Source organism: Microtus pennsylvanicus, chromosome 1 (genome assembly GCF_037038515.1).
Source record: "Microtus pennsylvanicus isolate mMicPen1 chromosome 1, mMicPen1.hap1, whole genome shotgun sequence".
Lineage (NCBI taxonomy): Eukaryota > Metazoa > Chordata > Mammalia > Rodentia > Cricetidae > Microtus > Microtus pennsylvanicus.
In genome coordinates, this window is record NC_134579.1 from 100,788,932 (window position 1) to 101,327,409 (window position 538,478).

The 538,478-nt window shown below is 47.5% G+C and overlaps 10 protein-coding genes across 25 annotated transcripts; 5 read left to right on the top strand and 5 right to left on the bottom strand.

The window, feature by feature from the left end:
- The first annotated feature begins 6,077 nt into the window (after positions 1-6,077).
- Positions 6,078-330,591, top strand: Cux1 (cut like homeobox 1). 6 transcript variants are annotated; one of them, XM_075976432.1, is made up of 24 exons: positions 6,078-6,369; positions 92,350-92,460; positions 166,840-166,887; positions 181,437-181,515; positions 199,575-199,712; positions 202,365-202,488; positions 206,406-206,482; positions 209,228-209,294; positions 235,209-235,257; positions 243,791-243,895; positions 247,326-247,514; positions 253,573-253,631; positions 258,657-258,705; positions 260,654-260,750; positions 261,756-262,427; positions 263,505-263,570; positions 265,157-265,258; positions 266,555-267,390; positions 269,506-269,671; positions 270,380-270,436; positions 288,356-288,658; positions 293,468-293,656; positions 299,716-299,980; positions 303,786-312,808. In XM_075976432.1, the coding sequence occupies exons 1-24, from the start codon at positions 6,307-6,309 to the stop codon at positions 304,453-304,455; spliced, it is 4,581 nt and encodes a 1,526-aa protein (XP_075832547.1). In that variant the 5' UTR covers positions 6,078-6,306; the 3' UTR covers positions 304,456-312,808. The 6 variants fall into 6 exon arrangements, with proteins under 6 accessions (XP_075832547.1, XP_075832556.1, XP_075832565.1 ...); XM_075976441.1 differs by having other exon boundaries at positions 247,332-247,514; XM_075976450.1 differs by lacking the exon at positions 263,505-263,570.
- A 1,118-nt stretch (positions 330,592-331,709) lies between these two features.
- Positions 331,710-358,650, top strand: Sh2b2 (SH2B adaptor protein 2). 5 transcript variants are annotated; one of them, XM_075976519.1, is made up of 9 exons: positions 331,710-331,748; positions 345,286-346,019; positions 350,419-350,520; positions 352,273-352,364; positions 353,564-353,655; positions 353,752-353,922; positions 355,156-355,364; positions 356,999-357,170; positions 357,656-358,650. In XM_075976519.1, the coding sequence occupies exons 2-9, from the start codon at positions 345,312-345,314 to the stop codon at positions 357,976-357,978; spliced, it is 1,869 nt and encodes a 622-aa protein (XP_075832634.1). In that variant the 5' UTR covers positions 331,710-331,748; positions 345,286-345,311; the 3' UTR covers positions 357,979-358,650. The 5 variants fall into 5 exon arrangements, 4 of the variants coding, with proteins under 4 accessions (XP_075832634.1, XP_075832608.1, XP_075832616.1 ...); XM_075976493.1 differs by lacking the exon at positions 331,710-331,748 and adding an exon at positions 333,277-333,584; XM_075976501.1 differs by lacking the exon at positions 331,710-331,748 and adding an exon at positions 333,277-333,580.
- Positions 358,651-375,511: 16,861 nt separating this feature from the next.
- On the top strand, positions 375,512-389,629 carry Prkrip1 (PRKR interacting protein 1). The gene is made up of 6 exons (XM_075976547.1): positions 375,512-375,732; positions 376,639-376,717; positions 378,322-378,422; positions 378,773-378,858; positions 381,120-381,187; positions 389,234-389,629. Exons 1-6 carry the CDS (start codon positions 375,607-375,609, stop codon positions 389,329-389,331), a joined length of 558 nt encoding a protein of 185 aa, XP_075832662.1. The 5' UTR covers positions 375,512-375,606; the 3' UTR covers positions 389,332-389,629.
- A 10,407-nt stretch (positions 389,630-400,036) lies between these two features.
- Positions 400,037-420,491, top strand: Orai2 (ORAI calcium release-activated calcium modulator 2). The gene is given in 5 exon segments (XM_075976535.1): positions 400,037-400,150; positions 400,152-400,226; positions 400,228-400,248; positions 411,744-411,981; positions 417,076-420,491. Coding segments are annotated over 5 exon segments (945 nt in total). The 5' UTR covers positions 400,037-400,067; the 3' UTR covers positions 417,604-420,491.
- Positions 420,492-426,315: 5,824 nt separating this feature from the next.
- Alkbh4 (alkB homolog 4, lysine demethylase) lies at positions 426,316-432,516 on the bottom strand. Of its 2 annotated transcripts, none has more exons than XM_075976578.1 (3): positions 432,370-432,516; positions 428,612-428,809; positions 426,316-427,780 (listed from the first exon to the last, which is right to left on the bottom strand). In XM_075976578.1, exons 1-3 carry the CDS (start codon positions 432,502-432,504, stop codon positions 427,193-427,195), a joined length of 921 nt encoding a protein of 306 aa, XP_075832693.1. In that variant the 5' UTR covers positions 432,505-432,516; the 3' UTR covers positions 426,316-427,192. The 2 variants fall into 2 exon arrangements, with proteins under 2 accessions (XP_075832693.1, XP_075832703.1); XM_075976588.1 differs by having other exon boundaries at positions 427,081-427,780; positions 428,612-428,775; positions 432,370-432,506.
- A 58-nt stretch (positions 432,517-432,574) lies between these two features.
- Positions 432,575-442,548, top strand: Lrwd1 (leucine rich repeats and WD repeat domain containing 1). Its single transcript, XM_075976562.1, has 15 exons — positions 432,575-432,816; positions 434,354-434,588; positions 435,034-435,150; positions 435,644-435,787; positions 435,974-436,090; positions 436,664-436,786; positions 436,865-436,979; positions 437,649-437,758; positions 438,032-438,239; positions 438,697-438,769; positions 438,861-439,001; positions 441,424-441,509; positions 441,633-441,788; positions 441,872-441,984; positions 442,073-442,548. Exons 1-15 carry the CDS (start codon positions 432,737-432,739, stop codon positions 442,211-442,213), a joined length of 1,959 nt encoding a protein of 652 aa, XP_075832677.1. The 5' UTR covers positions 432,575-432,736; the 3' UTR covers positions 442,214-442,548.
- Positions 442,537-447,708, bottom strand: Polr2j (RNA polymerase II subunit J). Its single transcript, XM_075976601.1, has 4 exons — positions 447,563-447,708; positions 445,239-445,328; positions 443,141-443,315; positions 442,537-442,734 (listed from the first exon to the last, which is right to left on the bottom strand). Exons 1-4 carry the CDS (start codon positions 447,613-447,615, stop codon positions 442,699-442,701), a joined length of 354 nt encoding a protein of 117 aa, XP_075832716.1. The 5' UTR covers positions 447,616-447,708; the 3' UTR covers positions 442,537-442,698.
- Positions 447,709-451,302: 3,594 nt separating this feature from the next.
- On the bottom strand, positions 451,303-480,589 carry Rasa4b (RAS p21 protein activator 4B). 6 transcript variants are annotated; one of them, XM_075976613.1, is made up of 21 exons: positions 480,355-480,589; positions 475,056-475,112; positions 473,550-473,663; positions 473,094-473,155; positions 471,701-471,830; positions 470,036-470,117; positions 469,161-469,292; positions 466,479-466,570; positions 463,937-464,054; positions 463,573-463,723; positions 463,250-463,314; positions 462,873-462,985; positions 462,507-462,699; positions 462,253-462,390; positions 461,458-461,602; positions 460,818-460,987; positions 460,135-460,272; positions 459,045-459,180; positions 455,058-455,178; positions 451,869-451,930; positions 451,303-451,747 (listed from the first exon to the last, which is right to left on the bottom strand). In XM_075976613.1, exons 1-21 carry the CDS (start codon positions 480,561-480,563, stop codon positions 451,626-451,628), a joined length of 2,550 nt encoding a protein of 849 aa, XP_075832728.1. In that variant the 5' UTR covers positions 480,564-480,589; the 3' UTR covers positions 451,303-451,625. The 6 variants fall into 6 exon arrangements, with proteins under 6 accessions (XP_075832728.1, XP_075832742.1, XP_075832734.1 ...); XM_075976627.1 differs by having other exon boundaries at positions 473,550-473,658; positions 480,355-480,473; XM_075976619.1 differs by lacking the exon at positions 460,135-460,272.
- Positions 480,590-505,648: 25,059 nt separating this feature from the next.
- LOC142840578 (uroplakin-3b-like protein 1) lies at positions 505,649-512,889 on the bottom strand. Its single transcript, XM_075957065.1, has 6 exons — positions 512,817-512,889; positions 509,888-510,040; positions 509,479-509,698; positions 508,455-508,531; positions 508,113-508,221; positions 505,649-505,785 (listed from the first exon to the last, which is right to left on the bottom strand). Exons 1-6 carry the CDS (start codon positions 512,887-512,889, stop codon positions 505,686-505,688), a joined length of 732 nt encoding a protein of 243 aa, XP_075813180.1. The 3' UTR covers positions 505,649-505,685.
- Positions 512,890-527,296: 14,407 nt separating this feature from the next.
- On the bottom strand, positions 527,297-533,981 carry Upk3b (uroplakin 3B). The gene is made up of 6 exons (XM_075976677.1): positions 533,608-533,981; positions 533,308-533,457; positions 532,201-532,426; positions 530,684-530,763; positions 529,401-529,530; positions 527,297-528,424 (listed from the first exon to the last, which is right to left on the bottom strand). Exons 1-6 carry the CDS (start codon positions 533,690-533,692, stop codon positions 528,265-528,267), a joined length of 831 nt encoding a protein of 276 aa, XP_075832792.1. The 5' UTR covers positions 533,693-533,981; the 3' UTR covers positions 527,297-528,264.
- Between the last annotated feature and the right edge of the window lie 4,497 nt (positions 533,982-538,478).

Sequence of the window (538,478 nt, forward strand, 5' to 3'; positions counted from 1 at the left end):
AAACCAAAAACCAAACCAAACAAATAAAAAATAAATCTTGGGGGCTGGAGCAATGGCTCAGTTGTTAAGAGTGCTTGATGCTCTTGCAGAGGACTTGAGTTCAGTTCCTGGTACCCACATCCTGCAGTGTGCAAGCCCCTGTAGCTCCAGGGATCTAATGCTCTCTACTGGCCTTCAATGGGACCTGGACTCACTTTGAGTGCACACATGCGCGCGTGCACACACACACAAGAAATAAAATAAAAAGGACTTTAAAAAATGAACTAAAATAAATAAAAAAGCCAAACTCAGTAGTCATGTCTATAGTTCCACTACTCCTATAGCAAGATGGGCGGTAGAGACAGGAGAGTCCCTCGGCTAGCCTGCTGTATACAACAACAAGCAGCCAGCGACTTTCAAACAAGGTGGAAGGCTAGGACTCACACTGGAACTTCTCCTCTGATTTCTACTCGTGTACCCCTAACTCCCCCAACACACATACAATTACATGTGCACCTGCACACACCATACACTTAAAAATAAAGATAACGTATGTTTTGATTAAGCTGAGACTAGAGCCAGGGAACTTGTGGCTGGTGAGGTAGGATTTGGAAGCGTAAGTGATAATAAGAAATTCCAGGTCCTCTCCTGCTTACTTGGACGGCCCAGCGTCCCAAGAGGTCAAGCTGTGTAACAGTTTTCCTCTTCATTGCTTGCCTTGCTGGGGATCAGAACAAAGGCTTCCTGCAGGTAAGGGGAGAGTTTTACCACTGAGCCCCAGCCCCCACAATGCTATTCTCAATCTGCATTCAAAGAGTAGGCTGCCTCCATCAAAAAGCTCAGTTTCTTAAGACAAGTGGGAGAGAGCAGAGCGGAATCATTAAAGGTGTGGAAAGATCCCTCCTGCAAGCGTCATCATATATCAAGATATTGCCGATCTGAAGTGCGTGGCTTAAAGGTGGGCCAGGAATGAAGCCTTTGATGGTTTTATAAAGGGTCTCAGACATGAAGACAGGCTCTCCCCTGAGACAGGCAGGGAGGGTGGCGAACATGAGCGTCTCCTAGTTAGACTTAGTTCTTACAAGTCCGACAGGTTCTTGGTACAATTATATAACTCCATATACAGTTGGCATGTAGAGATGAATGAGGTACTGTGCGTGTAATTACATGTAGCAAAATGTGTACTTTTATTTGGTGGGTACTTACATCGTGCCGTGAATAGTGTACTTAGAAATAATTAACATAAAGCATTAATTCAAAAAACAAAACAATTAAAAGTAGTTTGGCTTTCTTGAACTAAAAAAAAAACAAAAATAGATCTGGAATCTTCTTTCGTTCCTTTTAGCATTGGTGCCAAATTGTTCTGGAAGGCAGTTACCACACACATACACACACCCCTCTGTTGTTCATGTTTTGGTTTTTTTAAAAAAAGGCCTTTACAAATTTGAAGTGTTTCAAAACTTCTGTCTGGTTTTAGATATTTTCAAATTGAAGACATTGATGCATTTTTCGAATGAATACCTTTAGCTAATTTTGAATACATACATATATATTTCTTTATTTTTTGTTTTTTGAGACAGAGTTTCTCTGTGTATTCTGGCTGCCCTGAAACTCATTCTGTAGACCAAGCTGGCATCAGATTCAGAGATCTGCCTGTCTCTGCCTCCTGAGTATTGGGATTAAAGGTGTGCACCACCACTGCCCAGATGAACTTCTATATTTGTAAAATTCAGATATTTTTTCATATGTCTGACTATGAATAGGAATCTTTTTTCCCTATTGTCTACAGTCATGCTTTCGTAACCGTGAATACATTATGGTATAGGTTTTAACTGAATTTTATTTTTAATTATGTGCATGTGTCTGTCTATGTAAGGGTATGTGACCAAGAGTTCGGCTGCCTGTGGAGGTCAGAGGCATGGAATCCCCTGGAGAAGGAATAACTGCTGGTTGTGAGCTGCTTGGCAGGGGTGCTGGGAACTGAACTCAGGTCCTCTGCAAGAGGGGCAAGTACTCTTAACACTGAGCCATCTCTCCAGCCCCTGTGGTGTTGTTTTCAGAGTTTGCACTGTTTATGGTTATGTGAAAAATTTCATTTCTTTATTATTAATATGCATGCATGTATGTGCGCATAGGTAGGTGCTATGGTACCCATGGGACCGTAAAAGATCATTTTCAGAGGTAGCTTGCTCTGTTCACCTGTGAGTTTTGGGGCACGAGTACAGGTCGTCAGACTTTGAGAGCAAGTGCCTTTACCTACTGAACTATCTCCAAGGCTCTGGAATATTCCTTGATGAAAACTGACTCCAGTTCTAATTAGGATGTAAAAATATAAGAAAGGGAATTAAGACTTTAGAATGAGTATCTCCATGTTTACCCTTTGAAACATATTGTTTGAAAGTTTGGGGTTTTGGGATTATTCTCTTTTTTCTTTATTTGTTTTTGTTTTTTTGAGACAGGGTTTCTCTGTATTTTTGGAGCCTGTCCTGGAACTAGCTCTTGTAGATCAGGCTGGCCTCGAACTCATAGAGAGCCTGCCTCTTATTCTTAGGATTTTAGTTTGGTAAATATTCCAGATTATTCCTTGGTGTTTCTTAGGAAGAACATTTCTTGGGATCACCTAGGGAGGATGCGTTTAGTAGGTATTACCCTGGATGGTGGCTTCGGAAACCATACATTCGCCAACATTCACCTAACAGGTTTTTGTAAACTAAACATGATGCTACGAGAAGAGGGAGTTCACACTATGAGGAGAAATAGGGAAGAGTAAATTCCCCAGGGTATCTTACACTTTTCTCTGACATCCCTTAGTGTTACCACAGCCGCAACGGAGTCTTGTTATCACTATTTGCTGTTGTTGGTCTTTGGAGACGGGGTCTCATCAGCAAGGCTGGCTCCAAATTCCTTATGTATCCTGCTGGATTTCTTGCTCTTCTACCTTTGCCTCCTGCTGGGGTGACAGGTGTGCGCCACCATGTTGGCTACCCCTATTTTATTTTATCATTTTGGGTAACAATAAAAACAGCCCCAGAAGAGACAGAGAAATTTCTGGGTTCCTGCAATTACTTACGTAGTTGCCCTCTTTGGTGCTAAGCCAGATTTAAAGGTGCCAGGAATGGATATCATTTTGATCAGTTTTCTCATTTGATGACAGGGGGCTTAATGGGGAAAGCTTGGGGTGGCGATTAGTCATGCACTTGGGAACTGCGAGTCTCTTCCCCTAAAGGGAGAAGCTAAACATTAAAAAAAAATATGACCAAATGCCTTTGGATTGTTTTTCTTATGCCTCATTCAGAGTCATATCAATTGTATGTCGAGTTTATTTTATTTTATTTTTTGGTCCTGGGTCAGAGCCATCCTTTCTCACTCTGGGTTCTGGAACGATCTGATCACTCATTGTGTTATCTTTGTGGGTGGCGATGGAGGCAGAAGTTCTTAAACCCTTCCATTTTTGAAATATTTTAAGCAGTTCATAACTTTGTAAAGCCACTGTATTGAGATGCCAGTGGCTGTGGCTGTGGCTGTGCAAGTTTTACAATACTTCGCCTGAACCTCAACCTGAAATGGGAAAAAAAAAAACCCAAACTCAGTCTTTGAAATACTTATAGTTTGTTCTTTATTAAATTTCATTTATTAATTATGAATATGATGAGTTTGTGTGCATGATGTGTGCAGTGGCACACATGCCATAGCTAGAGGGTGGAGGTCAGAGGACACTTTCGTGGATTCTGGGACTGGAACTCAAGTCATCCGACTTGCACAGCAATTGCTCTGCCCACTGAGACACCCCACCATCTCGAAGCTCTTCTTTTTGTCTCCTCTTGTTCCGGACATCTTAAATGCATTCTTCAAAATCTTTTCACAAGTCTTTGCATTGTTACTTCATTCACCCAAGATAATTTTTGATTAGTGATTTAACTTTTGAAATGAGAGCATTTTATGCTATTGGAGAAGTCATCCTAATTCCCCCCCCCCCCTTCTTGGCTGAGGGCTATAAAAGTTTGTATAACTCAAAAACTATGTTAGGAGAAATTTAAATTTTACTTAAATAAAGTTTAAGCTCTGGGTCACCCAATGTAAGCCAGGTTAACATGCAAAAATATAAACATAACTAGAAACGGAACAGTTGTATTTAATACCCGTCAAACTTGTATCTAAAATATTGCTATGGATTCAGAACTCTGAATTCCAACCAGATGTATTTCCCGACTATTACACAGGTCATATATATTTCAGTTTTTAAAGTTCAAACCCAGGGGATCGACACGATAATTAGATTGAGAACATCTGTGGTAAATCCATACCATTTCCCCGATCGTTCCTCACGAGAGGGAATTGGCTTGTTTTAAGGCTCCCGCACATTTTGTTTAGCCGCCTTTAGGCCAATTTTTGTCGTTCTTGCCGGCCACCGCACAAACATAGACGGTCTCTAAAGTGCAAGATAGGGGGGAAAAAAGGGTAAGATCTAAGTGGCTCAAGGTGGCCTTGTAGTTGCTTCCCGCTTGGACCCCGAACAGGGCGTGGCCAAGTTCGCGGAGCCCCGGTGGGCGAGTGTGACGGGGGACCCTGAGAACCCGAGTGTCGGGGAGCCGCTGCCCTCTACCGGGCGGCGCGATCGGAACTGCAGAGCAGCAGCCCGCGCGTTCCGGCTCCGGCGCCTAACACTCAGGCAAGCCTGCGGCCACCCGAGATCCGCAGTGTCCCTCCTGACGCCGCGTCACGATATCCGGACTGGAGGCTGGCTCTGCGCCCCCTGACGCCCGCGCGCTCCCACGCACCTGCTTCGTGGCGCTCCTGCGGCTCAGAGGCTGCGACTTAGGAAGCCCAGTGCAACCGGGTCTCGACCGCTCCGTGACAGAGACGCTTCGGGCGGCAGTTGCAAGATCTGGGACACTTGCGTTCTTTAAATCTCGGGTGGGAACTTTCACTTCCAGCCCCTTTCTCCAAAAATATCGATCTCACCGCAACCGATTAGCGCTAAACCCTCAAACTTGGCCCTGAGAGCAATTATTTTCTACTGTCATGTTTTGTGTTCCATACACACGTTATTTACATATAATTTTAAAGATTAAGGAATTTGGGGGATTTGTCTTAACTAATTACACGTTCAACGAGACGCAGAAGAGTGAAAACACTGTAACCCTACTGTAAACGCAAACTCGCTGGTGTGAATAAATCCATTAAAGATGACGATCCTAAAACGCGTACTTTGGGGCCAGAGGAAACGTAAAGAGAATTTCCTCCCCCGACTCTCGGTTTTAAAGTGAGCATTTCTGTAAACTCGGGAACATGCGCTCCGTTTTGAGTGCAACGCACGCTTTCAAACTTTCTGCCTGCAAAGACGAGGCGCAGAGCTGAGTGAACCACAGAGGAAGTTTCTTGGATTGTGTCGCAGAAGCGTGGTTGGGGACAGAGCTATACTCTAAGACTTTGCCAGTCCCGGCCGAAGCTGGAGCGGCTCTGAAGGGTGGGGAGCCTGCTGCCACTTGCTGATGTGTTCCCGTGCAATTTGGGGATCGCACCGAGTGTGGGGCATGAACACGAGCACAGCAACAGCAGCCGCGGGAGGGTCCTGGGCTGGTGGTCAACCCCTCCCTTTACCACTACACAATTGTACTTCCTCGAATGTGAAACACTGGTCGTGACCCATGTGGTCTGGAGGTCCCCCAGCTGGAACGCACAGGGGACCGGAGTGAGGTCATCCCCGGCACACGCGCGCGGGACGGGCGGTGGGTCTGGGTCGCCGGCTTTGCAGGTGGTCATGGCACGCTCCGCATGCACGGGGCCAAAGAGCGCTGCGCCCGCACACGGCCGCGAGCGGCGCAGCCCACCGTCACCGCGTGAGAAAGCCTGGGGACTTCACCCCGGGGCGAGCCCCCCCCAGCGATCGTGCGACCTTTTCGGGGGGCCTCCCATTAGGTGAGCGGCAGGGCCCCCGTGGAGACCCTGCAGCGCCCCCTCGAGGCCGGGCCGCCGCAGGGTCGCCGCGCGGCCGGGGAGGGGGGCTCGCGGCGGGGCGCGCGGGAAAAAGGGTGAGGGGTCGCGAGGGCCCCGGATGCCCGCGCTCGGGCTGTGGGGAGAGAGCGCGGCGCGCGCGCGCCTAGGCCGCCGCCGCCGCCGCGTTACCCTCAGGCTCCTGACTCCGCGGCGGAGGCGGCGGCGGTGGCGGCGGCGGCGCCGTGAGGAAGGAGTCCGCGTCCGCGGTGGCTGAGGCGGCGGCCGGCTCCAGGCCGGGTTTTGGCGCCCGCCCGCCTGCTGCCTCCTGGCGGCTCCTGAACTCCAGCCCCCTCTCTATCAGCCTCTCACTCCGTCTCAATATGTCTCAAGATGGCGGCCAATGTGGGATCGATGTTTCAATATTGGAAGCGCTTTGATTTACAGCAGCTGCAGGTCAGGCTTCTCGGCGCTCGGCCTCGCGCCCGGGGGGTGAGGGCTGCGGGCGGTCGCGGCCTCCCTCAGGAAGGAGGGTGACACTCCGGGCTGCCAGGCCCTGGCGGGGGTGCTGAGGCGACGGGGGAAGGCAGGAGGGGGGTGCCGGGAGAAGAGCGGGGCCGAGTCGGCGGCGAGTCCCTCGGGCTCCCCGGCTCTCATTGATCACTCGGCTTGATCAGAAATTGATCCTCTTTGTTCAATTCATCGATCAGCCCAAGATGGCGCCGGAGCCGCCAGCCGCCACCAACATCTTTGCCCCCCGGTGTCTGCCCCCTTCAACCCCGGAGGGTGTCTTCCTCCCCACCATCATCGCCATCACCACCGTCGCCGTCGTGGCCGACCCCGCGCGCTGTCGTGGTCGTGGGACCCCGGTGGGAAGGAGGGGGGAGCGGCGGTCTCCCCCCCCCGGGGGCTCAGTGGGAACTCGCGCGCGCTAAAGAGGGGGACGCGCCACGGGGTGACTCCGGAGGGGTGGCGGGCTCGCCGAGCAGAGAGCTGCGGGACGCTCGTCGCCCTCCCGCCAGTCACGTCCTGCCTTTCCCCCCGGCTCAGCCCCGGCGTATTCCCGGGGAAAGTTTGTGGGGAGTTGCTGGTGGGGGGTGAAGCGCCTGTCTCTCTCTTTCCTCTGTCTCCGGGAGGAGAGAGTCGCGGACCGCCGCCGCCGCCGCCACTGCCCCGCCGGCGCGGCGGAGCTGGAGCTGGTGGCGCTGTGGTGCCGCCGGCTCCGGGGGAGGGTCAGATCGGCCACCGGCGGCTGGCGGCGGCGGCGACGGCCAGGCTGGCGGGTGGCCCCTTGTCGTGGAGACGGCGGGAGGCTTGGAGCTCCTGGCTGCTCCCCGGTCGGTCTCCTTGGGCAGAGCCGCCACCATTCCTCTTTCCACTACTCCCGTAAGGGATTGTCAACCGGTGTAGACCGGCTAGGGGACCGGCTTCCCGGTGTGGCGGGTCCCTCCCCCACCCCGTTTGTTTACGTCCCGGGGCCAACCCGCAAGCCCCGCGCTCTTTTGTGTGTCTGCTGCGTGAAAGTGACTGCGGAGCTGGATCTGTCCCCCTTTTTTTGCGCCGGGGGACTTCCCTGGGAAGGGGTTGTGGGGGAAAGCTTTGGAAGGGGAAAACTTGGCTGGCGGGGGACGCCGGTGGTTCGCGCAGAGTGTGGGATCGGCCCCGGAGGAGGGGGAAGGTGCGGGAGGAAGGCTGCAACTTTCCACCGAGTGCAGGCCCCTGCGTGACCCGATCTCGGGCGCTTTTCCTACCGGATCACTGATCGGTGCAGACAGACTTAGCTGTGCGTCTCAGGGACTTCCAGGGCTCCCTCGCCTCACTGACCCGTCGCTTGCGTCACTCCAGCCCCTCACTCTCTTTCGCGGAGGGGTGTATTCTGTCTTCTCTGCTAAGGGGCCCCAGGAGCTATGGAGCGCGCGGCAGGTCCTCTGCAAGCTGCCTTCTCCAGCCCGGTTCTCGAAAGCAAAGCCCCGGGGGCCCCGCTGGACCGTGTGGAGACTGATTGTGGTTCCCCATCTCCTCGAGGGGATGGTGCCGGGGCTTCCCATTTCTCCGCGGAGCTGCCTGCGTGCCCAGAGGATGGTATCCTGCCTGCCACCCCTCATCTGAACCAGCTTCTCGCCCTTGGGGCCCTCCCTGCTAGTGCTAGCTCCGCGTTCGCGGCTCCTGGACAGCCCCGGGAATCAGCCAGGTGGATGTTTTGCGTAGCCGGAGCCAAGTTGAAGGTGAGCGGCGAATGAGCCCGCAGAGCTTTGATCATTGGGGACCCTGGGGAGTGGGAACAGTTTTGTGGTCCAGAGCGGCATTGTGTGTGTGTGTGTGAGAGAGATGGTCCATAACATCTCTAGGGAACCGCCTTTGCTCCCTACTCTGAAGTGTGCTTGAACTTGAACTTGAGTGAACTTTCCTAACCCACCCGCAGCACCCTTAGGAGTCTGAAACAAACGAACTCCATATGTAGGCCTGCAGGAAACGAAGCTGATTGGATTAAAACATAAATAAGTGGAGTGAAACAACTTTAATTGTGCTTGCTTTTTCTACCCTTGCCTACGTGAGGACGATAAGGCAGACTCATACTCGTTATGAAATTTCCTCCCATTTCTCTTAACTAAGGAAGACTATGTGAAATATGTATTTCTGATAAGATTAAAACTTAAAGAAGTTCGAGTATTTACTGACTAAAATAGATTACTCCATAGTGTCATTGTGTAAATTAGATTCCTGAATGTAATGTACACAGCCGGATGGCATTTTTTGATTAATTGGTCTACCCTATTTTTGGAAAAATAGCTCCCTTTTACCATAATTTAATTCGTGTGCTTACTGTAAAACCCGTTGTGGAATTTTAAGAAACAAACCTTAATTTTCACTATCACTACCCCCTTGTGACATTCCAGTTTAATATCAGTAAAGTTCCTTTATTAAGGATTCCCAAAGAAGGCCAGAAAAATGATTTGGTTTCTTGAGAATTAATAGATTTTATGAACTTGGTATATGTTCTTGCAGCCTCTCCAGCCCCCCAATACATTGATTAGCTTTCTTGGGGGATCTTGAGGACATTTCATCTCATGACTTCCTTCTAAGTTTCCCTTATAGTTAACACGAATGAACTTTCTGTTGCTCTTAAAACAACAACAACAAACAAAACCCTTTGTTTAAGCACTGTTGTTGTTACAGAGCCTATTGGCTTTTGGTAGATAACGATTTGGCCTTAGGTGGTTTCAACTGTGTCACCTGTAGGCAACTTTGAAAGCCTTACTTGAACTTGGAATGCCAAAGATCAAGTGTGATTCTGGACTGCTCCTTTATCTGGGAGCTTAGGTCCAGGGTTTTCGAGTTGGTATCTGGTTGAGGGTCCTCTTTTCTCACTAATGGAGAGTTGGAGATTTTGGGTGAGAATTTTTTAGGTATCACTGAGATTCAACTGACTGAAAGCCTTCTCTGAATCTTAGCTGGATCCAGTTAGGTCTTGGCTTGATGCAGCAGGACCCTGCACCCCTTCAGCATCTTGGAGGGCTATGTTCTTATGCCCCTTCTTCTTGGGTCTTAAAACCACCTTGGGACTTGGAGTGGATGTCTGCTGCTAAAGAGAGTTTCTGAAAACTGGACTGTTTCCTTTCTCATCACCAACCGAGGCTTGTTCTGTGCAAAATTAGTGTGCTCTAGCATTGCTAAGACTAGTTGAACAAGTTTTGATCCTGTCCTAGACTTGTAAAAACCAAACTTTTTTTTTAATTAAGAAAAACACTATTGTATAAATTTATCTTTTAAATACATGTTTGAAAAGAGGTATATTTAACTCTTGTAACTTGTTTTCACATTAGTGGAGCTCTGAATCTTCTCGGGGATGGGGCCTGCCTGTGACTGCGTCAGTCTGGGGCGTTTTCCCTGTAGTGTGATCTGTTCTCTTTTGAAAATTCCCTGCAAAAGTGAACTTTAAAACTGTTCTCTCCCCAAATTAAAAAACCAGTTCAGTTTTTGCTGAAGTCCATTTTCTGGTTGCTTTTCTTTTTTTCCTCTTATGGCCATGCTTGAATTTGTATGTGTGTGCGCATGTGTTTGTGTGTGTGAGTTGTGTTTCCAGCACTCCAACGTTGCTCCTTGTAATAAGTATATAATTTCAATTAAAATACCTCCCTTAGTGCCTTTGATAGGATAATGAATGAACAAATGATGTAGGGCACTCCTATTTTTTCTTTTCCTGGTTCTTTTAATATAGGTGTCTTATGAGACTGGGTGTGGGAAGGGTTATTATCAGTTGCTTAAAGCTTTTACCTGGGTGAAACTTTTTTTTTTTTAAAGGCACAAGTCAGTGCAAGGATAAAATAATGCAGTAACTCTTGATGCGGTTGGGTGCACTGAAGCCCTTTGGCCCGTCTTCTATCAATACTCAGGTCTAACTTGGAAATGGGAACAGACAACTCCGTATATTCAAGAATTTTTCTCTCCTAATCCCTCGAGTGGACCTGCCATCTGCTCAACCCCACTGAGCCCAAGACACTTACTAGTTTTAAAAGTACCTTTTCTGTTGACAGTCAAAGAAGAGAAAACTATCAGTGTGTGTGGGAGCTTTCCATTGATGGTCAAGGTTTTCCTGGGATTGTAGGAAAAATAAGGCCAGAGAAAAGTCCAAGTCTCTATTCCATAGTGAAATGAAGGAAAGATAGATTTGTTAGGGGACAATCTGTATATTACTTTAAGAGAAATGTCACCATAAGAAAAATCTCTGTTCTTGACCTTGGTTCTTTTTATAGTTTCCAAAAATTTCACGTATCTTACTGGGGCATAACATGAATGTCAAGTTACTGTAGTAAGTTATTCTGCTATATAGAATTGTAAGTGACTATAAGAATTATTTTAAATTTATTTGAAATTTAATACGTTGCTTTAAAGTATATATGCCCTTCCCAAGAAAGGTCCGATTTTTATTAGTCATTGTCAGCGGCAGAAATGTGTCTACCTCGTCTTTTTGTTTTGTCTGAAGCTCTGGGTTATTGCTGCCGCAGAGAGATAGTTTTGGTTTCAATTGAAATTCCCCTGCCTCTGATTGTTTAAACCAGACCCTTAATCTTATTTTAACATATTTTAACCATTCAAAAAACCTGGAAGACTTGTTTTGTGTAAGTAGCAAGCAAATGCAGTTTAAACACTCCAGCAATTCTGGTATCTAATTGGAAACAGGTGGGGCTCTTGGACTCTTTCGTGGGAGTCTGACCATAGCCAAGTGGAGGGACACTTGCTGCTGCTTATTCATTTTGTTGGTGATATTTGAAGAGAGGCCCACAAGCCTCTTTTTGCCCCAATCTGCTATTTACCTGAACATCCTAGTCATGTCTGAGAGTAAAAAGATCTCAGAGGCAATTGGATAAGAGGTGTTTTTTGTTTTTCAGAGACAAGGTCTCTCTGTCTACTTAGCCCTGGCTGTCCTGAACTCAGCAATCCACTTGCCTCAGCTTGCTGAGTGCTGGGATTAAGGGCACCAGTCACTACTCTTGGCTCATCCATGATCCAAACATAGATTTACATTTTATGATAACTTGATGGTGATTTGAGTTCAGGGACAAGTTACTTTGCCTAAAAATTCTACATGTAATGAAAGGCTTTTTCATTGAAAGCCTTAAAATTTTTACTTGGTCTGGGGTGTATTTCACTAACACATCAGTGCCAGGATCTCCTGAACTTTTTGCCTTTTTCCTATTTCAGGTTTTGAGGGTATACTTCTGAGAGCCACCTGGCGACTTTGACTTTCTGTATGTTCCAAATTAGGTTTTGCTGTGTGTATGTGTACTAGGATTTTCTAAGAAGTGTTTGGAGTTGTTGGTCTTGTTCATGTTTCCTGAGTTGCTTTGAGTCCCACTTTTAAAATTCTTTAATTAATTTATCTCTGTAGCACAAGACAGTTTCAAACTCAGAGTAGTCCTCCTGCCTTGACCCATCCCAATACTGAGATTACAGACATGAACCACTGTACTCATCCCTGACAAATTCTTTTTTTTTTTTTTTTGGTTTTTTGAGATAGGGTTTCTCTGTATGTTTGGAGCCTGTTCTGGAACTAGCTTTTGTAGACCAGGCTGGCCTCAAACTCACAAAGATCTACCTGCTTCTGCCTCCCAAGTGCTGGCATTTAAGGCGTGCGCCACCACCGCCCTGCACAGATTCCTTCCTTCCTTCCTTCCTTCCTTCCTTCCTTCCTTCCTTCCTTCCTTCCTTCCTTCCTTCCTTTTTCCAAGGTAGGGTTTCTTTGTGAAGCCTTGGCTGTCCTGGAACTAGCTCTGTAGACCAGGCTGGCCTAGAACTGACAGATCTGCCTGCCTCTGCCTCCCAAGTGCTGGGATTAATGGGGTGCACCATCACTGCCCTGCAAGCCCTGTCTCTTTTTAAGCTGGGTTCTGAGAAAGTTGGTGAGACGAGCATTGTGTGTCAGGGAAGGGAGTGTCCTTATGGTGTCCTGGGCATTGAGAGAACCTGTGTTGGTCTATTGGTCTCAGTGCAGCTGTACCAAGAATTCTTCAGTTCTAAAAAGTGCTGTGGTATACATTGTTTGTATTAAAAATTCTGAAGTGAACACCTTTCTGAAAGATGTCTAGTTTGTTGTAAACCTCTTCAAGATTTTTAGGGCTATGCCTGGCATGGTAGCATACACCTTTAATCTCAGTACTCTGCAGGTTGAGGCAGGTGGATCTCTGAGTTTGTGGCCAGCCTGGTCTGCATAGTGAGCTCCAGATCAACCAGGGCTACACGGTAAGTTTGAAAAACAGACAAACAAAAGAATTTTAGGGATGTCTGGTAGATCGATTGCCTAGTGTGAAAATCAAAAGGTTCCCTCTCTAGCAATGGAAAAAAAGTTATAGTAAATAAAAATAAAGTATATCAATTTCTTCATTTTCATCTGTATTTTTTTCTTTACTGTTGTAGGCCACAGGCATTTGACAGGAGTTTTGTGTTTAATAGAGCCCTGGGCCATGGGAAGTGGGGTAAGAGGATGTGGGGTTGGAGGGGGTGTCTTTCTAACGAGAGGACAGGAGGCCACCGGCAAGAAACACTGCAGAACAAGGAAGCAGTAGCTGCGCTGGAGATTCAAGTCTAGTAAAACTGCTTTCTTCCACTCAAGTGTCCTTGAAGCGAGTGGCTGGGAAAGCAGGCCACACCTTTCTAAGTCACCAGAGTTTACAGCCCCTGCTGCCTTCATTCACCCTTGTTTGAAATCGAGGATGCGCTTAAGTGTTTGATTTATGCAGTTAATGCTGAAGGAAATTACCAGAGCTTAAACTCTGAACTCCGAGTAGGTGTTTCTTTTTTCACATTACCTTGAGTGAGGCTGCAGAGTCATTCTGTCCGGCTGTACTTGCTCAATAAGGAAATGCAGTTAACATTATAAAAAAAATTGTCTATGGTTGCTTTCAAGGCATCCCAAGTTTGGTTAAGGGAGAAACAAATGAATAAATTAGCCTTTTCTTAAGTGAATATTGCAAAATGTCGAGCAACGGAATGCCGTTCATACTCTCATTAAAATGTATTTGGGTGTTGACAGCTTTTTTTTTTTTTTTAAGATGGAAGGGACTCTCAGATCCTGTCCACCTGGTATATGAAGAAAATAAAATCAGAGCTGAGGATGTAGTACAGTTGTAGAGTGCCTGCTAGCACCAGGCTCTAGGTTCCACACCCAGTAAGATGGAGCACACCTGTAAATCTCAGGACCGGGAGGTTGATGAGGGAGGATCAGAAGTTCAGGGTCATCCTTGAATACATAGAGTTTGAGGGCAGCCTGGACTAAGTGAGACCCTGTCTGAAAAAATAAAAGATTAAACTTAACCCACAGCTCAAGAGCTTCTTTCCACTTGCCCTCCTCCTGTAAGCAAGGTAGTGTTCTTTCAGTTGGGTCTTTCTCTCTAATAACTTGTGCTTTTGTTTTCTAACATAGTTTGATGTTTTAAGGATTCAGAAGCTGTGAACTCACCTTAAGGCCATTACTGCATCATTCTTTGAACCTCTGAGAACTTGGTTTACTGCCATGTTCCCTCCTGCCTGTTTACTCTGTTAAAAATGATTTGATGAAAGTTAGTAAAATGGGGCTGGGGAGATGGTTCAATGAGAAAGAGCACTTGCTGTGAAAGCAAAAGAAGCCTAGTTTAAATTCTTAGCAACTATGGGGAGCATGGCTGGAAGTTCAGATTATGGGGGAGGAGATAGGCTGATCCCCAGAGCTCCCTAGTCAGCCCAGCTCAAAAGATGAGTTTCAAGTTCAGTGAGAGACCCGTCTCAATAAATGAGACACCTGCTTTCCCTCTCTGGCCTCTGCAGTCAAGTGCCTACATACATAGGTGCTCATATACCCCCTACCACACACACACACACACACACACACACACACACACACACACACACACACAGAGAGAGAGAGAGAGAGAGAGAGAGAGAGAGAGAGAGAGAGAGAAATTTTTTAAAAAGTTAGTAAATGATACAGAAAGAAAACTATTATTTTAAAAATTACATTTATTTAAGTGTGTGTGTGTGTGTGTGGTGTAAGAGGTGAGTTCAGAGGACAACTTGGAAGTGAGTTCTTTCTTTCTATCATGTAGCCCCCAGAGTTGGAATAGTAGGTGCTCAGGCTTGGTGGTAAGTGCCTTTATTGGCTAAACCATCTCTCTGGGCCTGGAAGGCAAACTTGTTTTCAAGAGCTTGGAGCTGCAAACCTTAGCTAGGCCTGGGGGCTGTTGGGTAAGGAAGGGCCACCGTGGAGCCGCCCTTAGCCTTTGCGAGGCTGCCAGAGCTCTGTCACCTCTGCCTGTCATTTCTTGCCCTGCTCCTGCCATGCTAGTCCTGTCATCTTCAGTGTTATGACCACTTTTTTTTTTAATAAGTATTTGTGGAACTTTATTTTGAGATTCTTAGAAGATAAGATGTAAATGAAAATTTAAATTATTACTTGAGGGGATTATATATTACAATTTTGTTCTTTTAATTGATGAGGTTTGAAAGGATTTTGTTTTTTTTTCCCCTTGGAGACAGCTACATTCTTTTGTTCTGATTATCATTTTCTTCAATCATTCCATAAAGCATGGCAGATACTGGTGAAATAAATATATTCTTTAAAATTTTTTAAAAAATTGTTTATTATTGTGTGAAGTATGTACCATGGTATGTTTGGGGGTGGGTGGGTAGAGGACAACTTTCTGGTGTCCGTTTTCCCTTTCAGCTGTAGGTGCTAGGGATCAGACTCAGGTCTTTAGGCTTGCCTGTCAAGTGTTTTTGTACCTGCTAAGCCATCTTGCTGGCCTAATCTATTCTTTATGTTTTGATTATTCTATCTCTGCTTCTTGAGCATTATATTGCCAAACTAGCCATTTTATGTTTTGAGACAGGATTTCATGCTGACCTGGAATTGGCTATATAGCCAGGGTTGCCTTTGGACTCATGATCTTCTTGCTCCTGCCTCCCTAGGGCCATGATTATAGGGCAGTACTTCAACTCCAGGCTGTGCTCTTTCCTTTCTGTTTTTCACCATGCTAGTTAGCCTAGAAACGTGAACCTTTGTGATTCCATATTATATTGCTATGGGCTACCTTCACCAAGAGCAGCCTATGCTGCTCAGATCTTTCCAGTGTGGGAAAAAACTTCATCATGGTGCATAGACCTTAAATTCTGAACTGAGCTATAGTTCCATTCAGTGTCGGAACCATTGAGTCTTTGGAACAGAAAATGATGGCCATGGTAGCCTTCGCTGAGACTAGTGTTAGAATGCTCACTTACTGACTTGGCTGTTTCAGCCCTACCTCAATCTCTTGCTTTCGCAACAACTCGTGCTCTCATATCTTCCAGCCAAGTGGGAGACAGGTTCAAGTTGGGATCATGTTTCTGCGCAGTAGGCAAGTTTGGGAATCCTGGAGCCAGACAGGAAGCCTGGCTGCTGTAAGAGTGCCTTGCACTTCAGGTGATGAGGTCTGCCACCGCCTTTGCATTGAGCACAGGGGACCCATGGCATGGCTGGGTACTTTTTCTAGCTCCACCAGGATATGGTACAGTGTCACCTGAAGTAGGCCATCCTAGAGGGAACAAATTGCTTTTCTTTTTTCCCTTGTCCACCCTTGTCAGTACAACGTGGGATTGGGAAAGGAAGGATTACTAGACATGGTTGAAGGTCATTGTCAGGGGAGTTAGAAGTGGTTTGCAACTGTTTTAAATGGCTTCAGTTTGGTATGTAATTATGCTGTCATCCCACAGTTTGCTGATACTTTACTGAAATCTTTGCCCACGTGCATACACACACACAGTTTGGGGTTGTTTATTGCCAATGAAATCTTGCCTTTTCTTACGCATGCCACCCGAGTTCACAATCTTTACTTGTTTCAAAATTGTCCATCCAGAGTAGGTTGAAATCCATGACAGACTGGGCTGCCAGATGAATCTTCTCAAACCATTGATTTCATCATGGTGTGCCTGTCCATAAACACCCACAGCAACTTACTCTGGCATGGAATGGAGACCACATTCCCCAAGCTGGCAGACAGAACTTCTGATGGATGTCTGTCTCCGATGCATCTAAACCTTTCTTCATTCCAGCAGAAGCAAACCCAGAATCATGCTTGTCTGTAGACATTCTCCTGTGAAACTCCCTCTGGCCACCCATCTGAGGGTTCAACCTGATTGCATGCATTCCTTCCCGCCTGGAGGAGTGACAGGCTCTGTCTGGGAGGAAACAGACTGAATGGCAAGGAGGAGGTTTTGACAGCATGACTGGGGCAGCTGGAAGGTCACGAAATCTAATGGTGAGGGATGGAAAAGGAAGGCCAAGTATGGGGAATGGGGGAAACTGTTTGGAAAACAGTTATGGGGTGGCCGGGAGTCTCTGGGGCTCCCTTCCAATTGCTGACTTCCTCCTTCAGTGTCTCTAATGGTCCACATGGCAGCTGGGGCACCATCCAACTGTCCTGACTTCTCAGGCACCTGCTGTCCACTATTTGTTCTACATGTATTTTCTGACACACTCTCTCCTAGGCTGTGCACAGCTGGGAAGTGCTGCCTGAAGGATGTGGCCTCTTCAGGGGCTGGCCTTTCTGTGCTCTGCTGGGGACTCTTAACTGGTTAAATTTAGAATGCAAAGTTGTTTTTTTCTTTTTTCTTTTTCTTTTTTCATTTGATACCGAGGATTGAACCCTGGGCCTTGCCCATGCTAGGCAAATACTCTACCTCTGAACTACATTCCAACTGAAATCTGGTTCTTAATATCATGAAAGGTAGGACTGGTCTATTAAAATGGCTCAACTTGGAAATCTGCTGAAGGGATATGCTTGATTTGCATTCCCATTTATTCCTTCTTTGCACATGTTGGTTCAAATCCATGTAGGGTTTTTGTTTTGTCATCCCCCCACCGCCATCCTGCCATGCTGGGGATAGAACCCATGGCCTTATGCATGCTAGATAAGCACTACCAACTGAGCCATGTCCCTAGCTCCCTAAAAATCCACTTAAAAAATAGATTTGGACAGAATAGTTTTATGCTGGAGATTCGTTGTCAAGTCTACTTGTAGCCTGACAAGGAGGGTACTTTCCACACTGAGTGGCAAAGGCACTTACTGTCTAGTAGTCAGAACCCAGCAAATATCAGAGCAAGCCTGGAGTTAAAAGTGCTCAGGTTTGGGCGTCTGGGCCAGAGGAATGTGTTGCACCAGCCCATTCCCCAGAAGGACTCTCATGGGCCTGGTACCCAGCCAGCCCTGGTTCAGAGCAGCCGTCTATATAGCCCACACTTTCCCTGTTTTTTCATTAGTCCAAGAAAGTACTACCTAGGATATTTCCGTGGTGATGACATCATTGTCTGGCTGTACAAGCAAGCATTTGCATGAACTTGGGGAAGCAAGGGTGGCAGGTGGGATATGAGAGGAGTAGGATGGCTCAGTAGTGGATATGACCTGCTGCTGTAGGGGCACAAGGGAAGGAGTGGACCAGCAAGGGGAAGAGACTTCATTTCTTTTGGGATTTCAGGAGTTTGGGGTACTCCTGTGTTGAATGTCTGGGCAAAAGGTTGGTGCTGAGTAGGGAGATGGATTGAAGTCTTTGGGACTTTGATTAATGCTTGAGAATCCTGTAAAATTTTGGGCTAAGGATGTAGTTCATCAGTACAGCTCTTGCCTAACATGTAGGAGGCCCAGGGTTCAATCCCCAGTACCAAGGACAGAGAGACAGAAAAAGGGAAGGAGGGAGGGAAGGATGGGGAGGAGGGAGAGAGAGGAGAAACCTGCCTATCTTTGTTGGAGATGGAGTGGGTAAAGGTTTCTTTACTTGTAGATCTTATTTTTGAAGTGCTAGGGATTGAACCCAAGATTTAGTTTGACTGTGATATGCCTCCTCACTTTAACTTTTACAGCTCTGGATGTAGGGGTTCCAATGTCAGGTAAAAGGAATGAGAAAGGAAAGGACAGGCTGCTCACAGGATGGCTTTATAAACTGTCACCAGCTTATGTCTACTGGTGATAGGGCAGGGGAGTTTATTTTTTCCCCCCATTGCCAGCCCCCGCTTCCTGGGCAGTGAACACTAGTAGGTCATGGCCTAGGCCCTTAGTTTATTCCATGGTATCCCTACACAACTCTGTGAAAGCTATATAAATTCAGCTGTGTAGGGAGGTCTCGGGGACTCAGAAAGGCTGCCTAAGAAATGTTCTGGTTGTCTTGTTTACTAAGTAGCTGGAGAGTGAAATGGGGCCTGGTTGGGTTGCCTTGTGGAACCTGGCCTTTCCTTGGCCTGAGACTTAATGTCCCAACCTCAGGTAGACTTATTGTTGCTGGGACCTTCATAGCTTGTGTGCTTTCTGCTTCCTCTTTAGCTGACAAAAAGCACTGCCTAAGATACTGCACCCTTGCTTGAAACTTCTTCAGCTGCGGGCTGAAAGGAGCCCTCCTTCCTAGATCCCCTGCCTGTGTTCTCAACCAGTGTATCTGTTCATAACTTGTACACAATACTATGCTGGATGAGTTTGGGGAACCATGTACTATTGTGCTGTTAGTGAGTGTTTAACCTTGTGTTGGCTGGGGCTAGAGCTGAGTGTGGTGTCAGAGCCTCCCAAGTCCTCTGATAACCTCAGGACAGCGCCCTACAAGGGATCTGTTTTTAGCTTGCAGGAGGGGAAGGTGGTGTGTAGTAGATGTTCAGTGACTGACTTTCTGAGAGCTGTGTGGGTGGCCATCTGTCCTCAGAGAAGCATCCTGGTCACAGTGACACTCTGCACATATTATTTTTCTTAGCGATTTATTATTGGAAACTGAGCTTTTTTGATGACTCTGGACTCAGAAAATTATTAATATTATTTTGCATGGCTGATGTACATGAAATATTTTACACTTGCTTGTTCGTATGTGTATGCGTATAGGAGAATGTTCAGGGCACAGCATATGTGTAGGGATAAGAGGATAATTTTTGGAAGTTGGTTCTTTTTTTCTGCTACGTGGGTCCCAGGGATTAAAACTGATTGTCATACTATACAGCAAGCACCTTTACCTGGTGATCCATCTTGTAGACCTTGATGGAGATGGGGGGGGGGGATGACAATGGTTTGTTATGAAATGATAAAATTAAAGAAAAAAATACAACATAAAAAATAAAGAGAAAATATGCAAAAATGTGTGGTTTTGGAAATAACATGTTTGAGTGAAATAATTTGTTGTTTTGTTTGTGGATCAACTTGTATTTTCCACAGGCTACTTGGGCTGTTCCTGCACTCATTGTGTGTGAGTGTGTGTGTGTGTGAGCACTCGAGTGTTTGCAGGTGTATATGTACATATGTGCATGTGGAGACCAAATTATAGCCTTAGCTATCATTTCTTAGATGCCATACACTTTGTTTTATTTGTTTGTTTGTTCTTAGACAGGGTTTTCCTGTGTAGCTCTGACTGTCCTAGAACTCCTTCTGTTGACCAGCCTGGCCTCAAATTTAAGAGATCTGCTTGGCTCTGCTGCATGAGTACTGAGATTTAAGGCATGGGCCACTATACCTGGCCATACACCTTGTTTTTTGAGACAGGGTCTCTTACTGGCTGGCGTTCATCAAGTAGGCTGGGTTGGCTGGCCTAGTGAGCTTCAGGGACCCTCTTGTCTCCGTCTCTTCAGCACCCAGATGATTACAGGTGTGCTTTACCACACCCAGTTTTTTATGTGGGTTCTGGGAATCAGACTTGGGCTCTCATGCTTATAAGTACTTCCCCAGTTGATCCATCTGTCTAGCCCTCCACTCACTTACTGAACATATTCCATTGTGTCTGACTGCCTCAGATCTTTCTTGACATAAAGTAAGCACCTGTTCTACTGGTGAGAGATCTCGAGTATCCCTGCCTCCTTCAACTGCTTTGTTTGTCAATATTCAGAACATCCTGTTTCTTAGTGCTAGGTTGGACTGTGTTCTAGAACCACAAGGAATTCTTGGCATTCAGGAAACTACATTCCTATAGGTGAGACAGAAAGCAGGTAAAGCAGTGAGTGACACTTTGTTGGTATCTGGGGTCCTGGGAACAAAGGGAACAGGGCATCTAGCACAGCACATGGAGGTATTTCTGTTTTCCAAGACCTGGAGGAACAACTGACTGAAAATGAATAGTTGAAGGCTTAGATTTGCATTGCAAAATACCTTTCCAGAAGCTCCATATGAAGGGTAGACCACAGCAAGAAAGGACAGGCAATAAGGAATTGAACTGGGAGGGTGTGTGTGGCAGTGCCATAGTCCCCAGGAGATATGGGGAGGGCCAGACCCAGGAAAAAGGCCTACGCTAGTGCCCTTCCCAGATTGAATGTACCCAGGCTTGCCATTTTGGGTGAGGTCATGACAGAAATGGGAAACGTGGCATTTTACTAGCATGACATTTGGTTCTAAAAAGCTGAGGTTGAGGAATGGCAACTATTAGAGAGACCATCCTTCCTTGGAAGGAGTAGTCTTCAATGCTATACTGTCACTGAGCATCCAGGAGGCCTGTGTCCCCCAGTGTTTGGGGTGCAGTTATGGATTCTTTCAGAGGTAGGTCCTTATGATACCCAACTGGCTGTGTGCCACAGGTCTGTTTGAAACAGGTGTGGTGATGGGCTCTGAGCTCCAGCCTTGGATGTGAGTCAGACATGTGGAGAGTCAGCCTGGAGTTCCTTTTATTCATCCCTATTTGCTTTTTGTTGGTAATCCTATGTAATTCCCTGGTTTCATGATGTAATTCTAATGGAATTAAACTTGAACACTTCAAAAATTATGTAATTAATTGTGTTCAGCTTCAATTACGGTGACTAATTATAATGATACCTGGTGGCAAATCAGGTATGTGCTGGTGGTGGTTTGCGCCTGCCAGGTATCGGGACAGACACTTGCTGGCAGGCATCACAGCAGAGGCACCAGGGCTGCCTGACTGGCTATGGCTTCTTGGGTGCCTCCTTGGGATAACTCCACTGTTGGACATGCAGAGAAAGGCGATGACAGGCCAAGAAAGGAAAGTCTGTTTTAGGATGAGGTTGATATAAAGGATTATAGCTCCAAAGGCAAGTAGCAGGGAACCAGGAAGCCAAGGTGACATTCTGGGATTCTGTTTGCCTGGGAAATAAGGGTGGTGGTATGGGCAGCTAAAGGAGAAGGGAGATGGCATGAAAATTACTTCCGCATGAGGGAAAGAAGACAGAAGTCAAGTGTAAAAAATGTCCCTGTGGTACTGTTTGCAGGACAAGGTGCAGGGATCTAGGGCATGGAAATGGAACTGTTGGACCCTAAACCACAGTTCTGAATTTGCAGCCTTTAGAAAACCCCTTTTGTTGGCATTCACAAAGCCATAGGTTCCATCCCCAGCACTGCATAAACTGGTATGATAGTGCGTGCCTATAAACCTAGCTCTAGGGAGATTGAAGCAGGAGGATCAGAAGTTCAAGGTTCTTTGTGACTGACTATGTGATGAACTTGAAGCCAACCAGAGCTACATGAGACCCCATCTTAAAAAAAAAAAAAGAAAGGAAAAAGGGAAAAAAGAGGAGCGAGAAATATGAGAAAGAGGGGCTCTTTCTTTCTAAGGATCCCTTCATACCAATTGCCCTCTGATGGGAGGTGCTGAACTGTCCCTAAAGGGGCCTTCTGTATTTGTGGAAGACCTCAGCTGCCTGCTTGATGAATGATCTGTTACCACCTTCTTCCAGGAAGTGTCTGGAAGTAGACTGTACGTACAGCACCTAGGTGGCCCTTGCTGCCTAGTTTTTTTTTTTTAAGTTTTATTTATTTATGTTTACAATGTTCTGTCTGCAGGCCAGAAGTTGGCACCAGATCTTATTATAGGTGGTTGTGAGCCACCATGTGGTTGCTGGGAATGGAACTTAGGATGTCTGGAAGAACAGTCAATTCTCTTAACCACTGAGCCATCTCTCAAGTCCCGGTATTGTATTTTTGAGAGGGAGTTGCTTTAGGGCATCTTCTCAGAAGACTACACTAGACAGGCATTCTAGGTGCTATATACCCCAAGTGTCCTGCTGTGGGCCCTTCAACATGAAAGAGCCCTGTCCATCTCCAAGCTCTGCCTGAGACAGGAATTTCACTTAGGCCCATCTAGCAACCTGGATGCATTACATGGTTTTTGTTATTGAGAGGAGAATGGTTCTTGAACACATACAGGGTGCACAGCTACTTTCAAAAAGTTACCTTGGGTTGGGGGAAGTTGCTTGGCGGTAGAACACTACCATAACATGAAAGAGGCCCTGAGTTTTCATTCCCATCACTGTAAGAGTTAATGCAGAAAACTGAAAAAGCGTTCTGAGAATTGTTAAAAGAAACAAAAAGATATCTTTTGGAAGCATGGCTTGAAGAAATTTTGAAAGTTGTCTTTTTTCTGCATTGTCAACTTGGTATAAAGACTGTCCTTCTCATCTCAAACTCACTGTGTAACCAAGGATCCTTCTACCTCCATCTCAAGTGCTGGGATTATAAATGTGACTAGACTGCTGGCCAGTGAGCCTCAGGGATTCTTTGCTACCTCCCCAGCACTGGGTTTAAGGCTTTGTTTCCATGCCTAGCTTTTACTTTGAACTCAGGCCCTTACACTTGCACACACTTTATTGATAGCTTTCTCTCTAGCACCTGTGTGCATGTTTTTGTGTGAATGTATGTATTTACGTTTCTTAGGTATATTCTTAGGGGTTGTTGCAGTCTCCTGTGATGTGTTTAACTTGAGTCTGTGACTTTTGTGACTCTTCTGTGACTCTTTCCGTAGTGCATATTTTAACACCTGGCCTGCTCTCTGTTCCCTATCCTGGCCTGATTTTCCTCATAACCCTCTTGGACTCCTTCTGCATCTCCTCCCCAACCCCGGTTGCTCCTGTTCACAAGTTGATTTTGTGGAAACAGCTGGGGAACGATTTGGAATGAGAACATATTCCTCCCCTTCCTGCATATCTCAGCACACCACCAAGGGATCCCCCTACATCCCATATACCCATTACCCTCTAGAACAGTGGTTCTTAGCCTTCTTATTGTTCCTCATGTTGTGAGCCCCAACTATAAAATTATTTTCGTTGCTACTTCATAATTGTGATTTTGCTACTATTATGAATCAAAATGCAAATATCTGTATTTTCCAGTGGTCTTAAGTGACCTCCTTTGAAAGGGATGCTTAACCCCCCAAAGGGTCACAACCTACAGATTGAGAATCACTGCTAGAGCCAAGCTTGAGCCTTGCTGGACTGGCTTTTGTGTGGGTCTTTGGTTTTGGCTTGATAACCACCCAGGGACTGTGGGGGTCTAGTTGCTCCCTGCCTCTAGATTTGCCTGTATGAAAAAAGGCTGCCCAGATATCTACTACCATCTCAGTTTTGGGGGCTTCAAGCCATAGTGACAGTCACAGAGTAGTACAGTGGAAGGTGCTTGTGTCCTTGGTGGCTCTAAGGTACTGAAAAAGCCACTAAACCACTACTGTAGTCACCTGTGGTAGGAAAAAACATTTCCTCATCATTCCTGCTGGAGTGTTGATTTCCTACAGCTGGAAAAAGCATTTTTTTTTTTTTTTGAGATAGGATCTCACTATGTAACCCTGACTAGCCTAGAACTTGCTATGAAGACCAGACTGGCCTTGAACTCATGAAAATTCACCTGTTTCTGCCTTCTGAGTACTGGGATTAAGGTTACATGCCACCATGCCAGGTTTTATTCTTGAATCTGAAGACCTTGCGGGCAAGTGCTGTACCATTGAACTAAGTCCCCAAATCCCTGGAAAAACATGCTGTTTGTTTTTATTGGGTGCTTTGTTTTGAGACAGGTTCTCACTACGTAGTCCTCTGACCTGGAGAACTTGGTACTTCAGTATAACCTTGAGGTTTCAGCATTCCTGCCTTTGCCTTGCTAGTACTGGGGATGTGGATGTGTACTGTCATATCTAGCTTTTTTGTTTTTGAGATAGGGTCTCATTATGTATATCAGACTGGCTTTGAACTAGCTACAGTCTTGCTTCTGTCTCTAGAGTGCTGCTATTACAGTGTGTGCCACTGTGTCTGGCTGGAAAAAGCACTCTGAAACAAGATGTCATAATTAAAACCCAATTCCTGGGAGGTTTTTCCTGGTGGCCCTGGCTTGGCGTGGACCCAGAGGAGTGCCCTGGAGACATGCTGTCCTCAGGGTGGCAGATGTGAGTATGGGAGAGACGTGTGTCCCCAGCTCTCATTTCTAATGGCAAACAGAATCCCATTTGCCTTGCCAGCTGTCCTTCCATACTTTAGCTCCAGCCAATAAAACATTAAGCAATTAGAACAGTTAATATTCAGTTCAGTATAATTAGATGCTGGTGTAAATTGTGAATGAAATTGGCAGGTTCTGTAAGTTTTAGTGAAATACCAAGGCTGTTTCTAGTTGGGAATGTGTGTATGTGGTTCTCAGTCTTAATCTTAAGCAGGGACAGAAACAAGGGGCCCTTGGCAACTGAGCTCCATGTAATCTGGAAAGTTCAGGATCATTTTGAACTTGGTTTATTATGTTATAGATCCTTAAGTAAAACGGCATTTTTTTTTTATTTTTCGAGACAGGGTTTCTCCATAGCTTTTTGGTTCCTGTCCTGGAACTAGCTCTTGTAGTCCAGGCTGGCCTCGAACTTACAGAGATCCGCCTGCCTCTGCCTCTGCTGGGATTAAAGGTGTGCGCCACCACCGCCCGGCTAAAACGGCAAATATTTTAATGTCCCATTTTTGCATGAAGGCATGAGAAACCAAGTTCCTATTGTTTTGGTGTTCTGTGTATGTTGTGTACATGTGCACTTGTTTTGCCCTACATGAACTGTTAGCTGGGCCTCAGGCCATAATACATCATGACTTATTTCATTTTTTTAAGTTTTTCTTTTGATTTGGTTTTGCTGTGTAGCTCAGGCTGGCCTTTGAATTCATAATCCTCCTTCAGCCTTTCAACTGGATTTTAGGTGTTTACCACCATGCTTTTTGTTGTTGTTTTTTGTTTGTTTTGGTTTTTCAAGTCTTGAGGGTGAACCATGACATCATTTGTGCTAAGCAAGTACTCTACCAACAGAGCTACATGCATTCCCTGTAGTGTCCTGGAGTGTTCTCCTGAGTGGCTGGAGCACTTTACTCATGAATGAGAGTGTCTTGTCTCCATTTCTTCTTTGCAGTATTTTGTACAGACGTTTGTTTGTTGATTATTCCCTTACTGACATACTGATGTTTTTAAAGCAGTTCATTAGTGATTTGTCATTTTCTTCTGATCACCAGGGTGCTTATACTTTTGATAAACCCCAATCTGTACTTGATAGCTATGCAGAGTTCCTTATTGGGGATAAGTTCTGTTCTTTGTTTTTTTAATTTTGAGACAGAGTCTATGTAGTTTCTAGCTGGCCAACTTGCTAGGTTGACCAGGCTGACCTGGAACTCACAGAGATCTATCTACTCTACCTTCCAAGTACTGGGGTTAGAGTGTGTGCACTCATTCAAGACTGTCCACTTTTTTTTGGTGGGGGTGGGGGGTAGGAGAGGGAGAGAGGGTGGGGTTCAAGACAGGGTTTCTCTGTGTAACAACAGGTCTGGAACTTGCTTTGTAGACTAGGCTGTCCTTGAACTTACAGAGATCTGCTTGCCTTTGCATCCTTGCATCTGCCTCCAGAGTTCTGGGATAAAAGGTGTGCCTCACCACTGTCCAGCAAGCTTGTCTACTTTTTAAAAACAATTTTTATTTATATGTATATGTATGTGCTTGAATGTATGTATGTTCTCCATATATATGTGTGGGTGCCTACAGAGGTCAGAAGAGGGTGTCAGTTCCCCTGGAACTGAAGTTACAGGCAGGTGTTAGCTACTTGATGTGTGCTCTAGGATCAAACTCAGATCCTCTGCAACAGCAGCAAGTGATCAGAACTCGTACGGAGCTCTCTAGGCCCCTGTTCATTTTTCGTTCTTTCTTTTTATTTTAGTGGTTTGCCGTTTCCCTGCAGATTTGTGTATTCCACATTTGTTGATTTTCCTTGCTTTGAGCCTAGTCCCCCACTCTCTGATTTGTTTTGTTGATTTGCCTGTGTAGTGTCCTCTAGGACATAGGAAAGCATAACTCTGCTGGGGTCAGATCTATCAGTTTCCTGTGCTCCTGATTAATGGTAGTTCAGTCAAAAATTGTCCAAGAAATGTTTTTTATTTTATTTTATTTTATTTTTTTTTTGGTTTTTCGAGACAGGGTTTCTCTGTGGTTTTGGAGCCTGTCCTGGAACTAGCTCTTGTAGACCAGGCTGGTCTCGAACTCACAGAGATCCGCCTGCCTCTGCCTCCCGAGTGCTGGGATTAAAGGCGTGCGCCACCACCGCCCGGCTAAATGTTTTTTAATTCAAGATCACAAAGCAGTTGTTTCTGTAAACATATAAAGTGTGTGTGTGGCCAGCAGACTGACACTGGTTCTGTTGCTCTCTCTAGCTTATGAGACAGGGTCTCTCACTAAACCTGGAGCAGTCAGACTGGCTAGTTAGCAAGCTCCTGGGATCCTGTCTTTAATTCCCTGACCTAGGGTTACAGACGCGCACTGCCACACCCAATATTTTTTTCTTTTTGGAGGGAGGTAGTTGACTCAAGGTCTCTATGTAGCCCTGTCTGTCCTAGAATTCTCTATGTAAACCAGGCTGGCCTCAAACTCAGGGAGATCTGCCTACCTCTTCCTCCTGAGTTCGGGATCAAAGGTGTGTGCCACCACACCTGGCCTTGGCCATTTTTTTTTAAAACCTACTAAGCTGTCTTCCCAGCTTTGTATCTATATAGATTTGTCCTTTACAGCTAAACCTGTAATTTAGGTTGACATTGATTTCTTACCTATCTTTTTCTGTTGATTTGGAGCACTGCTTTGTTATCTTCTAAGTCCTTATGAGTGTATATATTAGTCCATTTTTCTGTTTCTATCATGAAATACAAGAGGCTGGATGCTTTATCAAGAATAAAGGTTTATTTAGCTTACAGTTTTAGAGACAGAAAGTCAAAACAACATGGTGCCAGTTCTGGAAAGGCCTTTCCATGGCTGTGTCAATTCCTGATAGATGATATAAAGGTAGGCTATGTGGGAGACAAGATGACATAGTAAGAAAAGTTGCCATAGAGTGGTCAGGGGCTGGGTTTGCCCCCTCCTCTTTTCTGGAACTAATTAATCAGCGTCCCAGAGAAGTGCTTAATTCCTTCCCAGGAAAAGGACCCCAGTTCCTAATGACTTCCCACTAGGGTCCACCTATTAAAGGTTCCACAACCTTACACACTGGCCCACTAGAGATCAAACTAAATTAACTGCTGGTTCTTTACAGTTTTTGTAGTTATTGTGATTCCCCCCACCTCAATTTTCAAAGTGATTATTACAGTGTCAAGGGAAACCGTTGGTTTTGCTCATTGATTCTGAGTAAGACAAGATGGCTTTTACTAATTTCACTAGATAGCTTGTTACCTTTTTCAGGGGGATAATAGCATATGCAGAATTTGGCAATTATTTATGTCCCTTGCTCCTAGTCCTAATGTTGGAGAACCTCAGTGACCCAATTGCACAAAGACTTGCCTTAAAAGAAATGTGTTATCTTTTTAAAAGAGTTTTAACCTTGCAAAGGAACAGCCCTTACCCCCTTTCTCCCAGTTTCAGAGAGTTATTAGCATAAATGGATGTTGGCCCTTGGCAAATTTTTTCCTGTCAATTGGATTTTTTTTTTGCCTTAGTCCATGAATATGTTAAATGATATTACTTGATTTCACTTCCTAGGATAGACTCTTTTTCCTTTTTAAAGCTACTATTGGATTTGAGTGACAGTTTTTGAAAGTTTAAGTTGACTAATATCTTCCTATCCTTACCCAGTTAGATGTGAGATTTCCCAACCCAGTTAGATGTGAGATTATAGTGGTTTCATTAAATGGCTTCAACTGCTTTGGGAGGGTTTGTGTGTAGAGCGTACTATGCATTCTTAGCTTGGGTAGAGTTTACTGGCAGCACCATCAGTGCTGACCCAGGGGTGTGATAACTCTCTCTCCTAATCAAGTTTCCTGTTGTTTCAGTTTCAACACTTTATATAATTTTTAGAAATTATCTAGCTCATCAAGGCCTTAGAATTTAATGTATTTCTTCATAGTATTGCCTTTATTTTGTAACTGTCTTTTTAGCTGTAACTATTTCCTATTTACTTTCTATATTGTCTTTTGGAATTTTCTCATAGTCTTATTTTCTCTTATGCATAGAGCTTTGCTTATTCTATCTATTTGTTTATTTATGGTGTGTGGTATATATGCATGTCTCTGTGTGTGTTGTGTGCGTGAGTGCATGTACTGGTGGAGGCCAAAGGTAGACATCAGGTGTCTTTCTTAGCTGCTTTTCCATCTTGCTTTGTGTGTGTATACATGTGTGTTGTAGTATGAGTATGTACATGTATGCATAGATGTGCTCACTTGTGTTGACACATATAGAGAGGCCAGAGGTTGCTATCAGTTGTCTTCCTCAATTGCTTTCCACCTTATTTTTCGGCAGGGTCTCTCACTGAACCTAGAGCTCTCTGTTTTTGCTAGAGTGACTGGCCAGGGAATCTCTGGGATCTGCCTGTCTTCACCTCCCTACTCCCAAGTGCTGCGATTCATACTGTCTTCTGAGCTCAGCTGTGAACATGGGTATTGGGTGACCTGAATTCATGCTTGTACGGCAAGGACTTTACCATCTCAGCCATCTCTCCAGTTTCCCGCTTCTCTTACTAATCTTGAACAATTAGCTTTTGATCTTGTTAGTCTTCTATTTTGTGTTTGTGTGGCCAGGTTTTCACCTTTATTTCGCTCTTGTCTCTTAATTCATTTTCTTTTTATTACATTCTTTTGAGGGCTCAACTTTTTAAGTTTGAATTCTTATTTTCGGATAAATCTGTTCAAAGCCATAACATTCCCTCTAATGTTACTTTAGCCTTGCTCATAAATTTTGACATGTAGCACTTTCATTTTTAAATTTAATATTTGTTTTGTGATTTCTCTATTCTTCTTTGACATGGGTTATTTAATAACATATATAATCTAGTTTCTTTACATTTTTCCTTAATGGCTTCTCTTATGTTCTTGATGTATTTTTATTATATATGGTCAGAGAATGTAGTCCCTGGGCTGTCTGAGACTGCTTTGATACATGGATCTTTATGATTATTTATTAGTATATATACTCAAAAAATGTGATTTTGGTTGGGACAGACAAAACTTTGTATATACACTCATGTGAAATGACACTTTCATGATACATGGAGTTTATTCAGTAGATTTGTGTTCACCACTTGAATAATTTTGTTCATAAAGTTTTGTCATTTGATTATATATATGTTACATATATTTCTATATTATAATGTACATATTTTAATATTTAAATGTTTATATAATATATACATAGACACATAGTTTAAACTTTACTGTGTATGTGTGTGCCGGTGTGTGCACACACTGTGTCATACTTTGAGTGACATGTATACGTGTGTAGGTTAGAGAACAATTTATGGTAGTAGTCAATTCTTTTCGTTTTTTGTTTTTTTTTTGTTTTTTTGTTTTTGTTTTTCAAGACAGCTTCTCTATGTAACAGCCCTGGCTGTCCTGGAACTGACTTTGTAGACCAGGCTGGCCTTAAACTCACAGAGATTCTCCTGACTCTGCCTCTGCAGTGCTGGGTTTAAAGGCGTGCACCACTTCCTGGCCAGTTCTCTCTTTTCTACTGTGCGTTTCAGGCTTCAAACTCAGGTTATCAGGCTTTGCATTGACACTTTTATCTACTGAGCTGTCTCACTGGCCCCATAGTATTATGTTATGATAGTACTTAGGATTGGAATCCTTTTTGTGTTACTTATTGTTTCTGTTTCTGGTGTGAGTGACTCCATCTTTGAAATTTCATTGTCAAGTTTATTTGATTTAATGTTAGAATTACCTTCTTTTTTTTTTTCCTCTTTCGACCTATTCTCTTCCATGCTTTCAGTCCTTCAGTGTGCTTTGACTTTGAATGTTCCTGTTGCAGATAAAAAGTTCCTGGTTTTAGCTGGGCGATGGAGCACGCCTTTAATCCCAGCACTCGGGAGGCAGAGGCAGGCGGATCTCTGTGAGTTCGAGACCAGCCTGGCCTACAGAGCTAGTTCCAGGACAGGCTCCAAAGCCACAGAGAAACCCTGTCTCAAAAAACCAAAAAAAAAAAAAAAAAGTTCCCGGTTTTAGTCACACTTAGCTTAAGGCTCTTTGCTTAGTACATTTAAACTGGTGCACATTTGTGTCACTACAGTTATGTTAGGACCTCTGATCTTTTATTCTGCGACTCCTGTTTACCATTCCTTTTTGGTCTTTTCTTGTAAGGATATTAGAGTTGAAGCTTCCCATCTTGGATTTTAACAGTACACAGCCTGTTTTATTCTGAAATTCAGAATTTAGATTATTTTTGGCATTATTAAGATTCATTCATTCTACTACTGATGTATATACTGCCTCCCTTTTCCTGGTAGAATAGAGCTGATTTTTATTCTTTTATTTGTTCCTGTGGCCTGGGTTTACTATCGGGTCCTAAAACTTACTAGGATCTCTTTTTGCTAGACAATTAAATATTTATATTAAATAAATTAAAGGATATTAATAAATAACCTTTATATTTACCCCTTACGTTAATATATTAAATTATGAAAATATATTATTTGATTTAATATACATAAATATCAAATAACTATATTAAAGTATATATATGTATATGTATATATCCAGTTGCTTTTCTAGAATAGTGATACCACCCAGAAAAGCAGTCCATGGCAAGCAGTGCCACAATTTCCTGGCACCAGAAAGTCCAAGTAAGAGTGGGACCAATAATATCTCTTGTGTGTTTATGTTTAAATTTTCTTTTTTTCCTTTCTTTTTGAGGCAGTCTCATGTAGCCTATCTAGCCTAGATGTGGGTATCATCCTGGTTTCTGCAGTACTTGGGAGGGAACCTAGAACTTGATGCCAGCTAGGTAAGTGCTCTACCAACTGAGCTATATCCCTAGCCCATGATCTGTTCTTATCTAAAGGTGATACTAAGTACAGCCAGAATTCCCTCTTGGCTGAGACCTGCTCCCTCTGACTCATGGCCTGGTGGTCAAAGTGGAGAGGGAATAGAAGTGGGTAACTAGATTGACCTTGAGGCTGACTGCCAGAACATTGAAGATGACATCTCTGGCCATATTGTGTTTCTCTTAATTTTTTAAGATTTCCTTAATTTTGAATTATGTGCATGTGTATCTGTCTGTATGAGCATGTAAGTGCAGGTGCCCGTGAAGACCAAAGGCATTAGATTCTCTGGAGCTGTAGTCACAGGCAGTTGTAAGCAGCCTAATGTGTGTGCTAGGAAGAGCAGTATGTGCTCTTAACCAGTGGGCCATCTCTTCAGCTCCCAACTATGTTGCAGTTCTTTGGATGGCACTGTCTTAATCTAGACTTCTGCTACCAGAGTAGTCTGTAAACTAGCAATATGAGTTGGGAGATTGTTAAAAATTCAGACTCTGGAGCCCTACCCGACCCACTGAGTCACATTTTACTTTTTTTTTTTAAATGAGATTAGCAGATGATTCCGTGTACACTAGAGTTTGATAAGCCCTGGACTAGATCCTTTACCAGGGATGGTTGGCAGTATTCAGTAGAGTGGCTCCTCCCTTATCTTGTAAGTTGATCCAGAGTGGAAGGTTGAGCTATAGGGAGTGGCCTGAGCACCTCGAGGGAGGTTCTCAGGCTGTCTCCCAGGCCTGTTTAAACCAGCTCTTTTACTCTGTGTGCAGTTCTTTTTCAGGCTCTGCTTCCCAAGGCACTAATACATGGCAACAGGGAACTGGAAGCATGTCAGGGAGGTATTAGGGCAGCACCAGGTTAGTAGCCGTTAGGATCAAATCATCTACTTGGCTGCAGGAAGACAAGACAGCTCCAAAGTATGCCAGGCCAGGCTTGGCTGCTCTGCAGGCAGCTCCTCCACATGCAGGCTCTTGGTTGTAGGAGGTCAGTGAAGTTTTTTATCCTGTGTGTTAGTGTTTCTTGGTTAGTGCTAGGTGTCTTGTGGTTCTACTCTTGGCCTCACTAGGGCTGAAGTAAGGTCAAGGCCAGGCCAACACCAAAGACAAATACTTGTTTGGAAAGTGATTTCAGAGGAACTCCTCCTCCTATGATTGTCTGAATAGTGCTAAGTTTACTGTACTAGTGATTGGGAACATGTAGTTTTCAAAAGGGCTTGCCCTTAGACCTGCCCAGGGCCCATCAGCCATTCTCCTTCCAGCCTGACTGGTGGTATATGGAGCTCCTACTATGGAGGAATCTCTTCCTCCCTCCCTCCCTCCCTCCCTCCCTCCCTCCCTCCCTCCCTCCCTCCCTCCCTCCCTTCCTTCCTTCCACAGTGTTCTCTGTGTAGCCTGGACTATTCAGGAACTCACTCTGTTGACCAGACTGACCTCAAACTCAGAGATCCACCTGTCTCTGCCTCCTGAGTGCTGCTGGTATTAAAGGCATGCATCGCCGCCTGGCCATTTTTTTTAAAAGCCGGTTCTTATGTATCGCAGGCTGATCTCAAGTTCAGTATGTAGCTGAAGATGATCTTTTTTTTTTTTTTTTTTTTTTGATTTTTCGAGACAGGGTTTCTCTGTAGCTTTTGGTTCCTGTCCTGGAACTAGCTCTTGTAGACCAGGCTGGCCTCGAACTCACAGAGATCCGCCTGCCTCTGCCTCCCGAGTGCTGGGATTAAAGGCGTGCGCCACCACCGCCCGGCCATGAAGATGATCTTGAACTCTTGATCCTTCTGCTTCTGAGTATTAGAACTATGCTATTATGTTCAGTTTATATGGTGATGGGGATCGAACCCAGGGCTTCCTGTATGGTAGACAAACACTCTACCAACTGAATCACATGTGCAAACCTAGGATTAGAGTCTTTGTTCCTCATTTGTCTGCCCACTGAGTTACCTGCCCCCTCTAAAACAGTGGTGTTCAAACTACTGACTTTGAGGATTCAGCAAGACTCAGGGCAGTGCCTGAAGTACCCATCACAGTGAAAAAATGCTATGGCATTGCAACTTGCCAGGAGAGGGATCTTATGCTAAGAAAGAATAGTGTCAGTGGTTTGGGACAGTGACACAGGCTTGTATTACCAGCACTCAGGCTAAGGCAGGAGGACGGTAAATTTGAAGCTAGTGTAGGCTAGACCTTGGTAAGGCTTTATCTCAACAAAACAATAACCTCAGCAAGAATAGAAGAGATATGGTGACACAATCTGAGGTGCTTTCTGTGTTCCCAAGCATTACTCTACCAATTGAGCTATGCTTCCAGCCTGCCAGAGTGTACCTGAAAGGTCTAAGCCAGCTTCCTGAGTGTGAGCTGCTTCCACCTCCTTGGCTCAGTGAGCAAGTCAGTGTGAGTCACCTAGCAGCAGCACCTTGTGGCTTTAAATATTTGGAGGAGAGCTCTTCCTTCCCCAAAGAGGGATTTTCAAAGCGGATATGCTCTTGGATTTGAATGGTGAAAGATGTCCTTAAACAGGAATCTTGGTTCTTACTGTAGCTTTGGGCTTGTAATCATTCTTATTTACTTGATCTAGACCTTTGTGAAGATTGGATTTAGCTTGGAGTTTGTCTCTTTTGTGTGGAGCAAGACTTCCATTTATGGAAGTGCTTCAATGGAGAGATAAGATCAAATGTCAGTAGTTTTGCACAAGCAAGGAGTTGACCAAGGAGTATGTAGGCTATCATGATACCTGCAGGGTACTTCCCCAAACCGTCTTAATGAGCTCAAGGTTGACTTTCTCCTGGTGTCTGACAGCCAGGGTCACAGAACTGCTCTAGGGACGTGTGATTTGCTTATTCTACTCTGAGTGTTGTTTTCCAAATAGATGTTTTTTATTTGGTAGCAAGTTTGGGCTGTTCTGTAGTTAACTAATCCTTTCTAGTCATTTTCCCAGAGGCTCTAGGAGAGGGGACAGGTTTTCCTCCTGTGTCATGGTTTATGTGTATGTGTGTGCCTGTGTGTGGCAGCCAGAGGTCAACAGGGTGTTTTCCTCAATCAATCACCATCCCCCGCCCCTCTGTGTGTGCGTGTGCGTGTGCGCGCGCACGTGTGTGTGTGTGTGTGTGTGTGTGTGTGTAGGCCAGAGGTCGGTGTTGGGTGTCTTCCTCTGTCTCTCTCCACCTTATATTTTGAGACAGGATCTCTCACTGAGCCTGGAGCTCACCAATTCAGCTAGACTGGCCAGCCAGCAAATCCTAGGTATTTTCTATTCTCCCTCTCCCCATCATTGGAATTAGTTGGAAATACAGGCATGTCCTACTGTGCCCACCTTCTCTTGACATAGGTCCTGAGCTTTGAACCCAGGTCCTTAGGCTTTTTCAGCCGGCACTTTTCCAACTGGTCTATCGTCCCAGCCTTAGTGCCATGTAATTTTAAACAGAATGGCGTCCTGGCTGATTGCAGCACAGAGAATTCATCTGAAATACATGTTGATCAGGAAACTGGAGGAAATGGCAAATACTTGTACAGACTTTGGATCAGGGAGGATTTCAGAAGCCAAACGAGAAAGTTCAGTGTGCTGCTTTCAGGGAGAAAGAACTCAGTTCTTCCCCAGAATGGGCTCAGCAGTTCCCTATAGTACAAGTTTGGGTGCTAGGGTGTACCTGGGCTTCCTGACTGGACTTTTGGCCCAGCAATCCCAGGTAGTTTCACTGGAGGTCTGTGGCCTCGAGCCTGTCATTTGTAGCCCAAGTGAAGTTCACCCAGGTATAGATGAGAGAAAGTTGGTTCCAGATGAGAGAGACCTTACAGCCAAACAGAAGGCAGAATTAATACTTTCCCATGTGGTCCCTATAGTCATCACAGCTGGAAATGCTCAAGGAACAGAAACTTCCTACCAGTCTCTTTCCCAGCTTCAATATCCAACTTTTTGTATTTCATTTTAAAATAAAAGTTATCTATAAATATTTCCTTTGTGTATGTTTTCCAACTTAGCCTTAAACCCTCTTCTAGTAGCAAGAATTTTAAAAATATATTTTAAGGTTTACTATTATTATTGTGTGTGTGGGTACATGCCTGTGGGAGCCAAAGACATCAGATTTCCCTGGAGCTAGAGTTACAGGTGGTTGTGAGCTGCCTGACGTGGGTGTTAGGATTTGAACTTAGGTATCCACAAGAGTGGTATGTGCTCTTAACTGCTGAGCCATCTCTCCAGTTTCATATCCCTGGGTGGCTTTGAACTCTGTGTTTGTTATAGTTCAGGACAACAACTTAGAACTTCACATTCCCCTGCTTCCACTTCCCAAGCGATGGGACTTCCATGTCCAGTTTGTTCGGTACAGGAGATTGGGCCCAGAGCTTTAAGTATGCTACCTAAGTACGCTACCAACAGAACTGTATCTACAACCCTCATGTTTCTAGTGTGAACTCAGGGCTTGGAATATTCTGTCTCGAAGTCTGGTGGGTGTGAAAAGTGAGGTGGTTTTCCTAGGACAATGACCAGAGGATGAATTTTATTTCTATAGCAGAGAGACTTTCAGGTTATAGACTTCCAGTGAGGACAGGCAGCAGCCAATCTGTTTCCTTCAGCCCAGGAGGAAGGGCTTCCTCCCCAGGGTAATGACTTTCAATACGTCCCTTTAGGCTAAGATCATCTGGACCTCTGATTCTGATGCTCACACTGATGGCTTGTGCCATTGTACCACCACCTTATACATACTGAGGCTACCTGTAGACTCCCACAGGTGCTTCAGACTTTGCTTTTCACTCAGGGTCTCTGAGCATCCTTAAGCAGAAGCTGCCTTCTTGATGTTCAAGTTCTGCTGTACTTTCTTCAGCCTCAGCCTCTCTGACCCCTTCAAGTTCTTCTGCTGTTCTATTGCTTGCTGCCCCTTCCACACTTCGTCACATGCAGGTCTTACAGAGTCTCCTAAACGTGATCTCAACTTCTCTGTCCTTTCTCCAGAGCACCCTTACTCCCATAATTTTCAGTCTCTGAAGCCCTGCTCAGCTGAGAGTCTGTTTCTGTTTGGATGAAGTGCTTTGGATCATACAGTTGATGGATTCAGGTCTCTGAGCCCCTGCCTGGAGTGTGTGCATGCATACATGTATGTAAGTACATGCACATGAAGATCAGAGGCTGATATTGGATGTCTTTCTTGATTACTTCTCCACACTATTATTGTTATTGATTATATTTTTTTTTCTGAGACAAGATCTCTTACTGAACATCGAGCTCATCAATTTGTCCAGATTGGCTGGCCAGCAAGCCACTGTTTCATTCCCCATACCTTTGTGCTGATGTTACAGATGCTGCTGGCTTTTTATGTGGGTTCAAAGGATGGCACTCAGGTTTTTTTGTTTTGTTTTGTTTTTCGAGACAGGGTTTCTCTGTGGCTTCGGAGCCTGTCCTGGAACTAGCTCTTGTAGACCAGGCTGGTCTCGAACTCACAGAGATCCGCCTGCCTCTGCCTCCCGAGTGCTGGGATTAAAGGCGTGCGCCACCACTGCCCGGCTGGCACTCAGGTTTTTATGCTTGCCCAGCAAACACTGTACCAACTGAGCTGTCCCTGTCAGCCCTGTGCCCAGGTTTTGTCTTCTGTAATGATCTTTTGTGGTAATCCTGCCCTGTATGTTTCAACCTAGAATTTACTCACCTAAACCCTGGTTTTCTACCTCTGTCAGGTGACTGCTTTATCTGAATGTGGGTTGTGCCTAACTGGAGCCCATTTACCCCATGGACTGACTGATTTCGTGTCAGTTTGACACAAGCTAGAGTCAGCAGAGGAAGGAGCCTCAGTTGAGGAAATGACTCAGTGAGATCCAGCTGTAAGGCGTTTTCTCATTTAGTGATCCACAGGGGAGGGCTCAGCCTCTGGTGGGCGATGCCATCCCTGGGCTGCTGATCCTCGGTTCTATAAGAAGGTGGATTGAGCAAGCCACAGGAAACAAGCCAGTAAGCAGCACTCTTCCATGGCCTCTGCCTCAGCTCCTGCCTCCAGGTTCCTGCCCTATTTGAGTTCCTGTCCTGACTTCCTTCAGGGATGAACAGCAGTGCTGAAGTGTGAGCCTAATAAGCCCTTTCCTCCCCCTTGCTTTTTGGTCACGGTGTTTTGTTGCAGTAATAGAAACCCTAACTAAGACACTTCACAAGGCCTTGCTTCTTTTAGAGACACAGCATTTTATAAAATGGCCATCTTTTTGGAATTCTATAGAAGTAAAAGGGGAATCACTTTTATTTTTGTCTTCAGGAACTAATGCATGCTTTCATGGATTTTTCAACCTCAAATAGATGTTTCCGCACAGAAAGACTTTTCATTGCTCTTCCATACTGGGGAATGATGGGGGCTGGCATGAAAAATGAGGGTGGTTTGCCTCTGACATCAGCACAGGGAGGTTTGGATCAGGCAGAGCCAGAGGATGGAGTTTAACCTTTGAGACTGGAATCCCCAGTTGGGGGATTGAGGATTCTAGGTTACAGAGTGAGACCCTTTCTCCGTTGTACCCCAGACGACAACTTGGATTAATTATCTTTCCATAAATTAGGCATGGGGGGAAGGACAGAATTTGTCTGACAGGGGTGAGGTTGTCATTTCCAAATGAGTGGATTTAGCTGAGTGACTTAGTCTTATTGTTTTGCATAAATGCAAAGAGGGTCCTTCCTTTTCTTATGGCTTCCTCCTGGTGGTTTGTGGAAATCAACTTTACTTATTTCGTTTAAAATACTTCTTTCTTTTTTGTTTTTGTTCTTTTTGTGTGTGATGATGATAATGAAACCCAGAGCCTGTGAATGCTAGGCAAAAACTCTGTCACTGAGCCACATTTCTGTCTCCTCACTGGGGGTTCTAGGCAGGTGCTCGACCACTTAGTGACACCTCCAGGCCCTCACTGGGGCATTCTAGGTAGGTGCTCTACACTGAACCATGCCTCCAGTTTATCATTCTTACTAATAGGATACTGAAGCTGGGGAACATGTTGTGTGACTGTCAGAGCTGGTGCTGCCTATGCTCAAAACATTAGCAAACCCGTCTAGTAAGTAGACTGTGCATTCCTGATCCACTTACTGGCTCCACCACTTCTTATGTGATTTGGGTGCCCTGCCTCTTGCACTCACAGCTGTGTACAGACAGTAGCTCAGCTAGTAAGATGAGAACAGACTAATGCAAACCAACAGGAAGTAAATTCACTAAGTCCTTGCAAGATTCACTGCGGACCTCTTTCTCTGAGAGTGGCCCAATTTTGGCACTCAAGGTAGCAGCTGTGACTCTCCTGGGCCTGTTAATAAAGTACCAATCTCTAGCAGGGACTGGGAACCACACAGGGCCTTCCTTACTTTTTATCAGGGCTGAAATGCAGTTGAATTTGTTGGTTCCTGTTGTTGTCTTTGGAGAACATGACCCCTTCATACCCAGTTGTCTTCCATGGGCAGGTGGCCACTGTATGACAGCAGTTTTTGAAGGAACTAAAAGCTCACATTAGAGCCACCAAGGGGTACATTCTGGATGGCCCTGAAGCCATTGCACTGTGTGAGTCTAAGACCAAATCACAGCATGCATCGAAGACCTTAGATGGACAACAGGTGATGCCCCTGCATTTGCTCATGGGAGAGACCACTATTTCAGCTGTTACTGAGGAGGGGCAATCACAAAGCACAGAGAGCCTGCCTGAGAAATGCAGTGCCTGTGTTTCTTGAGGAGTAAAGCTGGTGCAGCCAATCACAAGCAAGTGGCCACAGGCATTTTGTTGTCTGCTTTCCAGGGCAGTGGTGGTACTCTGAGTGAGATGGTAACTTCTGTGTGTGCTGGTCGTCTTTTCTTTTCTCAGGTCTCCACTTAGATCCACTCTTTTAAGATCTGCACCCCTTCTGGCTCCTTTCTCTCCTTTTCTTTCTCTTCTTTAATGTCTTATCACATGTCCTAGCATTTATAAAACCTTCCTCTTTTCCCATTCCTCCCTTAATACATGGTACCCGCTAGCCCCTCATCCCCACCCTACCCCTCAAATCAGGACTTTGTTCTCAGCACCAAGGTAAGTAGGTACATACTTGGCATAAACAGCGTAGCCTTGGCAAGGATACACTTTGGTGTTTAGAATGAGAGTGACATTTTTGTTTGCTTGTATATGTGTGCTGCATGTCTGCATACCTGTTCATGCATATTTACATACATGTGTACATGTATGAGTATGCATGTATGTGGAGGACTCAGAATCCAGTATCTTTCTTGATCACTACCTTAATTTTTTCAAACAGGTCTCTTTCTGAACTTGGCACTTTCTGATTAGTGGCTAGTATCATAGTTCCACTCTGTCCCTTGAGCTCTGGAATTATAGGCATTCACTGCCTTGCCTAATTTTATGTGAGAGCTGGGGATCTGTAAGTGAACACAAATAAAATAGTCCCACACTGGCTCAGAATTGAGTATAATAAAGGGGTTCTTTATTTTAGGGGGGACAACAGTCCTGAACAAACAGGGAACAGGAACTGAATCCAGCATCAAGGTGAGAGAGAGAGAGAGAGAGACAGAGACAGAGACAGAGACAGAGAGACAGAGAGAATGGGTGTGCAAGCATGCACCTTTTTGGTTCCCAAGGCCATGCCCTACCTGGCCTAACCTCTCAAAGGCCATTGGCTGAAGGAGGTTCCCCATCACCTCCCCCTTTTGTCTGAATAAGAGAGTTCCAAACCCAACACATAACTATAAACAATAAGAACAGATATCAAGTATAAAAATTAGAATTACAACCAGCATAAACAATATTAAGGAAGAAACATATGCTGTGTTTTAATAATTATTTTTATCTTAAGGAGTCTAAGTCTTGTTTTAGAAATGGCTTGGCTAAGGAAAGTAGCTATGACTCTCTAGTCTTCAACCCCATTGAAGACCTGAGAAGGGAGATAATATTTTCAGCATCCAGGTGAGAGAGAGAGAGCGCGTGCGTGCGAGTGGGTGCTCACGTTTTTGGTACCCAAAGCCACGTCAACTTGGTCCAACCTCTCAAAGGTCATTGGCTGAAGGAGGCTCCCTATCAGGGATTTGATCTCAGGTCCTCATGTTTGCAAAACTAGCCATTTTCTCAGCTTTCTGTCTGCTTTCATTTATTTATTTCCATTTTTATTATTTATTTTTGGTCAAGGTCTCACAATGTAGACTTGGAGCTGACCTGGAGCTCACTATGTAGACGAGGCTAGCCCACTTGCCTTTCCTTCCCAAGACCAGGAATTAGTGGCAAGTGCCATCATGCTCAGCTCATGTATAGGTATTTTACCTGCACATATGTCTGCATACTACATGTATGCCTAGTGCCTATAGAAGTCAGAAGAAGGCATTAGATCTTCTGGAACTGAAGCTACAGACTGTTGTGAACAGTTGTGTGATTTCTGGGAATTGACTTGGGTTCTGGAAGACCAGCTAGTGCTCTTAATCTCTGATACCCTTCTACCCACCCCTTTAAAAAAAAAGGCTCTTACTATGTAGCCCAGACTGGGTTCAAACTCAGTCTTGCCTCTGCCTCTTGCTGGGATTGTAGGCATGTCCCACCACACCAGGCCTGGGAATGGCTTTTTAATCAGGAGAATGATCTCCAGCCCACACATCCTGATTATCCTATCACTGAACTTGGACTTTGTGCAAGTGAGATTCAGCATTTCTGAGCCTTTCAAACCAGGTTAGATAGATGACTGATGATTGAAGTAGAGTGGACTCCCACTGTGGGCTGTGTTTTCCTTTAACTCTTGCTGCCCGGAGAGCCAGAACTGCAAGCTGACTGGGAAGGCTGCAGGCGGCTTTCCCTTCACCCACCTCACCACCTGAGATGGCAGGAAGACAGGTTTATGATTAACTGCACCATGTCTTAAATGCCATTTCTGGAGGCTGTAAACATTAACTTAAAAAAATAAGACTTAAAATCACCAATTGACCATATCCGGGGCCAAACCTGAATGATTCAGCTCCTTTTAAAAATATCTTTTCTCAACAAATTGCTTCCTTAACATTTTAATTTGTTGATCATAAGGGAAGCTTGCCAAATATTAGCTGTTCTTTTCCATTTCCTCCTGCTTGCAGCTCGCCTTATTTGGCATATTTCAGTGGACTGGAAGGTCACTCCTTGTTTTTTTTTTTCCCCAAATAACTGTATTTATTACTGTCAGATATTGGCGGGTTTGATCTAGCTGTCATCAGAACGTTTGGAAATCGCAGTTTCTGCCAGAAGGCTCATTTAATGGTCTCATACTGACACGGCTTGTTTTCTCTGCTCACTTGATAACTTGTTGAATGAACTCTTTGCACTGAGCCTCAGATATGTCTTTCTTTGCCTTTTTCCCAGTCCTATGTTTTATGGACAGTGTCTAACATAGGAGCAAGAGGTTGTTCTTTCTTCTCTTTCCTTCCCTGTCTTCTTTTTTCCTTTTTACTTATTTATATGTATTTATTTTGGTCTTTGACAGGGTGTCACTGTGTAGCCCTTGCTGGTCTGGAACTCAGTATCTAGGTCAAGGTGGCTCTGAACTTGGGGAGATATTCCTGCCTCTGCTTCCCCAGTGCTTAGATTAGGCATGTGTTACCAAACCCCTCTCCACCTTTTTGTGAAGGCCTAGACTAAACGAGTAAGAAAGACTCTCCTGAAGGCAGACAGCATTGCCATCAGTATTTTAGAAGATAATTTAGAAAAAAATTTCCTTGGAAAAATTTTAAACATGCAAGATTAGAACAGTGAATCCCAGTGCTGTTCCCCAACTTTATCAGCTCATGCCAGTCTAGCCACATTTCTATCTCCAACCCTGGATTTTGAAAATGGCCTCACAGTATCCATAAATATTTAAATATATGTCTTCTTGTTGCTGTTGTGATGGGGATGGAATAAGTTTCTTGTACACAGTAGATACTACTCTACCACTGAGCCATAGTCGTAACCCTCAGTATGTATCGTTAGGTAATGTCTCTCTGAAAACAGCATTGTTAGGCCAGGTGTTGTGGCACAGGCCTTTACACTCCCAGTAGGTAAGCTGTAGAGACAAGCAGCTCTCTATAAGTCTGAGGCCAGTCTGGTATACATAGTGAGTTCTAGGATAGCAAGGGCTATGTAAGGAGACCCTGTCTGAGAGAGAGAGAGAGGGAGGAGAGGGAGAGGGAGAAGGAAAGGGAGAGGGAAAAGAGAGAGAGAAGAGAGAGAGAAAGAGAGAGAGACACTCAGTTCTCAGTTTCATTCTCTGATAGCCTGGGGAATTGCAAGGACTCTTGATCCTGGGTATCTTGTGTCTTAGACTGAATGAGGTTCTGACTGATGGTATCTGGACATAGTCACCTAGCCTCATGCAGAGAGTAGGCACGTGATGGTGTCTGCATCCCTACTGGGTGAGACTTGGGCTGTTTTTCTTTAAAAGTTACCACCTTCCTTATTTGTTTTAGGGACAGGGTCTCATGTAGCCCAGGCTGTCTAAAGATACTCTCTAGCTTTTGATCTTCCTGCCTCTACCTCCCCAGTGCTGGAATTACAGTCATGTACTCTCATACCCAGTTTAAGAGGCGCTGGGGATAGAATCCAGGGCTTTGTATCTGTTAGGCAAGCATTTTGCTAACTGAGCCACACCCCTAGTTTGCCACCTTGGTTATTAAACATACGCTCCTGGTTTCTTTGGCCCCACTGTGGTATCTTTGTGGCTCATGCTGATTATCTGAAACAATACTGCATAAAAGTCGCTTCTGAGGAACAGAATCCGTGAGGGGAAGACCTCTTTCCACATTTAGCAGCTGTGAAGAGCCAATAACAGGTGTTATATTTGCAACCCATTGCCACCCCAAACTTCTGGAACTGAACTGTAGGCATACTCTCAGCTGGTTCTTGGTGGTAGCTGTGTCTCCAAGGTCTCCTACCTGGCAGGGTAGAACATTGTTGCCCATGGCCTTGACTTCAGCCTGGCTAAGGTAAGTAGAAGGCTGGGGGCTCTTGTTGTAGAAGCAGAGGTGAAGTGGGACGGGGTGAAAAGCAAGTCCACACTAGTCCTACTTTGCTGGCAGTTATCCTGCTAGGTCTTAAAGCATGAGAGGTTTTCACATGCCTGGACTGGCTGGTGGCTTGTGTCAATCACCAGAGCAGTAATCACCGTTACCAGTGTGATTCATTTCCTTGAGACATTTCCTCTAACTCTGGATTCATATTAGCTGTTCATATAATCAGGAATTTCTAAGACATCTGTGGCGCTCTTGACCACATGCTAGCCAACTTTCTTGGGTTTGGGGTATATGATGGGAACAATCAGGATAACCCTTGCTTTCACTGCTTAAATTCTGTGCATGTGGTGCATGCGTGAGTGTGTGCGTGTGTGCATGTGGATATTCCCATGTGTGGGAGGCCATAGGTCAATGTTAGGTATCTTCCATAGTTACTCTCTACTTTGTTTTTTGTAGACAGGGTCTCTCCCCCCACCCCCGCCCTTTTTTTTGAGACAGACTCTCACTATGTATCCTTGACTAGCCTGAAATTCACTATGCAGAGATTTGCCTGCCATTGCCTCTTGAATGCTGGGATTAAAGGCATGCTTTTCTACATCTGGCTACTTTTCATGGCACACATTGATTCAGTGATACTGGCTGGCCAGTGAGCCCCCATGATCCTTCTGTCTCTATCTTACTAGTTCTGAGATTACAAACACATGCTACCTTTTTCCCCCTTTAATGTGGGTTCTGGGCAATCAGACTTAGGTCCTCAAGCTCACACTGAGCTATCTCCCCAGCCCCAGTTTCTAGAAGGGTTACAGATAAATCGAGCCCTGCTATAGATGAAGTATATATTCTGTTAAGTGCTCTTGAGACCAGGCTGTGGGTGGAATCATCTGCCTGCCCTTTCAACTACCAATTGCCCTTCAGCTGGGCATCCTGCCCAAGCAGTGCTATCCACTCAGGTCCAGGCCTGACACAAGTCCAGAAGGTGATGGAGAAGGCAGAACACAGCCTCCTAACCTCAGAACAACTCCTTCGACCGGTTGGGCTTTCCTTTGCTTGAGTACTTGAGTGACCTGGTTTACACAGGAGACCGGGTCTAATCCTGGTGTGATACACCACTTGCATGTTGCTTGAAGCCAGTCCGTCACCAGGCTGAAGGCAGGAGCACCATGTAGATTTCCCTACGATTGTAAGCCCTCCATGTGTGTCTAGAGGTTTCTTTCACACCCGAAGTTTAGCGCGCCAAAGGAGTAAAAGCGTGTTACATTTGGACAGCATGGATCCAGATCTTTCTCTCTTCTGGTTTATTTTCTCACAACAGTAATTTTGCTTTATTTCTAATTCTTTTTTGAGCTGGTGATGGAAGATTTGCACATGCTAGGCAAGGGTTTTTACCACAGAGCTATACCCTAGCACCTTGTTGTATGAGGCACAGGCTGCATCCGGCCGCCCGGCTAGCTTAACCCCCGAAATAACCACACAGAAATTGTATTAATTAAAATACTTCCTGGCCCATTATTTCTAGCATCTTATTGGTTAACTCTCCCATATTAGTTTAACCCATTTCTATTAAATCTGTGTATCACCACGTGACTGGCTTACCGGCAATATTCTAACCTATGTCTGTCTCAGGCCAGAGATTCATGGCGTCTTGACTCTGCCCTTCTTCCTCCCAGCATTCCATTCTGTTTCCCCGCCTACCTAAGCTGCTACCCTATCAAAAGGCCAAGGCAGTTTCTTTATTTAACCAATAAAAGCAGCACAAATATAGAAGGGCCTCCTACACCAGCACCTTATCTTATATTTCTAATTATGAGAGTTTTTTAAATACACACCTGAGCAGCAGAGTGTAATAAGTTCTTATGTGCTCACTACCAGCTTCATTATTTATTCACTCATGAAGAGTCGCCTTATTCTAGTCAAACTTTCTTATCCTCAAGTTGGCTTAATTAATCCTGCTATCATTAGATCTTATTTGGCTATATATGTTCATTGTATAGCTCCAAAACAGGATGTTAAAAATAATGAAAACAACCACACTATCATTATCACCCCTAATTTTCCATCACCTAGCTAGTCAGTATTCAAATATCCTTTTTCCTGTAAATTTGATATTTCCATCAATCCTATCTTGTTTTTCCTCCTTCTCCTCCAGACAAGACCTTACTCTTTAGCTCAGGTTGTCCTTGAGTAACCCTCCTGTCTCAGTCTCCTGGTGTCATTGGTGATACTTGTTTGGTTTTGAAACAGACTCTCATGTAGCTAAGGTTGACAATGGTGGCTATTATTTATTTATTAAGATTTACTTTTGGATGTTTGAATGTTTGCCTGCATATATGTAAGTGTGCCATGTGTGTGCCTGGTACCCTCAGAGGTCTAAAGCCAGCACTGAATTAATTTCCTGGAATTGGTGTTACAGGTGATTGTGAGCTGCTGTGTAGGTGCTAGGAACTGATCTCTAGTCTGCAAGAGCAGTAAATTCTCTTAACCTATGAACCATCTCTATGTTAAAAAAATTATGGGGGCTGGAGAGATGGCTCAGTGGTTGAGAGCGCTGGTTGCTCAGACTCGGGTTCAGTTCCCAACACCCACATGGCAGCTCGCACACACCTGTCTGTAATTCCAGTTACAGGACTTTTAACACCCTCACACAGATGTACCTACAGGCAAAAGACCAGTGCACATAAAATAAAAATAAATTATTTTAAAAAATATTTAAAAATAAATTATAATTTATTTTTGAAATTATAATATGTCATCATTTTCCCCTTTCCAGTTTTTCCCTCTAACCTCTCCCATTCATGCCCTTGCTGTCTCTACTCAAAACTTCTAATACTTATTTAGATATTGTGTTTCAGTAGAGTACTTCTAGATGAGGGATGTATTTTGTGAGCTACCTTAATCCTTCTTTCCTTTCTTTCCTTCCTCCATCATGATCTTCTTCCCCTTCTTCCTTCCTCCCCCTTCTCCTTTCTTCCCTTCCTTAGAACTCCAGGCCCTGAACAGGCTAGGCAGGCAATCTACTTCTGACCTCTACCCAGTTCTACACCTTAATTAATGCTTAAAAAAAGCAAGGCAAAACAAAACAAACCAAGAATGATAGGAGTTCCTACATTGTACTGTAGATGTGAATTTTCTATTTTTTTTTTTTTTGTGGGATTAGCAAACTTGGACCAATCCTCTTAATTTATCAGGAAGCAACCAAAACCCCCAGAGGCTTTGCCTGTGGCCTTTACTGTGTAAGATGCAAGAGGTGTCTGGGACCTAGATCTTTCTGATTGGCTGACCTCCACCCCTCCAGAGTCCTCAGTGAGAGGCCAGGTGTACAAAGGCTGTTTGTTGTGTTGACTGCAGATGCCCATGGCAGTTGCTTTTGCCATACAGTGGAGATTCTATTTGTCTGATAGCCCAGAACAACTGTTTTCATTCTCTACAGAGCGTGTTTACACACATGACCTTTACAGAGCACTTTTCTGGCCCCCATGGAGGTCCTGATGCTCATGCAGATTAGCCAAGTTGATGCTTCATTTTTCACCCTGGAATGGCTTGGCTGTCCCATTAACAATTTTACTTTGCAGAACTAATTGTTTCTTTGGTCCTGTTAAATGTGCATTGGTAATCTTCTGTAGGTTAGTGTATTATTTGCAGATGATAAAAAAAAGGCCCTTGGTGCATAGCAGTCAAATCATGTGCCTGGCAGCAAGAGGCAGCCAGCTCCCACTAACGGGTGTGCATGTAGTCTCTTCTTATGATGTTCATGCAAGCAGAAACACGTGCACATGAGAGATGTGCTGTTTCAATAGCCCTGATGGGTGGCTCATTTTTCTATTCATGAAGCTAATATGTATGTATGTGTGTGCTATGTGACTGTATACAAGTGTACAACATGCTATGTGTATGGATACACGTAGAGGCCAGAGATCAACCTTAAATGTCATTTCTCCAGTGCTGTCTACCTTATTTTTTAAGACAGGGCCTCACTGGTCTAGAACTCACCAAGTAGGCTGTGCTGCCAAAGCAGCAATCCTCAGGGATCTGCCTTCTCCACTTTCCCATTATTTGGATCACAAGTAGACACCACACCAGCAAGCCTGCCTGGCATTTTGTGTTGCATATGTGATAAATGTACATGTTCATGTTGATGTGTGTATATATATGTTCAGGTTTCTATGCATGTGTGTGTACTTTTGTGTAGAGGCCAAAAGTCAGTGTGTTTCCTCAGTTCATCTTCTCATTTTTTGAGACAGAATCTCTCACTGCCTAGAGCTTACAGATTCACCTAGACTGGCTGGCCAGCAAATCTTAGGGGTGCTGTTGTCTGCCTTCCCAGTTCTGGGATCATAACATACATATGCTATTGTACTTGTCTTCATATGGGTGCTAGGGATCTGAACTGGGTCCTCATACTTGCATGACTTTACCAACTGAGCTAGCATTGCAGCCCCTGAAACTAATATCTGTTTGTTTAGCAAGAGCCTGGAGCCACGTTTGTTACTGGGATGAGTGCTGAAAAATGCATTTACCCTCAGAGGCAGACTTTTAGGTGATTCAAGGGAGGCAGACTTGCTCCTGAGAGACCTTGGCAAGCCAGGCACGCAGGCAGGTAGGTGACCTTGACTATCAAGGAAGAGATCCATTTGTAGAAAGTTTGTAAAACAGTCTCTAGACAAAAAGAGTCCCAGTTAGTTCTTTATTGCAGGCATGAACATTTACAAGGACTCAAATAAACCAGAGTAGATAAATGAACAGGCTGTTGTTTGCTGATCGCTCATGGCTGATGGAACGAACACGTCATTAAATTGTTGATAACAAATGAAATTAGGAGAACTTCCTACCTGGGTAGTCTGAGATACATACTCATGAAACATGGTGCTGAAGATGATTTTACTTTGCCCTCTGAGCTTTGGATTGACTTTAGAGCTGGCAAGAAAGGCATGGAAGAGACTTTGGTATAGATGGCCCTGCCACCTGCACAGAAAGATTTGAAAACTAGTGACAGTTTATATTCTTCTGGTGACTTGGTTTTTCATGCAGATACTCTGCCATTATAGAATGCTACTTACATACAGTTAATTTTGCAAAGAGGAGGAGCATCAGCATCAAGGGAGGGAGTGTTTATGGCTCTTTACTTGAGTGTCTTCTAATATGGTTGCAGCCACCTGTGTTTTCAGAGGATTCTTTGTGTGATGATTTGTGTGTACATGTATGGGTGGTATGTATTTCAAGTATGGATATACATACACCTAAAATCCAGAGGTTTATGTTGAGAGTCTTCTCCACCATATCCTTTTGTGTTGTTTTGTTTTTTGTTTGTTTGCTTGTATACAGTGCCTTACTTTGTAGGAATCAGGCTGGCCTGAACTCATAGAGATCTTCCTGTCTGACAGTCGGACTTTTTCTGACCTGCCTGCAAACTCCCAAATAACTACATGGAGATGTCTTATTAACTATGAGAGCTTGACTGATAGCTTAGGCTTGTTCATAACGAGCTCTTATAATACAAATTAACCCCTTTTTAAAAATTAATCTACATTCTACCACATGGCTTTTACCTCTATGCCATTTTGTCTATGCCATGTCTGTCTCATTTCTCCTTCTCAGTATCCTCTCTGCCCCCCAAATCCTGTCTAGCTATTGACCGTTCAGCTTTTTATTAAACCAACTCGAGTGACAAGTCTTCCTAGTGTACAAAAAGATTATTCTACAACATTCCTGTTATCTGCCTCCCAAGGGGAAAAAAAAGCCATGGCCAGTGCGTCTTAATGTCAGTTTTATAAATAATTCCAGAAGCTGAACTCACCTGTGTGCCTGGTAACTGGTGGGTTGTCAGGGCCACAGTGGCAGATGTTAAAGTTAGTATCATTAAGAGCAGGAGTGTCACCCTTGATCTCTTAGTCCCCACCATCCCTCTTCGGTACATCTTGGAGTGATTTCTGTTTGGAGGACCACAGTTAGCAAAATCCACAGATGTCCAGTCTCCCAAGTGAGATGGGTGGTGATTGCCTAGAGCCTACATAACCCTCTGTGTATTCTGTAAGTGTGCAAACAGGTGTGTGTATGTGTGCATGTTTGTATGTATGCGGGTGAATGTACTTGTGTTTTTGTGTGCACTTACATGTGAAGAATAGAGGTTGACCTTGACTGTTGTTTCTTATTCACCATTTTTTTGAGACTGAACCTGGAGCCAGTGAGCCCTAGGGACCCATCTGTTTTCTACCTCCCCAGAGTTGGGGTTACAAGCATGGACCTGGCCTTTTACATGGGTGCTAAAGATCCAATTCATGTCTTAAGAGCTTTCAAGGAAGGCCCTTTACCCACCAATCCATCTTCTTGACCTGCCTGAAACTCTGTGTAGGGAGGATGACCTTGAACTCTTGATCTTCTTTCTTCTAAGTCTTGAACAGGGACTACGAGGGTGACTAGCGTTGGGTGGAGCCCTCATAGACAAGTGCACCCCTGTACACAGCCTGGTAATACAGCAGAAAGGGCAACTGGAGGGCATAGGCAGTAGGTTCTTTAACACTGAGAGAAATATGCAAATCAATGTTATGTTCCTAGTAGAACCACAGAAATCTATTGAATATAAGAAGATTTTGGGGATGAAACATAAATACCAAATTCTAAAAAGTTTATTTTAGAGGAAGAAGGGAGAAATGAACCAATAGAGGTTTAATGGGGAAGAGGGGGCTTTAATTATAATTGCTTTATCCCTTTTAAAACAGAAAATGGGTTCTCTTGTGGTGACACATATCTGTAATCCCAACATTTGAGAGGTAGAAGCAGGAGGATCAGGAGTCCAAGGCAGTCCCTGGCTGCATAGCCAATTCAAGGCCAGCCGGGGCTACAGGAGATCCTGTCAAAACAAACAGAAGTAAATCTGGCAAAATGTTCAACTTTGTTTTGATTAGGTGGTGGCTCTGAAAGGATTTGCTTTCCTTGTGGCTTGAGATACTTTGTTATATAAGATGAAGCGGCAGGTACCAGATGCACACAGGTGCAGTGTGTATTGATATAGTAAACAGGCTTAGCCTAGTGTTCATATCAACCTTTGATTTCAAGATGTTTCACCCCTACTGCCTTCTACAATGTTAGAATTATGGTGACTTTAATTGTGTGTGTGTGTATAAATATTTTTTTGGGGGGTACTAGGAATTGAATCTAGGCCTTCACACATGCTCTGCCACTGAGCTATATCCTATTCTGTTTTTTAAAAAAAAACATTTATCTTTTTGCGTGTGTGTGTATTCATACATGTGTGTGACCATTGAACATATTCGATGGTCAGAGGACAATCTGTAGGAGTCAGTTCCTTGTAAGTTCTTGATCAAACTCAGGTCATGTGACTCTATGCTGAACCATCTCAAAGGCCCCTAGCCTCTGCTGTTTTTTTGTTTTGTTTTTTAAGAACTTTGGGATTCTCTTATTTTTAAATCTATCAGAAGTTAGGTAAAATACTTTGTCTACATTTTAAAAAGATACTCTGAGTGTGGCAGTACAGGCTTATGGTCCTAGCACTCCAGAAGGTCAGGCTGGAGGATCCTAATTTTGAGCTATGTAATGAGACCTTCATCTCAAAAACAACATTACCCGAGTCCTGGTGAAGCAATAGTTCCAGCACTTGGGAGGGCAGATCTCTGTGAGTTCAAGGCCAGCTTGGTCTACACAGCTTCCAGGACAGCCAGAGCTACACAGAGAAACCTTGCCTCCAAAAACAACAACAACCAAACAAAAAATGAAACAGAAACACCAACACAACAACAAAAAGAAGGTAGCTTTAAGGTATATTTTCTCTTCTGACTAACGCCTTCTGATGGAAGGGAAGCTCCCTGTCTCTGTTTCAATGAAGTGTCAGAGAATTCTCCACAGAGAAAGCCCAGCCCCCCCCCCCCCCCCCCCCCCAGCATTGAGGAGATCCACGAAATCTGTACTTTTTCTTCCTCTGGAGACCATACACTTTCTGTGAGCCTAGTTCTGGTCCCCACTGTCCTGCAGGAAAAGGCTGCTTTAGGAAAGAGCTTAATTGAGCTGGGATTATTGCAGACAGGGTGGGAGTGCCCACACATTCCTTTCATGCCAGTGGTGGGGGATGATCTCTAAGCAGGCGGGTGATGGAGTAATATCCCCTGCTTACTGGCTGTCTCTCCAAGGAAATCAGAGCTTATTATTCCCTTTCAATTAATCCTCACAACATCCCGATCTGAGCTTTGTTTTTTTGAAAAGGAGGCCTGGACACACACATAGCTCCGAGTAAGAATCCCGGAGGCCCAAGAGCTTTTCTCCAAACTCTTCCCTCGAAGCTGAGTGGCAAGCTGTTGGTGGCAAAGAGGAAGGAAAGATTTATCGGGTGTCACCTGCAGTGCCAGGCACAGCTGAGAACTCCTAGGAATCTCTAAATTTTTGGAACAGTTGTGGTGGGGTGGTGTTGGTGGTAGCATGGGGTTTCATGTAGGCATCACGCCACTGGCCCAAGCAGGTCAGGGTCAGGGACTTGTTTCTGTTCCCTACTGACCCTAAGGCTCTGCTCTGCCTCTTGATCAGCCTGTGCTTCCAGTTAGGAAACACACAGACAGGGGCTGTTGCAACTGAAGCAAAAGCACAGTCCCTTGTGATGGACAGCACGTGACTGATACTACTAGAAACAGTTTCTACCTAAAATGACACAGTTTGATAACACTGAGACTAGGAGCACTTGAACTCCCACTCAGGGGCAGGGCCCATGGCCCCAGTGTCTCAAGGACAAATTCTCTTTCATTTCAGTATTGAGATGGGGCCTACTTTTGTTTGTCATATTTTGGTTGATGACAGGGAAGAGACAAAAAGAGGCCAAGAAGTTATTCGACTGGGGCCCTTTCCCTTTCTCTATTGTGATCTTGCAGATCAAACCTGGGGCTTCATGTGTACTAGACAAAATGCTTTATTTTACCATTGAGCCATCTCCTGTCCCCAGGTCCATTTTTTTAAGGAGGGACCGAGAAAGGTAGAATTTACACCTAGAGCCTGCTGATCACATTGCAGAGTCTTTCTCGTATTATTTTTCTTTTTGTGATAATTGTTTGAAAACTATTGTCAATCACTGGTGAGTAGTAGGGACGCAGGCTTGGCCTCGGCTTGTGTTAGATAGTAACTTTTTTTTTTATCTCAAGCTGAGCTCTTTATTAACTGAAAACACTTGGCTGTTAGTCTCGGTGTTTGATTGCTGTTAGAATATATTTTTGTCACACTGCCCAGTAATAAACCATGTGCATAGCAATAAACTATGTGCGAAACATAGAAGGAATGGGAAGGGATAATGAAAGCCTCACCGTTCCCACCCTGCTCACCTTGGCGGTTCAGCTTGCTATTTTGGGTCTGGTTTTTGTTTACCTTGTCTACCTATTAGAGGAAGGACACCTGGCTACTGGCTGTGAAGGCCGTTGGAGAATGGAAGATTTTCCAACATGCCATGTACATGTATGTAACTCTGTGCTTCATTGTAAGAGTTCTACCACTGAGCCACATCTCTAGCCTCTCAGCCATAGTCTTGCCCTTCACTGGGGACTTCTAGGTTGATGGTCTACCACTGAGCCATGCTCCTGTTTGTGCTCCTGGTTTTCAGACTGATAGGTTTATCATACTGCTGTGTAGACTTTATATTCTTAGAGAGAGAAGAGCAGCATTTGCTTACCTCTTTCTCTTCTCCAAAGTGGAAACAGTTTGTCTCTGACTTTATTTACTTACTGTTTTTAAGGCAATAGAAATAGAGGCAGTCTATGAAGAAAGACAAAGGAACTCATAAGAATGTGAGTGAACTATTAAGCTGAGAAAAGGTATATGTTTAAGATGCCTTATTTTTATTTATTTTGAGATAGTGTCATATTGTGTAGCATGGGATGGACTCAAATTAATGGCAGTTCTAACTCAGACTCCTGACTGCTAAGATCACAAGCATGAGCCACCATGTCAAGCTTACTTCTAGTTAAAAAATGTATTATTATTGTGTGTGGGACAGGTGGTGGAGCAGGCATGCTAGTGTGTGTATGTGGAGGTCTGAGGACAACTTTCTGGAGTTGATTCTTTCCTTCCTCCTTTATGCAGGTTCTGAAGATTGTATTCTGGTCTCCAGACTTGTATGCTAAGAGCCTTTCCCAGCTGAGCTATCCTATGGCCTCCTCTGATTCTTTTTTAAAGTAAGAAATTAAGAAGGTACTCAAGATGCACAGGGAAAGAAATAAAAATTACCACCAATCCTGTGGCAGTTTCAGTCTTAGCAATCTTACAGATACTCTCATTCCTCAGTGATGGTGTCAACATCAGACACTTCAAGTGCCTAGCCAGGCTTGTTCTGTAGCCATTTGTCTCCTACTTCAGAGTTTACCAAGCTATTAAAGATATTTTCTGCGATAGATATGGAGTGCCATTACTAGAGCTCTTGCCTAGCATACTGGGATGCCCTGGCTTTCATTCTCAGCACTACATAAACGGAACATGGAAACTCATTCCTATAATCCCAGCACTTGGGAAGTAGATGCAGGAGTATCAGCAATTCAAGCATGTCCTCAACTACATAACGAGTTGGACACTAGTTTGGGCTATATCAAAGAAAAAAAATTTCCAAAGTTCACTGAAAAATAAATATGCACATGCCTCCAATCCCAGCACCCGGAAGGCAGAGGCAGGCAGATCTTCAAATTCAACGCCAGCCTGGTCTACAGAATGAGTTCCAGGAAAGTCAAGGAACACAGAGAAACCCTGTCTCAAAAACACTCCCATCATCACCCCCAAAATATAAATAAATACAAACTGTATTGAGGTGCTATGTTCCATGAGATTCTACTGTATGATTTTTTTGGAAATATTTTTATAAATTTTATTTATTATTGTTGTGTGGATATGTGTGTGGGTTTATACTGGTACCTCAGTGTTCATGTGGTTTTAGGACAATTTTCAGGAGTCAGTCCTGAAATGTTCTTGTATGTCCAGGCATCTATTCATGACTGTTTTATTTACTTTTTATTTTTTTTGCTCTTTTATTATTATTATTTTTATTGAAAAAAAATTTCCGCCTCCTCCCAGCCTCCCATTTCCCTCCCCCTCCTCCCACCCTTCTCCCCCTCCCCCCACTCCTCTCCCCCTCCCTCTCCAGTCCAAAGAGCAGTCAGGGTTCCCTGCCCTGTGGAAAGTCCAAGGTCCTCCCCCCTCCATCCAGGTCTAGGAAGGTGAGCATCCAAACAGGCTAGGCTCCCACAAAGCCAGAACATGAAGTAGGATCAAAACCCAGTGCCATTGTCCTTGGCTTCTCATCAGGCCTCATTGTCCGCCATGTTCAGAGAGTCCGGTTTTATCCCATGCTTTTTCAGTCCCAGTCCAGCTGGCCTTGGTGAGTTCCCAATAGATCAGCCCCACTGTCTCAATGGGTGAGTGCACCCCTCGCGGTCCTGACTTCCTTGCTCATGTTCTCCCTCCTTCTGCTCCTCATTGGGACCTTGGGAGCTCATCCCAGTGCTCCAATGTGGGTCTCTGTCTCTATCTCCATCCATCGCCAAATGAAGGTTCTATGGTGATATGCAAGATATTCATCAGTATGGCTATAGGATAGGGCCATTTCAGGTTCCCTATCGTCAGCTGCCCAAGGAACTAACTGGGGATATCGCCCTGGGCACCTGGGAGCCCCTCTAGGTCCAAGTCTCTTGCAAACCCTAAGATGGCTCCCTTAATTAAGATATATACTTCCCTGCTCTCATATCCACCCTTCCTTTATACCAACCATCCCATTTCCCCAAGTTCCCCCCATCCTCCCCTTCTCACTTTTCTCTCCCCATCTCCCCTTACCCCCATCCCACCCTACCACCAAGATCCCAATTTTTTGCCCGGCAATCTTGTCTACTTCCCATATCCAGGAGGATAACTATATGTTTTTCTTTGGGTTCACCTTCTTATTTTTCATGACTGTTTTAAATGTCTGTTTCCTTTGGCTAAATTTCCGAATATAGATGTATGTACTAAAGGTAAACATTTTCAAGATTTTTGGGTACATGTGATGACATCACCTTCTAGAAAAGCTGGGGTAGTTCAGTAACTATCCTAATTTATTTTATTACTTATTTCTGAGAAAATATAATTTCACAGATCAAAAAGAATTAGAGAAGTTTTCTGTCTGCCTGAGTTCTCTTTGATCTGGCGTTCCAGTTTCTTTGTAGATTAAGACTACATCTGAGAATTATCGCCCCTTATCTGCCATTACAGTCTGCTGTGCACACTCTTCTGGACCTTACCTCTACACTTTTCAAAATTAACTGCGTATTTTAGTTTGTGTTTGTGTGTTTGTTTGTGTGTGTGTGTGTGTGTGTGTGTGTGTGTGGCACTCGAACATAGCTTATGTCTGCTGGTGTAGTTGTGAGGATGCCTGTGGAGGCATTATATAAGTATCTTAATCAGATGCAGAAGACAACCCTAGGTTTTGTTCTACTGGACCTACTTACCATGTTTTTTTAATGAGACAGGTCTTTCATTTCCTAGGAGCTCTTGTTGTAAGTAGTCTAGGCTGACTGGGGAGCAAGTATTCCAAGCCATCACACACACCCAGCCTGCCTGCCTGCTGCTCTGTGTGCCTCCCTCCCTTCCCCCTGTAATGTGTAAGGGGGTTTTCAATTGCTTGTATGTCTGTGCACCACTTGTGTGCCTAGTGCCTATAAGGCTATTTCTAGATCCCTTGGAACTAGAGTTTCAAGTGATTGGTTGTGAGCCACCACCACACAAGTGCACAGCACACATGTGTGGGTACTGGAAATTGAACCTGAGTCCTCTGAAAGAGCAGCCAGTGCTGTTAACTGCTGAGTCATCTCTCCAGCCCCATACCAAGCCTTCTAACATGGGTTCTGGAATCCACTTTGAGTCCTCAGCTTGTGTGAGGCAAAGTTTTCATCCACCAAGTTATCTCCTCAGCTCAATTAACTATTTCTTAGCAGTTCCAAATCACTACTTGGAAGCTTAAAGATGTCCTCTTGCCCTACATGCTTATAAAAGCTGTCTCTTGTTTTTGTGACCCAGATAATCATGTTTTATGGGCTCACTTCTCTTTTGATAGTTTATTGAACTGCTTCCTGTCATTGCTTTTGTATCCAACACACCCTTGGGGAATTTGGTGCCTGCTTAAGGAGAATACAAGGTCTGCAGGAGAGTGTTGGAGTTATGGACTGGGGCATTTGTGGATATAATTGTGTCTGTGTTACCTTTTGCACACCAGCATGGTAAGAGATAGCCTTGTTTTCCAGGGCTCAAATTCCAGTTTCTTCACTACCATTCTCGCTATGCAAATAGCACATACTAATTCATAAGGAATGTGAAAAGAACAAAGCAAACCAGAATAATCTTCTTTGCTTTGAAATATACATAGAAGCAAGAGATCATGAAGGAGACTGGAACTGAGTTGATCAAATGCACCACATTAACCAGATATGGTGATGCAGTCTGAAATCCCAGTGCCCTGGGAAGTGGAGGCAGGAATATCAAGAGTTCTAGGTCATCTTTTTTTTCCATACTGTGTTGGAAGCCAGCCTAGGTTATATGAGACTGTCTCAAACAAAGTAAACCAGAAAGGATTCTGAGATCCTTTGGTACTCTCCCCACCCTCTCCTTATCAGCCTGAAATAAAGCCATTTTCCCACTTAATAAGCAGGACTTCAGGTTTTGTATCCAAAGAAGCAGCAGGTCCTTTTAAGCAACTGATCTCATGGCAAGTCAACAACTGAGCACAGTTTCACTGAGGGTATTGGGAGTAACTATTCTGATACTGAAAAGTTTTAGGAACGGAAATCTTTGCCACTAAGGCTGAAGGAGGGACTAAACAGAAAAGTTGCTGTTGCCTCAACCATCATGGCTGCTCAAACCTGCCACCACTGTAGCTGCTAGCAAGCCAGGATTTAGGGGGCTTAGAAAAACCTAATGTAGTTTTCTTCTCAACTCTTGTTTTCAGAGAAGACAATACACAAAGGGTCCCTTTCAATAAAGATATATTAAAAAGGCGAAAAGAAGATGGCTCAGTAGGTAAAGGTGCTTGCCAATAAGCCTGATGAACCTGAGTTATATATATTCCTGGAACCCACATGGTGGACAGAGAGAACTGATTCTTGAAGCTGTTCTTTGACCACACATGCACTGTAGCATGCTCACGAACACAAATAAATAGAAATGTAAAAGAATATTCATAAGGATATTAAAGAATTGGGGATTTGTAACTTGGTAGAGTTTTTCTAGCATGCACAAAACTGAATTCCATCCCTAGTACCATATAAATGCAAAGTGGTGTGGCACACCAGTAACCCCAACACACTAGAGGTAGTGGCAGACGGATCACCTACATAGCAAAGGCCAGCGTGGGCTGAGAAGGAGGGAAGAACAGAGAGAGACAGAGGGACAGAGAGAGGCCTTTGAGTTCCTTAAGTGGAAGGAACTATTTTCTTCTAGAATTCTGCTTGGGTAGGAGGCCATCTGGCTCCTTCCATTCTTTGCAGAAATGTAAACCATCAAGCTTAAAGATCTGCAGTTGGAAAGTATCAAAGCTTTTCAAACTGGTCTCAGGGATAAGTGTCTGACTGCTGCTGACCTGAGCCCTTAGGCTGAGCCTAGGAGGCCCCCCTCAGCTGCCTGTGGGGATGGGCAGCAGAAATTCTGTGCCTTTAGGCAACTTCGATTCCCTGCCTCTTTCCCTGTGTCCTTCAGATAGCTTTGACATGAGAGCCCTTACTCTGCGTCAGCCAGTAGATGTGCTGTTTGCACCACCTGTTCTGAAAGTTTGAGAAAAAGTGAATCCTTTTAGTTATCCTCCCTCCCTCGCTCCCTCCCTCCGTCCTTTCTTTTTCTCTTCCTCCTCTACTCACCCCCTCTTCTTCAAGATAGGACAGAGTCTTGTGTGGTACAGACTGACCTCAAACTTGCTGTATAGCTAAGGCTGATCTTGAACTTCTGATCCTCCTGTTTCTACTTCCAAAATTCTAGGATTACATGCTTGTGCCACCATGCCAGTCTTACGTAGTGCCATAGATTGAGCCCAGGGTTTTCTGCATTCAAGGGGTCAGCCCAGGTACTCAGCCCTATTTCTAGTTTAAAGTGTTCTAAAACAATGTGAATTTTTTGCTTGCTTTTCTAAGTGAAACATTCTCACTACCTTGAGAGTTTCTTTGGAGTAGGGCTATGAATTGGTTTCTTTGACTGAGGCTGGCTTCTGTCTGGATTTGTTGCCCCCTGCCTCTTGACCTCTGTTTAGGGCTCATAGCCAGCCTATGGGCTATTTTCTATCTCCCGAGACCTGGTGTGGGTAAAGTGAGGTGTCATATGCTTGCCTCCTATGGGAATCATTAGTGAGTTCTAAATGTAGACATGGAGTCGACTGTAGGTTCAGCTCCTGCCCATGATGACAGGTGGTTCCATAGACTCACCTGATATCCTTCAGCATGGGACAGGTGCTTCCTTATAAAGAGATTGGGCCACTCTCTGAATTTTCATCTACCCCTTTCCCTACTTGGTGGTGACTTATAGTCACTGGGTATGTGGAGCAAGTATAAGAGCTTATGTGGGCAAGGAATATGTGTGTACATCACAGCATGCTCTTTGTCCCAAGAGGTACAGAACCTATAGGAAGTGACTGGTTTTAAAAAGCACCTGAGTATGTGCAAAGGCTGAAAATGCAACTGACTGCAGGATGTGCTACATACACGAACAACTTTAGGAAAAGGGTTGTAAAAAATAAAAAATCACTCCTTTAATCCCAGCACTCGGGAGATAGAGGCAGGTGAATCTCTTGAGAGCAATCTGATCCACAGGACAGTCAGGGTTACACAAAGAAACCCTTTGTTGAAAAACCAAAACCAAACAAACACAATATCACTTGCCTAAAAATACTCCTAGGAAGTGGGGTAAACTGGAGGATATGTGTTGACTGAGGTTTTCTGTCCCACAGCCATTTAGCCCCAAAGAATCACACAGAGGTCTACATTAGTTATAAACTGATTGGCCCATTAGCTCAGTCTTATTATTAACTCTTATAACTTATATTAGCCCATTATTCTTGTCTATGTTAGTCATGTGGCTTGGTACCTTTTCGGCAAGGCAGTCACATCTTATTTCCTCTGTGGCAGGGTGACTACTGCAGAATGCAGAATGCTCTTCCCAGAATTCTCCTGTTCTCATTGCCCTGCCTCTACTTCCTGCATGGTTGCCCTGCCTATACTTCCTGCCTGGCTACCGGCCAATCAGCATTTTATTAAACAAGTACAAGAAACAAATGGTTACAGGATAAAACCATTGCCCCACAGCGGATATGCCTTAAGAAAATTCCATTTGGAAGCCAGGCATGCTGGCATATACCTGTAATATTAGTGCTTGGAGACAACTGAAGCAGGGTGATCATAAGTTTTGGTCAACTTGGGCTACATAGAGAGACCCTGACTTTAAAAAGAGAAGGAGAAAGTAGCTGGGAATGTGGCTCAGTTGGTGGAGTGCTTGTCTACTAGCATGCCTGAAGCCTGACTTCCATCCCCAGCACTACATAAAGTAGACATGGTGGTTCATGCCTGTAATCCCAGCATAGGGAAGTGAAGATAGGCTGATTAGGTGTTTTAGGTTATCCTTGACTACTTAGTGAGTTTAAGGCTAGCCTGGGCTACATAAAACCCTGGAGAGAGGGGAGGTGTGTGTGTATGTGTGTTTCTGACCACAATCTGATATTTAGTGGCAATATCTCTGTTCTTTGGGAAGGACTGAAGGCTCACAGCCATATGGGAAGATTTTGTGCCTTTGTCCTTGGCAAGAAAGTACAGAGGAGCTGGGCGGTGGTGGCGCACGCCTTTAATCCCAGCACTCAGGAGGCAGAGGCAGGCGGATCTCTGGGAGTTCGAGGCCAGCCTGGTCTACAAGAGCTAGTTCCCGGACAGGCACCAAAGCTACAGAGAAACCCTGTCTCGAAAAACCAAAAAAAAAAAAAAAAAAAAAGTACAGAGGGGGCCTTTTTATCCTTATCAAAATTTCCCTAGATCCTTCTCAATAGCCTCATAAAGAAGCAGATGGCATTCTGGAGATGTCACACTGGCTCTTGACTATATAAAGAGAAAGGACCCACACCGTAAGCATTTTGAATCTCCCAGGAAAGGAAAACTATTCCTTCAATGAAATATCGACGCAAGGGGAGCATTAAGGAATACAGAAATTGTGAACTCAGTTCCAGGTGGAACCAGAGACTGTATTGTAACCTTTTAGAGAATTGTTCATTGAAAAGCAAATAGGATGAAATATAGACTATGAAAATGACTAAATCATTTTTATGCTTCATGGGTTTTGGTGCCATTCAATAGGGAAAGAGAATAGAAAAAGGGCTTGGTTTTGGAAGAAAGAAAGGCTTGCTAGAAGCAGCCAAGGATCTGGGTTAGGGGTTCTGTGGGTCTGAGGAAACCTCCACGTGGAATTCTCACAACAGTTTGTGCACTTTTGAGATGGCTGGCCTTGAAATCACAATGTTTCCGCTGCTGGGATGGCAGACATTTACTGCCACCCAAACACCGCACCACCAAGCTACATGCTGAGCTTTTTTCAGAGCAATTTTTAAAGCATACTTTAGAGGTCCCATGTATTCCTGGAGAGATCAGATGTTACAAAAAGGCACCTTTTGGCTGGGGAGTAGCTCTGTCAGTAAGAGACTTACGTCAGAGCATGGGGATGAAAAAAGCCTGGTGTGGGTAATGCACATTTACTATTCCAGCTCTGGGGAAGTGGAGGCTGGAGGAGCCCTGGATCCAACAGGTCTAGCCTATGAGTGAGATCCAGGCTAATGTGTGAGACTTGTCCCAAAGGAGGTAGTGTTTCTGAGGATGACACCCAAGGTTATCTTGTGAAATCTGCACACACTTATGCTCTGCCTCCCGTTCAACTTTCCCTCCCTCCCTCCCTCCCTCCCTCCCTCCCTCCCTCCCTCCTTTTCTTTGTTTGTTTTTTGAGGCATAGTTTCTTTGTAGCTTTAGAGCCTGTCCTGGAACTCAGTCTGTAGACCACACTGGCCTCATAATCACAGAGATCCTCCTGTCTCTGCCTTCCGAGTGCTGGGATTAAATGCATGTATCTCCACTGCCAGACTCCCATTCAATTTTTTAAAAAGTATTATTTTATTTTATGTATATGGTTGTTTTGCCTACATATGTGTCTGTACACTATGTGCATGCTTGGTGCCTACGGAGGCCAGAAGATGGAGCCAGAGTTCCTGTTACTAGCATTATAGAAGGTTGTTAGCCACCATGTAGGGGCTGGAAATCAAACCCAGGTCCTCTGGAACAGTGGTCAGCACTCCTGAATGCTGAGCCATTTCTCCACCCCCCCTTTAAAAAAGGTGTCTTTGATTGATTTACAGGGAGCTCCCCAACAGTTGCATGGAGATGGGGCCCCAGGGGCTGAGTTACAAGTACCTACCTGCAGGAATAAACAATTCTTTTGAAAGGTCTGTAAAGAAAGGGTTGGAGAGAGGGGAGGGGAGGGAGAGAGAGGGAGGAAGAGGAGGAAGAGAGAAAGACAAAGGCAGCCTACAGTTTATCTGAAAAGGAAGTGGAAAGTTCAAGTTGCTGGGGATCTTATTACTGTCTGTCTCACTCACCGTAATTAAAAAATGCCTGAATGATCTTAATAACACATGATTCAGCCGACAAGCACTAATTGCCCTGTATCAGGCCAAGAGGAGATGAATGCTGTCAAGAAAACCACAAGTCAGACAAGCTGATTCTGTCTTAGTCTGACACGGTGTTCCCGTGTACAGACCAGTTTTTGCTGGAGCGCTTCCAGCACTCTACCTTGCCATTCATCTCCATCGCTGCCAGGCCTGGGCTGCGCGCCTTTTGCCTCTCCTTACTCCTGCTTCCCTGGCTCAGAACTGAATATAAAATAATCAAAATATACTCTTGCTCTTATTTTGGCCCTTTTTCTTTGGAGGTGGGGGCTGAATTCCGTTCCCATTTAATACAAATGTCCTGGTGGGCTTTTCAGTGAATTACATGGCATTTGGGGATTGATTTTCTGATGCTATAGATTTGTCAAGAATTCTTCCTGCTTATTCAAGGATTTGATGGGACCTGTTGGGCCACAGACTTGTAGTTGGATATTTAACTTACCAAGAGAAGGGAACCAGTGACTCCTTGTTACTTGTTACTTGGCATCCACAGCCCTTTCTGATGGAGAGTTTTAGAAAAGGGTCGTGTGTGGCCCACATTTGATTCTATCATGTTTACAGAACAACTGTTGCCCTTTTATTCAGACAGACTTCTAGGCTGGATATTTCTGTGCGATAATGAGGACCTATGTTCATTAAATACATAGGAAATACAACCTGGGGGTTTTGATATATGTTTGTAGTCTCAGCACTAGGGAGGTCTGCAGGAGGGTTCCAAGGGTTCCAAGGGCTCACCAGTCAACCAGTCTAGCTGAGTGGGTGACATCTAGGTAAAAAAACACTGTCTCAAAATGCAAGGTGGGTAATACCTAAGGAAGAAAACTGAGATTGTCATCTGTCCGCCACAAACATTAGTGTGTGCTTGTGCACACGCGCGCGCGCACACACACACACACACACACACACACACACACACACACACACACACAATTTGCATACACATACGTGCGTGTGTGTGTGAATCACCTAAAAAAAAAAAAACAGAATCAGAGTCTGAATCTAATACTGAAATTCAGTTCCAAGGGACCCAGTTCCTGTGTTCCCTGAGCTGTGGACCTGTCAAGCCACAGCTTTCACGGTGTCCTGATGTCCTTGATCACTTCCTTCTACTCTGAACCTGCCTGTCACCAGGCCCTGTGCTAGGTTGGAGTAAGACTATATTATACCGTAAGGTGTGTGTGTGTGTGTACAAACATGGAACTTGCTCTCAATCAGAACAGAGATCTGAGGGAAGTTGAGTGGCACGAATCTCTAGCATCTAATACAGCAGCTCTGTCCCTCTGTGTGACGGGGATGGAGGGATTGGGTCTGGGCCTGATAGAATTGGGCTCTGTTCTGCTTCTAGAACCTGCTGGTGTGGTGCCTCAGGCACACAGTTTTTAGCATCTCTGAATCTGCTCCAGACCCAAAAAAGGATGCTATCAATGTAAGGTAGATGCCAAGACAGGTAGTTATCCTGAGGAGTTTTTTTTTGGGAGGGGGGGAGTTTCAGGCATCCCAGACTGACCTCAATTGCACTTTGTAGCAGAAAATTAACTTGGACTTTTTTATAAAAAATGTTTTTTAGAGACAGGGTTTCTCTGTTTAACAGCCCTGGCTGAGACCAGGCTAGACCTGTGAAGCCCTGAGTGACTGGAAACTGTCTGTAGAGTGCAGACCAGTGACTGGCTCAAGTGTGTGTGTGTGTGTGTGTATACACACACATACATGTTTTCATGTTCATTTGTATGTGTGTATGGGTGTTCACATTGTAGGCATGTGGAGGCCAGAGCTATCAATCCTTAGATACTATCCACCTATTTATTTTTCCTTTATTTCTTTTTGAGACAGGGTCTCTTACTAAGCCTGGGAACTCATCAAGTGGACAGGGCCAAACTGGCCATTGAACTTAAGGGATCCACCTTTTGGCTTCCCCAGTATTGGGATTACAAGCATGCACTGTTACATCTGACTTATTAATTGGGTTCTGAGGGTGGAACTCCAGTCCTTGTGCTTGGCTGAGTCTTAAAATTTGAGAGTTGGGAAAGGATGATGCTTAGTAGTTGTCTTCGTACCTCACCAAAAATTACAGATAATTTTTTCATATGGAGGAGTGGTACTCATTACTTTGTGCTCCCCCACCCCCTCCCACTTTCCTAGCATCAAGTTATTTATACCATGGGCGAGTCTGTCACACAGTCTGCTTGCGGAACGTTGCCACCCTTTGAATCAGACTTCTGCCAGTAATTTCTGTTTACAGTAGGACTGTGGAAGTGGTTATCGGGATTAAGTTTGCAGAAGATGCAAAACGCCAGCCTGCCTGAGATCTTTATAATATGTACATACAGACAAAAGCTGGCTGGAGTTCATGAGCAATTTTAACTCATTGTACTTTTCTTAGCTACTGTTCCTGAGTTTCCATAGCATGCAGGAACTGTTAAGAAATGGACAGGAGAGGTGAAGTCTTATGTTTTTTATTTATTTATTTTAATTTTGCTCATTTTGTTTTGTTTTTTGAGAAAGGTTTTGTGTGTGTGTGTGTGTGTGTGTGTGTGTGTGTGTGTGTGTGTGTGTGTATGTGTCTCTGTGTGTGTGACCTTGGCTGTCCTGGAACAGACTATAGACCAGACTGGCCTTGAACTCACAGAGATCCACCTACTTCTACCTTCCAATTGCTGGGATTAAAGGTGTGTGCCACTACTGCCCAGCTAATTTTGCTTTTTTTTTTTTTAAACATTTGTTTTTATTTTTTGTTTTTTAAGACAGGGTTTCTCTGTAGCTTTTGGAGCCTGTCCTGGCACTAGCTCTTGTAGACCAGGCTGGCCTCGAACTCACAGAGATCCGTCTGCCTCTGTCTCCCCTCCAGCCGATTTTTTTTTTAAACTTTAGATTTAATTCTTTGTCTCTGTAAGTATGTGCATGTGAGTACAGGGGCCTGCAGAGGCCAGAAGAGGACATCTGATCTCCCTGGAGCTGGAGTTACAAGTGGTTGAAGCACCTGACATGAATGCTCATAACTGAACTCAGTCTTCTACAAGAACAGTATACATGCTTAACCACCTCTCAAGCCCTGCTATTGTTCTTTTAATGTTTTTTTATTATATTTTAATTCATTAATTGTATTTGTGTGTAGGTATGTACATGCCATGGAGTTGGTGGGGAGAGCAGAGGACAATTTGTAAGAAATCGGTTTTCTTCTTCTATGTGGGTGTCAGGGATCAAACTCAAGTTGTCAGGCTTGGTAGCAAGTGCCTCTCTGTTGTTCTTTGAGACAGGGTCTTGTGAAGCCCAGACTTAACACTGAATTTTTTGTGTAGCTGGGGAAGACCTTAAGTTCCTGTTCCCTCTGCCACTACCTCCCAAATACTGGGATGGCAGTTGTGTACTATCACACTCAGCTCCTTGCAAATGTCTTTTATCTGTAGTTATTTTAGAGTCTTTCTAATGGGGTCCAAGAAATGCTGTGTTCTAAAGTTAGATAGTAATTGCTAGTAAATTCTAGTAATTGCTACAGTACAGTAAATCCCTTGTATCTGTCAGGTATAAGTTTAAGACCTCCAACAGATTCCTGGAGCCAAGGGTAGTACCAAGCCTTATAGAGCCTATGTTGTTTTAAAACTGTAGATGCAACTCTTTGATAAAACTTAATTTGTAAATGAGACATAGTAAGGGATTAACAACAATAGCCAATATTAAAATTAAAGCATTGGGGTATCATGATGATGATTGACTGGCACTACTAAGTGAATGATGGTAGGAAAATATATACAGGGTGGATAAACTGAACTATAGTTGATCTGATAGTTGAGATAACTATTTAGTGACTAATGGGAGGGCAGCATATATACAGTATATATACTCTGAACAATGATTGATGTACATACCGTGTGGATATGCTGGACCAAGAGATGATCTACATCCAGGCTTGACAAAGTGGGATGATGCAAGAGTTTTGTTGTGTTATTCTGAATGGTGTGCAATTTCAGACTTATGAATTATTTATTTCTGAAGTTTTCTCCTTTGGGTATTTTCAGACATTGGTGGACTATAACTGAAACTGCAGATAATAGGGAATGCTGTATTAGTTTTCAGGTGAGTCAGGGAAGGGCTGGTACCCCGTTGAGACCTTATCTGAAAGACCTCATGCTGTATAGACACATTGTTAGCCTCTCCTGTACAGGGTGCTACACTCACTGTTGGCTTCTTCCCTAAGAACAGAAGCAGGTCTAGGTGGCATGGGGACAACACTTGTGATTAGCAGTCTCATGGATTATAGAATTCTTTTTCAAGTCCTTTTCTTCCTTTCTGCAAAGTTTTGTGCTTTCTAGAATGCTGACTTCAGTATAGAAAATGCTTAATTCTTGATTTGGCGCCTTAATGGTTATTTACACAGTGACAACACAGATGTTGGGTAAACAGGAGATTCGCTGTAGTGAGTTCTTCAGTGATGAGAAGTCATTCCCCTGGTCCTTTCGAGTCCCACGCTCCCGTTGTTTGGGTTTTGGTGCTGCTTGCCTTTAGCAAGACTAACAGGCTTGCCCCAGCTCCTCCATTTCCTACACTTACTCCCTCTGTGTATCTTGCAGTACCAGCTGTGTGAATCGCATGTGGTGGAATGACTTGCACTAAATCAGTTTTTTTTTTTGCATTCTTGTGTACTTGAGTTTGATGTCAGATGTCTTTCTAGATCGCTCTCCACCTTATATATGGAGACAGGGTCTTTCTTTAACTAGCCAGCTTGCTCTGGGGATCTTTTTTCTTTGTTTCCCAAGTGCTAGGATTACAGGTGGGTCATCACATGACATTTACATGGCATCTGGGGAACCCAGGTTCTGCTGCTTGCATTTGTACCATAAGCACTTTACCCTCAGAGCCATCTCCTCAGCCTCACTGAATTATTTTTTTGCATGCCAGCTTTCTGGTTGGACAATGTATTGAAGGCTGGGGGCCTGGAGGATTTTCAAGTTCACTAAGAACTTTGGAAACATCTAGGCAAGGATGTCCTTATAAAGACCGGGAAGATTCCCCTTCCAGATATACAGTGAGATGAGTATCCAGATGTTCCCTCTGCTGTGTTTCAGTCAAGAGAATGTGACTTTTGGATCATGGCAGACCCACTTGAGACCCAGACAACCTTGGAGTTGGATGGCAGCATAGCTGGAGTGGGTGTCTCTGCCTAAGTCTGTTGTTCAGTTGTAGAGAGGATCAGCAACTCACCATCTGGTGGCCCTGGCCTTCAGAGGAGGCATCTGTGGCCACCTGCTCTCTGTCCTCCCATTGCTTGGGAGTACATTGGCTTCATTGTGTTGTGGAGGTACTTGAGAGCTGGCTACATGTTCTGCCTTGTTCAGGTTTAAACTTGACTCTTGATGATGGGCAAATGCTTCATGGTGAAAGAGAATTGTCTCCATTCTTAGCCACAGTGTAGCCCCCATCTTGCCATGCCTATTTGGCATATTGAACAGACAACATTGTCCCAAAATGGGTCAGGCAACACAGTTGGGCCCTAGAACATAAGTTCTGTGGGACAAGGTCCAAGTCCTGACCTGGTGGATATGGGCAAGAGTATGTTGTCTGCAAGACATGGGCAGGGGAATGTTGCCCCCCTCCCCCTTATGTCCTTCAGTTTTTTAGTTCCATTAAACTTTCTATTTCTGGCCCACAGCCACATGCAGCCAAAGATAGATGTGAGTGGGTCCCAACACCGAATCATAAATTTGAAACATCATAAGAATCCAGGCTTGGTGGTACATGCCTTTAATTCCAGCACTTGGGAAGCAGAGTCAAGTGGATCTCTATGAGTTCTAGGCCAATGAGTTCTAGGCCAACCAAGGATACATAAAAAAACAAAACAAAACAAAAATCATGAGCTATTTGCAGATAGCAACATTGTATCACAATATCAGAAAATTGAATAGTTATTGAAAGGCTCATAATACAGACCAAGAAGTGTGAAGTAGTGCTTTTTCCTATAGCACACCCAACACATGTGGATTGTACCAGAAGTTATTTCTCAGGAAAAAGAACTGGGGACTTGCAAATCTGGCCTTGAGGCTGACTGCCTATAAGCTACAGAAGCGCTCTTTCCTTGGTGTGTTGTGGAACTCTTCGATTTTGTGCTTGACGCAGAGAGGCAGCAGGTTTTTGTAGCAGAGATGTGTGAGTGTTCTGAACTATTGCTGCTGGTGTGAGGCTTGTTGTCCCCAAGACACAGAGAGAAGGCTGGAAACTGAGTGGGGCACTTGGATGGATATCCTAGAAAGCGTTTTGGTGGGTAACTCAAAAGTTTAAAGTGTCCACCCATCCCAAGAGTGGGAACGTGGAAGACTGTCAACTTACCACAACAACCCTAGCTCAGCAATAAGGAAACAAGACTTCTCCAGCCAGGGTGCAGGGCTCTCTGTTCCCAGGGTGTGGAGAGCCCAAAAGGAGGTTTCCTATGCCCAGCCCTGGGAGCTTTGCCTTACTATTTTAGCTACTGTTTTCACGAGTCGACTTTGGACACAATGGTGACGTGACCATGTATGTAAAAGGCTGGCTTATAAATTTCTAACATGAAGGTTTCTCTATTCACTGCTGGGATACAAACCTACCTTGCTGTTTCTGAGTTGTATTTATTCTATTATTTACTCTTTAGTTTTTAACAAATTGTCCAGGCTAACCTTGAGCTCTTTTGTGGAGATGGCTTTTAGTCCTCTACTTCTCACTTGATGTGCTCACATGAGATCTTTTATTTCTGAAGTGTGGCTTGACATTGTTTAGGCTGTTGCTTGATTTTTATTTTTACCTCTTTTGTCACTTAAGTGAGATGTCTTATTTCTTATTTAGTGTTAGATCATTTAGTAGAATTTTATTTTTGAGAAAGAATATGATTATTGTATCACATTCAAAACACTTACCTCTGATGGAATCTTTCAGAGTCATATCGATCCTGTAATTTTGTTTTTAGAGATGTTTTATCACTAGATGTATGGGCACCAAAAATGTTTTCTTTAGTCATTGCATCTGGTAGTCTTGATCCCCCTGTCACCTTTTCTGGTACTTAGGATTAAATTTAGGAACTTGGACATGACAGACAAGTACTCTAGCACCAAGCAACACCCCAAGTCCCTCACTGAGCCTTCCAAGTATTGTACTGCTGAGCTATACCTTAGCCCTCCATCACTGCATCTGTAACTCTTGCTAGTCTACGGAAGTCAGCTATTTGAGGTCTGGTCCTGGATTTGATTCTGCAATAACAGTATTTACACCTGTACCAGGTGCAGTGGGGAGTCCAAAGCTAAATAAGACAGCCCTTACCCTCATAGCTGTGTTCATACTGGTCTCAGGACACACAAGTAATCAACCCAGTGGTACCAGGATGTGACATTACAATCTAAGGATGCTTGGCAAAGCAAGGAGATCTTCATTGAGATGGTTAGCACCAGGATTCCAAATTTAGGACCATAGGGATAAAATACAAATTTGGGAGCAATGGTCCTCTATTTTCCCTAAATCCAAAGAAATATAATTCCTTTAAAAAACAAACAAAGACAAAAAACAAAACAAAACAAAAACCAGGTAACCAGACATAGTTGATCCTAACATTCAGGAGGTAAGGCAAGAAGATCAGAGGCCAAAGTCATCTTTAGCTACACAGAGAAGCCAAGCTAGACTACTCTGTTTCACTGTCTCTGAAAAAAACAAAGGAATGAAGAAAGCAAAAAAGAAAGAGAACAGGGCTTTTGATGAGCTTTGCTGGCCCGGTTTTTTTAATTTTAGGTTTGGTATCACTCTGTTCCCTCCCATTTGGCGAAGTGGTGTAATGCTTTAGCACATTTTAAATAAGATTACACAAGCTGCTGTTAGTTGGCATCAAGTATCTTTTAATCTGGAGAGAAAAATGTTACCCCCTTCATTTGCAAAACAGAATGTTTCTGGCACCCTGTCCCACTGTCTTCTCGTTGTTCCATTTTCCAGAACTTAACTGTGGGCTTCTAATTACCCTCCTCTAGATGTCCAGGACAGAAATTGCTACTCCAACAAGAAAATTTTGTAATGAACCAGAGGAAATGGGCTCATCAATATTGTGTTAACTTGTAGCCTAAAAATCTATGGATTTTTTTTTAAAGACTATGACTATTTAATTGAAAAATGTTGTTAAAATACACTTTCCCTTCCCATCAGCTTGTTGTTAATGATCAGATATCCAAACTAGAGTCACTTAAAATTGATGTTCCTTTGCCAAAATATGACTCCCTTTTCTTCTGTTTCTGTGCAGAATTTTTCAATGCTACATCTATTTTTGTTTAATTAGGCCTTGCACAAAAATGAAGGCAAGCTGTATTTAAGTTTTTCGACCATTAAAAGGCCTAAAGTGATCCTTAGATGAAAGACATAAAAATTAACTTTAATATTTATTATGTGAATAAAACCAGTGGGGAGAGAACACGCAGACCACTTTCCGTCCCCCGCTTCTCACAGCTGGCTAAGATTAATTGCAGACCTGAAAGCGGACATGCCTGCTAGTTTCCCTCATTCTGTGACTAGGAAATAGCTCAAATAGGGAACTAAAAAAATGCTTGTTCTCCTTGTATTCTTTAGACAGGTTGTAAATTTTATGACTTGCTAATATCATAAAATGCTGATTAATATCATATTTTGCCTTTTGATAGAACTGTCCTAATTTATGTTCTCACTGGATGGATTCCTTTGTATATTTTAATTCCTAGAAGAAAAATCATGTGAAATATTTGCCTCATGCACAGGACGCTCTGGAGGTGCCAGTTCTGGAGCTATACAGATGGAAAGTTCTGGCAGCACTAGTCCATGGGCTTCACAATTAGGCTGGATGGCCGATGGGCCAAGAGAAACTCAGTTGGAAGCATGTTTGGGGTCTGGTCTGTAACCCTGCCTTGTAGAACTCTCTCTGGCTCTCTCCTTCATACCTTCCTTCCTCCCTCCCTTCCTTTTTTTGGGGGGTGGGGTGGGGTTTTGAGACAGAGTTTCTCTGTAGCTTCCTTCCTTCCTTCCTTTTTAGTTTTTATTTTTGAGACAGGATCCGACGTAGCCCAAGCTGGCTTTGAACTCCTTATGTGCTAGAAGATGACTTTGAACCTTTTGGTTCTTCTCCTTCCACCTGCCAAGTGCTGGGATTATATTATAGGCCTGTGCCACCAGACCCCATCTATGCAGTGCAGGAGATGGAAGTCGGGCTTTGTGCACACTGAGGAAACACTCTGTCAACCATGCTACATCCTCTGGCCAAGGTGATTGTCCTTTTCATCCTCTGAGCCACTAACCATTCCTCTGGGTCAAGTACTTAGAGGTGAACATGTGGCCCCAGCCTGTATCAGTGATGGGCAGAAGGTATGCTTTCAGAGTAGGCTCTGGCATTCTCTGCCTTCTGAATTTCTCAATTTGGATTGGCCATTGTGATGGCAAAGATTGTCAGCAATATGCAAATGAGCAGGGAAAATGAAAGTGCATCCCATGCAGATAATTTCTATGTAGATAATTTGCCATAAAAATTTATATAGCAGTCCTTAAAACCTTCGGAGATTTAGTCTGTCTCAGGATAGATAATTTATATGGTATTAAAGCACTTTTTTATGTTCCAGTCCTTTAGATTTAATGTTTATTGCCTATAAAAATGAAATCTTCTTGTAGATATTTAAAAGTTTTGGTACTGTGTGAAATATATATTCAGGTTAGGATCAAGGATGGTTTGGAGATTTTGTAAATAAATGGCAAACTCTCTGCTCTGGAGCCCATGGTGTTGTAGGGCCACAGCAATGACTCTAACACCCCAAAAGTGATAAAGCTGCTGAACCACCAGCTAGGATATAGCTGATGCACAGTTGTATGTATGTTTTTTTTTTAATTACCTCACAATTATAACACTATTGTAATTCCTCAGAAAGTTAAGCGTGATGAAAATTTCATTCAAATCTGTAGACATGAATTACAGCCCAGGTTTTAATGAACGGAGTGCCTGAGCAATGCAGAATCAAACACAAGACTGTTTAACTTTTGCTCTCCCCTCAGATTCCTAGAAGCTTTCTTCAGTGCTAGTCATTTTGTCTGTGTGTAAATAAACATTTTTGCTTTTTTTGGGGGGGGGGCTATAGTAGATATATGTGTATGCGTGAGTTGGATGTGCATGGATGTATGGGCACATGTATGTGGGGGCCAGAAGTTGATGTGACAGAGCGTAAAGGGGCAGACTGATGATTTGGGGGTTGAGTTTTCTAGTTTTCTTCTTATCGCCAGACTAACCAAGTTGAGTCCAAGTTACAAATCCTTGTGGGTGGAGTCTGGGATGCAGGAAGCAAGGGAGCAGATGTGGGAATAAAGAAGCAACAGACACAGTGAGACCAGTTTCCACACACAGTAAGCATTCCACCACCATGCATCCTGGAGGGCCAGTGGTGGTACAGGATGACAGTCTGTCCTAAGAGGGGAGGGAATGCAAGAAGGCCTGCGAACAGTTTGTTGCTGTGGCTTTCATTTCTGACAGCTTCATTTCTTGGGACCCGGAAGCCTCTTCAGAACGGTCTTTGTCAACTCTATCTGAATGTCTGCAGGGACAACATACTCAGATGTCACTGTGACAGTGTGTGAAGCAAGGCCAACTATACAGCCACAGCTACTAGTATTTTTGGTATAAAGCAGTTGCTAAAATTAATTCTAGTCTGAAACTTGATGAATTCTCAGTCATGGAATTAACAGGTTTCAACTGAAAAAAATCAACTTGATTAAAAATAATTTTTTTCTCCTTCTGGGAAATTTGGTGTCTGTCTACCCCTAACAAACTCAATTTGAAGTTTTCTTATTTGTTTTAGAAGATCTGTGTACTATTTTTGTCTTGATGGGAAAAATACAAATTCTGGTATGAACCAGAAGCTTAACAGACCCTGTATCTCAGTCTAGGACACCCAGCATAATCTTTACCTTTTACAGTTCGTAGTTTGTTAGCCCTGAGCTTCAATAAACAATACAGTCATGTCTCAAAGGCAGCCTTCTTTCAGCCAGCACCACTCACCTCTGTTCCATACCTTCCTTTAAGGTTAGAAGTGGTGTGTGTGTGTGTGTGTGTGTGTTTGTTTGTATGTGTGTGTACATGTACGCATGCACACGTGCATGTTCCTGTGAGAGCAAATACTTGCACACACGTGGAGGTCAGAAGACAACTTTAGCTGTTGATCCTCAGGTTCCTACCACCTTTTGTTTAAGATAGAGTATCTCGTCCTGAATCTTCACCAGGTAGGCCAGGAACTTTGAGTGATCCACCTGTCTTTGCCTCCCATCGCTTAGCACTTGATATGTGCTGTTATATTGCCTGACATTTTACATGGTTTTGTGGATCTGAACTCAGGTCCTCATACATCACTTAGCCCTTAAGATCACACTAAGTTGTTAGGAGGCTGGCCTTGAACTTGTGATCTTTCTGCTTCCCTTTCTCAAGTACTGTGATTTTCTACCATGCCTGGCTCAATCAACAGCTTTCATCTTTTCATCTATCTATCTATCTATCTATCTATCTATCTATCTATCTATCTATCTATCTATCTATCTATCTATCCATCCATCCATCTAAATCCTTAACCTAGGTGTGGCTGTGCAGCAGTGCGGAGGTGAATCACACAGCCCGCTCTTCTCATCACACCCACCTGGGAGGAACAGTAGCTCACCGTGTTTTGTGGATAAGGCATCTCTGGCAGCTCCAGGGGTCAGGGATCCAGGGGATGAGGTCACAGTGGGAAAAGCAGATGCACTCTTAGTGGGGGGAGCACCCCCCTGCTCTAAACCACAGTGTGTTTTGATAACTAGTGGACTTGGCAAGGGGAGTGATTGGAAACATGTGAGAGGTAACCAGAGCTGAGTTTCAAGTAGTACATATTTGAGAAGTTTTCCCCAATGTAAAAGTTACTCTTTAAGAGCCTTAAACTAATAAAAACAAGGAAATTCCATGTTACGGCTGCCACTTGGCCTTTTCATTTTTATTCCAGAAGTTAGATTTGACAGGTCAGCTGCCGACTGGCTCTGGGAGCCCCAGGAACATTTAATGCAAGGAAGGGACCAGAACGAAAGCTGGCAGCCGAAGGGATGGGAAGTTCCCACCACTGTTCAGCGCCTGGCTCATAATTCCATTTCACTGTATCCTATTTGTTCGTCTGGGGGCTGCTTCCTGTATTAACTATATTCCCTGAAGCTGATTCAAGATTCTGCTAGAGACTGTGCTTGGTTCTTCCCCTTCTTGGGGCCTGATGTCACTGTGAGTTATACTTTGTGGCTGCTGCCTGCGCATCAAGATTAAAATGGAAGGCTGGGAGATGGTTTAGGTAGGAAAGTGTTTGCAATGTAAGCATGAAAACCTGATTGTTTGGATCCCCAGCACCCATGTAAAATGCTGGGCATAGGAGCTTGTGTCTGTAGGACTACACAGCACCAAGGAAGGTTGATCTGGCTAACCAGCCTAGTCAGTCCATGAGCTATAGGTCCAGTGAGTGTCCTAGCTCAAAAAACAAGGTGGAAGAGCTTGCAAGATGGTTCAGCAATAAAGGTACTTACTGCCAAGCTGGATGAGCTGAGTTCAATCCTTGGGGCTCACATGATAGAAAGACAAAAAACAGACTCTTGCAAGTAGGTTTCTGACTTTTTTTGTGTATGTTACATTCAATGCCACACATATACATATGCACACAACATAAATAACTTAAAAATAAATAAATAAATGATAAGGTGGTGAGTAATAGAACAGTAGATATTCAGTGACCTGCATGTATACACATACACATACACATACACACACACACACACACACACACACACACACACACACACACACACACGCACGCACGCATGCATATACAGAATTTAGAGTATATATTCCATTGCCTTTATCCTCTAGTGGCCCGTCCTTCTTGAGCTGCAGCTTTCCTCTAGTCTCTATTCTTGTGGGATTTGTTGTTGTTTGTTTGGCTTTACTTTTTAAACCATTTTTGTTTGTTTCTGAAACATTGTCTCATATAGCCCAGTCTGCCCTTGAACTCAGTATACCTGAAGCTGGCTTGAATTCTTGGCCTGTTTGTCTCCACCTCTAAAGTGCTGGGATTACAAGTGTGCTCCACCATATTTAGCTCTTTATTCATTGTTTTTTTAGACAAGGCCTTGCTATGTGACCTAGACTAATCATAAATTCACAATGTGGCTTGTGCCTTTCAAGCTTTGAGATCACAGGGGTATCTACTTCCTGCCTTTCTCAGTGTGACCCAACAGTTCATTAACAAAGATGACACCAGAGACCCCAGCACTTTCTTGTTTAAAAGCAAACCTGATAAGGTGGATATGTGTGTGTGTATGCGCGCACGCATGAATGAATGGGTCATGATAAATAATTCTAATAATATTTTGTGAATAAATTGGAAAGTTTTCTACATTTGGGGAAAAAAAAGAAAAGCAGACCTGGCTCTGGAGATCTCCATTGTGGGAAGGAAGAGGAGGGAACACAGAGAAAGCTGGGGTACATAAAGACAGACCTCACCATGTCACAGGACAGATATAGCCCCAGGACTTTAAAATGGTAGGACCCTGCAACTTGGGGCCCACTGGTAGCCCAAGAGGGTCAAATATGTGGAAGTGGTGGCCTCTCTGCTGTGCTTCTGGTCAGCTGGCTGTACCTGTGAATGTCAGTTTGTGCAGTGGTAGAGCAGACAGACAGCATTGTGTTAGGTTGTCACGGGTATTAAAAACCACAAGGGATGTAAAAGATGAGTCAGTAAACTGACATAGCAGCTATTTTTATTACTCCTGCCTCCTGGAATCTTCCCTCCTAGCTAGCCACTTGATTTCCTTGCTACTTTTCTGTCTTCTCTGATCTTTAGCAGGAAACACGTTCTTCACCCCACTCCTAGCGATTTCCTCTGTCCACCCCACTCGCAGCTAGTCTTGGTACCTTTTTTTCTAAGAGGTGTCCAAGCACATTGTGAGTACTATGAGGGCCCTTTGTTCCCTGCAGGGAGTCCAGCATGTAAATAAGTCAGCTGATGAGCTAGATGAGAAGAGTAGGGCCCTAATGTCATGGACCACAGGCTATTCCTCCAGGGTGATGCTCTGAACTCATGCAATCCCCTTTTCACATTTATATGTCTTTGTGAATTTAATGCAGCTGCCTTTGAAACCAGCATAGCCTTTTCCTGTTTGTAGGGTTCAGGTTCAGATGGGCCCTTTACAATCCCATTAGACACCTCCATTCAAACCTTCCCATGAAACAGACCAAGATATTGCTATTGGGTAATCACATAAGTGTCATTCAGATATATGGGAATCTTAGGGAGAAACCTGTTAGCGGACAGATAGGAGTGGGGTCTGCTAGGAATAAACCTAGCAGTTAGCTTCTGTTGGAAGTCTTTTTGTGCTTTTTTTTGTTGTTTGTTTGTTTGTTTCAAGGCAGGATCTCATGTAGCATGGGTTGACCTCCTAACTCACTCACCATGTAGCTGAGGATATTTCAACTCCTGATCCTCCTGTCTCCACTTCTCCAGGATGGTGATTTTAGGTATGTACCACCACACCTGGTGGTTTATGAAGTCCTAGGAATGCACTCAGGTTTCATGCAAACACTCTACCAACTGAGCCACATCCCTAATCCAAGGAGCAAATTGCAGTGAATATAATTTCCTGCCTCAAGGAGCTTTGTTCAGTAATGGGGTACAGAGGAGATACCTAGGATATGGAGTCACTTCTGATAGGAATAGCATTGGCTATGACTGAATCAGTGTCAGAACCCCTGCTATGTGGCAGCAATAATATGTAGTAATTGTGCTTGTTAATTGCCATTCCATCCTTTAGGCAAGTTCAGACAGTCGCAGTGGCTAATTAGCTAGCTTTGTGTGGTTGTAGCTAGGCCCCTCCAACTTTTGGACAAGTTGGGGTGTAGCTGATAAACAGTTTCCTAGAGACTGTTGTGGGTAGATGAGCAGCAGGCATGTGTTTACCTTGCTATCGGCAATTCTCACTGAGGATTAAAATGACCCCTTAAGCCTACTTCTCTGCTCTAGGCACCAGGGACTACCATATAGCCTAACCTATTTCTTACCAACACCTAGGCTGCGTGACAAGCAGCCAGCATACTGTTGGCAGAAATCACTTGTGACCCAGCTCTATGTGAGCTGCTCTTGGGGTCCACCTGGCTGACAGTAACTCTCACCCAGTGGCAGGATAAAGTTGCTTGCTAAACATAGCCCTGAATATCTTGAAAATCAACCACAAAATAAAAGTCAAAGATGATTCAAATGATGCAGAGGTAGCACATATTGACTGAATCTAAGTTACCCATGAATTCGGGCAGTTGGCTGATAGGTATCTTCTCAAGTTTGGCTTTTCCTGGGAACCACTTGTCATCTTTTCACTTTGACTTATAACTCCAGACAGAAATATCTTGAGAGCCTTTCAGAGTTTATTTGCTAATTAAAATGTGAGAAGGGAACACAGCTACAGGTAGGGTTGTGGTGCAAGGCACAGCTGTGATTTTAAATACACACACACACACACACACACACACACACACACACACACACACACACACCTAATCCAACAGTTTCAAAATGAAGTTATTAGCACTTCACCTGTAACTGCGATGGCTCTTAACTTTCACAACCTGTCTCTTACACACCCCATTCTTGCAACTCCTTTGACTGTTTCTACTTTTTCTCGTTTTTCTTTCTTTGTAGTGCTAGAGAGCAAGCCCAAGGCCTTGTGAGGTATGCAGCAAGTTCCTTAGTTCCTGAACTTTTTAGCTCCACCCTCCCCCACTTTAGTTTCTACTGTTGTGTTCAGGCTGATGTTGGAATCACAATTCTCCTGCCTGCCTTGTGTTTTGTGAGACAGAGTCTTGCTATGTAGCCCTGGCTATCCTGGAGTTTCTGTGTCAGGCCTGGCCTAGAACTGATGACCCTCTTGTTCTAGTTTCCTGAGTGTTGGGACTACAGTCATCATATTGATTTTCTTTTTGAGACAAGATCTTGCTCTCTGTGTAGACCTAAATGGCTTGGCACTTGGTACCCTAGTCCAGGCTGGCCCTGGACTTGCTTTCACCCACCTGCCTCAGCTCTCCAAGTGCTGGGATAACAAATGTGTACCATCATGCAAGACTTGGCTTCTTTCTGCATCATAGAGCCTTCTAACCACTCGTGAGGTCCAGTCAGGTGTGTATTTTCACAGGAGAGAAAACTGAAGCTTGGGGATAGTAGGAGGAACCAGCTCCAGGGTGGAGCTTGGGCTGCCTTGAGCTCAAGATCCCTTAATGCCTTGTATGGGAATGAGGCTATATGGGCTGAGGAGAGAAAAAGGCGTGATGACCTGAATTCAACAGTCATAATCAATATTTTGCTTTGTTTTTAAAGAAACTGGGCATGGTGATATGTACTTGTAATCCTAGGGCTTGAGAGAAACAGGCAGATCCTTGGGGTTCACTGACCAGCCAGCCTATCCTACTAGAGGAACTCTAGGCCACTGAGAGACCCTGTCTCAAAAAACAAGGTAGACAGCTCCTTGGGAACTACAATGAAGGTCAATATTGAGTCAGGCCTCCATAGTACAAGCACACTTGTGTACCTACACTCATAGCCATATACGATTTTTATTTTAAGGGAATGGGGCTATGCGAGAAAACAGACTACCAATTGTTCTGCTGCTTGAAGGATAAGGATTACGCCTGTTCAGAGCCTGAAAATGATCAGCAGCCAGTCACCCACCAGGCTTGTTTCAGAGACCTCTAAAATCTATCCTACCTAGCATGCATGCTCAGGTGGCTCCTTTTTATTTTATATTTTGCGATTCACAGTCTGGGTCTATGTTGATAGATGTTGTGGCAGGATACACACACACACACACACACACACACACACAGAGAGAGAGAGAGAGAGAGAGAGAGAGACAGACAGAGACAGAGAGAGAGACAGAGAGAGACAGAGAGACAGAGAGACACAGAGAGACAAAGAGACAGAGACAGAGAGCGCTAGCGCTGCAAGGCAGCTTAGCCGCCAGCACTTTCCCAGGAAAGTAGCAGGGAACCTTTGCCAGAGTGGCTGATGCCCTAACAAATTGATTCCTGCCAAACAATGGAGATAAATATTTTCAACAGACAGAAATGTTGGCTCCCAAAGTGTTCAAATTAAAGGCTTATTTCTGAAACAAATACTTTAGGAGGAAAACATTTCTACCAGCCTAGATGAGATCAGGGTTATTCCTCTTGGCAGTGGTGTGATTATTTTGAGATTAAAGCACAATGGCTTCCCTCTGCCTGCCTCATTTTCTCAAAGATGACCTGCTCACCCGTCCTTGTTTCCTGGAAAAGAGGAGTTGGGTCTGAGCCTGGGGAAGAGGCAGGGTGGGATTCCCACAGACACAAATTGGGCAACAAACATATCCAGTCCTTTCCCTCCTGATGGGATCTAGACAAAGCTGCACACCCATCTGGCCCTCAGTTTCCTGCCCACAAAATGGGCACCAGTGCCTGATGGGATTATAGTTACATACCGCCATTCCCAGTGCTGGTGACTGAATATAGGACTTCATATATTCTAGACAGGCACTGTACCAGGTTCTGTCATGACGCTTAGAACCTGGAAGGCCAGAAAATCAACACTGTCCACAGAGTTTTCTGGACTGACAGAACCAACAGTCTCTGTGTTACCCTTATCATGTATGATTTCTGATCCATCATCATCTGGTTGTTGTGACAAAGAAGCAGTTTTATGTTACTTTTTAAACAGGACCCCATACAGCCCAGGCTTGTATCAAACTCCTTATATTACTGCAGATGACCTTAAACTTTGATTCTCCCATCTTTATCTCCCAAGTGCAGGGATGACAGGCCTGTGCCTCCATACTCTTTTTTTTTTTTTTGTAGTACTGGAGGAGGTTGAACTCAGGGCTTTATGCATATTAAACAACTCCTTGACCAACTAAGCTACATCCCCAGACAAGAGAAACTGAGGTCTTGATTTATTTCTTTCTGTGCACCTGCTGGGAACTTCAGTTTAGATATTTCAGCTGCCTGTCTCCCTCAGTTTTATTCCTTGAATTCAGTTAATATGTTGTTGGGTGAGCCCTCTAAAGAGCTCTCTGGCCTGTGGTTTTGTAGAAGTTTGGGTCTACATCTTTACTTTGGCTGGGGCACTGAGCAGGCTGACTAACTGAGCTCATTCATATGGAATTTTTTCTCTCCTTCCACCTTGTGGATCCTGGGAATTGAATGCAGGTTCTCAGGTCCTGCAGGAGACACCCATACTAGACCAGCTGTCCACCCCCCCCTTATTTAAACAACAACAGCAACAACAACAACAACAACAGTCTCTCACTATGTAGCTCAGATTGGCATGCAACCACTTTTTCTCCTGTTTCAATCTCCCGAGTACTGAGATTACTGCCCAGTTTATATAGGACTGGAGATCCTACTCAGAGCTTCATACATGTCAGGCAGGCACCTTACCAGATGAGCTGCATCCTTCACCCTCCATTGATCTTTTAAAGTACACTGAAGTGCGCTGTGTGACTTAGGTGGGTGGGGTGCCATATCAGTGACTAAGGGAATAATGTATCAAATTTGACTCAAAATGTATTCTTGAGTATAAAAGGAACTCTGAATGGTACAAGTGGAAAGAACCCAGAGGAAGTCTGGAGGAAGCATGTCCCAGGCAGGTATTAGCAGTAACTGGTTGAATGTGTATAGAGAGATCTGTTTCCTTATCAGAGACCAGAGTAATGAAGCTCTTTTTTTTTTTTTTTTTGGATTTTCGAGACAGGGTTTCTCTGTGGCTTTGGAGCCTATCCTGGAACTAGCTCTGTAGACCAGGCTGGTCTCGAACTCACAGAGATCCGCCTGCCTCTGCCTCCTGAGTGCTGGGATTAAAGGCGTGCACCACCACCGCCGGGCTAGTAATGAAGCTCTTGTGGCTGCTTCTCCCCCAGGTTCACCTCAAGGCCCACAAGAGTGGCATGTCCACAACACCATGCTTCCTAGGCTGGGCCCTGCTGTGAGGTGTTGGGTGCTGTGATCTGAGAGACACAGAAAGCAAAGTGCATGAGAACCCAGCCAGGGGTGAGGTAGGGACATTTCCTCTTTAGCCCAGGTATAAGACAACCTAGGGAGAAAGTAACTGATCTCCAGACAGCGACCATTAGACATCAAGAGCCAACCTTGGGTTAGTTATGGTAGAGGACTGGTGAGGGACAAGGAGGGTCCTGTGGCAGTTGGGAGAAGAGGAAGATGGCCCCTGTTTGGAGCCCAAAGTTTCTGAAGAGAGAAGTCAAGCTGCTGCATTTGTGCCCAGAGAACACAGTTTATGAAATGGATGTTTCAGAAACTGCCCCTCCTGTGCAGATTGAAAGGCTGCCTTTCTGTCCCTGCCTGCCTGACACTGATTCTTAGAATGGCTGCTATCTGATGTTCTGCATATTTCATTTTTCACCCTGAAATGCTGTCTCTCACGTCTCACTGTCTGAGAGTCTAGCAGGTATTGTGTGTGGTGCAAGGCTTGTCAGATGCAGCTGCAGTTTTTATTTTTGCGCTGGGAATGGGGGTTGTGATGGAGTGAAAAGCAAAACTAAAACCCTCCAAATCTTGGGTCTCTGAAGTTTTTCAATCTCGACAGATTCACAGAAAGGCTTGTATGGCCCAGGGCTCACAGATTAGGCTAGGATGGCTGACTCCAGGGATCTTTCTGTCTCTGCCTTACTAGTGTGTGTGGAACATGCCACCAATGACCAACTTTTTTTTTTTTTTTTTTTTAAAACACATGGCTTCTGGGGAGCAAAGTCAGGGACTCATGCTTGCATGCTGTCTTAGTTTCTTTTCCTATTGCTGTGATAAAATACCCTTGTAAAAACAACATAAAGTGAGGATTTATTTCAGCTTGCTCCAGGTATAGTTCGTTATCACTGGGAAGTCAAGACAGTGGGGACTTGAAGCAGCTGGTCTAATACATGCCTAGCGAGAACCAAAGATTGATGCATTCATGTGCTTCTCAGCTCTCTTTCTCCGTTTGTACAGTTTAGGATCCCAGCCAGGGAATAGTGCTGGCCTCTCCAACACATTTAATGCAGTCGAGATGTCCTGTACAGGCATACTGAGAGGCCCATCTTCTAGGCAATTGTAGATTTTTGTCAAGGTGACAGCACTAATGGTCACATGCAGCTGACACTGAACTCTTTCCATGACCTCAAGTATGCAGCACCACTCTTACTAAGTGTGACATCTGTTGCTACTCCCGACTGACTGTGGGGCCCTGGAGAGGAGGCGTGACAGCCACACCAACACCTCTTGCACTATGAGTGTTTCATTATACCTCTCCATACTTCTCTAGGAGGAGCTTCAGGGCACTATGCCCATCCTGTAGGTGAGGTGGCTTGCTGAAGGCCACTAGCAGGTGCAAAGCTGTCTGCGTTCAGACTGGTTCTGAAGCTGAAGTTGAGTGCCCTTCTTTACAAGGCACTTGAAGTTCACAAATTATCCTTTCTGAAGTTATAAATTCCATTTTCTACATCTATTTATTGTGTTGGTGCACTGTGTGTGTCTGTGTCCCATGGCATACACGCGGAGAACCAAGGACAATTTTATGTAGTTGGTTCTCTACTTGTAAGATCTGGGGATCAAGATCAGGTCATCAGGCTTGCCAGCAAGCACTGCTACCCACTGAGCCATCATGACAGCCCATATTATCCTTTCTTTTTTACTGTGGGTTTGCTGAAGAGCAGGGTGTGTCCTTGATATGGGGTAAACACAGTGTAAACCTAACTATTGTGCACTGTTAGATCTTATGAGGAAGTTTCTTTAGGTTTTGCTTTTTTTGTGTGTGCCTGCGCCCCCCACCAGGGTTTCTCTGTGTAATAGTCCTGGCTGTCTTAGAACTCTATGTAGACCAGGCCTTGAACTCACAGAGATCTGCCTGCTTCTGTCTCCTGAGGTGCTGAGCCTAAAGGTGTGTGCCACCACAGCAGGCTCTAAGTGAGGTTTTATTCTCCTTGTTTCACCTTAATTTTAAAGGGGGATGGAGGTGGCCAACATTAAGATGCTTACCAAGCCTTAAAAAACAGAGTTCCTGTAACTCTCCAGGTCCCTGGGAAGGTCATATACTAGCATGGACTTTCTTGTGCACATGCTCACTCTGCCCCCCTTTTATTTTTTTTGCTCCCTTACTTGGAAAACAGTTTTTTTTTCCTCTTAAAAGATCTTATTTTTATTTCTGTATGTCTCCCTTCTCCCTCCCTGTGGGTGGGTGGGTGAGTAGTGGGTGTCCTGGAGATGGGAGAGGATGTTGGGTCCCTTGGAGCTGGATTTAGAGGTAGTTGTGAGGCATCCAATGTGGGTTCTGCGAATCAAATTCAGGTTGTCTGGAAGAGCAGCAAGAGCTGCTAAGCCACCTCTCCACCCATTCCCCCTCTTTATGTGACAGGATCTTTCTGTATAGGCCAGTCTGGCCCTTGAAACCCTGTATGTGGGCCTATATCCCCAGGTCTGTGGTCCCTCCTAGGCGGCTGGCCTTTCAGTTCCATTTGCCCCTTTTCTTCCTTTGCTCCGTGTTGATTACCAGCCCAATCTCTACCAGCCTATAGAATCCAAGGGTTTCCTGGGACACGTGCGTATTGGCAATGCTGTTCCGGTGTGAGTCTCCCTCTCCAACTACACTGCCTTTACCACTACCAGTTGCTCTTAGGGTCCATTGGCGGTCAGCTTGATTCTGTAGACCTGTGACTTCCACAGAGGGGTGCCCACTCTGACATCTGACTCTGTCTGACATCTCAGAGTAGAAGACTAGAGTTATGACTGTGGGCCAGAAGTCTGTGATGAGGAACCCAATAATGAAAGGTTCCTTCCCCAGAAAAACATTTAGAAATAGGTCATACCTGTTTCTTGAATTAAAGTCATACAAAGTAGGCGAAAACATTAATATTTACATGGGGGATCCTGAATGGTTCTGCCTAAAGTGGAGACCATGAGTAATCCCCCACACTGTCCTACACTGGAGATCAACACCATTCTATGAGTGAAGCACCCCTATGTCCTTGCCAATGCTTTCAAGCCCAGGCCTTAGTATGGGGACAAAATGTACTTTTTAATACATAAATGTTTGCTTTTAAAATGTTAGTAAAAAATGTATAGGTACAGAACTAGGAGAAAAGCCTAGTCATTAAAGTGTTAAGGATCCCAGTTTGATCATCAGAGCCCATGTCAAAAAAACTGGTTGTAGTGAAACATACTTGTTATTTGGGGAGATAGAGGAGAATCCCAGGGTTCATTGGCCAGCTGGTCTTGCCTAGTTGGTAAATTCCTGGCCACTGAGAGAGCCTGCTCAAGAAAAGGGGAACTGTACTTAGAGAATAATACCCAGAGTTGACCTTAGACCTCCACATGCATGCACATACATATACACACATTCATAACCCAAGTGTGCAATAGCACGGCCCTAGAGGGTCTTCCTAATCCTCAAAAGTGTCACCCCGTATCTTTCTCTGTTGTGAGAGGTTTTGCTCCTATAAAACATTCTGTAGAAACCCTGAGCCTGACACACGCACCTGCTGCTGTCTGACCCTTGCCTGTCTCTCACAGTCCCTTTGACATGGAAGCCAGGCTACTGCTCTCTAGATGGTACTTTCTTGTTCACTGCTGGCCCCGAGTAGCTGTAACAAGGTTCCCAGTGTCTCTGAAGTTGTCTGTGTTTTGTCACATAGAGCACAGTTCTGGGTAAGCCCTGAGAATGAACACAGCCCACCTGTGCCCCAGCCCCAGTGAAAATGGAGGTCCTTCATAGAAGCCTAGGTGCCTTCCCTTCAGAAGGATTTGTTCTCTTCCCTGACTTTTCCCACTTTTCTCCACCAGCATATTTACTTCTGTCTTGTCGATCTTTCCTCCCTGTTTTCTTTTTCTCTGCTAGACAGCAGTCCCCTCAGCTTGCAAGGCTTCTGGTTTATCTGAGTCTCCAGGGCTCCCACCTGGTCTAGGATGCTGGTGGTAGAATGAATTCAGGGCTAAGGCCAAGTGTGTGGCTTCACTAGTAAAGAGAAATTAACCTTGATGTAATGGTTACTGCGCCCTGAACTTCAGATGCATTATCTTAATTAATCTCCAGAGAGGGGACCAGCTGACCACAACTACCACAGATTGTGGGAGGGAGGAGTTCAAGTTCCTGTGCAGGGTTTCCCCCTGTCACTTACTGAAGAACTTCTCATTCATTCATTCATCCATTCATTTTGCAGTACTGGGGATGGAACCCAGGGCCTCACACTGCTGGACAAGTGTTCTACTGCTTAGCCACACCATAGTTCCTCACTGGTGGATTCTAGACTAGGCTTCGACTGCTGAACCGTGCTCGCAGTCCTTCCCTGGGGAATTCTAGACCAGAACTCTACAGCCCAGCCACCCTCTCAGGTCCTGACTGGAGGATTCTAGACAGGCCATGTACTGCTGACTATGTCCTTGGCCCCTTTCTGGGGAGATGATCTAATGCTGAACCACATCTCTATCCCCAGCCAAATATTTTTTGAGTGGGGGTTGGGGGAGTTATAGGAATTTGATGGGTGGCTGAGCCCTGAGTCTTTACTCCTTTGTAACTGGAGCGCCTCCTATTAGTCCAAACACATGTGGGCGCTTAAATATGGGAGAAATGGCTTGTGTAATAATTGTGAAGGCTTGTTTCTATAGACGCAGCAGCTCAGTTTTTACTTGCATTGATATCATTGACAACTCCTCTGTCAGCTGTAGTTGTTCTGATGGGTTTGACAGGCAGTCTCGAAAGGGGACATCAAATGAAATAGGTTCTCAGATTAAAGGTAGAGTTTGAGTCAGCAAGGTACTCAGCTGGTAAAGGTGCTTGCAACCAAGACTGATGATCTGAGTTCAGTTCACAGGACTCCTATGGTAGAAGGAGAGAACCAACTCTCAAAGATTGTTTTCTGACCTACACACACACACAACTAAAAGAAAACATAAAGAAGGTAAAGGTAATGCAAAAAGAACACTTTACTTGTATTGCTGAAGTATCAGTTTCAGGGGCAATGATTCTGATTTGCATGAGCATGCAATGGTAGTGGAGATTCCTTTACAGGTCTAAGGAGACCCACCCAGTGGAAAGCCTGGCCAATGGTATACAAATATCTGCTCCCGGGGACTTGAAGAAGAGTGAACCTCAGCAGAAGTGGGGTTGCCCTGCAGGAACATTTCTGTTGTAGAAAAAAAAAAAGACATGCTCTTAGGGTGAGCAGTTTCAAAGTTATCATTGGTGCTCTCAAGACTCATTTAAAAATTTTCTATTTCATTTTCATTGTGTGTGTGTGTGTCTTTGCATGTGCCATGCATGTGTGTGGAGGTCAGAGGACAACTTGCAGGAACTGGTTCTTTTCACTATATGGGTCTTAGAAATTAAACCCAGATTATCAATCTTGGCTGCAAATGCCCTTACCTGTCATCTCAGCGGCCATTAAGACTTATTTTTAAACATCCTTGCCTGTTTGATCTTTCCTTCCTTCCTTCCTTCCTTCCTTCCTTCCTTCCTTCCTTCCTTCCTTCCTTCCTTCCTTCCTTCCTTCCTTCCTTCCTTCCGCTCCTTATTTAGCCCAGACTGGCTCCAACCTTCAATCCTCCTGCCTAAACCTTCAAGGTACTGGGATGACAGCATGCAATACCATGCCCAGTCTAGGTTCTGGGAGACAGGCCTGACATTACATGGCAGTCTTTGGTTGTCTTCTTGCAAATGCATCTTCTTTTGGCTGGAGGCTGGAGCCCCCACAGAGGAAAACCTGGAGCTATTAGGAACCCTTTGAGGACCTGTCAGAAACAGGTAAAATATCCCAGAGTTCAAAATCATTGAGGCAAATAGCCACACCTCTGTCCCCCAGGTCAAGGAAGGCCTATATATTTGTGAACTCAGACACAGGGACATGCCAATAGCTATCTGCTCTTCTTGATGAGTCTTGGTGGTATCTTTAGAAGCTCTTCTGAGGAAGGGCAGGGGCTCTCTAGGCTTGGTCAGTAGAATAGCCTTGAGAAATGAGCATTCACTAGGTTCCCTTCCTGGCTTGGCATACATAGCTTGACCATAGAGCACTAAGAAGTGCCACAGAAGCCATATGCTACTCAGGGGCAGATAATAGATTAGTGTGAGCTTACTCACAGTAATAATAATAGTGAGTAAAACCATGTAGCCCCACCAGAGACAGACGTCGGAACTTTACCCAGTAAGCCACAGCCTTGTAGCAATACACAGATTAATAGAAATGGGTTAAATTAATATGTAAGAGTTAGCCAATAAGAATCTAGAGCTAATGGGGCAAGCAGTGATTTAATGAATACAGTTTCTGTGTGGTTATTTCGGGGCAGAGCTTCTGGGCGGCTGGGAAACAAACAAGTGGCCTCTTACAACAAGGGGCCATGTGGTTCAAAAGCCAGAGTTTCACCCTGGATCTGTCATCCAATCATCCAGGAAGGGATTCCTTTAAAAGAAAACAGTTTCTGTATGAGGTGCTCCTATTGCTCAGACACTTCTCAGTGTCATTTCCAGTGCTTTCTACCTTGTTAGGTGTGTCAGACTCTGAGTTCGTGTGTATACTGTTGTCAGCCTTGTCCACCTGGGACCTAGGGTTCTTCTTTCCTGCATTAGCAGAAGTGTCTGGTTGGGCTGGGTGTATTTTTGTGAATGACTGTAATTGCCATGGCTGCCTCCTCTTCTCTTCTAGCCCCACTTGGCCAGTGGGTACATTGTTTGAAATGCAGCTGTTTTGCAAAAGATGGGGAATGTTGTAATGATAGGCCACCCCCCCTGCCCCCAAGATGAATTTTGCTCTTGCTGAAGCTGGCCTTGAGCTTTCTCCTGAATTGAAACGATCCCCTTGCCTCAGCTTGCCAAGTAACTAGAACTAAAGGCCTGTGCTATTGAATCTGGATGGCAGGATTTTAAAAATTAATACCTTCCCATTTTCCCAAGAAAGTCAAAGAGTTCACACCTCAAAGTAAGTCTGTTCCTCACTAGACTCTCCTGAGAACAAACTCAGTTCAGGTTTCTTCGAGTCTGGCTAGCGTGTGGAGAGATAGTCTTTTTACCGTGTAAGCACCGTTTGATTATTTGCTGATTTTGACTAAGTAGATCTTGATAACCATACTGTCCCACATAGCATTTTTGGGTCCATGTAAAATGTTTCTGTTTGTTTGTTTTCTGTTTTTTAAAAACCACCACAAAAAAATATCATTCATTGGTGGCCATGCCAAATAACGCTGTTCACAGGCAGTTAAGTTGGTTCCAGCTTTTCCCTTTTTTGCATCTTAATGCCTTTCAGATGTGGGGACTCTCTGAGCTCCTGTTTCCATGTGACCTGTGACTCATGAGCTGATGATTCTGTGTTTTGGTCCCACATCTCCCCCTTCTCTCAACACATTAGATTTTCTTATTAGTACGTCATTGTATTTGACACTTTGAGAATAGACAGGCTCGGTGGATAATAAAACGGTATTGGTCATGTGTTTTGTAGCCGTCTATTCCCTTCTTGTTGTCTCTGGAGCTTGAGAATGCAGTCTTCTCCTTCAAAAGGGTTTGGTGGTGGCTGGGGAGATGGCTCAGTCAGTCAAATTTCTGATACTAGGTATGAGGACCTGAATTTGGAACCCCAGCACCCATGTTAGAAGCTGGCTATGATCCTGTATATCCACAGTCTTAGCTCTGGGGAGTAGATGCAAATGAATGGATCCCTGGAGCTGATTAATTACCCAGCCTCACTGAATCTGTGAGCTTCTGATTCAGTGAGGGACCCTGTCCCAAAAAATGAGGTGAGAGTGATAAAGGAAAGTTTCTGTCTTCCATCTCTGGCCTCCATATGCGAACACAGATAAGGACCCCTCCCCCAAGATTTGGTGGTGTTTTACTCTTTTTTGTAAGCAATCAGTTAAAGACTTAGAGCCTTAACAATGTGACTAGTCCTACTGGAGCAGTGGAAGTTCCACACATAGGTGGAAGACTTAATCTACTCACCATGTCAGTCTGTTTCTGTCGTGGCAGGTGGCAGCACAGTATTAAATTTGGGGACTCTTGTGGTCTCCAAATGTGGTCTCTGTCATGGCTCCTCATGTCGGTTCACATATATCAACGAGGTTGGCATTAAGGATTGAGGTGGATCCCCATAGAGTCCCTGACTGCCAGCAGCAACTGGCCCCAGGTGGGCTTTACAATGTGATGTCAGAGGTGGGTTCCTGGTCACCAGCCACCTAGTCTACTCAAGCTGTCAGCCTGGGGAAAGACCTCAGAATCAGAGGGTCTGACCAATGTCCTTTATTTTCTTTGTGGGGTGTGTGTGTGTGTGTGTGTGTGTGTGTGTGTGTGTGTGTGTAGGTAGGTAGGTGCCTCACTTTCACCCCACTGCCCCTCTCTGTGCACATGTCTGTGGATGCCAGAACACCTCTGCTATCACCCCTCAGGTGCCATTCATCTTTTTTTTTCTTTTTCTTTTTTTAACAGGGTTTCTCATGACAGTGGGAGTTGTTTGTAGGCTAGATGACCAGTAAGCCCTAGGGATATCCTTTCTTCCTTTCTAACAGTGGCCTTACATGTAGCTTTTTATCTGCATGTTGAGATCTAACTCAGCTGCTTGTGCTTTTGAGTCAGTAAGCAATGCTTTCTTCATTACCTTATTTATTTATTTTTGGTACTGGGGGTTTGAGCCCAGGCCTACATTCATGTTAGGTAAGAACTTTACACTGAGCCATATCCACTGGCCCTTTGTTTAGTTTTTCAAGCCACAGACTTAGGAAGACCAGGCTAGTCTCAAACTTGATATGAAGTTGAAGATGACTTTGAATTTCTAATCTTATGCCTCTACCTCCTGAGTGCTGGGATTACATACACTGCCATGCCCAGCAACCTCGTGTTCTAATTTTATCCCCCAAAATGTACTTACTAACTGGAAAGGCTGGAACCCCACAAGTTCCCTTTAACATCCAACACCCCATTGACTTGAAGAAGACAAAAGATGTCACTTGTTCTGAGTCTTGGGGACCCAGGCTTCTTCACTACAGGCAGTTGGATCCCTGTTAAAAAAGACAGCCAGCACTGGTTTTCAGTTTCTCCAAGGTTTGTGTGTGTGTGTCTGGAAGGAAACATCAACTTCTCCCGTTCCTGTCATATTTCAATATTGGCTTTTTTCCGCCCTTCTCCAAGTCTCCCGTTATAACTTCTTCTGCTGCTTAAATATAGCCGTCTTAAGTCCTCCTTCTTGCCAGATTGTTTATATTTTTGCAAGCCTTCTGCGTTATCTGTGGCTGCTTGCTTGCCTCTCTTTCCATCCCACTTCCCCACATTGGTGGCGGTTGCTCTTTTTCCCCTGCCTCCTCTTCTCTGGGATGACTTTCAAATGTGGTCTATCAAAACGCCCAGTGTTTCCCTCTTTTCTGCAGTAGCTTTGACATCTGTTCTTGAATGCTAGCCCACAGTATTCCTTTGGATTTGCTCACCCAGGATTTGTGTGAATGCCAGAAATACTAAAGGGAGTGTGGCATGAGGGCCTCTCCCCACCTCACAGTTCCCCTCTCCACATTTAAACTGTCTTAAGATTTCTAAGTTGACAGCATGCTGGTTGGTTGTTCCAGCTCTCTGTCATCTTGTCTGGCCATGAGCCACACCATCATGGTACCAGGGAAGTGTCACCCAGGATGGCTTTCTGGCCTAGTGGGTTGTTTCCACTAAAAAGGAAGCAGGGGGCTGAGAATGCTATTCAGTCTATAAAGTGCCTAGTATGTAGGAAACCCTAGGTTTCTTCCCAGCACCACATAGTGTGTGGCACATGCATGTGACTCTAGCACTCCAAAGGAGGAGGCAGGAGGATCAGAAATTAAAGGTCATTCTCAGCACATGCATGTGACTCTAGCACTCCAAAGGAGGAGGCAGGAGGATCAGAAATTAAAGGTCATTCTCAGCAGGGGTACCTACCCCTTACCCCACTTCACATTCCCATGGAAAGTTCTATAAGGCAAATTGACTTTTACCTCCCATCCTAGCTACTCAGGTGGTAGCTAGGAGCACTTTGAGTGATGGGCAACCTGCTATATATTGCCCACCAGTTCTCTTACATGCACCCCTCCATGTTCTTATGCCAGTGCTTCTAGCTCTAGGGAACTGCACTGCACAATTCCTTTTAAGACTTGTAGAATTTCTGAGGGGGATTAGGAATATGGCTTAATTGGTAGGGTGCTTGCCCAGTATACATAAAGTCCTGGGTTCTGCCCCAGCACTGCATAATACATGTCTATAATTCCAACAATTGGGAGAAAGACAAACACTGTAGGATCAGGAATTCCAGGGCCTCCTCAGCTTTATAATGATTCTGAGGCCAACCGGGGTACATGAGGACCCCCCCCCCCCCCAAGTCATGAATTGTCTCAGGAGATGGGATCTTGGTGGCCTTCTTGGCCTTTTAGCTCTCCCAGGAACAGAGTGGGACCTGCTGTGGATGAGGAACCACTTGTAACAGTTACTGAATGCCACACAGAATGTTCTGCTCTGTGTATTCAGTTACTGAATTTACTCGACTTAGCATATGAGACAGCAGGCCATTCAGTGGGCAGCCACATGGCCTGTATACCTGCTGTGAGCCTGGAGCTCCATCCTGGGCCCCATCTGCCATGGGCTGTTCTGGGCAGCTCCTTATGACAGATTCTCCCAGTCTTAGGGCTGGGACACGGGCTTTCTGACACTATGTACGACTGATTGCTGTTCAGAGCAAAGTCCTCAGACTTGGCCAGTGTTCTGGTAACCTACCTTGGGGGTCCTCAAACTCCAAGGCCTGTGGGATGCCTGGTGAACAGTGCCCCTGAAAAGCTTACAGGGCAATGGGGATAATTATTCCTGGAATTTGCTTTTTAAAAATTCCTTTCTCAAACTAATAGGTTAATGGATCCAACTGGGATGCCTGGCTTAGAATAAGTTTTCAAGCAGTATTTGTTGAGTGGAACTAAACCAACTGTTGTTCCCTGAAGTTTCAGGTCCATACTGTAGAAGGCTGGCCAGAATAGTAGAATCTATTTGGGGCAAACACTGTTAGGCAGGGGGACGAGAACTCAGGAGAATGGCCTGGAGAGATGGTGGGGGCATTGACTCAACTAAGGTTTAGGAGGGAAACTGTTCCTATGGTTGTTACCATAGGAAGGAATCCTTTGTGCAGCATGCTGAACAAATTTGGTTCTCTCCAGTTACTGTCTGGGACTGGTGTTGAGTGAGTATGTTATGCTTATGGTCCTTAACATTGTCCTTGAGCCTACTTCCTGCCCATGAATTCATTCCCAGGAGTTTCTCCTTGTTATTCAGCACCAGCATCCACTTGATCCCTCCTGGTAGAAACTGCAAATTATAATCTTGCTTTTCCTTTCTCAATCTCCCCACAGAGAGAACTTGATGCCACCGCAACAGTATTGGCAAACAGGCAAGATGAGAGTGAGCAGTCCAGAAAACGGCTCATTGAGCAGAGCCGAGAATTCAAGAAGAACACTCCAGAGGTGAGCTGGGACTGAGTCGCAGTCTTCAGAAGGGGTCTCATGACCCCTGGGATAATTTAGAATACTTATTGAGACATTTCTTAGTTCTTCAGAAAAAAATACATGGCAGGATGCCTGCTTTTTCCACTTGCCTCCAACTCTACCCTGGCAGAGTGTATGCCTCACCCATGGGATGTGGCAGTGGACAAGTTGTTGATACCAAGTATAGGCATTATATAGGCTGGACACATGAGCATTGTCAGGCCCACTTGCTGTTTTAGCCTCTGGTATGTCAGGATGGTGTTAACTGAAGTCTTTCCAGGACCATTGTGGGACAGTGAGCTTCATGCTGATTTCCATGATGCTAGGCAAGTAGTGTGTTCAAAGACGGCATTGCACCAATATTGCTGGTAAAAACCTCATTTCTTCTGCTATAAACTTTGATGTTTCTTGACACAGGTTGTAAGGGTGGTATGCATGACTCTTTCTAGAGTCTGAGCTTCTATGAATGTATTAGTGACTTTTTCACTTTCATGACAAAGGCAACTTAAGAAAAAAAGGGTTTACTTGGACTTACAATATGAGAGTACAGTCCACTCTGGTAGAGAAGCCTTGACCACAGGAGCTTGGGGTATCTGGTCCATTGTATCTGGTGCTCAGCTTGTGAAGGGCTACTTGTATACCTGGCACCTCCTACCTATGGTGTGTTTATATAACTTAAAAGTCCAGTCGTATGCCACATACTTGCCTTCCAGCTATTGAAGAAAGCTGAGGCAGTAGGATCTTCAGTTGTAGGACTTTCTGGGGTAAAGACCAAGTTCAAGGCCAGTCCAAGGAACTTAGTGAGACCCTGTCTTAAAATAGTTAGTAAAAATAGGGCTGGGGGCATGTGGTTCAACAAATAGAGTGCTTGCCTAGTGTCCCCCAGTGAAGGGACTGGGGGCATTACTTAGGAATAAAATGCTTGCCTAATATGCTCAGTCTCATCTAATATAAAATAAAATCAAATAAAACAAACCGTTATTAGCTTAGAAAGTAGAATACTTTATAGGTGCAGTGGATCTTTGCTTCATAAAGGGAACTGAAAAAAAAAAGAAAAAAGAAACCTAATTTAATAGTTATTAGTTTAAAATATTCCCCGAGGTGGTTTGTGCTGACAGTTAATCATTTTGCAGATATTTATGGAATGCCGTCCATGTGCCAGACAGTGGGTCCTGGGGAGGAACTCCTATCCCTCTTCTTCAAAGTTATTTTTTTTTTATCTCTTCCACCAGGCAGTAGACCATGGCCATGTGGCAAGCTGAGTGCTGGGATCCCATAACTGGCATCTTCTGCCGAGAGAAGTCTTTCCTTGCACCATACACATACCCATGTGACAGCATTCTCTGTAGGAGCCACAGATGGCTCAGTAACCTTCCATGAAGATGAACACTTCTGCTTTTTTGAGCCTTGTTAGAGCCACGTCTTTCTTAATCTCTCTCAATCCTGATCACTTTTGTTGGTTGCTTTATTTGTGTGATTGTTTGTTTTTGTTTTCCCCTGTGCTTTGGATGAAACATGGCCTCACACATTCTTAGAGAAGCCATGCCATTGACTGTCTTGTAACTCAGGCCTTGCTTCAGGTCTTTGATGATTGAAATCTATTTCAAAGACTAGATTAGTGTCTTCAATGCCTGGCGTGCTTCTAGGAGGAGCCTGGGCATTCTGATTATTTTGTTCAGCTTTGCACCACATCAGCCATTTTCAATGGGACAACTAAGAAAAAGGAGAGCCATATTCCTGAGTGGAAGCACTGTCACCCATCCTAAAACTGTCTCGGTGCTTGTCTCGACCAAGCAACTTTTGTACTGAAAGCTGGGCTCTTCAGGCCACTCCTTGATTGTCTTTTCTCACTCCAATGTGTTTTCCTCTAGCTTAATAAATAAGAAGGGAAGAAAGTGCGTTCGTGTGCGCACGTGTGTGCATGCGCGTGTGTGTGTGTGTGTGTGTGTGTGTGTGTGTGTGTGTGTGTTCATTCCTCCCTGTGTGAGTATAGAATATAGAGGTGTACCCTTCCCATGGCCTCATGGCATGAGTGTGGACAACCTTAAGTATTGGTGGTCCTCACCTTCTGCTTTCTTTGAGACTGGTATTTTGTTTTATGCTGTCTACAAGAGGGTAGCTGTCCTGTAAGTGTCCAGGCATTTTGTTTCTTTGCTTCTCATATCACATAGATTCACTGGGATTACAGATGTGTGCAGCCATATCCAGCTTTATGTGGCTCCTAGGGATCTCCCATTCTGCCAGTGCATCATTTTTATCTTGGTATTTCTTGTTCACTGGAGCATGCTTCCAAAGGTGCCTCATTTCATGGTGTTGTTTACAAATGGCCTTCCCTGGCTCCTTTCTTCTGGAGAAGAGTTCATCCTGAGCTCTGACCACTGGGGGTCCCTTATCCATCTTTACTGCCCCCCTGCAGTGCAGGAGCTCTGATGTCTGATTTGGCATGCCCATTTTGTGAAGGAATATTCTCTGTGCCTAATATAACATAGCAGTTGTTAATTGGCTTTTATTTCCAGGGATCAGAATCTTAATTCTAGGCCTGAACTCTTTTCTGATTCATAGACATTCATTCCCACTCCCTCTTCCCTTCCCTCCCTCTATTCCTCCAGTCCATAAGTTCTCATGCAGCCCAGGCTGAGTTACAACTTACTTTGTAGCCAAGGCTGGTAATGCATTTTCTGGACCTCCTGCCTCCATCTCTCTCTGAGCGCTAGGATTACCTACATCTAGTTGGTTTATGAAGTCTGGAAATGGAGATAGGGGGATGAGAGTACATGGCAAGGCAAGCACCCTATCAACCAAACTATATCCCTGCCTTTTAGTCTTTTATAGGGTCTTATGTAGCCCAGTTGGTCTTGAACACAGTATGTAATCAATACTTTCCTTGAACTCCTGATTTTCAGTTTCCACCTCTTGACTTCTAGGATTGCAGGTGTACACTTCCATACCTGATAGATGTTTACATTCTTAAACAGTTTCAAAATGCTAGGCTTGGGACAGGTCTCTTCTAGGATTGCATCATGTTAGAAGGAGACTAGATTTGTCGATGATTTCTGTGCTTCAGGTTGGATGTGGGAAAAGACCTCTGCTTTTTGTCTGTTGGGAGGAAGAGTTTTCAAGGATGAAGTGATAGCCCTACATCTTTGCTTTTCAACCTTTTGTGGAGTTGTGGAATTAGAACAGGAAGTGGAGTCAGAAGAAAGACGAAACTGGGACTCGGACTTTTGTCTGTAATCCCTGAGCTATGGTGGCTGAGATAGGAGGCTTGTTGTGAGTTTAAGGCCAGCCTGGGGTAAAGTAAGACCCCTGTGTTAGGCAAATAAGAAGGAAAGGTAGAGGATAGTAATACTTAACTGTGGCTGGGACCCAAGTGCATTTAGTCACTGTTCCACTGCCTTTTATAGCCATGCAGGAGTGACTCAGCCTGGAAAAAGAGAGTCACTTAAAATAAAGTAGCCACTCCAGTGGGGCACATCTTGGTCATATGCAGCCAGCTGGCTGGAGCCTTGAGGGGCACCTTGGCTCTGGAAGAGGTATAGTGCTCATGTAAAGGTGATCTTATAATCACCAGGTGCGGTTCAGGATGGCCACACATGACGCTGAACTTTCAAGTAGTATATTGATATTGTTGGAGGGAGAGGGGAAGAGAGAGAGAGAGAGAGAGAGACCTTTGTGTGTGTGTGTGTGTGTGTGTGTGTGTGTGTGTGTGTGTGGCCTATTGGCCACTCAGCACTTCTCTTGCTTTCATTTTATTGCCAGACCTAGAAGGCTGCTGTGACTGACAGGTTTTATACCCAGCCCTCACCCTCAAAGACAAAGTTTCTCTATGTAGTCCTGGCTGTCCTGGAACTAACTCTGTAGACCAGGCTGGCCTTGATTTCAGAAATCAGCCTGCCTCTGCTGGGATTAAGGGTGTATGCCATCACTTTTCACTTTTGTTTCAGCTCGCCTTTAAGCCCAAAACCTCCACATTCAATCTAGCAAACACACAGCTGGATTTTCTGTTTCACACTGAACACATTCAGTCAACTGCACTGGAAACCCATGGACATCCCTGATGCCATAGACTGTGACTTTTAGGGGAGAAGGTAGGCCAGTTAATGTTTTGCCAGACATGGACCTCTCAGCAATGACATTAGTGCTTAGAGGTACTCTAAACTAGTCACATGCTAGGGACATGAGCAACCCTGTCACAAGCAAAAACCCATTGTGGGGATTTGGGGACCTGCTCATACCACTCTAGTGAGTCTATGGCTCCTTCCATTTCTGATTCCCTAATGCTGGGATTACAAATGCACCTGGAGTTTTGCATGTTTGCTTAGGATTCAAACTTCAATCCTCATGCTTACATAGCAAGCACTTTACTGACTTAACTCTTCTGAAGTCTGCTTCTTATTTTGAGATAGGGTTTCACTGAGTTACCCAGAGTGGTCTGTTATTATTATTTTAGATAATTTTTCTTTTTGTGGAGCCGTGGGAAATCTGCAGGCAACCTTTTTAATTCCTTGTTTTTTCCTCCTCCAAAGCTCTCCAGGTAAAGACACTATGCACATTTTTGATTCATTGTCAAGAGGTCACTCTAGTATCTGGCAGAATTATAAAGCTTGAATAATCAACCTGGGCGTTTAATCATTCTAGAATCATCTACCATCAAGTTACAATACAATAAGATTTTAACTAGAAAAAGCTTAAAAATTAAATGGGACCTTTTAATTGTTACCAGTTAAGCACATTTAGCCAATACAAAAACTCAAGTAGTTTTCTTAGTTATAAGGAGACCCCAGGGGAAAAATTTCTCCAAGGATCTGGTGCAGCTCAAGCCACAGTATTCTTCCTTGTTTCAGAAAGAGTCTGTGAGAGGTTTGGGAGGGCACAAAGCAGTCCTGAAGAACAGAGGGATCCAGGGGTTCTGAGTAAGCATGCTTGAGCCCTACTAGTCCAGTCTTCCCTGCCCACACACAGTGGTCTCTGTTGCAGGGGCTTTCATCTGCAGAACTATCCTTTGCCTTTTTCAATTCTTTCCAATTTTCTTGAAAGATAAATGCCTGCTCTCAGACTAGGTGTTGCAGATGTCCAGGTTTTTGACCCTGAGCAAAGTTCCTCACTGTTCCAAATTTTGTGTCCCTTTCCTATAATCTGACTGATACAGGTTGAGCAGCTCTCACCCAGCATATGTTGGGTATAAGTGTTTTGGATTTGGAAGTTTTTTTTCTTCTTCTTTAGATTTGTGAATATTTCCGTAGACCTTCATCAATTGCCCACCCCTAACCTAAAATCCATAGATCTCCAAAACTTACAGTGTTTGGAGCATGTCAGAGGATTTAAGGCTTCAGATGTTTGGATTAGGAGTGCTCTGCCTCTGACACTCATTTGCTGGCGGGTAAAGTGATTTAGTGTGTAAAACATGTAGTAAGTGCTCACCAAATACTTTAAGTCCCTTGCGCCCTCTAAAAATAGTTCTGAATTCTTTCTGGAGCTGGAAGGTATAGAGAAGGCTCCAGCTACCAACAGGAGCAGGCAGATAATGGCCACTAAACAAATGGCGCACAAAGTAGCTTCAGGTGGTATATACACTGAAACAGAGCCTGGCCTGGTAGCTTGGGTCTCTCATCCCAGTCACTGCAGATGTTGAGGCAAGAGAATTAGGACTTCCAAACTAGCCTGGGCAATTGGTGAGAATGTGTTTTAGGAATAAACTGGCTGGGGATATTAATTAGTGGTAAAGCACCTGCCTAGTTAAACAAAAACACAGGATAATTCAGTAGTGTGGGTGGATAAGGACCTTGGAAGAACTGAGATTTTTTTTTTTAATCTAAGAATGAAAGTCGTCCCCCCCCCCCCCCTTTTTGTTACCATCTTTAAGTCCAAACACATAAACCCACAGCCAGCAATAGAAATTCTGAAGCCACTGTTGGTGAATTTGGGTGGGTTGTTTGTCAGTGGGGTCCTTCAACTTTAAACGCCTATTGTGTTAAACAGAAAGACATTAGATCCCATCTTTCAAAAGATCAGGGCTTCTACTGAATGTAGATTTTAGATATTGGAAGAATTCTTAAGTAACCCATGAAGAGTTAATCTCTCAGTGTCTCTGTTATGCCTGCTTTCAAGCAACAGGGCCACCCATGGTCCTACCACCATATACTCTTTATGTGAACAACAGATGAGGGCCCCAGCTCTCACTGAAGAGCCCTTAGAACCGGCAGCCGCTTCCTTCCTGAGCTGTGTGTCACTTCCTCCATGTGTCTGGCATTTCTAGTGGGCTATTTTAAGCATCATGGACAAATTATCCAAGCATTTAACAGCTGTGAAAAGGAAAGGATTGTAAAGAGATTTACGTGGACTAGAGTTTTGATGGTGACCTCTGTGAGCCTCTGTGTTCTTATGGAGAAATGGGACTGATGGTCCCAGATGCTCGGTTGATAACACGTCAAGAATAATATGGCAAAGTAATTGAAGCTGTGTGCTTGTGTTGGATATTACTTTGAGGGAAGAGATTGAGTTCAGGGGTAGATTCTGCTTTATCTTATTTATTTTGAGTACTAGGGATGAAATCTAGGGCTTCCTGAATGCCAGGCAAACATTCTTCCACTAACTCCCAGCTCTTCACGAGAGGATTCTAGGCAACCATCATACTCATGAGCCACACCCCCATCTCCTTGCTGGGGAATTCTAAGCAAGTGTTCTACCTTCTTTTAAATTTTCATTCTGAGGCAAGGTCTTGCAATATTGTTTAGGCTGGCCTTGAACCTGCAATCCCCTTGCCTTAGCATTCCAAGAGTGTAGGTCTGTTGTCACTTATAGATGTGTGGGGTGGTAGGATATGTTTGGATTACTGTTATTGGCCAGTATTGGTTTTTGATCTTAACTCACAAACCTGAGCTGCATAAAAATTGACCCTATGAGGGACAGTCCAGGCCCAATTGACATGACTAATTCATGGCCTGGTGAATTAGTAGCCATGGTCTAGTTGTTGTTCCTAAAGGAGTCTTTAGATGGAAATCAGAACTCTTGGGGCTTCATTCTAGCTCTGCTGCTTCTAGCTTGGTTTGCAGCCTGATCAAGCCCCATCACCTTTCACTTGAAAGATTTTAAATGGTGAATTTATCTGTAATTTTACCTCTGCCAACAAACTGCTCAGAGCATACGGAGAACACACTAGCTTCTGCTGCCTTTTTCTCTCTGCAGGTTCCTTTCATCCTTGTCTGTCTTTCTCCATAACATTCATGGTAAGCTCTCTTTGGGTTTTTCCTTTTTCTGGAATCTTGTATGCATTTGAAGATCTTTGCAGAGACCCTGTTATGTGTGAGAACCATGAGTTCACCAGGAATTTATTACCTTCTTGTTCCTGGTAGCTTGAGGGATATGACAGGAACAGCTTATAATAGTAGTTGACATTTATTGAGGGCTATCTGTTTATGTAGCTCTTTTTTAAATGACAGAGGCTTATGTAGCTCACACTGTCCCCAGACTCATTATGTAGCCAAGGATGATCTTGAATTCCCAACCTGCCTCCATCTACAAGTGCTGAGATTATAGGTATACACTATTCTGCCTGTCTCCATCCACTGCCTCTGCAGTAAGTGCAGTGTTTTATTCAAGCAGAGAAAAATTGAGACCCAGAAAAGACATTAACTTGCTTTGTGTGTCCTACTTAAATCAACAAAGCTGGTGGGAGACACACATCTAGGCAAGCCTTCTGTAGGTCTGTGCCAGTGCAGATCCCCGGGGGGTGCTTCCACAGTCTTGCAGCCCACAGCCATCTTCCGGGTGCACAGAGCCAGCTGCCTTGTGGGATGGATCTCCAGAGCCGCCTCCTACTGCTGAAGCTGCCTGGACCAACGCCACCACCTTTCCCTGCCTGCTTCTTAGTACATAAGCGTTCCTGTGCACTTAGAGGAGAGTTGGAACTGATTCTTATGGCCTTATCTGCCCATCCTTTTGCCACTCCCCTCCTCTCCAACTTCATATTTGAGAAGTCCCCGAGTTAGCCCATCAGGCCCTTTGGTTCATGCTTCTTTTTCTGCTGCTGCTGCTGCTGCTGCTGCTGCTGGTGGTGGTGGTGGTGGTGGTGGTGGTGGTGGTGGTGGTGGTGGTGGTGGGTGTGTCGGGGGTTGAGACAGGGTTTCTTTGTGTGGCCTTGGCTATTCTGGAACTAGCTCTGTATACTAGACTGGCCTCAAACTTATAGAGATTTGCCTGCTTCTTTTTCCTGAGTGCTAGGATTAAGGTATACACCACCACTACCCATATCAGGCTCTTTGGAACCCTCCTATAATCTTGTGCTGACCGCATGAGGGATGCTGTAAAGAGGGTCTACTAGCACTAAGTGTGCTTAGATAGGGCGTCTTTCTTGGTAGCTCAGCTACTGCAAGGAGATTGAGCTTTGGGGCAGATAAGTTCTTCCTTTACTAGCTTCCGTGTTACACTATGGAACATTGCATTTCTAAGATACAGGGTGCATTTCTGCTCCGAAAGCCTTTTCATCTAACAGTATCTTGCTGTTTTTCTCCATTACCTGAGTTGTGCTCATTAGATGAGTGTGGGCTGAAACTTTGTGTACTCATATTTTCTTCTGTCTCTTGACTGGCAAACTATCTTCTGCTGTGAGTGCCTGTTCACAGTTTCTTCTTCTGTCTTTCCTGCTGACATCTTTTGCTTACATTCCCTATTGGACCATTTGCTGACTTGTCATGCCCCGATGTTTCCAGTCTGAATTCTCTGGAGAGTTTGCCTTAGGGACCTCTCCCAGACCAAGGTGTGTATTGTCCCCTTGCCTACTGTACTGTCTGTCATGTGGAACTGAATTGTTTTCGGGCAAGTGGGGATTCCCACCCCACTCTGACTACCGTTTTCTTTTCTACATAATTTTTTTTCTCTATTCCAAATCTTCCTATGTTCGTTCATTTGTTTTTGAGATAATATCTTACTAAGCTAAGGCTGGCCTTGAGCTTACTTTGTAGGCAAGAATACTTCTTCTTCTTCTTCTTCTTCCATATCCTGAGTGTTGGGATTATAGGCATACATTGCCACTGGGTTTCTGTGGTTCAGGGCATGGAACCTAGGGCTTGCTTAGGTAAGCACCCTACCGTCTGAGCTATAGCACAGCTGTTCTGGATCTTATTTTGGAACGCTGCTCTGTGCAGATGTCACCAGGACACATCCTGGGTTCCTTCTATAGTGCAGGCTTTTGCTTTCTGCCCCAGTCCTGGGCATTCTCCTGTGGTTGGTGGTAGGTATGGCCTCAGTTTCCCTTTTTCTCTTAGAGCTCCTTGTCTCTCCGCAACCAGTGACTAACTATTAAGTCTACCTGACCCCAGGGAGCTGTCTCTGACTTCTTTGTCCTTTATCAACTACCACATTCCTCATCAGTGCTCCTGGATTGTCCCATCCACGTACTGTTTTGATGCTTCCAATGTTTTTCATGTCATTGGTGAGTCTGATATTCTATAGACATCCTGTGCTCTTCATTCTTCAGTGCTAGGTACACTGTGTCTGGGTCTTCATTCTTCTGCTGTGCCGCTTACAGAATCTTTTTCCTAGTTTCATTTTGAAAAGTCTTATTTATTTTCGTTTTGGTTCTGGGGACAGAATACTAGATAAGTGGTTTACCATTGAGCTAAATCCCCAGCTCTTCTGGCCACCAGTTCTATTTTCTCCTCTTCCTCCCAGGCTTGAACACATGCACACTTGGTAAGTTAGTCTGTCATTTGCCACTTCTCACTAAGTTGTAAGGCTAGTCTTAGACTGAACTCATTCTGTAGACAGCTGACTTTAAACTTGCAATCCTCCTACCTCAGCCTCTCAAGTAGCTGAAATGTTAGGTCTGTGGGTCCACAATGCCTAGCTTTGAAAATTTCTACCTTTTAAGTGAAAAGTTAAATTATTATTTTTTATTGGGATTTCTTTTAATTTGTAGATTTGGACAGACTCAATGAAGTGTTCAGCATTTTGATAGTGTTATTGCAGATCATATTCTTAGGTGAGTGTAATTCCATGTAGGGCTCAGGGGACTAATGAAAACTTACAGGGCCTTCACTTAAGCAGCTCATTGCGTAGATACAAAGTAGTCAGAATTGAAGGATTGATCATTTTCATCTGGAGCAGAGCATAAAAATAAACCCCACTCTGTTATCATAGGTGGCTGTGATTAAGACAGGGCGAGAGGTCAGCTCTGAGCCTCCTACCACTGACAGTTTCCTGAGGAAGATGGAGTGTCTCTTCATCTTTGGTGCAGGTCATCAGTAGCTGAGAGCCATTACTGTCTATTGGCTGTTTGGTTTATGTGAAATATAGGGTTGGGTGAAGCCTGCTTCCCCTAGGTCAGGTGTGTTCACATAATCAAAGATCTGGGAACTGTGCAGTACATACTCATATGCATGTGTACATGTGCTAGCTGCACAGAGAAACACTTTTGCATTTTAAAACACATCTCATTATGTAATATTTTTAAGCTCCTGGGGAGAAGCTCAGTTAGCCTGTTTTTTTGGGTCTTGCAAGATAGACATTTGTGAAGCTAAAAGCTACTGGCAAAGCAAGGAAACATAAAGATTTCTCATGTGTGTGATGTGCACTTGGCCCTGACTGTTCCTTTGACCTAATCTGAGATGTGTGTGTGTGGTGTGTTGGCGTCTATTGCCTTGAATTAAAAGTTGAAGACAAGAATATTATTTATTTTGTATATAAACATCCCAAAAACAGCATTTCACTTACCATTTATTCTTTTATTACATTTTAAAGTTTCCTTGTGTATATACATGCATGTATGTACATGATTGCACACCATGACATTTATGTAGAGGTCAGAGAACAACTTGTAAGAACCAGGCCTTCCACCATGTGTCCCAGGGATGGAACTTAGGTAGTCAGGTTTGTCAGCAAGCAACTTTACCCACTGAACCATCTTTTCCTTGCTCTTTGCTTATGATTTAAATGATCGCTTTGTAAAAGAAAAATATTGTTTCTTTTAATGACATGAATCCAGAAGAAGTGACCAGTAAATAAGTATGTAAGGATCCAGAGGGGAAGTGAAAACATGATCAGGGTAGGTCAGAGTCGCTCCTTCCAGCTGAGTTATAGTCACATTTTCTTGTTACTGAAAGAAGATTTTGAAAACTAATTCCCCCATCTTCTCCTCCCCCCTTCTCTCCTTCCCTTTCTCCCCTGTTTGAGCAAATCCATTTGTACTTATAGTCAGATAAAAGCGCTTGAACATGTATTCATTGTCTTGAATGTAAGTGTGGGAATGCCAGCCAGCCTTTTTAAGTAAAGGAATTGATATGGAAGGAACCGGGGAGCTGAGAGCTGTTTCACTCTGAAATTCTTTTTGCATTAGCACATCTGCAGCATTGAGGACTATGTGGAAAATTGAAATAGTGCTTCTATCCTGCCGTGTCTCCAGTGCGCCAATAAATCACCTTTTTCCCTTTTAAAATGTCTGGCCTTGTAATTTATGTTTGTGTAACCCATTACTAAATTCATAGTAGGTGTTTTAGTTGGCAGGCGTTGTTCTAGAGGTTCTGGGGGCACTGAAAAAAATTACAGAGCCTTTGTATTTATACTTAAGTGGACATTTTAGGTTAGTTTTTTTTTTTTTTTGGTTTGTTTTCTGCTTTAATAGTGAACTGGGTTTTAAAATAATTGAATATATTATTATTGTGTGCACATATGCCACAGTGTGCATATGGAGGTCAGAGAACATTCTGAGATTGTTTCTTTCCTTTCACTGTGGATTCTGGAGATTGAATTCAGGTCATCAGACTTGGATGTAAAGCACCTTTACCTGATGAGTCATCTCCTTCGTCCTGAATTTGAATTTTAAAAAATAATGATAATTTGGAACTGGATATTTGCATCTTTCTTAGGTAAACAATATCAAAACACTATTCTTATACTATCAACTGTTATGAACTTCTTAATGGACTTTATGGTTTCTTTTAAAATTAAAATTGATAAAAGAATGATTGTGATATTAGGATTATATTAATAATATAACTTTCAATATGCTTCCCTTTGAATAGAAGACTAAAAACCTGAGCCAGGAGGATGGTTGGACAGGTAAAAGTATTTGCCATGTAAACCTAATGAATTAAATCCAACCACCAGAAACCATAGTGGATCATCACACTTTCCCTGTGGCATGTACCCCTTCCCCAGTTAACAAATAAAATTTAAGAAAAATCCACATATGTAGTTAGGCATGGTGATACATGAAGCTACTCGGGATGTTGAGGTGGGAGATCAAGATTTCAAGGCTGGACTGGAGAACTCAGTAAGGCCAATTACAGTGTTGTTTTTTTAGAAGAAGGACTGGGGTGTAGCTCAGCTCTATGGTAAAACACTAGCATTGGTGAGGCCCCAAGTAACACCTTCAGTATCCACAAGAAAGAGAAAGAAGTTTCTCATTTGGTATTTCTTTTAAAAAACTATTCTTGTTTTTTTTTTTGTTGTTGTTTGTTTGTTTGTTTTTGAAGCAGGGTTTTTCTGTGTCTCCTTGGCTGTTCTGAAACTCAACTCTGTAGACCAGGCTGGCCTTGAACTCAGAGATTCCCCTGTTGTGCTGGGATTGAGCTGTGTGTGTACACAAAGGAGAGAGCTGACTCCGTAAAGCTGTCTTCTGACTGCCACAGGTGCACACCATGGCATGTGTGCACCTCCCTCATGTCGCCACTCCCAATGTTAGAAAAGAGAAAGGATCCACTGTCCTCATTTAGCAGTTTTAAAATTTCTTGACTGTTGGCGACAGTTTCAGTTACAAATTAAAGATGAATATAACATTCATTGATTCTACTCACTGGTGTATGGATGTACATATGTGTGTTTTAAACAGAAATAAAAACATTCAAGGTTTGTTCATATAATTGTGGTCTACCTTCAAAACATTTCCTCCTTTTTCCTTTCTCTCTCCCTGCCTTCCTCTTCCTTCCTGTTTTTCTTCCCTTATTCCCTCCCTCCCTTTGTCTCAAATTCCTCCCAGTTTAGGCTCAAATTCCTAAGGAATCAAAAGATGACCTCGGCTTTTCTGAGTGCTGAGATTGTAGGCATGTGCCATCTGACTCCAGCTGAGACTTTGTAATTTTTAACCAAGCTTTGGAAAATAACCATTGTGGACTGAGGACATAGCTCAGGAGAGCGCTTGCCTTAGAATCCCCCAGTAAGGGGCTGAAGGGATAGTCCACAGTAGAGTATCTGCTCTGCTCTAGGTTCCGTCTCCAGCCCTGGAAAACAAAGCCGAACCCCAAAACATTATGTCTTCTAACCATAACTCAGAAAAACTTTAGCGTTTTACTGATTTTAATAATAATTCCCACTTTTCTTGTGTAAAAAGTTTAAAAAGTAACTTAAGGGTCATTAAAAGCTGTTTATGTTTATGGAGGAAGTCTGCTTTGTTTTGGTGGTCCCCCCACTTGTCCCCCACTCCCTGGCTGGTTAATGATGTTTTCATATTTAGCCTGCCTCTCAGGTATTGAGATCCCAGGGCCCATTTAGAGCACAATAATTCGTGCTTAGGCTCTTGGCCTAAGAAGCCTTCCTATAATCACGACCTCTTCACTCTGAAAAACAAATGTACTCACTTGTTCCTGAGATTGTCCTAGCTTGGCTCAGTGGTGCACATTTGCCATCATGGCATTTGGGAGGCTGAGTCAAGAGGATGAAGAACTCCAGGTTAGGCTAGGTAAGACTGTGTCTCAAGGAAACAAAACACCAAACCAATAATGGACCTGTTTTAGGTATATTCAGAATTACCCTGGTCCCTCTGACCTACCTGCGGGTCAGGTTGCATGATAGGGTAGATAGAAATGGGAAAATCTGTCCTTGACTGCCTCCTGCCAAAGTTAGGCATTAAAAATACTGACAGTCTTTTTTATTTTAGAGATAGTTTACTTGAATTTTTACTTTGTAAATTGTTTTGGTTTGTTTAGCAATTCTAGGGGTTGGATTAAAGTTTTTGTATGTGCTGACTGTTTTTCTTTTTTTCCTTTCATTGATACACAGGGTCTCAGCATGTAGCTCAGTCTGGACTTATCTTGCTATGTAGTCCAGGCTATCTTTGAATTTTTGATCTTCCTGCCACCCTAGTGCTGGAATTACAAACATATGCCCCCAAAACTTCTAAAAAATACACGTTTTTAATTCAGATGAATGTTTTCCAAGTAGTGCAGCCAGAATAAACAACTTGGTTGATGAAATAACAAGGAAAACAAACACTTTAAGAAGAAAATCATTACCAGGAAGTTGAGGCAGGAACATGGCATGTGGAAAGCTACATGGGAAGACCCCGTCTCAGAAAAACAAAACGATAGGGTGGGGAGACAGTTTGGTGGGTAAAGAGAGAGCTACAGAAGCATGAGGACCTGCATTCAATCCCAGAACTCACATAAAGCAGGGTGTGACAGCACACACCTGTAATCCCTACATTGCTTTGAAAGATGGGACAGGGAGACAGGAGAAAGTCTAGAAACTCTGGGATCAGCCTGTTATATGCAGTGCCAAATAAAAAGAGACCCCATTTTAACACCTGAAGTGGTCCTCTAAACTCTATACTAAAGCATGAGTGTGCACACACACACACACACACACACACACACACACACACACACACACACACGTGATGGGGGAGTGTCATATATCAATCTGTTGATTTCCTTGGTTAAGCAATAAAGAAACTGCTAGGCCCATTGGATAGGCCCACCCTTAGGTGGGTGGAGTAAACAGAACAGAATGCCGGGAGGAAGAGGAAGTGAAGTCAGACTCCACAGCTCCGCTCTCCGGAGCAGACGCAGGAGAGACGCCATGCTACCTGCTCCAGGGAAGACGCACACCATGCCCCAGCTCCGACCCAGGATGGACTTAGGCTAGAATCTTCCCGGTAAGCGCACCTAGGGGCGCTACACAGATGATTAGAAATGGGCCAGAGCAGTGTTTAAAAGAATACAGTGTCCGTGTAATTATTTGGGGCATAAGCTAGCCGAGCTAGGCGGCTGGGGATTTGGGGACGCAGCCCTGCTGCCGCTCCATATTACTACACACATGCACACTTCAGTGAGGTGTGATGACATATACTTGTAATTCCAGCACTAGAGTGGCAGGAAGATCAAGACAAGGACAGCCTGGACTACATAGCAAGGTTAAGGCCAGCCTGAGCTACATGCTGAGACCCTGTGTATCAATCAATAAGAGAGTAATGCCTTCATGGCAAGTGTGCAACGCACCATTGAGCCAAGCTAGGACAATCTCATTGCTGCTTGTTTCAGTGGATGGGAAACACATGTTATGGCATTTTCTTCCCAGTGCTAATGCACCTTCTGGTCATTCATTCTCCATTCCCTGCCCCCAGGCCACTGGTTCCCTGTTCTTAAGACTCATAATCATGTCCCAGAAAGTGCTTCCAGCAGGGGAAAATGCTGTGCCAGAGGCTGGGGAAGGGAGGCCGGAGGTGTTTATCGACCCAAAGACTCCTTCCAGATTTCCCTTCTACTTCTTTTCCAAAGCAAACTGGTGGTTTTTTTCAAGTCAGCCACAGCCAAAGCACAGCAGGATTTGCTGTGTGTTTTTTACAGGGAGAGGAGCAAGCATCAGCACTGCTCTGGGGAAAGAAAAGGCTCCCCCTCCTCCCCCCGGTGTGTGTCTGTCTGTCTGTGACACAGGCTAGCAAGTACAGTACAGTGGTAAAGGCATCTAAGTGGCAGTGGGGGAGCAGACTGGACTAGAGATGAAGAAGGTACATGAATGCAGGAGGCCCTGCTGCACTTGCATTGCGTTCCCTAGTCGGTATTCTGGATGGCTGCTGCTGGTACCCACAGGAACATGGGTGGAGTGAGCCATAGGGCAGGGGATATAGCTTAATAATACAGCACCTGACTAGAATCTTGTCAGTGAGGGACATGGTTCAGCAGTATAGCATTTTGTGAATTCCCATTGTGTAAGCCAGGCAGGTCTGGAACTTAACCATTCTCCTGCCTCACCTTCCTGAGTGCTTCAGTTATAGATGTGTGTATCATGCCCAGCCATGGAGAGTGATAATTTACATTTTACAACTTTGTTTGTTTATTTGGGGGTGTTGGAGGGGAACACACAGGTGCTGTAGCTCAAATGTGGAGGTCAGAGGACAAATTTTTAGAGTTAGCACACTCCTACCATGTAGATTCTGAGTATCAAACTTAGGTCTTCATGCTTGGGGAAAACTGCCTATACCCACTGAACCATCTCACTTGCCCCGGAATGATGAGTCAAATTGTATTTATCTCAGAATCCCCATCCTCTATACCCCAGCCTGATAAAAGCCATCTATCCTCCACTGCTTAGTGACCTGATGGGTAGGGCTAGGGCTTCTCTGGTCACATGGCCCAAGTACACTCACTTGAGTGTGAACTGTTTTCATAAAGGATGAGGATTTTGTGTGAGTAAACCTGATTTGTTTCTCTCGTGTCATGAGGGGGAGATGGTTTGCGAATTATTGTCCAGAGAAATGCATCCAGTGACAGGTCAGGTGCTGTCCCTGCTCCTGTGGGGACAGGGCAGAAGAGGACCATAGTACCTGCGAAACCAGGCCCTATGCTTGCTGTGACCTTGGTCTTTTAGATCTCCCCTCAAATTTCTTTACATCCTCACTGAATTCCTCTATTCAACAAGGCTCAGTATGTGTTTCTCTAAAGCTTCTGAGCTCTGGGAAGGTTGGAACATCTCATATCCCTCACAAGTCCATGATTCAGTACATTGATGCTCCATGTGTACTTGGTGCTTTCTGTTTGCCATTATCCATATATTTCTGATTGACCCCTCCTTGGTCCAAGAGTGCTCCTGAATAGCTGAAGCTATCACAGCTGTCTCAGTATGAGTAACCCACCTTGTCTTGTTCTTCAAGAGCAGACTCGTACTCAAAGTAGGGTAATTCTTCCTCAGAGCCACACAGCCATTAATATCTTGTTAGTGGGTCAGGACTCATCTGTAAGGGTCCAATATCTCTCATGGTCTACTGCTCCCCTGTTTTGTTTTCATACTGAAGATGCTCCCCTGTTTTGTTTTCATACTGAAGATTTGAGAAGTCAGAAGGGAAAGGGCAACGTGCCTGGCTTCCTGGAGGCAGGTGGCTCTTTTAAAGCTGGGCCTTGTTATTGCCAGCCTGACCTTGTTTCCATGGAAGCAGCCAGCGGGGCAGCTTGTTCCTATCAGCCTGGGGCCCAGTGGAGCCTCAGCCTAGATAGGCTGTAGGACTGGCCCTCTCTCTGGTTCTTGGGAAGGAGGCCCAAATGCCCCATGGAGCCTCTCTCTTCCTACTTCTAGTGGAGCGGTCTAACTGAGTGACTATGTAGTGCCATGCTATTTGCCTCCCAACATGCATGGGCTGGCCCTCCTTTCTGTCCTGGGACACATCTCCAGTGGGAGCCCTGTTCAGAGGTGGGTGGGTTTTCTGGAGAATATAGGGCTTCTCTTACAGTTTCTGGAGGCAATATTAAAGATAGAATAGAGGAAAAATTGTGTGCATGCATTTGTGCATTTGGTTTAGGTTTATATATATATGTAAGTGCATGTGGAGGTCAGAGATTGATGTCAGTGTTTTTCTCAGTTGATCTCTACCTTGTTTTTTTGAGACAAAGTTTCTCACTGAATTTGGAGCTCACTGTTTTGACTAGACCATCAAATCCCAGGGATCTGCCTATTCTGCCTTCCTGTCACTGGGGTTATAGGTGTGCCCACCATAGGTTTTAGCAAAGCACTTTACCCAATAAGAGTCCCCTGCCCCCCACCCCAGATACATCGTTTGGGGAATTTTAAATTTTTATTTTATTTTAATTTTTTATTACATTTGTGTGTGTGTGTGTGTACACATGCTTGCTGCTGTGTGCATGTGTCAGTCAACAACTTTGGGGAGCTAGTTCTCTTCTGTGTCAGACTTGGTGGCAAGTGCCTTTAAAGATTGAGCCTACTTGCTAGTCCAAATTCTATACTTTATATTACCCCTCTGGAGTTTGCAGATGTATCTATGGGTTCTGAGGAGTATTTGCATGGGTAAGCTCAAGAGCTGCTTGCAGGCCTTAAAAGAACAGAAAACACTAGGAACGGCTTGTTAAACCACAAACAAGGGAAAGGGTTCCTTCCTATTCTCTCTACTCCACCCCACCCCCTCAACACACACTGTTTTTACTTCAGAATTATCAAACATGCCAGTACATTGTCTCCTGGGTCTGTTTTTGCATTAGGGTAGAAACATCCCCACCTTCTGTTCCAGTAGGTGGAGAAAGACTTCAATCCTAGAAGCACTGCTCATCTACCTTTTTAGGGTATTACAGGTTTAGCTTGAGGGCTGGAAGGGGTCCAGAAAAGTATGACTCAGGGAGAAAAAGACTACTCCCAAAGCATGTAGGGTGGAGTGTCAGGGCCAGCACGGTAACATTCCCAGTGGGGAGACTGCCTGTCTGTAATGCAGAGACACTGGGACATAGACTTGCTTTCATAAAACAAGTGAAACGGAACAAAAGTTTTTTTGACTTTTCATTCTGAGAGGCCCAGTTTCTGCAGGTGGGTGTTTCGCTGACACCTTGTCCTCAGTATTATTTCAAACAAAGTGCACTTCAACAGTAGTTCCACCCCCTTCTACCCCTGCTAGCTGGCTACAGAAAGGAGACATGCTGTTGCCCCATCCCCTGCCAGTCTCCTGACTTTGGGCAGAAAGTGAGCAGCATGTCTCCCTCCAATGTGCTTGCTTGGGGTTTCCCCTCCTTGTTCTCCTTTTTTCTTGGCCAACCAGCAATTCTCAGAGTCCAAAGCCTCTTGTTGAGCAGAACCAGCATGTGACAGTACCACCTTCTCCTCAAGCTACTTGATGACCCCTGCTCCCAATTGCATCCTCTCCTCCAGCCTTTAGCTCCTGGTGTAGAAGGAGCAGTTCCAGGGGAACACAGCGTTGCTTCATTGGCTGCTGGTGGATCACCTTAGCTTTTCCATGCCTCATTCAGCTCAGCTGGGAATCTGCTCTTCCTACAACTGATTGTGATGAATAAAGAGGTAGCGTCTGCTGGGTGGTGGTGGCGCACGCCTTTAATCCCAGCACTCAGGAGGCAGAGGCAGGTGGATCTCTGTGAGTTCGAGACCAGCCTGGTCTACAAGAGCTAGTTCCAGGACAGGCTCCAAAGCCACAGAGAAACCCTGTCTCGAAAAACCAAAAAAAAAAAAAAAAAAAAAAAAAGAAAGAGGTAGCGTCTGTGTTCAGTGCCGCATCATATTCTGCATGGAGGTGCCTGGTGGAGGCCCCCTCTCCTAATCTTGATAAAGGCTTACACTGAAGAAGGAAGGTGAACTCCTCGTGTCCAACTAAGCCAGCAGTAGTGTTTCTCTGTGCTCATTTGGCTGCCCAGCCCTTCCACAAGAACCCACTGGGCCAGCTTCATGTTTTCTCCCAGGTGAGTGCTTTTCAGTGTCAAGTGTCAAAAGCACGATACACAGTAAGGACTCAGGCTCAGCATCACTCAGAGCAAGAAGAATAATCTTGCCAGAAGTAACAGAAATAAGTCTCTACAGTGTCCTTTCCTATGAGGTTTTGGTTATGACAATGGCTTTGATTGATTGTTGGCTAAGTTCTAAATGTAATTTATTCTTTTTTTTTTTTTAAAAGACAAGTTCTCACGTAACTCTGGCTGGCCTTAAACTCTCCATGTAATCAAGATTAACCTTGACTCCTGATCTTCAACCTTGCAAGTGTTGAGGTTATTGTGGTTACAGGTATATACTAGTACCCCAGCTTTTTTCTTTTCTTTTCTTTTTTTTTTTTAAGACAGATAATTCCAACTACTCAGAAGATTGGACAGGAGGATTGAGAGTTCAGGCCTTCCTGGAAGACTTAGTGAGAGCCTATTACAAATAAAAGTTAAAGAAGGCTGGGGATGTAGCTCGGTTATAGACTGCTTGCCTAGAATCTGCCAGTGAAGGGTTGGAAGTATGGCTATGTGGTAGGACACTTGCCTAGAAAGTAGGCACCCCACCACTGAGCTACACACCTAGCTCTTGTTTTATTTTTTTATTTTTTGGCACTCTGTTTTTAGGACCCACCAACCCAGCATAGAATCTGCAGGTTTCCCAGAGGACATATGGGGTTACTATTTCCATTACTACTTGAAAAGCCTGTGTGCCTCTTGCCCACTGCTCTCCTTTAAAGGTCTCAGGGTCTCAAGGTATGTGATCACTGCCTGCTTCCTGGAGCTGATCTTGAGGTAAGGAAGGCTTGGCCATAGCCTGCTGTTTCTTGGTACCCAGAGCTGAGACCAGATGCCCAGACATGAGAATAGAAGGCACCATTGCACTGGTCCAAACTCAGTACTGTTGAGCCCAGTTCATGATTTATTGCCAGGAAGGGAGAATAGTTACTGATACATGTATTTTAGTTGCCACTGAATTCCCTGTTTGTTTCATTTTATCAGTTACAGTTAGGAGTTCTTCCTATTTATTTACAGCTACACAAGGACTTTGGGAAATTGTCAAACAGGGAATCTCTCTGCCTGAATCTGTGCCAGGTAGGTTCTGAGTGAAAGTGGAATCCCTGGCAGGATGTCCAGGGAGCCTGACTTGCCCAAGGTGCTACATCCTGAGTGTAGGAAAGGGACAGAATACACAAGTCTGAACCCAGGGCTTCAAGTGGGAGAATATGTCTGGTTCTAGGCTGAGCCTTGCTCAAAGTTCTAAACATGTCCCAGTGTTCTGTGTGTGTAAAGTAGGAGTCCACAGGAGGCACTGGCTTGTTTTTGAAGAAAGCCTTCAAAATGTCGGGGCATGTTGGTATGCTGGAGATGACAGACTCAGAAATGCAAAGAATGCTATCTCAGAGCCCCAGGTACACAGTCAGGACTCCTCAGATGAGCCAAAAGAAAGATCCTCTCCCACTCCCTTCTCTTTCTCCCTTTCTTCCTTTTTTCCTCCCATTTTTGAGACAGTCGTATGTTCTGTGCTGGTCTTGAACTTGCTATGTAGTAGAGGATGAGCTTGAACTTATGATCCTTCTGCCTCACCCCCTAAACATCGAGTATGTATGTTGTGCTGGAGGTGGAACCTAAGACTTTGTATATGCTAGGGAAGCACTCTATTAACTGAGCTATATTGCTTTTGGTTTTTTGAAATAGGGTCTTATTCTGTTGCCTTCATTGGCCTTAAATTTGTGGAAGTCCTCTTGATTCAGCCTCCTGAGTACTAGGAGTTGTAGGTATGAACTAGTCTAACCAGCTTGGTTATTCAGAAACCCTCAGTGAAATAATTGGCTCAGTCTGAACAGAGAACAAATTTGGATGGGATCACCTATTTTGATTTCTGGACTGTTTTTAAAGGAAACTTTAAAGCCACAAGCAAAATATCTTTGGATATGGCCTGAAATGACTTCCTTAGTCACCCCACAGCAGTGTCTTGCTGCTGGCAAAGGAGATAGTGCCTTAGCAAGGGTTTCTGGAGGTTTGGAAGTTGTTACTCCAAACCATACGTGTATATGGTTTTTTAAGGTGGAAGCTGCTCAATTGGTTTCTAGTCTTTAGCCAGAGCCCTTTCTTCCAGCCTGGTGTGCAGAGACCTGTGCTGGGTTTATCTCCGTCACTGCAAGTGTTCCCTGTTCCGTGCTCTGCTAACAGAGCTATAATTAACTCGCAGGACGCCAGGCAGTCAGATTCGGCCAGGCGCCAAGAAATCAGCCCCAATTACTATATTCACATTGTCAGTAATGCCCACTTCACAGCTTCTGCTAATTTGAAATGGCAAGTTCCAACTTTCCATAGTCAAATTACCATTTTTGTACTGTTCTATTACATGGTGATATTTGTCCATTATTTGGGCTATGTAAACTTGGTATTATAACAACAATTAGTTGTTGTGCACTTTCTGAAATGATTTGCAATTACATCTCTTAAGAGGCAAGCGCAAGTCTGTTCTGATGGAGTGAGCAACACGTTTTGCTTTGGTGCCCCCCACACATCAGAAGTCAGGTTTTCATAGAGAGCTCAGTGCCTTGGAGTTCCGCAATAAAAATGAGCATTTAAGTTAAAGAATGTAGGGGTAGGGATGTAACTCTGTCTGTAGAGTGTTTGACTGACTTGTATAAGTCCTGGGTTCCATATTCAGTGCCACATAAACTGGGTTAGTGGTACGTAACTGTGACCCCAGCACTTGGAGGCAGGAGGATAATGGTTAAAGGTTATACATGGGTATATAGCAAATTCAAGGCCAATCTAGAGTATGTACCACTCTGCACACTTGTGCACATGCAGAATCTAGAGGAGGATGTCAGGTGTCCTGCTCTATCACTCTCTACCCTATTCTCTTGAACTAGTGTTTCTCACTGAATCCTGATTTCAACTAGCAACCAGCAAGCCCCACAGGTCTCCCTATCTTTGTCCTCTAGACCTGGGGTTACAGATGCATAGTCAGCCACACCTGGCTTTTCACACGGATGCGAGGAACTTGAACTCAGGTCCTCCCTTATACTTATGTCATGGGCACTCTTCTGTACTGTACTGAAGGGGACCAAAAACCATACTACCCAATCTGGCCGTTAACAGCAGAGAAACTTCAAGAGGCCCAGTAAGGGCCACTGCAAGAGTCATAGTGTCAGGATGTCAGGACACAATCAAAGGACAGTAGCCTTGGTGTGTTGAGATGAGTGTGGAAACTTGGAGGAGGTGTAGAGAAACGTTTATAGCAATGTGACATTCCAGTGGCATCCAAATGGCATTTTCAATATATTTTATAAAAATCTCAGTGCACAGTGGAGTGAAAATTAAAACATCTATCTGGGTAACGGCTGGGGGTGTAGTTCAATAGTAAAGCACTTGCAAAAGTGAGCATTGAAGTTGAGGGGGCTAAGGCTAAGTTGGTAGAGTGCTTTATGCACACATGGAGTCCTCACTTCAGTCCCCTTCACCACACACACTAGGTGTTCCAGAAGCACTGAGTTTCATCTCTACACCTCAGAGAGCAAAGCCAAATCAAACCAAATAAACAAATCCATAGAGTGTCTTTTCCCAAATAGATTATCTGGGAAATACTGGTCATTATGAGTTATTTAACCCCCTTCTCTGTTTGAGTTTCATAGTAATATTCTGAGTATATCTGAGATTTTGAAAGTGATAACATCCGTATCCATGTGTGTATATATATGGAGGCCAGACGCTAACCTCAGTTTTGGTGCTCAGATGCTGTCCACCTTGTATTTTTGAGACAGAGTGGCTGGCTAGTGAACCCCAGGCATGTACCACCACACTGGGACTTTTTACATGGCTATCTGGTTCTAAGCCCAGGCCCTCGTGCTTGCAGGACAAGCACTTAATTGACTGAGCCATCTCTCTGGCCCATCATAGTAACAACTTATTAGGAGGTAAGGCAAAGGGCTTTCTTTTTCTCCCCAGCAGTAGTCTACCAGCACAGCCCTTGAGGGTAGGATTTCTGGGAGGAAAAGGAAGCAGGAGTACCCAGATCCCTGTAGAGGCAGATGGGTCCTTTCAAGAAGTCAGGTCTCTCCTGGGCTGGTGTCCTGGAGCTTAGGATTGGGAAATATGTCTGCCCTGACCTGTCCTGAAAGTGATTTTGAGGGGGTTGACACAAGATCTGACAACCATTCAGGCTCTTCTCTTGGACCCCAGATCTTTTCTTCCATGTTTTGCCTACACTTCTGCATCCTCCCCACTTAATTGCCATCCCATACTCCCAGAGACTTGAGTCATGGTCTTTTCTTTATTCTCCTACATAGCCTTGAAGCAGGCCTGGGAAACTATCGCCCACAGTTATACATTGCAGCCTATATGGTTGAGAACTAAGAGTAACCTCCATGTTTGAAAATGGATAAATAATTGGAGAGCTCTTGTCTAGAATGTTCAAAACTCTGTGCTCTACTCCTAGTACTGCCTAAAATGGAATAGTGGCTTACAGCCAGTAATCCTAGTACTCCAGAGATGGAGGCAGGGGGATAAGGGGTTCAGAATGAGCCCTGTTACATAGAGAATTCAAAGTCACCATGGGATACATGAGAACCTGTCTTTATTTACTATTTGAATGTATACGCACGTTTGCATGAATATAAACCACATATGTGGGAGTGCCCTGGAGGCCCAAAGAGAATGTTAGTACCTTTGGTGCTGGATGAAATTACAGGCATTTGTGAGCTGCCCCTACCTGACACACACTGTCTTCCCAGATCTCAGAATTGATCTCAAATCCCTGATCTCAGAACTGCTATGGTGTAGGCTGAGACTGCTATTGAGTGGTAGAGTGTTTGGCTAGAATGCATAAAGCCCTGGACTCTGTTCCCAGTGCTGCATACACCAGATGTGGGGTGCAGAACCACGGGTCCACTTTTTTTTTTTTTTACCACACTGATGTATATAGATTTAATGTGGTTTCAAGCATGATGCAAGACTACCATCTATCATCTCTTGTACTTGTTCCTCATCCCACACTGAAATGTGACTAATTAACATTAGGGAGACAGAAACAGGAGGATCTCTGAGTTCTAGATCAGCCAGGCCTACATAGTGAGATCCTTTCTCAAGAAACAAAACAAAAATAAAATTTGATTGGAATCCACTTATGCTCATTTGCCTCCTGATAGTCTCCTACTTACAAAAGCTTCTCTCTCTCTCTCTCTCTCTCTCTCTCTCTCTCTCTCTCTCTCTCTCTCTCTCTCTCTCTCTCTCTCTCCTTCTTTCTTTCTTCCTATCAGTTGCTTCCCTTGATGACAGACTACTCATAGTACCCTAAATATGCATGTTCCTGGGAAGTCTGGTCCCTAAATTTCAAGTCTCTGAAAAGTCTTGCAGAAAAGAAAGTTACTTAATATGGATTAGTTTGATACCCTGAAAATTCACTAACCATAACATTGTTTTTGTCTTGATCTGCTCATATCTTTATGTGAGGAATGGCAAACTCACATGGTAAATGATAGTCAAATACTACAAGCTTGTCAGTACATTCAGCCTCTTGTACTTCTCAATTCTGCTGTAAGCCTGCCTTATACCATATGTAAGTGGTGAGGGTATCTATATCTTTATAAAACATATATTTAAAACAAGTAAGCAAAGCAAGCAGGATACTGATAGATTTGGCCCTCAGGCTGTTGTTGATTGAACAGTGATTCCCAAAGTGTGTTCTTTATCTGGGGAACTTGTTAGAAATGTATATCCTCAAGTCTTCAAGGCTATAGAGGTCAGGCCAGCATCGTCGGCACCTTCACCAGCCACTGTGTTGAGGCTGACTCTGGTGTCCTGGAATGTTTCTCCCCTAGTAGTTATTGTATGGGCTGTTGAGTCCCTGCTGCTGTCACCAACTTCTATGTGGAGGTGTCAACCCAACAGTATTTATGGAGCCCTAACCACCTCTCCTGATCTGTTGGTTTCCTTGTCTGCACTCCACAGTCATCATGTATACTACCTGCAGGCTTTCATCTTTGCACATGGGCTCTGCAGTTGGGCATTGTGCCCACCTCTATGTTTTTGCAACCACCAAAGTGCATGCTGAATATGACTAATATTAATGCTGTTAGTACTTGGGGAAGCAGAAGAACTGCATTGTGAGCTCTTGTGCCTGATTGTGATCTGTGGTCCACATGCTGTGTGTCCCTGTGTGAGGAGGAGTGGGGAAGTGGAGTCAGCAACTCGGGGGTTCCTGATTTTCCATGATTCTGAGAAGTGCTCATGGTGGGAGGCCTTGCAGCCGTTTCCTCTTCTTACTCCACTCTGACTCAGGGATTGATTGATGTTTGGAAATTGTGACTCATCTTGTTAGGAAAGGAACAGGAAATTTTCTTCTCCCCCGTCCCCCTCCCCATCAAATAGGTAATAAATAAAGGCAGCTGAGATCACATTTGGTGCAGTGGGGAAGCTGCAAGTACAAGGCTGGTTTTCATAACCAGACACTTCTTGCAGAAAGATGCCTGAAGAAAACTCCGTGTTTTTGTTCAGTCTTAGTAAAATTACAGAGTTGCTCTGTGGGTTTGCCCCCTTTGGGAAGATCTTTGGGGAATTTTATACCATCCAAGAGAAGTTCACTTACTTTTTCCTTTAAGAGATGTGGGAGTGGGCCGCACCACCTCTGAGTTTCCAAGTGAATATACAGAGTGGTGAGTAACGATGGTTTAAACTAGTGCACTAAATGTGAAAGAGTAAGATGTTCCAGGTTTACATCATGAACCAAATACAGATTATTTGGACTGTAGGCTGAGGCTCAGCCTGGTGCCAGGGTGCTGGCGACTGTGGGTCTCCTGTTTTGTCTCACAACATCAAGTAGTCAAGTGGATGCCCAGCTTTTGCTTGTAGGAGTCACCTTCTAGGCACTAAGGAGATAGCCCAGTAGATATGAGCTGTATCTGTGTAAGCAAGAAGACCTAAGTTTGGATCTCCAGCACTCACATAAAATACAGAACTTTGACATACCTATCTCAGTGTTGTGAGGGGTGGGGCAAATAAGAGGGTCTCTGGGGCTTGTTGGTGGAGCTACCATACCTAGCTCCAGGTATAGTGAGACCGCCTCTGTCTTGAAGGAATAAGGCAGAGCATGATTAGAACAGAACAGTTAGCATCTTTCCTTGGCACATGTTCAAGGATGGACACACACACACACACACACACACACACAATGTGCTCATATCACTGTGGTGTTGGAATACCTGAGGAACATTTTGTATCTACCTTTTCATGCTGTCTGTGTTCAGTGTGGCCTAAATTTTTTAGATTCTTGTGGGTAATTTAGGGGAAAAACATTTCAAATTGTGACTCAAAATGAGGGTTTTTATAAATGGTGACCATTGGAATTATCTTATTACGCCTATCCTTGTTACTCGCTAGGCTCAATAGCCAATGTGACACAAGAAGGGCCTCTTCCCTGGGTTTTGTACCACCTGCTGGAGTCTAAACAGGTGCTCTACCATTAAGCTATGTCCTCAGCCCCTCATTGGGGGATTTTAGGCAGGAACCCTACCACTGAGCCACGCCTTCAGCATTTTACTATATATAGCAGACTCGTGGTGCACACTGGTACTATTTTGTATCCTTTGTTGATGGGAAGACACTGTGGCATAGATATTTCATGTCTTGCCACATAGCTGTTTTCAGATGGCGCACACTTGACTCTATCAATTGTGACCTTGCCTGGCAATGACAAGCAGCAAGTTACACACTTCACTGTCTCCCATGATGTTGTGAACTGTACTCTCACCAAATAGAAGGTGAATTGCACAGAAATACTTGAACTTAGAAGATGTTAAAATAAAGTTTTCCAGTGCTTTGCCTAGAATCCTCCAGGAAGAAGCTGGGGTGTGGCTCAGTAGTAGAGTGCTTGCCTAGAATCCTAAAGTGGGGGCCTGAGGATGTGGCCACTAATAGAAAGCCTGGCTAACATGCAAGAGGCCCTGAGTTTAATCTCCATTTCAACACCAAAAAAAAAAAATGTAGAGAGAAAAATAGAGCCAATATGGTGGGTAGAAGTCAGCATCGTCACCTCCTTATCATGGTATATGCTGCAGCCCCCATTTGAAATGAGTATTATCTTCGGGCTCATAACACCACTGTGAACACACCCATCTTGTCTGCAGGCAGGTTTATAGGGTCTTTGTGACACTGGCTGAGGTAATTTCCTTTTCTGTGCTGGGTTCAGCTTGTGCAGAAGCAATCTGGTTATATTTGGCGCCAACTAACTTGTTGGGGAATGACACCAGATACACAGATTAGGATCTGACTCATAGTATATTCAGTTCAAATAGGTCAGTTTTTAAAAACTCAAATGGATTCCAAATCAACTTTTCTCTCAGAGATCTTTTTAAAAGGGTGGATGTTTGCTTGAGTCCCTTTTGAAAATGCACACCTGATGAACTTTAGATTTCTGTGACCTGCTGATTAAGAATCAGTGTTCAGGGGGGAAGTTCAGCATGTTATATGAACAAGAATATGTGCATCTTGTGCTTTTCCCACACTAAAAAAAATGATTGAGTAGGAGGGAGGTGATAAAGGGTAACAGGAGGCAAAAATGTCAACATGCACATATACATGTATGTAATTGCCAATGAATAATGGATTCAAAAAGGGGAACAACCTAATGTCCCAAGAAGTATGTTTTTTATGGCAGATTAATTCATTGAAATTATATAAGTGAAATTATTTTCCAGGAATGTTTGTTAAAAGCAAGAAAAAACGGCCAAGCAGGGTTGTATACACTTGTATCACAGAACTTGCGAGACTGCTATGGGAAGATCCATGCTATCTTGGCTACATAGCAAGACCATGTCTCAACAGCCCCCAACCCTGAAAAAATGACATGGAAAGTATTATGATATGACCTAATATAAGAATTGCAGATGTTTTCTCAACCTAATTTTATGGACCACACAAATGCATGCAAATATTGGAGTGGTGTGTGACATGGGCTAGTAAGTACAAGATTGTGTGTCTGTCTGTGTGTATGTGTGTGGTGTGTGTAATGTGCCATGTGTGAGCTAGTATACATGTGACATGACATGATGTAGAGATCAGAGAACAACTTTCAGAAGTCAGTTATCTCCTTCCATTATGGATTCTGAGTGCCAGACTCAACTTGTTTAGCTTGCACAATGAGCAGTCTCACTTGCAGAGCCATCTCACCAACCCATCTTTCTAAGACAGGCCCTCTCATTGGCCTGGAACTTATGAAGGAGGCTAGAACCACTGACTAGCAAGCTGCAAGGATCCACCTGTCTCCGCCTCCCTAGCTCTGGGATCACAAATGTGGTCTACCACACCCAGCTTTTTTTTTTTTTTTTAAAAAAAAAACAACTTGGATTTTTGCAAGGTAAGCACTTTACTGACTGAGCTATTTTCCCCAGCCTCCCCCAACATTCTTAAGTGGGAAATAGAAGTTAGCAGAGCCAGATTCTAGGCCTTCAGAAACCTAACCTGCTATGTATTGACTGGTTTGTGGAGGGTAAGTCCATGCTCAGTGTTAGCATCCAGTTTGTTAAAGTTGATACAGTGGAGTGGTGCCTTGCAAAGTGCTCAAAAATGCTAAGATCAAGAAAAGGGAGCCTATTGTTGAGACATCCATCTGGGGTATTCCTGTTGGGGTTATGTTGCTGAGCCTTGTTACATGCAAATGTTTGCATATAAATAATGTGTCCTTCCAGAAGTTTAAAACCTAGAGGTGGGAAGGGGTGTACAACAAAACAAACAAACAAACACTAAAATTGGGTGGGTATTGAAATTGGATGGATGCTGGATAAGGAAAGTCTGTCCAGCAAACCCCGAGGGAGCTAAGGAAAGGGGGAAAGGAAATGTCATGTGAACTGGGCGCTTACTGAGACCCTGAGTGACATGTTGGAGCTGCAAACTTGGAGAGCATTACAAGACAGAAGAACTCGAGGACCTGATTGGGTGGGCAGGTAGCCTAAAAGGCAATTGTTGTGTGGCATGGAGGCTTTAATTTTCGTTTGATGAGGTGCCTTTATATCTAGTAGATACCATTTTTAAATTTTTATTATTTAGTCTTTTTCAGTGGAGAAGGTGGAGGTCAGCTGGGAGTTGAACCTAGGAGCTTGTGCTTGCTGGCCAAGCACTGTCCCACTGAGCCATAGTATCCAGCTCCTCACTGGGATTTCTAGGCAACGGACTATCTCTAAGCTGTATCTCTACACTTTTTAAGTTTCTATTTGAGTTCAAGTTCTCATTAAGTTCTTGAGGCAGGCCTTGCATTTGTAATTCTCCTGCCTTAGTCTCCCTGATATCTTTACTTTAAGGAAACACAGATATCTCTCTCTCTCTCTCTCTCTCTCTCTCTCTCTCTCTCTCTCTCTCTCTCTCTCTCTCTCTCTCTCTCTCTCTCTCTCTGTGTGTGTGTGTGTGTGTGTGTGTTTTAGAGTATAACAGTTAGGAAGCATGACTCGCATCATTTCTGGACTGCCTTTTCATCTTACTCCCTCATATGTTCTATATACAGCTTGCTCTGTATTCCCTTGTCACCTCATACCATAGTAGATTTTTTTATAGTCTAGTCTCTAAATAATTTGTCTTTCTGGTCATTTTCCCATTAGAGATGACTCTCCCTAACATGGGCATTTGTCTGGTTTGAACACAGAGCCCTGGATATCCCATCCTCAGTACCAGCCAAAGCCCTTCTGCTTTTTTGGGTGCTGTGAATCAGGCAGGGAAGGAAGCTCACATCAAGCCTCTAATTATTTCTATTGAAACTGATGATATTGAGGGTGGAGTGCATAGCTTCATCCTCTGTGTGTGCATGTCTCTTTCCCCTTGTACAAGAAGTATATTCTTTCCTGTCGTGTTTGTTCCTGCTTGATTGGGGAGGCTGCTGTTTTCATGGTTTAATTAATGGGAACATGTTCTCTTTAGGATCTAACCATGGACAGATTTTTCTGTTTGAACATGGCACAACGTGTGGACCCTTTTAAGCCTAGTTACACACTTACCTCTTTATAGGGCAATAACTAGATTCATTTTGCAACCCTTTTCAGAATAGCATTGTTGTTAGGCTGTTTTACTGACACAGAGATGCCCCAGGTGGCACAGCTGCTTCACAGGCACATAGACCCTTAAAGTGCATTTTAGGGGATGTTTTGTATCAGGCTTCCACCCTAGACTGAAGTCACTTACTATGCGCCTGAAGGTTCTTTTTAATATCTTTATATTGTAATTTATCTGGGATGTTTTATTGTAGTGAAGCTCCCTGTATTTGTCCTGTCCTGTTCTAGGTTTTTGCTAAGGAAGACTGACATTTGTTTTGCATAGATTTTGCAAAGGGACTAACATTAAATCACACGACTAATTGTGAGGTCCTTTTTCTTACCAAGGAGCTGTGGCTTTGGGGAAAACTTAGAAAGATCCCCTTAATATGTTTTCCTCTTCCTGCCCCCTGCCCCCTCTTTCTCTCTGCTTCTTTATAAAAAAAAAAATCAGGTATTCGTAGGTGTGTGGATTAATATCCAGGTCTTCAGTTCGGTTCCATTGGTCCTCCTGTCTGTTCTTATGCTAATACCAGGCTATTTTCAGTACTGTTGCTCTCTAGTAGAGTTTGAAGTCAATGATTGTGATGCCTCCAGAAGTTCTTTTATTGTACAGAATTGTTTTGGCTATCCTGGTTTTTTTGCTTTTCCATATGAAGTTGAGTACCATTCTTTTGAGGTCTGTGAAGAATTTTTCTGGTATTTTGATGGGCATTGCATTGAATCTGTAGATTGCTTTTGGTAAGATTGCCATTTTTACTATGTTGAGTCTACCTATCCAAGAGCATGGGAGATCTTTCCACTTTCTTCTGGTGTCTTCTTCAATATCTTTTTTCAAAGATTTAAAGTTCTTGTCATATAAGTCTTCCACTTGTTTGGTTAGAGTTACTCCAAGATATTTTATGCTATTTGTGGCTATTGTGAAGGGTAATGTTTCTCTGATTTCTTTCTCAGCCCTTTTATCATCTGAGTACAGGAGGGCTCCTGATTTTTTTTTTTTTAGTTAATCTTGTATCCTGCTACATTACTGAAAGTGTTTATGAGTTGTAGAAGTTCCTTGGTTGAATTTTTGGGGTCGCTTATGTAAACTATCATATCATCAGCAAATAGTGAGAGTTTTACTTCTTTTCTGATTTGTATCCCCTGATCTCCTTTTGGTGTCTTATTACTCTAGCTAGGACCTCAAGAACTATATTGAATAGATATGGAGAGAGTGGACAGCCTTGTCTTGTTCCTGATTTCAGTGGGATTGCTGTGAGCTAGAAGATATTCTTTTCCTGAGCTTTTCTTTTTTTTTAAATACAGCTTTAACTCTTTGGCCAGGTGGCCCTTTCTTCCTCCTTTCCTGTAAATGTTTCTTTCTGGTTGCCTAGTTTAAACAGGGAACTTGAGCAAGGCATTTCAGTGTAGTAGGGAGAGAGCCCTGAGATGGCCGTGTACAGAGGTAAAGGATAATGGTTGTGGGCAGGGGGAAGCTTAGCCCTTTGGGTGGGGCTGTGTGGATCTCTAACAGGGACCCACAAGGGGTTAGGTTTGCAGGGGTGGCAGTGAGGAACCTACCTCACAAACTTTCAAATTGGAGAACTTGGGAGTGTAGTGGGGCATCCAAGCAGAGCTGTCTAGGCGACATGCCAGTCCTCAAGAATAAAGGTGTGAGTCTGGGTGTAGATATAGCAACAGGTGCCATCCATGTGCCCTTTGTTACCTGTGTCCATGGATTATGGGGAGTTTAACTTTTCCTTTCTTGTGTCTTTTGATGATCACAAGGTTATTGTGAGGACCCAGCTCAGTATACATAAAATCTCTCTTTAAAATGTGTTTAATTTTATTTTTATATGTATAGGGCCAAAAGAGGGAATCAGACTCCCTGGAATGAGTTACAGATGGTTGTAAGCCACCATATGGTGCTGGGAATTGAACCTAGATCCTCTAGAAGAGCAGCCAGTGCTCTTAAACTCTGAGCCATCTCTCCAACCCACAAAAACCACTTTTGTCAACTTTGGACCATCTGTATTAGTTATCACCCTCATCATTAGCCTTAGGTGAAAATGTCATTTGCACAACCATTTGGGAGGTGAGGCCTATGGCAGCCACATGGAAATTCACAGTGCACAGCATCTGTTTGTTCCTTTAGCCCTAGGTCAGCTGTTATTAGAACAACGGAAGCTGTATATTTTAAAAAAGCAGCCAAGCTAGCCACACTTTGAAGTGTTGTACAATCATTGAAAATTACGCTGGTAGCAAGTCTGTAGAACAGGCAGCAGGATAAGGAGAGGGAGAAAACTTAGGAAGGGCACCAGAGCATTATCACAATCTCAGAAGAGATGTACTGGAACTACTTGAAGAAGCTGTGGTGGAGTACCAGCTGGGCCCCTAAAGGGCAGGACCTCAGCAATGTTCTCTTCTGCCTTTAGCCTGCTTTAAAAGTACTGTCATGGGGCTGGAGAGATGGCTCAGTGGTTAAGAGCATTGCCTGCTCTTCCAAAGGTCCTGAGTTCAATTCCCAGCAACCACATGGTGGCTCACAACCATCTGTAAAGAGGTCTGGCGCCCTCTTCTGGCCTTCAGGCATACAGACAGAATATTGTATACACAATCAATCAATCAATAAATAAATATTAAAAAAAGTACTGTCATAACAAATATTACCTTGGTCACCAGGAACAAAATAAGCACTAAGGAGATGACTTAGTGATTCAACTGCTTGAGGATGGGAGTGTGGATTCCCAGCACCCACCTAAGTGTTAGGTAGGCTACAAATGGGGATGGGATGGGACGGGACTCATGGAGCAAACTTGCTAGCTAGAGTAGATAGCACAGGGTTCAGCAAGATACTCTGCTCAGTAAATACAGTAGAGAGACATCCAGCATAAACATCTGGCCTCTATGCGTACACACATGCATGTGTACTTGTACAGACATACACATTACACACCCTAGACACAATCGAAAAGAAATAAACACTCCCAACAGAGTATCCTTCTTCATCAACAAGGAACTGGCTAATTAGAGAATCGGAGAGACATTTAAAAAAAAAAATTCCTACAATTCACCTTGCCTCAAAATGCTATCTTTTACCTGGCATAACAAACATGCACCTGGAATGTAGAAACAGGATACAGAACTGAAATGTTCCCATACAGAGTCTCAACTTGTTTTCCTCTTTGCTATCTTCTACTTAAATTTATGACGTGCATTTTTTTTTAAATTCTAGCACTCAGGAAGCAATGACTGGCAGATCTCTGTGAGTACAAGCCCTGCCTCATCTACATAGCCAGTTATAACTAGGCCAGCCAAGGCTGGATGGTGAGACCCTGTTTCAAAAACCAAAAACACCTTTTTTAGTTGCTGGCACAAGACCAAACTAGTCAACATTCTAACATGGAAGGGGGAGAGGTTTGTAGGTCCCTACCTCCAAGGAAAATTTAACAATTGATGGTTTCTGGGAAGAGGGAAAACAGACCTTTTAAGGGTGTGGCCTCTGATAGGTGGACTATGCTTCAGTGGATGGCTTCATGCCTAGGAATATATGGTCAGCACAAACTAGTGGGTTATTTAATTTAAAAAAGAAGAAGAAGAGGAAAAGAGGACATGAACTGGGGAAGAAATAGATCAATCTGGAAGAAGGGGGTATGATTAAAATACATTGTATGAAATTCTCAATTAATAGAATATTAAGAAAGGGTGGGGTTTTTTTTTTGAGGCAGTATTAATGTAATGACTGGCCTCAAACTCCCCCAGTAGCTGAGGATTACCTTTAACTCCTGATCTTTTAGCCACCATCTCTCCAAGTGTTAAGATTACAGGTATGTGCAACTACCTCAGTTTATTCAGTGCTAAGTTTCAAACTCATGGCGTCATACATGCTAGGTAAAGCTCTCTACCGTCTGAACCATATACTAGCTTCTTCTTTAATTCTTTTTGATAGTGAAGTTTGGTCTGTATTTCAGTGACTGCTGGTCCTGTCAATTCTCCCTCTTCTTACACTTCTTGAAAGTACTGTGTGCTTGCGTGTGTGCATGCGTATATGTGTGATGTGGTGTGCCATTCCTTGGAAGACAGAAGGCAAGGATTGTGGACAGATTGGGGGCTGATCTGAGTCTTTGTTGTGATTCAGCCACCCCTAGCCCATTTCTCCTTCTGAAAACAACCGTCAATTACCTGTTACCCAGTCAGCAGGAGATGATATCCTTAATTTTTTTTTTATTTTTAGCTATTTATATATGTTTGAGTGTGGGGAGGGGTATAGGTGTTACCAGAGGCCAGAAGAGTATGTTAGGTTCCCTGAAGCTAGAGTTACAGCTGTGTGCTACCCTATGTAGCTGTTGGGAACCTAATAAGAATTGTCTGTAAGAACAGTTTACACTCTTAATAGAGAGTATCTCTCTAGCTCCGGGAGCCTTTTTAACTTGGTAGGGACTTATTTAGTCCAACTTCTCTTCACATTAGCAATTGTTACTCTTTGAGTATGGAACAAACCCCATCACCCTTCATGTGTTTGAACGCTTGATCCCCAGCTGTCAGTGCTGTTTTGGAAGGCTATAGACCCTTTGCGAGGTAGAACCTCATTAGAGGAAATAATTCTCTGGGAGCAGGGCAAAGGGCCTTGAGTCTTAGACCTTCATTTCAGTTCCCAGCCACTGAGAGATGAGGAGGTAAGGAAGCCCAGCACATGCTCCTGCCACCTAGCTTTTCCCATCACATCCAAGTCCTTCCCTTGAGCAGTTTCCCTTGAGATATTTGATTGAGCCTGGGATATTGTTGGGCCATTATGGAGAAGTGACAGCATGAGCTTGGACCCCTGGGGTTTTCCCCAAATTTTATTTATTTATTTATTTACTCATTTATTTATTTGATTGTTTTAGAAATCACAGTAAACAGCAAATTGGCTTGGATAAACTTTTCCAAGGATAACCCAGAATGCAAGGTACAGAAAGCGTTTGTCAGAATAGACTAGTTAGCAGTTAACTTTAGGAAACCCTCTTCTGGATTTCTAGTTCACATTCTTCCACTCTCCAGTGTCCTCATGCCTGGGAGGTGCTGCATAGTCATAGTTGAGAGTCACACATCAGAATGACTCTCACTACCCAGTCTCCACTTACTGTATGACCTGGGACAAGCCTCTTGACTTTCTGTGCCTCATGTCTTGTCAGCTGGCCTCACTGGGCTAGCCTTGTGAATGAGATGTCTTAAAACAAATAGCGTATTCAGTACACTTGGCCCACGAAATGAGCTGTGTGTTTGCCATTGACTTGGGATGTGTTGGTACACAAAACATCCAAGGGCCAGGGACATAGTTCAGTGGTAGAGTACCTACTTATCATGTACAAGGCCTTCGGTTCAATCCCCAGTACTGCTGTTTTGGGAATATGAGTGTGTTTGTTTGAAGATGTGTGTATACATGTTCATGCCTAAGGTTTCATGGGGTGACATTTCTGTATAACCCTTGCCTCCTCTGCCTGTGTCCTTCCTGACTTGCAAACAGCTGTCAGAGACGAATCTTCTTCAGAAGCATCCATTGGCATGCTTCTGTCCTAGGTACTCTTAGAAATAGAACTCTGGATGTGAAGAATCATACCTGATATACCTTTGCAGGTCTTACCCAGAAACCATCCAGAAGAACAAAGCCATAGTCCTCTCCAGATCTCTGCAGGAGACTCAATGTGTCTGCTCTGCCACAGATTCATGAAGAAGGTTATCTCTGCTCCATCCATGGCCCAGTGAACTGTGACTTAGAAATAGAGTCCATTATGAATACAGTTCTAATATACTCTAATATGGCCTGAAATACACCTGTCAGGACTTAATATGATGATAATCTTACCTAGGAGATCTGAAAATACATCCCTGGAAAGATGGTATGTGATAAGTTTTAGCTGTTATAATTTACTGTGTTGAGCTGCCCCTGTAGGTAGAGTTCCACCTGGTGGAGGGGATGTCTTTGGAGATACTAACCAGGGCATTTTGGAGTTTTCCCACCAATCTGGGTTTTGTGAGTAGTAGTGGACATAGCCAGATAGCTTTCCTTAGCCTGTTGCTCCTCAGTAGCCTCTCTTCCAGCCTCCTGTCTTGTTTGTACAGGATACTGGGTACATGGTAAGCCAGGAACAGACAGGGCCCTAAGGATCACATAACTAGTATCCCTGAGGCAAAACTTACCTCCCTGACAGCCAGCTCTATCCTATAAGGCATAGAGCCCATTATGGTCAGTTCCTTTTCCATTCTTGCCCAGAGGTGCTCCCTGACTCACCACAGCTAGTCTGCTGGACTTCTGAGGTCTTTCAGCCACCCACGAAGGCTATGACCCCAGATGGTTTAATGGCCTATGATTTGCTTCTTTTTATTCTTAGAAGGGAAAAAAAAGCTACCTGTTGTTTTGGGTTCTTTTGTATCATCTACTGGGTCCTTTAAATGGGGAACACTCTGGAGAAAGGACTTCTGGGACATAAGGGACTAGAAGCAACATATATTAAACACACTTATGGATCGCAGAAGAGGAGAGAATGTGAAAGGCATGCCGAGGGAAGGGTTTTGTGGGTAAGCAAGCCCACACCCCCAAGTGGATCACATTGTAAAGAGATGAGAATAAAAGAAAAGAGGCAAGAAAGAGCAGGGTCATTTGTGCCTGGATTTATAGTCGCTTGTCCCTGAAAGTCATTCTTACCATTGTTACCATGATTTTTTTGCATCCAGGGGACACCTGGCCTCGATGTGGCAAGTGTACCATTGTCATTAGTGTTTTCAGGGACCAGGCACTGTACCAAGTAACACGAGCACAGCTAGAATGGGGCTAAGCTCACTGTTATGCATGTTGTGGCATAGTCACATTTATGTTCCAGAAAGCCCCGCTTCCCCAGTTCATACAATGGCAGATACACATGATCAGTCAAGCTGTGACAGAATTGCTGGATACTACACAGCTGGTGCCATTCCCCTGGCATCTCTTAGTGTCACTAGGGGCCGCGGGCCCTTGTCCTCCTGGTTCCCAAATCCTTACTGAAGCACTGTCAAGAATAGAAGACATGCTTAGTTCTCCATGACTGCCCTGATTCTGCAGGTACCAGCAGGATCAGCTCCTTGGGGCCTAGCCTATTCCCCAGCCAACAGCCCCTCCTAGTCTTCACTGGGGAGTGGTGTGCCTGGTGTATTGACACATGGTTGGCACAGGAGCCTTGTGTCTGGAAGTTTAGTCATTTCTCCTGTCACTCTTCTCTGAAAAGCAGTGTTAGAAATAGATGTAGTTTCTTATTACCGTCTGGTCTGGTCCCTGAAGCTGATTTCTGCAGTGTGATGGAAGTGTGCTCATTCTCCATGTTGGGACTTGGATTATGGAGTCAGATATGTCAAAAGACCAAGGCTGCAGGACCACTTAGAAACCTACCTGAGGTCTGGAGGTGTAGTTTAGCTGGTAGAGTGTTTATATAATTTGCATGAGGCCCTGGGTCCATCCCCATCAGTGAATAAACAGGGTGTGACATGCCTGTCACCCCACCATTCTGGAAGTGAAGACAGAAAGTTCAGTTATCCTCTGCTACATAGAAAGTTCCAGACTATTCTGGGATACATGAGACCCTAGGTTGGGATTATTTTTAAAGATGCCAATGACAGATTAGCCAGTGTCTTCTAGAGCCTTCACATGGAAAGGATCTGTTGCATCCACACTGGCCCTGCTGTGTAGCTCCTAGCCCTAGCTACCTTTGGAAGGGGTTATTTGGAATCTTTCTCGGTTTAACACATTTATGACTTAGTTAAGTCTCTTCCAATGACTAATAAAGCCCCAACAGCTTCTAAAATACCATGCCAGTCCCAAGATGGACTGAGAACTAGATTCTGTCTTTGTTGTGAAAGATTTGAAACTGCAGGTTTTAGAAATCTTTAAAAGCGCCTTGCTTGTATAATGTTCATTGAACCCAAATTCTTTCTCAAATAATGGCATCACAATGGCTCTAAAAAAATTAAGTGACTTGTTCAGTTTGGTTGTATCTTAAATGCTGGAAAACCACAAACACAGGTTCTGTAAGCTGAGTTTAATTAAACTACATCCCTAAAATGATTCGTCCACATGAAGGGGTGGTTTGTGTACCATACTCTCTGAAAAGATCTGTAAAAGATCCCCAGAAACACACAATTGGGATTTATCCTAGACAAATTGTTTCCTCTCTCCAGATCCCTTTCCTTATATAAACCATGAGACTTCAGGGACTGGAGCACCCCAAAGTCCTTGGCATTAACTGCTTTTCAAGGTATTAGCAACTTGAAATAATCAGAATGTGTTGCAGTTTTATCCTTTGTTTTCTGTCTTCACATAAAACGAAGGAGCAGAAAACCTTGGTTCCAAATTGGAACACTTGCCTAGAAGCTCCCAGTGATGGACTGGGGTGTGGCTCAACAGTAAATTACCTGTCTGGAATCTCCCAGTGAGGGACTGGGGGTGTGGCTCGTGGGTAGAGCACTTACTTAACAGCACAAGTCCCCTTCCTTCTCCAGTGCTGAATAAACAAATCAAATAAGGACAATACTTCCATATTTAATGCATATCAAAAGGTGGCCACCAGGAGACCTAACTCTCTGTGGGTTTCTTGGTCTGTCTGGTAAGTCCAGTGTCTCTATTGTTTGCTGTCTTTGTTGTTGTTTATGGTGCTAGGGTGGAACCAATGACCATGTGCATTCTAGACAACTGTCTCTGTCTCTTCCCCACCTCCCTGTGTGTGTGCGTGCGCGCGTGTGTGCGTGCGTGTGTGTGAGTGTGTGTGCGTGTGTGTGTGTGCGCCCGCCCTTAGGTTGTCCTTGCTACCTGAAATGGAGACTGAGGAGTGGTGGTGAAGATCAACACTTCAGAGATCGACCTTGGATCTGTAATTGGCAATTCCTTGGCTATGTTGCTTTGGGTTTGGGTACTCAGCTCTGACTTCTCCTTCCTCAGGAGTAAAGGGACTGGGAAGCACCCACAGGCCCCTAGTCTATTGTAACAAGTCCTGCCCATGGTCTACCCAGACTGAGAGCTTATCTCAAAAGTACTTAAAAAAAAAAAGCCCCGGTGGGCATGTGCCCTGAAATTCTAGTGCTTGGGAGGTCAACGGGTGGATCACAAGTTCTAGGCCAACCTGGGCTCATAGTGAGATCCTTTCTCAAAACATACACAGAATAGATGGGTGTTGTGACTCCAATAAGCAGAGTGATTGCCTAGCCAGCACAAAACTCTGGGTTCTACCCCAAGCACCACATAAACCAGGTATGGTGGTGAATGCCTTTGAACTTAAGAGGCGGTGGCAGAAGGATCAGGAGTCCAGATTCATACTTGGCAACATAGAAAATTTGAGGCCAGCCTAGGCTACATGCAACACTGTTAACAAAAAGGGCGAGGGGACAGATACAGAGACACCCTGAGTTTAGGAGATCAAGTCATACTCCTGGAATTCACGTCTGTTTAGGAAATTGGAATTCTCCCTGTAAAGAGCCCCCCCTTCACTGCGAGTGCAGCCTGGCACGTCCACCTCTTCAGCATGGGGGTTAAAGAAAGCCTCACTTTTTAATAACTTAGAGCTGAAGACATCCAAGTCCTCCCAGCACTGAAATAGTTGGAAGCTTGAATTTTAAGCCTCTTTTGGCCAGATCAAAGAAACCTAAACTTCTAAAAATACCAAATTAGCTTTTAAAGCATAGTTTCTATCTTTAGTTGAAATGTGTGCAGTGTGCTCTTCTGGAATGTATTCAACTGTATCCAGAGAAGTTAGCACCTACCTGGAAAAATGAGGTGTTTGGCCTGCAGTAATAACGAACTCTTCAGCCCTTGGCCTCCCCTCAGCAGGACTCAGGATTCCACAGGATAAATGCCCCTTCCCTTCTTGTGAATTATCTCTATCTTCTTGTTTGGTTTTTGTGCCCAAAAGAGGCACCAATCTCCAAGTTTGTTTGCTTGTTTATTTTTTAAGGTATTTCGAATTCATATATCATCATTATATTAGGACAGTGTTTTTCTTTGTAAAATAACACTTTCCTCCTGTATGTGTATTTTTGCTCTCTCTACCCCCGTGGGTATGCATGAGTGTGCAGTGTGTGCAAGACCAGAGAAGGCGTTCTGCTCTATTCTTTATTTTCTTGAGACAGGGTCTCTCACTGAACCTTGAGCTAGGCTGGTAGCCAGCAAGCTCCAATGATCCTTCTGTCTATGATCCTCACAGTACTGGAACTGCAGGTATGTACAAGGTCACACCTAGCTTTTTACATGGGGGCTAGGGATCTGAACTTGGTCTTCATGCTTTGCAGCAAGTGCTCTTACCCACTGATCCAACCCCCCCCAGCCTAACTGTATTTTTTAAAGAACATTTTCTTGTAATCATATAATGTTCTTTAAGCCTGTTTCTCCCCTCCCCCTAGTGGTGCCGTCTTTGAGACCCAACATGAAATGACATGTTTGAGAGTATTGAGTTTGCAAGTCATATAGCTCAGAGCGCTTATTCCTACCCAGGGCAGACTGAAATATTTGTATTTGGGTTTCAAATGTGTTCTGTGATGTGTACGCAACAGATCGGCCTTCCTAATTGCTGTGCTTGTTAACATTCAAATGAGGTTTCAATCTGGAGCCAGAATTGAGTGGCAGTTGCAGAGAGTGTCCCAGAATCTTACTGAGTGATGTGGGGCAGGAAGCCTGAGGTACAAAACTTGAGACAGACTATTCTCAAAGAAGTTGGTAGACTTGACTTTCAATACTTCCCTGACACACACTTGATTTAGACAGAACTTCATGCCAGGTGTCCTGTGTGGGCTGCTCAGATCCCACAAAGGGGACCTCAGGTGTCAACAAGGGGCCATGCCCCCGGGGTGGCAGAATCAGCCTTCTAGAGTAGATAGATTCAAGTCTATCATCTTGGATTTGTCAGTTTCTGGTCGCAATCAACCAACCCATGGTCAGCTGACTTCCTTGGAGTATAGAGGTGCCTGGTGTCTGGAGATGGGGACCTTGGGTGGGATTTCTGCCAATTTTGCCTACAGTCGAAGGGAAGTGAAATGAGCAATTTGTCCTAGGCACCTACTTTGTACATGGCTGATCCCTGCTAAAGACATCAGCTAAATTGATGTCAGTGATAGCTTGGGCAAGACAACTTCTCCATTATGTATCTGAGAAACTGAGGTCAGACAGTCACTATCCTGCCCAAGCCTGTGACAAACCTAATACTGAGTCTGAGTTCACTGACCCCAAGTATCATGCTCTTGTCACCATGCCATGACTGACCTTCAGCTGTCTGTATTTTACTGAGTTCTGCAATTCCCAACAGCTTGCCGAGGGAGAGTTGACTCAGGGTGAAGATCAGGGCAGGGACTAACACTGGTGGGGGGGGAGGGGGAGAAAGGAAGTAAAATCAAAGACTGACTAGCAAAGCGGTGGTGATGCACACCTTTAATCCCACACCCTGGAGGCAGAAGCAGGTGGGTTTCTGTGAGTTCCAGGACAGTCACAGCTACACAGAGAAACTGGTGTTTTGAAAACTCAAAGCCCCTCCCCCCCCCAAAAAACACAGAAAAAGCAAAACCCACATGCAAAAGCAAGAACTGACAAGCAGACCCTAAACTGGGCAGCTTTTCAAAGTACATCCCTGGTCTTAATACTCTTGATAAAGATGAGTCATGAATTTGACCATACACGTCCCAAAAGCCAAGTAGATGAGACCTACTGTTCATGAGCTAAAAACAGGGTATGAGTAGAGGCGAAGCATGGCTGCTGTGGTGTGGAGGAAATTCACTCTCCAAGATGTCCATGAAGGGACATGTAGCTCAATGCTGGTTATAAGTTCCTGGCAACTGCTTGCCATGGTGTGTATGTATCTTGTAGTTTAATAGAAATACCTTTCCATTTATCTGTAAGAAGAGGAAAAGAACTCCCCCGGGCTGTGTTTTGTTCAGTGAGGGTGACTGCTGAGTTCAGAGTCACAGCAAACAAAGCCCTGGTTGTTGAGAACTAGAATAGAACTCCCTATCCTTATATCTGCTTGTTTCTTTCTTTGGGGTACATACATGCAGTTTGTAGACAAGGTGGTCTTAAGAATTTTCTTGGTTGCCAGGCAGTAGTGCATGCATGCCTTTAATTTCAGCACTCAGGAGGCAGAGACAGGTGGATCTCAGTTTGCTTGGTCTACAAAGTGAGTTCCAGGACGGCCAGGGCTACACAAGGAAACCTGCCTCCAAAAACAAATTTTGTTGGTCAGCTGGCTTGAAGGGATTTCTGGGAGGGAGCAGCTATCAGGACCAGAAGGCATTGAGTCCCTTGACTCTGAGAGTGGCGGTTACTGTTTGTGCTGTCCCAGTGCGCCTTCATCATCTCTGTCCAATGTATTCCTCTGCTTGGTTTAGCCAAGAAGGAGAAGACCTCCTCATTCCTCACACTTTGGGTTCTGGTTCCAGCATTTTAGCTGTCCCGGGTCTATGGGTCAATCACATGGAGGAAGCCATATAGACACTATCTAGTGAGGTATCAGTGGCTGTAAAGAGGAGTCTCAGGTCACTGTTGTATAGTAGCTGTCACACAGCTCTGTCTTCACCTTCAGGGATGTCTCCATTGCATTGCCTGTCGCTACTGCCCCACAGAGTTTTTGTTTTTTCACGGGTCTTAGGAATCCAACCCAACTTTGTATATGTGCTGGACTGCTAAGCTACCCCCAAACCCCTCACTGGGGGATTCTAGGCAGGTGCTCTACTACTGAGTCACACCCCAGCTTGTCACTGGGGGATTCTAGGCAGGGGCTCTACCACTGAGCCACACCCCAGCCCCTCACTGGGGGATTCTAGGCAGGGTTTCTACCACTGAGCCACACCCTAGATCCTCACTGGGGGATTCTAGGCAGGGGCTCTACCACTGAGTCACACCCTAGACCCTCACTGGGGAATTCTAGGTAGGTGCTTTACCCATGAGGCACACCCTAGACCCTAATATGACTTTAAGGTGCAAAGCTCTGCTTTATATTTTTGGCTTCTTTCCTTTGACTCTAAAAGTGGTGCTTGGGTTCCTGGGATTACTTTTCATGCAATTTAAGTCACCAGTTATACATTCTACATCTTAATAGAGAAGCACCAAGTCGTGCCACTTGGCCCTCATCCTTCAGTGTGATTTGGTCATGTTAGGCATACTTTGTTTGGTGGAGGACACACCCCTTTGGGTTCTTTTTGTATCTTGAATTGTCCTCTTAGCCCTCAGCTTTCAATGCCACTGACCCAGCCAGACAGAGTGGTACAGACCTATCAGTTGAAATCCTCATTTCACAAGTTAGACATCAGACCCACAAAGGACAAGTGGCTTGGCCAGGACACCATCCTTGAAAGTCTCAATTCCACAAGCTCTCCTAAACCACATTACTGAGTTTAATTTTGTTCCCATCTTCACAGATTGTTAAGAAATGAAATTCCACCTTAAATCCCAAAAACTACTGATGAAATTTGAAGTGTTATGAAATGATGAAAGAAGCAAGAAGCTAGGAAGTGTGAGGGCTTTGCATCCTAGCTTACAGGAAACTAATGAGTGGGAAATTCTAATTTAGGCGACTTGGGAAACATCCTATGTTAAGAGATGAAAGTCCACTATATTGGGATCTAATTCTATAACCTAAATAAAGATGGAGATATATTACATGTTGGCCTTTTCCACCAAGTACAATGTAGCAGACTGTAAGGAGTACCTTTTGTGTTATAGAGAGGAGAGACTTATGGCAGTGACAGCTAACAGGATTGGAGCCTGGGCTATATTTCCTTAAGTTTTATAGTAGGAATACATTGTGTAGTAGTCCAGCATGGATGTTCATGCCTGTAATCCCAGCAATCAGAGAGCTGAGGCAGAATAATATAGCCTTGAGTTGGAGGCCAACCTTGGTTACAGAGTGAGATAGCTCTCACAATGCAAAAACAAACAAAACAAATTGGTAAGGTGTGTGTGGGGGGCATCTTCCAGTACTACTACCCAGTGATAATTTGGTGCCTTTGATCATCTTTTTCCTGATAGATTTCTTGCTTTGTCTTGTTGTTTGTTGGTTTCTAAAGAATATGGCATTTATTCATTGTATATTTCATCTTATGTATATTTCCCCCAAATCCACCATTTCCCTTGTCACCATAAATATGTCGTCCTACCTGGGATTGCCACTGTGGATTATCAGTTTTTATGTGACAACAGTTTTACGTTGAGGTGCAGGGATCTATCTCCTGTCCCAAACTGATAGCTAATTTTCACAATGCAAGCATTATTTTGTTTGCTTTTATTATTTGGTTTGAGTTTATTGGAGGGGGAGTTGGGGGTCTTGTTTTTGTTGTTTTATTTGTTTTTGTATTTTCTAGATAGTGTCTTGTGTGTTTCATGCTGGCCTCAAACTCAGTATGCAGCCAAAGGTGACCTTGAAGTCCTGCCTCCTCCTGATCTGGGCTTACAGATGTGCAGTGCACAGGTGTGCAGTGCCACTCCAGCTCAATGCAGTGTTCTTTCAGCATTCTAATCGATGGCAAAGACTTACTATATTGCACAGTAAGCCATGAGTTCAGTTCCAAGTTCTACAGGGAATTTAGAATGTTTTTAAAGGTAAGAAATGTGCAACAAAAATACGTATATGCCATCGCTCCAGCCCCCTTTCCCTGACTTTTTTGAGCAGCCTTTAAAGTGTCAGAGGGATGGACCACAGTAGAATTTTGGTGTTTAAGATGATGACATAACTGCACATATTGGAAAGCTCTAAATGTACTTTCATTCTAGGCTGGGGAGATGGTACAGTGAGTAAAATGGCTGCTGCACAAGTATGAAGAGTTCATTTCCGAAGCCCACACCAGTAGAGCACACTGATATTCCCAGTGCCTGCTTAGTGAGCATAGCAGAGTCCCCGAGGCTCACTGGCCTGCCGACCTAGGCTAATAGGCAATTTCCAAGCCAAAGAGATACTGTCTCAAAAATAACAAATGTGGACAGCAGCTGAAAGAACTACAAACAGGATTCCCTCTTACTCCATGACTGTACACACCCATGCTTCTGCACACATAACAATACACATGTACTTGTGCACAGACACACATTTATGAAGTTCAAGGTCATCTTCAGCTACATAGTGAGTTTGAGACCATCCTTAGCTACTTGAGATCCTGTTTCAGAAAATCTAAAAAAACAAGAAACAAAGACACATGCGTGCATGCACGTGCGCACACACTTCTTTTCCTCTCTCTGTAGGGTCTAATGACTGAGATGACAAGTTGAAATCTGACCTGTTTAGCCTCATCACTCACAGGGCAACCAGGGTGAGTGTGAAAGTCACAAAGAGCCAACTGATAAGTCACCTTGTCATGGTCACCTCCTCCTCCCTAGAACCTGTTTTCTTCCTTATTCTTGCCATCGTTCCCTGTCTTGAAGGGTTTCACATGCCCAGTGCTGCCCCTTCGCAGCCCTCACTATTGTACATCCTGTGAGTCTTGGTGTTCTGGCATCTAGGAGTCCTGTTCTTTAGTGTCTCCAATCCAACTTTCTCCTATCCATTTTATATTTATTTATTTAGCTTTTTTGAACAAGGTCTTATGAATACTTCCATCTTGCTGTGTAGCTGTGGCTGGCCTTCTCCATCTCCCAAATTCTGGGATTACAGGCATTTGCCATCACATTCAGTGCCTGTTAGTTTAAACACCACCCACATCTTTACTGATATTAGCCCCAGTGTTCTACTGCCTACTCTATTCAACATCTGTACTTGAAGAGACACCTCAAACTTCACAGGACTTAAAAAAAGACATATGATCTTTTTACCACTTTCCCTGCCACTAGCCTGGTCCTCCAGGAAATGAAGTCACCACTCACAAAGCCACTCAAGGTAAAGGTCTTATGTGGCCTGGTTTCTTCCCAGTAGCCTTCTAAGCATTATGTGCCACCTCCCCACTACATTGTTGTTATTGTCATAATCCTACCACACTTATGCCCACAGCCTATAGCACAGTTTAACTTTTAATAGTGAAATTCAGATCTTATAGTCTCCCGCCTGTACCTCCTGATGATGCATTCTTGTCTCAGGCTTCATGCCACCATCCTATACTGAATTTCAGAGCCCTAACCCTAACATAATTCCCTGAATTTGCAGGGCTTACAGTCTTACTAGGGGATTTTAGGCAAGTACTCTACTACTGAGCCACACCTAGCCCCTCACTGGGGAAGTCTAGGCAGGGGCTCTACCACAGAGTCACATCCCAGCCCAGAAATTTTCTTCTTTAAATAGCTATTCACAGGGTGACCTTGTCTTAGAAATTAAGCTTTAAAAAAAGAAAGGGAAGAAAGGGAATTTTGGTAGTAAGACTCTATCACTATAACAAATGCCCAGGATAATGGACATATAAAGAGAAAAGGTGTACTTTGACTTACAGGTTCAAAGCTTTCAGAGATTGCCTTGTGCCTGTAGTAGTACAATGAAACATGGTTGGAGATTCTTGTGGTGGAACAATGCTGGCCACTCATGACCAGGAATCAAGAGAGAAAGCAAGAGTTAGCATCCTATCATCCTCTTCTAGGCTTTTTCCTCCCCCATCTCATGACTTAAAGCCATTCCAGTTATTCCATACTACAGTTCCCACCACTCCTCAAGAGCATGAAGCTGGGGACCAGGCCTTTAAAACACATACCTTTGAAGGACATTTAAGAGCCAAATCACAGCAAGTAATTGCACCGTGGCTCAGGTCTGTAATTCCAGCACCCAGGAGGCAGAGGCAGGAGGATTTTACCATGCTCAAAGCCAGCCAGGTCCATGGAGTAAGATCCAGTCTCAAAACAACAGAGGAAGACACTCTACCCAGGCTTATTGCCCAGTTCCCAGGCTTCCCTATTACCTCCATTTACCAGTTTCCTCTCTCCGGGTGGGATGAGGAACCAAGACCTTTCCCTCTTTAGTGACCTTGTCCTGCTTCTTCTGCTTGTTGCAAAGTTCTGTGTTAACCACCATCCCCAGATTGTTAGGTAATGGCCTTGAATTCCTTGTCAGCTAACAAGTAGTTGTACTTGATGTGGATGAGGTGAGTAAGTGACCTGCTTCCTAATCTGTTAAATGTTCTTGCCATTAGAGTTATTATGTGATGGTACATTTAAAAGTCCCCGAATTTCCTTTTCATACACTCATGTTGCTTACTATAAAAAGAAAGAAGGGGCCTGGGGAAATGACTGAGTGGATAAAGTGTTTGCCACCAAAGCACGAGGACCTGATTTCTGACCCTAGCACCCAGGTAAAAGCACCAAATGGTCAGCCTTGCAAACATGCATACAAGTAACCTTATACAGACTGATCATGTTCTATTTATATGTGTAGTGTGTGTGTGTGTGTGTGTGTGTGTGTGTGTGAGAGAGAGAGAGAGAGAGAGAGAGAGAGAGAGAGAGAGAGAGAGAGAGAGAGAGAGAGGGGTGGGGGAGAGGATAATCAAAAAGAGGCAAGGGAGAAAGTACATGGGAGGGTGTTAGAGGGAGGAAAGGGAAGGGGGAAAATTAAATAATTATCTCAAAAAGTTAAATTACAAAAAATAAAAATAATTTAGAAGGCAATTTTTAAAAAAATGAAAAGCTGAATATTACTGCATGTACCTGTAACCCAGTGCTGGGGAGGCAAACAGGAGGATCCTTGAGGTTTTCTGGCCAGACAGTCTGCCCGAATCGCGGAACTCCAAGTTCAGTTATTTTGTCTCCAAAAATAAAGTGGTCAGTAACTAAGGAAGATGCTTGATGTTCACCTCTCTCCACCACACAAACAAGTGCATGCACATGAGTGTGCCCCTCCACCCATACAATAGGCCACTGCTTTAAAGAACCTTCTTTGAGCTTTTTAGTCTGCTGTTTTTACATAATGCTTAAGAGAGACCCTCAGGGCCAGGTCCTGAAATCCTTGTACTCTAAGAAATGTGCTTCCCTTACAACATCCCTTATGACACAGGCCCAGGCGAGCAATGGGGAGGTGGTTTGAGCCTGGGAAAATTAGATGTCAGTTGAAAATGCTGCAGCTAGTGGTTGGTGCCTGCCAAGCCTGCTCATAAAACCAGTGTGATCTAGGTACAAAATGAACCCCAGAGAAAATAAAAACACACAAGTTGAAATCTATTTGAATATGAAGACACTGCACATAGCCTCCCAATGTATCCAGATCACATCCATCTTAATTTTATTATATATTAAAGTTTCGAACTTTTCAAATAACGCCATTTTCGTTGTTTTAGAGCGTCTGAGAATTATGGAGCTATTTGGCATGGCTGTCAGGCAAGGATTCCTGCCATTTATTGGGGCCCTGGTTTTATTTAATAGCCAGATGAATGGAACAGTTAATAAAAGAAATATTGCTTTATTCCCTGACATTTATGTCCTTGGTTTCCAATAAAGAATTGAAATTATGAATAGTTGATGGTTTAAATTGATGTTTTATGTTAACGCTAGCTATAATTTGCCCTCTGAGGATTGTAATACCACGAAACAGATGGTTTTTCACAGTAACAAATTGCTATGTGTATACAGTCTATAGCCATGGCTTTCAGATACATTCACCTTCAGTCCTAAGCTGACCTGCTTCTGCAAGATGGTGAGACACACAGCTCCTCCAGGAAAGGGTCCTGCTCAGGCAGGATGCAGCCAGACCCTAGAGGTCCCACCAAGATTAAGGTTAAGGTCAGAAGTGGAGGCAGGGTGTGTGTTTGTCAACCTTTTCCTAAATACAACCTGTATCTGCCAGTGGGCTCTGTCAGGAGCCACATTCTGTTCAAGGTCATGGTAGCAGGAATGAGACAAGGGTCAATGATTCCACCTACCTTGAGACTCTGCATCTTTTTAGGACAGGCAGAGAACATAGGGACACATTGATACACTTTGCATGTGAACTGTGGTAGGCAGCTTGTGAACCCTGGAGTCAAGTGACTGGAGAAGCAACCTTTTTGGGTAGTTTGTTGAACACCCTTACCTCAGTTTCTGGGCCCATAAATGTGGCTAATAGAAACTTTCTCCTTGTTATGACAAACAAATGAGATAGTCCACACCAGATAATTTGTAACCTAGTACTAGGCTAGGCAGCTTTTAGAAGGAATGTCTGAAACTGCACAGATTAGGGATGTGGCTCATTTGGTAGAGCACATGATGACTGCAGTAATCACTGAATTTTAGCCCCCAGCACTGCAGAAACCAAATCAGATATGATAGTGCCTGCCCATAAGGCCAGCTTTCAGGAGGTGGATGCTGGAGGATCAGAAGTTCTAGGTCATCTGACATAATGAGTTTGAAGCTAGCCAAGATACATAAGACACTGGAGAGGAAGAGACAGAGAGAGTTTTATCTACGAGTTTGTTCTTGAGACACTTAGCAGAGAAGACTAAATAAGAACATTATTAAAGTAAGTACTGGGTGAGTTAGTAAAATAAAAAAGCTATCCATTGCATGACTCACCTAAAAGAGCAACCAGCAATTTCTCTCCTAGACTGCATGTATCTTTTCCCTGACTCCTCCCAAGAAGATGAGGGGCAAGGGCCCTTGTCCAGGCCTGCTGGAACCATCCTTAGCAACCCCAGGCTCCACCCTCACTGCACTTCAGTGGCTTCAGTAGGGACCTGAGGATGAGCTCTGAGTCCAGTCTCCCTTGCAGGTCCAGGGAGCATGACTTCTGCCTCTAGCATAGCTCCCAGTTGGTGCTGATCAGAGTTGAGAGGAAGCTGCCCAGAGGATTGACCAGTTGACATAAGAATGGATTCTAATACTGGACTCTACTTGATCAGAGGCTTCTGGAGCCTTTCCCATTGGTAACTGAGGCTGCTGAACTAGCATGTACATTCTCTGATCCCCAGCACAGCCATCAGTCTCTAGCTCTTTCTAGGAGCCGTATCAACTGTGCTTTTCACTGGCTTCCACAAAATAACAAGTTCCAAGTCTGGGCTCCCCATGCATCCTCTGTTCTGGGCCTCTACAACTGCAGTGCAGAACTCTGACCTCTCCTGACCAAGTGGCATGCCTATTTGGGTTGCAGAGACTAGTGGTGACAATGGAACAGATACAGCAGGGAGTATGTGACATTAAGTAGAAGGGCTTGTTGAAGTTGCTGATGGTGGACTGAAAAGGGCTCTTTTGACCTAACTAACTGTGTGGAAGGATGCTTTTGGTACTGTTCAAGAGTACAGACATTTTGTGAACACATTTTTTTTGACAATAGTGACAATCAGATTCTTCAGTAGACATATAGAGTAATAATCCAAGAACAAGTCTTGTTTGAAGTCTGTTGCAGACAAGAATCATGTTTCAAAGATAATTATAAACAAAGTCAGGAGCTGAGGATATAGCTCTACTGGTAGAGTGATTGCCTAACATGCCACAAAGCCTTTTAAACCATGCATGTGGTACACACTTCTAGTCCTAGCATTTGGGAGGGGAAAGCAGAAAGATTAGTAGTTTAAGGTCATCCTTGGCTACATAGTTAATTTGAGGCCTGAGCTACATGAGACTCCATCAAGACAGACAGAGACAGAATTAGAGACTGTTGGGGGTCTTTGTCCTGACTGACGGACTAAATAGATCAAAACCCCAGGAGTCCTGCTTTCCCTTGTGTGGTTAGTGAGGACCACTAGGCTGTATCTTTTTATAATTTTCCTGTATCCCTGAACCCTTTACACTTCCCAGTGCTAACAGTAGATCCAGAGGTAAAGTGCTCAGGGGCTGAGAAAGGTGGCAGTTTTACATGATGAAGGCTTCATGTGTGAGTGCTCTGCAATTCTCTCCTCCAAAATGCGTTTTTAAATCATATGCTGTGCAACCCTCTACTAAGACATGAACCATAGCATTGTGGATGCAAATAGCTTGTCAGACACCAGGTGCAGCTGAGGTAGCAGTGATCCCACCCCCAGGACAGAAGTACGGGCGGGGTCAGAGGGAGGGGTGGGGGCGGCAGGAGGGGCGGGGTCGGAGGGAGGGGCAACTTTAGCATCCAGGGTGGCAGGAATTATGGGTTTTACTTTATCATCACACTGTACTGAAGGGAGGGAGGGACAGAAAACTGTCCAAATACTAGCTTGTTTGAAACAAGGCATACAAGACTTGGAATCTACAGCAGTGGTTAAAGTGCTTGCCAGACAAGCATAAGGACCCTATTTCAATCCCCAGATCCCACACACAGCTGGATGCAGCACTGCAGGTGTTTGTAATCCTAGCCCTTCCACAGGGAGATGAGAGACAGGGGATAGGAGGATCATGGAAGCTCCAGAGAGGGCCAGGTAGCCTGGCTATGCAGTAGTGGACAAGAGATTTATATCAAAGGAGGCAGAAGGTTAGGGCTGACATCTGAGGTTCTCTTCCTACCTCTATGTGCATGCTATGGCATGTCATGCTCGTACATGCACGTGCATGTGTGCACAAATGAAAAAAAAAAGGCATTCATGGGATCCTCCTACTCACTTGAATTGTTAAGTGTTCTAGAATATCAACTAGAATGTTGTCCCCAGGAAAGCCAGGCTCAGAGCAGGCACCAAGGCCTCAAAAAATTCCAAAAGTCTCTGGTTGACCAGGTTTTGCTACAATTCAGAGCTTCTATAGAACATCAATTACATTTTTAACCAGTATTTTTTGGGGGTGGGGTGGGGTGGAGTTTTCGAGACAGAGTTTCTCCGTAGCATTTGGTTCCTGTCCTGAAACTAGCTCTTGTAGACCAGGCTGGTCTCGAACTCACAGAGATCTGCCTGCCTCTGCCTCCCGAGTGCTGGGATTAAAGGCGTGTGCCACCACCGCCCAGCTACCAGTATTTTTTTTATTTTTAAAAATATTACTTGGCTCATCGGGACTCTCTCATGTGGGCTAATAGAATTTTCTTTTGGAATTTGTAGTACATGTGGCAGGTAAGTGTGGCTATGGTTGGTCATAGGGGGTTGGCGAGGAAGGAATCCTAGGTGCCAGTGCCCCTGGCTAGAGCCCTTCCATGAGCTGCTTGAAGCTCAGGTGGAAATGAGGGAGGTAATGGTTCAGCCTCAGCGTCCCAGGCCCACTGAACTGCACATCTATTCCATTTGTCACTTAAGGACACTCTTCTGCCACAAAGACTACAGAAAAGTTTCAAAGCACAACCTTGATTTTGACTCTCTCTCTCTCTGTGTGTGTGTGTGTGTGTGTGTGTGTGTGTGTGTGTGTGTGTGTGTGTGTGAGAGAGAGAGAGAGAGAGAGAGAGAGAGAGAGAGAGAGAGAGAGAGAGAGAGGAGAGAGGAGAGAGAGAATGCCCAGGTATCTATCTATCTATCTATCTATCTATCTATCTATCTATCTATCTATCTATCTATCTGGGAGCATGTTTGCCATGGCAAGCATGTGGAGGTTAAAGGGCAACTTAGAGGAATCAGTTCTCTCTTCCCACCATGTTGTTTCTAAAGATTAAACTTTTGTTGTCAGGCTTGGCAGCGAGTACCTGGTGAGCTATCTTGCTAGCCCTCCACCTTATTTTCTGAGACAGGGTTTCAAGACTGGATCACAATGATTCAGATAGACTGACTTGTCTAGCAAGTGACAGGGATTCTCCTGTCGCCGCTACCCCAACAGACTGAAGCCATCACACACACAGATTTTTATGAGGGTTTTAGTTAGGTTTTCATGCTTGTGCAGCAGGTATTTTACCCTTTGAACCATTTCCCCAGCCTAAAACTGACATCTGATTTTTGATGAGAGTTCAAGAGGCTGAGATCCTCTCCAGTTGATACCACATTGACTACAAATGCTTGCCAAAAGCTAGCTGAGTTCCTGGGGCCTGTGAGCATCCTGGTTGAGCATTCAGTGCCCAGAAGGAGATTTAGTGCCTCTTTGTTAGATGTAGGAAATATATGTTTGTTTTTTGGACATATGTTCCAGAGGGGACAATGACTTAGACCTCAGTGATATAGCGCCAAACCCAGATGCCAATGATCAAAGGCAGATTCATCCAGCTGTTGCTGGAAGAAAATATACCAAACTATTAGTATGGGTTAAATTCTTGGGGGAAAAGGGAGGCTACCCCCTCTTTTTTTTTTTTTAAATTTGAGGGACCTTTTGGTTCATGGTAATTAAAAAGAAATCTTGTGTGTGTGTGTGTATATATATATATATACACATGTATATATATATATATATATACACATGTGCACGTATGTATGAATGCCACAGAACACATGTGAAAGTCAGAGAATAGCCTCAGGTGCTATTACTTTCCTTGGGTCTTACCTATTTTTGAGACAAGATCTTTGTTGTTGCTCTAAGTGGCCTACTAGCTTCCTCAGAATCTACTGTCTTGGCCTTCCCCATAGTGGTGCGAGTACTGCAGATGCATATGCTACTGAATCTGGAGCCAAACGCAGGGTGTCAGGCTTGCTCAGTGAGTCTATTACCCATTGAGCCATCTTTCCTGCCCAGTTCATGGTAGTTTTGTACCATTAGAGACTAGTGAACACTGAATAAATTCAGTTTCTGCAGGTTCTTTCTCCTCAAATTCAGCCCACAGTAGACAGACATTTGGAAAGAAGAAACCCTGGAAGTTTCAGAAAGTAAGATGTGAATTCCAGAGTGCAACTGTTCATTGAATCCACTTGGGGGAAAAAAGTATGACAGTACTAATTAGGTCATTAGAGATGTGGAAATCATATATAAACATTATGTCACTTTATACTAGACTTGAACAGTGTCAGGTCTGAGTGTCCTTTGGGATACCTATAACCTGTGCTACCCAAATATCAAGAGATAACTGGAGGGGTTTAGTGTGTGTGTGTGAGGACCACCTCAGCTATCACATTCCTCAAATGCTCTTTGCTTTTTTAGACATACATGGTCAGACATTGGCCTGGAACACACTGCTTACACTAGGCTGACTGGCCAGTGAGCAGACAGTGAAGCTGGCCTGTGGAGAGAGCAGGACTCATTATATTGGGGTACTCCTGAGCTCCCAAGGGGAATATTTGCCTTTCCAGTCCAGAGTAGATCTGAGAACTCCTAATGCAAACAGCGCAACTGCTGTATATCTCCTTCTGAATATGCCTTGCTGACTAGCAACCACTCCTCCCTCCCCACTCAGTTCATTGCCTCTCTAAGCAGTTTGGACAGGATTGTATGATGTTTTCCTTACTCTCACCCATTCCCCAACTCCTTTCCACCTTTCCTCAGTCACCGTTCCCTCACTGTGCCTGTCAGTGCAGGGTCAGTCACCTTCAAGCTTACCTTGAATCAATTGCTCCATGCAAAAATACAGTCCTTCCTGGTCATCTGTTGTTCCCTCCAGCTTCACCATCATTACAGTACCCCTGTGAGTGCAGCCCTGAGCCTCCCTCCACCCCTCCTGCATTGTTTTCGTGGCCAGCTTTGCCCACATCTGCTGGAAACCAGGACAAGCCAGTTTCTCTGCCAGGCAACTGTATTTGGACTGGCCTGAAGGCCTGGGCTCCCTCTGTTGCTGCCTTCAGGAACCTGTTTAATACTTCTCTTCCAGATAAGTTTTTTTTTTCCTTTTTATTGGATGGAATGAGAAAACATTATTTTGAGTGGAGTAATCCAGACACAAATAAGTTTTTAAAAGGCCTTGGCTTCATTTTTAGGGAGCGTTTGACAACTTGAAGTCAGGCTGTGGATGGGTACTGGAAATTGTTAGGGTGGCGCTCTGTGGTTCTCCCCACACCAGCTCTGGTCAGCTCACCTAGGTTGCTTGGGCCACTCCTCAGTCTTGCAGCACCTTCTTCCATTTCATTATGGCTTCCTTCTTCCTGCCACATGGACTCCAGAAAACAATCTGCATAAACCCTGGAGATGGCCTATTAAAAAGCACACATGATATATACTCCAAGACACACACTTTCAGTCATGGCTTTGCCAGGATATTTTGAAAAGCACCTGTCATCCTCATCTCCTATTTCCACCCCTGGGCTTCACAGGACTTCTGGAAGGAGGAATAGGAAGGCTTTGGCCTCATGAGGTTGAGTCCACCACTGGCACAAAAGATAGGATCTTTGGAACCAAGACAGTAACCTCAGCCTCCCATGCCCCATCAAGTGTGGACTGGGCACAAAGCTGGCTTTCCAAGGCATACCAGGGAGCAGTCAGGAAGCTATTTCCTCCTGCTGACTGCTAGCAGCTTTCTTCTTCCCTCTTCAACAGTGCGGACTTGTGTCAAGGATATGAGAGAGAGGAGCTGCTGACCTCTCAGGTTCACAGCTAGGCTTTGAAGTATGTTTCCTCTGGGCCAGTCCTCGCTGCTGAAGGATGCCCGGAAAAGGTCTGTAAGCCTCCACCAGCCACGGAATCCGGCCTCACCCTGTGTCCCTGGCCTGAGCATCTGCTGGCCTTCCTCCAGCACAAGACCAGGCACTCTGGTGGTGGAGGGGGCTCTAGAAAGGTGGCTGCTAGAGTCTGCTCATTCCCCAGACTTTGCTTCCTCCTGCATCAGGATGTCTTTTTTCGCTCCAACCTCCTACTAGGCAGAAGCCTGGTCCTTTAAACTTATGCTGCAAGTGCTGTGAGATTGTCTGAAATCTCAATTCCCTGGCCAACATGCCTCTCTTGGATTTACTCGGCCACATCTGGGAAGCAGACTTGTCACTGCTCCAGAAAGAGCACCCTACCAACAGGTTGTGGGAACAGGTTTTCTGCTGTGCTGAAGCTGGTGACAAATTGACAGAGTATGACCTGTTGATCTGCAGCAGGGCCACTTGTGGTCCAGTTGCTTCCAAGATTAAACTTTCCCTGGTGACTCACAGAGCACCAGGAAGAGTGACAGGCAGCCTGCTTCAAGATTATGGACAACTGTGTGGAGCTGGTCTGGGTTTAAAGTATATGGGCTTTAGAGTTTTCAGGCTCTGTAAGAAAATGAAATCCTTTGTGCCAACTCTGGATCTGCTGGTTGTTTGAGTGGTGGATGCACGCGTGTGCGTGCCAGTGCACGTGTGTTGTAGAGAGTTCCTATTTTGAGCTGTTTGGGAAAGCAGCTGCCCTGAATTGAGGCGCATGTGTCTTCAGCTTGTTTCCCGATGTTAGCACTAAAATAGAAACCGGCCTCTGTCGGCAGTGGCTCTCCCGGGCAGCTTGTCAGCAAAAGCACTTCCAAGTGTTTCCCCAGTCTGTGCTTTTGATGGAGAGTGCCTTCTTTCTTCTTTAATTTATTCTATTTGCTGGTCCAGTGATGGAACCCAGGGTTTTGTGCATGCTAGGCAAGTGCTCTACAGCTCAGCCACACCCCCAGCATTTCATCACTCTGTAGCCCAGGATGGCATTGAACTAGTAACCTCCCAGTAGCTCCCGGGTGCTAGGAGTGTCACAATTGACTAGGAACAGTCCTCATGTCTAGCTAGACTCAGTATCTCTTAACCACCATCACTGGGTAGCTTCAAGTCTTCTGAAAATTATTAAGATACCTACCCACAATCTAGACCTGGGAGCTGGCTGTGACCTTCAATTTGGCCCTCCTGGGCTTTAGTTAACCCCTAGGCTGTCTGGCCTTCCTCTCCAGCTTGAACACAATCGTGTTTAATATTTGTGTTCTTTGCCTTTTAACTGAGTCATTCTTGTTTATTTAGCTGTGAGTGAGGGGCAAGGGGTAGGAATGGGAAATGATCCCTCTCTACCCTTTAGATCACTCAATAACCACTTCCATCAAGTGGGTTCTATAAGCACTAGGAGCATCAACCTTAGAGTGGCCTGGCCTCACTTCTGGGTTCTCTCTCCTGTAAAGCAGTTGTATTGGGTGGTGAACAGCTCTATGTTAGGTGCATGGAATTCCAAGCGAAAGTTTCTTCTGCCTGGAGGAGAGATTGGCTTCATGCAAGGGGTTGCCTGGTTGTCCAGGCTTCTATTGTGTCTGCCTTGCATGGGCTCCTGAAATTGCCTTCCTGTGCTGTCAGTGAATGTGTCTTGTCCTCCCTGAAGCACTTCAAGAGGCCAGGACCAGCCAGGTGTGGTAGCATACCTGTAATCTCAGCACACAGAGGTTAAAGCAGGAGGATTGTTAGGTTTGATACCAGCTTACCTATAACAAGACCCTATTTCAGAAAAAAAGGAAGAATGAGGGGTGAGGATTACGTAACTTCTTGGCTGTATGCATGCAAGGCACACAGCAGATACAAGTGCATTCCTGACATTCACTGCAGGTTTACTCAAAGCAGCAAGACTTACCCTGGTCCAAATTGTTTCCCTACTAATTAGCCACTTGCACTGAAACAGTAGTGAAACCTGAGACCCACGACTCCCACTCTAGTTGTCTCATTGAATAATGTGCTTATAATCACAGTATCAAAGAGGAGGGGTGACAGCAGCAGGTGGATTTCTGGGGCTCACTAGTCAGCCAACACAACTGAATCTGAAATTTCCAGGCCAATGAGACCCTGCCTCAAAAAATAAAGCACTTACAAATATCACCGTCTGGAGCTCTGACTTCTGCACACATGCAAATAAACATGTGCATAGACACACACACAAAGAAGGCAAGAAAGCCACTTGGAATCGGTGTATCCCAGCCCAGCCTGAGCTCACAGAGAAAAGGGACTTTTACACATGGGTCAGAGCCTGGATCCTCCCTGGGTTGGAAGACTTGTGTTCTGGTGGCAACCTGGCTGCCTCAGCAGGCCTCCCTGAGCATGCAGCATGAGTATGTTGGGTCACATTAGAGTGAGTGACCAGGCACCTGAAGCTGCCAGGACAACAAAGTGAAGCTTCCATGAAAGTTGACTTGGCAACTCCTTTAGTAGTAAGTGTGACATTCAGTGTGCCCTCTCCTTAGAATACTTTGAGTTTCAGCTTCCATATGATGTTGAACATTCTAGGTCTCCCACAAAATACACAGCTCATTCCCATGTCCCCTTCATCCATATCTGGTATGGTTGGGATGGTTTTTCCATAGTGGATTACAGACTCGAGTGCAGGTTTCCAAGGACTCATTTTTAGCCTGAGTTTGACATCTTCCTCTACCATGAGGATGTGTTTAGTGAGGTATGACTGGAACTTGCCTAAGAGAGGTGCCCCTGACCTGTTGATGAGACAGGATCACGGGACACAGGACAGAATGCCCAGGTCACTTCTTTGGCAGTTCTGCAAATTCCTGCCCTGCCATCCCATGTGCTATATGTCTTGGACTGAGATAGGATGTCAAGTTGCAACATTTATGAGAAGAAAGAATAGATGCTGGTAATAAACAGGCTCATAAATGACCACAAGTAAATTTCTATTCCAGAAGCATTTTGAGCTTTCACAGACATATTCATGTTCCAGGTCTCATTTGATGTTTACAACAGCCTCTTGGGCTGGGAAGTCTGGGAGATGGGGCCTCACTGATGTTGAGGGTCATGGCTTTTCAGTTTACACAAGATCATAGTGGGCTTCAGACATTCACAGGACACACACGTGCCTGAATTCCAAAGCCTGGCTCATTCCACATGGCTAAGGCAAATCCTTCTCACAAGTTTACCTTGTGCAAGAGGGTGGGACAAACAGAAAAGAACAGATCAGAGGTCCACAACTTCTGTGTGTGACTATAGTGCGAGGAATCAAACCTGACACACACTAGGCAGACACTCTCCTCACTGGGGATACTGGGTAAGCACTCAACTCTGAGCTAGCTTCTTAAACCTTTATCTATCTATCTATCTATCTATCTATCTATCTATCTATCTATCTATCTATCTATCTTCTCTTTTTAAAGACAGGGTCTCATCAAGCTTCCCAGGCAGGCCTTGAACTTCTGTTCTTGCCTCAGTCTCCCAAGTAGCTGGGAAGACAGGCCCAGTACCACAGATCTGACCACAAACCTTCTCTTGAAGGGTATGGCATTAAATATTTTAGACCTGACTGGGCAAAAGGCAAAATCAGGATATTATGTACTCACTTACATAACCATTTTAAATGTAACCATTTAAAAGTGTAAAAACCATTCTTAGCTCACAGACCATAAAAATACCAGGAGCCAGCTGGATTAGGCTGGCTAGCTGGAGCTTGCCGACCCAGGGTGGACCATCTCCTGTTAGTTATGAGCACAGTTCTGCAGATTTGGTCTCTTTCCCTCCCCTGCTGCTGGGGCAGAGCAACTGTGAGTCAGTGGACTTAAACCCGGTCACAGACACATTTGTGTTCAACAGAGTCAAGAGCATTTAAAAAAATGGCCACCCTTTGGTACTCATAGAACCACTGTTGTTCTGAGTTACAAGCATGGCTGCACTACCTGTGTGTTGTATGTGGCTCTGTGACCTCAGGCCGGCTTTCCATGCTTATTCTGGCCAGAGTCATGGTCTTACAACAGGCTCTGGACAGGGTTTCACCTACCTTGAGCCAGCTTGGTGACTGTTCTTTATGTTCTTTAGATTCTTTGAGCAGCAGTGGTCTCTCGGGCCACCTCAACAATTGGATCCCTGTCAATGTGTTCTTTAATCTTTTATTTAGTATGTATGTGTAGGTAGGGATGCCATGGTGCTGCGGAGATCAGAGGACAACTTGCAAGAAGGAGTTGGTTCTACCTTTCCACTCTGTGGGGTTCCTTGAATCCAGCCCAGGCGCTCAGGCTTGTCAGCCATCACCTTCCCTGTTGAACCATTTTGTTACCCTGCTTTTAATATGCACCCAGCTTGCCTCTTTTGGGCCCTCTTTCTAGATTCCCTTCTTCTCTGCTCAATCTCTGCTTCTAAACCTTCACTGGCTCCATTCCCACCCCTTTCCTGGATTATGCATCTGCCCTACACTTTCCTTCTGGGTTTGTTTGTTTGGGTCTTATCCTTTCCTTATCTGCCATCTATGCACACATCTGTATTCTGTTTGTGCGTGATTCAAGTATATGACAGGTAGCTAGGTGACTAGACTAATGCTTAGCACCTATCAATGACTGTCCTCTCAGCAGGCCCCTTTCTCTCCTTCATTTCTCTTGAGTAGTGCAGGCAGAACAAGCACTTCACACTCATGATCCCCCTGCCTCAGCCTCTTGAGTGCTGGGATGACAAGTATGTACCATCATGCTAACTAAGCCTTAGTTCCTTTTTATTCAAGTCTTGGGGAATCTTAGCTGTACCTCAGAGTAGATGTTTGGATGCCTGGGACCTGGACTTCTATATCCCCGGCTGTCTATAGTAGCTTTTTATAGGTCTTTGTAGCTTTTAAAAGTTGTAGCTAAGGATTTTCTATTTGCTACATGGGAGAATATGAAAATGAAAGTTAGAAGGCAAGACTGATAAGCCCTCTTTGCTGTGTCATCTTTGGTTGAACTCCCAGGAAACACAGTTGGGTCATGAAGTGTCAACTGCTGGCCATTTCGAGAATGGGTGTTTGTTCTCTCATCTGCTGGAAGTTAGAGACAGGTCTAAGAATGTATTTTTTTGCTTGTCTATAAGTTTGACTCCATAGAAATTTATTGGTTGAATCTATGAATGGGCCATTTCCTTAGATAATTATTAATCTTTTTCTTGGATTGGTTGGTTAGTTTGGGACAGTTGTTTTGTCTAGGATGGAGGGTTTTTTTTTTTTTAGCTTGGTTAGGTTTTTGTTTTGTTGTTCAGATAGGGTCTCAAGTATCCTAGTTTGGCTTCTACTATGTAGTGGAGGGTGATGTTGAACTCTACCATCTCAGTGCTAGGATTATAGGCGTTTGCCCCGTGTTAGGTTTATGTAGTACTACAAATTGAACACAGGGCTTCATCATGCTAGGCAAACACTCTACCACCTGAGCTACATACACCTCTAGCCCTTACCCAGTTAATTCTCCCAGCTTGTAGGAACCTGAAATATTTTTATCATTTAAATAGGGAATAGGTAAAAAATAATCCTAACCGAGCACAATTTTCCAAACTATTCCTGAGTATGTGATATAAAACGCATTGGAGGGGGGTGCTACTCAGGTAAAGTTGTTTTTGAATCCTGACTGTCCTGTGCTATTCTCTTTTGATGTTGCTGGAATGTAAACAGTTAGCCCTGTACTTTGACCTTATTCAAACACTTAGCTATGCACACATTTTGCAGCCCAGGGTGATGATTTTAGGTCCTGTGGTTGGGTACACAGTCTTATGTCCTGGAGTTGCAGATCGAGAAACTCTGAGGACAGATGATAAGGTATGGAAATTGCTGGAGCTCCACTGAATGATGGTTGGAGATAAGTGGATCTATATTAGCCGTATATGGTAATAACAGAAAAGTCTGGGCAGCTGCTTTTGACATCTATGAACTTATGTATGACTCATCCCGCCAGTTAGGCGGCTCTGGATAGCAAAAGCCTTCCACTGATTTCTTTGCTAAACTGTTTCACTGTACGGATGCCAGGCTGAGAGTCAAGAAAGAATCTCAAGACTGCCTGTAGCCTGCCCTTGCTTAAGAGGCACGAGAGGTGACAAGAGGAATTCCTAAAGTATTTAATTGATTTTTTAAAAAAATTGTGTGCATGTTTTTTTTTCTTTTTGAACCATTTTCTCTAGATAGCCCCGGCTTGCTTAGAATCATGATCCTCTTGACTCAACTTCCCAACTTTAGGATTATAGGCATGCACCACCACACCCTGCTTTCAAAAGTCTTTTAAAACCATTTTCTCTGTTGAGTGTTACACTTTTTCTTAATGCTCTTAAACAGCTCTTTATGTAGTCGACACCCCCATGTCTTCAATTTCTGTATACATATATAATTGGATATAAATTAAAAATATTGAGGGAGCTGGGCAATGGTGGCGCATGCCTTTAATCCCAACACTCAAGAGGTAGAGGTAGGCGGAGCTCTGTGAGCTCAAGGCCAGCCTGGTCTAAATCCTGTTGTGAAAAACCAATATGGAAATTGTCATCTGTATTGAATGTGCAAAGATTTTTTTCTGTGATTATTCCTGAAATGACTCAATATACCAGCTAGAAACATAGCATTGTTACTATGACAAGTATTGCAAGTCATCTAGAGATAATTCGGGGCTGGTTGGTGTACAACTGAAGAACACTGGCCTAGAATCTCTAGTGAAAGGCTGGGAGCATGGCTCAGTGGTAGACCACTTGTCTAGCACAGGTAATTCCCTGAGTTCCACCCCCAAATCTCAACAAAATAGAAATTAAAATATGGTTTACAGAATACACTGTGTGGAGATGTACAAGTTGGTTCTATGTACGTATGGTGCCATTTTATGTAAGGAACTTAAGCATCCACAGATACTGTTTCAGATGGGTGCAGGGTTGAAGCCAACACCCTGTGAATAATGAGAGAGGTAACTGTATTCTTTAAGCACTGCAGACTAGTGAATAATGAAAAGTCACTGGCTCAGAAATCTTTTGGAGATTGAACATTAGAATGTTCTAGAGTGTGTGCCTTTTCTCTCCACCCTTGTTTACCATGGTAAACCTCAGCTGCTTAGTTTAGGAGTTCTCTGGGGATACTTATTAGATAACACTGAATGGATCTGAGGAGCTGATTTTTGGAGGTCCCAAAAGGGACCTTCTTGGATAGAATGAAGTTGAGTTCCTTTCTTAGCAGCACACACACAGCACTCAGGGTAAAGACCAGGGTCAGGATGCTTCATTCTGCCCTGAAGATTTTGTTTTCCCTCCCATGCTAGGTACAGGCTTCCTTTGAGATGCTTCGGAACATCTTCAAATAGTTTTAAAAGCTGCTTTCAAAGATTTCCATTCCTTAGTTGCCTGCTTCATGAGACATTTTGTAGGCCATCCATGTGGCATAAAGAATTTCGTCTAGAAATTAAGAAATTATGGTTTGCATTTCCTGTGCCAGTAGCTGGCTCTGTGTTATTTTCCATAAGAAATGACAGTAGAAGAGGAAGAGGGAAAGTCATGTGTAAGCAGACCTCATTTAGATTCCATCTCTGTGGACTTGCTAGTTCCTCATGGACCACTGGGCATCTAGTTAGGATCCAGCTTCTTTTTGATCGTGTGCAGTAAGCATTGTGTCTGCAAGTAGATTTGCTCATCGTTTATTATTAATTACTCCTGAGCTGCTCTGTGAAGCTACTAAATATTAATAAACAGTATATGTTCGTGATTAAGCTGAGACAAAGGACCCTTCTCCCCATGCATCTTCCTCTTATAAAGTGATGTACACATGAATGATGGATAAATTGAGGCCAGGCTTTCAGATGAGGAAGCAATGGAAATGGAGACATGGCATGTTTGAGAACTAACTTTAAGTTATATAAACATTTGTTTGTTTGATTGTTTGTTTTTGTGATTGTTAGGGACTGAACCCAAGTCTCTGGCAATAGTACAAAACAGTTCTTAAGCTGAGTCTTGTCCCTAGCTCCTCATTGGGAGATTCTAGGCACATGTTCTACATGCATAAGCCTCAGTCTGCCTTTAAGAAACACACACACACACACCATGTCCTTGTTTTGAATATTGATACCCTCTCTCTGTTCACACTGTAACTGTGTAGGACCATCTTTGTTCCTTAGATGTTGGTTTGTGGTGTTTCAAATCTTCTACACTGTCTCCTGAGACTTGTTCCTCTGATGATAAAGTGGAGTTACTCACCATAGAAATATGCATTCAGCATAAAGAAGAGAAAATTAAACCAGCTATATCCTAAAAATGAGTATTAGCATGTGGCTTTTAGGCCTGTACAACCTTGATATTGTGATATCATTTATAATCTACAGAGCTCACACCTTGAAAAATGAGTTGTGAAATAAGTAAATAATTGACAAAAATGTTTTAAGTAAATATGGTTTGGCATTGGGTTTGTAGTTGTGGGGCATGGTTTCTTACCTTCACTGACTGCTTATTCATGATTACTACATATTTTAAAACAATTGGGGTTGAAGAGATGGCTCAACAGTTAAGAGCACTTGAGTTTGCAGCACTCATATTATGGCTTACAAAACAGCCAATAACTCCAGCTCCAGGGAATCCAACATCTGGCCTCAGGGCACTTACATGTGTACAAATATGCATGCAGTAGTTTGAATATGAATGGTCTGCATAGCTCATGTTTGACTACTTGGTCCCCTGTTAGTGGAACTGTTGGGGAAAGGATTAGGGAAGGTGGCCTTGGAAGAGGTGTGTCAGTAGGAGCCTCATTGGTTAACTCCAGGCCAGTAAGAGACCCTGACTCAAAAAACAAGGTAGATGGCACCTAAATATTGACAGTGTACCTAGACATACACACTGAAAGAAGAAGAAAAGAAAGAAAAAACTGAAAAATATTGGGATCAACTGAAAGACAAACAAGACTCATTTTGAGAACAGATCGCAGAAATCTGAGGTGGCTTTCTTGTTTTTCTCTTCCTGGCCCTCTGTCTACCAAGCTGTGTCTGCAGCATGTGCCTCCTCTAGGACCCAAGGATTTGGGAGCTGGGCAAAGACAGACGAGTGTTTTCACACTCTCCCAAGTGGGGATGCTAGGCCACAGATGTTTTAAAACATCTGACTTCTTTGTCTGTATGGCATATTGGCCCTCAGAGCAGAAACATGGTTTTGAACTCCCAGCAGCCATTAGTTTTCAGATGAAATAGCCATTTCTCAGCGTTTTATTTTCATTAAATTGAGAGCAATAGGGGATAGGATGTGGCTCAGTTGGTAGAGTGAGTTCCATAATCAGGCATGGTGGTGTACATCTGTAAACTCAACATTCAGGAGGGGGAGACTGTAGGATCAGGAGTTCCAGGTCATCTTCAGCTATATAGTATGTTTTGAGGCCAGCGGGAGCCATATCAAGATTTTTGGGGAGGGAGGGAGGCAGGGAGGCTAAGAGGGTGGGCAAGGTCTATCGGTGTTGACCATGCTAGAGATGAATATGGAAGTTTGTAACAATATTGGAGTAAGGATATTAGAGCTTCTAGAAAACTCTGCTTTTAAGAAATGCCAAAATAGCAAGAAGTTTTAACTCAATGGACTTGCTACAGGGTCTTGAAAAAGCCAGGATTCCCAAGACACTAGCTAAATGAACCCTTGCCTTTCAACACTCAGGTTCTGCAATAGGCCAGGCAACTGTCATGCACCCACCAGTCATTTTGTTACAGTGTAACCAATGCCCATCTGGAACCATCCCCTTCTCCTTGATTTGTTTCTTTTCAAATCTGACAGACATTATGGATGGGACACAAGTGATGCTGGATCTTCAGCAGTGAACCCGGCAGAGCTGCTATTGCTTGGGAACTCAGTGCCTCTGTCCTTTATGTCCCTCACTGACTAACTTTACCACTTACCCACTAGAGTCCCACACCTGATCTCCACACCTCCAGTCACTCTGTGACTCCAGGAAACTCCCCTTACCCAGTGTTACTAGGATAGTGTTAAAGTCACATCTATCACATTTGAGATTCTCCACCAGAACATAAAATGCTTTAAATGGGGCAAAGAAATTTAAATGGGAAGAAATTATAGCACGAGTGAGTTTCTCCTTTTCAAGATAATCTTTTTTAATAACCAAAACCTCACAAAGATGTACATTTTATCTGGAGACAAAGGCAACGTGGCAGGGTCTGCATCATGGTAATTACATGTTTGGGTTTCATTCTTTAAAATATGTTTCTATTATTTCAGTTTAGGAAAAAGACTGTTCATCTATTCCATTGCTGGGTGGCCCATCCACTGTGAAAATAGGTCAAGAACTGTAATCTAACTCGACTACTGATAAATAATTAAAGCTAATGGAATTTTCGTAAATCTGTGAACTAAATTCTCTGAGTTGCTGCCAGGTCATACTGAATGCTGTTGTAGAGAGAGATTTTTTATTTAACATCCCAGTTTAAATGACATTTAAAACTACTCCTTCACCTCACAGAGACTGGAAAGGGTATGTGCTCATCTATAAAAGCATCTGAAAGCTTGAAGCCCATCAATAGCCACTCCATTCACCTTCAGGTGATGAGATGGGAAGTGAAGGTTCCTGCATCCTGGGACAAAGGGAAACTTCACTTCTCACCAAACTCTCTTTCAGTTGAACCCTGCAATTGAAGTATCATATCTTGTTTTAACTACCTTCTACTCGGGGTTGGTTAAGTGCTTGCAGTGCAAGCATGAGGACCTGAATTGATCTCAAGAACTCATGGTAAAAGTTGACTGTGTTGGTTCATGCCTGCAGTCCCAGAGCTGAGGAGGACCCCTAGCATTTGCTGGCAGCCAGTCTAACTGAATCAGCAAGCTCCAGGTTCAACAAGAGCCACTGTTTAAAGAAAAGGTGGAGAGTGATTGAGGAAGTCACTATCAACCTCAGGCCTCCACACTCATAAGCTTCACACCTGGCCTGGGTTCTTGGCTGTGTTTATAAAGGGGAATCATGGGTGTTGTAAATGACACCAGGAATAAATGCTTGGAGCTAATTTCCCTTAACAGGGAGCTGTGATGCTCTGCACCTTCATGGATTGCAGATTGTTGTGAGGATGGATGGCTTACTTCTTAAGACAGCAGGCCCCTTATTATTGTTTAGTGGTCCTGGCCTGTAACCTCAGCACTCAGGAGGAAGGAAGCAGGAGGATCATAAGTTGGAGGCCAGCATGAGCTACACAATGAGGTGTGAGGTCTGCTGTCCATCTGTCTGTCTCAGACACACACACATACCAAGAAGGAAAAGTTGGGGATGTGGGGGGCAATCTTGTTGTTACTTTTAAGGAAGGGGAAATTGGTTTGTTCTTTTTCAAGAAGCTGTACTTTTTTTTAGAGGGCTGTATTAACTTCGTATGTACTCACTTTCTTGTACTTGTCAATAATGAATCCAGATTTTTAAAATGATTCTGTATATAGAAATGTCTATATTACAGAATAAATCATCCTGTTTAAATTGTTCCTACCTAGCATACAAATGTTCTGGAATCTGAGTTTTTTGGATCTCTCTCTCTCTCTCTCTCTCTCTCTCTCTCTCTCTCTCTCTCTCTCTTTCAGAAGAGTTTTTGTATCTCAGGCTGGGTTGCAGCTCACTACAAATGCCTGATCCTCCTGCCTCCAGCTCACAAGTGCCATATTTATAGCCATACATCATTACACCCGGCTTATGTGGTATTAGAGATGGGACATAGAGCTTCAGGAATGCTAGACAGGCATTCTGCCAACTGGGCTGCAGTCCTAGCCATGCTTTCTGTATTTGTAAAGAGCCCTAGGATTTGATAGGTGCACTGTCCACTGTGACAAGGACTAGAATCCCACTCCCTCTTTTCTAGAAAGGAACTCTAGCAGTTCCTTCTGGACAGCCCCTGTGCAGTGTGACTCATGAGTCAGATGGCACTGGCGACACTGGACAGAGGAAGGAGCCTGGAGACCATGTGTCAGGCACTGGGAGGAGGGCCAGGAGAGCCTAGCCCTACATCTTCAGCCACTTTCAGAGGAGAGGAGGGCTGCGTGAGAAGAAACTTCAGCCATTTCCACCTCCTCTTCTCGGGTTCACATTGTTCTAGAGCTGGGGATTTGGGGAGCCGTCCACTTGACGTCTCACTAAATCAAACTCCTAGTAAAGTAAGCACCTGCGAATTTTCTTCCCCTTTCTTCTTCTCCCCTGCCCCTTTTCCTTTTTTTTTTTTTTAAGACAGAGTCTCCTAAAGCCCAATCCTATTTAGAATGACCCTAAATTGGTCCTCCTGCTTCCACTCCCTGAGTGCTGGGTTTGCAGGTGTGCATCACACCTGACTGTGGTGCTGAAAGCAAACCCAGGGCTTTATGCATGTTAAGCAAGCATTATATGGAATGAGCTGCATCCCCAATCACTTAATCAAACTTTCCTTTTTTTATTTAAAAAATTTTATTTTGAGATACAGTTTGACCATGTACATTAGGCTGACCTCAAAGCTTTGACTCTCAACCTTCCTGCCTCAGCTTCCTTAGTCCTGGGATTACAGCTATAGAATGTAATGTAAAGCACTGTAATTGTAAACCACCAATGCCTGGTTTAAGTGAAATGCCTACCAAGTATTACTAAGCAACAATGTTTTGGCCACTCTTCACCAGAGAGATTTCTACCAAAGCGCAACACTTTCCCAGCTTGGTGGAAAGTCCTGACCTGATATGAGTTTCCTTGTGAAAGGCAGGACAGGTGGTCTGAGTGTAGGATGGCATGACTCTGACATTCTTGACAACTGGCAAGTTCCACTGACCAGTTCAAAGACTGTGGCTTCAAAGGGCAGCCCTGACTCCATTCTCCTAACTCTCTGCCAGTTCTGTGATTGCTCAGCACCCAATGTCTTGGAGAGAGATATAATTGATCTATTTCAAATATTCACAGGACCAGGTGAGTAGCACCACCCCTTAAGACTCATTATGCCTGTTACAACCATCACTACTTCTCTCTTCCTAGTCTCACCCCTCATTCCTGCCTATAAATCAAGTCACGAATACTTGTATGTATCTCAGAAGACCAGGACCCTTCCTTTTTTGTTTAATACACAATATCACAATAGTCTCTAAAATAGGAGTTACTGTATAGTTTTTTTAGATTTAAAAAAAAAAAGCAGTGACTTGCAGCCTATTATTTGTACTGTGTTAAATTTTGAAGTAATCCTATTTTGTCAGGTATAATACTTAGATTTTTGTGTGTTTTGTCCATTTTAGAATCAGGGTCAATATAAATGATGATGACCATTAAAATATAAAAGCACTTGTTTCTGCAGTTTAGAATAATGGTGTGTCTTGCATTTGGTGCTATTAGTTTTAGCACGGTAGACTATATAAAAATGTGCTTTGGGGGCTGGAGAGATGACAGCATTTAAGACCAATGGCAAAGGACCTGGGTTCAAGTCCTAGCTCCGACATGGCAGCTAACAATTGTATGTAACTTCAGTTTCAGGGGATCTGATGCCCTCTTCTGGTTTTCTCAGGTACCAGGCATACATGGTGCACAGACAACATGCAGTCAAATAATAAAAATAAAAATTTGAAATGTGCTTTGAACATATACTTAGGACATTTTCATTTTTGAGAGAGAGAGAGAGACAGAGAGAGAGAGAGACAGAGAGAGAGAGAGACAGAGAGAGAGAGACAGAGAATTTGGTTAGTTCTTTCTTTCCATACAAACTCTGGAGTTGAACTTGAGTTGCCAGGCTTGGCAGCAAACTCATTTACTTTACTGGTTCTGTAAGACATTTTCAGTCAGAATTTCCTTTGTGGGGTGTGTGTGTGTTGGGGATCATCTATTCATGTGCATGTGAAGGTCAGGGGACTACCTCGGGTGTCATTCTTCAGGAGCTATCCACCTTGGTTTTTGATACCAGGTCTCTTCCTGGCCCAGAGATCTCCAAGTAGGCTAGGGTGGCTGACCAGCAAGCCCCAGAAATCTGCCTGTCTGTGTCTTCCCAGTGTTGGTACCACAAGTTCACACCACCATCCCTGACTAAGAGTTTTCTGGCTTTGAGGTTCTGATAATGAAGGCAAAGTGAAGGCTTCATAAAGTCCTAATAAATGATGTTTTCCAGTCCTATGTGGCTATGTGACATGTCACCTCCCCTTAAATATTTCTGAGGGTCCTTTGTGAAAACCAGTCTTCCGTTTTTACCAGCTTTTCAAACACATTGACACAAGAAGAAAATGTGAGCTAAAATTAAGGAGTGAAGAAAGGTGGGCCCCAACTCTGAACAAGGCAAATCTGGATCCTGAGGTGATACTTAAGCCGGAGGTCTGAGGGGCTGGAAGCAGGAGAGATGTCACAAGGGACTAGAGACCTAAGACCTCAAAGAAGGGGCAGAGTCTTCCAGTAACTTCTTCTGGGCCACAGATAAACAAACAGTCCAGGTCCATGAGGGCCTTTGAGTACATGTTTATGGAGACCACACACCTCCTAAATGCAGGGCTAAGAACATAGTTGGAGCATTCTTTGTATTTTATCTCTTTTCCTTTTAAGCCAGAGTGACTGTCTCAACCAACTCTTTTTTAAAAAAGATTTATTTATTTTCTTATTTATGTATGTGAGTGTTTTGTCTGTATGTATGTATGTGCACCACATGCCTGATGCTTACAGAGACAAGAAAACGGCTTCAGATCACCTGGAACTAGAGTTACAGATGGTTGTGAGCACCATGTGGGTGCTAGGAGTCAAACCTAGGTCATCTGAAAGGGCAACATGTACTCTCTTAACTGCTGAGCCAACTCTCCAGCCCAAAATAATGAAAATTGTTTCTGCATAGAAGTTTCTCTGGTAATGTAACCTTTTATGCTATATGCTCAAGAGAGAGGGCCAAACAAATCGTTTTGGCCTTTTCCAACAGACATCTAATAGTAATCTCTTCAAGGGCATGTCTTTCCCCTAATTAAAAAATGCATTTACCATATGTATATGTGTATATATATGTTGTGATTATAGGTAGTGTAGATATAGGTAGTATAGGTTTGTGTAGAGGTCAGAGGTCAATCTCATGCTATTCCCCAGGAATTTTCCATCTTGCTTTTTGAAACAAGGCTTCTAACTAGCATGTGTGTCACAGTGAGTCAGCTTGACTGGCGAACCCCAATATTCCCAGGGATTCTCCATGCCCAGCTTTTTACCAGGGTGCTAGGGATCAAACTCAGGTCCTCATGGTTGCACGGCAAGCAGCTAACTGACTGAACTATCTCCTCATGAGATGTTCCCACAAAAGCACCTCTTTCTGTGATTAAGACCTGTTTTGCTTTTTGTTTAGTGAGGATACGAGATGGAACAAAAATTGATAATGCTGAAAAACCCTTAACTCAAATCAGTGTTCAACTCTATTCTTAGGGCTTTTAAACAGATGTCAGTTACCATTCCAGCATGGTTTCAATCAACCTGAACCCCACCTTTCTTCAGTTGGCAATTGTCACGATGGTTGCAACAGTGGTGACCCAAGACCAGAAGCAGCAGAGACTGTGGTTTCAGTGGCTGTCTAGAATACAAAGGGCACCATGCTTTTAAAAGAGGATAAATCACTTCCTGTCCATGCTAACTGATGGTGACAGAGTCCCGTGGGCCAGAACTGAGCAGCTTTGAGTCTCTCTCCTTAGTTTAGTAACAAACCAGATAATATTTGCAGGCAGCAGATTGAGATAAGGCATTTCTCAAACTGCTGAGAAATAAAATTAGAATGGGTGACTTTTAGCTGGTGGTTTGAAGTGCATCTGTGTTAGTTTGTGTGAGACATGTGAATACATAGTCATTTCTTCTTCCCATCAGCCTTTGGGACGGGTAGGGAGTGCACATGCACCTGTGTGCACACAGATACACATCTGGCTTTAATACCAAAAGGTTGCTTCGGGGACTGGGATTGTGGCCCAATTGGCAAAGCCCTGGATTCCATCCCCAGATCACAACAGCTTGGCATGTATATTCCTGTATTCTCAGCATCCATGAGGTAGAGGCAGGGGGATTGAGGAGTTCAAGGTTATCCTTAACTACATCGAGTTCAAGTCCAGTGAGATCCTATTTTAAAAAGCCCCAAATAATTAGAAAGGGGGAGTGGCAAGCCTGTCCTGAGAGGTGTAGCTCTCTGGCCTTCCTAGAACCCTGTTAGGATGCAGAGATAATTCTATTACCTCCTTGCTTCAGGCAGTAGTTTTCTTATAAGGCCAACTTTATACCAAGAGGTGGGCTTGGGGAGCCCAGGGACTACCTGGACTTGGGCCCCCACTGACCCATGAAAGGCTCCCATGTCCCTTTCTCTGCTGTGGTCCCCATGTTGGGGGCTCTTCATTTCTGTCATTGTGTAACCTTACCCAGCTTTTCTCTTAATCCTCTGAATGAGGCTTTATAAGAGAGGACCTGACTGGTACAACTCAGTTGGACTTGAGCTTGCCATCCTCCTGAGTCAGCCTCCCTTGTGCACAAGTCACTACACGTGACTTTCATAAACCATCTGAGTGACACACGTGTCCATCAGTACCATGTTACTCTTTTGGTGGCTACTACATTATGCCATTCCACACTTGTGGTGATTTAATTCTTTATACAATTTTAGCTTAGTGTGAACTAGAGAGGAAGGTCGGTGGGGAGACTGAGTTCAGTTCCTAACTCATCCAGCTCCCTGACCTTAGACAAATTCCTTCCCCTTCTAAGCTGTGGACATCCTTCTGTTCAATGTTCCAAGCCATGGTGTAGATGGGATCACTGGGCAAAGGTTAAGGACTGCTGGTGCCCTGTTCCTCCCTGTCCTTTCCCCTTATGCTTTAACTAAAGGTTCAACACATTTGCTATGGCAGCTTCCAAACCTACTCCAGCTGTTCCCTGGAGCTTCCCAGCTGCTAAATCTAGTCTTGTCTTCCCTTGGTCCCTTTGCTCTGCAGCTTTCTGTAGAAGCAACACCCTTCTCTTGGGAACTCCTTCTGTTTAGCTCTGCATTCTCCTGGCTGTCTTAGAGTTCTTGTCCGCATCTTAACCTCTCCCATTGACCCTCCCTCCCAGGAGAGTACTGATTTGTAAATGCATCTCTTGGCATGAGCTACCCATGATAGAGATGGTCAACCACCTGTGGCAAAGGACGTGCCACCAGGCCCTGTGTCTCCTCCCCGCTGAGCCATGTAGCAAATATCCAGTATACTAAGACTTAATGTAAAGTGATTGTGAACACCACACGAGTTCTTATATAGCTCAGACTGACCTTGAACTTCTGAGGTTCCCCACCTTTACCAAGTACTGGAAGTACGAGTGTGCTCCACTACATCCAATGCTCATTAGAAAGATGACTCAGTGGTTAAAAGTGCTTGCTGCTCCTGCAGAGGGCCAGGTTTCTGTTCACAGGTCATTAACTACTACCTGTAACTCTAGTTCCAAGAGATCCAGCACCCTCTTCTGGCCTCTGTGGGCACCTGCATGCAGGTACAAAGATAGATGCAAAATGATAAATGAATAAAATTAATTTTTTATAAGAAGGGCTGTATAATTCCAGCCCTTGGGAGGTGGAAGTTCAAGGTTATCCTGAGCTACATAATGGTTTAGATGAGAGTTTGTCTCAAAAACCAAACAAACCCAAGAAACACAAATCTTTCTCCTGTCATTCTTGCTTTTAATCTTTCTTTGCCCTTCACTGTTAGATTTTTATCCTGTCCTTCTGGAAGGGGTGGTGGGCTGAACAGAATAATATTTTATTCCCTATTGCTACCATCTGCTTATAACAACAGGAATACATCATCTAACACCGCTGGAGGGTAGGAATCCAGAACAGGATTTATGAGATGGACATAGAGGTGCCAGCAAAAGCTGCATTCCTTCCAGAAGCTTTGGGGAGGTCTGGTTCCAGCCTGTGCCAGTTCTGCCAGGCTATGCTTATCCTCTGGCCAGGACCCCACATCTTCCTGTACTCCCAATCTCAGCTTCAGTGTCAGAGTCCCCTCCTGACTCCCTTTTGGAAGGACTCCTGTGTTTCTCTTGCGTACTCTAATGACATTAGTCCCATCTGGATGGTCCAGGATTCTCTATCTCAGGATTGTTAACATAATCACAGCTGCAATGTCACTTTACTGTGTGAACTCACGTATTCGCAGGCCTCAAGATATCTTTTGGGGGCCATTAGTCTCCACAGGTAGCAATGTTTGTGTAAAAAAATAAAAAGCCTGTGAATGCATCTCATTGCTTTCTGTCATTGAACATAGTGTAAAAATACAGGAATCATCCAGTGGAGGAGCAAAAAATATTGGTTTCTCCACATGTATGAATGCAGCCCTTAGGAAAGTATGGGTAAAGGAGGTGACTCAGTGGGTAAAATGTCTTGCCATGTGAGCATGAAGATCTGAGTTTGATCCCCAGCACCCACATAAAAGCTGGATGTGCAGGGCCATGTACTTAATAATACCAGTGTTGGAAGGCAGAGACACTGGTGCCTCTCTGGCCAGAAAGCCTAGCTGAATCAACTCCAGGCCACTGAGAGACCCTGCCTCAAAAAGTAAGCATAGAACAAGTGAGGAAGACATTCATCTCACATGAACATGTACATATACCACACACACAACATGTGCATGTTAGAAGTTACACTGTTTTGTTTCATTTTGTCTTAGAACAAGGCCTTGCTTTGTGATTTTCTGTGGTAATAATCTGCACAGAGCCTTCATAAGAATCCTAACCCATGTTGTTCTTCTCTTTCTTCCCATGGCTGTTTCCTGACCTCCTTTCCACCCAGGATTTGCGCAAGCAGGTAGCACCACTGCTCAAGAGCTTCCAAGGGGAGGTAAGTGAGCCTTTATGTTCACTTTTGCTCAAGCCACCTTTTGTTTTTGTTTTGGTTACTTTTCTTATTACTGTGACAAAACACCTGACAGAAGCAACTTAAGGAAGGAATGTTGGTTGTGGCTCACAGTTTGAAGGTGCAGTCTGCGTCATGGTGGGAAGGGATGGCAATAGTAGCATAAGGCATCTTGGTCACATCCTCATTCAGGAAGCATAGACATGAATGCTGATGCTCAGCTTACTTTCTCCTTTTTATTCAGACTGGGTGAGAAGCTGTGGAAATGGTACTGAATGTGTCTTACTTCCTGAAAACCCTTCCACTCTCCGCTTTCCCTGATGTCTTCCCAACAGACAGGCTGTTAAGATGAAAGTAGATCAGAAATACCTTTAGAAAAAGCCAATAATAACTGTTGTCTTTGATTGAAAAGTTTGAAATTTTATAATCATAATGATTACATGTAATTATTATGGCAAAGTCATCAAATTTAACTCATGTTGAAATTAGATTGATTGATTGCTGTACTTAATTTTCTGTTTCACAAGCCCAGACAATTAATTGGGAGCAGGAGTTAACCTCACTCAGTGTTCAATCCAACTTGAAGCATGTCTACTCCAACAGTAATTTAAATAATCCCTCATAACCAGGCCTGGTGAAGCATTCTTGTAATCCACCCAGCACTCAGAAGACTGAGATAGGAGGATTTCGTTCTAGATCTCGGCTACATAGTGTGTTCCAGTTCAGCCTATGCTATATGGCAATACCCTGTCTAAGTACAAACAAACATATTCACACCTGGGACATACAGAGGTCAGATTCCCTGGAACTGAAGTTACAAATGGTTATGAGCCACTATGTGGATGCTGGGAGCAGAACTTTGGTCTCCTACAAAAGCAACAAATGCTCTTAACTAACCTAAGCCACCTCTGCAGCCCGTTAATCTTTTTAACCTACTGAAGCTTTGATATATTTCTTTACTTTGATTCTTTACGTTGTCTTAACCTTTTTTTACTAGTAAAATGGGTTATCAACTGTGTGAGTTGTTTTTTGAAAAACCAACCTTGAGCTGAGTGGTGGTGGCGCACCCCTTTAATCCCAGCACTCGGGAGGCAGAGGCAGGCAGATCCCTGAGTTTGAGACCAGCCTGGTCTACAAGAACTAGTTCCAGGACAGGTCCCAAAGCTACAGAGAAATCCTGTCTTGAAAAACCAAAACCAACCAAGCAAACAAACAAATAAACAAACAAACAAAAAAAACCCCAACGTTGAGTATGTCCATTTGGGTACTTTTTTGTTTATTTCTGTTTTATCCTTTTATCTATTTGATTTATAATCATAGGTAAACTGTACTGTAATACTTTTTGAAAGCTTTTGCTTAGCTCAAGTTTGCCACACTTTTATTTGTCTTCTAATAAGACTGTGAGGTTTTACCTAAAGTTTTCTCCCAGGTTCCACACTAGTGCTGCCAGTAGCTCCCTGATCTTGCACCTTCCAGGCCACACCTTTCTCAGAGAGGACAAGGAGAGAAGAGAAAATTCTAGAAATAGCCTTTTCTTGCAGGGAGTACATTGCCTTAGTCAGGGAATCACAGTCTTTATAGAGCACCACAGATGATGCCTCCAAGGTCCCACTTGAGGAAACAGTGAGCTTCTTGGGCTTACATACAAAGTATATAATAATAATATAAAAACAAAAAGCGAGAAGCCTGGATAACCCCAAAGCAACTACAGCACCACAGAATCTCATCCCAAATGGACAGCAACATCCCTGTAGCTACATAGGAGTCCCAACTTCCACAGTCTGTGTACCCCGTGCCACATGTACAAAGCCACATGCGATTGGAGCAGAATTGTATGCAAATATCTGAGAAATGTAAGAGGAAGTGACTAAGTGTGCAGTGACTCCCAAAACGTCTTCTGTGATGGATACCAGTTTTTAGGCTCCATCTTGAAGGTCACTTACAAGTCATCACGGCTGCTCTGATGAAGATAATGGCAGTAATGCTAGGAGCAAAGCACTATAGAACAGAGTGCACACAGCTCTCTCTAAGAGAGTTCTGTCGGCATTCATGGGATAGACAGAAAATTCTTAACTTATCCTCTGAAGCCACTATAACCTTGACGTCAGAATCAGACAAGAACTGAACAAGAAGGAAAATCAAAGTCATTCTTATTTAGCTATAAATAAATAGTTTAGGAGCTCCAAGAAAAGTAAGTGGAAGCCACTAGGCCTGTTGTATCCCTAAAATAGTTTTATTTAACAGTAGACGATCACATTATTATTACTTTATAACATGGCCAGATTAATGGAGAATTGCCATTTCACTAAATATAAGAAAATATTTTGATAAAAATCTGTTCAAGAGGATTGGTTAAAAGCAGCTGTTGCAAAGGACCTGGGTTCAGTACCCAGCATCCACATGGCAGCTCGTGACCACCTGTACTCCAGTTTTAGGGGATCCAGAATTCTCTTCTGTCTTCACAGGCACGAGGCACATAAGTGGTATACAGATATATTATCAGGCATACTCATGAATAAAATGAATAACGTTAAAATTTTAAAAAAATGATTAAACAGAAACTATTAGCAAGCTATAAATAGAAACTTTTTTAACCTTGCAAAAAACTGCCTATGTGCTCCAACAATAGTCATCCAACCTACTTGTGCTAGAAACAATTTCCTTTACAACCAAGAACTAGGAAGATGGTTCAGTGGTACAGTACTTGTCTAGAATCCCCCAGCAAGGGACAGAGTGGGACAGGGTTATGGCTCAGTGGTAGAGCTCTTAAATGGGATGCATAACGCCGTGGAGCTGATCCCTAGCACCAATAAGACAAATAGTAAGTAAATAAAGTATCTTTAATGGGGTCCCTGTAGAGCGCAAGAGAGAGCTCTAGCCACCTTAAGGATAGGTCAGACTGACTAATATCTTCTCCTGTGTGGCTCTCTGCCCTGGACCTCTTTCTTATCCAGCTCAGCTACCCTCAAGCCCTGGGCCCTTCTGGAGTAGTGGAAGGGACCACTGTGGCTAAGGTGGCAATGGGAATGGTGCATTTTAAAGATCTTAGAGCAAAACCCCAAGGCCGAACCAGCACAGGGTCCTCCTGGAGGTTGGCTGGGTGATGGCTCAATTAAAGGCACGCGGGACTGTGCTGAGGCAAGTAGGCCAGCTCTATAATTGAAAGCACATTTTCCCCTCCGAAGCTGCAGCTGGTTTAGCTCTGCTCATGCAGAAAAGGATATAACCTTGCATAACATAGGAAATGAACGGTTGAGAGAGAAGCCAAATTCAATTTTAGTCAGATATGTTGAGGCCGAGCCCATGATCTATGGGAGCCGGGGTCTGAGCAGCTCGCATGTGGAAAGGCGCGCACTCAGCACTCTATTAATCACGGCCGCCCGCCTGGCGCTGCCGCCCCTGTGTACAGGGGGCCACTGCGCCCGCGCTCCTCCTCAGCGCTGGAGAGCAGCCAAGCACTCCAGAAGTTAACCTCTTAAAGACCCAGAGCTGCTTTCTGTTGAATAAATGTAATTTTGTGGTCAGAAATAAATGCTTGTGATGTAGCAGGGAGCTTTGAAAACAACAGCGAGCCAAAGCTATTACAAATTGCTCCATGTTGGGGAAGTCAACAGCACACATCAAAATTCCGCGTGTAAGGCAAATTGATTTCGGCCCAGAGCTCTGCAGCTATTCAATAAAAGCCCTATTAAACCATTGTGTGTAATGAACAATCCAGAGCAAATCTAATATTTTCAGAGGGTAATTATTTTTAACGTCCTCTCGGTAGCCATCACTAGATTTCTTGGATGTTTACAGTGGGTACCCAAATGGAGTGTTCTCTACCGAGCTGTCATTTGGCCTCTGAGCTTGGAAATCCCTCTGCATTGGGCTCCAGCTGCCTAGCAGGCACCTGGCAGTCTCCTTGTGCTTAGAGTTAAGTGCTCCTCTTTACTGTTCCTCCAGGAAGATGTTCAGGGACTCTGGTGTCTCCCAGACACATAGATGTCTGAGAAGTTTTGTTGGATCAGCCTGAACTGGTGGAAACAGACAAAATGGAGCTTAGGAAGCATGAGTGAGGTCAATGCAATATTGGTAGTGTTCACATAGAACCTCAGGTAACAGAGATAGGCGGCCTAAGGCAAGAAAGTCAGATCCTGTGTGATCCAGAGACCCATGTCAGTATCCATGGGAACCATGCAGACCTGGCACGATGGGACATGTCTGTTTTACTTTGGTTTCTTGATCATATGGGAATCATGGTGATTCACACAGCTAAGAAGGCTCACCTCAGTCCCACTCCTGTTCATTTCATGGTGGATATGTAACTGCCTCACCAAGTCACAATTCTTAATGTCAGTCTTCTGTCTAGACTGCGAGTTCTCAAAGACTGGGGCTGCTTATTCTTTCTTTGATTCAGTTATACTTATGTGTCAAGCCTTACCTGAACTACACCTTGATATGCAATAGCAGAAAGATTCATGTAGATACAGTTTTCAATGAGTTTAATGTGTGATCTGTGTCCCATGTTACACAGTGCTTGGTGAATGGTAGACCCTCATTAAATAAAAGATGCAAGGAAGAGGAATGACTAATGGATCTTTGTGGTTGGGTGAAGGTAGATGGGTGGGTTAGTTAGATGGATTGGTGAGTGAGGTAGAAGGATGTTGTTCATTAGAATGAATAGATGGATTTATATGAGTGAGGATGGATGGGTAGATGAATGGGATGGATGGATGGATGGATGGCTGTTGGTAAAGGCAGATGAAGGGCATGAATGGATAGATGTGTGCATATGGAAGACAGTAGATGGACTGATGAATAGGATAGATGGATATTGGTGGGTAGGGTAGATGGATGAATAACTGAATGGGTAGGTGGACTGGAAGAGTTTATGGAAGAAGTGGTTGAGTGTCTGGATACATGGATGAATGAAAGGGGATGAATAGATGGATGATAAAGCAGATGGAGGGAGCTAGATGTATGGGGATGGGTGAATGATTTGATAGATTAATGGGAATGGATGGGTGGATGACTAAGAGGTTAGATGGGTTTATAGAGAGGGTGTATGAAATGGAATAGATAGATGGATAATTGAATAGATTGAGATTGGCAAGAATGCATGGATCAAACAGAAAAATTGTGTTCTAGTTATTTTCTATTATTGTGATAACCAACCATGACCAAAAGGAATCTGCGGAGGAAAGGGTTTCATCTTACAGCTTGCAAATCTATAATAAAGGGAAGCCAGGACAGGAACTCAGAGGAAGGAACCTTTAGGCAGAAACTATGAGGACTGCTACTTGATATCTTGCTCTCTGTGGCTCTTTCAGCCTGAATTACAGAACTCAGGGCCACCTGTCCAGTGTTGGCACCACGCACATGGGTTGTGCCCTTCCATATTAATAATAATCAATAACATGTCCCACAGTCTTGTCTGCAAGCCAGTTTTATAGAGGTATTTTCTCAATTGAAGTTCCTTCTTTATGGATGATTTTAGCTTATGTCATGTTGACAAATTTCTAACCAGCACAGATAGATAGATAGATAGATAGATAGATAGATAGATAGATAGATAGATAGATAGACAGACAGACAGACAGACAGACAGACAGACAGACAGACAGACATCTGCATGGGTGAAAGTAACACTTTTACTATATAAATTAAAAACAGTCCCGTGAGTAAAAAGGCGTTATCTTCTGTCAGCTTCTGTACTTAACCCAACTCATAGATATTAAGATAAGAGTACTAGTCCTAAAGTTAGTAAGTTTAAAACCTGGTGCCCCTGACTGTGACATTGGCCAAATCAGCTGACTTCTCAGTGCCTCTGCCAATTCAAATGATGAACATGAGGGCTCAGTGGAATAGATCTGGATGAGAATTAGAACAGTATTTATAAACCTGGCATGGTAGCAGTCCATGATTCTAGCACCAAGAGGGCCAGAAGTCCAAAGACATCCTCAGCTACCTAGAGAGCTCCAGGCTAGCTTGCGCTATAAGAAACCATGTTGAAAGGGGAAAGGGAACAGGGAGGAAAAAGCAGTAAGAAGATAAAGGAAGAAAGGAAACAGTATTTTGGGCATAAGAATAAGCCGATACTACTTCCCCTACAAGCCTAAAATTAATCCTAGTCACATAGATTTGTTCAAATAGGAATATGGTCAAATTTTGCATGCCTGATTCTCTACATATCTTCTTTTGGAAAAGCTACATCTGGATGTTCATTAGGTTTCCCTAGAGTCCAGTGATTCAATGCAACAATTCTATGAATGAGACTGAAACCAAGGATCAAATGGCCAAAAGGTCAGGTTCCCAGAGTGAACTTGAGAGCAGAGATCACTTAGAAACATAAGTGGCTGGGGGCATGGCTCAGTGGTAGAGCTCCTGCCTAGCATGTGTGAAGTCATGCGTTGAATCCTTAGCATTTCCAAAACTAAAGCAAGCTTTCTGCCATTGAATGATCTCATTGTTCTTGTCAACCTAAGTAACTCATTATGATGTAAGTATTTTTTGTTGGCTATACTCACCCTTCAGTGATCTATATGGTTTTCCTTACACCAGTACCACATTTAGTTAACAGGGTTTGTGGTAATTTATCAACTGGGAAGTATGAATCTTCCAACTTTTTCCAGTTTCAAGATTTTTTGGTCTGATGAGGTCCTTGCATTTCCACACAGATTTCAGGATCAGTCTGTCATTTTTGGCAATGAAGCCAGCTGGGATTTTGGAGTGCAGTGTGTTGAATCTGTAAATCAGCTTTGTGGCTATTATCATTGTCATAGTATTAAGTCTTCAATTCAGCAAAGACCTCCATTTAATTTAGTTTGTTTCTATAATGTTTTGTTGTTTTCAGAGTAAATTTTATACTTCCTTTTTTAAAAAAATTGTTTGACAATTTCATATGTTTACAATGTAGTTTTCTTCTTTTTCTTTTTTTCTTTTTTCTTTGTTAAGACATCATCTCACCATGTAGCCCTGCCTGGCCTGAAACTCAGAGTATACAACTCACAGAGATCCACATGCCTCTGCATCCTAGCACTGGGATTAAAGACATGTTACACTATGCCCAGCTTTGTAATGTATCTTGATCATATCTGTCCCAAATCTGCCCCCTTCCACTCTTGCTCAGACCATCAATACTTTCCCTCTGTAATGTCCTCTCTTTTGGTTGTTAATACCCACTGAATCCAGTAAGTGCCATCTGAGTGTGTATGTGGCCCTGCAGTGGAGCATGCACTAGAGACAAATGACCCCCCACACTCACACAAACCATCAGCAGCCAATAACTCTCCAGCTATGGGTGGAGCATTATGAGCTCCTCCCCCATTCGTGTTGGAACGTGGTTGGCTTAATCTTATGCGGTGACTAAAAGTGTTGCGAGTTCATAAGTAATATCTAGTAGACAGTGCTTCACAGCGTGCCTCCCCATCCTCTTGCTCTTAACATTCTTTCCAACTCCTCTTCCCAGAGTTCCCTGAGCCACAGAGTGCTTCATATGATTGTCGTCTTTAGGGCTAAGCACTCACAGTCAGTATTCTCAGCACCATAACCAGTTATGAACCTCTGCATTGATTGACAGCTACCTACTGCAGAAAGAATGTTTTCTGACCAGTCTGGAGCTGCACTAATCTATGGGTATAAATATAAATATTTAAAAGGCAATTTGACAAAACAGCAGTGGTAGGTAACCCATTACAGTCTGTGACCTTCTAAGCCATGAGCTTTTGAAAAGGTTTACAATGCCAGGCATGAATTTCTTCCTGTGGAGCAAGCCTCAAATGCAACCAGAGAGCTGCTGTGCCATTATTACACGAGTAAACACATCTTGTCTAGCACATTAGTATTGTAGCTTGCAGGGTGTATGTTTGGGTAAGTCAGTCCATTGATGACTTTTCTCCTCCAGCATCCTGCATAACATCTTTTGGCACTTGATAGCCATCCAGTAGGGAGGAAGCTGTATGTCTTGCAACTAAAATTGGTGTGTCTTCATAAATAGGGACATAATGTCTAGTTATGGTGGGCAACTAAGAGCAGTGGAATAGATAACCTTGTGTTGCTTGGTGGGGGGGGGGATCTCCCCTGACCAACAACTTTTAAGGAGTTCTCCCATGTCTGGCGTAAGCATTGTTTCTCCAGCCCCAGGGATTGTTGGGATTTTTGTTTTGTTTTTGGTTTTCAAGACAAGGTCTCTCTGTAGCCCTGGCTATCCTGGTACTTGTTTTGTAGAATAGGCTGGCCTCAAACTCAAGAGGTTCTCCTGTCTCTGCCTCCCAAGAGCTGGGATTAAAGGCGTGTGCCACCACTGCCTGGATGGAATTGTTTTTCTTAATGTCACTTTCAGATGCTTACTGTTAGTGTCATAAAGAGAGGTGACTTTAGTCTGTGCGTGGTGCTAAACATCTGTAATCCTAGCCTCACTCAGAGGGGTAAAGTTAAGAGGACTGTGAGTTTGAGAACAGTTGGAGCTGCATAGTGACATCTTATCTCAAAATGCCAGAAAAGGAAGGAGGATAGAGCTGTTGTTGTATTTGTTTTGTTTTGTATATTGTTCTTACATTGTTCTCCCGCCTTGTTGAACATTGTGTTTTGTTTGATTGAAATGGGGTCTCATATGTCGTAGGCAGGCCTCCGACTCACTATGTAACCAAAGTTGGCCATGTACTTCTGATACTCTTGCCTTCACCTCCCCAGTGATAAGATTATAACCATGTACAACCATGACCAGTTTATAAGGTGCTGGGGATAGAACCCAGGGATTTATGCATGCTGAATGAACCAGCATTCTACCAACTGTTTTACTACCTCAGGCAACTACTCTCTCTGGGAATATTTTTCCACATTCATCCCATGGTTTTTAGTAGGAGATAAAAGTAAAAGTCTTGCTGGGCGGTGGTGGGGCACGCCTTTAATCCCAGGAGGCAGAGGCAGGCGGATCTCTGTGAGTTCGAGACCAGCCTGGTCTACAAGAGCTAGTTCCAGGACAGGCTCCAAAACCACAGAGAAACCCTGTCTCGAAAAACCACACACACAAAAAAAAGTAAAAGTCTTCTGCTAGGTGAGGATTGTGAACCTCCCCACGCTGTTTTCATGGTGGGAATGAAGGAATGAACTAGGGAGTGAAGCTGGCAGTTGGCTCCTCCCACCTCTGCATTGAGCCTGCCCACAGCAGTCTCCTGCCATTGGTGTGATCTGTGGTTTACCTTGCAGTTCTGGTTGAGCTTTAGGGAAACTGCAGGCAGCTAATCCTTCAGCCTCACACAGCTCTTCATCTGCATTGCTGAAAATGGAATGTCAGTGGTGACATAAGGGCCCCTCAGACTGCACGGAGAGGACATTAATTATCAGTTTGATTGTCTGCATTGTTCTTCCTCTGACACTTTACCCATACCTCTGCCTGTGGCCTCTCACTCTTAACCCATTCATTCTTTATGGCAACATTTTCTTTCAGATTTTTGCTAAAGCACACTTTCCTCACCCAAAAATAGATGACTTGGGCTAGCAAGATGGCTCAGCAGTAGTGGCACTTGCCAGCAAGCCTAATGGCCTGAGCCTTTATTCCCAGAACCCCCATGGTGGAGGGAGAGAACTGACTCCTCCACAATATTCTCTGGCCTCCACATTCAAAATACAAAGGTTTTTTTGTTTTGTCTTGTTTTCATTTTTTATTTTGTTTGAAGAGAAAGAGATTTTTTTTTTCTCTTGTAGTTCATACTGATTTTCAATTCAACATGTAGACTAGGATGGTCTTGAACTCCTGTTTCTTCTGCTTTCTACCTTACAGGTACTGGGACAGCAGGGTTTGTGCCACCATGCCCAGGACCATGGCAAAACTTGTTTCTGCTACTGATACGAAACACTGTTATTATAGGTCTTTCATATACATATTGACTTTTTATCCATACATGTAATTCTTGAGACTTGAGCTGTACTGTCAACTTTGGAATAAAAAAAATCTTAGCTCCCTAAATTAAGCCAGCATCACATAGGAATTAACAACCTGATTACTTTGCAAGCATTATATTACTTTTCTTTCGACCTAACATAGCGCATTGTTAAATACAGACAGTCTTCAATACAGACTCAGAACTGTACTGTCGAGTACAGCAAAGCAATAGGTCTGAGGCTTAGTGGGTAGACTACTTGCCTAGCAAACACAAAGCCCTGGGTTCTATCACCGTCACTGTATAAACTGGGTGTAGAGGTGCACACTCTGATCTCAGCAGTCCTGTAATGGAGGCAGGAGGATAAAAAATCCATTGTCAGCTGATAGTGGTGGTATACATATTTAATCCCAGCACTCAGGATACAGAGGCAGGTGGATCTCTGTGAGTTTGAGGATGGCTTGGTCGACAAATCGAGTTCTAGGACAGCCAGGGCTACACAGAAACTCTTTGTCTCAAAAAGGGGGGGAGGGGCAAAAAGTCCAGTATATTTGTCAGCATGTCAAATTCAAGACCATTCTGGGCTATATTCAGCCCTGACTCAAAATAAAAAGACAAAGGGAAGAGATGTCTGATAGAAGACTCTGGTCATGTTGCTGGAGGTGGGGGTGTACGTTTCATTTGTAGAGCGATGCCTAGAGGAGTGGGGGAGATTGGTTTTCAGTGTCTGTGGATCGCCAAAGGCTATCAATTACACCATGTCCCCAAAAATGGGTGCTTATGCTCAGACAGCCCTTTTCATATTAACCAGCTTCAGAATGACTTGAAGACAAATTCCCAAACCATCAATTCTTTCCTGCAAGTGAAATAGTTGCTCACTAAGTATGGGTTTCCATTCTCTGAAAGAATATAGGAGCTGTAGCAAGGATTTTCCTTTTGGGAAACTCCTTGAGCGGGGGTGGGGGATGAAGTGGGGGTTGAGTCTGGTCTGTAGCCCTGGCTCTGTGGACAGTCTGGCCTCCTATGCTAGTGGGAGTAGCCTCCTATGCTAGTGGGAGTGGCCTAAATTTATAAGTAGATGTGAGCCCAGTTCCAGGGATCAGTAGAAAATTCCGATGAGGCGCCTTCTAGGCTGAATGAAACTCCCAGGAACAGGGAGTGACTAGGTGTGGCTGGAAGGGGAGGCATGGCAGGAGGTGAGCCCCAGACTGAACAGGAAGCTTTTTTTTTTTTTTTTTAAAGCAGGTGGCCAGGGCCTGTGTGGTCTCATGATCCAACCTAGTCTGGTCATCACAGTGATGCCTCTGTCTTTTCCTCTTATTCATGTTGGTATTATGGGGTGGGAAGAGTAGATAGATTTGCCACCTCAGGCCTATATGTACACAAAGGAGCCATAAGGTATAACCTGGGAACCTGATTCCACACCCTTTTTTTTAGACCTCACCCAAAGAGCTGCCCTGCCTGTGTGCCACTGCCTGTGCACATAGTGACAGGCAGATAAGAATGGGATGGGTGTAAGTTTCTTTCTGCCTTCCTCTTTGAATTTAGTCCAGACAAGAGGACCATTCCCTTCATAGACACCTGCAATCTTGCTCTTACAGGGAACAAAGTCAATATCACTTCTCTGTGTTAGGTTACTTGACTGTGTTAGAGCACTTGCTTGCTCAGCCCTGGTAGGTGAAGTTTGTCACCTGTAGCCCCTGGCAGTTCTGATCAGACAGTCAGCCCCAAAATTCTAGCACTTCCTTCCAACCCTGCTCTTCCCTGGAACTCTGCCAACCAGAGGAAGTCTGGACTGAATCTAGAAGAAGTGGACTTGGGCATAGTCTGCTCTGCCTGGATATGCCTGAGAAGGCTCAGGTGGAAACCTGGAAACAGAAAGTGCTGCCACTGGCAGCACTGGCTATGAGCAGTAAATAAGAACAGCCACCTAGGAAAGATGAGCTAAGGACTAATGCATATTTTAGGACAGCAACCATAGGGAGAAGGCAGAAGAAAGGGGATCATAAGGAGGCTATCAGAATTCTCAAAATGTCATTATTCCAGACCATTAGAGAAGACTTACCCAGGGAACTGGCAGTCTCAGCTAGAAACGTGGCCTCTCTTAAACCTCATGGGCTGAGGATGTGGCTTGACTGGTAGGCCAAGCATACGTGAAATCATGGGTTCGACCCCCAGCACTGAATAAACTGGACAAGGAAACACATATCTGTGGAAGCAAAAGGATCAAGAGTTCAAAGTAATCCCCAGCTAAATAGTGAATTCAAGGGTAGTCTGAACTATGTGAGATCTTGTCCTGGAAGGAAACAAAGAAGAAGAAAAACTTAGTATCTACTTACTTAATGGATTACTTAAACCCACTTACTCTTGTCTTCTTGGGACTGGGTTTGAACTCGCTGCCTTTGTGGAAAAGTCACCGAAAGGAGCGCTTAGAACCACACAGACTAGGAATTAGATTCCTGGTGCTGTCAGAGTGGCTTAAACACAGAAATGATTGCCTTCTGGTCCTGAGACTAAAGGACAAGGTGAAAGTCTGAACAGGGTTGGTTCCTTTTGAGAACAAGGTAGTGACAAATGATAATCCTTGGTATGTAGAAGCAGAAGCCCAGCCTGTCTTCCTCTGTCAGTGATAGTCTCCCTGCGTATGTCTGCTAGAAAAAAACATTCCAGTGTTGCACAAACACATGAACAAGGTGTAAGTAACCTGGCAAGGCAATTTCTTTTTATGAAACCTGTGGATCATGACCAAAACCAGGCTGCAAACACATGGGACGGAAAGTTCGCTTAGTTTTTATACTAAAGTGGGTGGTGATTCTGTGTCATCTCATTGGTGATAGCATGTCTGTCTCCCCCTCCATTTTACTGTGAATGTGTGTGTGTGTCTCCCCAACCCTCATGTCACCCCTTTCTATAATGTCCTGATAGGTTAAAGTTATCACCTCAGAACCTGTAGTAAGGCCATATGCATGGCTGTGAGGGACCTAGGGGTCATTTTTTGTTTTGTTTTGTTTCTGTTTGTTGACTTTTTGGTGTCTTTTGGGGAGGAGTTGTTTTTCAAGACAGGGTTTCTCTGTTTAACAGCCCTGGCTGTCCTGGAACTCACTATATAGACCAGGCTGACCTGAGACTCACAGAGATCCACCTGCCTCTGCCTCCTAAAAGCTGGGATTAAAGGCAGGCACCACTACTGCCTGGCAGGGGTTAGGACTCATAGGTAGTTCCAGACATACAATTCAGCACACCCCTCTTAGACATGTAAACAGCTTCCACAGGGATCTGGAAGGGAAGCCATTTTAGTTACCCATAGCAAGAGTACCTGGGAAATGCAGGTACCTCCCTGGCCTGTGCTGTGATGGTTTCTGGTGCCAGTGCGGGGATCAAGGCACAAAGGCAGCTAAATGCATAAGAAGTAGTCCATTCTAGAGGCAAGCCAAACATGGTTTTGGATACCTTTCTCAGCTCTTGGAGGTAGAAGCTGGGGGATCCAGAGTTCAATTTTATTTCTAGCTACATAGTAAGTTCAAGGCCAGCATGGACTACAGGAGATCCTGGAGAGATGGGGAAAGAGGTATTTGCCTTGTAGATTATTTTGGGACAACATCCCCCCCCATCAAATTACAATTTTTTTTAATGAAGGGAGAATAGTCTGAATTTTAAACAAGTGACTTCAGATGTTGATTTTGGAACACTTGTTAGAAGCTGCTGTTTTTTGTAGTGTCACTTGCCTGCCCTGTGTTAGAACTCCTGAGACCAAGGAGCCTGTGTCCGCCACTCTTCAATGATTCACCTTCCTTTCTCAGATTATTCTCAGCCCTTAACAGACTGTTGCCTGGCCCAGGTGAGAGGCCCTGTAATTAAGACCCATCTTTTGCCTCTTTAATAACACAGGAGAGAGAGTGATCCTAGGTAAGGCCAGCAGGAAACTGTAATTCCAGGTCCTCTTCCTGAGTTGGTATGAATTTAGTGCATGTGAAGTCTTGCTGCCTCAGGAGCAAGAACTGTCTGTTGGGTTGGCAGCTGTATGGCGGGAGGTAAATAGCATAACAAGACAGTCTGAAACTCCTTGGAACCCCAGTCTACTTGGGATTTCCTACTTCACCTTCCGTGATATGTAGACATGGGCTGAAGAAAATGAGCTCGGCTGGGTCTTCATAAGACAGCACAGACACAGAGCCTCCCCAGTGCCTACTGGAAAACACCAGCAGTGTCCTTAACTTATTTTTTTCTATGCCTCATACTAACTCAGCATGCTCCAATTTTCCCCATTGGTCATTTCTCAAAGCTTCCACATTGTCCTCTAGAATGAGGACAGAAAGATTTACATGGTCTTCCAATCCCAGCCTCTTCCTGGGTATCTTCTACTGTGATATATATCAGGTAAATGTCATCCTCTTCCATGTATAGGGATGGCCTCTTGGATTCTGACCCCACTTGCCCATCAAGTGTCATTGCCAATGAGTTCCATGTGTGTATATTTGTGCTTTCTCCCTAAGACCCTTGCTGACTGCTCCCATGTCCATGACTTTCTATAGCCTTATCCATGGATCTTAACTTTTATTCCACAACTAGAACATAAGCAAATATGTGAGGTAGGAGGATTAGGAAGTTCTAGGCTACCTCAGGCTATATAGTAAGACATTTTGAATTATCTCTTGTCTCCTTTCCTTTCAGATTGATGCACTGAGTAAAAGAAGCAAAGAAGCAGAGGCGGCCTTCTTGACTGTGTACAAGAGATTAATTGATGTTCCAGGTAAATCAGGCCATTGCTAGCCAGTGAGAAGAACATTGTGTTTGCTTAGTTGTGACGGTTAGTGACTGTTTTTAGTTTTCCTAAGGTGAATGGATCATTCAGGCAGCTTCCCTGGGAAACCAAGGGGTTTGAAGATTGTGAGGTCTTTAGAACCCAGACTTTGGGCAAGCAGGAAGATGCAATATGTGTATAATCCCAGGCTCACGTGCTGATTCCTCTGTAAGCACAGAAGCCCATGCCTGTGGCCATGCTGCAGGATGTTTGTGTCACATGAATGTACAGAATGATGTTAAGTGCTTTGCAGTGGTCTCCCAAGGGCAGCTGCCCCCTGCAGGACCTTTAGAGTGATGCTTACAGCGCACCTGATTGCTCCCCTCCCCTCCAGGGTCACAGAGGATCAGTGACTTCTGGGAAAGTATCTTTTCACTGAAGGGTTAAAGCTGACAGCCCCATTCACTGTGACTAAGTATTTGAGTTGCATCTTCTTTTAAAGGCATGCATTCAAGTTGAAGTGCTCCTTGTCAGGGATACCTCAAAGAGGTGCCATCCAAGTCCTTTAGGGCAGTGTGGTGGGTCCCTCATTCCTCAGCTTTCATGGGATTGAGAATCTGTCAGGACAGAAGGACATAATCACATGGGTCCTAGCTCCGCCCTGGAGGAAAAGTCACCTAGCTATCTTCCTCTGCTGACAAGGAAACCAAAGAACTCCCCCCCCCACACACACACTGCAGTTACATATTTGCCCTGTTTGATAATTGTGCACACATCACCCATATGAGGCATGCCTTGGCAAACAAAGCAGAGCTTCTCTTTTGTGCCTGTACGAGTGTTGCCTTCCTTCTATGAAGGGCCTGGTCCATAGCACTGTGGTCACTGACAGCCACCAAGTCAATGCCACCAGAGTTCGCTCTTCTCTCTGGGAGCTGAACCAAACAAGGAATTCTCTGTATTGCTTTTCCCTTTGGATCTCAGTTTTCTCTTTTGTAAAGTGGATAGGGTATGGGAATGATGGAGTGGAGAATACTTTCCCATGTCCCACGTTTTTACTGCCTTAGTTTTTTGTCATGCTCTGAGCTCAAAATTCTGACCTTGGGATTTTCTGTAAGAGTTTGTATGTGAGAATGGGTTTTCTGAAGACTGTGCCCAAAACCAACAAGGAAACTTCTGTATTATAAATGGATTATTTGGTGCTTAGGGTACACTGCATGCCCTAGTTTGCTTATCTGTTGCTGTAATAAAACAGCAACCAAATCAATTTGGGATAGGAAAGCATTTATTTAGCTTATATGTTCTGATCACATACATCTTTGAGAGGAGTTAGAACAGGGATCTAGAAACAAGAACTAAAGCAAAGACCATGGAGAAAAACTGCTAACTGGCTTACTCTCCATGGCTTGCTCAGCCTGCCTTCTTGTACAACCCAGACTTCCTGCTCAGAGGTGACACTGCTTACAGTGGACTGGGCCCTCCCACATCCATCACTAATCAAGAATTGCCCACAGGAGCAATTCTCCTTACCATGGTTGCTCTAAGTTGCACTGTTCCTCAGGTGCCAGCAGTTTGATGAACACCTCTTACATTTTGGTTTTTTTCTCTTATTTTACTTTTCATTGTTGGCGGTTGAATCCCCCGGGACTTTGTACATGTTAATCAGCTTGGTTCTCTTATATGTAAGGCATCTGAGAATGTCAGTCCACACTGACTCCCAAGATGCAGAATTTATAGGAAAAGTACAGTCATTTCCATACCATTCATTCTCCAAGTGTTCTCTTGGTTCCTCCTGATCTCTGCTCCTGCCATCACTGCAGGATTCCACAGGAAAGGGTGTTCCAGATGGGAGCCGAGCCTGTCAAGCTGGGGAATTATTATTTTGTGGTCACAAAAGACCTACTTTCATTTTGACCTCGGCTGCTGTTTTCAAGCTAAAACATATTCTGTGCAAAGTCACGTTTGTACCAGTATTTTCCCCTAGTGAAGTTTCCCAGATAAGTAAACACTTAACAAGTTGTTGGATTCTTTATCTGAAATTATTTTCTAGCTTCGTTTCCCATAGAACACAAATATATTGTTTTCTCATTAAAGTTATATTTTATATATAAAGATCTTATATTTTTATAGTTTTCATAATTATCATATTGGACTGAAGAATTTTATTTTAACGTTTATTTGCTTATGTACATATGCACATACATGTGTGCCACAGAGCATGTGTGTCCATCAGAGAACAACTTGTCAGAGTCTGTTCTCCCCTTCTATCATGTGTGTCCTGGTAATCAAACTCGGGCCCACAAGCACCTTTATTCTCTGAGTCATTTCAACGGCCCATGTTTGGGTTCTGAGGCAGGGTTGTGCTGTATATTGAAGGGTGGCTTCAGTTTCACTACATAGTCCAGGTTAATCTCTGGCTCACCACAATCCTCCTGTCTCAGTCTCACAATTACTAGAGATAGAGGTGTGTGTTACAACACCAAGCTTGAACTATCAGTAGTTTTCAACCTGTGGGCCATGGCCCCTTTGTGGGTAGCATATCAGATCTCCTGCATATCAGATATTTACATTATGATTCATAACAGTAACAAAATTACAGTTGTGGAATAGCAATGAAAATAGTGTTGTGTTTGGGGGTCACCACAACATGAGGAACTGTATTAAAGGATCGCAGCATTAAGAAGGTTGATAGTGTCTGTCTAGCATACATGAAGCCCTAGGTTCCATCTGTAGCTACGTAAATCCAGACACTATGGTAAATACATGTAATCCCAGCACTCAGGGTGAAGGAAGATCAGGAATTCAAGCTCATTCTTGGCTACACACCAAGTTCAAGGCCAGCATGGTCTACTGGAGGGCCTGTCTCAAAAAAAAGAAAAGAAAATGTTTGCTGTATCAAACTCAACCCAGACACTTAAATCCCAGGTAGATCACTACTCTCAGCATGCTGTGCACTGACAGGTCTGACAAGTTTCCTAGGAAGCTGGGCTGGGGTGCTCCACCTGGGTCATGCAGTCTGGCGATTGCTTAGATGAGGTAATCCTGTGGCTGGGGCTTCCAGGAAAGGCCTGGTCAATAGCGCCTCATTTATTGACAGCCACCCAGCCAGGCAGGGGTCCAGGAGCCTTCATTGTCTGTGGGCTTTAGGCTGCAGTCCAGTAGAACACAGAAAGACTTGTGGACATATTGAGTTGTACTTAAGAGAGACAAGAACTCATATTAACAAGAAGCTTAGGGAAACCGACAGGTATGTCAGCTACATGCCCTGTGGTTCAGTGCCAGGAGCTCAGGCAGGGCAGGATTGCCAGCCCCAGGAAGAGCTGGGTCGGGTCCTGAGGTGGCACCAGCCACCATGCCGCCTAGAGCTGTATTTGTTGTTTCTTCTTGCTCCTTGTTTGTGGAATCTACCAGAAGGAAAGTGCCGTATGGCCAAGGTCTATTCTCTTGCTCTGTGCCCACCAATAGGCATACAGAAAGTATGAGCCAGGCAGGTTATAGAACCTCCAGGGACCCCAAGCCATTTTTAGCAGCAGTCACCAAAGAGATAGCTTCATCTCTGTCTAGCTCTCATTCCCAGGTGAAAGCCTGCATGCCAGCTGTCTCCTGAACTGTCCATTGGGATGGCTAATGCCCCCTGTTCCCACCCAAGGGACACTGTCCTCTCCCTGGACCCTGCTTCTTTTGAGTGGCACTTTCTCTTACCCATATGCTCACCCAAGGACCATATAGTCACCCTGTCCTCCTAGCCTGTAGGATGTCTGTATCCCAGTTTCTGACACTCTTCTTTACATTGCAGGTGCCCCAAGCACAGTTCAGTTCACCTCTTGCTAGACCTGCAGATTAATTTATATGAGGACCCAGTATTCTAAAATGTTCAACCTTATCCTGACACATTTTGCTCTGACCTCATAATCTAGATCTGTGTAGTTTAAGTAGAGAATTCACCATCTTCCTACCTCAGCCTCCCAAATGCTAAGATCACAAGCATGTATTGCCATACTCAGCTTCCTGTCATCCCCCTCCCTTTTGAGATAGGGTCTGATGTAGCTCAGAGCTACCCTCAAACTTGATATGTAGCTGAGGATAACTTTAAACTTCTGATCCTCCTGCCTCCCCAACCTGAGTACTGGAATTAAAAGTATGTACCACCCTTTGACTCCAGGGTCTCATGCATACTAGACAAGCAGTCTGCCAACTGAACTACAGCCCAGGCATCTCACTGCCATTGTAACTATGGTTGCAAGCTGCATAACAATGTTTTAGTCAACAAGGGAACACATATACAGTAACAGTGGTATTATAAGACTGTCACCTAGTGATTTCCTCCCTGTTTTTGCTTCTGTAATATTTCTTCAGAAATGACAGAATCCAGTAAACATTTCTCGGAATTTATCCTCATAGATGCTTGACTGTACTTGCTAACTGGGTTCTTTTGGAAGGGACACTCAAACAACATGGCCCTGTTCCTAATCATTTCCCAGGCATCTACCCCAGTGTCTACCAAGTAGTAGAAATTTGGCAAATATTTAGCCAGTGGATGTACAAGTGGATGTATCAAATCATTTCTTCAAAGTGCTTTCTGAAGTCAGATGGGTGGGTGCTATAATCCCAGCACTAGGGTTGTGGAAGCAGGATGCTCAGAATTTAAGGTTATCCTCACCTCTGTAAGAGTTTCACTATAGGGCAATATGAATGACATAAAACTGTGCGGGGTAAACTAAACACAGTATGTACTTAAGGTTTCCTTGGTCTGTAGCTTTCTTCAATCAAATTTATACCTTGCTCCTGTGGTTGACACCACCCATGGGAATGAACTCCCTAGAGTATCTAAAGTATCAGACAGCATCTACTGCTCCAGAACAGATTGTCTTGTCACTGCCATGGACAGGTTTAATAGCTCTCTGAATTTTCATTTAGCTTTTATGTCAGTCTATAAAGATTTTCATGGCTGCAAAGATATTGAGACAGCCTTTCCATTTGGGGTCCAGCACATGTGCTTGGCAAGTTTTCCATCCTGTGGCTTTAATGCCTAGCACATGCATTTGGTTGAACAGCTGTCCTGCCTGCATCCCAGCCAGGATCTCCTTATACCCTGCCTATTCACCTGCCCCGACCTCTAGCCACTTCGTGGACTAGGAGTGAAGGAGAAAGACTCTGCCAGCTTTGACTTCTTTCATCCCTCATGTTCACCCCCCTACCCCCACAAAGCAAAGTGTGGTGGTACACACCTATAATTCCAGCACTTGGAAGGGTCAAGAAATTCATAAATACACCAGACCCTGCATCTATTCATCAGTTAAGTGAGAGTAGTATTGCTCTTGCAGGACCCGAGTTCCTAGCGCCCATGTTAGGTGGCTCACAACTGTCTGTAACTCCAGCTCCAGGGATCAGATAACTTTTTGACTTTCACAGGCGCGCACACACACACACACACACACACACACACATACACACACACACACACACACACATAAAAAATAATTCTAAAGAGACCTTGTCTTAGTTAGGGTTTCTATTGCTGCAGCGAAACACCATAACCAAAAAGCACATTGTGGAGGAACAGGTATATTCAGTTTAAACTTCTACATTGCTGTTATTACCAAAGGGGGTCAGAACAGAATCTCAGACAGGTCAGGAGCTGATGCAGAGGCCATGGACGGGTGCTGCTTACTGGCTTATTTTACATGGTTTGCTCAGCCTGCTTTCTTATAGAACCCAGGACCAGGGATGACCCACCCACAATAGGCTGGGTCCTCTCCCATCAACCACTAATTAAGAAAATGCCCTACAGCTGGATCTTACGGAGACATTTTTTCCAATTGGGGTTCCTTCCTTCCTGATGATGCTAGCTTGTGTCAAATTGACATAAGACCAGCCAGCACAGATCCTGTCTCCAAAAAACAAAAACAATCAACTATCAAAAATCCCAGCATGTTAAAGATACTGACTAGACCTTTATTGCAAAATAACCTTGAGTTATTATTGGTCATTATCCCAGCAGTTAAAATAATAATGGCCTAATATTTCTTTAGTGACAGATTTTTTTTAAATTATTCTTTTAAGATCTACCTGCCTCTTCCTTCCCAGTGCTAGGATTAAAAACATGAACCCAGCCGGGCGGTGGTGGCGCACGCCTTTAATCCCAGCACTCGGGAGGCAGAGGCAGGCGGATCTCTGGGAGTTCGAGACCAGCCTGGTCTACAAGAGCTAGTTCCAGGACAAGCCACAGAGAAACCCTGTCTTGAAAATCCAAAAAAATAAAAGCATGAACCATTGGGTCCAGCTCAGGTATGATTTGCTTGAGTTGGGTTTTTACTCTGTCACCCTCCTGGAACCTATAATTCTCCAGTCTCAGCCTCTCTAGTGTTGGGATTATAAGTGTGTGCTACCAACACACTTAAGAAGTCAAAGCCTTAGACTTCCATAAGAAGGCGTTTTACTCAGTCACTTCTGTGGCTCCAGTTTAGTTTTTTAGTAATTCATTAATTATTTTATAATTTTTTATTATGTGGGTGTGTTTGCATGTTTGTGCCATATCACATATATAGGAATTAGAACCTTTAGAAGGTGATTTTCTCATTCCATTATGTGAGTCCTGGGGATCAAACTTGTATCATCAGGCTTATCAGTAAATACATTTACCTGCTGAACTGTTATCTTTGTCTCCATTCATTTATTTTTTTTTTTTGAAACAGGGTTTAATGTGGCCCAGGATAGCCTAACACTTGGTGTGCAGCCAGCACTGGCCTTATATATCTGATACTCCAGCCTCAGCTAGTGCTAAGATTCTGAGCGTGCCTCACCATGCTTGGCTACTTTTTTTTTTAATTCCATGTTCTTCTCATTGAGATTTATATCCATTCTCTAACAATTCACCTCATGAGTACAAGTGTCATGACCATTTGCCAACTTTGTGACCTGATAGGATTCCCCCAGTGAGGCTCCCCTCTGCTTCAGTTTTCCTATTCTTGAGGCTGTCATCTCTCTGTATTTGGGTCCATGACTGTGGACAAGGGCAGAGTTTTGGATGGTTTCTTGATGCCAACAACTTTCCAGTGGAAAAAGCACAGTCTAAGACATGCTGTTCAAGACACTTCAATTCTGCCAGCACCTCCTGGCAGTCTATTACATAAAGAAGCCTGAACGAAGAACACCAAAAGACTCAATTCCTTTCTTTCATCCCACTCCCCCAACACTGCACACACACTTTGGTCAGTAGAAAAAATATTTCACAATTACAATTTGAGTAAAGCAGCTTGTATCTCTAACTGACGATGCTTTTAAAGGGTGACGCTCTCTCATAGCTAGAATATTACAGAATGGCCTCCTTTTGAAGGCTCTGCATAGAAGGAATTTTCCTGTTGGCATGCATAATCTGCCAGTCATTAACCTTGAGTGGGTGACTTTCTTCAGATTTTCATTCTGTGATAATGTATTTGTTTTCATGGTTAGAAGAGGACAACATACACAAATCAGCAGAACAATCACTTGCAGTCTAACTTTCTCAGTTGTTGTGCTGTCTAGTTTATGTCAGCTTGACATGAGCTAGAATCATCAGGGGAGGGAGTCTCAGCTGAGAAAATGCCTCCATAAAGTTGAGCTGTAGGCAAGCCTGTAAAGCTTTTTCTTAAGATGGGGGAGGGTCTAGCCCATTGTGTGTGGAGCTACCCCTGGACTGGTAGTCCCGGGTTCTCTAAGAATGCAGGCTGAGGAATCACGGAGAACAAGCCAGTAAGCAGCAAACTTCCATGACCTCTGCAATAGGTCCTGCCTCCAAGTTCCTGCTCTCTTTGAGTTCCTGTCCTGAGTTCCTTCATTGATTAACAGTGATGTGGGCATATAAACCAAATAAACCCTTTCCTCCCAAGTTGCTTTGATCATAGTATTTTATCACAGCGAAAGTAACCCTGACTAAGTGTTGTAATAGGAGCAGCGGGCCACATTCCTGGCACCCGGCCACCCACACGGCTAGCTTTATACCCGAAATAATTACACGGAAACTGTATTCTTTTAAACATTGCTTGGCCCATTAGTTCCAGCCTCTTATTGGCTAGCTCCTACATATTGATCTAACCCATTTCTAATAATCTGTGTAGCCCATGAGCTGGCTTACCAGGAAAGATCTTAACCTGCGTCTGTCTGGAGTGGGAGAATTGTGGCGACTCCCTGACTCAGCTTCTTTCTCCCAGCATTCTGTTCTGTTTACTCCGCCTACCTAATTTTCTGACCTATTAAAGGGCTGAGGCAGTCTCTTTATTTAACCAATGAAATTAACACAAAACCGAAGACTCTCCTCAATCAACTAAGAGTTGCCCTTACCAGTGCATCACAGATAAGAGCACAGTTAGCTGCCTACTTGTAAAGTACTCATAAAACTAAAAATTGATCGGCTGTCTGCTCTGGAAAGTTCTTGATGCAGTAGTTTTGGGGAGGTGTGTGTGTGTGTGTGTGTGTGTGTGTGTGTGTGTGTGTGTGTGTGTGTGTGTGTGTGTGTTGAGATAAAATCTGAAAGAATAAGGCTGTCCTCATGCTCACTACATGGCCCAGGCTGTCCTGAAACTCTGAATCCTGCCCAATCCTTCCAAGCACTGGGTTTCCAGACCTGTGTCACCACACCTGGTTATCAATTTTGTGATAGTGGTGTGTGCCTTTAATCCCAGCACTTAGAAGGCAAAGATACATTACCAGCAATATAAAATATTCATCACCTCATGAATCAGGGCTCCAGTCCACATTATAAGAACTGCCTCGGTTTCTTTGATTGTCCTAGGAAACGGGACTGTAGTTTTGGTGTGGTGGTTGCTTTTCTTATTGCTGTGACAAAAGCAGCTTAAGGGAGAAAGGGTTTGTTTTGGCTTACGGTTTTAGGAGATACATCAAGAGGAGAAATGCAGCAGGAGCACGAGGCGCTGGTCATATTCCATCCGCAGTCAGGAAGCCAAGAGTTGAATGCTGGTTCTCAGTTCATTTTCCTTTCCTTCAGTCCAGGACCCCAACCAGAAAATAAGTCTTCACTCCTCAATTAAATCTTTCTACAAACACCTTCATAGTCAAATCCAGAGATGTATTTTCATGGTGATTCTAAATCCAGTTAAATTATTGACAGTGAAAATTAACCATCACAATATGACATGGGTTTTCTGAAGTGATAAGTGAGATCTTCCTAGAAATAGCTCATTTGTGGGTTATTCTATTCCCAGAACTTTATATAAAGTTGGCACAAATGGTACACAACCTTTTATTGCTGCCTAACAATACAACAATTACAAGGTCTCAGTAGCCCCAGGTTGACCTCAAACTCATTAGCTATTGATGACCTTGAACTCCTGCTCCTTCAACCTCTACCTCCTAAGTGCTGGGATTACAGGTGTGCACCATCATGCCCCATTTATGTGGTGCAAGGCTGGGGACTGAATCCAAGAGCACCAAGCATATAAGGCAAATACACTATAAGCAGAGCTATAGCCTCAGCTTGAGGTCTGCTTTTTAATGTCCCTCCACAGGGGTGAAATGGCCAGCTAGTCCTTTGTGCTGTTACTTTCTGGTGAGGACATGTCACAGACAAAATTAGAAACTTTCTTTCCATTTTTCCTTCTTCTCTGTTGACCATAATGATTCCTAAGGAAAGCTGACAGGGTCTGATGTGTCATATAGAAGTGCCTCTTGGTTTTCCAACCACTATGTCATTGGTGTGCTAGCCTTCAAGGCTGGAAAAATATGGTTGCCTCTAGTCCGATTCCAGAGGGATAGTCTAGCTCAGGTATTCTAGGTCTCCTGATGTTGGCAAACTAGGGCCAGTGCCCCCTACTCTTGTAGTGTGACTGTAGTGGCCTGAGACCTACAAGATCTCCCTCACAGGTGTCCTGTCTGTCCTCCTGGGACATTTTGATTCATATTACTAAGAAACAACCTGAGGCACCAAACCAAGACAAAAAGAGAACAGGGACATCTGAAGAGCAGTGTAGCTTGGGTTACAGGCAGGCACTCAGCTGCCTGTGGCTCCTTGGCCTGGAGCTGGTCCTAAAGCTGCTTCAAGATACAAGAAGCAAAGAGGCAATTATCCTTCACACTGGAGGAATTAAAAACCAGACAGGAGACAACTTTTTTTTTCACCCTCCATGACCAGGACACCAGTAAAACTTGGCATATCTTTTATCTCAGTGCCTTGTTACATGCTGTTGCAGTGATCAATCAACTACAAACTCTTAGTTTTTATTTTTAGTTTTACAGAGTCCATGCTGACCTCTGCGTCACTGTATACCAAGGATAGCCCCTTGCTCTGGCTTCTACCTTCTGAGTTCTGGGATTGCAGGTGCATGCCACCATATCCTGTTTATGTGTGGTTGAGTGAATTGTAGAGCCCAGGACTTCATGCATGCTAGGCAAGGGGTCTCCCAATGGAGCCATATCCACAACACCCAGCTATAATCACTTTCAAGAAGTGAAAGTTACAAGGTGGATGCCTATGTCTGTGCCAGAAGCTTTGGCATGCTATCCTCATTCTTGGTCCTGCCTACCCCAAACCGTTGGCTGTACTGGTGCTTTGAGAACTGAACTGATCCAGGGAATCCTTGGTGTGCTTGCACACAGGGGTATCTGGTCTGGTCCCATCCATTTCTCCCCATCCCTCCACCCCCAGCCCGGCCATGACTGGGGTGGTCCTGGCATGCTGGGTATCTAGACAGCTTTTTGTCGGTTGCTCATCAGCATGCTAATTGTCATATAACTAATTATGCCTTGAATTCCAGTTGATTTTCTTAATGAGACAGCTGGGTTAATTATGTAATCGTATGATTACATTAGTCCAGAGTGTCCTGGCAAAAAGTAGAGTCTGCCTCTATGTGATGTCATTGCTGGGACGTTGCTCACAAGGAACACATTCATCCTGATACTGGTGGCAGGGGACAGCCCTATGCTGCCTGCAGAACTGTCTGTGCAAACATGGGCCCAGGGTTTAAGATGGGCTTCTAAGCCCTCACAGTATGAGGTAGATCTGTTTGCCACAAGCCCAACTACCTCCAAATCTTCCCTGGCATAAACAGTCCTAGCCAGATCTGAAACAGACTTGTCATCTTGGCAGCTTCAGTGAAGCCCATCAGTGTGCCCTCAGTAATTCTGGGAACTCTTTGTTTGGCACTACTTCACTTTATTGGAGCATGCCAGCTTCTTGGGTAGTAATCAGAGACTCGCAAATAAAATGTTTATATTAAAGTCCTGGAGGGCTGGGGCGAGTGGCTTGACCAGAGTGGATAAATGACCCCAACATTGTCTTGCATTATGGCACCATCTCCACAGAAACAGATGTTCCTGGGGTCCGCGCTGTTAAGTCACCACTCCACCTGATTACACTGGCGTCCTGGTTCTTCCTCTGCCTTCTCAGCACAAACTAGGTGACTTCTGAAACTCAGCATTGGTCTTCTTGCATATGTCGTCCAGGATTCTCATCTTTCCTCACACCTAATAAGCACACCCCCAGAAGTTGACCCTCACTTGAGACCCTCCTATCACCCCTGCCACTACCTCCCTCATCCACGGTCCAGTGATCCCTTACTCCCTGGGTTCACCCTGCCTACTGCATCTTGCTGGCTACTCTTGGCTCCGTAGCCACACCCATCCGAACAGAGCATTGGCCAGAGATCTTAATGTATCTTCAAGCTGACCTCAGAGACTCACTTTATAGCTGAGGATGGCCTTGAATTTCTGATCTTCCTGTCTCTGCCTCCTGAGTACAGGTGTGTGGCTCCAGGCCTGGTTTGTGTGGGATCAAACCTAGAACTTCATGTATGCTAGGCAGGTACTCTACCAACTGAGAGCTATCTTGTTTTTTAAGGCAGGGTCTTTCTCTCTTGGGATTTGGGACTCTCCAAGTAGGCTAAGGTGACTGACCAGCAAGCCCCCAGGGGTGCTTCTGTCCTCATTGGCAACTAGACCTGGCATTGCCATGGGCTGGGAATCAGAACTCAGGTCCTCATGCTTGTATGGCAGGCACTTTACCCACTGAGCTGTCTTCCCAATTTGGTGTTTTTGAAACAATTTGTCATCATATTGACTAGTCTGGCCTCGAACTTACATAGATCTGTCTATCTGTGCCTTCCAGACTGCTAGAATTACAGGCATGAGCCACCACACCTGGCTTTGTAAGGAATGATCCGCTCCATCTAAAATACCAAAATTATTCGCATGATGTTAATCATAGTATATTTATTATCTTTTTTTTTTAAAGACAGAGTTACTATATATCCCTTGTTGGCCTAGAACAACTTATATAGACTAGGCTAGCCTCAAATTCATTCACAGAGCTCCACCTGCCTCTGACCCTCAATGTTGGCACTAAAGGTGTATTCTGCCATTTTAAGATCTGTAGGATGGGCCAATCGTGGTGGTGCATGCCTCAAATCCAAGCAGTCCAGGAAGCACAGGCAGGCAGGTCTCTGAGCAGTTGAGACCAGCCTGGTCTAAATACTGATTTCCATGCCAGCCAGGTCTATAGTGAGACCCTGGAGAGAGAGAGACAGAGAGAGAGAGACAGAGAGAGAGAGAGACAGAGAGAGAGAGAGAGAGAGAGAGAGAGAGAGACAGAGAGAGAGAGAGAGAGAGAGAGAGAGAGAGAGAGAGAGAGAGAGAGAGAGGAGAGAGAGAGAGAGAGAGAGAGAGAGAGAGAGAGAGAGAGAGAGAATTATATTCTTTCATTCATTTTCTGATCTTGGGATTTGTGAATTCTAGTGAGACCCTGATGAGAGAGAGAGAGAGAGAATATGAGAGAATTGTCATATCCATTCTTTCATTCATTTTCTGATCTTGGGATTTGTAAATTTAAGTTTTTTTCTAGATCAGTCTGGCTAGAAGCTAATCAATTTCAATGATTTTTTTTTCTTTAAGAACCTGCTTTTGTTTGTATTGATTTTTTTCTTTTTGCCTTTTCAGTTTTATTGCTCCCCAATCTCCTTTGCTCACTTCTGCTTACTTTGTGTTTGATTTGCTCCTTTTTTATGTTCTTAAGTGGAGGTCCAGGTTATGTTTTTACTCCATTGTGGCCAGAGTATATACTTTGGATGATATTTGTTATTTTGAATTTATCAAGGCTTGTTTGCAGCTCTGCTTGTTATTGATGGATGTTCCTCGTACATATGAGAGGAACACTTGTTGTACAGCTCTGTGGGGCTACCAGAGTGCTTGGTAGTCTGTGTTCTTCAGGCTTTTGCATCCATACTGACTGTTTGCTGGGTTTCTCAGTGGAAGAGCATCTGCATAGAGTCCCAGCCATAAAGAGCTGTGGGCATGTCTCAGCTGTAGAGCCCTAGCCTTGCATTCTCAAGGCTCTGCGTTCCTTCCCCAGCACCATGGGAAGAAATTATACCTGTTATTAATAAATGTGAATGGAGATTTGAAATTTGTGCCCATGATTGTGGATTTTTTTCTTTTTCTCATGTCCTGTCAGTTTTTGGTTACTGTATTTTGGGATGTATACCTCTAATCCTTTTGGCAAGCCTTTGAGAGCTAGGTGTTAATCTTGTTTATCATGTGTCCCTTCAGCACCCAGAACCACCCTGGTATCTTTATCATTAACATTATCTGTTACTTTGATGGTGGTAGATGGTTCTAGTCATGCCTAGCACTGATCTCCTCACTCCTCTTGTGTCTCTATTAAGGCAACTACTCAAGTATCTTTGTCTCCTCTTACTAAACAAAGCTCCTCTTTTCCATTTATATGGAGCCCATCTTCCACTCATCTGTGAGCTTGACTGGGTTTTTTGTTTTGTTTTCTTGATATTTGATGTACCTGGGCTACCTCTCCAGAGAGGCTGGTTCTTGCTGACTTGGCTCAGTGTCCCTTGCAGTGCCCATCCCTGGCCTTTCCCAAATCATGTAGCCACTTAGGAAACCCTTGTTAAATTAGTACATGAAGAGACAGTATAATTGAGGTGGCTGCTGGCTCAGGAAATAGCATTCTTAATTAGCATTTTGCATACCTGTTGGCCTAGCCAGCTTCCCTTCCCATCCCTGTCCCTGGGGGAGATGCCAGCGCCTGACACATCACAGCTTGCCCTCCCCCAGCTTCTGCAGGGATGACTAGAATTAATGAGATAATGTTACTGCGCTTAGCAAAATGTGCTGAATAAATCCAGGTGATAGGGTTGTTTGTTATATAATTATGCTGTTTAAGTCCTGCGTTGCATAACGAACTGCACACTACATCTGAGCATGCTTCAGGAATTAACTTATCAGATAATCATAAAATGTTTTTTGAGTTTGTCATGGTGGGTGGATGGGGATAGTGGCAAAGCATGTTGGGATGGAGGCTGGGCAGGTGGCTTACAGAACTTTGCATGTTATTCTTCTGTCTATGGGTGTGTTCTTTCTCCTCCCTCAGACAATTCCGTAATTGAACTGCTGAAATCAGAGGCTTCTGACGTACAGCCTGAGACCTAACAATGCTTGTATGGAGTTTAAATGGCATTGGAAATCTTTAACGAGACAGAAAGCTATGATTTCCCCAGCTTAACATGCAGGTTGGGGTTTGGCTTGCTGAAGTTCATTGTTTCAGTCTCCAGCTCAAACATGCTAGGGCTATTATACCATCATGTGGTAATTAGCCATTCCTTTAATACACATAATAAAAATTAAGCCTAAGAGGTACTTTACCAATGGCTTTTACATATCCCAAAACAATATTTCAATGCTGTGGGCCTTTAGTCATTCTGTGTACCATCATAAAGTTGGGAGTCTAATGCATCACACTATTTGAACGTTGAGTTCCTTTTCCATTCTGTAGCCAGTTTTGCTACTTTTACATTAACTTTAATATTGTTAAATTAAATATAGATGCCATGATGAATAATTACAAGAATGCCAGAACTTCCATTTACAGCGGGGCATGTTGAGAATTTGTCTAAAGTCTTTGTTGGTTACGATTTGCTTCATAACATGTGTGTTCTCTACATATGTTACTGGATTCCTGCTGAATGGCAAGATGAAAGCTATTTTTTCATCAGAGACAGACACACTGGATCCTGGCCTTTACATAGGAATGGCCCAGAGGAGCCCAAGGAGATAGCTCAGTCAGTACAGTAAAGTGCTTGACAAACATGAGAATCCAAGTTCCATCCCCAGTGCCCATGAAAAAGCTCCTGTGAGTTTGTACTCCCCAGAGCTGGGGAGGTGGAAACTGGTGGGTTTCTGGAACTTACTGGCCAGCCAACCTAGCCTACAAAGGAAGGAAGGAAAGAGGGAGGGAGGGAGGGAGGGAGGGAGGGAGGGAGGGAGGGAGGGAGGGAGGGAGGGAGGAAAGAAAGAAAGAAAGAAAGAAAGAAAGAAAGAAAGAAAGAAAGAAAGAAAGAAAGAAAGAAAGACCAAATTGACCCAGGTCAAATGAAAGACACTGTCTCAACAAAAGAGAAAGATTGAGGAAGATACCCATCATTAACACCTTGTCCACATGTCCACATACACACATGTCTAAAATGCGACCTTAGTTCTTGAAAAGTCAAATTTGTACTATCAGTTGTGCTAGAAAAGGCAACATCAGTGAACATCCATAGAGTTTTCTCCAAGTACAACACCTTCCCCTCTCCATCCCTGACATGGATCAAGTTCAAATTGTCCTTCTATATAAAGGAGGCTGTGGGCATATCACTCATTTCTCTCAAGGCATTTTCCCAGCCTGAAGACAGAGGCCAAAGAGGAATCCAGGTTTCCTGGGAAGATACTGCAATCAAAAAAACAAAAACAAAAAAAAAAAACACCTGGGATGCCCTAGGAATTTTTCTTGTTATTGCCACTCCTGCTTAGAAGAAGTATGTTCCCAAAATAGCTCTGGCAATCTAACATAACATAAATATTTTAATGCTGATTGAAATAATAATGAAAAATCATGAATGAGAAAGGGAGACAGGCAGGGACTGTGTATATAGGCCACATAAGTGCCCAGTAGGCCTCAGATTCAGATGATGTACAGTGTTGGTATTAAGCCCCAGTGCAGGGCTCCCCTGGGGCTGCAGACTCTAGCTCCACACATCCTAATGACACGTGGATAAACTCTGTGAACACAAAGACATCTCAGAGAATGCCAGGCTCTGGTGAAACAGCATCCACAGAGCCATGGTGGGCCAGCCCTGCTTCCAGGAACCAAGGGTGGTCTGAAAAATTAATGACTCTGGCATTGGAAAATTAAGTGAGCTCTTGAATATATACCCTCACTGATCTGCCATGTGTGGTGTTTAGCATTCCTTGAGATGAGACTAAATCTCCATAACCATCCCCAGGCGAGGCTGGCGCCCCTGCCAGAAATAGATTCAGTAATCTTTCTAAGCCTTGTGACTTGGGTATTCTTCTACTCTCAGAATTCCAAAGGGTGTGTTCCCCTGGTGGGTTGTAATTGCCTCCTAGACAGAAGGAAAATGAAGATCAAATTGACCCAAAGCATTTAATGTCTGTCTGTCTTCTGCTGAGAATTCGTGGGAAAGCCAGAGGCCAAAACCCAGTCCTATAAATTGCATGTCTGATTCTTCCAACTGTAGACTATAATCTAATACTGAGTAAATCTCATGGCAGATATCATTCTTTTGGGGGGAGGGGGGCCAGTTTGTGTAAGTGTGAGTGAATGAACATCCATGTGGAAGCCAGAGGTCAACTTCAGGTATTGTTCCTCAGGAGCTGGTGTCTCCCACTGACCTGGTGTTCAGAAGTTCTGCAAGCCTCGCTGGCAGTGAGCTAGAGAGGTCCATCTGTCTCCACCCCACTATTAGGATCACTAATGCCACACTTGACTTTTTATGTGGGTGCTGGGGACTCAGACTCAGGTCCTTATGCTTATACACCAAGCTCTTTACAGACTGAGCCATCTCCCCAGCCCCAGTGTGTTCTTTTGTTCACAAGGTATTACAGGACAGGCCCAGATGCTTTTCTGCTCTCTGTATTCTAATGGGAATTGGTGGCTTCCTAGCTGACTGGCTGCATGCCTGTCACAGGGGTAATGCTGGGTCACCTCCAGTTGTGCTTTTATAGGGGTCTCCAGTCTTAGAACCACCAGCTGCACACCTCTGACTGTTCTTAACACCCATCATCAGTAAAGGAGAATAGCAATTTAAAATAATAATAATAATAATAATGACCATGTCATGCTGTAGATGTAGTTCAGGGGATAGAGCACACACGAATTGCAACATGCACAAATCACTGGATTAGATATCCAGCAGCACATGATATAACCATGTTTTTACATGCCTCTCATGCTAGAATTTGAGAAATGAAATCGAGGATCTGAAGTTCAAGGCCAGCATGGTATATATAAACCTCTGTCTCAAAAAGTAAAAGAAAATAAAGGGTCGTGTCCTTACAGAGACCCAAGAGTTTCCATGTATAGAATAGTGATCACCTGGAGTCAACCAGCTTAGGTCAGCTTTCTCTGGGCCTACCAGCCAATCAGGTGAACTCGGGCCAGCCTTTCCTCTGTACTGAATTTTAGTGCTACTTCTATACTATGTCATTGTGAGACTCTTGCAAGAGAATGTCCTGTCTGTACAAGTGTTATATGGCCTTTAGTTCCAAGTCCATGAACTTCCTAGACACATTTAAACAGAGACACCATTCCATGGAGTAGTATCATCCAGAGAAGGCTCTGCAGTAAGATAGACATCCCTGGAGCCCCTTCCTCCTACTCAGTACACCCACGGCTCTCTTTTCACTGACCAATGGATGAAAATTTTTAGAGAACTGCACAAGAGTTGGCAAATATCAATGAGTCCTGTCGTCACCACATTTTTGCATATTAAGGATCTTGTATTGAGTTCCTTCTTTATCAAACTACCTAGGAGAAAGGAGAATTGAGGCCCCAAGAGTGTCTCCAGGAGGTGACTTTTGGATACTGGCCTAGAATTGCCAGTAAGGGACTGGTTTGGCTCAGAAGCACAACACCTACTTAGCTGCCCCCCAGTAAAGAACTAAGGGTATGTCAGCATAAGAGGACTTGCCTAGAATCCACCAGTGAGGGCCTGAGAACATAGCTTGGTGGTAGTGTTTCCTGGATGAGGGTCTGGGTGCAGTATGCTGATCTGTGTTCTCCCATTGTGTAGATCCTGTACCAGCCCTGGACCTCGGGCAACAGCTGGAAATAAAAGTGCAGCGTCTACATGACATTGAAACGGAGAACCAGAAACTTAGAGAAACACTAGAAGAATACAACAAGGAGTTTGCCGAAGTGAAACATCAAGGTCAGTGGCAAATCCTGCCTGGCTTTGCTTTCTTCCCCTTCCCCTCTTAATTGCCTTCTTCATACTGTTGGGACTGGCTGTAATTGTTACCCTCCTTATGAAGCCAGGGTGGGGCAAGCGGCCGAATCTCTTAAACAAAGATAATGACACTGCCTAACTATGCCACAGCTAAACTTTTCCTCCCGTAGTAACTACATTGGATTTTTTTATTCCTCTTGGTCTGGGCCGGATCAGGATTCTTTGAAAATTTCTCCTGTATCATCTTGTGATAGGATCTGTCTTTTCAAAGACTGATGTGTCGCCTCTGGGCGACACCTGTCAGACAGCCAACTCCTGATCAAAGGATCATACACAGTAAGTCATTTAGTAATTGCTACTGATCCATTAAGACTCCAGACAAGACGCATCCTTGCAAGTTGTGTGCTTACACACCATTCTTCCCATGTCAACCTCATCCATTCATTATGGATCTCCTGGAAAAGAAAGGGGGGAAAACAGGCTCTTGACAGGACTACCTTACATCACAAGGCAGGAGAGACAAATGCTTTTTCTTGACAGGGAACAAACAAACATAAAGAAGTTTGTTCTATAACCTAAAAGCCAAGTGTGTTCAAAATCCTAGAACCATGACCTAGCCTGGTGTAAGCTGCAAATCCAGCTACTTTGGAGGCCAAGGTCAGAGGATCCAAAGTTCAGAGTCTGCCTAAGCTATAGGTTGAGTTTAAGGCTGCTCTGAGCAATTTAGTAAAAGCAAAAAGAGAGCTGAGGGTATATAGCTAATAGTTGAAAATCTTCTAGTGAGGGATTGGGGGTATGGTTCGGTGTTTAACCAGCCTTGCATCATCAAGGCCCTAAGTTCAATTCTCCATTGGTAAAAAATAAAAACAAACAATACAAAATGCCCCAGAAACTCCTGGCTTCCTTGTGTTGAAGAAAAAAAAAAGCTATTCAACAGCAGTCACAAGATTTATAAAGCAACTCCTAAGTTTCTTTTGTGTCTATGTGTCTTCATGGTTTTGTTTTAGAGATACAGATGAAGACCTCGGTGGAAGGGAGGGGCATCAACCTGCCTGGCTCCTCTGCATCCCTGCTATTTAGTGAGCTTTAGAAAACTAATCTAAAGCTCAAGGATTGTGAAGAGCATTCTTTTTCTCTTAGAGAATGTTGGAGACAGACTTGGGATGGGGCACTGTCTGTGGGAAGATCCATAAAGAGGCTGGAATGACATAGGAAGAGCTCCAAGGACAGACAGGCCTGGAGAGTGAGGACAGCTGTCCCCTGGCTTCTCTTAGGGACCCTTGATCACACACTGCCTGGAACTTGAATTCATGGTGGGATGCAGAAAATGTGGGGATCAGATCCCAGTTGAGTCTGGTTCTACTGAGAATATGATACCTTTGAGACCACAAGGGACAGCATTGTCCTGCGTGGAAGGGAGTTGTTAGGCGTGCAAAGCTGGGATTCTTCAAGACTTTTCTCTCCCCCAGCAACCTTCTGCAGCAGTTGCCAGTAAAATTTGTTTCTTTTGAGATGCCCAGTGCCTGGGTGACAGATGATTATGTGCACACCTGCTTTGTTACACATACCTAGAGAAAATCTAGTTCTTTTTACTCTTAGCTCCAGTGGCATGCCTTTTTTGCTATCTTAGAGACAATGATTTTACCTAGCCCAACTTAACCTCAAAGTTACCATGTATCTCAGGCTGGCCTCAAACTCAGTGTATAGCCCAGTCTGATATCAGATTCACTGTAAACAGCCTTGGCTAAACCTCAAATTCATTCTGTAGCTCAGACTGCCTTAAAACTCACCATGTAGCCCATGCTGGCTTCCAAATTCACCTTGCATTTAAGTCTATCCTCAAACTTACTATGAAGTTCAGAGTAGTCTTCAACTAGTAATACCTCAGCCTCCCCCAAAATGCTAACATCATTCCATTCCTAATTTGTTTTCAGAGAGTGCTCATGGGAACACACGAAATATATACTGCCTGACAGGTGGCACCATGGAGAGCTAGGGCTACAAGCCCTATCTGGTCTGTCAGTTTCTGCTTTTCCATTTATTACCTCAAATACCTGTACCAGATGCTGAGAGTACAAATGAACTCAAGTAGACAGCAACACCCAAATTCTATGGTGGTTTCTCCCTTCCCCAGTACAGTAAATGGCATTCAGCCACAGTGCCTGGCATTTTCCATTTCATGAGAAACAACAGCAAAGCTGCCTTGGTGCCTGATGAGGGCTATGTCTGACTCTACTTCCAAATGTTTGCACCCTTTCCTCTGTAGTAAAGTCTTTAAACCTACACCAAAACTTTATTAGTCTGCCCTCTGTAGAGAGGACCAACTTAAGGATGCATCAGTAAGGCAATATATGTTTTATCATCGATTTCCCCCTTTTCTAAGTGTGCTGGAGGGACCACCACAGTCCTTCCTGGCAAAACCCATTGATCCTCTCCAACTTGAATACTACAAGTTCAATTTCACATTGAGGGAGTAAAAGGTCCCCAAAGGGACTCATAACCATTGATTTTGTGTCAACGTGGACAAGCTCAAGTTTAAAATACAGTGATCCCGGCAGGTTACAAAAGCCTGGTTCACCCAGCTATAAGGAACCGCTTCCCTTACCCTTGGTTTTTCGGTCTTTCATTCTGCAGAGGTTACGATAAAAGCACTTAAGGAGAAAATCCGAGAATACGAGCAGACTCTGAAGAGCCAGGCCGAGACCATTGCTCTGGAGAAGGAACAGAAGTTGCAAAATGATTTTGCAGAGAAGGAGAGGTGAGTGCAGCCTCACAGCTCCCATCACCACTACAGCACCAATAAACACTTCACCTTTAACCCTGACGTCACATGACAGTTTGAAAAATGCACATGTGAAGTCAGCCCAGGTTGTTGACTAAAGTCTCAAAGCTCCTAAGCAAAGTTTTGTTTGAAGGGCTTAGATGTCACTCAGTGGTAGAGCATCTACCTGTAGTCCCCACTGTGAGTGAGGCCTTGGGTTCCATCCTCAACACTGCTGGAAAGTTTTGTTGAAGAAATGACAGCGATCCTTGCTTCTTCATTGTAAAATCCCTTGAGTGCAATGTGTCACTTTTCTCCTGGTGGCCATGATGACAGCAGCAGGAACACAAGTGTTTCTCAGACCTGCAGAGTGAGAACAAGGCTTGTATAAGTTGAACACAAGTTGACAAATGACAGCTGTACTTGAACTGAGGCAACAGAGGACAGGTTCTGCCAACATGTGCCCTCTGCAAAAAGCCTGAACTCCATCTACCTTCATTGAATCTGATATTTATGTGTCACGTAAAAAAATATCTTTTGTTTTGTTTTGCTTTGCTTCTTTCTGTTGTACCAGTACCTCATAAAGCAAGGAATTGAGATCTCTAATCCAAAAATTTTGAAATATTCTTGACATGTAAATACTGAAAAAGTTAAGTATGCCCAGGACTGAGATCACTCAGAATCCATGCCTAGCATGTGCAGGATTGTGGTTTCCATCCCAGCACCAGAAGGAACAAAAAGTTCAGGCTTTTTAGAGCACTCTAGACTTGACACTTTCACCCAGTGCCATCTATATAAATATTCCAGAATTTTAAAGTCTCTAAATAAAAGTCTATCACAGTTGTGGTCCACGCGTTTTGGATGAGGGACCCTTGGCCCGGATCAGTAAAATGTACCCATGCTGCACCTGACTAATGACAGTTATAGCTTTCGAATGGCGTATTTTATTCCAGACTTTCTCCATAAATGAGTAGTTTTCCACTAATGGAACAATTTAATGAAAATCAGATTTTTTTTTTTGTAAAAGCTGTGGGAACTCTTGAGCTTGTTAGTTCCAACTGTGTTAGTCAGATTTTTAAAAACTCTTTAGTTAAATTAAGATGTTAAATTTTAGCGCTAGCATGAGGAAATGCACATACATTTTAACAGGAGGCACTAATTAGATTTATAGTTTCAAGTAAGTGGCTAGGTTTACTCACTAGGGGTGTGAGGTGTGAGTGATTGTGGAGGCCAAAGGTCAGTGTCAGGTGTGGTGTCTTCCTCCTTTACTCTCCACTTTTTTCTTTGAGACAGGTCTCTCACTGAATCTGGAGACCAATTGGTCAGGTCCTCAAACTTGTGTGGCAAACAATTGACCCATTTAGCCATATCCCCAGTCCCAGCATGGTGTTTTATTCTACTTTTGAACATTGATTTCATGGTTAATTCACCAGAGTTCTATGGAGTGACCTCAAAAAGATCACAGGAGCCAGGTACAGTGGCACACACATGATTCCAATATTCATGAGTCTCAGGTACGAGAATCATGTGTTCCTTTTTGTTTTGAGACAAAGTCCTACTATGTAACCTTGGCTAGCCTGGAATTCAATAGGTAGACCAGAATGGTCTCAAACTCCCAGAAGTCTGCCTGCCTGCGAGTGCTAGAATTAAAGACATGAAAGACATACACACCTACATGTCATGGGGCTACATAGCAAAACCTTGTCTACAAAAACAAAATAAAGCAAAAATAAAAGATGTCCTGGGCAGTGGTGGTGCACGCCTTTAATCCTAGGGCTTGACTCTCAAGATAGGCAGGCAGATCTCTGCAAGTTCAAGGCAGCCTGGTCTACTAAGTTCCAGGACAGCCAGGACTATTATATAGAGAAACCTTGTCTTGGAAAACCAAAAGAAAAAGATGTCAGGTATCAAAGCTAAGCTGAGGCTCCTTCATAAAGCTCATGCTTAACTGCATGATGTCCTTGCTCAGTCTCCAACACCAATATTAAAGAAAGAAAGAAAGACAGAAAGAAAGAAAGAAAGAAAGAAAGAAAGAAAGAAAGAAAGAAAGAAAGAAAGAAGAAAGACAGAAAGAGAGGGAGAGAGGGAAGGAAGAGAGAGAAGGAAGGAAGGAAGGGAGGGAGGGAGGGAGGAAGGAAGGGAGGGAGGGAGGGAAGAAAAGAAAGAAAAACAAAAAAAAACTTATTCTGGTTACATTTCTGTTACTATGATAAAATATGACCAAAAGCAACTTGAAGAGGAATGTGTTTCTTCTGTCTTTTAGGTCACAATTCATCATTGTTTGAAGTCAGGGCAGGAACAGGGAGCAGAAACAATAGAGGAATACTTCTTTCTTACACATTCCAGAAGTACCTGCCCAAGGATGGTACCACCCTTAGCAGACTGGGCCCTCTCTCATTAATTAATAATTAAGACACTCCATACCTCTAAAATGCCTACCAGCCTATCTGATCTAGTCAATTTCACAATCAAGGTTTTTCTCTCAGATGACTCTAGGCTGTGTCAAGTTGACAATTAAATCTAACTAGGACACCTCCCATGTCTCAGAAGCTTCAGGGATACTGTGATGTTGACTTCATTGGCTCCATTTATAAAGAAGGAAAAGCTAGGTGTGGTGGTGCATGCCTTTAGTCCCAGAACCTGGGGAGCAGAGGCATTCAGATCTCAGACCTCTGAGTTTGGGGCCAGCTTGGTCTATGACCAGTTCCAGATCAGTGATGGCTACATAGTTAGACCCTGATCTAAATAAAAACAAGTAAAAATGAACAAATATAAGGAAAATAGGATCAGGCATGGTGGCACATGCCTTTAATCTCAGCTTTCAGGAGATAGATGTAGGCAGATTTATATGAATTTGAGTTTTAGGCCAGAGACCCTGTCTCCCCTTCCCCCCCCAAAAAAAGTGGAAAGAGAACCAAGTCCAGAAAGTTGTCCTCTGACCTCCACATGGGCAACATACTTCAGAATAATAATTAAAATAATTTTTAAAGAAGGAAAATGACCAGTATGGTGGTACATGCTTATAACCAGCAGTGTAGAGGTAGAGATAGGAGATTCACCCACAAGTTAGAGGCCAACCTGGGCTATAGCATGAATTTCAAGTATGGTTGATCCACTGCCTCTGCCTCCTGAGTGGTAGCATTAAAGGCGTGTACCACCACCGCCTGGCTAAGGGTCCTCCCATTTTATAATAGACACACATGGGAAGTATTGGCAAAGCTTTTTTAGAGGTGACAGAAATTTGACTCTTTATTTTTTAAGCCATCATTTCTCCTATTTTGTACCCTCCGTTTATTGTGTTGAGCATATACTAAATTCATAGGATATAAAAATGATGAACTTGTTTTTAGATTTTTTTTTTTTCGCTGCAGACACAGAGGAAAGCATGTTGTCTCTTGACTGGGACAGCATTTGGAGACCATGGGAATAGTAAACTACTCTCATATATTCAGAATTCCCCCACCCCCACCCCCACCCCCAGCCACTGTGATAGCATTTGTGCTCCACTTTAGAGGAAGGGACAGCTGTCACATCTGTTTAGGACATCCTTTATGCCAACAAATTCCTTTTCTGCGTCAGCAGAATGTAAATGTATCATTCTTCTTCCCGACTTAGGAAAACAATGAGTGTGTGATGATGCTATTTGATTTCTTTTTAATATCTGCTATCTCAGAACAAGTTTCATATAGGAGAACCTGCCACACATGTCAGGTCCTGCAGGGTGCACACACTCCACGTTGTATAATGTACATTCACAAAGGTGAGATGCAGAGACTCAAGCTGTCCTGGGAGGCGAGGCAGGGCCTCCCTGAGAAGAGTGCTGAGCAGTGGGGCTCAGGGCACACAGCCTATCTCAGTAGTCAAAACAAGATGACCAATTTGGCTTCATTTTTTCTCTCTCTCTCTTTTCCCAGAAAACTGCAAGAGACCCAGATGTCCACCACCTCAAAGCTGGAGGAAGCCGAGCACAAACTCCAGACTTTGCAAACAGGTTCGATGCTCTCCATCCTATTTGAAGACACATGTGGAAGATGGAAGTAGGCTGGGCAAGCATAGGCAGTCTCCTAGCCTGATTCTAGCCCCTCTGCTACTTGTTGCTCCTGGGGATCCTGCAGCTAGGAATCTTGAGCCCACATAACTGAAGCCTGAATCCCAGGTTGCTCTACCTGACTGCATTAGTCACTGCATTGAGTTGCTAATGTGGACGTGGGTGGCTCTCCTGCCTTTTCCCTCCCTGCGCCAGCCATCCTTCCTGTTCTTCTTTCCAACAAACACTTCTAAATCACCAAACTGTCAAGAACTGTCATCTCATTTGGAACAATAATGGGGGTGAGGGGACTTAGTTCTACCCGAAATGAAGTTAAGAACTGTTATAGCAGAACCTTTAAATTCTAAAAGATACCAAAAAAGGTCATACCAAAGTTTGCCTTTCTTTTTTTGTTTCCTTTTCTGAGAAGGAAGCAGCATGGTATCTTTAAATGTGGGGAGAAAAATGAGAAGACATCATGATCCAACTTAGAACACAAATGTTACAGGGACAAAAAATAGTCACAACCAGTTTAACAGTCAAATGAATAAATGTCCAAAAACTGCAAACACCAAGCTACTGATGTAGCTCTGCAAAGGAGCTTTTGCTTAGAATACCATCAGTAAGGGACTGGGAGCCTGCTCAGTGGTAGAGCACCTGCCTAGAATCTTCCATTGAGGGGCTCCAAGTGTGAGTTAATTGTAGAGCACCTGCCTAGTATGCGCAAAAGCTTTGGTTCAGTCTTCACCTTATACATGCATGTATGTATATACATATGTCTACACACAGGATATATCACTTAAAAATTCTGGAAAATGAAGAAACAGTCCAGCAGAACAGTAAGTGAAGTAGCAGGAAGCTTTGAGAAGCAGTGTGGATCATAAGGAAAAGAGCTGACGGTTTTTAACAGTCAGGGATTTGCAGATAAATCAGTGAAAGATAGTTTTGCCTATCATGCTGTCAGCGTTTTTTGAAGCAGATAATACTGTTGTTGCTGAGGATGTAGGAGCATGGTCACAGGCGCTGTGTGGATGTGAATGGGAGAGTTGCCTCTTGAGGCTGGCTGGGTGTTATGTAGGGGCAAGCATGCTCAGTTCTTTACCAACCGCCTTACTTCTGAGTGTGTTAAAAGGAAAACTGATTGGTCTGCCTGTGACCTGACATGGAGAGACTTCCATCCTAGACCACTAAGGAAAAAGATGGGCCTCAGAAAATACTCTTAACCATCCCATTTATGGAGCTATTAAGATCTTCATGTAACCCAGGCTAGCCTGGGCCTCATGACCCTCCTGCTTCTGCCTCCTCAGTACTAACAGGCATGCACCACTATGCCTTGCTCTTCAGTTCGGCCAGTAAATGAAGTTGACAGTCCATAGATGAGGTTTCTGCCCCTACCACAGAGCACACTCTTTTAAAATAAACTTTGGGTCTGTGTGGGTTTGTGCATGTGTACATACATATGAGTTGCAGATGGCTGCAGAGGCATTGATCCCTTTGGGGTTATAGACAGTTATACAGCATGGGTGCTGGGAGCCAAGCGTGAGTCCTCTGCAAGAGCTTAACCTCTGAACCATTTCTCCAGCCCACAATAAAGTAAATAGAGGTATGTATTAAATAACAATTGAAAGTATAATAGGAGCTGAGGAGTTTGCTCAGATCCATAGCACACAAACATAAGGATCTGAATTCAACCTCTAGAGCCCATGTAAAAAGCCATGTGTGGTAGACCATGCTTATAATCCCAGACCTAGCAAGGTGAAGACAGGTTGGTCCCTGAGCTCACTAATCTGCCAATCTTTCCCACTTGGTGAGTTCCAGGTCAGTGGGAGACCCTGCTCCAAAAACTGCAAGGTGGGTGGCGTCAGAAGAAGACTCAAGTTTATAACACATACACATGCGCACACAGGGATATGAGCATACATACACTAAACCTTTGAAGTCTTATAAGCTAGTAGCAGAGCTGTTTATAGTCATGGTCAGTTACCATATGCATGCTTTTACCCAGCTGGTAGCATGCCAGAGTCACTGTAGGCTCACAAGTCATGTGTTACACTAAGACGATAAAGCACCTAGATGATAGGAACTTTCTACCTCCAATATAATTATATGTGACCTTCATCATATACTTGGTCTGTGATTAACATAATATGCAACTGTATTTGCAGTTGGTATAGAAATGATTTTTGATGATAAAAGCCATTTAAAAGCTGAAAGTCTGCAGCAAACTGGACGGTGGTTCTCTGTTGAAGGAGGTACTTCAGAGAGATAAGGTGGGGTGAGGGGAAGTTTTCTTCTCCATCCATTGTATGTCTCTCATCTTCGTGTACTTTTCCCTTTTTACTTTAAGCAGCTGGTATTCTAACTGGCTTAATGGCACACTCCTGTAATCTCATCACTGGAGAATTGTACCCAGGGAGATCCAGAATTTGAAACCCCATCTTTGAAAGCAGCCTAAAGAGGTGGGGATATAGCTCCATCAGTAGAGTGCTTATCCAGTACTCAAAAATCCTTGGATTTGATCCCCATCATGAAGGAAAACAGGCTCATATCTGTAATCTCCATGCTGAGTAGGTAGAGGCAGGTGGGTCAGACGGTCAATGTTATCTTTGGCTGTATAATGAGCTCAAGGATAGCCTGGGCTACATAGACCCTGTCTGAAAACAGACACGATTGGTATCTTATATCATGGTTTCTGTCCTTGCCTTTTAGCCCTGGAAAAAACTCGAACAGAATTATTTGACCTGAAAACCAAATATGATGAAGAAACTACTGCAAAGTAAGTGTCTATGTGATATCATCCTCTGTTTTGTTTTGTTTTGTTTTTTTCTGTTTTTTATTTTTTTTTTTGCATTTGGTCAAGATGACTGTGCTATTGCTAATCCACAGAAGATGGGCTTAGAAGATATTCAACCTCCTGTCATGCTGTCAAGATATAATGTCAGTCTAATAAGTCCCTTGTATCATATCCATCCCACTGAAACTTCTGTTCCTGGTCACAAAGAAGTCTAGACTTTGCGCGCTCGTGTGTGCGTGTGTGTCTGTGTAAATGAGTGTGCATACCACAGTGCACATGTAGAAGTCTGAGGACCCCTTTAGGTCAGGGTCTCTTGTTTCTGCCTGTTTTATGCTCTGGGCTAGCCTATCCATAAGTCTCTAGATGAGCCTCCTGTCTCAACCTCTTGTCTCACTGTAGGAGTGCTAAGATTACAGATGTGCACCACATCTGACTTTATTTTTTAATTTATTTTATTTTATGGGTTTGGGTGTTTTGCCTTTCTGGTCTTGGTCTGTATGTCTTGTGTATTGTGTGTGAACCAAAAGAGGACATCAGATCCTCTGAAGCTGCAGTTATAGGTGATTGTGAGCCACCATGTGGGGGCTAGGAATTGAACCTGGGTGTTTTCATTTGTATGCTAGAGGTCAAACTCTCATTAGCATACTTACACAGCAAGCATTTTTTACCTGCTTAATGTCCAACCCATATGCTTTACTTTTTTCTACACTGGGAAAGGGTGAACTTTCAAGCAATGTGATTGGTGGACACTTCTGTGGAAATACAGTCTGGAGAAATTGTGTTACCTTCTTATTCTGCGACAGAGTACCTTAGGAAGAATAAGCACAGCCCATAAAGGTAGCTTGTCACTGAGCCTTACAGCTTTGTACAGGGCTCCCTGTGTGGGGACACTCAGGGATGAGACTGGGACAATGATGCTTCCTGCTTACTTGACCATTGTCAAGATGACATCAGACATTACAGTAACCTGTGACAGGAACATTTACTACCAGACCCCTCCTTGTAGATGAGCAGAGAGGAGGAACTGATATTGTCCTAAGTTGTGAGTCAGCCACAAGTCTGCTAGCTATGGCTGATATTCAGACAAGCTGTGTAAGGCTGAAGTTTTCATGGCTTTTTCCCATTGGAGAAGGCTCTTCTGATCTTCCACAGAAATGTACATGTATTCAGCAGCGTGCTGCCTCCAGCCACTGGGAACACAGGTCCTTGGTTTGTTCATATGTTGCTCCAATAGATATCAGTAGAGTCATATCTGAGTTGCTCCCACCCTACTGTAGTGAGAGACAGGACTTACACCCCAGCAGTCCTTGTCCTTTTCATGTGATATATGTGTTTGTGTACTTGAATTGTGTGCCTGTGGAAGCCAGACATTGGGTATTTTCCTCAATCACTCGCTACTTATTTATTTTATATATATGAATGTTTTGCCTACATTTATGTCTGTACCATGTATATGCCTGATGCTCTCAGAGGTTAGAAGATAACAACAGAGTCCCTGGAATTGGAACTATCAGGTAGTTATGAGCCACTATATGGGTGTTGTGTGTCCAACTCAGGTCTTCTGGAAGAGCAACCAGTACTGTTAACCACTGAGTCATCTCAGCTCTCCTCGTTTTTTGTTTTAAGCAGGATATCTCAATAAACTTGGAGTTCACACATGGACTAGACTGTTAGCCAGTGAGCTCTAGGGATAGGTAGTCCTCAGGAGTGGGAGTACCAACATGTGCCACCACACTTAGGTTTGTACATGGGTGCTAGGGTTCTGAACTTAGGCCCTCATTCTTACATAGCAAGCCATCATATCCCTAGCCTCGGGGCCATTTCTTGACCCTCTACTCTCCTTTGTTTAGTAGTTCAGACCTTAAGGCCCAGTTAGTTCCCAGACCTGCAGTCAAACTTCACTAGATAACTTAGAACTTATTCACAGAGACCCAGATGTCCTCATCAGTCTCCCTAGCTGGCTGACTTGATAGCATAGCTAAACCTCATAAAAACCTTTAGGCCATCACTCTCCTCCCTCCATGCTCTACAGTTAGGCTTGAAAAGTACAAATGAGCTCAGTCTAAAGGAGTAATGGTTAAATTTCCTTGTAAAATTCTATGACTTCGGGCTTACCTCCTTCCATCCCAAAGACAGGACCATCTAAGAGCAGCTGCCATCATCCAACTGGAGGACACACACGCTACTCCCACCCTTTGAAAGCTCGTAGACTTTCTCACCTGCAACACATTCCCACAGCAGAAACCACATCAACTGCCATGATAAAACTCCTGGACCCTATCCCCTTTTCTGTCAGTGTTTTATCTTTATGTAATGTGATCATTTCTGCTTGGATTTTATCCTACTAAACTGATCATTTTTCTCAGTAACTGAATATTTTTCTTTTCTTTTGTTATTTTTTTTTTTACTCTGGCTCTCTACATAGCCCTGGCTACCCTGATGTGCAGACAGCATGTTAATCAGTGTGTGCCTCCTCCTTCCACTCCACATCACTGTCTTGATTGGCCTAAGTCCTAGTGAGTTTGGAAATATAAACAACTGTTTATATCATTATTTATTATTGCTAAACTGTACTACTTTCTTTTTTTTTCTTTTTTCTTTTTTTTTTTTTTTTTGGTTTTTCGAGACAGGGTTTCTCTGTGGTTTTGGAGCCTGTCCTGGAACTAGCTCTTGTAGACCAGGCTGGTTTCGAACTCGCAGAGATCCGCCTGCCTCTGCCTCCCAAGTGCTGGGATTAAAGGCGTGCGCCACCACCGCCTGGCCCTGTACTACTTTCTTGTATGTACTTGTTTTCTTGTCTATGTTTCTATGTGTGTATGCAACAGCATACCTTTAGAGGTCAGAGGACAACCTTGGGTGTTTGTGATTATGGATTTAGCAGTCTTTTGAGAGCTTTTGATGTGCATATGTTATGAGTGTGCATGTATGTGGGTACATATGTACATATGTGCAGCTGGATGTGGAAGTCAGAGGTTGATGTCAGGTGTTTTCCTCAACAGTTCTCCACCTTAGATATTTTGAGTCAGGGTCTCACTTGAACCCAGAGCTCACTGACGCAACAACCTGCTTTAAGGATATCATGTTTTTGCCTCCCTGGTGCTGGATTCAGGCAGCCTACCAAGCCAATCCAGGATTCAGATGAGTCCTAGGGCTCTGAACCACAGTCATCATGCTTGCATGGCAAGTGCTTTGCCCACTGAGACACATTCCTAGTCCTCCTTTGTTCTTTTTTGAGAGGGTGTTTCACTGCACTACTTAGGCTGATCTGAAACTCCTAGGTTCAAGAGATAATTCCTTCATCAGCTTCTGCAATAGCTGGAGGCTGTAAATGTGCTACTGTACCTGGCAAGGATGTGGGACTCAATGAGTAATTTCTAAATATAAGAAGTCTGTGAAAGAGCAAGGCCACATTGGTCTCTTGGAAGACCTGCCACAGTTCTGAAAATTGTGCCCACAGTATAGTGGATTGATGGATGTAGAAAGGTAGTCCAACTAGACTGGGCTGAAAATTTATTTCTCTGATTAGAAAAAGAAAGACTGATTGGGGCTAGGCAGGTGACTCAGGCTGGGAAGTGCTTGTCATGAATGCATGAAGACCTAAATTTGATCTCCAGAACCCAGATAAGAGCTGGGCTTGGTAAAGTTCCCTTGAAATTCTAGCACTGGGGACATAAAGACAGGCAGATCCCTGGGGCTCCCTGAACAGCAGCTTATATTAACTGACCTCAGGACCCAGTCAGAGGTCCTGTCTCAAAAAAAAAAAGATGGATGGCTCCTAAGGAACAACACACAAGGTTGACCTCTCTGCATCCACATTCATGTGCACATGTACACACACCAGGAATGGTTTTAAACATCTTTTTTTTTTTTAAGGGGAAAAAAAGAATGCTGACAAAGAACCTAGGAAGGGAGGTAGGAGACAGAGAAAAGGCATTGAGGAAAGACTGCTCTGGGAGCGATTGCTCTGTTTCCTGTACACACTGTGACCTCCAGAGCCTCTTGTCTTTTGGACAAGGGGCATAAGAGCAGCTGCATCACTGAGTAGCTATGGAGAGTGATGAAGTGTGTGCAGAGGCAACATGGCAAGGCCTGGGGTGCTCACAGCAGAATCCCGTGTATGCCTCTTGGAGAAGGTTAGTCTGAAATGTGTCAGTCATTCAGACCACTGACCTTCCCTCTCCCCCATTCAGAAAGAAACCACAGGGATTGGGGCTGTAACTCAGTAGATAGGGTGCTTGCTTAGCATCCACAAGGCCTTGGGTCAATCTTCAATACTACAAGAACCAGGTGTGGTGGCACATGCCTCTAATCGCAGCACTTGGGAGGTGGAAGCCAGGAAGATGACGAGTTAAAGGTCAGCCTCAGCTATACTGTTAGAGGCCAATTTGGGCTATTCAAGACCCTTGGGGGGATGTAGGTCAAAGGCAACAAGGCCACTTGGAGCCTTCCACCCCCAACCCTAACTGCTGCTTTTGCAGTCATTTCAGCTGTACATCAGCTGGGACTGCTTGGCTGGCTGTGATAGGGACAGTGGCAGTAAAGTTTTCCATGTGTAGGCTTGAAGCAAAATGTAATTAGCCTTTATGCACAGAACAAGGCCCCATTGATGAGTACAGCTGGTCTTTGTTTGGTCCCATCACTGAGAGTGGGAGGTAAAGTGTTCTTCTTCATGTTTATTAATGCAAGATTCCGTAGACAAATGGCAAGCACAGTTTAATATCTGTTGGAACACGGCGGGGGGGGGGGAGCTTGCCAAACAGTTGTTGTGTGAGCGGATTGCAGGCCCTCACATTATAACCATTGCTGGGTTAAATAAATGGATTATTTCAGCTTTTTTTTTTTAATGTACCTCCCCAAATGATCAGCCCTGAGTCCCATTCTCCCCACAGCAAATGCATATGTAGCACCTTAAGGACCTTAAAGTTGCATCTTATAAAGTCTGTCAGTGTGGGTTTTACCATTCTCGCTGTTCCCTAGGACTGCTTTCAGCAAGCAATGGCTGCCACCCTTAGAAGGGCCTTGAACACCTCATACACTGCCCACTTTCTTCTGCTTCTGTTTCATAATCTTTCACTTCCCCTTGAGTTTAAAACACCATATAATTGAGCACAAGAATCCCCATTTTCATTTGTATTTTTTTAAACCTTTTGTGGGGGAATGTGTACACTGTATTATTGTGCACATGTAGAGATCAGAAGACAACGTGTAGGAGCCAGTTCTCTCCTACCATGTGGAGTCTGGGGATGGATCTCAGGTCATGAAACTTGGCAGAAAAGCACTTTTACCCACCAAGCCCTCTACCCAGCCCCAGACTTCTTATTTCAGTTTTCCCTCTGCAATGGGCCTGGGTGAACAAGGAGAGCCCTGGAACACCTTCTAGACCACAAGGGCAGAGTAAAAAGGAAGCTTAAGTTGTGATAAAATGCTACACTCCTACCTAAGGTTAAAGACCGGAGATGTGGCTCAGTTGTATAGTCCTTGCCTAGCTAGCATGTGTGAAGCCCTGGGTTTAACCACCAACACTCAAGAGATAAAGGCAAAAAGATCAAAGTTAAAATTTGTCCTGAGCTACATAGCAACTTTGAGGCCAGCTTGGGCTACATAAAATCCAGTCTCAGAAAAAAAAAATTCAATCTTTTGACAGATGGGTATAGTTTAATAATAGAGTGCATGCCCAATATGTTCAAGCTCTGGGTTCAGTTCCCTCTCATACTGGGCACAGAAGAGGGAGAGGAACAAACATACTCTTTCTACAGCTAATATTACTCTGTTACTCCCAAATTTTCCTTAAGCTTTTTCATGTTGTATTCCTTTCCTCTGCTTGTTTTCAAGAAAAGACATTATATATGCAAATACTTCCATAGCACATTACAAAAGCAACATTGATGAAAAAATACTTGGATTTATTTTGAAATATGTTCTTTGTACTGTGTGTGACCAGTGAGTATCATATCCATTGCTCTGGGAAAGACAAGACTTCTCTTAGTCAGTTCAGCTGATTGCTCAGAGAACCCAAACTGATTTGCAGGCATGGGGACCTCTGTGCTCCAACAGAGGACAAGGAGGCAGAAACTGAAAGAGGAAGCCAGAGGTTCCCAGTATGACTGTCCAATGGGAAGTGTGACTAGCATGCTGGTGAGCAGAGGTGGCAGCAGCCCTTGGACAGATGTTTCTGGACTATTACACAGTAGATTTTCAAATGTCACCACACTTGCTGTTTGTGGCAGTCATTAAGAAAGCCCTTACTATGTTAACTGCATGAATGAGGCATGGCAGGCAGCACCCAGTCAGACTCCTGCCTCCTCCATTCGGCTCGAAGCGAAGTGCTGTTTTGCACAGGACCTCGTAGTTCTCTGGGGCATGGATGTGCCTAGAATCTCCCAGTGAGGGGCTGGGGGCATGACTCAGCGAGAGTGATTATCTAGCACATACAGGGCCTTGGTTTCTCAACTAAGGGAATAATGTCCCTTTCTGAGGCTTCCTCTATAATGGCCTTGTTAACCTGTGTGAGGGCTAATGGTGACAGCAGATTTCTGTGAAACATTCAGTGTCTTCCTGGCAAAGCCTATTGTTTATGATTTTACCATCCTTTTCTTTATAGTTCTACATGAATTACTCTGGAAATTAGGTTGGGCCAAACTATCTGACCAAGACTATATGCCCAAGAATCACATGGCTATTATGATCTGTCTGTCATGTTACACTAATGTTGCATCCTTTGACTCTTTTTAATTTTTTTTTTTTTTGCTTGTGTGGTATTCTTCCTGCACACATGTCTGTGTACCGCATGCATGCCTGGTGCCCAAGGAGGCCAGTAAGAGACATCAAATCCTCTACAATTAGAGTTAAAAACAGTTGTGTGTACTGGGAACTGAGCCTGGGTTATCTGGAAGAGCAACCAGTGCTTTTAACTCCTGAGCTGCCAGGAGTTAAACCTCCTCCCTTTTCTTTTCTTTGTCAGTGGTGCTTAGAGACAGGGCTAGCCTAAAACTCACTGTGTAGACCAGGTCTTGGACTCACAAAGATCCATCAACCTCTGCCTCCTGAATGCTGGGATTAAAGACATAACATGTACTGCACATTCAGCTTTTGAGGGGAGTGGGAGTATCTCATTCTGTATCCCTAGCTGATCCTGAATTCTGTGGCCATGATCCTACACACAGACACACACGAACACACACACACACACACCAGTAAATTTGGGAAGACCAAAGGGAGGTGTCCTGAAACCTCAGTGGCATTCTTTTCCCCATCACTTTCAGAATGTAATTGTTCTCCATCTTTCTAATGAATCATCAGTTTCCAGTGTGAGTTGCTGTAATTAATTATCCTGGTTGGATTAATTTTTCTAAAAACAGAAGCAAATCATGTGTGATTTTAAGGGTATGGACTTGAATAGTTTAGTCAGACCTGGACTTTCCGCCAATGTCTTATTTCTATTTCCAGAGGCATTAGTACATTTGGTAGAATTCCTGGCGTTTTCCATTCTTGTGTAAGGGTTCTGCTTCACATCTAAAACTCGGTGTTGGGTGAGTTTCCAAGGCTTTTCTGTTTCAGTTTCCTTGGATGGGACTAAAATGAAGAGGTTGGCTTCCTGAGTCCAAACCCAGAAGACACTTATTACTTTGTATGTCCATGTGTGTACAAACCTGTGCCTGTGTGCACAGATGCACATATGAGTGCATGCAGAGGTTAGAAAACAACCTTGTCTGCCTTTCCTCAGATGCAGCCCCTCCCCCTTGTTTTCCTGGAACCCACCAAGTAAGCTGGACTGTCTGGCCAGCAAGCCTATGGGATCAGCCTCTGCCTGCCTCTCACTGCTGGGAATACAAGTGTGTACTACAATGCCCAGCTTTTTCTTATGGGTTCTGGGTATGAACTCAGCCCTCATATTTGAACAACAAGCTCTTTACCAGCCAAGCCATCTCCCCAGCCCTTGGACTCTACATTTTGAAATTTGAACTAGTTGCCATTTAGGTGCTGGTACTATGAGGATCAAAAGTTTCAAGTTCAAACCATCCCAGAGATGTTAACACCTTAATAAACATCTTAAAATTAACTGTGGAAACTAGGTGGTGCACACCCTTAATCCCAGCATTCCAGAGACAGAGGCTGAAGGGTCTCTGTGAGTTCAAGGCCAGCTTGGTCTACACAGTGAGTTCCAGAATAGCCAGGGCTACTTAGAGAGACCCTGTTTCTAAAGCCATTTACTTCATTAATGATTGATGTGGGAAGGCCCAACCTACTGTGAATATTGTCACCCTTGGGCAGGTAGTTGTCAAAGAAAGCAGGCTAAGCAAGCCAGTAAGCAGTATTCCTCAGTAGTTTCTGCTTCAGTTCCTGCCTCCAGGTTTCTGCCTTGAGTTCCTGCCCTGGCTTCCATCATAATGGGCTATAAACTGTGAGAGATGAAATAAACCCTTTGCTCACCAGCTTTCACTTGGTCATGGTATTTATCACAGTAACAGAGATGCAAATTAATACAGTCAGTATCCATGGTGACTGTAGTTTAGTGTCAAAATGTCACATTTGTGTAGGACTCATGTTTTGAAGTGTGAACAATTCATTCAATGTGAGGGACCTCCTACCTTATCTTACTCTGGCTCTGCAGTGGCAGAAATATGTGTGAAAGACCCAGTAGCATCCAGGTGAGCTTCAAAGGTATCTGTCTTGGAGAACTCAGGGATTCTAGGCTGGTTACATCAAATCAAGAGAGATACTGAACAGTTGGCTACCCAAGGGCCCTCATTCTAAGATAGCTTGTAAGAAACTTTGTAGGCGCATGCATATATGTTCATGCGTGTGGAGACAAAGGACTACCTCAGTTGTTCCTCAGGAACCACCCACATTGGTTTTTGAGATAGGGTCTCCCCAGTGGCCTGGAATCCACCTGTCTTCATCTCTCCAGCAATCATGTGCCACTAAACCCAGGTTCTTGTGCTTGGGCCATCTCCGACTCTCACTTAAACTTTTAGGAAGCAGAATGAAATGTTTCCTATAGGAAAGCCAGAGCAGAGCCAAATAATTGAGCTCATTGTTTTCCTTCACGGTTTGTTTGCCCTTTCATTCTCTTCCTAAGGTGCTGGATGTTGAGGAATGTCTCCGTTTGCCAGAAAGACAGTGGGATGTCTCATATTTCCCCCACCAGACCGCTAGTTCTGAAGCGAGCCTGCAGAATGAATTTTTAATGCTGAACGTTATGGCATCGCTCTTGCAGCCAGCCACATTGCTCTCCTGAGCCTACAGATTTAATGCTCGGATGAGCAGAGTGAGGACTTGGGGGCACTCAACACAGTGAGAATTAACCCCCCAACAACCATGCTGGTGCCCTCTTATCTCCAGAAAGCTAACCCTAAGGAGTTGGAAGAGAAAATTAAAACTCTATTGTGTTTGGAATGTTCTCCAAACAGCCTGGAGCACAAAGCAGGCATGGTCTCAAAATCTCATCAGATAGTGTGTGTTTTTACCTTTTCACTTTTTTTTTTTCCACCATGGCTGTTCTTACTTGGATGTATTTCTGTGATCTTCCCACCCTTAAAAAAAGCTTTACGATCTGCAAGGCTTACAGAATACATATAAGACTGGAGACTCTCCAGTTTCTATGAAAAGTCCAAATGGAATCAGAAGTCCAGAGCTGGTCGCTAACAATGGAAAAGGGACCATTCGTATTCAGTGGCTAATTCTGGTTTGGACCATATGGTTGATTGTTATTTTTTCCCCTCAGGAGGTTTCTATATTTTTGAAGTTTTCAAAATTAAGAATAAGTTGTATATAAAAATTGTTCAAGCTTAAATAAATTGGAGAAGGATGGAATCTTCAACAAGCAGTAGAACAAATGGCTGAGTATGTAGATAATAAGCTAGGGCTGTGCTCTATGCCAATTAAAGCCTAGATGTCTTAAATATATACATGTAAAAGAAATCATGAAAACACTAAGAGATTTTAGGTGAGGATTTATATAATAAGGGAGTGGAAAAGACCTTTTTTTTTTTTTTAAGCTTGATGCCAAAAGTAAAAAAACCTGTGGGATATTCAAAGATTTCTGGGGGTGGATAGTGGACAGGATGGGTAGAAGACTGACAAGGATAGATAAAACATCTACAGTGTGTAAGTAGAAAAATGGTTAATATCTGTTTCTTACAAAGCCATAACAAAATATTAGAGTTCAGTAGAGTGGATGTATAGGTGGGAGGAAGGGATAATGGACTGATAGATGAGTGGGTAGAAGGCATGAATGCATGAAATGAATGGGTAGATAGAAATGGACAAACTATTTACAATTTATAAGACAGATAAAGGGTTAGCATATATTTCTTACAAAATAATAACAAAAATCTATAGGTGAATAAACTGGATAGATTAAATGAGGTGATGGATGGGTAGGTGTAAATGGCAAATAGGTGAATGGTGGAAAGAGCGAATATATGGATCAATGCACAAATAGATGGATGAAAGGTAAATGTATGGAAACAATTGTAAGACATATACAATGTATATGTTTTACAAAGCAATAGCAAAATGTGTAATACCCAGAAGAGAAAGCTTTTTCTGTTCTCTCCTAGGTGGATATTTGTACCACGGGCATTTCAAACTGCCTTTCATAGCTTTCCTCTTCAGTGCAGGCTGCTGTCCCTCTGTTTGTGGTTTGTGTCACCTCCCACTTGAGATCATTATTTTTTCCTTCATTCCAAAACCCTCGGGTCCTTCTTGACTCTCTGCTGCCCTCCTATCTAAATCTACATCAGTCCCTCTTCCACAACTATCTTCATTTCTTATTTCTTAGCTTTACTGTTACCACCATAATCTGAGCTCTTTTCTCACTCAGCATCGTTTCTCTATATCTTATCAACTTGTCTCTCTGCTGCCATTTTCTCTCTGGATGAATCTACCTTCCCAGGATCTGCTAAAAGTGTCCAAAATATAATAATCCTGTGCTGGGCTGCCCTGGTTAAGATCCTCCCTTGCTTACTCTCCTGCCTCCAAGGACAAGGCCCAGATCACAAGTCAGTTGCCTTAACAGCTCCATCCCATGCCAAAACCAGTGCCGCCGCCACCCCCCCCCCCCCCGAATCCGTGCTCTTCCACACCTCTAACTCTTAGCTCTGGCTATGCTCGGGGCTGTCTCCCTACTCACTGAGCATGGAGTCTGTGGAGAGAATTCAGGGAGATTTGAATCTAGACCCAGAAATAGTACATCTTGATTGTCAATGTGTGGTAGAGTGATTTTCTCTCATTTGTAAAGGTAGTCAACAAACCAGGCTAATTTCAGATGTAGAGCTGTTTTCTCATCACATTCAGTTATATCACAGACACTTCCAGTGCTCAGCACAATACTGATTGGTCACTAGTAGTGTTGTTTATCATCCCACTAAAGGACAGCCTGATATAGTACAAATTTATGTTTCTTTTAACATTCTATTAACTGTTCTTGGAAGTAATTGTTGCTCTTTGTAAATGCATATATTTAAAATATTTTAGGGCTGAAGCTGTAGTTCAGTGCATAGAGTGTATACCTATCATATACGGAGATCCCTCCGATCATTTTCCACTATTATATAAATTGGACATGTAGTGCATGCATTTAATCCTAGCACTCGCCGGGCGGTGGTGGCGCACGCCTTTAATCCCAGCACTCAGGAGGCAGAGGCAGACGGATCTCTGTGAGTTCGAGGCCAGCCTGGTCTACAAGAGCTAGTTCCAGGACAGGAACCAAAAAGCTACAGAGAAACCCTGTCTTGAAAAATCAAAAAAAAAAAAAAAATCCTAGCACTCAGAGTTCTAGGTCATCTTTGTCTCCATAACAAGTTAGCCTAGCCTACATGAGATCTTACTTTTAAATTCATTTTTAAGAATTCTGTTTGAATGAGATGTGGCATTGCACTTGTGAGCGCAAAGCCTATAGTTTCAGATGTGTAGCACCAAACCCAACTCGCCATATTGGAACCCAAATTTGTCTAATATTTTGCATGGTGCAAATCAGATATAAAAAATTACTCATACCAGGCAGTGGTGGCACACGCCTTTAATCCCATAACTTGGGAGCAGAGGCAGGTGAATCCCTGAGTTCAAGGCCAGCCTGATCAACGAAGTAGGTTCCAGGACAGCCAGGGCTGTTATACAGAGAAACTCTGTCTTGAAAAAAAGAGGGCAGGGCTGGAGAGATGGCTCAGCGGTTAAGAGCATTGCGTGCTCTTCCAAAGGACCTGAGTTCGATTCCCAGCAACCACATGGTGGCTCACAACCATCTGCAATGGGGTCTGGTGCCCTCTTCTAGCCTGTAGGCATATATGCAAACAGAATATTGTATCCATAATAAATAAATAAATATTAAAAAAAAGAAAAAAAGAAAAAAAGAGGGCAGTAAAAGAATGATAATTACACGTCTTTGACTTCTGCCAATAATTTCACTCTATCTGCCTAAATCTTTATCCTGATAAGTTGCATACAATCTTTAATTTTTATGTCTGTATACTGTCTTACTGTTTCTGTTGGGGTTTTTGTTGTTGTTTTTTTATGCCTTCACTGTTTGCTCACTTAATTTTTACAGAATGCCTCTTATTATTTTATCAAGTTTTATAAATTAACTCAGGCAATAAATTTACCCTTATTTACCACACCTGCAAATGTATAATGTCATTCATTATTCTTTCTCTGTACTAGCATTTTGTAATTTGATTTTTATAGGTCGAATATATGCCTCTTTGTTTTAATTCCCCCATGTTTCATAATTATATCCCTATTTTAGATCATTTATTATATTTTCCAGATATTTACAATTGGCATATGGGAACTTATTTTCTTATCTTTACCCAAAAATAAATAAATAAATGAAATTTGTTGGCCTCATCTCTAACCACCCATTTGCTAAACTGAATTGCTTGGCAACCATATTACCCATATGTAGTGACTTTTTCAAATCTTTGGTAACAACAGGAACAGGCGATGTTTTGAAACAGGTTCTCACGTAGCCCAGGCTGGCCTCTCCCTTGCAGTGTAGCTGAGAATGACCTTGATGTCTGACTCCTAATAACTTCCTGCTATATTTCAGAAAGAGTTTTCCATATTAACTCAGCACCTGAGTGTTCAGATCTTTTCTTATTGAGGTTCACCTTAGTGAGCCCATCTGAAGCCTTTTAAAAGTAGTGTATCTCAGTGTTCTATCATTCTATACAGTACTGTAATCACAGGCCATATCCAAATAGCAGCAAATTACACTACATTACCTTAACCCTCCTCTGCAGCGAGGCCCACTCTTCTAGAACATCCATACTGAACTCGAGGATTCCTACCAATGAATTCTCATAAGTTATTTAGATTGTCCAGCTTTTTTTTTCTTTTCAGAAAGGGGAATTGTTTTGTTTTGAAAAGGCATTGTATAGTCCAGGCTGGCCTCCAGCAAGGTGTATAGTGGATGCTGGCCTTGAACACGAATCTGCCTGCCTTTGTTTCCTTAATGCTACGATTACAGGTGTTCCCCACCACACAAGGCCATTTCCAACTATATTCCGCTGTTTAGCAGAAAAATCACCACCCTTGCATGAATTGTAGGTAGTAGATCCCAGGAGGAGACATACACTGACTAACAATGTTCTTGTCATTGTATTATTTTCAAAACCCCTTCCCCCTCCCTTTTTTTTATTTCCCCTAAACTCAGAAATCTGTCATCTGGGTATCCAGGGTCCTCCTTTAATTGTCTTTTTAAAAATGAACTCCATTTCCTCTCCAGAGCAACAGTGACATTGTACAGTGCTGATCAAAGGCAAAATGGCTCAGCAGGTAAAGGCTCTGCAAGCCTGATTATCTGAGTTCAATCCCCAGAGTCCATATAAAGGTGGAAGGAGAAGATCAACTCCCCAGAATTCCCCTCTAACCTCCACATGTATACCTTGGCACATGCACACTGCAGTCTTACACATACACACAATATAATAATAATAATAATAATAGTTGTAATAGTAAAAATAAAAAGTTAAAACTAAAAGCATACGCTATAAAACCAAAGATTTGACCTGTCCCATTGAAGAGATTCTATCAACCAACATTATCCAGCCATGATGGAAAGCAGGAGCATATGGCTTACCCATTAAGACTCCCTTCCAAGGGCCAGGCATGATGGCACATGCCTTTAGTCCCAGCACTTGGGAGACAGAGTCAGGCAGATCTGAGTTAAGGCCAGCCTGATCTACAAACAAGTTCCAGGACAGCCAGGGGTACACAAAGAAACCTTGTCTCGAAAAAACGCGCGCGTGTGTGTGTGTGTGTGTGTGTGTGTGTGTGTTGATAAGAATAAATCTTAAAAGAGAGGGTTGATGGGATAGCTCAGCATTTAAAAGCACTTGCCACACAAGCCTGACAACCTGCATTCAATCCCCAGAACCTAAGTAAAGGTGGGAGGAGAAAACTGACTCATGAAAGTTGTCTTCTAACCTCCACATGCAGTGGTGTGATATGGCATGCACATGCACACACATTATAATGACAATTAAAACTTAAAGAGTGATTCCTTTAATAAAAGACTAAAAGGATATAGGCATATATACACACACAGTGTCTCTCTCACTATACAGACACACACCTTCTAAAAATAATCTTGTAACCAAGTGAGAAACTATGTTGTCTTACCTACCATTTTCATCATGCCTACTTCCATGAAGTATTTAAAGTAGTTGTAAGGAAAAATCCTGAAACAATAAGGTTCTGAGAGTGGAGTCTGAGTAAAGGGGGGAAGATGAGTTTTTAAGACTCGGGTTTGTACAAAAAGCTCTATTATTTAACAGCCTGATAGTCAGGCCATTTCCCTCCACGTGATACTTTATTGTTTGGATGTTTTTTTTACAAGCCCAGAATTGCAATAGTGCCCTGATTTACTATTTGCTTGACTCCAAGGGAAAACTTTATCTTGCAATTAACCTTTCTATTTTTTTCCTTCCATCGGAGTATTGTGGACTTCCTCTGTGGTATTTTAGCGAGTAGACAGAATGGAGGGCATCCTTAAAGAAGTGAGGCCAAATCCGCTGAGGTCAGAATGAAGGGAAAGGATGGTCTGCGTGGGGCCAGCAAGTCTGGCCCCAGTCAAACTGTTTGTCTGACTTCACAAATAGAATGGGAACCTCTGAATTATTCATTTTTAAGTTACCTTAAAAAAGTCTTTTATGTGCTGCCCCATGCAGACTTCTGGTGCCAGCTAGTAGAAGAGGAAGGATTTGTCTTTTCCTACAAATGTTCTGCAGCCTTCCAGACTAGCTTGTGCAGATTTGCTGTTCAGCCCTTCAGCTAGGGGTGAAGAACACCATCATATAACTTATTGCAGTGAAGGGAGTATGGGAACCATGGAGGAAACAAAGCCACAGGTGAATGGTATGGAGTTTTTTACACCTACATGAAAGGGAGCTGGGAGAAGGAGCTAAGAAGTGGACTGAGGTATGGGGGTCAGGGTAGGGTGGTAGGGGCGTGAGTATGATAACCAGTTCTTTTGTAGTTTTGTTTTTTTTTTTCCTTAGCTTCTGCCACGTACCCTGTTCTTAACAGTTCCCACACCAGCATAGCACTTAGGGGAGAAGGAGGTAATTAGAGGGCCCTTGTATCTTGGAGTAAGAAAGTGTTCATAGACTCTGAGGCTCCCTGTGTTCTTACCTGGGTCATTACTGCTTTGCCTCAGGCCTGTTTCCTTACCTGTTTAAAGACCAAGGTAGAGTCTTCCTGTACAGAAAATGCTCAGGAAGAGGTACTAGGCCAGCAGCCACAGGAATTGTCTCATGAGCTTGGCCTGCACCTGTTAGTGCCACATATTAAGAATAGTACTTTAAAAAGGCTGTGGCACATGCACTCGGGAGGCAGAAGTAGGTGGATCTCTGTGAGTTTGAGGCCAGCGTGAGTTCCAGGACAGAGTGAGTTCCAGGACAGCCAAAGCTATATAAAGACACTCTGTCTTTTTAAAAAAAAAAAAAAAAAAAAGACAGTACTTCTGTCTTCAGCGCAGTGGGAGTGCTTAGATGGGGATAGAAACAAGCCCACTGCTAGAAAACTTACCAAAGCAAAGGATTGTGTGATGCATACTGAAGGAGTCTTCAGAATTCTGATTGTAGACATCTGGGCAAGAGTAGGGGCAGGAGGATCAGAATTTCAAGGCAAAGTTCAAGGCCAGCCTGTGCTACATGAATCCCTGTAGTCTAAAGATTAAAAGTAAATAAAAACTGTTGGAAAAGGAGCACTGTGTTCCTGAGTCGTTCTCTAGCCATTGGTCCCGCCTTACTGCAAAATCTAGGCATCTCCAATGTTGGACTCCAGGGCCAGAAACTCCCAGGTCAGCTGCACAGTTCAAAGGGACACAATGTTGAAGAAATAGAAAAGGCTCACAAAGAATGAGAGGCTTTCCTGGAGCCAGGCCATAGGCAAGAATGTAAGGAGGCACCTGTGGATGTGGGTGTCCTAGTCATAACGCCTTGTGAGACAGCAAGGTAAGTCAGCACCCTCTGCCAAGCCTGATGACTTGAGTTCAAATCCCCAGGACCTACATGATAGAGAACCAACTCCCACAAGCTGTCCTCTTGCATGTGCACACACAATCAAATGTAATAAAAATTATTTAGTTTTTGTTTGTTTCATGTCTGTTCTATACACATACCAAAGTGTGTGTGAGGAGGTCAGAAAACAACATCTGAGAGTTGGTTCTCTCTTTTCCACCATTTGAGTCCTAAGGATGGAACTCAGGGTGTCAAATCTGGCAGCAGGTACTGAGCCAGCTCTCCAACCCTAATAAAATGTTTTTTATAACTTTGTCTACTCAAGATGACAAAAGAAAAAAAGGCCATACCCATGTATAAATACTTATATAAAATACTAGATGAAGTATTAGCAAACAGACCTGAGAACTCATTAAACTCCTGGTATACCACAGATAAATGGGGACAAGTAACAGGTAGTATAATTTACCATATTAGCAGGTCAGAGGAGAAAATCCATTTCATTAGCTACATAAATGCTTGAGAGGTACTTAAAGGAATCGATACCCATCTTTTATTAAAACTTCATAATAAAGTAAGAGATGGGTATTTTATTAACAAAATCCAAATGTATATACTAAAGCCAAAAAAAAAAAAAAAAACAGCAATATGGTGACTTGTGAAATAGTCGGTTTGTTAACATTGAAATCCATACCAGACAAGGATTCCCCACTGTTGTCTTAGTTAGGGTTACTACTGATGTGCTGAGACATCATAACCAAAAGCAACTTGTGGAGGCTTATACATCCTGAATCACAGTCCATGGAGGGAAGGCAAGTTGGGAGCTGATGCAGAGGCAATGGAGGAGTGCTGCTTACTAGTTTGCCCCTCATGGTTTTTTCAGCTTGCTGTCATGTGTCACCACAATGGATTGATATCTCTCTCTCTCTCTCTCTCTCTCTCTCTCTCTCTCTCTCTCTCTCTCTCTCTCTCTCTCTCTCACACACACACACACACACACACACACACACCACTAATAAAGAAAATGCCCTTCAGGCTTGTTTATAGCCAGATCTTACAGAGGCAATATATCTATTGAGGCTTCCTCCCCTTGGATAACTATAGCTTAAGTTAAAATTAGCCAGCATCCTGTATGGAATGGTATGTGTGTGTTTGGGTATATAGGTAATCACACACTTGAATGTTTACAAGAGAACAGATTCCAACCACCTTTTGGGTTTTTTTGAGACAGGCTCTCCCTTATTCTTGGAGCTTGCCACTTCAGCTAAACTAAATGAACATTAAGTCCCAGGATCTGCCTGTGTCTATATCCCCATTGCTGAGATTACAAGCACCTGCTACCATGCCCAGCTGTTTTTTTAATGTGGGTTCTAAAGATCCAACTCAGGTTGTCACGCATGCAAGCACTTTACCAACCACGCTATCTTCCCAGCCCAGTTTTCCCAGATAAAGAAGTGGGGGGGATACCAGAGATTCTTTGCTCTCCTCATATGCAGACAAGGGCTTAGGATACTGTGGAAGGTCACAGGAGCCATAGAAAACTGTCACTGAATTGACCGAGCCACCTTACATGTCTGCAAGGTGACACCTCCTCTGTTCAACTGACTCCTTGTTGTGGGTCAGATCTGTCCCACCTCCTGATTGACATCTGACTCCCACACTCTATGCAGCTTATTAATTTTCTTGTGACAGAATATCTGACCAAAGCAACTGGGGGAAGGTTAATTTTGGCTCATAGTTGGTAGAGAAAGCATGGCAGCAGAAGTGTGAGGCGGCTGCTCACACTGCGTCCTCAGTCAGGAAGCAGAGAGAGATGGGTGCTGGTGCTTGCTTTCTCTTTTGTCTTCAGTCTGGCCCCAGCCCACAGGGATGGTCTTGCTCATGTTCTTCTTACCTCACTTAACCTAATCTCCACAGTCCCTCACAGACATGCCAGAGGCTTTCTTTTTCCTGTATGCTTCCAGACCTTGTCAGCCCACAAACAACCTTTCAACTACAGATTGTCCCTGCCCTTCCCAGAGCCTTCTCTTTGTGCCAGACCGAGAGAGGAGACCTCTACCCTTCATGGGGATGACAGTCCCCATCATAGAGCACCTTTCCTCAGAGCCAAACTCCATCTACTCCCACCAACCTGTTCTTTCTGACCTTGGACTCAAGTCCTGGCCTGTCTATCTTGCATATCTCAAACTTTTTTAATGATAATAATAATATTTAGGGGCTTGATGACCTCAATTTGATCCCTGGAACCCACACCGTGAGAGAATAGATCCCTGCAATTTGTCCTCTGCTTTTGACATGCATACCCATACATGCATGCATGCATACATACATAGAAAATAAACATAAATAATAATTAAAATAAAATTCTGCAGCATTTGCATAGAATGTTCTCCAAATCACCACCCATAACTTAATAGATACTATAATACATGCTCCGTAAATAGTTTTACACTACATTGCTTATCAAATGAGGTTCATTGGAGGTTGATAAAGACATGGAACATCTTTGTGCAACCATTTGCCGAATCTGAAAAAGTGGAACCTAAGGACATGGAGGACTGAGCACATTGTTTTCCTGGCGTCATTGATGGTTAAGACGATGAAATATGCAGCAGCCTGGCTCTGGGCCGGATGTTGCTAGCACTCAGGAGGTTTGTGTGAAAGGAAATACATGGTGTCTGGCATGGCTATAATTTCTTTTCCATCAACCTTGACCGTTTCCTTTGAAGTTGTCATAAAAATGGTATGTTAGCCCAGAGAATACCCTGAAATGATGTGCAGGGAAACAACTGAATGAAGTGTGTGTGTGTGTGTGTGTGTGTGTGTGTGTGTGTGTGTGTGTGTGTTCATTCATTCATTCTATGCCCTGATGAAATGACCCCATGATTGAAATCAGAGTAGAGCATAAAAAAATACAGATTAATAGAGAGTGAATGCTGTGTTGTCAGTTCACTAAAAGGTGAGAGGATGAGATTTTTATAATAAATTGTGCTGAACAAACAGTCTGCACTAATACAGACTTTGAAATATAAAAGATTTTAGACAAATGTCAATCTCACAATCTTTAGGAACTTTGAAATGGAAAGAATGGCCAGGTTTGATAACACAGTCATGTAATCCCAGCACTCAGGAGGCAGAGTCAGGAGGATTGAGTCTCTAGGGCCGTGAGACCTGACTCAAGACAAATCGAAGAATGAGTACCCTCTCCAGCCAGATACAGTGATGCACACTTGTAATCCCAGAGACTGAAGCAGGATTGCTGCAAGCTTAGAACTACATAATGAATACTAGGCCAGGAAGGGCTATATTGCAATACTCATCTTTTAAAAAGCAGGGGAGGAAGGAGGGAGAGAAGAAAAAAGGAAAACAAACCCTCTCAAAGATTAACTGTCATGTTATGAATCCCATACAGCTCATAACATGTTCAGGTAAAGCAGCAGATGTGGCTCTTGGCTCCTAGACATTTCCATTGTACTTACAAAGGACAAGTGATCTAGTGGGCTTGATTTTGTTGGCAAATAAGGTGCAGCAGTACACTTGAGGGTGTGTCCTAGTTTGCTTCTCTACTACTGTAACAAAACACTCACAAATCAGTGAGAAAGGGGTTTATTTAGCTTACACTTCCACATCACAATTTATTATTGAGGGACATCAAAGCAAGAATTGAAAGAGAGAACATGAAAGGAACTCAGCCAGCTTCCTTATACAACCCAGGATCACCTGGGAGGGAGCACCATCTACAGTGGGCTGGACCCTCTCACATCAATTATTAATCAAAAAATACTATTTTATTATTAAAATAATTAAAATTATTAATTGAGCCCTACAGCTTGCCTATATATAGGTCAAGCAGATGGAAACAGTTCCTCAGTTGAGGTTTCCTTTTTTCAGGTGACTGGTTTGTGTCTACTTTACAAGTAACCAGCACAGGGTGGGGAGTAGTGCTTCAAGATAGGACCCACCTGGATGGTCCAGGCTGTGCTTCACATCTTCCAGAACTCAAGATTGCATTGAAATTCCCAGCTAGTGGTGCGCAGCATGGTTGAGCATACCTGCCATCCAATCAGGAAAGACCCTGCCTAAAGTAATTTAGTTATAACTAGTTGTGTTCTCTTTGACCTAGAGAAAGGAGGTGGGAGTTTTTCTCCTAAAAAATAAGAGAAAGCTTACGTATAGTCTTTTAAAGTAATCATCTGTGTAGCTCATTTGTGCTCTTGCCCAGCATAACACCAAACACTGGGCTTAATTCCCAGCCCTACTTAAAACTAAGTACTATAGCACACTCTGGGGATTTCAGCCCTTGGGAGCTGCAGTCAAGAGGACTAGAAATTCAAGGTTATCTTCAGTTAGCTACATAGTAAATTCGAGGGCAGACTGAGATATATCAGATCTTGTAACAGAAATGTAATATTAATAGTTTAGTACACAAGGAAGTGATGGTGCACGCCTGTAATCCCAACACTCAGGAGGCAGAGTCAGGCAGATCTCTGGGAGGTCAGCCTGGTCTACAGAGGGAATTCCAGGACGTCCAGCGCTATTACACAGAGAAACCCTGCCATCATCATCATCATCATAATGTAGTCTTTGGGACAAGCCTTGTTCCTTTCCTGTCTTCTGTTATTTCTGGATACGGTAGCCTCTCTGGGTCTGGGTGTCACCACAGTCTTCAGATTTGAGTAACTCTGCCATACCACAACAGAACAGCGTTGTTATCTCCTCTGAGAGTCCAGGAAAGCCACAAGTGTTCTCAAAGTGAAACGTACAGCTGCCATTACCACATTCATTATTTTGCTCAGTTCTGTGGTTGCTTAGCAACCCAAGTTAGACTGCCCCACCAACGGAAAATTTAAAATTACTTCCAGTAATTGCTTCAAACAGCAGATAAAACATCTTCCTGTTTAAATGGGACTAGGTGGCATTTTATTTTGTTTTTCAAAATTGTTTTATATTTATTTATTTACTTATTTTGTATGTGTATGCACACACACACAGTTGCCATGGACCTGTGTGGAGGTCAGAAGACAACTTGCAGAAGTCTTGTCTCTTTTACTATGTAGTTTTCTGGGTAATCAAACCACTGAGCCATCTCTAGTCCCAGCTCAAGACTAAAGACTAGGTTCCCATAAAGGATCTGAAATCTTTTATTGCATTTCCTAAATATTAGGAATCCTTGGGGCTCAGTAGTTAAGAATACTTGCTGCTCTTGCAAAAGACCCAGGTTCAGTTCCCAGCATCTACATGGCAGCTCACAACCATCTGTAACCAGTTCCATAGAATCAAGCGCCCTCTTCTGACCTCGTGTGCACATAAAATAAAATAATTTTTTTAAAAAAAGAATTCTAATGAACATTTGAGAGTCTCATCATGTAGCCTAGGCTACACTCAAACTCATCATCCTGCCTCGTCCTTTCCAGTGCTGGAGTTACAGGTGTTGTGCATACGCCGTTCACTGTTGAAGAAACACAGCCCCATGGGCTGCAGAGATGGCTCAGAGGTTAAGAGCATTGCCTGCTCTTCCAAAGGTCCTGAGTTCAATTCCCAGCAACCACATGGTGGCTCACAGCCATCTGTAATGGGGTCTGGTGCCCTCTACTGGCCTGCAGGCAGACACACAAACAGAATATTGTATACATAATGAATAAATAAATATTTTAAAGAAAGAAAGAAAGAAACACAGCCCCAAACTTTCCAGATTCTATCTAAATTACACTTCCCTATCCCCAGGCTCCTGCTGTAGGTGGGCTGAGCCTTTGGCAGCCCCACCAGCCTTTTATATTCTGGGTCTAGCTCCTCCAGGTGTGGAGTGGATGGAGTTACAGGCAATCTGGGTAGCAGGAATGGGCAGATAGACCCAGGGGAGGCAGCCTTCTCCTACTGCTACTTCTCCCTGAGAATCCAAAGTGACCTCTCGGGAGGAGCAGTGAAGGGAAGCAAACGCAAGAAATGGATTCCCCATAGCAAGGGAAGCAAAGGGACTAAGAAAAAATAACAAGAGATGAATTCCCCATAGCAAGGGAACTAAGAGAAAATAACAGTTGTGAAGAGTTACTGAGGAACAAAAGTAGAAAACAGCTAACTTGCAGTGGCTCTAAGACAAGTTAGAACAAGTTGAAGAACTTTCTGCAAGACAGCAGAAAAGCATAAAGAGTCCACCAAGATGGCTCAGCAGGTAAAGGCACTTGCCTCACAAGCCTGGTGACCTAAATTCAGTTGCCAGAATCATCCACATAAAAGTGAAAGGGGAGAACCAACTTCCACATGTATGATATGGCATGCATTCGTGCAGACACACATATACAGTGTATCTGTGTGTCTGTATTTAAAGAATTAAGGGCCAGGCAAGATGGCTCATTAGATAAAGGTGCTTGCCGACAAGGTTGAGGACCTGAGTTCAGTCCCTGGGACCCTCATGCTGAAAGGAAAGTATTGACTCCTTAAAATTGTCTTCTGACTTCCACACACATCACCATGGAACATGTTACACACAAAGTAAGTAAATATAAAATAAAAACTCTACTTTAAAGTGGTAAAATATACAGACATATTTGAATGAGTGGAAGACAGAAGTGAGTGTGCCAACCCATTGCCAGTTGAGTGGAAGGAAGATGCTAGAGTGAAGGAAGCTCAGCAGAACTAAAGGAAGATAAGGGCACAGTCACTAAAGTACTACTTGATGTGCAAGTATAAGGTCCCGAGTTCAATCCTTAGAGCCCACGTAAAACCACCAGATGTGGTGGAGTGCACTTAGTACCCCAGGATTGAGGAGGCAGAAACAATTCTGCAGTTCTCTGGTCAGCCAGCCTGGCCTACTTAGCCAACTCCTGGCCACTGAGAGAACCTACCTCAAAAATAACGTGGCAAGCAGATACCTTTAATCCTAATGCAAGGCAGGCAAGGTTCACAACCAGTCTGGCCTACATAATGAGTTTCAGGACGGCAAAAGATACATAATGAAACCACATTGCAAAAATAAGTGGGTAACACTGAACGCTAACCTCTGGCTCTCACAAGCATGCACACGCATGAACATGCATGCACACACAGGGAAAAAAACATAAACATTGAATGATGTAGAAGACAGAAGTTGGTATGCCTACCATGTCCAGTCAGATAGACAAAATGACATAAAGATTGTTTAGCAGAACTAAAGTAAGATGATCCCGCTCATACAAGGAGCTATCCTACCTGAACACATATTCAGGGTCTGCTTACTTACCCAGGCCTAGCTGATCCTCATCCCCTCCCATATTCTGCAGCCAGCTCAGCCGCAGAGCTTAAGGAGAAGTTGGCCACCTTCTCCAGCATATCTTATCTTGGGTTCTCAGCAGCCAAGTTATTTCTGGCTTTTAATCCCATATATGCAATGGTGGCAAGACATTTGCCTACCCCAGGCTCTAGGATCCACTCTTCATGGTAGGGTGTTGTCTTAGTTAGGTTTCTTTTGCTGCAGCGAAACACCATGACCAAAAAGCAATTTGGGGAGAAATTTACACTTGTTACTGTTATCAAGAGGTCTGTTACTGTTGGAAGGCAGGCAGGACAAGAGCTCAAGCAGGACAGGAGCCTGGAGGCAGGAGCTGGTACAAAGGTTATGGAGGGTTGCTGCTTACTGGCTTGCTCTCATGGCTTGCTTGGCCTGCTTCCCTATAGAACCCAGGACCACCAACCTAGGGATGTCTCCTCCCACAATGGGCTAGGCCACAATGGACTGACCCTGTCAGTTTCTAATTGAGAAGATGCCCTACAGCTGGGTTTTATGGAGGAACTCTCTTTTTCTTTCTTTTTTTTTTTTTTTTTTTTTGGTTTTTTGAGACAGGGTTTCTCTGTAGCTTTGGTGCCCATCCCGGAACTAGCTCTTGTAGACCAAGCTGGCCTCGAACTCCCAGAGATCCGCCTGCCTCTGCCTCCCGAGTGCTGGGATTAAAGGCGTGCGCCACTACCGCCCAGCTGGAGGCACCTTCTTAATTGAGGTTCCCTCCTCCCTGATGACTTAGCTTGTGTCAGTTAATGTACAGCTATCCAGTACAGGTGTGGAACTATGTATGTGCCTTCACTCAGCGGAGTCCTTTCAAACAAAAATTAAGAGCCCCAAGACTGCACACTAAGAGGTAACTAGACTTGGCATTTCACACTGCAACCCACATCTCCATCCTTACCTACACCTACAGGCCACACCTACTATAAGGACCCAGTGCCCTAGTAAAGTCCTTGCTGTCAAGGGCATTTTCCTTTTTTTTTTTTCCCCCGAGACAGGGTTTCTCTGTGGCTTTGGAGCCTGTCCTGGAACTAGGTCTTGTAGACCAGGCTGATCTCGAACTCACAGAGATCCGCCTGCCTCTGCCTCCCCTCCCAAGTGCTGGGATTAAAGGCGTGCACCACCACCGCCCGGCTTAAGGGCATTTTCCTAAGGGTAGACTCTCTTGCTTCCTTCTTTCTCAGTCTGGCAAACTGCTATTTGTCCTTCAAATCCCAGCCTGTGCATCACCTCCTTTGAAGCCCGTCCTGATTCCTTCCATAAAGAGGATTCATCATCATTCCTCCTGTTTTCCAGAGCTCCAGCCAAACCTGTAACAAGACATTGTATTTTGTTTTTGAAACAGGGTTTCTTGTACCCCAGACTAACCTTTAACTCACAATGTTCACAAGATGACTTTGAGCTCTTGCTCCTCCTGCTCTCACCTACAGACTGCTAAAGTCACAGGCCTGTATCATCATGCTCAGTTTTGTGGTTACTGAGGAATGAACTTAGGGCCTCATGCACACCAGGCAAGCACTCTACCAATTGAGCCACATCCAGTGACCTGTATTTTACTAATTTTTGGCTCTGTCTGCCTAGCAGAGGTGGTTGAGATTCAGAGGGGTTCTTATTCCCCTCTCCAGACACATGAATATCAACAAAGTGAATGAAGAGCCTGGTTTAGTGGTACACACCTATAATTCTAGCACTTGAAAGGTAGGGGCAGGAGTTCATAGTCATCCTTGACTACACAGACAGTTTGAGATCAACCTTGGCTGCCGGAGACCCTATCTCAGGATAAGTGAGTTAATTAAGGTTTGATGAGGTGTTCAGTGGGTAAAATTGATTTTTGTCTATGCTTGAGAGCCTCAGTTTGATCCTTGGAGCCCACAATAGAAAAGGAGAACCAACTCCTGAAAGTAGTCCTTTGCACTGTGGCAGGGGGATACACAGAATAATAATAACAAGTAAATAGTGAATAAAACTGACAGCCTTGCTGCCTATGACATAAGTCTACCTTATCCCTTTGGCCACTGTATAAACCCTTACAGGTTGATCTGGTCCTTCCTTCCCTAATGCCTCACCTTGTGTGGATATGGTCATTCTGCTTTAGTCTGAGCCAAAGAGCCTGTCCCTTGGTGACTTCACTGTACCTGCCTCAGTGATAACTAACCTCTCTCCCCCTTGCCTTCCCAGGGCCGACGAGATCGAGATGATCATGACTGACCTTGAACGAGCCAACCAGGTAAGCTGTTCATACACCACAGCTCACCCAATCTGTTATCTTGGGAGATGCCTCATGCTAAGATAAGTGATCATTTTGGAACCATTTTCATAGTATCATCAGAAGTTAGAAGTAAATCCGTAGCACTATTCGTTGGCAGAATCTCAGGTTCAACCCCAGTGTCTGAGACACAAATATATAAGGGTACTTGTTCTTTTTCTGATCCCCTGTCTCCAGTGCAATCATTCCAGGAGTGTCCAATCCATGGACCACAGGCCACGTGCATCCCAGAATAGCCATGAATAAGGCCCAACAGAAAATTTAAACTCATTAAAAAACATTGTGAGATTGACTGATTGATTTGCAGTTGTGCAATTCCAAAATGTGAAACTTTGAAGATGACAGAGTCATCCCAATGCCAGAAGGTTGAGCATGTCTGATGCTTTGTCCACTGGCATTCATTACACCATAGAATTAATTGTCATCCTCTTTTAGTAGGTTCCAGCTACTTGCTCTAGTGGAACTTGCAGTGGGCAGCTCCCCTCAGTTGATACCCAGTTATCAGATATACCTTTCAGGAAATACACAGCCCAATAATACACAGAGAACAGTCACATAGTATCAGATGGTTCCAAGCACTCCGCTATCCATAAGCCCTTTTTTCACAGGTCCTACAGGGGAGTAAAACATTTTGCTTTCACAACTAATGCTGCTGGCCTCAAACTAGTTATAGAACTGAGAAAGACCTTGAACCTTGGATTCTCATGTTTCTGCCTTCCACTTGCTAGAATGGCAAGTGTGCACCATTACCTCTGCTTAATGCAGTGCTAGGAGATCAAGCCCAGGGTTTCACAAATGCTAGACAAGCATTCTGCCAACTAACTAAGCTGCACTCCAGGCAAGATTCTTTACTTGGTGGAGAAACAGTTAAAATAGAAATTAAGTTTCTCAGAAGGACATGGCCTGTGGCCTCTCAATTTTACAGCTGGGTAGCCATAGGCACTGGCAAGTGTGGAATCTTGCATTGGGTCGCCCCACCCAGTGAGTTCAAGCCTCTCTGTGAAACAAAAAGCCTCCCAGAAACCCTGCAGTCCTGCTTGCCTCCTCAGGAGCTCGTTGGGAACCTGTCTTTCATAGGCACTGGTCACTCAGACTTTCACCAGCATTCAGGGAAAAGCATTGTTTATTTCTTCCCTGATAAAATTAACCTGAAGCCTAAGCAGGAAAACCTGCACAGAAGGGAATGATGATATGTATGGCTCTGATATTCCCATAGGACAATTGGGTTGGGTCAGTGGTTGGAGCTTAGGCCTTTCCTAAGGTCCTGGGTCTGACCTGTATGGGGCTTTCTTTGAAGAGTGTGGCACTGGTCACCTGAGGTCTCCTAAGTAATCTTAGCTACCCTAGCTCATTGCTGGAACCTTATCCCCTTATTGCCTCCCCACTGAGATCCACATGATTAGGGTTCTTATTTTACAAACAGGGAAACCCTGTCAGTGTTTGGTCCATCACTCGGCTGGGCCGAGAAACCCAGAAGTCTTACTTAAGGTTGTCGTGGCACATTTGGGGAATAGTTTGTTTCTCATTTTGTTTGGGGAGCTTTTATTTTGTTTGGTTTTAGGGGATATTGTTTTGCTTTTGTTTTGTTTAACAAGTGTGAACTTTGTAGATGACAACTTTGTGTTATAATATTAAAAGGGTGGGTACCCTTGGTATAGCATCTGAGAAGGGAATAAAGAAGCCCCAGAAGGTTGCCTGGCTGATTTGGGGGTGGAGGCTGGGGGGAATGAAAATTACCAGGTGGTAATGGTGCATGCCTTTAATACCAGCACTCAGGAGGCAGAGGCAGTTGAATCTCTGTGAGGCCAGCCTGGTCTAACTCTGACCATCCTGATAGCCAGACTTATGCAGAGAAACCCTGTCTCAGGATAAACACTGGAGTTGACATGAGGAAAGCGAGGCTGTGTGGGCAGCAGCTAGAGAGTGGCCTGATAGGAAAGGCCTGGTTGGTTAGGGGGAGAGAGTCTTTATCCTGGGAGGATGGAGGTCCTGGATTTGTATTCAATTAAAAGGTCACTTGGGGCTGAAGAGATAGTTCAGCCTTTAAGAGCACTTATTCCTTGTGCAGAGGACCCAAGTTTAGTTCTTAGCACCTACTCTGAACAGTTACTTAGGATCAGATAACCGATTCTGAACTCTCAGAGCACCTGCACCTGCACTTACACTTTCTCACGCGCACACACACACACACACACACACACACATATCTTGTTTTGTTTTTCAAGACAGGGTTTCTTTGTGTAACAGCCCTGGCTGTCCTGGAACTCAATTTGTAGACCAAGCTGGCCTCGAACTCATAGAGACCCACCTGCCTCTGCCTCCCCAGCACTGGGATTAAAAGTGTGGGCCACCACAACCAGCTAAAATAAATCTTTTTAAAAATCATTAAAAAGAAATAAGGAATCACTGTAGATAAAGCTGCAATAAGGAATGGAGATGGAAAAGCCAGAAGGCAAGGTAGCAACAAGCAACCCTGGTGACAGGACAGGAGAAACCTAAAGGGCTGGACAGGAGGAGAATGGTACCCAGGGGAGCAAGGCAGAGGTAGGCTGAGCAGGAACAGGGCTGCCACAGCCACTGAGTGCCATAGGTGCCACATACATCCAGACCATGGCACTCACCCAGGAGGAGCAATTTGCTTGTTCGTTGACATTTAGTGTTGGTTTTGCCCTGGGTTTATTCCAGACATTCTGTTGAAACCCATAGTGTTGTTTCATTATTCAGGGATTATGTCTCTACCTCAGGGAACCAGGAAAATGGGCAGAGCTATTAGTAAAACAGGGGTGTCTCCTAACACATGTTTGATCAACTTCCAGCACTTGCATTAATAGTTGTCATCTTAACTGGCTACTCAAAGGAAAGATTCTGGACTCCAAGAATTTCTTGATAAACAAACCTTAGCTTGGCACATCGAAGAGCATAGAGGAACCATGTCTTCCTTTCCCTATGTGGGCTGGCTGCCAGCTAGCTGTTCCTCTCCCTGTTCCCCTTCCAGAGCACTCTGATTCCTTACACAAAGCCACAGGAGTAGGGCCTAGAGGAAGCTCTTTAAGCCAAATTATTCTCCTTCTATTACCCTACTGATGTTTATGAAACAAGACTGTTGTGAAAGACCCCTTGGGCTGGGGATAGAGCTTGCTTGTTTGCGTGCGTGCGTGCGTGCGTGCGTGCGTGCGTGCGTGTGTGTGTGTGTGTGTGTGTGTGTGTGTTTGAGAAGATTCTCCTAGCCCAGACTGGCCAAATTCACTCTGCATCTGAGGATGACTTTGAGCTCCTGATATTCCTGCCTCCACCTACCGAGTGCTTACAGGCATGCACTGCCATGCAGTTCATGCAGTTTCCTGCTGCTAGGCACACTCTACCAACTGAGGTGTATCTCCTAGCCTTGAAAGCATAGCTTAACTTCCCCAAGAAGGAAGAGCCAGGTGCTGAGAGGGTTGAGTTACAAGGGGTGGAAAGAGCTCCACAGCACTTGGCTTTGGAATCAGGACACCCAAGTTATGTTCTAGATTTGGCATTTGTTACCCACACTGACTTAGTTTGTTTTCTATTGCTGAACTAAACACCATAGCCGAAGGCAGCGTTAGGAGGAAGGCATTTCTTTCACCTTGCATGTCACAGTTCATCAGCCAAGGAACTGGAGGCAGGACCTGAAGCAGAGGCCATGGAGGAACACTAGCTTACATCCCATAGCTTGTTCAGCCTGCTTTCTTATAGCTCTCAGGATCACTGGCCCGGGGTTGGCACCACCCACAGTGAGCTGGGCCCTCCCACATCAATCATTATTCAAGAAAATGTCCCACAAACTTGCCTACAGACAATTTGATGGAGGTTATTTTCTCAAATGTGTTTCCTCTTCCCAAATAACTCTAGCTTGTGTGTCAGGTTCACACACTCAGAAACTAACCAAAACCCCATTCCAGTACCCAGATATCCCCACCCATAGCATAGAGGCAGGATTTCATTCACATATACCTCCATTCATTCACCTGGCCTTAGTACCCTGCCCTTAGCAGGCCTGAGTGGGGATGTCATAGGTCAAGACCTGGCCCTCCCCATGGGGCCAGGCACATCCCCAACTGAGTTTGGCATTCCTTGGTGTGGCCCTGTCTTACATTCCTGCTCCAGGACACACAGGGAGCACCTTGGTGGCAGTCAGAAGTAGGGCAGTTTGCTCATCAGACTTCTATAGATAGTTGTTATACTCACATAAGTGACTTTTCCTCCTGACCTGCAGTGGCCAGCGGCACAAGCTGTGGCTCATGACCTTCTCAAGGTTCCTGCAGAACCATTAACAGGGTCACTTCTTGCAGCCTCCCATGCTTCTGGTTACATTCCAGCCATCACCACTTCACACTCTAAGCTGCTTTGCTCCTGCAGAGATTTCCTTATCTCAGGTTTTCCTATACCTATATTTTAGTGGCCACATATATGGAGAATACATAAGCAAATAATCTAGAGCCAAAAGAGGCAGAAGATTAGATTAAAGGCCCCACCACCACCACCATATAAACCAAGGGAAGTAGCCAGATGTGGTGGCTCACACTTGTAATCACTTGAGGGGTGGGTCAGGAGTTGAGAACCAGCTTCAGCTCTCTACATAAGACCCTGCTAAGGGGGTGGTAGGTATGGGGAACGTAGCTTGGTTGATAAACTACTCACCTATTATGCACAAAGCTCTGCATTCCATCCTGGAACAATATAAACCAGGCAGGAGGACCAGGAGTTCAAGGTCTTCTTCAGCTATTTAGTCACTTTGGGGCAAGCCTGAACTTACATATAAGACCCTGTCCCAAAAACTGAAGTCATCTATCTTAGATGAGGAACATGTAGTGGCCCCAGAGATAGTCTTAATAATCTGACACTGTCACTATGGTGTACGCAGTTACTGTTGACTTCTGCAGCCTCACTCCCCCTCCCCACATCCTTCCCTGCTGATTTTCAGAGTAGCTGTTGGCAGCTACCAAAGCTCAGCACTGCTCTTGTTCTGCATTGTTCCTACCTCTACTTCTCCCTCTGTTCCAGAAATTGTTGCTTCTCAAGAAAAAGCATAAGGGCAGCCCCAGAGGGTGGCAAGTGCTGTCCCTGCCTGCTGTTCAGGAGCCTGTCCTATGTTCTGATTCTGCCTCTTCAGGGATGGGCCTGTCTAAGAACACTCAGAAGCATGCAGCCTTATGCCACCAAGTAGGGGTCAGCTTTGCATCCCAACCTCAGTCGTCAAGTTGTGGTTTTGTGAAGGGGGTGTGAGGCTCCAAATATGGAGCACGAAACCCAGGTAGCACCCCACTGTCTGCCTCAGCTGCTGGAGACAGATCACCCCAGATGCCAACTAGTGTCTGTCACCCTGTCCCTTATGCCTTCCCTGAACTGCTCTGCTTTTCAATTCCTTTGTTCTAGAACTTTTAACTGCACAGATCTTGAACACCTTGTTGTCAGCAGGTTGTTGTCGTTGAGAGTGCTGATGGTGGGTGTATTTTGCAATAGAAATCCTAAGTAAATGTGAAACCAAGAACTTATACTAAAGTAACCAAGTTAGGCCACCTTGGGACAGTGACTTCCAACAGAACCTCATTGATTATTATTTTTTTTGTTTGGTTTGTTGTTGGTATTTTCTATTTGTTTTGTTTTGGTTGTGAGACAGTATCTCATATAGCCCAGGCAGGCCTCAAACTAACTATAGCTGTAGTTTAAAGATCACCTTAAATTCTTGATCCTCCTGCCTCTACCTCCCAAATGCTGGGATTACAGGTTTATACCATCATGCTCAGTTTATTCGGTGATGGGATTGAACCCCAGGGCTTCATGCATCTTATACAAGCACTTTACCTACTGAGCCACATCCCCAGACCTTTTTTTTTTTAAGTTAATAACTAGCTAAGCAGCCACCCCAGCCTTTTGTTTTGTTTTTGTTGTTTGCTTTGAGATAGGGTTTTATTATGTAGACCAGGCTAGCTTCAAACTAGCATTAAAGGCATGCACCACCATGCCCAACCTGTTTCTGCTTTGCTTTTTTGAGGCTGGCTCTTTGTGTGTTACCCAGGCTGTTTTCAACCTCACTATCCTCTTGAATCATCCTCCCCAGTGTTGAAGTTATAGATATTACCCTCCACACCTCACACTACTGTGACCTCGGGGACTTAATACAAATGCTGACCTTAAAATAAAACTGCAGGTAGCTAGCTGATACCTCAGTCTGTGATGTACGGTATTCTGCCACCTGGCATCTTCACAGGCTTTTAGGAGACGGGGCCAGTGTAACATGCCACTGTGGTAATGCTACCTGTTCAGCAACTATCAGAATTTCTTCCCCAATAGATGAAGGAATAGTTTTCCTCATCAAAGAGACTGGGAAATTTGTCACAATACATGCAATTCCTGAAAGAGCTGTGGGAATCGTGTACCTGAAGGTTTACCTCACTAACTATGGAGGAATGTGCTTTTCAGTTATGTGTCTTACTGTCAGAAAAGCTGGGAAAAACGGCTGTTGTCCAACTTCTTATAAGGCTGAAGCAGAGTGATGGCAAGTTCAAGACCAGACTAGGCAACTTAGCTTGTAAGAACCTGCCTCAAAACAAAAAATAAAAAGAAAGCAAGGGATTCGTATCAGTGGTAGAGTGCCTGCCTAGAATCCCCCAGTGAGAAGCTGGGAGTGTGGCTCAGTGGTAGAGACCTTGCCCAGAATTCGTCAGTGAAGAGGCAGGGATGGGTCTCTTTGGTAGAACACCTGCCTAGAATCCCCCATTGAAAGGCTGGGAATAGGACTCATTGGAAGTTAGCACAAAGCAGATATTTCTCTCTCATTCTTGTCATAATACCAAAAACTTTTCCTGACAGTTGGTTCTTTAGTCCCTTTGGTTCTCGTATCCTGTTGGTTCTCCATTCTGTCCAGAACAGAGATGTGTTAGGAAACACTTAGACATTGATGTGACAGATTCAGGGCCATTCTCCAAGCTCTGCAAGAACCAGCCTCGCCCTGGGCAGATAAACTGTCCTTATATTCTAACTTCTTTGTATGTGTACTCACTGCTGCCACCACCAAGGCACTTCAGCTGCCCAGCCCTGTCATTGTACAAACAGATTAAGCAGCAAGATAATACATTGTTTTTTCTTTGTGACTTCTCTTTTGGTAATTGGTGGAAAAGTCCTGCTCAACCAGACTTTCCTCATTAACCTTTCTCTTTTATTTTGTAGGTAACTTTTTTGTTTTGGTTTTTTGAAACAAGATATTCCAGTGTAGTTCAGGCTGGCCTTGAACTCACTACATAGCCCAAGCTGGCTTTGAAATTACTGTAACTAAGGTGGTATTCAACTTGCTGTGTTGCTTAGACTTCCTTAAAAACCTACTGTATAGCCCACATTGTCCTAAAACTCAGAATTCTCCTGCCTTGCCTCTCTTAACTTTTTATGGTAACAGAATATAACTTGCCCAGGGTATAGAGAAGTGGCACGTCGTTCACAGTCCAAGTATTAATGTCATTAGCTGCCATTGCCCACCTGTCTTAGTTTTGTCTTAGTCATAATAGTAAGACCTGGATAAACCCAATGAAAAATTACTTCCATGGTAAAGCCCTGTGGGAATAGAGCCTAAGTCAGGTATCTGTGTAGACACAATGTTTCCATTCTACAGATGCCTGTGTAGAGGCTCCAGGAGTATACATAGGTAGCTGTCCCTACTGCCTCTCTTCCCAGAAGGCCTCTTGAGTGGTAGGTACTAGAGTGGCTCCCCTCTTTGTCCAGTAGCAAGTCTGAATTTGTAGCAGTCATGGCTTCCTCATCTAGGGTCCTAGACATACTACAAAAGGTTCTAGCCATTTCTGTTAAAGCTTCCAGCACCAGCCTGGGCTGCCCACTCACTGCTGGCCCAGAACAGCCTGGCTAGCTACGTATGTCAACATTTGCAAACATTCCCCATGATGGGTTAACTGCAGAATCCAGCCCATCCCTCAACAAATGAAGCCACAGTTCCACAGACTGCTTATGGACACGTACCATGGGTGAAAACAACCACAACATTGTGTCTGTGCTGGGGAGGATGGCCAGCGTGTCTTTAATTCAGTGTTTACCCATGAGAATGACTCCCAGGAGTAATCCTGTGATAAAGTCTTTTCGGTCCATGAGAATAGAAAGAAATTGAATCAGAAGACTCTATTTCCAGCCGTATTTATTCAGTCTGGGAAACGCAATGGGCCGGAGCATTAATACCAGCAGGGGATTCCTCGCTCCTAGCGTTAAATTACTGTCATAATCGCTCAATTATTTCTTCCTTGTACTGTTTAAAATAAAAATCCATCACATTCTAGGGTGTGCGTGTGTGTGTGTGTGTGTGTGTGTGTGTGTGTGTGTGTGTGTGTGTTTCCATAGCATTTATTAGGTTGAGTGTTTAGGAAAATCAATTACAGTCAGTCAGGCATGAATTGATGAATGTTCTTATAATAATTGTCAGCTGTTAAACCAATGTACTTTCTTCTCTTCACCCCCTTTTTTTTTCCCTCAGAGGGCAGAGGTGGCACAGAGAGAGGCAGAAACTTTAAGGGAACAGCTTTCATCAGCCAACCACTCTCTGCAGCTGGCCTCACAGATCCAGAAGGCTCCAGATGTGGTGGGTAACCCTGACCCTACCCCACCCTCACCCCACATCACTCCTGTTTCAATTCTTCCTTTTGGAATAATAGTTGAAGCAGGAATGGTTGTTGAATGGATGTGCTGGTTACTTTTCTCATTACTGCAACAAAATACTTGACACAGACGCTTAAAGGACCAAAGCTGGGGATTATTTTAGTTCCTGGTTCAAGGGTGCAGTCCATCATGGCAGCAGAATTACATTGCAGTCAAGATGCAGGAATCAATGCTGTTGCTTAACTGCCTTTCTCTTTTTTCTCAACTCCAGGACACCAGCCTTGGGTGCTACCCCAGTTAGGGTGGGTCTCCCCCCTCAACTAACCTGCTCTCAGAACTCCCTTACAGCTATGCACAGAGGTCTGTCTGGTGCATAGATGACTCTAGATCCTGACAAGCCTACAGTATTAACCAAAATAGTTGTGAATTCTTAATGGCTTGGGGATAGGACTTGAGAAGAGCTCTGCCAATAACACATAGGTGCCCTCGTGGGTTGCTTTGGTGTGACCGCATTGTGTGTGTACATGTCCTGTGCCAGGTGGAGGCTAGGAGTAACTAGATCTGAAAAGGAGTGCCGCCCCAGAGCTTCACAAGGAAGCAGAGGCAGTCCTTCCAGTGGGGCATAAATAGCAGCTGACCCTGGATGTATTCAGTGGTTGAACTTTCACCTGAGAAACAAACATGCAAGAAGAATGGGACCCAAAAGGTCCAAACCATTGTCTTTTCTCTCTCATTTATTTTGTGGGTGTAGGAGGGTCAGAGGACAACTTGTAGGAGTAAGCTTTCTTCCTCCATGGTGTAGGTTCTGAGGCTCGAACTCAGGCCATCAGGTGTACACAGGAATACTTTTATGCAAACTCCTCTCACCACCCCTGCTTTCATTTTTAGTTTTGTTTTCATTTTTTGAGATAAAATCTCACTACATTGGTTCAAGCTAACCTCCAATTGGCAGTCCTTCTGCCTCAACCTCCTGTGTTCCTGGGATCACAGGTATACGATAACATGCCCAGTCCCATGTGACTTTTCTCAAGTTAACAGGACTATCAAAGTTTGGTCAAGGTGGCCCTGACTGAGCAGATTCAGATGCCTTTGGTGACCTTGGGTAACTGGCACTAGTGACTGAGCAACACACTAGCTAAGATGCTTAGTTCATTAGTTCAGACCCCAGCTCTGCAGTCTCTGAATTGGAGATTTGAAGCAAAGAGATCTATCTTCCTTACTCTGTTTCTCTCTCTGTAAAAAGAGGTTGTAGCTGGGCATAGTGTCAAACATGTGTAATCCAATCTCTTGGGAAGTAGAACCAAGAAGATAATGGAATTCAAGGTCATTTTTAGGTACCTAGCAAGTTCAAGACCAGCCTGAGCTATATGAAACCCAAACTCAAAAACAAAATTAAACAAAAGAAAAACTTCAGGAAGCTGAGGCAGGAGGATTGGCAGAATTGGCCAGGCTAGGCTACATAGCAACAAGACCCCTGTCTCAAAAGTAATATTAGTACTAATTGTAGAGTGCCCTGACCATTTCAGGGTGTGGTAGAAAGGTTCTTGTGCAGGAGACTGTCACTTCCTTCACAACTTCGGGAACACAATAACTTATTTTTCTCTGAAATGACCCCTTTATTCTTCCTTGCCCAGATGTAAATGCCCTGGGAACTGCATCAGGGCAGAGGCAGGCCAAAGAGCCAGGACCAGCAGCTTCCCAGCTTCTGTGGCTGCCCTTGGTCAGGAGGAAGCCATTCATCCTAACATGTCTAACAGGACTTCTGAGCTGAATGTTTGGATTACAAAGAATCCTGGCACCTTACTGGGCCACAGCAAACCCAAACATTCCAGAAGGAAATGAATGTTTTTGCAGGTCGAGTCAGTTGTGGGGCCGGAGGTGGCTTCCACACTTCATCATGGCTAAGTGCAACACTGACCTGGCCTGGCTTTAGTCTCCCAGCCACAGTGAGCAGGGACTTCCCTATCTGTACCTTCCCGTGGAGGCCACCACAGGCACGGAGCCAGGAGGAAAAAATGGTCTGTTGGGCTTGGCTGGCAGAACTAACTGGGAAAAGGTAGAATCCATGGCTGTAGCAGAGCCGGAAGCAGTGCTTTGGCTGTCTCGCGTGAGCATGAGACATCCACCGTGCCAAGTAGTCCACGGCCCCTTTTCTTTCACCCATCCACTTGTCATTCTTTCATGGGCACTGAGCAATACAGGATACTCAAAAGAGTCCTTGTGAATGTCTACATACAAATGTTAGTTCAAGGAACAGTTGGAGCTCACCTGGCCATCCTTTAGAGCCTAGCAGAACTGGAATATTGGAAAGCAAGGCCACCTATGTGGCAAACATCTGATCCACCCAGCTAACCTTGCTCTCCAAGTGGAGACAGGAACTGAAGTACAGCACAAAAGAGAAGCAAGTATGGTATGAAGAAGTTCAAAGCCAGCCTCGCTACATAGCAAGTCCAGCCTGAGGTACATTAGAGTCATCCTCGTTAAACCAAAATGCAAAAGGAAAATACTGGGAGTCAGTTTGCTAAATAACATACTTATTGTAGGTAAGAGAACATTGGGTCCCACTACAGGATTAAAAAAAAAAAATCCAAGTGTTTCCACAAAGGTTTAGATACTGTCATCTGAACCTCCCTCATTGCTGTTCCTCTGGCTTTCTCCACCAAATAACACCTCACACCCTCCAGGTCTCTGCTCACATATCTCTATCTCAGTGAGACTTTCTTGGACCAATCTATTTTAAAGTATGAGCCTTTTTCTAGGCGGTTGTAGGACATGCTTTTAATCCCAATACTTGGGAGGCAGACGCAGTTCTCTGTGAGTTCGAGGCCAGCTTGGTCTATAGAGTGAGTTCCAGCCAGGACTACACAGAGAAAACTTGTCTTTGGAAAAGTAAATAAATAATGATAATAATAGCCTTTCAATGCACATCGTTAATCCCAGATCTAAGCAAGCAGAGAAAGGTGGCTTTCTATGAGATCCAGGCTAGCCTAGGCTTACGTGGTGAAACCCTACCACTGAATAAATAGAGAACCTCTCTAACTTTAGCTCTCATACCCTCTCTACTTCGAATTTTCTGTAGTTCTTGGCACCACCTCACATATCACAAATCCGTGTTTTTTGTGTAGCTAACTCATCCAGCCCCACTAGACTAACCCTGCAAAAGTCAGACTTTCATGCTTCAGTTCAGTTGCCCCATGCCCAGTACAAGGTAGATTCTAAGACAATATTTGCCCAAATAACAGATCCAGGTGACAGCCATGCAAAGGCAGGAAGTTATGTCTGGCCCTGAAGCTTGCTGTGTGCGCCTCTGTATCTGTGCGACTTTGTAACTATGCCTCAGTTGCAGGTGGGCAGGTCCCTGAGCTCCCTACTCTAGAGCCGGTGCTGTTTCGTCATTGCTTTCTTCTTCCCAGGAGCAGGCCATGGAGGTGCTGACCCGATCCAGCCTGGAAGTAGAGTTGGCTGCCAAAGAGCGGGAGATTGCCCAACTGGTGGAAGACGTGCAGCGACTCCAGGCCAGCCTCACCAAACTGCGGGAGAATTCTGCCAGCCAGATCTCACAACTGGAGCAGCAACTGAGTGCCAAGAATAACACACTCAAAGTAAGGGCATGGAAGGGGATGCGAGCATGTACATGGTGGGGTTAGGAAGTGTGGATGAGCTTTCATGACCATGTTGGCCCACACTACTGTGGCAACCTTGAACCCATGTCAATTCTGAGCAAAGTCCTAGGTCTCTGAGACAAGGAAACTGAGTCTGACTTCACTACCATCCCTGACATTTCCTTCTCAGGGTACCACACCCCTACAACACAGAGGTCCCTGATGCTTTGGCCCATACCTGCCTGCTCCTGTCTGCCCACTGTACTGCTTTACCACCTGGGACCTCCCAAGCCTACACACCACCCAGTGCTGATGGGCACTCCTTGTGGAGAACTTGGTGGTCAAATCTTACAGTCAAGGCCATCCCAGGGCACAAGAGTAGGCTTGGCTGACTGGCCAGCAAGTCCCAGTTATCTACCCACTTCTGGCTCCCACGCTAGGGTTAAAAGCATGCCTCCATGCCCAACTTTCTTATGTGGTTTCTGGGGTAGAACTTAGGTCCTTAGGCTCATACTACAAGGACTTTACTGACTAAGCCATTTCTCCAGCCCTTTTTCTTTTAATGTTTTGTTTTGGTTTTGTTTGTTTGTTTTGCTTTTTGATACATGACCAACTTTAATCTAGAACTCAGTTTTGCTTCCGGTTTGTGGCTAATACCAGCAGCACCCACAGCTCTGCCAGGATATTTTCTCCTTTGCTTCTCTAGCAGGGGTATCTTCCATTTGCTCGTACAGTGCCCATGCCCAGGTGTTCCTGAGGAGGAGACCCTGGACTTGGGAAGATGACTCAAAACCCAGCATTTCCTCCTCTCAGCTTGCCCAGCTAGCAAGTGTGAGAACTCAGGTTTGAGGTCTTGGCCCAATCTAACTTAAGGTATTATCATCACTTCTGACCTGGTGATGGCATCATCATCATCTGGTCATTTGTCTGTGTCTCCTCTGTCCCAGTAAGGGCTTGACTCAGACGTATCCTGCTCATGGCTCCCTGGCAGAGCTGCAAGCTGTCAGCCCTCCAGTTCTCATACAGAGCAATTTCGTCTAAATCAGTTAAGGCTCTAATGTTTGCCTTCACACACACACACACACACACACAAAGTGAAACAGAGTTACACAAATTAATGTTCTTATCGTGTCTTGGGGGAATTCTTTAATACTGAGTAGTTAATGAAACAATCCAGTGATACTTCTTTCCAAAATCATCCTTCCTTCCCTTCGCCTGATCTAATAATCAAAACATATCCTCTAGTAATGAGCCTTCTGATTTTAATTATCTTAACCCCTTGCTGCTAGGAGTAAAGATGGCTCCCATACATATCAAAGCCCCATACAGAAGACCTCAGAGGTCTCCAAATGGGCAAATGCCCCTCCTATACCCCATAAGGGTAAGTTTGATTGAATAAGGTAACTTCTCAGGGTTTGTTTTTAGATTTGAGAGGTATTTATCTGTATTTAAGACAGGATTTTACAATATCACTTTGACTGGCCTAGAATGCTACGTAGACCAGGCTAGCCTTGAACTCACAGATAGCGACCCACTTGTGTCTCCTAGGTGCTGGAATTAAAGATATGTTCCACTGTGCTCAGTCAGGGCTTCTTTTTATGTGCATAATTTATAGTCTCTGACATAAACTAAATGTAGATATAATCATTAGGAAGATACTTTATGAATATGATCTGTTACCTTATCAACCTATCACCTGATGCTTCTACAATGAGGAACTCTGACCTAATAGTCACGGTCCCTATAAAGCTACAAGGTACAAATGGTGGTTTATTTTACCCTACTGTGTCTTCCTCCTTTCTCCTTCCTCCCTTCTCGCTCCTTCTCCTTCTTTTTCTTTTTCAGAGTCCCATGCACCAATTTGACCTGAAACTCACTGTGTAGCCAAGGCTGGCCTTGATTTCCTAATCCTCCTGCCTCAGCCTCCCAAATACTAGGACTATACGTGTGCATCACCATGTCCACTTACTATGGGATTTTTCTTCCTGGGTTGTCTTTCTTCCCATTGTCTCCCACCCCTTCACTCATTTGTTGTTATTGCTGTTTGTTTGCTTTTGTTTATTTGTTCGTTTGTTTTTTGTTTGGTTTGGTTTTCTTTCTTGTACCATATTTTTTTTTTAAGTTTGGGGGGACTCCCAAAGATGTGCTGAGAGATTGGAGTCAGGGTGCAGCCTAGGAGGGGCAGGAAGAACTGCTGGTGGTTTTCCTATCATATTATACATCCTTAATCTTTGAAACAGATGAGTCTGCTAACACAGTCACTTTGAGAGAGCAAGTCATACACAGTTGAGGGCTTTGTGGTCAAGACAGGGTCTCATATATCCCAGGCTGGTCTCAACTCACTTAGTAGCCAGTTCTGACCTTGAACATCTGCCTCCACCTATGAAGTACTAATATGTACAGGCATACCACACTATGCCCTGTTTATGTGGTGGTGTGGTGCTGGGGATGGAACCCAGGGCTTCATGCATGCTATATAAACATTCTACCAGATGAGCCACACTCCTAGTCCATGGGCAGAATCTTTTCTTTAATATTTATTCATTATGTATACAATATTCTGTCTGTGTGTATGCCTTCAGACCAGAAGAGGGCACCAGACCCCATTACAGATGGTTGTGATCCACCATGTGGTTGCTGGGAATTGAACTCAGGACCTTTAGGAAGAGCAGGCAATGCTCTTAACCTCTGAGCCATCTCTCCAGCCCCCATGGGCAGAATCTTGAATCCTCACATTGGTGATTTTTTTTTTTAACCAATACATTTAGCTGGTGCTGTCTATAATTGGGCATCCCAGGTAACTGATTAATTGCTTCTCATACCCCAGCATGTTGAAACTTCCCATCTTTTCTCCACCATGAGGTTTCATATTTACTAGTTCCTCTTGGCCAATGTTCTACTCTTTCATACAAACATTACAGTTAGCTCATCACCATCCATGTCTTCTCACCTTTAAGTGTAGAAATTGGCTTGTGAGCGAGAAGTGTTTCACAGTCTGACAAGTGCTCAGCAGCACTGTGCTACTTGTGGTGGATAATTCCGAGTTCATAATTAATGCAGTAAACCAGCCACCATGACAGGCAGCTACTTTTGATAACTGTTCCATGGTTTTGTCAGAGCACTCTTCATGAAGAAGCAGTACAATTAGCCAGTCACTTATATTGTCCTCAGTGTGACAAGGAAAATAAAGTCACTAGTACCTTCAATTAAAAATGAGTGTTTACAGAAAAGACTAGCAAGTTTCAGGCTTAGTTGTTGATTGAATGCTTGTGTAGCTGGGTTTCGTCCCCAGCACTGCATAAACTGGGTGTACTCGTGCATACCTAAATCTCTGCATTCTAGAGGTAGAGGTAAGAAGATTGGACATTCACGGTCATCCTTGGATATAAAGAAAGTTCAAGGCCACCTGGGCTACGTGAGATTCTGTCTCAAAACAAAGAGATCTGAGCTAAGACTTAATTAGGCACTCAATTTATAAAGATACTATGATAGGCCAGCCAAGTGGCTCGATGGGTAGAAGACCTGCCAGACAGCTTGTGTTTGATCCAGTTGCAGGGAGCAACTGAAGCCACTCCTATCTAAGGAGACAGGGCCTAGCCAAAGGCACTGAAGGTCACCCTCTGCCAAGCTCCTAGCACTTTGTCTTTCCAGAATGAAAAATGTCACTGAAATAACAAAATAACTAGTGGGATCTTCTCTGTAAAACTTTCCAGTTAGAACATGAAATTTCAGTAGAAGCTATTTAGTTCCTGCTGAGCACTGCTAATACCAAACTAGAACACACTAGCCTTGTGGCTCAGTGGGTAAAGGCTCTTGACTGCAAACCTGACAACTTGAGTTCAACACTGGGATCCACACAAAGGTCAAAGAACACACCCATATCCATACATAATATAGTAGTAGTATTAGAAGTAATTTTTTATTTTATTATATTTATTTAATTATTTTTTAATATTGGGGGTTTATTTTGTTTCTTCTTGGGTTTTGGAGGTATTTTGTTTTGTTTTTTGTTAGTTTGTTTTTTGGTTTTCAAGACAGGGTTTCTCTGTTACAGCTCTGGCTGCCCTGGAACTCACTCTGTATACCAGGCTGGCCTTGAACTCACAGACATCCACCTGCCTCTGCCTCCCGAGTGCTGGGATTAAAGGCCAGGTGCATACGGCTTCCAGGCTGCTGAGTTGGCTCAGCAGGTGAAGGTACTTTCCACACAAACCTGGCAACCTAAGTTCAACCCCAGGACCCACATAAAGATGGAAGAAAAGACCACACTCTACAAACATTGCCCTTTGGCCTTTACATACGTATCATGGCACATGGGACCCCACACATAAGTCACACAAATACACATACATACAATACTAATAAAAACACAGATTCTAGTCACAACAGCTTTGAAGTGAGATCTCATGTAGCCAACACTAGCCTCAAACTAGTTTTGTAACTGAGAATGGCCTTAGACATCTGCCTCTCCCATCTCTGCTTCCCGGGATTACAGGTATACACCACCATGCAGTTTGTGTGCTGCAGGGGATGGAACCCAGGGCTTCATGCACTCTGCCAACTGAACTATTTCTCCAGCCCTCTTTTTTATCAGCCCCATCACTGGGTAACCAACTGTGTAATACATTTGGCAGTAACAAGAATCTCAGCCCTGGGAGGCCTAGAAGTAGCTCCCACCAGTTCTTTCCTCATAGGACACTTTGGCCCCCTGTAGCTGCTCTCATTTTATGGAGGAGTAACATATCAGCTGCCCCAAAGATGCCTGGCTTATAAGAGACAGGCTGACACTCATGCTGGTTGGCCTTGTTAGGCTGTGACACACCACATCTCTGTCCCTCTTTCTGCCTTCCTTCCTACTTTCTGCCATTCTCTGGAGGTGACTTGATGTGTGTGTTCACATCTGGCCTCTCCGAAACACTGCAGATAACACTTTTCAAGGGTGGGCGGTACATTAGTACTTCCTGCTATTTGACTGTAGGGAAAGGAATGAAATAATGACTTCTTTCAGAACACCTTCTGAGAGTCTTTTATGGGAAAATGAGTGCCTACCAGCCTCCGTTTGATTGTCCCTGAGAAAACCATTATAATTTAGAAAGTTAGCAAAAAATATTTAAAAGGGAATGAAGTGGAGCAATTTTATGCGATGGGAAATACACACGAACTTTGTCGGCAGAGGCAATGGAAGAAAATGAGCTGAGTGGATGTCGATAAGAGAAAGCAACAGTCTGCTTGGAACTCTAGCTAGGTTCTGATACACATAGGCTTTGAAGCTGATGGGCCAAGTAAGCCTTTCCTCCTCAGGTTCTAGAATGTTTTCCACTGGTCTCAACCAGAACCCAAAGAGACACCTAGAAGCTCCATAAATAGTAAGGTGCTAGCTTCTGAAACCCTGGGATTTTTTTTTAGCTCAAACTTGGAAACATGATAACTCACAAGGATCCTGCCCTGCAGACTCATGGCTTACCTGGAGTGGACCTGAGACTTGCCACATGACCCTAGGAAAGCTTGTTGGTATAAAGATAGCCGTGGAGGTGTCCCACAAGCTTACATTGTATTTTGGAACACTTAATCATATGATCACTCTGGAAATACATTGTCTTGCCCCAGAGAGCAGTGGGGCCAGTCCCTGTTAGTCAGAGCCATTCCCATAAGAATGAAGCTGGTTTACAGTGAGCCACACCACAGACCTGGCCTCTGTTCCCCAGATCCTAATATCTAAGTCTCCCAGAGTGAACGTGCTTTCTTCCTGGTGCCTATCTAGCCTTCCACTGAATAGCTGAGGGCTGATTCCACCGAAATTGCAATTTTACCTGTACCCTCCAGGCAGTCAAACACATTTGTTCAAAAACCACATGATACCTCTGGAATGTTAGGAACAGGGCTCACCTCTGCTTGTGTGTCCATGCACACATACATGTACACCCACACCAGGTCACAGAAAGAGAAAAGAAGCTGGCTCCCATGTTGTTGGCTCCCTGAATACAGAGTTGCTCATAGGGATTGTAAAGTCTGGCAGCCTCCCTTAAGACATGGTTACTAATAAAACTTCTGTTTTCAGCAACTGGAAGAAAAACTCAAAGGCCAGGCTGACTATGAAGAAGTGAAAAAAGAGCTGAAGTAAGTATGGAGAAACATGGACCTTCTAGGACTATCTACTGATGGTGCAAAGTAGTACCCAAATCCAGAGCCACCCAGAACTTTCTGTTTTCACTCAAGCCTCTTGCAGGGTTTTGTTGGTTTGTTGGTTGCATGGGTGGGTGGGTGACTGATTGTTTTTTGATTGGGTCTCATGTAGTCCAGACTGGCCTGAAACTCCATATATATAGCCAAAGTGATCTTGAACTCCTGGTCTTCCTGCCTCCACCTCCCAAGTGCTGGGATTACAGGCATGTACTACTACATCTGCTTTATGCTGTGCTAGGGTAAACCCAAAGCCTTGTGAATGCTAGGAAAGCAGCCTACCAGCTAAGCCACATCCCCATCCTTCTTTGGACTTTATGAGACTGTATTTAAAGTATTCCAGCATGCATGTAGCCAGAGCAAATGCCACCTTACAGCAACTGTACAGTCTGAGCTTGTTTCTCAAGTGTCAATCCCCCAAGCAGACACAGAGTAAAACATTTTTCCATTGAAATCTCAGGGCTTAATACTATAGGGCCTCCTGTACTCAGAACTACCCATCTTCTTCCAGATTCCATTCCCTGCCAGAAGCCAGTCTTTTTCAGTGCTAATACCTGCGTTTGAAAGCTTAGAAGTTCTCTTCTGGCCCCTTCTACCTCTGACTCCTCCCCCTGAGCCTGCATGGCATCCCCAGCTCACTTACGCTGTCCTAAACCCCCAAGTGCAGTCAGTACACAGGGCTCCCCCTTTACCCCTACTTGGCTATCTCTAAGAGTAGTCTATGCTGTGAGTAATCTCTATAGGTGCCTATCTTTGTACCATGATTTATAGTCAAGGTGGTACCTCCAAGGCCCTTCTTGACCTCTCCCACCCCGACCCCAGCTGGACCATGTAGATGCCTTGCTCCTTTCATTTTACCTGGAATCCCTCCATATTATAATGTTCCTTTTCTTGTTACTATGACAAAATCCATAACAAAAACAAAAGCAACTTTAGGAAGGAAAGAAGGTCGTATCTTGACTCAGAATCAGAGGGTATAGTCCATGGTGTCAGGGAAGGCATGGTGAAGGAGCAAGAAGTGGCAAGACACACTGCATCCACAGTCAGGAGGCAGAGAGAGGTGAATGTTGGTGCTCAACTTACTTTCTCCTTTTATTCAGTGCAGGTCCCAAGACTCAGGGATAGTGCCACCCATATTCACAATGAGTCTTCCACCTCAGTTAACCCAGTCTAGAAAGTCTCTCATAGATGAATGCGGAGGTATGCCTCCTAGGTGACTGTAGATCCTGTCAGGTGTTGGGCTCCACCTCTTGTCTATCTGTGGGAAATCTAAACTATCTGCCTAGTCTGTGTCCCCTTCTTCTCACTTTCATTTTTCCAGTTACCCTCACTTTCATCTTCTGAGACAAGCCTACCCTCACAACTTTATTCTCTATAAATCCCAACCTCCTTTTGCTTGCTTGTGACCTCCTTCAAACTAATGGTGAGGCTCCTACATTGCTTCCCTCCACCTCTGTCCTCAGCACACTCTCCCTTTACAGGCTCTCCCCTCTCTCTCTTCTCCTCTCTCCTCTCTCCTCCCCTCTCTCCTCTCTCCTTCCCTCTCTCTCCTCTTCTCTCCTCCCCTCTCTCCTCTCTCCTCCCCTCTCTCTCCTCTTCTCTCTTCTCTCCTCCTCCCCTCTCTCTCCTCCCCTCCTCTCCTCTTCTCTCCTCTCCCCTCTCCTCTCCCCTCTCCTTTTCTCTCTCCTCTTCTCTTCCCCTCCCCCCTTTCTACCAGCAGCTTCTTAAGTAAACCCCTAAGCACCCCCCACCATTCCTGTCCTCATAAGCTCTGCATTCCCAACTCCACTTCCAGCTTAGTGACATGTATTTTTACCTGGTTTGTCCTTCTGTGACTTCCTTATTTGTCCTTCCTTTTCAAAAAAAAAAAAAAAACGAAGAAGGGCCAGTGAGATAGCTCAGCCTGGACGTTCTGAGTTCTATCACAAGAACCTACCATGGAAGGAGAAAACTGAAGCTCAAAAATTTTCCTCTGACGTCTATGCATGTAGTGTGGCACATGTGTGCCCCACACACAAATAAGCAAACAAATAATAAATAGAGGAATGGCTTCAAGGTAAGCTAGATGCATGGTATAGTGGTGCTTGCCTATAATATCAGCTCTCGGAAACGTGAGGCAGAGAATTATGAGTCCTGGGCCAACCTGGGCTACAAAAGCCTGGTGATGCTTCAAGAAAAAAAGGAAGGAAGAAACTGAGCCTTCTAGTTTTGAGCCAAAGAATGCAGCAGGCATGTTGACATGCATCTATAATATATAATATAAGTACTCAGGAGGACCAGAAGTTCAAGATCATCCTCAGCCGCATAGAGAATTCAAGACCAGATGACTGCTTTTAAGATCTTGTCTCAAAACGCAAAACAAAAAGAAAAGCACTGTTGTGCAATTCTTGGCCCTACTGATAGACACACACATACACATACATACCTACCCCATGGCTAGACCCCTTCCTCCAAGCTCAGCCCCATGTTTGAGAATCTGTTTTTCCACGACTGCTACCCTCAGGTGACATTTTTTAAAAAAATACTTTTTTTTTTGATAGGGCTCTTTATTATTTAGATCTGGCTATCCTGGATTTACTACGTAGACTAGGCTGGCCTCCAACTCACAGAGATACACCTGTATCTTCCTCTCAAATGCTGGAATTAAAGGTGTGTACTACCACACCCAGCTGCTTTTAAAAATACTTTTTATTATTTATTGACAATTTCATACATTTGTACATGTATCTTGTCCTTGAAGGGAGAGCCACAGATTGCATAATCTGATCACTGTGAGCCTTGTTAATCCACATAGGCTTTAATTTTTTTGTTGCATTTATTTATTATGTATGTAGGTACACACGTGTAGAAGTTGTGTGTAGGCACACGTGTAAAAATTGTGTGTAGGCACACACGTAGAAGTTGTGTGTAGGTACACACGTGTAGAAGTTGTGTGTAGGCACACACGTGTAGAAGTTGTGTGTAGGCACACGTGTGTAGAAGTTGTGTGTAGGCACACATGTAGAAGTTGTGTGTAGGCACACGTGTGTAGAAGTTGTGTGTAGGCACACACGTGTAGAAGTTGTGTGTAGGCACACGTGTAGAAGTTGTAGGCACACGCGTAGAAGTTGTGTGTAGGCACACGTGTGTAGAAGTTGTGTGTAGGCACACGCGTAGAAGTTGTGTGTAGGCACACGTGTGTAGAAGTTGTGTGTAGGCACACGTGTAGAAGTTGTGTGTAGGCACACGTGTGTAGAAGTTGTGTGTAGGCACACGTGTAGAAGTTGTGTGTAGGCACACGTGTGTAGAAGTTGTGTGTAGGCACACGCGTAGAAGTTGTGTGTAGGCACACGTGTGTAGAAGTTGTGTGTAGGCACACGTGTAGAAGTTGTGTGTGTAGGCACACACGTGTAGAAGTTGTGTGTAGGCACACGTGTAGAAGTTGTGTGTGTAGGCACACGTGTAGAAGTTGTGTGTAGGCACACGTGTAGAAGTTGTGTGTAGGCACACGTGTGTAGAAGTTGTGTGTAGGCACATGTGTAGAAGTTGTGAGTGTAGGCACACATATGTAGAAGTTGTTTGTGGGGGTACACATGTGTAGAAGTTGGGAGAACTTTCAGGAGTCCGTTTTCTATTTTGTGGGTTCTGGGATTGAACAAGGTTATAAGGCTTGGCAACAGGAGCATGGGGTTTTTTTTAATTTTTTTTTTAAAGATTTATTTATTATGTATACAACTTTCTGCCTCCACATGCCAGAGGCGGGCGCCGGATCTCTTTACAGATGGTTTGGAGCCACCATGTTGCTGGGATTTGAACTCAGGACCTCTGGAAGAGCAGACAGTGCTCTTAACCACTGAGCCATCTCTCCAACCCCAGGAGCATGGGTTTTATTTTTATTTATTTTTATTTTTTTTGGTTTTTCGAGACAGGGTTTCTCTGTGGCTTTGGAGCCTGTCCTGGAACTAGCTCTGTAGACCAGGCTGGTCTCGAAGGAGCATGGGTTTTAAAGGGAATATTTGGCGCATTCTCAGAACCCCATAGACTCATTTCCCCTCTTCTTCCTGGTCCTGGCAGAATGAAACATTATAGCAGAAAAGAACATGGCAGAGCTAGGGAGAGGGCTCTGTGAATACAGGGACACTGTGTGTAAGCATGAGGGCCTGAGTTCCATCCCTGGTGTTCATATAAAATGCCAGACAGGACAGTATGTGCCTATAATTTAAGCACTAGGGAAGCAGAGTCATGAGGACCCTTGGTTTCACTGACCAGCCATTCTAGAGGAGACACTCAACATCAACCTTTGGCATCCACATTGCATTTGTACACATATGTGAACACACATGTCTGTCACACACACACACATACAATGAGAACATAAGAACATAAGGTCCATGATCCTGATCTGCTTGTAGCTCCTGGCTTGTTCAGACAGTCCAGAGCCCCAGTTATCTATCTGGACACAGCCTGTATTGATTGCTAAGGAGACAGTGAAGCAGTCATTTTGTCCTTCACCACATCTGGGGCTGCAGAGGTCTGTTCTGATTCTAAGCCACCCCACCTCTTTCCTCATTTCTAAGCAAGCACCAGTTCCCAGAGAGCACATGAGCAGTGACCGTGGGTGATGAGTTCCTCTCCTTCTTCCCTCCCCTCATAGAACTTCCCATTTCCTATAAACTTTACAAATCCATTCAGCTTGCAACAATGTGATATCTGTATTACACTGTAAGATGAGTCTGAGCAGACCCGATGTGACTTCATATGGAGCGATTTACATGCTGAGCAAAAAAAAAACTTTTGCTAACCAACTGCTAGTTGAAGACTAGCTCTTCTAGGGGCATTATCAAATTCGATTTCTGCCAGGGAAGTTGTTAAAGTTGTTAGTTCCTCTGTGCCTGCATAGCAGGAACCAGCGCGTTAATGCCTATAGAGAGGCCACTAATAAAGGGAATAGTTGAAAGTAACAATGTGTCTTGCCTTTTTCAGCACCCTGAAGTCCATGGAGTTTGCACCATCGGAAGGAGCAGGGACACAGGTACACCAGCTCACTTTGTTCCCAGGGTGGTAGCAGCAGCTGCTGGTCACTGCTGGTCCCTGGGGCTCACATCTGCATCTTCATGTTGTTAAGAGGGGCCTTGCTTACAGCTGCCAAGTCTTTCCTCAAGAGCATTTCACCAGCTGAGCCTGGTAGTGCACACCTGTCATGCCAGCACTTGGGAGGTGAAGGCAAAGGATCAGGAGTCTGAGGTCAACTTCAGCTATTCCATGATATACTGTCTCAACAACAATAAAAAGAAAATAGAGAAGGGTGAAAGGATGGATTAATCCTTGTTGTTGGGCCTGAGGCTCAGTTGGTTAGGATGCTTGCTTACCTAGTATCATGAAGCCCTGGTTCCATCTCCAGCACTGACAGAATAAATGGGGCATGGTTGATTAGGACTGTAATCCCAGGACTTTGTAGAGACAGGCGGCCAAAAGTTCTAAGTCCACCTTGACTACTCAGTGAGTTTGAGACCAATCTTGGGTCCATGAGACTATCTTTAAAAGCAATAACAAGACTTGACTGAGTAAAAGCTAATCAGCCTCAGTAAAGAAAGGGCTAGTGTTTGCCAGGCTACTCAGTGGGCCCTGGGTGTGACTTCATTTGGGGCATATGCTGAAAACACAGATGAAAAATAATTTCAGGCTAGATATGGTAACACCTTTAATCCAGCACCTGGGAGACAGTGGCAGACAGATCCTGTGAGTTCTAGGCCAGTCAGAACTACATAATATGATTCTGTCTGAAAAGTAGTAACAAGAATAATTTCAGGGGCTGGGTTGCAATTCAGTGGTAGCATGTGTGTTCAGTGTGTGTGAGTCCTTTGGGTTCAATTCCAGCACCAAAAACAACATCAACAAATATTTGAGGTTGTGTTAAAGATCAACTCATAAAAAAGTTTGGCCTGGAAATTAATGGTGTACTGCCTTAGTGTTAACTCAGGGAACATGTGACAGTGGTACCCTGTTATCTAGCAGCCATTTAAAGTTTACATCTCTAATATAATAATAATATCACATACCTGTAATACCAGCACTCACGAATACAGCCTGAAAGATCCGGAATTCAGGGCCAACCTGGGCTACATAGCAAGTCCAAGTCCAGCCTAGACTATGTGAGACCATGTTATATACACACAATATGTTAAATATATCATAAAGCCAGAAGTGATGGTGTATCCATAGTCCCAAATACTGTAAGACTGAAGCAAGAAGATCACCTGAGCCCAGTACTCTGAAGCAACAAAGCAAAACAAAAGGAAAAGTTTTCTAAAATATATAGAACCTACATCACAAGTATAGTCTTGTTCCCATTATCCAGAAGGCATAACAGGTTCCTCATTGCTTTCTCACAGGGTTAGCAGCTTATCTTATTGCCAAATGATGTCCATGCTTAGACTGTGAGCATTTGGGAACTGCATAGAAAATAATTGTCAACTAGGAAAGTGGCTCAGCAGGTAATACACTTGTCCTATCTGAGCCAGAAGTTCAAATCCCAGAAACCATGTAAATGCTAGGTGGGCATGATGGCTTACCTGTCATTCTAGTCTTGGAAGGAAGAGACAAGGGATTCCCCAGAGCAAGCTAGCTAGTGAGACTAGCTATGTCAGCCAGCTCTAAGTTTTATTGAAAGACCCTTCCTCAGTCAATAAGGTAAGTGATTGAGGATGATGCCTGAGATCAACCGTGGGGCCTCTACATGCATGTGTGCCCACGTGCAGGTGTACATATACAGACACCACACATATATACACACATGAAAAATGGGGGAAGGATATCTGAGTCTAAAGACAAAAATCATGTCAACTTTTTGTAAGGACCTTGAGTTTTTTTCCCTTGTGGAAGTCAAGTCAGTAATGCATGTTGCAGGGTCATGGAAGCTGAGTTGGGGAGTGGATGGGTTCAAGGTGGCCCCACGGTGATCCCTGCTCTGCCCTGTGCAGGACTCTACCAAGCCCCTGGAGGTTTTACTCCTGGAGAAGAACCGCTCGCTGCAGTCTGAGAATGCCACGCTGCGCATCTCCAACAGTGACCTGAGCGGTAGGTGGATGGGCATCACACACGTACTATGCTTGGTTCACTTCCAGGGGTCAAGGACAAGGAGGGTGAAACTTTCGTCTGGGTTTGTGTGTGCATGAAGGGAGCGCCGCTGGGTGACCAGAGACTTGTTGGACTAACAACCCTGAGTGTAAACAGTATCCCTTACCGCTTTGCCCCACCCCTTTCTGCAGCGAGATGCGTGTGCGCCGCCACAGCAAATCTACGGGGTCAGCTAGGGGCCTTTTGAAAAGGTCCCAGGAGGGACACCCTGAGGATGTTGGCTTTCTAATCTTCTCCTAGTTGGTCTATGAACAGGCCAGGGGTAAAAGCACACATGGTCTCCCTCTGGGTACGCTCCAGGGTGTGCTTTGAGAGGTCGCCGGCCCTCTAGTGGTACTTTTCTTTCTCCATGAGGTTTTCTTTGGGGACACAGTCCATCCCCCATCCTTAGCCTCTCCTTTGCTCATCCTAAAATGGCAGAGTCACTGGCTGCTTTTGGATTTAGCAGCTGGTCAAAGTGTGTAACTGTTATTGGACTCCAGTGGCATTGCAGTTCTTAAAATGTGTGCGACTTCGATCAAGGGGACTCAATGGGTGCATCTGCCTCAGAGCATGTGGTGTGAGCGATCCCATGGGTCCCCAAGTGTCAGTGTTTGCTGGTCCTCAGGCAGAGCCTTTGGTGGTAACTGCGGTGCTAGAAGCCCCAAGACCTGTCACCTCTTTCCTATGTGTGTTACTAGAACCTTTGTCAAGGGGATTCTCCCGGCTGCAACGTACAAGAAAGGTGCAAACACGAATGCATGTGGCTTGTTTTGGGGGGCCTCATTTGGCTGATTCACAAATTCAATTGAAAAATAAACCAACACACCACTTTGGCCCTTGTTTAAAAAAAAAATTAAAAAGAAAAATCTGCACTTTTTTTGTGGGGCACACTTTGCATTCTGGTCTTGGTTTTTTTTCCCTTTTGAATCCCCCATAATGCATTCTGTTTGCCCTTCCTTGTAGGGTCAGCCAGGAGAAAAGGGAGAGACCAGCCTGAGAGTCGGCGCCCGGGACCCTTGCCGGCCTCCCCTCCTCCTCAGTTGCCCCGCAACACGGGGGAACAGGTTTCCAATACTAACGGTACACACCACTTCTCACCAGCGGGGTTAAGTCAAGACTTTTTCAGCTCAAACCTGGCCAACCCCAGCCTACCCCTGGCTTCTACAGGAAAGTTTGCACTAAACTCTATTCTCCAGCGACAGCTAATGCAGTCCTTCTACTCCAAGGCCATGCAGGAAGCCGGAAGCACAAGCACGATTTTTTCAACAGGTCCTTACAGCACAAACTCCATATCTTCCCCAAGTCCATTACAACAAAGCCCAGATGTAAATGGCATGGCCCCATCTCCCAGCCAATCAGAAAGTGCTGGGAGCGTCTCAGAGGGTGAGGAAATTGATACAGCAGAAATCGCACGGCAGGTCAAAGAACAGCTGATCAAGCACAACATTGGACAGCGCATTTTTGGACATTACGTCTTAGGACTATCTCAAGGGTCTGTGAGTGAGATTCTGGCCCGGCCAAAGCCCTGGAATAAGCTGACTGTCCGTGGCAAGGAGCCATTCCACAAAATGAAGCAGTTCTTGTCTGATGAACAGAACATCTTGGCACTTCGTAGCATCCAAGGCAGACAGAGAGGTGAGACATGTCCATGTGTGCCTGGTACAGTGGTGTGTGTGTATGTGTGTGTGTGTGTGTGTGTGTGTGTGTGTGTGTGTGTGTGTTTGAACATTTGTACATCACATCAGGTAAAGTGCTCTTCAGTACTACCCTATCTAGCATTCAAGGGTCAGTCAGCAGGAGCTAGAAACCATTATATTCGGGAATTCTGACCTTGGAGAGTGTAGTCAGCACCTTGCCTCACTAAATTCCATATTTCACTGCTCTGTGTTTAATTAGAGAAAGTTAGGTCATGCATGTCATCTGACAGGTTTAGCATCCCTGGGTCCACTTGGCATCAGGTGCTGGCTTCCCTCCAGGAGCAGCTCCTCGGGTGCCATCCAACTCTATCCCAATAGAACAAACAGCTATAATCCTCACAAGGCACTGGCTCTGTGGGACGAGCCTGTTAAAGCTGCCCTCTGCCTCCTTCACCTTAGAACAGGTCCTATGAACGTCTTGCATCATTTATGTCCAATTAGTGATTTTTTTTCAGTACCACAAACAAAACATGCCTACCTTCAATAAATGACACGAAAGTTTCATTCAGTTCCCCTTCCTGCCACACCCTTCATAAAATGCTAGAAAGTGAGACGCTCCCACAATGATGGAGCAGAGTCAGCAGTGACATAGAGAGACAATGTTTTCAGTCACATTTGAAATACCCTGAAATTTAGACTAAAACTCAGAAAGGAGATAATGAACAAACAGTGAGAGTTTACACCAAGAATGCAATGCAGTGCTTTTTTTTTTTTTTTTTTTGGTAATGTTAAACTGAAATTGGATGTCTTTGGATGATTAATGTGAGCACTATCATTGACTGGCAGGCAAGCACCTCTCCCTCCCTTTGCCCTTCCTAGTGGTGATTACTGGCACCTCTCTTCTTACAGTAGACCCAATGCCTGTAAGAAAGTTCTAGGAGCACTCATGTTGTGCAGGAAGCCTTGAGCCCTTTCTTTAGAGGCAGGTGGCTCAGCTCTCATGTCACACAGACCATGTCGTCAACGCCACCATCCCCCTGATTGTTTTGTTCTTACCGCACTTGTTTTTCAACAGAGAATCCAGGCCAGAGCCTGAACAGACTCTTTCAGGAAGTACCGAAACGAAGAAATGGGTCTGAAGGTATGTCTCAGGCAGGTGTTTCTCTTTGCAGTCAGTAACTAGGAAGCAGCATGTCCTTAGCTGTGTATTTGGGTTAAAACTATGCATTGTAATTCTGGCCTGGAACCTGATGGAAAAACAGCTAGTAAGTATAAAACAAAGCACGGGTTCAGAAGCGCCCAGCCCCTTTCCTGTTGAGCTGCCAAAGCTAGACAAGCCATACCCAAGGTCAGTCCCCTCAGCATCAATCCTCGGTTTCATTTCAGGGACACCATGCATGTTTTCTCAGGAGCAAGTGACACAACAGTTGTGCTCTGAGAAAATTAGGTGACCATGTCAAAGATATTGCTGCTTCCTCAAATTTTTAATGCTGACATGTGTCAGAAATTCCATAATGTGTTCAGATTCCAAACAAAGCTGGTTTTTCCACAGGCATTGGTGAGCCAGTCTTCACCATACTCCTTTAAGTGGCTCATTCCCAAAGTGTCCTCCTCATTATTAAATTGCTTAATGTGACATGTCTACTGAGAAAGGTAGTGAACAATTACAATGTCTGGATAGCTCCACAAAAGTCTGGGCCCAACCTGTGAGTCCTTGTACCTTCAGGGCATCTGCACATGTATCTGCTATGCAGAGTACCACCATTGACTAGAAGAATGCACTTGTGTCCTTAGGGATCTCAACAGGTTTTTCTCCTTGTTGATACATTTCGAAAACACAGTATGTCGTTATAAATCTAGAAAAGTTGATGTTCACACTCATTCCTCTTCACCTGTCACATCCCAATGAGTGAGCCAGGATTGGTCTCACCCAAGGGCTAGGGATGTAGCTCAGTCTCAATGGTAGAACATTTATCTAAAATCTCCTAGTGAAGGGCCAGGGACATTGCTCAGTGGGTAGAGCACCTGCCTATAATTCCTAGTGAGGGGCTGGAGGCATGACTCAATTGTAGAGCACTTGCCTAGAATCCCCTAGTGAGGGGCTGGGGACATGCCTTAGTGATTAAAGTGGCTACCTAGAATCTCCCAGTGAAGGGCTATGGCATGGCTCAGCAACAGAGTAATTACCTAGCATGCCTAAGGCTCTAAATTCAATCCCCAGTAACACGAGCGTGCACGCTCACACACACACACACACACACACACACACACACACACACTAAGGAGTTCAGGCTCATCGTTTGCCTTTTGCCTTCCTCCCATGTTTATGTTTAGGAAAAATAAATGTACAGAGCCTGAATGTAGTTCCAAGCCAAAGCTTTTTAATAAAAGCTTATGAAAAAACATTGCCTTTCAATTTGCCTTCTTTCCCTATGGTGTTCTAAATGATTTGTCTGGTACTAACCTCTGGGCACAGTCTAGCTCACATGTTAAGAAAGCCTATTCTGCCAATAGAGTGACACTGACCTTGAGACAGGTTCAGCAGGAAACCTCTTGCCAGGCAGGTCCCACATCCATGCCACAAGATCACACTTGTAGCTGTTAGGGATGAGTGGGAGACCATGCCTCACCTGGGGCCCTGGGTCAGAATGCCTTGGTGCATTGGTGCAGTGTTTATTTCCACTTGAGAGCTGGCTTCAATGTCATCACTGGGACTTCTCCCTGCAGGTAACATCACTACCCGGATCCGAGCATCTGAGACTGGTTCTGATGAAGCAATCAAGTCTATCCTGGAACAAGCCAAGAGGGAACTCCAAGTGCAGAAAACTGGTAGGGCTTCTATTTCCTCACGCTATCTTCAGACCTATATCACAAGTGTTCTAGTCAATAGTTAATTACATTCCTTATCTTTTCTTTTCCTTTTAAATCAATACTGAGTTTATATCTTCATACGTTAGGCATATGCAGAGGGAAGTATGATCTAGATTTGTGGGTTTTTTTGGGGGGGGAGCAGGGAAGTTGTTTTTGTACATGAGATAGAGTCTTCTATATAGCTTGAGCTCATGAGCCTCCTGTCTCTGCCTCTTCTTGAGTGCTACGTTTATAGGTATGTGCCACCATGCCCAGCTCTACTTTTAATATCACCTCCCCACTGCTAACTAGCCATACCCCAGTGCTCATTATAAGAGCCTGTCATTGATTCATCAGAGACTCTGACTTCCAGTAGACATTAACAGAAATCGTGCTTCATGAGTTTGGCAAAAACCAAGAGAGGTGTAGGTATGTGGTTCATGAAAGTTAGTATTTAAAATCCTCCAGAAAAGAAAGCCAGAGTGGATTAGGGTGATGGGCCACTTAGCAAAACAGTTTGAAGACCTGAGTTTGGATCCCCAGAACCAACAATAACAACCAGAGTGGCAGAAGCATCTGTAACCCTGCCCTCCCCGCTTGGGGATCCGGGTGGGAACAGGAGAATCCCTGGAATCTCACAGGCCAAACAACCTAATTAATGCAGCAACAGAGACACCATCTCAAACAAGTTGGAAAAACAAGGACCAACAGCCAAGGTTGTCTGTCCTCTAATCTCCACAGGAGCTCTTTAGTATGTTCACCACACACACACACAGAAGAAAGAGGTAACAGCAAGATGACTTAGCAAGTGAAGGCCCTTGCCACCAAGACTGACAGCCTGAGTTTGCTCCCTGGCACCCACATGGTAGAAGAGAACTGACTCATGAAGTTTGTCCTCTGACAAACTATCATGTTTATCTATCATGTACCACATATATGTGCACCCACATACATACACATAAAATAAATAAACGTATTTTTTTTTAATGTAAAAAAGAAAGCCAGGGTAGAAGTGAGTCCCCATTGATCATCCTCCATGGTTGAAAAGCTAGCTGCTATGTCACAAAGGCAGTTAGAGGCAGTTAGGCCATTGAGCAGGTATGTCAATCCTCTGTGTTCCCCTCTCAAACAAGGTGTACAGATATTTCCATGTTTCACTGATGATGAGGCATCAGAGAAGTAGTACAGTGACTGCACTAGACCAGTAGGTGGGATGAAGCCCACAGCTGCCAGGAACCATCCTACCACAACTTCACCCTGTGTGTATTCTTACAGCTGAGCCAGTCCAGCCATCTTCCGCATCCAGCAGTGGGAATTCTGATGATGCCATCCGCTCCATCCTACAGCAGGCCCGCCGGGAAATGGAGGCCCAGCAGGCGGCCCTTGACCCTGCCTTAAAGCCAGCACCACTGTCCCAGCCTGACCTCGCCATCCTCACTCCCAAGCTCTTGTCTGCCTCACCCATGTCTACTGTGTCCACTTACTCTCCTCTTGCCATTCCCCTGAAGAAAACCCCTGCAGCACCTGAGGCCAGTACCTCGACCTTGCCCAATGCCCCAGCCCTCAAAAAAGAGGCTCAGGATGCACCTGGGCTAGACCCTCCAGGATCAACTGATGCTGCCCAGGGGGTACTGCGACAGGTGAAGAGTGAGCTGGTCCGTGGCAGCACCTGGAAGGATCCTTGGTGGAGCCCTGTACAGCCTGAAAGAAGAAATCTCACCTCTTCCGAAGAGACCAAGGCTGATGAAGCAGCTGCAAGTGGGAAAGAAAAGGTAGTCAGTAGCCAACCTCGGGCTGAGCGCAGCCAGCTTCAGGGACCCTCGTCATCAGCAGAGTACTGGAAAGAGTGGCCCAATGCTGAGTCGCCATATTCCCAGAGCTCAGAGCTGAGCCTCACTGGAGCCAGCCGCAGTGAGACACCCCAGAATAGTCCTCTGCCCTCCTCCCCAATCGTGCCCATGGCAAAGCCAGCAAAGCCCTCAGTACCCCCACTGACTCCTGAGCAGTATGAGGTCTACATGTATCAGGAAGTGGACACCATTGAGCTCACCCGGCAAGTCAAAGAGAAGTTGGCCAAGAATGGCATTTGCCAGAGGATCTTCGGGGAGAAGGTAAGGGCCTTCACTGTTAGGGGAGAGCATGGCTTTCCATCTCTTTTTGGGCCTGAGGACCAAGTGTCCACCCTGCACAGCATGGCCATCATAGGAGTATTAGATATCACGGACTCCCAGTGCCAACCTGGCAACTTTGTGCCAACCTGTGTATCCCAGCTGTCCTGCTTAGTAACTGATAAATGGACATGCAGCAGATGAAGAAGCATGGTCCATTAGTGTCTGCATGCAGCAAGCTGGCAGGTGACCCAGTACCTGCCCTGCCTCTGAGGCCACATGCAGTGTAGAGATACCTCTGCAAGCCATTCTGGCCCTAAAAGGTCTGATAGGATCATATCCTACAGGGATAACCAGCCTTCTGAGAACCAAAACACATGTGAAAGTAAAAAGCTGCACAGAACATAATTCCTCCGTGGCTGTTTTGTTGGATTTTTCTTTCTTGTGTTGGTTTGTTGTACTTCATTGTTGTTTTGAGAGGGGCTTATTTTTAGTTTATGTTATTTTTTGAGATAGTGTCTCCCTGTGTAGTCCTGCCTACCTAGAACTCATTGTATAGCCCAGGCTGGCTTCACCCTAGCAGGAATCCTCCTACCTGTACCTCCCACATGCCACAGTTACAGATGTGTGCAACTGCTCAGCTCCTAGTTGTTCCTTTCTCTGCACTACGAGGGCCTACAGAACCACTCAGAGCATCACACACCATCTCTTCCTGCCTCATGGAAGTGTAATCACTTATGGATGAGCTTCTAGACCTATCCTGTGGTAGATTCAGGATAACAGGATTTACCATGCCTATAAAATCTAAAATAAATACAATAACCTATATCTTTAGAGAGTAAACCATGAGTTGCTGAATATAAAGAGAAGTCCTCCCTTCCAGAGAAGACACAGGAAGTGGATCAGCAGTGGCCCTCCCAACCCTTTTGGACACTCATCCCTCCCCACCCAGTCCCTCTCTGTCTCATCTCTATGTTGACCTTGAACTCTATAGTCTGTTTATGGCTTCCTTGTCCCAACTTTGCAATAAGTAATGGAGGTATATAGACATGAGGATGTGAATTGAAAGTCCCTGGAGAATCTTGAGTGCAGCACTGTAAAAATAAAATTTGTGAACATTTAAATAGGCATTTTGTGCTCCCACCTTAAATTTAGCAGACTTAATAACGTTGAATTTGTTTGGCCATGAGTGCTGCTTATTCTGGAACTGGAAAACTTTGCAAAGTGATGGGATGAGGCCCCTAAATATCTTCGGGCTACATCTGTGCCCTGGGGGGTGTTTGTGCCCATACATATGTATGGCCATATGTGAGAGGCAGCAGCCTGAGTGCATGCATGCAAGTTGTCGGTCGTCTGCTGCTCAGTGTTACTCCCACACTGGCTCCCTGTCCCCACCAGCTCTCCTCTGGTCAACCTATAAGCAGGGTACAACCAGAGAGAATGACCTTTTATAAATGCTCTTTTGGCACTGTGTCAATACAAGAGCACAGGAATATCTCCCAATTCCAGTGGGCTCTTATTCCAGTATCCCAGCCTGTCCTGATTAACACCAGGCAAAGGGCAAAATGCTCTGCAGTGTCTGCTCCTCAGTTTTCAAGAACACAACTTTGCAGCCTCTGCAGGGTTCAGACCCTGGAGAAAACTGACCCCTTCTTTCCACACCCTTTTCTAGTAAGAGCTGTAAACTACCCTTTCTCTTTTTTGTTTTTGATCATGCTGGGGATGAAAACCAGGCCTTGCATGGGTTAGACACATTCCAAGCCCATCACTGGCAGATTTTAGGTCACACCCTGAGCCTCTCAATAGGAGATTCAAGGCAGGTGCCTTGCTGCTGAGCCACATTCCCAATAGAAGTTGTGCTTATAATCATTTCTTTTGCTCAGAACCCCTGCCCTGTCCCAAAACTTTATCCTACTAGTAATCTGCTAAAATTGACCCCTGCAAATTGTCGCCATGCACTGGGCTGTGATTTTGTGCTCAGGAGTCCACCAGTGCACTTTGTATATGGCTTCATCTCCCCCAGCCCTCACAGGGCCACATGTATGTCTCTAAGGCACCTTGCAGCATCATGCAGATTTCTAGAAGCTGACAATTGTTTTTCTTTGTTTGCTTCTTCAGGTACTGGGCCTGTCCCAGGGCAGTGTCAGCGACATGCTCTCAAGGCCAAAGCCATGGAGCAAACTGACCCAGAAAGGCCGAGAACCTTTCATCCGGATGCAGCTCTGGCTGAATGGAGAGCTAGGCCAGGGTGTTCTGCCTGTGCAAGGGCAGCAACAAGGGCCAGGTGAGAACAGCCAACCACCCTTTGCAAGAGCCTGACAAGGACATCCTCCATCCATGGGCTTTGTTTGGATTTGGTTTGGATTTGGGGTTTTTTTGTTTGTTTCTTTCTTTTTTGTTTTTGTTTTGTTTTTTGTAGTTTTTGAGGGGGTATGGGGAGTGGTGAGATAGGGTCTGTTTATATTTTCAAGACTGACCTCAAACTTACTATGTAGCCCAGACTAGCCTTAGACTCATACTGTATAGCCAAAGCAGACCTTAAGCCCGTGATCCTCCTGCCTCAACTTCCCAAATGATGGAAAGACAAATGTGTACCCATATCTGTCTCCATCTTTAGCTTTCAGGAATAAAGAAACTAAGCCCAGCTAATTTTATAAGCAGCAGAAAATTAGTTACCAATTAAGAAAATGCTGTTTATATGTAAATATAGGTAAAAGTCAAGTACCTTCACTGGGGAACTGAGAAGGAAATCTAGCCAGGGTAACTTCAGAAGTGAAAGTGTCACAGGCAGTGGCTTCTGCTACCTTAAAGTGAGACTTCTGGCACTTTATAGACTTGAGCAACCCTCATCCCAATCCAGCATCCTGGTCCTCAGTTTGACAATAAGATGCCTCCCTCCTTCTGAACTCCTGCTGACCCTCCTAGTATCTTTTGTGCAGTTGGGAAGCTCCAAGCCCTGTTTCCTATGTAACGGTACCTTTTTCTTCCACAGTCCTCCACTCAGTGACATCTCTTCAGGACCCCCTCCAGCAGGGCTGTGTAAGCTCAGGTAACTAGCCACTCATGTTTATTTGCTAGCGCCTCTGCTCTGGAAATCTGTGATCTGGGAGTAAGTGTCCCATTTCTAACCTTAGCAAACAGCTGTCTCTCCCTCTCCGCCATGCTGTCATCTGAGGCCATTGTGTAAATAGAATCATGCAAGACATGATTGTTAAGAATTACCTTCTACTACACAAAGTGTCCTGGAGATCCACTGACCTGATGTGCAGCAGTAATTTCTTCTCCTGCCTGAGTAGTATTCCTATGGTATGGTTATAGCAAAGTTTGTACTGCATTGAGGCTATATCTAGGTTGTGGCAATTATTCATAGACTTGGCATGGCAGTAAAAAGAGTATGCTGTGTCCTGCTTTCCTGAACTTGCTTTCTGAGGACAGTAGTAGAATTGGCAGCTAAGGAGTGAGACCAATAAAATCCATGCCTTTACTGGATCTCTTCATTGTTTTGTAAGTATGAAGCTCTGTGTTTGGTGCTGGGGTCTATTGGAGGCAAGTTTCACAGTCAGGGGATCTCAGTCTAGCAGTCTAGCAGGAGGGACAAGACACAGCCATCACTGACCCAGGAGTTATGGGAGGGGATATCTCTTCCATCTGGAGCACCAGAATAGAGAAGCCAAGGACGAGTAACTCCAGCAGCAGCTAGGGTGAGATTCAGTGGACACTCAGTGAGGGTTCAGAAGGGGCCAAGATTGAAAGTAAAGGATGGGAGCAAGTAGGGATGGCAGCAGTTACAGACCATGAAGCTCAGGCTACTTTCTACTGATTCCAAAAACTGGGAAGGTCTCAAAGGCACCTGATAGATCTGTTATCTATTCCCTGAGGTTCCTGGCCACAGTAGCCAAATGCATGCATGCCCTGACCACAGCCATTGTTCCCAGGCTCTCATCACTGCCTTTTACACTGGCCCACAGTCAGTCCAGCTTTCTTTCCCAGCTCCGAGGAACAGCCGGCAGTGTGAGCCATTTCTTTTTTCTCTATTTTTCTAAACATGTTGATTAGTCTCCGTATCCCATTGATTCATTGAAAACACAAACAAAGCTAAGTGAGGAATGAGCGCAAAGCCTGTCAGCTTGCCAGAAGGGAGGACACATGTGCATAGAGGGGAACAGCTGGACAGCTTTAGCAATAGCTGCTGCTGCTGCAAGATCCCAAACACATTCTCCCTCCCCCACACACATACACAGAATCAGGGTGCTGCGGTGGCCTCAAAGCTCTCCCTTGAAGGTTTTATGGGTTTTAGGTATTGTAGTTTTGTTTGGTCCATAATGGGACACAGAGACTGGACAGATGCATTGGGAAAATTACCAGCACTCTCTCTCTCCAACTCACACTCAGAATTTAGGAGGGAACGTGGCTAACTTGTTTGTGCTGCACTTCTGTGGGTATTTGTATGGTAAAGTGGCCTGGCCTCCTACTCCAGTGAGAAGTCAGCTTTCCTTCAACTACTGCTCATTCCAGGCTAAACGAAGCTTGTTGTGGCAGAGCTGATGCTTTATTGATGAAAGCCCTTCACTCCTAAATACAAGACTAAATGCCCCTCAGTACCATATCTCTTAGAATCCTGACCAAAACTATTTCCGTATATCTCAAAGGGGTTCGTTTTGTTTTTAATGGATGTGTATGACAGCATGTATGTCAAAATCAGAGGACAACTTGTGGAAATTGTTTCTTTCCACACTGTGGGTTCCAGGGATTGAACTCAGGTCATCAAGTTTAGTGGCAAGCATTTTTACCAACTGAGCCATCTTATTGACCCCACTCCTTTTTCCCCCCTCCAAGACAGGGTCTCATTTAACCCCAGCTAGCCTCAAACTCACTATGTAGCAAAAGATGACCTTGAATTTCTGCTCCTTCTGTCCTTACCTCTTGAGTGCTTACATTACAGTCATACACCACCACACTCAGTTTATGCATTGCTGGGGATTGAACCCAGGACTTTCAGCATGCTAGGCAAATACTCTGTCAACTGAGGTACATCCCCTTCCCCCAAAACTGGAATTATTTTGTAATGATAGTATCGGTAAATCCTTGTGATAAATGACTCTAGAAAATTCTAGAATCTTTGACAGCTTTTATCATTGTTTCCTCTAAAAGAACTCTCTGGTTTGGAGAACCTCATAAAATTCTGATTACCTCTTTTGCCATGGCTACTATGGAACCCATTTCAAAAATATATCAACTGAGAAAGATAACTCTGCCCCTCACAGATCCCTGACAGCTGTACCTGGAGGTGCACAGCATGGCCTGGTCAGTTCCTGGACAGTGGTGGGGCTCACTTCTCTCCCCAGGGTATAGGAACATGGAAGGACCTGCCTTCTATCTAGTTGGTCAGTTGTACCTTCAGTGAGGTTTCCCAGGCCATTGCAGAGATCAAGGGCCTAAACAGAAGGCTCTGCGCTTGGTTGTCAAAGCCCTCCTTGGCAAAGGACAAAGTGCTGGCTAGGGACCCTTCTCCTTGCCAAAGAACTCCAACCTGGGAGCTGGAAATGTGACTCAGTTGGTAGAATTCCTACCTAGCATGCATGTAGCCCTGGGTTTCATCACCAGTACAACATAAAGTATTGAGGAGTTAGTGAGAGTCAGGAATTCTCATACACTAATCTCTCTGGTGAGGAGAGGCCCAAGTTCCAACTGTCTTAGTGGATGTGACCCTTTGTGTCCTCTGATAATCTGAATCTTGAGGCACAAAGGAAATTTAATGTCATTTTCAATTACCAGTGTTGCTCCATGGTTACCTCTGTGGGAGGGTGGGGGGATGGGGTGCCCAGGCCTGAGGTCAACTTTATATGTCATTCCTTGTTGTCAACCTTGTTTTTTCAGACAGGATCTCTCCCTGGAATCTGGGGCTCATCAGCTGGGCTAGTATAGTTGGCCAGAGAGCCCCACCTTCTCAGAGCTAGAATTACAACGTGCACCAAGGCACTTAGCTTTTTCACATGGATTCTCAGGGTTAAGGGAGCACACACACTAGAGAGCATCTGCTAACCTTGTGTAATATTTCCTTTTTACTTCTTAAAACTAGCTGCTGCAGGTGTTTGGGCTGGTTCATCTTTCATCCTCTACAGAAGGAGATAAGAGGTAGCTCTGAAGGGAAGGAAGAGGCCTGCCCCATGGCAACAGAAATTGTGGCATGCTGGAGGGCTCGTACAAGAGCTGTCTGTGCCGTCAGCTTGGGAACTTGTTGATAAGGAAGCCTTTCATGACTATAGCTAACAAGGTGTTCTGCCTGCTTTTTTCACACTAGCTTCTGGCAGATCTTGTCAAAGTGTACAAATGATTTCCATAGATTAAGGCACAAAATGCTCAATTTTCCCCTAACACTCTGGGTGGTCAGGAAGAGTGGCTTCCAAGTCATGTCTGTCCATGAAGAGTCATGCAACTCCATGGCGCCATTGTCCATCAACAGAGTGTCAGCTGTCCTTTAGAGGAGACAGCTGCTACAGGCTGGCTAGGGCATGGGAAGTCCAGCTAAGACATCCACAGCTGTGTAGGTGAGGTCTGTGGATATTCCTCATAGCATGGTAGCCCGTATCCTTCAGGGTGTGCATCCTGACACTTGCTTGAGCTGCTGGGAAGTCTGTTCAACAAGCTTCTTCTCTCAGACCCAAACAGCAGGATTCTGCTGCAGTCTGTCTTTGACTAAGCAGCCACTTCTTGGCACTTGGCTGACTTGAAAGAGGTGACAGAGAGGGTTGGTGGCAGCCTCAGAAAAGTTTGTGGAACTGAATAGAGGAGACAGAATTCCTCATGAATGTACTAGATTCAAGTTACATTTTCCTTCTCTTTGCTCCAAGAATGTCATGAGAGCAACTGGTTTTATCCAGACAGAATGCTTCTGGCTGCATTCATGTAACTGTATTTGTGTATAACCACTTATATATAGCCTCATATAGCATATCAAACAGAAAAGAAAAACTCAGGGCCCCGTGAGATAGTTCAGTCAGTAAAGAGCTTTCCATGCAAACATGAGGATCCGAGTGCACTCCCCAAAACCCACCTGAAAAAGCTAGGTTTGGTGGTGCAAGCTTGTAAATCCCAGTGCTTGGTGGGCAGAAATAGGAGACTCTCTGAGTTCCAGGTCAGTGAGGGATTCTGTCTCAAAACAGAAACAAAACAGGTGAGGAGGAGCACCCATGGTTGTCCTGTGGCTGTGCACATGCATGTGCACCCCATATATATGATATACCCACCCGCAAAGAAAAAGATCTGAAATTCCATGAAAAGATCTGAAAAGATTCCACACATGGCCACTGCCTTACTGCCTGAAATATTAGCCTATGGTTCCATCAAGATGGTAGCCCATTCAATTCTCTCCTTCTTGTTGGCAGCCTTCCTTGAGTCATTTTTATTTTATTAGATGTAGCATATTATAAGGACTTTCCATTCTGAGGCCAAAGGGGGAATTTCTGGATTTGGGCTATTGTATGGCACATCAGGTGGTCCCTGGAGCTGCAACTTTGCCATGAAAAGATATGGAATCAGACAACAAAATGTTTCAGGTAGGGAACAAATGTGAACACATGAGAAGCAACTAGTTCAGAAACCTTATTATTAACAGCAGGAGGAAAGTATATGGTGAAAGCATGTTGTCCTCTTTTCCTGTAGAACACTTGCTATTTCTTGCAGGTTTCTGTATTTGTATATGTGTATTTGGGACGAAGACATACCTCAGCCCTCACTGGGAGATTCTAGGCAGATGCTCTACCCCTGAGTCACACCTCAGCCCCTCACTGGGGGATTCTAGGCAGGAGCTCTACCACTGAGTCACAACCCAGCCCCTCACTGGGAGATTCTAGGCAGGGGCTCTACCCCTGAGTCACACCCCCAGCCCTTGAAAGAGATTCAGGCTGGTTTCTAAACAGTGGCATCCCTTAGCCTAGTGGAGAGCAAGCCAGATGTGTGGTCAGCTTCTAGCCAGTGCTGACTCATCGTTCCTCTGCCTCTTAGTACTTGTGTGACCTGGGGCAAAGCAACTCAACCTTCCTGTCCTGCTTCTTCAGCCCTACCTCCTAGACTATGAGGAGACCTGAATGGCTTTAGGTATAACGCTTTTAGAGCATGGAACCAAGTGCTATTTAAATGTTGGCTTTCCAGGTGGGATGTGTATCTCAGCTCAGTGATAGAGTACTAACCTAGCATACAGGAGTCCCTAGACTCCATCTGAGCACAAGTAAATGAAAGAATGTCTTTCTTCAATCACCACTGCAACCTCTTGAGATTCAAAAGAATGGTTATAGCCGGCAGTCAGCACGCAGAGTTAGACAAAGGAGTCTGGAAAAGGTATTGCCATTAAGGGTGAACATGACCAGCCCACCAGGGTCTTTAGCTTCTTAAGACTGACACTGCCTGGCCTCACTTTTACAAAATCCCATCTGGCCCAGGAACAGCCTGAGCCACATGTCCTCCCTCTTCTCTATACCTACTTTGGGAAACAGAATTTACAGTGTCCTGGACCTTCAATACAAGAGAGAGAAGTAGGTCACAAGAGCATATGAGGACTTGGGTCTCTAATGTTCCAATCTAGGGATAAAATAAGAAACGGAATGCAGTAAATTCTCAGGTAATTTTAGAAAGATAGTGAGAATAAGATGAGGCTCACACATTGTTTCTTCCATGGGCCACATACTATTTTGATGTCCTTAGTAAGCAGAACTTACCCTTGTGGGGATTTCTGCTTAAGGAAATTTCAGATTAAGAAAAAGGGAATTTTCTGGGCTTTGGTGGCAACCGCCTTTAGTGTGCACTTGGGAGTCAGAAGCTGGTGCATCTCTATGTTTGAGGCCATCCTAGTCTACATAGTTCCAGAATGGCCAGTGCTACACAGAGAAACCCCCGTCTCAAAAAAAAAAAAAAAAAAAAAGAAGGAGGAGGAGGAGGAGGAAGAGGAAGGAGAGAGAGAGAGGAACCAAAAGAAAAAGGAATTTGCCCACCACCCACCAGGTGGCTGGCTGAAGTTCACATGATCCTGAGGCCAGTGGCCTTAGTGCCACTGAGGTAGGTGTCCATAGGAGCCAGCCCCAGAGGTCAGGGGATCCAGTCCCCTGGGACAAAGGAAGGGTTCACCACTGCAGCTACATAGAAAATCAAGGGAAGACTTCAAAACATCAGTCAGTAAAATGCTTTCCTTGCAAGCATGAAGACCTAAAATCTGTCCCCAAACCTATGTTAGGGGGAAGGGAAACAAACAAACAAAAAACAGGTATGTGATGTGACGTGTGCATGCAGTCCCAGCACGTGAGGAGGCAGCATCCGCAGTAACACTACTTGGTGGATGCAGGCTAATAAGAGACTGTCTCAACAGACAAAATAGGTGGCTCCTGAGGAATGACACCAGAGGTTAACCTCTGTCTTCCATATGCACTTATGTATATGTACACACACACAAGAAAGTTTGAGTCCAATCATAGGCAAAATAAAAATCAGACCCATAGCAAAGCAAACTGATAGAAAAATATAAGTGTCAAGGAAGGTTTCCTATGTAAAACTATACCTCGACTTGAAAGAGGGAGGAGAGCATATCCTCAGTGACAAACAACATGGGGCTTAAACTTAGAAAGTTTGCCAGTGTTTAGTTTAAGTATACCTAGACTAGGTGGTAGAGGGTCTTTCAGTCTAAATCCTCTTGCTGAGAACAACTCCACTCTTAGGTTGCTATGTCTTAATCTGAGTCAAACCCCAACTCCATGTGACTAACCCACAGGGCATACTCAGATTCCCCCAAGAATGAGGCGGGAAATGGCCACTGGCCCTCTCAAGGACAGGGCAGGGCAGGAGGCAACCCAGAGGTATCCATCATTGGCTTCATCTTGGATTGTTTGTTCTTCCCTGAGGAACTAGGATCCTAAATATAGCCCATGTCTGAATTGGCAGATGTGGGGTTCATGCTTTACATAAGGGCCAAAATTAGCCTGTCATTTGGCACCTAAATAAAGCAGGCAGACTGCCTTCGTACCAACTTCGCAATTAGGAAAGACTGGAATGGTAGCACATTTTATTGGGTAAGAAACTCTTGTGCTGATGAGGTAACAGACTTGACAACTTGAAGACTGAGCAGCACAGACCCATGAAGTCCCCAGGATGCCTCCTGGTCACAGACCTTCTCACTGTTGTTTGTTTGTTTGTTTGTTTGTTTGGAAATAGTATCAAGTGTCCCAAGCTGGCCTCCAATTCTACTTAGCTGAGGTTGAACTTTACCTCTTATACTGGGATTACAGGCATGTCCCACCTCGCCTGATTCATAAAGTACAGAGGGTAGAACCTAGTATTCTGTGCACGATATGCAGGCAGTCCACCTTCAGCCCAATCTTCTCATTCCTGAGTTAAGGTCTGTGTTGTCTCATGAGAACATTTCATAGAATCAGGGAAAATAAAGTGACTCAGTGGGTAAAGGTACTTGGCCACCAAGCTGACAACCTGAATTCAATCCCTGTGACCCAAATAGTATAATGAGAGAGCTGAGTCCTACAAGTTGTCCTCTGACCTCCACATGTGCATGCTGGCATGTGCACACACATACAAAGATAAAAGTGTAATAAAATATAAACATGATAATAATTACGCCCTAGAAATAACACTACGGAAGAACAGCAACAGTCACTTAGGTTTTTGCAAGGAAAAAAAGATCCACCCAGTGTGCCTGGAGCTAGGTTAGTAGAGGGACTCCCCAGGGGCTTCAGGAAGATGTTATAATCAATTACCACATCATAACACTGATGTATGATAATTACTGAGTGTTTCTCCTGAGATAGTGCAGCATTTGGCGGGGATGCGGTTCCTTCATGGTCCACTGCCTGATTAATATGCAAATAATAGGCTGATTGCATGATGAATGCAGAAAATGAGCCCGCTGATAACAGGCGCACTGAAGCAGGGAAATGATAAATTACTTTTACTGACTGTCCTACATTAAGTACCCTTTCCCAACAATCTCATCACAAATTAAGGAAAGCAGTATGGCAAGATTAGGAGGATGTGTAAAATAATGTACCATAATAGCTTTTCAAACAAAGATGTCTATAAGGAAAATGTCACCTGGTTCCTCACTGAGCCATTCACCTACCTGAATAGTCATTAAAAAACAGGAAGTAGCAAGCTACACCCATGTGTGCCACTGACTTCATTTGGCCATGGAACAGCCTCACTTGTTCAGCTTAGACTCATTACCTGCACGCTGGCCAAGTGGCTTTGTTATTGAATGAGGACAGACTACTTGGGACAGATGCTTTTCCCTGCACAGGTGGACACAAAGCTCATTTCCCATGATGTGCCATGAGGAAGGAATTTCAGAGCTGCAGTCCCAGAAGGCCTAAGAAGGAAAGACTATTTTAGACCACCTTTTAACAATGTGTCAAGGCCAGCCTGGAGTATGTAGCCCTTCTCCAACAAAGCCCAGCTTTGGGCTGGGAACTCAAGTTTGATTCATAGAACCCACAGTTGAGGATGAGTGGGGTTGCCAGGCACAATGGCACACACTTGTAATCCCAGCACTAGAAAGGCTGACACAGGTAGATACATGATCCCCAGCCTAGCCTACTTGGTTAGTTCCACACCTATGAGAGATCCTATCTCAAAAATCAAGGTGGGACTGGGAATACAGCTCAGAGGCAAAGCACTTGCCTAGCACATAAAAAGTCCTAAGTGTAATTCCCAGTACCACAAAGTGCCAAGGTGAATGGTGCCTAAGGAATGACACCAGAGATTATTCTCTGACCTTCACACACACAAACACACACACATACACACACACACACACACACACACTCGAAAGTGATTAATCTTTGATTACAACAAAACAATTTATCTTAAATATTTGTTTTTTCTCTGCAGTAATGTATATTTAGACTATTTATGTGATGTGCATTTTCTCTTACCACACAAGGGTTCACTGATAAGTGTTCGTATGCACAGCTGGCTCAGTAATAAGGTTATCAGAGGTAATTTGAAAGCCTTATTTCTAAATATATGGTCTATAGCAAGGTGAGCCCAGTCCCTGAAACAGGACCAACTGTGTCACTCCCACAGTTTTATCAAGCCATGACTTTCCTTCTTGGCCTGATCTGTAACTTCAGCAGTGATTATGACATGGGGGCCCCAAACTCTGCTCAAAGACACATGGGGCTAAGGATGCAGCTCAGTTGGCAGAGCACACTTGAGGCCCTGGGTTCCAGTCCAGCACCACAGAAAACAGGTATGGTGGTGCACAAATATAATCTCAGCACTGGGGAACTAGAGGCAAGAAGTTCAGGTATTTGAAGCCAGTCTGGTAGTACATGAGACCGTGACCCAAAACAACAATAAATGAAGGAAGGAGACCCAGGTGTACATGCAATAATCCCAGTACTCTGAAGCTATAGCAAGAGGCGTGAATTTGAGACCTGTTCTGCACAGAACTCCTAAGACCCCATTTCCTTTTAAGCAACTTACTCAGTGTAAAGGAGGAAAGGGGGGTTAAAAAGCATCCCTGGAAAAGTAGAGTGCAGTTGTACATGGGGCTAAATCTTAGGTGTTCCATTCTTCTGTCCTCTCCTAGGCTTGACTGTTCCTGACAGTCCTCAGTCTCAGCCTCAGGGCGACAGGTGCTCTTCTAGATCTCCCATCTTCACCCCAGAGTCTTTGTTGATGGAACCTGCTGAGTGATATCTCTCTGCCACTTGGCCTCAAATGCTGTGATTTACAGGATGCTTTCTTTACACACACACCCCAGCATCCAGCCTGCCTGGCACTCAGAGGTCTCACTACTCAGTGACAGTCAAGTGCCTCAGAAGTCAAAGCCAGGGACACATAGGCAATTTAACTTGAATAACTCGATTTAATTGGACAGCTTGCTTTACTCATAAGGAATGTGAGCCTCCTGTATCATAAGAGTTCCTGATGCAAATTTTAAGTCAGTCCTGTCATTACACAGGAGCACACACACTAGCACCTACTGTGTGGCAGATATTTTATGTTCTCTTTTCATTATATTTCTATTTTAGCTTTATCTCTATGAGATTATGGTTGTGTACCACTATGTTAGCTTTCTGTAGTGCTGGGCCTCAGAAGTCTTCTGCCAACTGGGCTGTGTCCTCAGTCCCTTGTCTGAGCAGAGCTTGGGTCATAATCACTGCTGAAGTTACAGATCAGGCCTGGAACACTTGAAAGTCTGACATTCCCGACCTTGTCCTCCTGCCCCACCTGAGTACTGGGATTACAGGTGTGCCCTACCACACCTGTTTAGTGCCATGCTAGGTGGGATGGAACCCAGGGCTTGGTGTATGCTAAGCAGGCACTCTACCAACAGAGTTGCACCCTCAGCCTAGCTCTTCCCTTTCTACTATTTGAAAAGAAAGGGGGTTCTGGTAGGTTTCCTGCGACTTAAGGCCAGCAGGGTTGGTATGTTAATAAGTAGGCAAGGAGAGGGAGGGACCTGCTTGAGGCCTGCCATTGCCATTTGTTTGGCTGGATTTACCCAGAGGAAGTAGTCTGCCCAAAATTCCTTGGGAACTGGCTGGTGATATCAGAAGTTGGAACGTTTTTTCATGGTAGAAGGCTGTGGGTCATCTCTGACACAACTGGTTACTTTTTCTTCCTTTGGTTTTTATTGTTTGTTTGTTAGTGAGGAAGTGTCCCAAGGCACAAGGAAAAGGGTGGGCACAGCAAGCTGGGACATGGATCAGAGTAGCCTGTATTTTGGTCCAAAACAACACTTGTATTACAAAGAAGTCACCTTGCATTTTCGGCTGGGCTTCCTGCCTCTTCTTCCAAGTGCTGAGATTAAAGAAGACACCTTGGAGACCTGTAACTGTAGGAATTTTGGGGAGGTGCCAGGAGTTCTGTGAGAATCAGCTGCTTAGCACAAAGCCTAGGCACAGATGGGAAGCCACATACATTATAGTAGAGTCAGGACTCATTACCACATGGTCCATGCCTCACCCTGTAAACCACAGGGGCTGAGGAGAGTGTGCTTCTCATATTAAGTACAAAGGCCTAGTCTGTCTGGGAGACTGGATGCTCTCAGGTAGCACTGAGCACGCACATTTCCTTGGTTGTCCATAGCACTGTCCGTCAATGGCTATAAGCTGGAAAGGGCCTCAGAGCCCTCCAGAGCTGCCAGAGTACCTGCTACACTTAAGATGTCCACACTGAGCTCCTTAGAGCCTGCTGAACTGTTGCCCACAACTACTGAGGTTCATGTCCCCTTCTGGTTTAGTCTTCCTTTCTCTAGCTAGACCATACCACTCCCTTCTGTAACCTGGCTCCCTGAGTTCCCCACCTCATCTTCCTCGTCTGTCTTGAGAGTCACTTGAAGTTGCCTGGCCTGGCACTGGCTCAAAGTCTAAACTCTGGACATAATGAAAGCGGTGCATCAGACCAGCCGCCAGTTAAATAATGTTTGGGTTCTTGTCAGAATGTCACAGAGTACCCTGTCATTTTGTTTCAGCAACTTGTCCTTCTGAACGCGCAGTTCGCCGTATGGCATGCCAGCAGTAAAAATGTCACTTGCAATAATTACTTTTTGGAGGAAATGCTTGCTGACTTCCTACCTTCAAGCTGTTTTTTACACAGTAGGGAGATAATCAAAAATGACTTCATCCTGACTGCTCAAATGAACACTAAATGGAATTTGGGTTATTACCGAGATAGAGGAGGGTTGGGCGTGGAAATTGCAGCAGCGGATCGGATAAACTGCAGAGCGATTTGTCTTGGAAAATTGGGGCGGATGTGTTTTCTATTGGCTTCTATTGAAAGCTTAAAGCAGCTGTTGTTTAGCCTGCTGTTTGGGGAATATAATATCTTTCATAATCCTTTTATGGCTCCCAAACACCTTGCGTATCTCTGCAGGCCCTGAGTCACTGTCTCTGCCCTCTGTGTTTCATAGCCAAGCTCCTCTTGCAAGATCCAAGATGCAACCCGGGCCCGCAGCATGCTAGACCAGTGCTTACCATGAACAATACCCCAACACCCTCTGAGCTTTTAAAGTATGCAAATTATGCCGTTAATTATCATAGGCCTAAGGCTGCTTAGATTGTTGAAAGGGATCTGTGGTTTTTGTTGTTGTTGTTGTTGGGGAGGTCTGTCTACTTTCTCTCCAGTGCCTAGCAGAGTACATGACGCACATGACACAAAGTCGGTGCTTTAAAATGTGGGCAGAAGGGTCATCAAGATGGCTCAGCAGATAAAACACCTGCTTCCAAGACTGAGAAACTGAGTTTGATCTGCAGAACCCACATAGTAAGAGAAATCCAACTCTAAAGTTGTCCTCAGACCTTCACATGTGTGCCATAGTATGTGCACCCAAGCAGACAGATAGTGTTTTTAAAAAGAAATAAAACTTTAAAAACCAAAAATTTTTAATATGGATGAACAAAGTCAGCATGGTATCACATAGCTTTAATGTCAGTACTCTGGAGGCAGAAGTGAAAGAATCATCTTAAGAATTTGAGGCCAGCCTGGTCTACTTATGAGTTCTGGGCCAGACAGGGCTACATAGTAAGACCTTGTCCAAAAGAAAAAGAAAAAAAATGGATAGATGGATAAAAGATGAAGATGGTGGGAATGGATTGATAGATGGACAGTGGATGGCTGGATGGGGGCTGTGGATAATAGATAGGGTGGATGGGGCCAAGAGGTTGTCAGGTTGGTGGTGGGAGGCAACATTATAGGTAGAAATGCAGTTTTCCATTCTGCTCTGACTCCCATCCTTGCTCTATCCAAGGATATCCGACCAGATAGAGCCTGCCAGTTCTCCAGCCTGCATTGTGGGCATGTGTCCAACCAGGTTTATTAGGAGACTGGAGCAAGACATCGGCCCAAGTCTCCAGCACACAGCTTCATGCATCTGAGGTTTATTTAAAAAAAAAAAAAAAAGGTGCCTTGAGCCCCTTCCCTAACCCTTGCCACTGACTTCTAGTGACTCATCACCATGTTTGAGATCTCTGCTGCTCACACACGTGTTGTAGAATCATTGCCCAGAAAGACAGGCCTCGAGCAGTCAGGCAGCAAAGGGTGAACACTGAGCAACTGTGCAGGTGGCAGGTGGCTTTGTAGGATGAGACATCTGAGTGTGTCCAGGTCACCTCTGCTGTACATTGAAAGATGGTCATGAGGATTGAATGCATGAATTCCTTTCCATAAGTGTCACCCTGGCACCTGTGCACAGTAAGCCTAGTCAGTGTCACTTCCATGGTGGCTGGTGTGACACATGATCACAAAGTAGGGTTTCCTTTTTGTTTGTTTTTGTGCATGTGCACACATGTACATGATTATATAGGGTTTGCATGCACATGGTACATGTGAAGGCCAGAGGTCAGTGACAAATCTTCCTCTGTCTCTCTCCACCCTAATTTTTGAGACAGGGTTTCTCACTGGATCTGGAGCTTGCCTACTCAACTAGGCTCACTGGCCTGGGAGCCCTAGGGCTCCGCTGTCTCCACCTCCCTAGGCCTGGTATTACAATACTTACCACTGTACTTAGGTTCTTGGTGTTCATTTGTTTGTTTATGTGAGACTTGAAGGGTTGCTTTCCTGATTTGTTTTATATTTATTTATTTTTGTGTGACTGATATGTGTAGGTGCATGTGTGTCATATTGTGCATAAGGTGATCAAAGAGTAATCCTCAGATATCGGTTTTTTCCTCTCTGGGTCCCTCCCAGGGATCAAACACAGGTCATCAAGCTTGATGGCAAGTGCTCTTACCTGCTAAAAAAGTCATCTCACCAGTGGTAGGTAGCACACACCTTTAATCCCGGCCCTTGGGAGGCAGAGGTAGATGGATCCCTATGAGTTTGGGGCCAGCCTGTTATACAGAGAGAGTTCCAGGACAGGCTCCAAAGCTACAGAGAAACTCTGTCTCAAAAAAACAAAACAAACAAAAAACGCCGTCTCAGGGATTGATGTGAGGTTTTCATACTTTCATGGTAGGCACTGTACCAGCTGAGCCATTTCCTGCCTTGATTGATTTTCATTTAGGGGTTTTGTTTTGTTTTGGTTTGTTTTTTTTTTTTAATGGATTCTTGCTACATAACCCCTGAAGGCCTGAAATTCAAGATCCTCCTGTGTTAACCTCCCTAGTACTGGGACTATAGGTGGTCACTACCACACTTAAGCTGGGGGAGGGGAGAGCGTGTGTCCCACTTTGCCCCACAGCACCTCTGCAACAACATGCCCTGTCTGAATGGTTCGCTACACATCCTGCTATGCAGGGGACTCCAGACCTCATCCAGATCCTCCTACCACATATCTTTGAATCCCCCACACTGTCTCCTAAGTTGCTTTTGAGCCTGCATCTCCATCCTTCCAGCTTCCTGCCCCCAGCTCTCACAAAGACACAGCAACACCATGGAGCCAAAGAAGCCCTCAATTCAATCCCCAGTACTGAATAAAGCAGGCATGGTAGGTCATACCTGTAATCCCAGATAGGTAGTGAGTTCAAGGCCAGTGGAAAACGCAAAGGAACGCTACACATGCTAGGTGCATACCTGTTAGGTGTTGCAGGCCTTGTATAGCCTATTGAGAACACAACTTCGAGAAGGACTAGCAGGCAACTGGAGCTGTTTGGTAAGACCTACCTCCCAGAGAGCCACCAGCCCTGTGCTGTCTACTAGCTGCAGGCAGCCAGGATTTTGACCTTGCTGTGGGTTAAAGGACACAAACCTAGGAGAAATCTGTTTATCATGCTTGGGACGCCTGCTATTCTTGACAGTAGTCAGTGAATAAGATAGATGATCTGCCCAATGGGCTCCCTCGCATGGGTGAATTTACAGTGCAATTCCTTCGCTGCTTCTGACATACAAACAGCATTTGCTAGGTTTTAGACCCTGTTGTCTGGTGACCCAAGGGTGAGTAGAGAGAAGAAATCTGATTTACAGGATTCATACTGCCTTAAAAATGGATTCAAGCCATTTCTGCCCCAACACTCATCTCTTTTACATGTCTCACAAGCAGTTCAGTTGTTTTCTTAACCTGATTTTTTTTTCCATGCTGAGCACACAACTTTATGAGATAGTGGGACTTTGTACCAATTGAGGACATTACGCAGACTTATTGGATTCAATTGTGGTTCCATTTCAAGTTTTGTTCTTTCTAGTCATTCATAAGGTATTTGTGTTTTTTAATGTATATTCTACTCCCTGAATACAGGAGAGGTGTTAATCCAAATATATAGAAAAAATTCTATGGGGAAATGGCTTAGTAGTAAAAACATTTGCTGCATAAGTGTGAGGGCCTGAGTTCAAACCCCGAGCACCCATTTAAAAAGCCAACTGTTACTACGTGCCTAACATAGCCCCATGCGCACTAGGACTTCCTGGCCTCCAGCCTAGCTCCAGGTACAGTGAGAACCTTGTATCAAGGGAATAAGGTAAAAGGTGATAGAACAGGACATCTGACCTCCTCCTCTGGTCTCTGTATGGGCGTGTATACCTGCACATAAAGTCTTTGCTGTTATGTTTTAGTCAGATAACAGTTTCCTTTTTTGTTCTTTGTCTGGTTGTGTATTGGTTTGGTTTTTGGCGTAACCATAAATGTAATTCGAGGCACTCAACATGCTCAGCAGCAGGTGCTTTGCCACTACACCACACCCCTAGCCCAGGCGGCAACAGTATTTTTGGCTACCTGAAGCTGTGCTGATAATGCTACTGAGGGACTTGTCACAGCTTGAAGGAGCTGCAAACAAGAGAAGACACAGAATATTCTGCCTTTGGACTCTGGCCAACATCACCAGTCACTCATCTATTAGCCACTGGCAGGATTAGCTATAAATTAGAGCTTTATGTTGAATAGAGACCTTCTTAGGGAAAAAAAAAAGTACATTTCAATACAATTATCACCACTCAGACACCTTGCCTGACCCCTCCTACATGGCCTTATGATATGCCAGCCTCGGTGGAAATGAGGAAAGGTGTGCCAAACACTGAATAAGGCCAAAGACAGATTGGGTCTTGTGGATAAGAGTCATTCTCATTTCCTTCTTGATGTTCTCTGTGTCCTTGGAAATTAAGATATGACCAGTCTCGGTTCTAAATACCCCCCTCCCAAAACCAGCTCAAGACAGTATGCCAGATTTTACAGGTGATGCTACTAAAGAGAGGTAGGGGGGTTGCTCCTGTGTTTATTTTCTTGTTATTATGACAAGATGCCTGACAGAAGCCACTTAAGGACAGAAAGCTTCTGGCTCATGGATTGAGAGGACGGACACTACCTGTCATTGCAGAGAAGTCATGACAGTAAGAGCTTCAGTGGTTCATCACATTGCATCTGTAGTCAGGAAGCAGAGAGATGGATGCTGGTGCTCAGCTCACTTTCTCCTTTCTATTCAGTTCAAGAGCCCAGCCCATGGAATGGAATTGTCCGCATAGTTCTCACAGTCATCTCCGAGACTGGCCTTCAGTGATTCTTCATCCTCTCACACTGGCCATATTAACCATCACACTCAGCCAGAAGGAAGGTGTAGCACTTCCCGCTGGGCACCATCAGTACCCACCCCCCAACAAGACACAGACTGTTCTAAAGCAAGAAACACGCAATGCCTGATGGTCTCCACACCTTTCTGGTGCCAGTACAGTATGGTCTAGATGATCAAAGAGCACGGTTTTCTAAAAATAGGACCACCAAGCCCCTAGGTTGGTGCAGAGCAGGCATGCCACCTTTCTTTGGTATCCTTCTTCCGCTAGCCTCAGCACCTCTGATAGTTTCATAGAAAAGCAATCTGATCCCAAGACTTAAGTCTCCTTGGACCACCACAGAGACCAACAGCTGAGGCATTGGGTCAAGAGTGTACTGCCTATATATATAGGAAGAGGGCACCAGATCTCATTAAAGATGGTTGTGAGCCACCATGTGGTTTCTGGGAATTAAACTCAGGACCTCTGGAAGAACAGCCAGTGTTCTTAACCGCTGAGCCATCTCTCCAGCCCTCAAGAGTCTTTGTAATCATATGACCATCTAGCCTCATAGGCAACCCTCACCTAAAATGATCTGTCCACACTTGTATATTCACATAGAAACCAGAGGACAATTTTGGTTCTCATTCCATAGGCACCATCCACCTTGGCAACCCTCATCTAAAATGATCTGTCCACACTTGTATATTCATGTAGAAACCAGAGGACAATTTTGGTTCTCATTCCATAGGCATCATCCACCTTGTTTTTTGAGAAAGTGTCTCTCACTAGCCTGAATCTCACTGAGTACAGCAAGATGAATAAGCAGTGAGCCCTAGGGCAGCCTGTCTCTGCCTCCCCAGTGCTGGGATTACAACTATACACAACTATGCCTGTCTTTTTTGATTTTTCGAGACAGGGTTTCTCCATAGCTTTTGGTTCCTGTCCTGGAACTAGCTCTTGTAGACCAGGCTGACCTCAAACTCACAGAGATCCGCCTGCCTTTGCCTCCCGAGTGCTGGGATTAAAGGCGTGCGCCACCACCGCCCGGCCCATGCCTGTCTTTTTAACTTGGGTTCTAGGGATAGAGCTTAGATCCATCCCCATGCCTACAAGGCAAGCACTTCACCTACTGAGCTATCTCTCCAACTCCTGTCCATATATTTTTGTTCTGTAAAATATAGAAGAAATAATCACGTATATTAAACTCAACCTCTGAATTACCAGAATCATAGGGTTTGATTAGAACAAATCATAGCAGTCATAATGACATTTTTTTTAGCAAAATGCCCTGATATTAAGCCTTCAGAAACCTTTTATTTGAACCTTTAGTTGATTTTTTTTGTCTTTGTTATATTATTTTTATTCCTTTAATGCAGAAAATTAGAGGTTACACTTAATGAAAGAACTATGGAGTAATAGACAGTCCTGAGGACTACCACACGTTACCCTTCTGGAACAGGGGATTTAATTAACATTTCCTAAGTAAGTAAAGTCAGTTATGTGGTGAAAGATGACTGTTTTCAGCAGCCATTCTTGTGTTTAATTCTAGAAAGCACTCCAAAGACCTCTGCCAGCTGTAGCCCTGCCCCTGAGTCCCCAATGAGTTCCAGCGAATCCGTGAAGAGTCTCACTGAACTGGTCCAGCAGCCCTGTCCTGCCATTGAGACCAGTAAAGAAGGCAAACCGCCAGAACCCAGCGACCCACCAGCCTCAGACTCCCAACCCACAACACCGCTGCCTCTCTCTGGACACTCAGCCCTCAGCATCCAAGAATTAGTAGCCATGTCTCCCGAGCTGGACACCTACGGCATAACCAAGAGGGTCAAAGAGGTGCTGACGGACAACAACCTCGGTAGGTCCCCATTGCCGGATCACCAGTCATCCAGTCATTTCCTGTTTGAAGCCTTGAAAGTGTAAGGGAAGGGGCTGCAGGCTGAGCTAGTCAAAAACTCTAAAATCTCCATATTCAAGTTTTTTTACTTACCACACAGAGTTGTTATATACAAAGCTCACAGAAGAAATTTAAAACAGAAATCTCAAAATATTAATATTTTGATTTTGTACTGGGCTACATTGATAACTGTCAAGCTACATGTTGGACATGCATATTTTAAAGAACTTGGTCCTGGGATGTGACTCAGAGGCAGAGCATATGCCTAAAATTGCCCAATAAGGGACCTGGGAGATGTAGCTCAGTGGTAGAGCACCTGCCTAGGATCCCCAAGTGAGGTGCTGGGGGTGTGGCTTAATGGTAGACCACCTGCCTAGAATATTTGAGACCCTGGGTTCCATACAAACAAACAAAATATGAAATATATTACAGTGTGAATTCTAGCCTGCTCACTAGCGTACAAGAACCATAGGAGTCAATCCAGGCCCACTCCCAACATACCTTAGAAGACAGCCTATAAGCCAGAGCAGATCAGGTGGCCCATAGATACCTCTTATTTTAGGACATGCCCTGAAGAGACTGAATCCATAGTGGATTTCAGAATGGATCAGCTCAATCCTATAACATTAGGTCACTTCATGGGCATCAAAAAACAAAGTCTACCCGTTTTTCCTAAATGTGCCTGCTGTGGGGCAAGATGTGTGCCCTGTAAGCCACTCCCTCAGTGATGCTGGCTTGATTCTGACTATCACAGGCTGGTGGCTCTTAGTAGCTGTGAGGTACCTACCTGGAAGCTTGAAGCCATCTAATACTGCTACTGTTACCTCTCTTGCTTTGCAGTACTAAGTTGGTCACCCTCTAATGGTGTCGACCATAGGTCATATGCCTTATACATGCTGTAACTAACTTGGGCTCTGCCTGAAGTGGTTTTATGAGGCTCTCTTGTTGCTGGATAGGAGCTGCTGTGGCCCTAAGAATATTAGGAATCTTGCCATTGTTATGTTATCATGCCTCCTCAGAGTTATATTGATCAGTCAGGCCTTCCTGAGCAGGCATGGCAAGAAAAACATCTGCTTCTCTGTGGGTCGTATGTCCTCATGAGTCCCAAGTGAAAATGTCGATGAAATGAGCACACTGAGACAGCCTCACAGAATGACTGGAACTGTACAGCAATTTCTGGGAGAGCTGCATGTCTCACCTTCCCCAGGATAGAATAAGACAAGAGGAACATTGCAGTTGAGGCTGGAGAGACAGCTCAGTCTGTAAAGTTCTTGCCATGCAGCATGGAGTTCGATTCCTAAAACCCATGTAAAAAATGCCAAGCATTGAGCCAGACAGTGGTAGCTCACACCTTAATCCCAGCACTCAGGAGGTAGAGGCAGGCGGATCTCTGTTAGTTCGAGGCCAGCCTGGTCTACAGAGTGAGTCCTAGGGTGGTTATATAGAGAAACCCTGTCTCGGAAATCAAAAACAAACAAAAATGCCAAGCATGGTAGCATATTTTTAATCCTTGTGTGAGGAAGGCAGGGACAGCAGGAGCCTTGAAGTTCACTAGCCAGCTAGCAACCTAGCTGAAGTCCAGGCCAGTTAAAGAACTGTCTTAAAAATACAGGGTGAGAGCCAGAAAAATAGCTCATGGATAAAGGCACTTGCTGTCAAACCTAATGACCTAAGTTCAATCCCTGAAACCCACAGAGTAGAATAGAAAACCTACTCTTACAAGTTATCTTCTGGCTGACGCGCGCGCGCGCACACACACATACACACACACCTAGATAAATAAATGTAAAAGAAAAAAATTTAAATGAAGGTAGACTATGCCTAAGGAATGACACCGAAATTGTCCTCTGGCTGCCACATGTGCACATATACACACACAAGTTGCTACTGAGTTTCAGTGAAGTCTGCCAGTGACTTACAGTCTAGAATCAGGCCCAACCATCCTCTTGTTCCCCTATGTCACTTTTTTTTTAAAGATTTATTTATTATATATACAACTTTCTGCCTCCATTTATACCCACACACCAGAGGAGGGCACCAGATCTCTTTACAGATGGTTTGGAGCCACCATGTGGGTGCTGGGAATTGAACTCAGGACCTCTGGAAGAGCAGCCAGTGCTCTTAACCACTGAGCCATCTCTCCAGCCCCCCCCCATGTCACATTTATGTCCCCTGTGTGCAATGTATTGTCCAAAACAGAACACAGGAAAAAGAAACATCCACTGGGAACAATTGTAATCATTCATTCATAAAAAAATGAAAATTTAGCTGCTGATTTGAGAACAGCCCAAAGCCCATATGTTCATTGGTTATTGAAATGTGGAAGGATTCCTACACTTGAGTCATCCCCTTCTTCACAGACTTGTCACAAGTCCAAGGAAGCAGGCCGATTACTCCTGCTACCCACTCCCAGTTAGAAAGCATCCTTCCATGTAAACACTGAGAATAGCAAAAGAAAAAAAAAATCTCCTTTCAAACCACCAAGTTGTAAGATCACAGTTTGGAAGTGACAAACACTGGAGCCTCCTGCTTGGCATCACTAACCAGCTTCCCATTCCTACTGGAAAGTTAGTTGGCTTATATCACATGCAGCTAGAGCAGTACCCTGCTGGCCTACAGCACTTCCAAGTGCTACATAGGACCAATTATTACCCTGAAAAACTTCCAAGAAAGCCTGTAGCCCATCACCTGGGCTTAGCAATCAGAAGTAGTCCCCCTTGGTGGCTCTTAAGGCTTGTGGAGAAAGTTATCTGCCTTCCTACAAGACCCTGGATGTAGTTGTGGTCACAGAGTGGTCAGCGTCAAGCTGCATCAGGCAACAGAGATGACCCCTGGTCAAGATCCAGATGCATTCCCAACTTAACCTTGGATCCTGGCGTGTTTATTTAAACACTCAACCACTGACACACTCCTAGCTCCTCACTGGGGAATTCTAGGCAAATGCTCTAGCACTGAGCTATAACCTTAACCTGGAAAATTTAAGTTAAAATGGGGTGGGGGGTATCCCCTAAACTAAATTTGGCCACACAGTCAACCATGTTTATAGTTATAGTGCCACATCATTTTCTCTGGATGTTCCCTATAGTGTTTTCAGTTCATAGCTGAAGACATTACCACAGATAACATAAGTCAGCCTCCATAGTCTCTAGCCACAGTGTGGAATTGGCACATTCTGCTTAGCATCCTATATCCCAGATATTGTGTTAGACCAAATGGTGGCTTTTCTAATCCCAATCTCCACTTCCACTCAGTAGCTTTTGTTCATTCAAGCTCTTCCCATCAGTCCATATAGGTCATAATAGATTCTGATATATAACTTTAGTGGTGACACATACCTTTAATCCCAGCTCTTGAAGGCAGAAGCAAGTGGGTCTCTGTGAATTTGAGGCCAGCCTGGTCTACAAATTGAGTTCCAGGACAGCCAGAGCAGTTACATAGAGAGACCCTGTCTCAAAAAACAAAACAACAACAACAAAAATGGCAGCCCTCTCTCCACCATGCAGAGGAATGGCTTTAATGAGGAAGCAAACCCACTTTGTATGTATATGTGCATGCATGTTGTACACATGGAGATCAGAAATCAATGTGGATTGTCTTCCTCAAACTCTTTCTTGGTTTTTGGGACAATATCTTTCAGTGACCCCGGAGCATACCGTTAGGGCTAGACTGACTGACCATTGAGTTGCAGGGGTTTTCCTGCCTTCCCCTCCCCAGTCCAGGGATTATAGGCACACACAGCCATGCCCAACTTTTTATAATGAGTTCTGGGGATCTAACTCAGTTCTTCATGCTTGCACAAGGTAAGCCATCTTTTCCAGCTTGCAAGCACTTCTTCTAAGTCTGTGACACAGTGCAGGCTTGGGAGCTCTTGCAGCCTCCATAGCCACCTGCCCTGTAGTCATCCCAGAGCAGGCTGTTTATCCTGCCTGAGAGAAGACAGGGCTGCAGGGAAGGTCTGGTCTTCTGAGCCCCATTAAGAAAGGCAGCTGAGACTGCAGAAGCAGTAAAGCCAGTGAGCCTTTCAAACCCAAAACTTCCAGACCCCTTTTCCCTCCTGCTGTGACGCAGGGGTCAAGTGCCTGTTCTCTCAGTAAGACCCTTGCCTTGCTAATCATAACAAGACACCCAGTTGGCCTCTGGTTAGAAGTTGCCTGTGAGAGTTGAGCAGCTGCCGCCACTCCACCTTCTGATTTGTGCTTAGGAATTTCACTGCCTCTAATAGACTGCAGGTGTCACCCTCAGTTCACCTGGCTCCTGGAAGTTTTTCTTTTCTTTCTTTCTTTTCTCATGAGGCTACTGCAACTCCCTATGTAGCCCAGGCTGACCTAAAACTTCTGATCCTCCTGCCTCAGCCTCCCAAGTGCTAGAATTACAAGTGTGTATGGAAGCTTTTCCGAAAGCATAGTCATTTGTCAATACAGGTAGAATGCAAGTGTATTCTAATTCCCTTGCCAATGAAACTGTTAGAAGACAAGTGAAAGAAATGTTTCAGTACTGAAGTTCTAGGTCCGAGGGGGAACACCTACCTAGAATCCCCCAGTAAGAGACAGGGGGTGTAGCTTAGTAATAGACTACTCACCTTCCATGTACAAAGCCCTAGGTTCCTTCTCCAGCCTATAAAAACTAAAGAAAAATGTTTCTACAAAGTGTTGCTGTAGGCCAGGCCTCCACAGTCCAGACTATGGGCCACTGAACCATGTGTCTAGCTCAGGTTCTGGGCACCTGCTTGCCCCTGTCTGTCAGTGACCATCTCTCACATCTGCTTTCCAGGTCAGCGCTTATTTGGGGAGACCATCCTGGGGCTCACCCAGGGCTCTGTCTCCGACCTCCTTGCCCGCCCAAAGCCCTGGCATAAGCTCAGTCTGAAAGGACGAGAGCCCTTTGTCCGCATGCAACTATGGCTGAACGACCCCAACAACGTGGAGAAGCTGATGGACATGAAGCGGATGGAGAAAAAAGGTACCTGCCCACCTTCTGCCACCCAGGCACCATCATTCCCACACATCCTTCCTGGAAGTCTTTCCACAGAGATGGAGGGACATGGGTCCCTCATCCTGATCAGGACTCTGTAAAGCAGGGCACCTTAGTTTAGGCGAGTACAGCCAATGAGTAGCTCAAAGGACAGGGGAGACTTGTCCCTCTTTGGGGCCAAGAGTCTATAAATAAAGATCTTGTGACCCTTGAGCACATCACAGTCTGTGGTAATGGCTCATTTGCTGGCTGCCTTTTAGCTCACTTACTACATCTGTTACATCATCTTCTGTGTGTGTACCTCAGGCTAAAGGCTTGTGAAGATGGTGAAGAGCTCATTAAGATATGTATATTGATGGGCTGGGATTGTAACTAGTTTATAGAATGCTTACTTGGCATGTAGAAGGCCTGGGTTCAACCTCCAGTACTGGGGGTTTCTTGTATTTACAAGAAAGAAAGTACTTGAACCAGACATGATAGTACATACCTGTAAAGAGGAGGCTGGGGCTAGCCTGGGTGGTAGAGTACTCTCTTAGCATGTAGAAAGCCCTGGGTTCTGTCCCTGACCCTGGAAAGCTGGGAGAAGAGCTGCCATTGCTGGTACCATTATGTCAATGGTCTGCCACACTGGGACCTCAGGATGCCTCTATTAGCAGTGTGCTCTCCACCCATCAAGGGCCACTTCAACTGGAATGTGGCCCATCCTAAGGTGTGATTCAGGCCATAGCCTCCAGGGTAGCTCCATGCAACACCACATACTTGGAAAGCCTAATGACTTCCCAATTTTTTAATTTACTGTATTAAATTTCTTGCAAAAAAACACAGAGAATACTATGAAGAAACAATAGACAAGCCAGGAATAGGGCATGGGAGGCTGAAACAGGAGCATAGGCTATAGCCCAGTTCTTAGCATGCACACAGCCCTGGGTTTCATCACCAACATTCTGGAAATAAAGACAGGAGGATCAGGAGTTTAAGGTCATCTTTGCTACACAGTAAGCCTGAGGAAATCTTATCGAGAAGGGAAGAGGATATCAGAACTACTCTACAGAGTGAGTAGACCAGACTGAGCAACTTAGTGAGACCCTAGCTCAAGAATAAGAAAACAAGCAAAAGAAGCTAGTAAACAGTGCTGCTGAGTTCCAACAGTTTCCAGTACTTACCCAGATAATATTAAATGCCCCACTCCTGTCAAAGCCAAGACCAGCCACCGCAGGTATGATACCAGGCCACCTTGAACCCTGTCCCTTCAGACATTTACAAGAGGCTCTTTTATAGCCTCTTCCCCTTCCCCACCCCAGATTAGATACTCCAGGCTTTCCATGCCTCCAGCTTCCTCCACGTGGGCTCTGGTGCCATCTTGTGTCACAAAAGTGATACTGTCTTCATGGAGCCCACACCTTGGGGCATCCAAGGTCCCTAGAATGGCTATTAAGCCATTTACTGGAGCTACTAGATAGGGAAGCCTTCACTAACCTTCTCAGGCAACTGGGCACCTGACCTGTCAGTAACACAGCAGGTGCTACTGCTTGGTCCTCCCCTTGGTGCCTGTGATGACTGTCACTTCCTGAGTATCTAGGACAGTGGTTCTCAATTTTACAAATGCTGCAACCCTTAAATACAGTTCCTCATGCTGTAGTGACCCCTCCAGCATAAAATTATTTTTGTTGCTACTTCATACCTGTAATTTTGCTACTGTTACGAACCATAATGTAAATATCTGTGTTTTCTGATGGTCTTAGGTGACCCCTGTGAAAGGGTCATTCCACCCCCAGAGGAGTTGTGACCCACAGGTTGAGAACTGTTAATCTAGAGGTTGGCTCTCCTCACCTCACCACCCCCCTCTTCCCTTCTCCATCTCTTTCTCATATATATGACAGTCTCTTGTAGCCAAAAGTGACCTTGAACTCCTGATCATAATATCCCCCCCCCCAATTTATTAGGTAGCCCAGGCTAGGCTATCCTGGATTCCTAGTGGTCCTGCCTCAGCTTTTGGAGTGCTGGGATTAGAGATACCCACCACCACATCTGGCTTATGCAATGCTGGGAATAGAATCCTCTACTGATCCCCATCCATAGCCCCCAGGATGTACCTTCCCAATAGTTTCCTGGTGATAAAATAGTAGGTAGAGTTCACTAACTACCTAGCATAAAGCTCTCTTCTTGCAACCAAGGACGATGCAAATACCAACCTCTCCAGAGAACAAGAGTTAGAAACAGAAGAAGCAGGCAGTTATGCAAAAAGTGGGAATGATTAACTTGTATTCTGTTAAAATGTCAGGTATGGAGACATATATCTATAATCCCAGCATTCTATTAACTGAGTCAGAAGGACCATGAATTCCAGACCACCCTAGGCTACAAATGATAACCAGGACTAGATATTGAGAGAAATGGAGATGGCTCAGTCAATAAAGTGCTTCATTGCAAGCAAGAGTACCTGAGTTTCAGCCCTGGAACACACTTTATTTAAAAAATAAAAATAAAGTGGGGTATGTTGTCACGCCTGCTTTTAATCCCAACAGGAAGGCAGAGGCAGATGGATCTCTGCAGTTCAAGGCCAGCCTGGTCTACATAGCAACACAGTAAATTCCAAGACAACCAGTATATAGAAAGACCTTGTCCTTTAAAAAAAAAATGACAGGCATGTACTTGTGATCCCAACACAAGGGAGTCAGAAAGACAAGTGGATCCTAGGGGCTCCTTGGCAAACCATCCTAACTTATTCAATGAGTGCCAGACCCATGAGAGACTCTGTCTCAAAACTAAAAGAAAGGGAGGGCTGAAGAAGCAGCTCGGTGCCTGAGAGCACTTGCTGCTCTTAAAAAGGACCTCATTCGGTTCCCAGCAACCTTATGGCTGATACCTGTAACCCAGGACCCATGGAATTTGACGTCACTAGCACTGCACATGCTACATACTGTCCCACCCTGTCTCACCCACACATGCACATAATTTAAAAAGGGATTAGGGTGGATGACACCTGAGGAACATTGCTGGAGGTTGTCCTCTGGCCTCCACATGTGTTATGTATACATGTGCATACACACACACATGGCAGGAATGGGGAGATGAGTAGTGTGACCAATTCCTTGCTAAAGCAATCACAGTGGTTTGTGGCTCCAAGCACTGTCTGCTATAACAGAGGCACACAATAGAGCCCACACAGCATCCCAGGACCTCAATTCCACCACTGCGCTTCCCCCGTATACCTACATGTTCATTCAGGGTACACCTTAAGCAATATCTCTTCCTCCGGATCCATCGCCATCCTGCCTTCATATATGAAAAACTCCTGTCTGCACCATCTGTCAATCACTTTACATTTTCATAAGCCAATGGCTTTTGACCATGCCCTTGTCCTGTGTCAGCCAGGAAATGTCCCACATGGATGATCTTTCTTTTCAGTCCAGCACCCAGGTATCAAGTTCTTAGAACTCCTCCTCAACTTTGGGCTGACTTTGTTACCAAACCAAATTCTTCCACCTTCCAGATCCTAAACTCAGACTCCTGATTCCCCAGCCATCTTATATCCTGCCTTTATTTCTCTTCTTGCTCCACTTACCCAGGATGGGTCCCCTGGATTTCTGGCATCCCCTTCTACTTCTCTGGTTATGGTCCTCTTCTCGCCAAGTATCTTCCACTCCTCCAACCCTGAGTACTCCTGCTAGCGCTGCGCTCCAGGCACACTCCTCTGTCCCCCGTAGGCTGTTAAGTGCCTCTGGACTACCTCTAACAGACTGCTGCCTTTAACTTCTGTGGGGTCCTCAGTGTTACTCCACAGGCCTGATGGCCCTCCCCATAGCCTCCTATAGAAAGACATCAGTGGTACTACCATTATCCCATGACCCGATCGCTGTTTCCAACTGTCCTTCCAATTCCAGGTTCAGGATCCTGCCTCAGTCTAGCCATCTGGGTTCCTCCCCAATGCTTTCTCCATAGCCTCTCTCCCCCACTTAGAATTTGTTCCTTATCTTTGTGAGGAACAGTTTGGGACCGAACTCAGAGCCAGTGTGCTGCAGTAAGTTTATTTTCTACCATAGAGCCACACTCATGTCACTTACTCACTAAAAAGTCACTCCTAGCCCTGCACTTACCCTCTAGAAGTCACGTCTTTGCTTTTCATTTCTTCTTTCCTCCTTTCTTTCTTTCCCTCCTCTCCTCCCTCCCTCCCTCCCTTCCTTGTTTTTAAGACTAGGTCTTACTGTGTAACCCCTCATGAACCTGAACTGACAAAAATTCTTCCGCCTCAGTCTCCCCAGAGCAATTGCCTATTTTTGTAGTTCAGCCTCCCAACACAGATAGCAACTTCACTGGCCACCCTTGCTTCCTTCCTTCCCGCCCAATACCACGTATCCTCTTGTGTTCTATGGGTTTTATTTTCCCCCATATTTACCAAGTACAAAGTCCAGTCTAGTCCTTCCTAACATTCCTCCCTGTGGTGCTAGATGCTGTTGTCAGTTTGTCCCCTCAAGGTTCTTGAGCCCTTTCTATAGGACCAATAGCCTCTAACTGTCCCTCTGGGCCCTTTTTGGCTTCTCCTTGGAAATCTCCTGTGGTGATGTGCTGATGTGCTGGTGTTGTAAGGAGGAGGAGCGGGCTGCATTCCCAGCGCCCAGCTAGCTTAACCCCTGAAATAACCACATGGAAATTGTATTAATTAAATTGCTGCCTGGCCATTAGTTCTAGCCTCTTATTAACTAACTCTCACATCTTGATTAACCCATTTCCATTAATGTGTATCGCCACTTGACTATGGCTTACCAGCATGAGTCTAACCAGGGTTCGTCTTGGGCAGGAGAATCATGGCATCTGCCACACTTCCCTTCTTCCCAGCATTCTGTTCTGTCTACTCCGCCCACCTAAGGGCTGCCCTATCAAAAGGCCAAGGCAGTTTTCTTTATTCGATCAATGAAAGCAACACATAGAAAGAAGACACTCCTACACCATGCTGGGGTCTGTTAGGGTTCCATTTTGATATTACCTTTATCTCAGTCATTGGCTTCCATTATTATTGTCTTCCTTCCCCTTTCTTCCTTTTCTCTCTGTCTTTCTTTTCCTTTCTTTCTTTCTTTTCCCTACTCTTTTTCTCTTGTCAGGGTCTTACATAGTCCAGGCCAAAGATGACTTGAACACCTACCTAATTCTCCTGCCTCCACTTGTCAAGTGCTAGGATTATAAGCATTCACCACCTCAGTTTAGATTTCCATTTTCTTTTTGTGTTTGTTTTGTTTTTTCAAACTTTATTTGTTTGTTTATTATATGTACAGTGTTAGTCTGCATGTATGCCTGCTTGCCGGAAGAGGGCACCAGATCTCATTATAGATGGTTGTGAGCTACCATGTGGTTTGAACTCAGGACCTCTGGAAGAGCAGCAAGTGCTCATAACCTCTGAGCCATCTCCCCAGGCAGTTACAGTCTTCTACTGTCTTCTATGCCAGAGCCTATATTTTCTAGATAAACCAACATCATGCTTCAAGATGACCTTGGAATATTCTCTCTTGGAAAGTCTCTCAGCCCTTTCCAAGCTTTGTCCAGTGACCTCCATTAGTGCCCCTCTCAGGTACCCCAAGTGTCCCTGCCACCAGTGTATTCATCAAGCTGGATCTTTCCGCAGCCCTTAACTGTCAGGTTGGCCAGAGATAACTGGGACCTCACATGACATCAGAGTGAGCCTCAGTATCTGCTGAGGACAGACAGTATGGTTCCACTGCAGGGCGTTATTAGAGGTGGTGTTAGATTTAGTTTTGAGTGCTAGGGCTCAAACCCAGGATATCATATATGCTAAACAATCACTCTACCCCTGAGCTATACCCCAGCTATTTTGTTTTTGTCTTTTTTTCACACTACATCTCAGTATGTGGCCCAGACTGGCTTCAAACTCATGATCCTCCTGCCTCAGCTTCCTCACTGTTGGGACTGCATATGTTGTCCCACCATACTCAGCCTACAGGTTTTTCAGCATCCTGCTCTGTTCCCAGAGCTGAGGCTTTGAACTGGTTTCCAAGCTATCCCTAAGTTCACCTGCTCACTCTCTCTCCCTACAGCCTACATGAAGCGGCGACACAGCTCTGTCAGTGACAGCCAGCCCTGTGAGCCCCCCTCTGTGGGCATTGACTACAGTCAAGGCGCTAGCCCTCAGCCACAACACCAGCTGAAGAAACCTCGAGTGGTGCTGGCGCCCGAGGAGAAAGAAGCGCTGAAGCGAGCATATCAGCAGAAGCCATATCCGTCACCAAAAACAATCGAGGAGCTTGCCACACAACTCAACCTGAAGACCAGCACCGTCATCAACTGGTTCCATAATTACAGGTAGAGCCCTATCAAGAGCTCCAAAGCCTAGACCATGAGAACACACCCAACAGAGCACAGTGTGGCCCTTGGTTCTGGAGGCAGACCCAAGGCCAAAACATTGTACAATGTGAACAGCTGGGTAAAGAGGCTACAGTTCCTCTGGGAACTGAGGAAACTTTATTATTGTGCATGTGCGTGCATTTGTGCATGCTTGTGTTGACTGAAGGTTAGAGGACAACTCTCAGGTTTCAGTTCTCTCCACCCGCCTTATGGGCTTCTGGAGTGGAACTCAGTTTGTCAGATGTCTGTGCAGAGTGCCTCTATCTGTTGCTATCTCTATTTCTATATGCCTACCATCTTGCCAGTGGTAGCATCATCACTTTAGACAGTGTCTTACTACATAGCCTTGTTTGGCCTAGAATTTGCTACATAGGCCAGGATGGCCTCAAACCCAAGAACTGAAATCAAGAGCCTGTACCACCACATCCAGCCCTAAGGGTCTTTTTTTAAAAGCTAGGAATTGGTAGGGTGTCTCAGCAGGTAAAGATGCCTACCACCAAGCTGACTACCTAAACTTGATCCTTGGCCCACACACAGAAGGAAAGAACTGACTCTTGCAAGCCATCCAGACTTTCACACATGGCATGTGGCTTTGCCACACGTACCTCAAACACACATACAAAGAGAAAATAAACCATGAACAGATAATTGAGAATTGGCCTAGGTTCCGGTGTGACTTGGCAATAGAGCTCTTGTCTAAAATCCAGTGAGGAGCTGGGGGTGTGGCACAGTGGTACAGCCCTTGCCTAGCATGGACAAGACCTTGTTTAAATTCCCTATCCCTCCCAAACATTCTTTTCTGTACAGCTTTTCTAGAAATTAACTCTGAGGTTGCAGTGGTGTAGCTGCTGAGTAGAAGGCCCTGCATTCTGTCACTTACACTCAAGAAAATAAGCTAAAATTTAGAAGATAATGCCAGGCATGGTGCTGCACACCTTTAACCCCAGTATCTAGAAAAACAGAAGGATGGAAAGTTTGAGTCTAGTCTGGGATACAGAGTTAAGACCCTATCTCCAAAAGTAAATAGATAAGTGTATGTCCTCCAACCAGTACTCAAGCTCCAGATCACTAGTTGTATTTTACCAAGAAAAGTCCTATACACCTTCTAAGGAGGCTGGTGTATAAGGTCAGAGATCCTGTACTACCCTTTTGCCACATCCAGCCCATTCACCTCTGCCTTCTCTCACTCCAAAGGTCCTGTAAGAACTTGCATGGTGGTACACACTTGTAAACCTAGCACTCGGGAGGCCGAGGTAGTAGTTCTAGCACAACCTGGCCTACATACTAAAGCCTTGTCTGAGAAAGAAGCTTGAGAGCAAACAAACTCAAAAGCCCACACTTATTTATCTTAGTTGTGTAGCTAGTAATTGGCAAAGACATACTTGCATGCAATTTATAAGATTTAGCATAGCTACCCACTTAACCTGTCATCTCCTGACTGGGCAGAACAGAACTGGGTGCTCACCCCACTGGTATCCTTGATGTCACAAGGCTTGAAAACTGATTATGAGCAGAGCCACCTTCCCATCACAGCACCAGGGACTGGGCCTCCAGTTTCCAAGTTCCCGAAGCTACCCTAGGAAAGCTGTTATGCCTGGATCTTCCTGGGGACCTATCAGAACCTCACAGCTCTAAGGTCTTCAGGACGGGGACTGTAGAGATGCTCAGCAGTAGAGCACTGGCTGCTCCTCCAGAGGACCCAGGTTCAGATCCCAGCACCCACATGGTGGCTCATAGCCATCTGTGACTCCAGTTCCTGGGATCTAACACTCTCTTCTGGCCTCCATGGGCACCAGGCATGCATGTGGTACACGTACATACATGCAGGTAACACGCCCAAACAAAATAAGGAAATGTAATTTAAAAAGCTGGGCTGGAGAGATAGCTCAGTGATTAAGAGCATTGCCTGCTCTTCCAAAGGTCCTGAGTTCAATTCCCAGCAACCACGTGGTGGCTCACAACCATCTGAAAGAGGTCTGGCGCCCTCTTCTGGCCTTCAGGCATACAGACAGAATATTGTATACTAAATAAATAAATAAATAAATAAATAAATAAATAAATAAATAAATAAATAAATAAATAGCTGGGCAAAGTGGCCTTTAATACTGGGGAGGCAGAGGTAAGTGGAGTTCTATGAGTTCAAGACCAATCTGGTCTACATAGTAAGTTACAGGACAGCCAGAGCTGTGTAGAGAGACCCAGTCTCAATAAATAAACAAATGAATGAATGAACTTTTAGGATGAGGTTCTGATTTTCACTCTAGAAAAAACATTTAACTATGGACCAGGTAAACAACTGCCCCAAGGTTCTCATATGTTGAGCCAAACCGCATCCCCTCAATAAAGCCTAGGACAGGTCTATAACCTCAGCTATTCAGGAAGCTAATGAAAGAAGGTTTACAGTTTAAGGCCAGCCTGGGCTACAGAGTAAGTTCAATGGAAACTTGGAAAGACCGTGTCTTAAAATTTAAAAGTCCGTAGGGTAGTAGTGGCGCATGCCTTTAATCCCAGCCCTCAGGAGACAGAGGCAAGCAGATCTCTGAGAGTTCGAGGCCATCCTAGTCTACAGAGCGAGTTCCAGGACAACTAGAACTGTTACACAGAGAAACTTAGTTAAGCCAGGCATGGTGGCCTTTGGGAGGCAGGGGCCAGCAGATCTCTGAGTTTGAGGCTATCCTGGTCTACATAGTGACTTCCAGAACAGCCAGAGCTATATAGTGAGACCCTATCTCAAAGAAAAACTAAATATATATATATATACATATATATATATATGTATGTATGTATGTATACACACTTGGTTCAGGGATTAGAGAGATATAGATTAGCAGTTAAGAGCACTTGCTGCTCTTCCAGAGGACATTGGTTTGATTCCCAGCACCCCTATAGCGGTTCACAACTGTCTGTAACTCCAGTTTCAGGAGAGCCAACACACTCTTCCGATCTCCAACGGCACCAGGCCCACATGTGGTACACACAGATATATACAGGCAAAATACCCATTCACATTTTTTTAGGCTTGATATAATAAAAGCATATATTTAGTCTCCTTCCTTCTTAATCAACTGACTTCCCCACTGAGTCTGCTCCCTTCAGAGAAGGGAATCAGTTGAAAATACACCATTGGGTAGAGGCCTGACAGAAGTCTCTGGCTCAGAGCTGAAGTTACAAGATTCCCACCTTGGGTTACATCCAATAAATGGCTTTCCAACGAAGTTTCATTTATTTAGTCAGTGAATATGATCACATGCCAGGAACATGCTTGCTGCAACACAGTAGAAGCAGCTTGTTAATGGACCATCAGAATAAGATGGAGCTGGAAGAAATGGGCCAGCCAGTAACTACACCATGGAATTCCAGTCCTCTGGAGGCTGGAACAGGAGGATCCTCTGTTCAAGGCCAGACTAAGTGAGCCAAAATCAAGACTATCCTGACCCAGTTTCAAAAATTAAAATAGGGCTGGGAATGTAGCTCAGTTGATGGAGTGCTTCCCTCACATGCTCAGACCCCTGACTTCTTTCCCCAGAGCCATGTAAACCATGAAAGGTGGTGCACACTTGGAACCCCAGCCCTAGGGAAATGCAGGCTGCTGGACTGGAAACTCAAGGTCACTCGTGACTAATTAACAAATCCAAGGCTAGTCTGGGATAAGGGATCTTATCTCAAAAAAATTAAGTATGTGGTAGAGAGAAGGTGATGTGCACAGAAGTAAAGCCGGGCCTGTGCACAGGAACCTCACAGGGCCTTCGCTTGTGTCTTGCAGGTCTCGAATCCGCAGAGAACTGTTCATTGAGGAGATTCAAGCCGGAAGCCAGGGCCAGGCCGGTGCCAGCGACTCACCTTCGGCCCGAAGTGGCCGCGTCGCACCCAGCTCAGAAGGTGACAGCTGTGATGGTGTGGAGGCGGCTGATGTCGAGGAGCCAGGTGGCACCACAGTAGCCACCAAGTCTCAGGGAGGGCCAGCAGAGGTGGCCGCAGCCCCGGCCGATCAGGAAGAGGCAACGCAGCCTGCTGAGAAGGCGAAGGCGCGGCCACTATCCTCGGCGACCCCAGGACAGGATGACGGTGAAGACGCGGGCCGGCCTAGGCCACCGCCCGAAGGCCTCGCCGACACTCCGGCGCCTGTGCCAAACCTCGCCGCACCCGCGGCCGGAGAGGACGCCGCTACCTCAGTCACTGCGACGGCCACCGAGGCCCCTGGGGCGGCTAGGGCGGGCCCTGCAGAGAGGAGTTCTGCATTGCCAAGCACCAGCGCGCCCGCCAACGCGCCTGCACGAAGGCCTAGCTCACTGCAGAGCCTCTTCGGCCTGCCTGAGGCGGCGGGTGCCCGGGACAACCCGGTCCGCAAAAAGAAGGCCGCAAACTTGAACAGTATCATCCACCGCCTGGAGAAGGCTGCCAGCCGGGAGGAGCCCATTGAATGGGAGTTCTGAGGGCGCCGGGCCTCTGGGCCTGATCAGCAGGGCCTCGCCGGGCCTAGCCAGGCCTACTTGCGCCTAGCAGGTCCCCGCCAGGCCTAGTCAGCACTGGCTAGTAGTGGGCTGGGGCAGGCGGGTGCGTGGAGGGCGGTGCTGACCCGAGGCCTGGACGTGTTGCGCACTTCCGCCCTGCGGGCCACAGGGCAAAATCGCCATAGGCCAAGGTGCATATAGAAAACAAAGGAGCATTAAGCCCAATCTATGTCGTGTTTTCAAGGAAGAAAACGGAAATGTGTAGTCGAGCTTTTTTGTACCCTGAAGTGTTTTTTTTTTTAATTGCCCTAAGTGATTTCCACAGGTTCTGGAATAACTCTATACAGCTTTTGCCTTGTGCCCTCCTCTTTCGTGTGGGCTTTAAAAAAAAAAAATCAAACCCACATATTAAAAGGGGGCTTTTTATCTGCCATCTAATGGCTTCAGAGCGATAATACACTATTATCTTCTTAAACCAGGAAGGGGGGATTTTTCAGAAAAATTAAAAAAGAAAGTTTTTGTAGCTGTTCAGTTGCCACTAAGAGATTGCACAGTCAAACCGACTCTAAACACACTAGTTTGGATTCCTAAATATTTTCAAGAAAAGAATCTTCTTGTTTGAAACTTTGAATTAAAATAAAACACATTTACTCCACATATTTTTTAACAAAAAGAAAAAAAAAGAAAAGTCACATCAGGAAAAATATCTGATTTTGTGGTAGCTGACGTAGTGTTTTCTTGTACGTAAATAGAATCCTGACATGTAGTGCACATTGATCCATAGCTTTAACTGACTCTGGGCTTTTGCTGGCCAGAGTTTGTTTAATACACTCCATTCTAGGCCAAATCAGGACAAAAAGAAAGATCCGAATCTAGGTATTTTATAATCTGCTTTTTAACCTCTAACCGCAGAGCACGCTGATCAGACCTCATATCTCGGAGGTTTAGGAGACAAGTTAGAACTGTAGCATGTACCGGTTCATTTTGTTTATGGTGTCTGCATCTGTGTTGGCACATTTGCTCATGTGCAAACGTCAGAAGGAAGGAAAATGTAGGCCCGCAAGGTCACAGCAGTTAGTCCCTCCGTGTGCAGGCAACTGTCTGTTCATCTTTCGTTGGCACAGAAGGCACCTCACCTCACGCCACTTTCCAGGGCACCTGACAGACTGAGCCTCCAGGAGAAGATGCTCCTGGGCTTGGGCAGGGCTGACGCATCCATGCGCTCGCTCTCTCTTCTTTCTCTTCTCCCCGTCCCCTTCCCACCACAAGCACTGATAACCCTATCTACTCGTGGGAAGCTTCCTTCCCTGCAGAAGAGAGAACGCAGCAGTCTGGGCTCTATTTCCATCCCTATAGAAACGGCCCAAACTCACCAAAATGGTGACACTTCAATTCCAGACCAGACCATTGGCCCTTCATTCTTTTCTCCTCTCACAAGTTTTGTTTTGTTTTGTTCTGTTTTTTAATGCACAGTTTAGGGCAGTCTAAGTACAAATCAAAAGTCTAACTTGTCTCTTGATTCCTCCCATTGTCTATGTGTATATGCGTGAGTATAGAGGTGGATGAGAGTGTGCGTGCGTGTGTGTGTGTGTGTGTGTGTGTGTGTGTGCAATTTTATACGTCTGTGTATTTTCTTAAGTACCTGTGCACACATAGAGTGCATTACTGCCACCTTTTTCAATAAGCTGGTTTATCAGTCATGGCTTCTACAGGTTTTGCTAATTTAGACTCCTTATTGCCATACCTTTAAACTAACAATAGATGATTTCGGTATATATATATATTTTTTTTTGCTTATTTATAGGTGCTGTATTTTATTATCTGATTGTTAGGAAGGGATGAAAGGGGCAAATATTCTTTAGAGGGATAGACTGCCGGCAGTATTGGGTATAATTTACAAGATGTAGCTGTCATACTGTATATTACTGATTGAAAACTTTTTGACCGTATTGTGTATCATTGAAACTTTTGTCTTAGGTCAACATCTTTGGATGACATTTTAATGGTGCATTCATTATTTCTTAAGTTTAATTAATTAATAGTACTTTTTTTTATTTTGGAGGGTGGGAGGGAGTTCTAATTTTAAAAGTATCTCCCGCTATTACACCTCAGTGTGCTTGTTATTCTTAGCTTGTAGGCTTTGACTGTCAGATGTGAAACCACATTTCTTGCATGATGTTTGGAGCTTATATATTTTCATTCACAGTCTTTCAACCTGCAGCTGCAAGCCCTTAGTTGGAGTTTTCACAAACTATAAGAGTCACGACACTAAAAACAATGCCTTTTCATGAATGAGAAGTTTCCAGGAGGCTCTAGGAGGCTGGGAGATAGACCCCTTTGTTCTGTCTTTGTATGGTCTTCTGCACTTGAGATCTGGTTCAGTGAGAAGAAAATTCACAGTGAAGGGACAGAAGGAGAAAACTGAGTCACACCAGGCTCTGTGCAGGGATATTGAGTGAGGAAGAGCTCATTCACACCAGGGACCCATTAGGGACATGGAGCAGTGTCACTGGTGGGATCATGGTACCCCCTCCACAAAACCCTTGAGGGAATCTGTCATCATGGGTGATGGACCTTAAACTGCTCATTTTCACTAGGATGAGAAGCAGAGTTAGCAGGACTGAAGAGGGTAGGGTGTTCGCTTTAAAGGCGTGACTGTTACTTAACCAGTGTTAGATCTTGAGGAAATGGAAGTCAAATTCTGTTCCATCCTGGAGGCCACACAGTAGCAGTCTAAGACAGCCTTTGGCTCTTCCAAGCAAGTTAGTCATTTTTGTTTCTTTAACTAGGTTCTTACTGATTTCCATTCTGTCTCTTGTGCCAGACCTCCATCTGGGTGCTCGATACAATCACTTGGTTAGGTTTTTGCTTGAGTTCTGTATTTGTATTTTCTCTTATTTATTATTATTATTATTTTAATTGAGATCCCAACTTGATGGGGTTTGGGGTTAAGCTAGCACTGTCTGTAGTCTTTCTGAGAATTGCTAGTAGACAACACAGAAACCTGCGGGGGTTACATCTCCCTCCTCATCAGATCCTCCTTCCCTTCCCAGTTTGAGTCCAAGGGTTCATCTTTCATCTTGAAAAGCAATATTCAAGTGCCTTGAACAGCGCTCCCTCGCTCCCTCGTGTGATGACTTTCCGCTGACTGGAGATCCAAGCAGTAGCTCCTGCAGGCAGCCAACCACCCTCTTTACACTCTCTCAGCTTACAAAGCTGAGTGTGCTTCTCCCCCAGGGGAGAATGGTTCCATATAAACACTAACACTTCATCACAAGCCACTGCTCATTCTAAATGCCTTTCTCTTTAATTAGAGGCAGCAATCCTAACTAGCTATCATGCCATTATCCAGCTGGCTAAGTGGGAGCCCACCATAAAATCAGTGTTCACATCAGGCCCCTTGATGCCTCTTTATTCATGTCCAAGACCCCTTGTGGCATCCGAAGTAGTAGGCATGTAGGTTTCTTAGACTCCTGCCCACTTACTTCCACTCTGACCTGGCTCCCAGTCACCTCTTCCCTGAAACTTTAGTCAGTGGAGATGTCTGATCTCTGTCTACTAGACCTCTCTCTTATAAAAAAAAAAAAAAGGCACTTAGTTGAAGTTGACTATTTTCTTAGCTAGCCACCTGAAAAATATCACAAGTGGCTTATGACTGTATCCTGGGTTGGAATCAGTGCAGACTCTCTGGGATGAAGTATTAGAACTCCAGCCACACCACTCTGAAAATGAGGCGAAAGAGGACAGCTGTCATCCTCCTTGGGACAGATCTTCTCTTTGCAAAACTCAGGTGTCTCCCAGTTACGCTTTCCTCTAGTCAGTGTCTCTCTCTTCCCCCTATTTAAAGCCACATCTGGTAGATGGCCCAGAATACAGCAGGGCTATGTGCTAGTATTCCTCTGGGCTCTTGTGTCCTAGAGTCTCTGCCCATTGCTACCCACATAACTCATCTGCCTCCGTAGCCAGAGCCAAGTTCAGTTGTGGAGCTCATGAGCAAGTCCAGCAAGTCCAGCAGGAAGCATTGTATCCAATGCCAAGGGGCACTCTCTAGGCATTGCCTAAGCACTGGGGAGCTGGAGTGCTGATGACCTGCACCACAGGTGCCTCCCTGCCACAGAAGACTAGATAGCTTTGTTTTCCATAGTGGTGTTTTCTTACAAAGGAGGCCTCAATGGACCCTGAGCATCCTGTGCAATGGTTTGCTCCCCATCACAGGCTTGTGCTGCTGCTGGTACCTGTAATCATTCCAGGTCAGCCCCCTGAGGCTGTCAGCCATCCTTGTTAGAGAAGATGGGCTAGAGCAAGGGAGTTGAAGGCTCTTTGGTTATGTTACTCCTGTCCCTTCTTCATTGTCTTCCCTCATCTGTCCTCTTCTACCTCACCACTTGACATCACTCAGAACTGTGAGGCAAGTAGCCTGGGAAGAGGGGGGATCAGGGGCTGCAAGCTTGACAGATCATCTCAGCTTGGCAGGTGGGCTTTTTGCCTCCTTCCGTCAGCGCGTCCTGGAGTGGTGTCTGAAGTCTGCTAAGCGCAGGGATTTTTCTCTTGGCTTTCAGCTGTTCTTGGAACTCCAGCAGCTGTTGGGTCTGTAGACAGGGGTGGTCTCTAGCCTCAGAAATTCTTGTCTTTCTCTCTGCCTTCCTTCCCACACAGCTGTCAAACTCCATCACAGCCATTCCTTTGGCCAGAGGTTATCCCCAGAGGACATAAGCACACATCTGTAGGAACTGGGACTATCCACATCTCTTGTATCTAGCCCTGCAACCTTGCCAGGAACTCTACAAACACAAGTATCTCCAGGACAGGAAAGGCCATTGGACTTTCTCCCCTATCATGCATACCTGGTCTTTACTTCCCAAAAGAGCATGCTAGTTTTTGTTCCATGTGGGTGAAAACCAGCTCCCAGGACAGCTGGTGGATCTGAGTTATACCTGCTCTAGTGGCCAAAGTGCCCTAGTAGGACATAGGGAACTTAGTTTTGTCGTCCCCATCGAATTCACCTGGCATGGCTGCCGCTGCAGTTTCTCTAAGGCTTTACTGATTCAGGGGAAGGCTTTGTGGCCACTATGGCAATGCTTGTCCCAGGTGGCCTGAGACTCTTTAACTGGCTTGATTCCAGCTCCCAGAGGTCCTGTATGCCAGATTGACCAGTAAAATTGCATGCTAAGAGAATGGACTAATTTGAGAAAATTTCGTTCTCATTACTTCTGCCAGTGCATTATAGATGGAAACTAACCAGAAAGTGAGGGTAGGGACAAGCTCCTCAGCAAAGATACAACCCAAGACCTCAGGCTCAACCAGTGCCAGAACGGAGTTCAGGAACAACAAAGAAAAGCCAGGATTCCCCAGTGTTCCACTTGAGGACCTGCTTCTTCGCCCCCATGCCCACCCCTACCCCATTCCTGCCACCTCCCCTCCAAAGATCCCATGGCCACACCTTCAGTGGCATATTGAGTTTTCATTTTTGGACAAAGTGACATTTAGCTTTAACAAGACATTTCCAAAGCTCCTGGTCTCCTTTGAAATGCTGACTTGAAAAGTTCAGCATTGTTGCCAAGAATGAGGGGGAGGGGGCTAATGAGAGAAAGACATTAGATTATGCATGAATGTGCATGCCCCATCCCTCAGTTATTCAAATTTCAAATGCCTTTGAGTTGCTTTTTGTAGATGGGTTTAGTTTGCTCATGTTAAATAGAGTCTGTTACTGTAATTTTGTAGTGTTCTGGCTTTAATTTCTACCACAAATATGCTATGTACTAAGCTTTCTGTGATCAGAAAGGAAAGGTGCCTTAAATCCCAATACCACTCCTCTATCCCTATGGAAAATATATCAGAAGCACAGTGCCAGGAAGTGTTTGGGACTTCCGTTGGCAAAATAGGACACCATTCAGCAAGACACATCCAAGTGGCACGGGGCTGCTTTAGTTTGATATTTTTTTTCTCAACCCATAATTATCTTTTGTTTATTGTTTGTTTTATTTTATTTTTTGTAGTTTGCTTTAAACAGGAAGCACTTAATAGATGGCTCTGTGTCAAAGCTCTGTGCAATGGAAGTCATGTTGTTGCTTTTGTTTGGGGGGGTTATTTTGTTTTCTTTTTGAAAAAGATAGCGTTATTGCACACCAAATGAACTCCTAAGTAAGCTTTAGAACCAGGATCGATTCAGGTCGTGGATGAGTATGTTCACTGTAGTTCTGTGTGTTCATGAACCGACGGGCAAGCTGGCCTACCTTGGCCACTGAGGCTCAGCCCCTGAGCCCTGGGTCGTGGCTGCCTGGGTTCCAGCAGCTGGGGAACCTTCCAGAATGCCTGACCCCACAGTCGACCCTTGAAGCACTTAACCCTCTCTTTGTGGAGATAGACCGACTGCTACTGATCTGTCAGCGTACTCGAGGGTTATTATAAAAGGATGTTTCTTTAAGAAGAAAAAAATATTTCTATCTATTCTCTTCTAATTTATTATTAGGTTAATCATTTAAGTACTTATCAGGAGTGTGTTGTCATTTTGTGTTGTTGTTGCGAATGCTTTTGCTGTCACTCCAGTGGTTACTGTCCCTTACTCCCCACCTCTTTTCTCCCCACCCCAGAGTCTGAAAAGGTCTGGGGAACTGAGGTGGGAGGTATGAGGGACAGAAGGGAGTCCTCCAGCACAATCAGACACCTGTCTCCCTGGTAGCCACTCAAAAACTGGCGGTCTCTACTTATATAACTGTTCAACTGAGAGTTGATGAACAAAGTTACCATGTCAGGCAGCACTGGGCGGGAGAATTGCTTCCAGAGGCGCTATAATGCAGTGAGAAAAACAGAAAAGCCAAGTTCAAGTTCCCCCAAAGCCTCCTAGAGCCTCTGTTAAGACTTCTGGGTTCATGAAGGTTCAGCGAGCCTGGATCAGGGAAGAGGCCGGCGGTCTGGCCAAGGCTGTCGCCCTGAACTGGAAAGTGATTTCTCAGTGGTCCCCACGGGTTGCCACATCTTTGGTTTTCATTGTCAGCTGTCTTTCCTTGCATTCAAAGTTAGTTAAAAGGCATCTTTCAAGGCAACAGGTATTTCCTAGCCCTGGATGTGGCTGGAGGGTACATACCTAGTTCATGGGTTGAAAGAACCCTTTACCCTCCCATGTCATGAAAAATGGAGGAAGGATTTTCTGTGGCTGGAAATACAGGCAGCAAGAAACCCCCATTGCTTGCTCAGCAGAGGGTGGGGTATGTGGTTACCTTCACGGGAGGGGGCAAACTTTAAAAGGAGACTCACCCCAGGGAGAGGCTAGGGGCCTGCTCACACCCTAGGTAGGGCCGGGTACCTGCCTTTACAAACCCAAACAGTCCACTGAGGTCAAGTCCACGTTTTTTTCTGTGCTATATTTTTCCCATTCTCCGAAATTGTGGGGAGAGGAGTCCCACTCATCTCTTTGGGGGTAAAAGTTCTCCAATAAAATTGTCCCAGTTCCCCAAGGGTGGTTTTTTTTCTTGATTAGTCTATGTATTTCTCTCTCTTCGTCTCCCTAGTTCTCTCCCCCCACACACCCCGCAAAATAGATGTCTCCCCACCCTCTGAGACTGCCCCTGCCTCAGAAAAATGCCGGACATTTTAGAAACATGAGAATGCATTTGACAAAAAACCTTCAAGCATTTCGAGACTAGCTTGTTATAAGCTGACAGTGGGGAGGAATCAGCTTTGTGGTTTTCCCTGAGTCCCTTCCCACAGAACAAGAAACCTAGCTCTTTGCGTTTGTGCAATAACTACTTGCTAGGAGAGCGGGTAGCACCACCCTCCTCTAGACTACTAACACACAGCACAAGACACAAGTCAGCCCTTCCTCAGTCCCATCATGTGTTACATTTTAGCAGTATTTACTTTTTCTTTCTGTCAGGCACTAAGTCTTAGGTGTTTATACAGCTTGTGTGTTAATACAATCACAGATTTTTTTTTAATTTTAATCCTTACCAAGACCTAATTGACCAAAAAGAAGCGAGAGGAAGAAAAAAATTGTAAAAGATGTGTGTGTCTCTCTCTCTTTTTTTGTACAAGTAGTTTTGAGAAGCCTTGTGTTGCTGTGACCATCTCCTATCATCTTAATTTTTCTTGCGATTTGTTTTCTACATTTAATAAGAGTTGGTTCCGGCTGGCGTGGGGGTGGGGGAGGCACCCGTCGGCCCCTCAGCGTCGTCCTTCTTGTCTTTGGTTAGCCATACGAAATGTTTGTTCTCTGCACTGTCCAACGGTCCCTATTATGATACGGAGAAGCAATATCACCGAAGCTCACACCATGTATTATTATTCACTAGCACCCTAGGTGTGATAATTGAAGTAAATATCTTTTATACAAACACAAGTGCGTGTGGGCTGTTTTTATTGAAGATTTCTCCGGCCTGAAGAATGGCAACAGACTCTTAGACATGGGTCCAGTGGAGTCCCCGAGAATCGCCATTCACTTCCTGCGTAGCCTGTTGTCACATGGTTCCCAGGCAATGCAGGCCGAAGCCTAGGATGTAGTAGATTTGGGTGCTGGAAGGTTCCTATACCCAGTGAGAGTACCCAGAAGGCCTTTCGGCCTGCTTGTGTTACTCCCTGCCCTGTATCTTTGAACCACCTTGTCTGGCATCCACCTCCTTTCTTGTCTGTCCCTATAAGGGGACACTGTGAGCTGTCCTGCAGGCATGTTATGAGGACCACTGGCCTCTGCTGCTGCTGTGTGTGGCCCTCACCTCCGAGTACTGTCAAGGGTGACAAGGACAGAGATAGAGTTGTCACCCTTATTAGCCTAAGGAATTGTTATCTTTAGGGACCTCAACTCAGGTAAAACCAGATCCTTGGCTTCCCTGCAGAAAAGAATTCAGGATAAGATAGTAGGAGCAGAACTGAGGTTTATTAAATGATTGTTTTTATTTGTATTTAATATGTATATATGTATGTGGTATATGGGTGTCACCTGTGGAAGTCAGGGGACAACTTAATGGGGTCATCTCTCTCCTTCCACCCATGGGTCAAACTTTGATCAACAGGCTTGGTGGCAAACACCTTTACCCACTGAGCCGTCTTGCTGGTCCCAACATTGTCAATTCAGATTTTAAACACAAATGTTAAGAGAAAAAGAGGTGCTTGGGAAGGCAGCAAACGTGGGGTGGGCTCCTTCAAGAGTGTCACTCTGTCTAGCTTTATAATAGTCAAATAGGGGAAGCTAGTGAGTGCTGAAGGGATCATCTTTCAGGGTTGCTAAGGGATTTGAATGACATCACAGGGTGTTTCTTGTGGGGCACCCGATGATGTTAAAACGGACAAGGTGAACTCTGTCGGGAGGTAGGATATCTTTAGTCAAAGTTGCTTATCAGTCCTGTTTAAAAGAGTGAAATCTTCTCCAAAGATCATAGACATTCAGGCCTTAGGCCTGCAGTTTTAACATAAAAGGCTTACACACAAAAGGAATATTTCCATACTGGCAGCCTTCTCAGCAAATGGTAATTGTTAAAAAAAAAAAAAAAAAAAAAAAAAAAAAAAAAAACAGACTTGCCCACCAGCTCCCAGATCATGACATGGAAACTATGAATGCCCAACCTTATGTTATGCTTGTTCCACCAGCTCTTATAACTTAATTTAACCTGTTTCTCTTCATCGATGTTTTGCCTCAGTTTTTTACCTTTCTTTCCTTCTGTATTTCCAACTGCGTTTCTGGCTGCCTGGCTGCCTGCCTGGCCGCAGGTCTCCCTCTCTTTCTCCCTCATTTTCTCTGGAGCCTAGATTTCTCCTCCTACTTATTCTCTCTGCCCTCCAGCCCCACCTATCCCTCTCCTGCCTAGCTATTGGCCATTCAGCTTTTTATTAGCTCAGTCACACATCTTTACATAGTTAAACAAATGCAGCATGAACAAATGTAACACACCTTTACATAAAGTAATATTCCACAACATAGACAAATGTAACACACCTTTACATAAAGTAATATTCCACAACATAGACAAATGTAACACACCTTTACACAGTTAAAGTAATATTCCACGACCGTATTAAAAGTCTTTTTAAGATTTCTTTCCTCTTTTTTTTTTTTGTTTTTTGAGACAGGGTTTCTCTGTAGCTTTGGTGCCTATCCTGGAACTAGCTCTTGTAGACCAGGCTGGTCTTGAACTCACAGAGATCCGCCTGCCTCTTCCTCCCGAGTGCTGGGATTAAAGGTGTGCACCACCACCACCAGCATCTTTCTTTTTTTAATGTATATGTTTTGCCTACATGTGTATCTGTGTACCCTCCAGTTCAGAACCAAGTGCCATCCTCAGATCCCTTAAGAGCCCCCAAGTTTCATTCAGACACTCAAGGGACATAGTTGTCACTATCTCATTACATTGTCTCCAAGCGCCAACCCCTCCCACGGAAACTTTTTTTTGAAAGATTTATTATGTATACAGTGCTCTGCCGGCATTTATGCCTGCAGGCTAGAAGAGGGCACCAGATCTCATTACAGATGGTTGTGAGCCACCATGTGGTTACTGAGAATTGAACGCGGGACCTCTGGAAGGGCAGTCTTAACCTCTGAGCCATCTCTCCAGCCCCTTAAAGTTACTCTTACTGGCCTGGAGCTAAACTGTCTAGCCATGGAGCCCCAAGGATCTGCTTGTCTCCATCTGTCCAGACCTGGGTGGGATTACAAGCTCACCACTGCACCCTTTTTAGATTTTTTTTCTTACTGTGTGTGCATATATGGGTATTTTGCCTGCATATATATGCCTTGCACCATGTGCATACCAGGTGCCCAATGAAGCCAAAAGAGGGTATTGGAACTGGAGTTCTAGATGGTTGAGAGTCACCATGTGGGTCCTGGGAATTGAACCTAGGTCCTCTGCAAGAGCAACCAGTGCTATTAACCACTGAGCTATTGTTCCAGCTCCATGCCTGGCTTTTTTAAATTGTGGGTTCTGAGGACAGCAAGCACTTTACCAACTGAACTTTACCTTTTGTTTGTTTTAAGGTTAGTATGTAGCCTTATATAACCCAGACTCGTATGGAATTTGCTATATAGGTAAGGGTGACCTCGAACTACTGATCCTCCTGCCTGCACCTCCCATGTGCTAGGATTCCTGTCTCCTGGCATGTGCCACGACACCCAACTTTCCATGTGGTTTTGTAGAGCTGTTTTACAAACTACCAGCTTGGGAGGCAAGAACAGATAGAAAGGTTTCAGGCTGCAGCTGGGAGACTCACCCACTGCAGGCACATTGCCAGCCTCCAGGAACAGGCCATACTGCCTTCCCTACGGATAAGTGGGTCTGCATCAAATTAGAGACCTTAATACAGGGTCTCAACCTGTGGGGTCTCAATCCCTTCAGAGTCATACATCAGATTTCCTGCATATCACGACTCAGAACAGTAGCAAAATTACAGTTACGAAGTGGCAACAAAATAATTTTATGGTTGGGGTGGTCACTGCAACATGAACTGTGTTAAAGGGTCACAGCATTTGGAATGGTCCAAGAAAGTAGTTACAGAATACAGGGTGGGACTGTGGGATTGCACAGTGTATTGGAACAAGAGAGCTGTCTGTGCTCATTCTGTTCACTGCATTTAATAGAATATCCCAGTGACTGGCCAGCACTGGTGAGAGGGCAAAACATGTGTCTGCTCCTGCTCACCATGGTTCCCATGAAGTAGAGAGCTGAGTCTGGCCCTGCTAGAACATTTTAAGAGCATGTGGGGCCCAAAATGGAAGGGCTGCAGGTTTGGCTCAGAAGCAAAGCACTTCTCTAGAATCCCCCAGTGAGGGGCTGGGGTGTGGCTCAGTGGTAGAGCCCTTGCCTAGAATCCCCCAGTGAGGGGCTGGGGTGTGGCTCAGTGGTAGAGCCCCTGCCTAGAGTTTCCCAGTGAGGGGCGAAAGGTATGTCAGTGGCTGAGTGATTGTCTAGCATATGTGAAGTCCTGCATTCAATTCCCAACCTAAGGTATAATGGACAGCAACAATGACTAAGGCTTAGTTGGAGTCATTGCTAGATAGATACCTCAGCATCTACAAAGAGCAGGCAGGACACTCAGACCTTCCCTTAAATACCAAACACAGTTTGACGGGCATGGTGGTGCACACCTACCTATCAAGCCAGCATCAAGGAAGCTGAAGCAAGAAGTCTGCTATGAGTTCGAGGTCAGTGAGACCCTGTCTCCGAGAGATGAATGAACAGACAAGTGAGATGCACAGCAGAGAGTGCCAGGCATCTAGATAAAGTCTGAGGTAGCCAGCACTGATAAGAAAGTGTGTGGATCCTGGGCCCAAATAACACTCGGAATTTAGCAGAGAGAAATAGTGTCCAGCCAACTGAGGTGTGCCTGGCAGAGTTGGCTAACTGTTGCTCATGACTGATGCTAACTTTCGGACTTAGCAATACACAGAGATTGTGAGTGACCTGGACAAATCCAGTTTGGTGCAGTGAACAGCAGAACCCAACTGATGGTCTTGGAGAGTTAGGCATTGGAGAACAGACAAGTTCTTCAGTGGGACCCAGAGGGGCAATTTGTTAAGGATACCCTCATGGGTGCACTGGGCAGTTCTCAATGTCTGTGAGGCCTTGTGGATTCAGGGTAAAGGTGACACGGTGTGCATTGATTAACTAGCCCTCAACCCCTACCTGGCCTGCAAGAAGCTAATTTAAGACAGCAGGGTCCCCTGCCATCAGAAAAGCCAATGACTGCAGCACCCTAGGCCTCTCTGACTCCTATGACAAGCTCTTGCACGCGGTCTGTCTGCGGGCTCCTTGTGCCTTGATTCTTGTCACCATTCTTTCTGTAGCACTAGCGATGGGACCCAGAGCCTCGTGCGTGCCAGGCAGGTACTCTACCTTTGAGTTGCATCCCCCAGCCCCTCTGCGAGGGGTTCTGCACAGCTGTCCTCCAGCACTCCCATCCCTCACTGGGGTGTTCTAGGGAGACCCTGAGCCATGCTACCAACCACTTACTGCTTTAGCTATGCTGTAACCCCAGCCCTTGTATTATTTGAGACCGAGTCTCACTGTGTATCTCAGGTTGGCCTGAAACTCACAATCCCGCTATGCTAGGATTATAAGTTGTGAGATACCACGCTCACCTCTTTGTGACTAACAGAGTCTAGCTTCCTTAGACCCTGGCTTCGATAGTATTCTTATTTCTTTACCTCTGTGAAATGTACCTTCTTAGGAAGCCCTTCCAGTCTCTTGCAGGAAAATGAGGCTCCACAGACCTTTGTAGGGGGATGAAGAAGTCTTAGACCCTCTGGCACTCGTCCAACCCCATCACACTCAGTCCTGTATGCTCCTTGCTTCCCAACATGCTTTCTCATGCACGCATGCTCCCCACCACCAGTCACCACCTTGCCCATATCCCCTTTTCTGGCTGCTCTGGGCTTCCCCTGTGTGAACTGGACCATGCACATGCCAGCAGACCTTCTTCTTCAGCTCAGGGCACCATGCCCCCACCTCATTTGTGGGCCGTCCCTCTATCACTGCACCCTGAACACACTCCCCCCAAGGGTTACACCTCAGCTGTGATCTCTCAGAGCCTTTGCCTTTCCCCCATCCCTGCCTTCAGTCATTCCTAGACTGGCGTCTCTCCAGCCTCCATGTCCAGTCTCAGGTTCCCAGATCCAAGTACTCTAATCATTGACATCTTCCTACTACTTCAAGAGCCACACCAAACTGCTGCCCAATTTGATGGTCCCAGGTCTAGGCTCAGACCTCCTCTCTTGGGTTCAAACAGGGTCCCAACCCCCCTCCCCCACCTCTCCCTCCTACTGCCACCCTGAAATCTCCCTGGACTCCCCAAATCAGATAGCTTGCCCAACACCATGGACTCCCTAGAAAACAGGCCTAGAATTCAGGCTCAGTTCTGGAACATTCCACCTTAGGACCTTCCCTTTTTTGCCACATGCCATCTAGAGAGATGACCGAAACACGTTGGTATGCATGTCCCTACCTCCAACCAACAAGGCAGCCACTGGCAGCATTCTCTCTACATTAGATCCGTAGCTGAGGTCCCTCGAGCGGGGTGCAATATCAGTTACTTTTCTCATTGCTACACGAAAATGCCAGACCAAAGGAACTTCAGGGAGGAAGAGTTCATTTGGGCGCAGACTCTGAGAGACCAGTCCTTCGTAGGAGAGAAAGCACAGCAGCAGAAGCATGGGGCGGCTGGTCACATGGCAGCCACAGTCTGGAAGCAGAGAGAGCCAAGCCTGTGCTGGTGCTCAGCTCACTTTCTCCTTTTTATCCAGTCTGAGACACCAGCCCACCAGATGGCTCTGCCCACATTCAGGGTGGGTCTTCCGTCTTTCTTCAGTCAACAGTCTAAAAGCTCTCTCACAGACACACCCGGAGGTGGGCTAGATGCTTCCAGATCCTGTCAGGTTGGCAGCTGTTATTAACCATCACAGACTCCAGGCTTCTCATCCTGGTGTGGAGTGATAGGTTCCAGCACAGACTGTCCCAGACCCTGTCCCTTTGACCTCACCCCACGGCCTCCCTGCCCAGCTTCTGCTAGTTTCTCCTCTGTGCCCACTTTTAGCAGCACATCCGCACTGGCCACTGGACAGCCCCCAAAGCCGTCTTCAGAGTTGACCTCCCCAGAGCCTGAACCCCAGCCCAGATCCCCTCAGTGCTGATGCCGTATCTGAGAGCATTTACAGCCATAGTGGCAAAGGTCTCCGGACAGCTGAACACACTGTCCACAGATGAGCTGGCCTGGGCCTCCCTGAGGCCTGAGGGTCTGCTCTCAGGGCACTTCACATATGCCCAGAATGTCACTGGTGTACGCAGGCAAAGGACCTGCCTTCTGCTCCCAGGAACCCGCTGGACACTGCACATCTTTCCTGTGTCCATGGGCAGCTCCCACAATGAAATGGCCACAGACTGAAGACAGATAAGACAAACAGGCCAAGGCCTCTGATCCAAGCCCCAAGCAATGACACAGGAGGGTTCTCTGAGTCCCTGGTGAGTCCCTGTGAAGATTTACACACTTCTCAGGACCCAGGTTCATTGTGGATGGGTGGCAGTTGCTTCTCCATGGGCTTTCCTCAGCCCTGTCCCTCTAGCCCATGGCACAGGTACTTTGATATAGGACCATTCCTGGGCAAGGTCCAGTTTGTGGATGTTCAGAAACTAAACCTATCCCTTCCTTCCACCCGACTGCTGCTTTCCTCTGTAAATGTCGCCGAGAGCCCTGTTAGCTTTCTGTGGCTCTCTTCCCTTCTGTCTCAATGCTCCTGTCTATCCGCTTTCCTGAGTCTGCATGGTACCGTGAGAAAGTAGGCTCTGCAGTCCCTCCACTAGCCTGGATCAAAGGAGTCTACACCAGGTCAGCAAACGATGACACTGTACCCTCTCCCCATGGGGGTCACCAGGGTCTAAACTCACCCTTGCCTTCCACAGCTGTCCCTCATGGCCTGGTCTTGCCCTGGGGTCCACCCTCTGCCTTACCACCTTATTTCAATCAATACCACCTACCGTTGTGGTCCAAATGGATGGCAGCCACCCACAGGCTGAGCCGCAGACAATGCCGTGGGGACAGGCCGAGGGTGTCCTGTGAAGGATACGGCATCTCTCCACAGCTGCTCAGAACTTTGAGGTGCAGAAAAGGCTTGGTGTGTGTTGGGATGACAGGGGACTTTCCCCAGCCCGTGGCCTAGAGCCCAACTATCATACTCAGACACTCCTGCTTGAGTGTTTGCCAGAGAGTCACTAAGGCTGGCCAAGTACTTGAACCATTTTCCTGTCAGGGCTCACAGGAGCCTCTGGACTTCTGAGGCCATAGTGCCCCCTAGTGTCTATTGGCAGGACTTTAAGTGAATTTATTGTCACAGCTTGCTTGCTTGCTTTTTCCTTCCTTCTTTCCTACCTGCCTACCTACCTTCCTTCCTTCCTTATTTATCTATTTAATGTGTAGAAACATTTTTTTCTGAATGTGCAAATGTGTGAACCACATGTGTGACTTGTGCCTGTGGAGGTCAGATGAGAGTGTTGGATCCCCTGGAACTGGAGTTACAGATGCTATCACGTTGATGCTGGAAACTAAACCTAGGCCATCTGCAAGAGCTGTTAAAAGCTGAGGCATCTCTCTTCTCCCTACTATAACAGATTTTTCAAATAAAAGTCAGAAAGGGTGATTTCTCTTCCAAAACTTGAGGTACAGGGAACCCTCAGTGACAGAGCACCTACCCAGAATCCCCCAGTGAGGGACTGGGGTGTGACTCAGTGGTACAGCACCTGCCCAGAATCCCCCAGTGTGGGGCTGGGGTGTGACTCAGTGGTAGAGCACCTGCCCAGAATCCCCCAGTGAGGGGCTGGGGTGTGGATCAGTGGTAGAGCACCCTCCTAGAATCTCCCATGAGGCACTGAAGGCATGGCTCAGCAGCAACAAGCTATTCTAGCATGTTTAAATGTTCAAGGCCTTGGGTTCTAGAACCCAAAAAGTTGGGGTGGGTGCCTTCTTGATAAAACTCATAGCTCTTGGATAGGAAATGAACAGGGTTACAGGTCAGGAGACCTTGAGTGGTCACCCCACTACCTCTGTCTCCACCATTGCCTCTGAAGCCTCATTTGTGGTGAGTTCCTGAGTTGGGACAGCTCCCTGCCTGCCCTACTGCACCCTATTCCCTCCAACCTCTGAGTTATCCAGTGCAGGAGTAGAGAAGGCAACTAGAGTTCTCAGGCTTTCGTGCTTTCAGTTTGGGGGCCGTGGAAGGTACCGAGGATCCCTGTGCCCCAGACTTCTCTGATGGCCGCACCTTCCTTTCACCACAGGGCGCTGTGCGGAGCTGCAGATCCACCTCACTGAGGCCACCACCAAGGTCGTTGAACAAAAGGAATTGATTGCCCGCCTGGAGCAGGACCTCAGCACCATCCAGTCCATCCAGCGGCCTGACGCCGAAGTAAGCCTCTGCCTGCCCTGCTCACTGAGCCCCGCCCAGGGTCTTGGAACCCCAAAGCACAGGCCTCCTCATTTTAATTTTTATTAAATGTATTTGTTCATTCGTTCATCCCACAATGTTCGAGTAAGTCTTGTCTTTTCCTTTTTATCCTTCAGGGAGCTTCTGAGCAAGGCCTAGAGAAGATTCCAGAACCCATCAAGGAGGCCACAGCCCTGTTCTCTGGTGAGGAAAGACTGGCTGACTAGCACTTGCCCAAGGAGTTGGGGGCCAGGGAGAGCACTTGGTGCATGTTGAGAACTCAGACCCCCAAAGTATATGTTCTCCCTCAAAGAAAGAAGGGGGCCCATCCCAGCAGTGTCTGCCTCCATGGTTTACCAGTGACCTCAGAGAATAGATTCAGGGGGAGAGCTCCCAGCCACCCTCTGCAGCATCCAGGCCAGAAGCCTAGGCTTCCTGGCCCCCCAGTTTCCTCAGCGTTCTCATGCTTTAGTGGTCCTCCCCCCCCACCCCAACCACCATCACCGTCTCCACCATTGTGTTTCGTGGCCAGAAAGATCTGGTGTCGGTTTCATAGATGGAGAAACCCCAGCACACCTCACCTGATGGCTGCAAGGCTTCCTGTTCAAGTACCAGAGACACAGGGAGGGGAAGGTTGGAACCTGACCCTCTGACAGTGCAGATGGTGATCAGTGCCCTAACATAACAAGCCATTTCCTGCTGCCTCCTAGGACCCTCGGTGCCAACCAGTGGGACCCTTCCAGAAGGGCAGGTGGACTCCCTACTTTCCATCATCTCCAGCCAGAGGGAACGTTTCCGCACCCGGAACCAAGAGCTGGAGGCTGTGAGTCCACCCTGCTTCCTGTCCCCTCAGAGGCCTCAAATCTGCATGCACAAATGTGGGAAGGCACAGGCTCAGGGGAAACAACCTATGCATCAACAAGCAAGATTAGATGTGTTCTGTGCCCTTGAGACGTCCCGAGGAGGCTGTGCCACTTGGGGCCTTGAGAACTGTTCAGGGACTCAGGAAAGAACATGCGGGGTTTTCCAGGGTTGGAGGAAAGAGACATAGGACACCAGACTGCCTGGCTGGAATACCTTCATAGGCTTTGACAGGAGTGAGGGACTACAGCATGGAGGGCCCCTGGGTACAGCAGGCCATGGAGGAATAGCTGCAGCACATTGGAGAATGCGAAGCAGGATGGATGGGAGAGCGTAGGGCAGACCCCCATCAAAATGAACTGTATGCCAGGACTGGTGGCACAAGTCTATAACCCCATTTTCTAAAGATGCTGAGGCAGGATGATTTTTTTTTTTTTTTTTTTTGGTTTTTCAAGACAGGGTTTCTCTGTAGTTTTGGAGCCTGTCCTGGAACTAGATCTGTAGACCAGGCTGGCCTTGAACTCCCAGAGATCCGCCTGCCTCTGCCTCCCGAGTGCTGGGATTAAAGGCGTGCGCCACAACCGCCCGGCTGGCAGGATGATATCTTAAATTCAGAGTCAGCCTGAGCAATTTAGCAAGACCATCTGTCAAGAAAAGGGACTGAAGATAAGTCAGTGGTAGAGCTAGGGGTATAGCTAAGTGGTAGAGCACCTGCCTAGAATCCCCCAGTGAGGACTGGAGTGTGACTCAGTGGTAGAGCACCTGCCTAGAATCCCCCAGTGAGGGCTGGAGTGTGACTCAGTGGTAGAGCACCTGCCTAGAATCCCCCAGTGAGGGGCTGGGGTGTGGCTCAGTGGTAGAGCCCCTGCCTAGAATCCCCCAGTGAGGGGCTGGAGTGTAGCTCAGTGGTAGAGCCCCTGCCTAGAATCCCCCAGTGAGGGGCTGGGGTGTGGCTCAGTGGTAGAGCCCCTGCCTAGAATCCCCCAGTGAGGGGCTGGGTGTGGCTCAGTGGTAGAGCCCCTGCCTAGAATCCCCCAGTGAGGGGCTGGGGCATGGGCCAAGGGCAGTACACTTACCTGGCATACATAGATACTAGGTTCCATCCCCAGGACTACAAGCAAAAGAAAGAAGGCAGGGTGCAACAGATGGAAGGTTTGGGGGTTTGTGGTTTCAAACCTTTCAATCTATGATGGTTTGTCACTGTTGCCTTGACCTGTAGCCAAGCAGCACATCGTGGTGAAGTATATGACCAAGGCAAGCTGCTTACTTCATAGCTGCCAGCTAGCGAAGAAACTGGGAGGATTTGAGTCTCAGTATTCTTTCCGGGGACACACCTCCCATAAGGCCCCACCTAGTTAAGGTTCTTCCACCTCTGAATAGTGCCCCAGCACCGGAGACTAAGCCTCCTGCACATGATCTTTGAGTGCACATGATCTGAATAGTAAGGCTAGAGCGGTGTCTCCGCTTAAGAGCACTTGTTGCTCTTATGGAGGATCCAGATGTGCTTCCCAGCACCAGCATGGCAACTCACCACTGTCTGTAACACCCCATTCTGGCCTCCGTGGGCACCACACATACCTGCCGACACATCAAATAAGTAAATCTTTTTAAATTTTTATTTAAAAAAAATCCAAACCATAACGAATAGCTAATTCAAATATGAAGAAACTGGCCTTTCTGTGAAGGGACTTTCTAGAGGAGACTCTGGGAACAGAGTCAGCAGTTCAAGACCATGGGCGGCTAGGAGATGCTCAGTGGGTAATGTGCTCCGTGCGCAAACACGAGGACCTGAGTTCCATCCACCCTTGCCCTGACTCCATTCACAGGAGAGCCGCATGGCCCAGCACACCATCCAGGCCCTGCAGAGCGAGCTGGACAGTCTACGCGCTGACAACATCAAGCTTTTTGAGAAGATCAAGTTCTTGCAGAGTTACCCCGGCCGGGTAAGCCCGTTAGCCCCAGAGGGACCAGGTGGGGAGCGAGGCTGATGGAGCACTTGAGGTCAAATTGGGGAGGATTGGATGGTAGTCAGCACCGGGGGACTCGAAATTATATTTGTGTGCACACACATATGCATGTGCGCGTGTGTGCACACGCACACACACCTGTCAGATATCCACCCTGCATGGAGCAAGCCACTCCAGAGAAATGCTATAGAGGTTCATTCAGAACCAGCCAGAAGGTAGCAAGCTACCACACAAGTCAGGGCACAAGTCCAAGGTCCCCAACCAAGGCCTCACTAGCTCCAGCTATCCCTCTGTGGTACATGGATGGTCTGCCAGCTCACCCTAGACAGGGGATTTAACACTTGTATGCTAAACATGTAAGACAGGCCCTGGGCACTAGGGATGTGATGGGGACATTGTTTTTGAGACAGGGTTGTGTGTACCTCAGGCTAGCCTCAGAGTTACTGTGTAACTGAGACTAGCTTTAAACCTGCAATCCTCCTGCCTCCACCTCTCCAGTGCTGGGATAGGATGCATGTGTCACCATGCCTAGTTTGAATTAATGTGTTCTAAACAAAAAACAAAAATCTTAAGACTCTTTTATGTTTCTGGTGTCTTGCGTTCATGTATGTCTGTACACTACACGTGGGCAGAAGAGAGCACTGGATCCCGGAACTGGAGTTGTGAAGGTTGTGAGCCTCTGTGCAGGTGCTGGGAACTGAACTCAGGTTCTCTGGAAGAGTAGCTGCTTCTCTTAAGCTCTGAGACATCTCTCCAGCCCCCTTGCAATTTTTTTTTCAAGACAGGGTTTCTCTGTGTATCTTTGACTGTCCTAGAACTCACTTTGTAGACCAGGCTGGCCTCGAACTCACAGAGATCTGCCTGCCTCTGCCTCCTGAGTGCTGAGATCAAAGGTGTGCGCCACTGCACCTGGATCACAATTTGTTTTTGTTGTTGTTGTTATTTTGTTTCTTTATTGACTAAGCATGGTAGTGCCTGGAGATGGTGGAAGGCTGGCGCAGGAGGCTCACCAATTTGAGGCCAGACTAGACTACCTAATGAGACTCTGTCTAAAAAGAAGAATGGTTGGGAAGACACCATTTTCTGACCTCTGTGGGCACTGCACACATGTGGTACACATATAGGCAAACCACTCATGTACATAAAAAATAAATTTTAGAAAAACAAAAAATAAAAAGATACCTATAATGTATACCCCGAAAACAAATGAACAGGAAAGACTAGAAACCTGTTTGTTGTGGTGGCTTCTGTCAGCCCCCAGGCCTGTCAGGCAGGGTCCACCATGTGCACAGAAACCCTCTCAGTAGCTCAGGGAAGGACAGAGTGGGTAATAAGGGCTAGGGAGATGGTTCAGTGGGCAAAGTGTTTGCCATGCAAGCCTGTGGACTAGAGTTCAGATCCCACACTCCCCTGTAAGTGAGAGCCTGTAGGACCATGTAGGTATGGCAGCCTGCCTGTAATTCCAGAATTCAGAAGGCAGAGAGGCAAGCTCTAGCTAGACTAGCGATATAGACAAGCCTGTAGGTCAAATGAGAGATCCTGCCCCAATGGATACGTGTAATATAACTCCTGACCTCAGGGCTTCTATGTGCACACACACACACACACACACGGGGGGGGGGGGGAAGGAGGGAGGAAACTTAAAGACTTTTATGGTCCTAAGCCTCTTGGCCCAACAGCACTCACTATTCCCACTCAATTGAAGCAAGAACCCTTTCTGGGCCACTAGAGGGCACCCAGGCTCTGTAAACCAATGTGCCTCTTCTGCAGGGTACTGTCTGCCCCTTTGGCTCTCAGTAACCTTCTCTTGCTCAGTGGCACTCACCTGTTGGAAGGCTGAGACAGGAGGACCACTTGAGGCCAGAAGTTCAAGGTTCCCAGAACATACACACACACACACAAACACACACACACACACACACACACACACACAGCCACCCCCATGCACTGGGAACAGCTCTCTGTCTTCTATCTTTTCTAAGATGTAGCTCCCCAGAGGTTTTATGCCCCATTCTTGGGGTTGGGAAATAAGGGGAGAGAACGCAAGACCCCCAGTCATTCCATAACATGCAAGCCACCGCCACATTAGCAGTGTCACCCTGGACCCTCCCCCAGCTCTAACCCTCCCTGTCCTGGAGCCCAGATCCCCAGGCCAGGTGACTGACTGGGTCTCTCTGCTCCCCTGTGCAGGGCAGTGGCAGCGATGACACCGAGCTGCGCTACTCCTCCCAGTATGAAGAACGCCTGGACCCTTTCTCCTCCTTCAGCAAGCGGGTTCGTGAATAGGGACCTGGGACTGGGGATGTGGCTCAGGGGTAGAGTGCCTTCTAGAGTCCTCCAGTGAGGGTCTGTGGGCGTGGCTCAGAGCCCTTGTCTGCTGTGGGTGAGGCCCTGGGTCCCATCCACAAAACAGCATCCTCTGCTCCATGTGCCCTGTCTACTCGGGCATACCACCCCTTCCCCCGGAACGCCTGAGCCACCTCTGTATAGCCCGGGTGTAGTCTCCATGGAAGGTGTATGTCAGTGAGCAGCCGTGGTTCTCAACCTTCTTGATGCTGCAACCCTTTAACACAGTTCCTCATGCCGTGATGACCCCAACCATACAATTATTTTCGTTGCTACTTCATAGCTGTAATTTTGCTCCTGTTACAAATCATAATGTAAATATCTAATAGTGGGATGGTCTTAGGCAACCTCTGTGAAAGGGTTGTTTGACCCCAAAGGAGTTGTGACCCACAAGGTGAGAACCGCTGGTGAACAGGGTAACCCAGAATACACCTGCAGGGTCAACCAGATCAGCAAAGGGGTTACAACTGCCTGTGGCAGGTGACTGGTGACAGGAGCCACCCCAAGCTCCCTCCCTCCTAGGCTGCAGAAGCCCTGCCCATGAAGGACTTCCCTATAGTTAGAAAGAGATACTAGGCCGGGGCCATAGGTTGTTAGGGAGCCCAGGCTGTCATATTGAGTGTGACACCAGATTAGGCACCCAGGGAGTTCCCTGTAGCTCTTTAGTGTGGTAAAGTGACATCGATGGTCAGGCAGCTTTGCACAGGTAGGGATCCCTTTTTGTGGGACCCTCTCTTCATGTCTCTGTCTTCAGGAGCGGCAGAGGAAGTACCTGGGCCTGAGCCCCTGGGACAAGGCCACCCTTGGCATGGTGAGTCCATATCCCCGTATTCACCCATGGTGTGCCTACGTCCTTGGCCTTTAGCCCCTTCTGAAGGAGCCTCAAGTCACACAGACCCTCTTCTGGGTGATCCACCTCGAGAACACGACCTCTGGGACAGCTCATCAGGTGACATCGGTGCCTGTAGTTTCAGGGACGGGTTTGCAGGAGGCACATTCACCAGAAACTCTGTATCAGTGACTCTGCAGATAAAGGATTTGTTGAGCGAATGGGAACTGAGTTTGAGTCACGGTACCCATGTAAAATAGTCTGGTGCCATGGCAAGCATCTGAACCCCAGCACTAGGGTGGCGGTGGTGGAAATGTGCAGCTTGCTAGCTGGCCAGTCTAGCCAAATCTGATTCCACGTTCTCGGAGATACCCTGTCTTTAAAAAAAAAAAAAAAGTTGATCCAGGCATACTGACAATACTTGGACAATACTTGGGAGGCAGAAGCAGGCAGACCTCTGTAGTCAAGGCCAAGTGTGCTTCTGGCTTCCACGGGCGTGTGCACACGAACACACACAAAAAAAATTACCTCTGTAGCCTAAGTACCCCATTTGTCACAGGGGGCAAGTGGGTTCCTGCTGCCAGCCCACCCCTTCTCCCGTCTGCAGAGCCCTGAAGGAAAGAGCACAGAGCAACACCATGCCCACCTATCCCCTTGTTTGCCTGCAGGGACGCCTGATTCTCTCCAACAAAATGGCTCGCACCATTGGCTTCTTCTACACCTTGTTCCTGCACTGCCTGGTCTTTCTGGTGAGCGTGCACACATCAGCCAGGGATGTCTCCAGGCTATTCTGGGCAGCAGGGCACTGTTACTGTATGGAGGACTTCCAGAGCCTCCTCAGTGCCACACCCTCAGCTCTGGCTTAGTACAGTCTCCTCCACCAACTCCAAGGACTCAAACTCCTTTAGAGATAAGGAAAACAACAACACCAGCCCCCTCTGCCCCCCCCCCCCCGGGGAGAGCTGAGCCACTTTGAAGAGGAGGCCAGGGACCCTGTCCTGGAAGTGCTTTGAGGAAAGACTGGGTGAAGAAATAGGCATGCAGATGAAGGCCTGTCATCCCAGCTACTTGGGAGGTTGAAGCAGAAGGATCACAAGTTCAAGCCCTGCCTGTGCTACATAGCATGTTCAAGGACAACTTAATGAGGCCTTCTCTCAGAAAGTAAAAAGAGGACTGGAGATATAGTTTAGCAGTAGGGCACCTGCCTAGAATCCCCCAGTGAGGGGCTGGGGTGTGGATCAGTGGTAGAGCACCTGCCTAGAATCCCCCAGTGAGGGGCTGAGGTGTGGCTCAGTGATAGAGCACCTGTCTAGAATCTCGCCCCACCCCCAGAGGCTGGGGGCATGTTTCAGGGATAGGATACCTGCTTAGCATATGTGAGGCCCAGGTTCCATTTCCTGCATTGGTGGGAGGGAGGTTAAGGCAGGAAAAGAGCAGGCCTAACTAGACCCTCAGGGAATAGACAGTGGGCTGCCCAGAGAAGGCCCTTGCGGGACTATCTGCCCAGGTAGAGAGTGGGCTGAGGGCAGTCCAAGGACATGGGGCTGAGTGATGCCTCTATCTACCAGGTAGAGGGAAATAGGTATGGACTGTATGCATTAAAGGCTGCAGCATCAGGAGCCACTGCCCTACTAAGCATGGTGAAAGATAGCCCTGGGGCTAGCCTGGTTTCCTAGTCCAGTGCTCTTGTGGAATCTGCCCACAGTGGTAGAAGGCTAACTTGAATAACTGTGTCTGCTGCTTTCTAAGCATCTATTAAGTAGGCTGGCTCTGGAGTATCTCCAAGACCACCCATGCTAGGACTGGGCCACGAGACCCTTCTGCCCCGCAGACCAGGCCTAACAGCTGTAGATGGCAATGGCAGTTGTCATGATATCTCTACCTGACCAGGTGCTGTACAAGCTGGCATGGAGTGAAAGCGTGGAGAGAGACTGTGCTGCCACCTGCGCCAAGAAGTAAGGATGTCCCCTGGTCCTCCCAAACCTAGAGCCAAGCCTTCATGACCCCCAGCACTAGCTCCAAGCTCCGTGTTTTTGCCTCTAACACAGCTCCCCTCCTGGTGTCCCCAGGCCTCTAACACAGCTCCCCTCCTAGTGTCCCCTCCTGGTGTCCCCAGGCCTCTAACACAGCTCCCCTTCTGCTGTCCCCTCCTGCTGTCCCCTCCTGCTGTCCCCAGGGCTCTAACACAGCTCCCCTCCTGCTGTCCCCTCCTGCTGTCCCCAGGGCTCTAACACAGCTGTCCTCCTGCTGTCCCAAGGCCTCTAACACAGCTCCCCTCCTGCTGTCCCCAGGCCTCTAACACAGCTCCCCTCCTGGTGTCCCTAGTCCTGTGCTCATCCATCTTCTTCTATACTTAGTCTCAGCTTCATTCCTGTTCCCTCAGGTTTGCCGATCATCTGCACAAATTCCATGAGAGTGACAACGGGGCAGCAGCTGGTGATTTATGGCAGTGACACCCAGGCTCATCGGAGAAATGTTGGCTGCCTCCCCCACCCCCCGTTTGATCAGCTGTATCTAATGACATAGACTCCCCACCCCAAAAAAATCCCCCACGGAAACTGTCTCTGTCCTCAGCCAACAGCTGCCAGATGCCCCAGAGCCCTTGGAGCCCCTTTCAAAGGATGTCACAGCCCCATAGGAGCCCCAAGGTCCAGACAACCCCTGGCACACAGCTAGGCTGGGGCCCCGAGGCTCCACCCTCAGTCTAGTCACTGACCTGGCTCCGCCCACATCAGAACCTCTAGCCCTGGTGGCAGAGCTTCCTGGCTGTGATAAAGCTTGTCACCGCCCATTCTGGCATTCCTATAGGCTCTCTTAGGACCCCACCCATACCACAGAATAGGTGGAAGGCTCTTCTTGGCCTGCGGGCTTTTTGTCTGCCCTATTCCCCAGGGGGGCAGAAGTTTGATTGAACCTCTCTGCCTTCTCTAAGACAGGGAGCTATACAGAAGGCGGGATGGTTTCCACTACCCCTTCCAGCACCCAATCCATGATTTGAGTTCTGCTTGCTTCTTTAGCAAAGTTTTCTGGTTTCTATAAGAGGAAGTCTCTCCAACAAGGCTCCTGTGCCCCAGGCACTTCAGACCACAGTCTGCAAGGCCCCAGCAAAACTACTTCTGGGCTAGGATAGCCAGGCCACCTCTCAGGGCCACCCATCTTCCTCAGCTGGATCTGATGCTTTCTTCAGCTTTGCATGTTTGAAATAAAGACTCCTTGCAGCCACAGTGGGGCCTTGTGTTCTGTGACTCTTCAGCTAGATACTGTGTGTCTGAGAGGCTAGTGGGTACCTGCAGCCCCATCCCCTGGCGCTTACCTGGCAGGTAGATAGGAACTCTCTCACCTTCCTATCCCCAAGAATGCTGTGAATGTGTACAGAGCTTTGTTGGAACCCAGACCAGAGTGTCTGAGTCTGTTGAATACAGTCCCATCCAAACCAGAAATCTTTTATTCCCAAACAAATTGTTGGATCTAACTCAGTGTTACAGTTTGCCTAGAACGCCCCCTCGTGAGAGGCTCAGGTGTGGCCCAGTGGTAGAGCACCTGCCTAGAATCCCCAGTGAGGGGGTTGGGGTGTGGCTCAGTGGTAGAGTGTTACCTAGCATGCCCAAGGCCCTGAGTTCAATCCCCATCCCAAAAAATAAATAACAGTGCTCTCTCTCTCTCTCTCTCTCTCTCTCTCTCTCTGTGTGTGTGTGTGTGTGTGTGTGTGTGTGTGTGTGTGTGTGTGTGTGTCCTCAGCAGTCAGGATGCTGGAGTAAGAGAATCATTACTTCATTGCCAGCCTGAGCTACAACAGCAACAGTAGCGTCTCATAAAACCACATATCACAGGGTACTCACCAGCCATGGCTGATGGCCTGACATGTCTTAAAATGTCTCATGACACTTCCATGTCAACTCCTGGGGAGTTCCTGCTTCTGTTCCTGTGTGCCCCAGAACCATGTATGAAGCATGCCTCTTCCTCCTGGACCCCTGCTTGCCTGGTGCACCAGAGCCATCCCTCTCCAGGGCTCTGAGGGCCAGCTTTCAGTCAAGGCTACCTCTGTCAGATTTATCCTTGAGCTGCCTGTGGCCTCTGCATCCAGGGAGACCCCTCCTTCAGGGTCCCTCAACAGCACCCTCTCATCGCCTGTCCTATCTGATCATCAAAGCCCCCAAACCTCTACCCTCAGGGAGCTAGGATGCACCTGTCACCCCTAACCCTCATTCCAATCTCCGTGACAGCTGCTCTTAGCCAATCACTGCCACTGCGCCCCCCCCCTTCAGTTCCTCATGTGGGTCAGACTCGCTCCTCACTTCCTCCTCTGGGGAATCAGAACCGTCGTCTTGTTTCCCATCCCGGAATCCTCGCCAGCCACTGACAGCCCACCATCAAATTCAAGGTGAGTCCTCTTTCACAGCCCAGCATCCCCGCTCCCCGGGTGGTGGGTTCCATAGCCAGACCACCCAGGGATACAGTTTCTCTCCCTCCCTGACTTCATTCATAGGTCTCCTGGTTCCCAGTCAAGCAATTGGACCTGTGCACATGTGCAATCAATGGCTGGATTACAGCCTAAGCTTTCATTAAGTGTTTGCCAGCCAGTGTAAAGACAGAGCAGCTGCTGGGCATTGTAGCAGTGAAGGGACAGGTACCCGGGGCTCGACAGAGGTCTAGCCCCTATTCCTGTGGACTCCAGCACCAAGGATTCCAGGAGCCAGTTGCCATGTTCTCAGCCCACCTCACCTGCCCAGTGTCACACGCCCCGCCCCATGCCACCCCTGATGCTTCTAGGAAATAAATCAGTGAATCTGATCTCCCGTGAGTGAAAGGACCTTACAAAGGTCAGAGGCCACTGCCAGTGGGAGGAGGGCAGCAGATTACAGCCCGAGGTCAACAGGCTGACCAGTCATGCCTGGGGCGGATAGCCATGAGGAGAGAGCAGACTCAAGAACACTGCATTAATAAGCCATAGGTCTTGCCTCTGAGCATCCTAACACACCTGTGGACTTTTGTTTCTTCAATTTGGGCTTTTTGAGACAGGGTCTATGTAGCCCAGGCTGGCCTCAAACTGCTATTCCCTCTTGCCTCACCTTCTCCAGCGCTGGGATTATAGGCATAAGTCAACCCACCTGGCTCCGTCCCGCCCGCCCGCCCGTTCAAAGGGGCGCTGCCTCTCCTCTGGCCTCCTTGCCCCTCTGGTGGCTCTAGAGCGCTAGCCACCGCAGTAAGTAACGCTCAGTTCTAGTTCTTAGTCAAACGAGAGTACTAACTTCTCCGAGTCCCAGGCGACCTCAGACACGTCACCTGGTGGGGCCAGTCTCCCCGACACCCTAGTAAAGTTGGGAGGCGAGGACCTGGGTGTAGAGGCCTTCCCGGCCCTGAGGTGCCGGGCGATTTCCCGCACCCGGAGGGCACGAGGGAGGCGTGAGGCGTAGCTCTCGACTTCGGGATTCCTGAGAACCAGACAGACATTTCCTCGGTTGCGACATCTGGACCTCCTCGAGGATCCCATTGTCCTCGCGGCGGAGGGTCGGCCCATAGCGTCCGCCCCCGTCCGACTCTCATAACCCAGGGACGTTTCCAGGGTGTCCACGCAGAACACCCTCCAATCCCGCCCTCGGGGTCCACCACACCAGGCTCCGGGAGATGCCCCTACGTGGGAAACGGGGGGTTCCTAGGACTGGGCACCCGGGTCAGGTCTTTCGGCTCAGTCACTGTCCGGAGGAAGACAGAGCGCTTGGTCGGCGCCACTGGGGCTCCGGACAGCGCGCGGGGGCGGGGAGGGGAACCAGGGGGCGTGGCTAGAGGCTCGCGCCGCGTGGGCGGGGGTGAGGCAAGGGCGGGGCCTGAGCTGGGAGGGTGGGCGTGTCCAGGCGGGACTAGTGGTGGGGCGGGGCCCGGAGGCGCGCGCGGCTTGGGCTGGGGAGAGGGTCGGGGGCGCGGAGGGAGCTGCAGGGGCGCGCAGCGCGCGAGTCTGGGCTCAGAGCGCGCTGAGCTCGGAAGCCCGAAAAGGCAGAGAGCCTCAAGGGGGCTGTGCCGGGACCGCCAAGAGCGCACGAGTCTCAAAGGCTGCAGGCCAGAGAAGCGGGTGCCACCGCCACCGCCGTCACCACCGGCCACCAAGGGCCGAACTCCTGCCCGGAGGGCTATGCGCCGCCGGGTCCCGGGATCCCGGCTGCGGTCCGGGCAGCGCTGCTCCTGCGCCCCGGCCCGCGCGGCCGAAGCTGCGCGCCTGTAGGTACGGCCTGTTTGTCCTCAGCTCCCTGTCTCCATGGTTCTTTATCCCATCCCGGTGCCCGGTTGTCCCCGAAGGCGGGCGTGCGTGCGTGTGTGTGCGTGTGTGGTGTGCTCACAGCCACCCCGGGGCCGCACGCGCCCGGGTCCGAGCGTGTCGTCTTTGTGTGCACCAGTGGGAGGGAGGAGGACGCCCGACAGAGGGGATGGGAGCCCCGCTGGGATCGGATCGGGGACCCATAGCCCAAGCGAGGTGGAGAGTGACGGGAAGCTGGGGCTGGGGGGAAGCAGCTACCTCCGGAGCAGTTGAGCCCCGGTCCCCTTCTCGAACACTGGCGGATTGGAGGGGCGAGCGCAGCTAGTCCCCTACAGGAAGGGATCTGAGGCTGGGGGGAGGGGACATTCAGGTCTCTTCCCTGGTCTGGGAGGAGGTGGATCAACCCAGAATGAGGGTGATGGCTACACGCTGGGGTCTAGAGGGACCTCTGCGGGGCCACAGTTACCCCATGGGGAAGCCCTCCTTTCGACCCAAGGCCCCTTTCCCATGGCCACCATTCGTGACCCGCCCACTCTGGAGCTCCGGGGCAGCCCGGGGTTTGAGAGGAGGATCGCCGAGGGTGACAGGCCGGCGCCTTTAAGAAGGGGCGGGTTAGTGCCCTCCATTCAGCCCCTTCGGCCTAGGCCATTGATGATGAACCTGCGTGCTGCGAAAGTAGGAACCGCGCCAGGGCTGCGGGCCGAAGCTAGGCAGAGGCTGGGACCCGCCAGGGCTTTCCTACCCCTCCACTCTCGCGTAGTCCCCAGTAGAGTCTTCAGGGTCAGAAGTCGCAGGGTATCCCCCCAAAGAGGCTGTGAATATGAACAAAACAAGAGTGTAATTCACCAGAGCTGATGTAGGGGGTGGGCTGTCAGGACGTGGAGAACTTCATTTCTGCCCCTTCGTAAATTTTTAAAAATTTGCTTGTGTGTGTGTGTGTGTGTGTGTGTGTGAGAGAGAGAGAGAGAGAGAGAGAGAGAGAGAGAGAACTTGCAAGAGCCAGTTCTTTCTTTACACCGTATGGGTTCCAGTAACCAAACTCAGGTCCTCAGACTTGGCAGCAAGTGTCTTTACCCGCTGAGCCATCAACCTGATCTCTGCTCCTTGAGCTGAATTATCTTGCGTGCAAATAAAATGATATTTCTCCGGGGCCTGCTGGAATTGCCCCATTCAGGGAGCACCCCTCCTACTTGGGCAGCAGCCTAGGTAAGTGGCTTCCTAGGCGGCTCTGGGGTCGGAAGCACCTACACTGTCTCATCTTCAGTATATCTTTTGGCTTCCAAGGTCTTTGAAAAAAATTAAGCTAGTATTAGGTATCGTGGTTTTATTTGTTTGAGACAGTCTCATTATGTCCTGGAACTCTCTAAGTAGTCCAGGTTTGCCTTGAACTCACAGAGATCTGCCTGTATTTAATTGATTCTTAAATTATATTGTTGTTTGTGTGTGTTTGTATGTGATGTGTGTGGGCACATGTGCCTCAGTACACATGTGAAGATCAGAGAACAGACCTGCCAACTTGGGTCTCTCCTACTTTTTCATTTATTTATTTATTGTATTTTAGAGACAGGGTTTCTCTATAGCTTTGGAGCCTGTCCTGGAACTAGCTCTTGTAGACCAGGCTGGTCTCGAACTCACAGAGATCCGCCTGCCTCTGCCTCTTGAGTGCTGGGATTAAAGGCATGCGCCACCACTGCCCGACTCTGTCTTGCCTACCTTTATGTGGGTGTTTGAGGCAGGGTTAGTTTGATGGGGGCAGGGTCTCAGCCATATTTACCCACCTGCTGCTTGCTCTCCCTAGCTCCCTCCTAGTCCCTGTAAGTGGCTACACAGCCGCCCTGGAATGGCGGTGGTGAGGACACCAGGTGCTTGTATTTGAACAGTTCTGGGGAACAGAGAGTTAATATGCACACTTTTCTTCCCCTCCATCATGGGGGGAAAAGCTCCCCAAGCTTCCTTGTCCCTCTTACCTACTTCCTAGGAGTCCCCAAGGAGGACTTGGAACACACACTTAGGACATCACCCGCTGCCCTGCCCAGCTCTGAGGCAGGGACATACAGCCAGTGGAGACTGAGCCTCCCAGGGCTAAGTCTTTGATCTCAGCTGACCCACACCAAGCTCTGAGCATTGTCACAAAACAAATTTAGAGGAAGTGAAATGATCTGCCCAAAGTCACTCAACCCACAAGTGAGAGGCCTTGAAGCCACTTCTCTCTGGAGGACTCAGCTTTGATTTTTTGTTTTTTAATTTTTATTACACTTATTTGGGGAGGGATGCCCTGGTGTGGCGGCCAAAAGACAACTTTGGGAGTCGGTGCTCTCCTTCCACCATGTGGGTCCTCGGAATAACTGGGGTCATCAAACCTGGCAGCAGGCATCTCTACCTAGCAAGTCATTTTGATAGCTATTGTGGGTTTTTGCTTGTTTGTTTCGGTTTGGTTTTTGTTTCAAGACAAGGTTTCTCTGTGTAGCTCTGGCTTCCCTGGAACTCAGTCTGTAGACCAAGCTGGCCTTGAACTCAGAGATCTGCCTGTCTCTGCCTCCTGAGGGCTAGAATCAAAAGCGTGCACCACCACTGCCTGGTGCCCTTGTAACCCAGGATGGCCTCTGTCTCACTATTTTACCAAGGCTGGTCTTGAACTCCTGATCCTCCAACTCCTAAATGCTGTGACCACAAGCATGCACTGCCATACCTAAACCTGGTTCTTACTTCTTGGCACCGTCTCCTGCACCCTGGTGAAGTATGAGGGAGGGTTTTCAGGTGCTGTGAGCCTCCAGATTGCAGTCCCCATGGGGTTTTGTTAGTCTTAGAGCTTGCCTCATACCTATCTTTGACTGTCATGTGGGGTCACAGGGCCTGCCACAGTTCCTGCTTCTAGTGAAGTCTCTTTCACTCTCATTTAGCTGAGTCTTTTTATGGCGGCTGTGTTCTGTCCCCAGGGACAGCATGTGTGCCCTCAACATGAATTCAAGCCCACACCTTTTTGGGCATAGTGAGCGGGCATGGTGTGTGGGAGCACGTTGTTTTCTTTCTCTGGGTGAAGTAGAAGCTCGTGACCCTTTGAAGGGGTAGACGGGACCTCCAAAGTCACAGTCTGATGGAGGAAACAGGTCACAGACCACAGGTGTTATAATAGGGCAAGGGTAGAGGCATCCCAAGAGAAGCGGGGACTTGCCAACCAATGGGATAGGGGAGTGGGGTGGGTGGGAAGATGCCAGGCTGGGTGCCCAGTGTCAGAGGAGATCAGAGTAAAGTCTGGAGCACTTAGCATCAGCAGCACCCAGAGTTCTGTTTTTCTCAGAACTGGGGGCCACAGGAGTCACTCATATTATCGGGACAAAACCACAACAGAGCAGCTAGGGAGATGGCCCAGGGTTTGAATGTTTGCCACATGTATGAGGCGCCAAGTCACAGCCACCCCTAGAACCCTTGCACGGCTATACTTGCCTGTGATCCCAGGTCTGGGGAAGGGCAAATCTTCAAGACCCTCTCTCCAAAAGTAAGGGAGAGAGTGACTGAGGAAGATACCTGATGTCAATCTCTGATGCACATGTACACACTTGCACACAGAGACACACACACATACAGAGAGAGAGACACATGAATGCACACATACATGCACAAGATTGCACATGGGCGTGAGCATGCACACACATATATGCATGCACTCATGGCACGTGCCGGGATAAGCTGAATGGCAGGCAGAGGGGAACACCTTGTAAGTTTGGGGGCTGAGTCAGGAACCAAGTGAAGCACACAACACTGGAAGAGGAAGAGACTGCTGAGCCCAAGCCAGAGCTGGAGAGGGGCCCCCCACAAAGTGAGGGCAGGGTGAGAGGAGGAACGGAACATCTGGAGCCAGCCTAACCCTGTGTTAGGGAGCTGTCCAGCACTAGGTGCTCCTGAGGGAAAGTGGACCAGCATTTTGAGGTCAGTGCCCCTTCTGTGCCCTTTGAGGGATTCTGCTAGGAATAAGAACTATAGCAAGGGACAGGCCTGGAACTTGGCTCATTTTGAACTCTGGGTCACCACACATTGTGGTTGATACACTAAGGGGGTTGGCCTTGTATAAATATAGCTCACAAGAGTCTGGACCCCCCTTACCAGAACCCCATTTCTTTGTCCACGGTAGTGGGAGAAGCCTTTGTTACAGGGGAGATGCTGTGGGAGAAAGGAGGCCCAGTCAGTCAATGAGCTTCTAAAACTCGCCTGGGCCACAGTGTGGACCCTCCATTTATAGGGACTTGAGTGGGGGTCGGGCAAGTAGGGAAAAGGTCACTGTAGCAGGCACCGGAGTGCTCGATTACAAAGGGAATTACAAAAACCATTTAGAAATCGAAGCAGGGACAATGTTACCTAAGAGAAATAAGAAATCGAAGCAGGGAGAATAATCTCTAAAAAGCTACTTTTTCACTGGTGTTTATTTTTAATCTTTATAACTACGATTTTTATGTTCTGTCTGTGTACACGGGCACCTCCTTGCTGTTGTGGTAGCCGGAGGACAACTTTGGAAGAGTCAGTTTTCTTCTTCTTCCATTTGGGTCCCAAACTCAGGCTGTGAGCAAGTGACTTCACCTACTGAGCCGCCTCACTCGCCCTGTTTCCTTCTGAGACTGTCTCACATAAGCCAAGCTGGCCTTCAGCTCTTTACCTTTCCAAGGATGGCCTTGAATTCATGACCCTCCTACTTCTGCCTTCTGGGATTACACGCACGCACCTCACACATGGTCCTCCATCTTAATAGATGGGGAAACTGAGGCTCCAGTGAGTGTAAGGGCTAAGAAACAGAGAAGCTGGGATTCAGACCTAGTCCACTTGGCCCCTCCACTGTCCCAGGTGGATGAAGGGGAATGATTTTAGTTATCTGAGGGGCTTGGGAGTGTTCTAGACTGTTCTAACAGATGCATTCCAGACCTGCTCTTCCGGGCAGGCTGTGGTCTAGGCAGAGATCTCTGCGTGCTTAGCGGGAAGCCCGGCACTCAGAGAAAAGCCGGAACTATGCAGAGCTCCACGACACCCACCTGTAAAGTGACGGAGCCAATGCCTTTTTCCTCCTTTTGAGGCAAAGGAGGGCTTCCCATATTGAGTACAGCCTTAAAGTCCCGATCTTTCTGTCTCTGCCTCCCGAGTGCTGGGAAGATAGGCATGAGCCACCACTGCCAGGTGTATTTGATGCTGAGGCAAGGGCTTTACCAATCGAGCTACAGCCCCAACCTTTCTTCATTTTTGTTTTAAGACAAGGTGTAGAGTAGCCCAGGGTAGCTTCCACCTCTTATATAGCCCACGCTGGCCTTGAACTGACCCTTCTGTCTCCACCTTCTGAGTGACGGGATTACAGTTTTGCCACCAGGCCTGTAGATGCAGTGCTGGGAATGGAACCCGGAGATTTACTTGTGCTAGGCAAGCACCCTATCAGCCAGCTGCCATAGACTCTTAATCTACCGATAGTCAAGCAGGTTCAAGAATGGGAAGGCCAGACGACATCATGATGCCACTCAGTGCCAGCACGGTGGAGTGGGAAAGGATGGCGAGGACCAGCCACGTGAGGGTCTGCCATATGCGTGTGGCCTCCCCCAAGGTGAGAGGTCAGGTGGCCCTAGGGAAGCAATGCCCAGGCACCTACCATTGCTGGTGAGAGCCACTCGGGGCTGAAGGGATGTGGATGGGCTGCATGGAGAGAGATGCAATAGAAGATTCAGCTGGGGCCACAGGAGGCTGGAATGAGCCTCTGCTGTCAGTGGGAGGCTGAGTGGTACCAGCCAAGCCAGGTCAGTCCTGGGAAGGGAGGACATGAGCAGTCATGGCTGGGACTGGCTTCCAGGAAAGTCCTGTAGGAGAGACAGCAGACTGTTCTCGTGTTGTGGTGTGGCGAGTGGGGGCAAGAGGCCTTAGTTTCACCATAGTGAATGGCTCCTTGGAGGAGAGCACCATCTCGCCTAAAGCGGATGGCTCTTCATGCTGACCATCCCTTCCTTCCACTGTGTTGGTGGTCCCGCACAAACTAAGTGGTAGCAGAAAGGGGCATCTTGCCTGGCGCTGCCTGCATCCTCCTGGCCACCGTATCGCACATCACACGCGGGCACCCTGGGTAGCAGATAGATTGCACCTTGAGGGACCTCAATCTCCTCACCTTTCCCCTCCTGGGAGCATCTGTCCGACTCCTGAGCAAGAAGGGTACTAAAGGGAGGCTGTTGTCGCCACAGCAAGGGTTTCCCAGAAACCTGAGCCTCCTGGGCAGGGGGCGGGGCCGCTGCATCTCCCCGCCCACCGAGCGCTGAATCGATTAGTGCTCTGCCCATTAGCGCGCAGCGGCGAGGCGGCCTCATCAATATTTTAAGGAATGACCAGGCCTTGGGGTCCGGAAATGCTCGCTTCTGGCGGGGGCTGAAGACGGGCTTTTTTTTTTTAAATCCCCCTTTCCGATTGTCAGCGCTATTTTTACTACCGGAAAGCCACCCACCCCCTCTGCTGCCCCTGTCTGCACGGTGATTCGGTCTGGGTGTCTGGCCTTGAGGTTAGTTAAGGCGGCGGTTTTGCTTTGCGAGGCCGTGAACAGTGGGGGGAGCACGGTTAAGCTACCTCTGTCCTGCCCTCCCCCAGACCCTTCTGAAGCCCCATCCCACTTATCAATAAAGCCAAAAAAGCAGGCATTGGGGCAATAGCTGAATTGGTTGGAAACCTGCCTGGTATTCCATGAGGATCTGGGTGCCCCCCCCCACCCCACCCCCGCCTCCAGCCGCCAATCAACTGGATGTGATGGTGCACACCTGGAATCCCAGTATTCAATAGGCAGGAGCCTAAAGATGAAGAGATCAGGGTCATTCTTGACAGTGTAATGAGTTTGAGGCCAGCCTCAGCTGTATAAGAGACTGCTTCAAAAACAATAAAACCAGCATTTCTTCCAGGCTGGCAAGCTAGTTAGGGCCGCTAAACCCAGACAAGATCCCATTGCAGTGAAGTGTGGCGCATGATCGACCTAGCCAGTGCCTGGGGACCTACCACCTCTCCCCGCTTGGCCAGGAGACTTTGTCTGTATCTCTATCCAAAGTCCTCAGGGTGCTTGTCCCTAGTAGGGTGGCAGCTGGTCCTTCGTCTCCAATGTCCAGGGAACATACTTGTGTATCTTAATCGGCCCCCTGCTCCAGCCCTCTGTTCTACTGATGGAGAAACCGGGGCTCCAGGGAATAGGGTGTTTGGTTGGGAGACAGCACACTCCTCCCAGGGCTGAGTCACTAAATTTCTAGCACCTGAGGCTGCAGGAGGAGAGTTGGGACATAAGACCCTTGAGCACCAGACAGCCAGGGGCCACAGGACATGTGAGTTCCTGTCTAGTGCAGAGAGAAACTCCAGGAGAAGCAAGGGTTGGAGGCTGAGGAGATGGCTCAGTGGTTAAGAGCCCTTGCTTTGAAAGCAAGAGAGCCTAAGTTCCAATCCCCAGCAGTTGCATGTGGCCATATGCCCTGTGACGCCAGTGCACTCGGGGGTGGGGATGCGAGGATTGATGGGGTCTTGCTGGCGGCCAGCCTAGCTCCGGGTTCAGTGGAGAGCCCCGTGTGAAGGAAATAAGGTGGAGAGTCATAGAGTAGGATGTGGACATCCTCTGTCTTCCACGTGTGTGCCTGCACACACACACACACACACACAGATGGGGCCGGCAGGACAGCTGATCCAGTGGGTAAAGGCGCTTGCCGCCACGCTTAACAACGTGAATTCAATCCTGGGACCCATGAGGTGGAAGAAGGAGAGAACCAACTCCCATAAATTGTCCTCCGCCTTCCACACATGTGCTGTGACACGCGCATGTGCACGCACACACACAAATAAATGTAACGATAAAAGGGAAGGCTCTATACACCTGAAGGTCAGGGGCTTCTATTCATAAACCAAAGCCAGCCCAGATGGGGACAGGATGACACTGTCCACCCTGCGTCTAGTCCCTCTGGGATCTGCTCTCTGACCCTGCTTTCCCGCTAGCTGAGCCCGCAATCATCTGCACAGTGATGGATCGTCACACACTGGCTGATCGCCACAGTGAGTGGAAACACCTCCAGGCTCTACCCAGAGATGGGTGGAGCCAGGCCCTGCCGTGACTGTGGAGCCCACTTCCTGGGCTGTCTGTCCTTCCTTCCAGGGAGGGCTAAGCCTTTGTCTCCCCAAGTGCTGCTCAGAATTTGGGAAGGTCAGCCAAGGTCAAGGATTTCATTTCCTCCCCCAGATCCGGCCCCAGGGGCTGTTGGGAACAGCACCTCCTTGACTAGGCCCTGTGGTCTGTGGTATACAGCCTCCCTTCCGTCTCCCCCGTGTGTGAGTCCTGGACCCCCTCTCTATCTGTAACTAGGTGCAGGGGGCTTGCTGACCTCCCTTGATTACATTTGTCTCTTTCTTTTCATTTTGAGATAAAATCTTGCTATATAGCCCAAACTGACCTGGAATTTTCTCTGTAGTTCAGAGTAACCTAAAATTCCAATCCTGCCTCAGCTCCCCAATGCTAGGTAGGATTATGGGCATGTGCCACCACACCCTGTTACCTGTTTTGTGGAGCCTGGGGCACAGGCAGCTGCACTGGCAGGCCCATATACTTGTGGCCTGCCAGTGGGGTTGGGGAAGGAGGTCAGGGAAGGACTAGCCAGTCTCCTGCTTAGGACATAACACACTTGCCCGAATCCTGGACTTAGGTGGGACCCTACGAGGCTCTGTCCCCTGTGACTCTATTCCTTCTCCCTTCAAAGGCTTTCTCAGCAAGCAGGGAGGGACAAGGAGAAGCCTGAAAACTATCCGGTGGTGGTGCACACCTTTAATCCCAACACTTGGGAAGCAGAGACAGGCAGATCTCTGAGTTGGAGATCAGCCTGGTCTACAGAGTGAGTTCCAGGACAGCCAGGGCTACACAGTGAAACCCTGTCTTGGGGGTCAGGGAGAGAGAGAGAGGCCTGAAAATAGAGCGCTGGGGCTGACCTGGCAGCCTCCACACACGCATACCCAGTCTTCCACCCATGCCATCATGCACAAAGCAGGTGCCTTGCTGGAAAAGTGCATGGCCTTGGGGCAGGCCCCCGTGGGGTTAGCAATGGTTCCATTCTTCTTAGAGGCTAAGGTGGTGGTGGTAGCCTGGTGGGTTCTTCCTGCCTCTGCCCCCAAAGAATGCCTGATGCCAGCTGGGGAGATAGACTTAAAAGCATGCACAGAACACAGTGCAAGCGGTGGCTTGTTAGAAGGGCACTCAAGGGAGACACGGTGTCAGCCTGGGCAGAGGAGGTCAGGGAACGCTTTGTGGAGGAAGAGGATCCATGATGGGAGGGTGAATAGGAGTTGGCAAGATAGAGAAAGGGTCTGGCCTGGTGTATGCACCCATTTCTCCCCACCTCCTCCTGATTTTGCACACCACCCTTCTGATTTTCAAAAGTCCTGCGGCAGGCATTGCTCTTTCTGAGGTGCCATCTTTGTCTTATGTTTAGGTGTGAAGCCCAGCACAGGGTCAGGAAACCCTGGTGGGTCCTGTACTTGACGACAGTCGCTGTGCCAAGGCTGCCCTAAGGAGGGAAGGGATTCCCTCGCGCCTCTGGCCCTGAGGTCCCAAGGATGCCATTGAAAAGTCGAACAGCTATTTTTGCCTAGCATTTAATTATACAGCTTAGATGACAGAGGAGATCTGAGCCAGGGTTCTCATGGGCTGTGGGGGAAGGGTGGGTCCAAAGCCATGGGGATCCTGGGAGGACAGGTAAGAGCTTGAGCCTCTACATCAGTGCTTCAGAAGAATGGTGCCCCTCAACAATTCACACTAAACTGGCCTCTCCAACAGGGGTTGCCAGGGAGGCTGAAGTCTCCAGACTTAATCTCCTTGATTTTTTTTTCTGTTGTTGTTTCCCCCACTAACTTAAGGACAAAATTACCAAAGGAAACTGAATGGAAGGGCTGGGGTGTGACTCAGTGGCAGAGCACCTACCTAGAATCCTTCAGTGAGGGGCTGGGGTGTGACTCAGAGGTAGAGCCCCTGCCTAGAATCCCCCAGTGAGGGGCTGGGGGTGTAACTCAGTGGCAGAGCACCTGCCTAGAATCCCCCAGTGAGGGGCTAGGGGTGTAACTCAGTGGCACACCTGCCTAGAATCCCCCAGTGAGGGGCTGGGGTGTGGCTCAGTGGTAGAGCACCTGCCTAGAATCCCCCAGTGAGGGGCTGGGGTGTGGCTCAGTGGTAGAACCCCTGCCTAGAATCCCCCAGGAGGAGCTTGGGATATAGCTCAGAGGTAGAGTCATTGAACAATATGTGGGAAGGAGGCACTGGGTACAATCTAAGAACGTGGATGAGGGAGGCAGAGCAGGCTGGGTTTGTGCTCCCAGGAACATTTAGCACAACCGTGGACAGGAAGCAAGTCCCCCAGATGACTACCTGACTTGCACTCTGCAGTTTACCCATCCTAAGTGGTAAAAGATGGAGTTGCCTAGCAACAAAGTAGAAGAAGCTGGAATGAAGAGACAGCTGGGATTTCTAGATTGGTCCAGTGGGGATGGGAGTTCTGGGAGGAACAACAGGCCGGCTACGGGGGGGGGGGGGGGCGGTTGTCCTAAGGAGGCTGCTCTTTTTTTTTTTAAGATTTATTTATTTATTATGTATACAACATTCCTTCCATGTATACTTGCATGCCAGAAGAGGAGAGGGCACCAGATCTCATTATAGATGGCTGTGAGCCACCATGTGGTTGCTGGGAATTGAACTCAGGACCTTTGGAAGAGCAGTCAGTGCTCTTAACCTCTGAGCCATCTCTCCAGCCCATGAGAGGCTGCTCTTTCAATGCCAATAATAAAAATGGTCGTCTTTAAGCCATATAGGAAGATGACCCCCAGAGTCCCAGGATCAGAAAGCTGAGTAAAGACCCTGAAACTGAATGTAAGCCATCACAGATACCCAGGAGCATCACAGGGGAGGGAGGGAGGGCTTAGTTTGGCTCACAGTTTCAGAGGTTAAAGGCTGTGGTCGCTGGCTCCTTAGTTCCTCCACTCAGGTAGAACATGGTGGAAGAAGGGACAGAATAAACAGCTCAGGGCATGGTGGCCAAGATGAAGGGAGAGACAGTGGTTAAGGCAGAGTCTTAGGGGCTGCAGAGATGGCTCAAAGGTAAAGAACACTTGTTGCTCTTGCAGAGAATAAGTTAGGTGCCCAGCACCCACACAGCACTCCCACCTGCCTGTAACTCCAACTCCGGGAAGTCCACAGTTTCTTCTCCAGGGCTCTGGGGACCTTGGAGGCTACTGAAGAGCATGGGGTCATCCAAAACTCGACTGGCACCATTTGGAAGAGTCTGTCCCCTCAGCCTCCTTGACCAGCCCTTTAATGACCCCAGGGATCCCCAAGAGTGCTATTTAAGACCCCCCCACACACACACTTGACTCCTATCTCTCCACCTGTCTCATGCACGCTGTTTGATCAGCAGCCTGCACCTCTAGCTTTAGTGGCTGGGAGCATGCTCGAATAGAGCCTCTGCGATGCAGGAGATCCCCAGGGAGAGCTGTGTAGGGGCCCAGGAAGATCAGAAAGTCAAGGTCATTCTCTGCCATGTATGGAGTCTCCAGATAACCTGTGCTACAGGAGACACCGTCTCTGAAGGAAGGAGAGGAGGAAAGGAGGGGAGGCAGGGAGGAGAAAGCAAAAAGCAAATACCTACGTTTCCCCCCTCAGCCCAAGGCTGCCATGGGACCAAAGCCATGAATGGTGCCACCCCCGGCTCGGCCGCCGCCCCCGCCCCAGTCCCCGACTGGCGGCAGTTCTGCGAGCTACACGCACAGGTGGCTGCTGTGGACTTCGCTCACAAGTTCTGCCGCTTCCTTCGTGACAACCCGACCTACGACACGCCTGACGCAGGGACCTCATTCTCCCGCCACTTTGCAGCCAATTTCTTGGCAGTCTTCAGCGAGGAAGTGCGCCGTGTGCTGGGGACAGCAACGGATACCATGGAGCCCGAGCCTGCCGTGACCTCCGTGACATCGGCACTCAAGGCTGCAGCCTATGGCCACTCCCGCAGCTCCGAGGACGTGTCTGCCCACGCTGCCACCAAGGCTCGTGTCCGCAAAGGCTTCTCACTGCGTAATATGAGCCTGTGCGTGGTGGATGGAGTACGCGACCTGTGGCACCGGCGAGCGTCCCCGGAGCCCGATGCTGGGGCCACCCCCAAGGCCGCTGAGCCTGCATCTGAGCCTCGGGACAAATGGACACGACGCCTGAGGCTGGCACGGACCCTGGCGGCCAAGGTGGAGTTAGTGGACATCCAGCGTGAGGGCGCGCTGCGCTTCATGGTAGCAGATGATGCAGCCTCAGGCCCTGGGGGCACCGCACAATGGCAGAAGTGTCGCCTGCTTCTGAGAAGGGCTGTGGCTGGGGAGCGCTTCCGCCTGGAGTTCTTCGTGCCACCCAAGGTTCGTATCTTGGCGCATGTTGCCATCACTCTCCCCATCACTCACGGGGACCCGGTTGCCTGTATGGCCTAAGGGATCCACAGGCCCGTGACAGGTGGGTGCCTGGGACTGGTTTGGGTATGGTGTGACCTGACCTGATTGTCACAGTTTTAGTATAGAAGGAACCTCCCAGAGATGAGTTGTAGCATTCGAAGGCAGGGAATAGCAAGGTACAGTCAGACATGTCCCCAGAGGCCTGTGTCCTGCTCCATGGCAATCAGACATCTGCTGGCCCTGCCAGGCTCCAGCTGAGCCCGGCCCAGTGGCCCCTTCCTTCTCATCAGGAGGAAGAGTCTTTGCCTGCTGCTACCGTTTTACATGCCCCTTTGGGCCCTCTGGCCCCTGGTCCCAGCGGCCATCAAAGCCCTCCTGTGGTAGGGGATGGGAAGCTTGGGGTCTGCTTCAGGGAGGCAAATGTAACTTGCCTGAAAAGTAGAGGTGCTGGGGGTGCAGTTCAGAAGGTAGAGTGCTTGCTCAGCACTCAGGAAGCCCAGAGTTCCGTCACCAGTCCCCCAAATCCCTGAGCGGTGTGCACTCGGAAACAGGAGGACCAGAAGTTCCAGGTTATCCTCAGCTTCATAGGAAGTTGGAAGCTAGCCTGGGCTGCATGAGACTGTCTGGAAAGAAGAAAGCAGAGTAGATCCTTCGAGGAGGGGTCTGGCCTGCCTGCAGTCACACAGACAGAGGGTCGCAGAAGAAATTATACATCACCACTCAGATAGTCACAAGAATCAAAGGAGTGGGGTAGAGTCCCTTGAGTACTAGCAAGGCAGCTGCTAACACCCCATGATCTGTCCACCGCAGGGCTCAGTCTCCCCGGGGCTCTCCTAGATAGCTTGACTCAGTGTCCTGGAGGTTTGTCCCCCAAGCCTCCCCTCAAGGTGCCAGGGTGAGAGCTGCCCGCAGTTAAATGCTCCCAGAACACGCTGGTGAGGAACTCTCACCCCAAGTCCCAGAACCCCCAGATTTCCCAAGGGGGGTTTTACCCACACCCCTCAACTTTCAGCCCCTGAGAAAAATGCCACTAAACTCAAGTCTACAGACAGAGAGACCAAAGCCTGGTGAGGGGTGGCTTGCCCAGGGTCACCCAAAGGGCAGGGGCAGAAGCCCAAGGGTTCACTGTTTCCAGCTTTGAGTGGCAGCCCCAGCTGCTGCTCTCCAAATAGCTGTGCCTGCTGCCCTGGGGGAGAGGACACGGCAGCTGTGGCCCTCCCCATCTTTCCAGTGATCCCCACGGAGCCCTCCAGTTCTACTGCTGGCAGAAGGGAGCGTTCCCGAGGGATCACTGAGCCCTTCCTTCCACAGTTCAATGAAGACAACAGGTTCCTTGCCCCTGATCTTGCTTCAGGCTCTCAGAATATCAGCGCATAGTAGAACACTTAGGAGTGGTTCGTGGAAGTGTGGATCATTCTAGAATGTACTGGTCTATCTTCTGTTTCTGTAACAAAATACCAGAGGCTATATAGCATATTTAAGAAAGAGAGAAAGAAAAAAAGGAAGGAAGGAAAAAAAGAAATTGGGCATGGCAGCATGCCTATAATCCCAGCACTGGGGAATAAAGGCAGGAGGATCAGGAGTTCGATGTCATCCTTGGCTACATAGCAAGTTCAAGTCTGAGCTCTATGATACCATATCTCAAAAATGAGGGGGGGGGGCGGAAGCAGATCAGTTTAGCTGCACATCCAAGGTCAGGAAGCCCGGTCTGGTCTACCTCTGCGAAGGTCTTCTCAGCCCCTCATGGCAGGGCAGACGGGGAGGAGGAAGTAGCCATGTGTAGAGAAGGTCAGGTATAGAGGGACCTCACCTTCTAACAACCCATTCTGATCAGATAACTAACCAGGCTCCCTGAGAACTGCATTAATTTCCTCCTGGCATAGCAGCTCCAGTGACTAGGGCCTGCCTCTTAGAGGGTCGAGCAACTTATAAACTTATTTATTGAGCAGGGGGAATACACATGTGGAGGTCAGCAGACAACCTGTGAGAACCAGGTCATTCCTTCTACCCTGTGAGTCTTGGGATCAGCTCAGGAGGCAGAGGCAGGCGGGTCTCTGTGAGTTCAAGGCTAGCCTGGAGGAGTAAAGAAACCCTGTCTTAGGAAACAAACAAGCAAACAAAAACCCAACAAATGCAGGCTGGCTGCCCTTTCAATATTACTTGTGTTTTTGTTTTGAGAAGATCTCAGGGAGATCAGGTTTCTGGTTCTGCCTTTCGTTTCCCCTCTGCTGGGATTATAGGCATTTATCACCACGCCCAGGTTATGTGGGGCTGGGGATCGAACCCAGGACTTCCTGAATGCTGGGTGAGCACTCCACCAACTGAGCCACATCACGCTCACATGTTTTTCTCTCTCTCTTCCCACCCCATCTTGTGTTATGAGCATACTGGGAGCCAAACCCCCAGTCCATTAGCCCTGGGGGAGCAAACTATGTCTAACCCATCGTACTCAGGAAGACTCTGCTGTGTCTGGTCCTCAGAGTCTGCCCCAGGGTGAAGGGGTGCCCAAAGCACTTGTCCTGACATCCTCACTGCCTGTCACCCACTTACCAACCCAGATCTCCCTGGTCCCTTGGCTTAGGGGTTAAGAGCACTGACTGCTCTTCCAGAAGATTCGGGTTCAATTGCCAGCTGCCATAGGGCAGCTCCCAAGTGCCTATAGCCCTAAGATCTGACACGCTCATATAGACATTCATGCAGGCAAAATACTAATGCAAATAAAATCTAAAAATAAAGTAATTTTAAAAAAACAATAAACAGAAAAAATAGGGAGAAACAAGTCAAGCCCGAGGCGTGGCTCAGTCACTAACACTTGCCTAGGGTCCCCCAGCGAAGAGCAGGAAAGGAACTCCTGAAGAGCCCTTGCCTAGTAAGCATGAGGCCCTGGGCTCTACCCCAGCACTGGGGGTGTGGGGCAACTACAACTACATCAGGACAGATGGCCTCGGACATCGGGCTGAGGGAAGGGACCTCCAGCCAGTGGGAGCCCGACAGGAGGCGTCGTTATAAACCTTTCTGCTCTCTCTGTCCCAGATGCCAACCCCAGCCACAGGCTGGTGTCGTGATGTAGTCAGCTAAGCCCATCAGTCACTGCCGTAGGCCCAGCCCAGGGCCCGCTGGACAGTGTCCAGAGTGGCCAAGAGTTCAACTCTGATATGAGGCCCTTCCCTTTCCACCTCAGAAAGTCCCTGTCCCGGAGCCCAGCCCTGACGGGAATGTCGGCCTCCGGCCAGTCCAGGGAGGTTGGGGGGGGGGTGTAGCCAGGAGCTGTGGACCAGAGCATAAAAGGGCCTGCATAGAGCGACCCTCCTAAGGAGTCCTGCTAACTGCCCTGGTTTAACCCTGTGATGGCCGCATGGGGATGCTGGCTCCCCTCTCCCACAGGCCTGAAGACAGGCCACACCCAGCTCCAGAACATCCCATCCAAAGCAGGAAGCTGCCTTATTTTAGGAGCCATGCCTACCACACCCCCAGTCCCTCTTTGGGAGTTCTAGGCAGGTGCTCTACCACTGAACCCTACCCCCCAGCTCCTCACTTGGGGATCATTTGATTCAGTATCTCACATAGACCAAGCTGGCTTAGACTCACTGTGTAGGTTTCTGTGCTATGATCTACATAGTGAATTCCAGGCCAGTCAGATCCAAGTAGTGAGACTCTGTCTCAAAAAGAAAAATAATTTTGAATGCCAAATACAGTGCTCTACTTATACAACCCCAAAGCCCAGGAAACTCAGGAAGGATTGACCAAGCTCAAGCCAACCTGGGCTTCATAGTGGGTTCTAGGTCAGTCTGTGCTGTGTATTGAGACCCTATTTCTAAAAACCAAGGGTGAGGGGCGTGGCTCAGTAGTAGAGCCCCTGCCTAGAATCCCCCAGTGAGGGACTGGGGTGTGGCTCAGTGGTAGAGCCCCTGCCTAGAATCCCCCAGTGAGGGGCTGGGGCGTGGCTCAGTAGTAGAGCCCCTGCCTAGAATCCCCCAGTGAGGGGCTGGGGTGTGGCTCAGTGGTAGAGCCCCTGCCTAGAATCCCCCAGTGAGGGGCTCAAGGGAATGAGGGAGGTGAGAAGAGGGGGGATCACATAAAGTGGGTGCACTGGCTGCAGGGTGGGCCAGGGAGCACTCACAGCTCACAGGGTTGGGGTTCAGGAGTTGGGGACTCAGCAGTACCAGCCAGCCTCTAACTTGCTATGACCATAGGAGGAGGGTTCCCACTGTCTCTCTCAATGTCCCCATCTCTAAAATGGGGTTGGTAACGCACCCACAGCAGCAGGACCTTGGCAGTCTTGGGGGCCGTGACCCATGTATGCTGCAAAGTGTGCTGGGAAGGCCTGCGAGGGGCTCCTCCCACTGTTCTCCTTCTGGCCTCCCAGGCTTCCAGACCCAAGGTCAGCATCCCCCTGTCGGCCATCATCGAGGTCCGGACCACCATGCCCCTGGAAATGCCTGAGAAGGACAACACCTTCGTGCTCAAGGTAAGAGCCCCTGCAGCCCCCAGGTCTGTGGCTGCCTGGGACCACAGCCCTAGTGGGCAACACAGCGTTAGCTCCTTACAGGAGGACCAGTTAGACCATCAAAGGGAGCAACAATGAGGGGGTGCCCATGGACCCCACAACAGGTGTCCATCACCTAGGTAGGAGGCTCGAGTCTGGGTCTGAGTGCTAGCGTCCACCCCGATATGGTTGGCCACCTGGATTTCCATTTATTAATATCATCATCATCATCATCATCATCATCACCGGCTTTTCGAGACAGGATTTCCCTGACTGTCCTGACCAGTAGCTCTGTGGACCAGGCTGGCCTTGAACTCACAGAAATCTACCTGCCTCTGCCTCCCAAGTGCTGGGATTAAAGGCGTGCACCACCACTGGGCGTGTGAATGCCATAGGAGGTCATGAAGGTCAGAGGACAACTTTCAGGGGTCAAGTACGAGAACTGTCCCCTTCTGCCAGTGCGCTCCTCCCCTGGGAATCAAACCCAGCTTGTCAAGCCTGGTGATGGGCACCTTCACCCACTGAACCATCTCACCAGCCCAGCCCTGTTCGCCATTCCTTCCTGGGTCTGAGTAAATGTCATTGAGTTCCCTTCCCCTCCCCCGCCTCTGGAGCCAGACACACCCACCTCACAGCTACGGGTGACCAGCTTGTTGAAGTTATGCAAATGTCCACAGGCAGAAGGAAGTGGAGTGTGGGAACCAGCCCTAGCCCCTGCAGAGGGCACAAAGACAGGAGGGTGGGTGGGAGGCACCCTAGAGGGTCTGGGAGCCGCCTGTCCTTTCTCCTGGCCCGCAGCACTGGAATGGCCTGCGGGAGCTGCTGAGGACATGGGTCCAGACTGCTAGGGTTGTGGTCAGGGCTTCCTGGAAGGAGTTAGACCATTAAACGAAGTCCCTCCGGGAGGCCGGTTCCTTCCCCTTGAAGCTGCGCGGAGCCCCCACCCTCTCTGGCAAGCTCCTATTGAGCTTGTGTTTATACCAGCCACGGATTCTTTTATTCATTGGGTAGATGTGTGCCAACTCCATGTCCTGAGTTGTCCCCTCAAGACTGATCGCTGGAGACACAGCCGCTGTCCATCTGGTACTCTCAGCTGCTGGGTGGTCCTCGGGCACCCCTGAGGCAGGAGGACTCCTCTGCCAGCCCCACTGTGGGCCATCTCCCCACTGAATGAGGAAGGCTGTCAGGATCCTCTTACCCAATACCACGTTACAACAGTAACAGGACAGGGGACCAAGAACAGGAAGACCTGGTGGCCCCAGGCTCAGGTCTCAGCAGCTGCTGGCTGCTGTGGGACTTCTGAGCAAGTTTCTCCCTCCCTGAACACAAGGCTTCTCATCCCAGGGCTGTCGGGAACTCAATGGACAAGGCACAAAGAGCATCGGCCGCCATAGCAATAGCGCCGCAGTCGCTAGGCCTGGGAGCACCCTGACTCTGTGCCAAGGCAGCTGGCCCTCCCACACGACTTGAACCCTATCTGGGATACCAGGACATGGGTTGAGCATGCTGGGTCTCCGGTCTCACACTCAGGGCCTCCAGAGCCTGGCATCTCCTCCCCTGTGTGGGCTTCAGGCTGCAGCCCTCACCCTGACTTGGGTGATTCCCCCCCACACTGTCCCTTCTGTTCATATCCACGGGACCTAACATAGGGGCGAGCAAAGGCTCACTGGTCCTGGGGCGCCGAGCCCCCCCCCCCGCAATGGAGGAAGCTTTACCAGGGCTGCTGTCATCCAGGTGGAGAATGGAGCAGAGTACATTCTTGAGACCATAGACTCCCTGCAGAAGCACTCATGGGTGGCGGACATCCAGGGCTGCGTGGATCCGGGGTGAGTATTCCAGCCCTGAGGATGTGGGGTGAAGCTGGGGGTGTGCCTTGTCCCCTCCTTCCAAGTGACCCAGCTACTAGACAGGGTAAGTACTAACATAGAGCCAGCATTAGCTATTCCCAAAATGGGCGGGAGGATCAGGAGCCTAGGGTCATCTTCAGCTACATAGCTCGCTCAAGGCTAGCCTGGGCTACATGAACCCCTATCTCAAAAACAAAACCAAACAAAAAAAGCAAAACAACCCCCCTAAAAAAATAACAACAAAATGACTAAGCCAGAGCCAGACAGATGGAGGGGGTCAAGGCCTCCATGGCATCTAACCCAGGGCCTTGTGTATGCTACACGTGTGTTCTACGACACCTCTCATCACAAGTAGGACTTGGGAGCTGGATAGGTGGCCCAGCAGTACTGCCCTTCCAGGGCATGAGTTCAATCCCTAGCACACACGTCAGGCAGTTCATAATCACCTGTGACTCGAGTTCTAGGGGACCGGATGCCTTGGCCTCTTCCAGCAGCTGCACCCACAGGCGCCTATGTACTTGTGGGCACACGCGTGCGCGCACGCACGCACACACATTATTGTTATAGAGAACAGTTGGATTTCGATGGGGGAGCTGGTAGGCTGAGGGCACTATGGAGCCGTGGTTGGTGACATGGGGGGCACTTCCGGTCAGTTATGTGCAGGAAGAGGATGGCCCCACTGTCCAGAAGAGACGCCCAGGGCGAGGCTGCAGCGCGGTGCCACCAGCTGAGCACTTGGCAGCCATTTCTCTGGCTAATAGGATGGGGGGGTGCTTTCTAATTAACAGATTCATTTCAATAAATGAGCTTTATTTTTTATTTTAGAGTCCTGAGTGCCTCGCAGCCCTCAGCCCCAAAGTGCTTGCCATCACCCCCCTATTACTCTGACGGCCATCTGCCCCAGAGACTTCCCCATGGGGTCAGACCTTTATTAGAGCTGGGATGGCCTCAAAGGGGCTGCCCAGGCCCCACTGATCACACTGTCCCCCACTGGAAGGTATCTATGGGACCCCAGGAATGAGCCACAACTTCAGGGAACACTATGTTCCTGGTGGCCTCGATGATGGGTCACTCACCCAGAGGGTGAGGGAGTAGGAAGGACTTGGTGTTCTGTGAGCAGTCCAGGGTCCCAGCCCAGGCTCTGTGGCAAGATGTGCTGTGCTTCCTCAACTCCACAGGGACAGTGAGGAGGACACAGGGCTCTCCTGTGCTCGGGGAGGCTGTCTGGCCAGCCGGGTGACTTCTTGCAGCTGTGAGTTCCTGGCAGAAGGTAGGTGGGGCGGAGCTGGCTGGAGTCAGGGGGACAGTGTGGGAGGGTGGAGGGCAGATAAAAGACATGCCTGCATCTGCCCCTATTTCCCTGCAGCGGACACGTCCCGACCCCCAGAGACCACGACAGCGGTGGGTGCCGTGGTGACAGCCCCACACAGTAGAGCTCGCGACACCGTGGGAGAGTCCCTGGCCCATGTCCCTCTGGAGACTTTCCTTCAAACCCTGGAGTCTTCGGGTGGTGCTGTCAGTGACAGCAATAACACAGGTGCCACTGGGGTCCCCGTCCCCTCTACAGGGACCCACGTGGATCCCCAGGTAGCGGTGACATTTCACCAGCTGTGTCTACAGTGGTTCTGGCTTTTGTAAGCCAGTACGGGCACTTGGCTTTTCCCTCAGCTGTGGGGGTGGTGGCACACACCTGTAATCCCAGCACTCAGGAGGCTGAAGCAAGGAGTGCCACATAGATTCGGGGCTAGCCTAGGCTACATAGTGAGACCTAGCAAAAAGAAGAAAGAGAAAGATAGACAGACAGGAAAGGGAGGGAGCTAAGTTGTTCATATAGAGAGACACAAAAGGTAAGTTTGGTGGCATAGCCTGTACCCAGCAGTTGGGCTCTAGAGGCCAGAGCTAAATGTCTGGTTCATTGGTTCACTGGTTAATAGTGATTGCTGCTCTTTCAGAGAACCCGTGTTGTGGAATATTAATTTAACTACGTAAAGGTGTGTTACATCTATTCATGCTGCATTTGTTCATTATGTAAAGATGTGTTGCTGTTTCACTTGCCTGCCTAAGGCACCTGATTGGTCTAATAAAAAGCTGAACAGCCAATAGCTGCACAGAGGAGGGATAGGCAGGGCTGGCGGGCAGAGAGAATAAATAGGAGGAGGAATCTAGGCTGGAGAGAAAGGGAGAAGAGAATGAGGGAGAAAGAGAGGGAGACCTGGGGCCAGGCAGCCAGGCAGATATGGAGGTAAACATACAGAAGGAAAGAAAGGTAAAAAGCTCCAAGACAAAACATAAATGAAGGAAAACAGGCTAATGTAAGTTATAATAACTGGCAAGGAACGAGCATAAGCTAAGGCTGAACGTTCATAACTAATAATAAGTCTCTGCATAGTGATATGGAAGCTGGTTGGTGGTGGCCCAAGAGAAAGCTTGGTTCCCAGCACCATGTAGGGCAGCTGACACCTGCCTGTGATCCAGCTCCAGGGGATCTAATGCCCTCTTCTGGCCTCTCCCGGCACCCACATGCACACACCGACACCTATACACATAAACAGAAGGACATAATGGAACCAGGGTGGAGAGAAGGCTTGGCTTCTTCTCAGGTTTGTTGCTGACTTGCAAATGCTCCCTCCCCATTCCTCAGTTTACCTGAAGGCTAACTAGATGTAGTCAGCTCTTTGTGCAGGTCTGATATTCAAATGGCAGTTTACCCAAAAAAAGAAGATATGGCTCCCCATCTCTCATTGACTTATTTGTCTTCCTTCTGCCCCAGGGGACGAAGGAGCTGAGCTGGACACTGAAGCCGAGACTGAGCTGGAACTCTCCGACTACCCCTGGTTCCATGGAACACTGTCCCGAGTGAAGGCCGCTCAGCTGGTGCTGGCTGGAGGGCCCCGGAGCCATGGCCTCTTTGTGATCCGCCAAAGTGAGACTCGGCCTGGGGAGTGTGTGCTGACCTTCAACTTCCAGGGCAAGGCCAAGGCAAGTGTGTCCGGGGTGGGGGTCATGGGGAGAGCAGCCTGTTCTGGAGAAGGTGGACTGAGGTGGCCCAGGTCCTAAGGCTCATTGCTTGCTGGTGACCAACCCCACTCAAAAAGTGAGTCTCTCTGAGAGGTTAGCTTTGCAGCCAGATGTGTATGCCTATCATCCCAGCACTTCAGAAGCTGAGGCAGGAGGATTGCCAGGAGTGAGAAACCAGCTTGGGCTACATAGCAAGTCTCTTTCTCAAATATCTCCCATGAGTCGCTGCACCTACCCTTGGTATCTTACTTTGTTCTGCGGCATCATTTTCTCCCAATCCTGACGCTTCCAACCTATGTAAAACATCTGTAATGAGGTCTATACCAGCAGCAAATTCCACATCTGGGGCCTGGTGGTGCACACCTGCAATCCCAGCACCAGGTGGTAGAGATGGGATATCAGGAGTTTAAGGTCATCCTTGGCTACATACTGGATTCGAGGCCAGCCTGTGCAACATGAGTTTCTGTCTCAATAAATAAATGAATAGATAGATAGATAGATAGATAGATAGATAGATAGATAGATAGATAGATGATAGATAGACAGATAGATAGATAGATAGATAATAGATAGACAGACAGACAGACAGATAGACAGACAGACAGATAGACAGACAGACAGATGGATGCTGTTTTAAAAACTAGTGAAAAAGAGAAAGAGGACAAAAGTCAAGCAGTTTGGGGCCTGACCTTGTGGTGGGAGTGGGTAGGAGTCACTGTGCCCCCCCCACACCAATCAGGAAATAGACCCAGCCTTAGATCTGCCCAGGGTACCACTTCCCAGCAGCCCCCATAGCATCCCAGGTTCCCTGCCCCAGGCCTGCAGCTAAGGTCATGGCCACCCTCACTTCTAACTCCAGCAGCCCTCACGCTACTCTCGGCAGTGCTGGCCAGCTGTGTATGTATGGAGGAGGCGGAGTCTCCCTAGGGACACTGCCTTGTCAGTTCCTGTGACAACCAGGCACTTAATGTCATGCCGGTGGCTGGTAATTGACATCTTGGCCGGCACTACTAAACCTTGATCTCACTCAAGCATGCCCAGTGTTGGACAAGATGGTTCCCCGTCCACCAAGACCCATGGAGGGAGAGATAGGGCAGGCATGAGATGACCTTTAATCTGGACTCTTCTAGCCAGGCTGCTATTGTCACAGAGTGGGCAAAGAAGGGCTGACACCAGAGACCTGTGGCCCATTCCAAAGACTATGGGTCTGTGGCTCCTGACACTGAGCCGCCTGCCTCAGGGAAACTCAGGAGACCTTGAGAGGAGCCAGTCATTGCTAAGAGGCATGTGCTACCATCCACACCTCTGGGTCACCTGAGGTCCCCAAGACAAACAAATGTTCAAAAAGACAGATGGATTCCAGTGTGAGGAAAGACATCTGCACCCCCAGCTCCCGCCTAGTTCTGTTGTGCCATCTCCTATACCTACCACGAGAATGACCTGCCCCAAACAGGACTCAGTGTGAGGGCCCCCAGCATGGCACAGTACCATATGGTCCCAATGGGACCGATGCGTAGTCTTCCAACAACCCCCAATGTGCCAAACAGGTAGCTAGCCCGGGACCCCCCACTGACCATTCCCATCTGCACCCTCAGCATCTTCGTCTGTCTCTGAATGGTCACGGCCAGTGCCACGTCCAGCATCTGTGGTTCCAGTCTGTGTTTGATATGCTTCGACACTTCCACACCCACCCCATCCCCCTAGAGTCGGGGGGATCCGCCGATATCACCCTCAGAAGCTATGTGCGTGCCCAGGGCCCGCCTCCCGGTAAGATGCCACCGCCCAGAGCCTGATAGATGGCCCGGTTGATAGACGGTTTGCCTAGTATGCTCGAGGCCTGGGTTTGATCCCCAGCACCTCATAAACTGGGTCCGGTCACTCCTGTAATCCCAGCCTCTGAAGGCGAAGGCAGGAGGATCGGGAGTTCAAGGCCATCCTGTACAACACAGTGACTTAAAGGCCATAGGATATGTTAGACCCAGACTTGAAACCCTTCACCTGGACACCCAAAGACAGCTGGGGTGGGTTCTGGAAGTCCTGCAAGGTTAGAGTTCGGCACCCATCTTTTGAAGGTTGCACTGGTGGGGTGCCCAGCCTACACTGGAAATGCCTGTGTGTTTGCATACTGTCTCCGGACTCCCGAATGGTCTGGACTACGTCATCCCTCCCTGGGTTCTGACACTGGCTGGCTTTAGAGGATGAAGGTCAGGTGCCCAGGTCTGGATGCTGACTAACACGGCTTCTCATTGCAGACCCAGGACCAGCGCCTAGCGCTGCGGCCCCGGTCCCTGCCTGCTGGGCAGAGCCAGCTAGCCAACACTACTTCTCTAGCCTGGCCTCGGCCGTCTGCCCTCCCACCTCACCTTCCAATGGCGCTGGAGGATCGTCATCATCTGGCTCGTCATCCTCGGCCACGTCCATGCCTCCGCGCCTGGCCGAGGGGCCACTCAGTGCACGCAGCCGCAGCAACAGCGCAGAACACCTGCTGGAGGCTGCGTCCGGAGCCACAGAGGAGCCCACAGAGGCCACGCTGGGCCGTGCTCGCGCAGTGGAGAACCAATACTCCTTTTACTAGCTGCCACGCCTATTACCCATGGTGCCACGCACATCACAGCAGGCCAAGAACACCTGGGATCTGTCCCGCCCACCAGCAGCCTGGTCAGCCCATGATGGTCAGCAACACCTAACAATGGCTGGGGACGACTATCCATGGTCTATCAAGCCCAGGACAGCTGCCCGACTAGCCACATCTAGCATCTTCAGCCCCCAAGGGCCCACTAAGACTATCTATGGCAGGCCAAGGGCTAAGCATGGTCGAGCAAACCCACGACTTCAAGCCCCTCCCACTGGTGGTTGGCCACGCCCATCACAGCTATCTATGGCTAAAAGGCGGATCAAATCCATGGCAGGCAACTCACTGACGACTAACCTACTAACTGTATTTGGTGACTTCAGGCGCTGCCCACGGATGGTCGGTCACTCCCACAGCGGCAGCGATTGACAACGGCCTTGCCCATGAAGGCTACCCACTGGTTCCTAACAGCCTCAGGCCCAGTCCACCTGTGTTGGACCGCTTGCACCAACAGCCTGACTGGTCAGAGATGGTCAGCCGTTCCCATCGAGCCAGGACTGCCGTGGTCCGCCAGGCCAGCTTGCCACGCCCACCAGCCCCAGCCCAGTGCTGGGGGAAAAGTCAAACTCTTCAGTGAAGACGAGCGTTATTAAAGAGCCTGTTTTAGGGACTACACCCTGCTCTCCTGTTGTCTTTTTGCTGGGCTGTCCTCATGGGGAAGGAAGCCGTCTCCGGAGGTCTGGAACTGCTACCTTGCCACGGGCTTACCCAGGCAGAGCTTAGGAGAGGCAGCTGGGATAAAGAGCGGGGCGCAGGGAGTCAGCAGGGGCGCAGGGAGTCAGCCGGGGCGCAGGGAGTCAGCCGGGGAGCAGGGCGCGCACTCGGGAGGGGTCTTAAGTGGAACTCGGAGAGAAAGAGATAATTTGAAGAATGAAACCAGATATGGAGATGCCGCTCAGGGGGTAGAGCACTTGCCTAGCATGCGGGATTTCCGGGTTCCATCCCCAGCACCCCATAAAAGTATGTGGTAGGGCATGCCTGGAACTCCAGCACTTCCAAGGTAGAAGTAGGATCAGAAGTTCAAGGCCATCCTCAGGCAAAGAGCAAATCTGAGGCCAGCCAGAGCTACATGAGACCCTGTATCAAAAATGAAGGGCAGGGAGGGGAGAGGAGGCACCCACAGTCATGGTTATGGATGATTTGAATGCCAAGGAATAGCGATTGAATAGCAATTGAGTGGCTAGAAGTCGGGTCCTGCTTAGGACAGTAAGGATGTCACTGGACAGGTCAAGAAAGGCCTTCCAGGGTGGACTGGGTGCTGGGATAGGAATTTCCCACCCTAGCTTATTGGGGGGGTTGAGCAATAGGAGACACTGGGTGCCCCAGCTCTGATGCAGATGATTGAGAAATGGCTTAGCGTGACCTCACAGGCAGAGCCACAGCTGACACCCCCAGCTTGCTCACATAGCCCCCTCAGAGGAAGACCCTTGTCCTACAGAGCCGAGGCTTATTGCTCCTTCCCCGGTCAGACCCACAGCCTTGCAGGGCCGGAGCCGGCTTGTCCATCACAGATCTCAAATGGCGAAAGACTCCAGAGTGGCAGCTGAGGCACCCGCAGCTGCTTCCCCATAAGGGGTGCGTGAGTACCCTGGGGTGGCTCCAAGGGCTTTGCTAGTGCAGTTGCCAGGAAATGACAGAGCATACTGCTAAGCCCAGGCAAGGAAGGCAACCACAATGCTGAGTCAGCTTTCAGCACCACCATTTGGCTGTGGCTGGAGCCCCATGGCGCTAAGGCAACTGCAAGGCTCCATCTTGCCTTGAGAGAAGACGGGGTCTAGAGCAAATGTATGGAGAACTGTCATCTTTCCAGAATTGAGACCTGGAATATAAGAGTGAGAGAGGGTGCCTACCTTAAATACAGCAGTAAAAGACTAGGGATATAGCTCAGTGGGAGAGCACCTGCCTAGAATCCCCCAGTGAGGGGCTGGGGTGTGGCCCAGTGGGAGAGCCCCTGCCTAGAATCCCCCAGTGAGGGGCTGGGGTGTGGTTCAGTGGTAGAGGCCCTGCCTAGAATCCCCCGGTAAGGGGCTGGGGTGTGGCTTGGTGGTAGAGCCCCTGCCTAGAATCCCCCAGTGAGGGGCTGGGGTGTGGCTCAGTGGTAGAGCCCCTGCCTAGAATCCCCCTCATGAGGGGCTGGGGTGTGGTTCAGTAGTACACTACCAAGTCCCCCAGCCCTGCAAAAAGGCGAGGCTGGAGAAGGCACAAGCCGGGCCCTCTTTCTTATGACCTTCTTTTTCTCCAAGATTTATTTTTATTTAAGTGTATGCGGGGGGGGCATATTCATATACCCAGGACCGGAAGATGGCATCAGATCCCCTGTGCTGGAAACTGAACTCAAATCCTCCTCAAGAACTGGAAGGTCTCGGCACCTCTGCAGCCCCCTGTGGTGTCCTCAGCTCTCCCCAAGGTCACGGCAGGAACAGGACAAGCAGGGAAGGACTGTAATGTAGCGTGTCACCAAGGTAAGGCAGACCCTCATGTCCATCACTCACAGTGCTGCTTTCAGAGAAAACAGCGGTGGCACAGCTGGCAGTAGCATCTCAAAGGTGTCTTCGCTTGTCCCTCAATGAACATTTCAGTTCTTTGGCTGTGTGCCAGGAAAGGCTCATGGGACAGCCGGGCAGACAGCCAGACCGAGCCATTGCAGCTTGGTGGTCAGCCACAGAGGCTGAGCTGAGCCCTGAGACCACATGTGCTCTGTCTAATGGTACTGGGGTTGGGGGGTGGGGGCTGCGGGTTCAAGGGGCAGCAGGTGGAGAGGGCTCTGATGCCAGGCCAGAGAGTTTGGTTTGAAAGACAAGGCAATCAGAAGGTCTGTGCCAATTAGAAACAGGAGGTGATGTCTGGGGATGTAGTTCAGTTGGTAGAGGGCTTTGCCTATCACAAACTAAGCCTTAGCACCGTGTACACTGGATGTGGTGGCAAATGCCTGTAATCTCAGCGCTCAGAACTGAAGTCAATCTCAATACTCTGAACTGGAGGGAGGAAGATCAGAAGTTCAGGGATAACCTCAGCTACATAATGAGTTTGAGGCCAGGCTGGAGCTACCTTAGATATATTGCAGAAAGAGGAGAGTGAGCGAGCAAGCGAGAGCAAGAGGGAGAGGGAGAGAGGAAGGGAGGGAGAGGAGAGAGAGAGAGAGAGAGAGAGAGAGAGAGGGAGAGGGAGAGGGAGAGGGAGAGGGAGAGGGAGAGGGAGAGGGAGAGGGAGAGAGAATGATAAAGGCATGCTTGTAATTGCAACACTCAGGAGCGAAAAAGATCAAGGCCAACCTGGGCTACTTATCTAGATGGTGTCTCAAAAAGAGGAAGGTTGCTGGAGAGATGCCAAGTGCTCAGGAGCACCGGTGGTTTTCCCAGAAGACCCAGGTTTGATTCCCAGCACACACACACACACACACACACACACACACACACACACACACAGGCCTGAGATTCCAGCACTCGGTTGGGAAATGGAGACTAAAGAATCAGAGGTTCAAAGTCATCCTTGGCCACACAGCAACTGGAGACCATGAGATACAGGAGACCCTAAGTTAAACAATCAAACAAAAAGAACTGTCTCCTGCAAAAAAGAAAATACAAATGACCAACAACTTTTTGGTTTTTTTTGAGACAGGGTTTCTCTGTGTAGCCCTGGCTGTCCTGGAACTCACTCTGTAGATCAAACTGGCCTCAAACTCACAGAAATCCACCTGCCTCTGCCTCCTGAGTGCTGGAATTAAAAGCATGCTCCAAAACCACCCGACCCCATAATTATTTTTAAATGCAAATTCACACTGGTTTGAGATACTACCTCAGTCCAGTCAGAATGGCTACGATTAAAACTCTGTCAGCAAATGTTAGAAAGGATGTGGAGCCGGGCAGTCGTGGCACATGCCTTTAATCCCAGCACTAGGGAGGCAGAGGCAGGCGGATCTCTGTGAGTTCAAGACCAGCCTGGTCTACAAGAGCTAGTTCCGGGACAGACACCAAAGCTACAGAGAAACCCTGTCTCGAAAAACCAAAAAAAAAAAAAAAAAAAAAGTGGAGAGAGAGGAACCCTTACCGCTGACGAGGGTGCCAATTCATCAGCCATTGTGGAAATCAGTTTGGAGATGCCTCAGGAGATTAAAAATGGAATACCATATGACCCAGCTATTTCACTCTTGGGCGTGTCCCCAGAGAACCCCAGAGCTGTCCACAGAGACGCCTGCAACCCCATGCTCGCTGTTGCTCTGTAGCAAAGAACGGGACCCAGCCCATCAACTGGAGACTTGCTATGACCACCTAATGCACATGGAACGTGGGACTACGACTCATCTCTTAAAAAAAAAAGGATGCCGGGTGGTGGTGGAGCATGCCTTTAATCCCAGCACTCGGGAGGCAGAGGCAGGCGGATCTCTGTGAGTTCGAGACCAGCCTGGTCTACAGGACTGGCTCCAGGACAGGCTCCAAAGCCACAGAGAAACCCTGTCTCGAAAAACAAAAAAAAAAAAAAAAGAAAGGAAAAAAAAAGGATGAATTTAGAGTGTATAATATTAAGTGAGGACACCAAGACTGGAAAGAAAAAAAAGACATGCATCATATATGGGTCCTAGCCTGTCGTGGGTCCACGTGAACAAGCACACGTGTGAGTAGAGACTAGCACACGGTAAGGCGAACGAGAGAATGGGATCAGGTAGTAAAGGGATGGGTCAGCGAGGGAGGACTCATGAGTCAAGAAAGAGGGCGGAAAGCTCATCGCTCTTCTGGGTTTCATTCTGTCCCGGAGTTTCTCGGGTTTTTGTGTGCGCTGGATAAAGGCATTAAGGTGACTATCGGTGAAAGTATCCAGTGTGCAGCTCCATGGCTTCGGAATAGCTCTTTTGATTTGAGACAGAGTCAGTCTCACTGTGTAGCTCTGACTGGCCTGGAGCTTGCAGAGATCTGCCTGTATCTGTCTCCACGACCTGGTGGAAGGTGTGAGTCACTACACCCAGCTGCAGAATTGCTGTTCTAACTGCACAGAAGTTCAATGAGACACGTAGACTCTGGGTCCAGGCCAGAGTCTGTTAGGGCAGCTGTGCTCATCAAGCTGCGTGATATATTTTATTTTCAAGTTCTTTACAATGAAGTGATTTTTATACATAAAAAAGCAAACACATGAAAGAAAAAGAAAATCGGTGAGAGGTTACGAGGCTCTGGGGGAGGTAGTTATTGCTTAATGGTTCCTGCACTCCTGCCTGGAGAGATGGAAGGGTTTTGGAATGGCCAGCGGGGACTGTTACACAACATCATGAATGTCACTAATGTCACTGGCTGTACTGTCCTCCCCGTCTCTGGGGACATGTGCCGAGACCCCTGGTCGATATCTGAAAACCTCCTGAACCTCTGATATAGCACACACTTCCTCTTCCTACATATGTTTAACTTACAAATCATGGAGAATGAGGGCAGACAGGATGGCTCAGTGGGTAAAGGTGCTTGCTGCCAAACCCAGCAGCCTGAGTTCTATTCCTGGGACCCACATGGTGGGAGGGGAGAACTTATTCCTTTTATCCTTTGTCCTCTACAGATTTTCTGGGGCAAAAGGGCATCCTTCACTCACACATAGATGCACACAAACTAAATAAATTAAATGTAATAAAATTTTAATTAGGCATAATGAAAGATAAGCAGTAATTTATAATAAAATAGAAAAATAGCATAACACTATAACAAAAGTTACTCTCTGTCTCTCTCTGTGTCTGTCTCTGTCTGTCTCTGTTTTTCTGTCTGTCTGTCTCTCTTTCCCCATGACCAGGTTAGCCTTGAACTCACAGAGATCTGCCTGACACTGCCTTTCAAATGTTGGCCTGGCTGGACTCTTCTCTTCTTATGATTTCATTTTATTTATGTGTGTATACACATGGGTGCTTGCGTCTGTGTAAGTGTGTGTCTCTAAGTGTCTTCAGATGACGGCAGAGGCCAGAGGAGACTAACAAGACAGATTGTGTGGCGCTAGGGTTATAAGATTTCTGAGTCATGAGATGCTCATGACAGGATCTGAACTCAGGTCCTCGTGACTGAGCAGCAAGAGCTCTTAGCCCTGAGTCATCCTTACTGCACCCCTTTCCATGACTAGCGTGGAAAGTAGGAACTGCTGTGGAAAGGCTGAGGCAGGAAACCTCAGCGTCAGGGGTTTGGAAGGAGTTAAGGTCATCCTCAGCTACGTGGTGAGTTTGAGGCCAGCCTGGACTCCATGAGAACTGCTCTCCAATAAGCAAACATCAGAGGGCTAGTTGGGAACAAAGATAAGAAAGATTTTCATCGTAAATGATGCCGTCAAGAAGACAGTTTAAAATACACGCATTGGGCCAATCGGTCCTCACATGAGGCTAGACTGAAGGGTCTCATGTTCCGCCTAGCCTGAGCTATATATCAAGATCTTGTCTCAAAGAGGGCAGGGACAGAAATGGAGAGAAAAATACTTTACCATGACAAGTTACAGAGCCAGTCAACAAGTGTGGCACTTGTCAGGAAGGATCTAGGCTGATCTGGCATCCCCAGCAACCACCCTGCTTCCTTTGATACATAAGAGAGTGAAAGAAGGCGAAGGCTAGGCCTGTATCTCAGCAGTAGAGCCCCTGCCTGGAACCCCCAGTGAGGGGCTGGGGTGTGGCTCAGTGGTAGAGCACCTGCCTAGAATCCCCCAGTGAGGGGCTGGGGTGTAGCTCAGTGGTAGAGCCCCTGCCTAGAATCCCCCAGTGAGGGGCTGGGGTGTGGCTCAGTGGTAGATGCCCCTGCCTAGAATCCCCAGTGAGAGGCTGGGGTGTAGCTCAGTGGTAGAGCCCCTGCCTAGAATCCCCCAGTGAGGGGCTGGGGTGTGACTCAGTGGTAGAGCCCCTGCCTAGAATCCCCCAGTGAGGGGCTGGGGTGTGACTCAGTGGTAGAGCCCTGCCTAGAATCCCCCAGTGAGGGGCTGGGGTGTGGCTCAGTGGTAGAGCCCTGCCTAGAATCCCCCAGTGAGGGGCTGGGGTGTGGCTTAGTGGTAGAGCACCTGCCTAGAATCCCCCCAGTGAGGGGCTGGGGTGTGGCTCTGCTTAGGAGCCTTGCCTACTGCGTATAAAGCCTCTGGACTCCATATCCAACGCCAGACAACAGACAGATGAGCACTCGCAAAAGAGGAAGAAATACTGTGGTCAGGCTGAACCACTTCAGTACGGCAGGCAGAGCTCCTGTGCTGTGTTGGAGATCAAGACACATCTGTAGCCAAGGAGGAGGACTGCTCTCTGTCGCGTGTCTGAAAAAGCCACGGTCACCTGTAAACTCGGCATAGGAAGAGCTGCATTAGAATAGGCTATCTTGAGGGTTCTCTGTGGGTTCCACCACCAGAAGTTCCTCAGAAAGACCTAGCATGGCGTCCCTAACAGACAAAGTCAAGTGAGGAAGTCAGCTCTACCGTTTAGTGGGACCAAGGGAGCAATGGAGGTACCATCTCACACCTCCTCCTGCACCCTCCCTTCTGCCCCTACTGCAGCCAGGAAGGAAGAGAAGTGAAGAAAAGTCTTAGCCCTTGTAAAGAAAGTGATTCCCCGGACACGCCCTGGCCACCATGCTGGTCTCTACAACATCCTTTGCAGACAGCGCTTAAACATGGCAGGCCTGAGGCTAGGCAGAGAGCCCTGACTTTTCCCGGAAGGCAGAAAACCTCCCAGGGTTTTCCTTTCTTCCAGGAAGGCTAAGGGCAACTCCCACACTAATTCTCCTCCTTCGCTTTCTCTCCCTCCCTCCTTCCCTTCCATCTTCCCTCCCTCCCTCCCTCTCTTCCTTTCTCTCTCTCTCTCTCTCTCTCTCTCTCTCTCTCTCTCTTTCTCTCTCTCTCTCTCATCCACCCATGCACGCACGCGCACACACACCTCATCTCCTTTTGACGCGGTGCTTAGACTGACCTTGACCTCACTAAGTCTCTGGGGATGACCTTGAACTTCTGAGTTCTGTTCTACCTCCCCAGTGCCAGCCTCACAGGCCTGGCCCCTTGTGCGGGTTCTCCATCTTCCTGTTCACCCTCCTGTTGCGGCTTACTTGTGCCCTTATTTAAATAACAAACAGCCCGAAGCTAAAAGAAGCTGTTTATCTCCGCAGCAGGCAAATCTGTGGGGCCTGTGGACACTCTCAGAATGAGTCTGAACCGCAAGCGAATCTCAGGGCTGGGTCTGGTGGCACACCCACCCACGTAACCCCAGCACTTGGAGGCTGAGACAATGGCGTCAGGAGTTCCAAGCCAGCCTGAGCTACATTTGAAAAACAATGACAGAGGACACAAATTCCCCAAGTCTTGGGACATTGTGTCCACCTTGGGGAACGGCCAACAGCGTCATCAGTTGGGGCTTCACGACCTCCCAACCCCTCAACTATGAAGTCAAATGAACCCTCTTTCTCCTCCTATCCTCTCTCTTTAATATAGAGTCTCATATAGATTGGCCTTCAACTTCCTATGCAGCACAAAGATCGTAAACTACCGATCCTCCTGCCTATACATCCCAAGTGCTTGGATTATAGCTGCGTGCCACCATGTCTGGGGAATCGAAACCAGGACCCTTCGCATACTAGACCAGTATGTCACCAGCTGAGCTACGTCTCCAACCTTTTATTTATTTGGCTGGGTGTTTGTTTGGGGGTGGTTCTTGGGTTTTTTGGTTTTGTTTTGTTTTTGCTTTTTAAAGACAAGGTCTCACGATGTACCCTTAGCTGTCCTGGAACTCAGGACAAACTCACAGAGCTATGCCTACCTCTGCCTCTTCAGTGATGGAATTAAAGGCTTCTGCCGTGTCACCACACCCAGCTTGCTTGCCTTTGACAGGAGATTTCACATAGCTGAGGCTGGTTCCGAACTGCCGATCTTCCTGTTTTGGTCTTTCCAGGGCTGGGATTATAATAACGTGCCACTCCTGACACTGTTCTACATTTCTTTTCTTCTTTTTTTCTTTTTTTGAGGCAGGGTTTCTTAGTAGCTACGAAAACAGTCCTGGAACTCATTCTGTAGACCAGGCTGGCCTTGAACTCACAGAGATCCTCCTGCCTCTGCCTCCTGAGTGCTGGGATTAAAGGCATGCGCCACCACCACCTGGTTCTTTTTTTTAATTTTTAAAATTACATTTAATGGGCATGCGTGTGTGTGTGTGGATGTGTCACTGCACTAGGAGACAACTTTTAGAAGTCCGGTCACTCCTCCCACAGTGTAAAGCCTGGGATCAAACTTAGTTTAACAGTCTTGGCACCAAGTCCTTTAGCCATTAAGCTATCTTGCTGGCTCCTCCTTTTTTTAAGCTGTTTTTGGTTGTTGGTTTAGTTTGGTTTGGTATTTTGTTTTGTGAGACAGGGCCTCTCCATATAGCCTTGGCTCTCCTGGAATTCTCTCTGTAGACCAGGGTGGCTTTGAACTTAACAGAGATCCGCTTGCCTCTGCCTCCCAAGTGTTGTGATTGAAGGCACGCACCACCACCGCCCAGCTTTTTTGCCTGTTTGTTTTTTAAGGGTACAATGGTCTGTTTGAATGGCTCCTACCAGCCAAAACTGCAACAGTCTGGACTCCGATGGAATAATGACAGCCGTAGATGAAAACGTCAAATGTGCTGGAGTCTAATGAAAAGAAAGCATTCAGACAGACCCTAGGGATGCACTGCGAACCTCCGGCCAGCATTGCTCAACGCTGTCCAAGACATCACGATCGGAGAGAGGCTGAGAAACCACCACAGCTAAGAAGACCAAAGGCTACGGCAATGAACTGTCAGGCAGTATCCTGATGTCACGTCAGGTCAGAATATGCCTGCCAGAGTGCACTAGAAGAGAGGGCACATGAGGTGGTTCGTCCACGGGGTTCATGTATAAACTCTATGATTTGACTCTTTATCACGCACTAGGGTCTGTTTTCTTTGCAGCTGGGAATGGAACCCAGGGCCTTGCACGTGGTATACAAGTGTTCTACATCTGAGCCATGCCCCCAGCCCCTCACCTGGGGACTCTAGGCAAGGGCTCTACCACTGAGTCACACCCTTTGCCTATACCTAAACCTATCCCCCAGTGAGGGGCTGGGGTGTGGCTCAGTGGTAAAGCTCTTGAATAACAAGTGTTAGGTTCTGGATTCAACCCCTGGTACTAACGAAAACAAAAAAGAAATACACACAAAGAAACACACGTGCGCTCACACACACACACACAAACACACACACGCCCTCAAAGCTCCAACAATAGAGCAGAGGAGATGCCCCACCCTGGCCCCATCTCACAGTTCTCCAACAGCACGTAAACTTCTGCTTTCCGCAGTTTGCCCTATCCTGGGGAGAGACCTGCATGAAGCTGAATGTCAAGAGGGCGATGGAAGAGGTGCGAATGGTTTGTGTTTGCCCCAGGACACTGAGAAAGGGGAGATGAAGGCAACTACCATGGAGGAAGTAGAACCTGAGGCATAAGCTTCCGGCAAGGCATGGAATTACCCTGTGCTACTAGAACACAGTGACTAAGAACAGAGCCAGGGGATAGGGAGATGACTTAGCAGGGAAGCTCATGGACTGCTCTTGGGGAGGACCCGAGTCAGGAGGTGCACAGCTGCCTGCAACTCCAGCTGCCGGCAACTCCAGCTGCAGGGGATCTGACACCTGCGACCCCCTTGGAATCTGCACTGACACACAGACACACAGAGAGGCACATAATGAGAACAATAAATGTCTATTTTTAAAGTTTTATGTGTATAGTTGTTTTGCCTGCATATATGTTTATGGGTCAGAAAAGGGTCAGATACCCTGGAACTAGATTGTGAGTTGACATATAGATGTAGATTCATGGAAACGTGTGTGTGTGTGTGTGTGTATTGCTTGGGATCAAAGTCAGAACTTTGCACATGCTAAGTGACCTATAACTGAATGACATTCCCACCACATGCTTCAAACTCATGATCCTCCTGCCTCAGCCTCCATAGCAGCAGAGATTATAGCTCTGAACCACCAAGTCCTACTCTATGGTCCTTGTTAATTTTTTTTTTGTATTAGACTTATTTTTACTACTCCTAGAGACGCCTGGCCATTTGGAAGGGGCTGATGAGAAGGTTGGACCAGGGAACTGGGGCTATAGCGCAGATGCCAGAGTGCTTGCCAGGCACGCACAGAGCCGTGTGCAGTCACAGGTAGGCACGGACCAGGCTGGTAGCTCAGGCTTGTCATCCCAGCACTTTGGCGGTAGAAGGCCAGAGGATTGGGAGTTCAAGGTCATCCTTGGCTACACAGGGTGTTCCAGAACAGCTTGAGCCATGTGAAACCTTGGATCTAAAAATAAAAAAGCCCCCCTTCGGGGGTGGGGGTGGGGCCAAGAAAGAAGCCACACGTGGCAGTCAGAGGCTAGGTTATTGCACTCAGGCCCTCAGGCTTGGCGGCATGCACCTTTACCCTCTGTGCCTCTTGCTGGCCCAGAAAGCATTTTTTAAGTGTCTACAGATGTTTTTGTCTGCATACATGTCCATCTGCACACCACGTGCATGCCCTGAACCTTCCGAGGCCAGAAGAGGGAGTCAGGGGGCTGGAAAGATGGCTCAGCAGTTTAAAGCATTGTTGCACAGGACCTGGGTTCAATTCCAAGCACCGACAGGACGGCTCGCAAGCATCCAATTCCAAGGCTTCCAACACCCTCTTCCAACCTCCTTTCAAACCATTATGCACACACATACACGTAGGGCAACATTCACACACACATTTTTTTTTTTTGAAAAATAATCGTTTTTTAAAAGGAACCGGATCCCCTGGAACTGGAGTTACAGTGTGACCTACCATGTGGTGCTGGGAACCATGATCTTAACCACCACGAATCTCTACAGCCCGGTATCTGGTCAGTTTTAAATACTTCTTCCTGCCGGGCAGTCATGGCACACACCTTTAGTCCAAGGACTCAGGAGGCAGAGGCAGGAGAATCTCTTTGAGTTTGAGGCCAGCCTGATTTACAGAGCAAGTTCCAGGACAGCTGGGACTCTTATAAAAAGAAACCTTGTCTCAGAAAACCAAAAAGACAAAAAAAAAAAAAAAACCCCACAAAAAACCTTTTTCTTGCTGGCTGGTGGTGTTGCATGCCCTTAATCCCAGCAGAGGAAGATGCAGAAGTTGGATCTCTGAGTTCTAGGCCAGTCTGCTCTACAGAGTAAGTTCTAGGACAACCAGGACTACACAGAGAAACCCTGTCTCAAAAATACAAGAACAAAAACAAAACAAAAGAACAAAACAAACCACAACTCTTTCCATTGATTGTTCCAAAGCTACCTCTTCCGATTTTGGTATCCAGCACAGATCTCACGTCTCTCTAGACGGCATGGCATAGTCCCTACTCCGTAACAGGCACCACTGCTGCTTCTTATGGCCCCTGCATAGCTGGGTAGCCCCAGAGTGGAAAGCCCTGGAAGGGAGGGAGGGCCTGGAGACATAGGAACCTTGCAGTCCAGCACATGCGAACTGCCCATCACCAGGCACCTCCACCATGAGCCTCCCTTCCAGGCCTGAACAGGACTCCCTCTACTCCACCGCCTTTCAGTTTTGAGACAGCGTCTCTGTAGTCCATTCTGGTCTGACGCTCACTTTGTAGCTGAGGTTGGCCTTCAATTCCTGATCCCTTTGCCTCTGCTTCCCAAGTGCTGGGATTACAAGTGTGCACCAACAGGCCTTGGTCTCCTGGGGTGTAGACCTTGCTCCCTGGGATCCAGTCTCTGTTTCCTGCCAGGAAGACAAAGCAGCATTGTGATTAGATGTCCAGGGCCGGTGTCTGGTGGCACTTTGTCGCCTTCTGGTGGCAGTATGTGGTCTGGGTTCAAATCCTGTGAGGAGAATCAAAGGTGAAAAAAGGTGGGCTCACACCAAGGACCAGAATCTCAAATCTGGCTTCAGCCTTGAGAAGACACCTTGTAAGCAGACTGCACCGCCCGTCTGTACTACGTGACAGTGCGGTACTACTTCTGTATTGCGGCGCCTGCACTACAGGACCATTCGCGAGCCTCGGGCACAGACAAAGGCACGGTCATCCTTGAATTCCCCGAGAATGCCCCCTTTATTGTGTTTCAGGGCAGCTTGTATAGGGATGCTTAGCTGATAGCCACGCCCCAGCCAAACCCACCAGAAACCACTCTCCTGCCATCAGGAACTCCTGAGGGTCTCCCGCTCAGAGCAGCTGCAAACATTACAAGTTGTTTACAAAAAATTCAGGATCTGGGGGTTCACAGCTCCCAACAGACCATCCAGGATCTCATCCCATCCGCCATGACGCCTGTCATGACTCAGGCCCTCAAAGATTAAAGGGCAGACATCTGGATTTGAGTCTGTGTTACCCTGACCCACGCAGCCTTCCCATGGACATTAGTCTTTGCTCTGTCTGATCAGCATTAAAGAAGAAGAGGAGAAGGAGGAGGAGGAGGAGCTGGGTGGTGGCACATGCGTTTAATTACAGCACTGGGGGGGGGGCAGAAGCAGGCAGATCTTTGTGAGTTCGAAGCCAGCCTGGTCTACAAATTAAGTTCTGGGACAGCCAGGACTGTTACACAGAGAAACCCTGTCTCGAAAACCAAAACCAAAACCAAACAAAAAAAGAGCCCCAACAGTTGTGAAAACCACCAAGCGCACACCCCACACCCGTGGTTGAGCATTGGGATTACGGCTGTTTTCAGGAAGAGGGTTCAAGAAGGATTGTTAAGGGGTTTGGGCTTCTGGATGGTGATTTGGGGAGAATTTAGGTAAGGTACTTTCCTTAGGACTAGACATTATCAAGGAGTGGGGTCAATTCACTGATTACATTTTTTTTCTTTCTTTCCTTTTTTACCCCCCAAGATAGGGTTTCTCCGTGTAGCCTTGGTTGTCCTGGAACTCACTCTGTAGACCAGGCCGGCATTGAATTCATAGAGATCCACCTGCCTCTGCCTCACAAGCTCTGGGATTAAAGGTGTGCACTGCCACCTCCTGGCTGCTGCTTACATTTAAAAAAAAGAATAAAAACATTTATTGGAGAAGAATTCAAGTATTCTTGTGCACACCATGAATGCAAACACACACATATACAAATTTGGTTACTCTCAAAGTGACTGACAGAGTTGACAGGACTCGAGTGATGCTTATAAATTCAAAAACTTTACATCTATTACTTTGTAATTCAATTCTTACTAAAACTCCAAGACACATATATGAAGCTGTATTAGAAAAATGCCAAACTAATCCCATAGCTTGTAGGTACATCAATTGAACCAAGTCTTTCCCTATGTGGAGACTGAGTTAAGATATTCTTCACAGAACTAGACTGAGTAGTTTTAACTTCTTTTTTTTTATTTTTATTTTTTATTAAATCTTTCTCATTTTAATTGTTTGGATGGGATGTGCTATACATTTTTCTCCATTCCCCTTTCACCCTCCTCCCTACCCTCTCAGCCTCCCCCTTGCCCTCCATGGTCCTAATTTACTCAGGAATTCTTGTTTTTTTTCCCCCCTTCCTAGGCAAACCCATGTCTGTCTGTCTTAGGTTCCCTTTGTTACCTAGGTTCTCTGGGGTTGTGGCCTGCAGGCTGGTTGTCCTTTGCTTTATGTCTATTAATTACTTAAGAGTGGGTACATATTATTTTTGTCTTTCTAGGTCTGGGTTCCCTCACTCAGGATGGCTTTTTCTAGTACTGCCCATTTGCCTGCAAATTTCAAGATGTCATTGTTTTTTACCGCTGAGCATCCATCCTTCGGTTGAGGGGCAGCTAGGTTGTTTCTAGGCTCTGGCTACTGTGAACACAGCTGAGCACATGTCCTTGTGGTGTGAGTACGCATTCTTTGGTAAATGCCAACACGACAAACTGGCAGCCTACAGAATGGGAGAAGATCAGAGCCTGTTAGGGATCGGGAAGGAGCCAAGAAAGGTTTGTTCTATCTGCTTGGGAATATGTGTTTTGCTAGAAGGAGCCTAGAAGCCTGAGCCATTTCAGGGGTCCCCATCCTTCCATTGGGAACCGAAGCTCCAGAGGCGCCCACAGTTCCCTTTCCTCTTCTTCCCCTCCACCAGGGCAGAGTGCCGCCAGCAACCTGATAACATTGTTAAACAATATTATTATTTACAGTACAGGGATTGGGATTGGACACTGGGACTTGTACATCCTAGGCAAGCATGCTCACTATAAGTGATGCCCCTGGCCCCCCACACTGGTGGATTCTAGCCAAGTGCTCTACCACTGAGCTTGATATATAGAGATGGTTGGCCTTGAACTCATAGAAATCTGCTTGCCTCTGCCACCTGAGTGCTGGGATTAAAGGTGTCTGACATTGTGACCATTCTCCTTAATTTTTGAGACAGAGCCTGGCTGGCCTTGAATTGTCTATCCCCCTGCCTCTGCCTCCTAAATATAAGATTACAGGTGTGTGCTACTGTCCTCGGCTGGATATTTTGATTTGGGGATTTATTTATTTATTTATTTTTGCACTGAGGAGTGTTAGAATATAGGCCTGCACCTTTAGGCCTTAACCCATAGTCTGAGTCAGACAGGCCTCCAGCAGCTTGCTCTGGTATAGATTTCAGGATCAGTCGGTGCTGTGACTTGGCAGCTCCTGATTTATGGTACCTTGCTCCTCTGTGACTTTTGTCATGTTCACTGTCCTGAGCCAAATCACATGCTGCTAAGCATTCTGCTGCCCCTGAAAGGATATGGAGAACGAGAAGATCCTTCCTTTGTTCTGGGAATTTGGTCACTCCTCAGGGGGACTTGCTGGGAAAGATGACTCTGAGCATCCATGGAAAATAAAATCCACATTATTTTCGAAAGAGATTCCTCTGCAGTCCTACACACATGCGCGCACACACACAATCTTTCTCTTATTCCCAGTTTTAGTGACTCTCCAGACTCCAAAGGGAACCTTCTCATTCCCTCTAAGGCTCCACCATGTTCAGAGCTACATACATTGTATCGATTCTGTCTAACACTCTCGAGGTCCTTTCATTATAATAAGTCTCTCGAAAGGACTTGTTCCAGTTTCCTTTAAAAACCAACTGCTGGTCCTGAGTTCAATTCCCAGCAACCACATGGTGGCTCACAACCATCTGTACTGAGATCTGGCACCCTCCTCTGGCGTGCGGGCAGAATGTTGTATACATAATGAATAAATAAATCTTTAAAAAAAAAAAAAAAAAAAAGGGGGTCTGGAGAGATAGCTCAGAGGATAAAAACCAACTGTTGCCGTTATTGTCTCAGCTTTTATTATCTGGAGCTAATACAGTGCATCATGTATAGCCCGCAAAACACTCTGCCCCTGTACAGCCCCAGCCCGGTCATTTTCCATTACCGTAGACGCTATGTGAAATTAGGTATGGTCACCTTCCCGTGAAAACTTTGAAGTGAATTGCTGGCCAACTCCTAGACTGGAGTGGCAGCTTCTTTATTCTAAGAAAAACTCACAGACTCAGCCTCGCCTGGTAGTGCTGTGCTTTCAGAATGGCCAAGGCGGTCAGATCTGTCTCCGGAGTTATGTTTTAGTGTGGTGTTATGAAAAAAGATTATAAGAAATGGGGTGTGAGGCTAGACACAGAGGCTAATTCTTCTAACCCCAGAATTCTGGAAGCAACCATGGCAAACACGGTTCTGGCAGGCCTTGCCCTTTACCCCCATTCCCTCTGCCATGCTAAAACTCACTAGATTACATTTCTAAAGCTGCCCACCAACGTCTAGTCCCTTATTTGGCCCCTTCTTCTCCTGAGACTGACTATCGAAGTATTACATACAATCAAGCAGTCAGAAGTCCCCTTTGGCTCACCTACTTAACACGCCCAGTTAAAATCAAAACACCCCATCCTAAAACGGGTTTCTCTTTTTCCTTTAGAAACCACCATTTGCCTATGGGCCACATCAGTCTCCTCTCTATCCAGAAACAGTCTTTTGTGGTTGCGGTGGCCCCCAAATACCCCTCTTCCCTTTTCTTTATTCCTTTGCCCCTTCTCCCTCTCTGCCTCCTGTCTTTGTTTCTTATTCCCTGCCCTCTGTCCCTCAGGGGCAAATATTATCCTCTTTGTGCTGAGAACTTGGTTTTGGGGTGTCCTGTACCGGTCTCTACAAAGGCAAGAGGATTTTCAGGAGTTCGAGGCCAACCTGAGCTACCTATAAACACTATCTCATCTCACAGGAAGGGGAAAAGGAAAAAAAAAAGATGCGCGGAGCTCAATCAAATAGCTCTCCAAGACAAAGCCCAGGGACAAGCAAAACCGGGAGGGAAGTGCTGAGAGCCACATGAAGGCAGCGCGAAGCCCTAGGGGACCTGAGAGGTCGCCTGGGGCCGAGCCACTCATCACGAAAGGCCGCCTCTTCCCTTAGGGACCTGAGAGTCACGCAGCCTTGATTTGTTTTGAAACAGGAAATGAAATTACGCTGCTACGGTCAAAATTAAGCCACTCTGGCCTCGCGCTCATGAATATTCAGCAAGCCGGCGAGGCTCACGACACCGCCTCCTAACCCCCCCCTGTAGAGAGAGTGCGCACGCGCCGCCGGAGAGCGTCCCAGGTCTGGGAGTGCGCGTGCGCAGCTGGCGCGCCCTTCTGTCGTCATCAAGACGGGCGGGCGCCAGCGGCGCCTGCGAGGAAGTAGAAAGCTGCTATGGCGAGTCCTACAGCCGCCGCCGTGAGACCGCCCAGGCCCAAGAAAGAGCCGCAGACGCTCGTCATCCCCAAGAATGCGGCCGAGGAGCAGAAGCTCAAGCTGGAGCGGCTCATGAAGAACCCGGTGAGTCGGAGTGGGCTCTGCGGCCCGCCCGAGGCCCAGCCCCCTCGCCCCTTCAGGCTCGGGAACGGTACCCTCCGTACCCCTGGAGGAGGCCTGGCACGGGGAAGGCTGCCCCGTCGAGAGTGAGCTTCGTGGCTGTCCTTGTCCTACAGCGCAGCTGTAGGGAGAGCGAGCTTCAGCCCTCCATACCCTCCTGTTTTAGATTTTCTTTTTGAGGTACTGTGGAATTGCGCGTTTATTCACGCTCCAACTGAATCGGCTCTGTAGCATAGGCAGTCCTCAAGTTTGGGGCTCCCCTGCCTTGGGTCCCCAACTACTCCTGCACCGAGATTCCAGGTTGCTTCACAGCTCTTTCTGTTTTAACTTCAATAAGAACAAAAGCGGCAGAAGCTGGGCATGATTGGGCACACCTGTATAATCCCAGCACTCTGGTGGCTGACAAAGAAGACTGCTACAAATTCCAGGCTAGCCTGGTCTACATAGTGAGTTTCTGGCCAGCTATGTAGTGAGATCTATCTCAAAAACCAAGAATCTATGCCTTAGGAAAAGTGCTCAACCCCTCTAAATAGCACCCGTTATTGAAGAGGCATTGGCTAACAAATTTGGAACACATCACTCTTTACCTTCCAACCCAACTTCAGAAAAATAGCTAACTGAGAAGGCCTCATATCTTTGCCAAGAAGAGGTTGGCTTTCCTCTCAGTGACTTAGATTCTCAACGTCTGTAGTGTGGGAGAGCTTTTGTCCATGTTAGACTCCATGGTTTACAGGATGAAGTAAGCTCAGGACAGAGGATAAGCAGTCAACTCCAGGTTTGAGAAGCATGCTCATCTGTGTTAGGTCCCAAGAGAGGGAACTTCCTCCGCAAGTGTATGCTTACAAATGCGATTCTGTTTAACTGTTGCAGGACAAAGCAGTTCCAATTCCAGAGAAGATGAACGAGTGGGCTCCTCGGCCTCCTCCAGAGTTTGTCCGCGATGTCATGGGTACTGTCTTTTGTCTGTGTCGGGCAGGGGGGGTAATTTTTAAGGGGAATAGGGAACACTATTGTTACTTGTCAGCTAGATCTTTGGTAGGAAGTTGTTTTTGTCTTTACAGTGAAGGAGTGCTGTGTTTGACACTAGATAATGGTTGCCCAGTTATTCTTTGGTATTTTTGTTTCTTGTGGTTAAACATTTTATTCAAAGTCCTTAAAAAGTTGGTAAAGGCTGAAGGGGTCCACAAGATCAGACAAACTAGTCAAGGAAGATCTTCCAGGCTTGCTTTGTGCTAAAGGTGCTTGTTTATTTTTTGAGATCGAGTCTCACTATGTAGCCCAGGCTGTGTCTGAACTCAGAAGCCTCCTTTGACTCCTTGACCTCCTAAGGACTGGCAGGCATTACAGGCTTTCGTCAGTGTCCTAGAGTTTCTGTTGCTGTGATAAAACGCCATGACCATAGCAAGTTGGCGAGAAAAGGGTTTGTTTGGCTTACACTTCCACATTGTAGTCCATCACTGAAGGAAGTCAGCACAGGAGCTCAGGTAGGGTTGGGACCTGGAAGCAGGAGCTGATGCAGAGGCCATGGAGGGGTGCTGCTTATGGGTTCATCCTACCAGTATGGTTGCCCAGCCTGCTTTCTTAGAGAACCGAAGACCACCAGCCCAGAGATCACACTACCCACAACCAGATTTTATGGAGGCATTTTCTCAATTAAGGTCCCCTCCTTTCAGATGACTAGCTTGTGTCAAGTTGACATAAATCTAGCCAGCACAATGATCGTCCCTCTTCTGGCCTCTCCTGGCACCCACATGCACACACAGGCACCTACTATACATATAAACAGAAGGACATACTGGAACCAAGGTGGAGAGAAGGCTTGGCTTCTCAGGTTTGTTGCTGACTTGAAAGTGCTCCCTCCCTGTGCCTCAGTTTACCTCAAGGCTCTTTGCATAGGTCTGATAAATAATCAAGATGTGGCTCCCCGTCTCTCAATGACCTATTTGTCTTCCTTCTGTCCCTCATGCCATCATGCTTAAACCATAAGTCTAAGATATACTATTTCTATATAGTTATTCATATGCTTTTGTATCCCACTTCTTATCGGAAGCATTTTTCCAGCTATTAGGGATCTAGCTGTCACTTGTGAAATCATGGAGGGACGCTGTAAGTCTTTCTGGATGGCCAGTTGTTGAGCCGCAGTCTGCTTCTCCTCTTACTGTCATATAGAAGTTTTCTTTTGAACCGAGGGTTTGATGTGGAGCTTAAGTTGACCCTGAACTCTGGGTCCTCCTGCCTCAGCCTCTGAGTACAAGATTACAGACGTGTGCCACCACTGCTGTTTTAGAGTGGGGTTTCTAGTGACCTCATACACGTCGTTAATAAAACCTACGATGTGCCACACCCTGTCCTTGTTGGAATACAAGTAGAAAGTCCCAGTACATATAGTACCTTCAGTTTGAGTTCTTGTCCTTAGTCTCAGGGTTAAGTGCAGCTTATGTTGGTGAGTGGATTCCTCCTCTCCTTTTGCCAGGCAAATGCTCTGCTATGGTATTCTGTCCCTAGGCCTGGTTAACTGATTTTATCTACAACTCTGGACTGTTCTGGCCCTAGGTTCCAGTGCCGGGGCTGGCAGTGGAGAGTTCCACGTTTATAGGCACCTACGGCGGAGAGAGTACCAGCGGCAGGACTACATGGATGCCATGGCTGAGAAGGTTAGTGAGCCAAGGAATCCGGTGACTCTGGATCAGATTCAACAAGCTGTTCACACTAGGGGAGGGGTGTGTAGGAGTCGAGTCCCCTTCCTGCCCTCCACAGGCCGTTTGTTATGTAGTGGAACAGCAGGTCAGGGCTTCCACACCATTGTCCTCCTTCCTCTCTTTCCTCTCTGCTGGGCTGAGTGTCTCATATGGTTCATTGTGGTCGGTGTAATTAGTGGTTTGTGTTCAATGTCGGGTTCTCAGGATTTTAGTTTTCTTAGTTCTTACATTTCCTCATGGTAGGTAATAAAGTCTGTGCAGCCCAGGTAGGTCTGAGTGAAGACATGTTTTGTTTTGTTTTTCAGCAAAAACTGGATGCAGAGTTTCAGAAGAGACTGGAAAAGAATAAGATTGCCGCCGAGGAGCAGACCGCAAAGCGCCGGAAAAAGCGGTAAGAGCTTTCGATCATTGTGGTCTGCAGACGGGAGGTGGGGAAGCGGGTGCTGGAGAGTGAGCCAAGGCCTTATAGAGGCTCAGGCCAGGGCAGGAGTTCAAGACCAGCCCGAGCCAAATAGAAAGACACTGTCACAAAACAAAATCAAAAGGGTTGGTGATATGGCTTAGAGGTACAGATGCTTGCTGCCAAGCCTAAAGTTTAGGCCCTAGAACCTACATGGTGGTTCTTAAAAGTTATCCTCAAGCTGGGCATTAGTGGCTCACACCTTTAATCCCTGCACTTCAGTGGCAGAGTCCAGTGGGTCTCTGAGTTTGAGAACAGACTGATCCTCAGAGCAAGTGCCAGGACAGCCAGGGCTACACAGAGAGACCCTGTCTGAGGATAGGGGCCCGAAAAACATAAAATTGTCTTCTGACCTCCACACATATGCCAGTCACACACACATCGTTCACAACACCTCATGCAAATGTTTGACTAGACGGCTCCGTAAGCTTACAACTCCTGCTGTTCTTCCAAAGGTCTGGAGTTCAGCTCCCACACCTGTGATGTTGGGTAGCTCACAACCACCTATGACTCTAACCCTAGAGGATCTGATGCCCTCTTCTAGCCTCCATAGACACTGCACTTAAGTGCACACTCAGACACACATGATAATTTCTTTTTTGGTTTTTCGAGACAGTGTTTCTCTGTGGCTTTGGAGCCTGTCTTGGAACTAGCTCTTGTAGACCAGGCTGGTCTCTAACTCACAGCGATCTGCCTGCCTCTGCCTCCTGAGTGCTGGGATTAAAGGCGTGTGCCACCATCACCCGGCTTTCACACTTGATAAATGAATTGTTGTTGGCTTTTTTCAAGGCAAGATTTCTCTGTGTGGCTCTGGCTGTCCTGGAACTCATTCTGTAGACCACACTGGCCTCAAATTCACAGAGATCCGCCTGCCTCTGCCTTTCAAGTGCTGAGATTAAAGGTGTGCACCACCACTGCCCAGTTGATAAAATGAATCTTAAAAAAAATAAACCCTGTGTGGGTGGTGGTAGTGCACACCTTTATTCCCAGTACTCAAAGAGAGTACTCAAGAGACAGACAGATCTTTGAATTCAAGGGTAGCCTGGTCTACAGAATGAGCTCCAGGGACGGCCAGCAATACACAGAGAAATCTTTTTGTCTCTAAAATCAAAAACAAAAGTAAGGAATAAAAATAAAATATAAAGAAGAAACCCTCAAAACAGGTGGCAGAGGTTGACTTGTATAACCTCTGGGGTTCTGGGAAGGCCAGCCCTGAGATAGCAGCACCAAGAGGAATGGCTTCTTATAAGACCTTGGGAACCACACGTCCTTCATGGTCCTTCAGCCTGTTACAGATCTCCCAAAGATACTGTCGGAACTTTAGTGACTGTGTGGGTTTCCATGTCTCCCAACATTTCTGCATTTTGGTTTTGTTTGCCTTTTGAGATAGTCTTGCTGTGTTGCTTAGGCTGGCTTCAACACTGATTCCCTGCCTCAGTTTCCTTTCTACATTTGAACATTTTATTTTTGAGACTCTTTTAACCAATCTTCCCATGTGACTTTGGGGCGGGGAGGGGGAGGGCTGTCAGTTTTTTTTTTTTTTCAAAATATTTATTTATTTATTACGTATACAATATTCTGTCTGTGTGTATGTCTGCAGGCCAGAAGAGGGCACCAGACCCCATTACAGATGGTTGTGAGCCATCATGTGGTTGCTGGGAATTGAACTCAGAACCTTTGGAAGAGCAGGCAATGCCCTTAACCACTGAGCCATCTCTCCAGCCCGGGCTGTCAGTTTTTTGTTGTTGTTGTTTGTTTGTTTTTGAGGCACTTTTACTATGTACCCCAGGCCAGCCTTGAACTCTTGGTTTTTCTGCTTGGCCCCACCAAAATTCTGGGACTACTTTTATAAGCCACTACACTCAGCCTACTCCTCAGAGTTTGATCTCTACTTACTTCAGTGAAAACAGTTGACAGTAACAGGCTAGCAGAATCACGTTTTTTTAAAGGGCACGTGTGTCGGTGTGGGTTTGTGCATGTAAATATGAGTGCTCATGGGGCCGGAAGAGAAGCTGGAGTTGCGGGCAGTCGTGAGTTGCCTGACATGGATGCTGGAAGCTGAGCTCCAGTCCTAGCTGTCGAGCCGTCTCTAGCCCTGACTGTGACATTTGCACTGCTATAAAGATAGCTTCATCACAGGCTTTTCCAAAACACCCACCAAGGTGACCACCATGTGTGTCTTCCATGTGTAGCCAGAAGTTAAAAGAGAAGAAGTTAATGGCAAAGAAGATGAAGCGTGAGCAGAAGAACCAGAAGGAAGGTGAGCTGTGTCCACATTTCTCTCAGTGCTGGTCACCATCGCTGATGGCAGTGGCCGCTAAACTGTGAAGACTCATGGTTAGCTGTGTGTGTCATGTCAGAAAGCCACATGACTAAGCTAGGCATAGTGGTACACGCCTTTAATCCCAGCAGTCAGGAGCCAGAGGCAGGCAGATCTTTGTGAGTTCGAGGCCAGCCTGGTCTACTTAGTGAATTCCAGGACAGCCAGGGCTCTGTAGAAAGACCCTGTCTTAAAAACCTAAAAGAAAGAAAGAAAGCCAGACTGACTTAAGCAAAAAGGAAAGCTCACAGTAGGATTTTGGGGCAACTTACTGGATTCTTGGTTACTAGGGTCACTCCCTCTGTCCCTGTCCTCACACTGCCTTGCTCCTCAGGTACCTCCAGCTGTCCACCAACTGTCTTCCAGTGGTTCTCCATCTTGCCTCATTTTTTCCCCAGGAGGAAGGATTAAAGGGCTGTCTCAGCATTTGGAACCCTTTTGTTTTGTAGTTACGTGTACATACATATATACACACATCTGTGTTTGTACATATGTGCACATGGAAGCCAGAGACCAATGTCAGGTTCCTCTTCAGTTGCTCTTTACCTGAATTGTTGTGACACAGTCTCACTAAAGCTGGAGTTCACTGATTTCCCTGGGCTGGCTGCCTGACAAGTCCCAGGGATCGTCCCTCTCTGTCTCCCTAGAGCTGGGATTCCAAGCACACTCCCATGCCTACCCTTTCCATTGGTGCTGGGTCCAGACTCAGGTCCTCATGCTAGCAAGGCAGGCACCTGTACTGACGGACCTTTCGCCTAGTCTCCCATGTAGCCAAGGCTGATTCTGAACTGAGACTCCTGGTTCCCACCCTTCTACCATGTGAGTCCAGGGATCAAACTGAGGTTGTCCAACTTGACAGCAAGAACCTTCACCACGGAGCCTTCTTACCAGCACTCTCTCTCATGGTTTGGGTTTATTATTATTTTGTTTTGCTTGAGGCGGCATCTCATGGAGCCCAGGCTGGCCTTGCACTCTGACCCTCTTTACCTTTGCCTCCCAAGTTCTGTGATTACACCTGTCCTGTCTTAAACAGGACGTGGGAATGCCCCGCCGTAGGTGTTTCTTCACGCTTGCATGTTTTTTGTCAAACTGGGTAGGGAAAAAAACCCAACTTGTTCTGTTCATTTGGATAGTTCATAATTGTCCACCCACAGGTTGTCTTCCCCGTGACGTCTCCGTTTTGTGGTTGATCCTGTCTTGTGAATTTTGTCTCTGACGTGGTAATAGGGAAGCTATAAAAGCTTTCATTAGATTCCTATTCATGTTTTCCATTCTTTGTTGCAGTTTTGCCATCCCATTCATTTTTTAAATTTTTGTTTTGTTATTTTTCAGGCAGGCTCTCTCTGTAGCCCTGACTTTCCTGGAACTCATTATATAGACCAGGCTGGCTTTCAGCTCACAGAGATCCTGAGTGTTAGGATTAAAGAGTGTGCCAGTGCCACCATGCCTGACTGCCTTCCTGTTCATTTCAGGACTCAGCCACTCTTACATTCTGGAAAAGGTTTAAACCAGATGCTGTCTTGGTTTGCTTTCTACAGCTGTATAAACACCATGAGCAGTGGCAGCTCGGGTTTTCTCCAGCGTGAGGAAGTCAGAGCTGACGCAGGGGTTGTGGAGGAGCCTTTCTTCCTGGCTCACTCTCCATACTTGCTCAGTCTGCTTTCTTATGGAACCCAGGACTGCCTGCCCAGGGGTGACACTGCCCACAGTGGGCTCCACCCTTCCACATCAATCGTTAGTCAAGAAAATACCCCCCAGACTTGACTATGGGCCAATTTAATTAAGGCATTTTCTCATTTGAAGTTCCCTCTTCCCAGATGACTCTGACTTGTGTCAAGATGATAAGAACACTAGTCTACATAGCTGCTCACTTCCTGTGCCTGGTCTGTCTGGGCCTTGATCCTTGGTCTGTTTGGGCCTTGGCCCCTGGTCAGTCTGGGCCTTGGTCCCAGGTCTGCGTGGGTCTTGGTCCCTAATCTACTTGGGTCTTTGTCTCTGGTCTGTTAGGCCTTGTCTTGTGTTGATTTTCTTGTACCAGTTGAGCTTCCTGCCTCTTGAGAAGCCAAGTCATCTTCTCGTGTATCCCGAGCTTTTCGAGTGACATCTCTGTAAACGGAAGTTTCTGTCCTGCCTGGTTCCGCAGCCGTTCAGCCCCAGATCATCACATTTCTCAAGGCTGTGGTCTTGTTTCTATCTCTAGTGGGTCAGTAACCTGGCTATGTTCAGCAAACAGGTTCTGGCCCTCCCGTGCATTGTGGTTCTTAAGAGTCTTCGCTGTGTTCTCCAGGTATGGCCCAAGAGTGCCATCCAGTGGCCAATCTTGGTTAGTTTTTTTGAGTTCAGTGGCTAAGATAAAGGACCTCACTGTTAAAACTGCACAGTCATGGTAAAGCATGCATACTGAGGTCTATCCTTTTGGTAAAACTGTGAAGTGCCAGGGAGATACAAGTCTGACTGTTGTAGTTGTTGTAGTGGTGGTGTGTTGTTGTTACTGCTGTTGCTGTGTGTGCTAGTCAGGGTCTTACTTTGAACCTAGTGGGCCTGAACTGTATAGCACATGGCTACTTTGTTTTTATTTATTCTGGTGTGTATGTGGTGTGTGTACTCACGGGCTCCCCATGGTGGTCAGAAGGAGCTGGTTCTTGTCTGTCAATCTTTGCCCCGTACAGCATCAAGGCCAGTGTGAACTACAGTGAGACCCTGATATACACACAGACAAAAGGAGGGAAACTCCACTGTGTGAGGTTCTCAGAGTACCACATTTAGAGCACAGTGATGGTTGTACAGATTTGAGAGGCTGACCATGGGAAGTTGTTAATGGATTCTTTGTAGTGTGGACATGGTTGTGGTGACCGTAGGGCAGTAAAGAGAGCACTTAGGTGAGGCATGGTGGCACACACCATTAACCTGAGCACTCAGGAGACAAAGGCAAGCCCACCTCTGTGAGTTCAAGGACAGCCTGGTCTACATAGTAAATTTTGGTCCAGCCAGAGGTGCATAGTGAGACCTTGCCTCAGAAAAATAAGTAAATTAAAAGTAAAGCTCGGAATGGCTGTAATATCACGTCTTTATTCCTAGCACTTGAGGGACGGGATGGGACGGGGGGGGGGGGGTATGGGGGTTGGTGAGCCAGCATGTCTCTGGCCAGATAGAGCTACATAGGAAGACCTTGTCTGTAAAAAAAGCCATGCTTGGACTCGGGGTACACTAAGTTGGTTAGTGTTTACCTGGCTTCCATCCCAGCACTGCACAAAAACTTGGCTTGGTTTTGGGCATCTCTGACCCCACGAGATCTTTATCCCTCAGGAGGTAGAAGCAGGAGGCTCAGAAGTTCTAGGGCTTCCTCAGCTGGACTGAACAGGTGTTATCATTGGTGTGGTGTGTGGCCCGCCCGTGCATATCAGAACATATCTGCTTGTGTGCACTTTGTGTTGAACAGCATAGATATGGTCTGGGGACGTCAGCAGTGGCCTCCATACCTCTCCCCTCACTTTGACTATTTCCCCATTTCTCATTTTCTGAAAGAGTTGAGATTTTCTAGTTGCCTGGTTGAAATGAATAGAATTTAATGTAGTGTGCCAACTGTGCCACAAGGTGGCCCCAGCACACCATAAGGCTCCTGCTGGGTTGGCAGCAGGAAGGGCAGCTGTCTAGGGTTGCCGCCTGTGCTGTGTAGTAGCTCAGTCATCGCCCTGCGGTGTGGGACCTGTGTCTGAGTGAGAGCAGCTGGTTGGCCGTGAGCCAGTTTGGATCCTTCTGAGACCCTGAGCTCTGCAGTGCTGTGTCCTAACCAGGGTTTCCCTTCCCTACCACACTGCCCTTGAGAATCTGAAGTGAGCTTAAGGCCCCTGTTACTGGACACAGCTAGAGCTCTTTCCCAGCCTCGGTGGTGGGGACAGGGGGAGTTTCTCTTTGTCTGGAGGGCTCATCCACTGCCCAGTACATCAGAAGCAGCTGCTTCCTCCTGATCATTGCATTAAAAGTATCTCCTGGCACTGCCAGATGTCCCCTAATCAGCAGGGCACAGCATTCCCTTTGAGTTAGAGATATTCACTAGAGGCACTGTGTCCAGATGGTACCTAATGTGTGCTTTGGACCAACCTACAGAGCCACAGACTTAGTGTAATGGACTGGAAAGCTGCCTGGCTCTTTGTACCCTTTGATCATGAAGCCATTGTATTTCCTGCTTGGGAAGTTAGGGTACATTGAATAGGACAAAGTGAAAAATGATAGTGACTATAATCCTTACTAAAAACAACAGCTTACGTTAGTGTTTTTGTTTTCTGCTTTCAGTTTTTCATACATGTGCCCTGTTCATGTTAACGCCAGGCTGTTCTAATGTTACCACAGAACTTTGTGTCATGGGCAGTTTCCCATGGCCTTGCAGTTCCATAGTACTAGGGTTGGGGGTGGAGGTTTTTGTTTTTGTTTTTGTTTTCCCCCCCTCCTTATCCTGTCTAATCCATCCGGGGGAAAGAAACCCAAACCCTGTCGTCTTCAGTTTCACCCAGTGGTATGTCTGTAAGCGGAATAAAATCTCCGAATAGAGCTGGACAGTGGTGGCGCACACCTTTGATCCCAGCACTCGGAGGCAGAGGTAGGTAGATCTTGAGTTTGAGGCCAGCCTGGTCTACAGAGTGAGTTCCAGGATAGCCGTAACTTTGTTTTGTAGAACTACCAGCTCCCCAGTATATACAGAGACTTAATAGTAACTATGAAAGTTTGACCTTAGTTTGGGCTTTTTTCCCAACTAGCTCTTATAACTTAAATTAAGCTGTCTCTATTAATCTGCATTCTGCCACGTGGCTTAATTATCTCTGCTCTGTGCTGTATATATGTCCAACTTCTTCAGTCTCCTGGCATCCCCACCTCTCTTCTTCCCAGATCCCCTCCCCCAACACCAGAAATCCAGTTTATTCTCTCCTGCCTAGCTATTGGCCATTCAGCTCTGTATTAAACCAATCACAGTGACACATCTTCACAGTGTAGAGGAATATGCCGCATCAGGTGCTGGGCACTGAATTCAGACCGTTTGGAAGAGTAGTAAATGCTCTTAGCTGCTGAATCATCTCTCTGGTCCCTCCAGCCTTCTTTCTTTTCTGTTTGTTTTTGGGTTTTTTTGTTTGTTTGTTTGTTTGTTTGTTTTGTGACAGGGTTTGTCTTTGTAGCCCTGGCTGTCCTGGAACTCACTCTGTAGACTTCTGCCTCCCGAGTGCTGGGATTAAAGGCATGCACCATTACTGCCACCCAGCTTTTCAGCTTTCTCTAAATATGCTTTGTTTTGTGTTGCTAGGCTTGAACCCAGGGACTTGTGCGTACCAATCAAGTACTCTACTCTGAGCTGCACCTACAACCTAGATTCACTGAAAGTTATAGAGTCCTCGTGTACCCAGTCTCCCCTGTTTAACACCCTGGTCTACCTACTGTTGGTAGCTAGCTTTCCTCCTTTCTCGGGGTCCTCGCCTTTTATTCCCTCCCTTCTTCCTGTTGAGAATTCAGCACAGAGCCCCACAGCGTGTTCAGTCATCATGTGGCCTTGGCCTCCATTGACTGAGAGTTTCTCAGACTTTACTTGGCTTGGCATCTGTATGACATCTCACAGTTGAGATTTGACTGGACTGGAGCTGCTGGACGGGGTCCACTGCCGTCCTGCTCCTGCGTGTCCAGGCTGGACAGTGTAGACAACTGACCTGGCTCTCTACTGCTATTCAGTGTTGTGGCAGTGGTTGTTGGGGTCTTGTTTGTTTTTGTGGTGCTGGGGATGGAAGCATGGCCTCTTATGCTAGGCAAGCCCTGCACCTGGAGCCACATCCCAGCTTACAGCTGTTAATGTTGCTGTTGGCCACACCACAGAGGTAGTGTTTATCAGCTTTTCCCACTATAAATTTGCTGCTCTTCCCCCGAATAATTTACTTTTTGGAAGGAAATTGCCACGTGCAGCCCATATCTAAGGATTGAGGTGCAGTCAGCCCCCTCCAGACTGAAGGCAGAGATCTACAGACATCCACTTAGGAGATGGTCTCTGTCTACAGAAGTGTTTGTCTGTGAGAACAAACCTGTGTGTGATCCAGTCTTTCTGTACCTTGTTGCTGGGACCGTCTGTTGTCCTGGTGATGAGGTCCCATCATCACGGGCCTCCCTATCACAAGTTCTCAGCACTTCCTTGCTTTCTGGTACTGTAAAGTACTCCAGGCTCATCTGGAGGATTTCCTGCTCTCAACCCTCGGGTGTTGCTCCAAGACATCTGCTTTCTTTTGTTGGCTTAGTGTTAGAAAGCAAGATCATGGGGGTGGGGTGGAAGGAGTCATTCATCTTTGCCTGGTAGACAAAGCAGTGGAGGGCAGTTCTGCTCTGGAAGTGTCCTAGACTGTATGCCCATTGGTGCCTGTGACACTAAGTGATGCTGTCTGGTGGGCCCTCCATCACACCATATAGTCTGTCAGTTGGTAGAGATCGCTGTGCAGCATGTGGGGGGAGGGTCCTGAGCAATGCCTGAACACGACCATCTGTCCACAGTAAGTTCATCATGAGTCCCGACATGCCCGGCTTTTCTCCATCGTCAGCGGTCATTCCAGCTTTGTCCACCGTACTATCCCTTATTCGTCACCCTGTTCACTTCCGCATATGTGGAGAGTTACTGCTTCCCTGTGGGTCATAGCTACTTACACCAGAGCACAGGGGCCCTGTGCCTGTAGCTGTAGACTCCACGTGTTTCCAGCGGTGCTGCTCAGCACCACCCCACCCTTCACAGAGATGCATTTGTAAGTCAGTTGGACTCTGCATTCCATCCTAACCCCTGACCTAAGTGACTTTAAAGATGTATGTTTTAGTTTATATATATCTGCAGGTATGTATAGCTCCCATAAAGGCCAGGGGAAACCATCAGATATACTGGATTTGGAATTAATTTTTTTCTTTTTTTAGAGTTTTTAATTTTATGTGTGTTTTGCCTGTGTTTATATATGTGTATCACATGTGTGCCTGGTGCCTGCAGAGGTCTAAAGAGTGTGTCAGGTCCCCTGGAACTAGAGTTACCGATCATTATGAGCCACCATGTGAATGCTGGAAACCCAACCTCCCTTCTCTGCAACAGCATCCAGGGCTTTGGACAATACCCTCTCTCCAGCCCCAGTGCATGTATTCTGTCTAGTGCGTAGTATTGTGAGTCTGTCAGAAAATATACAAAGTAGTTTCACTGCCTGAAAAGTCCCTGGTGAGTCAGCTGGGCCCTGTGCTGAGACCTCCCCCGCCTCTTTGCAGCCAGCTCCCGCCCACTCCCCTGCTCTCAGGACAGGAGGGGGGGCTGGGGACAAGATGTCTCTGTGCTTAGCTGTGCCACAGTGCTAAAGCAGTATTAGAATATGCCATAGGGCAACAGGAGAGGGGTCCCTGGGCAGTGTTTGAGGAGAGCCAGGAGGCTGGCATGGCTGTTGTGGGCACAGCCCCTTGTTTCAATGGGCTTTTGTTTGTATTGGTTTTTAAGATCCTCTTGCGGTCTTCATTGAGAACCGAGGCTCAGGCAGGGGAGTTTGGTAGCCCAGTAGGAGATGTGAAACACCTGGGTATCTCTCAGGGTACCCTATTTTGGTGGTGATGTAGACAGTGGGGGCCATATACTCAGCAGGCCTGACTTGGGGTGTCCGGTTCTAGTGTGTACAGCCAGATCTTTTTGGTGAGGCTGAGGTACCACTCTCAGAGCAATGCAGATTGCTTTTGTGGTAGACCTTCCACACAGTGGCCACCTCTGACTCCCGGCTGTTTCTGCCTGGGAACAAGTATACCCTCAGCTGCTCTCCTCCTCTTTTTGAGAAAGGGTTTGCTACCCAGGCTAACCTTAAACTCACTATGTAGCTGAGGGTGTCCTTGACTTTTATCTGCCTCCATGTTTGAAGAGCTGGAGTTAGAAGTACAGCCGAGACATTCCCTTACTTAACCCCGCATCCATCAGATCTGTCTGCTTATGGTTTGAATGTTGTGTTGGTACAGAACCCAATCAGTGCCAAGAACAGCGTGCCAGCAGCTCTGAGGAGGCATCTGGGACAGAGGAGGAGGAAGAGGAACCCAGCGTCATCATGGGGCGATGAAGACGTGAGCCCAGCTCATTCTCTGACCAGCCTCAGAAAGGAGAGAGGTTGTGGCCCATCTGCCAGACTGGCTGTGTTGGGAGAAGGCAGGAGCCTTCTGCACCGCTGCTTGCCTAGGGAGCAGAGGAACCATCCCCTAGACGTGTGAAGATTGCCTGCTGCATCCCGCCCTGCTCTTGCTGAAGGGGAGTGCCTCACCTTCCCCCTGGTGCCTGTTTCTTTCTGCTTAAACAGTGATGAGCTCTGGGCTGGTTTCTGTGAAGGGAATATTTATTTAGTAAAGAGCAGAACACCTGTAGGTTTTATCCACGTGTTCGAGATGTTAATTACCAGAGCCTCAGAGAAACTGAAGTGACGTAGAGACTGGACCTTGGGATTTGGTGGGTCCTCTTTTGCAGGCTCCCTTCCACACCTACCATTTGGGTGCCCAGCCCTGTCCCTAATGGAACAGCAGACTTCAGCACTGAAGAACTGTGCCCGCCCAGCAGCTCCCAGAACGTGTATGAGCTGACCAGGGCTCTCAGTAGGAGGCTGGGCAGGAGAGAGGCTCCAGGAAGACGACAGGTGATGAAAGAAAGCAGGGGGTGACCAGAGACATGGGAGACAGGACAGGTACTGGCCAAAGCCTTCCGCCCACCCCAAGTCAGGAGATCTAAACCCAGAGGGACTGGAGAGGGGAGCTCTTCGGGATGGAAAACCCTCCTGTCAGTCCTCCCACTGAGTGTCCTTGAGTGGCTGTGGTCCAGACCTGTTGTGTGTACAGGTCCAGAATGCAACCAACACCGTGTCAGGGAGGGGGAGGTGACCCAGGACTGCCTTGGTCCTCAGCCATTATCAGGCCAGTGGGGTGACGGGCAGTTTCTAGTAGAGCATGGCTCTGTGTCTGGAGTGTCTCCAGTTCCCCAGGGTGCCGTGTGCCTTCTGTGGATGTTAGTAGCATGTTGAGTGAAAGGGAAACTAAGAATGTCTTCTACTTTTGACTTTTGTTGCTGTTCTTTGATAGCTCCTACATGTTTGTGATGTACTTTGATCGTGTTTACTCCGTTCTCTTAGCCTACCCCCACGGGGTCCTTTCCCCAGCAGACATGACTCCCCTCCTGCTTTCGTGTCTTGTTTTTGGCATGGCATGCTTTAAGGTCGCCTGAATGAGCTTGGGTGGTCAGTTATTTACCAAAACATGGGAACCTTCCCAGTGGCTGTGCCACTGAAGGAAATGGCCCCTCTTCCCTTCTTTTACTATTGTGGCACAGATGCCCTGTGCCCACTCTGAGCCATGTGACTTCTGGCCCCTGTCCCTCCAGCACATTGAGTTACAGGCAATCTTCAGGTGTGTCAGGACTAGCCTTGTGGGTTTGTGATTTGCTTTTAATTCTCCCTTTACGCATCTGTGTCAGGCTCTTGCTTTGAACCTGCAGCCTAGACCTCATGGGCTTTTGCTCTGCTGGATGAGGGCTGCTGAGTGAGGAGTAGGGCTGGGCCTAAAAGTCTTTCCATCTGCTGCCTCAGAGCCGGGGACAAGTCCCTTCCTGCCTCTGCCAGTTTGCCTGGCCTCGAGCTGCACTCAGCACCTGTGTCCGGCAGCTTGGGATGACTAAACAAAAGGACTGCAGGCTGTCTGCTAAGGAGGAAGCGTCTGCGGAGACCTTTCTGGCTAAGGGGTTATCAGTTCTCTAGTTTAGCTGACTCTCTGTCTATCTTAGGACTGTTGTTTGTTTGGGGAGATGGCGTCACTGAGGCGGGTGGCTGATACTGTCAGCTGCCCCCAAAGCCACAGAGATGAGGATTGTGCTGTCATGTGCTTGTTGAGGGCAGTGAACCCCAGGCTGTATATAACATAACTGTCTCAGAAAGCCTGGTGAGTGTGGCCATCTCACCCCAAACACCTATCTCTTCTGCTGTGGGAAGCCAAGCCCTCTTGTCCTGGTCTCTGGAGGAACAAACCTTGTCTCTTAAGATCCTGGTTTACCTACACTCTGATGACAGATGTGCTGAGCACCCTGTGTGACAGCCTAGTCATTTAGAATAGAATGTTCTTTACCCTTCTTCCATTAGATTTCTCATGGAACTTCCCAAATGGTGGAGCTGGGGTTGAGCCAGCCGGTATGACTGGGCCTGTTGTTGATGTGCAGCCCTGGGGAGTGTCGTCTGTAGCACCACTTTAGAAGGGGAGGGTGCCTGGTACTGCCAGGGCTGAGGATGTACAGCCCTCCTTTGTATGAGTGATGGCGTGTGGTTCATGAACCTGTGCGCACTCAGACCAAAGAGCATCCCTGTCATGTTACCCCTGTTCCCCTGAGACGGGGTCTCTAAGCCTGGAATGAGGCCGGTGGCTGACAGGCTCCAGCAGTCCTCTTCTCTGACCTCCACAGCGCTAGGGTTACAGCTTTTTAGTGGGTGTGGGGATTTGAACTCAAGTCCTCATGCTTGCACAGCAAGCACTCTTACTCGTTGAGCCATCTCCTCAGCCCTCATAGAACAGAATTGAGTAAGGGGCTGGAGAGAGGGCTAAGCAGTTAATATTAATAGCACTAATTGCTCTTGCAGGAGACCTGCCTTTGGCCCCCTGCACCCAAACAGTAGCTTGCAACCATGCATTAACTCCAGTTCCCGAGGATCTGGCAGCGCCTTTTGACCTCGATGAGCACTCGATGTGCATGCGATACACATACATACATAAAAAGGTTTGAGTAGAGCCGACACTCATTATTCATGAGTCCCTTTTGTGAATTGGCTATTCATTAAAATCTGTAACGCACAAACCCATCCTCGCAGTGCTTTTACAGTCGTTTCCATCCAGTGTCAGAAAGTTCTAGTGGCCTGTCACCGCGTTCCCAGATGAGGCTGAAGGACTCGGCCCCATTCCTTCTTTCAGCTCGTGTAGTCGGTCTGTCTAGTGGCCAGTGTTCTGTGCCTTTTGGTTCTCTGGGTGAGACTGCGGTTTAAGAGATCTCCCCAGGTGTCGTATTAGGATGCTGTGTAGTGTTCCTAAGAGCCAGCGTCCTGGATTTCACTCTGGAATAGAATGTGTCAACTTGGAGGAGGAGCTGAATTGGGGAACTGCCTCTCTCAGATTGGCCTGGGGACGCATCTGTGGGGCATTTTCTTGACTGAGGATTGACGTGGAAGGGCCTAGTCCACTGTGGGCAACTCTGGGTGTTGCCATCCCTGGGCAAGGGAGGCTGTATAAGGAGAGAAGCTGAATGAGCAGTAAGCAGCATCCCTCCTTGGTCTCTGCTTCAATTCCTGCCTCAGTTTCCCTTGATGGACTGTGTGTGAGCTGTGAGCCAAATAAACCCATTCTTCCCCAGGTTGCTTTAGGTCAGGGCTTTAGAACAGCATCAGAGAAGCAAACAAGGACGCGCCTTCCCCTCGCCCATGTTCATGCCGGTGTCCTCACGCCTTCCCCTCGCCCATGTTCATGCCGGTGTCCTCACGCCTTCCCCTCGCCCATGTTCATGCCGGTGTCCTCACGCCTTCCCCTCGCCCATGTTCATGCCGGTGTCCTCACGCCTTCCCCTCGCCCATGTTCATGCCGGTGTCCTCACGCCTTCCCCTCGCCCATGTTCACGCCGGTGTCCTCACGCCTTCCCCTCGCCCATGTTCATGCCAGTGTCCTCACGCCTTCCCCTCGCCCATGTTCACGCCGGTGTCCTCACGCCTTCCCCTCGCCCATGTTCACGCCGGTGTCCTCACGCCTTCCCCTCGCCCATGTTCACGCCGGTGTCCTCACGCCTTCCCCTCGCCCATGTTCACGCCGGTGTCCTCACGCCTTCCCCTCGCCCATGTTCATGCCGGTGTCCTCACGCCTTCCCCTCGCCCATGTTCATGCCAGTGTCCTCACGCCTTCCCCTTGCCCATGTCGGTGTCCTCACGCCTTCCCCTCGCCCATGTTGGTGTCCTCTGGCTCTTCCTTGCCAGGTTGTCCACAGTCCTGTACAATCAACATTGCTGACAGTGCCTGCTTGCTTCCTGTATTGTCTTCCTTGCTCAAGCCCCAGAAAGTAGGGTGACCCTACTGTCCTCTGTCCACACCAGGCCCCAAGAGAGCCTGTCTTGCTTTGAGTGTCAAGTAAACTGGTACATTCTGAGTCTGGGGTCTCATCCCCACTAAGAGCCACACACACGTGTGTTCGGTGATTACTTAATGGTGTCCCAGGAGTTTGTGACATGTAAATCCTACTGTAAAAGAAAAAGATTCTCAGCTTCGGCATGTTCTCCTCTTCCCATGGAGGGAAGCTGCACCGCCATGCACATACTAGCTTGGGGAGCAGGGTCACCTGGTCCCTAACCTATGCCTCATGTCCCCACCCACACCTCTAGCACCTCCACCCTGATGGGGCTGAGATGGCCTCCAACCACCTGCCAGTCCTCCCATCAGAAAGAGCGGTTTCACATACTCAGTCTCCAGTGGCTTCCCTCCAGTCTCAAACCCTTAGCTTTTCAGGTACCGGACTGTGAATCCCTAGTGCTAGCAGGAAGGTCGGCGTGTGATAGTAACTGGGAAACAAGGAAATCACAGAAAGCCAGAGGTAACTTCTTCAAGCTTGGTACACGAATGTGTCGGGATGCCTGTCTGTCTGCAGGAAGCTGCCCGACAGTTGAAATGCGTGTGCAGCAAAGATGGAGCTTCCAGATCCATTGCAATGGCTCAGTGGGTAAAGGAGCCTGCTGCCAGACCCCCGAATGCACACAGAGGAAGGTGACCACTAGCCTCTGCAAGCTTGGAATCCCAGCTCTTGAGAGGTGGAGGCAGGGAAATCAGGAGTTCCAAGTCGGGGCCAGCATGGACTATATGAGACCTTGTCTTAGAAAAAAAGCTAATAAATATGTAGGCTCCCCAGTGATAGCCTCAAATTTTTGATTCATTACCGTTCTAATCATAAGGGCAGGGGAAATGGAGGAGGGTCCGGTAATCAGGAGAATTGGGCTGGCCAGAGAAGGCATTTGAGCAGGAGTCTTGGGTGGTTTCTTCCCACCTTGAGAAACGCTGAATTTTAACAAGTATCCTTTTTTCTTTCTTTAAACTTTTATTTTATTTTGTTTTATTTTATTATGACAGAGTCTGTCTTAGTGTTCTCTTGCTGTGAAGAGACACCATGGCCACAGCAACTCTTAGAAAGAAAACATTTAAGAGGTTTATCCCATTATTGTCATGGCAGGAAGCATGGTGGTGTGCAGACAGACATGGTGTTGAAGAGGGAGCTTTGAGTTCTACGTCTGGATCAGCAGGAAGAGACAGTGAGCCAATAGGCCTGACTTGAGTTTCTGAAACCTCAAAGCCCACCCCCTAGTGACACACTTCCTCCAGCAAGGCTACACCTCACCTCCCTGTGAGCCTGTGGAGGCTGTTTCATTCAGACCACCACACGGTCTCACTGTGTACCCCAGACTGGCCTAGAACTCACTATGTGACCAGGTTAGCCTCAAACTCATAGAAATCCACTGCCTCTGCCTCCCAAATGCTGGGGTTAAAGACATGCTCCACCTACCCTGCAGAGAGCCATGAGTATTTTGAATTTACCTGTTTACAGCCTTAATCTTTTAGAGATATTGTCAAATTGATTTAAAGGAGTATTTTAATTTTATTTCTGATACTATGATATTTTTTAAAAGCCTGATTAAAAGACCAACTTAGACATGGAAGTGTTTATTTGGCTTACAATTCTGTTACGAACCATCACTGGGGAAGTCAGGGCAGGAACTGCAGAGAGCTATCCCTTCACACTGCAGTTAAGAGCAGAGAGAAATGAATGCCTGCCTCTCGTGCTGAGCTCAGTTTCTCCACTCTTAACAGTTCGGTGGCCCCTTGCCTAGGGAATGATCCGCTCACAGTGGGCTGGAGCTTCCCACGTCAGTTAACTTAAGACAGTTGGGGCTAGAGAGATGGCTCAACATCTAAGAGCAGTGGCTTCTCTTTCCGAGGACCTGGGTTCAATTTTCCAGCACCTACATGTTGGCTCACAACTGTCTGTGACTGTAGTTGCAGGGAATCCCACGCCACCTTCTGGTGTCTGAAGTATGGCATGCACACGGTACACAGACACACATACATTCAGGCAAGCATACACATGGTTTGACCCCCATAGGCTCATATATTCAAATGTTTGGTTCCTAGCTAATGGGCTGTTCAGGAAGGATTAAGAGGTGTGGCCTTGTTGGAATTGTGTTCCTGGGATGGGCTCTGAGGTTTCAAAGCCCACACCATTCCCCCTGTCTGCTCTCTGTCTGCTTCCATTTGTGGGTAAGTTGCCTTGGATGCCTTTAACCCTAGCACTTTGGAGACAGAGGCAGGCAGATCTCTGAGTTCAAGGCCAGCCTGGTCTACAGAGTGAGCGCCAGGACAGCCAGTGCTATACAGAGAAACTCTGTCTCAAAAAACAAATAAATTGGGGGCTGGAGAGATGGCTCAGTGGTTAAGAGCATTCCCTGTTCTTCCAAAGGTCGTGAGTTCAATTCCCAGCAACCACATGGTGGCTCACAACCATCTGTAATGAGGTCTGGTGCCCTCTTCTGTCCTTCAGGCATACACGCAGAAAGAATATTGTATGCATGATAAATAAATATTTTTAAAAAATGCAAATAAATTGCCTTGGCCTGGGCAGTAGTAGCGCACGCCTTTAATCCTTGCACTGGGGAGACAGTGGCAGGCGGATCTCTGTGAGTTTGAGGCCAGCCTGGTCTACAGAAGGAGTTCCAGGATAGCCAGGGCTAAAGAAAAAAAAGGTTTCCCATATATATGCCTACAAGCCAACTCAAAGTAGACAGTCCCTCATTGAGACTTCCCTGGTGATTCTAAATTGTGTCAAGCTGGCAAAAAATTTTTTAGGTTTTTTTTTTTTAATGTATGTATGTTTCACCTTCATGTATGTACGTATACCACATCCTCTGGTGCCTGTGGAGCCAGAAGAGGGCATTGGGTCCCCTGGAACTGGAGTTACAGATGGTTGTGAGCCACCATGTGGGTGTTGGGAACAGAGTTCATGTCCTCTGGAAGAACAGCAAATGGTTTTAATCGCTGAGCCATCTCTCCAGCCCTAACAGGAGGAACGGCACTTCTGGGACTTGGAGATCCAAGCCTGGCTCTGCAGGACCAGGGCCTTGGCTGTTTCCCAAGGCAGCACAGAAGGAGGTTATGTAGAAACTGCTTTCCCTCCTGGCCCAAGAACCAAGCAGACTCTTTCTTTTTCCCCTTTGGAACTTAATTTCTGTTTACTCTCTGGCGTCCTCCACTAAAGGAGCTGTAATTACCATATATTAGCATGTATTTCCATAAAGAGAACACTCTTAGAAATCAGCCTGGAGGGAGTCCAGAGAGGCCCTTTTCAGCTTCCTCGTTCCATAGAATGTAGTAAATGTTTACTGAAAGCCAAGCAAGTGTTCAACCCTGAATTCCAGAGCCGGTGAGAGGCTGGGGTATGATGGAGACCGGATGCTGGGGGCTTTGAGGGCCTCTCAAAGGGGATCTTTCACCATGGAATGTGGACTGGAAGGAGGTTAGGAGAAGGCCCTGGCAATGATGCCCCCAGAGGGGTCAGCGTCCTGACTTAGGGGCAGGGCAATTGGGGGAGTCCAGGGACAGAGGCACTGAGGAGGCTGGGGAGGACAAGAGTCCAGAATGATATAAAGTGGGTCTCACAGGGACTGGAGAGACGGCTCAGTGGCTGTGAGCAGTTGCTGCCCTTATAGAGGCTGGAGTTTGAGTCCTCGCACATCAGGCAGCTCACAACCAGCCACCTGCAACTCCGGCTCCAGGGATCCAACTTCCTCTTCAGGCACCCTCACACATGCGCATGAGAGAGGGAGAGAACACACACAAAATTAAAAATAAATCCAAGGCTGGAGAGATGGCTCGGTGGTTAAGAGCACTGACTGTTCTTCCAGAAGTCCTGAGTTCAGTTCCTAGCAACCACCTGGTGACTCACAGCCATCTGTAATGGGATTTGATGCCCTCTTCTGACATACAGGTTTACATGCAGATAGAGCACCATATACATAAAATTAAAAGAAATTTAAAGCTGGACGGTGGTGGCACATGCCTTTAATCCCAGCACTTGGGAGGCAGAGGCAGGAGGATCTTTGTGACAGAGTGAGTTCAGGACAGCCAGGACTGTTACACAGAGAAACCTTGTCTTTAAAAAAAAAAATAGGCGAGAACAATAACGGATCTTAGGGGTGATTTATTTGGTAGAATGCCTACTTGAAGCCCGGGGTTCCATTAGTGGTGGCAGGGCACGCCTATATGCCTGACCCTTGAGAAGTAGAAGGGTAGAAGGTGAGGCATTCAAAATCAAATACTTTAACTACATAGCAAGTTTGAGGCTAGCCTGGGCTACATGAGAGAACCTGTCTCAAAAAACAAAAAACCCAAGTGATACCACTGAGATACCTTCTCATTCTGAAGGACCTGCTGGGGAGAAGGCTGGACCGTCTCTAGCCAGGAGGGAAGGCAGAAGGATGGATCTTAGGAAGACTCAGAAAGGGGGTTGGTGGGACTGTAAAGTGAGTAAGAAAGGTCAGAGTAGGTAGTATGATTTGCTGCCCCCCTCCACCATCTAAGCAGTCTAACCCCCCAAATCCTAATAGCGTTATGAGGGCGTTATGTGTTCAGGGGTGGGGCCTTTGGGAAGTGATTGGGTCATTAGTGTGGGGTCACTGCAGTTGAACCCTGGTGGCTTTATGAGAAGAGAGACCACTGTGTGGTGTGATGGGTACACACCTCTACCACATGAGGCAGTCCAGGGGGCTCCCACCATGCTGCTAGAGCCTCTGTCTCCACAAGTGTAAACTGGAATAAACAGCTTGTCTTTATAATGTAGCCCCAGGCGTTTTCCTAAAATGCAGAAGAACCACTATATTAGGATGTTTGGTAGTAAATTTTTACAGTAGACTGTGATAGTGGGACACATCAGGTAGGCCATGAGTGCAGGGGACAGAGAGAGGGGCCAGTGCTGGTCACACAAACGCTGAGACCATGCTGTGTGACAAGACCTAGGATTCATAGAAAAGCAAGGAACAGGATTCATTGATTGAGAGAGAATATGCTGTATACCTTCATTGTATGTGTCCAAGAATCGGTGTTCAAAGGCAGTCTGGCTAAGGCTTTAGAAAAAGTATAGGAGCCAGCAGGATGACTCAGTGGGTAAACAGCTGACAAGCCTGACCCCTGAGTTCAAATGTAAAAGGAGAGAACTGATTCCCACAGCTGTCCTCTGACCTCCACGTGTGCCTCATGGCGCACACCACCACCCCTAAATAAACAAAATGTAATTAATTTTTTTTTGAAGTAAAGGAAGTAACTTGCCAAGACAAACTGACAGTTTGCAGACAGCCCAGATAGCAATGCAACGCCCTGAGAAGAGCCCCTGCATCCGGACCTGAACCCCCTTCCTTCTGTGTAACCTCCATCAGCTCCCCGGGGACCCTGAAATGGGGAGCCCTTCAACTGCCAGGGCTCTCCTTTCATAATGACAGCGTGGCTTCCTTCATTCGATGAACAAAGTAAACCAAACAACTTTAAGGGCTGTTGCCCGTGTTTGGTTAGCAGAATGGCTCCTAGGAGGACTGGTAATTACAGCGCTTACATTTCAGTTTTGCCCAGGCATGCCAGATGATTGTGCTGGCGGCGGAGGAGCCCTGCTGCCTGGCACCGAAAAGCCCTACTCCAAAGCCAGGGTTCCCAACAACCGCAATGAGCAAAAACCCCTTGTCAAAAGAATGTCATCCATGATGCAATGGCTGGAGCTTACCATATGTCTCCTTCCTGTTTTCATTTGCTCAAATTTCAGGTCTGCAAGTCGCCTTGAGAAAACAAGCGGAGCTGGGGCAGTAGCAGAGGGCATGCGGTGGCGTGCCACCAGGTGGGTCGGCACCAGGAGGGAGGCATCAGTTTTCCCGTCCTAAGTGCCTGGGCTCTGGGACTCGAGTTGGAAACTGATGTCAACAACCTCTCAACTCTCTCAGTAGTCAGGAAACTTGGACATGAGTGGAATTTTTCGTTCCTTTGGGTAAATGTGTCACAGTCCAGTGCTGTTGCGGCAGATGGAAAAGTCCTATGTAGAGCGCGCAGCAGCAGCCTACCAGGCAAATAGGAAGCACTCTGAGGGGCCACGAGGCGCCCACTGCAGCGCTGCTGCGATCTCTTCTTGTTTCTCAGTTACCTACTGTGCACTTCCTGCTGAGACCGTTTCTGTTTGAGTTTCTCGGTTGTAAAACCCCAGACTTCACCAGCAAAGGGGGGGGGGGGGTGGGAGGGAGGGGAGCTGCAGCAGGGCGTGGAAGGGCGTGGAAGGGCGTGCCCTACCGCAGCATCCAAACGACCCTTCTCTACCATCCACACAGTGCCTGAGCTTAGAATAGTGCATGTGCCTTCCAGGGATACTGTATGGTTCTCACGGTCTTGCTGGAACCCAGAGCCACATGGGTGACCACAGTAGCTCTCTGTGCATGGTGTCACTGCACAGCCTGGATAAACCAGGATGTCGCCGAGCTAAGCCTTCGTTGCACCCCTCTTGCCACTCTGCAGTGCTCTCGCCCTGTCCCCACCTCTCCATGCTGCCAACGACAGATGCTGGGCATCCCCTAGTGATACTCTGCTAGGAGTGGCGCTCTCCCACGCTCAGATCCACCCACCTGGGTCCCACGGGGATGATTGCTGGGGCGAGGACCCCATAGATCTTGGACGAGAGGTAGGTCCCCACCCAGCTCTCAGGTCACATGGTCTGCGGCGGGACCCACGGATGGGTCACATGACGGCGGCGGCGCAACGTTGCCTAGGCAGCGGCTGCGGGCGGAAAGAGGGAGGGGGCCAATCCTCCGCCCTGGCCTGGCCACGGGGCCAGCCGGCCGGCGGAGACTCAGACGCCAGCCACAAGCGGGAGCTGGGAGCTGGAGCCAAGTACTGAGGGCTGGGGAGCCAGGGTGAGTGCTTGGGGTGAGGGTGGGAACGTTCATCCTTCTTTTGTCTCGGAAGGGTCTGAAGAGGACAGGAGTAGGTTCCCTCCCAGCTAGGGGGCGCGGAGAGGAATTGGATTAGGGACACTGAACGGGAGAGGAGACAGAGCTTCTTCGTGGGCAGGCATGGGATGGAGAGAAAGGGACAGAATGACCGAAGGGCAGAGTGGTGGCCCCGTGACCCCAATCCCTTGATACCCTTCGTAGGGTGCCATGTCAGAGGACTCAGAGCTTGGGGCTGCCAGCTGATTCCCAGTCCCGGCAGTTGCAGGGAATTCCCTAAAGTAAGGGACAGGAATGCAGGTGGCTGATTCTGGCTGGCCGCTGCACCTCTCCTGTGCGTGGGTGACAAGAGACATTTCCCGTGCCCCAGATATTTAGAGGAAGTTAAAACAAGCAGACTCATAACCTGCTGCCTGGACTGCTTAAAACAAACCTGACAAGAGAAGAGAACGGCTTGTCTAGCAGTCTCGCCGGTTTATGGGGTTTTTTCCCCTACAAGACCTCATCTTCTGCTCTTTATTAAAAAAAAAAAAGGTTCAGTTTGCCTAGCAATTCTTAGAGCTGATGCTATCTGACAGACGTGGGCTCCATCTTGTCTCAGCGCTCCCCCTCCAGCCTGAGCGTGGAGTGTGTAGTGGGCCAGACTCTGTTCCTCCCCCTGGGGCAGGGGTTGAACCAAGATAGGTTCTAGGAGTATAAGGAATAGGCTTGAGGAGGGGCTGATGGCAAATACCTATAAACCCAGTACTCGGGAGATGGAGCGGGACAGTCCCAAGTTCCAAGTCAGCCTGGACTACACAGCAAGACCCTGCCTCAGAACAAAACCAGCAGTAGAAAGGGGCCAGGTGGAGGCTGCAGATGTGGCTCAATTAGCAGAATATTTGGCTAGCATGCAGGAAGCCCTGGGTCCAGTCCCCAGCACCATGTAAGCCAGGCAAGTAATTGCAGCACTTGGAGCTGTGAGCATCCAGAATTCAAGGCTATCCTTGGTTATGTTTTGGGTTGGTGGCCAACCTGGGCTACATAAGACCCTATCTGAGAAAGAAAAAAAAAGGAAAGGAAAGGGAAAAGAAAGTAAAATGGATTTGAACCTCTGGACTAATCACAGTGGAGGGTGGCTTGTTGTTGGACCTGCAGGCCTATCTCGAGACTCAGAGGCACGCAGCTCTTCATGCCCACCCCAACCACTCTGGGGCTGTCTGCATAGCCTAGCTCAGCCACGCTCTCAGACTGGAGCCCCGGGGGCCTTCCTCATTTGTGGTCCCCTGGGTAGCCATCTTCTTTATGTCATGAATCCTTTCTGTCCTTTGAGCCCCTGGAACTGGAGTCACAGATGGTGATGAACTGCTAGATGGTGCCGGGACTCGAATCCGGGTCCTCGGGAAGAGCAGCCAGTGCTCTTGATGGCTGAGCCAGCTCTCCAGCCCCTCCACAAGCCATCTCCCAACATGCTCCCAGGTCCTAGCATTGCTGGAGAAAGTCCACAATAGCACTACTCTTGTGTCTGCACCTAGCTCCAGGCTGCTGCCCCAGGCCCCAAGAGTCTTCTGTCTCCTTGTCTGTCAACCAGTCTTCCTGCCCACCTTCTGGAGAAGGGTAGCATTCCTAAAGTTGGCTTCATTTTCTTGCCTCTCAGAACCCTCCATGTGAGCAACATCTTGTCTTGGATTGAGGGCCAGCTTTTGTTTTTTGTTTGCTTGAGATTTTATTTTTGTTTTTGCTTATATATGTGTGTCTGGGGTGGGGGGTATGTGCACATGAGTGCAGGTGCCTGTGGAGGCCCCTAGAGGGCATCAAACCTCCTGGAGCTAGACTTAAGGGGCAGTTGTAAGCTGTCTGACTTGAGTACTGGGAAGTTAAGTCTGGTCTTCTGCAAGAGTCGTATATGCTTCTACCTCCAGTGTCCAAAGGGTCTGTCTATGCTACATTGCCTCTCTACCCATGTCTGTATGCCCTAATGTGGTATGCATGTGACAGACAGACAGCCCTTCAGCCCCCCTACCCCCAACCGCTGAAGCAGGTAGCTAACTGGATAAGAGTGTTTCCCACTTGTCTGGCTCCCCTTTGGGGCATGAGTGCTTTGAAGATAGAGATTCATTCTCTTGTGGGGTTTTTGGTTTTTTCACCCCATCCTGCATGGGTTGGTCCTGGAAACCTGACAGGAGCAACAAGGGAATGACGAGGGGACACACAGATCCAGGTACAGAAAAGCTGGGATCAGGCGGGCCATGCTCACTCTGATATACAACAGCCTGGTCCTCAGTGAGTTTATTTTGTATAGCACAAGGAGAGGATGTCTCTGTGAGTGCAGCCATGTGTCCCTTACCTCAACCTCCGAGTCCTCTGACACTGCACCCTACCAAAGGTGTCAAAGGATTGGGGTCACGGCCCCTCCCAGGCTGCAGCCCTCCTGGAGGAGGAAGCTGCAGTTGCCAGGCTTTGCACACTGGTCAATCATTTATAAACACCTGCTTGGTCCAGAGGAAGGCGTTGCCTCTGAACTCACCTGGAGGAAGGCTCTGCCAGTTCCCATGGGTCTGAGGCCTTGGCCCTTGTCAATACAATGTGTTCGCTCAGGACTTCATCACCTCCCTACACATCCACGCAAGGCTTCCTTGGTTCCCCACAATTTTTGTTTGACTTTTGTTTTGCTTTGCTTTTATTTTGAGAAAAGGTCTCCTACAGCCCAGACTGGGTTTGACTTTATAGCAGAAGATGGCCTTGAACTACTAATTTCCCTGCTTCGCCTTCCCAGTGCTGGGATTTCAGGTGTGCACCGCCATCCCACCCAGTTTTCTACCATGCTGGAGATTCACCCTAAAGCTAGGTAGTCCTTTTACCACTGAGCCACACCCCAGCCCCTCACTGGGGGATTCTAGGCAGGGGCTCTACCACTGAGCCACACCCCAGCCCCTCACTGGGGGAGTCTAGGCAGGGGCTCTACCACTGAGCCACACCCCAGCCCCTCACTAGGGGATGCCAGCAGGTGCTTCACCACTAAGCTAGCCCTCAGGCCCTCCGGCCCTCTTTCGTCTTTGATGTCTAACAACAGTTGTGTGAGTACCCATGGGGTCTTGGGGAGTGAGGATTGCTTTTCACAACTCTACTGTTTTCTCCAGACTTCAGGCTTCATTCTGTGTTATGTGGTGGGGGGGAGTTCATGCTCGTTTCCAAACTGTGACATGTTCAGTCATTGGACCTAACCCATGGAGTGGTGAGAAATACTTGTCTGAATCTCTTCCCAGGGAGGAAGCATCCTTGAGGAGGTAATTATCCCCGGTGCTGCTAGCTGCAGGTGTGGTGACATGTGACCATAGTCCTCAAGTTGTCATTCCTATAAACAGACCCGGAGGCCAGGTGTGGTGGCACTCAGGGACAGAGATGGCAGACCTTGTGGTCTACATAGCAAGGTCTAGGCTAGGCTAGCCAGAGAGAGTCTCCTACACACATGCACAAAAACAAGTGAAGATATTGTTGCCACTGGCTGTTCCCTAGAGGGACCACAGATCTGTTCCCTGGGGACCCTTTGGTTGGCCAATAATAGCTGAGGATCTTCAGCTTGCCTTAGAACAAGGAGGAAGGCAAGACAAAGGACCCTTACCACCTCCTGTCTTCCCTTTTGGTCCTCTTAGGGAGTGACATGAAGAGGTTCTTCCTTCACTGCTAATCGTCACAAGCACCCCGTGCCCTGATGCCCTGATGTTTTGTGTCTCTCTCTCTCTGTTTGTGTGTGTGTGTGTGTCTCACTGTTTTCTTTCTTTCTTTTAAATTGCATTTTACTTATTTTGGTGAATGCCACAGTGCCCCTGTCAGGATCCGAAGACCATGGCGGGAGTCAGCCTTCTCCTTCCACTGTGAGGGCCCCAAGGATGGAACTCTGGTCCTGGGCTTGGTGACAAGCACCTTTCCCCACCGAGCCATCTCACTGGTGTGTGTTCTTTCTCTTCCTGCCCCCCTCTCCTTCCCTCCCTCCCTCACATACATGCATGCACGCACACGCACGCACACACACACACACACACGCACGCACAACCTCACCCTGCAGCCCACACTGGCCTGAAGTTCTCACGCCTCCTGACTCAGCCTCCACAGTGGTGGCACAGTGGCGGGGATGACAGGCCTGCGCCACAGCCCACCTGCCTGTGCTCTAAGCCTTAGGTAGGCTTTTCCTGGGGCCTGGGAGCTCTGAACACAGGAGTTATTGTCTGATGCCAAGCCAGCTACAAGGTGCCTTTGCCCTCAGGCTTGTCCGGAAGAGATTACCCAGCTGGATCCACCGGGAGTGTGCTGCCGCAGGCTACCCTGAGTGAAAGGGACTGGATGCCAATGCTCAGTTAAACAGTGGGGACATCTTTTTTGAAGATTGATTTTTGTTTTTTTTAATTGTGTTTGTGGGGGGTGTACACATGAATACAAGTGCCCACAGAGATTAGATTCCCCTGGATTTACAGGCAGTTGTAAGCCGCCTGTTGTGGGTGCTGGGGGGTCACACTCAGGTCTTCAGGAAGAACAGTTATGTGCTCTTAACTACTGCGCCGTCTCTGGCCTGAGTCATACAGCTTAACACATCATCCCTGAGCTTCATTCCATGCCATCGCCAGACCCAAAGTCCACTAGGAGGGAGCCCAGAGATCTTTGATCTGTGTGTCTCTTTAAAGCGTGCGGTGTGGGGGTGCACACCCTTAATTCCAGCACCTGGGAGACAGAGGCAGGTGGATCCCTGTGAGTTTGGAGCTAGCCTGGTCTACATAGTGAGTTTCAGGACAGCTGGGAACATAGAAAGACCCGGCCTTAAAATAAAGCATGCTGATGTCAGTTGATGGATCCTCTCTCTTCCACTCCCTTTTCTTCCACACCTCCTTCCCTTTGTACAGTGAGACAGGGCCTCACTGTGTAGCCCTGGCCAGGCTCCTCGTAAAACACAGCTCTTTCACGTGTCTGCTTTGTGTGCGTGTAAAAATGCACTACATTCCGTAGTGTGTGTGCGGAGGTCAGAGGACAGCTTGTGAGAGTCTGTTCTCTCCTCCCACAGTGTAGGTTCCAGCGATCAAACTCACGTCATCAGGGTTGGTGGCAAGACTGCACAGCTGTCTCTCTGGCCCTCACGCTGTCACTTTGATACAGGGTCTCCCATGCAGTCCAGTTCAGAAGCTAAAGAGATGGTTCAGGTAATAAGAGCACTTGCTACGAAAGCAAGAGGACCTGAGTTCAGATACCCAGGGCCTGTGATCCCAGACTGCAGGGCAGCAGCAGGGGTGGCTAGGAACATGAGAGCCTGTCTCAAAGTAGAAAACAGTAAAGGACAACACCTGATGTCCTCCTGTAGCCACACATACAAAACCATAGCTCATAGCATAGCATGGCCATCAACTTTATATCTTCCTGCCTCAACCCACTCTCATTTTTTTCTTTTTGCTAATAAAGGCTTCTCTTGCAGCCTGGGTGTGGCTCAATTTAGAAAGTCGCTATAGGTTTTGGAGGTGACTTACCATGTTTAAGATTAGATTTGAGAAGCTAGTAACTGCCGAGAAATACCACACCCTCACATTGCAAACAGCTTTGGGTCTTCAGGGACATTGTGTTCAAACATCCAGCAAGTAGCTGGGTCTGGTGGACAGGCCTGCAATTCATGTGTCACAGAAGTTGAGGCAGGAGGATCAGCCTGAGTAACTTATCAAAACTGTCTCAAAATAAAAGGTTTAAAACAAAAAGTAAAAAAGAGCAGAAGGGGCTGGAGAGATGGTTCAGTAAAGAGCACTGGCTGCTCTTCCAGAGGACTTGGGTTAACTTTCAACACCCATATTGCAACTCCTGGCCATCTGGCCTCTTCTGGCCTCCATGGGCACATTGTATGCACACGATACACAGATACATGTGCTAGCAAACGAGGGAAGTAGTGGGGAGAGTTTGAGCAGAAACTTTTAACTCATGCTGCCTAGAATTCCTCAGTGAGGGGCTGGGGTGTGACTCAGTGGTAGAGCCCCTGCCTAGAATTCCTCAGTGAGGGGCTGGGGTGTGACTCAGTGGTAGAGCCCCTGCCTAGAATCCCCCAGTAAGGGGCTGGAGTGTGGCTCAGTATAGAGCCTCTGCCTAGAATCCCCCAGTGAGGGGCTGGGGTGTGGCTCAGTGGTAGAGCCCCTGCCTAGAATCCCCCAGTAAGGGGCTGGGGTGTGGCAGTCCTTGAACACGGACCTAGAGTGCCCCAGTGAGGACAAAGGCATAGCTTAGGGGTAGAGTATTTGTGTAGAATCTACCGGTAAGCGATGCAGACTCCAGGCAGCAACACTCTACCACAGAGCCCCTTCCCCACTGCTGACCTCTAGCTCTCTCTCAGTGTGACAGTTCCTCATTCCTTGAAGACAGCAGCAGTCAAGGGAGTCAGTGGGTACTTTCTGCCAAACTTTAAATTCTAGTCACACAAATACACTCTGTCCTGAGTGTCAGGAGCGAGGTGGATCCAACTTCACAGAGCAGCAGCATGGCCATGGAGGTGTCTGGCATTGCGTGCTGAACCCCTTCTCTGCAGAGGGCCCTGTGTTCTATCTTGCAGACTCCCTTAGAGTCCAGGGCCCCAAACCCAAGCTACCTTTAGACCCCATGCCTCTGCCTTTGGACTTGGAAGCCAAGCTAAATGGTGTAGGCCTAGAATTCCAACACTCAAGATGCTGAGACAGGGTCATGAGTCTGAGGCCAGCTTATAGCGAGTCATTATCTCAAAACAACACAGGGCTAGGGACACGGCTCAGTCATAAAGTGTTTGCCATGTTCATCAAGCATGAAGGCCTGAGTCTAGTCCACCCATGTAAAGCTGTGTAGGCAGATGCACCTGTAAACCCCGTGCTGGGGAGGCAGAGGCAGGAGGATTGCCAAAGAGTGATTGTAGACTCCCAGTGTAAACTCTGGCTTCTGTACACATGTTATCATGCTCATTCACTTCTACACATGCTAACAAATACACAAACACACACATATGCACACATTGTAGGTTTGAGGTTTTTTGTTTTGTTTTGTGAGAGTTTTTTTTATGTGGTCCTGGCTGTCCTGGAACTCACTCTGTAGACCAGGTTGTCCTTAAACTCAGAGATCCTCCTGCCTCTGCCTTCTAAGTGCTGGGACTAAAGTTGTGCACCCCCACACCTGGCTAGGGTTTGGTATACAGATGCTGGCGATGCAGCTCAGTTGGTAGGTGTCCACCTGACACACCAGAGGCCCTGGGTTTCCTGCTTGATGCTGCCTAACAGAGCGATGGTATGCAGGCCTTTGATTGGTTGGTGGTGGAAGCAGAGGATCATATCATCTTTGCCTCAGCACTGTCTCAAAAGTATTGTTGTAGGAGGCCACTTGTTTGTTCCTGCAGCTCTGCCCCCAAATAACCACACAGAAACTGTATTAACTGAATTACTGCTTGGCCCATTAGCTCTAGCTTCTTAGTGGCTAACTCTTACATATTAATTTAACCCATCTCCCTTAATCTGTGCATCACCACAAGGTTGTGGCCTACCAGCAAGGTTTCAGCAAGTCTGTCTCTGGCAGTAGCTCCCTGGCTTCTTCTAAACCCCGCTTTCTTCCTCCCAGTATTCAGTTTAGTTTTTCCCCTGCTTAGCTAAGTTCTGCCTTGCTATAGATCCAAAGCAATTTTTTTTTTTTATTTTTCGAGACAGGGTTTCTCCGTAGCTTTTTGGTTCCTGTCCTGGAACTAGCTCTTGTAGACCAGGCTGGCCTCGAACTCACAGAGATCTGCTTGCCTCTGCCTCCCGAGGACTGGGATTAGAGGCGTATGCCACCACCGCCCGGCAGCAATTTCTTTATTAATCAATGGTATTCACAGCATACAAAGGGGAATCTCACATCACCTCCCCTTTTCTGTTTAAATAAAAAGGAAGGTTTTAATTTTAACAGTAAGATTACATATAACAAAACAGTTACCAAGCAAGAATTACAGTTACAATATTTATATCTATTTTATCGTTTATCATAACTAAGTAAAACTATAATTATAAATTCTTCAACTCCATCAAAGACTCCAGAAGGATATAATATTACCTGAGTAAACAGGAAGTGCATTGTAAATAACTTCCAAAACTCTAGAATTGACAGAGACATCTCGCTGCCTGGACAGTCACCCAAGGTTCTTCTGTACCTTTGGGGATCCATCTTCAGCCTTTAGGCCCATAGTATTCACAGACTTTTCCATGAAGCAGGAAATATCAAAGACAGTTATGCCTATATTGACAGTTTGTCAGTCACTTATTCTATGTCCTGTAGGATGTCTATCAGACTCTTTCATGAAGCAGGGACTCCAAAGGATCATCTCGCCTTTAGGCAAGTTCAGCAGTCATCTCTCTGCGGGTTCTTCATGTCCAGTTAGGTAGTCCAGGCAAGAGCAGTTTGTTGCCCAAATGGCTAGCAAACTCCATGAAGAGCCTCTTTGATGCCCATTTTCCTCTTGAAGTAGTTGGTGCTCCCAGGAGCAGATGTATCTCACTGTCACGAAAAGTTCTAAATTCTTAAAACATTTTAAATGTCATATTCTGTAGTCTTTGAAAGATTTGAAGAATCCTTATCCATCTGAAATACATCTCTGTACATCTAGAAAATCTAACATGACGACAAGCTTGACTATTATAGACAACTATCTATTAACCTATATTTCTTAATTATACATTACATTTTTAAATGAGCTACACAAACATGATTTGTTAATCAAGACCAGCAATACATATACACAGTATAACAGAATTGACCATAAATTTGTATCAATAAACCAAGATCTATACCAATGCAAATTATTCATATCTATATCATATCCCCCTATAAATGTAAAAAATAATTATAAACAATCATTTAGGGAATCTGGGCATAGTTCTCTCTAAACTACTTCCTACTGTTTATTGGGCGTAGTATTTTTGGGGGTGTTCACAGTGATCTTCTGGGGGAGGGACTCTTGGCCCATCAAACCACATTAGTCTGGAAGGATTCCACAGGTTCTCATCTTCTGTGGAAACAAAAGCAGAACCTTAGACCCAATTTTGGAAGTCATGATACCTTTAGAATATACATGCTGGTTTAGCTTAGCAGCCATACAATGAAATGTCTCTCTGTACTTAGCTCCTTCACAGTAAAAAAAGAAAAAGAAAAAAGAAAATACAATAGTGTACATAATCCAGACTCTCTGTGAATTTACCATTTTTACGTGGCTTGTTTTTACTTTTTAATATTTATTTTATTATATTTATTCCTTTATGTCTGTCTGTACTCTGTCTCTTTAAAGACTTTACCTTTTTTTTAAAACCATTTACTCCTTTTTATAACTATCTATACTCTTTTTCTTCTCTCTCCCAAGTCTATGTACATTTATCCAACACTGTGACCCATTTAGAGGTCTTTTCCATCTGAATTTGTCTTTATTGTGCATTTGTAATTATTTTCTGACCAGAAGTGCTTCTTAAAATGCTAAGCCCTTCTTATGAACTTAAGTGGCGCCATTGCTAGGGGAAATATGGCACTGTCTGCTTGCCCCACCCAGTCCAGCATGGCGGAGCTGTTTGCTCCCTCTGAGAGCCATGCTCACAGCCCCATTTTTAGGCACACAGCCAGTCTATGTTGCCATTAAGCAAGTTGTAGCACTCTCTTCGCAAACCCCATTTAAATGCTCCATAGCCAGACCTCCAGAAAGAGTCTGAGTTTGTGCTGGCAGCACAGCCCAGAAAGCCAGCATTTCAAAACTGTGACTTTTTCTGCTACCACTGAATCAGGAAAACCTCTCGTAAAGGAGCTGCAGTGTGCCGCCACCTAGCAAAGCCCATTCAGGAAAATAAATTCAGCTAAACTTTGTTTTTTAGTGTCTAGAATTCCTTTCCAAGCCCTCTCAGGTTTTATGTGGATTTAGATAGCACACGTTGGAGCGCCAGTTTGTTGTTGAAAGGCCGCTTGGTTTCTGGCTGCTCAACCCCGAAATTATCACAGAGAAACTATATTATTTAAAACACTACTTGGCACATTAGCTCTAGCTTCTTATTGGCTAACACTTACATCTTAATTTAACCCATCTCCATTAATTTGTGTATCGCCACACGACTGTGGCTTACCAGGAAAAGTTCTGGCATCTATCTTCGGCAGGGCCACATAGCTTCTCTCTGACTCTGCCCTTTCTCCCAGCATTCAGTTTAGTTTTCCCCACCTAGCTAAGTTCTGTGCTGCTATAGGTCCAAAGCAGCTTCTTTATTCACCAATGGTATTCACATCATACAGAGGGGAACCCACATCAGAGAATTGAGATTTTGGCTCTTTGCAGGGCTAGCAAGATGCTGGCAATTGTGACAACTGAGGTTTGGTCCCAGAGAGCCATGTGGTGGAAGGAGAGAACCAACATGCTGTCCTCTGGCCTTCAGATGCATGCTGTGTCAGGTGAATGTTTGTGTTCGTGACACAATCACAAATTAAAGTATAGCGAAAGCATTTAGACCAGGGTCTGGAGAGAGGGCTCAGGGATTCAGAGCTTTTCCTGCTTGTCCTGAGGACCATTCAGTGCCCCCGCCACACGTGTCTCACAGTCATTTGTTTCTCCAGGTCTGTGGCTCCAGTGTCCTCTGCTGGTACCAGGCACATGTGTGTGCACACACATACCTGAAAGAAAACACTCATATAAATAAAATGGAGAAAACAGGGTTTTTTGTTTGTCTGTTGCTTGGTTGGTTTTGGCTTTTTGAGGCAGGGGTCTCTGTGTAGCCCTGGCTGTCCTGGAACTCACTCTGTAGCCCAGGCTGGCCTCAAACTCTGCCATCCGTCTGCCTCTGCCTCCCCAGTCCTGGGATTAAAGGTTTGTGACACCACCGCCAAGCTAACAAATAAATCTTAAACAAAGTCTGGGGCTGGTGAGAGGTTCCGGCCATTAAGAATGCTTGGTGCTCAGCCGTGAGGAATGGAGGCCATGTCCCCACATCAGCCTAACATGCTGGGCATCCTCTGTATGTCTGTAACAATGTAGTAGCCTGTGTCTGTCTGAGGAGGGCAGAACCAGAAGGAACACTGGCGCTTGCTGAATTCCAACTTTGCGGAGAGATGGTGACCCCTAAATTCAAAAAGAGACCCCCAAAGAATAGGCAGAGTGCTAGAGAAGGACACCCACTGCGGTCTGCTGGCTCCACGCGTGTACAGGCACATGCACCACACACATGTACACATGTGCACATACACTGACAAAGGCACGCACACATAGATAGGAAACAGTACCACATGGCAACCCACAACTGTCTGTAACTCTAGTTCTGGGGTACCCGACACCCTCATGCGGGCACAATACATTAAAAATACATTTTTAAAAAAGTGGGTCCTTCCCACTTGGAATAAGAAGTAGTAATATATATTTTAAAAACAAAAACCACAAAAGGCCTCAGACTCTAGGTTTTGCACAAGAACCACCTCAGATGCTCTAACATGACCTGTCTTCCCTCCTCCAGCCTGGTTCCCACCATGAGTGCAGAGCTGAATGTGCCCATGGACCCCTCCACCCCTGCCTGCCCTGAGCCCGGCCACAAGGGCATGGATTACCGTGACTGGGTCCGGCGCAGCTACCTGGAACTGGTCACCTCCAACCACCATTCAGTGCAGGCGCTGTCCTGGAGGAAGCTGTACCTGAGCAGGGCCAAGCTGAAAGCCTCCAGCAGGACCTCCGCCCTCCTCTCTGGCTTCGCCATGGTGAGTGTAAGGGTGGGGGGCTGGGCAAGTATAGTCCCAGCAAATGAGTTTCCTGAGGTCTCATAGTGCTCCAGGGAGCACTTCTCCTAACCATGATAGAAACCCAGCTCTGCGAAGAAAGTGGAGGAAAACATGGGAACCTGAGTTCATTTCCTAGAACCCACAGCGGAAGGAGAGATCCAAGTAGGGGAAAGTTGTCTTCTGACCTCCACAGCATGTGTGTGCCTGCTCTCTCTCTCTCTCTCTCTCTCTCTCTCTCTCTCTCACACACACACACACACACACACACACACACACACACAGACTAAATACATTAATAAGCAAAGAGCCTGGGAGATGGCTCAGCAGTTGACAGCATTTGTAATACAAGCTTGAGGACTAGGGTTCAGATCCCAGCAGCCCATGGATGGGGGTGAGCCTGGTGGCTTTCAGTAATTTCAGTCTCAGGAGTCAGACACAGAGGAAATCCTCAGAGCAAGCTGACTAGCAGGATCATCCATGCCGCAGAGCTCTGGGCTGACCCTGCCTCCCCATGCATGAGCACCCACACACATGTGCACATACACACAACTGTCAGCATGCATACACTCACACCATGCACACATGCACACACACACAAAGAGGGGTGGAAAGCACCTGAGAAATAAATCCTGAAGTTTGTGACGTCCACATAAACATGCCTATGAGCACACTTGTGCACACTCACACATGAACACACACACACAAAGCAAATAAAATAACTAATACTATAGAGGTAGACTCAGAGTCAGGCAGTGGTGGCGCACGCCTTTAATCCCAGCACTCAGGAGGCAGGGGCAGGTGGATCCCTGTGAGTTTGAGGCCAGCCTGGTCTACAGAGTGAGTGCCAGGACAGCCAGGGCTGTTATACCCTGTCTCGGAAAGCAAACAAACCAACAAAATAGCTTTGGTGAGTAAGGGTTACTGGGAAATTTTATGTTTTGTTGGCCCTATCTCAGGCCTCACGCAGGAGTTTGGGAATCTGAGGAGCTTGAGCAGAGGCTCGGGGACTATGGTGGGTGGCCAGCCCCACTGGAGTTATAGATGCTGGCAAATGTGGCCTCCCCCTGGTGACAATGCGGCAGTGCTTCCAGCCTGGCTCCTGGACAAGATGAGTTACATCTGCCCCGCACCCCCCGGGAATTACCCCTGCTGTGTGCTTAAGTCAAATAATAGCTTGTCTCCACAGCCTCTGTTCCCAAACTGGCAGACCAGGATAAAGTAAACATCCTACGTGGAAAGCCACTGCGCGGAAGAACTCATTTGGCTGTGAGTGGGCCACAGTGGGAGAGGACCAGACCACACAGGGTGGGGCAGAGGCCACCCTCCTCTGAGCAATAACCTCTAGCAATAGTCGGGGCTTTTTTTCCTGCTTTTCTCTTTTTCCTTTTCTGTGATGTTTGTGTGTTACTGGAGGTCGAATGTAGACCTTTTTATTTTCTGTTTCCTTCCTTTTGTCGTTCTCTAGGGCACTATTCAGATTTTCCTTTTTTGTGTCTAGCTTTGACATGGGTGTTGGGACCCAAATAGAAGTCCTCATGATGGCAGGGCAGACACCCTTTAACCACTGCGACATGCCACGTCTCAGTCCCTAGGACTGCGGCCTTGAGCCTGCGGACCTCCGCTCTGGCACTGGCTACTTCCCTAGTGCCCCCCCCGTGACGTCATTGTGCTGATGAGCTCAGCCAGTGCAGTGCTTGCCTGGCTTGCGCAGAGCCCCAGCCCCGCCCTCAGCAGGTGGAGGCAGAGGCAGCAGAAGTTCCGAGCTGCCCTCAGCTACCTGGTGAATTCAGTGCTAGTGTGACCATCAGGGAGGGAAAGTCAGCCATTGTCGGGTGTGGTGCCAGTGCATAGCCTCAAATTCATGATCCTGCCTCAGCTTCCTGATTGCTGCAGCTTAAAGGTCTACATCACCGTGCTGGGTCCGAAGCTCATTTCATCTTCCCCTGGGCCTGCTGGTTACAGTTCATGTAGAGACACGGGGCCCAAACGAGGGTGTGGGAGCCTCTGCAGAAGATGAGGGTCAGCAGCAATACCAGGCACCACCACGGCCACGCGGCAAACTGGATCCACCCCTCTCCTGATACTCAGGATGAATCCGTTTGTGTGACTAGAATTTAAAGTTTGGCCGAAAGTACCCCCTGACTTCCCTGGCTGTCGCTGTCTTCAAGGAACAGGGAACTGTCATGGTCAGAAAGAGCTAGGGCTCGGCAGTGGTGGGGGAGGGGGGCTCTGCGGTCCAGCACTGCCCAGCACGCGCAGGTAATGGTGTCCCACTCCGTCATCCCAGCACTGGCCAGGCAGGAGCAGAAGGGGCGAGAGCTCAAGGCCCTGACCACCTTGGAACTCTGTGTAGACCAGACTGACCCTGAGTTCACAGGGATCCACCTGCCTCTGACTCCTGAGCGCTGGGATTAAAGGCGTGCGCCACCACAGCAGATGCTGCCCTTAAAGCTGGGACGCGTTCTCTCTCCCGCCGCTGTGCAGAACTGCAGTTTCTCACCTGCTTCTCGTTTGTTTCAGTTTTGGACAGTTGAGACATTTTACAGGACCTTAATATTTAATGTGCCTATTTCCTTTTTTATTTTCAAACAGGGCCTCACTGTGTAGATGGGCTGTCTTTGAATTGAACTCACTATGTAGTCCAGGCCGACCTCCAGCTCAGATCCCCTACCTCTGCCTCCCTAGTGTTTGGACTAAAGGGACACACCTCTCAGCTCCTTTTCTCCCCCATCCACCCCCGTGCCTCCCCTCCCCTGTGTGTGTGTGTGTGTGTGTGTGTGTGTGTGTGTGTGTGTGTGTGGTGCTGAGGATGAAGCCCAGGGCTGTGGATGGCTGCCAGGCAAGCAGTGTGCCCCCGAGCCACGCCCCCAGACAGATGGCCCCCTTCTCTGTGCGGCACAGGCTCAGAACTCACTCCCATCAGCAGCTGTCATTTTTGGACCCAGGCCTTTAGAGCATTTGGCTCCCCAAACTTTGGAAGAATTTATAGCATCTCACCCAACGAAACGCTCACCCAAACGAAAGCTGAAGCCAGTTGTGAGATTTCCAGACAGGTTCTGTGAAGCATCAGACTGCATTCTGGAGACGGGAGGGCCGTCTAGACCTCACGGTGGTAGTCTTGAGTGCACCGGCAGGCCCGATACCGTGTGACCTCAGCGTGGCCACGGCTGCCGTGCTTTATTGTAACAATTCATTTCTACTACGTTTGTGCAGTTCCCCCAGTACTGGTAGATGCTCCCAGAAGCAAATTGTAGATACGTTGAAGAACTTTCCTGGTGCCCTTTGCGCCTCTTCTGGGAGTTTCCTCTAGTGGGCTGATATAGCCCACCACAAAATGCCCCACGGGAGGTAGAAAACAACCCTGGCCAGGTGGTAGTGGCAGTGCACGCCTTTAATCTCAGCACTGGGGAGTCAGACAGGCAGCTGTCTGTGAGTTCAAGGTCAGCCAGAGGGAGTTCCAGGGCAGCAGGACAGGCTCCCAAAGCTACAGAGAAATGCTGTCTCCAATAAAGATAAAAAAAAAAAAAAAAACAACCAGAACATCCAGACTCAGACTCTGCAAAAGCAGAGTCCAGGCAGCAGGCAAAGACATTTGCTGCCAAGTCTGATGGCCTGAGTTCAGTCCTTGGAACCCACATTGTAGAAGGAAGAGAAACTACCTGTGCACATTTTCCTCTCATCTCCACATGCGTGTTGTGGCACACACATGTACGCACACACGCACACACACACTACATAATTAAATAAAAACTTTTGAAAAGAAGAAAAAACCCACCAAGATGGGCTGTGAGCCTGGGGGCTTCCTTAGTCTACCGCCATCGAAGCAAACTGTCGCTCAGACTTCACGGCAGCTGGGAGAAGCTGATGACTAAGGCTGAGGCTGAAACAGGTCCTGTTTATTTGTTTGTTTGATTTGAGACAGGGTCTTGTCATGCAGCCTTGGCTGCCCTGGAGTCACTGTGTAGACCAGGCTGGCCTTGAACTCATAGAGATCCAAGCACTGTATTTCTTGTTTTTTACAAGACGGATGTGGTGGCATTTGACTATAGCCCGACAGCCTTCTATAACCTTAGAGGGCTGAGGCAGGAGGATTGTAGAAAGTTTGAAGACAGCTGCACAAGGCTGGTCACCTGAGACCCATCCCATGTAAAAAAGCCAGGTGCCCTGGTGTGTGTCTATAATCTCAGCTCCACTATGGCAAGATGGAGGGAGAGAGAGGTGAATTGACTGGACGCCCCCACGCTGTGCTGGGGCAGGCATGGCAGAAATATAACAGAGCTCGCCTCTTAACTAGGTGGAGAGAGAGAACCAACCCCTGACATAGTCCCCTGACCTCCAACCTCCAGGGGGTGTACACACGCATGCACACACACACACACTTATCACCGTCATCATCAAGAAGGATAGCTTAGACCTAGGAGGTCCAGGTGGTAGCATGAAGGCCTCCCTTGAGCTTCTGCCTCCCAGGCTCCTTCTTTGACTTGTTTGCTTTCCTGGACCTCTTGCCGGCCCGAATTCCAACTACACCCTCCCTGGAACAGTCCACAGTGGTGGTGCCCCGGGTTGGTGCTACAGGCTGCGGGGGAAGTGTGAGCGGGAGGCACATGGAGGGTGTGCAGGAATGACTGCAGATCCCGGCCACTAGAAAAAGCCGGGGCTTCTGGTCCCCGTGTGTTTGTGTGTCTTTCACTTAGAAGTGGTTCTTTAAAAGCCAGGCATAATGGCACGAACCTGAGGCCCGCCTGGTCTACAGAGTGAGTTCCAGGATAGGGGGCAGGGGATGGTGGTGGCACATGCTTTTAGTTCCAGCACTTGGGAGGCAGAGACAGGCAGATCTCTGAGTTTGAGGCTAGCCTGGTCTACTGAACTAGTTCCAGGATAGTGAGGGCTCTACAGAGAAACCCTGTGTAGAAAAACAACAACAAAACAGACAGACTCCCCCACCAAGGGCTGAAGGCATGTCTCAGCAGCACAGCCCTTGCCTAGCATGCCCAGCGCACCTACTATCCCCCACTGATGGCCACGGTGGGGTACACCCCTGCCCACCTGACACAACCCCTACTGTGCCCACAGGTAGCCATGGTGGAGGTGCAACTGGAGACACAGTACCAGTACCCGCAGCCCCTGCTCATCGCCTTCAGCGCCTGCACCACGGTGCTGGTGGCCGTGCACCTGTTCGCTCTGCTCATCAGCACATGCATCCTGCCCAACGTGGAAGCCGTGAGCAACATCCACAACCTCAACTCCATCAGCGAGTCACCGCACGAGCGCATGCACCCCTACATCGAGCTTGCCTGGGGCTTCTCAACCGTGCTGGGCATCCTGCTCTTCCTGGCTGAGGTGGTACTGCTCTGCTGGATCAAGTTCCTCCCCGTGGATGCCAGGGGCCAGCCAGGCTCCCACAGCCACACAGGCTGGCAGGCCGCGCTGGTATCCACCATCATCATGGTACCCGTGGGTCTCATCTTCGTGGTCTTCACTATCCACTTCTACCGCTCGCTGGTGCGGCACAAGACCGAGCGCCACAACCGTGAGATCGAGGAGCTGCATAAGCTCAAGGTGCAGCTGGATGGGCACGAGAGGAGCCTGCAGGTGGTGTGAGGCCTGTCCAGGATGGCACAGCTTGCAGGAGAGTGACCCTCAGGCGGTGTTAGCCACCGTGCCGCCGGCAGGAGTAGCCAAGGGGCTGCCAGACAAACCCTGGCTTCATGAGAACCACCACAGCTTCGTAAGCGCCACAGTGGGGGTTGCTGAGCAGACTGCACAGATGCTGCCCCGATTCTTCCGTACTCCTCAGATGCATGAGGGTCTAAAGGGGTGAGGATACATCCATCCTATCACACAGGCCGGAGGAGGAAATAGGGTCACATGGCCCTGGGGACTTACTTCCTGGATCAGGGACAAGCTGAAAATACCTTGTCCTGGGAAAGGGGTCCCAGCACACCAGAGGTCACAGCAAATCTCAGACATCTGGGCCTTGTGATTGGCAGGCCAGCTAGAGGACTGGGGTTCAGTCAGTAGCTTGCCTAGTGTGCAGGAAGCTCTGGGTTTGCACCCCAGCACTACATAGCCAGGTGTGGTCATCCCAGCTTTAGGGAAGTGGAGGAAGGAGGATCAGGGGTTCGACGTGGTCCTCTACTACATGGTGAGAAGACATGCACGTGCACACATGTGAGCACACGCATACATACACACACATAAAGAACAGGCTGCTGGAGAGGGCAGAGATGAGCCCAAGGCTGGCACAAGGGTAACATGGCTTGCAATGACACACAGGGAAACCGTGACTGATCTATGTATGGTTCAGCTTGGTGCTTTCCTCCAGTTCTGGAGAGTATCACGAGGTGTCCAGGATCCTGGGGCACGCACAGCTCAACAAGGGTAACACATACCGTTATTGGAATCCGGGTTGCCTGGTCATAGAGAGGTGACCCAGTGTGGGAGGCTTGGCAGGTTGAGGAGAAATGTCCTAGAGTTCACCACCAGTGGCTCACTGAGGTCAGAGATGGTGACACACCCCACACATAGCAGGCTCTCCCACCTCCTAGTCACAGAACGGGTCTGAACCGGCCAGCTCTGTGGACTCCGTCAACACAGTGAGCAGCATCTCAGAGACCGGGCAGCTCAGCTACCGTGCTGCCTGTGGTCCCTAGATACTGAGAGGATAAACTGAAGGGGTTTCCTGTTTCAGCACAGCAGTTAGCCTGGTCTGGCCTGTGGGTGGGGCAGGGGGCCTGCTCCAGGCTAACATAAGTGGATATTCCTTATGATAGCCCGGTTAACTGCAGAGAAGAGGGGAACTCAACACTGCTGTGGCCCTGCCAGGACTCTCAGTGCAGGTCCCTGCCCCCATGTTTGCACAGCTGTGCATGAGTTTGGCATTGTCACTGCAGGCATCTGGCGACCCAGCTGGTGTTGTCCATGTCCTGCGGTACAGCACCAGCTTGCGTGGGAACTGCTGGGACACCCTGTTTACCCACGTCTGCAGCATCACCCGGACTGGGCTCCTGCAAGGAGTCTATATTTGGTGCTGTGGGAGCCTGGAGACCCGCCTGGGGTTTCTGGAAATGGGTCACACTGTTGAGCATAGGCTTCCGCACACAGAGGGCCTGGGGGAGCCTCTCGGAGAATCTTCCTTGTAAACTGTGACATCTTTGGGGAACTAGGACACCATGTCCTGTCTTTCAAAGCTGTGTCCTTCAACAGCCTCCACCTCTGCAGACAGGTCTTGAGACCCTTGAGGTCTTAGACCTCTGCTTTCCTGGGGTCTTTGAGAAGGGCAGCTTAGTTTGGTTTGTTTTGCTGAAGAATGCTAGTCGTGGGCAGGCACGATGGCTCAGTGGGTAAAGGCACTTGCCACCAAGCCTGGAGACCTGAGTTCAGTCCCCATCCTCGGAACTACACACAAATAAGTATAGTAAGGAAAATAATTTACTATTAGAATCACTGTAAGATGGCACATGAGTCCCAGCAGGGAAGACAGGATAATCTTTTGGAATGAGCAGCTCCCACTGCTGGGCACCTCTTGGACCACCATGTTGAAGGCTGAGGATGTCGCTCAGTGGGTGGTCTGTTTGCCTGGCATAACAAAGCCTTGGGTCCCATATCTAGCGGCCACATAAACCAAACATGGCAGGACGGATCTGCAATCCCTGCATTCAGGAGGTGCATGCTGGAGGATCGATGGGGAGTTCAAGGTCATAATGAGGTCAAGGTCAGCCTGGGCTGGTCAGAGTTTGTATGGGGGGGGGCTGAGCAGACCAGAGTTCAATTCCCAGCATCCACATAGGGCAGCTCACAACTGCCTGTAACTCTGACCTCTGCAGGCATCCACGTGTGTACATACATACACATACAAAATAAAAAGGCGGTTCCTGTGGACATTGGACCCGTCCTTCCCACCCACTTTCTGAGAGCATCCGGTGCTCTCAGATCTAGGGCAGTGTAGATCTCCTGTGGTCCCTCATGCTGTCCCTTCCCGTCTTCTCAGTCTTCCAGTGCCGGGGCAGGGGACAGCCGTCTGTGTGTGAACACTGGCAGAAGCCAGCAGCGCAGGCTGAAGGCAAGACAGTTCACTTTCTGGAGGCATAACCTGATTTCAGACATTGCTCTAACCACAGTGGGCCCCTGGGGCCTGCACAGGCTTGCCCTAATTTCGTCTGTCCAAGATGCAGCCCTTCCTGATGCTCAAGGGACTGGTGTCCTCAGACACACCAAGGCCCTTCCTAACATGGCACATAGTCTCCCGGTATGCTTGACCACGAAGTCTCCAAAATCCAAGCATTTCCGTTTAAGAAACTTCAAAGACAGACTGTGATTAGCATCTTCCGGAAAGGTCTACTGAGAACAAGCTACAGGAGCCCAGAGGGCCCAAGACTTCCTCTGTGCCACTATTTCTGCAGGACACTGTAGGTAAAGCCTGCCCTGTGTGTGGAGTTTTTAGCAGTTGCCCTGGATTGAACTGAATAAATTGATAGCGCTTTTCAAAATTCTGTGCTTTTGAGAAATGTGTGCCGTGGTTCAGGGGCTCCAGCCCAGCGCCCATGCCCGCTGCACTGCCGCCCCTCAGTCCTGGCAGAGAGCGCCTTACCTGGAGTCTATGCATCGCCTTTTATTGCTGCATTGACCTCGGGGCAGAGTGAGCGTGGGACCTTCTAGCATGGGCAGGCAGGCTGTTGGGACCCTGGCATACACTGAGTGAGGTCCCTGCCAACTGCACCCCTAGGGAACCTCACACATGGCAGCGGGGCCTCCTCCTAGTTCCTTTCCGAAAGCAGGGAGGGGAAAGGCAGGCCCGATGTTGGTGGCTGAGCTCACCTGAACGCATCTGGACAAGGTCATCTAGATTTTACAGGCTTCTAGAAGAGGAGCCCCTGAGGTGTTGGCCCCTCTGGTCTCTATGGCCCTGGAGCCTTTACCCAGGTCACCTACTGGGCCACCAACAAACACTTTGGAAAAGTTGCCCAGACATAGAGGTCCCTCCTAGGAAAATGTTTTTCTTGGGTTGTGTGCGTATGCGTGTGTACGTGCGCACACACGTGTGTGGTGTACACATGCCCATATACATGTGGAAGCCAGAGGTCAACTCCAGGTGCCATTCCTTAGACATCATCTTTGGTTGGGACAGCAGCTCACTCGACTGGAAACCTGCCATTAGGCTAGTGTGGGTGGCCAGGCAAGCCCAGGGCTCTTCCTGTCCCTGCCTCCCCAGTGCAAGGACAAGCACGTGCCACCAACTAGTTGCTTTAATGTGGGGATGCAGTTCATGCCCCCAGAAGCTCCTAGGAACAGTCTTTGTGCTTCAGTGTTCTTAACAACTTAGACCCTCAGCCCAAGGATCCTGGGAGTCAGGTGTGCAAAGCACAGGCATACAGGGAGTAGCTCCCCAGGCCAAAGGGCCCCCAAATTGTTAGGAATTTTTCCTAATGTGAGCTCTCTGCCGATGCAAAATTCCCAATCGAGCCAAATCAAAACAAGCCAAATTAAGAAGTATTCGGGTGCCGGGCGGTGGTGGCGCACACCTTTAATCCCAGCACTCGGGAGGCAGAGGCAGGCGGATCTCTGTGAGTTCGAGACCAGCCTGGTCTACAAGAGCTAGTTCCAGGACAGGTCCAAAACCACAGAGAAACCCTGTCTCCAAAAACCAAAAAAAAAAAAAAAAAAAAAAAAAAGAAGTATTCGGGTTTAACGGGATTCTTGTACTCTCGGGTGGGTGGCCCCAATGAGGAACCGGGAGGCCACAAAAGCCACCACCAGGAGGAAGGAAAAGAGACCACGAGTTCCTCTTTTGGGAGTTCATTTAAATACCCTGTGGGAGTGGTCCTGACCCCCCCAGCAGGGAGGAGTCAGGATACAGCCTGCTGGGATTTGGAGTCCAGATCAATATAACTCTCAGGCCTGGGGGCTGGGATAGATGCGAGGGGCTGGGGCCTACGCTCCCAACTTAACATTCCAGACTCTTTTGATATAGGGATAGAAAATTGAAGTGTTAATTATGACAAACATTTAGGGTCTTTTTGGAAAAAAGGGCATAGACTCAAATCTGACTACTTCCTGCAGGCATGGGGCGATGTGGGGAAGGGGAGAGCTAGGTGTCGTTGGGTCCACGCTCAGTGCGGTGTGGCTGGAAAGGCAACCCATGTACTGTGTCATCCCTTCCCAGAGACGTCAGGCATCTGTTCCTTGGGGGAGGTGATGAGGCAGGTATCAAGTATCTTGAGCAGGCACCCGCCTGAGCCTGGAGAGATGGCGCCAGCATGGGTGTCCCAAGAGCTTGGCAGCCGAGGGGGTAGTGAGGATTACCATGTGAGGTCCTGTCCATCGAGGTTCTAGAGACCTAGGAGTTAACTGAGGAGTACTGTGTCCCCGGGGAGAGTGGGGCAGGTGTAGGGTCCACTGGTGTGGGGGCAGGGAGACAAATGTCAGCCTGTGAATGGAGAAGGGACCTTAAAAAGGAGAGGTAGGGTAGGTACCCCACCAGTGGAGGAGTTTGGACTGGGAGGGGATGGTTAAGGAGAATGGGCCTGCCATAAAGCAGCTCAAAAGAGCTCAGGCCTGTAGGGGAATGTGGGGTGACCCTGAGGCAAGTCAGGGCAATGGGGAGAAGGGAGGGCCAAGATAACCTGAGTTCAATGGAGAGCTTGATTAGTTGTTGTTTGATGAGATCATTGGCCTTCTCTACCTTTCCCGAAGATTGTGGATGGTAGGGGGTGTGGAATTTCTAGATGCTGAGAGCTTCTGACAAGAGCTCCATGACCCTGAGCCACCACATCTGCTGTTTCCTTGGAGACCAGAAATGCTTCTATCCATCCTATAAAAGTGTCCACAAGTGTTAAGAGATAATGGAGTTTTTTATGAGTAGGCATATGCGTGAAATGAAGCTGCCAATCTTTGCCCAGTTGGTGTCCACGAAGCTGGTGTAGAGACTGACGTATGTGTAGAGCCCCTGTGGGCTGGCCTGGGCACACATCTGGCAGGAGGAGTGAACCTGTAAAATACAGTTTCGGAGATGGGTGGAACAAAGAAGTGGAACAAAGCTTTGGGGAAGCGGCTAAGGATATCTCCACCCAGTAAAGGTGCTGGGCAAGCAGGTATCACTAAGAAAGAATGAGAAAAAATTGTCCTGCAGGGCAGTGGCAAAGTTTTAAGTGGGGAGGAACGGGTCCCGTCTACCCCCGTAACTGAAATGGCTGAGGGGAACCTAAGGCCCGAATGAGAATAAAAGTAATGGACTTACCTGCTACCTGCAGCTTTACCTTAGGCTTGGACAGGGTTACGGGATAAACCAAGTCTGGGCAGCATCTCTGCAAGCCTGAGAAGTTCAAAGGCTGGCACAGTTTCACTTACCTATGGTGATGCTGGACTTCCATGGTGTGACATAGAGGACAAGCCGCACGTGGGCATTGTGATTTCCAGTGTCCAGGTTGCTGGCAGATGGAGGATAACCTCGGAGGAAGTGTAGTGCAATACCGTGCCACGTGACCATTTAGGCCACACTTGAAACAGCTTGCCTGTGAGGTTGACTTAGGCTGGGCTCTAGCAGGGTACAGCCTGGAAGTGAAGGCTGGCCAACCAGCAAAGGCACGGTTTGCCAGCCCTGAGCAGGTCAGCACTGAAAAGAAAAGCGGTGTTTGTTTGAGACAGCGTCTCACTGTGTCGCTCAGGCTGGCCTTGAATTCACCACATAACCCAGGCTGGCTTGGGAGTCATTCTTCCTGCTTCTGCCTCCCAAGTGCTGGGATCATTGCGAATGCCCTTGCCCCTGGTAGTCAGTCCTTCTTACTCTGCCTGCAGAGCAGACGCTTCCAAGTTAGTACGACATGCACACATGGGCTCTCCTTGTTCAAGGTTCAGAGTATCAGAACAGGTGACCCAGGCCACCCAACCTGGACCAGAAAGCTTGAGAAATCTTGAAGGGACATGTGGGTGATGGCTTAAGGTACTAGGAAGCACAAGCCACTCTGTGGTGGCTGATGGAGACCCGCCTTCCTGTAGCACACAGGACCCTAGTGCCTCAGACCCATCTGTGATCTAGCACCCAGCCTGATGCCTGCCGTGACAGCCATGCTGGAGGGGCGAAGTGGAAGCTGGCAATGCTTAGGCCCAGATTAGCCTGCGATCCTCCTTCCTCCAGAAGGTCTTTATGTCACAGCCTCTAGTTGATCCATAGCAGGTGGTTCCTAAGGTAAGTTGTGTCATTGCCAGGGGACCTTCCCAGTGCTGGAAAGCACCAGGCAGGGCTGGGAGAACTGTTCTATTACATATGCAGAAAGGGCCACACATGCAGTGACTCATTCAAGCCTCTATCCTCAGGGCCACCACATACAAGACAAGGAGTCTTTTACAGCTCAGCTACCCTCCCAGCCCCTCACTGGGGGATTCTAGGCAGGGACTCTACCACTGAGCCACACCCTAGCCCCTCACTGGGATTCTAGGCAGGTGCTCTACCACTGAGCCACACCCCAGTCCCTCACTGGGGGATTCTAGGCAGGGGCTCTACCACTGGGCTTCACTCCCAACTCCCTCATCTTACTCTATATAAGAGAATGCAGGGCAGCAGTCATGGCTGTCTGGAAGCCTGTTTACTCTGTTGGGCCCTAGGCTCACTGAATCAGAAGGAAACCATGCTGCCTGTCACAGGGCCATTTTAGGGCTTTCTTCAGTCCTGGTACAGACTTCCTAGATAGTCCCTGACTCTCAGCTAGTTCTAAGAGGTATCAGCAAGAACAGACCTGCTGGGACTGGAGGGATGGTTCTGTGGTTAAGCACACTGGCTGCTCTTTCAGAGGAGACGGTTTGATTCCCAGCACCCACAAGGAAACTCACAAATGTCTCTAACTCCAGGTCCACGGAATTCAGTGTCCTCTTCTGGACTCTGTGGGTACTGCACACATATAGCCCACAGATAATATATGCATGCAAAACACCCATAAATATGCTAATTTCCCAAATAAAAATAAGAAATTAAAACAGAGGCTGGGAAGTTGAGCTCAGTCAGTGAATAACGTGGCCTGCAACCATGAAGACATGATTTCAATCCCCAAAGCCCACAGAGCTGGATATGGAGCAGGTGTAATTCCAGAGCTAGCGACGAGGAGAAAGGCAGGTTTTTGTGCCTAGTGCCTGCCAGCTCAGCCTACTTGGAGAGTTCCAGGCAAATGAGAGACCCTGTTTTACAAACAAAATGCATGGCACCTGAACAACAGTAGCTGGGCTGCTGGCATGGCTCAGATGGTAAAGGTCTTGGCTGTCAAGGTTAATGTCAAGCCCCAGAACCAACACAAGGAAAGGAGAAAACTGATTCGCTTAAATGGTTCTCTGATCTCACGCATCCCTCATACACCAAGATAAATAAATTTGAATGTAGCTGGGCAGTAGTGGCACACACCTCTAATCTCAGCACGCGGGGGCAGAGGCAGGTGGATCTCTGAGTTCGAGGCCAGCTTGGTCTACAGAGTGAGTTTCAGGACAGCCAGGGCTACACAGAGAAACCCTGTCTTGAAACAGCAACAACAACAATGATAATAAACACAGCTGTTGACCTCTAGCCCCCAGATACATGCACACAGCAAATGCATGTGTACCCACATACATGTGGCAACCTGCACACCCAGAAACACACATACACCCCAAAATTTGTATCTTAAAAGAAACCAACCTAGGGCTGACTGTGACCCTTTTCTGGGGGAACAGGACAGTGTGCTCTGTCCTCAGAGCCTCAGGACAGCCAAATACGCCCAACACCCGCCCTGGCCTGCTCTCTGCCTTCTGTCCTCCACATATACCCTGCTCAGCAATTTCGAATTTCTTTCTTTCCTTTCTGTTTGTTTCTGAGACAGGGTTTCTCTTTGTAGCCCTGGCTGGCCTAGCACTCTGAGCTCCACCTGCCTCTGCCTCCTGAGTGCTGGGATTGAAGTGGTGCACCACCACCACCCAATGTGCCCTACTCCTATAAATAAACAAACAAAATAAATAAATAAATGTAACTTTAAAAAATAAGTTTGATCCCTGGGTCAATGTTTGAGTGTTTGAGGCCAGCCTGGGCTACAAATGGAGAACTTATCTAATAAAGGAAAAATGTTGGGCATGGTGGAATGGTGTATATCTTTAATCCCAGCACTTACTCAGAGGCAGAAGAATTTCAGTCTGGTCTACAAAGTTCCAAGCCAGCCAAGGCTCCACAGTGAGAGAGAGACACCCCCCCCCCCCTGTCTTAAAACAAAAACAAAGTAACTGCGACTCCTTCACACAGAGATGGGAAAAGGAGAAAAGCATTTCACATGGCAACAAAGTTTTTCTGTTTTCTCTTTTATTATAAAGTTTGTCAGAGGGGCAATGAGTGTGTGGAGGCCAGAGGACAACTTCAGGAGTTGGTTCTCTCCCTCTACCGTGTGGACGGCAAAGACTGGACTCAGGCACTCAGACTTGGTGGTGCACCTTTACCCATGGAGCCTTCTTGCTTCTCCCGGATATTAAGGTTTTAAAAGACCGGATCCCTCCAAACTGTGACAAATTAAATAATCCAAAGAACGTCCACGATCCAGGCCCATCAGAACCAGCTCCAGGCGGGGTATGTGAAGCTCATGACATCTGGGGTCACAGGCTACATAGTGAGTCCAGGCCTGCCTGGTCCACATGAGACTTTGTCTCAAAACACCCAACAGTGTAGGATATAGCTTTGTTGGCGGAGCGCTTGCTTAGCAAGCAGGAAGCCCTGGGTTCTATCCCAGTACCTAAAAAAACAAAAACAAAAACAAAACAAAAACAATTGAGCGTGGGGGTGCACACTGGCAACCCCAGCATTCAGGAGGTAAAGGCAGATCAGAAGTTCAAAGTCATCCTTGGCTATAAAGGGAGTTCGAGGCCAGTCTAGGCCAGAGACCCTGCTCAAAAAGAAGAGAAACCAAACAACCATGATAAAACCAGGCCTGACAGATGCGCACCAGGAATCCAGGCACTCTGGAAGTGGTGGCAGAAGGATCAAGAATTCAAGGTCTTCCTTGGCTACAGAATCCACTTGAAGGCAGCCTTGGCTACACAAGACTTTGTCTCAAAAAAAAAAAAATCCAAAAACCAATGACTCTAATGAGCTGTGGAGAGCTCGTGTTCGCTCCCTTAATGGTTATGCTGGAGCCGTGTTTCCAGCCAGGCCGGTGCCAGCTCTTGTGTCCACGTTTCCCCAGGGACGTGCTCACACGGGCCTTCCTTGGAAGGAAAGTGCAGCCTGCAGCAGCTCCCGCCCCAGTTCTTGCTGTTTCCCCCCGGGCAGGAACTCGCTGGCCAGCTCTCTGAAGGTAGCACAGACACGGCGAGCCTTGATGTGTTTGCGGTGGATGGCATGGGCCCACTGGTGCCGTGCAGGCCCCGTGAGCACCAGCAGAGAGCGGCAGGGCACAGAGATGGCTACCTCCACCTCCTGGCAGGGGACAGACCTGCTAGGGGCCCCGACGCTGCCCTCGGGAGCATCAGGTCCCATGGAGGGGGCTGAGAAGAGCAGCAGGCTGCCGGGGGCTTCACGGGACATGGACACCACGGTGGCCGACAGGAGGTTGAGGCTCACCAGCCGCTCGCCCCATAGCCAGGCATCATCCAGGTGGGGGTCGATGGCCGAGCCCCGCTCTGGGCTGTAGTCCAGATTACACTGTTCTACGGGCTGGAAGTCCTCCAGTTCCCGGTAGAGACCCATTCTCTGGACCACCTTCTGGCTGAAGCTGGGGAGACCCTGGAAGCCAGCCATCTTCAGTTTCTGCTTCCGAAAATTGACCTTCGGGCCGTAGTCCTGGAGTAGAGACAGGAAGGAAAAGAGAAGGGGCTCATCTTAGGAAATGCCAACCGCAAGCTGGGCGTGGTTGGTGCTGGTGCGTGTACGCAATCCCAGCACCTTGGAAGCTCAGGCAGGAGGACTGCCTGGAGTTCAAGGCCAGATGGGCTATAGCGTGAGAGACCCTGTCTTGGAGAAGCAATGCCAGTGTAGTAGTGCCTACCACCAGTACAGCGTGCGCTTGTGGAGCAGAGGCAGGAGGACCAGAAGCTCATCCACATGGCAAGTGGGTTCTATGAGACCGAGACCGTGTGGCTGGGGGCTTCATGGAGGAAGAAGGGACAGGTACAACCACAAGGTGAGGTGGATAAGAGAACAAGGTCCCCATGGAAGCCGTAGAGTTCGTCCTGAGGGTCAGGGGAAAGTGGGTAGTTGGGGTGGTCCCAGCTCAGGGAGAAACCTGAAGGGAACTCTAATTGGCTGATGTCCCCGGAGCTCTAATCAAACACTCCGATGCCAGGAACAGAGGGTGAAGAGCACCTTTGACACTGCTGCAGGAGCTGACTAAATTGTGGGAGTTGGGTGAGGGGGAGCTAATGAGGAAGAGGAGAAACAGGAGGAGGGGTACCACTGTCCCTAAGGGCCTATCAAGAGTCCAGACATAGAATGAGTGAGAGATAAGGGACGGGCTGGGATGGATGGAGCCTGGCAGGACCATAATTACCACCATCGCTCCCAACCAACGAGACAGCAGCATAGACAGCCGCGGCCCTGCTTGATGAGGAAGCCCACGCCCCCTGTGACTGGCCACCCAGGGGCTGCCCCTTGGTCCAGCTAGGGCCACCATACCTGTTTCCTCCGCCCAGACTGAGAGGGCTTCCAGGGGTCAGTGTCCATCAGCCGCACCATCTCAGCCTCTTCCTCTGTGGTCACAAAGTCCTCTAGCAGTGTCACTCCCGGGAACGGGAAGGCCCAACCTTCAAAGTCAGAGTCCTGGGGCCCCACGGCCCAGCCTGTGTCCGGGCAGTAAAGGAAATGGTATTTTTTCTGTAAACAGAGACAGGAGGGAGGGATGGTGGCTCAGCCGGCCAACTGCTGACTTTGCAAGCACCAGGACCTGAGTTCGGTCCCCCAAAACCAACAATCCCAGAGCAGGGGAGGCAGAGATGAGAAGATCAAGCTGGCCTGGCCTACTTGTAAGTTCTATGCCACTGAGAGACTCTGTCTTAAAAAAAAAAAGTTGGGTGTCTGAGGTTGTTCTCGCCTCCATGTGTACACATCTACCTGCACACCCACACCCCAAACAGAAGCACCCCAGAACCCCCAAAGACCCATGATACCCACATGTGCCTTAGGTCCCCAGGATCTTCTGGCCTCTGGGGTTCCAATGCTCTTCTTGGGACTAAGGCCATTTGGAGAGGTGTCTGGAGCCCCTGGGACGACACAGACAGACCGCAGCCCCAGGCCTGCAGCCCTCTGGAGCAGTAGGATTCTCATCCCTGAATTAATGGGATGTGGGCACTCTTCCTTTGGCATTGTGGGTACCACCTGCTCTCAGGGTCAAGAGGACAAAAGGACACAGGCTGTATCGGGAGCCTGAGAAGTCGGCCAACCCTGAGGCTGTGGTCTTGGTGGCCAGGGGCTGGACAAGGCTTGTTGGAAGCCAGGGATTCTCACCTTCCTCAGCCCAGCTCCTGCCTCCGGAGAGGAGTAGTAGCTGAAACTCATTCAAAAAGGTCAGCTTAGGGGCTGGAGAGATGGCTCAGAGGTTAAGAGCACTGACTGCTCTTCCAGAGGTCCTGAGTTCAATTCCCAGCAACCACATGATGGCTCACAACCATCTGTAATGAGATCTGGCGCCCTCTTCTGGTGTGTGGGAAGCAGAATGTTGTACACATAATAAATAAATAAATTTAAAAAAAAAAGGTCAGTTTAGGGACCGGAGGGATGGGTTAGTGGTTAAGAGCACTGGCTGCTCTTCCAGAGAACTGGGGTTCAATTCCCAGCACGCATACGGCAGCTCACAACTGTCTGTGACTCCAGTTCCAGGGAACCCGAAATTCTCACACAGACATGCGTGCTGGCAAAATGCCAGTGCTTATAAAATTATTCTTTTTTGTTTGTTTGTTTGTTTTTGAGACAGGGTTTCTCTGTGTTGCTTTGGAGCCAGTCCTGAAACTAGCTCTTGTAAACCAGGCTGGCCTCAAACTCAGAGATTCTCCTGCCTCTGCCTCCCAAGTGCTGGGATGAAAGGTGTGTGCCACCACTGCCCAGCAAATAAATTATTATTAAAAAGAGGTGGGTAGCTGAGATCAGAGGCGGTAGCTCAGTTGGCAGAGTGCCTGCCTAGCATGCACGAAGCCCTGGGCTCCATCACCAGCACTGCACAATACGTTTGTTATTCTCATGCACAGAGCAGGACAATCAGGACCTCATGGCCATCTCTCACTAGAGAGTAAACATGGGCTCCATGAGACCCAGCCCCCAGGACCTTGTAGGACAAACGTATTCAGTGTCTTAACCATCTCCCTGTCCAGTTCAGGGAGTAAGCAAATGGGCACTGGTATAGAACCGCCATGATCATCCACTTCTAGAACTCTCTTTTGTTTTTTTTTATATTTATTTATTTATTTAATTATTATGTATACAATAGTCTGTCTGTGTGTATGCCTGAAGGCCAGAAGAGGGCGCCAGACCTCTTTACAGATGGTTGTGAGCCACCATGTGGTTGCTGGGAATTGAACTCAGGACCTTTGGAAGAGCAGGCAATGCTCTTAACCACTGAGCCATCTCTCCAGCCCTAGAACTCTCTTTTGCAAAACTGAAACCAGATACCATTAAACACTAATTCCCCATTCTCTTCTCCCCCAGAACCTGACACCCACCATTCTACTTTCTGTGTCTATGATTCTAACTACTTTAGATACTTCATATAAGAGAGACTGCACACACAATATCTCTCCTGCTGGAATGGCTATGTGTGTGTGTGTGTGTGTGAGTGTGTGTGTGTGTGTGTGTAGACAGAACCCAGGGCCTAGCACGTTAGGCAAGCACGCTACCACTGAGTTACATCTTACATCCCACCCTCACTAGGGCATTCTTCAAGTTCTTTTTTTTTTTTCAAATTATGTTTTTATGTGTGTATTTGTGTGTGGCAATGTACATGTGACTGCAGGTGCCCTTAGAGGCCAGAAGAGGGAGCCAGATCCCTTTGGACCTAGAGTTATGAAGGCAGTTGTCAGCCACCTGGTCTGGGTGCTAGGAACCAAATGTAGGTCCTCTGCAAGAGCAGTACGTGTTTTTAACCGTTGAGCTATCTCTCCTGCCCCTCGCTGGGGGATCTAGGCAGGTGCTCTACCACTGAGCCACACCCCAGCCCCTCACTGGGGGATTCTAGGCAGGGGCTCTACCACTGAGCCACACCCCAGCCCCTCACTGGGGGATTCTAGGCAGGGGCTCTACCACTGAGTCACACCCCAGCCCCTCACTGGGGGATTCTAGGCAGGGGCTCTACCACTGAGCCACACCCCAGCCTCTCACTGGGGGATTCTAGGCAGGGGCTCTACCACTGAGCCACACCCCAGCCAGTGATTAGCTTCTTTCATTTGGCATCACGTCCACACATAACTATGTCGGAACTGCCTTCCTTTCCAACGTTATATAACAACCTACTGTGTATATATCACAGATATTTTTTAATAATTCATCACTTTATTGTGTCTGTCTTTCCTTTGTTCTTTTGAGACACAGTCTTATGTAGTTTAGTCTGTTTTTAAACTTGCTATGTAGGGGCAGCTGTCTTTACTCCCAAGCTTCCTGCTTTCAGCTGCCAGGTCAAAACTCAGAAGATCCCAGGCCAGCACCACCATTGGTAATGAACACTTGGGAAGCGGCCACCCTTTGGTTGCTGTGACTGCTGCTCGGAGCCAGATATGGTGACACATGCCTATAATCTTAGCATTTGGAGGGGACCCTGGGCCTCTAACCAAAGAAACAGAAACAGAAAACTTTCGTTTGCATATAGATCCAGGAACATGCTGGATCATGTGATCAGACTACTTGTGAGGCATTCCACGCCGGTTTTTTCACAACCTGTTGGACATTTTAGCACCAAGAGAGACACTCCCCACTGGCTTTCCACTTTCCTCACCCAAAGATCCTTCGAAAGCTTGACTTTTTAAAGGAGCGTTCTTTTAAACCTCTTCAGAATTTCCCCACCCCAGGTATGAAGTCCAAGTCTGTTGCCACTCCCCACTTAAAAGTCACAGAGGTGATGTCTCATTGCCGCTTCCCTACTTCCAAGACCCCTCCTCAAACTGCTGCGTGGCCGAGGTTGGCTACAAACTTCTGGGTCTCCTACCACCGCTTTTCAAACGCAGGAATCTCGGCGTGAAGCAGCTTTCCCCGCTCATTCATTCGTTTTCAGATGAGGGCACTTAGGGAGCGCCCACCTCTTGATTGTTGTGAATAACAAAGCTGTGAGCGCTCCCAGCGACTCCCCTACCGCGAGGCTTTGATCCCCGCCCGTTTCACAGGCAAGCTTGGGTCTCAGTTTCCCATAAAGAGGAAAACTGTTTTCTGGGTTTGACTCTTTCCCCAATCCGTACCTGAGGGGAGATCTGCCAGGGCGGGGGCCCGTGGCGCTGTCTCTCGCAAATAAGACAGGTCCGGATGCCCTTGCAGCCGCAAACCTGCAATTGAGTCGCTTCAACCACCGCAGCCTCTGCCGTTGTAGCCGCCATAGAGCCTTCCAAGTAACCAGAGCGCAAGCGCGACGCGCAGGGGCCGCTGGGAGTTGTAGTCCTCGCACGCGGAGACCGGAGGCAGGGAGCGCGGCAAGCAGGCGTTTTGCTTCCTTCCGGTCGCCACGGACTCTTAAGGGGTTGCTGCGCGCCATCTCCTGGGCTCCGTGGCTGCGTGCGTTAGTTACCGGCCTTCGTGGAGGCGCGGGTTCGGCTAAGCCCTCGGATATCTATGGCTCCTCTTACGCAGCGGCTGCTCTTTCAACGCGGGCGACCCAAGACCAACAGTCTGGGGAAGATCCGGAGTCTAGAGTAAGATCTATAGCGGTGTTGAAGCGGATCGGGGCGAGGGGTCCTGCGGGATTCTTTTCCCCCCATGGGTCGCCTGATGGGCGGGGTGCAAGGCTCAGATCCCTTCCCGTCCCTGCCTGTTCACGTTATTCTGCTAGTGGGGTTTCGGGTCCCTGTCAAGCCTGTGTCTCGCGACCAACAGTGATGCGAAACGATTGGTAACCTCAGCCCAGGGTCAGGTGGACCTGCAGTGAGCTCACTTAGCCCTGCGGAGGGTGGAAAGACAGCACTCTCTGGGATATTGAGGAAGTGAGTACCACAGAAGGAGCATGCAGGAACGAGAAAAAAACATTCAAGTGGGAACTAGGAGGCCTTAGGTTCTAAAGGTTCTAAAGTCGTTACGAGATCTAGCACTCAGCCCCCCGCCCCCCCCCCCCCCCCCCCCGCACAGGGCGACTGTCATGCGTTTGAAGTTAACCTGGGCTACGGGTTGAGACCCTGTCTCAAAAAGAAAACTTTTTTTTTCTTTTATCTTTTTTGTTTTTCGAGGCAGGGTGTTTCTGTGTAACAGTCCTGGTTGTCCTGAAACTTTCTTTGTGGACCAGGCTGGCCTCGAACTTACAACCATCCGCCTGCCTCCCAAGTGCTGGGTAAAGATGCCTTTCACCAAGCCTGAGGTCAATCCCTAAATCAGACCTCCTTACCCACGCCTTGGACTGCGTCCATTCATACAGACACACATACCACACACACATATGCACTATAATAAATAAAAATGTAATCTGAAAAGTGGGGGAGATGGGGGCTGGAGAGATGGCTCAGCAGTTTAAGAGAACTAGCCGCTCTTCCAGAGGTCTTGGGTTCAATTCCCAGCACCCACATGGTAGCTCACAATTGTCTGTAACCCCAGGTCCAGGGGATCCAACATCCTCACACAGAATATATACAGGCAAAACACAAGTATGCATTAAATAAATCTTTTTTAAAAAGTGGGGGAGGCTAGAGCTGCAGTTGCAGCTCTGTTGGTAGAGCGTTTGTCAGACTAAAAGAAAGCTGGAGTCTCCATAGGCTTCCCTTCCCACCTGAATTGCTCCGGGTGAGATAAAGGCAGTACGTTCAAGGCTTTCCTGGACTACACAGTGAGTTGTGGATTGGATCTCTTTGAGTTTTGAGGCCAGCCTAATATATGTAGTGAATTCCAGGCTAGTCAAGTCTAAAAAAAATAAGCCTAGGCTTATTCTTTTTTTTTTGGATTTATTTATTTATTATGTATATAACATTCTGCCTCGATGTATGCCCGCACGCCAGAGGAGGGCACCAGATCTCATTACAGATGGTTGTGAGCCACCATGTGGTTGCTGGGAATTGAAATCAGGACCTCTGGAAGAGCAGCCAGTGCTCTTAACCTCTGAGCCATCTCTCCAGCGCCCCCCCCCCAGGCTTATTCTTACCCGTAAGAGATTGCTTGGTGCAAATCCCTTTAGGGCAGATGGGGGTAACTGGTGAAAGGGTCTGCCCAGCCAGCCTCCTGAGCTTTTCATCTCTGCCCTCCCCCCAGTCTCTCGGGACTGAAGCTGCGGTCAGAGCACTTGGACCCCAGTCTCCTGGGACGTCTGAAGCAGTTGAAGGAACTTGACCTCTCTGACAACCTGCTGGAGACACTGCCTGCCCACCTGGGCCTGTCTCAACTGCGCATCCTTCGCTGTGCCAACAACCAGCTGGGGGATGTAACTGCCTTGAGCCAGTTTCCGAACCTCGAGGAACTCAACCTGGAAGGCAACCCTTTCCTGACGGTGAGAGGGGGTCCGTGCTAAGTGCTAAGGACCAGGACTCTGGGGCAGACTTGGGCGAGACAGGGTCTCATGTAGCCCGGCCTGGCTTCAAATTGTCTTAAGTTGCCAAAGATGGCCTTGAGCTTCTGATCCTCCTGCCTCTGAGCTCCAGAGGTGGCCATGCTCCACCAGGCCTGGTTTATGCAGTACTGGGGATCAAGCTCAGGACTTTGAGCATGCTACGACAGCAATCCCTCAACTGGGCTGGGTACCCACCCTGTTTGGGGTTTTGTTGTTTTGCTAGTTTGAGACAAAGTTTTGCTTTATAACCTAGGCCAGCTTCCACTTCACTGTGTATCCCAGACTAGCATCCAACCTTGGAGCATCCCTAGAACAGTCTCCCTGAATGCTGGGATTCCAGGCCCGCACCGCTACTCCTGCCTTTCAACTATTCCTCCACCCTTAGGTCAATGACAACCTGAAAGTCTCCTTTCTCCTGCCCAAGCTGCGTAAGGTCAATGGCAAGGACGCAGCCTCCACCTGCTCACAGGTGGAGAACCTCGATCGGGAGCTGACCAACCGGGTAAGGGTGATGGAAAGCTGATGGAGATGGGGCCTTGGCCACGTCAGCAGGACATTGAGGGGGGACAGAAGTGGATTTTTAGGGTGTGTGTAACAGAGATCTTACCCTGACAGCTGCAAGTCTGGTGTGTTGAGTGGTTCTGTTGCTTCTCGCATTTGGAAGCCCTGTCTCCGAGGCGTATAGCCAGGAGGCTAGAACAGCTGGGTTTTTTTTGAGACAAGGTCTTACTATATAGTCCAGATGACCTAGGACTCTGACACCCCAGCCTCCCAAGTGTTGGAATTACCAGTCTGCCCAGGTGAACCAGGTTGGTTTCAACTCATGTGACTTAGGTATTGCTAGTAGAGAATAAGAGGCTATGCTTGCAGAAGTTTCCAGAAACTGGTATGGTCAACACACTTTGTGCCCAGAAAGAGATAGGGTGGCGGTGCTGTGTGTGGCCAGGAGACCCAGGCTGGACTGGCCCTGCTGGATCGGGTCCCTCTTCTGCCAGGTCACAGCTCACTGGGAGAAGTTCATGGCCACTGTGAGCCCTGAAGAGGAAGCTGCTGACAAACTCCAGGCTGACTTCGTGAGGTCTGCAGTCAGGGATGTGCACTACGGCCCCGAGTCTCTCAGCGAGTTCACGCAATGGCGGGTGTGTCACTGGGGGACACTGTGCTGGGGGTTGGCTTCCCTGGTTCTTGGTTGTCCTGGGGACGTCCCTGACTCTGATGGATTGGGGGACAGAGAGGAGTGAGATGGCTCAGAGGTTGGGACCAGATGAGGAGAGGCTAGGGGCACCAGAGACTGCTCAGCCTGCTAAAGGCCTGACCCCACCCAGGTGCGGATGATTGCCGAGAAACTGATGACCTCAGGTGGGACCAGGGTACAGGAAGCCAACATAACAAAGGATATACCAAAGGAGCCTCCACAGGCTGCAGCTGCCTCCAAGCTCAGGGTGAGTATGTTTCCACCCAGCTGTGAGGGCCACTGGGCCTTCCTGAGCTGGAACGGAGGGGGGCCTCTGCGTGAGCTCAGGGGAGCTGAATGCAGAGGGTCTCTGCATGAGCTCAGGTGAGCTGGATGCAGAGGGTCTCTGCGTGAGCTCAGATGATGCCCGAGTGTGTTAGCTAGCCCTTGCTGCGGCTCATGGAAAGGAAAGGTTCGTTTTGGCTCATTGTTTCAGTCCATAGCTGCTCGGCTCCAAGGCTGTCGATAGTGTGAGCTCCCAGAGTAAGAATCTGTGTGAACCTTGTGGCAGCCAGTGTCCCTGTGTCCCCTCAAAGGGACGCCTCCCAGTGCTAAGTCCTTTCCCCTGCACTGTACTGAGTGGGGCTGCAGGCTGGTGATGCAGCTTTTCAACCTTTGACCCTTGGAGAACATTTTAAGTGTCCAGTCCTAAACACAAGCCAAGCTCCCCTCTGACAATGGCTCGGTTCTTTCCACTTCATTCTTTTGAAGGGTGTAGTTGAGCCTGTAGCCAAGGGAGGAAACCCCTGGGGCATGGATACAAGTCCCCCACATTCCACAGGCCGGAACAGTGGCCTCAAAACGGCCAGATAACGTCCCGCTTGACCTCCCTTCCACCAAGCGAGCGTGTTTCTCCTCAGCAGCCCAGATGGAGGGTGCACCTGTGGAGGCTGATGGAAGCCAGGTGAGCTCCTCGGTCCTCAGAGGGAGGGTGCTGGAGGGAGCAGGCAAGTGGCAACTGTAACCGCTTGTACCCCCACAGGCTGCCCTACGCCTGGAACCCCTGCACTTCCTGCAGTGCCATAGCAAAAACAACAGCCCGAAGGATCTGGAGACTCAGCTGTGGGCCTGTGCCTTTGAGCCTGCCCGGGAGGAGGGTGCGTGCTGGGGCTGATGGGCAGTGGGAAGCTGGGGCCACACAGTGATGCTCAGTGGGAGTCAGATTAAAAGATCCCTGGGAAATTCAGTGAGATTGGCTTTAGGGTAGAAAGAAAGGGCTGGAAGTGGGTGGTGGCGCACACCTTTAATCCCAGCAGCCTGGAGGCAGAGGCAGGAAGATCTCTGTGAGTTCGAGGCCAGCCTGGTCTACAGAATGAGTTCCAGGACAGCCTGAGCTACACACAGAGAAACCCTGTTTGCAAAATAAGAAAAAGGCAGGTCTTGAGAGACACAGCTGAGATTGCTTGCTGCTCTTGTAGAGGACTGAAGTTTGGTTCCTAGTACCCACCATGGGCGGCTCACAACTTCCAGTAACGCCAGCTTCAGGGAATTTGATGCCCTCTTCTGGCCTCTGTGGGCACCTGCACTCATGTGCACATACCCCCACATGACACAGTACACAACCACTGTTTTGTTTTTTTTAAAGGTAAAAAGGCCATGTGGATGTAGTATAGTGGTAGAGCGCTTACCTATCATGTGTGAGGTCCTGGGTTCTATCCCCTTACCTCTAATAATAATAATAGTGAAATTGTCGTGGAGGCCAGGAAAAGGGACTCTAGGGAAGAACTTTGCAGGAAAGATGTTTATGTGGCTGATACACAAAACAGGGCACTCGGGGGCCACGTCCCAGACTGTAGCCACATGTGGCGGAGAAGCTGTCTGTGTGATAGACTGCCAGACAGGCATCGTGCTCCATAAATACAAGGTGCCAGGCGAGGTGAGTGCCAGGCCCTCTTCTCCAAGACTGCCGGGTCCTGGGACAGGAACCCTCACTCTGTTCCTCGTGACTTTATTTTGGTGGGGATGGAACCCAGGGTCTCGGGCCCACTGTGAGTGCTCTGCCTCGGAGCCCTCCCCCCAGCTCCTCGCCGTCCACAGCCCTCTGGGAGCTTTTCTCTGTCGTTGAGACTTGCTGCCCCAGGTGAGCCCTCCAAGCAGGTTGCCCCTCATTCCCTGCTCACCGCCATTTTTCCTCCCACCCCCTTGTCAGGAGTTCTTCTCAGTGGCCTGGACAGCCCTGACGGTGGCCACACAGGCAGGCCACAAGAAGCGCTGGAACATGCTGGCTGCTGCAGGCCTGCGAGGCATGGTCCGGCTGCTCCACGTGCGTGCAGGCTTTTGCTGCAGTGTTATCCGGGCCCATAAGAAGGCCATTGCCACCCTCTGCTTCAGCCCCACCCACGAGAGCCACCTCTTCAGTAAGACCCTCAGCATCGTAGGCTTTCTGCCCTGGTGCCCTGTGTCTCTTTCTGGGGGTGACGGGGTTCACAGGATGCTGGGTACAGATGGCTTTGGTCAGATGTGAGTTAGCTTCTTGGCCAACCAGGATCTCTATTCCAGCATGCTATTTGGCCTTGAAGTTTCCTAGCAACCTAGGCTCCTGTTTCTCTGCCTGGGACCAGGGGAGATAACCCTGCCCCTGGGGTGTGGTGAGCCCAGCGAAGGTGGCAGATGTGCTGCACAGACGGCTGTGATGCTGTGCACACTGGGTTCAGGCAGGACTGTGGGGTCGTGGCTCCTGAGTTCTCGTCCTAGCCACAGTCTGCTTGCTCTTCCTGCCTGTGATTAGTTGATTGAGGGACCCACCCCACAGACTCAGCCTGCAAGAGGGGCGGGAACGTCTCGGGGCTACCTTTTTCCTCCATCCCTCCTCAGCTGCCTCTTACGACAAACGGATCATCCTCTGGGACATTGGGGTGCCCGACCACGAATATAAGTTCCAGGCTAGGTGAGGCTGTAGACGGGCCTGGAGATGGGCGGGCTGCCGAGGGTGACGGTTGCAGCCCACAGCTTATGGTTTTCCACACCTGCATTGGCAGCCAGCTCCTGGTACTCAGCTGCAGCTCTACCCCCTTGCGCCTCTGCCCTGTGGCCTCCTGCCCGGATGACATGCTGCTGGCTGGCTGCGAGGGAGGTTGCTGCTGCTGGGATGTTCGGCTCTATCAGCCCCAGAAGCAGAGGTGAGGATGCCGGGAATGTCTGGAAAGCTTGGCCCCCAAGCTGGGTGTCGTGGCTTCACGGGGTCCCTGGGCACATCACAGTGCTGCTTGGGCTGCCTTGGAAGCTCTGTTCAGGAGCTGTTCTCTTAATTACCACATCACAGACAACTGCCTGAGCCCCAGTCCTGTCACTCAGCAGTGTGACCCTCCCACTAGCATGGTGTCCCCATCTGTGAGGAAGAGGCAGTGAGGTAGCCCAGGGATCGTGGAAGTAGAGATAGGATGTACGCAGGGAAGCAAGTCTGATGATGGTTTGTGGCTATCTGTCCATGTGGAAAGACCTGAGACCACTCAGCATAGGGTTCCTGTCCTAGGGGGACGTGGCGGTAAATATGAGGGCTGGGGCTGGAGCTCAGTCAGTAGAGCGCTGAGATGCACGGAGCTCCCAGCGCCACGTAAACCAGGTGTGCTGGCCTGTGCCTGCTATCTCAGCTATTGAGAGGGTCAGAACATCAGAAGTTCAAGGTCGTCCTCAGCTCTGTGAGAGTTGGAGGCTAGTCTGGGCTGCAGGAGCTCTTGTGTGGAAAACAAGGCCCTGGGAATAACTTCAAAGGGGCATGTCCTGAGGGTGCAGCCTGGTGACTGATTGACAGAACTGCTCTGCAGAGAGCCTGGAGCTGCCAGAGGACAGCAGTGTGCAGTTAGCCAGGAGTGGGGAAAGTTCATGGACCACCTTGGCTTGGCAGATGGAAATGTCACGGAGGGAGGCTCCCAGGCAGTCGGCACTGAGGTGTTTTTTTTTTTTTTTTTTTTTTTTTTGGTTTTTTCGAGACAGGGTTTCTCTGTGGTTTTGGAGCCTGTGCTGGAACTAGCTCTGTAGACCAGGCTGGCCTCGAACTCACAGAGATCCGCCTGCCTCTGCCTCCCGAGTGCTGGGATTAAAGGCGTGCGCCACCACCGCCCGGCTCGGCACTGAGTTTTGTGGGCTATGGTATCAGGAGAATTTGGTTTGTTCTGTCACAGAAGCCCATGAGTAGAGATGGGGTTTGAATATTAAAACTGTCCTAAATCCAGAGAGGCAGCAATCTGGGAGGCCTTGGGGGAGCTGCCTCCTGCCTCCCCTCACTTGAGCAATCTCTAGTTAGTATATTATCCATCTTTACGTGGTTCCAAATATATTATCCATCTTTACGTGGTTCCAGGGACCCCCCCAACTCGTCACAAGGTTTGTGTGGTGTTGTCAACCCAAGCCATCTTGGCCTTATTGTGTGTGTTGTGTGTGTGGTGACAGGACTCTGTGTAGCCCTGGCTGCTGACCTCAAACTCAAGAGATCTGCCTGCCTCTGCCTACCAAGTGCTGGGATTAAAGGTGTGTGCCATACAGTGTAGCAACATTAGGAAAAAGAAAGAGACCCAGGGACACTGCCTGTTCTCCAGGTCCATCTTCATTAGCATTCTTTCTTTGAGACCAGCGTCAAACAGCAGAGTGAGGTGCAAGTTCCTTCCTGTAAATGTTTATTACACTTACTGATTTACTTGTGTAGCAGGACACACATGCCACAGTATGCACGTGGAGCTCAGAGAATATGTAGGAGTTGGTGCTTTCCTTCCACCATGTGGTTCCCAGGGACTGAGCTCTGATGGTTGGGCCTGGCAGCAAGCACCGCTCCCTGAGCTCTTAAGTACACTTGCCTATGCTTTGAGTGGCAGTCTCAGCATAAGGAACAGCCCCAAAAGGATTTCGGGGTGCTGACAGGACTCACTGCTCTCAGGGGGGGCAGCAGAAGCATGCCGATGTGGCATCCCGCTGCTTGGTGGACATAGGTTCCCCGTTCATCTGTCATACTTGGGAGTTACCTTAGCTACATCCGCAGTTCCAGATTCTGACCTCCCCCATGCCTTGTGGTCTCAAGCATCCTGGGATGTCCTAGCCGGAGTTTGCCCTCTGGGAAGATGCCAGAAGGCCCTTGTCTTCCCTGATGGAACCACACCCGGCTTTTTTGAGACAAAGTCTCAATATGTAGCCCTGGATGGCCTGGAACTCACTATACAGATCAGGTTTTGGGTTTTGCCATTGAGTGTGTATGTGGGCGTGTGTGGAGGTTAGAGGACTTTCTGGAGTTGGGTTTTCTTCCACCTTGACCTGGGTTCTGGAGGTCAAATTTGGGGCACCAAACTTGCATAGCAATCTACTTCCTGAGCCAGTGAGCCCCTCCTTTCCGGAGCTGCTGTCCTTAGTTGGAGGAGGAGGAGCAGCACTGAAAGCATCTGGCCTGCAGTACTGGGTCTTCCCCTGTGAGCCTGTGCTCCACTCCTGTGACTACTCACACCCCCAGTAGGTGGCTCCCCTTCAGGACAAAGCTAAAGGTCTCTAGGCCAAGGACCAGGCAGCCCCTTGGGTGAGCACATGGCTGTGCAAGGGTAAGGCTAATGTCTTTTGCAGGGTGTGTGAAGTGGAATTCATCTTCTCTGAGGACTCTGAGGGACAGAGAGTGGACGGGCTGGCTTTTGTGAACGAAGATGTTGTGGGTGAGTGAGCCCGGCTGGGACAGCTTGGGCTGGGACTTCACTCTCGGGGTGCTGAGGCACCCGTTGGAGAGCAGGGAGGTTGTGGCGACAGCCGGCCTGGGCTCACATCTCCTCTCCCTGCAGCCTCCAAAGGGAGTGGACAGGGCACCATCTACCTGTGGAGCTGGAGGCAGACATGGGCAGGCCGGGGCAGCCAGTCTGTGTTGCCTGTGGTCCTCCTGGCCCGGCTGCAGTGGTCATCCACCAATTTGGCTTACTTTTCACTCAGCACCTGTCCTGGTGAGCCTGCTTACCCCATTGGTGGGCATCCCCTCTTCCCATCCCAACCCGGCCCCATCTTAGGCCCCCACTTGTCCTGGCAGACAAAAACCTCGTGCTGTGTGGAGATGAGGAAGGCAGTGTGTGGATCTATGATGTTGAACATCTGCTAAAGCAGCGGCCTCCACCAGTAACAACTCTGCAGGCCCCGACCCAGGTACTGTTGGGCACCCTGCACACTCTTCCTAGTACCCTGGGCTGCTGTTGGGTAGGCAGGAGCCTAGTGCCTTCTTTTTTCCCCTCAGATCCTCAAGTGGCCTCAGCCAATGGCACTGGGCCAACCAGTGAGCAAGACCATGATAAACACAGTAGTGGCCAATGCAGCCTTTACCTACCTCACTGCTCTGACGGACTCCAACATCGTGTCCATCTGGAGGAGTTACTAGCTTGCCCAGAGCAGTGGACCAGGGACACGGCTTATTAACTTGGGGCTAGTGGTAGAGGAATTTGTACCAATGAGTATTTTTATTAAATTCTCTATTGTGGACTGGAGGCCGGTGGAAGCTGAGTGGAAACAGGCCTCGCTGGAGTTCCTGCCTGGATTACCTCAGGCATGCCCAGCAGCTGAGGCTGCAGAGATCCAAAACCTGCTTCGCCATTCCGCCTCCCCAGCAGCCCCAAGTTCTGCCTCAGCCTGTGGTTAGGGCCTCTGTGTGACCGACAGGTCACCTGCCACCATCAAGTAAGTCTGAGAGCACACTCGCTGCAGTCGTGGGGCCCGCTATATACTTTATTAGAAAAGTCAGTCTATGTACAGAGCAGGAGGGTCCAGCTACAGAGCCGAGTGCCTGTCATCATCATGGGGTTCTGAGAAGGCCCTGAGGGTGCAGGCACCAGCCTTACACACAGTAGGCAATGCTCCTTTTAGCCCCTACTCAATTCCTTCTTGCTTGTCCTTGATGGCCACCTGAAGAGAGAAGACAAAGGCAGTGACTGCACTGGAATGACCCCAGTGTCCCCTGCTTGTGTGGCCAAGAACCTGTACTCCAGAGAATACATGAGGCAGACCAGTCACCAAAGGCTCTGGGTGCCTCAGCAGGTTCTACCTACCCTGCTCTGAGCCACCGGCCTGCTGAGGGCTGGGGATGGAGCCAAGTAGGATATGCCCAGCCGGGTGAAAACCTCAAAAGGTGTGACTCACACTGAGGGCCCCTGATAACTGCCTCCTACCCTGTGGTGAACAATCTCAGAGGCTTTATGACCTAGAGAAGCCAGTGGCAAAGAGGGGAGATTTTTGATGACAGCCCCTCACTGGAGGGTTCTGGTGGGAGGGTTGCAGCTCTACTGCTGAACCACGCAGCCCAGCTCCTCACCCGGAATCGCTCCTCCAGAAGAGAGAGCTCACTGATGAGGTCTGTGATGGCGTTGGTGAAGGCCTCCTGGGGACTGTAGTCTGGGGTGGTCTGCACACGAATGATGATCTTGTGCTCCAAGGGGTGAGGGACTTTGTAGCCGGCAAACAGCACCTGTGGGTCCTTCAGCAGCTGTCTGAGAAACAGAGACTGTGAGGGAGGTCGACCCTGGCAGGCTTTCTAACCAGAGTAGCTCCCTGCCCCCAAGTGTAAATGGGTGAGAATGGTGGTGTGGTGTAGGCCCGTCAGCCCAAGGCCACCTTAGCCAACTTAGATTATCTTTAAAAAATACAGAGGGCTGGGGCCTAACAGACATGAGGCTCAAGGCTCCCGCCCAGCACTAAGGGAGGGGAAATCAAATTAAAGAGGCTTAAGGCCACATGGAAACCATGTTATCTATGAGACCAAGGCCCTTGGCTGGGAGCCAGTTTGTGATGGCATCTTTCATCACAGAAGCTGAGAACCTGCGAAAGTGCCTGTGGAGCGCACCTAGGCCAAAACATGGCCAGGGTTGAAGCGACCAGAATACAAGGCCCCATTCCTAGGTACAGCAAGCAGGTGGGAAGAGAGGGCCAGGCTCTGATGATCCCCAGGCAGCATCCACACACATGGCCCTTTCCCACAAAGCTGAGGGAAATGAAGAACCTAAGGGCACGGGCTCTAATTGGCCCCTGCCATACATCTGAAGAGTTGTAGAACGGGGTTGGAGCAATGGCTGCTCTTTAACTCACAACTAAGAGTCCCAGGGGGATCCAACACTTATGGCATGCAAGGGCACCCTATGCTACACAGGCCTATGTGCAGGAAACACACCCTTGAAGAGTTACAGGTTGAGCTGGAGCAACCACACAGTGGTGGAGCACTATGCTCTTGTGGAAAATCTGGGTTTGGTTCCCAGAACCCCTGTCGAGTGGCTCACAACTGCCTGTAACTGCAGCTCCAGGGATCCAACAACCTCTCCTCGCCTACGCAGACACCACACTCACAAGATGTACATTCATTTTTGGGGGTTTTTTTGAGACGGAGTTTCTCTGGCTGTCCTGGAACTCACTCTGTAGACCACGCTGGCCTTGAGCTCAGAGATACCCACCTGCCTTTGCTTCCTGAGTGTTGTGATTAAAGGCATGTGCACATACGTTTATTCTTTAAGCTGCAGGTTGGGCTGGAGAAGGGGTTTAGCAATTAAGAGGTTCCCAGCACCCATGTGGCAGCCAACAACCACCTGTATCCCTGTTCCAGGGGCTCTGGGGCCTTCTGACCTTCACGGGTAACAGGCATACACATGTGGTGGCAGACATATGTAGGCAAAGCATTCCTAAGTTTTTATATTTTTTTGTTTTGTTTTTAACTTAAAGAGTGTCTGTATACACTGCCCTTGGAGAGGACCCAAGGCAGTTCTCAGCACCTATGAGGTGGGAGTTGTCTGTGACTCCAGCTCCAAAGAACTCAATGCGTCTGACCTAAAAAGGCGCTGGCGCTGGCACTCACACCCAGGGACAAAACCACAAGTTTTTACAAAGTTGGAAGATAAAGAAAAGGAGCTGCAGGCTTCAGCAAACCATCAAATGTAGGAGGTGCCCCTACTGGTGCTCACTATGTAGACCAGGCTGACCCTGAACTCAGAAGAGCTCTGCCTGCCTCTGCCCCCCAAGTGTGGCAATTATAGGTGTTTGCCACAATACTCATCACCTGTTGACCTCTTGATGCCCGTTTAAAATGAAAACCGGCTTTGCTGGAGTCCCCTGAACTTGATTTTAGCCAAAAGACCAAGAGGCAATTGCTGAGGGTCCCTGCAAAGTCTTACACAAATAAGCCAACACGAAGCTCAGGGCCCCAGCAATGGGAAGGTACAGGCAGGCTCAGGAGTCCCTAATGGGGTCATCCTCCATTATGTAGTGAGTCAGCCTACACTACACAAGACCCATGTGAGCAGAACTCAGCGCCAGGCTGGAAGAAAGGATCTGCCCTGATGTATCAGCAAGCTGAGGAGAGACTGTTACAGGACACATGCTCATCAGTTTAGAGCCCTGTGATACCAGGCCTCTGGTCTGGGACTTACGATTTGATGATGTTCCCCAGAGTGTGGTCTTCTTTGTTGATGGTGAACAAGCAAGCATTGGGCACCTTAGTGTCCTTGTTAATGGTGATTCTAGAAAGAGACAGGCAAAAGCTGAGCGAGATTGCTTTCCTGAGCCCACATCCAGCCAGCCCTTGAGATGCTGGCACTGATCCTCCAATCAACGTCCCCTGGGGGGGTCAGAATGCCCCCTTTGTGGTCAAACATCCTTGAGACTGCAGTTGGGCTGTTCCCACTACCCCAGAAACCAAGACACAAGGCTCTTTCCCACATATGCATTAGTTGCCTTAAACTAGCTCTTGACTAAATTCTTTCCTAGAAGACAGAAAAGAGCTGGGTGCTGGCGGCCACACACCTTTAATCCTAGCACTTGGGGAGTAGAGGCAGGCAGAGCTCTAGTTCCAGGCCAGCCTGGTCTACAGAGCAAATCCCAGGACAGTCAGGGCTACACACAAAAAACAAAAAGAACCAGGAGACCCCTAGCCTCCAACCCTCCCCCCCCCACACAATTCAAGGTGGACCCAAGGCCATCATTCTGCAAGCCCTACTATCCAGCGGTACTAGGAATTGAACCTAGGGCTTCAAGCAGGCTAAGCAAACCCTCTACCACTGAGCTATGGGGTCCAGCCCTTGGAAGCCCTTCAATCTGCTCACCCCTAAAGGACCCTCTGAGAGCTCTGGGATGGCTTGGTGGTTGACCATTTACCTCGAATGTGTGAGGCTCTGGGTTTCATACTTACCACTCCTCATTCAAACAAACAAGCTAGGCCTGCCTGATAGTTCAGACCAGTAATCCCAGCAACTGAGGCAGGAGGGCAGAGAAAAACCCTCAATCATCCTTGCCTTCCTCTTTGCCCCTGGATACACCATGATAGCTGACCCTCCTGTCCGACGTCTCATGTCCCTGGAGGAGCACTGGAAGACCGCACAAGTGTGCCACGGGTTCTGGGGATCCACACTTGAGTCTTCAGTAAATGCTTTGAGCTATTACCCAATGAACCATCTCCTCATCAATAATGTTTAAAGTGTGTGTGTGGGGGGGGGGTGGAGCTGGAGTGAGCCAAACAGTAGTAGCACACACCTTTAATCCCAGCACTAGAGGCAGAGGCAGGAGGATCTCTGTGACTTTGAAGCCAGCCTGAACTACAGAGCAAGTTCCAGGACAGCCAGGGCAACATAAAGAAACCCTGTTTTGGAAAACCAAAAGAAAACAATAAAATAAAATTTAAAAAAAAGCTAAACTGTAGCTTAGTGATAAAGCAGTAACCCGGCAGGGGCTAGACCCTGGGTTCTATCTCCAGCACAACAAAGACCAAACAAGGACCCCTCTTTACCTACGCCAAGATGGCCCATTATCTATACATCAGGGACCCTCATGGGATTGCTTCTTCCCTCACCCCCAGGACAGGGTTTCTTGAAAAACCAGAAACAAGTCGGGCGGTGGTGACGCGTGCCTTCAATCCCGCACGCCTTCAATCCCAGCATTCAGGAGGCAGAGCTAGGCGGACCTCTGTGAGTCCAAGGCCAGCCTGGTTTACAGAGCTAGTTCCAGGACAGACTCCAAACTTACAGAATCTTGGAAAAAATAATATATATAATCGTTGATAAAAATCACCAGTCCAAGCCGGGCGGTGGTGGCGCACGCCTTTAATCCCAGCACTCGGGAGGCAGAGGCAGGCGGATCTCTGTGAGTTCGAGACCAGCCTGGTCTACAAGAGCTAGTTCCAGGACAGGCTCCAAAACCACAGAGAAACCCTGTCTTGAAAAACAAACAAACAAAAAAAAATCACCAGTCCTACTTCATTAAACCGTCGAGTCCTAACATTATTTTTAGCAAGGAAACCACGATTCCCTGAAAATCTAAAGGAAATCCTCAGGCTGCTGAGTGAGAAGGCAGCTGTGACTCCGTCCCTTCACCGCTGCCATCATGATCCTCCTGCCTCAGTCGCCCAGTGCTGGAATCACAGGCGTTCGCCACCAGCGGGTCGAGAGCTCCAAAGCCCTCACTGTAGCGTGGATGATGGTGTTGCAGACTAGTGAAGAGAATGCCCAGAGGGAAAGGGCTTTGGAGCCTGACGCTCTGGGTTCGAATACAGTCCCAGCCACTTCCTATGTGTCTGGAGCAAGCGACTCAGTGTCCCCGAGCCTCAGTTTTCCCACTGCAAAATGGACGCACTCGGCGAGACTTCGCACCGCCGCCTACTTCGGCGGACGCGCCCGGGACAGAATGCGCCAAAGCACAGTCCGCCTCGCTTCCCCCGGGCGGGAGCTGTGCGGCGCTCCGCCGGGGCTGACAACCAACTTACTTCTTCTCGCCCTCGAAGAGCAAGAACGACTCGAAGGCCGGAGGAGCGTTCATCCCAGCGACGCGCTCTGGCTCCGAGACTCCAACCTGCAGCCGCGGTCACCACACCGAGCCCCCGAAGCGCTCCCACTTCCGGGTCACGCGGCCGCAGCCAATCAGAGTGAGCGCCTGGCTCCGCGCCCCCTGGTGGACCGGATGACCTTCCGCAGGCGCCCACCGGCACGGCCGAGGGAGACCGCTAGCTGTGCTGCGCACGCGCCAGTCTGGTCCGGTCCGTTGCTGTCACCCGGCCGCTTTTGGGCGCCTGTGCCTGCGCGGGGAAGGCTGAGCCACCTGCAACTGGCTCACTGGTCCACCCTGAGCTGGCGTCGGAGCTGTGTGTGTAAAGTCGCCTGTGTGGGCTGCTGCTGCAGGACCCCCGGCTGGGTCGACACCGACGTCCTTGTGAAGTTTGCTGGATGAGATTCAGGAGAGCAGGAAACTGTGTAAAGGTCGGGGAAGAGCTTGGGGTGCCAGTGGATTCTCTCTTGGGGACACAGATAACTAAAACCACGATGAAATCCTGGCCCCTCTCCGTTTTTTCAGCGGTCTCTGTGGCAGTTAGTGTTTCTATTTTTAAAGATTTGTGTGGCACGTGTCTGTAGGTGCCTTTGGAGACCAGAAGAGGGTTGGGTCCTTTGGAGCTGGAGTTACAGGTGCGTGTGAACCACCCTACGTGGCTGCTGGGAACCGAACTCTAGTCCCCTAAAGAGCAGTAAGGCTCTTAACTGCGGAGCCATTTCTCCAGCCTCCACGATGGTTCTTGTCAGCCGGATGAAATTTAATATCATTGTGGAAACAGACCTCTAGGTGGAACCAGCAAGACAACCCACTGGGTGAAGGTAGTGTCACCACGCCTGACTACCTGGTTTCAACCCCCAGGACCCATGCAGTGGAAGGAGAGAAGAACTCTGACCTCCCTGTGTACAGCATCTGCACATCGGTGCACACACAATGTAAAGTTAGAAACGAAACAAAACTTCTGGGTCTGTCTGTGAGAGTCTAGACAGGTTTAACTGAGGAAGAAAGACTTACCCTTAATGTGGGTGACGGCACACTAGAGGCTAAGGTCTCAGACTCATTAAAAGAAGAAAGGAAGTCATCTCGTTCTGCTTCCTGGCTGCCGATGGCAATGGGATCAGCTGCCTGGCACTCCTGTGGCTATGACATCCCCACCATGAGCTGTGCCCTTAAGATGCTTCTGTCAGGTTTGTAGACACAACAAGAACAGTAACTATTACCGGCTCAGTCTCCCAGGCGTTGAAATCGCAGGCGGGAGCCACCCTATCCATTGGTATTGTGAGCACTGAGGCACCAGTGTGTGGCATGGATGATGGCGGCGCCGCAGGAAACAGGTGAAGACGATGTCAGGTACCAGAGGGCTTGGGAGCCCCTCACACTGTGTCACAGACCCCTGCCTGTGCGCATGGGCATGCTATTCCTGGAGGGTCTACCTAAGGACCAGTGACAGCTAACCCAGCCCATCCACCTTGAAGGTGACATGCTATTCCTGGAGGGTCTACCTAAGACCTAGTCACAGCTAGCCCAGTGCATCTGCCTTGAAGGCAGAAGGCACAGATATTGCAGGCATCTTGCTCAGCTCTTGTCCCTTCAAATTCAGAAGAAGACGAGGAGGAAGAGCAGAAGTCATGCAGGGTTCTCCAGTCACAGCCCAAAGCGTGTAGTCACCTTGATTTCTAGGAACAGGGGACCCCTGAAGACAGACCACCCTGTGAGGAGGAGTCATCTCATGGGAAGGATTTCTTCAGGCCGCCCTGAAAACCAGAGCTGAGACGATGAGAAACCAGGCCACACCCTGACCAGTAGCCACTTAGTTATTGTTTGTATTGGCTGAACTGTTTACGACCCTGGAGATGGAACCCAGGGTCTTGTGCATGCCAGGCAGGTGTCCTACCACTGAACCACACCGCCAGCCTGAGTGTGATTTTTGAGCATAGTCCTTGCATTCAGGCATGGTGGCTTAAGCCTTTAAAGCCAACACTGTCGGGATGGAGTCACTGGGATCAGGAGTTCAAGATCTCAGCTGGACTGTTGTTTGAAGCCAGCCTGACTAGATGAGATACTGCCTCAGAGCTAACGGGGCCAGAGCTGTGGGTCCACTGGGAGAGAGCTTGCTGAGCACACATGGAGTCCTTGGTTTTGTGGGAGCCCATGAGTGACTCGGTTTCCATCTGGAGTCCATTCTGACTTAAAAGTCATTTGAGTTCAAGCTTGCCTGCTCCAGTATCCTTGAGAGCTGTGGGAAAGTCCTGAGTAAGCTCATAGGGAAGAACACATCGTCTACTAAGACACAAGCTGCTGAGAGAGGTGGTTAGCTGTACTGCTCCTTCTCTGCCCTCTCTGCTCTTTATCTGTGGAAAAGCAGGTTCTGAAATAAACTCTGGGCTGTTTAGTATTGGCCAACAGACCCTCCGGATCTATCCTGTGTCTCTGTCTCGGTTTCTTTCATCTGTCATTTCCTCGATCCTCGCGCCCCCTCCAGGTACCCCAGTTGACTCATCAGCAGGTTCTAGCAAGGTTTATTGCCCAGCTCTGTATAAACCGCATGGCTCACACCCCTAACCCCAGCACTTGGAGATATAGGCAGAAAGATCAGGAGTTCAAGGTCATCCTTGGTTATCTGATGAGTTTGAGGCTATCATGGTCATGTGACAAACCCTGTCTTAACTCTTCCAGAAGAAAATAATATGAGCAATACACCACTCTCCCCTCTGTGGCAGGAGCAGAACTGCAGCCAGGGTGCTGCTGTGGAGAGGCTTCTTCATTTAGGGACGTCTGGAGGGAAGATGCTGGCTGAGTCTGTCTAGACCAGTGGTCCTCAACCACCTTCCAGATGCTGCAACCCTTTACCCAGTTTCTCATGCTGTGGTATGAGAACCATAAAAGTATTTTCACTGCTATTTTATAATTGTAATTGTGCTACTGTTTTAAGTCATAATGTAAATATGTGGTATTTCTGATGTTCTTAGGCGACCTCTGTGAAAGGGTCATTCAATCCCTAAAGGGTTGCGACCCACAGGTTGAGAACTGCTGGCCTAGATGGCTACCCTCTGGGCTTCTCTTTCTTCAAAGGCATGAAGGCCCTGCCCACCCTGCCACTGAGAGCTCCAGCCACAAAAACACAACACGTGGCCTGGGTATCACGAGGAGAGGAAGTGACAGTGCCACCCACTCACACCCTAGAGACTCCATTCCTAACCCCATTATCACAGCCCCACACCCCTCTCTCCAACCCTGAGCAGAGGCACTGGCAATTTGGCTCTGGTATCCCATCAAAGATGGAAGGGGACATTGTAGCCCAGCTCTGCCGTGTCATCTGTAAGGATGCCCCGAGCAGAGGGGCTTTGTGTGGTGACTGCTTCCAGCTGGAAAGAACCATCAGCCAGGCTGTGGTGGCACAAACCTGTAATCCCAGCATTTGGAAAGGATAGGCAGGCAGATCTCTGTGAGTTCGAGACCAGCCTGGTTTACAGAGCGAGTTCCAGGACAGGCTCCAAACTTACAGAATGGAGGGGTGTGAAGAGTAGTATTGGGACAGCAGTTGGGAGTCTAAACAGATACAGCCCTAGGTAATATGGAACAAGAAAACGAGGGCAGGAACTGCAGAGAGGCCATGCTGGTGACCCAGTCCTTGGTCAGACCCCCAGCCCCATCAAGGGTCCCCTGGAGTCACTTTCTCAGAGCCTCAGCAGTCACAGCAGGTTTATTAAGGACGGTAGAGCACCGTGACACCCGACCTAGAGGGTCACACGGGGGGGGGGGGGTAACGGTTATGTGATGGCTGGGAGTGAGGCAGGGCAAGGTGGGCAACCTGGTCTCCCGGGTGCAGAAGCCGGGCCGCAGGGACTACAGGAGCAGTCGGGTCTCCCAAAGACGCAGGTGCCACCGCTGTCCCACACAGACATGAAGAAGACTGGGCTACGGTCTCCCCAGAAGAGATGGCCGTGACGAGGGTCCCGAGCATGTCGGGGTTCTCTAAACGCCTCCCAGGCTTGGCATACGCCTCACGTCTGTAGCTCTAGAAGGTGATGGGGCTCTCTGGGTGGTGCGCCAGCCAGGCTGGAGCTGTGGGCTTCCCGGAGGTCTTGCAGCACACAAAGCAACTGAGCCAGCGGGTCCTTGGGAGCTAGGTAGAGAAGCATCATGGGAAGGGCACATATGGCTTCAAAGGTCTGCCAGCCCTCACCCATGTGCCGCTGGAGGCAGCTGAGGCCACCAAACCTGAGTCCCAGGTGGGAGGGACCTACCTCCACCACGGTCTGTGGGTGAGCTTGTTCCTGTTTCCCCACTCAGGAGCCGCTGCTTCTCCCTGCAGAGGAAGGCAGAGTGAGGGCCAGCAGCCACACCTACCTGTGGGCTCCCTGACCTGCAGGTGGCGCTCAGGGGACGGGCGGATGCTTTCAGTCCACAGGGAATAAACACAGGTCTGGCTTCCACTTTCCCCTTCTGGTCACCTTCCTCTGCAGCCCACCGTTCAAATACCGAGAGGCCAGAACCCCCCTCCCACTTTCAAAACTGTTCTCACCGCGTCACCAAGCTTGTCCTTGAAATTCCATCCTCCTGCCTCAACCTCCCTAGTGCTAGGGGTACAGGCGTGAGAACCATGCCCGGCCAGAAGGCCAACGGCAAACCAAGCCAAACTGTGTCCTGGTTTTGCAGGGCGTATGGGAAATCAGCCAGCTGGGTCCTGAAGTTCCTACCAGCCAGTAGGTTATGGGAGGAATTCAGGGATGGGGCCGCAAAGACGGAACCCAGTCTTATCTGAGCTAGACACTCATTCTTCTGTTGTTTCTTTATTGTATTGTCTTTGTTCTTTGGGGGGGGGTTGCTTGTTTTTGATACAGGGTCTCACGATATAGACCATGCTTGAACGCTCTACCTTTCAGGTGCTGGGATTAAAGGCAGGTGCCACCACACTTAGCTGTTTTGGTTTCTGGGACGGGGGTCTTATGTGGCCCCAGCTGGTCTTAAACTCACTATATCACAGAGAAAAACCTTGAACCTCTCATTGTCTCGCTTCCACCTCCAGAAGGCTGGGATTATAGGCTTGAGCACTGTGTCCAGCTAGGGATTTTTATTTGTTTTGGGTTTTTTTTGTTTGTTTGTTTTTGAGACAGGGTTTCTCTGTGTAGCCCTAGTTGTCCTGAAACTGGCTCTGTAGACCAGTCTGGCCTAAACTCAAAGATCCACCTGTCTCTGCCTCCCAAGTTCTGCGATTAAAGGCACACACCATTATGCCCAGCTTTTTTTTATCTCAAAAAATTATTATTTTAAGTGTGTAAGTGTTTGTATGCATGTGTATGTCTGTGCGCCATATGCATGCCAGGTACCCACAGAGGCCAGAAGAGGGTATCATATCCTTCTGGAACTAGAGTCACAGACGGTTGTGAGCTATCGGGTCAATGCTCTTAACTACTGAGTCCTCTCCTGCCCAGGTATTTGAGGGAAGGACAAAATCCCAGGAGATCGCTGAGTGCCAAGAAGGACCCTTGCTCCCCTGCTGGGATCTAGAGCACTGTGCACAGACAAACAGCCCCTATTGTGTAGCCCAGGAGCTGAGACGGCCTTAGAGCATCCTCCAGCCTGCCCCGCCCAGTGGTTCAAAGCTGATAGGCCCAGACTTGCTGTTTCACAAAGTCGTTTTAGAAAGAAGCATGGAGCCTGGCAGTGGTGGCACATGCCCAGAGGCAGGCAGATCTCTGAGTTCGAGGCCAGCCTGGTCTGGTCTACAGAGCTAGTTCCAGGACAGCCAGGACTACACAGAGAAACCTTGTCTTGAAAAACAAAACAAAACAACAACAAAACAGCACCCTGCTGTTTTCCAGGGTTCATAGTCAAATCTAAAAACCTTAACTGGCAAGCTAGCCAAGGAACTCAGATTAGCTGGAGGCAAAGCCAGTGTTCTGATGCCATCTCTAGAAGGCTGGGCAGATGGGTCAAATTAGCACAGAAAGCAGTTGTGGCCATGACCTCTAGCACCCCAGTAGGAGATGACCTCGTTGTGCAGAAAGGCAGTTGGGGGGCAGGTGCTTGGCCTCATCAAGAGATGAGGGCCAGCAAGATGGCTCAGCAAGTAAAGGAGCTTGCTACACAAGCCCAAGGACACGAGTTCAATCCCTGAGACCCACATGGAAGGAGAGAACTGACTTCACAAGGCTGTCCCAGCTCCATGGGAATGATGTAGAAGCACACGTCCCATGTATCCATTACGTACACACGAAATAACAACACATAAAGAGATGAGCACGCTGGGTGTGGTCATGCACTGAGACTTCAACTACTTGAGAGACTGAGACAGGAGGATCACAAGTTCAAATCAATCCTGGGATACATTGCAAGACCCCGAGGACCAGGGAGATTGCTCTGTGGGCAAATGCTTGCGCTGTAAGCATGAGGACCTGAGTTTGATCCACATGAAAGAGCCAGGCATGGTAGTATATGCTTGTAATCCCAGAACTGAGGAGGCGAAGATAGGTGGGAATTTGGGCTAGCCAATCTTGTCTAAGCAGTGAGATCAAGACTAATCACAGGTCTTGTCAAAAAAAAAAAAAAAACAAACAAACACAACAGGAGGCTGGAGAGATGTCTCAGTGGTTAAAAGCATGTATTTCTAGCTGGACGGGCAGTGGTGGCACAGATCTTTAATCCCAGCACTCGGGAGGCAGAGGCAGGTGGATCTCTGTGAGTCTGAGGCCAGCCTGGTCTATGGGGTGTGTTCCAGGACAGGCTCCAAAGCTACAGAAAAACCCTGTCTTGAAAAACAAAACAAAACAAATGAGAGGAAGGAAGGAAGGAAGGAAGGAAGGAAGGAAGGAAGGAAGGAAGGAAGGAAGAGCGAGCATGTACTTCTCTTACAGAGGCCTGAGCTGTATTCCCAGTGCCCACAGCAGGTGGCTCACAAACACCTAAGACTCCAGCTCTAGGGGATCTGGTGCCCTCTTCTGGCTTCCATAGGCACCTGCACTCATGTGGCATACAGAGACATACACACATGAAAATAAAAATCTTTTTTTGTTTGTTTGTTTGAGACAAGGTCTCACTGTGCAGACTTGGCTGGCCTAGAATTTGCTATGTAGACCAGGTTAACCTCCAAATGACTGAAATCCTCCTGCCTCCCAAGTGCTGGGATTAAAGACATGTACACCATACTTGGCTAAAAGTAAATATTTAAAAAGGTTAAAATTAAAAAAAAAAGCACAACGTAAGAAAATGGACAGCACTTGAGGAGTGACAGGCAAGGTTGTCGTGTGGCCTCTACACACACGTGTGTACACCCACCCTGCAGAAAAACGAACACGAGCCAAAGGCAAACAAAGAAAAACAGAAACAAAAGACGGGGCAGCCGGTACTTAGCAACCCTCAGGTCCAGTTCAGGCTGCAGCCCTCCAGCTGCCACATTCCCCGACCATGCAGCTGCCCCTCCTGAGCCTCCTCACCGAAGTGCGGCCTCCACGCCTAGCAGGTGCTTATAGAGTAACTGAGCCTCAAGGTCATGGTCCAGGGGGTCATTCCATTCCTGCAGGGTCACCCGAGAGTGGGTCCTGTCACAGCCCTGGTCTGGAGGCAGAGACAGGGCAGAGTTACAATGGAGATACCATGCCCACCTTCCTGGTAGTACGGAAAGGGGAAACTGAGGCTGGGAGTGACGAAGGGGCCCCAGGGGTGGTAAGGTGGCCCTGGCTCTGTCTGTCACTATCTACACTTTGGCTGCAGCAGATCATCTTGGCTTCAGCCGCTGGACCACACAGTCTATACTGAGGACTGTGGGTGTCCTGTGGCAGTCAGATAAGGGGAGCTGGTAGTTTTCTGGAGGGTTTGTCTGGAGGTTTCCCTGAACTACATGAACATGGTCGGGTGGGCCTGAGCTTCTTGTATTGGAATGGACTGGTCCTGTTACTCACCAGCTCTGCCACGTTTGCCCACTCTCCTGCCCACTGTAAGCCTCAGTTGTAGACTGTGGACATGACCTAGCAGTAGAGCTGTTGCCTAGACCCCCTGAGTGAGGGGCTGGGGGGTGGCTGTGTGGTGGCAGAGTTGGTTACCTAACACATCTGTGGGCCTGAGTTCTATACATAGCAAAACACACACACCACACACACACACACACAAAGTCTCAGATTCTTCCCAGTAAAATGAAATCTCTGGTTGTGTCCTGGGCCACAGTGAGGCCCACAACAGCTTTAATGAGGGAACTGCTCTGAGGGCCACAAGGAGCCATCAATTCAAAGCCAGGGCAGAGAGGGTGTAGTCAGTGCATTGGGGTGCAGGGCTTTTCCTATGCCAGGCTCTGGGGGCTGAGGCTCAGAGGGCAGCGGGTCCAAGTCTTCAACTCTGAGTGGGGAAGGTCGTGAAATTTCCAGAATTGATGGACACTGTGTCACATGACTGTATGCCAGAACTCAGGAGGGCTGGAGAGATAACGGCTCTATAGTTAAGAGCACTGGGCCGGGCGATGGTGGCGCACGCCTTTAATCCCAGCACTCGGGAGGCAGAGGCAGGCGGATCTCTGTGAGTTCGAGACCAGCCTGGTCTACAGAGCGAGTTCCAGGACAGGCTCCAAAGCCACAGAGAAACCCTGTCTCGAAAAACCAAAAAAAAAAAAAAAAAGAGCACTGGCTACCGATCCAGAGAATCAGGGTTTGATCCCCAAAACTCAAGTGGCCACCCAGGCATCTATAACTCCAGTACTAGGGGACCCAACAAACTCTTCCGAACTCTAAAGGTACCTCCTCACACACACGTGACACTCACACCGATGCACATGAATATACATAAATAAAACAAATGTTTATTAAAAATAAACATAAGAGTCGGGTGGTGGTGGCGCACGCCTTTAATCCCAGCACTCGGGAGGCAGAGGCAGGCGGATCTCTGTGAGTTCATAGGCCAGCCTGGTCTACAAAGGGAGTTCCAGGACAGGAACCAAAAACTATGGAGAAACCCTGTCTCGAAAACCCAAAATAAATAAATAAATAAATAAAAATAAACATAAATCTTTAAAAAGAGAGAGATACTAATGAGTTTTCAGGCTTTGTCAGAATATCCAGAACCACTCACACGTACATAGCATACTCTTTGCACAACATTTACCAGACCACCCAGTCACACAGATCTTTCTGTGCCCAGAGCACCTGCAGGACTGGCTTTCCTTGGGCAGCTTTGCTGTAAGTAAGCATGTGGCTTTCCAGCCAGGCTGTCCCAGCGTGTCTCAGGAAGCCTTCTCCCAACCTATGACCTGCGTGGGGCAGACATGGAGGGACCCAGCACTCCCACCTGTCCTGTCCTTCTCCCAACCTATGACCTGCGTGGGGCAGACATGGAGGGACCCAGCACTCCCACCTGTCCTGTCCTTCTGCGTGGGGCAGACGTGGAGGGACCCAGCACTCCCACCTGTCCTGTCCTTCTGCGTGGGGCAGACGTGGAGGGACCCAGCACTCCCACCTGTCCTGTCCTTCTGCGTGGGGCAGACATGGAGGGACCCAGCACTCCCACCTGTCCTGTCCTTCTGCGTGGGGCAGACATGGAGGGACCCAGCACTCCCACCTGTCCTGTCCTTCTGCGTGGGGCAGACATGGAGGGACCCAGCACTCGCACCTGTCCTGTCCTTCTGCGTGGGGCAGACGTGGAGGGACCCAGCACTCCCACCTGTCCTGTCCTTCTGCGTGGGGCAGACGTGGAGGGACCCAGCACTCCCACCTGTCCTGTCCTTCTGCGTGGGGCAGACGTGGAGGGACCCAGCACTCCCACCTGTCCTGTCCTTCTGCGTGGGGCAGACGTGGAGGGACCCAGCACTCCCACCTGTCCTGTCCTTCTGCATGGGACAGACGTGGAGGGACCCAGCACTCCCACCTGTCCTGTCCTTCTGCATGGGACAGACGTGGAGGGACCCAGCACTCCCACCTGTCCTGTCCTTCTGCATGGGACAGACGTGGAGGGACCCAGCACTCCCACCTGTCCTGTCCTTCTGCATGGGACAGACGTGGAGGGACCCAGCACTCCCACCTGTCCTGTCCTTCTGCATGGGACAGACGTGGAGGGACCCAGCACTCCCACCTGTCCTGTCCTTCTCCCAACCTATGACCTGCGTGGGGCAGACGTGGAGGGACCCAGCACTCCCACCTGTCCTGTCCTTCTGCATGGGACAGACGTGGAGGGACCCAGCACTCCCACCTGTCCTGTCCTTCTCCCAACCTATGACCTGCGTGGGGCAGACGTGGAGGGACCCAGCACTCCCACCTGTCCTGTCCTTCTGCGTGGGGCAGACGTGGAGGGACCCAGCACTCCCACCTGTCCTGTCCTTCTCCCAACCTATGACCTGCGTGGGGCAGACGTGGAGGGACCCAGCACTCCCACCTGTCCTGTCCTTCTCCCAACCTATGACCTGCGTGGGGCAGACATGGAGGGACCCAGCACTCCCACCTGTCCTGTCCTTCTGCGTGGGCAGACGTGGAGGGACCCAGCACTCCCACCTGTCCTGTCCTTCTGCGTGGGCAGACGTGGAGGGACCCAGCACTCCCACCTGTCCTGTCCTTCTGCGTGGGGCAGACGTGGAGGGACCCAGCACTCCCACCTGTCCTTCTGCATGGGGCAGACGTGGAGGGACCCAGCACTCCCACCTGTCCTGTCCTTCTGCGTGGGGCAGACGTGGAGGGACCCAGCACTCCCACCTGTCCTGTCCTTCTGCGTGGGGCAGACGTGGAGGGACCCAGCACTCCCACCTGTCCTGTCCTTCTGCGTGGGCAGACGTGGAGGGACCCAGCACTCGCACCTGTCCTGTCCTTCTGCGTGGGCAGACGTGGAGGGACCCAGCACTCGCACCTGTCCTGTCCTTCTGCGTGGGCAGACGTGGAGGGACCCAGCACTCGCACCTGTCCTGTCCTTCTGCGTGGGGCAGACATGGAGGGACCCAGCACTCCCACCTGTCCTGTCCTTCTGCGTGGGCAGACGTGGAGGGACCCAGCACTCGCACCTGTCCTGTCCTTCTGCGTGGGGCAGACGTGGAGGGACCCAGCACTCCCACCTGTCCTGTCCTTCTGCGTGGGGCAGACGTGGAGGGACCCAGCACTCCCACCTGTCCTGTCCTTCTGCGTGGGCAGACGTGGAGGGACCCAGCACTCCCACCTGTCCTGTCCTTCTGCGTGGGCAGACGTGGAGGGACCCAGCACTCCCACCTGTCCTGTCCTTCTGCGTGGGCAGACATGGAGGGACCCAGCACTCCCACCTGTCCTGTCCTTCTGCGTGGGGCAGACGTGGAGGGACCCAGCACTCGCACCTGTCCTGTCCTTCTGCGTGGGCAGACGTGGAGGGACCCAGCACTCGCACCTGTCCTGTCCTTCTGCGTGGGCAGACGTGGAGGGACCCAGCACTCCCACCTGTCCTGTCCTTCTGCGTGGGGCAGACGTGGAGGGACCCAGCACTCCCACCTGTCCTGTCCTTCTGATGACAGCAGCTCCACCTGTCCCCGCGGAAGATGCCAGGGTGGTACGATCCCAGGAGTCCCGTGTTGTTGATGCTCACCTTCCGCAGTGCGGACAGCCACTGGTTCAGCTCATTCACACACTGTGGGGACAGCGTCTCGGTGGCAGAGGCCCTTCCCCGAGCCACCTCCCCAGCCCTCTCACGCACTCTACTTGGTACATATCAAACTAGAGCAACCTGGGAAGAGGGAAGTCAAAAGAGGAGCTGCCGCCATCAGATTAACCCGTGGAAGTCTGTGGGACATTAGATGATTTTGATGATGTGGGAGCCCCCCCCACACACACACACTGTGGGCGGCACCAACGGTGTGCAGCTGGTCCTAGGGGGTACAAGAAAGCAGGCTGAGCAAGCCATGAGAAGCAAGCCAGGAAGCTGCTCCTGTCTGGGGATTCTGCCTGGCTTTCCCTGATGATGGACTGTAACCTGGAAGCCAAGTAAACCGGTTCCTCCCCAAGTTGCTTTTGGTCACAGCCTTCATCACAGCAACAGAAACCTAATTAAGACACCAATCTTCAGCCCCTCAATGGAGATTCTAGGCAGGTGCTCTACCTCTGAGCCACACCCCAGCCCCTCACTGGGGGATTCTAGGCAGGTGCTCTACCTCTGAGCCACACCCCAGCCCCTCACTGGGGGATTCTAGGCAGGGGCTCTACCACTGAGCCACACCCCAGCCCCTCACTGGGGGATTCTAGGCAGGGGCTCTATAGCTTGAATCATGCCACACACCCCCTCCAGAATAGCACTTGACACTTTTAATATTTACTCTTGGGAACTAAGGCACTGAGTCCCAGGCTTGCCTGACCTACAGTGAGTGTTAAAAAAAATCCAGAACAGAAAAGAAAAAGGCAAGCAAGCTTTGAGTCACAGGAATTTTAGATATCTATCTAGCCATACACATACTACATATGGAGGCCCATAGCATGCATGGACCACGCATCTGGGCATGAGACCCACAGCCTGAAGTACCTAACGTGGCCGACAGGGGCGAAAGGGACTCCTGAATCCCCTCCCCACAGTGCCCTCCACAGGCCGCACCTTGCACTGCAGGTAGACAGTCTGGGACCGGCCAACATCGTCTGCATAGATGACCTGCATGACGTGGGAGCTGCCAAAGCTCTTTTCCTCCACCTTCTCCGCAGCCCGGATGCTGGCGAGCTTGATGAAGGCGCTTTTCTGGGGCAGCCAGAAAAAGGAGGCTGAGGGGGCCGGGCAAAGCAGGGCTGTTCTACTTTCTTCTCTGGCCTCCACATCCCCTTCAGCAGGAGGAATTAGGGCTTACTCATGGCTCTTGTTCCCAGGGGCCTGCTCTGGGAAGGGATCTCAGCTACAATCAAGCACAGGTTTGATTGTGACCAAACCCCAAGACCCTGCAAATGATACCCGGGAATGGTAGGGGCGCTAAGCATAGGCTTATATCCAGACACTCCTTCTCTGGGTGACAAAGGCCCAGGTATTGAGGCTAAACCTGCTTTTAGGGTTTGCGTCATGAAGGTCTGCGTGCAGAGTATGTGTAAGCTAAAATACCATACCCGTAAGCACTCTGCCCACTAGTATTTGCTGTTTTGTTTTTAGACAGGGTCGGTCTCACGTAGCCCAGACTAGCTTTGAACTGTCTATGCAGTTGAGGCTGATCTTGAACTCCTGATCCCCCTGCTTCCACCTCCCAGTTGCTGGGATTATAAGCATCACCATCCTAGACAGCTTCCCTTCTGACTCACCTTGGAGCTGGATGTCTTGGCGAAGCTGAGGGCTTCGGTGGTGAGAGAGAAGTACAGTTTCTTGAACGAGGAGGACGCAAGAGGGCCTTTGCCTTTGGTCCTGTGGATGAACAGCGGACCCTCCTTCACTGGTGGTGCCTGCGAGTTCAATGCCCGCTGCAGGTCCAGCTCTGGAAAGCAGGCAAGAAAACGATGGAGGGAGAGCCTCTCGAGGAAACTGATTGGGAAGATTAGGGGAGGAGCTAAGAGCGACTAGAGTTGAGTCAAGCTGGGGGCGGAGCAAAGGCAAATCGAACTGTGTGATTAGTGGTGGACGGGGCCGTGGATAAAAAGGGCCAGGGATGACGGTCTGTCCAGGGAGTGTTGGCATATCCCCAGCACCACATAAAACCGGGCTTGGTGGCACATGCCTGTAATCGCAGCCCTTTGGAGGCAGAGGCAAGAGAACATAAGGTTTAAGGTTCTTGGCAGTGAGTTTGCGGCCAGCCTTGGGTTACATGGGACCTGGTCTAAAACAAACTAACAAAAGTTGGACCGGGCAGAGAGAACTGGCTTTGTTTCGGTGGGCAGAGCGTAGGCGGGGTCAAGTAATAGACTTGCATGAACGCCTTGGGGCGCAGTACTGTGGGGAAGTCCTTGCCTTCCTTTTCTTCTATGTCCACGAGCTTGGTGATGAAGTCCTTCAGTTGCGCCACACCCTGGCGCACAGTGGGCTGTAGCGGTTCCATCCACGCCTCCTTGGCCCTGGAGACCGGTGTGTCCAGATTGCCTACATTCTGCACAACCTAGGGGTGACAGCAAGAATGACAGAGCTTTGGGGGAGACAACAGTTCTTCCATGGCTACCTACCTCAGCCTAGCAACAGAGACGGAGGCCGAGGAGGCAGGGGCCTGACCGTGGTCCTAGATCACGCGGTGATTCATGGATCACGGCACGTTGAAACTTTGGACACCTGGTAACTTGGAACCAAGCTTTCTGCTTTCGTCTGCAAGTCTGCCTAATCTTATCATCGTGGGCACGTGTGAAGTTCGCTGATGACTGTGGGAGTTGGTTCCCCCTTCCACCATGCGGGCTCCAAGGATGGAACTCGGGTCATCAGACTTGGCAGCAAACATCCTACCTACTGAGCCGTCTTGCTGGCCCGGCAAGTTTCATCCTAATATCAGACTGCAGATACATGCAGACCTGGGGATAAAGCCTGCGTTCGAAGATCCCAGTTTACTCTACGGGCTCTGGGATTTGTCTGCTTATGTATGTATGGGGGCTCTCAAGAGGTGGTCACAGGAATGCTTTGTAAACTGTGAGGTGCAATGCCATAGCGTACCGTGGCCTGGATACAAGGCATTCCTAGTGCCAATTGGTGCAACACTATGGATCAGGCCAGGCTCCCTTTGCAACCTAACTGGCCTTCCCATCCCAGTCTGCAAGTCCACACCTTGGCCAGCAGGAGTAGCGTGCGGCTGGTCCGAGCATCTGCATGCCGCTCCCGCAGATGGAAGAGCTTGGGCGACATGATGGCAGGAGAGAAGAAGCGCAGGCACAGGAAGCTAGTGACAGCGATGAATGGTACATTCTGGAAGGGTGCAGAGAGTAGAGACTGGTCTAGAAGCCGGTCTGTCTTCCGGGGCCTACACCCCGCCGGATTCCCTTTCCTCTCTCTGCCTTCGACTCTGCCGACAGGGGTCGCACCTGGTGCTGGGCGCTAGGGAAGCGCTCCCGCACGCGCCGGAACAATTGCCGGAAAGTGGCGCGGACCACAGCTGGGCATGCGCGAACCGAGCGGCATAGTGCGCTCAGCAGCGCCACCAAGTGGGTACGCAGCGTCTGTGCGCTCTGCTCCAACACCTCGGCCTCCGTAAGTGGGCGGTGCAGCCCAGAGCACCTGTACCGGCAGGAATTAACCAACAGAGGGTGAGAACATGGTGGCAGGGGCTCCCCTTGGACATCGGACACAGAGAGAAAGGACAAGTGAACCCAGGCAGAAGGAACCATAAACACTTGGATACGGGGCCTGATTCCGCACAGTTATGCACCCAGCGATCACCCCGGCCTCACCCCACATCCTTAACTTCCACTTTGCTGGGGTCCAGCTCCACATATTTCTTCTCCTCGAACACTCTGTCAATAATGGGGCCCAGGATGCCATGCAGATAGCGCATTCCTGCCACCTGGGGGCCACCAGAAATCACACTAGTTAACCATCCCGTGTACCATCTGACTGGAGTATTGACTCAGCTTTGGGTCAGATGCACAGTTAGACTCAGCGTACTTCAGTGAATGTGTCTATATGCATGGATGCATGAATCAATGCATGTATAGATGAATTAATAAATGGATGATGGAAATGTTGGCCTTCAAGGGCCGCAGACAGACAGAACTACCTTCTGCGGATCTGAGGGTCTTTATTCTCTAAGATGACCATGCAACCTCACCTTCAGAAAACACTCCATGGATTTCGAGGCCAGAGAATTGCTCCGGAAGAGGGTGTTGGCCTCACCTGCAAGCACAAATTCTAGTGGGCAGGGAGCTGGGACAAGGCCTCGGAGGCCGGAGGACAAAGGGATGGAGTCTCTGGGATGGAGTCTCTCAGTGGCCCCTCAGTAAATGCTCTTCTGAACATTTCCCACCTGCCCCACCTGGACTATTTGTTCTTTATTAGGGAGGGGGTGACCCTGCTTCCATATTAGAGGGGCCTATCAATGCGCTAACGAGGGCTTTCTCCACCCTGCCTGGGGCAACTCCTCTCAGGCCTCACTGGTTCGGCCCAGCTCCAGCTGAAAGAGCAGGTCCAGAAAGTCCTTGGCCAGTCCCTGCCCCAGGAAAAGCTTGAGCAGGGTGGTGGCCACTTCCTGGCGACACTCGGCACTTGTTGTCTCCTCGATGACTGGAATCAGCTGCCCTGGGCCCTGCAGAAAGCAGCAGAAACGTGGGGCTCCAACCCACTAAGGAACATGACCCTCCCCGGGGTTAAGACCTCAGAGCATCAAGGGGAGGTTGTAGGGACAGGGCCAGGGTCTCTGGACATTGGTAAGTGCATTCCCAGCCCCAGGAGTCAGCTGGACAAACGAACTGCTCAACTAAGCATGGAAGCTGCTTAGTTTCCCTCAGGGCCTCCTCACCTGGGTGCCCAGCTTCACCTCCTGGCACAGGAGCTGCACGAGAGGCTGGTAGCAGGTGGATGGCAACACTGTCTCATCCCGCAGCCGCACCTCCAACTGTAAGGAGCCCAGGTTGCCCCTGGAACGGGCAGTCTGTGATCTCTCCACCAGGGACCTAGTTTCCCTGAGCCACACCCACTCACAAAGGCTCAGGCTCTGTTCCTTTGAGATCAGCCACACATTCCCTTTGCTTACGTCCATCAGCTGCCTTGCAAGTCCCTCCCCCAGCTGTGCCTTTCTGTGTTCCTGTCTGGAAGACCCTTCTTGCCCAATTACCCAGAGCTTCCACCCATCTTCAAAGCCTAGTTCGTTGGGTTTTTTTTTTAAGATTTATTTATTTATTTATTATGTATACAACATTCTGCCTCCATGTATGCCCACATGCCAGAAGAGGGCACCAGACCCCATTACAGATGGCTGTGAGCCACCATGTGGTTGCTGGGAATTGAATTCATGACCTCTGGAAGAGCAGCCAGTGCTCTTAACCACTGAGCCATCTCTCCAGCCCCAAATTCTAGTTCTTTCATGCCTCCTGACTCCGGTGGACCACGGGAGTCCACCCAAGTATACCAAGGTTTCATATTCCTTGGTATCTATCTATCAACTCCTGAACACCACCACCGTCACCTGTACGCTTTACCCAGGAAGCAAGTGGTTAACCTACCAGAGAAATTCCAACTCAGGCAAGTCAGGCAGCACACCATAGTAAATCTAACCGCCAAGATTCCATGATTCTTCTGCAGAGGGCACCGACTAAGGCTATCAATGTTCCTTATAGCTCCCACGAACCTCCCCATGCGGCACACTGAGGAAGCCACACTGCCCAGCACACACCCCGTGAACTGACGCCATCAAGGCTGTCCTAGACTGCTTCTAGGCAAATGCCTTGGGCTGGACACACCCCTGGCCATCTGCCCATGCCCTGAGATGGGTACAGATGAGGGATGTGGGACCTCCTTCAGGGAACCAAAGCTGAGTCAGTCGAGAAGTGTAACGGGGACAGAAACAAGCCAAAGACTTTTTTAGATGGGGCCGCCAGGCTGAGCAGAATAAAAACACAAGACAGGGCTGGAGAGATAGCTCAGAGGTTAAGAGCACTGATTGTTCTTCCAGAAGTCCTGAGTTCAATTCCCAGCAACCACATGGTGGCTCACGGCCATCTGTAATGACTTCTGGTGCCCTCTTCCAGCCTGCAGACAGAACACTGAATACATAATAAATAAATAAATCTTTAAACACACACACACACACAAGACACCAAGCTAAATTAGTGAAGTTTTAGTATCAGTATGGCTTGAATAATGCCTGATTTTCTTTCTTGAAACAAGGTCACACCTTGTAGATTCAGGCTAGCCTGGAACTCTAGATCCTCCTGCCTCAGTTTCCTAAGAGCTTCGATTACAGATGTGAACCACCACACCTGATTTACATTATTTTTTCTTTTCCTTCCTTCCTTCCTTCCTTCCTTCCTTCCTTCCTTCCTTCCTTCCTTCCTTCTTTCCTTCCTTTCTTGCTTGCTTTTTATTTATTTATTTTTTTGATTTTTCGAGACAGGGTTTCTCCATAGTTTTTGGTTCCTGTCCTGGAACTAGCTCTTGTAGACCAGGCTGGCCTCGAACTCACAGAGATCTGCCTGCCTCTGCCTCCCGAGTGCTGGGATTAAAGGTGTGCGCCACCACCGCCCGGCTCTTGCTTGCTTTTTGTTTGTTTGTTTTGTTTCTTGGTATTTTTTTGAGACAGGGTTTCTCTGTGTAACAGCTCTGACTGTCCTAGAACTCACTCTAGAGACCAGGCTGGCCTCGAACTCCCAGAGATCCGCCTGCCTCTGCCTCCCTAGTGCTGGGATTAAACACGTGTGTCACCACACCTGACAGTGGCTTGCATTCTTACATTAAACTGGGGTTACACAGATGTGTCGTTCTGCTTCACTCCAGGTGTCCCATCTGTGCACACTTGCACATGCCACTGTGTGTGTGTGAGGATCGCTTGAGAGAGTCGGGGTTGCAGCTGCTGAGTCATCCTGACAGCACAGGGTGCTCTGGTGTTTATTTAATTTTTATCTTTCCGGTACTGGAAACCAGACCTATGGCGAGTGCCTACAGGGCAGGCACTCTACAACGGGTATATCCCCAACTCTGCCTTGCCTTTCATACGGAAACTCTATTTCTGGAGACTCTTGGGGAATGAGGGTTTGGAGTCATGGCTCTGAGACACTCTCTCTAGGGACCAGACAGCTGCAAGAAAGCCCTTTAAAGGAAGGAGTCTGAGGACTTATTCTAGAAAGTGCCAGGACTCACAAAACAGGAGATCCATGCATAAATTTTAGCTCAGAAGACAAAAGCATATAAAAACAGCAGGAAGGTCCCACCGGTATGAGAGAGGGGCTGGCACAGCCGGCAAAGCCTGAAGAACACATGACCTCTGTACTCTTGGCCCCCGACCAATCAACCACCAGTAGGCACTCTGTCTCAGCACACACCTCAAGGCCCAGAGTGGCACTTACTCGCCTCGTCGGCTTTTGGACTGGTCAGGTTGCAGCCGGAACCAGCCCTCTTCCTGCTGGGCTGAACACAGTCTCTGGACATTGACAACCACCTGAGAAATGGGTAGATCAGGGCTGGGACACTTAGGTCACCTCCTAGCCAAGTGCTGATCTTTTATCTTTTCTTTTTCTGAAGCTGGGGATAGAACCCAGGGCCTCACAGATGTTAGGCAGGTGCTCTACCACTGAGCCACACCCCAGTCCCTCACTTGGGGATTCTAGGCAGGTGCTCTACCACTGAGCCACACCCCAGTCCCTCACTGGGGGATTCTAGGCAGGGGCTCTACCACTGAGCCACACCCCAGCCCCTCACTGGGGGATTCTAGGCAGGGGCTCTACCACTGAGCCACACCCCAGTCCCTCACTGGGGGATTCTAGGCAGGGGCTCTACCACTGAGCCACACCCCAGCCCCTCACTGGGGAATACTAGGCAGGTGCTCTACCACTGAGCCATACCCCAGCCCATCACTGGGGGATTCTAAGCAGGTGCTCTACCACTGAGCCACACCCCAGCCCCTCACTGGGGATTCTAGGCAGGGGCTCTACCACTGAGTCACACCCCAGCCCATCACTGGGGAATTCTAGGCAGGGGATCTACCACTGAGCCACACCCAACCCCTCACTGGGGGATTCTAGGTAGGTGCTCTACCACTGAGCCATACCCCAGCCCCTCACTGGGGATTCTAGGCAGGGGCTCTACCACTGAGCCACACCCCAGCCCCTCACTGGGGGATTCTAGGCAGGGGCTCTACCACTGAGCCACACCCCAGCCCCTCACTGGGGATTCTAGGCAGGGGCTCTACCACTGAGCCACACCCCAGCCCCTCACTGGGGGATTCTAGGCAGGGGCTCTACCACTGAGCCACACCCCAGCCCCTCACTGGGGGATTCTAGGCAGGGGCTCTACCACTGAGCCACTCCCCAGCCCCTCACTGGGGGATTCTAGGCAGGGGCTTTACCACTGAGCCACACCCCAGCCCCTCACTGGGGGATTCTAGGCAGGGGCTCTACCACTGAGCCACTCCCCAACCCTTCACTGGGTGATTCTAGGCAGGGGCTCTACCACTGAGCCACACCCCAGCCCCTCACTGGGGGATTCTAGGCAGGGGCTCTAACACTAAGCCACACCCCAGCCCCTCTCTGGGGGATTCTAGGTAGGGGCTCTACCACTGAGCCACACCCCAGCCCCTCACTGGGGGATTCTAGGCAGGGGCTCTACCACTGAGCCACACCCCAGCCCCTCACTGGGGGATTCTAGGTAGGGGCTCTACCACTGAGCCACACCCCAGTCCCTCACTGGGGGATTCTAGGCAGGGGCTCTACCACTGAGCCACACCCCAGCCCCTCACTGGGGGATTCTAGGTAGGGGCTCTACCACTGAGCCACACCCCAGTCCCTCACTGGGGGATTCTAGGCAGGGGCTCTACCACTGAGCCACACCCCAGCCCCTCACTGGGGGATTCTAGGCAGGGGCTCCACCACTGAGCCACACCCCAGTCCCTCACTGGGGGATTCTAGGCAGGGGCTCTACCACTGAGCCACACCCCAGCCCCTCACTGGGGGATTCTAGGCAGGGGCTCTACCACTGAGCCACACCCCAGCCCCTCACTGGGGGATTCTAGGCAGGGGCTCTACCACTGAGCCACACCCCAGCCCCTCACTGGGGGATTCTAGGCAGGGGCTCTACCACTGAGCCACACCCCAGCCCCTCACTGGGGGATTCTAGGCAGGGGCTCTACCACTGAGCCGTGCCATCAGCTAATAATAACTGTTGTGATAACTATTCTTGGTTGTCAACTTGACTATGTCTGGAATTAACAAACACCCCAAAAGTAGAGGATATATCTGTGAAGGATTTCTGCTTCAGTTGAAGTAGGAAGATCTACTTTTATTTTTCAAGACAAAGTTTCTCTGTGTAGCCGTGGCTGTCCTAGAACTCACTCTCTAGACCAGGCTAGCCTTGAACTCAGAGATCTTCCTGCCTCTGCCTCCCCAGTGTTGGAATTGCAGATATGGGCCACCAGCCTGGCTTGTTATTTCATTTTCTGAGTTAGCATCCCACTATGTAAGCCCAGGGTGGCTTCAAATTTACAACAATCCTCCTGCCTCAGAATCCCAAGTGCTAGGAACACTACCATGCCTGGATTACTTTTTGTTTTGAGACAGGGTCTGCCTGAGTTGTCCAGGCTGGCTTTGAATTCACTCTGTAGCCCAGGTGGACCTTGAAATGAAGATCTTGCCTCAGCTCCCCCCTCCCCCAAATATCTGGGATGGCAGGCTTGCACTACTGGGACCTGGCTTCCAGTATAGTTCTCCTAGCATGGAGGGGCGCCTTGAAAGGGTCCCAGAATTCCAGAGCTGCCAGCTGGGAGGAATCCCAAGTTTACTACCTGAGAAAGCCGGTGGCAGGGCCAGAACGGACACCAGATGCTGCAGGTGGGGGGTGTGACCTGGGCAGGTGGGGGCTGTAGCCTGGGCAGGTGGGGGTGTGTGTGACCTAGGCAGGTGGGGGTGTGTGATCTGGGCAGGTGGGGGTGTGTGTGACCTGGGCAGGTGGGGGTGTGTGACCTGGGCAGGTGGGGGCTGTAGCCTGGGCAGGTGGAGGCTGTACCCTGGGCAGGTGGGGGCGGGGCTGGTGCTTACTTTGCCTAGAAAGTCATTCCGGCTAACAAGGTCCCAGTCCCAGGCCTCCACGGACAGTGCTTCTGCGGCTCCCTCTTCTAGCTCAAATTCAAATGTCTCGTTCCAGCGTGGGTAGCAGGATTTCTTCACCACCTGCTCCAAAAGGAATAGTATAGTGGCTCAGTTTGCAGGGCTACCCAAGGCCAGAGCATGGTAGCCCTACCCCACACAGCTCCCCTGGCTCTGTACCGTTAGCGCTTCCAGACCCAACCGGGAAGGGTGAAGAAACCCACCCCTCAGCTACTTCGGCAAGAAGACTGAAAGGTCAAGGCCAGCCTGGGCTACAAAGGGAGTTCAAGGCCAGCCTGAGCAACTCAGTGAGACTCTTGCTTCAAAAATAAAAAATGCCTTAAACCTATGAGTAAAGAAAACAGCAATTCTAGGTGCTCTCTAGTCCTCACTGCTAATGTGAGATGAACTGTTGAGTGGGTAAAGTCTGCCGCTAAGGCAATCCACCTACAAATCACTAAAAGGGCTGGGGTGTGGCTCAGTGGTAGAGCACCTGCCTAGAATCCCCCAGTGAGGGGCTGAGGTGTGGCTCAGTGGCAAAGCCCTTGCTTAGCATGTGAGTCTAGGATTCAATCCCCTATACTGAAGAACTACTTCATAAGACATCACACACTCCACCATGGGGGAAACTGAGGTCCAGAGTGGACATGGGACTTGTCCAAGGCCACACAATAAAGCAGACTACACGGAGCCCAGCTCTGGATAGGCTCCCCCGGGCTGCCACCTTCATGATGATGTTCACAGAGCTAAGAAAATCTAGACTGGGAAACTGTTTCAGGGTTTCCATGTCCCCCACTCCACCCCAGTCAGTCCCCCAGCTTCCTCACCGAGGTCTCCTGGGTCCGGCCATTGTAATGCACGCGAACGAAAGGGTCAGACGCGCCATTCCTGTCTTTCGGGGCTAGATCCCTGGGGGTGAGATAGGACGGGGATTACTGCTCCTGTGGTTTGTCTCCAGGTGAACACAGCAGGCTGGGAAGGTTTGGCTCATCCAGGCCTGCATGCTGACTGGATGGCAACTCGCCCCTCCCCCACCACGGTCACGCATCGCCCCCTTTGCCCTCCTGACTGAACAACTGCAGAGATGCCACTATGCCTGACTGTGGGCAGCAGAAGAGAGGGCAAGAACACCTGGGAACTGTCAGCCATAACGCTTCTGTCTCAGCACGCAGGAAGCTGAGGCAGAGGATCTTGAGTTTGAGGCTAGCCTGAACGACACACTCAGTCTGAGATACATAGGAAGACACTCTCTCAAAAAGTGTGTGTGGTGTGTGTGGGGGGGGCAATAGTGTCCTCCCTACCTGACTCTGAGAGGAGGCTAATGTGGCTGTAGTCCCTGGAGCAGAGGACAGAGAGGTGACTCACGGAGGGAGGAACACGTTTCTGTGTTAACCATCCTTTTGGGGGGGGGGGTTCTTTTTGAGACAGGGTTTCTCTGTGTAGCCCTGGCTGTCTTCGATCTAGCTCTGTAGACCAGGCTGGTCTCAAACTCACAGAGATCCACCTGCCTCTGCCTCCCCGGTGTTGGGATTAAAGGCGTGCGCCACCACCGCCCGGCTTGCGTTACCCATCCTGACGAGTAGAGATGCATGCTTAAGTGATGGTCCCAAGGTCCTGAGGTTGGATGCTCTACGCAACCATGTGCCGGGATGGAGTGGGTTGGAGAGGGAAGAACATGGACCTATTCCTCATGGCTCCAGCCTCAGGGCAGAAAATAAAGCTGGGGGCAGCCACCAGATGTCCAAAGTGTCAACCATGAAATGCATGTCCCTCCAGGTACCAAGGAGACCACTTCCTTCCAAATGGGCTAACAGCCTCAGGGTAAGGGGCATATTTAGTTTTTTGTTTGTTTTGTTTTGTTTTTGTGGAACTGACCAGCCGGATGCTGCTCACTGGCCCCAGGGGTAGACTGGAGGGGATGTGCTGTCTACCCACACACAAGACCTGGACATGTCATTCCCCTTTGCTCCTGTAAGAGAACGTGCACGCACATGCATGCGCAGACACACACACACACACACACACACACACACACACACACACACGGGGAGGGGGCAGGGACGACTGGACAGGGAGGAGGAAACTGGAGCCAGAAGGGAAGGCGCCTCTCCTGGAGTGTCTGTGAGTCACAGCCAGGCCCAGACAGGAGTGGGGACAGAGGTTAAAAATACCCTAGGGCTGGGGGTTAAACCTGTCATAGGTGACTCAGGCCCACAGAGCCATTCAAGCCATTGTCCCACCCCCACCCCCTGTCTGGACATATCAACAATTTTTTCCTTCCACCTACGTGAGAGATCATAAACACACACACACACACTCACAAGCACACATGTGAACACACACACAAGGTAAGTATATAATGGCGCTGGATAAGGAAGCTCAGACCTAACACTGGGACACTGGTGTCTGAGCACACAAGGGTGCACACTACCCCTGCTCCCCTACTGGACAAGCAGGCCAATCCCCACATCCCCTCCCTCAGTCCATCTCACCTGGCCTCAAGCACGGAGCAGCGCAACCGGCTGGCATGGGTCCCCGGCACCACCTCTAGGCGCAGGTGGATCTCTCCCTGCACCTCCTCATTCCGGTCCACCTCCATCAGGTGGGTCCAGCCACTGAATCCTGCGGGGCTTCACGTCAGCCAAGGATGGGGCCCACCCCCCACTCCCTTCAGCCCACCTGCTACCCAGAGCTCCTCTATTACCTCTTGAAGTCCTCTAGATATTCCCAGTGATAGATGGGGAAACTGAGGCCCAGGCGCCGAGCAGGAGTTGGAAGTGCGGATATATTTAGTTGCATGTATTGTGTGGGGCTGTGCTTTTCTGAGCATGCAGGGGCCAGAGCTGGATGTTGGGTATCTCCCGCTATCTTATATTGTGAGACAGAGTCAACCTGAAGCCCCCCCATTTCAGCTACGCTGGTTGGCCAGTGAACTCTTAGGGTCCACCTATCCCTGACAACACTGGAGTTACAGGCACAAGCAGCCATGCCTGGTTTTTTTCTTGAGTCCTGGGACAGCAAGAGCTCTCTGTCAGGAAGTCAACTTCTCATTCCCTGCTCTTTCATTATAAAGAACAGTTTCATGTAGCCCAGGCTGGCCTCACTCCCACATGTATCTGAGGATGACCTTGCGCTCCCAATCCTCCTGCCTCCACCTTCCCAACGCCAGGATTACAGGCACATACCCTGTAATACTGAGGTTGGAATTTAAGTCAGAGGTCCGGGTTCAAGGTCCGGGTTCTAGGCCTTCATTATCATTCTGTGCTTTGATTGCATGCGCCTGACCCTGACTGGTTGTGGAACTACCGACTCTATCCTCAGCTTTCCCTCCTTAAAACACGAGAACAGTGGCTCCCTCCTGGCTATTGGAGTGATGATCCGCAGGCCAGATGTGGGAGCTAAGGGTAAGGGAGCCACCAGCAAGGAAATGCACCAGGAACACCTGGTCAGCTGGGGCTGCAGCAGGAGAGGCCACCAGCCTGGCCTGGCCAGGAGGCTCCGTGAGTCAGCAGAGCCTGCCACCTCCTCATCCCCACCCCCAGCCTCACAGACAGGAACAGGTGCGTACCCTGGGAAGCCATGAGACAGTCAGAGGCTTGGCTGGCAGAGCCCAAAGGACCCGAGAGCTCTTGGGCTCAACCACCTGAAAAGCCCAGAGAGGTCAAGACCTGTCTGAGGTTCCACAGTGAGACCTGGGCAGGGCTGAGACTTCAAAAAACAGTGTGTATTCTGGAAGTAACCCAAGCGGCCCTGAATCTGGACCGGCATCAGGCCAGTCCTCTTGGGTCTGGGACTCAGGTGTGGGGAATGGACAGAAAAGAGGAGCTACATTGAGAGGTGGGAGTCAGGTACTAAATAGACCTCTGGGGAGATGGGACATCTTACCCTTTGGATGAGAGGCTAGCATATCCCTCGTGAGGCAGACCTTCCCAATAACGTCGTCCCGGCTGGGGGTGGAAAGAGAGAGTCAGAGCTGAAATATGGAACGAATTTCCCTGGAGCCCAGCAAACTCAGCCCTCCAAGCCCAGCCCCCACCCTCCAGGAAGCCATCAACTGCAGGACAGCACAATAGGGCAGATTGCAGGACGCTTGTGCAGGCTGTGGACACTCTCATGGTGATCTAAAACACACCAAACTCATGCCCCCTGGGTACCCACTTCATAGCTCACGTCACAATGTGCATGCACACGTGTGTGCAGCTAGTTCATACGCAAGCTCAGCCCCGCCTCCTCCCAGGCCCTCTGGACACCCCCACCAGTGCAGCGCAAAATAGGATGCAAAGAGGCCAGCAGTCAGCAATGGTCACATCCTGGTCCAGCTGCAGAGCAGGGCAAACTTACCTGAGAGCATCCTCATCCATGACATAGAAGGCCACCGCGTGGAACGTGGGAGGCAAATGAACTTGATACTCCTCACCCCAGAAGGGGCACAGGGTCTTCCACACAGTGGCTGTCCTACGGGAGAACGCCCTTCAACATCTGGCCATGCCACCCCTACCTTCTTTGCATCTGGTACCCGGTAATCACATTGGTTGAGCACACGTTTCCTTCCTATCTTTCAGTCATTGCTGTTGGCTTCCTGTCCACCCTGGATAGGGGATGAGCTATTACTGTAATTTGGGGACATAGATCTCACAGTTGACGGTAGCCAGTCTCGAGTAGTAGGGCAGAGGCTGAGCAGCCCTCCCCCACCAGAACAGAGCTGTCAATCAACTCATGGGATTCAACAGGACACATGGTTTCATGGGAGCTGAAGTCACCAGAGGACCAGATGGAAGCTCAGGGGGCTGCTCCGCCCCAACTACTTCTCAGGTAGGTCATGAGGACACCGGACTGTCTGCTTCTCTGTCTGTGTGGGGCAGAACCACCATAGCCCTCTCCCTGTCTGCTGCCCATGGTTTAAAGAAGGCCTGAATTTAGGCTTAGCTTGCAGTTGGTATGAGGTGTCAGCAATGGCTGCACCAGTTCAGGTGTGCATGGCAACCCAGTAGCTCTGGTCATGAACTTTAGAGGATGGGGTCCGGGTGGTGGATGGGCTAGAACAGCAAACACCAGTCCGTGGAGTTGGAGTTGGCGAGATAGCACATTGGGTGAAAGAGCTTGCTGCCCAGCCTGAGAGCCTGGGACCCACATGGTGGAAAGAGAGAACGGAATCCTGCAAATTGCTCTCTGACCTTCGCCTACAAACTGGGATGCACTTCCCCCATCCCTAAATAAATAAACGATAAAATAAATAAATAAATAATAAATAAATTAATGGCAATACATTTTAAAAACAAATCAGGGACTGGTGGAAAGGGCACATCCAGAGGAAGCAGCCCTTCTGGGTTGAAGAACGGATTTATTGGGTATGATCTCTGTGAGAGAATCTCTCAGAAGGAGAGCGGCACCAAGACAGAGCAGAACGAAGTTCTGGGGTAAGCCAGACTTGACTTCCGGTCTGGGTTTGTCAGTTCCTTCGGTGTGAGGCTCTGGGCAAGTTACCTGGTCTGAGCCTTACTTTCGCCACCTGCCCATTGCAATGAATTCCAAAGGCTGATAAAGGGTTAGCTGGGAGACTGGTGGAGACAGTGTTCTAACTGCTCATCACTGTGTCTCTCCGGTGGTAAAGATGGAACCAGGCAGGTGACAATTGCTTGCCCGCAGGGCAGGAGATAAGGATAGCTTATAGCTGAGTTTGCTGTAACTCCAAAGTTACAGGTCGGGTCTTTCTCAGCTTGGAGCAGAGACAGTACCGGAACCCCAGAGAGATGAGGGACTCCTAGCCTTCATCCATGCCCTCCAGGAGGAGCAGGTGGCTGGATGAGGGTCAGTCAGCCCTGGATTCAGGAAGGGAGCAGCGGGTACCTGATGATGGGTTCATTGTCCACCTTCACGATGCAGTAGGGGTCGCTGCTGCCCGTGCTGCAAGACAGAAGGGCAAGGGATGGGGTTGGCTGGCAGCCAGATGACACCAGGCTGGGTGAGGTCCGAGAGGAGGGGAGGGGGACTAGGGCGGGAACGTTGCCTGGGGGCGAGGCTAGGGACACTGACGGGGTGGGGCCTAGGGTGGACAATTTGCTGGAGGCGGGACTTAGGAGCGGGGCTGAAACAAGTTCTAGAGGAGCCCGGCGGGGGCGAAAAGGCAAGGTGCTGGGGACGGAGCACTGAGATGGATCCTTACTGGAGGGCTTGGGGGAACGGTCTGGAGGAGAGGCCGAGGGGGCAAGCCTGATGAATGAGGAACTACTACGGAGGTGGGGCTGTGAGCGGGGCTTTTGCAAAAATCCAGGACCTGGGCGGGGCCTGTGGGGAAGTAAGCGACTTGGCAGGGGAAACCATCTAAACCCCGGCTAAGGAGGGAAGCTTTCCGCGGGTGGGGCTGGTGGGAGGCCTGCTGGGGCGGGACTTGTAGGAAACTTTCTAGGGGCGGGGCTTAGGCAGCTTTAGCTCTGGAAGTTTCGGGGAAGGGGGACGGGAGGGGGAAGAAGAAAGGGCTTCTCCCAGGCAGTGCCTTCCATCTGCCTGAGAAGCATCCCGAGAAGACAGTGGAGACTTAGGCACCGTCTCCAGGGTGCAGCCCAAAGCCTTTCAGAACACGAGCCCCTGGGAGGGGGATGAAGAGGGACCTTCACTGTGGGCTTCTGAGTCCACGACGTGTGTGTGTGTGTGTGTGTGTGTGTGTGTGTGCTCGCGCCACTCACTGCTCCTTCTCCACCCCTCGGCTTGGTGCCAAAATAGTCTTAGCAACAAAGGCCAGGCATCTCCCAGCACCTCTAGCCTCCACACCAAAGGCTGTTGTCCCTGTATGTTTCCCTTTGAGTCTTTCCCGTTGTCCCTCCTCCTGTAAAAACCCTCTCCTGCCTCGGAGACAGAGTAGGGGACCCTTTGGGATCCTGCAGGCTACAGCTCCTGCTATCCTTCCATTTTCCGCACCCCAGGCCAGGCAAGAGCTCAACTACCCAGTAGTACCTGCCTCCCTTCAGGGCTAGAAGCTAGTGTGGGTGAGTATCTTCTTTTGTTGCTCATCACAGGGCTTGACCCAAGACAGGGGCCAAGTGTTTGCTGAGTGAATGAATGAATGAATGATCCCGAGAAAGGAGGGCTGGAGAAGGCAAGTCCAGGATTTTCCATATATTTATACCGTGGAGCTCATGAGGTTATGAGGGTAGCGGGCAAACACAGTGCCTGTTTGTCCTTCATAAAAAGGAAGTGGATTTATGTGATACAAGCTAGGGAATCCCATTTTCTACTTCCCAATTTATTTTATTTTATTTATTTATTTTTAGACACTGGGGATGGACTCAGGCCTCCCTGAATATTAGGCAAGAGTCCTAAGGCCGAGCCACATTTTCTCGACTGTCAATGGAAGCGTCTAATTAAGTACTCTTGCTGCTTAGCCATGTCCTCAGCCCCTCACTGGGGGAATTCTAAGCCAACCTTCTCTCTCTAAGCTACATTCCCAGTCCCTATGTCCCAACTGTCTATAGGGGCCCTTGAGGCAGGGAATACCACTGAAGCCCAAAGCCTCCCCCCCCCCAAAAAAAACATAACAAAACAAAACAGGAAACATCTGCCCAGGCTGTTTGGTTTCTGGAAAGCGGGAAGTGTAACATCAGCTCACGGGGTAGCTTCCCCAGAGTATCTGAGACAGCAAGGCTGGTGTGTACAAGGTCACAGATGTCGTGGAACTTCAGTGGTGGTCCCTGTGACCACACAAGTTCTCTCCCCTCCAGTGAGTCCGCCCTCCAGCATCCTAATTTGAATCGCACCAGCATCAAAGCTGTGAGATTCCAGGTCTCGCCAGGTGGTGGCCCACGCCTCTAATCCCAACAGAGGCAAGCGAATCTCTGAGTTTGAGGACAGCCTGGTCTACAAAGTGAGTTCCAGGACAGCCAAGGCTACTCAGAGAAACCCTGTCTCAAAAAAAAAAAAAAAATCCAGGCCTCAGACAATCGGGTCCTAAGTGCACTCCAGGAACAGAGCCTCAATGATCAGTGCCCTAGCTATCCTGAAACTAGCTCTTGTAAACCAGGCTGGCCTCGAACTCACAGAGATCTGCCTGCCTCTGCCTCCCGAGTGCTGGAATTAAAGGCATGAGCCACCATTGCCCAGCTAAAAAGATTTTTTTTAAAGTTGTGTGTGTGCGCACACACGTGTCTGTGTTTGGGCATGTGCACATGTGAGTACAGGTGCCAACGGAATTCAGAAGAGGATGCCGGGTCCCTGGAGCTGGAGTTACACACCCCACAAAGGTGCGGGGTACTGAACGTGGGTCCTTTGCAAAAGCAGTAAGTATTCTAAACCAAGGAGTCGTTTCGAGCCTCTGGGCTGTCTTTCTGCTTTTTTGAGACTGCTTCTCACTCTGTAACCCAGCCTAATCGCAGGCTTTTGATCCTCCTGCCTCAGCCTCCGGAGCACTTGGGTAACAGGCATGTGCCACAGGACCCAGCTTCTTTCTGGGCTGTGGCCCAGCAGAGGGTCCCCTCTGCCCTGCTAGCACTTCCTAGCTCACGGGTTCCTTGGAGCGAGACCCTTCCTTAGCTTGTGCTACAGACCCAGTGCGGCCTTGCAGAATGGATGAGTGAGTCCCGGAATGAATGACGGCGTTTATAGGCGGGACCAATGGTAGGCAAAAGCGCGGAGGCAGGAGCATGACCAGGTGGGAGAATGCACCAGAGGGGTGGGAGGAGGCAGTGTCAAGAGCAGACAGGTATCCACTGTAAAGAGCGGGGCCCAGCAGCAGTCACCAGAGAGCTCCTGGCACCTGTGCCCTAACAATGCTCCCCATCCTAGCGAGACCTGTGGAAGTGGGCCCTGTCTTCTTCCACCATTCCTTCCTCAAGCCAGTGGCCACTGGCCCAGTCTGGCGACTTGTGGGCCTCTATATTTAGGGCCTTGGCAGTTTCTAGACTGTGGAAGAGGAAGGAGAGGGCAAACCCCGAAATAGCCGTAGGCTTGTCCCCAGGGCCACAGGGTGTAGGAGCCAGTGGGGCACAGCTTTTTGTCCAGCCTACCCAGGTACCCAGGGATGGAAGGTGGTAGGAGAGGATGGAGAGGCAGAATCAGAACACGTCTCACAATGGCAGCTGAAGAAGAAGAAAGGAATGGCAGGTGCGGTGACACACTCATATAATGTCATATACCCTGGGAGGCAGAGGGAGGATGGTGAGCTTGAGACAGCCGGAGACACAGGGTGAGGAATATATCCCTATGGTACAGGAGCTCAGAGACATGAGTCACGGCCTCTGCCCTCACACTTGTCAGGGACTGGCAACCCCTGGAGGCTTCTACTCGGTGACCAGAATGTCTAAGAGCAACAACTGGATCCAAGAACCCTTCCCAAAGGCTCTAGGGAAAGCCTGGAGAACGTTTGAGAAAGGTGTTGTAGGATGAATAGGAGTTTTCGGGGGGAGGGTGTTCTAAAACGGGATGTCAGAGGGTCTCCAATATTTGAAAGCAGAACTGATCAAGAGAAAGGCCCAAATGTGGGGGCTGGCATTTATGAGCTGGCTCAAGAGGCAGTTTTCAGGTCAGGGCTGTGCACATAGCCAGCCACCAGGTGCAAGGAGAGGAACGGTGATCAGGGGTGTCAGGAGAAGCAGGCTGGGAAGCAGGGCCTGGAAAGAGATTCCAGACTTAGGATTCCCAGGACTGGGTGGCCCCTTTCCTGGGGGTGGAGACCTCGTTCCAGAGTCCCAGAGCGGTGGGGCCCAGGTAGGCACAGCCCAAGAGCTTCTGGAGTCAGGCAGTGGAGTAAGCAGCTGGCAGAGCCGAGAAGGGGAGGAGGTGACAGACGGAAGGGGCTGCTCCTCCCAGCCACCACCAGCCAGAGGAAGCCAAGATGACCTGGTTTACTAGTGCCCAAGGAAGGGAGGGAGTCAGGGAGTGGGGGGGGGGGGACGGACTGGAAGGGACTGGGGAGCTGTGGGGGATGGAACCCTTCATCGAAGCTCATCCAGCCCCCACCCTAGAGACCTAATTCCCACTGGCGCCCCTCCTCTCTCCACGCACGGAAACCCACCTTGAGAAGGCCCACCCTCCTCCCTCCGCATTGCCATGGCAACTGCTGAGCTGGACTCTTCAGGCCCAGGGGGCCTTGAACTGGAACTGCTCCTGGCGCTGAGAGTGCCGGGAGGGCCGCCGGAGAGAGATGCCCTCCCGCCTCCGCTGCTTCTGGCTTCTCCGTTCTCTGCAGCCAGGAACCCACCGGGGACCCGGAGCGGACTTTGAACCCTAGGTCTCTGCCCCACCTCTTTCTTTAGTTTTATGATTTCCACTTCTCCCCGATACTAGGATTTCAGACACTCGGCTAACAGAAAAGGAAACCAAGGCTTTGCAAAAAACGAATGGTCTAAGGCTGCACGTAAAAAAGCCACGAAGCACATTCGAGGAGTCCCGCGGTTGATCTCGGGAACCTACGGGGAAACAGTGTGATAAAGGGGTGCCTGCAAGCTTCCCAAATCTGGCCAGGGATTAGAAGAAGCTTTATTAAATATAGCAATGCAGGTTAGGAACCCTAGATTCAAGATTTTGTTTTGACACCTTCAGCTAGCATTGCATGTCTGTGGGCCTCGCTTTTCTATTCTGTAAAATGGACCGAAGAGAAATGCCTTGCAGGGAGCGATTTAAGGGCGGGCTCTCGCAAAGTCCAGGGAGACTAAATCCTCCCTCTTTGCATCACTCCTGGCCCCCTGACTGACTCCTCACTTTTCCCCTGCCCAAATGAACAGCAAGCAAGTCTGGCGGACAACTCGAGGTTATTATGGGCTCTGGAAGTACCGGGAAAGAACGCTGATTGTTAAGGGGCATTCCGCTCCTTCCAGCCACACCCTGGGCAGTTCTCACTACGAGGCCACCCCAGCGCCAGCCTCAGTCCTTTAAAACCCCTGCCCCTTTGAACCCCGATTTACTGCCTCTCCCAGATCGAGAAACTCCCTCCCCTACCTCCTGCCTTCAGCTATTGCCTCCCCCTCCATCCCAGTCAAGGTACCCACAGTTAATCTCACTGCCCCCATTTTCCTAGCCAATCCCCCTTCGTGGCTGCCCATGCCACACCTTCTCCACCGCTCTCTTTGTGGGGAGGCCCTAAGGACCCCCGCAAAGGTCAAGTGTATAAAAGGGGATTCCAGCAAAGTTGGGGTAGCCACCCCTATCCGTTACTCACATGTCCTTAGCAGGCAGATTTTTCCCTTCTACGATTCGGATGAACAACGAGCTGCGCCTGGCCATAGCGGGTCGGCGACGTGGAGGCCTGGCGGGGAGGGATCCGGACGCCTGGGTCCCCTCCCGGGGGCAGCGCGAGTGGCGCGGCTGGCAGGCTGGTGCCAGGACAGGGAGGGGAGCCCTGGGGCGGAGGGATCGCCTCCACTCCATTCACCCCTCCCCGTCCCTCGTGCGAGGGCGGGAAGATACTGCATGGAAGGACCAATCAGAGGGCTGGCTGCACACAATGGGCGTGGCCTCTGAGGCCCGCGTCCCTCGTTGGTCATCTGGAGCGAGGAGGGGTGGGGTCTGAGAGGAGCGCCTCCTCCTCCACCACCTGAATCTCTGCTGGGGCGCGATCCCCGAGCAAGGGCTGACGCTAGCGGAGAGACCTGAGTGTGTGTTCCGGAAAATGCTATTTGTGGGAACGTGCCAAAGGGATGCAGGCGTATGCCCACCAGATCGGGATCGCCCCGGCCACCCGAGTCTGCGCGGGATGCACAGTGCAGTTGCAAATCCATGAATGAATGCGCGCTGGGAGAAACTTCGTTGGCAAGGCAGAGTTTTTAACAGGCCAGGAAAAATGTGGCGAAGACCCGGGCAGTCGAGAAGTTTGGGGACATCAAGTCTGGAAAATAGGGTTGTTCTGGGGGGCGTTTTTGTGTTGTGCTTTCGTGTATGTGTAGGTGTGCAGCTGCACGTACATGTGTGCGTGTGGAAGCCAGAGGTCAACCTCCGAGATCATTCCTCAAGATCCGCCCACCGTTAAAATAATTTGTTTCACATTGGTTGATTAATTGTGGGGTTGTGACTTGCGTGCCGTGACCCCAAGTGGAGATCAGAGGACAACCCACAGGAATCTGTTCTACCCTTCCACCTTACGGGTCTCAGGGATCAAACCTCACGTCGTCAGGTTTGGCGCAGGAACCTTTATCCACTGAGCCATCGCCCTGCCCCACCTTGGTCTCTCACTGGCTTGAAACTTACGCTGCAGTTTAGACTGGCTGGCTACTGAGGTTCAAGGAGCCACCTGTATGGATACAAGATACAAGGAGGTGACGCCATACCCAGCGGTCCATTAGTTCTGGGAACTGAACTTATGTTCTTCTCTTCTCTTCTCTTCTCTTCTCTTCTCTTCTCTTCTCTTCTCTTCTCTTCTCTTCTTCTCTTTCCCTCTTTCTTATTTATTTATTTGGCTTTTTTGCGACAGGATTTTTCTGTGTAACAGTCCTGCCTATCCTGGAACTGCTTGGCAGACCAGGCTGGCCTCGAACTCACTGAGATTTAGCAATGGAACCATCCATCTCCCTAGCCCGAGATTTGTATTCCAGCCCTCTGCCCCACCCATACTGGTGACTGAACCTAGGTCCTTGAGTATACTAGGCAAGAACTCTGCTACTGAAACAGGGAACTCAGGAGTTCACAAGGCTGCCCCAGGCAAGGGCACAGGCAGGGGGCACTCTTGGCCTCCCTGGGTAGCAGGTGACTGCAGGTGTTTTCACCTACAATGGTCCTTCACGAACAGGCAGAGCCACCTTCCTAGAATGATCCACTTCTGTGATTCCTTCCCTTGTCCAAAAGCCAGAGTTCTGGGTCTGTAAGATCCGTCTCCTCCTCCACCTCAAGCAACAGCCCTCCAAGTCTAGCTGCAGACTGGAGTCGCAGCCCCTGCTCTACTGCTTCCTAGCTATCCCATCCTTGCAAAGAGCTGGGAAGAAGATCACTGCAAGGGGCATGAAGCAAGATTCTCATTCCTATAATATTCTAGTTTTCTTTTCTTTTTTTGGGGGGGGGGTCTCTGTAGCTTTGGAGTCTCTCCTGGAACTTCCTCTGTAGACCAGGCTGGCCTTGAACTTACAGAGTTGAGATCTCTGACTCCCAAGTGCTGGGATTAAAGGCGTGTGCCACCACCATCCAGCTAGTTTTCTCTTTTAATTTAAATTAAAATTTATCATTTGTCTGTGTGTGTGCACACATGCAATCGTGACTTGTGGCAGTCACTTCTCTCCTTCCATCGTTGGCTCCAGGGGTGAAGCCCAGATGACCAGGCATGAGTGACAAGCTGGTTCACCTGTTGAGCTATCTTGCTGGCTCCAATGCCCTAGTTTTTAAAACTGTTCATGATCACCATTTTTTCCACGTGTTATTTATTTGTGTGGGGTGCCTTTGTGTCATGGCTTGGGCATGGACATCAGAGGACCACTCTCAGGGATCCATTGCTCCTTCCCCTGGGTTCTGGGGACTGAACTCTGTAATGAGGCGCCGAAGCAGGAGATTTTCCGTGATGAGCTACTTCATGGCCCCACCCCACCCCTTTTTGAAAATTGCTCTGCAAAATTGGAGCATGGTGGACTGGAGAGATGGCTCAGCGGTTAAACCATTGCCTGCTCTTCCAATTCCCAGCAACCACATGGTGGCTCACAACCATCTGTAATGAGGTCTGGTACCCTCTTCTGGCCTGCAGGCATACATGTAGACAGAATACTATATATATATATAATAAATAAATAAACTTTTTTTTAAATGGAGCATGGTCTCAGATGTCTGTAATCCCAGTCCTTGGTACATGATCAAGAGTTCAAAATCATTCTTGGCTACACAGTAAGCCCAGGGCCAGCCAGGGCCTGAACCAGGCCCTGTTTTCAAATTTTTCAATAGTAAAGAAAGAAAGAAAATAAAGAGAGGAAGGGAGAAAGGAGAAAAAGAGGCGAAAGGAAGGAAAGATTTTGTTATGAAATCTTCCCTTATGCTTCCACTCCAGATCAGCCCACTGCCCACTCCCCTCTTCACCTCTACTCTCCACAAATATCTGCCCTTCTAACTCACACATCCGACAGGCTTTTTTTTTTTAAATCTAGACTCAGCATATGAAATAAAACATGCAATATTTGCCTTTCTAAGTCTGAGGGCTTTTCTTAGCACAATGCTCTTCAGTTCGACCCATTTTTTGTACAAGTGACATAATTTTGTTCTTTCTTACAGATGAATAGGTTCTATTGGGGATACAGACATATTTATGTGCAACACATGGGTGCAGTACTCCTGGAGGCCAGAAGAGGGCACCAGATCCCTCTGGAACGAAAGCCACCTGTTATAGGTGCTTGGAATCAAACTCAGGTCCTCTGTAAAAGCAGCAGATACTCTTTGTCTCTGAGCCCCCCCACCTCCACCTCTCCTCCTCTCTCTCTCTCTCTCTCTCTCTCTCTCTCTCTCTCTCTCTCTCTCTCTCTCCATCAACCCACCTATCTGCATTTTATGCATTCCCCTGATGACAGACAGCTGGCTACCTTCGCATTTTGACTGTTTCAAATGGATGTTGGAGCTTTCCTGTGGGATGCTGACCTGAGATTCCTCTTTTTCTACTCATACATGAACCACAACCACTTGCTGTATTTAGAGACAGGTGTGGTGTGACACACCTGTAATTCCAGCACCTGGAAAGTGGAATCAGGACAATTAGGAGCTCAAGGTCATGTCTGCCATAATGACTTCCAGGAGAGTCCAGGCTGTGTGAGACTCTCCCACAGACAAAGCCACCAACAGACAGGAAGGTTGCCAACTGCGATGAGTTCAGCAATTATTTCTCACTGATCTTGTAATATTTAAATGGCACACACAAAACAATGACTCCTTGGAGTGCCTTTGACTATTTTGTTTCTCTTTCTAAAATTTTGTTACACTAACTGGGTGGCAGTGGCACACGCCTTTAATCCCAGCACTTGGGAGGCAGAGGCAGGGGAATCTCTGTGAGTTAGAGGGCAGCTTGGCCTATAAAACGAGTTTCAGGACATCCAGGGTGGTTACAGAAAAAAAAACACACAAAAAATGTTGTTGTTACATTCTTTGGTGTGTGCACTTGAGCGTGCGTGTGCCACAGCATACATACGGACCAGGTTAGAGGACAACTTGCAGCAGCTAGCTTTCCTTCCACTATGTGGATCCTGTAATGGTCTGTCCTGTCCCTTTAAGAGACAAGCCCTGCCCACTACCTTACCACCCCCCCACCTCCCCCCTACCTCTGTCCACAGAGGCAAGCTGATCTTCCTTCTGCATCCAGCCTGAGTTCCTTCTTTCTTTTCCATCTCTCTCCTAAAGAGGTAACTTCTGCTCCCTCTCCCTTCCTCCCTCCCTCTCTCCCTCCCCCACTCTCTCTCTACCTCTCTCTTCTCATTCCCCTTCTTCCCCCTTTCCATAACCCACTAAATAAATATCCAACCTCACTCTGCGTGGTATGCCTATCCATCTTTGTGTGCCTATCTGTCTCTGTCTCTCACTGGCACCTGGCTCCCTGTCTGGGACCCACTGGCCCTTGTGGTCCACCGCTGCACCCCTTAGGAAACCACAGCATTTTATCTAAACCACAACAGATCCCAGGGATCAAACTGAAGTCATCAGGCCTGGCAGCAAGTGCATTTACACACAGAGCCATTTCACCAGCCCGCCATTTCTGTTAGCCTGAAATTGCAGTGTAGCTGAGTGCCTTGAGTTCTTGATCTCACTGCCTTCCACCTCCCAAGCACTGGAATTGCAGGCACGCTGCATGCTGGATCATTTTCTAGACAATCTACTAAAGCTACCACCATCCTTGCTCTGTGAGTTTACCCCAGGTCTGTCTTTTTTTAAAAAATTTATTTATTATGTATACAATATTCTGTCTGTGTGTATGCCTGCAGGCCAGAAGAGGGCACCAGACTTCATTACAGATGGTTGTGAGCCACCACGTGGTTGCTGGGAATTGAACTCAGGACTTTTGGAAGAGCAGGCAATGCTCTTAACCTCTGAGCCATCTCTCCAGCCCCCCAGGTCTGTCTTTATTCTTCCCCTTGAGATGTGTGCATACCACATTGTAGGTGTGGTGGTTTGAAAGAAAAATGGCCTGCAAAGAAAGTGGCACTGTTAGGAGGTGTGGCCTTGTTGTGGAGTAGGTGTGGTCTTGGTGGAGGAAGTGTGTCACCGTGAGGGTGGGCTTTGAGGTCTCTTTTCTCAAGATTCCCTCAGTTGACTTCCTGCTGCCTTCTGGTCAAGATGTCTGCCTGCACGCTATCATGTTGATAATGGACCGAACCTCTGATACTGTAAGATACCACCTCAATTAAATGTTTTCTTTGCAAGAGTTGTCATGGTGTCTTATCAAAGCAACAAAAAATTCTAAGACAGTAGGGGAAGAAGTTCTGCTGGATTGAACCTTTTATTCTTTTGTCTCTCCTCCCTCTCATTTTCTATCAGTGCTGAGGTTGGAACCAGGGCCTTGCACATGCTAGGCAAATACTCTGTGGCTGAGCTGTGCTCTAAGACTTCCCGTAGGGATTCTAGGCAAGCGCTTCACTGCTGGGCTACAGTCTCAGCCTCCTTTGCCTGCCTTCACTTCCTGTATGATCAGATCATAAAACATAGCTACTGACAGCTAGGCTAAGGAGGGGGTGTGGAGGAAAGGGTGAGGTAGACCTTTAATCCCACCAGTTTAGAAGGCTGGGGTAGGAGGAGTTCAGGGCCAACCAGGGCAGCTTAGTGAGATGCCATAGAAATAAAAGGGAGGGAAAGGACTGGGGGTGTCGCTCAGTGGCTGAGCGCTTGTCTAGCATGTACAAGACCACGGGTTCCAGGTCCAGAAAGAACACAAAAATAAAACCCAAATCATGCCCAGGAGTGGCTTGGTGCAGACACATCACTGCCGACAGGCCTTTCAGCACTATGCTTAACACTCTGCTGTCCTCTGCATCCCTCATGGGCCTCAGAAGCCAGGGACAGTGGTCAGAACCTGTGCAGGGTAGTGAGGGTAGTGAGGGGCTGGGGTGTGGCTAAGTGATAGAGCCCCTGCCTAGAATCCCCCAGTGAGGGGTTTGGGGTTTGGCTTAGTTGTATAAATCTTGATTAGAATCCCCCGAGTGAGGGGTTTGAGCTGTAATTCAGCAGTTGTGGTACTTTGGATGTAAATGCCTCCATAAGCTCATAGAGAGTGGCACTATTAGAAGGTGTGGCTTTGTTGGAGTGGGTGTGGTCTTGTTGGAGGAAGTGTGTTACTGTGGAGGTGGGCTTTGAGATCTCACGTGTGCTCAAACCATGCCCACCCAATGCATGCCTCAGTTCACCTCATATTGCCTGCAAGATCACGATGTAATGTAGCTCCTTCTCCACTCTCCACTCCTTCTCCAGCACCACGTCTGCCTGCATGCTGCCAGGTCCCACTATGGTGATAATGGACTAAACCCTCTGAAAGTGTAAGCCCCCAATTAAATGTTTTCGTTTATAAGAGCTGCTGTGGTCATGGTGTCTCTTCACAGCCATAGGAACCCTGACTCTGAAAGAAGTCGGTACCAGGGACTGGGGTGTTGCTTGTAATAGGCCCAACCATATGGACCTTGGGACTGTGGGTTAGAAAAGCAGCTGAACACTCTAAGAGCTACCTAATGGGCCCTCCTAGTAGGAGCACGGAAGACAGTGGTGCTGAGTATGATTTGGACTGTGGGTGCCTGGCCTGAGAGGTTTCAGCAGAGTATGTGAGTCTGTGGCCTAGAGATGTTTCTTGTGATATTTTGGTGAAGAATGTGGCTACCTCTTGCCCTTGTCCAAAGAGTCTGTCTGAGGCTAAAGTGAAGCATTTTGGATTAATTCTGATGGCAGAGGGAATCTCAAAACAGCCTAGAACAGACTCTGTATGTGGTTATTAGTATTAACTCTAATGAAGATTTATAATGAAAAGGAGCAAACTGAACAAGGAAAAATACAAAATGTAAAATTTGGGGAGAAAAAGAGCACCAGGAAGTGGAATGGAGCTAAATCCTGTGTTCAAGGAGATAAACAGATTAAGAAATGGAATAAAGGGTGTGATACCTCAGGGCAAGATCCCACCCAGCTAAGTTGCCAATTTGAGAAAGGGAATTAGAGAAAAGCTTAGTTAGACTAGGGTGTGGTGGTGCACGCCTTTAATTCCTGTGCTCAGAACGCAGAGGCTGGCAGATCTGTGAGTTTGAGACCAGCCTGGTCTACAGAGCAGGCTCCAGAACAGCCAAGCTTAGGCGATGAAGGAAAACATTGAAAAGAGAAAATTGGTGAAAAGATGATAAAATCTCAGAGTTCAGGCTATCCTGATCTACAGATAGTGTTCAAGGCCAGTTCAAACTACAGATGGAGTTCCAGGACAGTCAAGCTCAGGCAGTGAAGGAGACCATGGGAAACAGAAAGCTGGTTAAGATGGAATTGAATGAGGGGGTCATGTTCCAGCCCCAGCAAGCATCAGAACTTGGCAGCTTCAGCCACGTAGTTCTGGCTTTAGCATCATGGATAGAAGAAAGGAATTACAGAATATTCCTCTGAGACTGAGGGAGGCCACTGTGTGAAGCTGTAAAAGAGAAGCCTGGATTGCCTCGGACACCCCGAGATGTTGGAGATGCCAGAGTCATGGGATACCTGCCGAGGAAAACTGCTAACAGGGAGCGGAACCAGCCCAAGAGAAAGAAGTGTGTTGCCATCAACAAAGCTGGAAGGAGCTGGAGATCTGAAGAGTGTTTTGACATCAGACGTGGAGATGCAGAGCTTGGAGTTTGCCCAGCTGGTTTTTGGTCTTCCTTTGTTCCAGTATGTGCCCTCACTATGTTCCCTCCCTACATTTGGGGACGGTAATGTACATCCTGTGCCACTATATGTTGAAAGTATGTGGTCTGTCTTTTTTTTTTTTTTGGTTTTTCGAGACAGGGTTTCTCTGTAGCTTTGGAGCCTGTCCTGGAACTAGCTCTTGTAGACCAGGCTGGCCTCGAACTCACAGAGATCCACCTGCCCCTGCCTCCCAAGTGCTGGGATTAAAGGCGTGCGCCACCACCGCCTGGCTCTGTCTTATTTTTTTATTTTGATTTTTAGGGGGTTACAGTTAAGAGATTGCCTGACTCTTAGAGGAGACTTTGAACTTTGGAGTTTTAAACATTGTTGAGACTGTGATAGACTATGGGGACTTTTGAAGTTGGACTAAATGCATTTTGCATTATGGTATTATTGCAAGCTTATGGGGGCCAGAATGTTTTGGAATGCAGTAATTCGAATGTAATTTCCCCCATAAACTCATACGGAGAGGCACTATTAGGAGGAAATGTGTCACTGTGGAGGTGGGCTTTGAGATCTCATATATGCTCAAGGCATGCCTAGTGCCTCTGTTTTCTGTTGTCTGGGGACCAAGATGTAACTCATTCTCAACTCTCAGCACCTTCTCCAGCACCATGTCTGCCTGCATGTCACCATGTCCCACCATGATGATAATGGACTAAACCTCTAAATTGAAGTTACCCAATTAAATGTTTTTTTTTCCCCTAATAAGAGTTGCCATGCACATGATATCTCTTCACAGCAGCAGAAGCCCTAACTAGGATCACTTTCCTAGGGAGCACCAGGCCCTGTTTAATCCCCAGGACCACGTAGATGAATAAAAGCATTTTTAAGCCCTATACAAATGGTGTTTAAAAGTTGGGACCTGCTTGCCTCAACAAGATGATGAGACAGACTCAGTTGACTTCCCAGGGGAGGCCTTAACCTCTCTGAGGACCAGATAGGGGTGGGATGGGGGGAGGGGGAGGGGGAGCAGAGGAGGGAGGGGTACTGGGATTGGTATGTAAAACATAAAAATGAACTAATTTGTAGTAAAAGGAGCAGCCGGCCACTTCCCGCCACCCGGCTCCTGGCTAGCTTTACCCGAAATAATTACACGGAAACTGTATTCATTTAAACACTGCCTGGCCCATTTGTTCCAACCTTTTATTGGCTAACTCTTACATATTCTTTTAACCCATTTCTAATAATCGGTATCACCACTTGACTGTGGCTTACTGGCATGAGTCTAACCAGCGTCCATGTTGGAGACACTGCCTTCTTCCCCCAGCATTCTAAGGCTGGCCCAAGGGTTGGCCTATCAAAAGGCCAAGGCAGCTTCTTTATTTAACCAATGAAAGTAACACATAGACAGAAGACCACCCCTACACCACTAATTAACTAATTAAAAAAAGAGTTGGACCTGTGGTGGCTGAGGGGCGTGCCCAGGGCTCTTGTTGCATGAATAGTCGGATCCATTCATAGATCTGTGGCCACACTGTGAAGCCAGTTCTCTGCCCCTCTGCCTCGTCGTCTTGCATGATGCCTGCACCACTGGGGACGTCTCTCACACAGCTGTACACTTCTGCCTCAGAATCATGAGCTCCACGCACCTCCCCACCTCCCGTCTCGTTCTCTTCCCCTTCTCCCCTCCTATCTCCGTCGCTCTTCTCTCCCCACCCCCATTTTTTCCCTTCCTTTACATTTTTCCTGACCTCATAGCCAAAGCTGGCCTTGAACTCTTGGTCCTCAGGCCTCAGGCTCCAAAGAGCTGGAATTACCAGCACATGGGTGCCTATGCATTCCCATAATTCTGCTTTCAAGGTTAAATTGATAGAAAACAGGAAGTGGAACTGGGTTAGCTGAGGATGGAGGTAGGGGAAAGGGTTTGTTTCAGGAGTTCGGGGTTTCAGTTTAGCAATGCTACAAAGTTCTAGAGATCTCTTGGGCAACAACGTGTGCCCCCATTAACAGATAAGGCAGTGAGTTTTACACTCTGCGATTCTATTAATTATCTGCTTAGTAGCAGAACATGTTTGCCACATCACATGTGTGGAGGTCAGACAATAACTTTAGGGAGTTAGTTCTCTCCTTCTATCTTGTTAGTCTCTGGGTTTGAATTTAGGTCCAGCCGGGTAGTGGTGGCACATGCATTTAATCTCAGCACTTGGGAGGCAGAGGCTGGCGAATCTCTGTGAGTTTGAGGCCAGCCTGGTCTATACAAGAGGTAGTTCCAGGACATGCTCCAAAGCTACAGAGAAACCCTGTCTTGAAAAACCAGAAAGAAAAAAAAAAGAATTTAGGTCCAGGTTTGGCAGTAAGCACTCTCATTCTGGGAGCCATCACTGGACCGTTGTATGTTTGTTTTTAACCACAATAAAATAATGCATGAACTCTGTGCATTTGCTGTGGCTATAAAAGCATTATTATTGGGCTGTCAAGATGGCCCAGTGGGTAGAGATGATTGCCATCAGCCTAATGAAATAAGTTCTATCCCTGGACACACATGGTGATGAGGGGAGAGAACTGATTCCCAAAAGTTGTCCTCTGATCTTGTGACACACAGACACTGATTTGATGGAGGAAGGTCATTGGCTAATAAAGAAACTGCCTTGGCCCATTAAATAGGCCCAGCCTTTAGGTGGGTGGAGTAAACAGAACAGAATGCTGGGAGGAGCCGGGCGGTGGTGGCGCACGCCTTTAATCCCAGCACTCAGGAGGCAGAGGCAGGCGGATCTCTGTGAGTTCGAGACCAGCCTGGTCTACAGAGCTAGTTCCAGGACAGGCTCCAAAACCACAGAGAAACCCTGTCTCGAAAAACCAAAAAAAAAAAAAACAAAAACAAAACAGAATGCTGGGAGGAAGAGGAAGTGAACTCATACGCCTTAGCTCCCCTCTCCTGGGCAGACTTGATGAAGCTCCGACCCAGGATGGACATGGGCTAGAATCTTCCCGGTAAGCGCACCTTGGGGTGCTACACACATTATTAGAAATGGGCTAGTCCAGGTGCGAGAGTTAGCTGAGAAGAGGCTAGATATAATGGGCCAAGCAGTGTTTAAAAGAATACAATTTGTGTGTTGTTATTTCAGGTAAAGCTAGCCGGTGGCGGGAGCTGGGTGGTGGAATGCAACCCACAGTTCCTTCAACACTGATTGGTAGACAGACAGACATGCACACAAAAAATAAATGTAAATGGGGCTGGAGAGATGGCTCAGAGGTTAAGGAGCATTGGCTCCTCTTCCAGAGGTCCTGAGTTCAATTCCCAGTAACCACATGGTGGCTCACAACCATCTGTAGTGAGATCAGGTGCCCTCTTCTGGCATGGAGATGTACATGCAGGAGGAACAATGTAGACATAATAAATAAATAAATTTAAAGAAAATGTAAAAAAATAGTATCTTGAGGCAGGGTCTCTGTGTTGCTGTGACTGGAACTAGACCAGGCTAGCCTCTGAGCTACATAGACCAATCTTCCTGATTCTGTCTCTGGGTTACGGAGTTGCAGGCTGTGTCACCAGACACAGATTTCTCACTTGGCTTTTAAAGCTGTGTGTCTTGGCTTGTGGCTGGGCTGGTTTTCTTCCCGCGCATCATGCATTCCTGGGGATCTTGGAGCTTATTTCAGAGGAAGAAAACATGGCTTGCGTGTTGTTTTCTTGTTCCTTGAGGTGTTTTGAAATGCTAAATTTTATTTTATTTATTTATTTTTAAATATTTGTTTATTTATTATGTATACAATATTCTGTCTGTGTATGTCTGCAGGCCAGAAAGAGGGCACCAGACCTTATTACAGATGGTTGTGAGCCACCATGTGGTTGCTGGGAATTGAACTCAGGACCTTTGGAAGAGCAGGCGATGCTCTTAACCACTGAGCCATCTCTCCAGCCCTGAAATGCTAAATTTTACAGCGGATAAACTTGACAGCATGTTACTCGCAGGAAAAATTTCAATGCTTCTTCTTCTTCTTCTTCTTCTTCTTCTTCTTCTTCTTCTTCTTCTTCTTCTTCTTCTTCTTCTTCTTCTTCTTCTTCTTCCTTCTTCCTCCTCCTCCTCCTCCTCCTCCTCCTCCTCCTCCTCCTCCTCCTCCTCCTCCTCCTCCTTCTTCTTCTTAGACAATGAATTCTCACTTTCCAGCTTTCAGAGTTTGTTCTGTTGACTTGAGTTCTGTCTGCTTTGTTGTAGCTTTGCTTCGAGGCAGGGTCTCGCTGTGTAGCTCTGTCTGGTCCAGAGTTCCCTATCTAGATCAGGCTGGACTCGAACTCCCAGAGACCCATCTACCTCTCCCTCTCTTGTGCTGAGATCAAAGGTGTGAGCCTTTAAATTTGAGGTAAGGTCTTAATGGAGCTCAGGCTGGCCTAGTGCTAGCCAAGGATGACCTTGAACTCTGGGATCACGGGTGTGAACTGGGATTGAATCCAAGGCCTCAAGTAGGAGAAGCAAGCACCCTACTGGGTGAATGTATTAGCGAGCATTCTCTAATGACAAACAACATATAAGGGGTTTAGAGGACTGGCTTACGGGCTGTGGTCTGGGCGGCCCAACAGTGACTGTCCCACAACAGAAAGGCCAAGAATCCAGCAGTTGTTCGGTCTCAGCAGTCCCAACCTGGTGATGAAAGCCTGGAGGATTGCCAGAGAGCTGCTGGTCCTCAGTCTATGCTAGAGTCCCGAAGAAGCCGGTTCTAGCATGAGCCAAGGAGCCTCAGAAAAAGATGGAGGAACGCGCCAGTGAGCGAGAGTGAGGGCAAGCAGGTGGCTGGAGCAGCAGCTGAGAGCTCACATCTCACACTGCCAACAGCAGGCAGGGAGAGCCAACATGAAACGGTTTGAGTCTGTAAGTTCTCAGAATCTGCCCCAGTGATGTTCTTCCTCCAGCAAGGCCACACTTCCCACGTCTCCCCAAACAGAGCAACCAAGTGGGGCCAAGCATTCATATTCTGGAGATTGTGTTCAAACCAATACAACAAGTCAAGACTGCACAGATTTGGATGTCTTCTGTGCGGAGGGAAGATCACCTTCCCTTAACTTTTCCCTTTCTTCCTGCAGTGGCCAGAAGGAGCCTTTGCCAGACATTTGGGAGGAGGTAGACCTACCGGAGATGGGACGAGGAAAAAGGAAGGCTGGGGGAGAGAAAGCGGGGCGTCAGACACTAATGGGAGAAGGGGTAACCCCTGCTCAGAGGTCTGAGGCAGCCAGATCCTAGCCTGCCCATGCAGGGCACAGGGGATGGACTAGCCAGCAGGAGCAGATGGAGCCATGGCAGGTTCTAGGCTGAGTGGTAGTGTGCCAAGCTCTGAGCAGTTAGGAGGGGCAGACTGAGCAACGCCCCCCAAAGCTGCCTGCCCCAGTGATCTGGACAATTTACCCCTCTCATTTAGACAGCTGGCATTCAATAATTTTCTTTTTAAAAAAGATTTATTTATTATATATACAGTGTTCTGTCTGCATGTATGCCTGTAGGCCAGAAGAGGGCACCAGATCTCATTATATATGTTTGTTAGCCACCATGTGGTTGCTAGGAATTGAACTCAGGTCCTCTGGAAGGGCAGTCAGTGTTCTTAACCTCTGGGCCATCTCTCCAGCCCCTAAATAACATTCTTAAAACAGGCCCACAGTGAAGAATGTAGGGTCTAGGCATAGACCGAGTTCAAATCCAGATTGTTACCAAAAAAGCAAACTCCCTACTCTCCTCATTTTGTTTCTGTCACCGTGATTTGTTTCTGTCACTGTGACAAAAGACAAAAATAAAAAAAAAAACCAGCTATGGGATATCTCAGCTCAGAGGTTACAGTCACCACGGCAGGGAAGTCTCAGCAGGTGGCTCATCACTTCGCAGCCATGGTGAAGGGCGGAAGGAAATGAAGCTCAAATGGTTGCCTGTGCACAGCTCTGCTCTTCTGTCACTGAAAACCCCCTGTGCAATACTGCAGTGGCTGGATCTTCACAGGCCAATTACCTTAAATAAGACTATTCCCCCAAAGGCACGCCCACAGGCCAGCCCAATTGGACATTTCCTCCTCAGGATTAAAGCCAGTGAAGTCAAGGTCAGTCTGGACAGCTTAGTGAGAACTTGCCGTTGTTAAGAGAAAATAAAGACTGGGCTGTGATTCAACATTTGAGCACTTTATCTAGAATCCCCCAGTGAGTGAGGGACTGAGGTGTGGCTCAGTGGTAGATCACCTGCCTAGAATCCCCCAATGAGGGCTGGGGTGTGGTTCAGTGGTAGAGCCCCTGCCTAGAATCCCCCAGTGAGGGGCTGGGGTGTGGCTCAGTGGTAGAGCCCCTGCCTAGAATCCCCCAGTGAGGGGCTGGGGTGTGGCTCAGTGGTAGAGCCCCTGCCTAGAATCCCCCAGTGAGGGACTGGCACACACAAGGCCCTGTATATTCAATTCACAGTATGACAAAAGAGGGGACAATGAGCAGTTTGAAAGCTCTGTGCAGCACCTGGGGACTGGTGGGACTATGTGCCTCAGTGGCCTGGCCACCCACCCCAGAAACTGTAGCTCTGCTCTGTAGGCAACACTGGTAAGCATGCACACAATTTGGGGGAGGATGGCAGGGATTTGGGCACTCACCGGAAATCGGAACAAGAAAGAAGAGCTTAGAGACAATTGTCCCCATGATAGTGAGTCCAGAGGTATGGAGTCCAATACGAAGTGCCTCTCTCTCTGGCTGAGCCTGGGACAGGCTCCTAGCTTGCTTGTTTTGCTGCTGTAATGAACAAAGTGACCAAGAACAGCTTAGGGGTGGGGGCTGACTCATGTGACTTCCAGGTCCTGGCCATCAGAGGAAACAGGAACCTGGAGGCAGGAACTGAAGCAGAGACTATGGAGGGCCACTCCTTATGGCTTGCTTGCCCTGCCTTGATTGGCCTGCTGTCTTGTCCATCCAGGGACACCTGCTCCAGAATGGCACTGCCCAAGGTGGTCTGCTCCTTCCCACATGAATCATTAATTAAGAAAATGGACCCAGGAGGTGGTGGCGCACATCTTTAACTCCAGCACTCGGGAGGCAGAGGCAGGTGGATCTCCGAGTTCGAGGCCAGCCTGGTCTACAGAGTTCCAGGACAGGACAGCCAGAGCTTCACAGAGAAACCCTGTCTCGAAAAGCAAAATGAAAGAGGGGGGGGGGAGAGGGAGGGAGGGAGGGAGGGAGAGAGAGAGAGAGAGAGAGAGAGAGAGAGAGAGAGAGAGGGGTGGGGGTGGGGAATGTCCCTACAGACTTGCCTACAGCCATTCTGATGGAGGCAGTGCCTCAATGGCCAGGTGTGCCCAGGTTTGTGTAGGCAGATTCTCAGTGGGCTTCTCCATTGACCATGGCTCTGAGCCTTAAATCCAAGACAAATTAGTGGTAGATAACGAAGACTTCCTGAGCTGGCAGCCCTGCCTGGACCCTGAGTGGCCACTTCCCCCAGCAGTCCTTGCCATGCCGGTGTGTAGAAGGAATTAAAGGACTCTTTGGCCCTGTGGAATGTTCCATTCTGTCTCTGTAGTTTTCTCAGAAATAGCCCTGGGACCCAGTGGCTGGTCAGAGGGGTTGAGCGGTAGCCCTGAGGCAGCCAGTGGTCAGGCTGAGTGACCCAAGTGCTGTCCCCACTGACCCTTGGCATCGAGCCCAGACTCAGGTTCCTCTCTTCCCAGAATTGCATCCCCTGAGTGCTACGTGCTTTGTCCTCATTAACTTCCTGAACCTTCTAGAAAGGGGATGGAGACACCCTGTCTCATTCTTCCACTGTGACAGGGTGGGGCAGAATCGGGGAAAGTAAGGAGTCTGTCCAGGGCTGGGGGACCAACTGTCCAGGTGGAGGGAGGACCAACTGTCCAGGCGGAGGATTCTCCTAGCAGGGTGGAAAAGCCACCATCCCGGCCTCGCACCAAGGGCCCCATCAATCCTGAGTTTCACTGGCAACCAACCCTCTCCCCTGGTGTCATGGCTCTTCCAGTCTGATTTGGAAATCCAAAGGGGCTCTCAGCTGGGCAGTGGTGGTGCTTTAATCCCAGCACTCGGGAGGCAGAGGCAGGTGGATCTCTAAGTTCGAGGCCAGCCTGGTCTACGGAATGAGTTCCAAGACAGCCAGGGCTACACAGAGAAACCCTGTCTCAAAACAAATAAATAAAAACAACAAAAAGTGGCTCTCAGGCCTGCTGTGAAGACTCCTCCATTGTCATACACTCTAAAGACCCAGCACCTTAGCTATGTCCAGTCCTTCCTTTCTCTCCTCCCTTCCCTTCTCTCTCCCTCCTCCTCTTTTTCCCCCTCTTTGTTTATTTTTTAAAAGATTTATTTATTTATAATGTATACAGTGGTCTGCTTGCATCTATGCCTGCAGTCCAGAAGAGGGCATCAGATCATTATAGGCAGTTGTGAGCCTTCATGTGGGAATTGAACTCAGGACCTCTGGAAAAACAGCCAGTGCTCTTAACCTCTGAGCCATCTCTCTGACCCCCCCCCTTCTCTTTCTTCTTCCTTCCCCCTCCTGTCCCTTCCTCCCCCATCATCTTCAGCTTTCTATATTTGAGACAGAGTTTTCTCTGTGCCGCCCTGGCTGGCCTGGAACTCTAAAACAAGACTGGCCTTGAACTCAGACAGGTCCACTTGCCTCTGTCTCTTAAGTGCTGGGATTAAAAGCATGCCATTATGTTAAAAATCAACTCTTTTCCTTCTTTAAAATTTAATTAATTTTTTTTAAAAAAAATCTATTTATTTATTTATTATGTATACAATATTCTGTCTGTGTATATGTCTGCAGGCCAGAAGAGGGTGGTTCAAGCTCCTGCTTCTGTTTTCCGCTGCCTCCCTCCCTCCTTTCACTCCTCCAAAGACGCCCAAGGAGCCTACAGCTTCTTCATCATGCGGAGGACCTTGTGATTCGAAGGACCAAAGTCTGGGGGTGGACGGATCATGGATGGCCACCAGAACACGACACGTAAGCTGAGAGGGGAATGGTGTTCTGGAGGTGGGTGCAGGGACCAGAAGGTGGAGGGTACAGAGTGGACGATTGTGTGTGAGTCGGGAGCCACCGACCTGGAAACTGGGAGCCCCAGAACTGACTCTGGGCAGCTCAGATATCCCCTAGCAAGAACAATGGCCCCTGGCACACTGAGTACCCGCATCCCTATGTCTCCAGGATTCCCATGGGGCCATGCTTCCTCGGAGGTACCCACAGTAGGGTGGCCGATCAAGAGAGACCTCACACTCCGAACATCTTCCCTTTGTGTGGCCAACTCCCTCGACTCTGTGGGGTCAGAGCAGGAAGCATCCTGATCTCCCCTCCCCCAACACTGGGACAACTGACCCCTCCTTCCAGACCTCACTTTTTTCTAACCTGCCTGGCTTCCACTCCTGTGTCCTGGACCCACAGACTCCGTGGATAAGCCAGTATTCTTAGAAGACTTCAGGTCCAGTGCCAGAAAGGGGGTGCAGGACGGGCAAGATGGCTCCACAGGTAAAGACACTTGCCAGCAAGCCTGACAGCCTCAGCGCTATTCCTGGGACCCACATGGTTGAAGGAGAAAACTGACTGCCCCAAGTTGTCCTCTGACCTCCAGACATGTGTCCAATACATACAAAATAAATAAAATCACAGAGAAAATTCAGAGTGCAAATACACCCTTGTGGGGGCCAGTGGGATGGGAGCACCCCTTCTCCCGCTCCCTCCCTCGGGGCGTAGACTCAGTACACCCGCAGAATCAGACAGCTGCATGTCTGGAGGGACAGTCAGGGCCAGAAGGAGTCCCAGCTGTGCCCATCAGTTGGGAATGGATTATACGGTTGTCCTGGAATCAAGGAGATGGTTCAGTGGGTGAAGGTGTCTGCCTTCTGATGACCTGATTTTCATCCCTGAGACCCGCATGATGGAAGGAGACAACTAATCCTCCAAAGTTGTCCTCTGACCTCTACATGCGTGTCATGTCACAAACACACTTACACATGCACATCGTACACACAAAATAACAAAATTTTTATTTCATTTGTGTGTGTAGTGCATGTGTACATATGTGTGTGTTCATATGTGTGTATTTGGCGTGTGTGTTCATATGTGTGGTCGTGTGTGTATGTGTGTGCATACGTGTGTGTTATGTGTATGGTGTGTGTGTTGTGTGTGTACATACTTGTGTGGTGTATATGTGTGTGGTATGTATGTATGGTGTGTTGTGTATGTGTGTAGTATATGTGTATGTGCATGAGTGTGTGTGCATATGTGTGTGGTGTGTGTATGTGTGCATGTATGTGTGGCATGTGTGTGGTGTGTGCATGCGTGTGGTGTGTGTATGTGTGCATGTATGTGTGGCATGTGTATTGTGTGTGCATGTGTGTGGTGTGTGCATGCGTGTGGTGTGTATATGTGTGCATGTATGTGTGGCATGTGTACTGTGTGTGCATGTGTGTGCTGTGTGTATTGTGTGTGCATGTATGTGTAGTATGTGCGTGTGGTATGTATGTGCAGTATATTGTGTATGTGTATAGTATATATGTGTATGTGTGTGCATATGCATGTGTATGGTGTGTGTGTAGTGTGTATGTGTGTAGTATGTATGTGCAGTATATGTGTGTGTAGTATGTGTGTGTACTGTGTGCATGTGTGTATGTATGCACTTGTGCGCATACATGCCATAGCATGCCTGTGAGGTTAGAGGGAGTCCATTCTCCCCTCCACTGTATAGGTCTCAGGACTGAACTTGGGTGCTCAGGCTCAACAGTAGAAGCCTTTACCCCTTGAGCTCTCCTGCTGGCCCAACACCCATTTGTCTGCCTTTTCTGCTTCCCTCCCACAGAAGCCAGCTCAGAGAGCGTGACTTCAGTTCCCATGGTCAGGGTTAAAAACAGGGACATGACACAGTGAGATGTGGAAAGGGGGGACTCCCGCAGATGGAAAAACAGACAGGGACAGAAAGAGGCCACAAGACAGGCTCCTCCCACCCATCCGTTATTGGTTTGCTGTCGGGGAACACATGGCTCCGTGGACATCATTTCTCCATCTAAAATCGTCATCTCCAGGTGGGGCTGGAGGCTCAGGTCTGTCATCCAGCTAGACACTAGGAAGTTGGAGGAGAAGGACGGCAAGTTCAAGGTCTGGCTGGACCGTAGCGCGAGTTCAAAGCTGAGTCAGGGAATTTGGAGAGAGCCTTGTCTCAGAAAGCAGAAAAAAGGGTGCGGGTTCAGTGGTGGGGGCGTGGCTGGAATCCCCCAGAGAGGGGGCTGGAGGCGTGGTTGGAATCCCCCCAGGGGCTGGGGGCGTGACTTAAGCATTGCACATTTGCCTGGCATACATGATGCCCTGGGTTCCAATCACACACACACACACACACGCACGCACGCACGCATGCACGCACACACACACCCACACACCCACATCACTACCCCAAATCTGTGTTCCCACAGCATGTCCCTCTGAAACTGGGGAAAACAAAGCACGCTGCTGTAGCCTCACCTTGTTATTGGGGGGGAGGAAGCTATGTCGCTCACCAACCCTGCACATCCCACAGAGAAGCCCAAATGAATAGCAGAGATTCTGTGTCTTCCTTGGGAAGCCATCTCTCCTCCTCTAAGGCCAAGGCCACACACCGGCACCTCCTAGGTAGGATCAGGATAGCAGGCGTGTTTCTCTCTTTGCCGTCCCCTGGATCTGTGGGTATGCTCAGCTACCACTGAGGTGGGCTGGGCTTCGTGGACCAGGAGTGCTCCTCTGAGGGAGGCTTGGGGAGACACCAGCACATTGACGATGACGTGATGATGCGTGGGTAAAGTCTGTAGCAGTCTGCTGAGTGCGGGAGGGCAGGAGAGGGATGGAGAGATGGAGGGAGGAAGAGAGAGGGAGGCTGGGAAGGAGAGAGCAGAGAGGGAGTTAGGATGGAGAGATGGAGGGAGGGAGGGAGGGAGGTCAGAACAGATAGGAGAAGGGGTGGAGAAAAGGGGGAGAGGGAGAAGATGGGGGAGGGGCTGAAGTTGTTATCATCATGGGTTAGGAGGCTGAGGCCCGGATGGGTCAAACAGAACACCGAGGCCTGGCCTTGACATTGACCCAGCACTATCCCTGTATCTTCCCCGGGTGCAAGTCAGGTAACACCCACGTCATCCTAGGGAGAGTGGTCAGGGGCATTATAGGGTCAGGTACCCTGGATCACAGCCACTCTCCGTCACGCTCAGCTTATCAGGGTGAGAAGAGTTTTAAGAAGCTCCCCACCCACCACACACATATACATAAACTAATACACAAACACACATACACACATACATACACATACACACATATACAAACACACACACAAACACACATATACAAACACACACAACACATAAACACACAAGCACACATACACACACACACAAACACACATATACAAACACACACACAACACACATACACACAAGCACACATACACACACAAACACACACATACATGAACACACATACACAAACACACACACACACACACACACACACACTGGCAGTCACGCTGTGCTGGGCTCTTCATATGTGACTGAGGTGACTCTGGCCTCAGCTTCAGGTGAGGTCCCAGGGAGGTGGATTGCATCTGTGAGGCAAGGCTGTCTCTGTAGAAGGAGGCATCACACCTGGGAAGGGCATGAGTTGGACTGGACATGTCCAGGGTTTGATGTGAGGATCAGAGGACCTCAGAATGCGCAGGTGCAGAACACAGCAGATCTAGGTTCCATAGGTCAACACGAGGACTGTGAGGCTGTGTAACAGAGTGGACAGGGAACGAAGAAGACGGGGGACCATGAGCGGCAACAAGAGACTACTGGGGGGGGGGGCTGTCTCCACAAACAAAACCTTGAAAATTTGGTCATGAAGGTTTGTGCCTGGAAGCCTAGTGCTCGGGAAAAATAAATAACTAAATGTCATTTAAAATGAAAAACAAGGGGACATGACAGGCTTGGGTGTGACTCAGAGGGTAGAGTGCTTGCCTAGCATGCAGGGAGCCCTGGGTCCCATCCCCAGCACCCCATAAAATGTGTGACGGCACACCCCTGTGTTCTCAGCACTCAAGAGGTAGAGGCAGGAGGATCAGAAGTTTGAGGTCATCCTCAGCTACATAAGGAGTTTGAGGATAGCCTGGGCTACATGAGGCCCTTCCTGTCTTAAATAAATAAATAAATAAATAAAAATTAAAATCCCACTCTTGTCCTCTGTGCGTCCAGGAGCTTGGCTTCCGATTCGGCGTATCCCTGAGCGGGATGACAGAAGTGGACATTGTATCCCTTTGGCTCCTTCTTGGGGTTCAGGGGTTCCTGCTGGCCCTAGGCCACTCACCCCTGCTCTCTGTAAACGCTCTCAATTGCTCTTACGGATGATCGACCATCTGTTTCCTGCCCTGGCTGCTCATTCAGGGCGTGGGTTGAGGCCTAACAGACTGAAGGCATCAAATCAATTTATTCGGCCTTGGCCTTTTTTCCCTTCTGGTTTTTTGTTTGTTTGTTTTTGTTGTTGCTGCTGCTGTTGTTTTGTTTTGCTTTCACTGGTTTGTTTTTAAGACAGGGTCTCCTGTAGCCCAGGCTGGCCTCAAATTACAGGCTCGAACCTGTACTGTTACATCAGGGTTGCACAGTGCTGGCAATGGAACCCGGGACTCCACGTGTGGCAGACGAGCACTCTGCCAACTGAGGCACATCCTTAGTGTCCCCTCCCCTTGCCCTTTCAGAGACAGGATCTTCTGTAAGCCCAGTTGGTCTTGAACCCCCTATATAGCTCAAGCTGGCCTTGAACTTCTGACCTTCCCACTGCTACCTCCCATTCCTAGGGTTACAGGTGTGTGTTGCCATGACCGGTTTGAACCTTGGTGTTTTACCTGGGTGGAGGGGTGAGGTCTAGACCGATCACCCAGAGGGAAAAGACTATGGGGGAGCTGAGGGGGTGGACCAGACTGAGGTACCCAGAGAAACCCTGTCTCAAGAAACAACAGCAACAAAATGGAGTGTGGTGGTGTACGCCTTTAATCCCAGCGTTTGGGAGGCTGAGGCGGGTTAGAGGCCAGCCAGGGCTAATAGTGAGAGTCTGTCTAAAAAAAGAAAGAAAGAAAGAAGGGAGGGAAGGAAGGAGAGAGGGATGAAGGAAGGAAGGAAGGAAAGAAAGAAAGAAAGAAAGGAAGGAAGGGAGAAAGAAAGAAAGAAAGGAAGGAAGGGAGAAAGAAAGAAAGAAAGAAAGAAAGAAAGAAAGAAAGAAAGAAAGAGTCAAATAAGAAGGGGCAGTAGAGACGGCTCAGTGGTTAAGACTGCTTGTTACTCTGGCAGAGGACCCAGGCCTGATACCCAGAACCCACATACATGGTGGCTCACAACCATCTATAACTCCAGTTCCAGGGGCTCTCATGTCCTTTTCTCAGGGCTGAAGGTCTCAGACATACACATACATACACACACAATACATACATACACATACACACATACATACATGCATACATACACACACATACATACACACATAATACATGCATACATACACACATATACATACACAAACACACATACATACACAATACATACATATATATACACATACATATATACATACACAAACATACATACACACATACATAAACACATAATACACATATACACACATACATACATATACACACACATACATACATATTAAATAAATAAGTAAAATGCTGGGTGGCATGATAGGGCATGGACATGATCCTACATCTTGGGAGGTGAACACAGGAGAATTAGTTCAAGGTTATCTTTAGCTAATGACTCGGAGACGAGCTGGGGCTACAGGAGATTCTGTCTCAAAATCACAAAAAGGCTTTTGGGAGCCGGGGATGGAATCCTGCTTGTTCTCTAAGCCTTCCTGTCTCTCCCAGCAGAATTATTACGTGGTCATTTGAGAGTTTCCTCCGTAGAGGAGCCTTATCTATCTGTTCAGGACCATAAACCACTTAGGGCCATTTGCAGGGATGGGGACCCAGCCAGCCATACTTTGTCTGCCTTCCTGCCTTCCAGGGTGAGGCCCTACATGTGGCACCAGCAACCACGCACCCTGCCTCAGGTCATGTTGTCCCTAAACTGCCTGCCCGGCAGAAACGCGCCACTGCTTTTGTCTGGGCACCCTGCCCTTCCCCACCTGGCACAGGTGTCCTGCTCTTTCACCAAAGCCACACGGCTCCAGGAAGCCTCCAGTGTGGGTCCTTCCAACGGCTGAGTGCACTGTCCCCTACATCCCCACCCTCGGCAACCAGGGAGATCGTGAGGGCAGAGCCTTGCTGGGCATCTGAGGTGCGGAGCAGGGTTGATGATAACACATCCTGTTTTGCTTTGGGCAGAGTTGATACTAGTTTTGGGAACCAGAGCTTTGTGTGTGTGTGTGTGTGTGTGTGTGTGTGTGTGTATCCTACCCCCAGGTCCCAGCCCTGTCTGTTCTTTGCTCTCTGGAAGTGTGGGTTGTGTAACGGTGCTAAGCTGCACTTCTTCTTCTTCTTCTTCTTCTTCTTCTTCTTCTTCTTCTTCTTCTTCTTCTTCTTCTTTTTCTTCTTCTTCTTCTTCTTCTTCTTCTTCTTCTTCTTCTTCTTCTTCTTCTTCTTCTTCTTCTTCTTCTTCTTCTTCTTCTTCTCCTCCTCCTCCTCCTCCTCCTCCTCCTCCTCTTCTTCCTCTTCCTCCTCCCCCTTTCCCCCTTCTTCTCCCCCTTCTTTTCTTTTTCTAGATTTTTATTGTGTTAGTTTTTTTTTTTTAACAAAACAAAACAACAAAACAGGGTCTTTCTACATAGCCCTGCCTGTTCTAGAACTCACCAGGTAGACCAAGCTGGCCTCGAACTCACAGAGATCTCCTGCCTCGGCAAGAACAGCTCTTGACTATTGAGTTACTTCTCCAGCCAACAGAGAGAGTCTCACTATGTACCCCGCTGCCCAGAACTTGGCTGTAGACCAGGCTGGTCTTGATCTCACAAATATCCACCTGCCTCTGCCTCCCAAGTTCCCTGAGTCTTAATATCTTACTTTGAGAGCTTTTCCCAGAGGAGTTAAGACAAGGGGACAGGAAGGCTGCTCAGGTGACGTTTTAGTGTTCCATTGCTGTAAATAGACCCTATGACTATGGCAACTCTTTTTGGTTTTGTTTTGTTTTTCATGACAGGGTTTCTCTGTGTAACAATCCTAGTTGGAATCAGCTCTTGTAGTTGAGGTTGGCCTCGAACTCACAGAGATATGACTATGGCAACTCTTTTTTGTTTTTGTTTGTTTTTTGTTTTTTTCGAGACAGGGTTTCTCTGTAGCTTTGGAGCCTGTCCTGGAACTGGAACTAGCTCTTGTAGACCAGGCTGGCCTTGAACTCACAAAGATCCACCTGCCTCTGCCTCCCCAGTGCTGGGAATAAAGGCGTGCGCCACCACCACCCAGCCTATAATCATGGCAACTCTTATAAAGGAAAACATTTAATTGGGGCTGGTTTACAGTTCAGAGGCCTAGTCCGCTGTCATCAGGGTGGGACATGGCGGCTCGCAGGTAGACATGGTGCTCGAGAGGAAACTGAGAGTTCTACGTCTGGATCAGCAGGCAGCAGGAAGAGAGAGTGAGACACTGGGCCTGGCTTGAGCTTCTGAAACCTCAAAGCCTACCCACTAGTGACACACTTCCTCCAACAAGGCCACACCTCCAATAATGCCACTCCCTATGCGTCAATAGGAGCTATTTTCTTTATGTGTTGTAATACAGGCACACAAGACATCAACGCAGGGAGATCATGAGTTGCAGGCCGGCGTGGGTTATATAGTGAGACCCTGTCTCAAAGGAGGTGAGCATGATAGGGTACATGCCTGGAACCCCAGGACTTCAAGAGGCAGGTGCAGGAGAATCAAAGAGAGCTCAAGGCTCTGGCTGCACAGAGACCTTGTCTCTTGCAGCTCAGGAAATGACTCGGTAGGTGCCTCTCAAGCACCTGAGTCTGATGCCCTGCACCTGTGTAAAAAGCCAGGCACAGCAGCCTGTGTTTGTGACCCCACTGCTGGAGAGACAGGGAGGGACCCCTGGTGCTCAGTGGCCAGGTAGCTGAAAGGGCCTGGTGAACTCCAGGTTCACCGACAGATCCTGTCTCAAAAGAACAAGGCAGGGGCTGGAGAGTTGGCTCAGCCATTGCTGTTCTTTGTTTGTTTGAGACAGGGTTTCTCTGTGTATCTTTAGATCTTCGGCTGTCCTGAAACTCATTCTGTAGATCAGGCTGGCCTCGAACTCACAGAGCTCCACCTGCCTCTGCCTCCCATGTTCTGAGATTAAGAGTGTGCGCCACTATGCCCGGCAAGCACCTGCTGTTCTTGCAGAGGACCCAAGTTCAGTCCCTGGCACTCACACAGTGGCTAACAACTATAGCAAGACTCCAGTTTCAGGGACTCTGATGCGCTCTTCTGGCTTCCTTGGGCACCAGGCACGCATGTGGTGTGTACATGTACATCCAGACAAAACACTCATACATATATAATAAAATAAGGTGGAGAGAGAGAGCGCAAGCTGTGGGTTCCATGTGCACACATACACACGCACACGTGTGTGCATGCACACAGAAAGAGAAGAATGGCTGGGGTGGGGAAGACGAACCCAGGCATATGTGAGACAAACACAAAAGTATTAGGGAAATTTATTTCTGATAAGGACTGGCTAGTCCAAGCTTTGGATTGAAAGCATTTCCCACTAGAGTTCCAGAAGGTTCCAAGCAGGCCCCAGTCCAGGTTCAGCCGCTTGGCCCCTGGAGAAAGCCCTTGGAATCTCTCAGGAACTCTGCTCGGCCTGAAGGTTGTCCATGTGGTGGGTGTGATATTGTCTCATATGAACTTGCTGCTCCGGGCTGGATACAGGAGTGTTCCAGCAGCTTCGGGAGATCGGGCAAGAGAAAGTGAGAGAGAAGGGTCAATGAACGGCCTTAATTCTGCTTCCACTTTGATGTGGGTTCCAGGGAGTTTAGAAGAACACCAGAGCTCTCTTCCATGAAAGTGGCCCTGCTCACCCAGTTTCTCGCTCCCTCGTGCAGTGTCTAATGCTCTAAAGACCAGGGTGGGGTTTAGATAAGACCCTCTAAAGTTGTTGTTGTTAGCTGGGGGCGGGGCTGTGTGTGTCCAAGAACACACGTGACCCAGTGAGCCTGCTCAGTGGGTGAAGGTCCTTGCTACCAAGCCTGAGAGTTTGATCCCTGGGTCCCACGTGGTTGAAGGAGAGAAATGACTCCAAAAAGTTGTCCCTGGACCTCCACATGTGTGTGGTGGTGCACACGCGCTACACACGAAATAAATAAATCAAGAGTAACATAAAAAACAACTTTACAATTGGCCCCGCCTCTCTGTCATTTTGTGCATTTTACGTTTGTTTATTTTGTTTTTGTAGTCCTGGCTGGTCTGGAACTTGCTATAGACCAGGCTGGCCTTGAATCCCTAGAGTTCTACCTGACACTATCTCCCAAGTGCTGGGACTAGCAGCCTGTGACACCATATCAGGCTCTCTCTGTCCCTATGAAAGTAACTGTACTGGCAGGAAAGAAGATATTTTTTTTCTTTCTTTTTTCTTTTTTTTTTTTTTTAAGACAGGGTCTCATTAGCCCAGGCTGGCCCTCAGCTCCTAACTGAGGATGGCCTTGAACTCCTGATCCTCTTGCCTCCACCTCCTGGGTGCTGGGATTACAGAGGAGCACCACCATGCAGTCTGTTTTCAGCAGTGCTGGGGAAACCTTTGTGCATGCGAGGGCAAGCACTCTAGCAGCTGAGCCGCACCCCTAGCCTGGGAATAAACACTTATGTCCCTTCCTTTGGCTATCAGACCACAAAACAATTCCACAGGAATCCCATGCTGGGAAGCAGAGGGCTGAAGCTGGTGCCAGCCAGAGGGAGACTGGCAGAAGACAATGGGGATGGGCAGTGATGGCGGGGACCATACCGTCAGGATTGCTCAGCTATGCCTGGCTTACCCTCTATTTAAACCTAAACCTTACATCAAGATCTTGTCCGGATCCCAAAGATCAACTTAGCGAGACATTGGGTCTCTTTGTTACTCTTTCCCACGTAGGGACATTGAATACATACATCTCCTTTCTCTGCCTTGGACTACTTCTGATTTATTTTATTCTATCACTTTGAAGTGTGTGTGTGTGTGTATGTGTGTGTGTGTGTGTGTGCCAGAGCACTGGATCCCTCTGGAGCTGGAGTTGCAGGTGTTTGTGAGCCGTAGGACTGGATGCCGGGAACTGAACTCAGGTTCTCTAAGCATAGTCCATACTCCTAACCACTGAGCCATCTTTCCTGCCCTCCTTCTCATTATGATTTAATTGCCCACCCAGGATGGCTGACGGAACCCAGCTTGCTAGGGCTGCCAGCCCCCTAGGCTTTGGCCCTAATAAGTCCAGTAATACCTTCTTAGTGCCTGGCCCCACCCTAAATCCAGGGATCCTCTAAACCAGAGGTTCTCAACCTTTCTAATGCTGTGACCCTTTAATACATACAGTTCCTCGTGTTGTAGTGACCCCCCCGACCATAAAATTATTTTTGTTATTCCTTCATAACTGTAATTTTGCCACTGTTATGAACCACAATGAAAGCATCTGCTATTCAGGATATCTAACATGTGACCCTTGTTAAAGGGTCGTTCATCGGCAAAGGGGTCATGAGCTCTCTCCTGATTACACTCCACTGTTGGTTCCCGTGGGCCTGTGAGACAGAGTTCGGATCCTCTGCAGGACACCCCGATTCCCTGCTCATACCTGCTGGCAAACTGTCTCCAGGAGCAATGGCCCGGGCCCACACACCTCCCAGAAACCTCTGCTTCCCCTACACAGAGATGCCTCTCCAGGTCCCTCTGGGCGTTGAATGTCTTTTCTTCTGGGAACTTTTGTGCTGGCCCCCAGTACTTCAGCTCTCTGGCTGAGATGTCAAAGCCAAGGTTTTTAGTGGGCTGAGCCTGACCGCAATTCACCTTTCCACCTGCAGGGTTTCACTTTTGGAGTGTTTTCTGACTACTCGCTTGCAACTCCAAAAACTGCCGCCAGGGGGCAAGCGGCGACCGCGGAGAAAACCAGGCCTTTGAGGGCGACAAGGGAGAAGAGCTATAGGTAAATTCTCCTTAATATTCAGGGGGAAGAACTTCATCAGACAACAGCAAGAAGAAACCAAGGCTACTGTTGGGAGGCGTACAGCACCAACCCTGTCCACTCACCTAGCGGATATGAGCAGGGCGAGGAAGACCGCCAGCAAGATTGAAGAGAAGACGATGATGATCACAGTACTCTTGCTTCGGGACCCTGGGGCTCCTGGGAATGTCTGGGCTTCACAGGTAAGCAGTAAAAAAGTTATTTGCCCCCACAAAAGAGACATTTAGTCAGCTTCCAGACCTACTCTCCCGTGTCCACTGGGGAGGTGTGAGAATCCCATAGACTAGAGGAGGGGGTACGGGCAGAGAACTCCCTGATTTGGGGAGACCTACTGTCCCCAGGTCCCTGATGTCCCCGGGTCTGTTAGCACCCCGTATACATTTTAAGCCACTCTTAGGTCCGCATACCTTGCTGCAGGTAGATTTCCTCAGACCACTCCGTCTCAGCCACAGGACCCTTGGCGCTCATCGCCAGGAACTTCACTCTGAACAGGAGACCAGCATTGGTGGTGGGGACCCACCACCCCACGGTTCTGAAACCCTCAGATCTTAATGCCAGGGATCCCAGCCCAAGGTGGGAGTCGGGTCCTGGGACTAAAGAGCACAGCCCCAGAACCCCACAGAAGCTGTGACCTATTCGAGTTGTGTGACATTGGCAATGGCCCTCACTGTGTGTGTGGATTAGATCTCTCTGTACCAAATATGAGTTAATCAAGCATCTAGTGAGAGGAGAAAGGGACCAAGGCTAGTCCCCACCTAGGAATGCCTGGTCTGGATCAGGGTCAATCCATACGCTCTGTCAGGACCTCCCACGGTGTGAGACGGTGAGTTAGAAGGATGCTATTTAAAGATGTGACCGTAGTAAGGGGACACATTGCACCCATGTCAGGTAGTTCAACTGCCTGTAACTCTCGTTCCAGGGGATCAGACACGTGTGGCTTCTGAGGGAACCCACACCCACGTGAACAAAACCACACACACATAATTAAAAGCAAAATAATTTTTTCTTTTAAGAAAGAAGGCTCAGTGTTTAAGAGCACTTGTTGCAAAAGATCCAGGTTCAATTCCCAGCATCCACATGGAGGCTCAACATCTCCTTGGGCACCAGGCACATACGTGGTACACGGACATACATGTAGACAAAACAGCCATACACAGAAAATAATAAAAAATAACTCTAAAAGGGAACTAGGTAAGGACCTGCCTGCAATCCCCCAGTGAGAGGGTGGGGTGTGCTAGAGAACCCGTTCAGCTTGCTCCATGCCCAGGTTCCACCCCCAGCACCACTAACATAAATAAAGAAGGGAGGGAGGGAGGAAGGGAAAATACTGGGGAATTCAGGCACTCTATTTGACTTCAATGAACCTTCTAGTAGCTGCCCTGGGCTCCTGTTTGTCCCAAGCAAGGCCCCTCCCCCATCTTTGCTGCTCACCTGTAGGGGCCAGCACCTGGCAGAGGAGAGTTGCAGCCCAGGGACTTCAAGGAACACTTGGTATCATTGCCAACACGGAGGATTCGGAGCTGCTTGCCAGACTGGCTGCCCTGGTAGTGTACCCAGCTGGTCCTTAGTGTGAGGTAGTAGCCGTTGTGGTCAAAGCTGGCAGGGGCATGTATGTCCTCTACCTTCTGCGGGGCAGCAAAGTACTGGGTGGCTGAGGGAGGCACTGACGGTCAGTCAAAGGGAATCACGTGGGCAGGACCGCAAGGTCCACGCTAGCAGGCTCTGACAGCCTTTCCCAGACACAACCCCCAAGCACCTCCCTCCCAGCTCCCCCAGCCTACTAAGCCTCTCAGACCCCAGCTCCGTTTGCCCATTTCACAGCAAGAAAGCATACACATACCATTGCTATGAGCTACCACCAGCCAGATGGGGTCTGGGTCAGAAAGGCTGACATTCTCAAACTGGCCCAGGGGCTGCTCCAGCGTGAAGGTGGACTGTGTGAGCTTTCCCAACAGGGCGGCGCTGGAGAGCTGGGGGGCATAGCCAATGCTCTCTGGGCAGAGTGGGGAAATAATAAATCAGTCCAGCTTCAACCAAGGCAGGATGTATCCATCACCAAAGCCACATTACAAAGGGAATTAAGGAACCATTTTTTATATATAATTTATTTGACTTTATTTTATTTGTGTTGGTATGAAGGTGTCAGATCCCCTGAAGCCAGAGTCACAGACAGTTGTGAGCTGCCATGTGGGTGCTGGGAATTGAACCTGGGTCCCCTGGAAGAGCAGCCAGTTCTCTTAACCTCTGAGCCATCTCTCTAGCCTGTTAAGGAACAATTTCTTCCACCACACTTTAATTGATTGATTAATTAATTAATTGGTTAATTAGTTCTCTGTCTCTCTCACTCTGTGTGTGTGTATGTGTGTGTATGTACACAAGCCCATGTGTGCCTCAGGTCAAGGACAATTTTGGGGAGTTGGTTCTCCACCATGTGGGTCCTGAGGATCAAATGCTAATTATCAGGGCTAACAAATGTCTTTACCACCTGAGCCATTTTACCTGATCCAAAATTAAGGAATCTTTATGGCAGGTGCCCTTGGGGGGCTGTGGAGCACTTGGACCCCCCTCTCTTGGCATCCTACTGGAAGGTAGGTAGGTAGGTAGGTAGGTAGGTAGGTAGGTGCTGTGTCACTGGAGTGATGGGGTAAGGAATGGCGAGGGACAGAGGGAGGCTCAGGAGACTCAGATTCGGGGCATCCAAAACCCTAGGCTGGACTTGTCCAGAGACTCTGTGTGTCCCTCCCGCTCAAGCCTTGTAGTCCAGGCTCGTTTGTGTGATGAGAATGAACAAGAACTAGAGAGATTTGATTCCATACGTAGTAAAGCGCCTACCTCCCAAACATGAGTTTAGATTACCGGAACCCATGTCAAAAGCGAGGCATGGTGAGAGGCCCTGTATGGGAGGCAGGGACCAGCTGATACCTCAAACTGATGGAAAGACTGACCTGGCCCACATGGCAAAGTTCTGGCCTATGAGAGACCCTGTCTCAAAGAGAAAGTGGAAAGACCCTGAATACCAGCATCCATGGTCTCCTGCTGACCTGTACACACCCCATAGAGCCACATACCTGTAACCTCATGTGCATATGTGCACAGAGAGAGAGAGAGAGAAGATCCTCATAGAAAGGACAGAGGGGGAGGCACACAAATGTCCCCTGGACTGAGACCCTGACTTGGGACACAGACTACCTAGTGGGACCTGAGGCTAGCTCACCCAAAGACATTACTTCAGACCACCTAGTGGGACCTGAGGCTAGCTCATCCAAAGACATTACTTCAGACTACCTAGTGGGACCTGAGGCTAGCTCATCCAAAGACATTACTTTAGACCACCTAGTGGGACCTGAGGCTAGCTCATCCAAAGACATTACTTTAGACCACCTAGTGGGACCTGAGGCTAGCTCATCCAAAGACATTACTTTAGACCACTTAGTGGGACCTGAGGCTAGCTCATCCAAAGACATTACTTCAGACCATCTAGTGGGACCTGGGGCTAGCTCACCCAAAGACATTACTTCAGACCACCTAGTGGGACCTGAGGCTAGCTCACCCAAAGACATTACTTCAGACCATCTAGTGGGACCTGAGGCTAGCTCACCCAAAGACATTACTTGCTCCCTCCTCAGTTCTTTGCCACCCCCCACCATCTTCCATTCTCACCGTGGCCACATGATCAACATCATCATGGTCACATGACCAACGTCTATCCTTTCAATCCTCATCCCTTAGGTCCCCTTCTCAGACCCATCTAAACAGTTTCGTATGCTACAGGGACCCCTGGGGAGCACCATGGATTTGTCCAGCTCTGCTGCTCATGGGAGAAGCCCGGCCCTCCCCTCAGTTCTCCTTGATCCTCCCCTGCCCACAACCAAAGCCACCAAAGCCATAGCAGGATTCCAACGCCAAGCCCCTAACACTGGACAATAAAAAAGATGAAGTGGACCTTTGTACAAATCTTGTATCAATTCAGGGCTGCTGAGATGGCTCAGTGGGAAAGCGGTTGCCTTGCAAGCTTGGGGACCTGAGTTCTAATCCCCAGCATACACGTAAAAAGCCGAGTGCAGTGGCACACATCTGGAAGGCCAGCTGTGGTGGACACAGGTCCCTGGACACTGGCACCTGAAGTGATCCTCTGAGCTCCACACTGATTGTGCACGGACACAGCCTTGTACACAATGTGTGTTTGACTGGAGACAGGGTTTCTCTGTGTAGTCCTCTCTGTCCTAGAACTGAGATCCACCCAACCTGATGAGCTGAGTTCTGTGCCCAGGATCTATCAGCTGGCTCCTGAAAGTTTCCCTCTGACCTCCACACTTACATCTTTACACGCATTCCTCAATCCCCATACACACACAGATACATAGACACGCACACACAGAGAGACACACACACAGACTAAACAAACAAATAATAACAAAGCCCCTGTTGTACCTTAGAGGACTAGGGTATCCTGTATACAGTAGGTAGCTAATGTTTGCTTCATTTGAGGGAAGGGAAATAGAGCTATGGAGAGGAGGGATTACTTAGGAGCCATTGGTAAAAGTGTGGGCATGAGAATCCAAAGGAGGAGAGAAGCAGAATTCTTGTTCTTCAGTCTGGCGGTCAAGAGACAGGCAGCCATCTGTGATTGTGTGAGGTGGGCTGAATGTCTTGACACACCCAGGAGCCCAGTCCACAACCAAGGGAAGGGGTGTTGGGGTGCTGTAGGTATTCCATCCTACAGAGGGTTGAGTATGTGGGGGTACCCTGCACTCCCCAGCCTCACTCACCCAGACCTGCCCCACACTGGACCAGCAGCAACAGCGGCATCAGCAGCAGAGACCATCTCTCTTGGAGCCCCATGGCTCTCCTCCCAGGTCCGCCTGCAGTATGGCCCCAGCTGCTCTGTCTGGGCTGGGCTGCTCTGGCTTGGAGGTGCCCCCTCCTCCCGTACAACTGGTTGGACCAGCTCAGGGGCTGAGTCTGTAGGTTCTGGGGGATTCAGCCTCACTAGGCACGGGTCTGAAGAAAACAGAACAATGAAGGAGACAAGCCAGGACATCTACACCCCACTCCAAGAGGGCCTGTGCTGGGAGGGGCCAGGGATGGAACAGGCAGTTCTGGGCAAGGGCTGTCCCCATAAAAACCCTGCTTACCTGTCCTGGGTCCTGGCCACTAGGGCACCTTACAGTCCCCTTGGGAAGGAGGGAGTCCCTTTATCTTCTAGACAAAGGACATAGAAGATAGGTGTCCCTTCAAGATAGGATCAAGATCACCTAAGCTGATGGACAAAACCTTGAGGTGGTCCAGCAAATGTTGACCCTAGGTCTCTCTCTCCCTCCCCCCCCTCTCTCTCTGTCCCCCCTTCCCTCCGTCTTCTATCACGTTCAGGTAGTTTCTATGCTGGCGTCAAACTCAGTACATAGCCAAGGATGACCCTGAACTCCTGATCTTCCTTCGTGAGTGTTGAGATTACAGGAGAGTGCAAGCCACCACAGCTAGCAAGCCACAGTGTGTATCCACATGGATAATGTTTTTATATCTCTATTAGATAGATAGATAGATAGATATATAGATAGATAGATAGATAGATAGATAGATAGATAGATAGATAGATAGATAGATAGATAGATGGATAGAGGCTGAGATGTAGCTCAATGATAGAATTTCCTGGCATGTGTATGACTCTGGGTTCCTTCCCCAGTATCACAAATATATGGATGTGTGTGTGTGTATACATGCATACATACATATACACATACATATTCTCTCTCTCTCTCTCTCTCTCTCTCAAAAGGATGTTAAAAGCAGTCATCAGAACAAGGATCCAGATATAGTTAGTGCCTCACACCTATAATTCCAGCACTCAGGAGGTAGAAGCAGGAGGATCAGGGATTCAAGGTCATCCTCAGCTACATAGCCAGCCTGAGCTACAGCACACCCTGTCTAAAAAACAGCAAAACAGGGTAGAAAGGGCGTCCTTGCAAAAGCACACCCTTGCTCATCCTCTCTCAGGGCCCCAGAACTGGGCAGGGTCAGCCTCACACTTAATCACATCATACAGATGACAGGATGGCTCTCACAGGGAGGGCACCTCCTGCATCCTCGTGGCGGGTCGGGTCAACCGTGAGTCTAGGAAGCAGCCCTGTTCTCCAGCACCCCAGCAGGCTGCCGCTCGCTCCCCTCCGTGTCTAATGACAAATGATTCATGTATTCCTCCTTGTGTTCCCCCCTCCATTCCAGGCATCCTCTCTAGGCAGCGCAGAGACCCTTGTGTCAGCGCCTGTGGGGCCAAACAAGCGAGCCCAGAACTGAAAACTTAAAGTAATAAACACTTCCTTTTTCTTTACTTTTTAAACAGTCTACAGTATTTTTTCTCCTCCTTTCTTTTTTTTTTTTTCATTTTATTTATTTATTATGTATACAATATTGTCTGCGTGTATGTCTGCAGGCCAGAAGAGGGCACCAGACCTCATTACAGATGGTTGTGAGCCACCATGTGGTTGCTGGGAATTGAACTCAGGACCTTTGGAAGAGCAGGCAGTGCTCTTAACCACTAAGCCATCTCTCCAGCCCCTCCTCCTTTCTTTCTATAAGATTTATTTATCCATGTATTTTATGGATTTGAGCACTCTGTCTTCACACACACCAAACCTGATCCCATTACAGATGGTTCTGAGCCACCATGTGGTTGCTGGGAATTGAACTCAGGACCTCTGGAAGAGCAGCCAGTGCCCTTAACCCCTGAGTCATCTCTCCAGCCCCACTTCTTTTTCCAATTTGTGCATCTATTAGTTATCTACCTTTGTATATGTGTATGCATAGCATGTGTGCGTGTGAGCCATGGCTCCTGTGTGGAGGTGGGAGGATGACTTTCCAGTTCCATCTTGTTGAGGCAGGGTCTTTCTTGTGTCTGTGGCTGTGCTGTGTCGTACTCCAGGCTAGCTGGCCCGTGAATGTCTGGCTGATTCTCCTGTTTCCACCGCCCATTTCAGAATAGAAATTCTGGCATTACAGATGTGTACCCCTGTACCTGGCCTTTAAAAAAGATTCTCTCTCTCTCTCTCTCTCTCTCTCTCTCTCTCTCTCTCTCTCTCTCTCTCTCTCTCTGTACATGCACACGTACCTGCTTATACAGAGGTCCGAGGGCAACACTAAGAAGCCAGTTCTCTCCTCCCCCAGGCATGATGGGGCTGCTCAGTTCATGGCAGTGGAATATGTAGTAAGGATGTTCACACCGTGGTGAACCAGGAAACAGAGGGAGCGCAGGGTAACCTTCAGAGAATCAACCCCTAGTGACCTATTTCTGTGACCAGACCCCACCACCACTCCACTACATTCTGAAACAGTGCCACCAGCTGGGGACCAAGTACTCAAGGAGTGAGCCTCTGGGGACATTTCAGATTTAACGGAACATGGCAGCTGCCTCTGTTTCCATTAACTGAGACAGGGGTTAACCTGCTCAGCTCCACCTGGTTTGTGCTGGGTTTATGATATGGCAAATAGATTTGTCCAAAAACTGATGATTTGGAAACTTCCTGGTGTGTCTGGCTGTGGCCTGGGATGGCCATTTTATTTTTACAGCATCAAGGGGATGGCCATAATGGCTTGGCTTCCTCCTTTCGGGGTCCTAGGAGTGTCCAGCACCAGTGAGAACTGGCATGAAGGAGTGGGTCCCGGAGCCCCAGAGGGACCAAGGGGTGCCATACCAAGTCACAAGGAATACTCTACGCCTTTTGACTTTTCTTGCTGTGTACCTTTGGGGGTGACTCATAAGGCAGGTGGGGCTCCCCACTTGCTACCTCCTCATACAAGTCAAATAGAGTTCCAAATACTCACCCAACTCCAAGTCACCAAACAAAGACTCAGCTTCATAGCAACCGTCACACCCACAGTCTGAGGAGATACACAGGGAAACGGTACCTCCAAGAGTTGATCAGGCTTGCCTTATGCCCTCCGAAGAGAGAGGGCTCAGTCAGGGCTTGTTTGGGCCCAAAGAGAAAGCAGAGAGTACTCGGTGCCCCCCACCCAAGCCCTTATGCAGTGGGAAATGCTCCAGAGCTTCTCACAGACAGCTTGCTACACTCAAAGTCTTGTGCTGTGCCCACCACCATAAACTAGGAGGTGCTTCCTCATCAGGCTCAGCAGTGAGGCACCTCTGAGAATCCCCCAGTGAGGGGCTGGGGTGTGGCTCACTGGTAGAGCCCCTGCCTAGAATTCCCCAGTGAGGGGCTGGGAGGTGGCTCAGTGGTAGAGCCCCTGCCTAGAATCCTCCAGTGAGGGGCTGGGGTGTGACTCAGTGGTAGAGCCCCTGCCTAGAATCCCCCAGTGAGGGGCTGGGATGTGGCTTAGTGGTGGAGCCCCTGCCTAGAATCCCCCAGTGAGGGGCTGGGAGGTGGCTCAGTGGTAGAGCCCCTGCCTAGAATCCCCCAGTGAGGGGCTGGGAGGTGGCTCAGTGGAACAGTGCTTACCTAACATGTGCAAGGCTCTGGGTTCCATCTCCAGTGTGGCAAATGTAATCAAAAGCTATTTTTTTAAAAATGTACCAGGCATGGTGGCACAAGTCTGCAATCTTTTCCAGGCTGAGACTGTCTTGCACTGCACAGGAAATTCCAGACTAGCCTGAGATGCTTAGCTCCACACCAGGAAGAGGGGCTGGGGGGATGGCTCAGCAGTTAAGAGCCCTTCCAGAGGACCCAGGTTCAGTTCCCAGCATCCATGTGATGTTTCACAGGTGTCTGTAAGTCCAGTGGATCCAACGCTCTCTCCTGACTGCAGACACCAGGAGTGCTGTGACACACGGACACACATGCACGTAAAACACTCATGCAAACGAAAGAAACAAATCTTTTTTAGAAATTAAGTTGTTTAAAACTACAAAGAAAAACACAGTTCTTTTTTTGTTGTTGTTGCTTTTTTAAAATTGATTTTTATTGAGCTCTACATTTTTCTCTGCTCCCCTCCCTGCCTCTCCCCTTCCCCTTAAGCCCTCTCTCAAGGTCCCCATGCTCCCAATTTACTCAGGAGATCTTGTCTTTTTCTACTTCCCATGTAGATTAGATCTATGTAAGTCTCTCTTAGTGTCCACATTGTTGTCTGGGTTCTCTGGGATTGTCATTTGTAGGCTGGTTTTCTTTGCTTTATGTTTAAGAACCACCTATGAGTGAGTACATGTGATAATTGTCTTTCTGTGTCTGGGTTACCTCACTCAATATGATGTTTTCTAGATCCATCCATTTTCCTGCAAAATTCAAGATGTCATTATTTTTTTTTCTGCTGTGTAGTACTCCATTGTGTAAAAGTACCACATTTTCCTTATCCAATCTTCGGTCGAGTGGCATTTAGGTTGTTTCTAGGTTCTGGCTATGACAAACAATGCTGCTAGGAACATAGTTGAGCACATGTCCTTATGGCACGGTTGAGCATCCTTTGGATATATACCCAAAAGTGGTATTACTGGGTCTTGAGGAAGGTTGTTTCCTAATTTTCTGAGAAATCGCCACACTGAAAAAAAAAAAACCAAAAAAACCACAGTTCTTTCTTTCAGCAGGGGAGGTTTCAATGACATCATATCACATGGTATCTTCAAAGCTTTTTTGTTATAGCTGGGTGGTAGTGGTGGCGCACACCTTTAATCCCAGTACTTGGGAATCAGAGACAGGTGAGTTTGAGTTTGAGGCCAGCCTGGTCTACAGAGGAAGTTCCAGGATAGCCAGAACAACACAGAGAAACCTTGTCTTGAAAAGCCAAAAAAAAAAAAAGGTTACATTTATGTATGTGAATGTGTTTGTGTGTGTACGTGCGCGTTTGTGCCACAAGATACATGTAGAGCTCAGGGGACAACTTGGGGGGTTTCGTTCCTTGCTTCTACCATCCTGAAGATGGAACTCGGGTCATCAGGCTTGGCTGCAAGCTCCTTTGTCAGCTGAGCCATCTCATTGGCCCCTGACCAGGTGTCTTGAGGCTCTCTGGTATGCCAGAACCTCAAGGGCATTCTTTGTGGTCCGATAGTGTTATAGAAGGAGCCTAAGGGCCGGGGAAAGGTAGGGACTTCATCCCTTCACTTCCTCCACAGAAACTTGCTGCCTCCTGCCCTGGGTTGGTAAGAGAACCCCTTCCCTGGGAGACATAGGGGAAACCCTTCCTCCTAAGTTGCCAAGGACAAAACACAAAGCACAGCCCACCAAAGTTTGCCCTGGGAAACCGATGAGCTTGTCTAGTTTTACTTAAAGAACATGGGTGAGCAGTTCCCCGGGGACCATAGGTAACCCCAAAGCGGCCGCACTGGGGAGTCTGCACCAGCATGGACAATCCTGGTCCTGGGTCCCGGATGGAGCCCTCTGCATTGCCTTCCTCAGCACGTATGCCTTAGCTCCTCCCCTCGGCACACAAACCATGTGCAGTCAAGGGCAGAACTGCACACAAATGGCTGGGAGGTGAGGCTGGAATCGCAGGTGAGGGTCTCATGTCCCTCCTCACCCCCCTTCTGTGTGAGGGAAGGTCAACAGTCTATAGGCTGGAAAGGAGGAACAGTTGATTAGAAAAGAGACGTTGTTTTGCTACGAAGACTTAGGGTAGACATTCTCAGTAGGAAAAACAAAACAAAAAGGGTTATGCGTAGGCTTTTAATCCCAGCACTCAGGGGGCAGAGGCAGGCGGATCTCTGAGTTCAAAGTCAGTCTGCTCTACAGAGTGAGTTCCAGGACAGCCAGTGCTACACAGGGAAACTCTGTCTCAAAAAACAAAGAAACACTAAAACGGTGCCCGGTATGATGGCTCATACCTACAATCTCAGGAGTCTGAGGCAGGAGAATTGACTCCAGTTCAAGATCAGCTTGGGCTACTGGGCTACAGAGGGCTGGAAGCAGGGCCAGGTTATGCCCTTCAAAGCCGGACCCAGGGGACCTGCTTCCTCAAGTGAAGTCCCACCTCCTACCAATTCCACAACTCAAAACAGCCACCAGCTAGGGACTGAGTGGGGACATTTCATTTTTAAACCACAGCACGCTGTGTGATTCAAAGTTTCTCTGAAGTCACGAGGCTCTCTGCGTGGAAGCTTGAGCGGCTAGAAACTGGAGTGATATCAGAGGACAGAGTGGGGAGCCCGGGTCCTCAGTCACCTCAGCAGCTCCTGGACAGAGTGGGGAGCCCGAGTCCTCAGTCACCCCAGCAGCAACTGGAAGTAGCCAGATGAGGTGCACGTGGGAGCAGAGCAACCCACGTTCTAAGCTTATGTCTTCCTGCTCTCTCTCAAACGCTTGATTTATTTTGTTCTTTTTGTAAAACTGAGGATTGAACCAGGGCCTCACACAAAACAGGCAGGTTTTCTACCACTAAACCACGCCCCAGCCCCTCACTGGGGATTCCAAGCAAGAGTTCCACTTCTGAGCGACTTCTCAGCCCTTCACTTGCCTATTCTTGCCAGGTGCTGTGTGTTGAGCCAGGCCCTCAGCCCAAAAGATGATAGATCAAAACAAGCAGCGATGGTGCCAATAGGAATCCATTGTAGCCCAGGCTGGTCTCCAACTCTGGCCTCAACTTCCCGAGCACTGGGATTACAAGCATGAACCTCCAAGCCCAGTTTGCCTTCCAGCTTTTTATTGCATCTTCCTTACCCCACGCAGCCCCACCACATAGGAAGACTTCACGTGGCCCAGATACCTACCTGCCATGGCCTTAGGGCAGTGCACGCCTAGTCCCAGGCTATCTCTCACACCTACTTTACAGTATTTTTTCAAGATTTTTATTTACCTTCTATTATGTGTAGGTGTCTGTGTGTTGGGGTGCGGGGGGGGATGTGCACCTGAGTTCAAGTGCCTTTGGAGGACAGGAGCATCAGATCCTCAATGGGGCTGTAAACCGCCACATATAGGGTTGAGAATCCAACTCAGATCCTCAGCAACAGCAATTGGTGCTGATCCATCTTTCCGGGAACCCTCCCCCACCTGACTTTCTTGGAGGGTGCTTTCACGCCCCTTCATCCAGCTGGTTGAGCACCTGGAAGGGTCAGCAGGGACACCTAACTTCCAACTCTCCTCCTTTCCGCACTCACAACCACCCCGCATCCCTCCCATCCCTCCACACACCCAGCTCCCGCCTCCCACCGCACCGCCTCCAGGAAGCCCCTCCCCCACTCTGGGTCAGGTGACGCCCTTAGGCTCTCTCTAAGGCTCTTGTTTTCCTTATCATGGCTTCCCTCCCCAGCACTGGACTGTCCAGTGGAGGGTGCCTAGGAAACGGTGCCAGAGATGTCTGGAGGACCAGTCCCCTCCCTGTTACTCCCAGGGGCTCTTCCACTGCCCTGGCCCCGTGGTTTAGAAACGGAGCCATAGGTGGGGTTCCAGACCCAGGGGCTGAAGGGGCTCCATGAAACACCCCGAGAAACGGGCTGTTTTCATGAGGAGCACAGGGTGAGAAGGCTGGAGAGGGATAGGGAGAGGCCTGGATGATTAATGGGGCATTCCTCTCGGTCCCTCATTGGAGGGAAGCCAGGCAGAAGAATGGTTGTCAGGGCAACGCATTCTTTTCTTTCTCTTGGGTCCTCTGGCCTGTGTCTCTCACAGGGAGTGGAGTTTCGGGAGGCCGAGAGTGAAGTATTGAGATGCCAAAGGGCCCTGGATATCTTTTGGGTTAAATGTTCACCTCGCAGAAACTGAAGCCAGGAAAATGGGCGGAGCTTCCTCGTGGGGCTAACACAGCAAAGGAGGCAGAGAGTGGGTGTGGCGCCTGTCTTGCTCCCAGGGCTTTCCACCGGACTCAGAGACCTGAGGGATGGAGGAGAGGTGCAGGCTCAGGGACAGGGGTTCGGTAGCTCTGGATTTTCTACCTATCCCTGCCTGATCTCTGACCTCTAAACCCTCATCCACATCACATATCCACACATCCTTCCTTTTTTCCTCCCTCCCACCTTCCCTCCTCCCTTTCTCTCTTTAGAAACTATAGCCCAGGCTGACCTAGAACTTGAAGTAATCTTCCCCCTTAACCCACCAACGCTAGAACTATAGGCATATCATCATTTTTTTTTTTGAGACAGACTTTCACTATGTCATCCTGACTGTTCTGGAACTTGCTTTGTAGACCAGACTGGCCTTGAACTTGCAGAGATCCACCTGCCTGTGTCTCCAGAGTGCTGGGATTAAAGGCGTATGCCATTACCAGCTGGCCAAAAGTATTTTTAAATTATTATTTTATTATATAAATATGGGTGTTTTGCCTGCGTGTATGTATGTCTGCCCTGTGTGCCTGGTGCCTGTGGAGGCCAGAAGAAGGCACTGGATCCCCTGGAACTGGAGTTAGAGATGGCTGTGAGCCACCACGTTGGTACAGGGGCCTTTGGAGCAGCCAGTTTTCTTAATCACGAAGCCATCTCTCTCTGACCCCTAAGAGCCTCTATTGCATTTATTTATCACGTGTGTGCATGGCGGAAGGGGGCTGTGCGCATGTCACAGCACAGGTGTGAAGGCCAGAGGACAGCTTTAAGAGTTGGTTCTCTCCTTCCCCATGTGGGTTCTGGGGACTGGACTGGTGTCCTGGGACTCAGCAGCGAAAAGTTCTGTCGGGGCTGGGGCTGGGGAAGACTTCCCTTCACCAGCAGATGCTGGAGCGAGGGAGTTTCCTGAGGCATTTCCACCCTGTGTTCTAACAGCTAGGATCTGCTGACTGATGAATCACGGTGCAGTCATCCCCCAGTCCTGGATGTTTGTCCTTTCTCTGATGAGCCATGAAGTTACAATGGGTGTCATGGCACTTCCTTATATAGCATCCTCAGGGATCATTTAAAAAAATGGCATTTAAAAAATGTTCTTGCGACTAGGAAAAGTAGTAAAGCCCCTGCCTAGACTCCCCCAGTGAGGGGCTGGGGTGTGGCTCAGTGGTAGAGCCCCTGCCTAGAATCCCCCAGTGAGGGGCTGGGGTGTGGCTCAGTGGTAGAGCCCCTGCCTAGAATCCCCAGTGAGGGGCTGGGGTGTGGCTCAGTGGTAGAGAATTTGCCTAGGATGTGGGGGACCATGAATATAACCCCTAGCACCACAATTGAGTAATGATAAGAATATAGAATTCTTCCTACGTGGTGTCATGGCTTACTCTTGTAATTCTAATACTTGGGAGGTGGAGGCAGGAAAATCACAAGTTGGATGCCAGCCTGGGTTACATAGCAAGACCCTGTCTCAAGAAGCAGGGACCTTTAATCCCAGCATTCAGGAGTCAGTGGCATTCAGATGTCTGTGACTTCAAGGCTAGCTGGTCTACATAGAGGGTTCCAGGTCAGCCAGGGCTATATAGTGAGACATTGTCTCAAAATAAGACAAATAAACAAACAATAACAACAACAAAAAAAACCCCCTCTGCACAACACCGTTGGCACGAGAGACCTAAAGGCTCATCCCAAGATTGGTCCCGACAGTGCTGGGGACTGCCTGGTGTTCCTGGTGTGTGGAATTCTGGGCAGAATGTCCTGCCAGGGTTAGAAGGGGCCTAGCAGTGCCTGTTTTGGTCAGGACCATTGGATTCTGTGACACCTCAGCTGGTATAGCCTATGGCAGGATTTCTCCACTGGGTGGCTTCCCACAGTGGTCTCCGACGACCGGGCGAGGAGCAGCTCTGCTGTGCCATCAAGGCCAGTTTTAATTTTTTTTTTATTTTTACTTTTTTAGACAAGGTCTCCCTAGGTTACAATGGCTTCCCTGAAACTTACTATGTTAGCCAGGCTGGCCTTGAACTCACAGAGATCCACCTGCCTCTCTCCTCAGTGCTGGGATTAAAGGTATGTGCCCTCACACTTGGCTCATTTTTTAAAAAAAATATTTTTATTTTGTGTATGTGCACGATATAGGATTCCCCTCTGTATGCTGTGATTACTATGAATGAATAAAGGAACTGCTTTGGGCCTTTAGCAGAGCTACAGGAGAACAGAGCTAGGCAGGGAAAACTAAACTGAATGCTGGGAGAAAGGAGGCAGAGGCAGAGGAAGAGAGAAGCCATGTAGCCCTGCCAGAGATAGACACCTGAACTTTTCCCAGTAAGCCACAGCCTTGTGGTGACACACAGATTAACAGAGATAGATTATTAATCCCAGCACTCGGGAGGCAGAGGCAGGAGGATCTCTGTGAGTTCGAGACCAGCCTGGTCTACAAGAGCTAGTTCCAGGACAGGCTCCAAAACCACAGAGAAACCCTGTCTCAAAAAACCAAAAAAAAAAAAAAAAAAAAAAAAAAAAACAAAAAAAAAACAGAGATAGATTAAATTAATATGTAAGAGTTAGCCAATAAGAAGCTAAAGCTAATGGGTCAAGTGGTGTTTTAAATAATATAGTTTCTGTGTGATTATTTCTGGAGTCTGGGCATCCGGGAAACAAACAAGTAACTTCTTACAACATGTGCACAGATGCGTGTGTGTGTACATGTATGTGTGTGCAAGTGCTTGTGGGGACTGGATCCCCTGGAGCTGGAGTTACAGGCAGTTGTGAGCTGCTGAGGTGGGTGCTGGGGACCTAACTTGGGTCCTCTTAGAAGAGCTTTAAGTGCTCTTAACTGCTGAGCCATCTCGCCAGCATGCCGCCTTTCAGGTTACAATAATTCTGCAGGAAAGGGGGTGCAGGCGATGCCCCGGGGTACATGTGGAGGTCAGGGGCCAACTATGTGGAGCTCTCTCTTTTCACCTTTATGTGGGTCCCCAGGATCAAGTTCAAGCTTCCTAGCTTTGGTGGGGAGTGTCTTTACAGGCTGAGCCATCCTGCCTATGCTCCAAAGCTGGCAAGTCCTACAGATGTGGGTTTTACCAGTGCTGTGCTGAACCAGTGTGCTGTGCTGTGCTGTGCTGAGCCAGTGTGCTGTGCTGTGCTGAGCCAGTGTGCTGTGCTGTGCTGTGCTGAGCCAGTGTGCTGTGCTGTGCTGAGCCAGTGTGCTGTGCTGCGCTGTGTTGTGCTGAGCCAGTGTGCTGTGCTGAGCCAGTGTGCTGTGCTGCGCTGTGTTGTGCTGAGCCAGTGTGCTGTGCTGAGCCAGTGTGCTGTGCTGTGCTGTGCTGAGCCAGTGTGCTGTGCTGTGCTGTGCTGAGCCAGTGTGCTGTGCTGAGCCAGTGTGCTGTGCTGTGCTGTGCTGAGCCAGTGTGCTTTGCTGAGCTGTGCTGTGCTGAGCCAGTGTGCTGTGCTGTGCTGAGCCAGTGTGTGTGCTGTGCTGTGCTGAGCCAGTGTGCTGTGCTGTGTTGTGCTGAGCCAGTGTGCTGTGCTGTGCTGAGCCAGTGTGTGTGCTGTGCTGTGCTGAGCCAGTGTGTGTGCTGTGTTGTGCTGAGCCAGTGTGCTGTGCTGTGCTGAGCCAGTGTGTGTGCTGTGCTGTGCTGAGCCAGTGTGCTGTGTTGTGCTGTGCTGAGCCAGTGTGCTGTGCTGTGCTGAGCCAGTGTGCTGTGCTGAGCCAGTGTGCTGTGTTGTGCTGTGCTGAGCCAGTGTGCTGTGCTGTGCTGTGCTGAGCCAGTGTGCTGTGCTGTGCTGAGCCAGTGTGCTGTGCTGAGCCAGTGTGCTGTGCTGAGCCAGTGTGCTGTGCTGTGCTGAGCCAGTGTGCTGTGCTGTGTTGTGCTGAGCCAGTGTGCTGTGCTGTGCTGAGCCAGTGTGTGTGCTGTGCTGTGCTGAGCCAGTGTGTGTGCTGTGTTGTGCTGAGCCAGTGTGCTGTGCTGTGCTGTGCTGAGCCAGTGTGTGTGCTGTGCTGTGCTGAGCCAGTGTGTGTGCTGTGCTGTGCTGTGCTGAGCCAGTGTGCTGTGCTGTGCTGAGCCAGTGTGCTGTGCTGTGCTGAGCCAGTGTGCTGTGCTGTGCTGTGCTGTGCTGAGCTGTGCTGTGCTGAGCCAGTGTGCTGTGCTGTGCTGAGCCAGTGTGTGTGCTGTGCTGTGCTGAGCCAGTGTGCTGTGCTGTGCTGTGCTGAGCCAGTGTGCTGTGCTGAGCCAGTGTGCTGTGCTGAGCCAGTGTGCTGTGCTGTGCTGAGCCAGTGTGCTGTGCTGAGCCAGTGTGCTGTGCTGTGGAGGCGTGGGCTGTTTTTAAGCTCTCCATTTTCTTGCCCCTATCCTGTGAAGGGACTAGGAAGAAGTGAAGAGCCACAGGAAACCAACACAGGCTTAACTCCCTGCCTGCCATCTTCCTGCTGGCTTAGGATGCTAGAGCAAAAGGAGTTGTTTAGTTGTCTATGAAGAAAAGCCACTGGTTTACTTTATATACTGGTATACTTTTAGAACAATATTTATTATGTGTGTACATTTGTAACATCCATCTACTATGTGTACTATGGTGTAGCACCTGTACTACGTGTACTACGGTACTATGCCTGTAGCATAGCCTGCACTATGGGAAAGGGATCTATAGACAAAGACACACAGAGAGAGACACAGGTCATCCTTGAATTCCCCGAGAATGCCCCCTTTATTGTGTCTAGTCCAGGGGCAGCTTATATAGGGATGCTTAACTGATAGTCACGCCCCAGCCGAACCCACCAGAAACCACTCCCCTGCCATCAGGAACTCCTGAGGGTCTCATGCTCAGAGCAGCTGCAAACACAGGAAAACAAGTTGTTTACAGGAAATTCAGGGCCTGGGGGTCCACAGCCCCCAACATACATTTATGGCCATGAGTGTGCCAGTGGGTGGAGGTCAGAGGACTCAGCTTTTGGGAGGGAGTTCTCTCATTCCACACGGAGGTCCTAGTGGTGAAACTCAGGTGGCAGCCTTGGTAGCGAGCACCATCACCCAAGGAGCCGTCACCGTATCCCCACTGGTGTCGGAACAGTTCAGGCAGCTAGGGATGTAAATTTCCCTCACTCATCAGCAACACCTACATGGAACTAGAACAGTGATTGAGAACAACACCCTGGGCTGGAGGACGGCTCAGCGGTCGAGAGCACTGGCTGCTCGGTGTTGGTCCCAGCACCCACATCACTCACAACTCTCTCTCACTTCAGTTCTGGGGAATCAACTCCCTCCTGCGGGCACCGGGCATGCATGTGGGGCACACACATACATGCAGGAATTATACTCATATACACAAAATAATTTTTTTTTTTAAAAAAACGAAGGCTGTATTATTTTCTATTGGGAAGAAAAAGAAGAAAGAAAGAACATTACCAGGCAGATATCCTGTATACCAGTCTCTGTAGTAATTGAGAAAAGAGCACAGTGAGTTCAAGGCCAGCGAGAGCTAACCTATGATCCTGTTCTCACACACACACACACACACACACACACACCTAACCTATGATCCTGTTCACACACACACACACACACACACACACACGTGTCCCCCCAAAACTCCATTATCTGGGAATCTGCTGAAACTCTCGCTGAGGTAGTAACACCCATTTTTGGCGCATAAGGGTCTCCATTTTCATGTGTGTGTGTGTGTGTGTGTGTGTGTGTGTAATTTTCTGTTTTTGAGGCAGAGCTTCATACTTTGTGTAGTGAGAACGATCTTGAACCCTTGATCCTTCCATCTCTGGCCTCAAAAGCACAGTAATTCTGCCTCTGGGACCCAACCGCCCCTTGCAGTAGCCACCAAGTCTACTCTTCCCTGTTTTTTCCCTTCTTCACGGCTTTGTAGAGCGTGCGAAGGCACACTCACGCCCCCGTGTGGCGGCAGCGGAAATCACCGCAGCCTTTGCAAAAAGCCCCCCAGCAAGCCACAGGCACCAGGATCACAAAGTTGGGGGACCCTTTCTCAAGTCTAGCTGATCCTTGAGCCCTGTGAGAATTCATTCGCCCTAAAAGTTAGAATCTGTTACTTATCTTGAGTTCGCGGGTGTATGGGTGGGTGGGGTGCACACAAGTGCCACGTGTGGAGGTGTGGAGGTCAGGGTCAGAGTTGCCAGGACCGGTTCTCTCTTCCCACGTGGAAACAACTCAGGACAGGTCAGTCTCACTTGCCCTTCATCCGTTTTTTAACTGAGCAGACACCAGTGACCCATGGAAACCAGGAGAGGTGCTGGGACGGGGTAGAGGTTAACCCTCTCCCATCTAGTGCAGTTTCACAGACTACTCCACGCTTGATGTTTTTCTGGAGCATTTGGCCGAGTATAGCTTCTATCTACACCTCCAGGGGTCACCTGAATGCTGGGGTGAGGCAGGACGGAAGATATGACTCAGACCCAGGGGTTCACTGTCTTGATAAAGACCTGCCACTGAGGCGTGTGCCAGGAGGGAGGGTCGCCGTGTCTACTTGATCCTGAACTGTGAGTGGGTCTCTCTGTGGCTCCAAAAGCACAAGCTGGTGGCCATCAAAGGGCCCACACGTTGCACGCTCCTGCCGTAGAGCCGGCGTGGGCAACACTCCCGCCACCGGAACATTTATTAACTTCCAAAGAGCTTAATCAGACAGGCCCAACGGGACATGGGGTTACATGGGGGTTACATGGGGTGGGGTGTCTGGACAGTGTGGGCAGGCAAGTCAATGAGCCTCAGGTGTCGCCTTCAAAGAGAAAGGGAGAGCTCTGCGGGCTTGACCTGGCTGAAGCTGGAAATGCTTGCTTCCCCAACCCCTGCCTGAGTGGATGGTGCAGGCAGGCGACGAAGAGGTTAACAGGAGCGCATGCGCCGACTCTGATGCCACGTGGCTACAGCACACGGGCGCCCCCGCGCGGTGCTAGTGGGGATCACCGGCTTTGTCCTGGAGAGCTTTTCCTTTGATGGAGTTCTGTGGTCCCAAAGAGCTCACCATGGGTAACTGAAAGAGTGTGACCCTGAGGGCAATTTGAGGGCACGTCATCTCCCCAACAGTAACAGATCCCACATCTGGACAGGTGTCGTTCCGAGATTCAAAGCAAGGCAGACCCCTTGAAAGTCACAACCAGCTTTGCCCGAGGCTGTTGTCTAACACTGTATGTGGCACATAGCAGGTGCGCGATAAATGATGTGGAGTGAGCGGCTGAGTGTGGGAACATCTCTTGTGTGTAGAGGGGCTGGGGCAGGGAGCCGAGCTGCCATTGATAGCCATTTAAACCTTTACACTGGCGAGTCCCGGCCTCAGAAAGCGCCAGCTCTCGGGACAAGGGTGGTACTTCCCGACTAACGACCTTCTCCAGCCTTACATGAAGGAGTTAAGCAGACCCCAACCTGACCACGATCATCTCCAAATGTATTTACAGACAGAGGTCTAGTGAGGGACAGAACCAGAAGAGGAAGATACAATAGCCAGGCAACTATGATGCAAAACCCCCCTACAGGGCCTGTATCCCTGCTCTCTGTCCCTCAGCCCAGGCCCAAGCTGCAGAGACCAGGCTACGGGCTGAGGCTGGGAAGGGGGTCTAGGCTAGGGTCACAGCCCACCGGCAGTGTGGCAGCCTCGCTGGGAGGGATATGGTGTGTCATGTAGCGTTTTCCCATGAAGGAGCCAATCCGGAGCTGCTCGGGGGCTTCCTCGGGCCACCACAGGCTGGAGCTGCACACGACAGAAGAGAGAGGAGGTGGGTCACATCACAACCCCATCCAGAGGCTGCCACACGACAGCTGCATCCCGTCCCCAGCATACTCATCCCTCAGCCTGCCCCCTCACCTGTCCTTCTTATTTGGCACACAAAGTGTGTAGTGTGTATGTACATGGGTACACATGTATGTGGTATGTATGTGTGCACATGCATTGCCTGTGTGGAGGCCAGAGGTTGAGTTGGGTTAAATTGTCTGGGGACTGAAGAGATGACTAAGAGCTTAAGAGCACTGGCTGCTCTTCCAGAGGTCCCGGTGGTTGGCAGCCATCTATAATGAGATTTGATGCCCTCTTCTGGCCTACAGGCGTACATGCAGGCAGAACACGTCTGTTGGGGGATGCACATACTACAGTGTGTGTTGTAGAGGTCAAAGGACAACTTGCAGGCATCAGCTCTCCTCTTCCACAACGCGGGGGCCAGAGACCAAACTCAGGCCATCAAGCTTGGTGGTGGCAGGAGACTACCCACTGAGCCATCCCGACAACCTGAACCCCTTAAAGACTGGCTGGCCACAGGGTCTAGGGACCCATCTCCCTGGGTTAAGTTACAGACATGCATGACCACATCTGGACTGCAGGTGGGGCTGGGGCTCTGAACTTGGGTCCCTGTTTGTGCAGTGAGCCCTGTCCTTACTAAACCAACTCCCCAATCTCCCTTCCCTCTGTTTTGGAGACAGCTGGAGAGGCAGTTACCGAAAGGATAACCCCCCGGGGAAGAGCCCTGACAGAAAGCACAGACCCCTGACCCTGCCTTTGGGTGAGTTACTGTCACCCAGGCAACAGATGCAGAGTGGAAACCCCATCCACACAGCCTGGAAGGACATCAGCCAGCTCAGGACCGCTGCATTCCCGAGAGGCTTCCCCGATCTAGGGATCAGGACAGGGAGGGGATCCTGGGTGGAAAAGGTGCCCACAGGGTATCATCACTCACAATCGCATAGTGGAGGCTGCCAGGAAAGCCAGGAGCAAAAGGCCGGCCAGGGCAGAGAGGATGGAAGCTATAACAATCATGGAGCCACTCCGCCGACCGGGCCACGTGTCAATGGTATCAGGGGCTTTCCCTGCACACATAGGAATCATTCAGAGGCTGTCCGCCCACCCCAAGGCTGTCTGTCCCTCCCCATTCGAGTTCGGTGCACTTCAAGGCTTGGCCGAGAGTCTCCTGAGCTTGTCCATCTCCACCAACCTGGATCAGCCATGGTTCCAACCTCTTCTACACTGAGTTTGCCTTCTAGACTGTTCCCTCCAGTTCCCCACCACTGCCCACATGCAGCAGCCAGATTCAGGACTCCCCTCGTCACTATGTTGGTCCCTACCTCTGAAGGCATTGAAGGCCTTCAGATGACAGTAATCTGTCACCCCACCCAATCGCGTTGGAAGCCTGCCTCTGAGGCAACAGCCACCCCCAACACTGGCTACTACATGGAAGATGACATTGGGCCCTTCTCCCTGTGTGCAGCGGAGAGGACCTGGGGCTGATGAGGCAGAGACTGGGCAATTAAGCAAGGGGTGGTAGATGATGAGATGGGATTGGTGGTGCACATCTGTAAGCTCAGCTGCCTGGAAAAATGAGGCAGGGGATCTCAAGTACAGGCCATCCTGGGCTACAGAGGAGAGTCAGAGACAGCTGGGCAACTCTCAGACCCTACCTTAATATATAAAGTAAAAAGACGGTTGGGAATGTACTTCAGTGGTAGAGCACCTGCCTAGAATCCCCCAGTGAGGGGCTGGGGTGTGGCTCAGTGGTAGAGCACCTGCCTAGAATCCCCAGTGAGGGGCTGGGGTGTGGCTCAGTGGTAGAGCACCTGCCTAGAATCCCCCAGTGAGGGGCTGGGGTGTGGCTCTGTGGTAGAGCCCCTGCCTAGAATCCCCCAGTGAGGGGCTGGGGTGTGGCTCAGTGGTAGAGCACCTGCCTAGAATCCCCAGTGAGGGGCTGGGGTGTGACTCAGTGGTAGAGCCCCTACCTAGAATCCCCCAGTGAGGGGCTGGGGTGTGGCTCTGTGGTAGAGCCCCTGCCTAGAATCCCCCAGTGAGGGGGTAGGGCCACGGCTTTGTGGTACAATGCTTCCCTGGCACAGATAAGATTCACTGTCTAGTACTGGAAACAAAACCAAAGTTTTGGAGCCGTTGTGATGGATCTGAGCCAGGCCCCACTCTACAGCATGAGGTTCGGCAGGGGTTGAGTCAGACTTAGATCCCTCACCCCGGCACTACCTTGATGCAGATAAATGGGATTGGACCACTTCGTCTCAGCCTTGGGTGGACCACTGGCATCCATCAGGAGGAACTTCACCCTGGAGACAGCAAAGCAATGGGAACAAAAGGAAGACTTGAATGTCTCATGGTGGCACAGGCCTGATATCCCAGGTACTCCGTAGGTTGTGGAAAGAGATTCCTAAGTTCAGTGACTGCCCGGCTACACTGCAAGACCTTGTCTCAAAAATCAAAGGTGAAAATGTGTTGCGGATTTAGCTCAGTGGTGGAGCCCCTGCCTAGAATCCCCCAGTGAGGGGCTGGGGTGTGGCTCAGTGGTAGAGCTCCTGCCTAGAATCCCCCAGTGAGGGGCTGAGGTGTGGCTCAGTGGGAGAGCACCTGACTAGAATACACAAACTCTTAGGCTCAATACCAGTACAACAAAATGGAATTACTGATCTCTGGAGTCTATGGGAGCCACCCAAGTGAGAAGAAAGTAGGCCTCAAATTAAGAGTCCTGGCAAAGGCACAAGGGTGGGGCTGGGGTGTGGTCAGGGCCTGGACAGCCAGGAGTGGGAGGACTTGGCATGATGCTGTCTTTCATGGGTGGAAGCTCTGGGGAGAGAGCACGGTGGGGCCCAGCAGAGGAGATGGAAGGAAGCCAGCACTGGGGCTGACAGGAAGGGGGCAGTGGAGCAGCTGCGAGAAAGACGCCATCGCCAGCATCCGTGATGGAGCAGAGGGAGGCAGGACAGATGGAGATGCCTCTCCGGAGACTGCGTCCTGCATTCTGGACTCCCACTGCTGAGTCTCTGAGGACACCTGAGATCTTCATCTCAGGATGGACACTGAAGAGAACCGTGTTTGAACTCTAGCACAACAGGCCTCAGTTTCTTCATCTGCACTATGGGTTGGGAAGTCATGCATTCTGTCAGAACTGTTTATGACCAAAATAGTGGTCTCATCCTTAAACCCACCTTCCCCTCCTAGGACACATTTGGAGAGGACTCTCTTTTCTTTTTCTTCTTTCTTTTTCTTTTTTCTTTTTTTTTTTTTGAGATTGAGTCTCATTTAGCCCAGGCTAACTTAGAATTCAATATAAAGCTGAGAGAATAGCCTCCATTCCTGGCTTTCCTACCTTCTTACCTCGAGTGCTGGGATTACAAGCAACGTACCCCCACTCCTGGTTTGTGGAGTGCTAGAAAGGAACCCAGGGCTACATACGTGCAAAATGAATGCTAGCAACTAAGCTACACCCCCAGCCTGATGATCTTTTAACCCGGTCTTATGGAGCTGCTTGCCTCAAACTCATGTGGCTGCAGCTGGTATTGAACTCACGATCCTCCTGCCTCTGCCTCCAGAGTGTGGAGGTGCCACTGTGATTGTTGCACAGAAAGGTCATTTTGATGACCCGCTATGCAAAGAAAGTAAACTACAGCTAGCACGGGGAGGAGCTGTGACTAGCGGGCACTCAGGAGAAGGCCCTGGAAGGGCGTGGGAGAACACCCAACCCCAGGGCAGGGGCTCCAACGACGCACCTGTAGGGCCCCTGGCTCGGGAGGGGAGCATTGCAATAGGACTTCTGGTAACAGCCGAAGTCATTGCCGACCCGAAGCACACGGACACCTCCACTGCCACCTGCCAGACCCTCACAGGGCAGCTGATCCAGGGACAGGGGTAATGTCATATAGTAGCCGTCAGTCAGTAGCTGTGGTGAGGTCGGGATCGTAGCAGAGGTCAGTGGGTTCTGGAAGTCCCTGGAGGCTGGAGGAAAAAGGGTCAGAGAGAGGCAAGAGCAGGGGCTGTCTCCGTAGCTGTGTTAAGTATACTAATACAGAGGGTGGTGAGATGGTTCGGTGCTAACGGGGCTTGCTGCCAAACCTGACAACCTGAGTTTGATCCCCAGGACCCACGTGGTGAAAGGAGAGCACTGACTCCCCCAAACTGTCCTCCAAATTCCATATGAACACCCCTGGACCAACACGTATGTAAAACTAGAGAGCGGCCAATGGCTTCTGTCCCAGGAGACGATCTGCAGAGGCCTGGTTTCTCCAGGTGACACGATGGGATTATCTTAGAGAGGCGGGATTATTTTAGAGAAGCAGGATTATTTTAGAGAGGCAGGGTTATCTTAAAGAAGCTTCTCAACATGGGGATCGAACGCCCCTTTCACAGGGGTCGCGTATCAGCTCTGCATATCAGACACTTACATTGCAATTAACAGTAGCAAAATTACAATTATGCAACAGCAATGAAAATAATTTTATGGTTGGGGGTCACCACAGTATGAGGAACTGTATTAAAGAGTTGCAGCACTAGCAAGGTTGAGAACCACTGTCCTAGGGGGACCCAGTGTCTCAAAGGGACAAGCTGTGATCTAACACTCAGTTGGTAGAGTACCTGCCTTACAATATACAAACCCTGGCCTCTGTCCCCACTACCATGTGAAGTGGGCAGAAACAAGATCAGACCCTGCCCCTGGAGGGCTTTACCCACTGGTTTACCCACCTGGAACATACCTGGCCAGTCTCCAGTCCTGATGTCTACATCAGAGACCAAGTCAACACTGCCATCCTTCAGGTGCCCCAGACAGCCCCTCTCAGCCTATGCCCCTTCCCCCAAGGCCCCGGATCCTCACCACACACCATTGTTGAAAGCCACCACCAGCCAGATGGTGTCATTGGCTAAGGCACGCTCATCAAAGACGCACCGAGGCTGCTCCAGACAGAACGTGGTGGCTGTGACCTTCCCTTCCAGGTCCCGGGCTGTTATCTGCGGCTCATAGGGAATCAGGTCTGTGGCCATCGGGAACAAAGGTGAAAAGCAAGCTAGACATAGCAGTTCTGTGGGCCTCCCCTTCCCCAACCCGTTCTCCCAGCTCAGGAGGTGGGATGGGTTTCAGGTACCCCAGGTCCAAGGGCATCCATTGCGGGAGTTCCACTTACCTAGACTCAGGCTTCGGGACAGCCACAGCAGCAGCAGCAGCAGCCGCAGAGCCTGAGGGTGAGGCGGCCTCCTGGTGAGCCCCATGGCTGTCACACCACTTACAGACAGCAGAGGCAGGCTCAGGGGCTGGTCCTGCTACTCCCCACCTCCAATACCTCTGGCCTACAGTTGCTGCTTACTTGGGCTGCCAGGAGAGCAGGAAAGACTTGAAAATATGAATTCACCCCTTCTCACTCCCAGCGGGTCCAGCCCATCACAGGGAGGGGCTAGGTGGGCTCCTGTATGGGGCTCCATGCCAGAACTACAGGAGAGGGGCCATTTAGGACCAGCCTTCACATGACCTTTAGGCTCCCCCACCCCAGAGCTGACTAGCTGTCTAGATTGTGGTACCACCTAATTCCCTGCTCCTGGGAGGGTGCACCCCCCCCTCCCCGCCTGGGCCCAGAACCACATGCCTGAGATTCCTGAACCCTGGGTGCCAGGAGCCACCCTCTGGCCCATCCCCACCCAGGAAGTGAGGAGCAGGGAGCAAGCCTGGGGTAGGCTGGCCCTGACCAGCCCCAAGCAGCTCCGGGACACTGTTGTCTTCTATGTAGCCTCTGCCCCATGGAGCCACATCTTCCCCAGCTCTGAACCTCCACGTCCTTCTCCAGGAGAAGACTTTGACCTCTGAAAGGACAGAACAAATCAAACTTTTCACTTACGCAAACCCTTTGAGTCTCATTCTATGCGGTTTTAAAATTGTTTTATTTATTAATTTAGGTTTTCTGAGACATGGTTTTTCTGTGTAGCCCTGAATGTCCTGGAACTCGCGTTGTAGACCAGACTGGCCTCAAACTCACAGATTCGCTTGCCTCTGCCTGCTAAATTCTAGGATCAAAGGGGTGTGCCACTACCCCACCTGGTCCATTTATCTTTGAGACAGTCTCATGTGGTCCAGGCTGGCCTCGGACTCACTGTGTAACAGAAGGTGATGATGCTCTTGCCTTCACTTCCCAGCTGCTGGGGTCACAGGTGGGCACCGCAGCTTCTGGTCTACACAGTGCTGGGATGGAACCCAGGGCTTTGTGCATGCTGAGCACATACTCCACCAACTGAGTGGCACCCCAGCCCACATTCTATCTATTCTTTTTGTCCATCCCGACCAAAGTTTCCTTCTTCTCCTCCCAGCTCCTTCCCCCCTACTCCTCTGCAGAACCCCTTCCCCAATCCACTTCTCCATTTTTCTTTAGGAAAGGGCAGGTCTCCCATGGGTATCAACAAAATAGGGCATATCAAGTTGCAGTGAGACTAAGCACCTCCGCTTGTATTAAGGCTGGTCAAGACAATCCAGCCTGAGGAACAGGGTCTCAAAAGTAAAAGAGTTAGAGACAGTTCCTGATCTTTCTGCGGGACAATGGTTTTGTACCCTGTCACTTGTATTGTTTTTAAATAAAACGCTGATTGGCCTGGAGCCAGGCAGGAAATATAGGCGGGGCAACGAGGAGAGGAGAATTCTGGGAAGAGGAAAGGTGCAGTCTGCAGTGGCATTCATCATCCAGACACAGAGGGATCAAGATGAGAATGCCTCCCTGATAAAAGGTACCAAGCCATGTGGCTAACACAAGAATTATGGGCTAATATAAGTTATGAGTTAATAAGAAGCCTGAGCTACTAGGCCAACCAGTTTATAATTAATGTAGACCTCTGTGTGGTTTTTGGGGACTAAACGGCTCTGGGACCTGGCAGGACAGAAACCTCTGTCAACATGATCTCACTGTAACCAAAGCAAGGCCTTGAACTTGCAATTCTCCTGCCTCAGCCTGTGACACATAGAGCTGGTGGGCCTGTGCAACCAGGCCTGGCTAGTGTTGAATTTACCCTTTTTTATTGTTCATTACATTTATTTCTGTGTGTAGGAGGAGAGGTTTGTGCCATGGTATGCATGTGGCCAGAGGTCAGCTTCAAGTATTTCCTCTCTTTCCACAATGTGGGACCTGGAGACAGAATTAGGGTCGTCAGGCTTGGAGCCAAGTGCACCTATCCAGAGCCATCTTGAAAGCCCCCTTTTCTGAGATAGGTCTATGTTACTCAGTATTTTTTTTTTAAGCCCTGGCTGTCCTGGAACTGAGTCTGTAGACCAGGCTGGCCTTGAACTCACAGAGATCTGCTTGCCTCTGCTTCCCAAGTGCGGGATTAAAGGCAAGCACCACCACGCCTGGAGTTACTCAGTATCTTAATTAAGGTTTCTACTGCTGTGATAAAACACTGTAACCAGAAGCAGATGGGAAGGAAAGGGTTTGTTTCAGCTTAGAGCCCTCAGGTTACACCCCATCACTGAGAGGTCAGGGTGGGAACTCAAGGTAGGAACTAAAGCAGAGGCCATGGAGGAACGCTGCTTACTGGCTTGCGTTTGCTGACTGGCTCAGCTTGCTTTTATTTTTATTTATTATGTAGCAGGTCAGAATAGGGCACCAGACCTCATTACAGATGGGTTGTGAGCTACCATGTCGTTGCCGGGAATTGAACTCAGGACATTTGGAAGAGCAGGCAATGCCCTTAACTGCTGAGCCATCTCTCCAGCCCTTAGCTTGTTTTCTTATACAATCCTTGACCACCTGCCCAGGAACAGCACTGCCCACAATGGGCTAGGTCCTTTCACATCAGTCATGAATCAAGAAAATGCCCCCTCGAATGCCCACAGGTTAACCTGGTGGGGGTGATTTTTTTCAACTAAGGTTCCCTCTTCCCAAATGTATCTAGCCTTTGTCAACTTGACAAAACAAACAAAACAAAACAAAAAACGACCACGAAAAAGTCCAGGACACCCAGGCTGGCCTTGGGATTCAGGGTCCTCCAGCCTACCTCTGAATACAAGCCACCCCATGTTGCCTGGGTTCTCTAGCTGGCATCTTTGTAGGGCTCACACACAGAGTGCTTCACCCCCTTTTTAGGGTGAAAATCCTGTCACATGCAAATAACAGACTTGTTTCTTACGGGCAGCTGAGGATTTGGGGTGTTCCAACTTTTTGCCTGTTAGGAACATTGCTACACATTATTTGCATATAACTTTGTTGTGTGGGCATGTTCCGGTAAAATACCCCCCGGGAATGAAACTCACAGTCACGTGGTCACCGTTTCTGAGGAACTGTTGCCTAAAGTGAGACAATTTTGCATGCCCAGCAACGGGTAAGTGGCCAGTTCCCCCACCCAGTACTTTAGCAGTTACTTCTGATGTATTTGATTTTATATGTTTTTTTTTTTTATTTGAAGGGTCATATTTATAGGAAAAATTGCAGCATTATTTTTATTTCTACACAGATTAGTCCATTGAAATTATTTATTTTTGATCATCCCCCCTAAATGTGGTCTATTTTTAATCAAAGTAACAATGAAAGGAAATGTCTCATGGAGGGGGGAACTTTGTTGAAAATATATTACTCCACTAATGTGCAAATCAGCCTTTTCTTAGACCCATGAAAACAAATCTAAATGGTCTCATTCCATACTCAAACTAATGCCTTCATTTTACAAATGAGGAAATTGAAGTGTTTGTCAGTACATGTAGCTAGCTATTCAGAGTAAGAAGCTGAATTCCTTTTCTAACATATGCTTCTTTATAAAAGACAAACTACTTTTAAGTTCAACATCTATATCCCTGACACAAGAAAATGACTTTTATCAACTAGAGTTTATTTTTTATTTTTTTTAACTTGCAGTTTGCTTTATTTTCTTTTTTTTTCTTTTCTTTTCTTTTTTTTAATTTATTTATTTATTAAAGATTTCTGTCTCTTCCCCGCCACCGCCTCCCATTTCCCTCCCTGTTTTTGTTTTTGAAATAACTTATTCTATGTCCTTGAGTTGGAGGAGACTTCCCTGCCCTGTCCTCTGGGGGGCTCCAGTGCCTTCGCATGCATCTCCTGGTCCCGAGTTGCACTGCCTATCAGTCAATCTCACACAGCACTGTTTCGGGGACCCCAGTCATTTACCCCACTCTGGACATGTTCTTATGTCCACTGTGGGATGTGGAAAAAAAGCCTCATGCAAATTAGCCAGGTGCTTTACCACTGAGTCGTGCCTCCAGTCCATGACTGTGTGGGTATGTGCGCGTGGATGCCAGAGGCTTCAGCAGCCCTGGGGCTGGAGTTACAGGCAGCTGTGAGTCACCAAGTGTGAGCGCTGGGAACGGGACTCCGGTTTTCTGCAAGCATGCTATGCACACTTCACTGCTGAGCCACGTCACTAGGCCCCATGTCCATTTTTTTCGCTGCTACGTTCCAACAGTCTCTACTCTGGATACACTCCCTCAGCAGGTGTGATCTGTGGCATCATCTCCCTGGATCTCGCTGTCCATCGGTGGCAAAGCTCTAAGACTCCATACGGAAGGCCGTCCAACTGCCGTCCTGAGGCAGAGTGAGTCACAAATGTGGTCTAGAGTGCAGCCAACTTAGGGGCTCTGCCAAGGCAAGCAGTGACCTTGTCCCCAGGGCTGACTTACTGGAGCCTTGGGCTCACGACACTTTTAGAATCACATGAAAATGTTCTTTTACAATCAGAAGAGGAAGAGGGGGAAGAAAGAGCCAGAGGTTGGGGGGAGCGCACTGAAATGCTTTCTCCTGGACACATGAAGTCACAGCAGCTGTGGTTACCTAGCAACACTCTATCGTGGACAGGGAAGGGTGTATGAGGCTTCCCACCCACCTGAGGAGCTACAGGCAGTGACTGCTAGGGGAGAGGGAGTTGCTTCCCTCCAGCAGTACAGCCAGTGCCAGGGGAGAGGGAGTCGCTCCTCCCCCCACGGTACAGCCAGTGCTAAAATGCCCATGTTCCTGCAAATCCTCCCCACCCATGTTGGTGCAAGCAACTCTACTAGAACTCGGGAGCTCACAGA

Coding starts and splice junctions, on each gene's coding strand:
- Lrwd1 (XM_075976562.1), top strand. CDS start 432,737: ATGGCTCCTCTTACGCAGCGGCTGCTCTTTCAACGCGGGCGACCCAAG. Junction 432,817..434,353: donor GGGAAGATCCGGAGTCTAGA/GTAAGATCTATA, acceptor CCCTCCCCCCAG/TCTCTCGGGACTGAAGCTGC. Junction 437,759..438,031: donor AATACAAGGTGCCAGGCGAG/GTGAGTGCCAGG, acceptor CCCCCTTGTCAG/GAGTTCTTCTCAGTGGCCTG.
- LOC142840578 (XM_075957065.1), bottom strand. CDS start 512,889: ATGGGGCTCCAAGAGAGATGGTCTCTGCTGCTGATGCCGCTGTTGCTG. Junction 509,699..509,887: donor GGTGGTAGCTCATAGCAATG/GTATGTGTATGC, acceptor TGCCTCCCTCAG/CCACCCAGTACTTTGCTGCC. Junction 508,222..508,454: donor GGAAATCTACCTGCAGCAAG/GTATGCGGACCT, acceptor TTACCTGTGAAG/CCCAGACATTCCCAGGAGCC.
- Rasa4b (XM_075976613.1), bottom strand. CDS start 480,563: ATGGAGTGGAGGCGATCCCTCCGCCCCAGGGCTCCCCTCCCTGTCCTG. Junction 469,293..470,035: donor GCCGGACCCAGGAGACCTCG/GTGAGGAAGCTG, acceptor CTTTTGGAGCAG/GTGGTGAAGAAATCCTGCTA. Junction 464,055..466,478: donor TCCAAAAGCCGACGAGGCGA/GTAAGTGCCACT, acceptor TGCCCGTTCCAG/GGGCAACCTGGGCTCCTTAC.
- Upk3b (XM_075976677.1), bottom strand. CDS start 533,692: ATGGGGCTCACCAGGAGGCCGCCTCACCCTCAGGCTCTGCGGCTGCTG. Junction 533,458..533,607: donor GTCCCGAAGCCTGAGTCTAG/GTAAGTGGAACT, acceptor CGATGGCCACAG/ACCTGATTCCCTATGAGCCG. Junction 528,425..529,400: donor GCAGCCTCCACTATGCGATT/GTGAGTGATGAT, acceptor TGTCGTGTGCAG/CTCCAGCCTGTGGTGGCCCG.
- Sh2b2 (XM_075976519.1), top strand. CDS start 345,312: ATGAATGGTGCCACCCCCGGCTCGGCCGCCGCCCCCGCCCCAGTCCCC. Junction 352,365..353,563: donor CAGGGCTGCGTGGATCCGGG/GTGAGTATTCCA, acceptor TCAACTCCACAG/GGACAGTGAGGAGGACACAG. Junction 355,365..356,998: donor ACTTCCAGGGCAAGGCCAAG/GCAAGTGTGTCC, acceptor CTGCACCCTCAG/CATCTTCGTCTGTCTCTGAA.
- Alkbh4 (XM_075976578.1), bottom strand. CDS start 432,504: ATGGCGGCTACAACGGCAGAGGCTGCGGTGGTTGAAGCGACTCAATTG. Junction 428,810..432,369: donor CCTGGCAGATCTCCCCTCAG/GTACGGATTGGG, acceptor CTCTGTTTACAG/AAAAAATACCATTTCCTTTA. Junction 427,781..428,611: donor AGTCTGGGCGGAGGAAACAG/GTATGGTGGCCC, acceptor TCTCTACTCCAG/GACTACGGCCCGAAGGTCAA.
- Cux1 (XM_075976432.1), top strand. CDS start 6,307: ATGGCGGCCAATGTGGGATCGATGTTTCAATATTGGAAGCGCTTTGAT. Junction 209,295..235,208: donor GATGAAGAAACTACTGCAAA/GTAAGTGTCTAT, acceptor TTGCCTTCCCAG/GGCCGACGAGATCGAGATGA. Junction 265,259..266,554: donor ACTCCAAGTGCAGAAAACTG/GTAGGGCTTCTA, acceptor GTATTCTTACAG/CTGAGCCAGTCCAGCCATCT.
- Polr2j (XM_075976601.1), bottom strand. CDS start 447,615: ATGAACGCTCCTCCGGCCTTCGAGTCGTTCTTGCTCTTCGAGGGCGAG. Junction 443,316..445,238: donor CTGGGGAACATCATCAAATC/GTAAGTCCCAGA, acceptor TCTGTTTCTCAG/ACAGCTGCTGAAGGACCCAC. Junction 442,735..443,140: donor TTCTGGAGGAGCGATTCCGG/GTGAGGAGCTGG, acceptor TTCTCTCTTCAG/GTGGCCATCAAGGACAAGCA.
- Prkrip1 (XM_075976547.1), top strand. CDS start 375,607: ATGGCGAGTCCTACAGCCGCCGCCGTGAGACCGCCCAGGCCCAAGAAA. Junction 376,718..378,321: donor GTTTGTCCGCGATGTCATGG/GTACTGTCTTTT, acceptor TTCTGGCCCTAG/GTTCCAGTGCCGGGGCTGGC. Junction 378,859..381,119: donor GCAAAGCGCCGGAAAAAGCG/GTAAGAGCTTTC, acceptor TTCCATGTGTAG/CCAGAAGTTAAAAGAGAAGA.